This window comes from Leuresthes tenuis, unplaced genomic scaffold (assembly GCF_036924035.1).
Source record: "Leuresthes tenuis unplaced genomic scaffold, fLeuTen1.0.hap1 SCAF_23, whole genome shotgun sequence".
Lineage (NCBI taxonomy): Eukaryota > Metazoa > Chordata > Actinopteri > Atheriniformes > Atherinopsidae > Leuresthes > Leuresthes tenuis.
The window spans coordinates 15,508,441-16,085,156 of record NW_027325377.1 but is presented as its reverse complement, the minus strand read 5'-3'; the positions used below and the strand labels follow the sequence as shown (position 1 = coordinate 16,085,156).

The following is a 576,716-nucleotide window of genomic DNA, read 5'->3' as shown; positions in this document are numbered from 1 at the left end:
GTGAGGAAGAAGTCCTCCTCTACATTGTTAATCTCGCTCATAAATAGAGAATAGTTGTAAACTTCAAATGTCACTTTAGATTAGAAGCAAAATGGTGTGTAAACAGCAGAGAAATGCTCGGCAGTGTCATACTGCAGTCTCATTACCCATCCCATAAACGTGAGTGCCCACAGGCAAAGGTTTGACAAGCTGGAAAACGTGCATCTTTTTTTGTTTGTTTATTTGTTTGCCGTCAGCCTCACTGCTGTACATCTTCCAAATTCTTTGAGGCAAATTTTAATGGGACTGGCTGCCAAGGCTCCTTGTTTGGTTAAGAGAATGCTGGAAAACTATGAAAGGGGCTCCATCCAGTCTTCAAACTCTAGAGAGAGACTTTTACAAGACCAAGGGAGCGATCAAAGCTCTTGCTTCTCAGGATATAATATCTCCATACAGGATATTGGCTTTGCGTCCCTGCTGCTAGACAAAAAAGTCACTATTGTTACCTAAACACTCATCCCGCAGCTTATTATTAAATAGATGTTGCGATTTGAACGCAAGTGCCAGCCCGAAATGAATATTATTTGTTTGCGTTTTTCATGACACTGGCCTCCCTGTTGCATATGAGTTTTACATTTGTCTTTAGGGTTGCAATGTTTAATGTGTGTTTAATTTGTTGTCTGGTGGAGCGACATAATTGCACAGAACTCACATGTTCATTTCTGCTGCAGCTATCAAAATCTTGGAAACATGCCGTGTATTTGTCATGCGATGTGGTATATGTATATGTACTTGTATACTTAATATTTTGGAAATGCGATTGTAGTGACTATAATTAATACAGTCATCAGCATTATTGTGTTATAATTGCCAAAAATAATGGGCAAAATGCAGAATGGGTGTGTGGAAAAACTGAGCACACCCCATGAATTCAATAGAATATTCAATAGAATAACCACCTTTAGCGGTAGTAACTTGAATGATTTGTTTTCTGTATCTCTCACACGGTGCCCTCTTTCCAGCATTGCTTCAGTTCATGGAGGTTTGGGGGATTCATTAATGCACAGCTCTCTTAAGGTCCCACCACAGCATTTCAGTCAGGTTGAGGTCATGGACTTTGGACAATTGCAACTCCTTGATTATTTTCTTTTTCAGACATTCTGCTGTAGATTTGCTGGGTTTGGGGTCAGCGTCATGTTGTATGAACCAGTTTCAGCCAAGCTTCAGCTGTCAGACACATGACCTTACATTTAACTCGAGAATACTTTGGTATTCGGGGGACCTTATGGTTGTGGCACTGTGTATTATGGCCAAACATTTCTACTTTGGTCTTGTCTGTGCAAAAAAAAGTCTTTCCAGAAGTCTTGTGGTTTGTTCAGACTGAACTTTGCAAATCTAAATTGTGCTGCCATGTTCTTTTTAAGAGTTTTTCACCTGCAATAATTCCAAGCAAGCAATACTGGTGAGTTCAGTCTTTTTCGAAATTGTACCCTCATAAACATTAACATTTAATAACCTAACTGGGCCCTGTACAGTCTGAGTTGTAGCCCTTAGGTTTTCTTTTGAAGTTTCTCTGAGCATTGCAGGGTCTGACCTTGGGGTGAACATTCTTGGACGGGTATTTTTGTGAATATTGACAACTATCTTGACTTTGACTCCAAATAGTTTGGAAATATAACCCTGCCCAGATCGACAAGCAGCAACAGTTACTTCTCATAGATCACTGCTTATGTCTTTCCTCCCTGGTGTTTTGTTAACACACTTAAATGCTGCATATCAGCAAACTTCCAAGCTTACCAACTTAATTCCTATAGAATCAATAAGGGCGTATTTAGTTTTTCCACGCACACATTTTGGCTTTTTTTTTTTTTTGTTAAATAAGGACACAGTGCAATATGTTATGTGTTGCTGTTCATCTGGGATTGGTTTAAAGATCTGTTAAGGATCAGGTAATTCATTTCCTGATATGTGCAAGCTTGAACTGAAACAGAAGTATGTTGTACTTTATTTTTCACACAGCTGTCAATACAGAGGAGTGTTCCATCAGAGATTATCCTGTTGGAACACTTATACAGCTATTTAGACCACAGTTTTATGAGGAAAGCAATGGGGGATGAGAGAATGTACCTCTGGAGACTGACTGTATATTAACGTTTAACTGTGATTCACTGTGAAACAGTTTGTCCTAAATTTGGATCCACCAGATTTCTCCGCAGAGCCTCAGAAGTTATCTGCAAAGATTGGAGCACATGCTGGAGCGATGACAACCTCAGCAGGACTCCGTCAATCACCTCTTTTTTTTAATCAGTCCTCACTTGAGTTGGAGGTCTGTAACAGCTTGGAGTTTGGCTAACTAGTACCAGGCATTTCTCGTTAGTTGACTTGAAGATGTAAAATACTTTGACATTGCATCTACTATGCCGTTTGTTCTGTCCTCTGTATGACTTAAGAGTCCATGAAAGTATTTTATATAGGTTTCTTTGTTTGTTTTCTCCTTTTGAGTTTGCCCACTTACTGGTTTAGTTTTTTTTTTTGTGCTTCCATCATACTTCATTTAGCCTCATGTTTAAATAGTGTCATCTCTATTTGATTGTGTCAGAATGTGCCGTATGACCCGAACTTTGTGTTTCAGTTTGAAAATGAACTGAATGCTCTTTGTAGCCATGTGTCTAACACTAAGAAGCTTGATGCGCTTTAATCAATGAATAAACAAGGTGCTTATTCTGAGCCATGGAGTGGCTTTGGGCCAGTTCTTTCCTTGAATGACGAAGGTAAAAACTAGACTTGAACAGATACTTAATGAATGCCCGTAGACAAAACTGTGGATAGCAGCTGACAGACTTCGCATTTTCAATCCGCCTTCTTGTTTTTACATAAAGATTTTGCCTTTATTTTAATTTCTAAAGGGGCATAAATCACAAAGAGAATGTTTGGGAGACAGCCAGGCTCAGTGAAGCTTTCAAAACATTGAGCTACACGGCCATATAAGCAGACCAAAATGTTTAAAGGTAGGGCTACCATTTACCTTGTGTGGCTGAATCTTGTCGTCTTACGATCAGAGGTTTGACTCCAGTCCAAAAATCCAGGGGATCTTAATCATCTCTGATATGTTAATAAGATATGCTTGTGTGTGCTTGAGTTGCAGCAACATTTTTAGAGATTACTGTTCCTGTGGTTATCTCACAGTGGTTGTATCCACAGCTCTGGGCAGTCTGGTGTTTTCTTTCACGTGATAGATGAATTCCCACCTTAAAGACTCTCTAAAGCTCCCCAACAAGTGATGCTAAACTGTAAATCCAGTTGTTCAAAGTTTACCCAGAAATTTCCATTTAACAATTTAAAATATCAGGGGGAAAAAAAGGATGTGGCTTGAACAGTGCTAATGTTACTGCGATAAGGTGGAGGCAGAGCAATGAGTTACAAAAAAAGAACATCTGGATACAGTTTTTTTTTTTCTTAGAAGAAAGGACAATGTAGAAGGGATATATACAGTGTGTAAAATCTAATGATTAACATGTTGCTCCAACTCTGAGAGAGAGAAGAGAATCGCCGTATCTGTGACAGTTTTAAGACGTAAGGACCTAAATGCTCATTCCATCCAACTCCAGATTTCATCAGTCGTTGAGGACTTTGTGAACTTTAGAGGTCACTGACTAGTACTAAGCATACAGCACATACTAAATATGGCGGTGGGTCACTCAGCCACAGACTGATTTTCAATAGCACTAAATGAAAATGGAACTTGGACTAAAATTATTATATGATAATTAGCTAAAAATGATAATTATCTGAATGTAAGAGAAACTATGTGTCAGTATGTAATGATTTTAAGGATTAAAGACGAGTTGCATCTCCAGATGCATCGGATCGTGAACACATGCATCATAATTGAATATTGAGGCCAGCGAAGAATTGCAGCTCTTAAAGCTCTTCATATGTTACTTCAGTCTGGCTTGGTTGTTGTGCTGTTGTTGATGGCTTTGGTCCACAGACGAGCACTAAAACTACCATGATAATAATGTTTGAGCTCGCCTCCAGCAGGCTCCCGGGATGAATGTTTGCTGTGGATATTAGAGTGAAGGCAGGACAGCGTAAGATGGTTCTCTTTTTTTTTTTTTTTTGAATGTGAGCGCACTGAATGAAAGACGGGCTGAGATTGGATGGTGCAATAGCTGTGAAAGCTTTGAAATGGGGCAAAAACACTCAGCAGAGAATTTTATGTGGAGGATGGGGAGATATCCTTCTCAGGTTCTCAGTTAATGAAAGATGAATGATCCCATTGTGCAAAATTTGTTTAGCTTCAACTGTGGGCCTGTGGTTTGCATACTCCAATGTTTTGATATCATGTCTTCTCAATATTTAGACAACCTCTCCTATCTGTTTTGAACCTTTGTATCTCACTCATATTTTGATGCTTTTCTGTTGGTCATTCGCAGTTTCTCCCCTGTGTGCATGATGTGCACAAAGGTAAAAAAATAAAAAATTTAACTCGATGTAGTTGTGAAAAAGTTTTTTCAGTACATTCTTTTCGAGACATTTAAGGGATTTAAATACACTGACATGTTACTTTCAGGCAACATTTAGGAGCAGGACCCTCAGTCACCATCATTCAGAGTAAAAGATCTGTCCTTGACCCTGCCGCTGCAAAAAGATGGACATGTCTTTAGGCCCTCTCCACCAGGTTTATTTGGTGTCATTGACTGCCAGTGAGCCTGACAGGTATCCCCGGGCATTTGAAGTCTATTTTAGGCACATGTATCCCAGTGGGTAGACAGTAAGGTGTTTGTTTATCAAGCACACGACTGTTACACATTCATGAAACACCTTTTCACTAAAAGCACAGAGTTGGCTTTCAAAGCCCTCCTGCTGTCTTCTGGTAAATATCAGCTGCTAATTAGTGGCTGTTTATATCTTTCACGGCATCATCTTTTGGAAGGCAGTCGGCCCGTTCTGGTACTGATTTTCTGCCTTTACTGATCAATGGACAGCTCTGCTGATGTCCTCTCTCTCCTATTCCATCTGTGTGTTTCTATCTAGAGAAGAAGTAAAACAACTAGAAAGGTATTGGAAATTAATGCTTTCATATTTCTGCCATTGGCAGGAAAGTTGTTTTGGCACATGATTCTCAGAAAAGTACATCTTTAAAAAGACACTTTAAAAGTTCTCTTCTTGTACCTGAAATTTTCTTAATTAAAGTGCTGTTCACTCTTAAAAGCAACATGTATATTTTACACCAGCTGACATAATTGGTGCTTGTCAACCCATTTACATCTTGGAAAGTAGAATCTGTCTCAAGTAGCAACCTCTGTGGCTGAAAAATCGGGCTAAAGTGACAAAAACTGCTACTGGAGGCTGTTTCCAAGAATGATTGAGTTTTGAATGTTTGAATATCCACTTCCACAGCAAAATTATATTTTTACAGCTTCATGAGAGCTGCACTTACTGACACAAATTATTCTAATTTTTATGTCTCCAAAAGAGTCCGACCCTGACTACTCTCGTCCAAAGTTTGGTGCTCAACTGCACAATTTATCTTCCGAAGGGGGAAGCGACTTTTTACTTCTCAAAAGATTTAGACACTTTAGGACGTTTTATGGGTTGTGGCTATTTTATCACCTGTATTAAATTAACAATATGCTTAACACGTCCAAATGTCTCCCTTCTATAAAATAAAGTATTTCAATCTACTGAACCACCCTTCAGTCCTTTATTTTCACTCATAGAGGGCATTTTAAGTTTTTATTAGGTTTGTTAATTAGTCGTTAGTAGTGCTTATTCACCATAAAATGTGTGGGTTCAGACACACGTAGTTTTTATTCAAAACCATAACTAATTTTGACTCTGACTCTGGTGTTTCTTTTTTAGGGAACAGCCATCTGGAAACGGAAGACTGGAAGGAAACCTGTCAAACTGAAGATACTGTGAGTGTGAGGCCAATAGGCTCTTAATCAAATCTGTCATACGGCCTGTGTACCATGAGAAATAGGCAGTATAATGTTGTTCATTTGCCACATGCTATACAATCCCAAATTACAGTTTTCCACCAAATGTGTAATTTGTAAAAGAAAAAAAAAAAGGCCTAATTATATTCACAGAAAATAACATTTTACCCATTGTTGTTCTGATGCAAGCAAAAAAAAGAAAAAAAAACAATCAGATCAGTACATCCAACAAGGAGCCAGGATGCTTGATGGCCTCTGGTCTCATTTGACATGCAGACATTGTCCTGTTGCTTACTTTAATGAGATCTGGAGGCGTGCAATCTAATATTCAACACTGAGGCTCCAACATGGCCCCTAAGCCTGTAGCCCAGAAAGCTCAGTGTTAATTCAGTGGGATGAAGTCAGCTGTGATCAGAAGGACTGGAGTGGCCATTCAGTCAGGAGGATGAGAGGCACCAACGCTCCTCTGTTTTGTTTGTGCTTCTTTTGTTTGACAGGAAAGGCTGGATTTTTATACAAGTATTTAAGGAAATGCTATTCTCACAGAGCTGCGTGTGGTTTCAACAGCCACAGGTGTGGCATTAAAGATACAGTCTGCCTATGAATACTCATGCACTCATTTAAATCGTGCATAAGGCACTGTGATACAGAAGCTTTGTCTATGTTAAGTACTCTTCAGTCTGTAATACATAATTCAACCTCTAAAAACTTTGAAATTGTACTGAAAATAGATAACATATCCTACAAACTTGTAGCTTTTTAACTATAAATCATGTACATAGCTTTGCAGAGCTTGGTTCAGACGGTATGTTATATTGCACAGTGCAACTTGTTAAATCAAAATATCAAAATAAAGTCATTAGTCTATATGAACATCATACAATATCAGGCCTGTGTTTACTGTACCAGTGCTGCTTTATCAGTGTAAATAGTTCCAGAAGGGAAATGGTTGTGGAAGAGGTTTGACTGAAGGCTGTTATTCAGTATGTTTTCATGGACAGTTAAGTCGAGCTATGGTTATGGCTTAGCTAGGTATTGCAATTAGTATTAGCCATTTATTTGGACTACTGTCCTTTTTCCAGTATTCAAACAAGGAATATATATATATATATATATATATATATTTAACTAGAAATGACTGTATACTTGGTTTTGTCTTATTCAGGGTCTTGATCAGCTTAATATCAGAGTATTACTGTGCATGTAAACATAATCAGTGTTTACATGTTAAAGTTTCTTCCAGTGTATGCTTTTGTTTGGGGAGCTGCAACAGGTTTTTGTTGTGCTGCTACTTTACCCCAGCATGGTTGTCTGTTCCATGTCTGACTTTGCAAACTAAACCATAAATGAGTTGTCATGACTAGCATTTTTCAGTTATGCTTTAGTTTCAGCAGCGGCTACTGTAATTACTCAGTCTGTTGTTGACAGCTCAAGTTTACATGTTTTGGCATCTTCAAGGAAATAAGACTATACTGCTGTCATAACTACTGAGAACTGCTGTCAAGAATGAAATCATTTTGCGATTTCGGCATTTAATTTAGGACAAAACTAGAATTAATAGAGTAACGATGATAAAAGAAAATGACTAATGCGCTAGTTCACACAGAGAAACAAAATCTCATGTATTTGGATTGTTGAGCACCAGTTAAGTCTTCAGTACTTAAGGTGCATTATAATTATCTTCTATCTTTTACCACGAGTGTAGTAGGATAACATTAGAAACGTGCCAATAGTAGTAATTAGCCCAGAGAGCTGATGTAGAAAAGCACCCACTCTCCTCGCTGATCATGACCCCAGTGTCTGTCACAGCCATCACCAGTGATTGATGGACTTTGCACTTCCCACCTCCGGACGCAGTGTTCACTACTGTTTATGCCTCATAACTGAGGCACTTTCAGAAATGTTTCAGCCGGTTCCCATTAGCAAACGTATTAATCATCCTTCAAGCTTTACGATTAGGTTAAAATCCTAACACTGGTCTGTTTTTTGTTTTTTTTTCTGAAAGAAGCCAAAATTCAAGAGTAAATATTTATTCAGATTCATGCTTTGCCAAATTATGCAGATATGTTTTGAAGGCTTCCAGCATCAGATTGTGATTGTTTTGTGAGGTAATTTATAGAAAATATCATTTCTAGTTTGTTGGCGTTTTTGCAGCATCTTTTCTTGGTGTCAGCCGTCTCAGTAACCGCTTGCCATTTTCAAGATTTGGTGTGAGATTCACTTTATCGTGAAAATGAATAAGTGTCTGCTGTTGTTCACCTACTCTCGATAAAATGCTAAGAACATTGTTTTGGAAAACAGCTGAGGCACTTTGCGAATGCTCAGTTTTCTTGTGTTACAGTAAAGGCAGCAGCTGTGGAATAGTTGTTGAGGATGGATATAAACAGTGTGACGAATACTACGTAATCATCTTGATCAATTACGTTGACATGTCGTTGCAGCCGAAGGTATAGCCATTAAAAAGTCGCATGGAAAGTTAATTGAAATGTTCTTTTAAAGTTTTGGTTTTTGCTAATGTCCGGTTGTGTTTGTTTCCAGCTGAGAGATTTTTCCATTAAAATGAACATGATTCAGGAAATCCTTATCCCCTTTTTTAGATCAAGCAACATGGAGTATTTCATTTGTCATATACAACATAAATTATTTGAGTAAAATCAGGTTTCCTGAAAAGATGCCTCACTATCAATAGCTGTATATGTTCAATGATATTTCCCAGGCTGTTTTTCCCTGTTTTAGCTTGGCTTTGCCAGCACAAAATGAAATCCTCTTTCCCCTCTGTCAGTTTTGTATTCAGCAATGTATCCTTTTCATAGGGGACAGACGGCAGTCCTTGTTCCTCATTTTAATCTTACTTTGCTGCCATTTCATTTCCTGCCTTGCTCATTGAATCAAATCTGAGCCTGTCATTTGATAGTGAGCTGACATCAGGCAGGAACAAATTCATGCGTCTCGCAGAATCTTCAACATATGGTATTGATGTATTGTAACTCACTTTGCGAATAGCAAGTCGATACGTTAGACATTTTATGAAAAATAAGATTAATTTTAAAACTTATTTAGCATAAAAAAAAACTGACATCTAAGAGGGGTAATTTTTCAAGTTCAGTTATTCAAAGATAAACTAAACAATATGCAGACAATGTGAACACTCTAATTGCAGTGAAGTGCGTAAGAAGCAGTTTTGAAAAAGCTTTGGGGAAAAAAAACAAAAAAAAACCTAACAATCATTAACTCAGAGTTGCTCAGGCAGTTTCATTCCTCATTCTTGCTGCTATTAATCCAACCTTGTTTGCTCTAAAATTGCTACTGAAATTAACTTGATTATGAATAACTTAGAAATAAAACTGTGTATCTGATTTAATTCAGTAATAAAAGAACGAAAGAAACAGTCATCAGTTCCACTGATCAGAAAACAAAGGCTGATAGAGAAAATGTAAGACAAAACTTTCATTAACAGCGTTCAACACATCTTCAAGCTAAGCTTGAACTATTTGTGGGCATTCAAGGATTTCCTGCACAACAGGAGCATTACATGTTAATTTAATTTGAATAGTATCTAGCCTGGTAATTATTTTTTTGCTTGTTCATTACAAGTTGAACCTAGTATGATGTTTAATAGAGTTTTCAAGTGATAAAAATGCGTAACGACTTTACTCCAATAAGATACCGTATCTAAACTGAAATGTAATTCATACAAATGTTCTGCTGCTGGTTAAGCCTTTCCCTTTTAAGAGAGTAGCTTCAGGGGAAGTGGGACTTGTATGCTGACAGGTGCTTGGACTACCAAGTTCCAGTTCCACAAACTTTGGATAAAAGCGTCTGTTAAATGCATAAACATAAACTTAAACTTGCAGCTAAACTCACAGTTTTGTGAGAACATCTTTTTTTTTTTTAACCCGATTGGTACTTTGGTTTTCCATCATCTCTGAGGTGCAACACCACGATCGGGTTAAGTGCAGTGTTCACCAATAATCTGATTACACATTTACCTGTGTTGCCACAAATGACTTTCAACAGTGTTTAAGAGATTGCCTTATTGTATTATCATGTAAACCTGGGACAACAATAGCATTTTGCCATGCCCCTGTTTGTTTTGTTTTTTTTTTTTTTACTGGAATGCTATAATTGATTGAACTGATGGATAGACTTGTAAAAAGTTACTAAACTTTGTCCTGGATCACATCATTGTTCTGGTCTAAAGGCATTTTCTGATCGACAGTTCCGAAGGACTTTTTCTTGACCATGTTAGAAAAATGAAAAAGGCAGAATGTTAAGGAAGTATTATAATCGATCTTTGTAAGGGCTTAGGAAAAGACAACTTTGCTGTAATGAGAATCCAATCACACTTGTACAAAGGCTTGATGTGGATCTGGAGGAGTGAAACTGCTGCTGTTGTAATTTGGTAATTTTTTTTAGTAAATTATCATACAAAAATTACATTAAGTACTTTGTCATCATTTTTATTGTGTTGTTTCATTGAGGCTAATTTATGTATATGGAATTAGTATTCATTATATAATTATAAGTTATAATTATAAATTATAATTAAGAGTGGAAAGACCACTCTATTCTGTGCTTGAGGGCATATAGTTTGGTGTCTAAAGTCACTTCCAACCCAAAAACACTCCAGTCCTTTGTTTAGGTCCCCCTAGGTTTGAAAATATCTTGTGTAATGAGCCATGATTTCAAAATTATGTCTATTGTCAAGTTCCACCCGCATCCTCTGTTAAGCTTCAAGCTCTGGACCCCACCCAATCACATCCAACCTGCTAGAACAATGAAGCCACCTTTGCTTGAAAATGTTCTGTTGTCGGCTGCACTGAGAAGCATGCCTCTTACATATACCACGAGCCTCAGAGGATATAAGAGTCTAGTGGAAAAACTATATTAGAGGGCAACACTCCAGCAAGAGTTGGCTAATGATTGTGTATTTGCAGCGAGCACTTTTTATCTTACAGTTTTAAAAACTTGGTCTAGTTTAACGCTGGACTGAGGAAACTGAGCCACAAAGAGGGATCAGTTCCAATTCTCAGTGCCTGAACTTCAGATGAGAAAATGTAAGTACCGGTAGGTTTGTTTTGTTGTATAGCACTAGCTAATGCTGATGGCTTAGGTAATGAAGATGACATACACCAACTTCTAAGGAGATATTGCTGTTACATTTGAAAGATTAACACTGTTACAACATTACTTTGTTGACAGAATGCTTTCTTGTTGAACATTTATTTTCTGTAATACAGACAACCCCACACACATCAGTCATCTCCTCACTCTTGTTGCTATTCTTTATGCAGTGTACTCCTTCTTGTGTTAACATTGCATTATTAGCATCTTAAAAGTGTGTGGGTTTAAACACACAGTATGATATAAACGTGTCAGTGACAGCCAGCATACAAACATAGCCCTTTACGGACATCCTGTTCAAGCCTTGATGGTTGAACCTCTCCGATAGCTCCTTCATGTTCGGCGTGTTCAAACTGATTTAGTTGTTCAGTTTTGGCAGAGACAGTCACATATGTTCAGAGACTTTCTTTCTGATATACAGCTAGCGCAGCAGGTTTCATGGTAAGGTGAGACAATTGCCTTTCTCAACAACAATCCCATGCCCCTCCAAACAGCCTGGTCTCAAAAGCTGTTTTACTAGGGGAGAGATAAAGGCCGTTGTGCTTAAACCAACAGATATTTTGACCAAAGTCTATCTCTTATATTTCATCAGGAAATTATGTCAACTTGTTCAAAAAGGGCATAATATATCAGCTTTAAGATACGAGTTATGAAACTATGGTCTATAGCTCAAAAACCCACAAATGTGGCAGTTGTCACATTCTGATGTGACAAGAACTCTCACAACACAGTGATAAAACAACAAGCTGTGTTCAGTCAGAGGCTTCTTCAGCTTCCCTGTAACACATAACAGGAAGTAATTCTTGCCAGCAGCAGTAACCATACACAATGACAGTCTATGATGATTAGTGAAAGAAAAAAGAAATACTGCAGCACTATCATTTCCCTTTGAGAGTTTTTTCTAATTGAATTTTCATTTCATTCTTCTGACAATTTCCTCCTCCCCATCCTTGTATTTACTTACATGAGTCACAGTATAACAGTATGAAAACAATCAAACTTCCCTTTGATTTTTGCAGCTGCAAGAAATTGAGGGATGGATTTTTCCCTTTCCCTTTCCTTGAGGATAATGAAGGAAGTATTTAATTTCCTTTATTTAGCAGTGAGAGAAATTCACTTGCTCATTGCATGGCTGTTGCTAAGTATTTCACTCAGTTAGGGACCTTTTAAACCAAAAATACAGAGAAGACAAACTCTTGACATCCACTAAAACCCTACTCCGATCATATACAAGCAAGTGGTACATTGTTACTTAAATGTCTTTATCACTTGTGCATAGCATTATGCACAATTTTGGATAGATAATCTGCCATGAAGAGAACATACTGTATATTTTTTTTCACCAACATGCCATTTGTGTCTCTCTGTGGCTTTGGTTTGTTTTTGAGCTACCACATAGTGTTTAGTGACCATCAGATGAGATGGCTTGTCTCTCTCAGAGCAGCTTTGAGTTCCCCTTGGATAAGCTTAAGAGAAGACGACACATTCAGGAAGATGGTCTGGCATGTTGAAAATTGCCACAGGGAAGCCATCTCCCACAATGCTCCAATTCCCCTGGCGCTGTGGTGCCAATCTCTCCTTTGTGAGCGAAAGTGACGACGACACATTGCGGTCACCATGGGCTGGAGCAGATATGACAAATACAAAGGATAGACACTGTTTGTCTCTCTCTCCCATGAGAGAGGAACTCGTGTGGCTCGTTGATACAATATGAACATAGCTTTAGAAGACTCCTGCTCTCTTTGGAGGGATGTCAATTAGGGAAGTTTTATGTCTTCAGTTGAGCTGAGCTGAGCTGCATGCTAATAAAACTGGTTCAGTTTCAATTATGTGTTCTGCAGTGCAGAAATTCTTTCTTTGATAATGGGAAATGCTGTATGGTAGTTTTGTAATTTGGTGATACAAAATGTTTTGATTTTTAGTTTATTTAAGATTAAACTTAATTAATTTGTTCAGATCATAAAGGATTTCCTTTATTCCTGTAAGTAAGATTTAGAGTCCATTTATATTTTTAGACTTAGAAAGCACATATGCTGAATTGTTTATACCAGCTTAACACATCTGTGGCTGTTTTGTCCAACCTGGGTCACCAAAGGCCTCAGTGTCTCTTCCCTACAGTGGTGTAAATATTTTATCCCCCTGTTGTTGTTGCCGCAGTTAGTGGGAACATTCACTATCGCACATGATTTCACAAACAGACAACAATGAGATCAGTTTAATTTTTTTTATATTCCCATATAAAAGGGAATTGAAGAACAGAATAACAGCTTTATTGAGTTTTCTTTCCAAGTTTACACAGGAACAGAAAACATCACCAACTCCTGGTTTGTGTTAAATTGAAAACAAGTTTTCTCTTGCCTGTCCGTTTGTCTTGGAACATGGCATCCTATCTGACATGCAACTTGTGGGGACCAAACTAGTTACAAACCTAGCACATTGTCATTGTTATCACAATCGAATGCAAAGGTGATTTTAAAGTTTTTGACCAAGAAAAGTATACGGCAGTTTTTGAGAGCCCATGAGGCTTTTGGAATTTTCTATTTTTCTGCACAAATATGCTCAGAAAGTGCATTAGATTTTCACACAAACCTTGTTAAAAGATAGTTAAACAAATTAGACAAAAATATTACATATGGTTGGTGATAAGTATAGAATTAGGTGTTTCCATTTTGGCAGATGTGTATTATGACACAAACCAAGGAGATTTCGGAGTATGTCGGAACAGAGCTTTTCGGCAGAGGAATTTGGCTTACAAATTAGCATTACCTCAAGTCAAAGTTCTGATATTAATTCAACAGAGTCATAATTTAAAGTGAGTAGTTCATGTGAGGAAACGCACTAGCATTCCAGAGCTTTGCTGAGAAATAGGCTAATTTGCAGTCATTGCTCCAGTAGGGGCACACCAGATTCTTCAACTTCAAGGTAAGACTGACATATATTTGTTCAGTGTATGTTTTTTATCCAATTTACAGAAAATACACTGATTATATGAACAATCCTCATTATCTTCACCAAAATAGTTTTCTTCTTATGCCCCTTTTGTAAGTCAAATGTATTTGTTTTTATTTATTAACCTTTATTCGACTTGGAAATCCGAAATGAAGAATCTCTTTTTCATGGGAGCTCTGGCCAAGCTAGGCAGCAGCAAATACAAAACACCGGTACAAAATGATGCGGTTAAAGGACAAGTACATAGACTTTACATAGAACATTAAAGCATTAAAAACTAAATTTACTATTAAAAACCGAAGTCTTTAGCAGTTCAGGTCTGAGTCTATGATTCCCTGCACATTTCTGGTGGTTTTTAACATTAGACACTGAAGATGAGCACAGATTTCAGTCATTCTTCCTTGGCTCCAAGGACGGTGACGTCTGTTTTGTCTTTATTCAACTTAAGCAAATTCTGAATCATCCAGTTAATTTGTTAAAGGCACTTATGTGTTTGCAGGGGACTACAATCCCCAGGCGATAGGTTGATGTAGATTTATGTGTAGCCACGGTGGTGAAATGTTTTGTTGGTTTGTATAATCTGAACCAGATTCTGAACAATGTAAATGTTGAATAAAAAAGGCCCTAGAATTTACCCATGAGAACCCGTGTATGTTAGCAAAAAACCATAAGCACAGAATATATTTTGAAGTTTTGTGGAATTTTGCTATTTAGGGATTCTAAATACATTCTTTTGAGACGAGGTCCTTTCTGCTGTTTTCTGATAAAACTACACAACATTAATGCTCTAAAATTACTGGGCAGGTAAGACCTTCGTTGATGCCTCATTACTTTTTTGGAAATCATGAACACCAATTTTGACAAAGTTATCCTATCTTTAAACTGAAACTTCCAAATGTTTGTCTGTGTCCTTGAAAGTTCACTCCCACTCGCAGCTGTTCCCCAGTGCAACAAACTGTTGTAATGTGTTTGTTACACCTGCTAGTGTAAATTGGAAAGGGCGACAGACTCTGAAATGCCTCTTTAGGGATTTGAATCACTTTCAGGTTTAAGTATGACGGCACGTTTCTCATTTTCATAATAAAATAAATCTATTTGTCTTTTGATGCAGTCTTTAGAAAAAGGAAAAACCCCATATTCTTGCACTGAAGTTAATGTTTCTGTACTTAAGTCGTTTTATGTTTAATGAGTCCAAACATGCTTTAGGCTTAAGGAAAGCCTGCAGTCATCTTTGACTTGGACTGCTAATAGAGTCATAGTCTGGCTTGGGAGCAGTTTAGTAGCTTTACACTGCCACATGCCCATTTCTATATCTCATAACAACATACACTGAGGCTAATGTAATTGTGTTGAAATGTGTATTTAGTAAACTTAATCTGGCAGGAAAATATTTAAGCACACCACTGGGCTGAACTCACTCACGCTGATGACTGTTCAGCTGGTGACTTTTCTTATTAGAGCTTGTGGCCCAAAACTCTCAGATGGATTAGCATAACTGGAACACATTGTTTGTACTATGTCATCCCCAGACACGGATCAGCAATTTTGGCTGTAATTTGGTTACACTTCTCTCAGTTGTTTGCTTTCTGAACCAGATGCTTGCCACTGGTATGTTATGTTACCAAGGAGTCAATATTTTGTTAATTAAATACCAAAGATTAGTCAATTTGTCCTCTGCTTCTCCTCCTTTGATGAGAGGAGAAAATATGGGTAAATTCAATGTCATTGTTATTATGTCCCCTTAAAAACAAAATTAAGATTTGCAATATTCCAAATGACTTAATTTGTATCCTCATTTCTACATCAGCTTCTTTAACTATCAGAAACTAATAAAGCACAATTAGCAGAGTTTATTATCTAATTATGCTGTAATACATGGAGGGAAAGGAAAGTTTAATTTCTACATTTCAAATTAAATGAGATTGCCTTAATGTAGACACACCTCCGTGTGAAGCCTCAAAAAGGAAAGGGGATTCCTCCAACTATCCCATGGCAGCCTGAGCCAAAACACCCAGATGCTTGTTTAATACTGTGCTGGCTCAAAGCTGGCTATAAATTGAACATGGGAGTCTAATTCTCAGTGTCTGTTTGTTGTGCTCAGACACCGGTGAACCTTCTGCCTCTGTAACTCCATCAATGCTTCCACAACTCAGAGGACCTTTAATTCCTCCCTTTCAAGTTTGAAGAATGGCAAGACACTGATCTTGGGTAACAGTTTATAGGCGATAAGTCAGATGACTTTTTAAATGTTGTTTTGCTCTGTACTGGGCTCACTGTCTGCTGGTACTATGTTACAAATTTAGTTTCTTTAATGTGTAAATTCATCACAAGCGCTGCATCAAAGTAGGTTTGTTGCTAGGTAACAGAACGCCTCCTAAGATTTCTGTTATTTCTGAAAACTACGTCAGGTTTTTCACACCTCTAATAATAAGTGCTGTGCTCACAAGCTGCTTTGTTAGACAAATGCGGAGAAATGTTTCCAGAATAAAGCTAAAATGTATGATCATTTTATGACTTTTGGTCATCCTGAAACTTAATCTGTTTGCCAGAGGAGTTTAACAAAAAATACAAAAAAGACGTTAAATGCAGATCAGTAGTGATAATCATTAGGCTGTGTTAGTGCATGAAAAAAAGACACATTCACTTCATAACTGCTGAAGTAAAGATTCAAAGTGATATGAACTTTATGCGTCATTTGAGTATTTTATGAAGAGTGTAAACAAACTCCAAAGTGATTTTATCTTGACAGCATAAAAGCTCTACAGCCTGCATGTATCCGATTGGAGTAAATGTCACAACAGGGGTCGACCTGACACTGCAGTAGTTCAACCCTTTCTTTATTCTTTACCCTTAATAACTTAAAAAAAAACAAAAAACATTAAAAACACTCTTAAAAATGAAGAAAATTGTAGCAATTTGTGTTTTTCTTTTTTTTTTCGTCTTTCTTTGGCATTTCCAAGCATTGGCATTCTTTGGGGGCATCTATTCCTACCTAATTGCAGTCAGGCTGCAGGACTAAATGAAAGAGCAGTTTGGCCCTTAGAACCAGGCAAGAGAGAAGACCTGGAGTCAATGGACGTCTTTGCCCTTGGAGTCGAGCTTTTTACAATCCTGGACTAGCTTTGATCATCAAGCTGAAACTGGAGAGGTGCATAAAAGGCAGTGGGCTAGAAGTCTATTATGATGGTAATGCATTAGCCTTCATTTTGTGACTTAATACGCAATCCTGGTCAAAATTATGAGCACCTCTGCAGCATCTGAACAGAATTAAGACTTTCTTTAGATATACAAATGAGCCTATTGTGTCTTATAAGACTGTTTTGATAAATTGTTATTGAACGACAACAAAAAGGATCTCAAGCATAAGGAAATACCCCTGTCACAATCAATGGCGCCAATTTAGGTGAACTGAAATCATTCTCAAATAAAGAAAACTCAAATCTGTTCAAATTTTAGTTTTTACACGTGCCAAATAACAATGAAAATGAGCTGATTGTTTCCATTTTCTGGATTTCTCTTGAAATCCCAATTCCGGTCATTTTTGGTAATATCAAGCAGTTTCGCTTTTGAAAAAATGCCTCATGGACGTAGTTTGAACAAAAAAAACTAAGAGAAATCTCTGAAATTTGGTGCAAATTGTAGAAAAATACACCAAGCAAGACATCTAAAGAGCCTCAACCTGACCTGTAGCAATCTAGAGTGGTGCTTTCAGCCAGTATTATACACTGCACACTGAACTAATTGGGGGTCTATGACATGTGTGAAGACCATGGAAGACATTTCTATTAAAAGAAAGACACATAAAGACAGGAATAAGGTTTGCAAAAACTTTAATAGATAGACCACAGACTTTCGGGTAATTTTCTGTGGACTGCAACTAAATCAGAGCTCTGGCATTGGGCATTGGTTTTTCGGCGTTGCAGCACAGCCTATAAGAAGCAGTGAAACATGTTCAAGCTGACCCATGACATCGGTATAGAGCACACATCCCGCTACACAGAAGAATAGCTGAATAGATGGACTGATTTGCCATTGTGAAACTGCTCCCTGCAAACTAATAAGTTTTAAACGCACAATGGAAGTTTCTCAAATAAATGCTGGTGAAAGGCACCAATAACAGTTTCAATTACATTTTGTGCTTGTATTTTTCTTTTTTGCTTCATGACTGTAAAAAAATTTTTCAACTTGTGTAGCTTTATGCGTCATAGCATTTCAGTTGTTTTCGATAATGCGCACACAACATATTTTTTATCAATTTCAATATTTCCCTCCTCTCGTAAGTAACAACAGTGCAACTCCAGTCAAGGCAAGACTGGACACTAGCCTGGGTGGATTGTTCCAGCCGTCTTATCCTAAATCCTAGCTAACTTTTTCAATGTGTCAGATATTCTGGTCCACTCGCTGTCCATTTAGGAAACTTGGTTAGGCAGACTGTGCTGCGTTCAATGTATTTAACAGCAACAAAAAATTGTTCAGTGGAATCAAGGGACTTTTATTTTGGTCAGACAGGACCACTTGTTTGTGATATTCATGAAGAAGAAAAGAAGAAATGGTGAAGACAGCTGTGACTCAAGAGTTAGAAATGTCCACCACTCGGAAGTTAGGTGGTTAAACACAGCTTCTCCAAGTCAAAGTGTTGTTAGGCAAGCTATCAGTATATACTGGGGGTGTCTGGGAGATAGAAAAAAGTGCTGTATAGCTAGAGACAAACTACTGTAAAAGGTTCTGTGTATGTGGGTGAATGTAACACAACTGGGATGAAAAAAAACTAAGAAAAACTGTCAATTTAGTTCTGACCTTGACTGCTTCAACAAAAGGAGTGCTAGTCTAATTTCTCAGACTGTTCTGCTTTGTGATTTCCGGTTTCAGGCATAGACATTCTATTGTAGTTTGTTTTAAGGTGTTGCAAGCATAAATATGATAACTAAAAATTGATGCTCTGATAATGGTGAGCTATTTTTCTATTATGAAATTACTTGTTCCGATTGCAGTGAAAAATTACTACTCTTCACATGTTTTGAAAAGTATCACAAAAAGCAGGAAATAAGAACAAGCACCGTGTTTTTGAATCTGCAAATGGATTTAACCATTTGTTACTATAATACCTAAAATGAATTTGAGCAGCTAGCATTACACGGCTGCCTCTGGCTGCTCTGCTGCTGTCACCATGGAGACGACCCTCCTTTGGCCTAGTTTAGTTCGCATGTCCCTACCTGGCACATAAACATGAACACAGTTCATACAGTGCTCCACAGAGAGCAGACACACCTGTTCCCTTATTGGGATTTACATTCTGCTGTGATAAACCTTAGGAGGGTAGGATAAACGATCCCATAGACATGACTCATCAGTGTCTACACATTATAGTCAGACTGGAAATGGCAATCACCCTGCAGTCATACGTCTTTATCTCTTGGTGTTTGCTGTGAATTTTATCTGCATCCTTGAAAAGTAGCTGAATAGCTGCTTTCTTGAGGGAAGTTGTTAAAAGCCTGATATAATGTGGATCTCCATATCTGCTTCCGCTCTGTTTTGTGATGCATCTCCCCTCCTTACTCAGACACTCTGATATAAGACGTTTAGTGAGTCTTCAGGCATGTGTGTATGAGTTGCAATCATCTCAGCTAAGCCTGCTCTGAGAGCATTGCCTCCAGTAGATGGGTAAACCATTGTGGGAATGACAGAGAATGAGAGAGGAATCAGTCATCTTTAGTCAAGATGGCGGTCTGCCAAACAAGTGCACAGCTTTCAGTACCTCTCTTGCTCTGGAAATTAGGCAGCAGACCAGACACATGTCAACATCTGTTATGATCACATGTGACCTGAGCTGATCTAGCTCATGAACAGTGTAGCTGCACATGTGCTACTACTTCTGGGACTGTGTATGTTGTTTTCATGTTCAATGGGTCTAGCTCAAAATATGCTATAATAAATGCCTGAGCACAGCACTTTTTCCTCCTGTGTATTTCTTTGAAGCTTCAGTCCCCAGTTGTTAACGGGAGGGCTGAAAAAACAAGTTTGGATTCACTTCAAATGCTTCACAATTCTTTGTTCGAATTGAAATATTAAGATACTACAAACAAACTCCAACCCCAGCGTCATTTTAGTGGTTATATTATCTTTTCATTACAATTATGACACTAAATTGATTCAGTGGTGTATGTAATAGATATGATACCTTTTCACCACACTTTTATTTCATAGTGTTTTACCTTTTAGTATTGTTTCCCTGTGTTCCTGTTTGGTGTTGTACAGCGTTGTTATGAGTGATGATTGTGGTACTACTTGGTTCCTGGAACTCCTCCTCCAGAGCAATATTGGTGGGCTGTTCATATTTGCAGCTAAATCGTGAAAGCCTTTTACAAGTTTTGGCAAGCTCGACGCTGGAGCTGATTTGACATTTTTGTGCACCTAATGTTGCCTCGCTTGTTGTGGTACCTCTGCTGCTGCTTGTAGGTGGGTCCACGATCTTGTTATTGCAGAGTAAGATAGCTGTGATGTACAGCGTCGACTAATGACCTTACCTTTGTTTGTTACTTTAATGTATTCGGTTTAAAATCCCAAATACTTTTAGTTTGATCATTATTATTCGCAAAGCAAGCACAAAGTTATTAGTTTGCTTTATCAAGAAGTCATCATCAGTGCATTAAGTAAGTAAATAAGGTGAAGCTGATATCAGAGCAACGTCTACTGGATAACAAGACGAACAACTTCTAATGGTCCGAAGTGACTTTTTAATATTCTTTTTTTCTGATGACTTGAAAGAGTGTAGCTTTTGAATTTGAAGGGATTGTTGCCATTCCAAGTCACCTTACAACTGAATGGATGTTCGAAATCGGAATCGACGAGGATAGCTCTTGTTTTTGGGATTACTGACTGAAGAAAATGTTAGATCCTCTCAGCAGCCTGTGTGCCACCAATGATCTGAGGGCCGAGTTTACAAAAACTGTGAGGCTTCTTTTGTTCACCACTGATAACTGAGAGCTGCGTCTCATCTCCAGAGTTTGTTCTCCTCACTGTGTGTAAGTCATCCCCAAAGTACCTTGACTCTGGGAGTAAACAAGCCTGCCTATGTTCATCGGGATAATCTTGTTTGCTCTCAGGCCAGTGGCTGCCGGACAGCACAGTGCCGCAGGGACAAAAGCTCATACTTGAGATTGTTGTGATACCAGTTTTCACGTCTTTAAAGATGACATAACATGCTTGTCTTTATTTTCTGTTTTGTATTAATGTTGCAGTCGTGGGTGTTCAGAAACACGGCTGTCATTGCAAATAATGAACACTCAGAAGTCAACAATGTCACAGTCATCTGCTCCAGGCGAAGCAAATCTGCAGTGGCAAAAAGGGAAATGTGATGCTTGCTTACATGACTTGTCTTCTTTTTTTTTATAAGGAATTGACTTGAAATTATGCAGTAGCAAAGACAGTATACTTGAGCAGGAAGTTAAGTCCACATCAAAGTCATCTTTTTTTTTTTAGATTTGTTTTCTTTCCATCTGCATTTGAACAAATTTCCCATATGTGTAGCACAGTAATTGCATAATTATAATCAGCTATTGACAGGTTAAATCCACCATTATGTCTCACAATAATCTGCTGTACTATTTATTGTTGCAGTATTGTTGCATTGTTGCATGTAATTACTATAACTTGAGTTGATCAGAGATTGGATTCAGTCATTAACATATTTACAGATTTGAACAGATGCTTTTTCCAATTAAGAATGGGAGTTTATGTTGATTGGTAGTTTGACTCTGTGCTTTAGGAAGTTCCAGTTGGGTAAGAAGTGGAGCTTTCAGGAAATCAGTAATCAGCAGGTCGTAATCAACTAAAGGCTCAACTGTAACTGGGTACGTTAAAAGATATTAAAGATAAACCAAAGTTTTGATGAATTGTGGCCATGTAAAACTCCTTTAGTGGAGTCTCAGTATACGAATACAAGGAGGGGGTTTGCACAAATGTGTCTAATGTGCCAAATGTGCCATATACACCAACTCACTGGGACAGATCATCCGATCACATGGCTTCTCATACCAATGTTATGCTGATGATACCCAGCTCTATCTGTCATTCCCACCTGATGACGACACGGTCTCAGCACGAATCTCAGACTCTCTCTGACATATCAACATGGATGAAAGCCCATCTCCTCCAACTTAACCTCCCAAAAACTGAACTGCTTGTCTTTCCAGCCAAACCAACCATACAACACAGCATCTGCATCCAAACCGAATCCCTATCTCTTGCTCCATCAAAGGTTGCTAGAAACTTGGGTGTCATGATTGATGACCAACTAACCTTCAAAGATCACGTTACCTCGGTTGCTCGTTCGTGCCGCTTTGCATTACTAAACATAAGAAAGATCAGACCATACCTAACCCAACATGCCACCCAACTCCTGGTGCAGGCCATGGTCATCATCAGCCTTGACTACTGCAATGCTCTCCTAACTGGTCTCCCAGCCTGTGCTGTGAAACCTCTGCAGATGATCCAGAACGCGGCGGCGCGTCTGGTCTTCAATCAGCCTAAAAGAACACACATCACCCCTCTGTTCATTGAACTCCACTGGCTACCCTTAGCCGCCTGCATCGAATTCAAGTCACTGATGTTAGCCTACAAAGTGCTTAATGGAACGACTCCCATCTACTTGAATGCTCTTGCAAAGGCTTATGTCACAACTCGGTCCCTCCGTTCGTCCCAGGATTGTCGTCTAGCAGTGCCTACACCACGCCTAAGACAATCCAAACTCTTTTCATGTGTCGTCCCAGGATGGTGGAATGACCTACCGAGCGCTACCAGAACAGGGGTGTCCCTGTCTATCTTCAAGAAGCTCTTGAAAACCCAGCTCTTCAGAGAGCATCTCCTATCCTAGCACTTACCTTGTACTCACCTACCCCCTCTATCTCTGCACTTTATCTTTCTGCACTTCTTTCTATGCCTATACCCTATCTCTACTGTGTCAACTCTGACATAGTCAGACTAGTGGGTTCCTTCTATGTAGTTTATTGTTAGCTATTATATAGCTTGTTATATCGTCATTTGTAAGTCGCTTTGGATAAAAGCATCTGCTATATACATAAACATAAACGTTGTTTAAGATGATGATGACCCAAAAAGCTGCATCACAAAATCTGTGAGAGGGTCAAGTGCAGTTGCATTTGCTCTTGCAATCAAAGAAAGAATTGCTTTTGGATGTTTCTGAACTTTTTTTTTGTTTTCATGAAGATTTTAAATTACCTTTTAGCTTTGTACTTGAACAAAAATATGTGCACAAATTAATTTTCTTTCTGTAAAAACTGCTTCCTTGCTGTTTTAATTTCTCCACATGTAGGGGCACTACCACTCAGAGTGATCTCTGCGGTTTATAATTACTCTCTCAGTGAGCGGTCATGAAAAGCAAGAGAGGGAACTCTATTTGTGTCACAACACAATACCTCATCCACCAATAACACAGTTGTTGCAGTCTGTTTTATCCCTATGTTGCCACCCAAGACTTGATTGAAGCTGTTTAGTATGATAAGCAATGGGCAGGATAATTTGATGGTGGATGGGGGTTAAAAGGAAACACGAGAGTATGGAGGGAATTTGAACTGAAAAAAACAAATCCACACATAAAGTTACAGCTGTGCATATTCGTTTCAATGTTGGGTGTCAAATCTTTGCACCCTGTAAGATTTAAAGTTCACCGTCACTCAACATTTTCAGCAAACTGATTGCAGCGTGGAATAAAACCATGTTATATACAGCGGAACAATGCTTCGGGGTGACGGCAAAGGGTGAATGAAAAAAAAACTTGTAGCAGCATGCACTGTTTGGAGATCATAAAACGTGTCACCACAGTACATCCCTCAATATGTGGCTAAATCTAGTCGGCTCTTTTAAAAGTCCAGTGACCTGTCAATTATGTCTTACTAAGAGCATAACAACTGCCACAGAATTAGAGCTCAGGACATACTGTGCTTTGACAGTAAATTTGAAGCTTAAAATATCTTGATCTTTTGATCTGTGGAAGCATCGTCTTTAGAGCAGATGGTGAGCCTGGTGGAGACCTGTGCACAAGGCGGTTTGCTTTATGTAGCTCAACGGTACATTGTAGCAGAAAATTATTGTAAGGCAGGCTGGGAAATGGTTGCCAAGCACTTCTGAGGTGTTTATTTTTTGATAGAAAACACTTTAAGGATCAACCATTACCTTCTTCAATTCACAAATACATATTTCAAACACATCTTCAGACACAGAATATTGGATTAACAACATATTATGTAGAATGTTGATCAGAAGAGCCAATCAAATGAGAGGAGAAGCAGAGAACACACACAAAAAAAACACACTGGATGCTTCATACCCATGTTCCATATTTGACTACAACATGTAAACATGAAGGATGACTCGAAGAAAGAGGTGTGTGACGTTAAGATGACATTCATAAAATCATCCTAACAAGTGTTACTTCATCTAAAATTTCTATTTAGTGCCACCTTTGGATTTGTGTAACTTTAAATCATCCCAAGCTCAATATGAAAAATGATTCACGTGTTCACTTTGAGTCTCCACATCATTTATACATCTGCACCTCGCTGACATATCTGGGGCTCTGCTTTCTATCTCTGCCTGTCAGAAGAGACATTTTTTTGATTGGCACATTAAACTCTTCAAGGTCAGCTAGCTCTACAGCTCAGCCTCTCAGTGTAGATTACGGTGGTAATATCTCTCCAGTCGAGTGTCTCCTTTCCCCCCCTTGACTGGTTCTCAGTCTACACAGAGATCTAAAGATTCTGTCCTTGCCTCCTCATCAGGTCATTGCATAAGCTACTGCACATGTTGTTGAGCATGGAGTTCGCGGTACAGTTGCTTTGTATCCTGTGTGCTGAGAGAGATTAATATAGGTTATGTGATATTTGTTATGCCAGGAAAGGTGTATAGGTTGTGGTTGCATGATTGCAGCTTTTAAACCAGCCAGTCTTATTATTTGTATTTGTTTGGAGACTCTTCTCCAATGATCTCTACTTAAAGTGAACAATGCCTCCTGAGTGGGATCATTGTAAGAAATGTGTATGTTTTTACTGTGAATGACAGAAATAAGCTTTCAGGATCACTGGAAAAGGTGAGCGTTGGATAAAAATTCCCACATAGTGAATTGTTACTATGACTCGCAGTATTCTGTGGTTAAAAAGTGCACGAAGCTGATGAGCAGAAGGACTGAAGGAGAAAATGTTGAAAACACAGCAGGAACCAGGCATTGTGTTCTTTGAAGTCTCACAAAAGAACTTGTGCAGATGGCTGCCAAGCACCACAAAGGCAAACACTCAGTTTCTAGCTACTAATATCGTGATGACTTGCACATTGTGTTCTGATCACATTATTTGTTATCTATGCATATTTAGCAGTGCATTTCAAATGGTGATGCATCACTGATTTGTGCACATGATTGTGAGGAGACTTGATGTCACCACAGCCTGCACATTTGATTTAGGATTTACATGTCAGAACAACTGGAAAAGCTGTGAGAATCTGTGCTGCCTCAACAGTCAATAAGTTCCCAATACACCAAAGCAATACCTGACGTTATTATGGAAATGAACAGGGCTGACTCATGTTAACATGCATAAAATGTGAATTTCATGGATACAAGTTTGTTCTGTGACTAGAAACCTGAGTGACAAAAATATAACTCAATCTATGGTGAACTACTGTCGAATCTTGCATAATTTTAATATCTTTATGTATTGTGATGAGTAAAACAGAATTTATGTATCATTTCACCATTTCATTAGGCTCATATGAGGCCTGACAGGTACACTGAAATGTGATGAATGCAGTCTCTGGAAACACTTTTCTTCCGTACGTTTACCGAGTGAAAATGCATTAGGTTTTAATCAGTGCATGAAGGAAGCGGTAAATACATATCATATCAGTCGTCCTGCTTCATTTACACAGTTTCAGTAGATGTTGATAGTTTCATCTCCTCCTGTGTGCAAAGAATATTTTTCAACATTAGTTCTTAAAACATGGATGCTGGTTTAAAGGTTTGATCTTTAACAACTGGTGATATCATTATTACATTTAGTTGGATTAGATGGAGACTGATTATTCTGGATTATGATTAATGCTGATTTTGATTTAGCATCAGTTCCAGTTTTACTGATGCTAGCTTGAATACTTTATCCAAATTAGCAAGCCCCCATAAGTTGCAGCTAAGGTATTTTAGGTGGGAAAAAAACATCTAAATATATAATATTATTTCAGTGTTTAATTTATTATTATTATTTTTTAACAAGCACAAACACCAAGACTTTAGTTTCCTGAAGCCAACATTTTCAGCATAGGAGTTGTCACCTTTAAAGGCCCTAAAACTGACAACTAAAGTGCCGTATTTGAACAATACATTGAATATATACATCCATCCGTTAATCTTCCGCTTATCCGAGGTCGGGTCGAAAAGGTAACAGCTTCAGGAGGGAAATCCAGATGTTCCCAAAATTCTCCCAGGGGTAAGAGTTGAAGATCTCATGAAACGGGGGCCTCCTCCAGACCTTCCTAGTTCACCATCACTACCCGTTAGGGTTTACGAGGCCTGTCCGGCAGTCTCTGCCCCCAATGGATCCAACTCACCACCAGGTGGTGATCAGTTGACCGCTCTGTCCCTCTCTTCACCAGTATAACAATCAGAAAACAAACTATTCTTGAAATAATTTTTGTATGGACCTCCTTAAGTGTTCAATCTGCAGCTTGGCATTACTGTGAGCATCAACACAATCTTGACTGTTTTCCAGTCATTTTTTTTTTTTTTTTTACAAACATACTCTTCTCTCGTTTTTATCCCCTGTAGCTCTGAGTGCAGGTGAAGGAAACATTTAAAGTAATGCTGCAGTCAGATTTTTTGTGTCAAAGGTGAGTCCCTGCTTTCTTATAAAATCAGACCACAGCACCAATCGTCCATTTGTTTTTGTGAAATCTTATAATCCTGCATATTTACAAAATGAGTAGGAGGCTTTAAACTCGGTGTAAACAAGCATGTTTCCACAGACAACTTACTACTTCTTTTTTTATATTACTGTTTAAATTTTGTATGTCGGATTCTATCATTTGCTTTTCCATTTTTTTTCTTTCACATTTCTTAATTTAACAGATGGCTGGCCCCATGGATATAATTTTAGATTAATTTTAGCCTAGATGGTGAACATCAAGTTGTTCGTGTTTTACATTTCATTAGATAAATTTAATGAACCTTAGAATATTTCAGCTCCTGCGGTAAATCATTGTTTTCCTTTGAGCCCTTAACATGCTTTCTGTTTGCTTTGTTACAGCACTTAAATTTTGCAGTGTGCCCTTCTATTGAAAATACAAAATAACTCAAACGACAGCTTCCTTTGTGTTGTACAATATCATATCTAATAGGAGATGTTGTTTCCATGGTAGGTATGACAGAAGGTGATGGTGAAGTTGTGAAAAAATAAAAAATAAAGCGACATATAAATGGAATGAATTAAATGGCCTTTTTTACATTTCATAGTGAGATGATTAAAACTTTCACAGGAACAGTCACTAGCTCCAAGTGCAATGTGTTAACTAAAAGAGGCTGATGCTGTGACTATATGAATAAAATTAAAAACAATCTCTCTTTACCTTTGAGGGCGCTCTGCTGCTTCAAGGACGGACTTATAGATACATTTACTGTTTAGATGTTGTTTTGAAAAACCAGCAAGAGGTAATTTATGCATATTTGTTGCATTATTTATTGCTCCAGTACAGATGGTTTGAAAATGATCTATTGTTTCTGCCTTATCTCAGAGGACAATAGAATCATGTACAGTAGATCCACCCGTCATTGTACGAAAGATTAATCATATCCGAGAAGCTGATGGAAGGTCATTCTCATTCTCACTCTGTATACTTGATACATCAGACTTCCGTCTATGCACATATTTATCTATGTTACTGATAGAACATAAGATATTTGAATAGGACACTGATAGCTAAAGTCATATTGCAAAGAAAGTACAACTTCTCTCAGATCTAAGATTTTACAGGTTGAGACGTAATGAAAAAAATCATCTGATCTTTACCAGGTCTTAAATCAGATGATGAAAGACTGTTGAATGACATTACACTGTCGTTAATTACCAAAAACTAATCCAAAATAATGAGGCAGTGTGTAAAAAAAAAAAAAAAAAAAAACGTGAAGTAAAGCATTAGTGCTTCTATAGGTATTTAGAAAAAGAAATAGCAGCCTGGTGTTGCTAATCAAATCCACTTTAATAATTGATCATCGGCAGGTATGGACACCTGTATAAAAGCAAAAGTTGTGGCAGTGTCCTGGTTTGGAGCATTCAGGTGTGTATTAACACAATTGAGAAGCAATTATTGCCGTCTGTCATTTTGGGAATGGTTATAAGGCTATTTTTAACCTATTTGGTGTCCATCATTGTACAGTGAGAAAGAGTATTCATAAGATTGAATAGGTATGGCTTGTTTGGAAGAGTTGTAGGTGAAACAAACCAGCAGACTCTGAAACAATGTCCTTTGGACAGATTAGACCACAGTGGAGATGTCTTACCATAATGCACAGCACCACAACTGTGAACTAGTTTTCTTGAGCGTGAGGCCATGTGTCCGACAGCTAAAGCTTGGCTGAAATTCGGTCACACTAGTAGACAATGATCCCAAACACAGCAGCAAATCTACAGCAGAATGTCTGAAAGATATGGGAACAGGGTGTTACAATGATCCGAAGTTTAGACCTAAAATCTGATTGAAAGAGATGCAGAAGTGCAAATGCTGGAGGTGGCAAAATTTCCCCACAATGATGTGAGACACTCATAATGTCAAACAGAAAACTGCTTCAAATTTCCTAAAAATGGTCTAAGGAGCTATTTTTCTCCAGTTATATCCTGATACATAAATGTTCAGTTGAAAAAGGTTGTACTTCTTTTTTCACATGACTGTAGGACAGTAAGGATTGACAATTAATGCATTGACCTTTTTTTGTTTTGTCCATGTGCTTGGCATAATTTAAACAAGCAAAGTTTGAGAATGATTATACCAACAAATCATTCACATTGGCTCAGTAGTCCTGTTTTAATTGTGCATGTGTCTGGCAGAAACTAATCATATTAGTTTTATTAGATAGTTTTATTAGATTTACAAAGAGAAATTACGACTGGACTTGAATCGGTGCTCAAAAAGGACTAAGATTGTTATAGCTCAGATTTCCCGCTGTTGACTGTTTGTGCCATGCTTGGTATGTGAGTTATCATACAACCTAGTTATTGAATTTGTGTTTTATAAAGGATTCAAACCGTTGCAGTACTCCCTGTGCTGTCAAACTTCATCCAGTTACTCCAGACTTGTATGTTCAAATCTGTATTCAGCCACCAGTGCTGGCTCTGGAAGGGTTCACTGACTATTTACTGAAGCATTGTGAGTGATTCTGGCCTTGTTAAATCCCATTTTGTTTTGTGAGTGTGGAGCTTGGACTCCTCCAGGCATGTGAAGGTGGAGGACGAAACCGACATGCTGACTGTGGACCCAAAAAGCAGACCAATTTTTCATCCTTATTGCCCATGACATACCCAAAGTGGCAGAGTGCCGTCCACAGAGACATGAAGGAAAGAGGAGAGAAAGCAAAAGTGAAGAATATGCACCTCAGATGGACTAGGAGGAGTGCATCTCCACTTCCTTTCTCTGTAGGTTTGAAGAGGGCTCCAATTTTCTTGGCGAAAACAATGCAATCGAGCAGAATCCATTAGAGCAGATAAGGTTAGTCAGGGTTTCTGCCTCTCTATAACTTACACTGTCTCTAGTTTGAGTGTGATACTTACAGAATAAAGAGTGCATAACACAGGGCTCCACTAATTTGTCTCATTCGGCAAAATCAGCTATCATTCTATGAGTCATTTATTGTGTGCAATTGGTAAATATTTTCACATATTTTAAGATAAGATAAGATGTAAAATTAGGCCAATCAAGGGCAGTAATTTTAACTAGATTTCAGTTTTCAGTATCAATGTATTTGATTTCAATCATTTAGTTTAATGCCCTTATTCACCTTTTCTGAAATTGACTGTCACTGTATGTTACATGAAGGCAGTGTAAGGGCTGTGAAGGGCATTATCAAGGTTACCTCCGGGGGTTGGTGAATGGTGGGTGGGTTCTTTCATGGTGGGGATGGGGGGCACCTCAGAGGGTCTGCTTGACTGAGGAATTTTCCTCAGAGAGACACCCCCCCCCCCCTTTGCTTTTGCTTTCATTCACAAAGTTGAGATTAAGATCTCGTGTTGTAATTATTGCTTTGTGAGGCGGTCTAATTCTGCCAAGTTGATAGCATCACACCCATCAGGTGCTACACGGGGTTTCTGGCACCAGCTGTTTGTGTCCTTTACATGTTCCAGCAGGCTGCAGTGAAAAATAATCACATGGTTATGTGATATGTGTCTGTTGATCAACTCACTTCTGGATTCTGTGGTCGAGTGGGCAAAGTTTTGTCCGCATTTATCGGGCTCTAAAGGCACATGAGTTACAAAAAGGGAACCTTTATTTGGAATGTCTTTAACTCGGGTTCAGCTGCTAGTGAGGGTAAGGGCTGAGTCTCTTAAGTGGTGCTGTGAACTGTGTTGTGTCAACGGTATGAGATAAGGATGGTAGTTAGTGTTTATACAGCAGCAAAAGAATATCGAATTAGCTATTCAGTTTTAGTATTGGTTCATGAGTCGAACCACCAGAGTTACAGCCACCGCACATTTCGGTGAAATTTCTGTGTCAGTTTGTATCGGGAGTCATAAGTAGAAGTTGCCTTCTCATGCTCAAGTCATGTGGGAGGCCTGAGAAGTGAGGTATGCGGTACTTTATTTGAATGCAACAAATGGAAATAAAAGAGCCGTGAAATAAATGTGGTGTTTAAGATATATCTGAAATATGTCTGAAATATACTGTATAAATGTGACATATACCATGTTTTCTAATATGCAATTGGAAAATAAGTGTTGTGGAATAGATAGAAGTAGAATTGTTCATTGAATAATGTGCATTTTATTTTTCTAAGTATTAGAAGTGCTGAAGGATAAATGACCTCAGACCTGTTCACACTTCATAAAATGTATTTTACAGGACTTACCCGGAGCTTTTGTTTGACTCGCTGAATTAGTTCAGTCACTTTGATCTATTGCCTTCACTTGGAAGTGGGGTACGATCGTTTTTTTTTGATAGACTGTCATAAGGTGTGCCAACACAGTGGTGGATGGTTTGATGGGGATAAAATGAGATTCATCATAAAGCTTGAAGCTGCAAAAAGAGTAATAGTGTGCGTGTGTGTGTGTGATGACAATTTAAAGAGAAAATGTTCAGCTTGTGTGGAAAAACAGGTTATTGGCTACATACTACACCTCTCAGCGCCTTTCCTCTAAAAGGAACTGAGAGCTGGTTTGTGTGTGATTATTGCTGTGTACATGTGGCTGAGATGTAGTTTGTAAATTTAAATGTCAGTGTGACACATGAATGGTTGAGCAGCATGTTCATTTTGGAGGTTGGGGTTGTTATCATGCCTCTGCAGCTCATGGATCTATAACAATCATAAGTAAGCAGTTTATGGTTGGAGCACACAAGGAAATAAATTGCTGATTTTAAAATAAAGTAACCCTCAGCTTCTGTGGCACTGAATTCCGAGTACAAAGAGTATTTGAAATGAAGACCTGATTGCATTTCTACATGGGAGCTGCTGTTTGCATGTTTATGTCAGTTTGAGCAGAGGAGAGAGTGCTGCTCAGTGGTGGATCGTGACTTTCATGCCTGTGTGGGAGATGCTGCTACTCCCACGCATCTCCCTCCCTTCCCTGTCGCTCTTGTCTTACTCCAAATCCAAGGTCTTTAACTTCACCTCATTTCTCACTTAACTGACACTCTCCTCCACGCCACAAGTACAGATTAAAGTTGACGTTAAAGATTTCGTTGATGTGGTGGATCGAATTGGGATCTGTTTGGTTGACGCATTGAACCCTTCCTCCAGTTCCTCAAGTTGTTCCAGAGCAGTTTATGCTGTATTGCATGGAGTGTTCTCCTGTAAGAGGAGATCACTGCTGACAAGGAGTGCAGTTGCCATGGACAGGTGTGCTTGGACTGTCACAAAATTTATGTGGGTTTTCAGAGTTGAAGTACCATCCACCTGAATGCCAGTGCCCAAGATCTCCCACCAGAACATTGCAGTGTAAAAAGATGATCAATGTTTTTGCTTCATCTGCCAGTATTTTGAGGATGTTCAGTGATTATAAATACTTGAAAGCTGAACTGTTTCCAGAAATTCACTGTGAAATGGTTAATGTACTGAATTGATTGATTGATTACCATTTTCAGTTTTTGTGACTTGTGGACAGCTGAAAAAAGATGCCTTGTTCTGATGACAATACAAAACATATTTAGCATATTCTGAAATTTCACTCTTGCTGACCTTGGAGCCTTTGTATGGCAGGGCAGTTGCTTAGGTAATTTAATTATCAAACCCTCCATGGGCAAGGGTAATTACTGTTCTCTAAATCCCCTCTAATCCCCCTTCCAAGTCCTCTTTCACAGTCTCGGCCCGGGGCACTCTAACAGGCAGCACTGACTCCTCAGTTCTGTTCCAGACTGGACCCCTCCAAAAGACACAGTTTCTGTCTGCATATGATGCTCCATACAGCACTGTGTGCTTGAGTGCTTATCTGCTACGTATGTCTTCAGTCTAATGTTCTTCACGCATCAATCCCAGTGAATTCCTCTCACGTTGCTCTCTCCTTGTGATGCGTGAGTCAATGCGACTCTGAGGTCAAAAGGGCTCCTTATATCTCCATAAGAATGTGGTAATTATCACTGCCGGCATGACTCCGATGTGGCCTCTGTAAGCAGCAGTGCCTGGAGAAGAGAAAAGATTAAGTCTACTGAGCATGTTCACAGGACTCTCTCTAGTAAACAGCTGGGATTATAAACATATTTTCAGCTGACTTAATGTTAAAAAGGAAAGTTTATCTTGTTCTTTTGTTAAAACCTACAAATGCATATAAATGTTCATATTTTAGATATCTCTGGTACATTTATCCATTGCATGTAGATTGGTTTTTGATTATAGCTAAAGGCATGTTAAACCTGTAGCTGTTGGGGTCATAGTGTCATAAGATAGCAGAAAGCCTGACCATGGCTTGAATTTAAGCGTAGGATTGCTGGTATTGCTCATCATTTCACCCATTTCCTGCAAATTTATAATTTATAATCTAGGAAGTGCCTGAACACATGAACACTGATCAGCCACAACATGAAAACCAATGACAGGAGTAACAATTCAATTCAATTCAGTTTCCTTTGTATAGCGCCAAATTACAACAAATGTTATGATATAGTCCAATTCAAGCCAATTGCAGTTAAATTCATTGTAATCATAATCCAAAACACTGCTCATCATGTTACAATGCAGAGCTCTGTTTGATGGCCTGCTTCCTGGCATTGATGTTGCTTCGAATCACCACACTCGCATCATATGGCAACAGCACTTCCCCTACAGTAGCAGTTTTCCTCAGCGAGACTGAAGTGAGCTCATGAAAAGCTGTTTGGAAAATCCTTTTTCACAACAAATGCACTGTTGTCCTGTGCTTGTGTTCAGTATGAACTGGACTAATGTGGATTTTTATTGATTTGGCCTGAATTGAATTGTATCTTTGAAGTGTCTTGAAGACATTTGTTGTGTTTTGGTGCTATGTAAATGAACAAAAATGAACTGAAAGAGTTTCCTTAGCCTCCAGATTTCCCAGATATAAATATTTTGGGATCTAAGGGAAGGAAGTCTGATCCGCAAAGATCCCACCCCGCAACCCACGGGGCCCAAAGGATCTTGTGCAAGTATTCGATACCAGACACTCCACGCCCACGCTTTCTTAACACTCTGACTGGTCAGCATGAGGAAGACCTATATGTTATTAAGAAGTCATCATAATGCTATGGCTGGCCAGCAGTTTAGAACACTAGCAGAATGCAGAGAAAGCTGCCAAATGGACCAACTTTCATTATAGGCAACATGAATGGCACGCCTGCTCTCCTCCTCTATACAAAGCAATGAGCTCCTGGTGCTTTTGAAGCATCTTTTTGTATCACTTACAGACAAGTCTCACACAGTTAGAAAACTCTTGCTGCAACAGATGAAAACAACCGTAAACAACAATTAACTCGGTGAAGTAAAATAGTTAATATAATGCCTCACAAGAACAACTTTTCACACTATATTGAACCATTTTTAGCATTTTGAAAAATCAAAAGAACAAAAGAACTTTTAAGCCACACGCAGAAATGTGTATTGTTTAGAGAAACCTTAATGTTGGAAGGAAGCAACTAGTCAAGTCAAATTTACTTATACAGCACATTTAAGCACATCCACCTCTTGGCCAAAGTGTTGTACATTAAAAAGCAACTGAGGCATCACAGGAAATTGAGGAAAAGACAAAAAAAATCTAAGGTAAGAATAATACAGCATAAGTCTTCTATTTGAGGTCTCCACCCTCCCAGTTTGTATAAATCCCCTTCATGTAAAGCAGCTACAGGAGGATTTCCCCCCAGTTTAGAAGGCCCTAAGTATGATTATTTATAGGCACGTTTCCTGTCTCCTAATTAATCGAGTCCAGTATTCACCATCCTTTTACATTTGTTTTGTTCACCACCAAATCCTTAGGTGAACATTATTCACGTACAGTTTATCTAATTAGATAGGCATTAGGCTTTTGTCACCAAAGCTGATGAATGGAGTAGGGATGTGCCAGAACTTTAGAGTGGAAATAAGGACTAATAAAGAACACATGCAGACGTAAGGGAACTGCAGAGTCAGGTGACAAGCGATCCTTGTCGCTAACAGTGCTATTGGTCACCGTGCAATTGACTGATTGGTTAAAGATTAAAAAAAGGCAGGAAAGGAAAAAGGTGATGAATAATGCAGGAGTTGTGTAAAGATGGGAAACATGCACAACAGTCACAGATGTGATGCGAAGCAGAAAATGTAGTTTATTTTTCAGCTCCCGCCTTTCCCTTTTTCTCACGCTACCCCCACCTTATCATCCCCTAACATTATGGAAATAAGAGCTAAATATTCAAGTGTCTCTGTTTGTGATATTAGAATTAATAGATGCATATTCAAAAAAGTATGTTTTAACCAGTGCATGATGGTTGGTCTATTCCAACATGCTTTTTTGACATTTGCTGCCTGTTGCTGCAGCAAACAACACCTTACGTAGTTTAGGTAGTGCACGTTCACGTTGCCCTTTCAGAAATCTCCATATTGGTTTGTTTGGATTATGGTAAGATTGATTTTCTAATAACTAGATGCAATGAGTTTTGATAGTACTGAGAGTTCCTGCTGTTAGTGTGTTGGTTCAAGATGTCAAATGCACACCACAATAAATTACCTTGACAAGATTGTGATGGATTGAGGGGAAAAAACACCAAATACATAAAATGCTGTGGTTGCTAGAGGTTGCATTATGTGCTGGTAAAATTCTATGACAAAGGTTAATGGAGTAAGTTTCATTTCTAAATGACTGCCTAAAACATTCTCAGTCATTGAACTTGTCTGCAGTTCAGTGAATTTCAATTTTAGGGAAAAGAAGTAGCCCCAAGGTTTTCCTCCACTCCTCCTTTAACCTCGGATGCCAGCCAAACATCTGTGTGACATCACTGCCTTTGGCAAGTGTTACTGACCCCAGCAGGTGTCCTGCGTGTATGTTTGTGTGTAAGACTGTTAGGGTGGGAGTTTGTGTACTGTACAGAAGCTGGGTGTTAGTGAAAAGGAGCACCTGCATGTATTGAGGAGTTCTCTGAATAGCTCCATATTTGAACAGCCACTTATCGGCAGATAAAGCTGTAAGTGATTTGTGGCAGCTTCCTGCCTGCGGTAGAGAGACAGGGAAGTTGGGATGGTGTGGGGGATTCAGAGAAAGACTGAGAGAAAGAGATTAAATGAGAGCATCAGCTGTAATTAAGGCTGCTTTCCTCCATTTGGAAGAGAATTTTTCTGTCTCAGAGAATATGCACCGGATGCTCTGGGTGGGCTCAAGCAACACAACTTGAATGGATTAAAGAGGCAAAAATTAAGACTTTACCAGTTGGATATCTGCAACTTTATTTTAAGGCTTTATTTAAAAAAAAACACCGCAGTTTTATTTATTTATTTTTTTGATTACCTATCAGGCTTTTAATTGTTTCCCCATTTTCGCTTCCTTTTGAGCATGCCATGAAAAATCTAGAACAAGTTGGTCGCTGAAGGTTTGAATAGATGAGTTACAAAGAGCACTGAGTCTAAAGCTCCACATTCTCTCTCCACCATTGAACAAGACCAGTAATTTGCAGTGTCCAAAGGTGACCATTCAAATGCTTGTGACATTTGGGAAATTGTCCTTTTTGTTCGCCCATCTCTTTTTATTTCACCACTTTTTTTTTTTCCAAATGCCTTTCATCCTTTTCATTCCTCCTTCATGCTGTTGATCTCCCCTCTTTTTCCTTTCTTGTTCAGTCTAAGTTGTCTACAATCATGCTTCTGGTTTGAAAGGTCTTCGCTTTTGTTCGTGTCAGGTTCATATTCACTGTCCATTTCTATGTATGCCTTTCAATTATCCTGCAAAGTTACTTTTCTCAGCAAAAGGACGGAAGTTTGATACTGCACTCATAAGATGTTTACGTCTTGAGCATCTGTTAAGATAATTTACATGCTCCTAATTAGGTACAATATGTTTTTAGGTTTTAATATTAAGATAACTCATATTACTGCTGCAGGACCTCTTCTCATCTATACATTTAGTTGTAAACTGCTCTCATAAATACAGGCAAACAGTTGGGTATTCATTATCTCAGATGCAAGAGAATGCATGAAGACTCTTGTGTTCTCGTAATCACCAACAGAACATGTGTTTTGTTTGTAGCTGAGACTTTCAGGAGTTACTGGAATCAACTCTTAACAAGCAAGTGGTGATGATTATTTTTTTAATTTTTTTTTATTGAAAAATAGAATTATAAGCTGTGGCTGTTGGCAGGAATTACCTCCTATTTTCTGTGTTACAGCTAATGAAGTCTCCTACTAAGGACACTCGTGCGTGTTGTGCGTAACTAAGGCAGCATTTTCTTCTTTCCATATCAAACTTTTCTTTATCTGATTTCTATAATCTGCAGAAGCGGGATGATACCAAATAGCATCAAATAAACTCTAATGGATTCAGAATGCAAGCCTCATTATTATCTTCAATGTTTCCATTTAGTAAAATAAATCTAAAACCTTCTCCAACAAGTTTGACCTCGTCTCAACCTCTAAGGGCTGTAATCTGTACTCAGACTCAGATGAACCATTAGAAATGTCACCATTGTCTATGGTACATTTTCACTATTTAAAGGGCCATCAGTCTGAACTCAAACAGAATATGTATAGACTCTCCTGAACAATTTTCATTCAGTGAAATTGTTTGGAAGGAAGATGAGCTCAAAGGTTTATGTAGGTGAGCCTCTAGCAATGATAGTGAAAGTGCTGGGATATGTTTTTAATCCAAGTTGTTGGACTAGACGACAGATATTTTTTATAAGTTGATGGCCTGTTCCTCTGTGCAAGGACGCACTTCCTTCTTTGCTCGTTAAGGTCGGAACCCCAAGACAACTGAGGCACAAATCTGCAGCGACCACAACACCCTACCCAGTAATTGATCCCCCCACATCCACACAAAAGTAGAAGCAAACATAACATACACAGAACCACTGAAGCAGAGCTTATGTACAGAGGGGCAAGCTGTGCAGAGTCCAGGCAGGGTGCTAGTTGGTAATCATTAACAGACTCCCTGTTTGCTTTGCCTCTATCCCAACTATATCTATTAGCCTTTATCTACGTGTGTTCTCAACAGGGCCATGTGTCTCATTGTGCTTTAACAACCTGTGCATTTAACTTCCTCACTGGGTCTCTGTAGACATAGACACACACTAGCACACTCATTTAGCGTCTGTTCAAGCCCACAGTCACATATCGTGCAGAGCAACAGTTTGCTTCAGACTTCCGGTACACTCACAGCCCACAGATGTGCTGAAGAGTGGAAAAAGGATGCTGTTCACATGCTTTATAATTAATCCCTGGACAAAATGAGCAAAATCTTTGAATATGAATGAAAGGATGTCTCGGTGAAAGGACTGATTGGATGACCAATTGATGGATTTCTAGTCAGACATGAGTATTTCAATGGTTAAAACACATTTAAAAGGCCACAGTTTAATATAACCTGTTAGCAAATTTTACTGTAAATTCGGAGGTCAAAAATTATATCAACTGAGATGATCCCAAGACTAATCCAGAGTCTCAAGCTGCCTGAACTGTGAGCTTAAGGGATATGTATGATTTGTTAGCAGTATGCCCAAAATGATAAAATGGAATATTTCCTCCAACTGTGGGAAGTTTACCCTTTACCTGTAATATAAATAAACATGACTGAGCTTTTGCTTTTCTATTCTTAACTGGATAAGCAGTATACGGCCCTATTCGGTGCCATGTCAAAGCTTATGCAGATATAAAGCAATTAACTTCTGACCATTTAAGTGAGTTGCAGATGACGGACCATTTACTGTGCAAACAGACTCTCAGACTTTCTGAAATGATCACAAAGGTCATTTTAATTGTGTTCTTGGACACAAAAAGAAATATTTCCTTTCATAGGCAATGACTAATATCACTTTTAGAGACCCTTTTTAGAGGAATTACAGTGAAATAATACAGAACTCTTTGCAATTTGATTACACTGAATTTCTACCACACGTCAAGAAGCTCAATTTTCTAAATTTCTGTGTCATCGTACATCTAAGTGTGTGTCCATCTAGCAGAAAATCACTAGCAGGGTGCTCGGGAGGGTTTCCTTTGACAACAATGACTCGACAACACATATGCACTTTAACCGCTGTATTATGATAAATCAGCTCTACTCTTTTGTTTTGTATCATCTGTCACTGTTTTTTTTCTTTTTTGGAGCACCAAATGGAGGACATTTGGCCCAACTCAATCTAAAAGCTGTAGTTGAAGCAGAAGTCAATGTATGACTCAATCCGTTGACTCAATCCAGCAGAACAGGGAATATCATACTCCTGTGTGACTACTATTAGCGCCTTGTTGCAGGTCTATTGTAGGTTAAATAAAGGACAGTTTTTAAGACCAGAGCACAACGTTCAGAAGACAATGGCCCCACAGTGTCTGGGATGCGTGCTTTTCAGTCACTCTTGGGACAGACTGTCAGTCATTTTTATTTTAATTGTCCCATAAACTGTTTAAGCTTTGTCGCCATCACGTCATGAAAATTTGCTCCAAAAACATTTTATTTTTATGCCAGTCTGCTCCCACAAATGGGCTCTTTTTTTTTTTCCTGATAATTTCTGTCTGTCATGTTATAGCTCACTCATCGGACAGACAAGGCAAGAATTAGTTTTATCTGTCACTGTTTTCTGAAAAGAAACTGTGACAACACCAGCACCATTCTGAAAAGTTCAGATTCAACTTGAAGCGTTTGGAGTTGCACTAAAAAGGTGAAGCGCTCTAAAACAAAACATACTGGGTGCAAATTTCCTCTAGGCATTGTGCATGTGGCCATATATATATATGTTGTCTCCTCATTGGGGAAAAAAAGGAAAGATTGTGGTGGTGCTAAAAAGAAAAGAAGATCTTTACTATGTCTGCACAGTTTCTATGAATGCAGGAAATGTTTACATTTCATCAGTTTGATTTAGTAGGGAGCTCTTACAGTTAACATCACCTTTCCATGGCTTAAAACTAAACATGGATGTTGACCACGGTAGTTCCACAGCTCCATCTGATCCGGAACTGTTGACCTCACTTTTTCAACTGGAGTGGAGGCACGGTAGCTTGTTAGATCTTTGCTGCTGGTCCTCCTTTGTCTTTGTATCTGCTGCCCCCTCCCTGGGAGAGCCAAGTGCCACATCTGCTTGGGCTGTATGTCGAGGGGACGCTAGGCAGCTCCTTGAAGCAGAGCATTAACATACACTTACTCTGGGAATGCCCTTGACTTGCTGTCTGCAGAGTGGGACGTGAGCAGCATCTGATACACTAGCCAAACCTGAGGAGAGACAGGAATAGATGGAGGGAGGCAGAGAGAAAGGGGGGAAAAAACTGAATGTGATGGCTTTCAAACGATAATCATATACAGTAGGAATGCCTCATTACCATTATTCATTAATTACACCATCTGATGTTATTAGGCTCCAACAGGGGCTTTGTCTTATTCCATGTGATCATGTCCACAGAAACGCTCCATAATCCTGGAATAAGTTTGTAAATGGTGTGTGAAAAGGAACTCTAATAGTACCACCGACTGATATTTGTTTTTGCAGAGCAGAGGGTGTGAGTAGGTGGGGAAAATGTCACAAAATAGTGAGCTGAGAGATGGAGGAGATGTGTGCATTTTGTCAGACAGAAGGGAAGCAAGCAAGCGAGGGAGAGGTGGGGAAAGAGAGAAGTCGGGGGAGGGGGCTGGAGTAGGTAGGCGGGGAGAGAGGAGGCGAGTGTCACGGACAGTAAGAGGGAACAGCGAGCTGCTCGCTTCCCAGAGCTGCTGACTGGGTGTTCAAGTGTGTGATCGTGAGTGCTTTTTTGAGCTGTCGTGTGAATAAAAGTGGACGTTGTTTTTTTTTGTTTTTTTTATCCCAGCCACTGATTTTAGTTTTTTCTTGTTCCTTCTTCTCAAAGTGAAACATCAAGCCTCCTCAGCAAAAGCAGAACTTGTCGGTGCCCCTTCCTGGGATAGTGAAGAGGACCCAGGAAAGACAGCGTGCTGCCAGGTAAGAGATTAAAAAGGCATGCAGGGTTGTAGTGTGGGGATCTTGACGGCATGGTTGTACGGGGAAATGGCGGGAGAGCTTTTGTTTGTGTTGCTGCTTTGAAAAAAAAAAAAGCACACTATGCCTGCTTGAAATGGAGATTTGTGATGTGTGTGTGCGAGCATGTCAGCAAACATGGCTTATAGGACAATCTACTGTAACTGTGACAGGTGGAGTCAAGTCGCATATAGGAAGAGAAGGACAATAGGCAGCGGAGGTGTAGTTTCTTTTTGATCGGAGCTTGTTCTGGGTGACAGATGTCAAATGATTGATTTCCGATGATCATTGAACAGTGACACAAAAATAAATTTCTTTTGGATAAGGTCAGTTTTAGAGAAACTGATGCTTTTCCTTGTCTTGCTGCCTTGATATGCCACTATTTCTTATTCTCCTCAAATATTGAGGCATTAAACTCGCAGCAGAGATCAGAGTTGACATTTCAGTATCAGTTTTTATTACTTAGTTCCAAAATATTATTTTGGAAGCAATCCAGTTGGTGTATGTCTCTTATTTAAGTGGGATCTGACTGCATGTGGCTCTACGTCTGATAGGATCCGTGGTATTAGTGACAGGCAGGGATAAGCAGCATCCCACTGAGGGTTGGACCGCGCTTCAGATCAACGGATCCTCCTCGGGCTCAGGGTGGCAACGGTGGCAGCAGAACAGTCAGAGGAGACAGTAATTGCCCTACAGAAAAAAGAACATGTGCTGTATTTAGCAGTTGTATCTAGTAATGCCGCCTCCCATGCCAAGGTTTGCTTTCTTTATCATTTAATGAGAAGTTACACTGTAATCGATTCACTGCGCTGCTGTCCCTGCTGTTTGTCATTCTCCCCTTGTCATCCCTTATCTCTTTCCTTCTCTCTTTGGCCTCATTATACCAGATTCAGCTAAAATGAACTATACCCCCCACCACCCCTCCCCTCCCCTCCCCTCAATGATTGCTGAGGTACAGTAGACCATTAGACAAAGACAGACTAGAGGGCCAGAGACTGAACAAAGCTTCTCTGTTCTTTGTAATGTTTGCACTTTTCTTTTCCTTTTTCATTCAGAAACATGAAAGACGTGAAGACTGGTTGATTCTAAGGCTTCTGATTGCCCATGTCTGTCTTGCGCTGGTCTTTTCAGACACAAAAATTTAATTTTCACTTCATTTTCCCACAGCCTTCCAAATCCTTTCTTCTCGTATAAGGTCCAACACTTGGTATTCACACTGCTTTTGTGGTTCATTTGGAAGTGGATTTGTATTGTTCAATAGCGGGCCATTAAAAATTTGCTCACCTTTTTTCCTCATTCAGTAGTCAACGTGCCAAATGAAAGCTTTTTTTAAAATCATTAATTCCCTTTGTTATCCTTTTCAAAATTCACTGCACCCACTGGCATTGTTATTTGACTCAACAACTGTGCATGCGTGTCCATATTGTGCGAGATCTCTCAGAGCATCAATAGTTGATGAACATCTCAGGCTATCACTCGAACAGCTCTTTCAGATTTTTTTTGTTTAACGGCTGTTTGGCCTTGAATGACATACTGTAGGCTTGGACGCAACTCAGCCTGAATGCTACTGTACATAGACTGTATGCTGACCTTCACATAACCTTGCAGCGTTACAGTGGGTGTTTGAGTTATTAACAGGTGGAAATATTTGAGAGTCAATGATCCGTCTCACAGGTCTCATTGGAAAGGCGGAAAAGAGAATAAAAGTGTGAAGAAACAGAAAGAAATATAATCTTTAACATCAAACCAGTTCATTATGGGGCAGAAACAACACATTTATCAATGGACATGCACCACCTGTCTGTGGGTGTTTGTGTTTTGATAGGGTCACTCCTGCCATGGATGTTACAGAATTCCTGCCCAGAGTGGCAGACAACTCCTCTCGGTCCACTGTATCTGCACTCTCCGTGACTCATTGCCTCATCCACTCTGATTGGCTGCCTGTCCTTCTCTGGGGAAAGACAGGACAGAGTGGTGTTGGCCCCTCATGGGCAGGGATAAGCCGTTCCTTCTTGGGCTTCCAGTCTCCCTCCATCCCTTTGTGGATGACGCTGTGACACGTGTGACAGCTCCGAAGCGAACAAGGCGTGGAGCTTCCTGCCTGCTGAGACTCAGGCTTGTTTGCTGCTTTCAGACAGTCCCAGATGAGACGAGGACCAGGCCGCTCCACCCAGCCCGCCTGTCAGTCGACAAAATTCTTATTTTATCTCTGTGGGAAGAGCCTATGCGCTGAGGTTGCGCAGTGCTGATTCAGTACCATGGACAGCGCTTCAGCTCAGCAGAGGAGAGGTGCTAACAAAGAGAAGGGAAATTCAGCACCACCTTCTGTGGAGAGCCACACACTCACCCACAGAGTAGTTCAATTAGAAACTAAGCTAGAAAGATAAAGTAATGATAATATAAAGGTAATGATTATGCAAGACATTTATGTTATTTAAAAAAAAGTATTTATGGGATGATTAGATTATATAGCGCAGTTAATGACACATTTTTATTGGAGTTAAAAAAGGAACCATCTGTGAGCTGCAGACATGACGATGTTTGAATATTTCTTTTTATGAATCACCACTGATCATCAGCTAAGTGTATGGAAAATAGTCCTAAGTCCTTAACCAGGTAGGCTGGCTCAGTAACTATGGCACTTGCCACCATGACAAAGCTTCCAAATGGGATTCCTTGCCACAGTGCAGATGATTCACTGGAGCATTGGATCTTCAGTTGCTTATTGTCAAGAATATCCCTGCGTGTGATTCTGTATTTTTCTATCCTTTCAATTTTCCGTAAACTGTGAAAGATTGAGTGAAAGATGAATACGGGTTGAATTTGAGATTAGAAAAAGTTAGGTGGTCAGTCTTTTTATGGCACACTGAAGTCGGTACAATGAAGACTCTAGTACTGGCACTTTGTGAGGATTTGGTTGGGTTTTTTGACAAAACTGACCAACAGCATTACTTTGCAAAGGTTTGAAAAACAGTGTCCTGGAGCCTCATGTATGAAAGGCATCAAAGCTTTCAGACTGACAGAGGGTTCACTTAAAGTATAAAAAGTTTGTAAGCCCAAGAAATATTCAAACGTGTAAAAACCATGCGTATGTCCGATCCTGCACACCTGTCCTTCATAAATAAAGAGTGAAATATCACAGAGGTGGAATTGTTTTGTGCTCTTTCCTCTGGGACGAAGGCAAAGTGATGCAGCAACAGTGTCATTTTTTGAAGCTGTCAGAGGATTTGGTATGGGGGTCCATCAGAGTGTGTCCTGCGTCATGACAACAGCTGACACTAAGCCCCCACTGGGACCCACTGTGTCCCATGCCCCAACTGTGGAAGGCCGGCAATCTGGTCTGGTCACAGAACTAAATCATTAAAACTATGAAAGACATCTGCAGTGACTTAAATAGGATGAATGATATACACATTCATAATATTAATCCAATTATTTTTTTAATTTTGTGTGTTACATCCAACTGACGCTGTACAGATGCTGCATTTGTTGAGGGTTTTCCTCTGGATTTGTGTACCTCACCTCCTGTGCGTCCTTGAGGCTTCTGCACCTCAGCATCTGTGCAGTCCCTGACATGGAATTATATGTCCACATCTCGTGAACAAAGAAAGCTGTCCAGTTTAGTGGCTATTGTGGATGTGGGAAAGTGGTAAGGGTAAGTGGTATGACTACTGTGGTAACTCTAAATTGGAAATGGTGCTATGTGGGATTTTGCTTTTTTGATGTTAAGCTTAAACCTTGTAAATGGTCAAGAAAAGTTTATATCTGCTACCGTTATTGTTTTTTTTATATCTTGTTCGGTATTGGAGACTTCTGTGACGAGATGGTGCTCTGTAATTTGGCACTGGCAACTGTCAGAATCCAGAGAAGAGTTGCGGGTTGGTCCACACATTTTCACAGCTGCCCTTGTCTCAGTGGCTCTGCCGGCACATTCTCACACTACGTTCATTTTTATCCCTTGTGTATGGCAACTGGTGTGCATAACTAGTTTGTGTGTGTGCTCAGTTATTGAATTTGTTCTCTGAAATTCTTTCACATTGTTGCTCATCTTTTTTTTTTAAATGTGTCTGACCTTGTTTATCCTTGCTTCGCTTTTTTTTGCTTAGCTTTCACACCAAATTGGCAATGAAGCTGTCATGATCAGAAACATTTAGTTCAAGACTGATTGTTGTTGATAATTAACATTTAACAATCTATTTGACTTTTTCCACTTTTCATTCAATGCCATTTTAACAGTATAAACACAATTTACCAATAAAATCAAATTTACAAATAAAAAGGTTAGCTGTGTATGGTTTCTTTTTGCCAATTTGACAAATTTTCTCCTCCACGTTACTTCTTTTACCACTTTTCTTTAGTTAAAACCAGAATTCACCCATAGCAATGTTGTTGTTCAGCTTTGCAACTAAATCTATGATGTTGTCAGTAGGAGGTCATAAAAAGGCAGTCACTTGAACATTAATGCTCCACACTGGTGCCATTAAACCAGCAGAAGAAGGGAGTGCAAAGAGATGTCGTTTTTTTGTTGGATTTGGGATTTATCATAATATTGAGAATGCATATATTTCACTAAAATGGACAGCACAGTTCAGTTGTTGGTTTTTGATGATGTTGCATTAGTTCTCATGTTGCTTTGGTAAAGACCACAAATCCTGAATTTTGCTTTTTTAGCCATAGCTTTCCTTGCTCATTGTGAGTGTAACAGACCCAAGAACACGCTCCTCTACTGCAAAATACTTAATTTCACTCATTTATTGATATATTCTATTGATGGTAATGCTTGATCATACGTACCAAGAATGAACTGTTTTGAGCTGTTTTGATATTTTTAGACACAGTTCTCTGTGAATTTAATTACTCGTAATGAATTAAAAACTATCTTAAGTATGACTATAGCTGCAAGTTCTGTAGATGGTTGCATATCCATCAGTTTTGTTGAGATGATTAGATGTTTTTTACATCTCTGTGTTATTAGAGCACAGTAAGAGGGTGGGAGCTCTGACAAATTATTTCTGTAAGTCCTCTTTGATAAAAGCATCTGTTGTCTCGTCTCTTGTGACAGTGTTATAGAAACTGTTGAACTCATCGCTTTAATGCTACACTGGAGAAGGTAGGAGAAAAGCCATTTTTTCCTCATTCCCTTACCCAGCCCACTTCCATATATGCATACATGAGCTCAGCAAGACATTGTGTGCCCTGCTGCACATTCTCTGAGATCAGAGGATAGCACTGGCACCCAGCAACAACAAAAGCTGCACAAGTCTTGCCCTTAGGCTTCTGTTTTCATCGGCGGAAAGCAAACCACCAGTCACTCCTCTCATTCCCTTTCTGTCAACTGAACCCACATACACATGTCTCCTAATTGAGAGAGCTAATAACTAACCAGGGTCATTTGTATATGTATTCATTAGCATAATTGAATAGGCATGAGTTAAGTGTTTTTCACTGGTGTGTTAATAATGCTGTCTAGAAACACATACACTTGTTTGCACAGCACAGTACCGTCATAAGATCCATGTGTTTGGGTCCTACCTCTTCATCCCACCTTGCCCCTTCGCCTGCCAAAGATCTTTATCATAAAGTAATGTCTGGTCGTGTTTGTTTTCCTCTTGTATTTCCTTGTCTCTGCTGTATGGGTGTTGAATGGGTGCAAGGTTGAGGCAGACAAGAGGGGCTGTTGACCATATGTGTAGTAGGTTAGACATTACTCAGACTGTAGGCTGCTGCCTGTAAATTTCCATGTGTCAAGACGGACAAAGATGGAGAGAGTATACACTTGTGATTTTAACCTCTGACAACAGTCTGCTGTTCCTTTTATGTCCATGTTCTGTCCATAAAGCCTTGTGACAGAAACTTTGATGTTCGTCAACAGTAACCTTGACAGCAGGAGGCTGCACATGAAGTGAGTTTATGTAAGTTGGGTTTAAGGTGAAGGAAGTCAAAAAGTAACGAGTCGCATTGTTGATGGAGCAAGTATCTATTTTCCATCTCAGAATGCTGCTGCTGTCACTCGTCACTGCGCCATCTAAAGCAGTGAGCTGTCTGTTAAAAATGTGATCTGAGTGCAAAAGGAGATTTACTACTTATCACTACACCTGACTCCACAGAAGCTGCGTATTCACCAGAGACCTCTATTTACAGCGAGAGAAGAGGGCGAAACTGACAACATCAAGAAAGTGCAATTTTTACAGCACCCAGTGCACAGATTGCTGAAAGCAAGGAAACTCGAGAGTGGCACACCTCAAATGTATTTAATTGTTGCATAGCAACAACTCTCAGGTTTTCAGCACATATAGCACCTACCAAAGGCTTGTTTGTGTTTGACAGAGTGTAAAATAAGAATAATGAAAATAGAGAAACTAAGATGGGAGAGAATATGTCTCATTTAACTGTTTATCATAATCACTCTCATTTTGCCACTCCAGGATGCCGTGTGGTCAAATGGTTATGGTACATCCTATCACTCTTGATAATTGTCCCAATGTTTACCAACATTAACCTGACTAAAAGTTTCAATGTGCAAAATTTAAGGAGAGTCTGTTATGTTACCATTTGTAAAGGAATGCGTTAAAGTTGTGTGAGTCATGGCCCAATGTGAGTTGAGGATGTGCCGGAGTAAACAGTCCACAATACTACACGTCCACAACCTGCTGCCTGCTGGATCAGATCCTCCGTCTGGGGACATATGCTACAAATGGACCAAGTCCACGGCTGATTTCAATACAGGGGAGGTGGAACAACAATAAATGAACCAAAAGTAGTTTCTCTTACCTTTATAAAACAGAAAAGCTGAAGATTGAACTCACAGAAAAAAGCAACAATTCTAATAGACCACCAAACACACTAAAACTTGCTCTTGAGTGTACTCACTATTTATATACTTTCAGTCTATTATTGAACTGAATAATTCCAAATGCTCCTACACGTGTAACTTGCATCGGATAGTGATGACAAAACTCATCGCAAACTGTGTTAATGGCATAAAATGCTATACACTTGCAATTCGCTAACTGGGTAAAGTTTAAATGTGAACATTGTGTGGATCAAGTGAATTTACATGTGTATTGTATGAACTTATCAGTAGAGGTAAGTTTGAATTATATTAGTTTTGAATAAGCATAATACATCTATATATATTTTTTTCCTTTAAAGAGATATGTGTACGCAGTTTACAGGAGAGACCCAGAAACCCCTTCGACATAATAATTTTTGATTAATCTCCTTTAGTGCTTGTGTAGAGTCAGGTGGTTCGGAAGATAAAGTGGGTCAGATACATTTGTGAGAGTCAATGGGGCAAAATAATCAATCAGAATATGTGCTCTTTTACACTCAGCCATCGAAGTTAATCGACTCAAGACCTGCCTCTGGTCTCCTAAAGTGGTGGGTCAGGGAGCGACAAACACATCTCACAGGAAATGACTCTTCAGTGGACTGTTGCGTTCAGCAGTCCCTGGTGACAGCCCTGGTGATATCGCCATGATATCACAGCAGCCTAGAAGGGATGATGCAAATCCAGACTCAAGAGTGGGAATTTAGATTTTTCACGGGAACGATGAAGGTTTCATTTGGAGGCAATGTGTAATTTGTGCCTTATTACGTCCTATTCGCTGAACCATTAGAATAACAAGAGAACATTCTTTGTAGTTTATACAAGTAAAACCTTAAACATTTGTGAACAATCAGGCATTCCAATAAAATAGTAAATCCACAAAAGCCTAAATACTGAGATTTAATTGCTGCTTATTTCCTTTTATATTCTCAGTAGGGTAGATGTCTGAACTGTACTTAGTGGTATTTAGAATTTACATTGTCAGCTCTTACATTTAAGTTTTTTGGGGTATAAAAGGTACAACTCAGCTGCTGTATAGATCCCAGCTGCCCCATGCTTTCTGAAAGGCTCCTGTTTGCCATGTCTGACCTGCCTTTGGGGTAAGAACTTATCCTCACTCTTCTCTTCTGTTGTTGGCTTGTGTTGATCGAATCTATGATTTCTACCCAGCAAACAAAAGACAGTCCTTGTCTATATGTTCCTAATGGAAGTGGTTTGTTCTGCCTCAAAGGGTCATTGGTGTCTCAGTCTATCTGTGACCTTCCAGTCAGTCCTGGCTTTCTGCAATTATAGGATCTATCATGTTAAAAGGCTGTGTCACAGAAAAGGAAAAAGCCACCAGGTTATCTTCAGATCAGGCATTTTCTCCCAACTCCATCCTTTAATGCATCGAGAGGCCCTAAAGCAGAGCAGGCTGTGGTAAATGAATGATCAGATGGTCGCTTGGAAGTATTTTTTTTCTTATTGTGAGAGCCCCCTATGAGAGAAACAGATACAGTTTCACACACATGAATAAACTATAAATGCTGTGTTCATGTGCACAATTTGGGATTTGTCACAATTGCAAGACAGGCCACTGAAAAAAGTATGTAGATACATTTCAGCACTTTAAAGATTCTTCCTTTTCTGTTAAGAGAAGAGCAGTAAGATAAGTGGGTCATGCAGAAGTTTTCAAGTGAGGTTCATTTCAAATTTAGTTGAATTCATTAGGTGAGGACTTGTACAATAGCTGGGTAAAATGCAATCAGTGCCTTTGCATTTCCTCGGAAGAATCACACACCTCATTCTGAAAACACATGCTCATTTGAATTCATTTCTTTTAGCCACAATTAAGTGAGCAAAGTAAAAAAAAATAAAAATCTGGTGTCTTTGTCCTGATTTTGCGTCACCTGCTCTTGAATTAGTGGAGGGAAGGTGAAGGTCTTTGTGTGTGGAAGACGGTGGTTTGCAAAAACCACTATCATTAACTGCAGCACATTGAGCTTATGAATTATTCATTTGTCATCACCTTCACCTGCTGCCAAAAGTCGTGACTGAATTTTGGGAGGAAACGCATTGCTCCAGAAAGTTTGAAGCCAAATGAACAAAATCTGCTCTTCCACATCGTAGTCAATTATCTGAGACCACCTACGTATGAAGAATGGTGACATATCATGTTTAACAGCTCCTTCGTTCCAGTCTGTTTTCTTGGATTGGAAAGTTAACATCACAGGAACTTGTTTCCCTAAGTTTCGGGAGAACAGGCACAACCCTCCCTGTTTAATTAAAACGACAGTATCACCTTAAAAAAAAAAACATTTCAGTCAAGCTGTTCTCTCTGCACTAAACCCATCACTCGGCCATAACTGTCTATATTAATAAGCTCTCAGGTTTCTGATATGATGAAATCCCAAGAGAAACAATTTACCCAGAGTGCACAATGAAAGCATAGTTCAAGCAGAGAACGGTCGGTGTGGTCATAGTCCATCCTCTGTACTAAAGTATCTCTATGGAGACTGAATGGAGGGGCAACTAGAACCTGTTTTTCTGCTTTAAGAGGGTGAAATATACTGTTATAGTCTGCAGCTGCACAGTGGTAGTTTGCATTTAGTTTCATGATCCTGTAGCAAACTATTTAAAATTAGAAACCTTTTAGTCTTATGATAGGTTAGAGTTTATGTAAGAATTAGTTGTATTAGTTGTATGATATTTGATAGATTTTATAGTCCAGCACTTAGGAGACCAGCTTAACTTTACCGTACACATATCCCTGCACTTTCTTGATTCTGTTAGGCCCTTATTTGAGTAGTATTTGTTACAGTAAACCCATATTGACCATCTGTAAGGAGTCTTTTTTTCTGAAAACATTGATGCTCTGGAGGAATGAGTGTATTTAAGGGTTAGAGTCAGTATTACCAGCCTTATCATTGAGAATTATTTTACTACCATGGGTTGTAAGTCACTTATCCAATTTCTTTTATTAAAATTTATATAACTCCTTTTTTATTACTATATATGTTTATATAAATGGCAATGAATCCATCTACTCATGCAATATTGATTGATAAATGGTTGGTGTTCATTGTCTTATCATCATAGGCAAATTGTTATGTCCAAGGTGCAAAAGAGGTCAGTTCTTTAGATGAAAAATCCCACGAGTGACTCCAGAATGATTTCGTATAATTGATATTTCTCAGATTCATTTTGCAAACAATAAGTGAAAATATGACACAGGTATAAATTAATACAACGTAGACCCTGGCAAGAATAAAATGGAGGTCAGTGTTTACAACACCTTTGTAATTGGTAACAGACTGTGATGTCAGTCACGTTATTCTCTCCATGTTTTCCATAGCTGGACAGGAGCTGGAAATTGTTGCCGGAGCTGAAAGTTTTAAGAGCTTTTAGTTAGCTGAATTACACCCTCCAGGCACTTCTTTTCCTGAGCGCAGCAGTCAAATGTGTGACAGCCTCTAACCTCGGGCTCTCTCCCGCACGCGTCTCTTACCCCACCCGCCTTCTCTCTTTCAGCCCATCAATCCGTCCAGCCCACATCACGCTCTAGTAAGTTTGACTGGCACTAAGGAGAGAATCTCGCTTTACAGCGTGGTGTGCAGTGCTTGCCAGTTCATGTGCATATAAATCCACCCATTTCTATTTTCTTTCATCTTTCTCTGCAGGAAATGTTGCTCCAAATGAAAGCAAACCAGAGATTTATCTCATCTTCCTGAGTGGATTTTATCAGCTCTTGTTCCTTCACAAGGCCCTAAAGCTTGTCACTTTAGCTGGTCAAGGCCCTTCCCTGTCAGGTCATTTGGCTTTTAAACCGCCCGGTCTCCTTTGTGCTTTAACGCTCACCTGGCACCACCTTATTGATTCCTGCACTGATCCCTTTCAAACAGGCCTGTACGTGCATCACAGAGCATCCAGCAAATATCCTATCATGTCTCTGTGCTCATTACTACACCACTCGCAGAGAATCAGAGCCGCATCCTCTTTGTGTCAGCATGATGAGTGGTGACAGCGCTCGGAGTCATGTCTTTTGTTGTGTGTGCTGGCATATTGTGTTTTTTGTTTTGTTTACTGGAGTGAATTGGGAGCTGCTTATGGCCCAAAGGCAGTGCTGTAAAGGCAGATGGGGTCCGAGGTTCAGGGTCAACCCCCAGCTTGCTTTCCCAGACCACATGCCATAGCACTAAGTCAATGACCCACACAGCCACAGTTCCTCTGATCATTAAATACACCATGTTGAGATTTCCTGTCCCTACTTATTGCTGATTGATGACGAGACAGTATGGACGGCTTTGAACATAATTGATATTTTCCAACTAAAATGATAATTAATATGTTGTGGAAATCCAAAATAGATCATTTTTATGCATAGTCTGTTAATTTTAATTTATGAGCCAGGGATGTCTTGAGAGGGTAATGAACAGGATGGCCTTCTACATTTATAAACGGGTGTAAATTAGAGCTTTGACAGGCTCTAATTAAGTCTCAAGCCACAGTGGATTATTATTCCACTGTTTTGTCATGGAAATGCAGAAGGCAAGGACAGAAATTAGTCTATGTGTATGAAAAGACACATGACAGGAAGAAGACAAAGACAGCGACAGAGAGGTGGGAATCAAAAGTTTGCACTCTTTAGAAGAGGTGGTAATAAGATAAGCTTTTTTGTTGGACGGGCTCACAGATGGCCAGTCCTCTCCTGGTGTGGCCAAGACACTCCAGCTTCATTTATCTCCTCCTCACAGGATTTTTTCTATCTTTTTGGATGACTCTCTAGCCACCTGCGCTCCCCTCTTTCCTCGTGTCCTTCACAGGAAGGTGATCCAAGCTTTCGACTGTCTTATTACAGAGAACATTATGGCACAGTGTTTTACTGCTCATGTTGAGTAAATCTGGAATCTATAAGAACATGTCAAACATTTGTGATCGTTTCCACCAACAGAAAAGCTAAATGTGTCAAACAAACCTGAACAGTTCTCTATGAAATGTTCATCATATTGATCTTATCTTAGCAACACTTTACCTAACTCTACCTTTAGCCTCAGTTCACCCTTCAGTTTGTAGACAACATTTTACAGACATTAATAATACATATTGTACAACTTGTCTCTCTGACCATTTGCCTTCTGACACCACAATGTGACCTTTAGAAGCTGTTCATTTACATTTTCTGTTGAACTTCAGAATACAAGCACAATAAATTGTAAAAATTAGACATTCATTGTCAACATCACTGTATGAGCCACTCTGGTTTTACAGAAACAGACTTGAAGATCTTTAGCAATAGAACACAGCCTTCTCTCAACCTGACTTACATTTAAAATATGGACCTGAACCTTTAAGAGTATCGGGTCCCCTGTAGTGGGTGGACCCATGAAGACTTCTCTAAATCGGAATTATTTTCATTCATTTTGTAAAATTACACACTAAAGATAAAATGGCATAACAGCTGCAAGTGAAAATTATAAAAGTTACTGATACAGTTACTGATATGAACGACAAATGTCTGTTACTCCCAGAGCTCCAGCGTATATCATCGGTCGTTTTTGATTCACCTGAAATACCATCCATTAACTCTTGAAATTGATAGAATTCTAAAATATGGAAAGAATACCACAGAAATGGATTGGATAAAAGTATTGAATTGTAATTCTGGACTGCAATTTCTTTGGATGGTTTCTTTTCATGAGTTTGCTCTGTCTTGAGAGGCTATAGCGAAAAGAAAGTGCATCATAGAAAAATTGTCCACGCGTGTCTAATCTTAGTCATGCTGTGCTTGCAGCCGTCTCAGTCTTTTTTTTGTCTAGTTTGATTAAAATGTGCTCAATTTAAAGATTTAAAGAATAAATAAAAATCACAAAGAACAAAAGCATGTGGTGTAGATTTGTGACAAGCTCACAGGTGATGAATCCACATGAATCTGTTTGGAAATCTGTTCTGCAGCATGGCTGTGCCATCGCTCGTTGTTATAGGGTAGCACAAAGAAATGATCAGAAACTGTCTGGCATGATGAAACCTGGACGTCCAATCACCAGATTCCACAAGGTACATTGATGTAATTAAATGACCAGTCAAGCTGTTGAAATTATTTGGTCTCCCACTGGGACTTCTTTCATTGCTGTACAAATCCTAACAGTGTGTGACAAAATAAAGTCTCTAAAGAGCATGGGTTGAATTCCCGTTACACATGCAGGCTATAAAAGCAAAATGTGGACAGCTGCCTCAGAATGTGCTCAGTATTAAAAGATGAATCTTGTCACATCTTTATTTTAAGAGAGCTGAATTTTCTCACTAATTCCCAATGTTCTTGGATGTGTAAGGGACGGCTTAACACCATGCACCATCCTTGGTTTCCATGACGACTGTGATCCCTGTATGATAATCGGATTCCCATAGCTGTGAAAACACTCATTCCTGCCCTATCCAAGCAAATTATAACACGGAGAGCACGGTAAAGAATTTGACTGTGACGACAGACACTCGTGTGGAGAAATGCTTTGTGTCTGAGCCAGCAAGCAGGGTCAGACCTCAGTGCATCTTTTCATAACCACCACCGCAAGGTAGACCACAAAAGAGTGATGAGGAGGTATTATCAGCAGAGGCTTAACAATCTCTTTGTTTGTTTTTGTTTTTCTCCTTTTTTGCACTTTGGTATTGGGGGAAGAACATTAAGAGTAAGAAAAAAATACCCGTCTAATTCTCATATTGTGGAGCAAGATGAAGCACATTTATTTTTTGTGGCTTTGTGCAGACATTTATTTCTGTTAGGCTCTTTCCCTTTTACCTTTCATGTCTTCTTATTTATTGTCTAAGCAGGATTTAAGGTCACTGTGATCCTACAATACTTGAGTTAATGTAGTCCATGTAGAAGGGGGTAAAAAAGAAAAAAGATGCACAGAAATTTAAGTGGTCAATTTGAAATGAAGTCGAGCAGGTTTCAACACCGTGATGCATTGACAGAGGTTGTTACTTTGTCCTTTTTCTTTTCACTTGCTGGTTTAACTCATCTTCACTATCTGAATGATCAAGAGGAAGTTACCTGCTTACAAAATGATAAGAATATGTTTGTCCATCTTTGTCTCTTAGGCTGGGAGATTTTGTTGTAGTTTAACTACCAAATTGATAAAAACTGCAAACCTACTATATTGAAGTTGTGTGGTTCAGACCAAACCTAACTTTAGGGCCCCATTTCTTTAGGTGGAACATGGGCCAGTTGTATAAATCTATGTACAAAAACAGCAATGTGTATTCACTTTGCTTTGATCAAATTTGTAAAGCTGAGCCACGAAACTGTGTCTCCATACTTGAGCCTGGTTTCTGCTCCCATCTTTATTAATTTAGCAGATTCAATAGTCTCTGGTACAGGTGTGTTTGCAAGGCATTACTTAGATTTCAAAACGAAGAAAGCATACTACTCGTGCTTTGCATCACTTTATTGATCCTACTAATGTTTTGGCTTTCTTTGCCTGTATAAAGAGAATTGTGATAAGATCTTTAAACAGTGATCTTAAGTAGACGTTCCACCCATTTATAAGTGCACAGATGTTGGACATCTACTCTTAAAAAGTGGCCAAGACACCTTAAGATGTGCACAAACACAGCAAATTGTAGCTGCACAGGTTTCCACTTAATCACATTTTTTTGAGACTATGCGACTACATTTGTAAACTCGGCACAGAGTTTGTCTTGGAAATGTGTTCCCTGTTTGTTTTTGTTGTCATATCCACTGTAACTGTAGGATGTAAAGAGGCAAAGGTGTGCACATGAGTTGCATGTGAGTGACAGAGGGTGCAAACCTAACATGATGCTCTCTTCATTGCAACAATGCTGGGTGGCAACAACGTTACAAGAGCTTGCCTCCTGTTAGTCTCACTGGCCATCTGTGTCCTGTGACACTGCAGCCCCGAATTTCTGATGAGAATAAGACAAAACCTTGTTTTGAAAAAAGAGCAGGGAGACCGGCTCCTCCAAACATAAAATGCCCACACTGTTATGGTAAAGATATCGCAAAGAAAGCAATGTTGTGTATTTATGCAGTACACCCTATGTAGCCCAATGAACTGTTACCATTTACTTGACTCAGACTTTAAATGTTTGTATAATATTAGTTAATTCTGCTCTGTATGTGCATGTATGTGCCTGGAAAGCAGCCACAACAGGTTCAGAGAGTCTGTCTCAACCTGTATGTATGTATGTATCACAAGCACCAGGCCAATGGCCAATAAATAATAGCTGTTGTTTTGACCAAGATGTCAACACTAGGGGAAAATAAGTAATTTAGAAGCTTTATGAGTGTTATTTAGTAAGGAAGTCAACTCATAAATAAGTAAGAAACTAATCTTTAATCATACATGAAAACCATGTGATGCACTTACAATCCTAGATAACTGTTAAGATGATGTTTGTCTCGGGCTGGATAAGATCTCTTTCAACCCAAGTGCTCCCAACCCAAGTACTTGAATAAAGCTCCATTCAAAGCTTCAGCAATAGCATAACCAGAGATCTACCAAACTGTACCATTTTTAAAGAAAGGATGTAGCAATCAGTCTGCATAAGACTCTGAAGACAGTATAATTTAGTATATCCTGCCATTCACTAACTGGATTCGACATGATTTTTCTTATTTTAATGTTCTACTTCACTCTGTAAGGCCACATAATACAGAACCACATAAATAAAACATCCTCAAACTTTCCACATCCTATGTTCCTGTTCATTCAGAGTATTAAAAAAGCCAATGAATGAAAAGTTAAGGTAATGAAAATGCCAAGGACCTTGGCAGAGTCTAAAACTTCATTTACAGTGCCAGAGCAGCTCTCCTGATGCATAACTGTAAAACACAGCTGCAGCTTTTTTATAGCGTCTAGAATAAAGTGACAAATCATAATGATAATAATGAAATGCAGGTAAATTTTATAAGCATAAAGTTTGTTTTACGGCTTGTTTATATGGTTTGGTTCATGGTTCAGGCTCAGACTGGAGTTGAAAGACATTAAGTCGTCCTAACATATAAAATCCAACACGTACAATCCAGATAAATGCGGCAAGATGATACATCCCACAAAAGAGAATAAGTGACTCTGTAAGAGACATACCCACCTCTAAATGTATCTTTTATTTCCAGTCACTGAGTTTTGTTTTGTCAGATTTTTTATTTTTTTTTGTCATACTTTATATTTGAGAGAGCTAAGGGCTGACTGCATTAATTATTTTCACTGGCGCAGCCTCAGCCTTTCACATTCCTCTCCAGCACAGTGTTTGACAACTATAGATCCTTCCTCCTTTGCACAAGACAAATGGCCTTATTACCACAGAGGACCATTCAAAATAGGATCACATCAGGCATGGCAACACACTTTTGAGAAAATACAGACCTGCTCTGTGAGCTGCGCATTTCTCAGGGAAAACTTCAAAAGCACGTTTTACAGACCAAACGACTTTTAGAGCTTGTTTGGTCTTTCAGCTCGTATCAAGAGGCTCATCCAGAGCCACTGCTGGGCAGGACAACGGGATCAGATTCTTTATAATCGAATACTGTCCAGATGTTAGTGAAACAGTGCCTTCCACTAAAGCTGATTTTGCTGCTGAGGATTTGTTTTACCGTAATGAATTTTTTGTTGTGTATTGACAGAGATACGCCTGGAGGGGAGGTTTCCTCTGTTTTATGGCGTGTAGGTTTAAATATGTTTGTTGGCTTCTCCTCCATGTGTTGTCATAGCACTAAGGGGGCAGACAAGATAGACTAGGCACGTGGTGTTCTCCCTTGTGGGAAATTAGCATCTTCATGCATAATTACAGGACAAGATAGGATGGCCAGGATTAATTTTTCTCAGTTGTGTACACACAGCCCTTAAGCCTTCTACGTTATCTAAAGATCGCTGTATGTAACTCGTTGAATAATTCATGCTGGCAGCTGTTTGTGAAACAGTGTAAAATTCCAAATAGTTTGAAGCCACCTTTATTGTCAAGTTCAAGCAACTGAAAAGAATGTGGCGTCACGCTGACTTCTCCTCTCACAGCTGTTTCAGTCCTCTCTGAAAAGTGGAGCCTATTGATTTGGATCTGGACAGATGCTGAGAACGGTAAGGACTAACAAACCCAGTGTGCATAAATGTCCAGTCATAAACCATCAAACCTGATCTATGATGGCACACATTAATAGCATGACTGATAGGCTAATAAACCAATCATATTTGTGTCAGTCATCCAGAATGGACTTTCTCTTCAAAGCGGTTTCAGTTAATTTGCATAAGATCACTATTTGCACATAGCTCCCGCATTACTGTAAAAATAATTTTTTTAGGTTTTTCAAAGCAAATCCAACTCAGGCAGTTTTTGCTTTAGAGTTACAATCCAAAAAGATTTAGAAAACCGGTCCTGGATTACTTAAATTTATAGCTAAATCTTGGCAGAAGCTTCTTGGAAGCTTCTATATAATTACTCAGGCAGTTCTCATTTTCTTTGCATAATCTTTTAAACACTTCTGATTCAAACGTAGCCCATACTCACAGTAACATATTGCTTTTAAGGTGAAAAGCTGCATTCAACTTGGAAGCACTGAAATGGACTGAAAATATAAATGCAAAAGAAATAGATAACCAAAAAGGTACTAGTAATAGAAATAGTAATACTAATAGTAATAAGTAATAGTCACATTTAGCCCCATTTGAACACTGCTTATAGCTGCCGTTTTTGGACCCTAAAGTGCAAATGACGTGATGCTTAAAAGAATAAAAAAGGAAACCCTCTGGATATAAAGATCCTCAGCAGAGCATTTCATACCACAGGTTTAGCCTAACTGAACTTGTTCCCGTCTGAGTGACTAGTGGGATCATTCATCCTGGCTTTTGCCCCTCAGGTGAGCCACGCTCCTCTCTCGATGTTTATGCAGGTTGTCAACATCTGACAGCGGACGAAATAGGGCTGGCAGTTGGTTTCCCTTTGCCTGATCAGTGTGGACTGTTGGCCCACAGCTGAAGGTCAGAATAAGGCAAACACACACACCAACACACCCTCAGTCACATGAAAAACCAGGCCGATGTTAGGGAGATTTATGGAGGAATCATGAGAAAGCTCAGGGAACTTAATGTCAGAAGACAAAAGCTCTTTCTCTAAGAATTCTCATTTATAGTTTTCACGGGATTTAGATTTTTATGAAAAACTTTATTCACTATTGTAATCCATTATCATTCAAGTCGGATGTATGCCTATTCCACTGTTTTCAGCAGCACCTTAGTTGTATATTTGTGACATAAATGTCATAAGATAACAACAAAAGAAGCCATGTAGCATTGACATGTTTCTAGTGTCTCTTCCCTGAACTCCAAAGCACATCAGAGTTTATGTTGAGCCCAAAGTAATGGCAACACTTTCACATCTTTTCACCCTGACGAGTATTACACTCAAGTGTCCCCAAACAAACCAAAGTTTCCTTTTTGTGTTTTCACAGCTCGTGTGAGAGCTACACAAAATCGTCCTGCGTCTTGGCTAAGCCCTTTAACAGAAACCAAACGGTTGTCATTTTTAACTAACACCACCTAATTCTCTTAAATGTCACAGGATTGAGTTCAGCTGGAGCTGAATGGAGATCTACCTCAGACAAAGTGATGCTGCTTCCCCCTGTGTTTTCTTTTGAAAATCAGTGCCTCTACACTGCTTCTGTAGATTTTCTCCACAAGATGAAATCCTAAGGTTTAAATTTTGCCTCACAAGGTCACATATTTGACGCCATTTTCCTTGGTCACTGTGTGTTCTGGCTTTCTTTGAAGCTAAATTTGATGCAGTATAACTGTGAACAACCATGCTTTAATAGCAACACTGCCTCAAAAAGCTGCCTTTATGTCTGATTTAAAGAAATCAACAAATAGTTGTTGACATCTGAGTCAATTTTTTTTCACTCTTTCAAAAGTGCTTGGACTGCATGTGCCTCATTCCAAGTTTTTTCTCAATAAGTATGGATATTTTATCCTGTCTCCCTTGTGGGATAGATAACAGCTTGTTCAGTCAAGGGTTATCAGCTGCAGATGGCTGAAGACAATAAACATGATCAAACATGGGGGCGGTTATTTTGAGACAAACCGCCTTAAATGAGTCATGAGATGATTAAACCCGACCCTTTTTTTTATATGTATTTCCTTTTTCTTTTCCCTCCTTGAATGATCTGTTAAAGTTTTGCATCACTGTAACCTTTAATATCGGGCACAGGTTATGATTGAATATCCTCATTCAGAACTTGTTTGCCAACTATGAGCAATCTACCTCGTGTAATGAGATGTGTGGGCTGCCCCTCGCTATTAATGGCTTCAATAAATCATCTATTTATCTGGGCAGCGCAAAGCTCATGACTGGTGCCGACTCTGAGCCCTTCCCTCTTACTACAGTGAGCCACTTTCAAGCTATCCTCTCTGATAATCTTGATTAATTCTGTTTACCTCAGAGCAGTCATTATAGAGAATGGCCACCTATAATTTTAGCAGACAAAGAAAACTAGCAAACTTTTTGTAATTGGGAGGTTGACCTCAAACTTAGTTGGCTCTTCTGCTGCTCAAGGTTATGGGCTTTTTTGTCATTTAAAACTAAGAAATACTAGATTTCCCTCTTAGGTTTTCGTACACTTTCTCTCCAGTAGCACAAACAGCCTTCATGTGCACCCACGTTATGATATGGAGATATTCAAGGAAGAGGATAGCTTTTAGCATTTCGAATTACGCAGATTGCACAGATAATAAAGCATGCCAGTTTTATTCTAAATCTCTGGAATGAAGAGAAATCATAGAAAGCAAGTCTACCCGCTCTTCATCCTTGCATCTCCATTTGCCTAATGATCAGGCAGGATAGGGTCCCACTCCAGCTACAATGCTGCCTGATTGTAAGGTCCTCAGCATTACCAGAGATGGCATGTGTAGGGACTTGCTTTTTTCTCATCAGTTACTCATAGATAATTCCTCAAAAACTGCATTTATATCATCATTCTACTGGTAATAGCCTGCTTTCACAAATAGACAATTGGCGGAAACAAATCAATGCACTTGTGTGCTGTTTTGCACAATGGGATAAAGGCCGATTGATGCCTCCGATTCGCCATTTTGGCCGTTTTTCTATTGGGGTTTAGTGAATGTAAAAAAAAATAATAATAATTAAAAAGTAAAGAAAATATTAGATAAACAATGCTCCTACACTGCAGCTGCAGTGCTTATAGTCGTTTCATATAATGAAATGCATTTTAGCTCAGTATTGAAGGTGATCTGTCTCTATATCTGTGGTTAGTCAAAGCGGAGTGTAATATCAGCAGCAGTTCCATACACTCAATTTGTGCTAATAATGCTCTCTCAATTCTCATTTCCAATTGAGAGTTTGAATGTAACACAGATAAAGCTGATTATATGCAACATGGTAGAATGGGATTTTTTTCTTGTTGAGTTTGTTGAAACAAAGGCTTCAAAGTCTCACTATACTTGTACTTAATACCTGGAGATCACAGTATTTCCAGTGACATGAACCTCAGACTACAAAGGGCAGAAACAGAAGAAATCAAATAAGGTAAAACCTTCAGTGCTTGGCTCTGCCACTCCCTTCCACACTGGTCTCAAATGGAACGGCGTAATAGACCAATTTCATCTCTGCCTGGAGCAAACCAGTCCCTTTATTCATGTACTCTGGTCTCTTCCTCTTTGGCCAGATTGCATAGGCGCTGGGAGAGATCTCCCCCCCCTCTCTCTCTCTCTCTCTGGCAGGATAAAATTAAAGAAGAAGATGGTAGAGCTGTAGGGTCTGGATATGCACAGCAGAGAGCCCACATTATGCGATGGAATTGAATGTTTGTATGCCCGGCTCCTTTGTGCCTCATATTGTTCATTCTTTGGACTCCCAGGGTGCTGCACCTTCAAATCCAAGGTCACAGTGGCTTAGTTGAAGAGGCCAGACGCACACTTACAGTATCTGGGTCCCCCTGGTGGAGTGCGGCGAGTGCAATCACAGAGAGATGTGAAGTTATACGTGTTGCTTCTTCTGGCTGCACACAGAGAGGGTTGAGGAGAGCAAAAGTAGACCGTATTTTGGGAGATTATGTAGTGTGTATAAAAATTGTGTTGTTGAGAAATATTTCTCAATATAAGGGTCTAGTGTTGTAGCAGGGTCTTTAGTTTCTGACAGTCTTATCTGTCAGATTCTTCCACGGTAAAGTGTTAGACATGTGCACCCTGAAGACATTTTCTGGGGGACATTTAAGTCAACTCTGAATTAAGCTCTTCTAATTTAATGCACATGGAAATCTTACAAATACTCAAAGATTACTGGACCTAAAATACTGTTTATGAGTGTTTATTTGACCTAAAAAAGAAAACGTATTTCCCCAAATGTCAGAATGTTTTTGTGCTCTGTGCTCATGCAATGTTCATAGAAGGCTGGCTCCTCTCAGCTTAGTGCAGCTACATGAGTGCTGTGAGATAGGGAACAGCTGTGAGGATCTGGACAGCAAGCTTTTGTGTACTTTGACCTCAGCCGGACTCTAGAGTTGGGCTCTGTGTGGCAGCAGTCGGCCGTCCTCTTCTCTGTCCAATCGGATTGGGCTGTAATCGGATGTCACAACTGTTAGCCAGTGCCCAGTAGACGTTGACTGGCATTCTGCTTGTGCCAAACTGGCCCTCTGCAGAGATGTTTCACTGGGAACATGTCCCGCCAGTCCAACCCCACCTCCCAAATCTCCTGCTGTTTACCAAAAATAAGATTTATCGCAGCTGCCTATCTTGCCTCAAATTGTCACCTGTTATTGTTTAAATGACCAAATGTTACTCATGTATTATTAATCAAAAGGCCAATTAACATTTCCAGCAATTTTAATAAGAATATTTTTTTTAAAATCAGGCCAATACATCTGTTGGGAGCTGCTAAACAAGCATTTATACCTTAGATCTAAAGCCTGTCTCGACTTTCTCGTTCTGTTGTTTGTCCTGTTGGCAAGCTGAGCTGTTTTGTAACCAGACTAAGGTAAACAAAGGACATCAGGGCTGTTACTGCTGACAGATGTCAGAAAAGATTCCACACTGAAGCTGGTAAGCGCTGTCATACCACCCTCCATAAAAATAACGTAATTGGTCCCCTAATTGCTCTCGGAGGCAAGTTTCCCTGCGTGAGACAGTTCCTAGGCATGATTCAAGCCTCAGTACAAGTCCAGTGTCAGCCCTCTGTGATCTGACCTGAACATGAGACAGACAAAAGTAAAAGGAATGTTCTTTCTTCCTCCACTGGCCATCTTCTTTAGTGTTTTATTGTACTCCAGCAGCCATGTCACTCTTTGTCTGCTGCTCTGTTTATCTCCCTCACAGGGCACTTTCCTCGCTGGACAAACATCCCAGTCAGTGAACTGTTAAATCACACTCAGATCGACAGGACTTCCATGACTACAGCCATTTTATACATTGTCACTGGAGACACATGTAAATTTTAGCCCATTTTTCTATTGAGTAATATTAATGGAACATGCAGAATTTTGAAGGACCTCTTCCACCTACCTGCTAATTAGAGCAGAAAAAGCATTAGATAATGTAATGCTGTATTATTTGATCATTATGCATCTCACAGTCATGGTAATATCCTTTTTCTGTTTTAATTAAATGATTTTTGGCCTAAATTTAATCTGATTTACTGTTAAGTGGATGAAAAAGATAGAAGTGGCCTCAGGATGAGCAAAATCCTCTAGGGTGGACAATTCTACCTCCTTAAAATGCTATCAGCTCCTTAGAAGACTGTTATTAGTTACCATTCCAAGAAAGATGGTCATAAATGTTCTTTTTCAACCTGGCAAGGTTCTGTAGGCTAAATAGGTTACTAGACTTTCACCATTGTAGCTGAAGTTCAGGTCCAGCATGGGGCTTTCACTTTCAGATGGCATGAAGCTGCCGAGAGGATGTTGTGGTTTGGGTAGAATCAAATCTTCTACATGGTAAAAAACAAAAGAGCAACTATGCAAACTGATCTGCAGTAAAAAATTGTTTTCTTCACATAGAGGTTTAAAAAGGGGGTTGATATTTCAGCAGTGATAACTATAAAGGCAGACAAATGTTCAAGTGTTTGCAGCATCTGTTTTGTCATCTCACTCCTTTAGTCAGTGATCTGTGAAAGCTTTTGCTCTGCATTTGAATGAGCAAACATCGTGTTTGAATCCACATGAAATCTTGACGCTTGTTCTTTGTAAAGAAAATAAATTTTTAAAAAGTGTTGATGCGCAGCTATAAATGAGGAACTGGTGAAGTCAGAAGACTCTGTGATTCACGAGAAGCCATGACAGAGGCTTATACAGGAAGAGATATCAGCAGCCCACTCTGAATTCAGACTTGTAGTGGAAATGGATGTCTGTTTCGTGTCTGGAAGTGGACCGTTCCTCTCTCTGAGTGGTGTGTCAGATGCAGTAATACAGATTTTGAGTTTACTAGTTATTTTAGGACAAAATAATCTCAAGCGTCATCAAACTGAGCTACCAGAGCTTGAAAAGTACAAAGTAAAACCCAATCTAGGTAATAAGATAAAAGTAGCAAAACAGCTCAGTCAAATGCAAGAACGATGGTGAAAACCACCCCATCCTGAAAGTTGTCCCAGCAACTCAAGGTCCAACATTCATTCTGCTTTGTGTAGCACTGTAGGATCACTGAGGACTGGGTTGATCTTTCATCCACTGATCCACGGTCGTCCAATGTTTCATACAGATTCATATATAATACAGAATAACCACGTGTACCATGTGATAATGATAAATCATACCTAAAAGTGTCTCTGTCATAAGTTCTCACTTTGTACAATCAAAACATTTGCCCTGTGTGTCTTTTCAGCACCCCAGACAGCTCCCACTCCTCAGAGTGGAGTGTACATGGATCAATGTGAATTACAGCTAAACTAATAACAGGCATGCTTGCCTTTGAATTGCTTACACCCCCATAGACCATGTTCATTTTTAATCACAGGACCATGCCCTACCCAAAATCCACTAAAACGTTCGACACTGCAGCATGAAGGAAACACTGCTTGCTGGGTGGAGGGGGACAGCAGTTCTCTGTTGTTACCTGAAGGCACTATTACATTGGATGTTTATATTCTGAGCCCTTAAAGGGGAAGTTTTGTTTTTTTTAAACATGGACCTTATTTCTGGCATAAAATACGTTCATCTACTCACTATTTAGATTACTCGAGATCCGCGTATATCCATAATGGGAGTGAACGGACACTGACAATACAGCCTCTAAATAAGGCATTATCTTACGACGAATGAATGAATGAACACGTACTATTGCACTGTTAGTTCAGAGCTGCCATGTCGTTGTTATTGGGGGCTATCGGGGGACTTATAGGGGGCTTTCTACACACGCGTCTACTGGGATGATTGACATTGACGCGCACCACTGGAGCACATAAATATCTTCGGAAGCATGCCGACTTTCACCAAACTGTTATTGGTGAGTAGATGAACATATTTTGTGCCAGAAATAAGGTCCATGTTTAGAAAAAAACTAACTTCCCCTTTAATGTCTATACAGGGTTCATCCTGATTGTGCTTCTGTCTCAAAGTGTCAAAACCAGTAAGCTGGTTGGTGGGCTTAAAGAGTTTAGAGGTTAGTTCCTGCCTGTTGTGTAAAGCACTGCTCAAGCGTAAAAGGATTAAATTAATCACTTAATCGATTAATTGCATTTTTGATAGTTTGTTAGTGATTCCCTTCAATAACCTATTATCTAAAAATGCTAAACAGCCAAGTGGTGTTTCAGTGTTGAGACATAATTTCTTGTTTCAGCATATGTTTTAAACCAATAAACATATTGTCACATATTGATGGTTCACTTGCAATCGACCATTTTCTTATTGCTTTATGAGAAAATTATAAGGGATTCCTGCAGTGTTCTCACAAGAAGGGGAGCATGCGAAATCATGCAAAGCGAAGCCATTTTCACCTGCTGTATGCCCTCAAGCGTCCATCCATCTTGGAGTTCTATCTTTATATATTCTATGCTGCCCTCACAACACGTGACGATGTGAAGCTAGACAGCTAGTGAACAAAATAAATGAGGTCTCCACAAAGGCTTTCTTTTGTTGATTTGGCTGAAGATCTTTATGTTTTGTAACTGAAATATACAGAAAAGGAAAAACAAATTACTATATAATACACACGTTAATACCACACTTGATTAGCCTAGCTTAAACATCATGTGCATCACATTAGCATTTTAACCAACCGAATAATTCAACACATATCCAAGTGATTTCTTAACACATTAATACTGACAAACGTTTCTCAAGGCACAAGCGTGTAGGGCACAATTAACATATACATGAACTTTGTTCACTTGTTTCTGAAGCACTTTTTCACATTACTGTAGCACATACGCTAAAGATTGTACTACGGTGGAGAGCTCACGCGCTCACGTAGCAGCACGCACAATATGACAAAGATCGTTTGTGACACGGATGTCTCACTCCGACTTAGATTTTTAACCCAAAAATTTTAACCGTTTTAGCATGAAATTACTTTTCCTACTTATTAATTATGAACTTATGTATTACCTTATTTCTGTAAATTATTCACAAAATGAACTGATTACTCTCTTCGACCAAAAAGCATCACATATGCTCTCATGGCTTTAGCATGTACAACAATTTCAACCCAATTTTTCCAGCTGTCTTGACACATCTCATTCTGATCTCCAGACTTCATACTCACATGAACACAAATCCCTTTCATGCTATCCACTTTGCCTGTCAAATGTGTGCCACATGCAGGATTTTGTCATAACACCTGTGCTTTAGTAAGATCAGAGTTATGAAGATGAGATATATCAAAGCACTAGGGAGGAATACAATTGCTCTTTACCACTGAACCTTTTCAAAACCTGGGGTTGCGGTGATAAGAACAGGTTTGCAAATGAGAGCCTCTCCCAAACAGGAAAATCAAAACTCATGCTAATGCTGGGTCAGAGATGCCTGATGGCAAATGATAAGCTGAAAGAGTGTTGCCCACAGTCCCCATTTATTTCAGCAACACACTCACAATGTTATCTATTAGGCTGTCACAACTGTCAATAAGGAAAGTCTCATGCCTCAAGACAAAATATCACTGTGGAGTATGTTTTAAAGAAGATGTTGTTAAACAGTCCAGTCTGACTGACTTTTAATGCAGTGAAATGGATGAAAAGTGATAGCATCTTTTACTTTTGGTCCACTTCCACCCACTTACAAATTGTACATGTACAAATTCCCATTCATTTGATATTCATTGGGTACTTTTAATGTCATCATTTACCTTGTGCTGTCTGTGATGTTTAAAAACTGAGCAGAGCTAAATTGTAATTTTGCAACGGTAATGGAGCTAGTTGAACATTGGCAGGCATGCTGTTTTTCAAACAATGTGTGTGGGTGGAAACTTTGTGAGAGGCTGTAGGCAAATGAAAGGATACCCAGTGGGGGAGAGGCTTCTCAATGGTTAGAAAAGGAGAAAGGATGACAGTATGCAAGAAAACCATCATAGATGGATAAAGAGAAATGGTAATATGTCAGTATGAAAGTTGGTCCATGAAGGCTTATAATAATCCTCCTAATCCCTTTATTCGCCCTTAATTTTCTGCCATAATTCATTCACATCTTTTTGAAATGGCAGATGATGACACTTGGATTGTTATTTCTGTTGAAGTATTTGTCACCTCTCATCACGCTTTCACATCCCTCTGACACCTTCATCTAACTAGAAACCTGCCAGCTTTTTGTGTGCATGTGTGAACATTTGTGTGTGTTTACAAAGAAGGGGGCTCAGAGATCCAGTGACTCAAATGTGAAATCAGACCACCAATCTGTTGAAAGTGTCAATTAGATTCAACACGTGGGTGCATGTGGTGAAGATGTCCTCGAAGAGCTGATTTGTTCTATCAGATGAATGCTGATGTTTTGTGACTTAGAATTCCCCCTCCGTCAACATGTATTTAGCCCGTGTAATCGGCACTAACTTTCAAAGTTGAAAGTCACACACTCTCATCTTTGTCAAGTTGCAAATCAGATAAGGAAGGACAAGTATCCGAAAATGTCAGCACAACTTAAAATCTGTTTTGGACACATGCTGGTGTGCAAAAATATTTGCATGCACAAATTGCAGCAGCAATACCTCCTTAGCACCGCTTAAAAGAGACAACTCAGATGAGCCAGCTCCTGTTCATGTCTTAGTCACTGAGTGCTTAACCGTTTCATGTTTAAGCTAATCCACAGCTACATCATCAGCAAACTGCACACACCCCACACTCTAAACAGAATTAAAAGGTCAGCTGCCAAGAGCCTGGAAAGAGCACTTGAAGTACCATCTGCTAGTGAAAAACATTAACAGCTCTGGGAACCTGTGTTTTTGACGCAAGGCAGTAGCAATAAATCAGGAGGTGCAGCAACATTATGGTATCAAAGAAACGCTATCCATAATCAAAGAAACTGCAGCAAAGAACAAGTCATTTTCTTTTTAAGTGTACCTATTTTCTATCTACGTACAAAATTAATATTTTCAAGTGAGAACAGTCCTTTTGGTGATGTCCCACTTTTATGTAACCCTCTCATTTCCGATGATATGTCTTGATAAACTGTGTCAGTTGTGATTTCTATAGCTGAGCCCTGCAGACAGCAGGGTGTAACAGAGGGAGGTGTGAATGGGTGGGCAGGAGGAAGGAATGAAGCTGAAGGGTGGAAGCTAAATAAAGTCAAACCTAAAGGCCATCTGTTATAGGTCATCCCTCCACTGAGCCAAAGTACTTAAGTTTAAAGCAGAAAGAGACATAGGAGTAAAAGAGTAAGTAAGAGAGTTTTTTCATTTTTGGAAATGGCATGCGACTAAATAATCTAATGTCAAAGGGCCACGTATAAAGACTGGAACTAAAATGAGGGGGAAAAAACAGTTGCCAAGTGAATGAAATTAGGTTTCAAAATGATAAGATAATGAGCAGTGTTGTCTGCTTTCAGATGCTTGAGCGTATCCACTAAAGGTACTGATTTACAGATTTAAAATCAAGCACACCTACCAGATTAATACAGCTGAGCTTGTTTTAGTCAAAATGCTGAGATGAAATGAAATGCGCTCTGCAAATGTGAAATATTTCAGTTTCCTTTCAAATGTTGACTAAGTTACAGGTAACTTACAATCACGTGGCCCATAAGTCCTGCTGAAGATTTGACTGAGAACCCAGTCAAAGTGAAATTTATTTGTATAGCACATTTCATGTACAAAACAATTCAAAGTGCTTTACATAAAATAAAAGCATTGCAGGAGGGAGTGGAAAAAGAATTAAAAATATGTAAAAGAATATAAAGAAATAAAATAATTAAAATGAATAAAAACAAGCAACAGTCTAGATAAGTTAAAAGATTTCATGCATAGACACATGAGAAAATAAATATTTTAACCTGGATTTAAAAATGTCTACATTTTGTGACAGTTTAATCTCCACTGGCAGTTTTTTCCACTTGTTTGCGGAATAACAGCTAAATGCTGCTTGTCCGTGTTTAGTCTGGACTCTGGACTGGACCAGCTGACCTTGAATCTAAGAGCTCTGCTGGGTTTATATTCTCTGAACATATCACAAATGTATTTTGGGCCTAAACCGTTCTGGGATTTGTAAACCATCAGCAGGCTTTTAAAATCTTTTCTGTGACTGACTGGAAGCCAGTGTAAAGATTTTAGATCAGATCTCTTATTCCTGGTTAAAACTCTAGCAGCAGCGTTCTGGATGAGCTGCAGATGTCTATTGTTCTTTTTGGTCCAGTTAATAGACCATGACAGTAATCGAGTCTACTGAAGATGAATGCATGGATGAGTTTCTCCTGGTCTGTTTGGGAGAGAAAACCTTTAATTCTGTTGATGTTTCTGAGTTGGTAAAAAGCTGCCTTGGTGACAGCTTTGATGTGGCTGCTGAAAGTCAGATCTGAGTCTATCAACACTCCAAGGTTACGAATTTGGTCAGTGATTGTACGGGACCGAGTCTCAAGGTATTTGTCAATGCTGACCCTCTTCTCTTTGCTACCAAATAGAATGATCTCAGTTTTGTCTTCATTTAATTGTCGAAAATGATCTCTCATCCAGGAGTTTATTTCCTCCAGACACTGACACAGTATATCTGCTGGGCTGCAGTCATCTGGTGACAGAGACACATAAAGTTGTGTATCATCTGCATAACTGTGATAATTCATGTTAAACTTCTGTAATATCTGACCCAAAGGTAGCATATACAAGTTAAACAGAAGAGGTCCAAGAATTGATCCCTGGGGTACTCCACAAGTCATGGCCACTCGCTCCGATTCATAGCTGCCAATTGTAACAAAATAACCCCGGCCTTCTAAATAGGACCTGAATCAGTTAAGGACCACTCCAGAAAGTCCAACCCAGTTTTCCAGCCTGTCCAAAAGGATTCTGTGATCTACAGTATCAAATGCAGCGCTGAGATCCAACAGAACCAGGACTGAAACATAACCAGAATCAGTATTCAACCTAATGTCGTTTAACACTTTGACCAGAGCTGTTTCAGTGCTGTGATGACGTTGGAAGCCTGCTTGAAAGTTATCGAGAATTCCACTTTCATTCAGAAAGTCATTGAGTTAAATAGTTAAGTTAGTTAAGTTAAATACAACTTTCTCAATAATCTTGGATATAAAAGTTGTTCATCACAGACCTTTAGGAGTGGCTTAATGGCAGCTGTCTTTAGTGACGTGGGAAAAATACCTGATGCCAGTGAGCTGTTCACTATAACCAGTGCAACGTGAACAAGTCGGGAGTTGGTGGTGATCCTCAATTCTTTATCACTGTGGTGAAAAACAAATTAAATCCACTCGGCATCCACTAAGCAATTAGTCCTGAAACTTCAGTTCTCAGAGTACGCATGCGGCCTTCTGACTTCTAACTCTTCAAAAAGTTCATCCCCACTGTGTAACTCCAGAACTTGCACTTACAGTCGTGTAACAGCTGCAATACAGGATCCTTTCTTGTGCTTGTCGATGGTATCGATCTTAAATCTGATCATTTGGGTTGGTCGTAGCTCCTCTAACATCTGCCGTGCTGCATTTCAGCCTTGCTTTTCATAAAATGAATCACATTTTTATTACTTTAAAAACGCTGCATCAATTTAAGTAAGCAGCACAAGTTCCGATATCTGGGGGAGTTGAATGTGGAACAGAAAGCTAGTTGTCAGACACACAGCTAGATGGCATAGTTAGTCCGTGGATTAACTACAGTGTTGGGTTGTGGCCGGCTTTTGCTAACTTTAAATAACTGTGTCATGGAACTCTCCTTTTTTGACAAATATCAATGAAAATGTCTTTAACGGTCCACCATCACAATTCAATACAACACAGTTCTCTCTCTTTCTCTCAACAGCAACATGTGTTTCCATGCAAATCTCTGAAGTAGCTTTACCCTGACTTCACATTTCAACACTACTGAACTGTTTTTGAAATAAAGTTGACTCTGGGAGCACCTTCTTTTTTTACAGCAGTGAGAGCAATCGTTGTTAGTATTGACTGACTTAGAGTTAACTGTATTGACTCGATCAATCAGTTGGTGAATTACAGCCATTAATAGAGCATTTACTAATCAAGCTATCTGTCATATCCAGATTTGCCACTCATTTTGACATTCAATGTTTTCAGTCATTTATTTTATTTTTTATCTCTATTTTTTCACCCATATTTCTGGAGTCAATGTATAATTTAACTGGAATTATGTTGTTTAACCAATTGGAGTGTCTATGTGGAACGTTACCTTTCACAAATGCCTCAGGCTAACAGAGCGAAATAATTCTGTGTCATCTAAGAAGGTCAAGAATGGACCTCTTGGTTCAGTCTTTAATGCTTGTAGTCAATAATTAGTTTATCTCAAGTGAAATACCCTTTAACCCTTTGGAATACATACTTCAAGGTTCAATCATGCTCCTTGACTTAAAAACCTTGACTTAAAAACCTTGTCACTAAATCTTTGCCTCTTCCAGCCTGACACGCAGTCAGTGGTTGCCAAGCAGAATTCCCCTACCCTGGATGTAGGCAGTAGCTGAGCAAATAGCTCATCATGTATGACTCACCTACCAGTATTCACACCATGGCCCCTGGCCTTGCCTCCTACATCATACTGATTCCAACTCCCCAGGCGCTGCTGTTTTAGCCCTGGCCCTCAACCACCCCCATGCCCCCCCCCCCCCCCCCCCCCCCCCCCCCAACTTTGAGAACACAAAGCACGCAACCAAGGGTAAAAGTCACCAAAGATAGGTGGGTTTTCAAGCTCTTATCAGTCTAATTTAGAAATAATAATAAAATAAAATGCTTTTTTTTTTTTTCTAAAAAGTCATCCAGACAATGTTTGATCTGTTTGTCTTGTGAAATGGGGCTCTGAGGCAGTTTGGCAATCCAGTTTCAAACAGTTCTTGAATAAAAGTCTCCACTCCTAAAACACATTTCTATCTTTGAATTGCTATACAGTTATCAACTGGGTTGCCATTTTTAAATACCTGAATTCCAATTTATTCAATTTTGAATCAGTTTGGCCAGCTTCCGGATTCAAATGTGAGATCTTTGTTGGTTTAACAACCCACTCCCACTCCTCAGTTTCCTGCTGCACATTTAGTGCTTGATTGACAGGTCCATTTTCCAGAGTCTGCCACTTCTTGTGATGTTTGTCATATAAATAGCCTGAACATATCGTGCGGCAACTTGTCCGACAAGTGTGTAGGCCATCAGCTGTATGAGGAACAAGAGTAGATGATAAGAGGTGTTTGAATCTGGGACTCCCGAGTCCTTCTCAGTAACAGACAACAAGGCAGATTTTTCTAACTTTCTTTAGTGCTTTGGAAGCAGTAATTGAAAATGGAGGAATCTTTGTGCACTGACTTAATAGAGCTGTCCTGCCCTTGCTGCAAAGCGGGGTTAATAACTTTTTCCAGTTCCATTACCCCCTGAGATTGGCTTCAGGTGAGTAAAGAGGCTTCACTGGACAAGGAGAAGTGGCCACGGGGCCTTCTCAGCCTCTTATCTCTGCTCTCTGCAGGCAGCTCACCTGACAATCATTTATGTGACATTTACAAAAAAAACCTCCCCCTTGTGTGCACATGTGTGTGACTACACTGGCTTGAAGTACTGGCCTCTTAACAAATGAGTGCCTGGCAGATGTTGTGGACAGTTGACTTACAGCCTGTAATTAATGTGCCAGTTCACTGTCTTACCCACACTTCCAAACTTTCGAGGGCCTGTTTGGCTCTGTACCCGCAAACATCAGTGAAGTAGTATTCTTGAAGTTTTGTCCTTGAAGTTTGTAGTTGTTTTCAGCTAAATTGGTTTTACAATAATAACTATAAAGTATTGATTGAATACCACTTTTCTCAACAAGGTTACAATCTGCTTTACTAGAAGGGATAGAGGGTGAGTTAGTCAGATGGATCTTCACGAAAACACAAAATTAAGATTGGTGATAAATGTATCTGACATTGCCAAAAACTTTCTCAAGGAGGAATATTTTAGGAAAAGATTTTTAAGACAGCCACAGATCAGATATGGTGCATCTGATTTCAGTGGGCAAAGAGTTCTATATGTTGGTGGCTCTAATAGAAAATGCCTCTCTGTGTAGCAAACTATGATCTGGGTAGTAATAGGGGCAGAGTAGTAGTAGAGCATCAAATTAAGCTTTGTCTTGACTTATTCTGTGTTGATATAAAGTTTTCTGGATACATTTTTAAAGTAAATTGGGTGTCGTGAAGATAACATGTAACAGCAAACATCTTTGGCTTTTTAAAAGTGGTTTGAACAATAATAAGGCAAGGTTTGCCACTTGCATCCCTTTAATATGGAGTTAGCTATCGTTGTGAAACTTGTGGTTTTTTTCTTCTTTAAATAGTAATGTGTGGACATGATTTACCGAATAAATACCCATATTCATGTGCGCTTAGCTTGATATATGAAAAATTGAGAAATGTTCTGAAAACTTTCCCTCTGCACTGTATTCTAACTGTATTCTAGTTGCCCGTTCATCTTTTATTTAAACCAGTGAAAAGCTACTGACCATTCTGACTAGAGGTGGGTTCATGAGCTCGATTTTCCAATTCAAATCGATTTTAATTTGAAAAATCCAATATCATGTCAAAAAATTTTTTTTAGATTGGCCATTTTTGGCATTATCTGCGTTAAGAATCTTGTAGCACAAAAAAATTAATATTGTGAAAACCTCTTTCATCGCCAAGCCAAATTACTCATGAAACTGAATTGTTTAAATGGATATTGAATCGAATCGGAAATTGAACTGAATTGCAACCTTCTGACATGGAATTGAATCGATTCAGCAAATCCTTAGTGATACCCAGCCCCAGTTCTGACATATATGAACATAAACAGTCCATTCTGCTTGACTTAAAACATGGCTGAAACTGAATTTTCTTAAGATAATGTACCTTGTGTTGTTTCAGTTCTTATAAATGTTCCACGTCAATCTGCCGCAGTATTCGTGCACAAATGATAACATACAATAGAGAAAAGATTTCACACCAAAGCAGTTATTCAACTAGTTAATAGCAGTAATGTTTGAAAGTCTTTTTTTAAAGAGGAGACCTTGGTTATTACTTTGTTCTGTTCTGATACATGCTTTCTGAAATGGTGATGATGACTCAGCCCCGGCCTTGTGTTTCTACATATAATACTAATTTCAAGCCAAAGCTTCAGAATCATCCAATCATTAAGCATAGCTGTTGGAGAATAAAAAGTAACCTATAAGGCATGGAATTAATAAGATTAAAATGTATCTGCTGAAAATCTCCCTCGTTCAACATAATGGTGTTAATGTTTGACGTAGTACTTTATTATGCATGCAAACTTGAGCTTTAATTTTCCATGTTTTTTTTTTCTTCCTGTATCACTTATTGTAATTACACTGTTAGCTCTCCCTTTGGATCAAAACAAGTGTCCTTGCGATGATTATTAGTTTATTCAGTTCTGCCAAGCATTGACTAAGTGTCACAGAGGATTACTTTAAACGGTAGGAATTCCCATGCTTTGAAGCGTAATCAACTCTGGTTTAAAGCCTCCTAGCAACTGTTCAGTGGTAAATCATCAAGACTGTCACACTTAAATGTGGAAAGGCGCATAAGACTTCATTACCGTTTAATTGTTCTCCCAGTGATACTGGATTCATATTGACTGTGCTCATTTTGTTCGTGGCTTGTGACTGAGACTTTGTTGGGTTTGCATATTTAGTCAATGTACCAGTTGATCCAGACTATTGATGATTGCACTACAAAATCATTTGTGCATCTACTTGCTGGTTTTGATTTATGTTTGACAAAACATTTCTGTTTTTGTTTCCTCCTAAGAGTAAAGATACAGCACTCCCTTTGTTTATTCACTCTTGAAAAATCAGTTTTTAAAGGTCGTTTTAGCTAATTAATTCTGACATATGTCATATATCAATATAATTTCAGTTTAGATATATTTTGTGTACATGTACATGCCTTGATGGGATTGTAGTTTTCATCTATTGGAAAATATTAATAACTTTACTTACCGGATGATTGTTTTAAGCATCTACTCAATTTCAAAGTTTGAATTAGCTTTAGATTTAAGCACGACAACTTCCCAATTGCAGTTTGTGTAATGCACATATTGTATATATCAAGATAAGTTGCTTGTTTAAAAAAGAGGTCTGTCATATTAACTCACTGGCTGCATTTAATTGGTTTTAATTATGCTGACATATAACAACTGCTGAATGATTTTGTGATAATTAGCAGATAATTCTTGATGTGATGAGTTTAATTGGTGATTTATTGGGTGGTTAACTCGTGAAAAAACAATAAATTGGCAGAAGGAAAATGATATTGGTAAAATGCAGCCTTTCTGTCCTGCTTCCTTAATTGCTCCATACAGTCAGCTGTGATCTGTGAATCATATCAAAATTCGATGGCAAAATGAACCCTATCAGACATTGGTTTGGACAATCCTGGCACTTTTCCACTTCCTCAAACAGCATGAGATGTAACACCCGGCACACTGAAAACACTCGCCAAAACTGCGCCCAGTAGGGAGCAGAGAATTTCACATGATACCGACTTCTGTCCAAATTTAAACAAAAAAAAATGTGCCGTGAACATGTTTTTTAATCAGTGTTTGCTCTTAATCTACACCATTATCTGCTCCTTTTATTCGGCTGAAATAGTCATGTTAACGATCCAGCTTAGGGAGACAGGAAATCATTGGGGTAACATATCAGGAAGGCTGATGGAAGCTGAGATGGAAAGAATGATTGAGGGAGGTAGAGAGCAAGAGAGCTGACCCAGTTAAAGGAGGAGAGGGAGAGGTGAGAGGAGAGAGCTGTGTGCCAGCATCACAACCGTGGTTGGGGACCTGCTGGGCCATCTGGCGGCTCTGTAATTGGGTTGGGGTTTTACACCTGAGCGGCACACCTCCAAAGAGATGGCTGGAGCAGAAAAGCAGCAGAGACCAGCATTGTGCTGCATCCTGCAGTGTGGTGACGGCTAAGAATGGGTTAGATCAACCGATGCTCTGTTATTTACGTTTATCTTGCATCTCTTTCTGTGGGTCATAGAAGCTAAAAGATTTCAAGTGAAAAGCTGCAGATAAACTAAAAGGCTTTCTATTTTTCATGAAAACATTATTTTAGCTGCCGGTGAGTGAGGTGTAGTGGTGACTGGATAGATATTAAGTTTGTGTTGCAGTGGATATACAATATGATTACCCTGTGGTGACAGGCCTTTGAGAGGGATGAAGGTCATCACATTCTGGTGTTCCATGAAGATAAATAAACCTCAGTCCACTCCAGCAGTAAATGAGGCTGGGTTTCAAGTGGACTGCCTGCTGTCTGCCGGTGCAGACAATGAAGATGGTATGGAAGTTGTCATCTTATGCTTGACTGGGCAAGTAGTCATTGAGGCACAAATATGCACTGAATTAATGTTTCTTCTTTTATCAGTGATGTGAGGTCTGATGTGAGAGGCATAACAGAAACCATGGGTGGCCCTCCACGCACACTGCTCATATTCAGATATTTTTTCACTTGATAATTTGCGCTGAGAAGCATTAGTTCAAACAGGCCCGAGGAAAATTACCTGACATCAAAGCTTGAAACATCTTTTAAGTAGATGCATGTCTCATTCTGTATGTTTGAAAGGTTTCTAATTCAGTGTGTAATAGTGTAATTTACATAAAGATTTGCACCCACTGTTTGACAAATTCATTAATGTATTTATTGTCTTTTGAAAACAAAGTTCCCCATTCATTATGCATGCTTATACAAGCATAGTGAAACAAGATGTATTAATTTCTGTCTCTCATATCAGACATGAGCTTACTTAGAAATACTCCACACTCCCTCTTCACATTCACACATGGAAGGCACGATTAATTCTTTTTCTATGGAAGAAGCCTCCCACATGCACTCTGCAGAGCATCATTGTGCTCCCTTAAAGTCCTCGCCTGTGTTGAAGTATCTCTGTCACTGCCAAACAGGCCTCTCAATGGATCAGCCCCCACACTAACCTTGCAACATTTCAAAGGGAGACCAAAGGGAGGCTGTACTAACATGGACGTGCGTAGGTGCTCATACAATCGTCACGGAGGTGAAAGGGTCCAAGGTAACCAATGGCTGCTTGAAACTCATTGCCATTCTTTACCTCAAATTAAATTGCCTTTGATGAATCATATTTTCTTTGATTACAGGCTTACTGTTTTCTTTTGGTTTAGTTTTATATGTATTCTGCAGTTGCTAACAACATGACATCTCTTGATCATGGAGGAGATATTCTTAAAGATGTGTTAACTAAGTGTTAAAATTACAGCTGGAGAGTGCAGTGATATCAAGCTTTCAGTGTTCAGAAGCAGCATTGTGAACAACACCTCGTGCTGGCAACATATTTGCTTGTCTTCATGATCTTTGTCAAACCAAACTCTGTTAAAAGAAGCTGACAAATCTAAAGGGGTATTATAATTTCAACTGATTGCAGTTATTTTCACATCTGTGCTGTTTAAGAGTCCATTAAGATTACCACCATCCTCTTTTGAGTTATGTAGTCACTGTAATAACCACTTGATAATTCTAACAGGCAAAATGAAACCAGTGAACTGGTACCACACTTACAGTTTTAATTTGTATAAAGGCAGGATCGTAAAGCAAAAATGGACAAAATCAGATGTTCACAATGACTGTCAAAACGAAACAACAAGCAGAGACTGACTAAAAGTAATTGCAAAAATGAGGTGGAATAAATAGAATGAAACCTAGTGATAAAACGAGGTCCTGAGGGTAAATGTGCAATAGCTAAATAAAAGAATTGAAGTACTTTGAGGGTTAGTATGTGTTTTAAAGGCATCAGTAAAGAGGGCACATTTAATAGAGAGTGGAAGGGGCTTCCACACCACAAAGGCATGGTCTCCTTTATTAACCTTGATCAGGTAATGGCTACAAGCAGTTGAAATGGCCAGAAAAGCATTCAAGTGTCAACCCATGTAAAGCACTTGAATGCACATGGAGCCCATGTAGTCAAATCAATAAACTTTCCAAAGTTGAGTTGAGCTACTTTACATTGAAGAATGTCCCCAGAAAATGCCTGCAGACTTGAAGGCGAAGTGCACAACACTGAGATGTGCATGTGAACTAACTTTCAGGCATCTGAAAGTTCCACCATATATGTGTCATGCTTCGGCATTTTTTCTAAAAGTACTGAGAGATTATTCTCGGTCTACATCTACACCTTCATGGTCAATTGAAGGTCTTCCAGGTAAACCCTCTAAGAATATAATATTCATATCCATAGATTAGTAACTCAGATTAACACACTATCAGACAGTAACATGAAAAAATGTCCTCTATAAGTATATATCCAGGTCACCTGTCAAGTCAGGTGACGTACAAATAAAATTTTCACTTTTTTTTTTTATTTCAATCCACTGAAGCCTTTTGAATATTTCTTAAGATATAAGCAATTTGCACAAATATTTAAAAGCTCGATACACAATTCAAAATCCTTTAGACTATGTTGAAACTTCCCCAATAAGAATGTTGATCCAAGCATTTGCATTTAACAGCTTAAGTATATGGGAACGTATAGAATGATCAGATGCATATCATAACATGTAATTCCTCTTTACCAGCCAGCGATTTATTCTGATTTTAGAAGCTTTGTAGCCAATTCTATCAGCGACATACACCCATTTCTAAAATGAATAAATGAATTACATTAATTGTAGGAGAACATCAACACTAATTCTAATTTTGTTGTATTTTTGTACCTTTTTCCGTCTTTAATATGGGTTGTCTGTTGGTGGAGTGTGTGTAGCAGTCTGTCTTGCATCACCTGGTGATACCACTGTAATATCTTACACCAATTTGCACAGGAAATGAACCCATCAATTTATGTTGTTAGTTGCCAAAGAGCCATATTCTGGCAGTTTTCATTGTAGTTCCTGGCTGAGCTCAAAGCATCACAGTAATCATCAGGACTGTTTCCTCTGGTTTACTTATCAAGAACATTTCAGGCAGTCTGTTGTCACACTCAAAGCCACCACATCTGCTGGCTCATGGTTGCTCTAATGTCACGTGTCACAAGTAGTGGTTGTGCCACTAGTTGCCAGCCTAGTGCTGTGCTCAGTGGCCGCAGCCTGAGCTCCGTCTCTTCTGTTTAATCCCCTCAGTGTTGATTTAAACCATGAAGAGTTAAAGGTGATCCATGATACAAATATTGTTAAGTAGTTATTAGGCAGCCTAAAATGTATTGCTCAAATTACAATCTCTATGTAAGTATTCCATCATCCATTTTCCAGGAATTCAGTGAATAGATTACCGCGCTGGAGGCAGTGTTAACACGACAGCTTATTGGATAGTGTGTAAACTTAACACCCCTCATTTTATAACTGCAAATGGATTAAAAACTGATGATTTTAGTTTTGTGCAGATAAGCGGATTTGTTTTAGAGTCCACGGTTCTTCGGTGTGCCAGGTCAAATTTTCTCCAATAGAAGATCTACTTGTCCGTCAGTGTGATGTCTGTTTTCCAAAGCCATGTCTTATTATGACTGGAAGGCCTATTCAGGCTTTCTTGATGGTCAAACCAACAACAGATCAGTTCAACTAATCTTCTGGTGTGGCAGGGACTGTAGCTTCAACAAATGTGTTTATGGGATTATATTTAGTATCTTCTTAGTTTCCTTCTGCTGCAGCTGCATGTTGTTTTTGTTGTTTTATTCTTTGGCGTCTGCATTCAAATTCACACCGTAAGCAGTTTCTGCCGCATGTTCTGACATGTTGTATTATGTCAGTGTTTGTTTTCAGATTATTTCAAAAAGTTCCTAAGTATTACTTTAGGTTTTCCACATACGTTTATACTCCAGCTATAACAATTTATTTTTATCAGTTCATTGCTCCTCATTGATCATTCAGTTTAAAGCAGTGCTTCTTTGATGCAGAGATCAAATGATTGCTGCCCATGTTGCTGACTATGGGGGTCGCTTACCTTTAGGCTGAGGAATGATTTCAGACAGCCATTAACTAAATGCTGCGCTTGATGGATTATTCAAGATTTCTGATTAAGAAAATCGCTGTACACCTTTGTAGTGATCAAAGATTATCTTGGAGACCTATGTTCTCTGACGCACTTTTACAAAATACAAATCTTATCTGAAAGTACAACATTCTCAGTTCACTGTATATTCAATATGAATTAAATACATTTAAACCTTGAGATGAATATAAAGCTTAAGGTTAGTTAGACTGGGTTAAATTATGGTGATTTAAAGAAAAAAATTTGGTTTTTTTAAGCTTTTTTCTTTTTTAAAGGTATTTCTGAGGTGTATTGTCTGCAAGTAATTCTAAACATGTCCTTAATATTAAGCCTTTACAGTAGCATCTTCTTTTGAATTAGGAGACTCATCCATCATATATTCAGTGGACTGTGGAGTTCATAAAAAAGCTTTTTTTGTTATAAAACCTTGGTTGTTGGTGCAGCTAGTCTCAACCAGTGATAACCTAGATTTTTGAGAAGCAGGAATGCAGCCAGATTGAATTCTAAGATTTCCTTGGAAACTGAAAAGAATACAGAGAATGAGAAATTATCATCCCACTCACTCCAGCTAGAGTCCGAGGGAAATAAGAATGGGAATGGACTGCCAGACAGTTATCCATATGAAGCTGCACAGCCAGCCTCATAAGTCTCTTTTACAAAGATTATGATGTTAGGAGGATCATAAACTTGCTGTAAATAAGCCCAAATGACTGAAATGGATCCCATTATTTACAAATGAAGTGTCTACCTAATGCTTTAACTAATAAAAGGCAGTAAAATGTAGCATTAAAGCACAGATATTTAACAGATGGCATATGTCAAATGTACTTCAGTCCAAATTGCTTTACTGCTTGTTTAAAAGGACTTTTAATTTAAAAAACAAAACTTGGAATTCAGCTCCCTGAGGCTTTAATTCCTAGTTTTCAGAGATTATATGAGGAAGAATAGCAGCAACCTCTGCTTTCTAGCTCTGTTAGGTTTAGAAATAATTACCACAAGAAGCAATTCTTGGTTAACTTGGAAATGTTTGAATTACTGTACAGAGAAACCTTCAGAAGTCTCTGTTACAGCCAGCATGATACCTTTTATATGTAACAATAAAGTAAATGTAAAATATTTAAGGGTTTAACAAGCATTGACTGTGGCAGAGGAAGAAAATTAGGCCATCAATCTTCACTGTGTACTGGTTTTATTTAGCACGCCATTATCCTCTTAAATTGCTATGGTGACGGAGACAAATTACAACCTGCACAGCAAGAGTACACAATAAATAACTCGTCTGCAGGAGAATTGTGATGGTGCTGCAGCTCAATGCAACTGTCTTGTGTCATGATGTTCCATTTGGAGTTGAATGTATTTCTATATTAGATTTTTAAAGATACTCTGTCACTTTTAAGATACATTTTATAATGTAAGTGGGGTTAGAAATAAAAAAGAGCTAGATTTAAAGAGCGAGAGCTAGATTTTGGAGCTAGATCCCTTAGTGTCTTAGTAATATATTGTCATCTGCTTTTGTCCTGGGGCAGTATTGAGATGATGTGGAAACTTCATTTGGATCGACCTCCCACACTGAGTGAGGTGATGACTAACGTGTTTGAGGTTGAGGCTTCATTACGCCACAGGTCACATGTAGAGATGCATGAGCTCTTTTGCACAAAAAGCCACAATTAACATGAGAGATACATTGTGTCCTTCTGCACCCTCATAAAAGCCCTATATGTAAAGTAAACACACCTGGTGTGTACAGAGAGCGTTGCGTGCTGCATGAGTTGTAGTTCTTCTCCACCCTGCAACATTACAGTATGTGCTGCACTTTCAGATAACTTGTGAAAAGCAGAGAATTTCAATTAAGACAGAAGGGGAACTGAGATTCATGACTTGTTTTGTATGGGAGTAATGAATAATCATTTTATGACTGCTCTGTGATGTTAATTTGGAGTTTAGGTAATGAGTGAGTAGCTTTGTTCTGAATTCAGAGTGCTGGCCAATTCATCCCGGACCCCAGCTGATGTTTACACAGACTAAGCCAGCAGCTGCTCACACGGTCTGCGTCAGCTCAGTCATCTGACAAGACAAGCACGCTGCCTCTGACATGCATCTGTCGCAGGAGCAAGAATGAAAAAACTAACCCAGCCTGTTTCCTCCATCTCTTTTTCCACTTGTCCAGCATCTGCCTGGCTGCCCAGTATCACAACAATGAATGAGAGTCGAAGGGAAGCACTGGCGGCGGCGGCCCCCGCACCCACCACCGCCTCTTCCTCCACCGCTGGCTCCAACACCACCAACATTGCCGGCCCGGGCACAGGCGAGAAGGATGAGGCCTTTTCCAAGCTGAAGAACAAGTTCATGAATGAGCTGAACAAAATCCCATGTGAGTGTGTGTACTTTTCCTCACTCCAACAGTGAGACAAATTAAGTGTTTAGGCGTTTGTCTGTTTTGTTTCTAAATTAACTGATTTCGGCCTAAATCATGTGACAAAGTGTAGTTTTCATTGTCCTTTTTTACTAAACGTACGGTGTATCCTGAGGTTCTGAGATCTCGCCATCTGTTCTTGGATAATTTGACTTTTTTAAAATTATTATTACAATCACAATTTAATTTATAATACATTTTCAAGACTATGCAGTTGATTTAAATGGGTTATTGGGTATCATTTTCATAAACAAAAATGTATTCAAACATTAGTTCATATAGTAATATGGGCTGTCATTCACTGGCATTTGTTGTGCTTCACATTTGATTTCTATATATTCTTTGATTGATGTAGTGATCAATGAATGAGTATAAAGCAGCACAGTGGCATCCAGTCATGGTCAAAAAAAATTTTCTTCGGTCAGGCGAGTACAAATATGAACTGTTTTTAAAAAGCTTTTAGTTAAAGATGACTAATTTCTGTCATACTGTAATTATGTAAATTGAAAATTGAATCAAATAATTGCAGCATGTAAGTATTTTCTTCCACTTTTCCTGCAAGAATCTTGTAGTTCTGTTGGTTTTCTGGCTGAAAACCAAGAGATCTTTCCACTTTTTAGATTATTTTTCACATCTGGGGTCTTTGAAGTCTAATGTGAAACCCTCAGCTAGCTCCAAATATACATTTGCTCATGGCAAGAAGTAAGTTCTAATTTACCATCATCAGTCCCTTGGAGTAGTTTCCAACATGCTTCAGGATTGTGCAGATTTTTTTTCAAACTTCTGATTATTAATTTTTTGGTGAGGACTCATGCTTTCTGGGCAATATTGTTTAAAACTTTCAGATTTCATGGCAGCTGCTAAGAGGAAGCCATTGCTTCTCCAACAAAAATTATGAACACTCCATAATCCTTAATGATGAAGTCTGAGGTCTTACAAGTCAACTGAGAGGTCCGATTGCTTGGCATTTCCCCTTTCTCCACTCTGAAGTTATACCTTGCTATAATAAAACTCCAATATTTTATTTTTGATTCAAAAAGAACATTTTCATACTAAAATTTATGCATTTTGTTGATCAGTTAATTTTCTAGTCAGCAAAATTTTTGCCAGTAGTGCCCAAGCCTTTTAACTTTTAACTGACCTCCAAAAGATATTTAGCTGGTGATTGGATGTAGCAGGTTTCTATTATGAGCAAATTTCATTTTAGCAGATCAGCAATACACAATCAGCAGATCCTGTGACTGCTAGTATTGTTTTTAACTTTTGTATTTTATCTACAAACTGATTGATAAATCTGGTAGATTTATAAGGAAGTTGGAATCTCACAATCCTACAGCCTTTCCAGTAGCACTAAAAAAATATATATATACTGATAAAAAAAGGGGGCTGCGAGTCATCACCACAGCTTGTCATTATGAACAACTGCATGATGTGTATGTGATTACTCTCAGTATGATTTTAAAATGGATTTCATCAAAACAGAAAAATGCAGTGCATTCAGCGTGATCCTGGTTGTAACCATGACTCAAAAAATGATTCAGCAGCAGTTGTATGAACTTTTGATAGTGATGCACAATAAACGAGCATTGTTGGCCATGAACTTTGAAGACTTCTGACAATCAAGGGAATTAATTAACTGTTCATCTTTTGTTCTGCCTCTGACTCAACACAGGAACAACAGTCTAGTTGGTGACTGAATAGCTCAGATAGAATTGTTACTCGAAATCACATTTGAAATATTTGTCAACAGTTCAAACATGAATTGTTGACGTGTTGAATGATAAAAATATGAGCAGCAACATTACTTGTCTGTTGATAGATTTTCTGTTTTTCTATCTTGCCTGTGCTTTCAGTCAAAACAGCTTCTTTCCAGTAACACAACACTCTGTGCTTTTATCAGATTGCAGTGTTCTTGCCTGAAGAATTTTTCACTTTTAAGTACGTGAGAATGTGGTTGTCTTTCTGTCATTTGTTGGATAAAGCATGACTTGCAGGTCCAAGTGTTTTGGCATTCAGCAGAATCCTAGATTTATATATAATCACAGCTTCATGAGGATATATCTCAATGGGAATGGCTTTTATGGAACAGAAACGGCATTTCTTCACCAAGGATACAAACAACACGATTCCAGAGACAGAGTAGTGCATGTAGTCAGCATGAATAATTCCTCCTTTAGAGGAATGCTTATTTATACCAGGTAGCAATTTCACAGAGTAAAAGCCATCATTTGTATTCAAATAACTCTCATGGCAACAGCTACTGAGCTTTAAACAAGAAATTGATTGAAAATGGAAATACATTTCGATCTTTGGCGCAGAGGATGAATGAATTGGATCAAGAGTATTCACTACTGAGATTGGGTGAGAATTATATTGCCTTTGGCTCAGCATTAAACATCTGTCACCAAGACAATTCCCACCAAATCTAGTCCAAGCCCATAAAAATCTTTCATGTCACTTCTGGTGGTAGGTAGAGCAGACAATTTATTTTCTTTTGGTTCCCTTTTAAATTGTCTAATCTTTTGTATACTTTTGGCAAAAAGAAACTAGGGGAAAAAAAACATCTTAAAAAGTCCCGTCAGTTATGCAGGGTCTCATTGCTGGGTCTTATCTATTACTGTTTTCTCTCATCTCATCCCCTCAATCAAAAGCAGCAACTTTGCTCTCTGATGCTGCCAAGAGGATGATGAATGCCTAAAGACTTGTTTACTCCGTAGAATATCGATATTGTCTAGAGAAAATCATGCAGCGAATGTAACAAGAATATGTGAGAGGAGAAGCAGTTCGCTCAGCACCACCTCTCCCCCGGGCCTGCAGAAGATATTCTTTTAGGCTTATAATGCAGTTTAAGCTCTGCAAGCTTTGAAGGTGATTGTATGTAGCAGTCAAACTGGCCTAACTTGCCTCTCAATTTCCGTCAGTCATCACATAGGGATGTAGCCTTAGCCCCTTCTGTAGGCTGAACAATCTTTATTTAGATGTGAATCAATGTATTACTTGCTTTATCTCAAATTGGCTAAATTAGCCCAGATTTAACTATAATTTCTGTATGTATTCAAGCTGGCAGAAGAATTTGAACAAGAGAAGATGCAAAGCCTCACACTGGAAACGCAGAAAACTGGATTTGTGGATTAGCATAGAAAATGAATATAGAAATAGACCAGTTACAGCCATGAAAATCAGTGATAACAATATATCCGCACGGTTGTTGCACTAAATTCTGTTCTGTGACAAAAGGAAGCTCTGATCTGTTCCAGCGTTTCTGTCCCAGATAATTAAACGCACTCTAAGATGCATGCTGAAGTCTGCCTGTAATCACACTAAACAATCCTGTGACTGTTCATCGAACAGAGGAGTTGCTTCTGAGAAAAACTGTTCATTGAAGTAAGTTTTCTAAACAGCCATGGCTTTACAGTTAACCTCTTAGCAAAGAGGCTATTTGGTCCACATCTACTGGCTCCAACAGCTGTTACTTCAAGCCATAGACCAGTAATTGACATTGCCTCTATTTCCCCCCATTATTACTTTTTTATCTCAGCTTTGTGGCCACCTAAAAGCACTCTCAAAGCTTTGAAAAGGCAGCCAAAAGATAAGTATCTGCATTAGGTCTTAAAATCATGGTTTACATAAACATTTGGAAATCTGCAGTTAAAGTCTACATTTGAAAGTAGGTTTGAACTGCTTTTCAAAATTTTTTTTTTTGCTATCAGCTGCTTTTTAATGACAAATTTCAGATAGTCAAGTGAAGAACTGAAGGTGTAATTTGACTTCTTTCTTCCCTCCTTTGCAACATTTAATCGCATTTTCTAAGAGAGCTCTTATGTGCATTTTATCACTGACTTTTTCAACTGTTTTGGACTCTCTTCACTTTTACCAACATCTTCTATGGTTGTTACAGAGATCTGTGTCAAACAGCTGATTGTTGCAGGAAAAAATGCAAAATTAAGACCAACTTCAGGAGTAAAACTCAAACTGGTTTACCTGACTCTAAGCTAAATAAAAATAGTCAAATATAGGCTGGAGTTTAACACAGTGGCTGCTCACAGTCAACAGACAGTTTATTAAAAAGGATTAAGGCAGGGGATCAGCAGAGCTATTTGTCTCGTGCTACCTCCTGCTCCAGCAACAAGCTTCATCTTTACTCTCTGAGGTTGCTTTGATAAAAGTCTGACTGCAGCGACACACCGTCAGGAATTGGTTCTAAATTCAGCCAGATCTGTTCTCAACCTGCGTCGTTTTGAGTTTGAATACATACATTATCACGTGTTTCTGTCCTTTGACATTGTTTGTCTAAACAGTGAAACATGAGCTATTTGCCATTTAAGCAAGATGATCAATATTATTATTATTATTATGGCTTGAGTATAATTTTCAGGTGATTCCCTTGTATTCTTTGTTATTTGTTTGGTTTGGTTTTGATGCAAATTAACAGATTACCATAAATCTCCCGTCAAACTGAGCTGTCTCCTCTCCTCTGTAACTTCACTATTTCCCACAGATGCATCATGCTGAATAGCCCAAATTTTCCTAAAAAAATCAAAATAACTTATTTGACCTAATCTCTTGGACACAGTAGTTATTTTTCAATTAAATCTTGTTTAGTATATTGGGAGGGATTCACCTAAACGATCTTGGAATGCAGTGTTGATCATCACCAGCTCATAGTCATGATTGCACAAAGTTGGATCTCTCCTGCAGTCATATTGTTGGTTTAAGCCACCCACAGTCGGGAAAGGCTGTGCACAGTGTTGCTCTCGTAGGCATAACAAGATATAATGTCAAGGCTAATTGACCAACAGGGTCCTGTCACACTGAATTAGAGTGCGCTGGAAGTGGATATAACCCAGATGAAATGTAACACACTCATATACACACCCAGGCCCTTGTAAATGTATCCAACATGAAACCTTTCACTGTAATATAAAGTGCTCTGTATTCCCAGGGAAACAAGAAGAGGATGAATGCAACAGAAGTCCTTTAAATTATTGAGTTGGCCAGAACAGAGATGTCTAATTGAGCTAGTGGCAAAACCTAATGATGTCTGTGCTTAAATCATCTGCGTGAGGTTGTATTTGATGAAAGAAGAACAAATGGATCCATACACCAAAGAGGCTTTCTTTAGATCCCATCAGCTAATCCAGTAGATTTTCAAGGTGCTTTTCTCTCTTTGGTTTCCCTGAGGTTGTAATATGGACAGCAGTAAATACATCTCTTCTGTACAAGTTCAGTTTGACCTTTTATAATTCAAATGCCTGCACGCAAACACTGATTTCACAGATATAATTTCCTGACCTTGCATTTTTAAGTATTATTCTAGGATGATTTTGATTTATCTCAACTCGATTTATTTAAAAATGTATTTATCTGAATACACCAAACACCACAGAATAAGCCACTCTTTGCCTCTGACTGAGTTCCCTTTCTCAGTAATGAGGCATTTTCCTCTTCCGATGCTGCTCTGTTGCAGCACCAGGGCCACTATTTAGAGGAGGAGGAGGCTCAGAGAACTTTGGTCCTTTCTCGTGGTCTACCCCAGGAAAAGGCTGCAGATAGACTCCTATCCAATCCATATCACCATAGGGAAGGAGGCGCAGGTGCACCCAGCAGAAGGGCTCCAAGGACTCCTGCTTGAGCAGAGAGGTGCTCAGTTCAATTCTCTCTACCTGCATGAGTCAGATCATGCAGGAAACCCCTCTCAAACTGTTCACGGTATACAAGTAATACAAGTAAATCCTCTATTTCTACTTTTTTCTGCTCTTTGCCTCATGTCCATGTGTGCATGTAAAGTCAGCCTGTCGTTCACCAGAACAGATTTTTAGTGTACCCATAAACCCTTAAAATTGATCTTTTGCTATATTTTAGACTTCTTACATAGTTAACTTGTGAAAAACATTTTCTTACTTTTCTTAGGATTTAATATGTATTTATTAAACTCACATTTCACAAGTGTAAAAACACCCTGTGGCGTGTTTTCAACTTGGCGAAATGTGTCTGTGTTCTCAAAAACTTGCATGAAATTAGTCTCAGTCTTGACTCTACAGATTATAGAGGAGACAGTTATTAAATAAGGTGGATGCAGCTGTAGAAAGATGGACTCCATACATCTAAATTGTCTCAAGTTTAGATGCCATGCATTGCTGAAAAGTGATTTCCAGTAAACATGGATTTCACCATGCCCAGCCCTCCATTAGAGAAACTCCATTTTCAACGCAACGTCACACGGCGGAACAAGAGATAAGTGTGAAGAGTCGGAGTGCAATGTGGATGCTGGCAATGCTGCCTCTCCCTCCATTTTTCAGATTTTCCCTCCGTTTCTCTTGAGAGAAAAGACACTCACACAATGTAGTTAATTAGTGAATGCTTTTATTGCTTTCTGGGACTCAGGATTCTTTAATTAAGGAACACAGAAGTGCCTTTCACTGCAAGACGTGAGCTTGATGAATCAGATAAAAGCCGTGTTTGTGCTTTGATTTCCACTTTAACTGTTTAAGTGGCATTCCAACAGGCTCTTTGAGCATTTATGAAATGCCAAGATAACTGCAGAGTGACATAGCATTTCTGAAAGTTTTTACAGTATATTCTTTCTGTTTTCTGTAAATGAAGGCTTACATTTAGGGGAAAAAATCACCATCTACAGGTTCCAAAGACAGGCGATTGCTTCTCACAGTGGGTCGCCCGCTCAAAACCCGTCACCTCTCTAACACAAAGCCTGTCTCCTCACCTTACTTTGGGTTTGAATTTGTTCATACAAGGTCAAATTTGAAGGCTCAGAGATGTTTGCCTCAGACGGACACGGTTCTTATGATCAGGGTTAAAGGTATCCAGTGTCAGTTTTGTCTGTGTCAACAATAAAGTAACAACTTAACCTTACCATGCCATACCTAACTTTATTTAAAGTATTTAATGGATTATTCAAAGATTAATAGATGAGTTTTAAGCTTTTCAAAAGACAGAATGAAAGAAAAGAAAATGTTCCCTAACTGTTAAGCTACTACTTAATATTGTTCAAAACAGATTGGTGGATAAACTCAAATTTAAGCATGAAAACTGAGAACATTTAACCTAATTAGTGGGATATTCCCAGTAGTGTTCAGTTTAAATCTTACAAAACAAACTGAAGCTTATTCAGCCTTAACTGTCAAGTTTCCAAAGAAAATGCTCCTGGTTGTGGGTGGCTCATTGTAAATGAGGCCTATCCAGTGTCACCTCCATTACCACACTGCTCCGAGGCAAGGCCGGAGTTGTAGATCCTAAAGTTATTTTAGAGCATCACTCACTGTTTTTCCTTGGAGGAGAGTGCTTATTGATTTTGTCAACAGGGAATCGATTCGTCTCCCCTCTCCCTCTCTCCCCTTAGACCTCAGCAAAAGGAACCACGGCTGAATACGAGCAAAGCCCCAGTGATAGACTGTAATATACTTTTCTGTTTTGATAGGTCTTTCTGGAGTTTTTCCAGATAAAGTCTTCAAAAGGACCTGAGTTTAACCTGGCTCATGTTTTCAGCTGACTTGGATTTATGAGCACTGTTGGGTTCATTCTTAAAAGTATGAACCATGTCGGGCTTTCTGAGTCTTAAGGGATTTATCTTTCTCTACAGAACAAAATCTGCCTTGAATACAAATACTTTTCCCTAGTCTCTTTATCTCTCTGAAATTTTGTGAAAGCTATTTACCCATGCAGTTAGTCATTCAATGTTAAATGCTTCCTTGGGTGTTTTTTCCAGATTCAGAAAACATTCAACTTTTTGGAAACTTTCATCAACTTTATCTACAAATGTTTTTGTTTTCAGTAATTTTGTTTGATTTGAAATGTTGTCGGTGAAATAGACGGTTTAAAAGATTTGGAAATGATTGCACACTGTTTTAATAACATTGTACACTGTATCACAACTAGATTTTTCATCGGTTTGTTGTTCCTCTGTTATAATGAGAAGTGGGCTGCCAGGTGTTTGATGTCTGAGTGGAATGAAGGAGCAACAACTGACGGCTGAAGGGAGAGAAGTCTGTTGTGAGGGCTCTCATTATTTTAAGCCCATCTGGACATTATGCCGTCCCCTGGTCCTTTAAACATAGCCACCTCTCCCTTCATCTTTGTGTTTGGTGTACGCGGTATTCCTTTATGTCACCAGGAAGGACTAAGCAATGATGGCCGACTACAGCTAAGATAAGTGTCACTGTGTTTGCAGCTGGCTGTCACTGTGTTGTTGTTCTATGTCTGACGGTGTGGAGGTGACAGGTCGGACTGCTGTTTGTCCCAATTTCCTTAGCCAGGTCCATTGAGGAGGCCAACAACATATGGTGGAAGAGGAAAAACACCTTGTATGGCATTTATTTTCCTATGAATATTTGCAAAGTGTTTTTTCCTAGGTCGTAACACCAGTCATGAAAATGTTTATTTTCAACACAAAATTGCTGAAAACTCATGTTCCAGACAACTTAATTATATGAATACGCATGCATAAATGACATTAAATGAATTGCTTTCTTTTATTTAGCTGTTTCTTAATCACATCGGTTGTACTTAATGACAAATTAGTGATGATGTGAGAAGCTGTTCACGAATAGATATTCACCGAAGTGTTATCTAATTGTAAATAAATTAATGCCTTTGGGAAATTATCCCTGGTTTGATCTGTATCCCTGTATCCCTGGTTTAATCTGTACTAATTTTCAATTATTCAGGAACAGAAATACCGTGCAGAATTAAAACATCCTGGAAAGTCTGGAAGGTGGAAGCCTTGCTGAGGGTCAGAGCTCATCAAGAGGCAGAGAAATGCAGATGTGCAGTGTTTGATTACTTGGAACTTTATACAATCAGATATATCTTTAGTTGATAGAGCTTTGCAGTTTTTGATTGGTCTGAAAAGTATCATAATATTGTCTTAGTTTAATTCATTCTCTTTTTGGATCATTTTACACCAGAAGTCCAAAAGTGCTCTCAACAGTTAAAATAGAAAAATGTGCTCAACTTTTAAAATGTTCAGTACATTTTATCCTTTAAACTTCACCCCTTTGTGAAAAAAGGGATGAAGTTTAGAACATATTAACATACTAACTCTAACATACTCTGTTAGAGTTGTAGTTTTTGACTGTCATGCTTTAACATTCCAAAAACAATTGCTGTTTTAAAATTTAACACATTTGTTTGACAAAATTGATAAAATAATCATCTTGCTTATATTGATAGATTTTACACAAAAGTTACACTAAAGTTAGTTCATTCCAGTAGCAATGCACAATTTTAACAGGACGGTGTGCTTGTTAGGATTAGTTATACTGCATTTGTAGGGTTTCATGCTTGAAGGGGAACTTCAGATGCAGTGATATTAACTTTTATCAATTAAACAAAAACTTCTTTCTTGGCCACTTTATGGCAAAATCTCTGTGATTCCGTCTGGTTTTACTGCATCATGTGATTGTCGTGGTCGCACCTGTGTTAATGCCTCTCAAACGCACCCTGCAAAATCACAATACTTTTCACTCCTGGTGAGTTCTATGCTTGCCGGTGATTGCAGTGAAAGTGTCAGCCATCTGACAATCTTTTGTTCAAATGACAAGTGGAAAAAGCCAAAATCTGTTACTTCCACTAAATTGGACAAAGGTGTTCAGTCGGGTTCTGTCCTGCAAGTCGGGTCTGATCGTTAGGAGTCTGACACTTCTTGATGGACCTATGTGTCGACGAGCCGCACAATTTCCTGCTTTTATCTCACCTATCAGTTGGTCTAATCATTGCTTTTTGCTTTGTAACAGTTCACTGTTTGCTTCTTTGTTTTATTCATGTCAAACCCCTAATGCGAGCTTGGTCTCGTTTGTTCTCTCCACAGTACCGTCATGGGCCATTCTCTCAATTGCCTTTGTGGCCATCATCCTGGTGTTAGCATGCTGCTTCTGTGTCTGCAAAAAGTGGATTTTCAAGAAGAAAAACAAAAAGAAGGGCAAAGACAAGGGCAAAAATGCCATCAACATGAAGGACGTCAAAGATGGAGCCAAAACCGAGGTAAAGACTTTAAACTATTGTCTCAAATGCTAATTTATTAACACCAAACGTTTTGCTGAATCCTGTTCGAATGTCAATGTGTAAGAGTTATAGTTTTTTTTTAAAATCCAGAAATAAGTTTTGAGTACTTCCATTAATGTCTCATATTTTTGTTATTTGCGATATTGTGTAATCTTTTTATAATTTTAGGGCTTCTGCACACAATGATAAATTTGAACAATTGCATTGGCAGTAACTCTTTCAATCCAGCAGCATGAAAATTATGATATATTTTTTTTTAATTGTCGAGTTAATTGAGGTCATTTAGATGACTTCAAATTTAAGGGAGAGCGTTTCAGTCTCTTTTTTTTTTCCTTTTTTTCCTCCTGTTTATGGTTCCTGTGACTGTTTTCTTTTTGTCGTTTGAGGACCTGCTCACTTGTTGAAGAGTGTGAGTAGCTGTAAAGAAATGGTACCCACCCAGAGAAATGACGTCACCAAACGATAAACAAATGAGAAGGAATTAAATTAAACTCTACCTTTCCACAGTGCAGAAGGGAAGGCTGTGATACGCCAACACTGAGAGAGGAGATGGCACACTAATTGCACCTTCACAGCATTATTATAGTGCTATCCTCCGTGGAGTCATGTACAAAGTGTGTTTAATTTGCTGAAACACCTCTGCAATCAGAGGGGGATCAGAGTCACAGACAGACACCACTGAACATGTTTTTATACCTCATTTGACTTATTCGAATCAGGCTTTGAAGACTCTCTGATTTTCTTACAGAACAGTGAACAGCTGAAAGCTCGGGAAACTAAATCAAACAGCTGCAGTGCAGTTCATCACTTATCCTGTTAGGGAATGAGAATTTTCATTAGTTTCTAATACTCTGACTGCCTTTTTACAGTGTAGGTTTTTATTTTCATATAGCCATTAATCAAAATAAAAGAGTTATTGGACTTCCTAATATCTAATCTCTGAGATTGGTGAATCTGCCACTTCCGAGGCAAGCAGTCATTTCTCCCGGTGTGCCCAGACTCTAGTGTATACTCCTGTGTGTGGTTGTTTTAATTTGTGTTTCTTCCTTCTATGTCCTCCTTATCTGTGTTGTGTCTGATGACTGTTCGGGATGGTCACTGGCGGTAGGTTCCTAATTGCTGTTGGATCTTCTTAAGCCTGCTGCTCTGATGGTTTTTTTTTTATAGCCTCTTGACAACAACTACTCCCATAGAACCAAATATATGTAACTATGCATACTGTACATGTATATCTACTGTATATATATGTGCGTACGACCTGCATATGCACATATATATGTATGAAAGAAACACTTGGTGTGCATTGATGAGGTTGAACCACACCGATTTTTGTGCCAAGCTGAAGTCTCCTGCCTTTTGAATCTTTGATTTACATTTCAAACGAGTGGTGGCAAGCAAAAGTAGAATGATTGAGAGGCTGTACAAGTAAATGTTCTTTTGAAGTTGTCGATCAAAAGGAACCTTTTGACATACAGTAGCATTTGCATTCACTTCTGTGAGCCCAGGTGAAAATAATCATACGGTTCCTGGAGCCGAGTCACATACAGGTTGGATGATAAAATCAAATAACAAATCGTTAAATCAAGAGATTTTATTTCCTCAATCATTTTACCTGCTCTACCTTTCTCTCCTCGTGTCAAACAAAACCACTCAAATTGGATTTTTCTCACAAAAGGCAGAGGCAAAGTGGCTCAGCAGCAACTTTTATACCCAATCAGTGTTGTTCAGCCTTTTGCTTTCACATGAGCAACTTAACAAACTAATAGAAGCAGGCCCTGATGTACATTACAACCCCTTTTAGCAACACCTACCCACCCACTGCTGGCATGATGCTTCTAGCTACCATCGGCGTAGGGGGTAACATTAAAGCTTCAGGGCTATGATGACAATGGGACTGTATGTCTGAGGTTGTAACCAGACATAGGAATGGGGAATCACACAAGAGCACTGTTGTGTATGACAGAGAATGCTCTGCATGCCAAACGAAAGAGAGATCTTGGAAAGGCAACTTTTGATGCTGAATGAATGACATTGAGAACTAGTCTTTGCCTCTTCAATCGCATGTTGTTCTTATAAGAAACTCCTTCACCACCCCACCTCTCCTCCCCCCACCAGTGCTACCACCTGCTACCCTGACCTCAGTGCCAAGCTAGAGAAAGGGCAACTTTACTTCTCACTCTCTGCCACTTCAGACACTTCCCAGTTGTGTTTTTGCCAAAGACTTGATCTGCCTGAAATAAACATCAAGGGAATTGTCTTACTGTGATATTTTCCAGACACATCTCTCTCTGCCTCGTTCTGTTCTCTTTCTGTGTCTCTCTACCATCCCTCCTTCTTCTTCTAACGCCTGTTCATTGCTCTCATTTCTGGCGTCATCATTTGATCTTTCCTCCCTTTAGACAGAAACACTCAGAATTTGATTGAAAAGCACCACAGGGGACCAGGCCCGGGGCTTTAGTGCATCACAGAGCATGTCCTGGTGTTAACTGCTATAGTGTTTTAGTGCTTGCTTCCCCCGTTTCCCCTTTTACATCATAAAACAAGTGGGAGCTTTTACAGGAGTAGGTCCACAGGCTGGACCTGGGCAGGGAACAGCTGGCTGGGTGCTAGCACCAGCGACAAACAGGCGGCACTGATTCTTGGTGGGTGTCTCCTTCAGGCCTTGAAGGATGAGGAGGATGCGGAGACAGGGCTGACTGAAACGGAGAAAGAGGCCGAGCCCAAGGAGGACGAGAAACTGGGCAAATTACAATACTCCCTGGATTACAATTTCACAGAGAATACGGTAAGGATCGGTGCTCTGAATGACTCTGAGTGTGTGTCGTTGTTTCAAAAGATCCATCTTCGTAAGTATGGTCACACTCAGCCTCTGAGGTCCAGCTTTTCCTTTCTCCAGAGATTAAACTGGACCCAATCCAGGTTTTGCACAACAATCTCTTTTTGTTGCATTACTGCTACTGTAAACACAATTCAGTCATTGAAGCTTGAGAGCAATCTCACAGGGATGTATCATGGTGGTCGAGTTTGTGCATTTGCCACTGAGCCTTGTAAAAGATGCAGTACACTACAGGGATTTAGCTTGTCTCTGTATTTGTTTCTTTTCACTTGACTGAATACAGCCCCTGCAGATATCCATCTGCTTTATCTTTTCCAGCAACTGAGTTTTAAAAAGCAGAATAAGGAGGGTACATCAACTTCCTCCTACCAGATGTTGTGCGACAGATAATAGATGCGACGCATGAACACTCTGTCCCTCACTGGAATAGCTAACTCCCCATTAAAGAAGAACTGAACTGACAGCCTGAGATTAGACAGTACTTGTTGCCTCTATACACCCTGGCAAAGGTACAATACATGTCCCCTTATCTACACTCAGACACTTCAAATAGTGGCAAAATATCCTTCCACTCTCTGTGTCCCATTAATGTCTAATGGTGTTTATCATTTTACTGCTTAACCTGTGAAATAGTCCCATCAATAATGGTGCTAATGGAATTATCCATTGCAGATGCCACGAATGTTCAGTTAACCAGACCCTTATTTCTTTTGGAAGAAAGAGCCTTTCATAAAAGGTATATTTTATGGACAATATTACATCTCGCAGTGGTGACCTGTCATGTGGGGGGGAGGCGGCAACAGGCCTCTATAAGTTTCTTGATTACACAGGTAATGAGTTCACATCGTGGCGCTAAAATATAACGAATAGATGACAGTTTTCATATTCACAAGTCCTACTGAGCTCACCAGCTTAAAAAAAGTTAGAGAAAAGTAGAAACTAAGAAGCCGTTTTTCTCAGACACTTTTAGTCTAAAGGATTTTTTTCCTGTTTAACATGTATTTTAACATACATGTACATGTATATACATACATTTAGGTTTTACCACTTTCATCACATTTAACTCCTGATACTCCTTGATATTTGTCTTGTATGTATGTACATATATATACATATATATATATATAGATCTATCTCTAATCCTTAGGTATGAGGCACAGGAGAAAAAAAAGTGTCCAATCTTTGGATAATTAAAAATCATGTTGAAGAAGTGCTGGACATTTTTTCTTTTTTTTTCCCATTTTTTAATTAAATTTAATTCTGTTATCTGAACAAGTCCATCAGAGCTGAAGTGCAACAAGTGGAAGAATCAGCCCAGCATCACTAGAAGTCAAATTCAGAGTAATGATCATACTTAGAATTAATTGCTCAGCTTCTTGCCCGACCACACGTAAAGGCAAAAGTGTTTGGATACACCTGTCACAAAGAGGAAAAAAAACATTGAATGAAAGCCACAGCTCAATCCTTTAGACTATATCTACTTGAAAGTGTTTGTGGTTTGGCACACATGAATAAAGTCATAGACATGGCTGTCCAACAAATGGAAAAAACACTCGTGATATGTGCCATTTCTCCCCCTTACGTTGCTAATTGCCTGCATGACTGAACTGTGAGCTTTGGATTCTGATAGTCGCAAACATTGGAATCAGCACCTCCAATTCTGACGTGGAAAACGTGTGAAGGGAATGGGGTTTCAGGCAAAATTTCACAATTTGGCAACCACTCTGAAGCATATTGGCAGTAACAATCTACAATTTGTCAGTGTGGGAGGTAGTGTGCTGTTTGTCAAGAATTTGGGATGAGAAAACTAACATGTAGTGTGTTTGAATAATTTTCTTTTTAATTGCAGTTTGCATGCAATCACAAACTATTACTTATTGTTTATTGATTTCCTATTGAAATAAACTAAAGTAAACTAGTCTGAACTATGAATTTATCCTACTTAAGCCACCCATGTTTTCAGTTGCAGTCATCATTCTAATTTTATTTTAGGGTCCTAGATTAGATTTATATCACCTGTAGGTGTTGATAAATCTTAATAGAGCTGATCAGTGTACTTGGGCACAAATAATGCAAATGCAAACTATTCAGTAAGGGTTCTTTCACCTGAAAATTAAGCAATTTCTGTAAGTGTGTATCCTTATTAATCAAAATGTCACCAGTAATCGTCATAGACATGACAACACCCATACTAATTGGTCTTGAATATGATCTAGCTTCCTCTTTAAGATCCTGCTGCAACTGTCAGCTTTTTATGAGAGACTCGTGTCCCATAAAGACTTAAACGCAGTAAGTGTCCCACCCAGTCATGAAAAAGCAGAAACACTCATGCGTCTGTGTTCAAAAACTGAGGCAAAGAGATCAGGGTGAGTGAGTGAGAAAACACATTGAGATTAATGTCAGATCCTCGTGGCAAAGTGATGTTTCTCTCTGTTAACCACTGCAAATGGATGCTGCCCCTGGTGTTGATGACACTGGGTTTATATGCTAATGAGTCAAAAGGTTTAGTAAAAGATCCAAATCGTACTGGGAGTCGCTACATGGGGCAAATACGCAGCAAATGAACCACAAAGAGCCATCTCAGCACAGCAGGAAGAGAATTACAGTGTCATTCCCACCTTCAACATCATTACCATATTCATTGCTCCTCTCGCAGGTCAAGAGCAGGCATATTGCTTTGTGTCCAGTCAAAATATGGGGATTTTAAAACATTATTAGGAAAGGATGAATTTAAAAGCAATGGGATTATTCCCTGTTATTATTCATTGCAGATTTTCCCCATAGACAGTTTATTTCCAAAATAGCTCTCAGAGCCACTGCAGTAAATATCACCCAGGACAGCCAATCCTTATTCTGTGGAAGTGTGTACTTGTGTGCTGTTGCAGTACAACCATGATGCATTAGGACAAAGCCCTCCAATATAAGTTGCCAACGGCTGAATCACCATCCTGTGTGCTCATTCTGGTCAGCGTGCTGCTCACTGGACTGAAGCGCCACGCACAAACAAAGGGGGGTTTAATACCAGCAGCCCTGCGTGAGACTGCCTGAGTCTCTGGCTAAACAGTAAACCCACACAGATGTGTAAACACATAACTGCTGTTTGTATTTTACTCTAAAGGGTGCGATGGTTTGTTGAATGTTGATGAATTTCCTTCCTTGTTTAATCATTGTGAATTCATTATTTTCTCTTCTCTTCTCTTCTCTTCTGTTTTTTTTTTTTTGTTTTGTTTTTTTGTCAAAACAAGCAACTTCAAGGCATCATCTTCTGTTCCAGGACATGCTAAAATTTCTTTTAACATTTAACAACTCCAGTAATCGTGTGGAGGCGATGCTGTGAAGTAAAAACAAGCAAACCCACATACAGGCAGTAAATTCAGCCTCACATTTAGCATTCTGATGGCTGTTGTTTTTTTTCCCACTGAGTTGTTTCACAGCAATCCAAAAGCAAAAATCAAAGAGCATAGGAGAATCCCAGGTGCAAGTAGAGGGGCTCGAGCTGGAGAGCGGAACATTTGTACAAGCAGCAGGAAATCTGAAGGCAAAGATCCACTTCTGAGGGTGAAAAAGCAGAGCATGTTAGGACTTTTTGAGTGTGAGGGCGCAGCAGTCTAAGATCTGAACATCAAAACGAGAATCCTGCTGTGAAATTGGAAAAAATATATCTTTGACCAAAGATAGTTTTATACTTCCATAAACCTGTTGTCAAATAGGCTATTACTGTCATATTTGTAATAAACACAAGTTCCATCTCCTTTTACACTGCATATAGGGCAATGTAGGCAGTGCATCATAACTAATATTCTGTTAATATACTAATGCTAATATTGTGATTTGATCTCAGCTTATAAGATAAAAACATTGTATAATGGATAATGGATTTTCTTTCTATGCATTTTATAATTCCTTGCCTCCTATTTCGAGTGTTATTCAACTAACACGTTTTGGGAAAAACTTAGTTTGTATTGCATGCATGTACGCTCATACAAAAAATGCAGTTAGCAGAAGCAACAACTGGAAATCAACATTTCCTGCTACACCCTGCTCTTATCTTTCCTCAAGCATCATGCCTCTCCCAGTAAAGAAGGTGTGACAAGCTGTGTCTCCCGCAGACTGTGCTGATTAATAAAAATCAGTTGGACAGCGTGCATGGAAAAATTCCTCCGCTTAAAATCCTATTGCCATTTCACTGCGGTAACACGCGCAACACGCTTCCGTTTAGCTTAAAGGTAAACGACAGCTGGAGTAATTGTCCGGTTTTTATGTGCCTTCTGAGATGTGCTGCTATATCGCAGTGAGTGATTCTGATAAGCTGCATATATACAACTAGACACACTATTTGTGCCAAAGTGATCCACTGTGTTTACAGTAATGCTATGAAAACGTTGTGCATAACCTGGTTAAGAATTAATCTAAGACGTCCTGTATTGTCGTGATATATTTATCATGCGTTTACTGCTGCCATGTGGGATGTCTGTCATTGTATGTTAGAGCATGTTTATTCTATGCCATGTTCACAGTGTGTTATCAGTTTTAATAAACCCAACATCATCTCATTATGTTCCTCATCTGCTGGAACTCACCAACACTTTATGCTTCTATTTACCAGAGATTAATGGATGTAACATGAGAAATACCAACTGAAACATGGATGAACATAAATTACTGGCATTGAAATGAGAAAAGGACACCTAGACTTACATAAATGACAAATAATGAATATAATAGTGACAGGTATGTTAAGTACAAACCAGATAAGGCTTTTCTAGCTTATGGAGCTTTTTCGATATCTCTCAGTGTAAGGCCTGCTGTGAGGAAAAATAATCTTTTTAATTGAGTCACACATGAAGTTGTTGAGGCAAAAGCATTTTCTTTTTTAGCTTTAGTATCTGTCATTGTCTGTGTCAGAGCTAAAAAGCTGAAAACCTGATGAAGAGTTGTGAGAGAGGAGCCGCTGGATACGGGAATCCAGAAGAAATGTTAATTTCCACTTTTTCCACATCATTTACCTATTCTGTGGTTTAATGGCACCAGAGTGGAAAGTTTACACTAACTACTGTTGTCTCAAGGCACTTAGTTTCTGTTATTAATGCGGCCCCATCTCAGCATTGTTCTGTTGATACTAACTTCATGGATTTGGCTGCAAAGCAAAACTTGACAGCAGTTCTTTGGTCGTATTTTAGCCATAAATAGATTTAAATGTATAGCCCAGTGAGTGGGATTAGGGTCTTGAAAGATGGTAACTTTTGCTTATTATAGTTATTTACATTCAACTGATTCACTGACGAAAGATTTTACAAATATGACAGCTCTAAACATAGAAATGATTCTTTACGTTGTCACCATTGTTTTAGATTATGTTATGGATGTTCATAAGCCAGGCCTGGCAGGTAAGTGTAAATAATTTGGTTCTTCTGTGCTCCTGACAAGGTTGTCATGGAGAAAAGCCAGTCATAGCAAAGCCGTTTTAAGAACTGCTAAACCTCTTTTGTTACTGTGAACAGTGCTGTAACTGCACACTGACCTAAGAATGAACAGATTTACTGTTTTTTTCAGCAAGGGTTCATTTCTTTTTTCTGAGCACTATAATCTTTAGCTTGACTGCCATTAGCAACTCAAATGGTTGAATTTTAAGAGTAGTGATTGAATATTTCTTACTGAAAGTCACATATGGGGATTTGGCCTTTGAAAAGATTATTTCCACAATGCTGTACCTTCAGCATTCTGTCAAAGTACTAGATATTATGTAAATTGTCAATAATATGGAGAGATCCTGGAGACTTAAGGGCAATAAACCTGAGCTGTATAGATACTCCAACAGTGACTGACTTTATAATGGTGATGGGTAAAATTAATGGAACCTAGGAACTGGGTTCATCCAGAAAAGTGAAAAATGGAGTTTTACCTGCATTTGGTCAGATGACATGCTTTCATGATCTATGTCCCCATAAATTAGTCATTCTCAAATATTCAACCCGGCTCTTAGTTGATGTTTTTTATGTATATCCATATGTGTGACCAATTAAACTTTCCTTCATTTTGGTCATTTGCCTTACATTGGCTACCAACCGGATGCCATTTTGTTCCCACATGTTTGTTGCATCATCATTGGCAACTGCACACATTAAAGTGATGCAGCTCCTGACAGCTGTGGAGCTCCATGGCTAACTGCCCTGGTCAGCCTCCAGATTGCTGCTTGATGGCTGCCTGATAGGAAGTTGATTGACTGACTGGCCGGACCTCCTAGAGGCCTTTGAGTAGAGGCACTGACTGACAGGTCAATCAGCCACCCAGGCCCCCAATTGTGCTTATCAATTATCAACCTTATGTGAGGAAAAATAGTCCTCTCATTTCTAGTGTGACACATCCTGACCTTTACAAACTCTTCAGCAGCTGTCATGTTCTTCCTGTGTAACCTTCCAATACTGGAGCCCTATCCCGGAAAAAAATTACACTGAATTATCTTTAAGACACCATTATGATGGAATGATTGATAGTGAATGATAAAAGAGAATTTTCTTTAGGTCTAATAGCCATGCTTAAAAAATATTTCTCTGTAAGGGTTTTGAAGGTATGTCTGGGGGAGTTATAATTAGGATCATGGACGCTCTGACACATCTTTCCATCCTCTTTCAGCTCATGGTGGGGATCATTCAGGCAGCAGAGCTGCCTGCTATGGACATGGGTGGCACATCTGACCCATATGTAAAGGTCTACCTGCTGCCTGACAAAAAGAAGAAATTTGAGACCAAGGTCCACAGGAAGACCCTCAATCCTGTCTTCAATGAGCAGTTCACCTTCAAGGTATCCCCTCACTTTAAAAGTTCAGTTTCCCGTGAACGCTCAAACACATTTGCACAGTTTTGTAGCTTGAAATCTTTTGCTTCTGCTGACAATCTGATTTGCATGCAGCCCTGAATGTTGGGAAGGTGTGGAGACAGCAACCAGCTGGCACATTAACAAGCTCCTGACAGAATATCTCTCACACACAGTTACACTCGCACACGCACACGCACACACACACACTGAACAACGTGATTGGGATTAACGCAGGCAGATGCACCGCTACACCCCAGCACTGCCTCAGCCATAATAGATGCATGGCTGTTGCTCTGTCGTGGGAAGAGTTTTGTTATTCACAGAAAGGGGAGAGCGCAGGTGTTTGTTGTGTGTTAAGCATAATGTGATGTGATATCCATCTCATTAAAAGATTTATTATGTTTTTTTTCTTCTTAAATACTTGGTTCCAAATCTGTTAGGACAGGAATGATAGGACAGAATCCAAGCAAAGAGATGTTTTTGTGAGATAATGTCAAGGACACACCAGCGTCTTATCTCTCCTTCACTTTTTTCGATTTTAATAAGATATTTCTGCTTTATGAATTGAACACCAATCAGTCCAGTTTCATATCAAACTAAAGTCAGCAAATGCAGATATACTGTAAGCTTCAAAATCTTAATATTTCTACAGGCCCAGCTGGTACACATAGTATTAAACTGCACAAGAAGCTACACGTATTCAGTGGTGAAACTCAGTCTCAATCAGCCTTAGATAAGTCCACAAAAAACATCCCTCCTCTTCTGTGTTGCTTTTCAACATAGAGGAGGTGATGGCTGAACCATTACCGCTGCTGTGATTATTTTGAGACATTGAAGATTTTCCTGCTTTGCTGTCTCAAAATAGTTCTAGTTGTAGCAATCTTACCAGCCATAATGACAGAAAATTGACCTTTCAATAATAATTTGGTGTTTGGGATCTGTCTCTAACGGAGAGCAGACATCAGTCGGGAATGGTTTCACTCATGTTCATACCCTTATACTATGCACTTTGTTGGGGTGTGTATGATCTTACATTGTTTGAACTTTACTTTGGCTTTCCTCAGATTCTCCACAGAGTCTATACAATTATACCTCTGTTGCATTTCTACGATATATTCAGAAAGTCTGCTTTCTGAATATAGAGAAGAAAGTCTGCTTCTCTGTGGTCACACTGAATAAAGATCTTACTGATTTTGCATCATTTGTTTACTGTGAAGATAAATTAGACATCTTCTTAAGGCATAAATAACTGTCTTCATACATGTTTTGTTGTTAAAATGGATAAAAATCAGCTTCATTGTCCATTAATGCCTTCTTCTGATGACGCTCCTTTCTATTGAGGTCCCCTATGTTGAGCTCGGTGGGAAGACACTGATAATGACAGTGTACGATTTCGACCGCTTCTCCAAGCATGATGCCATCGGTGACATCAAGGTGCCCATGAACAAGGTGGACTTCAGCCACATAACAGAGGAGTGGCGGGACCTGCAGAGCGCTGAAAAGGAGGAGGTGAGACTTTACACACATGCCACGAGTTTACACAAAGAACATAAAATGACAGGTTTGAATTAATTTTTTGACAGCTGTTTCAGGCCAAGGCACAGATTTGAACATATAGTTACTGCTGTTTCAATAATAAGAGTATTGTTATTGCATAAGTGACATTATGATCATTACATTGCCATTTGTGTTTAAACCACAAATATGCTGCCACAGCTGATGTAATCCATCTCTCCTGGAAATGTCACTTAATCATATGTCCACGCTTCCTCTTCAATTAATAGAAATGTGACTTTCCAGGCATCAGCTCAGGACATTCAATTTATATGGTAAATGTCACGGCATATAGAACATGTTGACTACCTTATTTTTAGAATTACGGTGGGTTGATTTAAAGGTTAATTGTAACAGCATAGAATGTTCAGTAGTGTTGTGAAGGGCATCACTTTACTCAGTTAAGGTGTGGTTGCACAGTAGAATTTAACGAAAGGTTTGAGACACCGGAGTGGGGTTTTTTTGCATTCCTCATGCTCATCAAAGAGAGGAGAGAAGTTTGGGAAATAAGATTTTTTCTCACCTGAACCTCTCTCCACCTAAATCACACATTCTTGGTTTTCAGTTTTATTACAGATAGAATAAAAACAAACATGTTCACCTCTTGATAACAGCTTCACATTCTAAATATTTTTATTTAACTCAAGTGAGTTAACTGAGCTGAGCTGTTTATCGAAACGACATTACAGCCAGCCTACAAGTTACACACGAGGCAAATGACACCCAGTGTCAGAAGATGGTGAAAATAAAGCTGAGGAGTATTTAAAATCATTCAAATTCATATCACGAGTAAAGCTTTGGTCGCCAAACTTCTGTTTATGAAAGATGATTACTAATGCATATCAGAAAAAAGATAAGTTACATATTTCCTTTATCAGATTTAATTCCCTTTTTGTGTTTTAACTAGAAAACAGACTGTATTGTAATATAGTAAAATGTCTTGCACAACATGCTAAAAAAAAATCTTGAAATCATGTTTTGACACCTACATTTTGAACTGGATTTTAAACTCAACATGAAAAGCCAATTTCCAGAGCAATGTCCAGCCAGACAATATCTTTTTTCCCATTGGTTTTGTATCAAGGGTGTTATGGGTCGTGCAGCCTTGGATATTCCTCGATCCCAACAACTATTCCCTCATCATCCAATTATTCTCCACTGGAGGTGAAGACCTGAAAGAGTTGGTAGGTTTACAAGCAGGGAGACAGAGGAGGAAAAATATTTTTCAAGGTAGACAAGACCGTAAATCAGACAGTGGAATGTAGTATCACAGGATGGCACATGCTTACCAGCTGCTGGTGTGAGAGTTTTACATAAAAAAAATCATAAGAGGAATCTGAATTAGGATGGCAAACATTTGTTTTGAAGACGCGGAAACGTAGTATGGCTCATTATGACTGAGCTGCTCTGTCGAGTATCTGTTAGCATTGAGCTCCCTAAAGACATTAAATATTTAATTTATATACAAATTACATAGTCCTCTTTACCTTGGAGGTCAAAAATGGAGTTCTGAAAATGCCCTTTAAAATGAGGAAGCAGTATTTGGCCTTTCACAGTTCAAAGAAAATATTAAAGCGCATGGTGACTGCACTCAACAGGCATAATTTACTGCCGCGCCTGCTTTCGCCCACCTCGAGGGGAGCGTGTGTTTTTACTGATTAAAATTAGGGCTGTTTTTTTTGTTTGTTTGTTATTTTCCAAGCAGCTACACGTCAGGATAGTCATGAGAAATTAAATAGGCAAGTGTCAATTACAGAATGCACTGCAGACATTTCAAGCACTCTGATTCTACATAAGGAAACTAACCCTGATTGGAACTTGATGAAAGACTCCTGAAATAAGCCAAAGGTCAAAATTCAAGTCTCGTTGATTTATAGCCTCCTCTCAAAACAGCCACACTCGAAGCAGATGTGACCCAAAAGGCAGCTATTAACTGTGTCTGCCTCTTGCGTCGGAAAGGGAAAAGATCAGAATATGAATCACACTCTCGTCAGGGTATCATAATGACACCATGTTATCCTGCTGAGTGAGCAGGTGATTTGTGATTTTTGTGAACAGATGAAGTGATTGCAGCACTTTTCAACAAAAATTTGCGAGTGACAAATAAGTATAAAAGCTGATTTTATAAGCATTCAACCTAAATCCAGGGACTGAATCTGTGGTGCGATCTTAAACATTGCATTTGATATCCTGTAACTATTTTTTGGCAGATGATTAAATGGATTTTTATCGGTTTTCTGTTATGTATTTGTAACCGAATGCATTTTCTTTGAAATCATTTGTCCATTTATACAAGAGACAGCTGGCTCACATGATGACTAAAACCGTTAACAGCTTGTCTTGACCGGTGAACTGTTTTAAGAATGTAACACATTAGAAAACATTTGTGCAAGCAAATTTGTCTATAAAAGGTTTTCTCATCTTTATCCTTATGCTCTGCACAGTTGTTGTGCTGTTCATAAAAACACCTGAGCCTGTTCCGCACTAGAATCCCCAATTACAAACGTTCACTTAAAGCTATGAAAGGTTTATTTGCATCCTGATTCAAACTGGAAACAGTTTATGACTGTTCTGTACATTAACCTGTAATGCAGAGACACTGATGCTTTCAGCTCTGAACGTTAAGCACATTCTGCTTGAGAATAACTGAACCAAAAAGGTATAAATAAGGTCTGCCATGTTGAGAAGGCAATCTTGACCTTTGGCTGTGTGAACAGTTTCTCTGCAATCTCACTGAGCATCTGCTTTGAGCATGCAAGGCAGTACATTTGGATTTAGTTGCAGTTAAAACTCTTCTCACCTTTGCAATGTGTCTGCCTCTCCAACAGCAAGAGAAGCTGGGTGATATTTGCTTCTCTCTGCGATATGTTCCCACTGCTGGCAAGCTGACCGTGGTCATCCTCGAAGCCAAAAACCTGAAGAAAATGGATGTGGGTGGCTTGTCAGGTGAGGAGTTGAAATGGTGTTGATGTGTACCCACTGACTTTTCCTCTGACAGGGCCTTTTGTCTGTAATTATACATGCTCTGCAACACTCACTTTGCCTCTCCCACAACAATGCGTTTTTTTTCCTTTTTCCCTTTAAAAATTTGTTCAAATGCTCTGATGTGTGTATTTGTGAACGACACACATTCAGCTCAGTAATGGTTGTATGAACGACGACAACATGTTGAAAAAAGAATGAGACATATTTGTGGTTTAGTGTGACTCCAACACTACACTCATGATGGTATTCTGCGGTGAAGAAATATCCATATTTACAGTAGAATCTTGTACCATATTCACTCTTTTATTGTCCAGGTGTAACACTAACCATTTCTAAGATTTTAAAATAGGAAAGTTTGCCACTTAATATTATTCTATTACTGTTCAATTGACATTTTGGGTTCGGCAAAGTTAGACCTTGTGAACCTTATATTAGACCTTGTCCCTTTGTTTTCCAAGAAGATAATTCTCAGTATTTCTTATACTTTTAATAATGAATGGATGGAGCAGTCTGCAGTTGCCGCCCATTAATCTCCTTACCCTGTATAGTTTTGGGATATAACAAACACAATTACACATTTGCAAGGTAAATAAAGTGAAAGTTTGAAAACATAAGTTGTAGAAAAAAATACATCACAGTCCAACTGAGAGGAATTTTGGTGTCAGAAACAGACTTAATCAAAGTGATTAAACGCAGAGTTTTAGTGTTGTAGTTCTACATCATCACTGGCTTCATCATCTATCAGTTCCCCTCTTTCTTTATGGTATTTCTAATTATTTTTCTTACTTTTTCAAAGAAATTTTAAAACAGAAGTAGTACTACAGAGTAGTGCCCGATGTAAAAATCCTTACGTTTACATCATTTACACAAGCTCAAATCAAAGGTACAGTTTCACTTTATTACACCCATTTCACACAAATATTATTTCGCCACTAAATACAGCTTTTAAGAGAAAACAGCCATTGTTTCTTTTCTTTTTTTACACTAGTACTGCATTTAAGTGGTCGCACACACAAGATATTGTTGGAAAGCTTAAAATCTTGTGATTCGGTTGATGTAAAACATTTTACAATAAAGTAACAACAGCAGCACCAAACTGAGTCCAAAACAAAATCTATAATATTGGAGAAACTCACCTATAAAGCCAAAAACAATCTTTTTTTTTATTGACAGGGGTTCTCACAATTCAGTTCAGTAAAAAGTCCAGTTGGCATGTAAACAATCTCAACAAAGTGATTTCAGAATACAGTCACCTTTCTTAGCTTTTGATTGATACCTCACTTAAGTCTATAGGAGCTTCCGTGTCGTGTTTACAGATGACAATTACAGATTGTAGCCAGCGAGAGTCAGCAATAAAACAGTACATCGCCTTCTACTGCTGTGTATACACTGAGCCAGCTGTAATGGGGAGAAGAAATGCATCAGACAGCTAATTCAATTCAGAAAACAAAGGTATGATGTTTGGATGTGTAACTTTATATGTAGCAAATAAAGCAAAATGGTAGCAACAAGTCATATGTACATGTTGCTGAAGAAACAAACTTTATTCTGAATTGATGTTTTTTTAAAGAGTTTCTGAGGTTAACATGTAGCCCTCTTGACACTAAAACCAAATCTACAAACAAAAAAATTGCATATTGTAGTAGTTCATCAAAAATGAGACTATTACAACACATGTTAACATGTTTGTCTGACCAAAACTGCACAAACTTGAGCTTCTCAAAGCCAGACCCAGATAATACAGTTGAGATTCGCATCACTCCTGTATGTTTCTGTTTAACCAGATTCAAATGGGCTTAGGGAGCTCCACACATGATCCAGACTTCAATCTTATTACATTTTTTTTTTTCTAAAAGTGTTTAATACATCCCATATTTTACTTTTTATTTTGTCAGACAAAATAAAAATAAATTAAATAAATTAGATGGTACACTAAGATTTATTAGACTTTATGAGCAAAACAGGCTGCAGTTAAAATTAAACATCTTAAGTTGAACCACTCAGGCAAGATAAACTGGTAAAAAAAAAAAGTTGTGATTAATTATCAGGTACAAGATGGAAGAAAATGTGTCGTTTTACATATTCGTATATACGTATCTGGATTCTCATAATATCAGCTGTCACACACGTGCACACACAGATCCCCTCATGCACACACTGGAAACAGATTCACACAATAAGCTGCCCCCTCCCACTCCTCCTTTGACTTTCTTCCATGGTTTCATTTTAGATTCCCGTTGTGCACTTCCCTCCCGCCTCGACTCTTTCTACTGCAATTACCATACACCTGGGTCCACTTGCTTTCTGCTTGACAGGCCAGTCTCTCCATATAAGCCTAAACAACGTGCAGTACAGTAACACGGTGCACATTAAAAGCTCTTAGCTCCCTTTCATCTATGAGACCAGTGCGAGCAGCCATTTGACTGAAAAAAAGCCCTCCCCTGCTGCCATTTTATGATACTGACATTAGTTCTCACCTGTGTCCATTTGCATCGTGAAATTGTCAACATTTTGAGCTGTCAGCCACATCGACCAGCCACTTAAAAAAAAAAATGTGTGAATGTGCTTGCTTTGAGGGCCAGATTTCTCTCACAGAGGAGAACATGGCTGGGAAGCCAGACAGTTTGAAACCACATACTGCAAGTCCCATTAAATCAGAGCATGTTTTATCTCTGTGCACTCATCTGAAGCCTTTCTGGGGGAAGTAGTAGCATACAGTATAAGCACATTACATGTTTTTAATCACAAACAACCACACTTTATATTGAAGTTTTGATATTTGATAGCTGTTAGTAGTGACTGCTTTTCCGCTCTGAAAATGGACTTAAATATGTGGTGGATGGATGAAATAATGGGTAGGTCTCTAATAACAATAATTAGCTTCTATGCACAGCTAGAGCTTAAGGAGGAGGACAAGTAATTGATGGCCTGGGATCAGCCTTCTACCCTATTGTCATCCTGTTTACCATGCCTAATTATAGCTCCCAGAGGAAGATGTGGGAATTATCATTAACCAATGTATAATCAGAAATAATTCTTTTGATTTGCTCCTCATGAATCATCCCCGAAACCTACCCTCATGCTGTGTTTCTTACAAAAACAAACTTTCGAAGCAATAGTTTTAAAAGTACAGTCAACTTTTGTTTCTCAGGATTGCTGCTACCTAACTGTCATGATGCTCCAAGCACCATGTTCTTTAGCTGTCGTCTTAAAATAATCCCGGCCTCATTACAGACACGCCAGCCGCACAATTTGTTGTTACAGTACATAGCCATTATGTTGAGTTGTGGGCAATCAGATTTTAAAGAATTGTGAAACTCCAAGAGGCATTTTCACCAAATTGATAAAAGAGTTGGTTATAAAAGCTCCCAAGTGAATCACCAGCCAAAGTAATCTCTGAGTAAACAACTCTGTCCACCTCCCACAGATGTGTCATATTAATATGTGCAGCTGGAAAGATAAAGCTGATCTCATTGTGTCTGTATAAAAAGATGCAGTATTTTAGTGTTTCAAGCTCCTACGCTGTAACCCTGGCACAGTGCTCTTCTAAGCTCACTTATAGGTGTAGTGAACACAAAGGCCAACTGCCTGGGAGTAACTCAATATGACGGCATACAGATTTAAAGAGGTGGAAAATGTTTTGTCCGTTTGTAGCTTTGAAGACGTGTCAGAGGGCTGTGAGGCTGCACATAGCCGGGTAATGGCCTATCCTCTGTAGGGAGGTTATCAAAGTCCAAGGGCGCTGTGTTCGAGGTAATGAAGCTGCTCTGCCCTGACCCAAGGCTATATCTCTATAAAGCCTCTCACCTGGAGGGTTCATTTGTTTTGCTCCTCTGGCTGGTCCCGCTGAGAAGGTTTCTCCAGGTCAGAAAGGAAGTGGCCATAAGGCATCATTAAGATTACATGAAAATCTGTTTTAAAACTTTTTCTCTATATATAAGAAATATAAGTGATAATAAGCAGATAAGCTGCAAGAATATTTCTTATTTTTTTAGACGATTCAGGCTCTCATTGTGCAAACAAGAATACAAGTTTATCAGATTTTATGGTGGTTTAGGTGGGTCTGGACCTCAGAAGTATCGCACAGTATCCACTTGTGTTTACGTGGAACATGTGTGATTCATCGCCGAGATGAGTGTGTAAAACTGAACAGACAGTCACCCCTGGGTGCACCCACCATGGCAAATCCTTAAATGACAGGAGGAAAGCTAAGATGACAGCCGGGCTATATTTAACTTGACTTTATTGGTGTTCATTTGGTACAACTCGGCCAGCATCCACAGCAGAACTATCAATGATCATGGAACTATTTGTAGAAACAGCTAATTCTGTGTCATATTTTGTATCTGTGCTCAAAAAAAATTGAATGCAGCCTTAGTTTGAGTAGCTTTACTCTCATCAGAGTAATCCAAATGAGTCACAGCTGGCAATTATTCCGAGCTTAAAATTCTAAGTAACCATTTTGAAATTAGACAACTTTAGTGGCTCTACTGCTTATCCAGAACCTGCATCTAGCTTCCCAAGAGAAATGTATGGTCTACTGATAGTGCATCTCCTCATAAAAACCATGGCCAATATCCAGGACTCAGATGAGTAACCCTCAGGATAGCGAAGACAAGCCTCTATGCTGTACACATACGTGAGGAATCGCTCTTGCATCACTAGAGCTGCCATTCACCCAGAAAATGGGAGAGATTACATCCGTCTGGGATCAGATGGTAAAATAGGCCGGATATGAGGTATGGCAAGCCTCCCAAAACTCAATAATGCCAAACTCTCATCTGCTGACTGGAAAGATAAGAGCACCTGGATAGGAGTGATGTGGCATCACAGGTGTTTCCTTTTTTTGGCATGAGGACGGGTTATCTTGTGTAATCCCATTCAGCTGTGTTATTGTGTTTTCCAGGCACAGTTATGTTTATAATAGTTGCTAGCAATCGCTATTGTAACATCGATTTAATATGTACAGCTGTGTGTGATAATAGATAACACAAATAATTGTTGGCTAATCCCCACGCCAAAATAGCAATTGTCAAAGTTGAGATTTCTTTGTATGTTGGAGCAGTGTTCATGACGCTTTCCTAAAGGCTAGTATTCAAGTCTTTTGTAAAGACTTTTCCAGAAAACAAAAACCTAGAGACGAGGGTAAGGAATGGATGCAGCAGGGTTTGTGTTCTTGCATGAAGTGCAAGTGTTGGCATTCAAAATTCAGTGTATTTATCAGAAGACTGTACATTGAATATACAGACACAGTCTAATGTAGTTGAATTTACGCTACCCAAAAGTACAGGTCAAAGACAAACGGTCATAGGAAAAACCATTTCATCCAAAGTGATCGTTAAGTTGGAAAGAAAAGCAGGGAAATATAAAAAGGTGGTGAAGCTCTGTAACTGCCATGAATGTCCAGAGCGTCTGTTCCTCTGGTGTAACTTAGGTTAAACAGCTCTGAGCTCTGTTAGTTTAAAACTATCAGCCATACTGACAGATTATTCAGTTAGTCATGCTCACAATAACTACAGTGCATTTTTTTACTTTGCATCTGGAGGTACACAGACTTGGAATTTTTCTTGCTGCAACTAGAGTCCATTCTCATCCATTCCCTTTTTTTACGGCTGAACATTAACCGCAAGTAGACCAAGCAGAAGAAAAGTCCTAGGTCCAGGCTGACTTAACTGCCTGCCTCCTTGTCTCTCTTTCTGTGCCAATTGTTCCACTTAACGTTAGGTAGACTGCTCTGGCTAACACAAATCTCTGCGCTTGGTGGTGAAGACGTCAACCGGAAGTGGCTTTATTAGCGATAGTTGAAATGGGTACAGCGCCACCTATCGTACCGGGGTAGGACATGCTTTGTGCCAGTAATTTGATTCTTTTGCCGCCATATATCCAAGGATAATTACCCTTGCTCAGATAAGGAGCATAACCCAACTATAGCTATAATCGAGTTAATATCATCATGTAGACCCACAGTGTCTGCCACACTTGATCAAAATCCCTATATTATCTTTGCCAATATTTAAAAGCATAATTCTGTCTTAACTATTTCTAAGTCATGCTTGCTTTAAAAAAACGTTTTTTAAATGCAGACATTACAACATAGTAAAAATTTTAGGGAGCTACCGACTGCTGCATGTTCTGCCCTCCCTGGATGTCTAACTAGCTCATTGCCAGAAGTGGCTCACAACTGTCAAACTTAGCAAGTTACTTTATTCTGAGTGGTCAGAGGTTATTTTCCTGTTGCAAGACAAGCTCCTCCATAGTGTCATCTAACGTTTATTTAGGATCAAATCATTTCCATTCTTCATTGGATTAACAGCTAAAACTAAATGTTCCCTGCAGTACAAGAGCAGTGATGCTGCTTTACTTTTATGTCTTCTGAAAAGATCATTAACTAATGAGGATGCTGACCTTTTGCTTCGTACATTGTGATTGATTTAGTAGGAGTCTTTAAGCAGAATATCATGCATGTGCTATCAAGTGCATATTTAAGATGAACTTGATTATGTTGCTACATCCAACTAATGAAATCTGCCAGGCACATCGGGATTTTTTTTTCAGTCAGTTGCTCTTTGCTTACACTTTTAAATATAAAATGTAACTACGTTATTTGTTATTTTACTGTGTTTGTTTCTATTTCTGTATTATTCGTATAAGACTTCACTAAAGCAGCTTTTCAAGATTACCAGCTCACAAAATTCTTCATACTGCCATTTGTGCAGCCTCTGAGTTCATCTTCTGTCTGAGACGAGTCTTTTCAGCTCCTGTTTCCTCCATAAAAGGCCAATGTTATCTGTTATCTAACTGGCTAACTTCTGGAAGCCTCTGTACAGTCTTACTCGGGGCTTCTGACCTTTTACTGCACATACTCTTTACATCTTTGTATTCAGAAACCTAGTATCTAGAGCACTATAACACCTGAGGTGTAGGCTTACAAGGATGATTTCTAACCAACATTTATCTAAGCCTTTGATAACGTGGTAGTCTTTGATAGGAACATCACTCTGGCACAAATGATGAACTCTATAACAGGTCTTCTTTAATCTTATTCTCAAACAAATAACAAATCTGACACACCGTGTTTTGCTATATGCCGTTCCCCAACTTTTGTTAGTTTTGAATGTGAAGCCGTGACTTGACCATTAAATCTAGTGTCCAAAGGGTCTGTGTTGCTGTTTGAAATATACAAGCTGAGGCTGGATGAGCTCCTCATATAGATACTTCTGGATGAATTCATCTCCAGCACAAAGTGACAACCCATGCACACGGCCCTATTTGCCGTTTTTCTCATCCCAGCACTCCACTTCCTCTCAGCAGGAGAGTAATAATGGACACCCACTCCATTAGGAGCCTGTTACCTTTTCACTCTCTGTCATCTATTTATTCTGTTGCTTTTCTCCCTCTGACTATGTTTATGCTGTTTTCTCTCTATTTTCATGTCAGCTGCCCTGGTCGAGTCCGCCAGTCTGCAGTCGGATCCTTATCCCCATAAATTGGATAAAAGATTAAAGGAGCTGAGCTCATTCAGTATTTTCTCTTGGTAGAAATGTCACAATGTTTCAACAAAAATCTGAGATATTTTTCAGCACAGCTGAAAGATGAAAAATTTCAAAGCTTTATAAAGACGTTGTGCATATAGGATCCAGAGAAAAGTCCAGATTATACAAGCGAGCGGTGTTTCATCGACTAATTATAAGATCTGATTCAGAGCGTTTACTTATTCATGCCGACGCGAAGCTCTGAGCTTCAGAAGTTGGATGACGGATATTGTTGGCTTCAGGCGAGAGACTGCATCATTATTTGTGTTTGAGTGTGTTGTCCTGAGTGATGAATGACACAAAGTGGTTTTACATGATTTTACTCTTTAAAGTTTGGAAAATGTTAATGATCCAGATCACAGAACATTATTAAGCTGTCTTTAACATGAGGAACCAACAGTCCACTGTGCAAATCAATACTTAGATATGCCTTCTCCTATTTCTATCAAAACATTTGTCAACAGATTTGTATATATTTATCGTTTTGAGTGGCTCCCACCTATTTGGAGAAACTGTGAAAATGTTTCTATTTTAATGCATGGACTGTTGGGGAATTTCTTTTAAGTAGTGGCTCGTCTATTTGACATTTTAAGAACTGCAGCATAAACAAAAAAACCTATTATTTTAGATGCTTACATAAAACCAGGAAGTCTGAGCCTGACCACAGAGGTTGACCAAGGCAAACTTAGTTATCCTTGCCAGCAGAACAAAACAGCCACAACAAAATAGCCTTTTATGTATACACACACAACCTTACAGGGTTTTATTAAGGAAGCTTACTGTAGTCAAAGCAAAGGAAAGCAAATAAAAACAGACTCCCTTTGCAGCATGACCCACAGCCGAAGCTCACCGGAGAGTGGATGGCTACAATCAGCCACGACCAGCTCAGTCTTGTTCAAGGTCCTCCCTTGAAATAAGGGAGTTAAGTCGTTGAGGGTGCCGCCTGCAGTTTTACTGCTCATTTGTTGAGCTCTCAGCAATGCAATGCATACCAACTGATAAGAGTGGTAAGAATGAATAAAACAGTAGAACAAAACATTTTCACAAAAGTCTTGTCACCTCAAAAATCCGTAGTTTAACCAACAGATCGTTAATCTTTACAGAGGATACATCTGTACGATTCACCCTAAAATCGATCATCTTTGTTTTGAAAAATATTCCACGTAAACACAAGTGGATACTGTGCGATACTTCTGAGGTCCAGTCCCACATAAACCACCATAAAATCTGATAAACTTGTATTCTTTGTTTGAAAAGGACCTCCTAAACCAGTCAGTGCATTCTATTATCCAGTCATGATCAGGGTTGTCATTATCGAGGAGAGACACAATCACTGAATCATCAATGGACGATCAGTGGACATGGCACCATGAGTGTTGAGATTGGCACTCAGTATATACAACAAATAAGAGGTGAGAGGAAGCACTCTTGGAGAAATCCAGTGAAGGGAAAAAGAACATTGGATAAAACTATGTCAGATAAAAAAATCCATCAACCGGGATAAAAGGACTGGATCAATAAGATTGATGCTCTTTGTCCTTTGTGCTAAAATATTTGGTTTAATGCAATTAAAAGTTGAGAAGAAGTCAATAAAAAAAAATTTTTTCACTCTCAAGATGTGAAGTCGGTTAACCCTTTACATAAAGGCACGCTTACTAAGTAGGTGATCAAGTAATCGCTGCAAGAGGTCAGAATGTGGTAAGTGGTTGCATTCATGCAGCCCTGCCAGAATATCTTTGGAAAATGTCAGGTTAATATGTGAAGACTGATATACCGTTAGTTTATTAAAGGACTGAAAAGTCATGATCCATTACAGTAATAATGATTCCAGTATCAACCAAAGTTTTGCATTTAAAATCAAAGCTGATTGGTCATGGATCAGTCTTTTGTGTGTCTGAAGTTCCATACAGAATGAGTCAATCCTAACTATGCTGACTACAGTAATGTGTAGAATAGTTTCAGCAAAGGAAAACTGGCTGACAGCTGCTGTGATATTTTAGTCATGTTCTGAGCTGTAGATTTCCCTGAAACAGATGACCGGTCAATCGCCAGTCATTTTCAGGTTGTCGGAATAACTAACAGAGATTCTGACATTTCTGTTCCGATGTGTGCTTTGATATCGACCGTATAAATGATAAAAAAATAAATAAATGTGTTGGTCGGACACGAAGAAGTAAAAGAAGAAGAAAAAAAAACAACAACTCAGAATTCACTGTAGAAAACCTGCCAACGAAGCAGGACAAGTTCAGAATCTGTTCCCATGGTAACTTACTCAGAGTTTCTCTGCTTGTGCTTAATTTTTGTTTAAACAAACCTGCCATTAATAAGTTTTAGAACATGTTTAATAGCTTCTTTATCCCTGCCTCAGTACTATGATGCTGTTATTTACTCTCTAATTTATGGTTTTAAAGAGGTCAGAATTCCATCTTTGAAATTTTTCAGATCTTTCACTTAACTGGATACTGATTGAAATAGACATATTTTTCAGATGGAGGTTTAAAATATGAGTGTAGAGAGAAAAAATCCTGTTACTATCTGCATAGATCCAAAACACCGGCCCTTGGATTTATGCTTATCACAGAAAGCTGGTTTGTTGTACGTATAAAGAAATTGTGTTTTTGTAAAAAGTCAAAAGTAACGTATGTATTACTGGTAAAATATATATTAGTTTTGTTAACTAGCAAATATTGTGCACAAACACCAGCGATGTCCATTTCTCTGTAATGAGTATAAATGTTTGTAACAGCCGACATTTCACACTGAATTGAAACAATAAACAGGTGCAGGACCACGATGTGTGTAGTGAGGACGAATATGAAATGATAACGAGCTACACTCGTTATCAATCCTTTCATCTTTTTGAACCCCTTTTTGTGCCACAGAAAATTGCAGTGGACCCCGTTACATTCTTCCCCTGCTCATAGTTTGGACTCATTAGGCTCTCTATGCCTGTGCAAATTAACTGCCTCACCTAGTCCCTTTTAAAGGGTCGATTAAAGCCAAAACAGAAGGTGTTTATGTCACAGTTTGAAACTGATCGCTCCCTGCTTTCAAAATCCAATCCAAAACACTGGCTATCCTCCACAGTTTGGGTTTGATTACAATTTGGAGTATGTAAACAAATTGGGAGGATAAATGAAAGCAAAGGGCGGTTTGCTGTTTTGTTTTGTTTTTTTAGACGCACTCTCTGCATGATTGCCCGAGAGTGGACGAAGCAAACCACTTGGGTGCCACTCGAGATGGCATTTGGACAGATGACAATGAGGCTCTTGAGAGAGAAAGGTTAACTGAGTGATGAAAACGCACAGGAGGCAGATGGCCATGTTTTGTAACTACTGCCCCTCACCTGCGTAGGAGCCATTAATCTGTTTCATATTAGTGTTTCTTTTATCAAAAACAATGTGCCAAACCAATTCCTTTCCCCCTTTTCTCTAGATCCATATGCGAAGATCCACCTGATGCAAAACGGCAAGAGGCTGAAGAAGAAGAAGACGACAATCAAGAAGAACACCCTCAACCCTTACTACAACGAGTCCTTTAGCTTTGAAGTCCCATTTGAACAAATTCAGGTACATTTTGTTTCCATTTACATCCATCAGCCACTTAAATCGTGTCTTCTAAGTGGTAATGTATACATTTTTTGAGACAAATTGTGCAGTAACAACCAGCAAACATTTGGTTACATGACAGTATTGATAAGTGGGAGCTCATTTACCAAATAATCAGTTTAGAGGCTTTTCATCATAACAGTATAATCAAAGGCAATTCAGTTTAAATCAGCTTTGGTTTTGCAATTTGACAAGCCAATTGCTCAGTGGATGTGATTTTCTGCACTCTGTTACTGCCTGTGGCATTTATCTCAGTGCTATTTGTAGCATGTCTTACAATGATTACCATGCACATCATCATTTAACTGAATTTAACCAAGTATATACAGCAACAATTACGGTGTGTGATGGTTTGGCTGGGAATCGAGACAAAGACAGTGTGAAGTAGGAGTGAAGTGGTCTTTTTTTTTGTTTTCTTCCGAAACATAATTCATAACTCAGAAAGGAGTCACAACAAACAAGACGATCTCCTCGGGCAAGAATGTGATTGAGTCATATCGACGAAGCCTGTCACAGCTCACAAATCACAGGTTTGACACCATGAGCCTCAGACTCTATTTAATCAGGGTTGATTCCCAATCTACCCCATCCAGATCAAGCCCTCACCACCTAAACGTGACGAAAAACCATGATGGAACTGATTTAATTATGAACTTGTCATTGATTGTGTTTATCGAGCACTGGTGAGAGAGCATTAAACACATTTTAAAGACCTAATTTAACTTTGACAAATCAGTCAAACACTGAGTTTGCTGTAAACGTTAAACTAATGAGCTGTTTAAACATCCTCCTCATCACCGACGGCTCTTTAGGCCTCTGGCTGTACTGCATCTGATTTGAAATGAAGACACTCAGAGCTGTGCTGACTCAATTACACACTCACTCCCACAGTATTATTGATGTTTCAGGCAATACAATTAATATGGTTTGTTCCTCAACCAGTTAACTTCTACAACAGCTTATACAGGCTGCTTATAAAAGAGACAAAGTGTTAGATTTATGGTAAACTTGACCTCTTGGCTTTTTGAGTAAACAATGATGTAAGAGTTGGAATTACAAATGTGGCTTTAATAAGTCTGTCTTGTAATACTACTGACTGATATTCAGAATCCTGTTTGGCCCAAACAAGTAGTTGTGACGCATTTTTTTATGGCCTTTTACGTACTCTCTATGTCAAAAGTTACAGAGCACTGCCTTTATATTAGATTTGTGAAATGGGTTCAAAGATCTGGGCAGGACTGGCTCATTTATAGAGGAAGTGTGGTATTTTACGCACAGGGCCAATGAACGTTCAAAGATTTCTGTCTCGGTCGATCCAGCCACTATTGGACATAACAAGAGATGCACTTTAATATAGATCATAGCATCCTGATGACATGAAAGCGAACATCTGTCATTTCAAGAAAGGGATGAGTCAAAAAAGTCCTTTTTCCATCATTCTTTTGGTTCCCCTCATGTAGCACTGCGCTGCCGGGACATGGTTGTGGATCCATGGATCAGGCTTGTTTCGGCACAGCCTGCAGATGCTTAGTTAGACTGGGATCTGGACTAGACCGGGAAGTTTTGGAGGCCAGGTCCACATCAATACCAAGACACAAGTTTTCCCATTAGAACAATAACATTTACATAATTCGACGAGTGTTCGTCAACTCACCTGTCAGTGATGTTGTGATCAATGTAAAAATATTCTAATACTTTCACCAGTGGGCCACAGCTAACCCCACAACTAGCTGTGGATAGTGACTTGATATATAGAAGGAAATAAAAGGCTTGATGAAAAATATTCTAAATCCATCAAAGATTAATCCCTTCAAAACTGGGCTGTTCCCATTTAGTAAATCTGGTAAGATTTTAATGCAAATCTGTGCAAACTTTTTGAGTGATAAGAAACAAACATACCAACCAGATAACCTTTTTGGGAGAGAAAATGTCATTTCAGCACATCAAAGAAAGTAGTGATTCAGTTCTCAATTCATCTTTACTTGTGTAGACCTTTTCAGGCTCGAGTGTAACCTAAAGTGCTTTAAAAGAGCATTAAAGATGATTTGCTGTGCAGTATAACAAAACTGTGGTCACTGTCTGGAAATCTGTGCTAAAGCCAGTGCTGCTTAAGAGAAATACAAAACAAATCAACAGTTGTTAATAATATGAGAATGAGTGAGTGAAAGAAAACTAATCAGTAACAGTCCATAGTGTGATTGTTAGTAGTAAATCAGTCTCATACAAAAACAAACAGTTCTGCATATTTCCTATTGTTTTAATAGTTAATTTGAAGGTGGACTGCCCCTTTAAAAACCAACTAACCCCAACTGGCCATCAGGGAGAACTGATTCAGTATTTCATTACATGGTGTATTAGGCATGCTCTTTTAGAGCAGCGGCTCTGAGCTCATGCAGGTGGCGGCAGCTCCATCTCTGTGTGCGAGTGGATCGAAACTTAATCAGGCCGCTTTGTGCACTAATTCATATTCTGTGCCAGAGATTGGCACTCAGGTCACTCCTCTTTGCAGCGTCCCTTTGAATAAACACACACTTAGGCAGAGTGCTGGACCTCTGAGTAATCAGACATTCTCCTATGTTTGGCTCTCCAAGTAACTGAGGTCTGTTACTATTAATCAACACTAATGTTTTAAGGAGCTCCTTATTCTATGCATTACTGCACAACTTTGAAATACAGTTAAAGGCATTTTCATGGAGCATTAAACACAGAGATAAATGTATTACTTTGTGCTACAATAACTTAAAATGTACTTTTGAACCACTCCACATCAAGTAACAATCAATAATAATCTCTCAGCATCTCTCAGTTGCAGGACAGGTTTCTGGTTTGTTTGGATTAAATACCATAACTTCTTGCAGACCATCCTTTTTAAACCTCTAAAAGGAGGTTGAAATGAGTCGTTTAAAGAAAATTTCCTTAAACAAAACTTGTGCTTTTCAGTTTAAAGATGAAATGAAAGAGGCCTTAAGATAAAATCAAGCAGCCACCCATGGGACTGAAAAATGCATTATTCCAAAAGTCTGTGGTGTCATATAACACTTCTAAACTGCCCTGAATGGCTGATTTCTGGCTTTATCAGAAAAGTTATAGTGGTATAAGTGGTAGACAAGTGATATACGGTTGTTCGTCTGCACACGGCGTTTTATATGGAATATTGACTTTATTCTCTAAGACTTTTCCGTGTCCGACTTCCTGTTCGACTGAGGCTTAAAAACTAAAACATTTTCAAATGTTTCATGAGTGAAGCAGAGGTGGGACTCACTTTCATATTCACAGATCTTAGAATAGTGAATTTGGAATATAAAAAGTAAATTTTATTATATTTAAAGTATTTTTTTTAATTGGATCTGTGTGAAATGAGGTATTTGGAAAATCGGGGAGGAATGAACTAAAAAAGCTACTTAGAATAGGGGCCACAGACCTTGAAAATTTCACAGAGGGTTTTTATGAGTTTTATGAATAGTGAATTATACGCAGTGTCACATTTCTATCAGATGGTTATGTACTTAAAGATAGTGAGAATTGCTCACCTGTGGCCCCGCTTTGAGTAGCTCTTAGCTCCCCCTCACAATTTCTCCTGCAGTCTCCAAACTGAGAGCGCTCTGACTGCTGTTTACTGCAGTCAGACACCGACTATTCAAAATTCCTTCACACAACCACGCTTTCTAACAACTGAAATATTCTTTTAATGGAGGAATGCATCAAAACATGTAATAGAAATTAATAGAAATAACGTTTCAGGGATTTAATTCATGTCCAGAGGACTTTTGGAGTTGTGCATTAATTCAGGGTGTGGCTGTTTAGATTTCTAGTTTCCTCTCGCTCCAAAAAAATAAAATGGCAGTGGCCAAAAGACAAATGGGTGATGTCACACAGGCTGCATCTATCTTTTATGTGCAGCTAAAATAGAAAAAAGCTGGTCTGGTTTACCACCTCAGAAGTGTTATGGAGTGTATGATAACTAAACAAAGTGCAACTCTGCCATCTCCCCACTTCTCCACTCCTTCCCCTCCTCCCCTCCACAGAAAGTGCAAATTGTTATAACTGTTCTGGACTATGACAAGATCGGCAAGAACGATGCCATCGGCAAGGTCTTTGTGGGCCTCAACAGCTCGGGGACGGAGCTGCGCCACTGGTCCGACATGCTAGCCAATCCCAGGAGACCCATCGCCCAGTGGCACGTGCTGAAGCCCGAAGAGGAGGTGGACGCTCAGCTCTCCACCAAGAAATAGACAGGGCCCTTTCAGCACCTGCCTTGTAGTACTCTTTAGCCAGTATGTGTAAATACCTCAGTGATATATGGGTCCATCCATGTAACCCCATCCTCTACCCCCTCCTCACAACCCTCCTGATTTCACACACAAACACACGACCCCCTGCGCGATCCCGCTTATTTTCTTTCTGGTCCTTTCTTTCTCTTCATCTCTGGTTTAGCAGTTTTTGATTTCTCTGAGCCCTTAACCACCACGACCAAATGCCCCCTTCTTTTAAGCAATATGATCTGTATAGATAGCGCATGACTGAAAGAGTTTATTGTACCACAGTTGTATATATAAGTATGCAGACAAAATGATTTCTAGTTTGTGTTTGTATGTTGTTACCTGTTTCCTAATCTGTGTATATCTTGATGTTTTTAATAAGATGTTCTATTTTAAATTATGTAAATGCAGATATAGAGGAAAGCCAATATTATATATCCCAGGATTTAAAAATTCTACCTTATTACCTTATTGCATTCCAGTAAAAAAAGAAAAAAGAAAAAAAGAAAAAAAATCCAACCTGCAAGACACTAGTAGGAATATGTTCACATCGTAAAGGACGACGTCTGGCTTTAAGTTCAGCAAAACATCATCACAGAAAAGACTTAACAGATCAATATATTTACACAAAACTCCAAAAGTACAAGGCCATTAACTGCTATGGTTCTGTGGACAAATTTATGCTGCTGGAAATTATACAAGCACATGATTTCTTACAATTTTTTTGTACTTGTTTCTCAATCAGAGGACGTGCAGTATGTGTTTGGCTTCAAACGGTTGTCACGTGGCATTTAATTTATCCATGTTTGGCAGAAATAGTCCTCCTTCACATCTCCTGGCTTGTTTTGTTTTTTATTTGAAAAAATGGATACAGACCTGAATCTTAATCCTTACGGAACTCTGACTAGGGGGAAGAAAAAATAAATAAATAGAAAAAGCACCAAGCTGTAGCCATTGTGTCCTTAAACTCGTTTAACAATATTTTTTGTTTAAACAGCCTTGTCGTCGTTGAAAGTCCATGTTCAGGCCAGGGTCGAATCTTTGAGAAAGTTTTAATTTAAGTTTTTTTAAAGGAGGTAGAGTCAAGGCTCTGGCTTTAAGGGGGACTACTTTTTCGAGCAATTTAGCGTCTTTATTTATTTATTTATTTTTTCTATTATTTTTTAGTAAACTGCATGTTTTTTTTACAATGTTTACTAAAGGCTGGGGCGGGGGCAGATCTGCCGACACCGGGGGAAGCTCTGCTGATACGATCCCCTTGCCTTCAATCAGAGGAGAGGACCAAAGGAGAGTTGAGACTTTGGGTCAATGTAATGTTGACGGAAGTGATTTGAGTGTCTAAACACTGCCATTTTCTGAGAGGTGACTTATGTCGAGGGCCTCTTCTTCATGCACACTCCCACTTGCTAGTTGTGGTAGCTTTGGTTTATTGGGAACAATGTCTTTGGCTGCAGTGGTGCCCTGAATCGCAGTCTTTGCTTTGCGTTGCCTTCTCACAGTGACAATAGAGCTAGCCATGTTTTACTGCCAATTGAAACTTTTATGTGGCTGCTGTTTTGCACTGGATGTCGTTGAACTCGCTCGTGGACTTAATTTAGGAAGCATTTGTGGACGTTTGTCTGCCGGCTTTGTTTCAGGACACCTGCAGGGGGAGCCAGAGAGCCTCATCCTGCGGTGCCTAAAGCAATGACGACAAATCTCATTTCGGTCAACAGTAGTTTCATCCGTTTTGTTTTCTTGTTGGCACATGACTTCACCTGGAGAGCAAGAAATAACCGTAAAAGTTAATGGTCTGCGTAAGCAATTAGTCCATCATGTCCTTTACTACGGGTCCAGTTAAGGGAAGGAATACTCCATGAAAACCATGAAGTCTCTTATCTTGGAGGAACCTCTTGCATATACTCGATGCTAGCTTCAGGAGGACTTTCTAAATGTTTTCAATGTTATTGTGTAGTTGATAGCACTATTATGAAAAAAAGCAACTTGTCATTCCATAGGAGTCTCTGAGGACTACTTTGTGTATCACTGTGACTGCCGTGCGTGCTTAAAGAAGTAGACTTATCAGTAGGTAGCGAGTTTGTTCCGTAGTGATGTCGTAGCGTTTAATGCCATCCCCCCTTCTACACACAGCGAGACAGAAAGAGCGCGGTGTCGCGTGACGTCACGCGCTTATCCGAGCAGGTCGCTTCACAGCATTTTGTTGAGCACTGTGCAATACTTGTATGTTCATCCCATAGTGTTAACTTGGGTGGCGTCGTTGAGAAAATAGAAGATTCTAACCCCAGAGGAGGTTTCTCCTTTCTATTGAGATGGTTGGGACACAGCACACGTAGATTCAGCTTATAGGTTGGAGTTTGTTGACTTGTGTGGGGTTTCCTCCCCTTTTCGCAGGTTCATTTTGCTCCTCTTGCACACAGTTCCAGCATCAGAAGTTTCAGGGAGTCTTAGTTAAATACCAAACGAGATAAATGTCCCCTTAAAAGAAAAAAAAATCCTTGTATATATTCACATCATCATGTCGGAAATGTATATCTAAATATAAAGTGACATAAATATGACTATTCAGCAGCAAATATCTTTCACCCATCATTAATTCATTTGGTTCAGTTTTAGTTGATTAAAAGCCCTTTTATATTTGAGATGAAAACTCTGAATGTACAGTATGGACTGTGTTAGTGTGGATTACTTTAACCGTGAGATTATTAGATGTACTTTCACCTTTCGTTGTTTAAAAGAAAAAAGTCTATATAGGAATTTGTTAATATTTTTCCAACTACTACAAATACATGTCACGACCCTGTGTGGAGTAAAAGTTCCCCTGTCTACATTCCAACATCATTAAGTATACGTCAACACAGCTGCATCCCTCCTCGACCGACGGGTCGTTTCACTGACCATGAACTCCTAAACAGCTTCAGATTGAAATTAAAAATAAACCGATTCAAGTACAAGACCTGAGCAAATCCAGATGAATACCAACACTGAAAGTTTGTACTATAGGAATCGTCCGATCAGAATAACAAAAATGAGTGTAAAAGCATCAGGGAATTCAGTAATGGTCGGCATTGCAGCACCCATCAAATTGCGAGGTGTGTGGAAAAATTACAAAGCAAAAGCCATTACCTGCACCGCGACGCAATGCTCCTTCTATTACCGTTTCCTACCAAAGCACGCACGCATAATCAAAACCCCCAAATTGTCCTCTTGAAAACGACAACAAAAAAGAACTCATCAAGCTTTCTGTGTGACAAGATTCTCTGCAGTGACACCGACGAAAAGCCACACTGACCTTTCAAAAGCAAAGCTGTGTAAAGTATTAGAATCTGATGCTGTAGAAAGATCCTAGTTGCCTTTGTGTATATCAACTGCCTGCTTGAGTAATTTTGTGTGTGGAAGTTTTCTCTGTAATCTTGTAGAACTGTTTGGGGTGTTTTTTCCTGCCATATCGCTCGCAGTGTGACAGCGAGCCGCTGACAGTTATATTTGCTGTGTATACCTTCATTTTTGATGAGGTGTTTTACAGTTTTGTTTCACTTTGTGTAGTGATTCACTCTGTGGAGTTTTCTGACTGTTGTTATATAACTTCATATACACAAATGATCAATAAAAATGTTTTATTTCCTGTTGATACAGAAGCTCCCCATGTCCTGTTTTTATTCCTTTGATCCCAGCCGCTGAGTAGCTTCAATGATTATTATTACTGTCACTGCAGTGTTGTGATTGATGTCAGCGTGTTCGTGCACAAAACTCCTTCACTTTGAAAAGAAAACTGTCCTTCATGTGCATGACAAATTCCAGTTTAAATTCTATTTGCTCTTCCTCATTAAATCACCCACAGCAGCTTGTTTAAAAAGGTTACTACTGCCATCTACAGGACGTTAAGAGAACAAACCGCAGAGTCTCAGTAAGGCGGTGGGGGGTGAAAAGGATTATGTTTCTCCATCTTACCCTGAGCACAAATCGATTTCTATCAGTGAATATTTACTAATGTGTGCTGGAGCCAGAGAACGAGGACAAGACTTTATCCTCTCAAAAAGGATGTGATGCCACATCGATGTGACACTCAGCTGATTATGGATTTAATGTAGACTTATAGATTTGAAGCTGCTGCTGTGAAAGAAAGCGGATTCAGCTAAATGCTAAATCTCATTGGTGAAAGATGGTTTTACTTATCCTTTGCTGTCAATAACGAACAGAACCCCCCCCCCCCCAGCTTCAAGTACATAAACGATGCAAAATCACAAACTCAAACAGAAGTCTAAACGAGGTACAAAATGAGGAAAGTGGTGCAAATGCAAAAAAAGGGCTGCAAAAAACAGACACGTGCATCATCATCAAACGTGCTGCAAATCAAGAAACGATTTTCAAATTAAAAACGATCGTGCTCCAAACCTGCAGGGGGCGCTTTCAGCGTAACAGCTCAATAGAGAGAGACACGGGATGGAGCGAGACAGAACAGCTGACTGAAACACAACAGTGCATGAAAATATAGCGGGAACCGCAATGTGACTTTTACTTAAGGTGACCAGACGTCCCCGATTTCCGGGGACAGTCCCCGTTTTTGGGTGACCTGTTCCCAGTCAAAGCTGTCCCCGAAAATGTCATCGATTTGACACTGAATGGGGGGAAATGCGCGCAGACTCAAAGTAACACCAGTTATTACGGTAGCTATTTAACGCATCGCCAGAGAAGACGTCATATGACGTACAGACGCAGCAGCGTCAACAACAACAATCTCGAGGCGGCAAAAAGGAAGGAAAACGAGACCAGCGGCCGCGATAAATGGTATGTTGTGCATTAACTTATTTATTTTGTGTGAACTGGCATTAGACTTGGCTGTGAGTGTAGCTGTAAAGCTGTAAAGTTAACATTAGCATGAGCTTACCAGATGAGGACATGTTTTTCTCATGTTCTCCTCTGCTCTTATTCTACCCAGGCTCCTGAGGTTGAGGTGGAAGAATGAGAAGATAACTGTAATGTCACAATTTTTTTTATTTCCATCTTTTGTGAAATAAAAGCTGGTTAAGATACATGACAAAGTACTTGTCCCTGTTTTTTATTTCATAATGATTATATTTGATGATTTTTCCCCACTGCAATGAAAATGTCCCCGATTTTCATTTCAGAAATCTGGTCACCTTACTGTAACCTATATTACGTTTTAAATAAACACTTGGACAGCTAAATGTGGATGAGAACTAGTCAGCCTGAAATTTTATCAGGTGTCCCTGAAATTGTAAAATTAGGCTGTTTTAAAATAGCTTTAGATTAACGTTAAGCTACATCTACGTAGACTTGGTTTAGCAGTTAATCTGGTAACTGTTAACCTATGTTACTTAACCAAAGTCCTTCCCAAATTTCACAGGCTGCTGCAGATAAATCAGCAGCGCTGTGTTGTGAACAATGAAGCTATAATCTGCATATAGTTTACAGCACTGTTTACTTTGATTAGTTTGCTAGCTGTCCATACGCGCTAAGTTTCCCTTTCACATTACAGAGAGACTGACCTGTCCTTGTGCATTTTCAGGTGCCTGATGAAGCATCATTTATCCTGATACCACACACTTTGCAAGTGACCGTTCGCTTGTTTGCTGTCTGTGTGAACGCTTTATAACCAAATGTGACAACATATGGCACAGTTCCAGATGAGCTTGACGTTGCCATGGTTACAGTAGTTTGATATCAGTGGCTGCACGCATGCGTGAGGCTACGTTGCGCTCCGCCATCATTAATTCATACATCGGAATTAATGAAATAAAGATGAGAAACAATAATTTCATGAAATGAAGATTGTGTACGAGTCCCAAACCTCGAGTCCAAGTCAAATCTCAAGTCTTTTGAGGGCAAGTCTGAAGTCAAGTCTTGAGTCTTTGTTTGTGCAACTTAAGTGTGACTCGAGTCCCCATCTCTGGACAGCCGTTGTTACGCCTTAACCTGCGTCTACGTTCACTGGCGACCAGAGGAGGCCGCTCAGCTGTCCTGGTCAGCTGTGTGTGTCACATCCCAACGCTGCCATGTTTGATTGTAATGTGGAGTGTGGTCAGAGTGAGCAGCCACATCCAAGAAATATTCAGTCAGATGTGAGTTGTTGCAGATCAGCAGGAACAGCTGAGAAGAGGATGAGAAGCTCTCAGCACCATCCCATCATTAAACTACTTTCAGTAAATTTACAAACTGATCTACATCGAATGTGAAGTTTAGTTTCGGTCCTGTTCTCAGCTGTTCCTGCTGATCTGAGGAGACAAAGTCTTTACCAGGTTCCATTTTTGAAGGCCAAAACTAAAAGAAGACACAAAAGCTTCAAGAAAGACCAAACTTCTGTCAAGAAGAACAGCTCTGGCTGATAGATGATTATAGATGAAACCAACAAGTCAGAGACTTTATTTGGATACAGAGCATCAGACAGAACAGTCCCAACCCAATACCAAGCAGCTTTGTCTTTTGGGACACTGTTCGATATTGCTGCACATCATTATCCTGATATTTCATGAAACTTTGTTTATTTATTTTTTTGGATTAAGCACAAAGTGTAACTTGATGTTTCAGCAGATGTTGTGTGTCTGTTAGCACAAAGTACTTCATTCATTGTGTTTTATGCAGTTCAACCCGACTCTGTCATCTTATTTAATGTAATACAAGTAAAGTTCCTGCACCTTCTATTAGTATGATACTAAAAATGTTACATTTTCTTTCAGTGCAACCAATTAAAAGATTAGCACTTTGTGAAGTGATGCATGTCAGTGTGATGCATTATTTGACACATGCTTGTTATCACAAGAACATTTCATGATAAGTGTCACAGCTGCTGGAGGAAGTAAACAGATGCATGAAACAGATATGTGTTGGATAATGTGCTAGAGGACATGAAGCATGATAACTAAAATAGGAGAGCAACTACTCTCAAGCATGACCATAAACTGTATTTTGGTCGAAGTACAACTCTGCTGCAATATTCAACTACATCAGGTAAGATTTTTTTTGGAAATTACAGAAAAACACATCAAGAACATAAAGAACAAAAAAACTTTGTGGTCTGCAAAACCAATTTTTATATCATTTAAAAAGATAAATAAAAAGCTACTTTAATTTGTTGGTTTTATCAAAGCTTTTTGTTTTTTTTAAAGCCAAGTTGTGTTTTCGGACTTGTTTTTCAGATGTCAATTAGATGGATTGTAAGGATTTCATTAATATTAAAGTCGTCGTTGAAAAAAAGTAAAATATCAGTCACTGTACAGGAAACAGTTTTCGCGGAATCAGTTCGAGTTCATTTGTAAATCAAACCCCCAAAAAGCAGGGGAATGAAAACATTTTACAAACGCACGTTTAGTTTTACCCCAACAATCAAAGAATTGACAGAAATGTACATAAAGTGGGTAAAACCTGTGTACATTCTTATTTAACCCTCATTTGACTCTGTTTGGAATTATTTATTTATTTCCGTAGTTTTTAAATATTGACATATTAATATACGGGAACAGACATTATCTATGTGTAGACCATAGACATAATATAGTTGTAGACGCTATTTTCTTTTTATTGTGAAAATCCGGGCCCGGTTTTCGGAAGTGACGTGATACAAAATATCGTTAAATTGACGTGTTAACCGTTGATATAGCGGAAGTTGTGAGAACGTATCTCTTACATTACAACCTTCTGTTCTTTTTATTTAATTGACATCCTCTTATTAAGTAACTAATAATTGCTTTTAAAACCTATTACAAGGTATTTGTTTTGAATGGGTGTCGTGTCAAATAAATGCATCAATGTTCAAATTACTGTTTTTATTTTCAAAAGCAGTAACCGGATATGAGCATCCGCACAAGCTAACTCGACAGCCTTGCATGACAGCTTGAAACACCGTCGCAGTTTAGTTGCACTGGACTACCCTGGTGCTGCGCACTGTCCCTTCAAACAACCTTGCAGTTGCGTAAAGTGACTGAAAATGTTGTCCTATATCATTGGCGTGAGTATACATTCATTTCTAAGTTGCCTTTCTCGTTTTATCTCAGCTCCTTGATTTCCGTCAGCAGAGGCTAATATGAGGTAACGTGCAGTTTTCCCAAACCAATTCCTTCGGGCCTGCCCTCAAGAATTGGCGTGACTCATTTCTTCTGCTGAGGATTAACGGACAATTAGTTTTAGCCGGACAACGCCCCGCCGACTTCCCAGACAGTTGGTAGCTAATGCTAGCTGATGGTGGTCTGATTCATTCTCCCACTTTTGACCTTCATCTCACAGCTGATCCGCGGCGGCTTTGACGGCATCATCAACCTCATCTTCCGACTTTTCTTCTCCAAGAGGAGACCTGCCATCACCTTAGAGGACCCCAACATTAAATATGCATTGCGGCTTATTGACAAACAGGTAAGCGAGTTTCTGGCTCCAAACGCAGCAGACGCGTTCACGTTCCACCGTACTCTGTATATTACTGTTTTTGTTTTGTTTTTTTGCCTCCTTAGATCATCAGTCACGACACAAGGAAGTTCCGTTTTGCGCTTCCTTCTGCCAAACACATCCTCGGTCTGCCTATTGGTAAATATGTACACTGATACATGGAACCTGACCCTTATGAAACTAATGGCTGCTGGAATTAACTGAAAACATCACAAAATGTCGCATCACATTGTTTCAAAACTGCACTTAACGCATTTTCCTCTTTAGGGCAGCACATCTACTTGTCCGCAAAAGTTGATGGAAAGTTGGTCGTCCGCCCATACACACCGGTGTCCAGCGATGATGATAACGGCTTTGTGGACCTGGTGGTGAAGGTAAAGGGATCAAGGACAGCTTTTCTATTTGTCGTTTCTTTAATTCATTTTTTTTTTTTTTAATTTTATGAGCCTCCCCTGTTGTTCCCTGCTGCAGATTTACTTTAAAGACGTTAATCCTAAATTCCCAGAGGGTGGGAAGATGAGTCAGTACTTGGAGAGCCTCAAGTTAGATGAAACTATTGACTTCAGAGGACCCAGTGGCCTTCTGGTTTACAAGGGCAAAGGTGAGCAGCTTAACAAATGACACTTGGCAGATGTAAGTGGATCCAGCATTAGTCATTTGGTTAAATGGTCACTTACCTCACGGAATGTTGAATGCTTAGTGCTTTCACTTCCCCTCTGTAGGTGTTTTTGCCATTCAGCCGGATAAAAAGTCTCCAGCAGTGACCAAGACGGCCAAACATGTGGGCATGATTGCTGGAGGGACAGGTGAGGGGAAATTGTTAAAAAAAAAGCCACGTCAGTTGCTTAGACCCTGACACAATTTACCACATACAACTTAAAACATTTAATCTCAAAAACGTCTTACTGAAATGTTGATCTGATTGCGGAAACATGACCAGAAGAATTTGGACTTTGTAAGAAGTTAGCTCACAGTTGGTGCTCCAGTTCTTATCAGACATGCTGCTGTGATGATTAATAGGAATGTAGGGATCAAGAATTTGTACCTGCTACAGCTGTATACTGTGGGAATGTTGAATTTCTCTGCATCACACAGTTGTAAACTGCACACCATAAATTAGATAGATATTGCATTGATATTCAAGCATCTAGTGGCAGTGTAACGACACAAAACATCTAAACTCATTTCAAAGGTACATTGAACCTAATAACTCAAAGAAAGAAATACACTATAAAACAACATTAAATACAACTGAAAAAATACTGTTGAAGAAGATTAAGTGAGAAGATTAGTCCAGGTTTAATGATTCAGAATTGGAGGTAAAATCTTTCCATTTGAATTGGTTATTTTAAAAAAACTCAACTGTATTGAGAGATTTTAAAATATTAACAAAATTATAGTGTAATAAAAGTAAAGCTTGTGTTTTGACAGTCTTCATTACACTTGGTGTAACATTACAGAAGTAAAACGAGGAGCTCTAAAACAAAAAAGTAAAAGAAAACATTTGAGAGCGTCAGACGCTTAATTTGTTCCTTAAAGAAATTGAATGCAGCGTTTTGTGCCGTGATGACGTTGACGCTGCATACGCTGAGCTGGCGTCGCTGGAACGCGGTGCGCTGTCGTTTTCTCCCTTTAAACCTTTTTTTGACCGTTTCACACGGTTTTGGGGATATTGGTGAGTTGCATCTGTTTTATTCATACAAGAAAAATGTGTTGCTCCGTGTTTATAATCAATAACTTATTAGCCTATTTACAGCGGCTGAGAATTAGCGTCAGTAGCGCGTGTCTCGTTTGAATTGGTAATTGACAACGTGCTAGTTAACCTTACATTAATCGCAGCTGCAGTTCAGAACGAGGTGGCGGATGAAGCGGAGTACGAGGCATGTAATTGTGAGCAAAGCTAGAACTGATCCGAGTCGTGCTTCCCCGCAATAACATTAAAAAAAAATCTTTTAAAACCATTTAGGGAGAAGAAAATGACAGAATACGATAACAGAATATAACTAAAGTTAAGTAAAGTTAAGTACCATACAAAACTATTAAAGCGGAAGTACCTGTGCTATACCATAATTTCTTGAACTATATTATATTTAATGTGTATATATATATATATATATATATATATATAATCAGATTTAGAGTTTGTAATGATCGGGTTATTTTTTTTCAAATCATAAAATGTCTTTGATAATTTCAGATAATGATAATAATGAGCTCTTTCTCAATCTATTACAACAGTAAGATTTTTCTTCGGTACATTTGCCTTGTTTTATGTTCTGCTGTAAGAGTGGGCAGTCTTCATGTGTCTGGTGTTGTTTTAGTACTTTTGCTATCCATGTACGGAGTGCTTTGTCTCCAGCAGACTGTATATGGACCGAGTGTATGTCTTAATAGTTGAGGTGATTCAGAGATACGTTAGAATGACGTCAGGAGAAAGTTCTGAACATTTTGGTTTAAAAGCCTGTCACTTACATGAATGGGCAAGGAGAAGCATAAATTAATCTTAATGTGGAAGCAGTGCTTCAAAACTTTGGACGAAACATCAGATGCATCATCACAAACATAGATTTTAAAAAAGGTGGTGCACATATTTTCAAATAATCCCACTTTTGGCCAGTGGACACCGCTGTTTGTTCAGCGGCCGAAAATTTAACGCATCGTTATCCTTCCTGCGTGTCATATTTCTCTTGTATGGACCCCATAGTGTCGTCCATAGTCATGCTCTCAGTTATGGACATAACTTGATGCCTTAAAAATGATCATGTAGTTCAGAATCTGAGGCTTTAAAGGAGTGATGCGATATAACATGAAAAAACTCTTAATTTCTTTCCAAGTTAGATCTGTTGTGGTTCAGTCACATGAGGGATTTCTATGCTGCCCTTACTGGTCTGAAGTTAGAAGGGTTCACTTGTTTTCTTCTCATATCTGATCAGACCACACCCACACAGTTTTTACAGAGCATATCAGCTGAGTTTTTTTAGTGTTAAACTCTCTTGTTGTTACATATTTAACCACAAATGCTTAATTTTACGGTAAAATAGTGACGATCATAAGGTTTTAGCAACTTTAAGATCTCTTTTAATCTGAAAACGATGACAAAAGCTCACTGGGAGGTCTCCCTAGATTTGTTTATATATTCTCAAATGGGACTTTGCGCCGTTAACATGACCTGACTCTGTCCTGTTGTTGTTCCAGGGATCACTCCCATGCTGCAGATCATCACAGCAGTGATGAAGGATCCTCAGGACAACACGGTGTGTCACCTGCTGTTTGCCAACCAGGTGAGTTTGATAAACCACCCTCATGTTCCCAACAGAAAAATGATTTTCTGTCCCTCACACAGAAGCAATAATTGGTTCATACAGCAGTTAAAAACCAAATGTTTGACTCTTCTTTTATTCACAGTCTGAGAAGGACATCCTGCTGCGAGAGGAACTGGAGGAGATTCAGGTCAACCACCCGGAGCGCTTCAAGCTGTGGTTCACTGTTGACAGAGCGCCTGAAAGTAAGTCCTACAGCAGTACCCATGTGAGAACCAACTGGTTTATTTTATGGACGTATGAGGCAGGTCTGGAACCATCTCTGAGGTAAATGTTATACATCAGAGCACCAGTGCTAAGAGGATGGAGAGCTGATTTCAGGCTCTCATGGCTGCCATCTACCTGTGTCCCATTAGTAAGTCCTCTTGGCGCTTTTGGTTCATGTTCTGCCAGCTTGATCAGAGTTTCAATATATCAGTCAACCCCAATTATAGTATGCTGCATGGATTTTACAGCTTCTTCACAGCCACCACTCACTGAATATATGGGTCACATTTATATTTTCCCACATTAAATGCTTTGGTAGAAGTGACTGGATCCAGATCAAGATATATTCTTATAGCTTTAACTCAGTTTTCCCCTTAACTGAACAGTCAAACAACATATCTAAAATTAAATAGCTGCCTGGTATTTCTATGAATGTTTTTCAACAAAGGATTTGTTACGAACATTATTACTCAAAGGAGTGCGATGCAGACCACAGATATCACAAATTATGTTTAGGACTTCTTTGGTTTATAAAATACCCAAAACAAGTTTGGTTGGCTTTAAGCTGTGGTTATATAGAACTGAACTTTCTCATTGAAGTGCCATGATATAAACTAAAGTGTTTTTAATGAAAAGGTGTTTGATGGCATCTGCATTAGTGCTGTAATGAGGCAGTTTTCTGTAGTAGAGAGTAGAAATGCTTTATTTAAATTAAATCACTTGACTTTGGATGTTCCATCGTTTCACCAGCAGGTGTCACTAAACACTTTCTTCAATTACCTTCTAACCTCTGGAGATTTTCTCCATTTCAGACTGGGAGTACAGCCAAGGCTTCATCAATGAAGACATGGTGAGGGAACACCTGCCACCTCCCAGCGATGAGACACTCATCATGATGTGTGGGCCTCCACCCATGATCCAGTTTGCCTGCAACCCCAACCTGGATAAAGTCGGCCACTCCGACAGTCACAGGTTCACCTTCTAGACATCCGTCCGTCCACGCAGAGGTTTGGATATTTAAAAGGGCCTCCAGTTATTGTCTTGGCCCTAAAGCAGTGGGTATTGTACAATGTCTCAGCTTTATAGCGTGCAGCAAGGACCAATTCATGAAGAGGTCGATGGAAGATGTTGCAAACAAACCTGCAGTGGCTTAAGGATTTCATGTTGACCGGCTGTTTTCTGAGTGCCTTAACACATGCAAAGCTTTTTTTTTTTTTAATTGCACATTAAGATTTTTTTTTTAGCTTTGCTTCATTCATATAGAATCACTGATTATTCCATCGTGGCTGTTGAAAGCGTCAGTTAAACAGTAAACTCTAAGTCTGGCAACACTAGCTGCTCGTGTTTGATATGCAATATAAAAGTCAACTGATACTGAAGTATTGTTGCTTTGATTGTTTTGTATGACGATAAGCGCCACTCTTCCTTTTATGGTTAAGGAAAAGTTCTTCACAAATGATATTTCTTCATTTTTATTACCAAAAAAATTCAAAACACAGAATAAAACCATAATGAATATGCAGAACAATAGATTTTGTCTTTGGTTTCGACGTGTTAAAGTTGATTAGCTTTAGGGGGTCGAACATGTTCCAGTTCCTGACATCAGCTTCATAATCAATGACAGTCAAATTCCTCAGAGGCATCTTTCTGGAAACAGGATGCCACTTGGAGTGAAAGTTTGTAATTTAGTGTTGAATAACAATGCAACTTCCTTAGATAACGGATTCAAATTGTTGATTAAAAGAAATGCAGGAAAAACATTTTTCAGTTCATGCATAGTATTTTGAACTTCAATAAATATTTCAGGTGGAGGACGACGCTCAGTTGTGGTCTGGAGGGCAAACTGAGTTCTCCTGGAAAAACTCATCGTCCTTCAGCATGCTCTGAAGAAAACAGACAGGGAGACCCATTCAGAGTTTAATCCTTTAAAGAGAAATTGTACAGCGTGTGATCAGCCGGCCTCTCACCGTCAGATTGTTTATTCCCTCGGAGAACGCTCCAATTTGTCTGACCGTTCCTTCAGAGTCTTCCATCTGAAAAGGCAGAGACGGCTCAAACGTTACACTTAATCATGAAATGCGGCGATACTGAAGTTGAAGTGTCTTTGTACCTGCTCCAGTTGGTCAAGAGAGTCCTCATAGATCTGAACGCCTCTCTGGAAGCTACTGTTCTTGGGCATTTCCACATTCATGGGGCAGACGTATTCCTCCCCATCATCCTGACGTTTCCTCCTCAGAGTGCCAAAGCCACCAAATGACAGACGTCTCGGCTGCACAAGGAAAACGGTAACAAGCAGTTTTCAGGACTTTGGAACAGCGTCAAACCAGTTCTTTCTAAGCCAGTGGCTCAGTTCTACCAACCCTGTTTGCATTGCTGTGTGAGTAAATTAAAAGTTTATTATCCAATATGGTTCTAGCTCAGGCATGGGCTGTTTTAATGTTTAGACTCAAAAACCTTTTTCTATTTAAACCAACTCGTATTGTATCATTTGAGCTAAAGACGGTCTCCCAACAGCCGATTGTCATCCTGGTGTCTAAGAGCTGTTACTCTGACAGTTCTGTTCTTTGCACTGGCTGGCTTTTTTTCCCTGGGGACTCCTCCTTGACTGGTGAGTTTTTGTGAAAGCCCTGGATGTTGTTCAGTGTAACTGGAGAATTTTCCAGGTTTATGAACATGTTAACATTGAACTCCTATGTATTGGTCATATTGTGTCTGTATTTACTCAAAGTTGGCTTTTTCCCCGACAGTATTTGATATCTGCTCTGCTCTGCTCAGTGAGTTAGATGATAGTTAAATACTGATGGGGTAGTTCAGTGGGTGATTGCACAGAATTAGAATGCTCTTTTTTTATAAGTTTAAACTGCATAGCATCGAACTACAGAAAAAGCCACTGTTTAAGGTTGGGATTTTTCAGTCCACCAAAACACAGCTGGAAAATCTATTCGCTTCACTGAGCAACAAGGAGGGCTCTGATATGCCCCCCCCCCCACCTGAGCTGTTTGTGAGAATTACAAAGAAAAAGTCAGAGCTGAAGTTCATCTATGCTGCAGAAGAAATAACTCAGGAGTGTTTAACAGGAACATGTGGACTCACTGCAGTGACGGGGCATATTTGTCAGAGAAGCCACAGGGTGGTAATTACCTTGACCTTGGCGGTGGCTGTGAGGACAGTGTAGTCGGGGTTTTCCAGACAGTCCTGTTTGAGCCGCTGTGCCTCAGAGCCGACAAGCAGGTGGAAGTGTGTGGCCAGGTGGCGTCTCAGCAGGGTTTTGTTTGGAGGAATGTTAAGGAGGAGGGCGAGTGCTTCCACATTGAAACGAGGCTCTAACACCTTCACAACACAGGTAAATGTCACAGTGAGAGGTCAGTGTCTGCAGTACGGATACAGGCTGTTCATGTTAACAGATGTCTGCCAGCTCACCATCAGCCCTCCATGAACACCGCTCCCCCTCAGGTTGGGGGCGTATTCTGCCAGATCCACTGAGCGCAGCCACTCCATCACTCTGTGGTTGGTCCACTGGGAGATCTCAGCTGGTGTGATGTTGTTCTGCACAAATACAACCAAACATTTAAAAAAGGGAAGGTGTTAAATCAAAGGAGAAGTGTAGGTCATGCCTTGTTTGATACCTCATCAGAGGGTCGTCGCCTGAGGCAGTTGGGTTCGTAGAAGTTGAGACGGAGGACCTGAATGGCCCTCTTGATGCTGAGGTGATGAAGAACACTGCCAACCTTCAGAGACAGCAGGTCCTCCTGGGAGTAAGCATCAAACAGCAAAGAGTTATCACAAAGTTACATCACCTGTGGAGATCAGTCACATATGAGAGAATTTTTAATGTTGGGAGCTTGGATAAAAGCCTCAGTGCTACATGAGCATGTTTCAAGAGTTCTGGCAACTCACCACTGTCATGTAGTGCAGCATGCGCCCATCGACTCGAGCTTCATCAAAATTATTTTTGTACTGTGGGAGGCCAATGTCATCCAACCACCCTGAAAAGAACAAACATCGGCGTATTTATTTCAAACCGACAGTCCGTGCAGACGGTCATTTACTCCAGAGATGACATCACTCACTGGTCACCCAGTTGTGGTCCAGTTGGCCCTTCAGATCCTCTTCCTCTGACCCGAGAGCCTGCAGGGCGAGCTGCAGTTTCTTCCTGTGGAGAGGCTGCTTCATGCCTAACTCCTGAGGAGGAAACAGGACAACTGTCAGCAATTTTCAAGACTGATCTGCTTAAAGAAAAATGTATTTCATTGAGGTATTTTAGAAACCACTTTTGATTAAAACTGAATAATTTGACACATTACTGTTTTACTTCTTATATTGCATCCATTTTATCTACTGCTGTGACGCCGACCTTTTCAAAGTCGTGTTGTGATGCCTGCAGTAAGGTTTGTCCCGACTTGATCCAGTTCTGGCTCTGAGCAGCATACAACCCGAGGCCCTGCTCATGGAGCCACGCGCAGACGTCCTCTTTACTCCACCGTGAGAACGGAACATCAACAGCACTGAACACAAACATTTTTTTGTAAATTTACTAAACTCAACATTCAAGTCTGACCAGAAATATGACCGCATCACAGAAAGCATCCGAGTCACCATCCTGACAAAATAACGACTGAATTAATGACTTTACGTGTTCAATGGTCAAACCAAGTTCTTAAACCCAACTTTAACTCAAATCATGACGTTCCAGGAAGAGGTTCCACTTCTACTTAATTCTATTTAATTGTGTATTATTTGCTGAAGAGTTTTAAGGACACCTACTGGTGTTTGGGTTCACGTGACCAGCCGAGTCGAGGGCCAGCGGTGGCTCTGACTCCGCCCCTTCTGAACTCCATCTCAGCTGCATCGTCGGGGTTGAAGGAGGTGGAGTGGCTCCTCTTTAGCCTGCACAAGAAAAACAAATTATCTACAAATATTTCCTAAACGATAGTTCAGACGCAGATGACACGATGCATTACCTGCCGAAAAATTTCCTCAACCCTTTGGACTTCTTCTTGGTGTCTGGAGACGATGGCAGAGGAGCTGCAGCGTGGGATTTCTGTGGAGGAACACCAGCCAAGTCGAGGTGCTCTGTGCCTCTACGGTCGGTCTCGGCTGAAACATGATAACATTCACTTTACCACAGTACACGCTGCAAAAAGAACGGGTCGCCCACCACCACAGGGAGCAAATCCCTTTGAAACCTCTGGCTCAGTTTCTACCACAGAAACCACTTTGATCAGATGTTAATATGAAAGTAAGAGCAGGTCCACTACGACACCCATGCAAAACCAGAGGTTTGCAACTACAAAACAATGCAGAGATTTGAACAAATTTATAACAAAAGAGAAACCCAACACATGTCGACTGGTAAAACACCAGAAATGCTTTGTTGCGGATGGCCTGATAAAGGACAGCTGCATGGTTCTGCAGCATCACCGACAGACGAGTCCCACCAGAGCAAGACGCAAGAAACAAAGAGTTATTGTTCAGTAACGGAGCAATTATTCTCAACCTTTTCTATCAAAACCGAAAGAAAAACCATATGAGGGGGCACAAAGAAATAAGTTTGGGAACCACAGATTTGAAACAGTAGAGGGGCGAAAAAGAGCCGTTTAACTGTGACTCTGTTTAACATCCAGCTGAACCACCCAGAACTGCCATACTGCAGTCCAACAGCATCATTCCGCTCTACTGTACCTAATGTAGGTGCGCTGGCACTCCTGGTACGATCTCCTCAATTTAGAGCCATAAAAGAAACATGATGATCAGTCATTTAAAAACAAAATACAAACCAGCAGAGGACAAAATACAGGTTTAAATTATTGAGTTTAGTACTTCACATAAGTGTGTGGAGCTCACCGAGGTTTGGGGCGCTGGCCGTCTGCTTGCCTCCGCGCAGTTTGAAGAAGCCGCGGCCAAACGAGGCGCGGGCCTTCTTACTGCCGAAACTCCCCTCACTTGTGTTTCCTTTAGTGGGAGGAGAGGGACCAGGTGCTGTTTTAGCTTTTGCCTGCGAGAAAAAATATGGGGCCGATGATGAGCCAGGATGCAGGAGAGAAAACTGCATTTGCAACATTTTACCACAAGGGGTCAGAGAATGACTGTTACTGTGAAGATTCAGGCTAATGTACTCCGAACAATGAGGATCCACTCTCCAAACTCACAGCTCAAATGGAGAATTCAGATCTGATCAACAGCTTTGCTCAGTCGTGAGAACATTTAGTCATACTGCTGTACAGTTTAAGTGGTGTCAGATACGCAGCCTCTCCACAACAGATATCATGATCTTACCTGATCAGCGCTGCTGGTTACAGGCGAGCTGCCAGGCTGGGGGTCATCTGAGGAGCTAAAAGACAAGAACAAATGTTCAAATTTCAGTCAAGACATCAAAAAACAAATAGTGGGCGATAAGTACAGTTATATGTTCAACGGTTAATTAGAAATAAAATTACTCTGCAAACAAACCAGAAATTAAATTGTTGGTTTAAAACAAACAAACTTGGGTTCAAACAAATAAAACTCTTCAAAATCCTCCGAATTCGGACTGTTATGATGCTCTCTGCAGGGACGGCTGTAATTCCTCTTCTGTTCTTTCCAATGCTACATCCTTGTTGGCACGGTGAGGAAAACAGCTGGAAGCTGGATTCCAGCAGATTGAATGCAGTTGTGTCAGCAAACATTCTTTTCTGGTTTGTGTCAAGATTCAGAAAAATCAAGATCCTTCTCTAAACACTGAAATTCTTCTTTATCATGTTCTCATGAAGAAAATGCTTAAGGTCAGAAGTTAAGTGACGAGTTGAGTAATTTTGTGCTCTACATTAAGGCTTCTTTTTTAATTTAGAGGTCTCGCCCTCTGCTGACCAACAAACAGAATGCAGGCACAGTTGACACTTTTCTCCTCCTTCCTACAGTCTTAATTCATTCATTAGCGCCGATGGTTCTTCCACAAATGTAAGCCATGGGAAATGTGAAAGGTCCAAATTGTCAGCTAGACAACTTCCTGCCACATGCGGAATTGTCATAGTATTTAACTTCACTCTGAGACTCAAAGAAATTCAAACAAAGTGCTTTTAATAACAATAAGTAGATGGGGTTTTTTTTTACCTTTGGGTCGCTTGTAACTGCCGTTCTCTGTCCAGTTCATTCATCTCAGAGAGCACTGCTATGCACGGAATAGACTGAGACAACAGATGGCAACAGAGAAAAACATGATTAACGGGATATTTTCCTTACAGCAGGACGTTTACTCAGGCCGGCAAACAAGAACCCGAGCAGAAGCTCGGAAATTCCTGGGAGAAACCGTTTGAGAGTGGGAGGCCGAGATTGGGGTTTCATAGAGGAAGTCCACAGTCTGGGGTTCATCCTGTGTCAAAGATGTTTTGACAGAGGTTGTGTTTACCTCGCCAGAGCTCCTTCCTGCCTCCCCCTCCAGCTCAAGAGTGACCTGATCCACCTCCATGGAAACAGAAACGGAGGGATCATCTGGGATATCATCGTAGTCATCTTCCCTCAGCTTCTCTGAGGAGGACAGTTCAGACAGTCGAGAGAACATTTGAGGCTACTAAAAATATACAATAACATGTAAGGTACACAAACGTAATGCCATTTTCTTTTTCATGGTGGTCAAAAGTTACCCAACTATTTCCTTTTTTCCCTTCTCTGTAAATATTTATTTACACTATTCCATAAAATCGTCACCAAACTGGAGATCAGTGATAAGAGCCTCCTCAGAGCCGCTGTGATGTTGGAAATGTTTTGTCCAAACAGTGGAAAGCTTAAAACATATTACATTTCCATTCATTCTGAACAGGGATGAACAGCAAATCCTCCAGCTGGAGAACCTACAAATGTCTCAACTAATTAACTGGCTTGAAAGAGTATAATCCTCTGACCTCTGACCAGCTCCTGGATTTTCTTGCACTTTATAAGCGACTCCTCCAGCTCTTTAATCCTTCTTTCCTGCAGATAAACACAAACTTAAAGTCCGATGAATTCGGAGGGTGAGAGCTGCTGCTGCCACTTTCTGTACCTTCTCATCGTTGTCTGACGTCAGGGAGTCCATTACCCTCTTCATCTTCAACATTTCGGTATCTGGAAGGGAAGGAGAAAGAATGCATTCGACTCGTGGAAGTTTAGCTTTTATTAGTAACCCAAACTAATAAAACCACATGGATTGCAGCTTGTTACAGCAATAAAGCTCTTGATTGAGTTATCAACTCTAATTATATAAAGAAAAAAAAAGGAACCGGGGGGGGGGGGTTCTGTATTTATTGCAAAGAGTGCTTCACTATTAATCGCTCGGTAATGAAATCCAAACCTCATGCCAACTTAATTACATGAGCTGAGGGTCTGGTGACTGAGGTGAGTGATGAACCCTCACAGAACTGTCAAACTCTGCAGTTCTCAGTTCTACCGGCTATTTTCATTATCAAGGTACGCAGGCAGGAAGAGAAGCTAAGCATCATGGGATCCAATTCACGAGGCACTCAGCCGCAATCACAAGGGAGAGGTTCCTGCTGTCACCCGGAGGCAAAAGAGGGAGCCGTCAATCATCCGTGCACGATGGCTGAAAGAACACCACAAACACCCCCCCCACCTCTGACTAAAACCTCAGTCTGCTGGAGTTTTTTTTTTTGAGTATAGCAAACAAAAAACTCAGCTATGGCTCGGAGGAGGAAGGTAATCTCCTAAAAGTGGCAGCTGGAGGAGGCAACACTTCAACAGGAGCAGCACACTTTCTGCCACATTAAAAGCGATGCTGTCCTTAAATGGGCGTCTGGCACTGCTGATATGAAAAACATGGTTAATCAGCTCGCTAACATCAGCTAGTTACCCTCCTAGTGTGCAGAGAAGTACTAAATTAGTACTTTTACTTCAGTACTATCGCAAAAACTGTCCATCATCCTAAGGCTTTCACTGTTGTGCACATCTGATTAAAATCAACATTTTCTGATGCTTGCTCGCATCCTTTTCCCTCCTTTGGTGTAAATGTGCATCGACATTAAAATAACAAAAAGAGCAACTGAATAAATACTATAGTATCATTTAATTATTATTCTTAGTGGTGCCGTTAACAATAATAATACTCGTAATGTTACAAAGTGCTTTACAAGAAGAGATGAGTCGAGTTCGAGTCAGCAGCTCCTGTCAGGCAGCACCCGTCCTCTTTAAGCTTTAGATTTTTACAACTTCACTCGTTTTGAATTAATCTCTTTTTTAGCATTTAGTTAACAGATGCTAACACACCAACATGGAACTGAACTGCAGGCAGTCAAAGATAGCAGCTGAGAAGATCATTTCCCCTCAGGAGTTAAAGGAGGCAAAGTGAGAGCTTAAAGCAGAGGAAATACTGGTTGGAACCTCCACTTCAAAGCAGTGTTAATGTTGCTCCCCTGAAGTTTTCATATCAACTTCAGCGGTTGATTCTTGTTCCAAGTAAAGGCAGAAACTAGAATACATTGATGTTTTTCCCTCTCGTATCCCACTCAAACAGCTCTAATCACGACAAGTCCAAAGTCTTTTCAGTGTCAGTCTAAAAACTGGATCTTTAACTTTTCAGATTTGATGAGTGAGATGAAGGGCCGGACAGAAACATTCAGGTTTCACAGACCAACCTGCATTTCAGTCACTTAAATAAATGGCATTCCTCTGGCAGCAGCGGGGATAAGAAAAGGTCAGCAGTGAGTGGAAGGAGTAAGTCAGGCATGTGTTTGGTATGGATCTTCCAGACAGACAGATAAGGACTAAAGCACAACAATTACTTCAGCTTTAGTTTGTCTGTCTGCGAAATGTGAGATGGTGAGAAAATAATGAATGCTGCTGCTGGAGGGAGATGCTCCGTTTGTTTAATCCTCACAAACCCCATACAATCAGAGTTAAACTGCATGAAATGATAAAAGAAGCATCCAGCGGGTTATTAAAACAGCTCCCACCTCTTTCTCCCCCTTCATTCCCGTTGTGGGTCTCCACCTTCAGTCTGCTCTCATCCTTCAACCTCCTCAGCTCCTCCTCCCGCTCCTCCACCTGCCTCTGCAGAAGCTGCAGCTCCTCCTGTTATGAGCCATGATGGAAGGTGATTTACAAATTAGAACGTGAAATTGGGGAGAAAAAAAAAAAAGGCTTGACAAGAAGCTTTAGAGGACTTTAGCTACTTTTCTTAAAAAATTATGAAAGTCTTCGTGTGAAAAGAGAGCTCCAGCTGAGTATTATAGATCATAATATTCATGGATTTAAATGAGCCAAATTTTACCTCCCTTTCAAAAGAAATGTAGCTTTTTACTTTTAAATCTTAAGTCCACATCAAATATAGTTCTGTTCTAAAACGCTGCTCCTGATCTATCAGACATGCCTGGAATGTAGCCCAGACTTTTCTTCCTTTACCCTTCTTCTTCAGCAGGAAAAAAATGGCTTTATAATTCCTTCCCAATGCCAAACACACCTGAAAATATGAGAACCTCATCTCACCTCGCACCATTTTGACCAATCAGATGCAACTTGGTCTTTTGAGAAGGGGCCTTAAAGAGACAGGAGCTAAAACAACATTTAAAGCGGAACATGCAGCAGCGGCGTACAGCATTTCAATAAAAAAAACTGACTTATTTGAGTAAGTTACAGAAGTCATAATGCAGAGGCCAACATATTCCAGCTGTTGGACTGTTTGTCACACTTGTTAGCAACATCTTTCCAGCCCGTTGCAGACATGTTTCTAATAATATTGTGAGCGCCTCGTATCCATGCAACCCCTCCATGAGCTCAGCTCTTAAATGCGTTTATAACGCTGGATTTTAACTGGCTGCAAAACTAACATTATTCTCAGAAACTTTTGGCTGGTCTGTCTACACAGTGGTGATAGTTCATGCAAGTTGCTGCCCTGTACTGCAGGGAGAGCCCAGAGGAGCCCAGAGGAGCCCACAGTCAACTCTGCTCTGGTTTCCTTCATGTAGAATCTATGAGATTTTCTGTCTCCGTTTGTTTTGGACTGTTTTAAGTTTTCACTTCTGACCGCTTACATCTTTAATTTGCACGTCTTAATGTACTCTCTGAAGCCATTCGTGCTCTGGAAAACTGGAAATGGATTTGCTAGTCCGACCCCCTCGTTATCTTATGGAAATGGAATACCTGCATCCATAGGCGTAGGAACCGGGGGGGACGTGTCCCCTCAATATTGGATACAGGCACATTTGTCCCATCCAAAAAATATTTAACATCTGTCAGGTTTCCGATGTGCGTCCCCCCCCAACCTTCACATTCCACGCCCTTGCTTGTATCCAACTGTTACTTTTTACACCCAACTTTGAATGGCATCACTGTAGTTGCTGTCCATCGTTACCTCTTTGGAGGGATTGGAGACCTTTGCACAGCTGTTAATCACTGCCCGACTGTAAGAACTCACCTAATGAATCTGACAAGGCAATATTTCTAACTCATTTTCTGAGATGTTACATGTTAATTCTAGTGTGTGGTAAAATATTGATTTTATTAGTTTAATAAACATCAGCATGTTGACATTGTCACAGTAAGCCTATTTGCTTGCTGATGTTACCATGGAGATCGAAACCAAAGCACTGAAGTAAAGCCTCACGTCGGCAGAGACAACATGCCGAGTACAGTCAAAACAGTAAGTTGGTTAGGTCAACCTATTCTTTTAAGAAATTAGTATGTCAATCACTAAAGCAATCCTCCAAAAAACAGTTAACATGCAGACCAAGAAACAATCATCTACTCTAAAACTTCTCAAACTGAGATGTGGACATGTTGCTTCATAACTGGATCAAAGGGACTTAATACACACACATGACATCACAAGTCCTGTGAGCAGCACTGATGGAAGCACTTACAGAGCGGTGGCAGTCTGGAAAGCAGTGTGCAGCAGTGGAGAAGGAGCAGGTTTAGGGGATCTTAAAGGCCAGAGAGAAGAAGAGTAAAGGTTGGAGATTAAACCTTCACCTCATCTCCAGGAAAGCGCTCAGAGTTCCACTTTGGACGCTCGACAGGTTAGCGTGTTGTAGAAAGATGTTAAAGTCAGAGGAAACGGGGATGAGATCAGAAGCCACATGAAGAAGGTGAGGGGAATAATAAGCGGAGAAAATGAGGGGAAAAAGAAAATCACAAGCTTTTTAATGTGATGACGCATTTGAAAAGGACAGAGAGGAATTCAGATCCCGTGTTACAGTCAAATGTGATGCTGACGTGTATGCTAACTGGACGTTAACAACACACTTACTTTAGTATTTTTGAGTTTCTTCTCACACTGCAGTCTTTCATTCTCTATGTCTGTCAGCCGGAACCGCAGCTCCGTCACTTCCTGGTACAAACCCTGAGGAGGAAGAATTAACTCCAATTACTCATTAAGCCCTCAGACAAAGCTGCCCCGGAGACACGTGGGGACTGTGTGGGAGCAACAGGGAGAATTCCTGCCTAAAGCATCCACGTTATTTTCAGACCGAGGTCCCTCTGAAGACCATCTGAGAAGCCGATCCCCTCATGAAGACGAATCCCACACTTAATTACTGTGAAATGGCTTTTATCCCCAAAAGCAACTATTTATAAGCTCCAAATTTACAGCGGAGAGTCTTTTTCCCAGGATTAGTGCGCAAGTTCTTGCTAACTGAACACCACACTATATCCCACATAATGGCCATATCAGTGCATATTCATAGTATGGACGGTAGTTTCCAATACAGCCGGAGAACAGCAAGGTTAGCCATTTTTTTTATTTGTTTGGTTTAACCACAGCTGTTGAGATAAAGCTGAGAGATAACTAAGCCCTGAAACGGTCATCAAAAGTTGATTTAATTCAGCTGGTTCTGCCACAGGAAGTCATGCTGTACCAACTGCTGTCTGTCTCACTTCCAAGTCAACAGGACTTTTCTCACTTTTGGAGGCAACTTAAAGGATATTACAGTTGAAATTCAGTACATTTCTATATATTCATTAAATATTACTGTGTAGAATATTTTAAAACATCACTTTTGGTTTTCAGAGGACTGTGATTGAGATTTGAATTTCAAGCTAAAATCTTTCAGCTAAACTATGCACTAATCCTGATGCGTCTGTTTAAGTCGGATGCATTTGGGATTCCCTGCTCAGAATTATGTGAACAGACACAACAAACTCCTGACTTTGTTGGATATCGTAGAGAACAATCTCAGCCCAACTCCCGGTGCCTCAAACCAATCAGTTTGCTGAAGGTTAAACAAATACCTAGGTCACAGTCTATTAACATTTCATGAATATTTTTCCATTTCATTTCAAGCTTTAATGGAAAGAAAAATAAATATTCAGTGAGAAGGAAAAATCTATATACTGTGCTGTTAGTGTCTGGAAATGCCACATCTTCTGTCCAGAGTAATAAAACTGAGCATGAGAACTATAAGTTCCACTCTGCAGAGGGGAGGTAGGGCGGGTGGGGGTACTCTGGCAGGAAACAGCTGCTGGAGCATGGGGGGGTTTTAAAGGCTTTCTGTAACCCTTCGAGAATTTCAACCAGCACCACATGACAGACCAGAGTCCTCAAGCCGAGTGAGACGGACCTTTGTGACTTAAAAACAATGACTGGGTGGCTGCCAAGAATTAAAGTCGCATACGGTGCAGGTGCAACAGAAAACCACACCATTTTCTGGATGGGGGGGGTACCTCATTGCCCTTGTGGTCTCTCTCCAAAGCAGTTAGCTTCAGCTTCAGGCTGGAAACCTCAGTCATCAACTCCAGCTTCTGGGTCTCCAGCGCGGTCCGGCTCAACAGCTCCTAAACAGCAACACTCACACTTAGTGAAGGCACATTTAAAGGAGAGGAGCGCGTTTTCTACTGGGGCGACTGTCTCAAATAACGGCATTCGGAGCGATCTAGATCTGAAACTGCAGAATATCCACCGTTTACCTGTTGAAGAAGCTCCTCAGCGGCATTTAGTTTCTCCCGATGATGCTCCAGACTGTTGTCCAAATCCCGAATCTTTTCTCCTTGCACCTCCACCTGGTCTGTTAAAACGCTCACCTGGACAATAGTGATATAATTCATTGTAATGTGTAAGAACTACTATTTTATTTTATAATGTAGGTATAATGTAGTAAAACAGCCAACCTATCTTGGTCTAAACGTTAACCAAAGCAGCTCTCTAATATATCTTCAGAACTAAACTAAATTACGCAGCTGTTCTGCTTGAACTACACAAAAGCAAATATTCAGAAAGTACTTTTCTTGTCTTGTAGACCACCAAAAGCTTCACACATTTCTTCATGCACAGTGTTACAGGCCAAGCGATGCTTTTTCTACAGTCACACTGATGAACACATTCTGATGCGCGTTCAGCGTGGATCTCAGCATCTACGTATCGGTGGACGACCGCCTGTTCCTCCTGAGCCGCAGCTGCCCTTTAACATGTTTTAGAGGGGATGTTGCAGAACTATTTCTTGGACAGAATGGTGAACATAAATGGTCTAAATAAATATTTAGACCATTTATTTTCAGCATCTGACTTCAGAAAATTAAGTTAATATCGATTGATTATTTCAAGTACATCCCAAACATGGCTGTTTAAGTTGGAAAGGTTACATCCTTAAAGGAGAATGCCATAAAATTTCACACACTCGCACAGAGTGGAAATTTGTGATAAAAACATCAATGCGTCCACCTTCAAAGTACTTTCTAAATGGTGATAATGTGGCTTGACATTTAGACTGAGAAGCAATCATCTGTTGCTTTCCAGTAAAACAAAAAATAATTGAAAAACACACCCTCTGTGTCAGAGTTAATTGCACAAGAGCAGATTTATACAATTCATACTTAATTGCTTATCCAAGAACAATTGCTCGTTTTGTAGCTGTGACGGAGGGTTCTGCACACAAACCTGCAGAATGAGACACTCTTTGTCACTCTCCAGTCGCGAGAGACGTTCTTGGTACACAGAATCTGAGCTGTGGACGTTTGTCTGAAACGAGAAACAATGTGCGATGATTTGTGTTGTCTGAAGAAATATCTGCATTCTGTGTCAGTGAAAGGAGGCTTTGAACAGTTTATTTTGGTTTTCTTTTGTGATGAAATTTCATGATAAAGAAGAAGGGAAAGCCCCTTTGCTTATCAGGTTGGAATACACGGCCAAGCTCAGTCCTTTGAACAATATGTAATTTTGCCACTATACACCATCACAGAGGGTGGTTCAGTTCAGCTCCAATACAGACGCTCGGCTCCAATTCAAGAGGTTTAACAAAAATAGAACGTTACTCGTTTAGGAATTAAGACATTTTTTTAAATACGGTCTCCACTTATTACAGTCTTAAAGTAGTTGCACAAACAGAAATTACACAACTATTCTTAATACTTGGTTGCAAATCTTTTGGAGTCAGTGACTGCCTGAAGTGGGAAACCAAAGGGCACGACCAAATGCCAAGTTCCCCTTTGAGTTGCTGCTCATTTTTTGGTCTCTCTGCCTTTAGTTTTGTCTTCAGTAAAAAAACAAACAATGAGTCCAGGTAACTGACTTTAAAAATGCCTTTCTTTGCCTTAAGCTGCCTGCGGGTTGCTTTCACAGTACGTTCTGGGTCACTGTCCATCAGTACTGTGAAGCAGCATCCAGCCAGACTCACAGCATTTGAATGCAACTGAAAAATGGCAGCAACTCTGAAACAGATACTCTTTAAGGATTAAAGGTGTAGCCTGTTAGAAATCATCCTGTTTATATCCGAATCCTTTTCTGTTGCCTTTACTGTGATTTTTATCTGTAAAGTACAAAAAACATCCATCCAACATCTACTCATCTGTCGTGGGTGGATCAGATTCTTTTCTGCAAACAAAGGAATTTGCATCCAAAGGAAATGGACTGAAGTCTAATAGCTTCAGGAAGCAGTTTGGATGAACTTGAGTCAGATGGTTAGAAAGTGCAGATGAGTTCATCTCTCTAAGACACATTCATCATCATTACTCCTCCACACTGTCTCTGCAGGGTCCGTCTGCTGTGAGAACCGCAGCTCAAGTTACACTTTACTTCAGTTTAACCCATTAAAGCAATGAGGGGAAAAAAGTAGCTCTGGTTGTTTCCACAAATACACTTGTGTCAGGTATTTACTGATCAATCTGAACGAGTAGCCTGTTGGAACTCAGCGACTGGTCACTTCCACAAACTTCTCGTGTGCTCAAACAGCTACAAAAATAAAAAAATCCATACAAATGGTCGAAGAGTCTGAAATCTCTTTTTGGATCCAGACGATATATATTGAGATCGACAAAAGCTTCTTTATTGACAAGTGTAAAGACCTGCAGAAAGGGCAAAGATGCATCATTTAAAGTGTAATAGCAAACTTGGAAATTAAAGTTTACATCTAAGGAGCTTCACATTTACCACAGAAGGCTTAAAAAACACCCAACAGATTTCTTTTACCATTCGTCCCTGCAGCCACTCCACCAGCCCCTCTGCGGTGGAATCGGGGATCTGGCAGCGCAGGTTGTCCCTCTCCTCGTTGTCCATGAGCTCCAACGCTGCTCGCAGGTCCTCCAGTAAGTGCAGCACCCGAAGGCCACCCAAAAAAGGCGATGTGGGAGACTGGCAGTCAAAAAGCCCGTTGGAGTAATCGATGGCCTTGGAGCCTGGGGGAAAGGCAAAAGAAGGGAGTTCGTTTCACAATAATTAATTTCATATAAATTATAAATAAAAGGAAATGTTATGACAGAAAATACCTAATGAGAATGGTATGAAACCCAAAATGAAAATCAAATGTGTTTAGCTCTTATACTGTAAATGGCATGGTATGAATAAAGGATTTATGACCATGGCTACATTTGGCTTTAATCTGTGGGAGGGGAGTCAGCATGATGAGGAGCCAAAACTGTAAATTTTCATCTCTTCACAAATGTGTTTATAGTTTAAGAAGCACAGACTTGGTGGTTATACGGTAGAAAAGGCTGTCATGTATGTAAAGCCTTTGTAAATATGTCTTATTTTACCATTAAAAAGATACATTAACTCATTTTTTTTTTGCAAGTTTACACTTTTCTGAGGTCTTAATACAAATGTAGGTAAAAACACTTTGGTCCAAATGCAGCAGAGAAACATCACACCTGATCCTTTTAAGTCTACGAATTCACAGCAACTCGATGACGCAGGTCATTAAAACACAGCAAGATAGACAGGAAGGCTGAAGTGAAGCAGGGACTGGCAGGAAGCTCCGTTCAAAACTCACAGAATCACTTCTCTGTCACAGAGGGAATTACTACAAGAGGGTGGTGCGTTCAAGACAAATTGCAAATCAGAATTTCCAGCTTCCAACCAGAAAAAAATAATCAAATAACATCAATTCATAGTCTGATTTCCTATTGGGGATATAAAACATAACAGACTGCAAGTAAAGTATTATTGGCACAGTTATTTTTTTACTTTAATGTGAACTTTTGGCTACTGATGAGAACTTCCTGTCAGTAGCAACAAATGCAGCCTGATTTGACTTTGAAGTTGGGAGGAAATAAAATAAATAAAAAATGAGGCTGGTTATCTTTAATCTCAGCTGAGAGTTGTCACATACTTTTCCCCCCTGCAAATCTGAGTGGCTCGCAAATTTAAATCATTTCAGACCAAGGAGGCCCCAAAAAGAGCAGCTAATTACCATTCAGAGATGCAAACATTCCACTTTTACAGACATGTGATCTATGCACATTACACCTCTTCAGATATACAGGTCATTGTTCATAGCAACATGTACTGTGACGGCCTGGAAACTCTTGCACAGCTTTGTGTAAATAAAGTGTTTGTGTAACTGAGTTTTTCTCTGGAGTTTAATGTTGGTTTGGATTTGTACCGCATGGTGCGACTGGTGTTTGAATTTTAATGCCCAGTCTCCTCCGGTTGTGTTCCACAGGCTGGAAGGACCATACTTCCATGGATTGCCTTTGAGCTTCATCCAGCTGCAGCTTTAAAGGAGCAGACAGAAGCTGTGGTATGAAAATACTTCCATCGTTGTAGTTGCTCTCAGCAGTTTTCAAATGAGCAACTGATGCAGATGCTCTCACAGTAACTAGACACCACTAAACCATAAACAGTGAGGCTTAATCCCAATTCCTCCCCTTGGCCCGACCCCTCCATTTTGCATTCGGAAGGTACCATTTTGTTTTAGGGATCAAGGAGTAGTGGTCATCCAGCCATCGAAAGCCTCAAAGCCCTGACTGAAGGGCAACACCGCATCAGGCCAGTTTACAGTAATTTAAAGTCATTTTCAAGGCTGCAGGTCTGCACAGTTTAAACTAAGATTTTGTTATTGTGAAAGTTGTCTGATAAAAAAGGTTAAATTCACCTAAAACACGGTCACTCAGAGAGAACATCAGAAACAACTGAATGTCTTCTGCATGTCTGTGTTGGCTGGTCTTCTCTGTCAGTCAGTCAGTGAATACTTCCTGAAAGGGGCAAAGCTGCATTTGAACTACAACCCTTTTTACACTGTTAAATAAACCATGAACCCCTGCTAACATTTGGCTTTTCAGTCCAATGTGAACGCATTTAATCCCCTTTCAGTCCCAGGTGAATTTACTCGGCGGTATGTTTCAGCACAGGCTCAGCATCAGTAGCAATACAAGACCTGGATGCACACGTCAATTTTAAATAAGGATGCTGCAGTTTGAGATTCAAGACAGAGCACAGCTCACCGTTTCCTTTACAGAAACACATTTAGAGACAGTAACTTCTCATGCGAAGGCTCTGAAAGTGACAGCAACAACTTCCTGACCAAAAGAGAAGAAATTAATCTAAGCAAGACTAACTACTAACACTAAAAGCATAATATGGGATTTTTGAGACCACCACTTATTAATGTAGCTCAGATTGTTTTATTATTCTTACTCCAGTAGCCATTTCACCAAAAATTACAGCACAAGCACTACAATCACTCCAATTACTTACGGATACACTCTCCACCTCAGCCTGTAAATATACTTAACAAGTGTCCATCAAAATCAGTAAGAGCAAATACTGACAAATGTCTTTCTGTAACTATGGAAACAATATTTCAGTTCTATCTTTGAATTTCAAGCAGCAGCATGCTGACTGAACTAGAATCGCATGATGTTTCAGCCTACTCTGTACCATCTGTCATCTGTCTTAAATGTCAGCCATAACGAAGGCGTCCCACATTAATAAAGATGGAGCTGAATAAATTAATATAGTCAGACAATCGTGGCTTCCCTACAGTAGCAAGGGAATGGGGCTTGATGATGGCTGTGGTTTCTGCGGAAACGGGGGGGTGGGCTAGTGGATGACATGTGATCGTTCTCCTTGCTCCCATTGGAAAGGTCAGTGCTATAATTACACACATCAGTGGAAAGTGGGGACTAACACTGAAGCCTGGGCTGCTCATCTGCTGCAGCAAGTATACAGAGAGCAGCCAAAAGCTCCAGAGCACAAGTTTGTATTCCAGACTCACAGAGCTTGAATAATCATTAGTTTCCATCATCGCAGGGACAACGGAAACTTTCTCTAATCTCTAATCCAGTGATGACAGGTAGAGGCAGGGATTTAGAAGCAGTTTCAACTGTATTCAAAACGTTTCTGCACTTTCAGGACAGCATTAAGTGCAGATAAGAGAGAGGAGGAGGTCAAAGTGTAACAGTCCACGGGACGTAGTATTTCTACTTTGCAATTTAATGATTTCCAGATGTGACTCGACCCAGCAGCACGCTTTGCCTTCTTAAATAAGAGCCACAGCCAGCTTTTACAGTCCCGAGTGTTTGGTGGTTACCTGCTATGATCCCATCCATTTGCTCCAAGGCTGCTGCCAACATCTCACTGGCATCAGACATCATTTTCGTGCTCAGTGAATCTGAAAGAGGAAAAGAATTTTGTTTTAAAAGAAAGAAATGAGTGAGTAAACTAAAATTAAATCATAAAGGACTTGGCCAGAGCCAAGAAAGAAAGAAGATCTTACTCAAAGCCAACAACTGTGCAGTTCTTCACAGGCAGCCAGATGGTTTTAACTACAGATTTCTTTTTTGTTTTTTTAAACTCACAAACCTTATTAATGAAATTTAGACTGAACCAAAAAAAAAAAAAAAAAAAAAAGCTTTCCCACAAAATATTGAAATGTAAAAATCTCTCGTAATTCTAATAACTGTTTCAGTACAGTACATCCAGGACTGATATCTACATCTAAAGTCTCAAAGTCAACTGTGATAAAAAGGAAAAAAAAAGAAGGAAGACTGGAACTTGATCAGAGGTATGTTTTGAACCACTCCAAGGAAAAAAAACTGGAGAGAAGAGCCACTTAGAACAAGAAGGCAGACAAACAAGCAAATTGGTCACATCGTGTCTTTGGAACTGTATGAAAAAAAAAAAAAAAAAAGATATCTTGTAAACTCGCTGAGTCAATTCTGTTGAGAATACAAAACACCAGCATTAAAATGTCCATTAAAAAGAAAAAACTCAATGCATCATTACTAATCCTATTACTTTATGGTACAAGGTCTCATTCTTCCTTTCAAATGAGTGCTGTATTAAATTAAACCCACGGTCTGTGCAGGAACAAATCGGCTGCCTCAGAGACAAAAAACAAAGTGATCTCCTGGACTTATTACCCAGCAGGCCTTATTTCCGGCGCCCAGACAGTCACGGGTGCTCATGGGCATTCCCTATCTGAAATAATGGTACTATTCTCCCTGGGGTCTCGGACCTTGTACCGTTGGCATGCTCGGCATCTAAAACTTCCACAACAAAGTTGGACAGCATCCCCATGACCACTGACAACAAACACTTATCACATGTCTGTCCATTACTTGCTCTGGTCACTTATCACTTTAAACAAAATCTGATTTGAATAACTGGAGACAGTGTACAGTATGTGGAGAGCTAACAGCATTAAAACAGAGGCACTGCTTGTTCAGACATCCCATGGTACGGGAGGGAGGAGGGAGGAGGGGAGGTGGGGACCACGGGCTTTGCTTCATTTCCTCCCTCTGTGGGGTCACAGTGTTGCATCCAGTGGGGTAAGAAATGGGCATTAGGAGAGTAATTAAACTAATGACCTCAATATGTGAGCTGATCTCTGCTGTTAAAACAAAGACTTCAGTGCTTCACAGCCATATTTCAACAACAGTTGCCACAAAGGGGTGTTAATCTCCTCCAAAATATCATACAGTGCTCTTTATCTGCACTATTCTAAAGCAAAGAAAATACTGGCCAATGAGAGCGTTTAAAAACAAAAACAACCTGCTCTTCAATTACACTTTAAAGTCCCCATGAGGACTGAGGTCAGAGGAGCACCACAGACGCACATCTTACTGGCATGTTTTCCTCCACAGGTATTTCCGTAATTTGATGGGAAACTATCAGTCACTCTCACCAGGGTGGAAGCTGTATTTAGTCAGCTGCTTATTCAACCCGGTGGGAGACGCCTACAGCTCATCTCATCTACAATAAGTCATGAGTTCTGCTGGAAATGTAAATATTTTCGCGATGTGAATGCTAGAAACTACAGTGGCTGCCACTTTACAGTATGCTCCTGTCAACTTTCCCCTTTCCAGTCTTTTGGCTCCAGTTTGACCAAACAAACAGAAAAGATTAAATATAAATTTTATGTAAAAATAAATCCAGCTGCTCATTTCTATGCCGTCTTCTGATAAAAGCCACATTAAATGGGGAATTGTAAGTTTCACGAGAAATCCCCCTCAGTGCTCTGCAAACAGTACATCTTAATGCACGTCAGTAAAGGTCATTTTGGGAGATTATCTGAGGAAACTGAATTTTAATGAGTACTTATCTATGTAGCAGAACATCGCACTGAAACTTTCCACTGAAATTGCTCTGTTCATTCTTCAGGCTTATAAAACCAGACCCTTTAAAATGCTACCCAGCGTGATTTTCCCCTCGCTTTCATATGAGTGACGATTCAGGTCATCCGTGAAAGAATTTTCTGACCTAAACCTCTAGAGAGATGCCCAGATAGGAGAGCCCAGCTCTTTGGCCACGTGAACAAGGGTCCATATGGAGCAACAATGACTGAAGACACAGTGCAGGCGCCCTTCGGGGAGTGGAGGAGTGAGCAACACACACATTCCTGAGTAGGTTAGTTCTCCTCCAAACTTAACGCTAATGGGTGGTACTGACATCCCAGCTGGCCTTTTTGACCTCCTTCCCTCCACTCTTCTCTAAATCTCCTGAGGACTGTATTGTGTCAAGACATTTAAACTGATCCATGAAAGGAACAACAAACAAGACACTAATATTACACAATAGATGCCAAGTGAAGCAGGAGATGGTGATATTCTGTTATGTCAGCAAAGAACTGATCCTACTAACAAGTATTGTATGTGTAGCCAGAGTCTGAAATATCTTATTCCTCTGTGACAGAGCTCCATTGTTTACCGTTTGTTTTGTCACACATGCTGCATCCTGCTTCTGTAAATACTCCCCACACCACCAGAGGTGTCATCTGTCTTGATGAAAAACGGTTCAAACAAATGTACAAATTTAGATTAAACAAACTTGTTTGGGATCAACTGTCGAGGAAAAGCTGGCCGAGATAAACCCCGACTACATCAGAAACTAAGTGATTTGCACAGTCAAACGTGGAGTAAAAAGCCTGCCGTCATAAATGGGTGACGTGAGGTTTCAAAATGGGCTGAAGAGGCACATTTTCAGGCGGTTTCTCCTGGAAGGCATTCAGAGTCTTTTCCTCTTCTCACTTGAAAACTGGCAGCATGAAATGTGTCAAGAATGAAAACAAACCGGGGTCACTACTGCACACCTGGTCCCAATCCCTGCATGAATGGTGGATTGTGGGAAATAAAAAATAAAATGCGTGGTCAAACACCAGCTCCCCCCCAAGACTGACAAACTTTGGGTTATTCTGTACTACGAATATGCTCATATTACAAAGCAAAAGAATAAACTGCGTTCAAGTAAGGATTTGTGGAAATAAATCATCATAGTGAATACACAACAACAGGTGGCTGAAAAGCCTAAAACCACAGAACGTTCTGCTGCCAACATTAAAACAAGCCAATTGAAAAAGAAATTAAAGCGGTCTAACTAAATCTAAAACGAGTAATGCTCAATTCTACACAAAGATAAAACTGTCTGAGAATCAAACTGGAGCTTTCTACTGCTGCGTGGTGCTTTTAACATCAACCAGATGGACTGAAACAGATACGGAGGGGGAGTCATGCATCTGAAAAGAAAATGGGCCGAGATTACTTGACCATACACAACACTCACACGCCTACGCCGACCGGTGCCTCTTGCTTCAATAACCTACTTCCAGCTGTGGTGCAGATGTGCAGTTCAGTTTCAGACTGGCTTGGTACATTAGGAATGGCGGCATCATTTGTAGTAAATCAATGCGACCACAAGCAGCAGTGAGAGTTTGGAAAAGGTCATATTGCAGCGCAGTGTTAGTACAAGTTAGTCTGAAATAGGATGTAGACTCCCAGTGGTTTGCAGACTTAAAGGTTTTGAAGCTAATCTCTTTTGCCGTTGCCAGCTTTTGTAACTCAACGTCCAAAAGTGATCAGAATTGAAGATCCCGTCCCAACGCTTTCCTTGTCCATCTTACTCAAAATTGAATCACAATTTACCAAATGCATATTGTGCGCCATCAGATAAGATGTGAAACTGGTAAATAAGTGCATAAACCCAAGAAGGAACAGTTCAAGTGGGCGTTGGAGTTAGTTTTCCACATTTAATTTAGCAACTGCCCCCTGCTGGTCTTTAGACAGAGTTCAGGTTTTACAACACCTCCATATTGGCATCATTTTTCAGACAGATGGCTACATTTGTCTTTTTCATACAAAGACATCCTTTATACCAACAAGACGATGCAGATTAAACTGAACTAAGAATATGGTATGCGGTTTAAAGGTTGCAAAAGTATGGCTGAACAAAAGTCAAGTGAGAAGTGGCTTTTAGGATTTCACAAATTGAGGTAAGTGGTCAAATGTGTACAGATGGAAATCCACATGTATCCAAGTCATATATCCAGCTTTTCAAGCCGAATGCTGGCAGGTATTCTTGTTTAATGCTTTTTTTGAGACTATGTTGATGGGACAGACAGGCTTTTCAACATTTTGCTTCAGACTGCAGTGAAAGTCAACACTGCTTGGCTGAATATACAGCTGATGACATTGAGAGTCGTTCGCACTAACATTTCTAAAGTTCCTCATACCGTATAGTCTTATTGCAATAGATATTTGCACTGCATAGTCTTAGGGAGACGATAACACTACGAGTCTAAGGTGACGATATATGAAATGTGAAATTAACTTATGGAAGCCAATGCTGTGTTAAAGCAAAGCGCCTGTCAAACACTCTGCCTTTGTTTACCCTCCCCCCTGAGAGATGGTCCTCTGGACTTTTAGTCTGGACTGCTGTGAGGTCGGCTTGTTTGACAGAAACGACAGCTCAGACTTCAAACTGAGCTATATTTCTCTCTGCAACAGCAGTGGCCACTCTGACACGCCGCACAAACAAGCCTTTGTCTTTCAGGGACTCACATGGTAGCGCCGCAACACTGATCCGAAGTTATTACAGTTTTTCCAAGTGGCCCCAACTACAGAAGCAGAAATCACATTATGGGAGGGGGAAGAAGAAGAAAGAAAAAAATGTAAGGAGCTGGAGGAAATGAGTGAGAGATCTCAGCCAGCCAAGAAAAACTAGATTTCTGTGCTTTTGTTATCAAGAACTTACCACAGAAGAAGCCCTAAACATGATGTGTTAAGTCATAACTCAAAAGAAAAAGTTAAATACTGAAGCTCTAACCATGTGTCTGCCATGAATGAGTTGAAACAATAAACAGGACTGAAACGGAGGCATCCCCGCAATCAGGAAGACCGTCACTCAGTCCTGTCAGGAAGCGTTTCCTGGCACATTGTGGAGAAACGTCTTCCTACCCAGAAACTGCTATTTTCCTGTAATCCCAGTCCTAACATCTCAGGAGCCATTCTATTAATTTTTGTCACTAACTTTCCTCCACTCAGATAAGAAATTAAACAAATCATATGTGGAAAATAAGGCTGTAGCTCTGTTAATTTGAAACAACTGTTTTGGATTTAGTTAATATTTTAATTCAATTTCAGAGGCATGTAAACATCCCAATAAATCACGTGGAATAAACGTGACACTCCCTTCTTTCAACATGCACCGAGGCTTGAGTCGTGTACCAAGAATTCTAAGAATGCAAATGTCAGAAAATAGGTGTCTGAGATAGAGAGGCGCCTGTCATTTATTTTTCTTTGGACATGTGGAAGTCTGGAAACAAGAAAGCAGTGAACCAAGTGTAATGCTAAACTTGATTTAGCAACAATTTCCTGTTGCTTGAAGAAACTATACGACAGCTACCTGGAGGTTTAATCTAAATATATTTTAGAACAATTATTTGCCTGTGAAAATGAGACGGGCGAGTGTGGCCAGGGTAGAGACATGATTATTGCCAGAGATGGAAATAAAATCCTTTGTTATGCTTTCCGCTCCCTGCCTGGAAGCAGAGACACCAGAGGTACGCAGAGAGGAGGGCTGCCAGCAGGTCAGGCAGTGCGTCAGGAGGGAGGCTTTTCCGGAACAAAACGCATGCTGCAGAGGTTCACCCAAACAAAAAGCTGCACAAGTCCGAGACTGATAATGAAAGAAGGCAACAATGGACCAGAAGCAGCTTTAACGTTTCTCCTCTACTCTAAATGGTTCCAAACTGAGTCTGACTGCAGAGACATGACAGTGATCCTTATTTCTAAAAAGGCGTAGAATTAAAAGATGAAACACTTGATATTTTAAACAAATACTTGAACAGCTGCAAAATAAAAGGACCTCAAACTAAAAGTTTGTGCGCCCCGCATGGCAAGTCCTCTGGAAGGAGAACCCTTTGGAAAATATTACAGCATGTGAACTCTTCAGTGAGGTCGTTTTGTTTTGGGGGGAATTTTTACCCAGTTTTCCATTAAAATCCTTTACTCCTCTTGCATGTGCCGTTCTTTTGACGTCGAGGTCGGAAGACCAGGAGAGACAGACGGACCAAAAAACCAAACAGACCTTTGCCCGTTGTGGTAAAATAAAGAGTTCCATTTCAATTTTACCGGTTCATGAGGAGTTTTCATATTAAGTTTGGTTGTATGTTGTTTGAACAAGGATTTCTAGCTCACTTGCAGTGTTATCATGCTGAATTTTATGGCGAAGATGAGAGAAAAGTTTTTTTCATGGCGACTCTTCCATCTTCTGCAGGTGTCCGCTAAATCTTTCTTAAGTTTTATAGTCCAACTGGGGTTTTAAATGTGCCTTTCCAGCAACATGCAGTTTTCTAAAAGCTTCATCCTGGCCTTTCAAACCTCAACTTGACCACCACAGATCTCGTTAACTGCTAAAAGTTAAGATTAGAAAGTTTTGCATGGGGTTTCTAACCTTTAATATTCAAACATTGTACATGAAAATAAATAATGAAATACTGTTGCTTTAGATGTTGGAAGATCAAGTTGTGTCAGCAACTTTATGCCACATGGAGGTGAGTTCGTTTTCAACTTCATGAAATAGTCAGTTACAGAATCTTGTTTCACCAAACTTTTGCGTCCCATTGTACTAATTCTGGCATAATTCAGCACATCACAAAAAAGCACCTTGCTGCCATTAAAAGGTGCACATTCGAAGACAAATTACCTTCACGCATCTTCTTCCTTTTCACATTTCTCTGGAGAATGGCATTTGGTATGAGTAGTGTTCATATTATAACATAAAACACAAAAATAAAACCAATGTTATGTTATCTATCTATGGAAGGTTTTAACAGGGAACGTCAGCATGAAAGTAATATAACAAATCACTGCGTCTCCGAACAAACTGTATTGTCAAATATCCATAAAAGCAAGTAATTAAATTAACACAAAAAATAGTAACGAATAATGAGAAGAGAGTTTTCTGTTAGTGGGTTAGCTAACACAAACACATCACATCAAGCTACGATACGCGCAATTACAAGGCTAACAAAGGGTACTGCGTCCTTAGTTAGAGACAATTAACGTCAGGCTAGCACTCCAGCGAAGCCTGGACAAACAAACCGTTAACAGTAACCCTCCTTAAAAACCAACAAAAAGTTCTCTGAAACTTCGGTTAACTTACTGTTTTCGATGGGAAAAAGCTTACGGCTGGATCCTGCGGTGTCCTGACGGCTTATTCCGAACACTTTGTGGGTTTTTCACCGGAGCTTCATGTTTGGCGTTCACCTTCCCATTGAGTTTCTCTGTGAGCTGAAGTTTTTCGTTTGAGCTGAAAAACCAAACGGAGCCGAGTCAAGATTCACACACACGCGCAGCACAAACAGGAAGTTGTACTTTCACAATGAAAGCATAACATCTGCAAAGTAGGGGAAAAAAAACCTCTTTCCTCCCAACTTCCGGTGTATAATTTCTGCCACAATAAACCAAACTGTATTAACTAAACTCAATTACTTTTGCAAACAACAGTGAAAAAAATAAACGTTTAAAGCTGAAAAACAAACAAACTTAGAATTAGAAATAGAAAAAAATAAGAACATTAAAAACTTTACGTTTGCTGTTGTTGTCCCTTCCACACTCTTAAAATTAAAGAAAAATTTAAAGAAAGCTGTATTTGCAGTTAAATAGCAGACAATATATCAAAGGCTGAAACAAAAAATATTTTATTTATTTGAAAAAAATACATGCTCATTTTATTTATGATAGCAGTACAGGTTTTTATAAAGCTGGGAGAGGGGCAACAAAAATGGAAAACTTGTGTGATGCAAAAAAAGATAACCTGATGACATGTCTCTCAACTAATTTGGTCAAATGGCACCAGATGAGTGACATGATTTGTCTTAGCCGACAAAAAGTAAAGATGGGTGGAAAGATTATTTGATAATGTTTTTCAGCTTTAACTCTAAATCTTTCATGACAAACCACATTCAGCTGCATGGCTTTATAGTAAGAGTTAATCTGCTAAACTGGCCTACCCTCACTCCAGATGTGTAGCCCCCAGCAGCTGAAATCTTATCTCAAGAACTGAAACCTGTATTGTTTTCAAAATTACGATAATCAGTCTTTTCAGTGCCAAAACGCTTACAGAATGTTGTCAAAAGAAGAAGTGATGCAACACAGCCTCCTTCAACATTTTTAAACAAGTTGCTGGCATCAAATTAAAAAAGATCACACTTTTAAAAAGAAAGAAAAAAATGAAAAGGAAATTACTCTCATTCATCCCTTGATATGTTGCTTAGGTACCATTTTCAATTAAATCAAAGTTTTGCTGTTAAACAGGCAGCAACTGCTTCTATCCGACTCAGATTTTAATCAAATCAGATATAATTCGATCAGATATGATTAGATCGGATATGAATCGGTTTCTTTAAATGAGTCGCCTTATGCCAACTAACATCAGTGGCTGTAGAACAAAACGAACATAGCTTTCTGTTTTCATGCCTTTGCATTCTTTGTCACGTGTCAGGATACAGTTACAACTTGAATTCATACCTCAACTGGCGTTCAAATTTTCATCATCAACAGTTTATTCAGCCTGATGTTTTGTTCTAGATTGTGGATAAAATATCTGATAGTACCACAGTGAAATCTGACTTCTGCTCACAGAGCTACAACATTTAAAGGATGCTTTTAATATACCAGCATTGACATAAAAAAAGGGACATCCCATAATCCTTTGCACACATCAAATTGCCACAGACAGAAGATGGATTGATGTTGATGCATTTAAACTACATTCATTTCACCACATTTGTTGTCACCATAAAGTTGCCAGCATTGTGTTCCATCAAAGGACAGCAAAGTATAAACTGCCGGTATAATTGGCTGTTAGGTAACACCTAAAAGCTGTTTAACAACTATGTCCCTTTTTCAGCTGATAGTGGGCACATTGCTGTGAAAACTGCCCAGTTCCCTAGCACTGCTTCCTTATGTCATTTCAAATACCAGGAAAAAGTTTTGGTTTTTATTAGCTTAAGGATGTGACTTGGAAAGACCTATCCTGCCAAGGATAAATCCTTGGTTTTGGTTCGTTAAGATGCAACTTAGCAAAGCAAAGCTGTGCTGCCATGTTCTTTTATAGAGAGAAGAGGCTTTCTACCGCAACCCTTACAAACAAGCTTGATCGGTCTTTTTCTACTTGTACTGTCACAAACTTTAACATTTAGCATGCTAACTGACACCTGTAGAGTCTGAGATGTAGCTTTTGGGGTTTTTTTGCATTGTACAATCTGACCTTGGCTTGAACTTGCTTGGATGTCCGACCCTGTGAAGCATGAAAACTTTAGGATTTCCCACATGTGAATAATCTTTCTCACTGTAGAATGAAGGAGTCCTATTAGTTTGGAAATGTGCAGTTGCTTAAAACTCTAGAAAATGAAAGAACATGTTCTTCCTTTTTCACATTATTCTATTACTTATACTGTATACTGATATTAAGTATCTAAAAAAACCCTTAAGTACTGTCAGGTTCATTTTGATTGAAAATAAAACATCAAACAGTTACATACCTCTCACCATTTACTCTGATTTTAATGGACAACATTTTTAATTGATGTGCTTTTTAAATTTCAAATCAGAGACATTAATTCAAGTTTTTACTGACATAACTTGGCATCCAAATATAGAAGTCAATGTTTAATTCTATGTTTTTTGTAATATTTAATTTGGTGTGTTTCTTGTGCTACTCCAACATCTAATCACTTATTTTACTGTGCCCTGTGTGCAAAACACAGACAAAGAAGACACCAGATATAATACATCGAACACAGAGCAGTATATGCTAAATATAGTGGACCCATACAGCTTAATATCACTGAATAATGCCAGGAATTAGTGGGAACATTTACTGCATTAGTGAGAAGAGGTAAAGAAGCAGTGTGTGGGTGGAGTGCTTATAAGAGCAAATTGAGCACAAATCACGTTAGACTGACCGCAAATTAAAAGCCCCGTTCTTAGCTCTAAAGGTCACTCTCATTTTCAGCCCATTCAAGAATAATCGTCTGTGATTTGTCAAAATATGCACGCTTCAAGTCTCCTGATAGATACCTTCAGACAGCAGCACCAGCAGGGGGAGTTAGAGGTGTTTGATCCTGAGAGCACACCGAGTTCCCTAAACAGAGGAGACTTGACTTATAAAACACTGAATGTGTGCAGACATGATGTAACAGACTGGAGCCCAAAAATATCTGAGGGAAATTTGTCTTCCTGACTGAGGTGTGGAAAAAACGCAGACATGCTGCATTATTTGATTTAATGATAGTAAACAGCACTCTCGGGCTTGCTGAGAAACAAGGTGATAATGGTGTAGCAGCCTGGGGTGCAGTATAATGACTGTATGCTAAGACTGAATATGTACCACCGCTGGAGTTTTTAAAGAATATGAAAAACACATGTGTGGCCTCTCAGCTTTTCCTACATGTTTAACACCCTACACACATTCTGCAAGCGTTAACACTCATCTTGAAAATTCTCTGTGTTACATGGCCTCCCTGGCCGCATTAGTATATAAATGTACTCACAGAGGTGGAACAAAATGACGAAATGCCCATCATACCGTCGAGTTTTAATATGAAAGGCTATAAAAAAAATAGATGTAAAGTTGCCCAGAATTTCAATATTATACAGTGGGCATGGAACTAGATCAGGGGGTTAGTCAGGTGGATGAGAGCCTGTTTTTTTATGAGGAGATTCATTTGGAAATCTGTTGTCATCATTCTTATGGTGATGATGAGATTCTATACAAGTTTACATATTTTTAAGGTTCTTTATTTCCTATTAATTTAACTGAATGTGGCTACTCTACATTCTGTTTTACATTATGACAACATGGAGCCTATTTAGACATTTAAATACCTCGTTTCTGCATTTTGTACTCCTCATTCTTTACTATGGTACTTTATTCACATTCACTTATCAGTGTTTTGGTAACTTGCTGCCCATTTATAGATACTTATGTGGCTTTCTAAATAGTAGAATTATGATAATGTAACCCCCTGATCTACTGTTATTGTTATGGAAGAGATTACTTTGGGGTAAATTAGTTTTATCTTTAAATTAGCTGAACCTTATACCCGTCACAGGAGTGGTACATGTAGTGATGACATCATCTGTGAGGTCACCTTGGAAGTGAGAAGTCATAAAAGAAAAAAGTTGGATTACAAATTTGCAATATTGCTTTTTTTTAAGAACAAACAGATCATTAAACTAAGTTTTTATGTGAACTTATTGTTTTGTGGTGTGGTGTGTCTGTGCTGCAACACCATCATCCACTGCAGATGAGAAATATAATCTTATGACAGTTTAACTAAGGCAAAACATAATCATATTGAAAAGGAAAACATGCATGCGTCATGTTTGGAGCCTTGAAAATGTACTAACTTTAATTTTTTTATCACAAGTTGCAAAACAGAGGCATATTTCAGTTTTAAAAGTAGGCATTTTGGAGGCATTTTGGAGCCCCAAAAACTTCATTGTAACAGACAGGCAGGAAAAGAATCCCGGCTGACTCCAAAAGTCACAGAAAATAAGAGGTATATATCTAAAGTTTATCAAACCCGGATTTTTGTCATCTTGGAAAGTGTTGGACGTGTCTGCCTTGCATATCTTTTTGCCCGTACTTTAAACTAATGAAGGTCTATGGGTTGAAACTTATCTCTAATGAGGTTTACTGCAAGTAAGTGGACAGTCTGTGGGAGTTCTTTTGCTTGAAATCACCTTGGGTTAAAAATTCCAAATAAAGGATGAACTGATGCCTCAGTATTAAACTCTAAACTTAAACGTCTGTTTCACAAGTATTCCTAGACATTTTTAAAAGAGACTTTTAGCCGATCCTCTTGAATCATCCCACTAATTTGGGGTTTTCTAGCTGTTCTGCTTAGCTAGTTGGAAAACAGCTAAACCAATCAGAGCTGAAAATGAGTAATTGCAGGGGACTTTTGCCAGTACCAGAAAAAAATGGAGATGAAGGAGGCAAAGAGCACACACACAAGCTGCACAGGCTGCTGTAAATCAGTTTACATGAATAAGTGCTTTTTAACTGTCTTTATTTTCTCTGAGAATTCCACTGCCTTCAGCTTCAACTACCACTAATGGCATCCCATTAAGGAAAGCTTCTTTTTTTTTTTATAAAAAGAATGAATATATAAAATATGGAGAAACATGGCTTCCTTCTGTTGGCAACAATATATTAATTTTGTTGAAACAACAGAAGTGCCTCTATGAATATGAATTCCTCTGTGTTCACATATGTGCCCAAATGTTACATTACCACAAACAGCTGTCATAACAAGTATTCTTCTGGGGCTCAATCCGTGGAGACACATTCCTGTGCACGTCATCATACAGCAATCTGAGCAGTAAAAGCAATTAGTCATTTATTTTCAACTTCCTTAAGTGTTTAATGATTTTCTTTTCTTCTTCTTTTTTTTTGCAACATCTACTGTTGATGTAATATTGGATTAGCACTCCCAACACATTACTCTGATGATTAGAAGGGAAATTAACCTGTTGGAAGTTTTAACTCTGCAAGAACTCCATCAAGTGTTTCGCCTAATCTAGTCACAGTCTCTGGAGATGCTATCCTGAAGCATTCTGTCACGCAGCACAGTGATTTTTAGTGGCCATGGCAACATTGTTCCTTGAAGGTACCTGCACAAGCCTGGAACAATTTCTTGGCATTGTCAGGGAGCCAGAAGTGTCTTGGAAAAAAAACATGGTTGAATTGATGTCAAGTTGTTCTGGCTCATGCTGGAGGGATGTGCTCCTGGCTGAGGTTAAGTGCCCTTTCTGGTGCACATTAATGGGAGTGGAAGCACTCAGGTTATTGAAATATAAGGCGGTACAAATAATAATAATAAAAAAAATCATAATTCTGAGTTAGCTGCTGTTTTTTAAGGCTGCGCTGAATCCTTTTTGTGGTCACTTGTTTGTAAATAGGAGCTCTCACTCTGGGCTTTTTCTACAGCCGAACCTTTCACTGCAAAATCAGTGTGAAACAGTCAATAGTCATTCAAACCTACAGCTGAGCTAATAATAAGCACTGCTGGTCATTCTTCTATGAATGTAGCGATAAATTTAAGTCAGCTGGACAAACAAGTAAACAATATCCAGATTGAGATGCATTTTTGGGGGGAAGGTGGAGAGTTCAAATCTGTATTTTACCCTTATTGTAAACAAGAACTGAGGAAGTCTCAATGGAGGCTCAGGTCTGAAAAGGATGCATGAGGACATGCACTGCAAATTCACATTTTGCTCACTCTATTACAGCTGTTTTTTTCCCTCTCATTTTCTGCTCATTACAGAAGCACCATTTTCTCCTCTGTGATGCCTTTTAGATAATTTCTGCTGCAGCTTTCTCTTCTCCCAGGAGGAAAATTGCAAAAAGAAACAACAATCAATCACGTAAGGCTAAGTGGTTTAGAATTACAAGCCTAATTACCAGAAAAGTTGGGACGTTTTCTAAAATGCAACAACTTAAATCGTTTGTTGTTAACATGTTTGAGCCTTTAACAGACACAAGTCCAAAGAAATTATTTTCACTGTCTTTAATGGCAAATTTGATTGTATTTAGAAAATAGAAACATGCAGCAACACAAAAAGAAGTTGGGAGCAGCTTAAAGATAAACATAAACACTTTGTTCTGGAAGCAGAATAATTGACTGGCCAAGGTGTCAAGACTGGGTATAAAAGGAGCTTAGTCTTTCCAAACAAGAATGGGTTATTGCCCATACTAGGTGCCATACATACTTTCATAATATCTACAGAGTATAGCAATGTGGAAAGATTCTGGAGTCAGATTCCTCAGGCAGCACTGCATGAGAAACCGTCATGCTGCCATGAGATCAATATGACCACATGGGCTCAAGAGTACCTTGACAAGCTATTTTCACTCAAAATCTGTCAATGCAGAAGGGGAAGCCATATAACAACTGTGTGCCGAGACGTTGCTGAGTGCTCTGGATACAAGCTCATCTCAGATGGAGAGAAAAACAGTGGACATGTGTCCTGTGGTCAGATTGGTCCATGTTTCAGTTGCTTTTAGGGAAAAGCTGGCATCTGGTTCTACGTGCCAAACACGACCAAGACTATTCAGACTTGTGTCAGAGAAAAGTGCAAAAGCTAGTGTCTGTGATGCTTTGTGGGTGCATCAGTCAGGGGGGTTACATGGCATTGGAAAGAATCAAATTAATGGCTGAATTACAATAAGGCTGAGTTATTACGTTCATGTATACACCTTAGTCTGACTAAAAATTGGACAGGATCGGGTTCCTCGCAGATCCCAAGATAACTCGGTTGATAGTCGCATGAAACAGGCTTGTATACTGGGAATTGGACTTTGCTTTTTACGCATGCTCGAGATTTTTTCCCAAAGTTGTGACCCGGAAATCGAAGGAGACGATAGTACTGTTGTTGTCGCTGCCATCGGAAAGAAATGAGGGAAAAACGAAATGTAGAGGGACGTAGCTTCATCTTGCTCTTCGTTCGGCATCTTTCTCGAATGCAATAAGTTTGTTGTTGGTGGTGAAGAGGTCAACCGGAAGTGGCTCTATTACCTTGAGTTGAAATGGATTCAGTGACACCTATCGTACGTGGTATGCTTTGTGCCAATGATTCGATTTATTCACCGCCATATATACTTGGATAATTGCCCTTATTGCAATAATAATATAATTGCCCGAAAAAAAGGAGCATAGTCCAACTATAGCTATACTCTAATTAATCTCATCATGTAGACCCACTGAGAGTTCATGATAAGCAGGCCAGTCAAGCTATGCTACAAGCTACTAGCTCTGAAAAGAGTGATCATACAAGAGGAGATGATTCTAACTCCTTTTCATGCAGCCTGTAGGATTTGCTCTCATCTGTATTGAAAGGATGAGTGATCCCTTCATTAGCCAAGAGTTTAGGGAACATACAGATTTCAGCTCCCTACAGAGAAGGACCAGAAGATCGCATTCCTTTGTTATCTTATTACTTCTTATGCAACCCGCCTGACAGGCTGATAATTAATGAGATGAGAACTGAGGTGGCAGGGTCTTACCTCTGTGAAAGGTTCAAATGTCTCCCAGTGTGGCAAAGTGGTTTTCATCAAAGCGTCATAGTGACTCACTCCTCTCATCCATCTGCTGAGATATTCACGCACAGGTTAATATCGCTCTTCAATCTTTGCGATTCAAACAGCCATGTTTTTTGATTGATGGCAGTTTCCCTACCATTTATTACATCAGAGCCATATGATATAGAGAAAGTGGCGTTTACAAATGATCAAACCATGTGATAAATGTTAAATGGACTGTACTTGTATAGCACTTTTCTAGTCTAATTGATCACTCAAAGCGCTTCTAACACTATACACACACACTCATACAGCATGTCCTAAGTCTACACATAATTACATGCTTTCTAGTCATTCATACACACATTCATACACCAATGGGTACACATTGGCAATGTGGGGTTCAGTGTCTTGCCCAAGGACATATAGCCCGGGAAGCCAGAGTCAAACCACTGACCTTCCGATTGATGGGGGAGTGCTCTTCTTCCCGAGCTACAGCCATGATGTACATACCAGTGACAGCCAACAGCTACCACCATTGACTGCATGTTTATTCCAAGGCTGCTGAAAAGTCTTTCAGACCCCCCCGTGTCACTGTAATACCATCCTATCTGTTTCTTAAGTGCAAATTGTACCATCAAAGTAAGGAACACACCACAAATAGCTTTGTCCATCAGCCACACAGAACCCCTGACATGCTGTAATTATTCCCTGGTCGTCATGACACTAATAATCAAGCAGTGGCTGTCATTGCATTCAGACGTGGAGAAGCCACAGCAAAAAAACAAAACCTACAAATTCCTGACTTTCTATCAAAGGTAAATTGAATACAATGAAGAAATAACAGTTTGTGATCATGTACTGGTGCCTTTGTTGGGATGAGTGCAGCGTCACATATCTTAAGTAATGAATGAACAGCTGTAAAGTAGAAAAAAACAAAAAAAACAGGCTTTTACAAGGCACGTAAATGTGAATCTAACACAAAACGTATAAAATCAAACTTGTCAAAGCCAGACTAACACACTTATCAGAGAATTTAATAGAATTATAACCAATATTTAACTAGGAAGTGTCTAATTGAGGTCAAATATCTATTTTGAACGAGTGTCCTGGCCTAGACTGGAGCAACAGCACAATTAAACACACTATACATACACGCAAAGGCATTACATAAAAAAATCAAAAAGTGAAATGAGAATGCCGTGATATCAAGATTAATGTCTTTTTCCCATTTCAGTAGATTTTGAATTCCATTCACTCTGCGTGCTCAATTTGACTCAAATGGACCTTGACATTCGAGACATGCTCCACAGTTCCCATTCACTACACAGAAGAAGAAACCCATAACAACAAAAAAGAACTACATTTTTATAGTTTGTAAAGAACATTCAAGTGTAAAAGTATATTAACACAGCTACTTTTTTTCTTTAAAGCTGTTCTCCTACTTTTGTCAAACGGCTAAACGGATCACAAATTGTCATGGAAAGTCAGCCCATTAAGACCATAACTTAATGTACTATGACAATTAAGACTAATTTCCCCCTCATGCAAGTGCACTGGGACAAAAGAGCTGTAACCGTAGCTCGCCTTAAGGCTCTTCTTAAAGGGAAACTGCTTTTGTCCAATAAAAATCATCTCCATGGTTAACAATGGATTTGACGGTGAGTTTTTTAAAAGATTATTTGATGCTTGCTACCAGAATTTGAATGATCCATATACCTTGTACTTAACAGTTGGAGAAGTTTTCTTCACAAGAATTTTAACTTAATCGGTCAACAGTAACTTTGTGTTAAAGACACAAGTTTTCCTCTCGTACGTTTGCCATGAACATGATATTTGTGCAGGTATGGTTGCACAGTTGAACAGTTCATTTCTATTTCTGATTATCTATTATCATATTTTTGGGTGATCTGGGATCTGAAGTCTCCCATGCACTCCATTATTACTCCACAATATATTGTTGAAGTAAGGATGAGTTGTTGGCGATCCTCCTGCAAGTTCTAACCTTAAACTAGAGATCCACATAGTTCTTCTGGTGCTGATCTTCCTGATATGTACATTGTTTTCTGAACGGAATCTGATCCAGGAGCATGAATAGTGGACGCGCTCAGTCCCAATAGTTAAAATGTTTCAAGTTGAACATGGTCGGCTGCAGAGGGACAAGTGGGCTCTTCTATATTGTTTAAGGTTACGAAATTGATATCACACAGGTTTTGTGCACGAACAGATGTGGATTAACTTTTAAACACTGAAAAGAAAGCCTGAAATGTAATTTAATGTACATCATTTAGCGATTAGTTCATATTTTGCTCTCAGATGAACTCACAATGTTAGAAAACTTGACCAAAGGTGCCCAAACTTTAAAACTCCTCTGTTGCCAACATTAACTACTGTAGGTGGATGCCATTCCTATAAACTACTTTTGACTCTTTTCAGGAATCCTCAACTTGCCAGTAACAGAAACAACTATGGTATCATACATGAACAGACAATGGATGTACGTGGGAGGAAGCATATGTTCTTGTATTTGTTATATACAGTCTCTGTATGAATCTAGTCAGTCATATTCAGTACTGTGATGGAAACAGAAATTCTTGCATGAGCCGTGGCTGCTGTTAAAATAAACACGTTATCGTTTCACTTTGCATGTTTGATTATGATTGCTTCTTCTTAAGTGGTCAAATCCAGCTAACAGCATGAAACCGGGATTTTATGTTTTTCTGCAGATGTTGTTTACCATCCACTGGTCCTCATCGTAGGAACTAAGCACCACGCTTATTGCTGGAAAAGCTCTCCTGGTGCTCCATTTCCTTCCACGGCTGAGAAAGTTTGACATCAGTCACAAAGCCGTGATTCACCAAGGAGCTATGACTCACTTTTTCTCTTATTTTTTCCACTCTTCTTTGATACGCAGCGGTCAACACTACAGCACCTGTCTGGAGAGGGCATCACAACTCACCAGAGGTCCAATGGGCATTCAAACTGCGGAAACAGCAGATGGACAGAAATACAAAAAAAACTTTAGTGTCTATGATGTCCTCAAGCAATCTTTTAGATTTAAAGATAGTGATTTTCAAAGTGCAGATGTCGGACTGCCAGTTTTGAAATGTATTGTTTGAGAGACAACATTCCAATACAGACATAAACATGGAAAAATATAGATAATGTAAAAACAATCAAACATATATGACATAATTAAAACCTCAAAAAGAAGTTAAAACAAAAGTGCTAACAATAGAAATGACTACAGAAGTATACATACACACGCATATATAAATTGAACACAGGCTTGGGAAAAAAAAAAAAAAAAGCTTTGAGTTTGCTTTTGAATGTGGAAACATCAGAGATTTGCCTCCAACTTTGTGAAACAGATGGTTTGCCACACAGAACCATCTGCAAATTTGTTGTTGGTGACAGTTTGGAACAGGCCAAGCTCTTTCAAAAGAATATCCAGCTTGGATACGAGATGAGCCATCTGTCTATATCACGGTCTATCACAGGTTAGTTTCTTTTTCAACCAATCACAACAACGTGGAGCCAGTCTCGAGAGGGGCATAAACATCTTTTCCACTGATTCCAACCTAAATGTCATCCTTTCTTTCAATGAAGTAATACCACCCTCTTCTGATATGACAGCAGTATCTAACCTCTCGAGGGGCTGGCATTATTAACTGTCTCCACAGCTAAATCCCACGTGAAACTGATGTTCCAGCATGCATGTTTTAAGATCGTGAAAACCAACAGTATTACATAGAGCAGCAGCTCTATATGTCATCTCATCTCATCTGGCAGACTCCAAATGAAGGCCACTCGTATTGCTCCTGACCCCACCCACCTGGGATGACAAATTGTTTGTACCGCTGCTGTCCAGGAAACGGTACAGGTTCATAAACTTCAGAACCACAAGGCTGAGAGACAGCTTCTTCCCAAGAGCTGTGAAAGCCATCCGCCTTTCTAATTTTTTTTATCTAATTAAAGCATCGTCCTGCCTGTCACCCAGGAGGAGGTGGTGGAGGACAGGATGCTGGCAAAACTGCTGGCACTCATGGACAATCCCTCTCACCCCCTCCAGAAAACACTGGACAAACTAAAGAGCAGCTTCAGCAACAGATTCATTCTCTAAGGAACGATCCCAACTGCGAACTGGAAAACTTCAGATCATATGTGCTAATTCAACCATATCCATATAAGATTTAATATTTATTCAATATTCAAATCTTTTGCACATTCTAGTTACATATTCATAGTATACTATCTATCTATCTGTCTATCTATCTATCTATCTATCTATCAAGCAACTGAACGTAATTTCAAAGTATGCGTCAGACGTCATGTTTTTCACAGCTAATTTGTTTCTCTCAGTTTGTCATTATGCCCAAGATTACGTTTTATTTGCTCCACTTCCTAATGGTAAATACAGAGCAATGTCTCAGAAAAGAAACGTACGTTTGTAGAGATATATCTTGAAATCAGATTCATCACAATTTGCTAGATTTTTGATCGATTTTCAACCTGTTTGGTATTTCAAATGCATTTAAAATCCAGGTTCTTATACCAAAATGAATTTATTTTTAATTTTCATCAGAATTCCTGAGTGACATTTCCATCAAAAGTCCTTCTGAGCTACTGTGGGAACATGGCAACATGATGCACAGTGCTCACTTCGAGTTATTTCATTTGATTCTACATCAGTAAACAATGTGGTTATGAATTTTATAGTTCATCTCTCTGAATAGATCACCTTTAAACATGAATGTTCAGCACTATCCCAGAATAGTTTGGCAAACAATCCCACCTCATCCTCCACTAGCTAACTTTTTCAACTTTTAGCAGTAGCGAAGAACATGATGACATGTTAACACTGTCAGTATTACTGCTGTGAACACCCAGAGACAGAACACTGTATTAAAGATTTTTTACATTTAAAAGAACAGGAAGATTGTGTTTTAATTGAACAGTTTCCTGAGACAAAAGCATCTGCTTGGTTTATCCTCTGCCAGGTGAAGCGCAGGGAAACCTAGCAACAGGCAGCAGCAAACTGAGCTTGTCGCTGCTCTCAGATTATTAAGGTAGAGATGAGAAACGACACACTCAGATACATGAACACACACACACACACACACGTGTCTTTTGAAACTCACAGTTGAGTAGACAGAACAGTGAGTGCCATGGGAAGCACATTACACACCACATTGACCTGAACACATTCCACCCTGTTAATCCTGACAGAACAACCCAGGTGACCATAGTTTGGGAATTGCGAATGTCTCTAAATTGATCAGTTTTTCCATGACACTGTGTGGGTTATAGGAACATGGTGGAACGAATCATATCCAATCAAAAAGGCAGGTAAAGGGTTCATCTGTTAAATTGAGTTCTGCACATACTAAATGTGCACCATTCAAAGCATTTTTGATTGTTTACGCTCTGAGGCTTTTATCGCTCTGCCCCTTGTTAAGAAAACAGAACCTGGAAGGAGACAGATAAAGGATGTTGTTTGATTGTTTCCTCTTTGCAGGGCTCTGTGTATGTGTGCTCAAAAATGCTCTACATACACTAATCGTTGTTTGATCTAACCATGAATCATTTTGCTGCATATTCATTTATGATTTTGAAGTCAGGAGATGCAACTCCACCTGAATTTAAAAAAAAAAAACATGCTTAGAATATAAATCCAGTTAAAGTCGACAAACTTAGAATGTCTGATGAACTTTATTCAATGTATATTTCTATGAACGCGTTATAGAGCGCACAAAATTTAGAATTTTAAAAATGAGAAAAAGAAACAAACAGCAACTTTAAAAAAAGGTTTAAATAAATTAGCAATTGGTAAATCGTAAGATCTACATCAAATCTTTTTTAGGATGCAGTTTGCTTCTCTGAGGTTGTTGTTGCCCGTTGTATGACAACGACGTGCATTTATTGTAAAGTGAAGTAAATCTGAATCAATGAAGGCAAGCTTAAAAAATAGTTGATTTCCAATTGTTTCCAATTGGTTGATCGATTCGTCAAGCTAGGTGGTACGTATCAAAACCTCCCATCAACTGATGCTTAGGTCCTTTGTCCCTAATCCAAATACCTAAACAAATCATATAAATGTCATCAGCAGCCCCCGAACACACACTGGCATTGATCAGAGCTCTACACCACCTGGCTGAAAGTGTACATACTAAGGCTGAGGGAAAATAAAAGGAACATCAACACTCCAAAAAGCTCTTCAAACCTGTGGATAACCAAACAGGGTCTTTGTCAAATCAGCAAAGACTATTGGACCAAACAACACCATTAGAGGAGCTAAGAAGAACAGCCACAAAAATATTGCAATTCCATATGTAGCAGGAGTCTCAGAGAATGGATTGTCTCCTCTTTTCTGCACTTATAACCCCAAAACACCCTCAGACAGAGACTGGTTTTACTCAAAGCATAAAACAGCCAAACACAAACTGAGTGGTATTGTGTATGCAGTGCAGTGCAGCGAGAGACCAAACAACAGCTCTAAAAGCGCATGGCACAACATAGGAGAGCCGCCTATTGCGGTCAAAACTCAGCAGTGCATCTACATCTCAAGGAAAACGGAGACTCTTTAGAGCACAGTAACGTTCACATTCTGGACAGAGAGGTATCACCTTCCCAGCACCAACATTGCAGCACTTGTCTCTCCACCCCAAGCAGTTTCCCAACCATTCACACCTTGAATCCTGTGACCAAAACATACCCTTTCAGGCAGGTCCTGACCACTTAAAGTGAATCAATTTAAAAGCCGTTGAACATGAATGCCAGTATCAGAACGTCAATGATGAAAAGATCTGTTGTTACGGCAACGTTGGGCACATTTTGTTTTCTTGTCATGGTTTTGGAGACAAGGGAATTGCAACAATTGAAAAATAGCTGCAAGACAGAGGACAGTAGTGCTTCTGTATTATTTTTATCATTACCTTAAAACCCTTGTTTTCAACAGTTCTAATTGGAGCCATGTCTTGAGCCAAGTTACTAAATCGGTTCTCAGAGATAAAACAACTTGTGCATCACTCTCAGCTGAATCATTTGCTAATCTCTGGCCACAGCTATGTTGAATTAATGGTGTTTTTTTTGTTTTTTTTAAATCACAGTATAAAGAATGAGCGTAACCAAAGAATGTGACTGATTAAAATATTTGATTGTTGTAGAGTTAAGATTGCGAATGCAGCACAATCTAAATGCATGGATACATGCAAGGGAATCACCACTAATTAGAAATGGGATCACGAGTATGTGTCAATTTTTTTCAATTAGTTGTGCAGCCATACCTCCTGGGTTAATTCATTATTACCAAAGTGAAGAGGAAAAAGCCGGAGCCCAGGACTAAAAACAACAAGCAGAAAGAGAAGAGAGGTGAAATCAGACAAAGATTGTCATTTGTTCTATTACATTGTGTTCATTCTATTAATAATTTTATTTTAGTTTAATAACTCTTTAGTTTCTATACACTTCATGTTCTCTGTAAAGCACACTGATTTGTGTTATGTGAATATATTTTATTTGCTTTGCATTCAAAGAAAACACAAGGCAAGTCTTTGTGGATGAAAAGTTATTCAGTGTTAGTTCTCACATGCGACTCCACTTCTAGTTATGTACTTCCATTTCACTAGTTCCAGAGTTGTGCCACCTACATACAATTGTGTAAATAATGGCCTCGGAGCAAATTCAGGAATAAAGATGTTACCAGTGATGGTGCCAGAAAGTAGGATTTAGTAAAGTGTGAACAATAATCACATAAAGGGCATCGTTCAGCTGCTATTAATAATCCTTATCACAGAGCTAATGCTGATGTAATTCAGCAGTTTATCTCCACTTTTTCCCAAAGAAATAATGCGATATAGAGGATGAATATGAGGATTCTGTGTTAATTGAGTTTTTCAAGCATGCCTTTGCGGATCAATTTCCCTTTAAATGCAGAAAGATGTGATCAATTAGCACAGAGCATTTAATTTGAGAATCAGATGTATGGAGGATGTCCTTACAGATGAACCTGAGAGTGGGCGATGAGGAGAACAGACTCTTATTCCTGTTTAATCTTTATCCAATTCAATTAATTAGCTATTGCCTAATATTACAGAAGTGGGTGCAGTGAGACGCCCACTGCACTCCCTGAATGAGCAACAAAAACGGATCAACCCAGCGTCTCCCTTCCCTCACAGAGTGATGAGATCTGGCGTACCTCTGTCATAAATCTAATTATGTTTATATGCAGCCTTCGTTCCACCAGGGGACAACATTACTGTTCCATCTTGAAAAATGTGTCGTCCTTCAAACAAGACATTTTTTTTATTCGTCTGCGTGTGTCTGGATATGTGGGCACATAGTAAAGTAGAATTCATTTTGTAATCATGGAATGTCTGCTGTAACAACTGATGGCAGCTATGATATGAATGCCAAAAAACGTCAAGCAGCTACAGCTGTTTGCCTTATGGATGACAAATAAGAAACAATAAAAAAAACAGGGATAGCTTAAAGCTCCACAAAATAATATTTTTTACAGTAAATCTGTAATACTCATTTTAAGAACTACTTGTAGCCACTTAACTGATGAAGAACATCAAATTGAATGTTGTTTTGTGACTGCTCCTCAACGAAGAAGGCTCAATTCTTAAGGTGAGTGTGTGAAAATATTCTTTAAACATACTGCGTTTTTACTTGTCAGAGCGAGAAAGCAAATTGCATTCACTTAAGCCCAAGGCTACATCTATACAATTCATCCAGTTGTATTCAGTCAGGAACAGCTCCACAAATGTGAGGCCAAAATCAACAACCCTGGGCTCTGAGGATTCTGAAATATAATCATTCTTTTTAACCACATCACCAGGTCAGAGCGAAATCTGAAAAACCACAGCAAACTGGGTATGTTTTTTAAAAATTTACAATCAAAAGCTTCATTTTAGAAGTAAACTTTGTTCTGCCTGCATAATGATGTCGGTTTGTTGACTATTTAATTTCTTCACCATTTCAGAAATTTAAATCAAAATGCAGACGAGCAGCACGGTGATTTGTACGATGGTCTCCTTGTCCACAGTGAGAGTGGCATGGGTTCAGTTCAGATATTCATAAGTGTTGGTGACTGTTGACAAAATCCCCAGATTAAAACAATTGCTTAAGCGTAGGTGTGTGTGTCCCCCCCCCCCCCCCCCCCCCCCCCCCCCCGAGTCCCTGCTGTAGTAATCCTGTTATAAATCTCCTACAGGGTAAGCGCTTTCAGAACAACTGAGGGATAAACCTATGTGTACAGTAAACAGCCCCTCTGCCTTCCATTGTGATATGATTATATAACTTCTACAGGGGATAAGGAGCTAATATTAGCTGTGATAGTATGAAATATGTTTTTCTTTGACAGAATCCTGTGCAACACGAAGTCGCTGAAGTCACTCACAGCCTTGTACTCTCTACATCGCCGGTTTCTACAATTATACAGCCTTCATTATATAAGTACAATCATGACTATACAATTTTACAACATATAAATTGCACAGTGAATAGATCAGTTCAATAATCAAGATAAAATGTATCGAACAAGACCAGCTTTGAAAGATCAGCTGTGTAAACTGTAGGTTATCTATTGGCTGAAATGCTGTACAATTAGTGCCAATAAGAGATTAGAATATTTAATCGTGACAGCACACAGTATAATACTCACAACTGTGTTTTCATTACTGTTGAATTGTCTGACACACGAAACACTCAGTCTATAATTCATGCAACACTCTTCAAAGAGGAGAATGAATCAAGTGGTTCCTCAACTGGTTGCAATCAGCAACTTTGCCTCTAGATTTCAGTACATTCATTACACACTTGGACCTTGGAGTAAAATGTATGACATAGTATTATTTGCCTTTTTGTCAGTGACAATCTAGTTGCTATAGAGTATCTTTAATAATTGTTTTTTTTTACTTCCAAAAACAAACAAGGTATTGCTAATATTAAGCTAGCATTTACACAAACATCTAAGGATACTCCGTACTTTGGCTTGTCAATACCACTATTTGTAGTTCATCTACTGCTGGAGGCCTACTGAGTAGACAATTCCTTAAAAAAATAAAAAATAAATAAAACATGACTCAGTAAAAGTGTGAGGTGGCGTATTTCTCTTCAGAGCTTTTCCCCCCTCCACTGGTAATATATTTGTTTCTTCTGCAGCCCCCTCCCTACAAGGTTGTGCATTGGTTGACATTTTGTGTTAACTCAGAATACAGGTAATTGCAAAAATCACATTTTGTTTTTATAGTTTACTGCTTTAATGGTTTAGACCGTAGATGTTACTGACAGAAAACCACTTTCTATACCATTAAGGGCACCGGTCCAGATTTGTAGCTATTTTACTTTGAATTTAAAGTTATAACCATTAATATGGTGATCACTGCAAACCTGTGAACATTTCATAACAGCAACTCGCTTTTTTAGACACAATTCCCACGAAACAGTGAGCAGAATCCTATATGCTTATACAAACTGACGTGTTTCCTCTACAACTGAAATTTCACCAAAGCTCTGAAAAAAAAAAATTATGGGTGAAAGAAAAAAAAAAATCTTGCAAAACTTTTGGAAAGTTGTCAGGAGTGGGAGAAGTTTGTTGAATTTTATTTTAGTTTAATGCTCAGCAGTAGACACAAAGCCGTGTCTACAGCTGAGCACAGTTTGTATCTCATTGTATTTTAGGCCCATTTCAAAATAAAATTCAATAAATTTCTCCCACTCTATGTTTGTGTCTGTGTTTGTTTTCATTTGCATGGGCCTAACTGACCCGGATGTACGTTGTCCTAAATACAACCTCGCGAGATCTCAAATGATTTCACGAAAAGAAAGATCTTGAGAAAGTTTTACGAGATCTTGAGAAACTTTTGTGGAATCACGCAAAAAATTCTCGGGATCTCGCAAAAGTCTGTCTTTTTTTTCCCCACCCATCATTATTTCCCCCGTGTCGACTAGGGGGCTCCGTAAATTTCAAACATTTACATATGAAGTAGGATTTCATGAGGACAAAAGAGCTCCTTTTGTTTTGGTTTTTTGCGCTTTACTCTTTGTTGTTTTGATAGACTTGACTTCTTTATGTTAATAACCAAACATACTTTTAACACAAAGCAGCATGAATAACTTTTAATTCCAGATATCAGATGTTTCCAATGCTGTTCAAGCCTTTTTGATATGAAGAAAATGTGGCAAAATGAAGCTTTATTCATAATACTAACTGCAAACACTAACTGGGACTTTGATAGACATTCAAACCACGCAAAACACCAGAGTTTGAAGAGGCTAAAATCATCTGTGTCCAAACTGCAGGTGCATCAGTCAAAAAGTGTCAAATCATCCCATATCGATGGGAGCAGTCTGAAAAATAATGCCAAATAGAGAAGAGCTTTCTTCCATTCCTTTTTTTTTTTGTAGGCTAAAGAGCAGCCAGAATTTCTCAGGAAAACTCTGCAGGTGGTGCTGGACTGGAGTCAAGAAAAGACCAACTGTGAGCACTTTGGTAGTCACATTGGAGGTGTGTCTGACATTAACATTACAAGACAAACAAAAGTTATAAAATCCCACTTGACAAACAGGGTCATGCCCTGAAACTGAGTTTGGAAAGGTTGCTCCAGGTCTCTCTGCTGAGCATCCAGCACAAAAGGATGACACTTTGCTCAGAAAGATTAAATATTTGGGAGATGCCAATAATTTTCCTGTTTGGCACACAGGGAGCGATCAATTCCCTGCACCGTTTCATCAAATAACTATAATAGAATGATTCACTGTTAAGAGCAATTTAGTTCAGAGTTGAGAAAACAGAGGAAAGTAGGGCTAAATATGCATACTTGGTTACATTTCACAATTACCCTGAGTCTATATTTAGAGAGTATAATGTTGCTTAAGGTCAAGGTTTGCAACCAGTCAGTTTCTGTTATGCGAAAGTTCTGAAAAAGCCCTGGATTCAAGTGGAACATCGGTCGTAACAGAAAGGTCAGGTCTCGTCTAGACAGCTCACTCCTCCTCCAATGACTGCTGTGTTTAAAGAAATGTTGCATGATTCCTGCTGATATCTTTATGTGGTCTTTGCAATCTAAAAAACTTCTCAGCCAGCCTTTCAAAAGGGGGGTTTCTTTTTATTTCTTTCCATGGTGTGAAGCCCTCCTTTCAGCCTTTCAAACAGGCTCAAGAAGTAAACTGTGAAGCTAACAGCGCTATTAGTTGTGGGTTGTTTGAGTTCTAAATGGCCACCTATTACAATGAAAGGTTTTTCTTTGGTTCTGCGCTTATTTTCAGAGCTCCTTTCATTTGTTAAATCTTTGAGTTTGAGCAGCCAAACTCAGAACCCACCCCTCTTACAAATGTGAGAGGAGCAATACAACATCTTGCGGCAGCAATATAGGTCTGAGTATATTCTCATACCAGCTAGATTTTGCAGCAGATGTTCCTCTATGTGCTGCTCCTACACAAAGTAGTGCTTCAATAGGAACAGTCATTGACTGACCTGTTTAGTTATTCAACTGTCCAAAACAGAAATGAGAAACGAGAAACTTTTGGATAATGTTCACCAACCCAGTCATCATTTGTACTGCATTTTACACTAAGTGACTTTACCTGCAGCAGGTTTGGGTTACAGAATTTACAACTGCAGTATCGTCGGACAAAATCACCGTTCAAGTGACTTAAAGACTGACACTGAATGGCCAAATCGAGCTGTAACTATATCTCAACTTAACTGTGCTTGTTACCAGAATGGGTGATAGACCGATGCGCTTCATCCAGTCAGTGCTGAGGGAATTTTCAAAGAAACTGCCCTGGTCTAAATCATTTTCTAGTAGTGTGTAACTTTCAGTTTGCTGCTAAATATGAGGGGTAAGATAAGGCTTAGTGACAATACATTTTCAAACAGAACTATTTGGTTAAATTTGATTCAATTTAATGAAGTGATTAGCTACTGTCAAATAGATATGCACTGCCCAGCCAATGAAAAAGTGAGCCCACGGATACTACTGCAGTGGTTTATGTGTTTCAGCTGTCAACAAGTTAAATAAGCATTACTGATGTGTTTAGTAGCTGCTCATTCCTTAAATAACCACGTCGCAAAACACATGCTGATTTTCTGTATGTAGCTTATCTGTGTGAAAAACATATCGTGTTCCTGGTGATTAGCAACAGAGTAAACACCATAATAATAGAAAGTAAAGGTTAATGGTCTGAATTCCAATATAACATCAACAAAAAAGGAAAAATCAGTCTTTCTACCTGTTACCAGCCTGTGTTATCGAGGCATCAATTCCTTTCTAAGAGCACACTGTGATGTATTAGTATTGATGGACCACGGTTGAGGTGGTGATTCATGTCATCCCACTAGTATATATTAATAGCAGGTAGCAGCAGCAGCAGCATCTGACACAGAGTGAGGGTCAGCAGCACTTTCACTCAGCAATGCTTTAAAGTATAGGCCTCCGGTTTACCGTGTCAGTTCAGTGGCAGCCTGTCAGTGTCTGTTGAAGTCCCCTTCGGCTTTTCCCTTTATAGCAGCTTAGTACTAAGACGTCAAATACATCAAGGGGGACAGAGGGTTCACAAATTAAACAGGGCATCTGAAACAGCCGGCCTCGGTGATGTTTACAGTCTAACACATGCAAGTCTGCAGATAGGCTACATGAAATGGTTGCGATTGATAACTTTTGTAATCTGACCAATATATATACGTTTTAACAAAAGGCTGTTTTCTGATCTTCTACCAGGTTTCAGGTTTTGATGACCGCTGTGTGTCCACTGGCCCAGTAGTTCGGATGAATGTCATGCTATAACAACACAACAGCATCCGTGATTTAATGCATGTTGCGTAGGGAGGAATTCAGGATGGATGGATGGCCCAGCGAGCATTTTCTTCCAACAACGACCGTGGTCATTAGAGTTGCCATGCAATATAATTGATTTTTTTCTTGGCACAGACAGATGATGTTGGGAAGCCTATAGGGGAGTTGGATAAGAAAACATCAAGGGATGGACAGGCAGTGTATTCAGTTGTCCATTTTAACGGGCTTAGTGGGTGCAAATCAGATAAAACAAATACTTTAAAAAAAAAAAGAGAAAGAAATTAAAGCAAAAACTCAGGGGCAGCTATTTTCTCTGAGATCTCCACAGAGCGATGGGGGGGTTGTGTGCTGCATTCAGAACAGCGTTTAAGTGGAGCTCATTATATAACTGTTTTGCCATCTGAAACTACTCAGGGAACTTGAGTCACAGATCATGTTTAACCTTTTAAAGCCGTCCTTTACAGTTTGGTTGAGCACATTTTTCAGTGACTATATTTAATCTTATCAACAACCTGTGGATGTAAACCTGCTTGAGCCACTTGTACCACTTGGTTTAAGTATTTAATGTTTTTGCATTTTTTCAGTTCAGAAAATAGATTTTTAAATGAGTCAGTGTCGTTGCTCCTGAGCTTGTAAGTCATGTCATTTTAAAATTTAGCAGTTCAGGAGCTACTACAAGGGAAGCAGTGAATGGAGATTGTACACCAACAAGGTTCAGCATAAAACAACATTTGGGCAATAATTGGTCTCATTGGCAGTTCCTCAGATTTGGAACACTTTTCAAAAGGGAACAAAAACAATTACGACTCGAAAGCCTTCAGTTCTCAGGGGAACAATGGCTTAAAGACAAATCTGTGAGATACATCACCGTATACAGAACACAATAACATACTTATCAATAACATACATAAATTTTTTCCTCACTGGCACGCCTCTTTGTTTTCTGTTCTTGCCTGTATCTATTTTGTAAGATGTCCTCTATATATGGTGCTTTCATTATTTTGTTAGTTTCCTGCTTGTTTTCCTTAAAAGCCAATCAGGGACAAAGTCTGCAAATTAGCAAATGGCTATGAGTCTTATATACATTGCAATAGTTGCATTTGAACCCCCCCGCACACACTTTTTATGTACTTTCCCAGTCAAATAAACTTTGCAAACTTTTGGCAGATGATGTGTTGAAACCAGTCAATGACAGCTTGTAGCTGTGAGGAAATGGGTAAATTTGCCGTCTCACACACACATATATGGACAGAAAATAGACTTTCACACAAAATAAGCCGACTTCCCACGGTTCGTGTGGATGCATTTGTGTTTTAGAATGTAAGTGTGGCGATAATAATCAATAAACAAAGTTTTATTTCTGCCATTTATTGCCTTATTTTGTGATGGACCACAATATATCTCCTACTTCCTCATAATGTTCTGATGTCATGTCTGACTATTTTGTTACTTCCATGTTTTTCATGTCATTTTCACTCTAATTATGCATCCCAACTACTTGGAAAGGGTTAGTCAAAAATTCTTGCCAAGAATTCTTAAAAAATCCTGGTTTGAGCTGAAATACATTTGTTCACTATTGTTACATACCAGGATGCCATTTTGTTGGAGGCTTTAAGCGATGTATCAACAAAAGAATTAAGAATATGGGCCAGTAGGCACAGTCGGTACCTGCAGTGATAACACCTATAGAATGATAGCAACAAGATCAGCTGTTAATACTGAACATCCACATATTCCTACTTTACTTTGCTCTGGGATGTGGGGAGATGGAGCTTATCCCAGATGACATAGATTGGGTACATTCTGGACAGGTAGCCAGTGGGAGGACACCAATGTAGTGTATGAAGTAAACCCACACAGGGGCAGGAAGAGCAGACAAACAAACTCAAAAAAGGCCCCAGCTGAGATTGGAACCAGAAATAGACCACAGACTATATAACCGAATGGACGAACTTTCCATGACATCCCATTTTTGTTTGTGATCTGTCATTTTAAAGCCTCGGTGTTGACACGTTGTCCTTTATGGAGCCAGATTTGACCATATTTGGACAAGAGGGTAGAGCTGGAGAGTTGATGGCGGCTGTTTATTGAATTGTTCCATCTTACATAATTTTGAGCAGGACCACCAAGGCACAGATCAGATGGAGTAGATCTAGTTGATGGGGTCATAATGACTCGTGGTAAAACTTTACCGATGTGGTATTTCAAAAGAGAATTTGATTTTTTTTCCTTGGCGCCCACAGATATTGAACCAGCACTTGGCAGCTGTCAGTGTCATTGCACTTAGGAACTTTCACACTGGTCTCATGTGAGCAGATAGCTTTGTCCATCATATAAACAGTTTATGGAGGCAGCAAAGCTAACCCTTACCCCACCGTGTCACCCCCACTGTCGGTGCAATGGTTTTATAAAGTAACTTTAGAAACGAGCCTGTGCTCATACTTGAAGAAGTAGCACTACAGCCCTTTTAGTCCATACCCATTAACAAAATGACAATACTTTAAAAATTAGTGATGCAGAGATTTACCTGACTCTTATAGGCTTAATCACTGTCTGAAATTTGGAAAGGGCTCAAAAGTAACACATGTACAAAAATGTGGCAATACAGGAATGAATATTTTATACATAATTGTTTAATCTGTTATGAATAAAAAGAGCAAGAGCAGCTGCCTCTTAAATCATCACGATGTTGATGCTCGTTTTTCTTATTAACTTTTGACTGTAGGTTGTTTCAATTAACTTAATTTGCTCATGCATGCATCTAGCAAACTCTGGTATATAAATACAGCTTTACATCTCGGCTCAGCGAAGATGTCTCAAACGTGCCGACATGGATATTTATGCTGCACTTCTGTTAATGGGATCCTACTAAAGCTGTGCATGTATTCGTTTTAGCTCGCTTGCAATTACCCTCTAACCTACAATAATGGCTTAGTGGCCTTCCCAGGGAACTAGTTATCTCCAGAACCACTTCATTAGCAGTTCCACATGAATGTGGAATGTGGCGGTCAGGATGTTGCTGGAAACAGCCTTTCTTGTTTGCCTGACACTGATGTGTGGGGGAAAGGCAGACATTACTGTGGGTCAGAGGCAGGACCTGGTTCATTATTTCACTCTCAACACCACGCAGAGAGCAGTGCGCCTCACAGACACCTTGATTAGCTTGACGACTACCCATATGTCCATCACTTCAGATGAAAGGATTGAGTGGTGGAGGCTGTAATAGATTTGGGAAGGACAAAAGGGGAAGGTGAACGGACATGCGGTAATTGTACTGGCAGTGTGTTCCAACCTGTTGGCAGCAGTCGATGATTTGTTTAAGGGTCCAGCTGGCAGGAGACAACAAAGCTGCCCTCCTACCAACCTTTGTCTTGGAATCAAAGTCAAATTTTATCTGTTTTGACTTCCCGACAGTGGTGGAAAACAACTTTACTTTAAAAAAAAAAAAAAAAGAAGTTTCCTCAAGATGTGACATATGCTCTTTTAATTAAATCTGATGTGTTTGAGAGCATACTGGCTGAGGAATCAGTGTTCTCAGTTTGAAGACTGTCAGTACGTAAGAGTAGAAGACCTTTACTTTTTCTCCTCTCCCATTAAACATCACTGGACCCCCAGGATACAAGCTGACCTCAAAGATTAGTTGCTGATCCTTAAGCTGTTTTCACACATTCACTGCAGCACTCCCATGTTCTGTACAATTTCCGGAGGGGTTCAATGGAACAGCGCAGCTGTCTGAAGCAGTCAGACTGGACTTGCTTTTTCACAGCCGCCTCCCTGGTACATAGTGTGGATAATGTCCGACTGTATGTGTTCCGATTACACCTGGTGCTCAATACTCTTTTCTGCTTTCCCGGATATTACTTTCCACACTCCAAGTAGTACTAATGTCAAAAACAAAAACAGCTCTTACTATAAACCGACAGTCTTGTCTGTCATCATCGACATACTATAAAGAAAACAGGGTAATTTCCTTTCTTAACTCCTGTGTGCTACTACAGAGTATTTCCTGGAAAGAAACTGCGTCCAACAAGGACAGTCCCCAGTTGTGAGATGTATATGTGAATGAGCAACTCTGGACAATAATCAGACCTGTTTCACACCGACACTGTGCACAGTTTTCAGGTGTGGAAACCTCTGCAATCTGGGACCTGCAGAACTAAACCAAGCATCAAGCAACAACTGCACGACAGTGTTCTTTATACGTTAATAACTGATATGAACATTGACATAAAAGTTTATAATCTTAATTTAGAATAAAGCTCAAGATCATTATCTATGTAAATCTATGACTAAATCTACCTGTAAAGGTGAATATTTTTGATCTCTAATGAGAGCCATTAAATCCATTAACGGTTTCATCTCTGTGTCCACGATATTTAATCCACCAGCAAAATCTGATTTTGGAAAAATACCTCCATACTGAAGTTTTTTTTTTTTTTAAACTCATATTAGAAAAACTCGAGAGAAATCAACAAAAATGTGTCAGATAACAAACGCATTCTTGACCCGCTGATTTTGACTACTGGTACTGGAGAGACATGTCAGAGCAACATGGTGAAATGGAGAAAGAGGACGGAAACTTAAAAGAATTTAAACTTTCTTGTCCCGGTAACAAAGTGTCTTTACAAAACATACTGATGAATCCCATATTGCGTTTCTTCCTGTAGGTTACTCAAGCTGTTAGAGATTGAAATATGAACTTTTAGCATGTTTGGAATGATAAATCTTTACTTCTGTCAGAGTTTTTTTTTTTAATTGTACTCTCCATACATGCATATTTTATTATTTTATTTATTAATTAAAAAGACTGATGATATTAAAAAGAATATACAGATAAATGTTAGCCAGGCCATCCCACCCCCACAGATCTTGTTGCTCTAAACATAAGGAAGTAAGCCTGTTTGCTCCGTCTCGACTTCATGAAAAACAAATTTGTCTGCACTCGTGCTGAAAAGGGTATAAAAGGTCAGCGATAAAGCCAGGAGCCACATGCAACTCTGTTATGAAGAAAACACGCACAAATAATGGAAATATCAGATCCAAAAATAGAAGAAAGAGGAAAAGACAAAAGGAATTCGCTGTCAGCCTCAGGACTGTTTTGTTTGGCTGACTTAATTTAAGAATCAAAAATAAATTCCTTTAGTCTAAAGGAACAATTTTGCACCTCACTTCTGTGCAGTTAGACATGAAAAAGAAAAGGTGTGAAAATGACTCACTAAATTCAGCTTTTACTGGCTTCCCTTTCAAACGCTCAGATGAACTGACATGACTGTTTATATGGTTTCTTCAGGATTTACAGTTTCAATAAAGAAGAAAAAAAACACACCAGAAAACCTCTATTTCCAAGAGTGTCGTGCACGTGGCTTTGTTACGAACTTTGTTACGGTCAAATGATTTTCAAATAGTGAACGTTTTTGACACAAGAGCGAGAAAACATTTTAGTCACCGCTTGAGGGAACTCAAGCGCATTCAACTGTTTTGCATCATGAGTCAGTCAGATTTTAATTAGAAGGGAAAAAAAATGCATGAACTGACAAACATCCATTTCACCTGCTGGTTTGAACTTGTGAGCAAAAGAGACATATAATGGGTATAAAATGGTGTAATGTGCTTAGTAAATATCGGATAAATGGGTCAAATGAGCACCAATTGTTTTTTAGGCTACCGTGTATTCCTATGTACACTCTGAATAAAATTCCACCATTTGTTTGAATCAGTTTTGACAATGAAGAGCAGAGAATTGCCAATACTCACTCCTTTTAGTTTTCCTTTGGCCTCAAGCGACTGAGAATTATTTTCTAACTGGAGCTCAGAGTACAGCCCTGTGCAGGACTTCTGTTTTAATTATGCTCCTGCTGGATTTCTGACCATTACTACCTGCGCCTGGAATGGGATTCCAATTTCAATGCAGCCCTCTCGTGTGAATCATACAACAAATGTACTGCTATATATAGCTACAAAACGCAGCATCAATAAAGAATGGCACTGATTGCCATTTAAGTCTACTCACACCATGGCTGATTACTAATATGAAGCCATAATTAAAAGCTATCTAAGTTTGATTAGCTTTTCTAAACCAAACTTTTTACTTTCTTACTTTTATGAACAGAAATTAACGCGGGAATAAAAACTACAGGAAAGTCTCAAGGCATGTAACACGCTCCAATATAGAGGTTGGACGTAATCCTGTTTTATATAAGCTATTTGCCACCTGCATCCCACCGGTCCAGTGCCAATCCCTATGAAGCCCTGAAACCCAGAACACCTCCAATTGAAGTCCAAGTTATTGGATTTCATTGCATCATCAGTACATCCATGGTGCATTCGTAGTTCAGTCCAGTTGCCAGGAGAACATATTGTTCTACTTGTCTGAAAAAGAAAAACATTTATGTCTACGTTCCACAAGTATTTTTTTTCATGCATGGCCTCACTGTTTACGTGTTTTATTTCCCATATTTTACGCTTAATGTTTGTACTTTTGGGACACAAGCACAAACAACTCCGAGGTCCCCTGCAAATGTCAGTTATGAAAAAAACAAATGGGGCTTTGTTAGATGATAGGATACGCTCTTTCAAGACTGCCCTTCGCCCCAAAACCTGCCCGTGTGGTGTTTATTCATACAGGCAAATTAGGTCAATGTATGTAAAAAAAACAAAAAGTGCAGGCTAAAAATGGCATCCACGACAGCGCGGTCATGTTGTAAAAAAAAGTCTCAGTTTACCAATGTCTTATGGGATTCAGAGGGTCTGTTTGTATAAGCTCTAAGAAGCTTCCATTACGCTAAAATGGAGCAAATTTGGTACCACCAACAGATCTGGCAGCCCAATCAAACTGAGTAATCTTGGTCAGATGGGTCATCAGTGGGACATAAGCCAGAGAAAAATCTTTCCTGAGATTTTGCCAAATGTGCCTGTTCAGACCAAAGTTCAGACCAAAAGAAGCCAAAACCATCCTCATCAATTAAGCACGGTGATGGCAGCATCATTCTGTGGGATGTTTTTCTGTGACACGCTGGCAGACTAGTATGGGGAGAGAAGATGTATGTAGAAAAATCTAAAACAATCCTGGCTTTTTCCAGAGTTAAGTACTTAGTAGGGCTTGAACTGGAATGTGACTTGAGTGCTCCACTGTTTTAGAATGAGCAAAGTAAAAACTGTTTTTGAATTGCCATTGTGGAGAACGGTGTGTGGATTGATTAAACAGAGAAAATCTCTGTCTCACCTTTTCATCACTATGTTAAGCGCCAACTTCCTGCACTGGCAGATTTCTTCACAAAATTGTTCAAAATACATAGAAATGTATTCCACATCTGTATGTACTGACATGTATAGCAACATGCTCAATTTCCTTCATTCAACATTTGGAAAGAGAGCGACTAGAACACCAGACCGAAACATCAAAGAACGTCATTAAAGCAGATCTCTGAAAAATAGATGGCCTACTTTATGCAAATCAGAGTCTGCTGTCTGTCAGCTGGTTTTGTGGCCCGACAGACAAATAACGACTATGCTAGATGGATTCTTCTATGAGCACAACCATGATGTGACACTGAAAAAGTACAGCTCTAAGAATCTAATCAGAGCTGCCATCAAGAGGGGTTAACATATTATTTTGTACAGGTGAGAACAATCCAAATTATATCTAAATGTGAAAGGTGTGAAAGCTCGCTGTAAACGAAGCCTCTGTGACACGAGAGTGTGAGGACCAACTGGATTTCCTGGTGCTTTCCCAGTGTAGAGCTCCCCCCGGTCCCCAGTGGCTCTGCATTTCCGACCCTGTCACTACCGATCTATTACATTCACAATTACGCCTTGTTTATTTCTGTCATTCCCTTTAGCTCTGAAAAGATGCTTATATAACACAATGTGCAATGCGTGATCATCAGCACTGCTGTCTCCCTGAAAGAAATCAATTTGCTCCATCGGTCCACACCTTATCCTTTCAGATAGCACAGTCCTGTTTCTTTCTTCTCTCTCTGGCATGTGTTCTGTGTTTCTTGTATGAGTGAACAGTCGGGGTCCCTTCATAGTGACTAACAAGTGAGTCTACCGCTCTGCCCACAAACCAAAGCACAAACTGAGTTTGAAGCTTATTCTTTATGAAATATGGTGCTCAAAGAAATAATATATTAAAACAGCTGGGCGTGCTCTGGGTATTAACCTGCTCAAACTGATCAGGAACTGCGAATATTTGAAGATTGTACACAACAGTTAGTAGCTTCAGTCTCTAAATTCTGACAAAATGTTCCCATAAATCTCTTAAAAATATTAAAGATAAAATTACATGTCAGTCTTAGAGAAGGGCACAATCAAAACCCATGCCAGCGTGTATGTGAAACACAAACGACATCCTGTTGCACTTCACTGCACAAGAGAAGCGAGAAATCTATTAACCTTTCAGGCAGCAGGAGAACCACACAGGGCAGCAAATGCATCTCTATTTAAAGGTTAGGGGAGATGTGAAGTAATGAAGCAAAGATACAGAGGAATGGAAGGGGGGGATTTGGTAAGATGCTATATCTAGAAAGATAAATACACAAATCACTGTATATATATGTATGTATGCTCACAAGGCTTGCTGGAAGCATTGAATTTAAACAGCAGTGGAAAAGAGGAGCTGTATCTGCTGACCTTCAAATAGGGAACTTGTGACACTTTCATCTATTAAGGCTGTCAGATCATTAAACATGCAGATGATGATGGGTTAGTGCATTTGACTGCAAAGGAAGATTAAACGGCATTTGGGAGCAGCATTAAAGCTTTGGTGAAACGCTGTGGTCGAAAGAAATTTCCATTTGATATCGATAAATCTAGGAAAACCTCTGTGGAAGAGCTGCTGTCACTATACAGTCTGAATAGGCTGTGTTTTAATACATTTTGTGAATGAAATCAAACTAAGCACACATTTTAACTGATCTGTGTCAAAGTTTTAGCTCAAATTAATTATTTGTACCTTTTTTAAAAAAAAATAATGTCAAAATACTGCTTTTGACATTTTGTGAATCATCTGTAAAATATGTTCGAAAGTCTACTGAAGATCCTCACAGACCAACCCAAACCAGTGCAGGGGAGTGTCCGTGTTTATATGGTCATTCAGGTCCACGCGAAGTCTGGTTCAGTCATTAGTCTGTTAAGAAATGATAGTTAATGGTATCAGGTAACCCGCATGAGTGAGTTCTGCTGCTTAGGAAGTAAAGGGTGAGACTGAAGGTCTGACTTGCATCAGAGGCCAGACTGAAAAGTTACCAGAAAAATGAAAAAGCATTGCTAAAGTTTGTATTTGTGGCAGTAAATGAAATGTTGGTATTATAGTTCAAAATATAAAATCTTAGTTCTATCAGTAAGAAGAGATAATTTGTATAAAAAGATTATTTCATGCAAAACGCAGACCTAAAGGAAGGTAAATCATATGTAAATCACAAGAGAAAAAACTTAGATTACTTCTTGATAGCACAAAAATAAAAAGTAATTAAAGAAAAAAGGAGAAGAAGGAGCAAACCAGTGAAACAAAACGTGAGGCAATCAGAAAACCGAATCTGTGGTTTCGTGCCAACAGCCGCAATTTTCCCTGGTTTTGTTTTTCTGCTATCAGACATGAAAATAACTACACAGAGGAACAGTGTCACCAAGTTGTTATGAAATACTCCCATAGCAACTGTTGAATCATTTCTAACAGGCAACAAAGGAATCTTTTGAAATGTAAACACTATCAGACCTACTGATGTTTAAAGGTAGATTAAGTAAATTTGGTCTTTAAAAATCGTCGCCACAAACAAGTGAGGTGTAGTTTTCCCATTCCTATTCAGGGTTTATATTCTTATGCACAAAATAATTGAATGTTTTATACTTTTTTAAAATCTTTAAAATTGAGTTCATCCCTGGAGAGTTCAAACATGGTCATCATGGTCATGTCAGGGATGGACAAGAGGCCGAGTATTTCTGGAGGGGAAAGGAAGTCTGAGGTGTATTTCTGAAGAGAAACAAAGATATGTTGATGTAGATTGTCAGTCTTCCAGGTCATAGTAAGTCCTAAAAGCTTGAATAAGGGCAACTGGATTTCTTTTTCTTGATACTTGAAGATGTTTCACCTTTCACCCAGCTTCTTTGGTTCTAAACTGGTAGGTGGGAGTATCGGTTTATAAGTAGTTGAAATGCTGTTCACACTTGGCATGTTGTTACATTCACATGTGTGACACTGAAGCACCTTACCACTGTATGGATTGTTTAAGTCATTATTAGCTGTAAGTTGCATATCTGTCTGAAAGAGCATGTTTTGGTCACAAGATCCAACGTGTGAAACCTCCTAGGGGAGAGAATCAATGCTGCTCTGTTCAAAGATGGTTATTCCAGTTTAACACGGATAAGTTCTGTGACTTCTCTCCCAGACAAGAGTACAGTCCTCTGTGGAGACTGCAATCAAACACAGATGAAGGTGGGAAGAGGACTAACCGGAGCCTAGATTTGGGTGCTGGCAGAGCAGAGCTGAAAGAGCCGAAATGGTTGTGCCACACTGAATAATGAAAAGTTGAGGATATGGAGTGGATGATTGTATTTTACTAACTTATTTGGCAAGGAAGTTGACTTAAATGGGTCATGGACACACATGGTGGAGACAGGTTCCATTACTTTGCATTAGAATTTTCTATTATTACAAGTTCTTACAATAAGCTGTAAAAATGGTGACAGTTCTGTGACTGTGTTTGCAGGTCTGGGTCTGGTCTTGCATTTCACACTCCTGAACAGGCCCAGGTACGAGAGTTAGTACCTGTAGTAGTAAGAAACAGGATAGATTCAGTTGTCAGTTACAAATATTCAGGTCTATTTGGGTTTGAATTTTACAAGGAAGACCTCAGTTTACCACGTAATAAAAAAAAAAGACAATACATCCATGGCACACAAGGTGGCTATTTTCAAAGTTTTCTTCATTCTTGGTATTCACAGGCTTTATATTTGTATGCTGACTCTGTGTCTAATGTGCAAATCAGCAGGTCCTCGATTACAGACAGCTTTTCTTTTGGTTCAGTGAAGAGAATCAACAGTGTGCAGCGCAAGTAAGAGTAATTCAAATAATTCTTTAACACGATTATCTCAAGCTAATTGTCTCATTATGTTGAGATAAGAAAGCTTGTTTAACGCGATAACAAGCTAATTTAATTTGAAGGGCTGAGAAATGCCTTTTGAAAGGACGCTAACCTTTTTTCAAAGGTGTTTAAGGAAGACCTTATCAAATGCTTCCGTGGTGTCGCACGGGGTTGAGCACATTAGACAGTCGAAGACGAATGAGTCTAGATCTCACTGATTTAAAAAAATGATAAAGACGCTTCAGGACCTCTTTGCAATTCAACATCTACAGAATGCAATGGCAGTTTTTGACATTTGAATTAATCATTTATGGAGCCCTTCGATCTAATGGCTTTAAGCTGCCAACAATATAAAACCCAATTTTATTCCAGGACCTTTTGGAATGTAATGCATGTATTTATTCCGTTTGACTTAGCTGTTTATGCTGTGTTCTGGGAACATTTGTGCTAACTTCAAAATGTCTGTCACTGGAACCACAGAAGCATATTATATGTTTTCAGCACTGAAATTGTGTAAAAACGTTCCCATTAGACGTGCACCCCTTTCATGTAAATGAACAGTTAATGCAGTCAGCTATTTGGAAACAGGATAGAACTTTAATTAATCAGCATTCAACATTAATTTCAGTCAAACAGCATTCAAGACATTCAAGAATGGTGACAGTTACTCTGTGGGAGATCCTCTTATGTGTAAGTGAAGCTGAATCCACTGCACAGATGTTGTCTTTAAGTTAATTGAACAGTGACTTTGTAAGATCGGGATTCAATTAAAGCAGAGTGAATGCCGGGGAAATGCTTTAAGTGACTGCAAATCAACATGTTTTGCAAAAGATGCAAAAAGATGGAACTTTGGAGCGTATCCCATGGCACAGTCCCATTTGCCTTTAGTTAAACACAACAGATGTAATTTAAGCAATTACATTTTCTGAGAAATGTACGGTGCATGTCCAAGACTCCAGCAGATTCAGAACAGAACAGGATGCCTGAGTAAAACTCGGGATATGGAAATAATGATGAATTCATATATAGGAATGGGGAAGAGGGGTCAAATTATATGGATACATGTCATGTACAACCGTTGTCTGTAACATATTTTTTGCAACTCACCATCATCTTACTTCCAATAGTCAGAATATTGTTGTTACTGCAAAGCTGCATTTCCACCACAGACACCTTTTGTCAGCAACCAGGGTCTTTTAATTAGCCTTTTACCTGGCACCAGTTGTTAGAAGAGATCTGAACGAGAAATTTCAGCCTAAAAAATGACCCTTGTAGGAAGGTAGCATTTTTTAAACCACCCTGAACCATTTTTCATTGGATGAGTATTTGCAGAGTTACATGTACAAATGTTCTGTCTTATCTTAGGTTTGATATCCACAATAACTGTTAACTTTAAGTTGTACTGCAGGAATAATTGTTACTGCTTGCAGACAACATTCCGACACTAAGTTTGGAAGCTCAATAATGAATGAAGAGACAGAGCTCAGATGCTGATACGAAAGGAGCAAAATCACAGAAATAAAAGGATCTTCTGTTTTACAGCTGTTTACAGCTGTTTCACAGCGGTTTGCACCAGAAACCATTTGGAAATGTGTAACATGAGCAGATTTTATGTCAATGGAGCTGACAAGCTCTTCTGTGTGTTTTTACCAGCTAAGTGGGAGATAGCTGTGGTGGTCGAGTGAGCTCCAGAATGAGAAAATGCACCAACTGTAACAAGAAAGCAGTGAAACAGACAATATGCTCTTACTCAGAAATAAAAACACTCAGAACCCCATAAAATGTGTTACATAGACAGATTTCAAGTTTATTCAACTCAAGCAGACTTTCTAGTTTAACTGTCCAGTTAGGTTCAGTGTGGCAGCACCCTGAGGAGCACTGTCAGGGTGGAGTAATGCATTTCCGCAGATTTAATTGATCTTGTCAACCCTGAACCTTTGACCTCACTGCAAATGCAACAGACCCAGAGCTGAAATGACCTTTTAGCTCATGGAAATTCTGGGTGCTGTTGGTCAAAATGCACCTTAAATGTAACCAATGACACCACAGTAAAATGAGTTCCTGGACTTATGATTATCGGTTGCTTTCGAGAAACACAAAACCTGCAGAGAAAATCTGATCAATTGGAAACTCAGGGTGTTTTTGCATGTTCACAACCAAGGTTCATGTTCATGTTTTTGTTGCACTAAGTACAGCTGGTCCAGTCAACTTTTGTTTGTGAGTTTGAATTTCTCAAAATGAATGTCCTAACCATATTGAGTTAGTCTAGATCAAACTGAAAAATACAGAAGTTTGTATCAAAGCTGTATTTGTGTCTTGTTTTTTTGTTTTTTTATTTACCCTTTGTAAATAAATATGAACTTGCTGGTGGATAACTTAAAACTTTAAAACTAATTACAACAGATGGTTACTGTAAAGTAACACCCCGGTGTCTCTGTTGCCAATGAATTCTTTCTTTTTAGTTATTTTACAGTTAAATTCTTTAAACTGGATTGTTGGATAGCCTCCTAAATGGCGTTGGATGTTTAATCATTACTTTTTTACAAAATCTCATCACAGTTTTAATAATAAAACCCTGAAACTGGAAGCTGGTGGAAATGCTAACATTTTTGCAGTTTCCTCCTATAAATTTGCCCTGATTAATAGCAGCCAACTCACAGCTGCTATATGCAACATACGGCAGTAACAATGCAATTATTCTAAAGTTAGACTGGTTCATTGGCAAGGCTGTGACTATTCATCACCCTGAGAAACACTGCACTGCATATAATTTGTCTATAATACTAAGAAAATGAATGGACGCATGTGGTTAAGTAGTTGGCAACAGGTACTGATATCTCCAAGTCTGTTTAAGACATGCCATCAAAATGACATCCAGCTGCTCTCAACAATTAAATTTGACAATTAGATATAATAAAAAGGGTTGCAACAAAGCTGTTACAAAATAGGTGGAAAAGAAACATTTTCCAATAAGGAAAAAGACTCAAAATTTAACAAAACTTTGAGATAAACACATTTTTTTGGTGACTTTGTCATACTGTCAGCGGACTGGATCAGGAAAAGGCAAAAGCATCCAAGAGAGAAGGACAGCCAAGAAGGGCTATCAACCACACATTTATAATAACGCACCTGTGTGTGGAAGCATGAGTAATATGACATTTTAATTAAATTTATCAGGGTCAACATAATGAGATGCTTGAAATGAAAGCTGGCGCCGAAGAAGAAAGATGCCACTTTTTAGATTTATTATGTCGTCCCTGACGGCACGACTCTGAAGTCGTAAGTAAAGAGAAGCTGTTTCAGAATCAGACAGAAAAAGAAACATCGCAGGAAAAGTGAAATTATAGCTATAGTTTAAGCTATACATTGAAGCATTAGATCTTTCTTTGCAGATGTCCAACAGCAGAGGTAAGAAAGCAAAGAAATTGTCATTTAAGATGGTTAATGAGTGGAGTAAATGTCTTTATACTCTGTGGATTCCTGCCTAAAGTCATACTTAAAATGTATAATGAGATACTTAATGGGTACACCCATCTGGGAATGATTTCTCACATTTTATCTAACAAGCCAGAGCTTCAATGGTACATATTTCCTTCAAATGTCTTTTCACATTTCTTCCATGACATCTTGTGTGTAACAGAGTGTAAAACTGCTAGCATTACCGTTGAAATGTAATCAAAAAGGCCATTTCGTAACCGTCATTTTATTAATACCGCTCAGAAATGCTTCAGTGGTTTTAAGCAAGAACCTCTTCGCAGAATTGAGGCAAATTCAAAAGGAGCGTTCAGACAGAGTGACAGCTGTATTCAGACCCAGAGAGACAGAGCAATCTGGGAGAAAAACACTTGAGCTTACTCTGAAGACAAAACCTTTCACTTCCAAAGTCTGTTTCATTTTTTTTCACTTCGGTGGAATAAAACAGAAAGTATGAAATTTCATGGGTGCTTTTATGAGAATTTGTATAATGTAGAAATCAGCTACAGCCATGTCAAGTTAAAGCACAGTGAGTTCATTTTATGGTATTTCATCGAAATGGCAAAGCAAGAATTATGATAAAGAACCAATCAATCTGGCTGTCAATAGCCTATCTTCCTCCATCCAAAACAGTTCGATTTGTTCTGTATGTTTGTTGAAGAAGAGAGCAGTACATGAAAGTCTGTGGGAACTTTTCGAATGCGAAGCCTCTTTTCACCCGCACGTGTTACTACTGGAATAGAAAGTCTTGCAAGTGTTCCTCTCAGCAGGCGTCTCGGAGAGTCATGACTGTCATTAACAGACACCCAGAGGACTGCCAAGAGGCTTCTCTTTATGTTCACAGTTCGACTGTGTTTGTCAGAAACTATTTTTTGCCCTCGTGGCGCTACAGGAGTGAAATAAAGAGGTTGTTTTTTAACAGATGGATTTCTTGCTCAAAGGGCAAAGTTAAATCACTGCAATATCCGCTTGGTAGTACCATGCTTCATACAAGAAAACAGTGATGTAAACTAGAGCTGAGTGAGAGCTGAACAGAATGTGCTAAAACAGGATCACAGAGTATATAAACAAATTCATCACTCAATTGCTTGTCCATCTCTTTGGGGTCATAACACCCCCAGTCCTCTCAAGACTACATATTCAACAGAGCGCTACTTGAGCTGGACAAAGATTGCCACCATCTCCGAGGAGTTTTATCTGATGTAACCACTGTTGTCTTTACATTTGGAGTTCAGATGTTTGCCCAATGTCGTGGCTTGGCCTCAATGCACACTGGGTTGATGACTCATTTGAACAGATAAACAGGAAAATCTACAAAAATCTACCAAGATGAAAAGGGGCACCGAGTTTAATAACTTGCATGCACTCACAGTCTGTAGCTGCAGCTATGTAATCTTAGCAATAAAACATATGAGATTAAGACTCAATTTTGCTTTTGAGGGGAAAAACCTTGATTGGGACATCTTTAACAAATATTACCCTAAGACGTAAACCAGTTTTGTAACACTGAAAACCCAGAGTTGAACCTGAAGTCATCTTCAAACACACAAATCCTGCTGCAGAGTGCAGTCCCCACTTTACTGTTGGTTAAAGTAATGAGAGGCCTGTAGAGATGGACCGGTTCACAAACCCAAGCATGTCGCGACTGCACCTGCAGCGTCGTGCATGAGCATCCAAACGAAATAAAGTGTACGACACATAGCACTGACACTGATTCGAAAGTTAATGAATCTAGATATCAGAATATATTTACTAAAGAATTAATTCCAACTTCTTCAGTATCAAAACTGTTTTTCGACCATTAACTAATCTTTTGTGACTTAACTCCAATTTGCCAAAGCTAAAGAAAATCATCCATCTGCCACTTGATTCCCAGCAGCATTCCTTCTTTTTCTTTCCCTTTGTGCTATTTCTGTATCTGACACATCTGCCTCCAAAAAGCTTGAAAGCAAAATAGAACAGCCTGACAACCCCAATTGTTGCCTTTCATATCCCGGCCCGATCCATTCCCCAAAACGATTACCCCAGGTCTGATAGTCCACTCAGATAAAAAGAAGATAGAGCAAGACTGAAGCTGTGCCTCTGTGAGCTGCGTTTACACAACAGCATTATCCCTTCCTCTTGGTTTAGGCTTTTGTCCCAGGTGATCACTGATGAGCTGCTGCTCCCTATAGGAACGCTATCTTAGCGGCTCACCCGTACAGAAGGTGCAAACAGGGAGATAGAATCTCCACCTGCCGGCAACGGAACTGAGCCACAAGCGAGACAGGGCGCTGCTCTCATCTAGTTTGTCCTTTATAAAGATCGTCTCACAGGCTCTGTTGGTCTGAAGAATAAAATCAAGAGTCAACAGGTGATACGAGTGTGGAGTTTGACAAGCAAATAGACGGGGCTTTTGTGGAGTTGCATCACAAAAACTCCTCCCCTTTCGATGCCAATTTCTTTTGAACGTTACACTGACCTTTCAAAAAGCCAGGTGGTCTCACAAAGCTATAATTTCCCCTCACTTTCTCTGGGCATCCTGTTCTTAGTCTTCTGCTGCCATGATCCACGTGACAGATGATTTAAATTGATAGAAATATTGAGCTGCTCCTCTTGGCTTGCCTCAATTATCGTGCGTTTGTTCAAAGCAATGAAATCTGTGTGTCGTCTCCAAGACTACAAGCTTCCCTGCTCAAGATTGTCAAGAGTTAAAAACTCCTTTTGAACCTTCACGAGAAACCTAAAGCAGCATCTTCCCAAATTCGTCTTAACAGCACAATAGTGCACAACCATGTCTTATTATACAATTATCGTAGCAGTTTTGTCCTTTTTTTTTTTAGTAGAAAGGTTTGGTCACATCTTCGATGGAAAGAAATTCTTTAAACCAAACAGTTAAATGGTTCAGCTATCTGATTGATGAGCCACAGCTGTGGTCAGCATCCCTATATACCAAGAAGGTACAGCGGATAGCCAGTTCTATTTAAGATAATGACTTTCTCCCTTTGCACAGTGCGTTTCCTCCTCTTCCCTCTGGATGGAGGTTTTTCATCCTGAGGTGAAGAACAAAGCGGTACAAAAATAGGTTTGTTCCTCCTCCTATCACCAAGCTGAGTAAGATGTATCAAAGTGGTGCACAATTGTCTAAATTTTTACCCCTACTGCTTCTGGTTTTATATTTTCTTTTATCTCGGTCATACCATCTATCTAATTACTGTATTTCCCTTTCTCTTGTTTAGGTTCTGATTGGAGAAGTCCTAAGTACCTTTTGCATTATCATAGTATTAATATTCATACTGTGTTGTGTCATGTTATGCTGGTTTTGTAATTGGGTGCTGAACTAAATGTTAGAATCTAACTGTAAACAAAATTATGGATGCGTACAAACCTCAATCTGGGCCAGGATGTTTGCTTTTCTTTTAAAATCTCAGACACACGACTGCATATTGCCTGTCTCCAGACCACAGATGAGTCCAGTCCTGAAGTACACTGATGATTCTGTCATTTTGGCACAAAAGAATTAATTCCAGCACTAAGAAACCAAAGAAGAGATAAATGAATAAATACAAAAAGACCCAATCAATGCCACAGGTGACCTGTTCTCGTTCCCAACTTGTCACCTACTGACAGTTTTGAATACAAAGAAGTAAGTTTTGGTTATGAAGTTTTTTGGTTATGAAGTTTTGGTTATGGAGGGGAAAACTGGTCATGTGACACTTGCAGGATGCGTCACCCTGGCAACTTGGGGAATTTTGGGAAGCTTTCCCCTCAACCGTCCAGATTGAACATCCCTTTGAGCAACTCTGCCTGTTGTAAATGTGCCTGTGACCAATAAATTGTGCTTTAATGTGTATTTTGAAACCTAACAGTGATGGTTTCCAAGTCATTACCAAGGTAAGAGAAAGTAGTCAAAACAAAGTAAATAAAAGAAAAGAAAAGGAAGTGAAAAATAGCAGTCTCAAGGTTGGACTCCAACACGCCAGCACTACAGACTGACATTTCCCAGCCGGTGTTTGCTGTTGGCGCTGCCAGTGCATCACTTACTGTTGCAAAGAAAAACTGTCAGTAAAAGCTTTTTATTGTCATATGAAAAGTGACAGTAAAAAGACACACCATCACTTTGAAAACTCATGCAAAGGGCTCTTGCCCCAGCGTCGGTATATGATGAGTTGGGAGTGAGAGTGCGTTGCCACGGGAGCACCTATGATTAGCCATAAAGTGCCATGAGCAGGATTAATGCTGCTGTCAAGCAGTGTCATTTTTGAAGAATGTGTACAATACTACATTCAATTGTCAACTCAAATCAGTTTTGACAAAATATTCAGTTGAACCAAACGCATTAGCCTCCATATCTAACATAATTGCTTCAACCAGAGGGAACTTTGGTCCTTTTGTACATTTAGTATGGTTCATCTGTGCTGGAGTGTAATCTCCAGTCTCTTGAGTTTTTGTGCGAGGTGTACTGTGAGAATATACGGTCATACCTGTAGCATTTATAAACAAAACACGAATGAAAGTAGATTTTGTTGAAAATGTATCAATCCTGAAAAAAACTAACAATTGTCAACACATGAAAATGCATGAAACAGAAAACAAAGCTTCATTCGACCCACCATATGCTAGTTTGCTGCTGTTAAAAAGATCTGCGGGGTTCTTTCTGAGTGAAAAGATGCCTCTCACATGTGTTCACAGCAGATGTGTGTACTTTGCACAACACGTGTTATGTAACCCAGCACCTATTCACTCTTACGTAACAACCACTGTATCTTAGCCTCGCCTTTTCTTAATAACCACCCTGCTGGAGCTGTGCCTCTATACCTTCTTTAATAACCGTGGATCAACATGAGAAAGAAAAGTCCTTCAAAGGAAGCTTCATTCATGGTTCTCTTTGTGAGTGGGCGAGGGTTTAAGAACAGGTCACGCTCTGTTTGTAGGGGATTGTCAGTGTGGATAGACAAAGAATCGCAAGTAGCTCAATATGATGCTCTCCAGATCGGTTTGTTTGGGTGTCCGCTGTTGATTTCTGTCAAATGTACCTGAGGATTTTAATAAAGTCACAGAGGCCTTGTGACTTTACTGGGGATTACGTGTTCCTGTCTTGTCTGCTCCTTTCATGAGATCTGTTGACAACTGTTCTGGGACAAGGTTGCTTTCACACAAATCAGACACCAAAAAGCCACATTTGAATTAAACAGGAAGACTGCAAATACGGAAGAACAAAACACCACAGTTCAATGGAGTAAACTGTGGCACTGAGATGGCATGATAAGAGGAGTGCTCATTATCACACAACTCCTCAAACTGAGACGCCGAACACCCCCGTTCTCCACATCGCATCCACAACCTCACCGGCCGCCACCTAGAGAAATGAATGCTGTGCGATTTGCTTTAAACTGTTTAATTATTGTTCTGTGAAAGGTAGGTCCAGCCCTATTATCTATTGAACACCCAGGTAACCATGACAACAGCTCAATCAAAGACAACACCGATGAGTTGTTCGCGTCTGCGCTGGAGTATTCAAATGAGGATCTTGTTTTCTCAAGATTAATATTTGGAGAGTGCAGAGGGAGCAAGAGTAACAAGAGGAGATATGAAAATCGAATCACTGTGCTGAGAAAAAATTAAATGTCACTAATTATATGGCAACATGTTTCAGTCTCATCTCCAGGTGGGCGTGAAAGTAACCCCCTTCCAAGTTATTGATTAGTTAATCTGAAAGAGAATATATTAGATGCAAAGCACACACTTTGGGTGTAGGAGGAAAATGGTCATGATTTAATGTATTTGTCTAAGTTTGTCTTTACTTTTGATTCATTTGATGGCTGAAACAGTGATGCAGGGGATCGGCCTTACTTCAGTCAATTATTATATCTATTATTTACTGAATTTTTATAAACATTCTCTGAAATACACTATGTTCTATATATGTTCTATATATTCTCAGAATTCAGAAAAGTGTACAAACTCAGGAGTTTTCGTCTTGACAATTTGGCTAAGTGAAACACACTTGAATAGCCACTGCAATCTTCAGCTGGGCCTTGCTGATACCATCTCCACCGCAGTGCCTTTAATCAAAGACATATGACAGCAGGCAGCACATTTATTATTATGATTACATTGTGCTTCGGTGGGACTTGCGTGAATTGACTCTAAGAGGGCAAATTGGTCAACATTAACAACCAGGAGAACACAATTTAACTTGAAGCAAGGCTGCAAATTCCCTGATGCAATCAGCCTGTCTTGATCCAAACACAAAAGTATTAAAAGAATCGTATGGAGGGAATAAAGAAAGACGATGGTATAGAATTTCTGCTGTTATCTATTATTTTAACTATTACTGATCAACACAAGACTCTATATCTTAATTCCTCCGCATTCAATGACTGTGAACATGATTATGATATTCACTTAGTCCTAAGAAGAAGTGTTATATTTAGTATACAACACTCTTTGAAATAATCAGAAAATGTATATAGTGTTCTCACTTGGAGTCTTAGAGGAATCAGCCTTGTATTCAAGACTTCTGCCTGATCTAAAGTCCATCACACACACACACACACACACTCTGGGGCATCGCTTCTCATTAAAATGTTCAAACAACATGATATTACAAGAGGTCCTCCAAATTAAACAAAATACTTGATGTCCATGTCCAATAAAATGACAAGTGGGTTCTCCTCCAAGATTAGACTTGGAGATTAGATTAGATTTGATTACATGTTTGACAGATTAGATTAGATTTGGAGATTCTAAATTGACGATACGTATGAGTGCAAGAGTGCATCCTTGTTTGTCTCATTTGTCTACATGTTGGCCCTGTCATGGACATGATGGACATTTTACAGGACGTGAACAACAATAATTTGGTTCTATAAGAAGCAGAAGTAGGGGTGGATGGAGCATGGGACTGCAGTGTGAGTGTAAGTTATGATGACTGCTTTTTCAGCTTTGGGTTACATTCTAAGTCACCACTGTACTAAAAGCCTTTAGCTTCTTCCTGGTTGACTTTATGCAATAACAGCGATCTAACCAATTGGTGAGAAAAAAAGTTAACAGTTTGGGTTAAAATGCATTCTTTTTTTATCATTATGGACACAATTCTATAATTTCATGTGCATTTGGTCTCACAACCACAAGAAGTTGATAATTATTGATTAGTTCATTAATTTTCTACACCCGCTTCAACCTGGTCAGAGTTGAGGGGATAGCAGTTCTGCAAGATGACGGGTAAGTGTCAGCCCAAGTCAGGAGAGCGTTCCAGTGCTGTGGAAGACATCCTGCCTTGTTCCGTCATCCAGAAAATCTCATGCATCTGTGCAAAGATGCCATCATCTATCTGCTACAGGAAGCCCACTCTCATCTGGACAAAGCAGCCAGCCGAGTGAAGATCATGTTCTCCAGCGCTTTAAATACAATTCAGCTTGCACTGTTATGTAAAGACTCCAGAAAATATGAGTGGATTCCTCCAAAACCACCTAAATTATTGACTACCGAACAAATAGATCACAGTTTGGGAGGCTGAAGGCTTGGGCACCTGAGAAGATGGTTAGTGGTACAGGAGCACCACAGGGGACTGTTCTCTCACCTTTTTTCTTCTCTGTACGCCTCAGACTTCCAGTATAACTCAGAGTCCTGTCATCGTCAGAAATAACTGTTTGTCATCGTCTTGAATGTATCAGTTTTGGACAAGAAGCTTAGTACAGGGAATTGGTTGATTGCTTGTATCGTGTGGGAACAATCACCTCAACTTGAATGAAAACAACACAATGGAAATGACAGGGAATTTTAGGAAGACCAGGCCAAACATTATTTCCAATCCTGGGAGAAAATTTGAAGGTGATGATGGACTACAGATACATGGGTGTTCATCTACACAACAGACTGAACTGAAAACACAACATTGAGGCTTGTCTACAATAAAGGACATAGCAGACTCTACTTCCTTAGGAAGCTTAAGTCCTTCAGTGTCTGCACCAAGATGTTGCATTTCTTTTGCAAGTCTGTGGTGGAGAGTGTAATCTGCTTTGCATCATCTGTTGGGGCAGAAGTATCAAAACAAGACTCAAAAAAACGTGACTAAGTGATGAAGTCGGCTGGCTCTGTGCTGGGGGCTACTCTGGAGCCCCCGGAGCAGATCGTAAAAAGACGAATGCTGCAAAAGCTGCTCAACATAGTAGAAAATGCTGCTCACCCTTCACATAGCAAAGTGACAAAACAACAAATAGAGTTCAGGCGGAGGCTTCCTCAGCTCTGATTACTCTGAGATTACTGTTTGCACATGAACACCACGCAACCATGTTGCCATCATTGCCATTAGCTAGATTTTCAGTGTCCCAGCACAAAACATGTTGTTTATAGCAGTGACTGTGAACTGACTGTTTGATGAGTGTACATTTGGTGTCTTTTTTAAACTTCTACCCAAGTCTGAAGAATTTAATTGTTCCATTTCAATATGAAAACTTTACTTTCAGCTGCTTTAAATTGTTGATAGTTTCTCCTCTCTTCCTGGCTTTTGTCTGCTAACACACTGGAAGAAAATGTGCTGACAATGCCAAGGCCATATCAATATCATCTGCCTTCCCAAAGCTCCAAATCCATACTTAAAGTAACAATTTATACATGAACCAACACTTGCTTGGTTAATTACATACATAAAAATCTATGAAAAAGAGGAAAATGCTTTGAGAGAGATTTGAGAAGTTTCTATGCATCTTTTAACGCTTTCCTCCTTCATTCCCAAATTTTTGACAGCTGAAACTAAACTATAAACAAAAATACAAATTTGGACGATCAGTTTCATCGTCACAGCCTTTCAGGTTCATCTTCATGCTAAGAGAATTATGTAACACCAGAAGGTACAGGATGGAAGTGAGACCAAGAGCCTGTCATTGCTATTTGATGTCTGAACAGGGAAAGGTTGTTTGGATCAGAATCAAGAAAATGACTCATTTTAATATTAATGCTATGCCATCTACCTCTGAAATGTCCCCAACACCTTATCCCCTCTCCCCACCCCATGAGCATTAAGTTTTTTCCTTTTTTAAAAATTTTTTGGTAAGGCAGCCCCTAAAAAAGTGCCATTTTGCTTTGTGAGCACCCAACTACAGAAATAAAAAGTTCCAATTTCCAGACCTAACTTGTCCGGTAATGGGTGTAATTGGAGCCATACATCCAGATGGTCCTGGTGGCCCAGGCTCCACTATTAATGTGAATTAATTGTGACCGTAGATAGCAGCCTCTGGTTGAGATAATGACTTCACCTGAGGGGTCCTGAGTGGCAGCGAGGCAGAGGTAATTGTTCCGAACATCCCAGTGAGGCGCTCTCAGCATGATCAGTCACCGCTTACCCGAGTGTGTGTGTGCACATTAGCGTAAAACAAAGATGGAGAGAAGGGAAGATTGACTCCTTATTACTGCGGTTTATCATGAGGTACTAAAACGTTTAGCTCTGATTTCCAGAGCGTGTGAAAACTGCACCTTTTGGAGATTTTTTCATTAATAACTACTGTTTATTTGTGAAACAGCATCCATGGATCAACTATGAAACTGTAGCACAAGATAATGCCTCTCTTAAAATACCTTTCTCCCTCGTCCAGTAATTGTTAGTGTATATTGTGATCTATAGAGCAGGCAAACGACAACACAGCGCACAAGCACCTGATGCCAGCAGCCTGTTGTTACAAAACTGAATCTCAAGCCATGCAAGCAGCTGTGTTAGACTGTACTTCAGTGGTCTTTGAGCTAAATGCCAACATCAGGATGATAATATGCTCAGATGCTAATGTTCAGTTAATGTTTAACACCTGACTGAGCAAAATTGCACTCTTAAGAAACATAAAATCACTGGCAGAAGAATTTCGTTACCCGCTGTAATAATCTCCAAACGTTTATTTTCACAGCTTTCAATACCAAACAGCTGATGTCAGGTGGAATCTTTCCAATAACCTGTTACAGGCTATTGGCTCTTTTTTAAAAATTATATTGATACAAGGGTCCTGGAGTCTTCGACGGGTACTAAAAGGGAGCAACATATCCCGAGGCCAGACAAACCCTATCACACGCACACAAACGCAGCTTTGGGCATTGAAGTCGAACTTTTTGGAAAATGCCTTCGGGGTGAAGATTTTGTCTTCTGTGGCATTCGTGCGTGAACGGGAACACTAATGTTTTTTGACTCGCAATGTCAGATGCAACGATCTCCCCTTTGTTTACATGTGGACCCAGCCAAGATTTATGCTGGCGCTTACTTTAAGAACGAGGGGTTATACACTGAAAAAGTCAAAGAATAAACTTGCGTCCAGGACATAGATGCAACCACATGTACAATCCTTTTGTTTGCATTCTTGAAGGTAAGCTCACTGTCACGCCTGAGGTATTTCACATCCCCGTGGCCGGAAATGTCGAGGTCCAACACTAATTGTTCCTCTGATGAGTTTCATAGCCGCCACATTCATGCGCCAAGAAATTGTATTTAAGTTTGTGCATGCAGAGCGTTTTTATGCTTGATGATATTGTATTCAGGATCCTGCACCTGCTTGTTGGTCTCAGTCTAGTTAATGTGTCTTTGAGGTATAACATTTCAAAGCGCTTCAGTCAGCAGGTCACACAGATGGACATGGCCATTGCAAAAGAATTTGATTTTTTTTTTTAAATCCGTGAGGTTTTTTGAAGCCCACAAGCACGTGTCTACACGATAGTCAGCACATGACTTTGTTTAACAGCTGTGTTTGATGCCCTTCATCTTCTCACTACAAATCACTCTTTGCAGTGACACCCTCTAAGGAATGGGGACCCTGGCTTAGGAACTGCTAACTTACAACATGATTAAAACATACATTAATGAGAATCTTGCATGGTTTTAACTATTGTCACTATTTACTTGCAATTGTAATATTTGAATTATTCAGTCAAATAAGAATTGTTGAATGAAATGTCCAAAATTATAGAAAAACAAATAATATGTTGAAGAATAGAGACAAATTGTTCACTGGACTCAATTTAATGGTTATCATTTGATGAAGATAAATTAATTTCCCCTGCATTTAATATTATACTTTCAGGTGGTTTGAATTAAACAAAAAATGCTGGTTTTCCTGTACAAAAAGGGTTGATTATTCCCAGTTTATTTACTTTGGCAAAGACAAGAGCTGTCTGAGAGCAGCAGAAATATCATCAAAACGTTTAACCACTTCAAAGCCAACCAAGCATCTCTTGAGATCTTAAAATGTTTTGTTTGGACAGTTTGTAATGTAATTAAAAAGTTTCATTAAAGATGAAAATAGGACAAAATGTGTTGGGAAAACTAAGTTTGAGGTGAAGGTCTACAACCCAAGCACACATCAAGCAACAAACAAATGACTGACGTTAATCCCATTAACAACATTTGGTAAGAGCTGAAATCTTTTAGCCCTAAATTAAAAAGGTTACCAAAGGTTCTCAAAAGTAATTAGTGCAGCCTATTAATTATTTTTTGTATTATTTTACAATTATAACTTACAGTTTACATGCAGGTGTTTTGTTGCTTTTTTTTTTATATAAATCTGTGTTGCACAAGTAAAATGTTTTTTGGTTCGTGGTTAAGAAAAAAAAAGAAGAAACAATAGTTTGACTTAACAGATTTATTGTTTCATTTAAAATGATTCAATTGCATTGTTGGTTATTGGGGTAATATTTGTGTGTGGGAGAACAAAACCAGAGACTTGTGGTGACAAACGAGTATTATGTGTGAGGCGACGGGGGGGGGGATGGTGCATGCTGGGTAACGCTCGTTATCAATATGAAAATAAACAGAGAACGTGAAACATGCTTTTCTGCAACTAAGCTAGAGGTACAGAGGGAGAAGGTGGGGAAAGATGTACGACTGTCATGGGTGTGGGTGCAGACCTGGCAGTTAACCTTTAAATGGCCTAATTAAACCACAGAGCCATTAGGAAATCTGTGATTAAATCAGACCTGCTCAATGAGGGGAATGAAGGATGTCTTTAACAGGTTATGTGAACTAAATGATAGATAAATAAATAAATAATCAGCATAATTCCTTGAAAATAGATCTGTATTTTATGAAGTACATCTTTCAACAGGCATAAGATACATTTCAGCCATCAACACTCAGAACTTTAATGGCCCAGTGCTTTTTTTTTTGAAGGAGCTAAAAGATTATTTCAGCCCTGTGTCTTTTGCATCGTCTCTCAGGTCTAAGGTTACAAGCTATATTAGGCAAATTAAGTTTGCTGAGGCGTGTTACTCCTCCACGACTGTCCTCAGTAGAGTGTCTGGACTGTTAAGCAGCCTACAAAATATTCAAACCAGGAAGATTGGTTCAGATGTATTAATCCAAAGTCTCAGTGTAACACATTTCTACACATTCTGGGTGATCTCAGACTAGATCAGATCAGATCAACAACTTAATGCTCAGCTCACTAATTTCTTGTGACCAGAGAGCCATCTCTTCACATTTTGTACATTAAACATTGAACATTGTTCCAGGTTTCTGGAAACTGCCATCTTTTACCGAAAGATTGCTAATATTAGGAACATCCTGTCTAAGAGTGATAAGTCTATATATACTGGTTACTTCAGTTATATACTCATACAATTCCTCATCATACAGGCCTCCAGCTGATCCAAAATGCAGCACAAAAGGTTCTGAAAAGATTCCTTAACATATTTCTGCATTTTTACCTCATTTCCATTGTCTAAATTCTAATCTGCACCATCCATAATAAAAAAAAGAATTATTTCACCTATAGAATGTCCTCATATATCACGTCCTCAAATATCTCACAGTTCTATATTTTCACAACAGAGCACTTTGCTCTCAGACTGCAGGTTTATTTGTGGCTCCTAGAGTTTCTAAAAGTAGAGAGGGAGGACGAGCTTTCAGTTATCAGACTCCTCACTTACGGAACCAGCAGCCAGTATAAGTTTGGGTGGCAGGCACTGTCTCTACCTTGATAATGCTTAAAAACTTCCTTTTTGATAAGGTATACAGTTAGAGATGGCTTAGGTTACCTTGGAATATCCCAGTTGTATTGCTATAGGCCTGGACTGCAGGAGGACATGTCATTATAGTTGTTAAAATTTCATATTTTCATCGTTATACCTCCACTATTTTGACAGTAAACTAGTAAATAGCCACTCTTTTTCATGTGTTTGTGTTTTTCGCAAGCTTAGTCTCTACTCATTTCCATTAAGGAAACCACTCTCTGGGGTGTGTAAACATAAGACAGTAATCCCCAACATGTTGCTGGCCCCTTTATATCTGCCAATTGCCTCTCACAGGCAACAAGTGCTGTGAGAAAAATGAACACAAAACAGTCTTTTTAAGCGCAGGTCACGAGGACAGCCAGGGTGTCATTAAACTGTTTGGTAACAAATTGATCCAGCCTCACACACCGCTGCTTTGTGGCTGTCACCAACAGTCAAGTTGAGCAAAATAACTGCTGCAAATAGGACCATCATCCAGCTCCAGTAACACCAAAGAAACTTGCACTGCTCTTGAGATAAACACTGAGCAAGCTAAGCCTTTTTTTAAAGATTTTCTTTCCCACAATCAGCGTGCTTGACATTCACAGAGGATGGTGTCTGCTCCTCATGTTGTGTTGATGCATTCAGTTTTCTGATGATGCTCTTGCTGTCTTCAAAATAATCAATTAGAGCTTTAATTTCAGTGTGGTGCTGTCTTTGTTTTCAGCAGCAGCCCAGCATGCTGGAAGCCACCCATGTTCCCGCTCATGAATGTTAATGATGAAATCATTTCTCTCTCGTTGCCTCTAATGTCAGCCAATGTAGCAGACCATGTTTTAAAGGCATGGCTGTCACCGCAAGGCTCCTCTGCTGCCTGCTTATGATGCAGAAGATGATGAACAGCTCTCTTCTTCATGTGATGAGAGTTAGTCTGCCAAGAAACCTCTTGCTGAAATGACAAACAGTGTTTCTTCTATGTTCTTACATAGATGCTCTCCAGCTGTACCTGCCTTTTACTCTCTTCTGTTTGGATCAGACTGAACACTTTGTACCCTCCCTGGGCACAAAATCACTGCTGTGTTGCAAGCCACTTTGGTGACATTTATCATGACATTTGACATTCTCAGACTCCATCCGACACACCAAAGATACGAAATTACTTCAACAACACCAAATGGTGCAGTTAACTCAACTGGTAGTGTCACAATGTGTGAGGAATCCTCACACATCCTTGGGTTCTATCCTCGGGCTCTATTTTAAAATCTGACCACTCTGAATGCTTTTATACTCTGTTATATATTGCTTTTCTTGGCTTTCCTCACTTCCTTCATCTTATTTTGTACTCAGTTCTTTGCAGATAGGCGTTCCCTTTGTGAGGAAAGTGTGTGAACTGTAACTTGGTGGGACTGAAATCAGCTGCAGTTTAATCGGATGAACATTGCAGGTATGATGTTTGAAACAACACGGAAAAGGTTGTTTTTTTTTTAATAAAAAACAGGTTATAATGAAATGCCGACAAAGAAATTTAAGCTTTACATCAGGGGAGTATCAGTCAAAATGGATGTAATGTTATGATGTTATGATCTCTGTGGGATTATTTTGGTTTCTATGAGGTCATTTTTAAACTTTAGTACATGTACAATCATGTGAAAAAGAAAGTGTACCCCCTTTCAATTGAAGAGTTTTATATGTCAGGACATAAAAAAAAGCCTGACGTGCACCTCTGAAAAATTCTAACTACACGTCAAGTAAACACGGGCCATAAGGGCTGTGATTGGTCCGCTCAGAACGTAATTTCTGGCAGTTGCTTTTTCGGTCTTAATGGCTGAAGAAGCTCGTTGACATTCGACATTATCGAAAGGGCATTTGTTCATCCAGGTTGTAAATTCACACCAGTAAATTCACAACCAGTGTTGTAAATTCACCCGTTCCCAGCCTCGGAAGGTCGCACAGACCACCCCCGCAAAAGTCTTCTCTGTCGCCTGCGCTTCAACATTTGTTCTTCGATATTGATGAGCTCCAACTGCAAATACAGCTGCTCCACCTCGGTTGCCATTGTTTACTGTTGTTAACTCTGACCAGAAGAAAAAGCAAGGATTCGGCTATAAACCCTAAAACCACACCAACACACAGCCACACTTCCCTACCGGCAACGTGTTCCCTTGACGCAGAACTTCGAATGCTCAATGATGCAAAAGTTGCAAAAGCAGTGCATCAAAAACTAAATCCACCTGTACTGCTTCCACAGAAAATAAGAGGGTGAGTAGCTGCCAGGTGTTGCTAATCAAATGCACTTGATTAACTGATCATCAATAGGTGGGGGTGCATTTTGACACAGGTGTGTTGACAGAATGCAAAGGAGGAAAGACATCAGTCAGCAGTCCATCATTCAACAGAGAGAGATTATTCACAAGTGGTCAACACTTTGAATTCCCCCCACTGGAGAATGATAAAGTATTTTTCTATTATCTATTTCTATATTAAAGTTCATGACAGCACAGTTAGAAAAAGCCTGGACAAGTATGGCTTGTTCAGAAGGGTTGCAGGAGAAAGCATCTTCTCTTTAAACAAAACGTGACAGATCAGCTCAGGCTTGTAAAGTTTCTGATGAACAAACCACACGAATTCTGGAACAGTGTCTTTTGGACAGACCAGACCAAAGTGGAGAAGTTTGGTTATAATGCACAGCAGCATACCAAAACAAACACGTCATACCAACTGTCAAGCACGGTGGTGGAGGGCTGATGATTTGAGCTTGTTTTGCAACCAAAGGACCTGTTGATCATTAAGTTGATCATTAACTCCTCTGTATACCAACGTCTTCCAGAGTGAAATGTGAGGCCATCAGTCTGATAGCTAAAGCTTGGCTGAAACTGAGTCGTGGAACAGGACAATGATCCTAAACACAGCAGCACATCTACAACTGAAGGATCTGATTGAAACGCTGTGATGGGACCCTAATAAAACTCTGCATAAATGAATGCCGCAAACCTCAATGAATTAAAGCAATGCTGTAAAGAGGAGTGGACTAAAACTCCTCCACAGCAATGTCAGAGATTGATAACATGCAAAAAAAGAATTCCTGGAACATATTGCATCGTTATAAATATAAAGCCTATTATATAAAACCATTTAACTTTTTCACCTGACTGTGCTTTTTCTAATCAGTGATCTGTCCATGGAAAGTGGAACCCTCCAAAGTATTTATAAAGCTAGTACTAATCAGTATGAAGTACTAATAATGGTAGTAATTATACGTAGTATAATTATACGTATTATAAGAGTCATATCCATCTCAATTCATATATGGTTAAGGTGAGATGAGGGTTAAGGAGGAATGGTCACAATTAGTGTCAAAACAGCTGCATTTTCACAGTGTAAAGAAATCTGTGTCGACAGTTGGAATAAGACAAAAAGTAGGCTCCTCTCTTCTCATTTCATGGAGCTTTTACATTCAATAGCATCAAAACAAATTATATTACTTGACATTTACCGAAGCAAGCATTCTTTATTTGGAGTGTGCTGCCAGGAGCCACATTGCACCAAAAATAAAGTTAAAAAAAAAAAAAAAAAAGCTGCTCTTGCCTTTGTGAGTGGAGATTCCGGCAGAAGGCTGCTGCTTAGGCTGTGATTAAAGATGGACAAGCTGTGGCAACTCGTGTAATGGAGCTGCTGGTCCACAACAGGACGAGGTGTAAGACTCATGTTTTGCATCACTATTAGACACATAAAGGGGAAATGACAAATGTTTCCTGAAATAGCCAGAAAAGTCTGAAATGGAAAATCAGTTGCCTGACTTTCACCAAGAAGGCTGAGATTAAAATGAAGTGTAATTTCTATTTTTTTCTTTTTGTTTTTTTTACACTCTGTCACTGATAGGTTAGGTTTAAAGAAGATCATGGTTTGGTTAAAACAGATCTATTCAGAGGTTGCCTAAGCAATGCAAACACTGTCTCTTAATATAAGAATTGAGCTCCATTTTACAGATTACATTTACTGTGCTAAAATCTGACACTGATACATCACCTTGATGTTTCACGTGGCCAAAGGCGACAAATGAAAAAAAAATTATGGATACTTCCCTTAAAGTATGAGGCCTGCACCTACAAAACCTGTAGCTTCATGGTAGGAAGTTCATGTCCTGTTTATTAAACAAACGCTCACGTAATGCTCATTACAGGTGCTTTATTTTTTATGTGGTAACTAGTAATGTAACAGCAGTCTGCTAATGAGGGCCTGTGAGGGCAGAGTTTACATTGTGGAAGTTCAGGCAGTTGTTTCTTGGTGATAATAATAAGTAATGATAAGTGTCTGTCAGCACCAAAGAACTCTACCACAACTCTGAATATATTACTGTTAATAAAGTTAGCCCAGTTCAAAACATCAAACGTGTAGGCTGTTGTTTTCTCTTCGCCGGTTTTCACCTAGAATGACAGAAACAGCATGAACATTTCTAGCTCTGACCATTATAAGCCGTCTAACCTTGCATTTTGTAACACGTTTACCCAACTAGACCAAAACATTTAATGATATAAATCGCCAAGCCCTTTGTGGGTGAGAGTGCAGTCAAAAAGGTAGGAATCACAAGTGCGAGGGGAAGAAGAAAAGGGAATTGTGGGAAACTTTAAGAGTCTCAAACAAGGGATTTCTTGAATGAATAGGCTCAGAGTATCAAAGGTCTGTGGATTAGCCAAGGGAACACAAATGAGACTTCGAGAAGAGCATCATGTAGGATCGGGCATGGAAACGTAAGAATTTCATTACGCAGACAAATTTTAACTTAAACTGCATTTGTGCAGGGAACAGAGGAAGGAAAACACTAATTGTGCAAATTTTTTAACTTTCCCCATGTACATATGTCGGTATTTCCAATTTTTTGTCTTTGGCTTCCATTTGTTTTTGGGATTTTTTGTCCATTCTGTTAACAGTAAATTCTGTGTAATTAATGACCGTTTGGTCATGAAAGTCGTTCATTTTACAAATCATAAACAACTGCATGCAGTAGCATAGCTCTCTCCTACTGTATATATCATGAAAGTCAGTTTAATGTAATAAATTTGGGATGTAAAAGTGACTCTGGGCTTTATGTCTCTAAAGGAGCGAGACTGACGAGGATTTTCTTCAGTCTGATACATCGATCAATAAAGCTTGTCTTGTATTTCTTTCCTCTGTATTCAACTCACTGATGTTTTTAATCCATTTCTGTTTTTCCAATTGAGAGAAACGGTTTTGTTTCAGCTGCTTTTGATACATCGCTGCAGCCTGATTTGTTTTTACTAAAGAATTATTGTGAAACATGAACAGACTGATTACAGATCAGTTGCATTAGGTTATCATGTCATTATCCAAACAACTGCAAACATTGTAGAAACTGTTATCTATGTGTCTATGCAGTATGTAAATGTCACGGTGATGTCAATAAGTAAAGAGACCATAAAGCAGGCATTTCAAATAGTTTGAGTGTTTTGTGGGAAAGATGAACTCCTATAATATATTCTGGACCTTGCACTTCGCAGACCTTTAACATGCACAAAAGGCAAATACACTGAAATAATAACCTCTAATGGAAAAATACTCATTTGAACAGTCATAAGTCATTATGGAATAATATAATACTGTTTGGACAGGAGGTCTTGTTGCTTCTGGTTGTGCTTTTGGGTCTGGCAGAGAAAATAAACATTGTTTCTCAGTGTCACCATTTGTCCTGACCCTGTTTGTTCTAACAGAGTCAAGTGCAAACATAACTGTAAAAAGCTGTCCTGATGGCTGAAATTCTCATCCTTAAGATGCAAATTTTTTTTTCTTTTTTCTTTATTATTTTTTTTATGAGTTTGGCCTCCTAATGAGAACACCCGCAGGGGAAATACAAATAATGGTGGCAGTGATTACTTTTGTGTTTACATAATCACACACTCACACTTCATCATCCAGCGCCCCCTTCTTTCAGCACTCCAATTAGTAACCTATAACTGCCATTTAAGTACTTTTTTTTAAAGTCTAGTCGATTTTCCAGATTTACTACATCGTCCCAGCAGACTCAGCCACAGATACTGTTTCACACAAACAGAAGACATTTATTCAGCGACCAAGGCAATCTCCCAGAAGTGAAAGTGTTGTCAAGGAGACAGATCCTTTTGTTTCTACGTCCCTCTTGTCGGCAGATTTAAGGTAACGAATAAACTGCTGGGAAATAAAACTTTCTGGGAGGAAGAAACAGCACCAATTGTCTTGAATACACACAAATGATTGACAGAAGCTTGGTACAGTGTTTGGCATGATGCCTGGTTTGCAAAATGCAACAAAAGGTTCTCAAAAGTCCAAAAAAATACATACTGCTGCCTGTCTACGTACACGATTTACATTGTCTGCATTTTATCAAATTGCCCAGCTAGACGACTCCAGCTTGGAACAGCGGTTGATCATTTTTGCCCTTCTATAGGTTAATTGATTCTGACGTTCTGCCACACAGCTCTCTGGTTTTGGCTTCGCAGGCTAACAGCACTGAAGACAGAGCTTAAAAATACAAACTCTCGAAGACAAACTGTAACAGAACATTTTTCTGTGATCAGAGAGAATCCACAGTGAGCAGGAGTGAGGGTTTTCCTAAACCATGGGGTTTTTAAAAATAGTCAAAATAAAAAATTTAAATTAAAAACGAGCCACATATAGATTAATAAACTGATGTGTTAAATAAACTGATATTTCATTAGGTTGCTTTATGCAAATTCGACCTTGTAGCTGGCTAAATTAAGCCTACTGAGGCTTTGTGTTGGCTGTGTTTTGGCATCAGCTCACTTTTAGTGAGCCACTGCTGGTTGAGTGAGGATTGTGAGAATTTAAAAGGTCTTGGCTGCATGAATTTGGGCCAGTTTGAGGTGGGAATTGGCACATTTAGACACAATCAAACAGGAAATTAACCATGTGTATCGCAAAAAATGCAGTTTCAGGTTGAGTGACATGAGCCTTGATAAAGTTGCCAATAGGACGTGGTGGTGACTGACTGAAATGGGAGTGAGGTTGTGGGAACAACTTAATATAATTGGCTATGGTGTTTCAACTATTTTCACACATCTTTACATCATAGCCAGTTAACTTGGGCTTAAGCAGGTCTGACCCGGCCTTTTTCTCTAATTTTATTATGTGCGGCTGCAGCTTCTGCTACCAGAGGTGTAGGCGGCAATGAGGACGACATGACTGAGACTAACAGCTGAGATCAAGACAACACACTGAAGCACAACCCCAGAGTGTGAGCCAGGAAAGCCTCCCAAGACCAGGCAAGGTAACCCCATCAGCAAAGAGAGCCAAATGAGTAAAAACCACAGTATGGTTGGGTTGAATTATTGAAATTAAAATCGTCTTTTCCAAAGCTCTTTACAAAACATCCTAAGTTAAAGATAAGACGAAGGAGTAACTCATCAGGGCCTAGGTAAAGAAAACCACACTGCAATGCACTTTAAACCAAAATGACAATGGCACACAGATGCTGTTTTCTGTTTTATTGGGAATTCATCACCTTGTACTCTAATGTGACATTGAGCAACAACCCTACTTTGCAATCTGTCCACACCCATTGTATAGAATTTGTCTTTCGGTTTTGCCACTGCACGAACGACTGCTCTGGTTTTGAAGTTTTCGCCAAAGCAAAACCAGTTTGCAAGTCACGCTTTGAATGTTTTTCTCCTGGATTTTGGCGTATGGTCATGTAAATGGTATTGCCGCCTACTGGCTCAGCAAGGTTATTTCAGCGTTTGTGGGAAATTCTGCATTCCAGACTGGACAGAGATCTCTTCTTTTCTTTTAAAAAATGGAGAGAAAAATTGAAATAGTGGAGCCGAGGCCTGACACTACCATAAGCTGTGATACATGTCTGCAGCACTGAAACTACAGATGTTCAATGAATGTTTTGGATATTCCATTGAATGTAATCTTATGTCGTTACACAAAGGCTATAGCATTCATATGAGGATGATATCAAAGTAGGCCTTATTATAAAGCTTGAAACTAAGAAAGAAAATGGGACAAGATTGAAATTTGTTTTCACAGACTGCTAACTCACTCTCCTGTCCTTTATTCACAAAAGTCCCAGTCAGGATGACTGGATAAATACAGTTGAGCGCTGCTTTGACAGTTGCAGCTGTCTGAGAACTGTGAGATGGAATTATTTCCTTTCTTTCATAAAGGATGGTCCAGCGTTTCCTTTGCTAAAGCAGATCCAAGAAACACAAAAACTCCTTTTCTTCATATTTAGAGAATTCTAACCGCTCTTATTGTGGGTGCTACTTAGATATTTTCAGGTTATTTCCCCCAGTTAGGAAGCTCACTCCCGGTGCTTGTATATTGGTTTGTGCATATATAATTTTACCTTTGCCCTGTTGTTCTTTTTATTTCTCTCTGCATATCATTACAGGCAGTATCATTTAATGAAATGTTTACACAGACTCCATTAAATAAATATTTAAGTCCCATGCACAGTACTTGCAGCCTCTCCAGGCTGCAGATACCGTCTGTTATTCATGTATTCTGCTTAAGGGCTCAAGGGAGGTAATAGGAGTTAGACAGGTGTTCTTAATTTTAAAAATATACACACAGGCATTATCTAGACTAGAATTAATGGACCGGTTCTCCCTGGTCTGCTGCACTGGTTAGAATGCACAGTGAGTACCACTCCCAGAGCATCACTTTTTGGTTTCTGGTAATGTAACAGTGTTATATTAGAGACATCCCATTTTACTGTGTATATCAATGTTTAACCAGGATGTCTTCTTGGCATTAAGTACTTTTATGGATATGTAACAAAGTAACATATCAGAGAGTGAAGGAAGTCCCATAAAATGCTAAAAAGGAAGTGAAAAGTAGCATTGCTAAGATTGGAAACCAACAAATCTATGTCTATCCTCCTCTTTACAGTTTGTGTCACTTGTTGATAAGATGGTACTATTGTTGTCATCTTCTATTGGTGCAGCAGTTGGGTCACTCACTGCCACAGAAGGATAACTGGCATTATGATGACATTCCCTTTGTGTTAGAATTTGATGGGAAATGGTTACCCTTTGCCAATGTTTCTCAATTCCGGTCCTCATGACCCACTGCCCTGCACGTTTTCGATGTTTCCCTCCTCCACCACACCTGATTCAAATGAATGGCTCCTTATCAGGCCACTGCAGAGCTTGATGATGAGCTGATCATTGGAATCAGGTGTGGTGAAGGAAGGAAACATCGAAAACGTGCAGGGCAGTGGGTCATGAGGACCGGAATTGAGAAACACTGCCCTATGCACTGAAAACTGATGCAAAGACCTCTTGAGAAAGTGGTGGTATCTTGAATGAGTGCTACTTTTCTCTGATTTATAATAATGAAATATAAAACAAGAAACTTGATGTCATATTTTACAGACTAAATCCTTACCTTATCAATCGATGAAATAAAATAAAACTGTTAGCTGTAGCCCTGATTCCAAGGATCACAAAAATAGCAAAATGCACTTTTTTAAACAGACGGTTCAGGGGAAATAACTGAGAAGGCTTCCTGAGAACCACATACATTCATGGGCTTCTTTAATGTTAGCATTCATACCACCAATGTGGCATAACAGCAGTTTAGCATTTAGTGGACCATCGTTTTATTTTCTCTGTCGCATGTGTGTTCAATATATTAACAACTGTGTTTAACAACATCAATAGCTGTTAACATTTCATTGATGCTTACACAGATTTTTCATAATTGCAGTTGCTACTACTGTATTCATTGGCACGTGTGGACAAAACATTGATGGCGCTTAGAGCTTTGATTACAGAACTGCTCCCAGCTACACATGGCCTGTTATCACTCTGCTGCGGGCACTGATGCACCTGCTGTAAATGGCAACAGAAAAGCAAGGACCAACTTATTCAGATTTACAAATATGGGGAAAGGATGACAGACACGTGACTCCCAAGCATAACACTCATATTGGAGTCCAACACTGAGGCTGCTAAGACTCTGCCTCTGGGGATGAATAAGACACGTTAAAATTAATCTTATAGTCCTTTCAGTTATTCCAGATGTAAGTTTGCAGCTAGTGTGCACCTTCTGATTCACGTATTCTTTGACATTTGTGCAGCAATACAAGTATGTCAGATACAACATGCATGGAAATACTATGGCAGTCCTGCATCTACTGTATGACAGGGTTTGATTATTGCCCGACTCTGCTTGGACCATGAAAAGGGTTTAGGGTCATAATTTTTCCGACATCACACTTTCAGGACAGCTTCAGCACTCGTGACATTGGCTCAAAAATCCCAAATCGCCCTCAGCTGTATGTTCCCCTCTGCCACTACTGCCTTTATTGTTCATTTCTTTCAACTGGATTTCCTTGTTTGTTCTCTTGGCTGCAGTTTTACCCCCCCACCCCACCCCACTGGAATGAAGTACAAGATAGTAAGAAGAAACATCCTGTGAAGAAAGGCTGGATGAGAACTGTGCTCCTGCAGCACCAAAGAACCTTGAATTTTCTAATTTTATCTTGTGCAGCCTCGTTTGAATGCTTTGAACACCTGAACCATTATGTTCTTTGGTCGACAATAAAGTGAATCTAATTGCATTTCAGTAGACACCTTCACATAAAAGTATTCAGAATTTACTTTGGTGGTGTTTTTCACGGGGGAAGAAAATTCAACTTATTTCTATTCATGAGACATAAGAGAGAATTTGAACGATTATATTCAAGAAAATTAACTGGCTTGTTGGGTATGTACATGAGGTCAAAGAAACAGCCTCATTTTCAAAAGGTAGTGGGTATCAATGTGTTATCCCACTACTTCTATTATAAAAATATTTATGGCAGTTGTTAGGTTAGATTTCTATTTCTTTCTTTTAAAAAAACCCTGCTGACCTGAGAATATTTAGAACAGTTTAAGTAATATCACTGTCACTACTTATCACTATAAGACTGTTAGTTTTTTTTATCTCGAATTTACAGTTATGATTGCTCAAGATTAAAGTTTTCCCGCATTTTTTTTTATCTTTATTTTTTAAATCGCACTCTGGCTTAATGGAAGTTTTTTCCAGGTGCAAGTTTGAAACAACAGTCAAGGACTGATAAGTCAAGAATCAGCAGCCGACCTGATTTAAGCACCGAAAATACATCAGATGCTGCGATTGTAGTGCAAAGAAAAATGATTTGCCAGATGACTGTGCCTTTTTGGGACTACAACAAGCTGTGAGCAATCACAGCAAAGTGTTAAGTGTACATAAAGCAACAGGTGCTTCAAACACAGTGATTGAAATTATAACACTAAATTAGAAAAAGCTGAGACGTATGGAAATAGCAGTGATTTCTAGGAATAGACTTTTATAGACTAGGTATACTTTCCCAGCGGTCATCGAGCGAGAGGCGGGGTACACCCTGGACAGGTCGCCAGCCAATAGTAGAAAGTGTCAGCTTGAATATGATCCGACTTCTAAAATACATGCAAACATGTTCGTCTGACTGAAATTGCACAAAATCAAACTTCTCAAAGCCAGACTAACATACCCAGATAATGCATGTATACACTCAGCTAGACTCAAATGAACCGAGGCGCGCAAACCATGCTCCATCTTTTTTAGAAAACCGTAATGTACAAGTGCATAACAATACAACTGAATTCCCAATTAATTGGACTAAATGCTCTCATTCACATATTTTGCCATTGTCAAATGGCTAAATGTGTCAAAGGTGCGTCTTCCTGTTTTTTCGGCTTTGAACGCTCAAGCATAAGCCGATAATCATTGGAGGAAAAAATGTATCTGAATTACACAAATATTGACTTAAACATACAGTATATGCCGAATTAAATCATTATTGAGGAACAATTACTTGTTAGAGTCACAAAAATGTAACAAAACTATAGGTGAAACATGTGGGCATGTGGGGCCCTTCATTTAATGTCTTTTACAAACAGCTTATTTCTATCTGCTATAACCCGCTATATAATTATAATCAGGGACAGCACTGCAATCAAGGAACTGTCAAAGTGTTGACTGGTGTGAAATCAGACGCCACCTGATCTGCAGGCTGTAAAGACAAAGGTGGCTTATTTTGCAACTTCTAAACCATCCGCCCATTCTTTACCAGTCAACTGTCCGTTTATTCTCAGGGTCACATGAGGACAAAAAACTGTTTGTGGCTGACAGGACTGGAGCGCATAAACCAGCGTGTGTTTAGACAGGCGGGGACAGACAGGTCGCCTGTCGCTTATGGGGAGCACTCCAGCCATTACTAGAAAAAGTAATCTCGTTACCAACTCCCACCAACTGGATTCACTATCCAACATAGGCGTGTTGCTATTGGTCGTACGGAGGGTTGGACTCCAGCACCCCGCCGACTGTTATTCCAACGATTGTAGCGCGTGCAGCCAGTTCCTCTGCTTTGCGCGCTGGATATGGATCAAGGCGCAGCGCACCTCCCTGCTGTCTCCTGCGGACAGGCTGCTCTCTGCGCCGCATAAAAGGTGCCCAAATGAACCGCCGCCCTCCCGGATCATCTGGTGTGCAATGGCTTAACAGGAGAGACATGAGTGTCCGGACGGAGGACAGCATCACTTTGTGCCAAAGGGCTCTCCAAATCGTAACGGAACTTTGTCTCACGGGACACGTAGACCGAGAGAAATGTGCGGATATTTTTCCGCTGGAGAGCAACATACCAGGTAAAGGACACGCAGGTAAATGGAATAAAGTCATTCTTGTACTTGTTTTATTTAAACCGTTTAAAGTTATTTACTTTCCTTTGTTCGTTCTGAATGTCACCGAGTTGAAGAGAAAAGAGAAAGACGATCATAAACTGCAACTATAAAAACTTTACCGCACCACTATTTTATTTGATTTTCTCCTGTGCTGATAAGAGAGCGTCTACCTGTTACGCAGGTTGCAGCAGCTCACACTGATGCAATAGCAACAGGTGAAATAGAAAGAGAAGACCAAGGTGGAGGAAATTATGATACTGCATGTCCCTTTTCGTTTTACACTATAATTTTGGGATAAACTCGTGTCAAAAAGCGGCTTGAATTAATTTTTTTGTGCAAATTTTTTTTTTATATCATCTAGAACAGGAAATGTCAGTTGCAGCTCAGAATTATGTAGTTCTTTCTACCTGATGCTGTGTTTTTGACTTATTTGACTTCATATTGTCCTGCTTTATCAAACAGATCTATATGCAGCTCCCTCTTTCTTACAGCTTTGTTTCTCTTCTTTTTTTCTCCTTTGCATGTTTGTCATGTTTTGACCTTCAACTGTTCTTCTCATCTTTCCTGTGTCATTTCTGTCTTCTCCTATGGGTTAAACCTAGACATCTCTATTAGTCTGCTTGCTGTGGTCGTGGGTTTCTGTGGCCTCGCCCTGTTGGTAGTATCTCTCTTTGTCTTTTGGAAGCTGTGCTGGCCAATTTGGAGGAGCAAGGCTCTGTCAGCCCACGCTGAAAATGGCCTCCACGTGGGTTTCCCTGAGGCTCCTCCGCCCAATTCCCCTCCCGTCAATGAGTATAAAGTGGCGGAGGTGGAAAAGAAGTACCCGCTGGAAGTAAAAGTCAACGGACGGAGCACTGTGAAGCTCCTGGAGGCAGCCATGAAAATCAGTCAGACGTCACCAGACATCCCTGCTGAGGTGCAAACAGCTCTGAAGGAGAAGATCAGCCAACAGCCTCCAAAAATCCAAAGGCAGACCACTGAGCCAACCTCCTCCTCCAGGTACTCTCACATGAAGGAACCAAATACAGTCACAGCCCCTCCCGATAGTTGCATATTAAAACCAACTTTAGCAAAACACACAAACTGATTCTCACACAGTGCAGGAAATGTCCTGACAGTTCATGACTGTGCTGTCACTGTCCTCCATGTAGTTTGCCACACTGATGATCTATATGACTGGCTGATGACCTTGAAATGCTGTTTCACTTAAAATATCTGCGTCTGTCGCACATTAGACACATACTCCTGCTGCAGTTTGAACCCTATAATCGCTCGCATGCCTGAGTCAAGCTGCTATGGTAACGGAGGGAAGCAACCCCAGTTATTAAACAATCAGCTCTCACTTCTCTTTGTTTTCCAGTACTATGTTTAAACTAGAACGGCCATAATTACCATTGCTGTGGGGCGCAGGCTGTCAGGGTGGAAGTGCTAGTTTCTTGTGACACGCGCCATGCAGCTGTGATCAGTTTCTCAGAGGAAGCTGTTATTGACACTTTCTTTGGCTTGTCGTTAGGCTCGCTAATTCAGTTATATTGCCGCCGAGATCTTCATGAATCAAACACCCACCAGTGTGGCTAAAAGGCCAAGTTAAAGATTACAACGCCTACCTTCTCAATCCGTCCTCCTACTTTTGACAGCGATTTCGCTCTCTAAGGAATTCAAAATATAGCTTAGTGAAGTTACACCACCAGAGAGATGGTAGAAATGGTTAGAAACTGGTTAACAGGTAAACAGGTAAACTGGTTAACTGGTTAATAACTGGTAGGGGGGAAAAAATTAGCTCTGCTTGCCAGCAGGCCAATTAAGGCAGCGATTTGATGAAGCACAGTTGGAAGGCATTCAAACAGTATTTTCATTATTGATTAAGCGTTTAATGTATGAAAGGTCAAAATAGTGACCTTTTTGTTTTTCACCAACCAACGGTTACAAAAAAAAAAAAAAGCAGCTCAAATTTCCAGATATGAGAAGCTGGAACCAGCAAAATATTTGACATCTAAAAATGTTCACCTGCTTCAACATGAGCAGCAGTTTTTTTTTTGTTTTGTTTTTTTTATTCATAATCACTTTTATAGATATGGTGAGTGCAGGTAGGTTCAGTATACATGTTAAAAGTAAGTTTATCCACATGTCTAGAACTCTGTAGTGTAGCAATTCATGGTTGAAATTCATAAGATGGCAACATATGTGTAGACTGTTACATGGAGGGGATCATCTATGGGATGTTACCATAATTGCAACTCATAAATATTAAAATGTGTGAGTGCTAAACATGTATACTTTTCTAATTATAACCCATGTATGTTTAACTTCTGACCTTAACAATTTGCCAGTGAGAGCAACGTAGAAGAGTGAAAAAAGAAAATTAAATTGTTCTGAATCACATTGTCTCAAAACGCCATCCTCCATTCACTTATCAATCAGCAAATCAGCATTGTGCAACAGGGTGTTGTCATGTGACAAGATGCTGCAGGTGAACATTTGTTTTGTCTGTTTGGTTAGACATAGCAGTCCTGGAAATACCATATTATGGGTTAAAACCAAACTTGTAACATGACACCTGCTGTGTCTGATGTCTCCTCTCCTTTAACTGGAATAATCTAATCTGGGCTGGGTGTGTAGATTCAGAAACCATGATTTGTGCCAGTCAACCGAGTGTTAATTTTCTTTTGGTCAATTTTCTCCTGAGGTTTGTGCTGGCCTCTATACTGTCCAGCCCTCTTGTCGTTTATAATACTGTGGTGTCCTATTCAATGTTCAGCTGTGCTTCCTGTGCCATATAATTTGCTCCACTGCTGTGATTGTCTTACTGTCGGAAAGGAGGAGGGACAGTTGCTAGGTGACAAGATTGGCAAGCCAAACAGTTTTGTCAGAAGATGCCAACCTCACGGAAATCTGCAACATTTAGGTAATTGCTATATTGGCTAAAATAAGAATGCTTTGGCTGCGTTTTCCTTTCCCAAAACAAAAGACGGGAAAGGTAAAAATCAGTTTGTAAGCTCGATTTGCTGGTTTGATATTGCCTGGTATGACTTGCAGGATGAAACCTGTTATGAGCCAATCAATATGTATGCCACAGTGTCTTTTGGGCTGTGATTTAGACTTTACAAGCATAAGAGGATGACACTTGGCTTGGTGGATCCAATGCACTGATACAGCTGCTCTTGAAAGGTCATCACATGTAAGTGTGCTACAGTCATTCTGGGTCTCAGTTAATTTAGCACTCCAGTGTATCAGGCAAGTATCAGCAGGTTGATTCCACTGTAGTGTTCACGTCATGTACTGAAGACCAACTAAGCCCACCTCTGAGGCATTCTGACCAATAGAAATGTGAGATTCACAACAGTATGCAAAACGCTGAGCACACTTTTTTACCAGATGCCTCTAACCTTTTCAACAGGCACAATTCTTTCCGGCGCCACCTGCCTCGTCAGATGAATGTCACCAGTGTTGACTTCAACATGGACACAGTGCCTCTCCGCCAGTCTTCGATAGTGAGCATTGGAAGAATAAAACCGGAACTCTACAAGCAGAAGTCTGTGGACTCGGAAGACGAGGCCAAAGAGCCCGTTGAGACTTGCGGAAAGCTCAGCTTCTCGCTGCGTTACGACTACGAGGAGCAGGCCTTGGTGGTGAGAATCCTCAAGGCCTTGGACCTGCCAGCCAAAGACTTCACGGGCACCTCTGACCCATATGTGAAAATCTACCTGCTGCCTGAGAGGAAAAAGAAGTTCCAGACGCGTGTGCATCGCAAGAATCTGAACCCCATGTTTGATGAGACTTTCTGTTTCCCCGTGGTGTACGATGAGCTTTGCAACCGCAAGCTGCACTTCAGCGTCTACGACTTTGACCGATTCACGAGCCACGATATGATTGGCGAGGTGGTGGTTGACAACCTCTTTGAACTCTCTGATCTTTCCAGGGAGGCGGTGGTGTGGAAGGATATTCACGCAGCAACTACGGTGAGTTGGCGTTCAAACTGAAGTGCCAAATTCATCCTCATAGTACAGGAAATGTTACACCAGGCTTCCTTGCCACCGGCACCAAAAAACAAGCAGTAGATGAGAATTTATGCTGTTTTTAGAAAGGTCTGATTAGAAAATACTGAACGGATTCCCTTTAAGAGCCTAAATTCATCAACACTGCTCCAGATAAATGGCAGGTGGAACACATTGCATAATTCAAGTGCTTTGGGAAATGCATTTAATCAGCCAAACACCCACACATATTTTCATAAAACTGCTCGATATTCTGCACACAAATATAGCAACAGAGAGTAAAATTATCCAACAGCAAATACATTATATAGAGAACAGCAATGATAGGTAAACAACCAGAACGTGAAGCTATATCTTATCCTCATAAGAGCTCTTTTCAGAGGAATCAGTCATTTAGCCCTAAATGCATTTACTCCTACATGAACACTTATCACAGTTTGCGCTGCTTTCATAATGAGTGCATTCATTGTGATAAACTGAGTAAATGTTTCCAGGGCCACTTTCTACTGCATACTAAATTAGTAGCAACAGAAAACCCAGAAGATTTAGTTTTGCACAGACTAATTGAGCTGAACGTTCCCTTATGGATGATGAAATTTGGTGCAGAGTTCAGTCATTAGCTGAAGAGCAGGTGAACAATAAATGCTTTATGTAATATTGTGACAATGCATATTTTTTTAAAACATTTCTGCATTTTCACTGTTGATGCACCTCGGGGCAGCTTTGGCTACTCGAACTTACCGAGAAGTTTTTGGGAAGAAGGGCCAGAACAGTACAAAAGCAGAACAGTAGAACTGAAAAGAGGTCATCTGGTTCTGACTTTACCTGCAACTATAATTATACAATATGCATTTTTAAAGCTTTTTAGATGTAACATGATGCACTTAGCTGCCATTTTCTACTTTGGAATTACCGGTCGCTTAGACAAAGTTTTCCGAGTTAAAAAATAGAAATGCTGACATTTGGTTACACAGTTAAACATGAACATAATTTAAAATAGACTAATACAACTTGAAAATGAGATGAGAACACTATATTAATATATATTAAAACTAATATTTGCTATCCTTGCTCAAAAAAAGTTCCATGAAACCCACAGCTTTTATGAAACTTGTTGACCATTAGTTATATTTGAGGGAAAAAAATAAGAAATTGTTTGTCACAACAGTGACAAACAATGAAGGAAATGAAGAAAATGAAGGCAAGACCACAAGTATGTACTTCAAAGTCCCCTCTTAGATCATTTCTCTTTGTAACATTTATACATTGTATATTTACAAGAATTCAAGAAAACCACAAACACAAAGTCAGTGCCTACATTTGACCGGAAGTACAACTAGCAAACATGTAATTAAGCCAGAAGAAATAGATGCAACCACTATGCAAAAAACATCCAAGTGGTTTTTAACCCCTTAACGACCGTCCTGCGGTTTGTGTTCGTTATGCTGTGGCAGGAAAACTCCAACTGTAACTACAAACTACGGTCAAATCCTGCAAGAAAAGTCTGCAAACGCACAAACGCACGAAAGGTGTGCATTGTGGCGTTGCAAAGTCATCAAAACAGAGGCATAACTCAACCCATCTCTAAACAAAACACAGCAGTAGGTAACAGGGATATCAGTTTTTTCAGGGAGTAAGACAATTTGAGATGTCAACCCAATGATAGTTTTACAGAATTGTTAATATTTGTAAAGATGTTGCAGTAAAACCATCAAATTGTAGTCTTATTGTAGTGTTAAAGGAAAAACGTATGGGAATACAGTATATCTGAATATTTGAACCAAAGCAGTGGACCACTGTAAGATGCCATTTGTACAGACTCGTGTTAATGTGGCTAAAAAACAAATCATTCATCAGAACTATTGAGTACTCAAGAGTGGAAAATAAAGACAAAGAAGAGCAACTGAGAGTTAAATTCAGGTGCATTGAGGGGTTGAAAGTTACTCTTTGGCAGCTCGATTCACAGAATGTAACCAAAGCATTTAAAATGGGCTAAATCTATTGTGTTGTGTCTCTTTTGTCCGCCAGGAGAGTATCGACTTGGGAGAGATCATGTACTCGTTGTGCTACCTTCCCACAGCGGGGAGAATGACCCTGACAGTCATCAAATGCAGAAACCTCAAAGCCATGGACATCACAGGTTCTTCAGGTAACCCAGTGATAGATAAGGCTGACATCAAAAGCAGACTGGCTCATGAATTAAATTTAGCTAAAACGAGACAGCAGGTGAAATGTGGAAAAAGCAGACAGGATAGGGATGTCTTGGCTGATTTTTCAACTGCCAAACCAAGTATTTCTGGCATTTTTTTTCCTGGGTTTTGCTGACTTATCTCTTATTCAGTATGTTAAAACAGTGAATTTATGTCCCAGATCCATATGTGAAGGTTTACCTGATATGTGACGGACGAAGGTTAAAGAAGCGAAAAACAACCACCAAGAAAAGCACACTTAATCCGGTGTACAATGAAGCCATCATCTTCGACATTCCCCCAGAGAACGTGGAACAAGTTAGTCTGTCCATCATGGTGATGGATTATGACCGGTAAGTTAAACACTAACTTTACTACTCAAATGTTATCTCCGTTTGAATATGACTTGGGTTAGTAAAAATCCTACAAATGGAGAATTCATCTAAATAAATAGGGAAAAAAATATTGTACTTGGTAATTTATTGAGGAAAATGATTAAACATTCCACATCTGTAAGCTTCAAAAGTATGTGAACAGATCAGACGTAAATTTGAACATGAAATTAAAGTCAGCTGTTTCTAGTCAATGTGATGACAGTCAGGTGAGAGTGAGTGCCCTTACTTAAAGGGTACAGATCTATCAGAGTCTGCTTTTCACTACTTTCTTCCAGAAGAACAGTTTATGTTGAGGTCTGGGGGCGGGGTTATAGAGACCAACCAGACCAACTAAAATGTTGTTGTTCAAAATACATGATCAAGAGGGTCAAACCTGTTAAAAGGTAGGTTTAAAGTGACATAATGACGAGGCTGCGAGGAGAAAGCTGCACTCCAGAAAGAACATTCGGGTCCGTTTGCAGCTTGCGAAAAAGAAAGAAAGCTGTTGGAAAATGTCTTTGAGGAAAGATCCCAAGAAATCAAACCAAAATTTAGGAAATCAAAATCTTGACCTTAATCCAATAGAAATGTTGTGTAAGAACTTGAGGTTTGGTAGCAGTTACTGCTGCACTAATAGATCATACCAGATACAATTGTATTGTACCAATACTGGATCATTTTCCTCAATAAATGGTCTTTATCTACTCTTAGGTGGGAAATTCTGTTGATGTTTTAGAATATATGAATGCATACATCTATGTATATATATATATACACACATACACACACACACACACACACACACATCTACACACAGAGAGCAAAAGTCTTGTGGAAAATGTGCAGACAGATTTACGAGTGCAGGAATTACATATTGTTTTGAACCTTTAAATCCAAAAGTCACACAGAAACAGATTACCGCAGCTGGTTCAGTCAGCTTTTTAATTCGGATCTCGTCAAATTCTTTAGTTTGATTTGTGCTTTGGATCTAGCAGGAGCCTTACTCTGGAGATGTAATTGTCATGTCAACGCTTACTCATAACAGGGTTGGACACAATGAGGTGATCGGTGTGTGTCAAGCCGGGCCAGATGCTGTGGGTCTTGGACGAGATCACTGGAACGAAATGTTGGCTTACCCACGGAAGCCCATCACACACTGGCACGCTCTGGGAGAGGTACAGAAAAGCCCTTTTATTCCTTTGTTTTACCTTTGTTAAAACCGCTCATGTTGACAGAGCTTTGACAAATGAAATGACAAAGAGGCATTTCAAATATATCTTCCCATTAATGGTTTAGTTTTCTAATTATACACCAGTTTGAGAGACCCCAGATGCAGCTGGAACATAGCCGTTTTCCTTTTATTTCTGACCGATGAGGAACCTAGAAATGTTCTTTAAATCTGCTCTTAAATCCGAGCAATTCTTTTTTCTCTGAAGGTTTCCAAAAACAAACTGAGCTTGAAGCAACACTTGCACATTTGTTAGCGATCAGACAAATAAGGACCATTCATTCACCATTCAACAGCTGGGTTAAACTCTCTCTGTGGTAGTCTCCATTATTGCCTTACTGTCTACATTCATGTGCGTATTTAACACAAGCTAACTTGTAGCTAAAGCAAAACCCAGGTGACTCTTGAATGCATTCATGTCTAATTTGCTGTGACTTGCTCTGTGACTAAGAACTTTAAAACTGGTGGATTTTTTTTGGATACATTTTTTTTTACATGATATCAATTCTTTTCCTCTTTTGCAACACCTACTCTCCATCTGATGAATAGGAAAATACAGGTGATTACATATTTTCAGTGGTAAAACTACTTTATCAAATGGTTTTTATAAGAAACTGTGATCATAGGCAAAAGAAAACTCTCTGTAGCTCTTTCTGGTCATTTATACAACTGTAGTTCATTAACTACAGCAGATCTTTGGGGTTGCTTTTTGCAGTAAGAACAGAAGCATACCGTCGGACAGCAAACTGTCGTTTGCTCAGATTGAAGAAAGAGCAGGAAAAAAATAACTGAAAGTGCTCTCACTTGTTTGTGAGGTTATGAGGATCTCAGTGACTAACGTGAAAGTTTTCAAATTGAAATTTCTTTACAGTGCTAGAGGACGGCTTTCAAGTCTCAGGCGATGAGCACGAAACTCACTTTTCCCTCCACAATTCCATTTTCTCATGCAGCGAAAAACAAAAATGCACAACTGCAGCATTGAAAGAGGTGACTTACACTGCCGCTGTTGCCAACTTGACAGTTTTGCCACCAGATTTAGCTACTTTTCAGATTCCCTTAGGGACTTCTTCCCCCAAAAAAACGTGACTAGAGACAAAGTACTGCAAAGAAAGTTTCGACATAGCCAGACTTTCTTTGCGCTAGCTGGTCAGGTGAAAACAAAACCTCCATTCTGAGATAACAGGTGCTATTATGACTATGCGCTCTGTGCACACTCACACAAGATGGACATTTTCATTTGACATTTCTTCCACACAAAATGCACCAATCACCTGACACTTCATTCATAGGAGCAGGTTGCATGAACTGAGAAGTGTGATAAATAAATTAAACATTGCAACTGCTGCAGTTAATCGAGGAATGCTGCCAGAGAATTGTGAGTTTTACTATTGAGTTAATATATGTGCTTTATGTACATAAAGCTCTTAAAAATGCTGTCTGAAATAAATATTCTGATGTATCTCCCGACAATAATTGTTTTTCTAGTGTACGTTAGATGAAATATCAGCAGTGGGCTATAGACCAAATTTGTTGGAAAATCGAGGCAAGATATACAACATCTTCAACCTGATCTGATTCTCTGACTGAAGGCATGGTTCCCATGGTAACATGAAGAATAGGTCTTTGATGAGTCAAGAGGTTTGGATATTTGACGTATTCCTCCAGCTGAGGCTCTACATCACAAGTTCTGGTCAAAAGGGATGATTTAAACTTGAACTTTTATTTTCCCCCAGTGGGGGGGTATTATAGTAAAGGTAAAAATCCTCGGTGGCTCAATCAATTCAACGATGAAAACACGTCACTGAGTCAACGTTGTGTTTTTGTTCAATTTGGTGATTAAACCTTTTAAACCTGATACACCGACTATTTCAATTAATTATTCATTTTCTGCAGGGCTAATAAACAAGTCTATGATTGGTAAAGATAATATGCATTTCAAATCAACAGCCTGATGACATTTAAGTGTTTTAGTCTGATTTTGCCGTCTGTGACATCACCGGGACAAAAATTTTCTTTTTTAGACGATCGGAAACATAAATTCCTCTGAAACTGGTTATGAGTACAGCATCAGTTTCTACAGTGATCTAGCCTGGTTAAAGGGGGATCACGCTAAACCACTCATCTCTCTTTGTTGTACACCCTTCAGATAATTAAAGCGATTAAACTGATTAACTGAAACAACAAAAAGAGTGCTCCAGCCCATGAATACAAACTTTTTCATTTGTTGAAACTGATAAACGCTAATTTCATGACAGCTCCGCAGAATGCCTTGAGACTGTTGCTTTAATCATATTATTGTTTCGTTAGTGACCCCCTCCACAGTAGTACATTGCTGTGGCTTCATCCTTGTATTCCTGTCTGACTCCACACTGGGATGTGCCCACCACAAACTTTTGAAGGCAACATATATATAAATATGGATGTAATGTAACTGTCCCTTTATGACGGAATTTGCCTATGATCACAGTGTGTCCTCAGAAGTAGAAAAATACTTGCTAAGTTACCAAAACCAGATGTCATGCCTCTGCAAAGTTGTGTATTTTCATCATATTTTACCTTGCAGTGGCCTGGAAGAGCAGCAAGCTTTGAGAGTCAAGGCTCGTGTCCTTCGCCCAAACCTCCGCAGACACCCTGATGATCGCAGGTAGAGTTGTAACATCGCTGCTGTAAGAAACCAGACATTTCAGTCTCAAGTGCACATTGAATGAAAACTGATTTCTGTCAGGTTTATATTGAAATGTCATGTAGTCATTTGAATGCAAGTTCTTCAAGTGCTCTGCAGAGCTGGCTATGCACAGCACACATTCAGTTCAAGAGTCTCTGAAGGATTTATCTGACAAACATTTACACAGACCACATGAATGAGAGCCCCCCCCCCCACACACCTCAAGGAGTCCTTCGTGATTCACTTGCAACTGTCTCAACCTCTTCAGTATATTCAGCAAGGTTTTTTTTTGAGCCCAAGAGCTCTTCGATATGCTACCGTTTTACGTCAATATGGCACAGAGTTAAAGGGCTACTCTGCACAGCGCAATGAAATAAGTCACAATCAAGAAACAAGTTTTTCTGTTTAACACTGCAGGTAACCGAGAGTCAATAAGGGCTGAGCTAAACCCACCAGTCACAGCTGTCACAGATGTGTAGAACAGGCCAGCCACCCATCAGCTCAAGGTTAGAGAAAAAGTAGCAGATACATGTAGCAAACAAATTGTACAGACAGGTTCACATCGAATAGAAAGACTCCAAGTTTGGGGAATACCAACAGTAACCAATGACGTGTGGCCAAACAACAGCAAACAAATGTAAAACTAGATGTATATCTCTCTCTCTCTAAATCTCATTTTAAACAGTTTAATTCAACAACATTTCATCCACAGTGATAAATTCAGGGAATTATAAAATTCATAAAAGAAACTCCACACACACACAAATCATGTTTTGTTCGTACGTGTTTACATTAAGCCATATGAAATTAAGTTCAGCATATCTAACAGAGAACATCAACTCAGTTTCTCCTCATGTGAGTAATAATGGAACCAATAAATCAACATAGCAAATAGAGAAAGGCTATGTACTGTTATCAGACTTGCACATGCAGTAAATGATGCTTTCCCCCCCCTTCTCTGCCCTTAATATGAAAAATAGATATTTTTACTTGTAGCTTGCCTGTCACCACTTTAAGAAAAAAAAGCACCTATTGAGGGAAGATGTGAGTGTGTTTGAGTATTTGAATTTTTTTTTATTTGTGTTTACCCTGTTTCATGAAAGGTTGGGGCTCTGTTTGAGAATCAAATGGAGACAGGATGCAGTGATTTGCGAATCATTTAAACTCTGGATTTGATTGGGAAAAAAAAGTGTCAAGGGGACATTTGAGAATTACAAATATTTGCTGAGTTTGAAAAAAAAATGTAGACAGAGGCTGGTTTACCACAGTTTGATCATCAGGAAAGAAATTATGGCATACAGCTGTTACAAAAACAAATGGTTAAAAATCCAATAAAGAAAAAAAATGGAGTGAAAAAGTCTTGAGGCGCTGCAAAAAAATAGTTTGAAGGTAGCAAATGTATTCAGAGCAATTTTACTGATGGCTTCGCTCAGTTAAACATTCATTTGAGCCTCAGTGATGAATAAGATATTCAAGTTCAAAGGACATTGGCACCAGTGCAAAACGAAACGGTGGAAGATACTGTATGAATGGAGGCTGATTCTAGCAAAAAGCAGAGTTGGCTGCTGCTGATGACTGGTAGCGTGACCGATTTGCAGCAGATACTGCGTGTAGTTACCATTCAGCTCTCCGCCATTCTGCCAATTCCCTTTGCTTTGAGGAAAAAAAGGGGGACGGTTGATCCTGGAGTTTTAGTTAGCGTGACATCCACACGCACTGCTTTGAAGTCATGGGAAGAGTTTGAAATGAAAGATTTGCTGATTCCGTGCAGGTTGTGGGAAAATTGCATCAGTAGGAGATATCTTTGCAGCGCCAGCCTCTCTTGTTCCAATTGAGGAAAAATTGCCAGCGCTGAAAAGGGTTCCAAGTCTAACCCCGTACGATGCCGTTGTAATATGTACAGAATGTGGTTTGTCCTTCGTCTTGCTAAAATTAAACAAAGCCTTCCCTCAACACAAATCAGCTGAGTGGCAATCAGCGGCTGAAGCCTGGTGTGAAGCCGAAGCAGGAGGAAAATGTATCCGATACCAATAATTGAAAAGGCTCAAATAAAATGAGAAGTATAGCCAAAAATGACGAACACAATAAAACATAAATAAAACTGACCAGAACACAGAACATGGAAATAAGGAAAATACTAATCACGTTAGATGTATTGCTGATTTTAAAGAGCATTTATCTTTCCAGAAAAAGTGTTTTGCAAATCATTGCATTCAGTTTATTTGCCACAGTCCCTCCTTTTTTTTGGAAACGGGTTTGTTCTCATAAATGGCACTCTGTATATATTGAACAATAAAACCTAAGAAGTTGTTGTGAATTTATGGACATACAGGCATCACAATGTATTTCTATTGTTTGGTGACACTTTGAGAAGCTCAGACTCGTAATAGTGTGACATTTTTACATGTTCTGTAATAGTCGTGAGCGATTAGTCGCACTGGAAACCCAGTGGAGCCAACTCTACATAATCAACTTATTTCATGTGTAGGAGTCTAGAGCTTTGAGCTGTAGTTGTTTGCCTATTTGGTTGAATCTGTATCGAGCAAGAACAACTGCTACTGCTGTCATGACGTGTACAGTTTGTGATAACTTTTGTAACTATTTAAAGTAAACATTTGGGAAATGATTTATTGTAACTGTTTCATATGTATTTTAAAAAGAGAAATAAATAAAAAAATTGAAGAGTCACAGCATGTCTGTTTTTGTCCTGAGATTTTAACTGTGAATCCAAAAGGTTTTTTATAAGGTCAGTGTCCGTATAAAGTGGATGATTAGGCCAGTTTGGAATAATTTGGGTCTCATTTCACGATCAAGAGTTGACTTTCCTGCACCCTGATCACTTTGACTTGACTGTTTGTATTCAGACCGCTGAGGAAGAAATGCATTAAATGAAAAGCCAGCAGAACTGAGTCTTAAAAGCACAGCAGGCTAGAAAGTTAAACCATTGCAGAGAACGCAGCTTTGACATGTTGGGGAAAGCTGGGAGTTTCAACTTGAGTGGAAAAATTATGCTTATCTCAGAGCTATGCAATTTCCTTTCTGAGAGGAAGAAAAAAAACTGGCTCCAGGGAACATTAGCCACAACTGCTGACATGAAAAAGGCACACATTCCCTTTGACGCTGACATGTATTGTTGCACAGTTAACATCTGTGGTTGCTGCTGGATTTGGCTGCAAAGAAATCTAAAAAGAAGGAAAAAGACAAATTAGCGTACATAAAGTGAGATGAAAATCAGCAACTCATTCAGTCTGAGTGATAGGGTTGTGTACACCTGACACACCGTCAGTTTAATGATAGCTCAGTCGTACATTCTGAGTTTTTCTTCTGCTGCTCTTTTCTTTGAATGTGATCTCATGCAGCCTCTTACGAACGGTTTGTCAATATGTTATCAAGAAAATGATAAAGCCCTGTGTTCTTGGAGTGGAAAGCAATCACTATTGGCAGTAATTTAAGTGGCATAATCACTCTGGGTAAAGTAACCTTCTCAATGCGCAGCACAACTCTAAACTGTATTGACCTTTGTGGTAAACTTTATGGACAAATGCGGTGTTTCATTTTAAATAGTCACCAAAAAAAGCACAAAGTCGCCCTCATCCACCCTCAAAACACTGTGGCCTCACAGACTATTACAGTAAAAATGCAAAAGTGTCGAACCACGCCTCAAGGAGTCAGACTTATCGCAGCCTTTTAAGGGATCTTGAACGTTCTTAAGGATTTCTGGAGGTCTTTTGAAGTTTTCCTTTGAGGCATTGGCGGCTTTTTCCACTTATTTTCAGTGCAGTACTTGACCATTCTCAGAAGAATGTGTCTTTTGTGTGTGCGTGTGTTAAGCCACTTCACACTGACCAAAGATTCATCCAAGTAGAAAAACAAACAGGCACCCAACTCAAACGATGAACCATTGTTTAGACAAACAACTTTGCAAAGAGACCGTTTTAAGATGCATCTTTGTTCCGAGCAAGTCAACACAAAGAAAAGATTCCCATTTTTAGCTGCGTCTACTAAAAATACCAAAGACGACACAGGTTAACGGACATAAAATAGGATTTTTGCACCAACAAGTTGATTCCCAAAGAGCCATTAGCTGGAAACTTGGCGTGGGGTGCGGTCCTTAAAAAAATAAAAAATAAATCTGAGGAAACTGGACAAAAGAAGAAGTGGCAGGTCTGAAAGCTATCTACAGAAGACGAACAGTAACTGAAAGTGATGCACTCAAGAAATAGGAAAAAAGACCCGACAGGAGCTGAGAGATGTGTCTGGACCCTCAGTTGATCCATCTACCTCATCACAAATGGTCTCTATAGAAGGGTGGCTGTCAAGAAGTCATTCTTCAGGAAGGGAAACGGGGAGAAAAGACTGCCGCAATTGAAATTTCTTGCCACATGACACAGGAGCCGGACTGAAAATCAGTAGCAACAGGTCTTATGGAGCGATGAATCCTCCCCAGAGTCTGGACCTTGATGTTACTGAAGCAGTGTGGGATCATCTTGACAGACAACTGAACAAAAAGACAGCCAATGTAGGTCAATACAGTGCAAATTAAAAAGGTTACAAGTCTGCAGATGTTTGGTATCAAATAGTTTTATGTTAGTGTTATACAGTGAAATGCCGATTACAACATGTTCAGCACATTGTGCCGTTTGCTACAACAGATTTGGCAAATACCTGTCAAATCCACTTCATCTGCTCCCCACTAATCTGCCAGGACTCTTGTGTTCTATTGTTTTAGTCCTACTTGTAAACCTTTTTCAGTTGTGTTTGGCTGTTTGTATGTACTTGCCTCCAGTGTGGAACATGTGGGTCCTCTTGTCTGCACTGTCGTATATTTGTTTTTGCCTCTGAAGTCAGTTGGCATCATGCGGCGTCCTTGAACAACCGCTAACAGCCAGCAAATGATAAATGTTAGATAACCACTCCACCGAGCGACACCAGGTTTGTGCTTTTAAGACCTTTAAAACTAAATTAGCAAGCTTATCAGATGCCTCCCTCTTTCTCCTGCATCCTTTTGATGGTAAATCATAAAAAGAACATTTTGATCTCTTGTACAGCGTGACATGCAGCCCAACTTTCTTTTGATCCACAGTACTGGACAAACAAACAAAAGGGGGGTATTGCATTAGTTTCCATGGCAATGAAAGCTGCCCACTCTTTGTCTCCCAAGCCCATATTTAGTGCAGTTGTAGCTTTAGTTAGCAATGCCTAATAGCTCCATGTGGTGATGCATGTAATTAAAGCTCTGCTGTTTCCTGAATAGTTCTTTGTGCTGGGTATTTAGCACTACTGCTCTATGAAGACTTAGGCTCGCATCAACAGTGCACTGCATGATTAATCATTATTTGTGGGGGAATTATCCATCCCAGTCTCAAATTGTCAACATGAAACGTGCAAAATAAAAGAGCTACTTAAGCAAATGCGTCTTTTGAGTAGTCGTTTCCAGTAAAATGACCTCAGCACTGTTAATATTGACTCCCATTTAATGAAAATTAATTCAATGCATCGCTAAATCCTGTTGCTTAAAAATCAGATAACACAGCTTCTGTTATTTACCTCAGCATGAGAAGCACCGTTAAAGACGTCCCCGTGCACAGACAGGTCTGCTCTATTCTAGTGCAGATTCAATGGTGTATTGAAGACAGAGGGGCAAGGGTCAACTCATTAACTGTGAGAAAGAGGAGGTTGCTTCTATATTAAGAACTGATACAGTTAAAGGGGCAAATAGACAGACAGTTATGCAATGTCACCACCCATTGGAGCCTAATGATGGTTTTTACTGCCTTCAGTACCTCTCTGTGAAGGAAAAACTAAATGCACCTGGTGGGAGCTGGATTACATCATTCTTATAGCAAACTTGGTGCAATTTTCACCCGATTTTCCAGTATGTATGTAGATTACACTATTAGACTTCATTGTGGCTATGAAAAGGCATCAGTACAAAGCACATACTAATTTTCAAGTCAGTCCTTCTGAAAGACTGTACAAAGCTCTTTATGGAGCAAATGTAAATCTGCACAATCACATAATGCCACGTCGCTGGCCAATGATTTCTGTCTAGCTGACAGTTGGGAGCTCATCTCGACATGGTATGGATAAAAAGGAAAAGTGACTCAGAAAACAACAGAGGAAAAGCAAAGAAAAGGATCTAAAATGTTTACATGTTTGATTTCGATGAAGTGTTGTGTCACAGGATGCATTTTGTGACACGATGCAGTCTCCACTTTGTTGTGCTTTCGGGGTTGCAGCGGCTCAGCTGGTCGAGTGGTTGCCTTCCAACCGGAAGGTCGGCAGGTCAGTCCACTGAGTGTCCGTGTGCCAAAGTGTCCTTGGGCAGGAAAAACTGAACCCCACATTGCCCCTAATAAGTTCACCGGTGTGCGACAAGAAAAGAAAAAGCACTGCATACTGTGCATAGAACGAGAAACACATGGTTGGTTTTTATTTTTTTTCAATACTGCAACAATTTGGAGTCATGCATTATCTAGTGTTACTATCCCACGCACCTCTGGTTTGACTGGTTTTTAAAACATGTTCAAGAATGTAAAACGTCTAGAGAACAAAACAGAGTCTGACGCTGCTATAAGTATCACTGCCAACAAGCCATCACCAATACTAGCAGAGGAGAGATGAAAGGTTGTGAAGCACGTTTTTAGAAGCGTTAGATGGAGGCGACACTGTGAGAACTGTATTGATGTTAGTAGCTACAAATAGATGTTTTACCCCATGGGTAAAAGCCAAGGAATCCTCTTTCATCACTCTTCTTCCTTCAACTGATTCATCTTGACAGAAACATCCAGCTCATGAAAACCATGATTCATATTTAAACCAGCAGTGGAACCTTTGAACCTTAAAGTGTTGCTGCATTTTCACAGCTCATAGACACTGTCAAAAACAGATATTAGGAGGGGGATATGCTCAACATTGTTTGGTATAGACTCAAAATAACCAAAAGAATCCGATATCAAAACTGTATGTAAATGAGAGGGAGGAAAAAATGTTTTCTGAACTCGATCTGTAGCTCCCAGCCACAGTTAGGCCTACATGAAAAAAAAAAACTTTAATATTAGTGCTGCTAAACAATATTCTACATATATAACCCCAAAAACCATTAAAAAGTTGAGACAGAATGGAAAACACAAAAGTGGCTGCCAGAAACTAACAGATTTCCTATTTCCATTACTTTGAATGTTGTTCTCTCACACTTACGAACCCTCCTATGGTTTTATGGCACACATTCTTTACCTCAGGGCGCTTAGCTTCAAATGTTCAAAACACTTGTGAATTACAGTGAGCATCTGCAGACATTAAGGTAATGGCTTCATTTGCTAAGCCAAACAAAAACGACACCGCTGTGTGAACATTTTGGTTTTAGAGAAAATGAAAAAGGGAGATTCCATTAACTCGAGGGCAATTTTTTTTCAATTTGTAGCAAGAAAGCGATGTGAAAAGACAATTCCAGTAATCTGAAACCAAGTTGTTAAAATGAGTGTTTTTAACTGAAAAAGCTTTAAACTAATAAACGTGAGGTGAGTTCAGCTTATTCTCACTGCATTGAACTCGCCAACAGCAGACAGCACGACACAAACTGACAAAAGGAGGTTTCAAAAGAAAGCGGGTAGTGAAAAAAAGAATTAGGTCTGCCAGCTGAATCTGAAGAATGTAACACGCAACTTTGCACAGCAGAGAGTTCGATGACAGCACCCGTGATGCATGTGGAACTTTTGTTTTGGCCTTGGCACAGACAACTATGCTCTCATTGCCATCCTCACCTGTGTTGTGTACAGCAACTCAGTACAATTTGATCTGCTGTCTTGCTTCCAAACCAGTTTTGTTTTCTTTTTTCCGCAACAGCTGCTGATCTGTTTTTCTAAGTTTGTTTTCAGTGTATTACATGTTGCCAGTTGTTTTTTTTAGGTTCTATTGTTTCACATGCTACGTAAGGTACCTTTAGTGTTATGTTAATTGTGAGATTCTAAGAAATGTTTGTTACTGGCTAAAATATAGGTTATACACTAAAAACTTTTTTCTTTTTTTTTTTTTTACTTTAAGTGTCTTAATGGTTAGTAATACTAGATAAATGGTAAATGGACTGTATCTACAGTATATAGTGCTTTTCTAGTCTAGTTGACATTCAAAACGCTTTTACACAAAAAAACAATCACACACACTCATATAGCTATTTTTAGTCTTTACAGCGATACCAGCTACATGATGCATTTCCTTTACTCACACTCCAATAGACACATCGAGGGCATCGTGGGGGGGTTCTGTATCTTGCCCAGGGACACTTTGACATGTGGTCCGGGGGAATCCCGGGATCAAATCAACCAACTTCCTGATTGGCAGATGATTGCTCTTCCTCTTGCTCAGATGGCAGTGAGGCCCCAGGTTCCAGTATTTCTATATTTCATGAAGAGCATCATTTTGTATGAAGTTCAGAACAAAGTTAGAAGAGTACACGTTCATTTTTGGACGGTGAACTTCTGAATTTCCAGTGGGGAACGATGAACATGAACAGTTTTTCTGCGTGAACTGAACTTTGAACAAGTTCTTGTTAAGAGTGAATTTGCACAACACAACACAGAAATATGTAATCAAAAGTCTATCTCGATACCATCGTCCTATGAAGGATGCCCAAATCATTCTAAAGAAACCACACCATTTGTTCAAACTTGAGGAACCTTTGTTAATAACCTGCACCAATTATCCATTACATTATGACCACTGGCCCCAAATGGAGTAAGTCTTCATATCACCAAAAGAGTTCTAAACAGTCAGGACATGGATAAAGAACATCTGAGAGTGATGTAGACTGTCTGGTACTAGGCTGCTCGCAATAGATCCTTTGGACCCTGTGGGTTGTGGGGTGGGATCTTTGTAGAGTGGGCATGCTTCCCACTGATCCGATCAAACTGGTAACTCTTTATGTTCTTTGAGTCCTTTCTATGTTGATTTTGCACGGCCCATTTCTGTCCTGCTATAGACTGCTGCTATAGGGAAGTGAGACTGGTTTGTACAAATGTTTAGGAGGTCAAAGTTCCGTCCATATAAATGCCAGGATGCAAGTTCTCCCAACAAAATGTTGCATTGTAACAAAATGAGCAGTGATGCTCACTTTACCTATAAGTGGTTTTAATGTTGTGGCGGATTGGTGACAATGTCAAATCTTTTTTCTTTTAGGGACAAAAAAACTAAAAACTATGAGTGAAATGTACCTCAGACTCTTATTACAGCAGAGGGACCACAAAATGTAGCTTTAACAACTTCTATATAAGTCAAAGAGATGCAATTGTATAGTTGGGAAAAAAATGCTCTTGATGAGATTATGTGGAATTTTATCAAAGCTCTTGCTCAGAGTCTAAGAAATGAGCCATAGTAAGCCCACTGCCAGAGAAGGTCTCTCTTGTGACATCGTCTCTCTTATTCTATTTGACTTCTGACATTCACTTGTATTAAACTCAGTTTTAAAATTAGCCTGAGAAGGATTATAAAAGCATCATGACTTCCCTTGAGATGGGAAACGAGAGGCTTCACTTTGGCTCTAACAGGTGTGAGCAGCAGCACTATCATCAGCGCTGACAGTGGCGGGAACATGCTGTAATAATAGGTTTGGAGGAAAAGCCTCTGTGAGATGAGGCCACTCCAGCTGCTCTGCTCATTTACATGACGAAGAGAGGTGGAGGAGTCAACATGAATCACCCGAGTGAGGGCCCAGCGGAGGACGTGATGTTGAATGTAAAAGTAGCCATTTATCAGATGCTACCCATTCCGTCACAGGTATGGCTCATGCACCAGTACAGTGATTCATAGCCGGAGACAGATCCAATGTCCAAATGAAAAAGGTGGGCCAAGATGTACGGGGGAATGTTTGCCAGCAAGAAAACATGAATACAAATAGAGACGGCGCATATCTCCCTCTGACTGTGCAAACAACCAATTAGTAAAGACAAACAGACAAACTCACTGAAATATCGTCTTCAGACGTGCAGCTTGGCATGCTTAGGCAATGAAAAGAAGTTAACATGCAGCCAAAATGTTCTTTCACACATCAGAATGATCAATTTCATGCAACTCAATGCAAAGAAAACAAGGTAAAAGTTGAGGTCTAAAGTCTGGTTTTCAGGCACAGTTAAGACAAATGTTTAACCGGTAGTGGTTCCGATGCTGATGTTTAGCAGGTCTAATGTTAACTATGTTCATCTTCCTTGTTTGCAAGTAAACATCTGCTGGTTATCAACCCAAAAAGAACAAATCTCTTCATCTTGAGTTTCAGTCTAACACCTGTACTGACAGCATCTAGCGGATGTGTGATGTCTGGGTTGTTGCTGAGACACTTTTCCATGAATGAGGTGCTCCTACACACCAGAAGTGAGTCATAGTTTTTACCAGCATCCTTACAATGTGTTGGTGGGTGCAACCTGGTAGGTAACTGGATGGGTTTATATTTATATATAGTTTGAATCCCCACAATATGTGATGAAACAAGAACAAACACACGCACACTTGAATGACTCAGACACTGTACTGTATAGAAGTCCAATCACTGTTAATTCCCCACACTTTCAATGAGTAAGAGCTCTATTAAAAATAATCTATGAAAAAGATCTCAGAATCAACCTCCGTTTGTGTTTCGTTTGACAACATAAAGCTGCAACAGTGTTAACTGCTCAACAAACTCTGACGTGGTGAAAGTTCAAATAAAAAAAAAAAAATCCAACCTTTCTTGCCTTGATGCCAGAAAAATAAAACTGATCATATACGGCTGGTAATTTTGGGTCAAATTGAGTTTTTATACTGGTACTGTGGTCGTTGAGTGGGATAGTAGCAGATTACCTAATTTAGAAGGATGTACTTCCTAAACTAAGGGTTTAGGCCAATATAAAGGGTGTGAAGTGGTTACCCAGATAGGATGAATCTATAATTTTTGCCTCACATGAGACAGGAAAAATAAAATAAAAATGCTATAACACAACCAGTCATGGCATTATTTGAAAAATAGATAACTGAAATAAACACTCAGGTAAAGTAAATAAGAATGATCAAATTTTTACAATTCCGTGTTCTGCTAAGAAACTTCAGATCCTGTGATTTTCATAAAATAACACATAACATGGCTCTGACTTTGGGTTCGGAGGGCACTGCATTCCACTTACCTGTGGAGAGCACATGAATGTGCCATCCATCCAAGTTCAACTTGGGAGCAGCACTCTCTGACAAGTTGACATGTCCAACTGGAGGAGATCAACCAACCACCAATGCATCGCCTGAGCAGATGCATGCACATCTCTGTATTCATCTGTTTTATTCATTTCTCAAAATCAAACATGTCGTTTTCAATCCATAGGATTCTTTATTTGATTGACAGTCATTTTTCCTCTTTTGAATACAACTTTAGCCTCAGAAGTCCCATTCAAAATACAATTCTTATCACGGAAATTCTGCATCTGTCAACATGAATTAAACATTAATGGTTCCAAATTATCATAAACTGCAGCGTTTGGTTTACATTCATCACATATCAACTTAATCAATATCTTTTTAAAAGCCTACCCTGGTGCCAGTGCAGAAAGGGATCAAAGCAGGCCCTGCACATCACAATACAGCCATAGTTTGCCAGCTTACTATCGAATCTGCAGCCGGCCTTCCCCTGTTCTCTTGACCCAATGTCTGCAAATCAACCTTTTATCGGTAACTTCAGCAACATGTGAAAAAAAGCTACTTCAAACCAACAGCTAAATGTAATATGCCTTTTTTTTAAAGTTAGAAAACAGACCTGTAGCCGTACAAAAATATCTGATGTGGGAGCATGACAGCAGATAAACTTACTTGCTCAACTTACTTCTTCCTTAGCCTGAAGTAGACGTGCAAGCGTTCATTGAACTTCTGTCTTGCCATGAGAATGTAATGAACTCACACTTTCTGAGCTGCTGCTCATCTCCTCCTCCTCTTCCTCAGTCACAGTAATGCCAAGGCTTTCCTCTGACAGCTTGAGAGATAGATCCTGGATCCATGTCTACATCGTGTCTGGAAAAGCTGCTCGTTCCTGGATCATTTTGATGATAATTTGAGACGCCTTGCAAGTGGCACAGAATTTGTTCATGTTGATGTTCATCTGAATGAACAACAAATGCTGCAGTAAAACCCAACCTTTAGAGGAAGTTTCAGTTTTTACTAAAAATAAACAAAGACTAAAATGACACTGCACCACAGTATCTAAACTCAGTTGCTCAGAGTTTTGGCTTTCATTGAATTAACCTCTTTGCATTGCTTTTATATGTTTATTTTATGAATCATGCATATGAGTTGACTTGTGCAAGGAAAGTTAAATATACTGTGACCTATAGATAAGATTTGTGCTCAATAAAATAGTTTTAAGAGACAAGTAAATCAAACAAATCACTTAAACATGATTTGTAACAGCATTTTTAGATTAAGCCACTTGACAGCAGAGTCTCCATTTAGGAGGTCAAGCTTGAGTTGCAAAACAATTAAGACTCCACTGTTGTCGTTTTTTTTTTTGACAGTGGCTCAGACACACTTGTGAAGTCACTCTAAAAGGTTTACAGTGAGGCGCTGATAAGATGCATGGCAACATCAAATCTTCATATGGCCGGAGGGAATCGGGGCTTGAAAACCAGCAGGATGATGAGGAGGTGAGAGATTAATGCCCTGTCGGATTGGCTAAATCTCCTTTATACTCCTAGCTGCTACCAACTCCCACCTCAATTTGGAGGTGGTTGGAGATAAGCCCGAACAGCACCGTCTCCAGGGCAGGTTAATTTATCCACAGGCTAAAGGCACCGAGAGACACGAAGCTCGAGCATTCCTCTAAGCTGGTTACCCTACTGACATTCTGGGAGATTGGGTATATTTATAGCAGGACAGTCTGTTTGCCCCCAACAGCCATGAAGATGAAAAGAAATAAACAGGCTCACAAATGGGGTTTATTGCTTTATGTTGTGCTTAACATGCGAGTTTGCATCTAAAAGAGTGCTGTGATCATTACGCACATGTCTGTGCCAGATTCTGTGGCTAATCATCATATGCATTATGACATATCAAACTAAAACAAGTTAAAGTGGGGGAAATTTGCTGGTTTGCTCATTTATATGAAAATGGGATGAATACCGCTAATGAAAATCTAAATAAACAACCCAGTCCTATAAGAAAATGTGGCATAGCTTTGTTGTTCCACAACACAAAGTGATGCAGTTCTACAATACAAGACTCAAATATTGTGCAATTGCAATAATGTCTTTACAGAAGCAGCTTAAGTTTCAATACATCGACACATTGATGTTCTACATCTCACAACATCCATTTTCCACCACTCTCAGCTGCCAATTTGGCCATAAACGCTTAGAGGAAAAAAAGAGGGGATGGTGGAATGTGCTAATCCATGGACCGCCTTGTGAGTAACTCATCCCTCATGTTTTCCACAGGCCTTGCACTTTTCTACTTTCAGTCAACTCTTTACTCTAACACTTCACTCTCATCTGTAAACAGCTTGGAGAGGAAACTCTTGCTTTGTTCGTCAATGGCAACGGACTGGCTGCAACACAGCTCTCAATTCCATGTGACTTACTGGGTTTTCCTGAATTAATCCGTTATTACAGAAAATGGTCCACCATTTCAATGGTGGTTCGTGAGTAAATTTTCAGATAGTTTCGCAAATTAATTTTAGAACACGCAAGTGGGGAACCTCAGGATTAGGGTTAGGAGTTAAATGTACATGGATAGGGTTGGAATCAGTCTATGTGGTTAATCTCAAATGTTTCTAACTACATGGTTAGGTTTACAAGTTAGAGATAATTGATTTTACTTATCGTGGGATTCATATAATGTCAAATGCAAGCGAGCCAACAGAAAACAAAACTCAGGATATTTAGTCATCACTATTCATGGGTGTAAATTGAGCAAACGTACATATTACATCTTTTCCTGGTCAGACTGTGCAAAAATAAATATTACATAGGCCTACTTGTATTCTGTCTGGGAAGATGAAGCAGCTGGTTGACAGAGTGTCAAACATGTAAAAGATTCTCTGGTTTCAATCCGTTTTTGTTTTTTTCCCTTTCAACACTCCTGAAAACAAAACCACAGACCACGCATGGATATTTCTACATGACCGTGAGTTGTAAACATTTCTTAATCAACACTAAATTGATATCACTGACAGATTTCTGCCTTCATTGGAACAATCACCATAAACACCAATAAACTCTTCAAATCCTGGACACCAGCTGTTTAAATTGCTACCCCTTAAAACACAGACCACTGCAGTCAAAGAGTTTTTCCCTGTGGCATTCGCACTCCAACAAGCATTAAATTACTCCTTAAGTGCAATACTGTCCAAGTGCTCATTTATGCTTGCATGGAGATATCCATCAGCCTCACTCTCACCCCCACACAGAGTGAAAAACAAAAAGGGACTTGTGTTCAGTCCGTCAAAAAACGAAAGAAAAGAAAACAGCATATAGTTCTTGGAGTTGATGCTACACATGGACTGAATGCTGACTGGTTGACAGTTCATTTGAGCCGAGAGGAGACTTTTTTAAAATGAATCCCAATCAAGAAGAACAGGTGAAAAAGCATAAAACACCTGCAAATGTCATTCATTAAAAACTTAATTTCACTCTATCACAAAGCAGGTCTTTGTCCACTTTGGCTTCTTTATTTTCTTTTGGGCAAAGCCAAAGGACCAACAACAGCACCAAAGCACACAAAAGCAGACAACAGCACAATTATTCCACAAATTTCAAAGACTGCCCCCAAGTGGCAGCATATTGCTATAGCATGTTGCTATGCGTTTACGAAGCACCAACTCTGAGAGGTTGAACATGTCCAAAGCTTAAAGGGATTTTTTTTCCCACCCTTTTCGATGTGGGGTTTTGTTTAATACTTCTGAGAACGCAGGGACCTACATTCAGTAGACAGTTAGCTACTCAGAAAGGTTTCCTGACTGGTGAGCTAAAGCTAAAGCTAACACCTATTCAAAGAGGAGCAAATGTTTCCCACTACCTAAACCAGCCCAAACCTGAAATTTTCCTAATGATTTGATCAAAGGTTGTGTCTCTGCTCTAATTTGAGCCACTATGAAATCTGAGAATTTGCTCTTCTCATCGACCCCCTTCTGAGTAGCTTTTATCTTTAGGTCAACCCTCGGCAAACCTTCCGAGTCTCCGTACTACTCTTATCTTTTTATTTTACAACCCAACTGACTTAGTAGGGACTGTCATCGATAAAGAGTGATAAAAACTTTAGATAACCAAACCCCACTATGTAAATTTATGACAGGAAAGGGGGGGGTTAACATGTGATGCATATTAGTTTTTATTAATTTCATTATGACTGAACAGACATTTCCTTTTGCTGCCAAAAGATGTAAAAGGGTTCAGGAAACGTTTGATGATGTATCGCAAAGGACAAACGTGTTTTCATCTCAAGTGGTGTTCTCCTGACAAACATGGTTTAATTTAATGTTGATCAAAGAAAAAGATGGGGCATAATTAATCGGAACGATGAGCCTCTTCATTACACTGGCTCAGGGTGCCATCATTCTGGACGCTGTCGAGTTAACTACACAGACGCACAAAGACATTAAGAAAGCTGTCACTTGAATTGTTTCGTGCCATCTTGGCAAAAAAATCGTCAATGACAAGATCCTCCATGATTGAGTCACCTTGATGAGCTCCTCTGTCGTGCAAATACATTATGACTCTTTCCCTAAAGTCCCCTCAAAACTCATCTGTGCTCCTCAAAATTGTACATTTCAAAGCTTTTGCCTCAAAATAGGTGGAGTACGACGACATTTTTTCCCTTATTCAGTGAATAGGGGTCTATGAATATGCTATTCTGCCCATATTATTGCCCACATACAAATGACAAAGTCTGCCCTGTTTCTTCTGATTCAGCTACGCTATGCAATGACTAATTCTAATATTCAAGTTACTCAGCCATACATGTTTGAACCAGTTAATGATTCTCAAGAGGATGAAGCTAAATTATACAGGGCTGCGTGCAAGTAGAGGTATTAGAATGGTAATGTATATACTTTGTGTATTCAACTATATTAGAAACATGACAGCAATAGATATCGAGCTTCTGGCTCGACAATGGCTGTAATGTGATGCTAATTTTGGCTAAAACTTAGCCAACATGAGGCTACTGAATACTAAGAGACACCAGTTGACAGAAATTGTAAATGAAAGTGTGAGAGAGAAAGTCCAATTAAAATAAGAATGAAAAAAGAACAAAAATCACCAGTTCCCTCTCTGTTGAGTGACAAAACAAAGCTGTTTTGGGGGTCAAATTTACAAAGCAGCTGTGTGAAATATGAAGACAGTAGAACTATGTAGCCTACGAATTTTTGATAGGACATTACAGTGTCTCCAAGTAAACTGAATCCGCTCCAGATGTGTAGTATGACATCTGGGATGTGGGAACCAGACAGGATAAAATGCAAAAGGCAAAGTTATTGGCAGAACTAAGGTAAAAAAAAAGCAAAACAAAGAGACGTGGCGGTCCTCACAGACGATTGTTCAGTAAACCAGTGTCCAGGAACAAAACAAAGGTCAAGCATCCAACAGCTAACAACAATGTTAGCTGAGATCAAAAACTTACCAGAGAACACACAGGATAAAGGGTTGGAAATCCAGTCACTCTAAACAGATAATCCAGAGAAGAGTGACTGAAAGCAGGAGAGGGACAAGGCGAGTGATGACAAACTGTAAACAGCTGTGTACGATGGGAGCAGTGGTGCAATTAAGAGCACCAAGAACAGGTGTGAAGGGGAAAATTGGAGGCAAAGCTTGCTGAAATGCATGAGGAGAAAAGGGGTGTCAAATAACACCGGAGGTGAACACAAACCTGACAGACAATTTCCAAATCAAAACAAAACCCAGTCTGTGAAAATCTTTGCGTCAAACCATTCAACTTTGAGCTGTTTATCTCCACGTTGTTTGGGGTTTAATGAGCATTATGTCTGAAAACAGCTGATATATTGGCTAAAATAGGCTTGCTTAAAAGGTTCATTCTAGGGTTACGGTTTGTTTTCCATTCAATTTTCTAAGGTAATGAAGATCCATACAGGAAGTGCACATGGTATGGACAACTAACACATCATTATTGCTGAACCATACGGTACTGTGGAAAAGTCTTGAGTCATCTTCGTTTTCATTTCTAGTACAGTTTGTGTGTCTGTTTTTGTTTGTGAAGCCGCCAAACACTGACCTATGATTAATTCAAGCACAAAAAGGCCCCCAACTCAAGGGATGAACCAGAGTTGTGTCTATACATAACAGAGCTTAGCAAAGAGCCCAGAGCTTAGCAAAGAGCCCATTTTAAATGGTACCTTTTGGCACTTTGTTATTAGCAGGCTGTCATCAAAATAGTCTTTTTTTGTGTGTGTCTCCCATTTCTTTAGTCACACTGACAATCACTGCCATGTTTTACAGGTCCAAAATTGTATTTTTGTACCAACAAGGGGATTCCCAAAGATTATGTTTGAAGAAATCTTGGCATACCTCAGCATGTGTGCAGCAAACAGGACGAGTGGAGGACAAAAGAAGACGTGTTAGGCCTAAAAAGAACTAATTACTGCAGATGAACAGTATCCGATAGTGATGTCCTCATGAAGAAAATTCCCAGAGCCTGGACCCATTATTGAGGCAATGTGGGATCAGAATGGGAGGAAGAATGATGCAAAAGGCAGCCAAAATCAAAACCAAGTCTGAAACCAAGACAGTTTCAGACTGTGTTGAGGAATGAAGGTCCTCATACCAAACATTGACTTTCAAGCTTGTTCGAATGATCTCTGCTTTTGTCTCGTATACTTCATTTCCATTTAAATTTGCTCGTTTCAATACATTGTTGCGCCTATTTCCTGCTTTTCTGCCAATACATAAAGAAACAAGGGTTGGCTCCAGACTGGCACAGTGTTTAAACGGTTTCTGAGGGTAACAAATAGTGCCGCCTTAATGTCTTTTGAGGAAGGTCTTGTTTATTTCAGCAAGACATTCAGCACACGTTGCAGCAGCATGGCTGTGCCGTGAAAGATTCAAGGTGCCAAACCGACCTGCCTGCATCCATTAGGATGCATTGTGAAAAAAAAATCTGATAATCTTGTTTTAGGACAACATTATCTGTATAAAGTTAAAATGAAAAAAAAATAAAGTTTCCTAGCTGAGAATAGCCATCATCTGTCAGTGATATAGACTTGGATGAGTCTCTGGCGTCTCATTTATCCTCATATTAGACCAGAATAAACACTGTTGTGCACAAACTCTAAATAATGGGATGACACTGGAAAACTTTAAATAAAATAAAAAATTAAAACTATATTGTGAGGATGACGACAATGAAGAAAAAAGAAAAATAATGAAATCCCGACAATGCGAAACAACCAATAAGTGATCTGTGAGATGCTCCTTGTCGTTCTAATTAAAATACAAATCCAATTTGATAGGAACTTGAAAATAAGAGTCTCGTTAGAGTTGAAAGTGTGGCCGAGGAACTGTCAATCATGCAGCGCATACATTATCTGCGAGTCTCTGCTGGGTAGCCTACTAATGAGCCAACAACGGCCCCCCTGAAGACCCTGCAGCTGCCATACAAGTGAACACACACACACACGCTAACATGCACAGCCTTTTTTTGAATGAGCATGTCTGAACTCAACAGGGAATCTTCAGGCTTTCTTATAAAACTGAAGATTCACTGCTTCACCATCCGGCATCAACTTGTTATCAACGAGTTCCCGGGAACATCTTGTTCCCTGGTGAGACACGTGTAGTTCACCGGGGCTCGAATATTTGTCTCAGCGTGGTCAGCACAAGCCCCCACACCTTTTGGCTGATTATGAGAGGACATGTTGAAGCAGAGAGGGGGGTAAAGACAGCCTCTCCCAGTCTCCATAGCAACGTGTGAGCATCGTGCCGCTTCTGGCAGACTTTAATGGCTTGTCACTGCCACGAGAGCAATACAGAGGTTAGGCGTTGATAAAAGCGAGCCGGAACGACAATCTAGAACAGCAGGGGGTAGAAATGTCCCCGCACCTTGATCTGACATGTGCTTTTAGCTGCTGCCGTTGGCTGTTGGAGGGTGATTTTTCTGATGGGGAATATATATATATATATATATATATTTTTTTTTAAAGTCCCTCTGAACACACTTAAAGTATCTTATGTACAGACATTATGGAAAGTTTCCATGGTGTGTGGCTGTGGAGTTAGAATAAGTTTAGCTGTCTTGGGGGAAATAATATAACAAAAAGATATTGGATTAGTTTGAAATAAGATAGAAACGTATTGTTCAGGTTAAACTGGCTGCTTGTGCCTTCGATGCATTGCAACTGTGTTCGCGCACTGTTACAGAATGAGACGAATATCTTAGAAATTAACACCATGAGCACTGCTTTCCGGGAGCTTTTTAAAACTTTGAAAGTTTAAGAGCTGTTTTTTAGTGCCATCTAATGGACAGAATATTTCACCCCTTGAATCCCATCAATCCTTAAATATGTACTGCAGTAAAGTGGGGTTTTAACTGATAGTTTCATCCTGATACAGTGCCGTTTAAAAGCCTTGGGACACCCTTCTTTTGTTTATATTGTGCTTCCAAGCGTCGAAACCTTCTTGGAGTCATCTAAGAGGGGACTGAATAATAGTTTTTCAAGTTTAAGCTGCCTGTCTCTGTTTGTCAAGCCACTTAACAGTGACCTGAATAATATAAAAATAGGAAAAGTATCTTACTCAGGGGATGAACCAGTGATTTGTCCACACAAAACAGACAACAAGGAGCCAATTGTAAATGGTATCCTCTGGGACTTTGTTATTAACAGCCTGTCATAAAGACACATAACTTGCTCCAATTTCTTTAGCTGCATCTCTAGATAATGCAGTAAAGCAGGTTGACGGGCATAGAAATCTATATTTGCACCAACAAGGAGGTTGCCATAGAGGTATTAGCTGAAAACTTGATATAATCCAGCATGGGGGGGCAGTACGTCCTTAAAATTTCAAAGAAACTGGACAAGTGGAGGCTGAGGTATGCCAAAGGACACAAGAACTGGAGTGAAAAAGGTCTTGTGAAATGATGAATAAGCTTGAAATGATGATGTTCTGTTGTCGCCTCACATACTGTATTTTGAATAAATCACTGAATCTGTATCCTTTTCCTGCCATTACATAAAGAAATGTTTATTTGATTTCACATAGTGTTCCCCAGTTGGTAATTGGTGTCATTTTAGTCTTGCCAGCTTGAATCCTGTTAAATTCATTTTTGTCATTAACTGGTAACATGTGAGCTGGAAAATCTGGATTCAGAACAAATGTAAGTGATCCCAAATACAGTGTGACGTAAGTGGTGGGTGTGGTGGGAAATCACCATCTTTTGATGTTACTCACGTTCAAATTAACTTTCAGGATATGTGTTTTATCGTCACGATTTGAAAAAAAACAAATGGGATGTTTTTCTTTGCTATTCTTCCTGTTCTGGTGCAGATAAATTGATGCATGTTTCTTCAAACCACTTCATCATGTGGATGTGTCATTACAGCTGATACAGAAGCACTTTTATCCATCTGAAGAAGAGCTTGTGGACGCCCGTCGGAATGTCAAATAGCTGTTTTACATGAGAAAAAAAATAAAAAGAGTTCATTGAATACCTTGATTTCTATTTCTGATACATACCAAGGCATCAAACCTCCCTCTGTGGGTTGCACCTCTCAGTCAACGTTTCAGTTGTTAAAAGCTCTGCAGCTCCTGAGCCTAAATTAGCTTAGTGAAAATTCAGCTGTGCAGCACCTGTTTCCCTTTTCAGCCATTTACCACAACCCTGCCGACGCCACGAATCCCCATTAAACACAGACCATGAACGTGGCTCTACTAAGACACCTTGAATAAGAGACACGAGTACGCAAGTTTGGATTTATTGGAAACAAACAGAAGCTCATAAAGCTCCAAATATCTTTGGGAAAGAGTTTGTGACAATGTGAAAAGGTCCCTGAATAATGAACCAGTGTAAAATATCCATAGTGGGGAAGAAGCAAAATGATACACAAAACATTTTCTCGTGGAAAAGGTAACAGAGAAACTCAAATCTAAATAAACAATTGCTTGATATGATTGATAGTAACTGATAGGTCCGCTGAGCCCTCAGAAAGGAGGTACCTCTACATCTGCACACAGTCCCTGGAAAAGCTTTCATGAGACAAGTTGGAAATACCAAACAGTCCAAAAGGAGCTTGGCTGTCCAGTTCTGGGACTCCGGTCCTCACTTCCAGGAGCCAGACTTGCCCTTGGCCCCGCGGGAGCTCTTGGATGTCTTGGAGCCCCTCTGGTGGTCACTGACTCGGTTTCGGAGCACGTAGATGTCGTACCTCTGCCTCTTGAGCTTTTCCCCCAGCTCAAACTTCTCAGCGTGCAGCTGGTGGAGCCACTGCCAGAGTTCCTGCGCCTTCTCCGCCAGCTTCTCCTGGTTCAGGTGGTCGATGTTGAGCGGCTTCCTGCGCTCCATTAGGGCCTTTTTCTTCTCCTCGCGAGCCGTCAGCTTCTTGCCCTTCTTCTGGTCCACTTTCTGCAGGTAGCCACCGAATGACTTGTTGGAGAATATCATCTTCTTCTTGGCCTCCTCCTCGGCGCGCAGTTTGGCCGCCTCTTCCTCGCGCCTCGCCCTCTCCTCGGCCAGTCGTGCTTGGCGCTCCCGCTCCTGCTCTGTACGAACACGCTGCTGATCGGCCCTGTCGGAGCGGCGCCGTTCGATGCGGCTGCGGAGGGACATCAGTTCTTCCTCTTCCTTCTGACGGTTCGAAAAATGCAGCTCAATGAGGCCCTGGAGGTCATTAAAATCCTTTTCAAGCCTCTTGCGGTGGAGGTCATCGAAATCGACCTTCTCACCATCAGGTAGCTTTGGAGGAGCCATGTTTGGCACATATGTTGTCTTATGCCGTGGTTTGCTACCTTCTTCGTGCTCATTCTCCTCCTCTTTCTTTTCTTCCTTCCCGCCTTCCTCTTCAATGTCCTCCTCACTCACCTCCTCTTCCTGCTCATACTCCTCAACAATTTCTTCAGTGTCCCACATGGTAAGCTTTCCCAGGGAGGAGAGATCAGACCAGGTCAGCTGGCGTCTCACACACAAGAGATGACTGAAGTCTTGGATGTGCAGGATGGGGGTTTTAAGCGTTCGCCTCCATCATGTGACCATACTGTGACAGTCTCCAGGGTGTGGGTCAGATTTTGAGACAGATGGAATGGTCTATTTTCTCCTTCACCAAGTTTTGTCAGCCACGCACGCCCACTTTATCCTCTTAAGACCCCCCTCCCCACTGTCTACTCTGACCCCGAGGGACTCCTCATTCCTTTGTAAGGACAAAATGAGAGACTATTTCAGCAACACAACAGATGCACAAACATACTTGTGCTATCCAGTCTCACCACGTAACTCCCAGCATATTCTAGAACAAATGGCATCCGTACGTTGAAGGACCTACAAAGACGCCGGTGCTGCTCAAAGCAGAAAAAATGCGCCAAACTCCATCAAAATATAGCTGTCTTTGGCACTTTTTGGAGATGTAACTTATGAAATGGGAGCAAATTGTGTGTTTTTTGTAACAGGCTGCTGAAGCGAGAGCTTAAAATTGGTTCTTGGCAAACTTGTCTGTTATATGTAGACGCAACCTTGAGTTAGATCCCCTTTTTATGCGTAAAAAGTTAATTGGCCATTGTTAAGTGGCTTCACAAACAAAATACCTTGTTCCTCTGAAATTGGTCAGGTACAAAGATGGGACTGAGAGGGAATTCCAAAGAAAAAGAAAGCTTTTAGACAGCCTGGAGAACTATAGCTCAAGACCACATTAAATGCTTAAAGTCTGGCTCCTTGTCTGGAATCATTTTAGGTTTGTCCACCTACATTTTTCAACTTTTTTGGATCATTTTTATAGCTCTAAACCACACTGAAATGAGTAGTCTCTCTCTCTCTCATACCATATATACAGTATGTACGTATATGTATATATATATGTACAGCACCAGTTCATTATTAAACAAATAGCAACACTGAAAGAAACGTAGCTGCCTTAGTTAAAACAATGACGCACAGGATGAGCTTTAACTCTCAGCCTCGTCTTCTCTTTAGAATGTAATTAAAACATTCTTGCCGTTGGAGACTTTCTGCTTTCAGTGCATGGTGGATTAAAACCTAATTGCATTCGCAGCATTTGCAGATGTCAAGACTCAAAAATGCTTGTTCCCAAGTCTCGAGTAATCAGTGGAAAAGTTGAGATGCAAATTTTAGGGGATGATATAACTGACAGCAAGCGACAGGTGCTCTGCTGTGTCTGGGAATCCAAATTAAAATGATGCATGAGCCTCCTTGGGATAAAGCTCCGAATGTCATCCTGCTGTAAATGCACATAGTAGTTGGCACATTAATATGGGGCTCAAGTTTGCAGTGTTATCATAAACCTTCCTGGGCTTTGACTCTGTGAAGATAGAGTAATAGTGGCTGGAGAGGATCACAAAGGAAATCTTGATGCATGTGAGAATGTCCCACGCCTGCCTCATCCCAAAGTGGACTTCCCTCTGCTAAAACATGCCTGTGAACAACATGAGGGCAGCAGGTGGTTCTAGTATAATCAAGGCACTCTTGGTTGCTACTGCAAAGGACAACTGTCTTTCATCACAGACAAGCAGCAAAGAGCTATATATAGCCGAGTCCTTTGCTGTTTAGTGCAGTTCTGCTCTTGTATGGTTAAACTAAGTTCTGCTAAGTTATGGTCAAGAAGGTCAAAACTGTAGTTTTTCAACATAAATAATGAACCAGCCTAGAAACTACAGCAGACTTTTAAGAAATACCTGTCTGGTTTGAGGAGGAGCACAAATGCACCTCAGCAGCAGCTCTAGACTCACAGTGCCCTCATGTGGTCAAAACTGGGCACTGCAGGTAAATATCCAAGACTGCACGGATTCTTAATCATTGCGTTAAGAGTATCAGTTCCCATGTAGAACATATAGTAGACTCAGATAATAAGGTTAGGTATGCTTAAAAACATCCTTAGGTAATCATAAATTAGTGAATAAATGTAGCATCCAGCTAGTTCTCAAATTAAGTCTCACAGAGGTGGGCATCGAGCTTGAATATCCCAATCACTAAAAAAATACTTTGCATGCCCTCATCTTTATGGTTAATCAAGGTGAACAAACTGCATTATTACAGTTGTTTATAGCCTTGTTGCCCACTCAAAGCCTTTTTACACTACAAACCACATTCACACACATTCATACAGTTTTTTATCAGCTCATGTCGGAGACCCCAAACAGAAGTTTTACATTTCTATTCAATGCGGGGTGCAAAATGCAGGGTCGTAAGAAATGTACCTTTTGGCCTATTGTGTAAACGTCAGAGAAAGTTACGCAATCAAAATGATTTTCATCAGTCATTAAGCCGCATCGTGCATTTTGAGACGATATTTACCAAACCCCAGTTTGTAATATGTGAGCCTATACTTATATTTTCATGTTCCTCATAAATTTCAATGAAAACAGCCATCAGTGAATTACACTGTTGCCCATTTAAATTATGTTCATTGTATCCTAACCCAATTAACAGGAGATAATTCTGGACTTTGTGTATGAGCACAAAGTCACGAATTATCATGGTGATAAGAACATTCCTTAGTAAGTATATTAGCCCCAAATTGTGCGTATTGCATAACAGACATGGCAGCAGACCGAGGTACACGCAGTTGCAAGTGGGAAATAGTTTAAATCTATTGTTTTTTTTGTTTTTTATTGTCTATTGACATTTATTTATCCCCACGATTAGAGGAGTCTTTGGAGAACATATCTACAGGAAAGATACAGGAGTACAAAGAGAAAGTGGATTACTGGTCCTATTCCATACAATGTGAGATACATCTATGGAAAAACAAGAAAAACACAAACGTCCAAACTGAGATTTAAAAGAACAATAAATCAGAGGATGTTTAAAATGTCAATTTCAAAGATGGAAATCAACCAAAATGGGGAACAAAACGTTATAAATAGTTTAACAATGGTCACAGAGACTCACGTAAAGCAACAAAATGAACGCACGCGACCTAAAAAAATATGAAATAAACTCTCAATTTGGCCTTGAGTTTCTCATGCTACCTGAAAAGACTTTTGGTGTCCTTCGTCGAGGCGGGTCGGCAGGCTGTGGGCGCCGCATTGGTCGCTCGTTCATACGTCACAGGCGTCGTCATATTGGGCAGGGCAACTAGTTGTATTTCACAGGGAAAACAAACCTTTGTCTGTAACACGGCATCTTGAGGCTCCACAAACGGTTTTGCAATCCAACGCCGAGCATTTGAAATGATTTTGCACAGGTAAGAATGGACAATTGTTTTCAGCTGCATTTTGCTCGTGTCTCATGATAGTACTTTGTTGGACCATCAGGTTTAGGCTGGTGAGAGCTAGCGATAACCATATCTAGCTACGATTGACGTTTCTCCTTAAAAGCGATTTTTTTTTTGCATGCTGCTTTTGTCTGTAAGGAATCTGGATGTATTTAGCTAATTAACTGACGGTTGTCACAATCCGTAGGTTTCTCAAACTCAAGACATCAGCTTGGCATGAGAAACGTTAGCCGAGGAGGGAGGGGTCATCAAGTTGTATTTGCATTCTGATGATGCAGACCTTTAAATGTCTATCTCTCCTTCCCCCTGTGCTCTCAAAGAATAAAGATGTATTAATAAAGCCTCATTTCCAAAAACGTTGCTCTTATTCACACACGCTTCTGTTTGTTTTGTCAGATGACAAAATGGATCAGAAATTGTCACTGAAAGTTGGCCCGTTACGACTACGTCCAAACTCGCTTTCAATGTCGAAGCACATTGGGACTGTCGCTCTGTTTAGATCAAATCCATATAACATAACCGCATAATATCGGATAAAATCGCCTTTCAGGTAAATTAAGGACAACGCCTTTGTACTGTAATTCGGCTATATGTAAATGTACTAACATGTCCCAGCGAAAAAATTACAAGCAACACGAAGTCGCCAGCGTTTTGTCACACAGCCCGTAGACCGTGTCCACAGGTAAATAGCCACCGCAACAATTACATGGCGCATGCGCAAGTAGCCCACATTTGCTACCAACTTCGACGGACCTTAAGATAAGTATGGAATGAGTGTATCGTAAGGCTATAGCGATTTTAAGTTTTTATTATTTATTCATTTTGTTGTTGTTATTATTCAGCAACACAACCAGAACGATATAAACTTTAAGGAAGGGCGAAAAGAGGCTGCCTGTGGACTTTTCTCATCACTCCCTGGAGACTGAACTCTACGTATATTGTGAGTATTCTACTAGTCCCCACCCAAATTAATTTCTCATTTACTCAATATACCTGCTTTATGAGTCATTCCCCAAATTATGATGATATAATCTAGTGCCATTGATTCTATAGTAGTATTTACTGTTTGTAAATTCTGATCTTTGGTTAGTATACTGTTAAAATTTGACATGCCTGCAGCAGTTGTGCTATTAAAGATATATGAAGTTTTTGTGAGTTTGTTAAATATCTGTGTGAGCCTTTCCCATTCTTCATTACTTTGGCAACCTCTGTGAAACTAGTCTTATTTTGAGTTTGGTTGTTACTAATGTCCAGTAATGTTCTTACAACCAATAAACGCCTGAATCCTGTTCTTTTACATTTATTCTGTCATGCCTTCCAGAATGTCTGCAGCCCTCCTCCTTCCTACCCCCACTTCATCCTGGTTGTGCTGGGAGCCTCAGGAGAAGTCGTTATCACTCATCACTCTGCTCCTTCACTGAAACTAGCGTCAAGATCAATATTTTTTGGAGGACATTGGCTGATTTTTCACTCATTTTCAGTCCTTGCACCGCAACATTTTCAGAGGAATGTGTTGTTTTTGTGTTCTACGCCACTTAACACTGACTAATGAATCATTCAAGCATGAAAAAGGCACCTAGCTCAAGGGATGAACCAGTGTTGTATCTACACATAGCAGAGAAATAATATAATAGTTTATCTTGAGGCACTTTGTTACTTGCACCCTGTCACAAAACACAAAATTTGTTCCCGTTTCTTTTGTGGCATCATCTACGAAAATGCCAAAGATAAAGCAGTTTGACAGGTACAAAATAGTATTTTTACACCAAGAAGGTTTTTCCCAAAGAGATATCAGCCGGAAACTTGGCATCTCTCGGCATGGTGTGCAATATGTCCTTAAAAAGTTTGAGAAAACTGGAAAAGTGAAGGACAAAAAAAGAAGTGGCAGGCCTAAAAAACTTTCTGTGGCAGATGAACAGTATCTGAAAGTATTGTCCTTAAGAAATAGGAAAAAATCCAGCAAAGACCTGACACAGGACCTGAAAGATGCATCTGGACCCTCAGTTGATCCATCCACTGTTCGCCGAAGCCTTATCAGAAATGGTCTCCATGGAAGGGGGGTTGGCAAGAAGCCACTGGGAAAAGGAAACAAGGAGAAAAGGCTGAGGTATGCCAAATTACACAAGAATTGGACTGAAAATCAGTGGCAACAGGTCCTATGGAGTGATAAATCCAAATTTGAGATTTTTGGTTCAAAACGTCGTCAAAATGCACAAAGGAGGTCAGGAGAAAAATACAACAGTGAGTCTCTGCAGCTGCCTGTAAAACAGAGTGGAGGCTCTGTCACGGTTTGGGGCTGCATTTCAGCCAGTGGTGTTGGGGATCTCGTCAAAATTGATGGAACTATGAATGCAGAAAAGTACCGTCAGATTTTGATCAATCATGCAATCCCATCTGGACAGCGTCTGATTGGCAGCAGCTTCTTTTTGCAGCAGGAAAATGACCCCAAACACACTGACGATGCAGTAAAAGCATACCTGGAGGAAAAAACACAAGATGGAACCCTATCAATCATGGATTGGCCTCCCCAGAGCCCAGACCTCAACATTATCGAAGCAGTGTGGGATCATCTTGACAAAGAACGGTACAAAAGACAGCCAAAATCCAAAGAAGAGCTTTGGAATGTCCTTCAAGAAGCCTGGAGAACTATTCCTGATGACTACTTAAAAAAATTACAAGAAAGCTTGCCTAAGAGGGTTCAGGCTGTGTTGAAGAATAAAGGTGGTCAAACCAAATACTGACTTTCAAGCTCATTAGAATTGTACAAACTCTGATTTCGCCTTATATACTGTATGTACATGTATGTTTGCACATGTTTCAATAAATCACTGAATCAATTTCCTGTTTTCTTGGCAGTATATATGAAAGGTGGATCAAAACTTTTATGAAATATTGTACATTATATTTAGTCTTGCAAAGAAAATCTTCTCATTCAAATATATTCTATTAATTCGAGGTCATTTCTATATGAAAAGCTGGGCTTATACTCGGTTATGTTGCATAAAAGTATTGAATGCAGGCAGTCAGCAACTTGATTTGGAATTGCCTTTTTTTTTCCTTGATCGTTTTCTTTACATTTGTTTCAATATTTCAAAGTGTATGAGCTGCACAATCAAAGTTAAGAGGATGTATATGAAAGTTGAAACCAAGTAAACAACCAAGTACTAATAATTATCCATAGCATATATTCTATTGACCCAGTGTTGAGGCCCGTTCCTTCCTCGAGCGTCTAAATGTGTTATTTCTTAACTATCGAAGTTATCAGTCACTGGACACCATGAATGTTTTTTAAGTCCTAAACCAACCCATTAAAACAAACCGGCTGTGAAATACTAACCGAGCAGTGATTTTAAACCAATTAAACCGCTGTTTGCGAGCCAATCAACTCCGTCCAACATGGCGGACACGTTTACGCGTCTCACCGCCTTCCCGCCTCCTCCAGCCGGCTGCGGGCGGTCACATGCCGCTCACGTGCTCTCCTCTCTGACTCCGCCCAGCAGCTTCTGTCATGTTATGAAAGCAGCGCAGTGGGTGTGACAACGGAGTCCTTCAGAAGCGAGCTCTCAAACTGGTAAAATAATCCACTTTATTGTTCGTTTTATATAAACAATATTCCGCATGTTGTCTAGCTGTCACCATTACGCTTATGTATGTCTGTACTGTCGCTCTGCTGCTTTAATCTGTTATAGTCCTTGCTATGTAAGATATACATAACATGCTCATGTAACATCACATGTGCAAGTCAGCTGGCAGGACAGTGTGTTCATCCTAATTTGTTCTACCCATTTTACCTGAAACATTTCAGTTCATTCTCATACATGCAACTAAAACCCTGTGGTATTGACTTATGTGCTGTTATGGCATTTGTTGGAAGTAAATATATATCTTTTGCTTTGTTTTTAGAGCCGATTTCAGGTTGTTAAGTGGTTCTGAACTTTTGAGAAAAAGTGATTCCCGAACTGAGAAAAGGTGCTCTCCCACAGGTCACATGATGAAGCTGTGGCAGAAAATATGAAAAACATGTTTGGAATAGTTTTCCGCACTCTGATCTTCTCTGTAGCTCTTGCAGTCCACGAGTTTCTGCTATTTAGAAAATGAAAAAGACCAAAATAAACTCACTTGTTAGCTTCTCAAATGGAGCTATTTGCCGATTTTCAGGCTAATCCATTTAGAGATGATCTTTTCATCGTTTGATTATTGCATTTTGTGTTTTATCTGGCTAACTAGCAAATAAAAAAATGAAATCATTGATAACAGATCACAAGTACCTTACAGTCATGTGGAAAATGCAGAATCAGTGTGTGTGTGTGTGTGAAACTTAAGTCCACTCTTTCTGTTTCCACAAGAATTAAGAGGGTAAGTAGTAGCCAGGCGTTGCTAATCAAATGCACTCAGCAGGTGTGAGCATCTCTATAAAAGCAGAGGTTTTTGGCAGTTTGTGGGTCTGGAGCATCCAGGTGTGTGTTAGTGCCAAAAAGGAAAGACATCAGCATCAATCTGGGAAGGGTTAAAAGGTCATTTCCAAACTATTTGTAGTCCAGAGAGAGAGATTATTCACAAGTGGAAAACATTCGAGACAGCTGCCAATCTTCCCAGGAGTGGAACGTCCCAGCAAGTTAAGGTCAAACCATGCAATGCAAAAGAATCTGACACCTAATGGCTAAACTATTCTCATAGATGTTCTTTTTTCTGCACACAGATCCACTACAATGCTTCGTGTCACCACTGCCTCCCTGTGCACCTCCTGCCAGAGGGTGAGGCTGCTCCTGCCTTCCTCTGTGTCCGCCTCCACCACCACGTTGAGCGCCCCCAACAAAAGACTGGAGAACCAGCGGACCGTCGACTCCCTCTATGAGCTGTCTGTGGACGTAAGGAAAGTGCGCAAGTTCAAGAGCTGGGTTTTGTCGGAGAGCACCGCTTATGTGTCTGAAACTGCCGATCTGTTGAAGGACATGGGTGCAGACACAACAGTGATCGCCAGCATCCTTGAAACTCACCCCGAGGCTGTGCTGTGTAGGCCGGAGGATGTGGCCGCCCAGCGAGACCTCTGGGTGTCCGTGTGCTCCAGCAAGCGTGCCTTGTTGAGCATCGTTTCCAAGTTCCCGGCCTCTTTTTTTACGGTAACTCACCACAGCAACCAACAGGCCAACATCCTTTACCTTCAGAGCCTTCGCCTCAGCAAGAGGATCATCAGCAAGTTGATGGCCAGCGCCCCGCAGAGCTTCAGTCGGCCCGTGGAGCGCAACAAGGAGGTGATCCACACGCTGAGGGAGACCTACCTTGATCTGGGCGGAGACGAGGGTAACCTCCGCATCTGGCTGCAGAAGCTCCTCAGCCAGAATCCGTACATCCTGCTGCGGCCAGCTGAGGCCTGGAGGGACAGTTTGGGCTTCCTGAGGGAGAAGGGCTTCACCACAGAGGAGCTTCTCAGCCTGGTCTGCAGCCTCAGAGCCTCCATTGCTGAGCTGAAGCCAGAAGCCATGCAGCAAGCGCTGGACTACATCGAGGGGGCTCTCACCTGCTCCAAGGACGAGCTCAAGCAAGTAGTGATCTGCTGCCCGGCCATACTGTACTACTCACTGCCCACCCTGGCGGGGCGGTTTCAGGGGCTGATGGACTCTGGGATGAGCATCGAACAGATGAAGGAGACTCCGAACATCTTGGAGCTCACCACGCAGATCGTGATGTATCGTATCCAGAAACTGGCCTCCTACGGATATGACGTGCGCTCTGGCAGCCTCGACGTTATTGTGGGAACCAAGAAGGACTTTGAGATGAGCTACGCGAAACTGAACCTCAGGCAGCAGAGGCCACTCTTCAACCCTGTCGCTCCCCTCAGAACTGCTGAGGAGTGACCCCAGACATCGACTTAGCGGGCACTGGTGGGAGATTTTGGACCCGTTTGAGAGCTCTTTGCCTCCATCACCGAAACACTTAAGTAAGGAATATCTTTTGAAGAAAGGTGTTCCATTCCTCCTGCAGAGTTTCAGAAAGTTGCTACAATGAGGGCCCCAAACTGCGTGAAGGTACTTTATTTTGATCTTTCCTGTCACCCATCTGTAATCACACTGCAATATGCTTTTAAATGATGGGGTCGATGGTGATTTTGAGGGGCTCTTCACAACTTCAGCTTTGTGAAAAACAAAACCAACTACTCTGGTTGTTGCCTTTCTAATAATCTGTATTTAATGTTGCCAGACAGCTAATGAAGCAAACTCCTTTTAAGCCTCACTCAGTTTTAGGAAGTTTCTGTATTTTTGTGACGGCTTTTTGTCAGGAAGCTACGGAACCGCCGAATATTGACAGAAGGCAAGCAGATAAAAGGAAGATGCCTTACAGAAATGAGTGCTATTTGTCATTTGTCCTCTTGGAGATGTACAACTGTAACTAATGGAACTGAATGTGGAAACTGGAAAAGATGCAGGCGCAATAAATGCCAAGTCGGAAGTTCACCTGTTTTGTCTTCATACTCATTTGTGCCGCATCAAAATCACAATCTTTATCACAGTTAGTTTAACCTGAGCATATGAAAAGCTCCAAAGAACAGACAGAAACCATTAGTGTGCTTAACCCAGTTTTAATCAAACAAGTACACGGATAAGGAACAAGACGCATGTGAAGCAGTAGTCTGGTGGTACATTTATTTATTGGGGATAATACAGCAGGGGCATCGTGAGGTGAAGGCTCCGGATTTGTCTCACTGCTACTGACACAGGCAACACCATGATGATGGGGGTATTGTAAGGATTGAAACAAGTCCACAAGTACTGAGACAGCGAAAGGAAACTATCTAAACACTTGTGTTTATATACATATACACAAAAAGAACAAACCTGGGGGGGAAAAGAGAGGCTGAAATAGAGATGCAAGCTCACTCAGCGTGTTTTCTTTTTTAAATGTTTTATTTTGGATGGATGTTTTAGCTTTTTATTGAATATCTGCCAAAAGAAGATCCATTCATCATGATTTGTCATATCAAAAATATATCAATGGGTCTATGGCTACACAAAGAAAGAATACACACATACAATATCCAAATATGTACAAGTTGTATGTGAGCTGCAATCAGCAAATTCATTATGTACACAAGGACGTTTGTCCCAGCAGAATTGGCCAAAAGATGGGCACAGAGTAACAGCCTCTCCAGTCTTGTCAGCACTGGCTGGGCCATGCAGTCCTCGTGGTAACAAACAGTTCGTTAACTTGACAGACATGTGAATGTATTTACTGAAGTGGTGGGAATGATCATCCTTAAGGTGCGTTCATGCGACTCCGTGGTGCTGTAGCAAAAAAACTTTTAAGTCTCATTCGTCTTCTTTTGGCTGTGATATGACTGCCGGTGAGTCTGCTGGAATACCTACACATGGGGGGGGGGGGGCGAGAGAGGGGAAACGGACATATTAAGTCTAACTTGGAAATGAAAAGCACGAGTTTCAGAGACCGATTCCACAGTACTAACGAACCTTCTAGTGCTTGCTCTGCCTTTGGACTTTAGAGCCTCTGCCGTTTCCAGAGTCTTCATTGTGCCGTTTGCCAGTGTAGTGCTCAGATCCTGACAGAAAATAAAACAAAAGAGTTTGAAGACGGTCCGACTGCATTTAAAGGCCAACTACGCAGAAAGGAGCAACGATTTAAATGAATGACACTGACACAAGGTCAGTTTACTGAACAGCAGCTATAAACCGATGTAGCAAAGTGTTTATTCACCTTTTTGAACGGCCAGACCGGGAATCTGCTGCGTGCCTTGAGAGTAACACATCATACTGCTACTGGCTGTGTAACCTGGAACTTCAAAAAAGATAAGAGTCACAAGGCTTAAAAAAAGAAAACTCGTGAAAATCTAGTTTTGATAGGTGAACCAACTGAGCTAAATATTAAACATGTAGTAGCTGCTATTTCCCACCTTGCTGGTGTGTGCCAATGTTGTTTTTTGGATCGCTCTGCAGGTACATCATGATGCCACTCTGCCAGTCTCCCTGGGACTGAGCCGGCATCTGATAAGCTGATAAGAAAAAAACAGACGGCTCTTATTAAAACACATGAAGCTCTGCATGAGTAAAAAAGGATGTTTAAACAGGGAGAACAAAACAGCCAACATCATGTATTCCTTTAACATAAACACCCACATCAGAAAAAGTTGGGAGAGGATCAGAGGATCTCCAGTTTGACGACATATGTGTGAGAAAAATTCCTGAAGTGCCTAAAAACATTGTAACAACCAAAATTGACAAGACAAAATGTCTCCTACAATCTGCAATTAAATTAAATTGCAGCCAAATTAAATTAAAGAACCATTACTTTTTCTTATAACTTGCATTTTTTATGTTGTACCAACTTTTTCTGATGTGCTTTTGTACTTATCTGAGAGAAATAACACAATACAGACGTCGGCTATCACAAAAAAAAGCTGATCCTGCTAAGCTACACCTCACTCTTTTTCCATCTCAAGTGACAGGGATTAACGATGGAGACAAGCAACGAGGAGATGACTGCAAGTGGCTAAAGATGAGGCAATGAGTAATCTCTAATCTTTAAGTGTGAGAGGAGAAGCTCTCTTGCCACTTACCAGATGGAGCTGCAGCCTCATGCGAGGCCTCAGCGGGGAATCCCATCGCATCTGAGGATGTCTCATTGTTTCCAATACCATTAGAGTTGGATGGAACTGTAGCCAAAAGGCCTGCGGATACAGACAACAGACCGTTAGTAGGTCATCAAACGTATTGTCACGTGTTATTCTGCTGCTCCCTCTTATGATCAGCATTAGATCTGAGAGAAGAAATGAGTGGATGTGCATTTAGCAGAGCGTCCTTACCCAGACCCCTGTAACAGGAGAGCTGCTGGTAGATCTGTTTCATTCGCTCGATGTTGATGCGGCTGGCCTCGGCGTGGTGCACCATGGGCTTTGGATAATGTACGCCGATGACACATTTAGCTGCTTTCTGCACAGCCTCAGGAGCGTTCCAGGGTTCGTAAATGTACCTGGCCGGAAATCCCCGCAGAATGGGCAGGTAGCGCCTGAGCGAAGAGATGGAAGATGTTCAGAGAGAGCGTGGATGATGCAATTACCTCCAAGGGAAAATATCCCCCGCGCTAAACGTTTTAAGCAAATGCAGCATATCTACCGTATGTAATCTCCATTGGGGTCGGTTCGTCGGCCAAAACCAACGGGACAGTAGCAATGGAAGAACTGCTGGAAGAAAGAGCTGCAGGAGAGCCACATCCAGCTGCCTGCGTTCACACTCCAGTCTGCATCCAGCAGCAGCTCCTCAAACACCTGAGCATACACCCAAAAAGATCTCATGTTAGCCGAGAAAAGGGACCTCTGTGAGATGTTCTGTAACCATGTGACCACGCTACTTTGTCATCGGGTGGGAAAATGGTTCAAACTAGATACAGAAAATGAGTCATCGAATCAGATCTAAACTTAATTATCATCTGTTTGAAGACATACTGTTGAACACTCGTGAACATGACCTACCTTCATGCCCTCCTCCCAGCTGATCCACAGGTCTCCTCTGGTCAGGAAACAGGCCACGGCGTGTCTGGCCAAGTGGTGGATCCAGCCTTCCTGCCTCAGCTGAGTCATGATGGCGTCAATCCAGGGGAAGCCGGTCCGCCCCTCCGCCCACTTGGCCAGGGCCTCGGCGTTGCGATCCCAGGGGATCTGAACGCAGATGGGGTTACTCTCCATCTTGTCGAAGCAGGGGTTGTTGGTGGCCGCCGTGTAGAAAAACTCGCGCCACAGCAGCTGGCCGTAGAGCGAGAGGGGGGGGGAGCTGTTCTTCTTCACCTATATTGAGTAATTTCCATTAGTGTTATGTGACGAAGATATAGGCTGAAGTAGTTTAACCTTTTGTGGTCTCACACACACCTTGGACTTTCACACTTATGACATTTTAGTTGATGATTAAAGCTGAAAAGCTGAAAACTGAAATACCTCCACAGAGTGATTTACCTCTAGCACTTTTGGCTTTAACCTAGTGACTGATTAAAGCCTTTTTGGCAGCATGAGGACGATCTATTGAATATTAGGTGATGGTCATAATGTTAGATGCCTTGAGATGAAAAGGTGCTAGAATGAAGCCCCAGCAGAAGATCAAAACAGTGTCAAAAAAAGGTGAACGCAAATGAAAATATGACATTTCCATTTGTGTCATTCGATGTTTTTAGATAGCTGAATGGAAACAAACGTAATACCAACGCCAAGTGATGTCAGACAGCACAAATAACCGAGACATTGCGATTGTGTAATAATTCTGATGGTCCCACATTCAGCTGCAGCTTTTAACACTGAACTGAATATGAAGAGTCCCTCTAAAAATAGTGAAAAGGAGATGGGACTTCCTCTACGACTCTTTGCATTTCTATACTGTGAACACTTGCAGCGGAGTCCAAATATAAGGAATCAAAACTTAAGAGGGGGCAGAGCAAGAATGTGAGACTGTTACGGACAATTTGCCTCATTATAGAATGCTCTGGAAGCCATTACAAGGATAAGAGATAAACAGCCAGAGCTGTAAATCACACCTACACAAGCTGCAGTAGAAGATAATATATCTGTAACTACTGTATCGCTTTTTCCTCGCTTAACAGCAACATTTTTACAAGCTTGCCTGCCATCGGCTTTTTACAAACTATCTATAGCCTCCTAACCATCCTTTTACCAGGAAACACTCCTGAGATAAAATAGGCTAAAAGAATCCTTGGATTCAAAGAAACTCGCTGGTCTCCCAACATGAGAGATACAAATAACACTGAAGGACTGTCATTGTTTGACTCTTGCACTCCTCAAAAGTAAAATCATGCTTGGGTGGTCCTACGCAACAAAAAGCATCATCATATCCTTGTGTCCACTCACCTTCCTGTAGAGGTCGGTGAGTTTGAAGTAGAAGAGGCGACAGGAGAGGCAGCCGAAGCGCAGGTATGGGCTGAGGCCTGTCGGGCTGGCGAGCAGCGAGTTGGCATTCATTCTGGGACGCTCAAAGTTGGCCACCCACGCCTGGAGGGAACACAGTCACATGATCAGATTTGGAGTTAGATGCTATGCTGTAACATTTGACAAGAATTCTATCAGAGCGGTTACTTCGTTTAGGAAAAAGCTGAGACTGACAGTCTAAAATTTGACCTTACAGGATCGTAAAATAAACCATTGGTGACAAGACAGAAGGATGGTATCTGATTTGACTGACCTTCCTCTCCAGATGTCTCTCTAACCGTGTGAGAGCTTCAGTTTCTCCTCCTGGCCACACAGCTGAGGACAGGCCTTCAGTGTCAAAACCTGCAGGGACCGCAAGAAAACCACATGGTTTTAATTCTCAGGCTGTAATTCTGCTCATTTGTTGCTAATCTGCCAGTAGTGATGCTGATGTTTTTTCTGGCTGAACTCACCCAGCTCCTCCAGAGAAGGGACCCCAAACTTGTCATCATGGTCTTCAGACAGCGGCGTTGAGCATTTCCCCATGACATCAGCTGTAATAACATCTGCAGGCATCTCCACCGCATCCATACGACTGATGAGAGTCTGGAACCGTTTGTAGGTGAGGGGAGACTGACCCCCATTCAACTCTATGATCCTGCGGAGGGAAAAATGTCAACAGAAAGAGGGTCACGGATCAAAGAGATGCAAGATCAACTAAAATCCATGACTGTGATATCAGGTGATATCAACTCACTTGTCCAGGTCATAGAGTGTGTGGGAGATGCGAACGGTCACCTCCACTCCAGCCTCAGAGGCCAGCTTCCTAATGGCGGCATCTCGCTCTTTGCCAAAGGGCTCAGAGTCGTACTCATAAGACAGACGAGTAATCTTCCATTCCTGACAAAGCATAAAAAACAACAAAAAAAAAGTTAGATTTTGTACAGCTTGTCTCACGCACGCTGGTTCTGTGGTTTCGTGACTAAATCAGATGAAACGTCACCTTGAAGAGTCTGGGAAAGACATCAGTGGGTTGGCCTCGAATCACAAACAGACGAGAGTTGAGCTTACGGAGGCTGGAGTCCAAGTCCTCAAGACTCTGCAGTAAGAACCTGCAGAATGAAACATGAATCAAATGCTGAGTCTGCACAGGTAGCATTCAAAAAGGTGTTGCAACAACATTAACTATCCCGATTTTCAACTCAAACAGCTGGGGTAGGAAAGGATAGTATTTGGACAGTTATTTTGGTCAAAGTTAGAAGATAAATGTGCCGACTTGATGACTATTTCAACTGTCTCAGTCAACTCTAATGAACTTCCCTAATATGTGAATGACATTACCAACAGTATCAGTGATCAAAACATGGCGCCACCAGTCTGTGACCTAATTAATCTACGTCTCTTTTTTCCCCCGGGGCGTTCACAGAGGTGGAAACACAAATGTTTGTTCCTGTTCCATGACAATGGCAGACGTCTGTGTAGATGTGGAGTGTAAACTTTAATGATTACACGCATTTAATTCTTCCTGTCGCATCGATAACACAAAAAACCAACAAAGAAACGGAGGTTTACCTTTCTGCTCAGATACAGACACAGAATTTAAAACATCCCAGAGAAAAACAGGCAAAGAAATACTTCATTATGAGCATATTTCATGGAATAATCTGCTTCTCCTCCTCTGCTATGTGTTCATGCTCTCATAAGTTTACAGAAACCCTTTCTGCAATGGCAGATGTAAGCCCTCTCTAAAGGTTTCCACCATTCAAACCTTGAGTGAGGTCACATAGTACCTTGAACACCTGATCACGGCCAGATGAGTACACAATGAAACCTACGAGAGTTTAAAAGCCAGCATCTTGGATGAGAGGGCCCCAGCTAAAAATGCCACCAACAATGGCCCTCTCCATCAGAGACACACTCGAGCACATCCACAATTCTTGTATAAATACATGGTCATGAGGATACACTGTGAAGTGAAAATGGCAATTTGGGTTTAATAAATGTCCTGAGAGGGTTTAAATGTTTCTGCCAGCAAAGCCAAAGGCTCAGGTGGTAAGTCATCAGAAGTGTCCCACCAAGATAATGTCAATAAGCCAGAGGTGGCAAGTGGACAAACGCCACCTTATTGGTGCTGAAGATGCCCATTACTGGTAAATGTGTCACAGTTATAACAATAGCACAGAACTAAAAGGGCATCCTGCACCTCTACCAGAAAAAACACGGATTTAGCCCCAAAATCATCAATTATTCCCATCATCTCTACAATCTAAGGTAACATTTGGGTGCCTAAAATCAATGCAACTACTGATATTAATACAGGAATTCTCTGTTCATTGCCAGGATTGTTGAGCTAAACATAGCTTTAGTTCTATTCTGTCTGTGTTCTCTCTAACTGAACTGACACAGAAATGACTCCTCAGGCTGAATCATCCAGACACAGGGCGAGTCAACCAGCCCTCATCAACATAATCATCACTGACATCACACACAGCGATGATTCAACTTAAGGCTGGCTGAAAACAAACAACTTACTGACCCAAAAATTATCATTTTAGTTCTTTACAACCGTCTAATCAGTGTGTTGCTTTGTTTTCTGGGGTATACTTTGCTGTGCTTCTGTTTACAACGCCCCCAAAATAAGAACCGAATATAAACATCAGATTACACACACACACACCGCAGGCAACACATGCATGCAAACAGAGCGGCAATAATGTGGTGCTTCCCGTGCTGTTGCCATAGGTACAGAATTGGTAGGTGGAAGCTTCCGGTATCATCCAAGCCTAATCATGTCTTTTAGTTTCCACTGGTGGGTTATCTAAAATACACAGCTCTCATGCCCCAATTTAGGCATTTAATGCCCAATTTGGGCTAAGTCTGACACACCAGTTGACATTGAAAGTGTGTGAAATATGAAGTATAACAATAAAACAGTTTTTCTTCCAGCGTTTGAGAACACAGAAACACTGAGAGAAGCCATTTCCAGAAAAGGCGCTTTCTTCTTTTTAAAAACTTTCCATTACACTTTCTATTTTTAAACCGAGCCTGAATAGTTGACCACAACACCCGTCTCTTTCTCCCTGAGCTGAATTAGTTCACATCTGGAATCGATCAACTAAAAAAAAAAAAAAAAACAGAGCTGCCTCACGTCTCCACCCAGATTTACCCTGCCAGGGTCCTTCGCTGTGCTCCCTGCTGTGCTCCCTGCTATGCTACCTGCTATGCTACCTGCTGTGCTCCCTGGTGTGCTACCTGCTGTGCTCCCTGCTGTGCTCCCTGCTGTGCTACCTGCTGTGCTCCCTGGTGTGCTACCTGCTATGCTACCTGCTATGCTCCCTGATGTGCTACCTGCTATGCTACCTGCTATGCTCCCTGATGTGCTACCTGCTATGCTACCTGCTGTGCTCCCTGATGTGCTCCCTGCTATGCTACCTGCTGTGCTCCCTGCTGTGCTACCTGCTGTGCTCCCTGCTGTGCTACCTGCTGTGCTCCCTGCTGTGCTCCCTGCTGTGCTACCTGCTGTGCTCCCTGCTGTGCTCCCTGCTGTGCTACCTGCTGTGCTCCCTGCTGTGCTACCTGCTGTGCTCCCTGCTGTGCTACCTGCTATGCTACCTGCTATGCTCCCTGATGTGCTACCTGCTATGCTACCTGCTGTGCTCCCTGATGTGCTACCTGCTATGCTACCTGCTGTGCTCCCTGCTATGCTCCCTGCTGTGCTACCTGCTGTGCTCCCTGCTGTGCTACCTGCTATGCTACCTGCTATGCTACCTGCTGTGCTACCTGCTGTGCTCCCTGCTGTGCTACCTGCTATGCTACCTGCTATGCTACCTGCTATGCTACCTGCTGTGCTACCTGCTGTGCTACCTGCTGTGCTCTTCCTCTGAGGTCGATGTGACACAATAGAACTGTTCGAGCTTTGTAAATCTGTGCAGCGCGAAGAAATCCATCCGTGTCTGTTTTTCACCATTCATCTCCCTCAGTCCTCTGACATGTGACCCCCCCCCCCCCCCCCCCCTCTTTTACAAACAGCTCCTTTATGGAGCAATTCCACAGCAATGACATCCACGTGCCATAAAAGTCTTTCATAATCACGGTGACCCAGCAAAACGACGCCGGCGAGCTTGAACAGTTCCAATTACAGAGCACGATACGAAAATGGATATCAGATGGATGATCAGCTGTTGAGATTAGAACTCGAAGTGGTGTGGCTCACCAAAGAAAGCTGGGGTCTGTCGCACCGGCGGGAGAGCAAAAGTAGGTCAAAAAAAGATGGGAGGGTTCACGAGTAACACACTGACCTACTTGCCACGCCAGAGAATGTCGGGGGTAGGGAAATCTATTGTGTATATTTAATTTGGCATTGCTTTGTTTACTTAGTATTAACCCCAGAGATTTCAAGATCTCTGAGTGCTTACTCAGTTGAAGACATTAAATGATAGGATTTGTGCGAGGATGGGTGGTACTTACATAAGCTGCATGTTATAGCAGGTTTTCATTCTGTTCCACCACATCAGCCTTACTTACAGCAAACGTAGAGAATATTGCATCACATCTGGGTATACAAATGGCTTGAAACAAATCAGGAGTAGCATTTACTCAAATTATTTGAAACAATCAAGAGCTGAGCTCTTAGTTTGGAGAAGAAATAGTTAAATCTTCTCACTATGACTTTCTATTCATTAAAATAAATACATGAGCTTTTCTTCGCTCATGCAAACATCTGATTTCATACTTTTACCCGACATGAACCTATTGAAAAAGAAAGATTTGAATCTTTTCAATCCTTGTCTTCTCTGTGCGACGGTTTTATTCCATTAACAAGTCTGATCTGCGCATAACAAATAAGGAATAAAAGGATGAATCAGGGCGTGCTGCGCTGGCTTTGCGTCACCCCTGGCCGTCGTTACATAACAGTGGAAAAATAACATGGATGCTCACAACAGACACGCCTTTTCTGCTGCTGCCTGCCTGACTCTTCCAGAGATGGCAACAGAACCACACTGCAAACCAAAGCGCGCAGAGGGGAACAAAAACATCCAGCGAGACATTTACTGCACTGTAAACCTCAGGGGTGCTTTCGTCTGGCAGCTGCATGTGTAGACTAATAAACCTGCCAAACAAAATGCTCCAGTTTCCACACAGAAGCAGTTAGAACAAATTTATGAGGTTGTACAGGGCAAATGTCTTGGTGACATATCGAGCAGGGTAAATGGGATGCTAAGTGTTTAATTAGGAAAACCTCCCACTAAACACCGAAGGTTCAACGCTGTTAGAGAGGAGCAGGAAAAATCCTCTATTTGATAAACTGCTAAACAGCCCACTAACCTCAACGGCTTTCATTCTTATCTCTATAACATGAGGCAGGACACTTCAAACACACACACATATGGCCTGCTCTGATCACACACACTTTCTGTCAGATAGGGAAGTGTCAGTTGCATTAAATGTCGGTTTTAAATCACATATAGCCTTGAAGAAGTGTGGGGATATGACGTGTTGTTTGAAGCAAACAGGGGAAAAGCCCTTTTCATCTTCCTAATAGGTTAGACCAAGAGCTGGCGACATGAAAGAATGTGAAGAGTTATGAAACAATACTGTATTTGCAGCTCTGGCTCCGCTCCACACATCCCAATCCCAAGATAACTGCTCATCTGAATAAAATTTACACTGTCACAGCCTGCTAACAGACCGCAGTGGGGGGGGATCTGCGTTCCAATGAGCTGAGAAAGCCTGATTTGAGGAATGACTTTGGGACCTGCTGATGTGTGAAACAACATTTTACATCGAACATAATGCAGACTGTGACCCATTTTAACATTTTAACTGAGAGCTTACTCACTTTCTGAGAGGAAGAATAAGTAATGACATGACTTGTATGCACGTCCATTTATTTAGCCTGATTCAATTGAGTTAATTGAGGTTTCCTCTTTTTTTTTATGTTTTGTCTAACGGGGGAAATTACAGTCTACCGTACTGTTACATCTAAGGACATAAAGGACCAGTGTGACCCATTTAGATTAAGAGACGTGGTCTTATGTTAATACCAGTATTGAAGCGTGTTATAACTGCGACAGATTTGATGGTGTGAGTGGATGTAGAAACTTTTAACACGAGCTAACCTTACAGTGTGGAAGTGAGTTCAAGCCTCAACCTGCTTTTAAGTGAAAACCTGTGAAAAAAAAACTACCACATGCTTGTTTTCTTCTCACCTTTGATTGACCGGAGACACATCACAACAGTTATTGTTTTGTTTCATGGACAAGTCTTCGAGTAAAGCTGTGTTTGGCCTTGCACTTACATCAAAACAGTTAAAGTCTGCTGGTACTTAATATGAAACAGCAAGAGCCTAAGGCAGAGAAAATAAAGATGCAAAACAATGGCTCATCATGTCTGTGGGATCTGCGGTTGTGCCTCGTCTTTTATGGTTGCTCGACAATTAATTTAGTCAATTATGTATATTTTTCTGGTCTCTTGAGTCTCATATTGTTCCATCTGCATCTAATCTTGGTCACTATGAGGCTGTCTTTATTGTTTTAAGTCTTATTTGGATTGTTTTGTGATAATTTGAGCCACTGTGCTTCTCATTTTGGTGATTTTTCACCTCTTGGTGGTAATTTTAGGTCTCTTTATATCTTTGGAACTCAGTTTGTGGGTCTGCACTATTGACATGTCTCCACATTATTTTAATATTGCGTCAGCCAGTGCATATACCGGATCCACAGCTAAAATCCAGCAGCAGAGGTGACACATACATCTACCTCAATCATATGGTGATTGTTTTTTTTTGTAATGCCAAACAAGGTAGAACTAAATAGATGAATTGTGTCAGTGACTCTACTGAAAATGTTTCCCCACAGGCTAAACATTAACCAGCAAATGTTTTTTCTCCGCTGCAAATTTATCTTGTCAAGGGTTAGTGACACAATAAACCGTGATTGCTCTGACAGGTCATAGTTTTTTTTAAGTGTCACAGCATTCATTTCTATCCTGAGCTCTGCCAAGTTTTGCCCAAAACTTGCATTGATGATGAGTGAGTTGAACCACAGTGCAAAGTCGACTCCAGCGCATCCCAAAGATGTTCAGTGGGGTTAAGGTCTGGACTCTGTGGTGGCAAATCAACGTGTGAAACCGCTCCCTGAACTCTCTCTTGCGTATTCAGCCCAATGAATGGGGCTGCTGAGCATCTTTCCATGGTGGAAATTTCCTAAAAACCAGTGTGATGTGCATGCTAAAAAGAAAAATCAACTCTCCTTTAAATGTCATCAGCAGCTACAGCTGCAGTTATGAATTGTTCTTCGGCTGTCAAATTTCAGAAAACAGTCTAAAATCAACATTCCATGTCTATGACGGCCCCTTCAAGTGCTCCTTTTATCTGACTAATATCTCAATCCCCAAACACGCCCAGCTTACTATCATATTAGTCAAATAGAAACCTGTGAAAGAGGTGGCGAGTAGCACAAGTTTTACTTTAAAGTTACACAAGCAGCTGCTGCAGCACTGCATGAGGTCACAGTACAAAAAGGCATTCCCTCTCTCTGAATACATAACTGGACCATGGCACCTTCACTGCTCTTTGCATTTCCGAACTTTACCCTTTCTTTAAAAAAATAATAATAATAAGGTACTATCCGCTTATTACAATTAGTTTGTTATGCGTTTGGTGCTGCTGATCTAGTGATCCCACATCAGTGTTGGCCCGTGTGAAATGTGGTTTTCCTCACCTCCACCTGTTGATCCCAACGTTCGAAGATCCCGCGAACCAGGGATCGAGGATGTAGACGCAGCGGACGGTATCCGCTCCCAGCAGAGATTCCTTGAGGGACGGGTTGTCGTGGAGCCGCAAGCCCTTCCTGAACCAGTGGATCGTATTAATGACCATTACTCAACTGGACGAGTCCTTTATTCCTTTTTGAATGATATCGCCAGTCCTTTTGTGCTCACTCGATACAACTCCGACTCAATTACAGTAAATGTATGTGTTTAAGTTATGTCCAGCAACAAAAAAAAAAAGAAAAAAAAGGGGAAATCAAGGCCACAAGTAATCCAAATATATGGAGAGAGTTCCTTCGAATGCAGTCCTTTGATTCCAGAGACGAAATCCAACTTTTAGATTAACCTTGCTCTAACAGAACGTTTTCCATAATGTCGAAGAATCTAGAAACCGTTGGATGCTGAACCATTTGGACAGGAGACGGGGCGCGCTCTCGGATAACGTGACAAGCAACTCGGCGGGCTTTAGGACCCGGTTCGCCGATGAGCCGTAGCCTGGTTTGTTGTATAACTTGTTTTTCTGATTGATGAAAAATGCGTATATAAATGTACATGCACTAAAACTTTTAGCCTGACCTTCACTCTTAACACAACATATGAGTATCAGTAAATGGTAAAATAATTAACCGGTCTGTAAATTGAAGCAGCTCGCGTTGCTAATGAACACAAGACACCGTGGCAAGACCGACTGCTCCTTGTCGCGAACACCGGGAAAGCATATTATATAAATAAGTTATCGTCAAATTCGTCGCTCTAATGTCTTCTGGAGAGATACTTAGCTGTTGCAATCCTCTTTCCTTCTCTTCCGACTCTCTTTTGTCGTCCACCTCACTACCGAGCTGATGTGTGGATGGTTGTATCAGGAAAATTTTCCTCAACGTTCACAAGAACCAGGACCAGCTCCACCTACCGAACCGCACCTACTGCTTGACTCCGCCTATTGGCGTCGTGCACAGCTCTCTGATTGGTCCAAAGCACTACGTGCGTTTCTCGTCGTGGTCACGTTTTTGCAGCGTGTTCTCCCTTCTCTTACGAGGCGAGGCAGCCAGCATGTGCACTCACTTGTGCTGATATTACCGAACTATGACCTCTTATGGTTAGCAGCCCCACATGTTAGTAGGTTAATTCATGAAGCTTTGGCAGCACAACAGCAGACGACTAACTGTCCCCGACTGTCCTCAGATTGAAGAAAAGTTTAAAAACAGTGAAAATAGATTAATAATTTTGAAGAATTGCTGTTACAAGTAACATAAATTGTAGGCATCGACTTGAGGGACAGTTTGACGTAAAAAGTGTGCTTTTCACCCTAAAATAGCCGGAATTTGTGCACAGAAGGTAGTGCGTATTTAATTGTTTACATAAGAACCCGGATTAGCACGTGAAGTCTGGCATGAGCGTCACGCTCACCGGATAGTGTGCGCGTTTAGGTGAATGTCGAGGTGTTTAGTGTTTCAGTAGCAATCAACATTGATATTAAATCGATTAGTTACACTAGCATTTCTACTCTGGCTCGAATTTACTTGAGTATTTGCAATTTCTGCTGTTTTACCTAAAACTCAAATATTCTATATTTAACGCGATATTCATTGTTCTGAAGTACAATTTGCTCATTCATATCTTGAATCGTCTTTTTATATGCTATACTATGCCTTAATTTCTTCTAGCACTTGTATCTCTTGCAGTCCATAGTTCTTGCAGTTGCCTTTTAAAGTGTCGTACTTTTTAAGTTACCCTGCCAAGCACTTGTCAAATGTTAAAAATATTTTCACCATGTCCATGTGTGCGTGATGCATCTAATCTTATCTTATGTATATTCTATGTTATCTAATTTTGAAAATATATAAATGCGTCACAACAGTCTTATATAAAATGGGTTGTAATTATGCAAGATAGAAAACGCTGCTGGCAAGTAGATGTAGTACCACTGTTTTACCAGGAAGCGGCAGTAGAGCATCATGTTTTTGCCTGATGCTAAATGATCCTCATTGTATAACACACTTAATATGGTCATTATAACTAATAATAGTGTTTGTTTCAGTGTATACTGTAAAAAAAAATTATTTAGTTATTAATATACTTTATTAACATTAAAATGCATACGTTTTACATGCATTTTTTAAATTTTGTTTGTTAAATATTTCAATTTCTTTTTAGAAATTTTATTTAATTATCAAAACAACTAATTATGGTTCTTCAATATAAGAGCTCTATTTTGCACTGTGTTACCTGAGAGATGCCAACACCCGGAACCAAATTCCTTGTGTGTGTTAAACGTATTTGGCCAACAGACACGATTCTGATTATGTGCGCAAATAATTTGGTTATTTATTAGTTTTCTTTATTCATTTGTTCATTTATTTATTTTAAATTGTAGAGACGTTTATTACCAGATACATAGCCTGCAGATGTTAAAACGAGTCAAATAAATGGTTTTATAATGTATAGATTTGACAGTGCACAGCAATGATGTGTAAACCTAATCACACGAGGCACCATCAACGTTGGGAAAGCTAAAAATCTACAGCTGAATAAATGACCCAATTTAAAAAAAGCATGCCTGTACGGCATGACTAAGGTTTATAAGACGCACTCATTCTGCTGACAAAATACGAACAATCTATCATCTTGCTTGGAAAATTGTGATATTTTCACTGTTACCAGGCAACCAAGGCTTGACAAGTAAGGACAGACTGGAGCACCGTGGTGCATTCAGACATGTAGTTGACAGCTGCCCACCTCCACCGCTGTCACCTGAGTAAGTCAGCAAAAGACGTGCCACATTGCATGAAAATTCTGTAGCAGGCTGCTGGACAAGACCTCAAATCAATGTCAAGAAGTGCTGATGGAGTCATCTGTCCACATACACTAAACAACTCTCTAAATGAGGTGTGCTTTAGAGGCCGGTTTTAGAGGAAAGTGTTGAAATTTCTTTCCCTGACAGAACTATTCTCACACTGGCCCTTCTCTGTGAGCTTTCAGGGGCCCCCTTGTGTCTCTGCAGAAGCAGGTGACATAAATAAAATGGAATGCTTTAAAATGTGTTAAAGTGTTGTTGTTTATCATAAGTCAGCCAGACGCAATGACTGTCAGATACACCCTTGTTTGTGTTAAATCGGCTTATTTGCCCCTCACTCCCCCTGTCGTATATTTCTCAGCTCTGGCATAGTGCAGAGTCATGTAATGAAAAGATGAAAGGGCCTCTGGCATGGCAGGCAGTGTGGACAGATGGTTGGTCCAGTTCAGACTCACAAGGAGAAGCCCCAGCAGAATGGATGACTCATCATTCCACCAACTGTTCCTCTCAGCACGTTCCTCAGAATTAATCTCACTCACTCTTTGTTTTGACAAACATGTTGCATGACCGCAAATAGACCGTTTCAACTGCATTAGTACGACAAAGTGGTGCCGAACCTTTGAAAAGGGGGGCAGATATGTGCTGTCACTGGATGCTGGGAGTATCTCTAAACTCTTGGAGAAAGCTTGGAGAAGTGCACTAGAACTGTTTAACATTCACAGAGAACTGGCATTAAATATTATGACAGTTCTCAAGAAACATCTGCCGCACTATTACTTCTTACTTGAAAAAATAAAATGAATCACCAGTGGAGGAAGACTGGCCAAAAACAACAGCTTGTGACAAGTGAACCCTCCCTGAATTCCTGGAATTAAAAGCAAGCTCGAGTGAAAGTCAAGACACTCGCTCTGCACATACTTGACAGGGAGCAGCACACCACAGGAAAAAGTTTGAACAAAAGTATTCTTCTTTTTTATTTAAAAAAAAAGGCATTTTTCAGCCTAGTTTAGAAGACTGCAAGTTTAAACTTACTACAAATGTCAAAGTAGGTTAATGGCTCAAAATGAACACAATAAACTTCTGTAAATACTCATGTTGCTAGCTAATTTTATCATATTTTCATAGGGGCAATTGTGACATAACAGAGACCATATTGGACTATGAGACCTTAACTGTTTTATGCATAAATGGCTGCTGTGATGACTAGAAGGGCCTGTTTGTGTGTTGACTCAGGCCTGACATTTTTATTGTTTGATCATGTCATTGTCACTTTCTCTGATTTATTTGCAATAACAAAACATGTCGCCTGTTATCTCAACCCTTTACGTCTTGCTCATTTTGAGCTCAGAGCTTTCCTCCCTGAGCCATCTCTAACACTCAGTTTAGCTGTGCAGTGCTAAAGCTATATGTTGAGCCTTTTTCTTTTTCGGATTTCGACACCTTTAAAACATCACTCCAAACATTTATGAGGGAAAACGTCGATTCTGGTTATTTCCGCCCGCAGGAAAGAATGCAAATCAAAACTTTTCACTGCTTTTTCCTCCCCAGTGAGATAATTAAAGTGTTGAAATAAACCAAAAAACAACAAAAATCCAGAAGAACCATTATCAGATACCATATCAGTAATTTGCCATAGGATCGGATAATGGGGCTTAAGACATTTTGCTTGCAGCACAGTCGATTAAAAAAATCTATTTATTTTAATCACACTGCTTTTTTGTTGGTTAAGTTTGATATTATGGTCCAATCTAAATGTGTGCAAAAATACTAACTGTATTAATAATTAGGACACATGTTTATGAGTCTCGTATAAAACTTATAATTTTATAAATTCAAGTAGTTTGGGCGTTATAAAGGGAAACGTAGACCCCCCACCCTTCAGTCTCCTCCTACTCAAACAGAGCTGCTATTATAATAAGAAATTAAACAATAAGTCAACATTAAGTAAGACTCGTGGTGAGAAAATAAAGCTCTCGGTGGCCCCGATCCATCATTTACCACCTCTGACAGTCGGATCTTAGATCGTTTCATGTGTGAAATATAAAAACAGGTTGTCATGCGCGCATTTTTAGATGTAATTTCCCTGTCTTAGTTTTCTCTATGTCTTCCCTCAGAGGGAATCCTCCTGCCATGACATGCCACTGCAGCTACACGACAACAGACCAGCTGACGTAGACTCCTATTGTACAGTCATGTTTCATCCGCACCAGGTAGTTTCTGCTCAAAAAGCAGCAGGTAGGTAGTCTGTGCCAGTCACGGCGGACGGTGGTGCGCATTGGCTTGTATCGGCCCGCCGGTGTTCAGGCTCCTCCTCTCCATCGGAGCCCTGCCTGCGCTGCGCTCGTTGCAGTGAGCGCGGAGGTTTGTGCGCTCTCAGGATACGCTGATGAAGTTGTGGACAGGAGGTAATCGAGGACACCCAGCCACTTAAAGAGGGAGAAAAGTACACGATCACTTCTGGCGTTTCATTCTTCGAGATACATTTAAATCACCGGGCAGCGGCGGAGATAAGGCATCAAAACGAGTTTGTGGCATTTAACTGGGAGACCAAGCATACCCAACAGTATGCGGTGCAGTTATGGCAGGCAAGGGTAAGACAGTCGTGAGGACGCTGGAGGATTTAACGCTTGATTCTGGTTATGGTGGAGCCGCGGACTCGGTCAGGTCGTCCAGCGTGTCGCTGTGCTGCTCCGACACGCATCAGTCCTTCTCGCATGGGGGTAACGGCTGGCATCTGACGGAATCCATGCACAGCAGACAAAACAGTTTGGATACAGTCAACACAGTCCTGGCGGAGGACACGGAGATACTGGAGTGTTCGGGTCAGTGCGCCAAGCTGCCCGAGCTGGAGGACGTGCCATGGAGCCTCGGTGAGGTGGAGGGCGCACTGAGGAAAGACGAGGAGCTGATGGTGGGTGAACCGTCACCGGAGGTCCTGGCACGGCTCTCGGCTCTCATCAGCCGCGCGTTGGTGAGGGTGGCCCGGGAGGCGCAGCGGCTCAGCTTGCGCTACGCCAAGTGCACCAAGCATGAGATCCAAAGCGCCATAAAGGTGGTGCTCTCATGGACCATTTCCGTCAACTGCATCACGGCGGCTCTGAGCGCCCTGTCCCTCTACAACATGAGCACCGGGGACAAGTTCAGTCGAGGCAAGTCGGTGCGCTGCGGGCTGGTCTTCTCCGTGGGGAAGTTCTTCAGATGGATGGTGGATAGTCGGGTGGCCCTGAGGATCCACGAGCACGCTGCCATATACCTCACCGCCTGCATGGAGAGCCTGTTCAGAGAGGTGTTCAGCCGCGTCCTGCGCAGCGCCCTGGTGGAGAGGGACAACGGGATCCCCAAGTTTACGCTGGAGTCAATGGAGCAAGCCATTAACAACGACTCTGAGATCTGGGGTCTGCTGCAACCCTACCAGCACCTCATATGTGGCAAGAATTCAAGTGGTAAGGAAAAAAAATCAAGAGAAAAGATAATATTCAAATGCAAATCAGTGGTTATTTATTTATTGGGGAATACAGCTGAGGGATTATGTTCAGCGGTCATTGTAAAATCCAACATATGACTCAGTCAAATTTTGTTTCCCTCCTCAAACAAATAAGGCAACTCTAATCTCCAGTGGATGGAAATGTCCAGAAACAAGTGGCTGCATCTTTAAACGTGCCAGAATTGTGACTCAACTGAGAGTGATGAGGCTTATGGGAAAATTGATTTTTCCTTTAAAATCAATGTCCAATTCCTGTCTTCGCTTAAAGTTTCATTAACCTTGAACATATAGACCCATTTCTGACGTGTGGTATTCCCAGATTGGAGAGGTATCTATGTAGGGGTGCAATTACTCTCCAAAACAAAAGGCGCTGACAGTTTCTCACACACAGATTAAACCTTAAGGCCTACCTCTGAAACAGCCTCCTAAAAGAGCCCAGAAGCAACAACAGTCACATAGGTATTTATGGCTGAAAAAGATCAAACAAACTCCATCTCCTGTGACTGTGAGCTGTGTTCTCATACTGTCATTACAGGCATGAATGTTGAAAGTGTTTTGGACAGCTTGAGTCGGTGTATCATGCAGTGATTTAGCAAAAGCAGGATTTGTGTTTATATAGTGTGCAGGCCTTGTTGATAATGCTGCTGTGTCACTCCAGAAGGTGTAAGCTGTCAGTGTGGGCTGGTCCTCTTATCCAAAGCTCTGAATGAGTTGGCTGAAACCATAAAGCAGAAGGGGCTTGAAAGGCTCAAAAGAAAACCATACTGCACCTCTTTTTGTCATTGGTGCTGCGTGATGGTCTTATTCAATTCTGTGACACGTCTCCTCTCAAAAATATTGCGTCCGAGGTAATCTGAGGAAAGACTGACCTGAAATGACTCTCATCGTGATATTGTATGATCAAAAACCCAATATCATGGGTGCAGGATTTCCCAACATCGCAGATGATGAAACTCATGATATACAGTTCTGTGCAAGAATTGAGTCACCAATCTTTCTTTATATGTTGCCAGGAAAACCGAAAATAGATCCAAAATTGTGTTGAAATACCGGCAAACATATTAGAAATACAGTGTGTAGGAAAAAGGGAGTTGTGTCATTTGGCATACCTCAGCCTTTTCTCCCTGCTTGCCTTCCTTAAGAATGACTTCTTGACAGCCACCTTTCCATGGAAACCATTCTGTTGTGGTTACAATGAGCAGTAGATGGATCAACTGAAGGTTCTGTGGCAGGTGTTGTCCTGTGCTGGTGCAAAAACACTATTTCATGTTCGTCAAATTGTGTTATCTTTGGCATTTTTGGTGGACGGAAACAAAGAAATGAGAACAAATTGATCATGTGTCCTTGTAACAGTCGCCAGTAGCAAAGAGCGTCAAGACACAAGTTAAAATTGGTTCTTTGTAGACACAACACGGGTTCATCTCTTAGGTTGGTGCTTTTTTATTAGTTTGAATGATTCCTAAGTCAATGTTAAGTGGCTTTAAAAAAACAACAAAAAAAACTACATTCCTTTACAAATGATCAGGAACAAGAACTTGACGGAAATAAGTGAAAAAGCCACCATTGTACAAAGAAAAACCTTAGAAATCTTCAGAAAGCCTGGAGAACTATTGCTCAAGACCACTTTAAAAGATTACAAGAAAGTCTGCATCATTGGAAGCACAGTACTGTATAATGTCTAATGTACAAAAGTTGATCAATAGAAAAAAAAATGTGTGAATGAACTGTTGTTGAGTAAATCTGGATTTCCCTGCAACAGAATGAAACATTTATGATGCTTGCGCTGGTGGTTGATGATTTCCCCCATTTGTTATAAACCAAGCAATTAATTGAGACAAGATGTGCCACCAGTGAAAACGATTATTAGGTTCAGACTTAAAGAAACCACACAACAATCTGGTAAAGTTTAATTAAAATGAAAAATAAGCGCTTATTCTCACAAGTCAATCTTATTTATTTATGACCAATCCAAAACCCAATGATGCTCACTGTGCAATGATATCAGCCAGTGAAAAACAGCAAATCCTGAATTGAGATTCATTTTCAGGCAACTGATTTTGGATAAACCTGATTGACTCCTCCCTCATAGATCCTCTCATATGTCTTCATTTTACAATGATGTCGAGCCCGGCTTGGTGAAAACTCCACATGCGGCCGGTTTATCTTAAAGATGCAGCTGAGAAGCAGCTGCTTCTCTACAGACAGAACTCTGAGCCAAAACGCATCCCCCTCCACTCCACCTCCGTGGAGTGCATCATTTCCTGATGGTGCAGAGGAGGCAGAAATTGGTACTCGCACAAACCAGCATCCCCCTATAACAGTGAGCAGGGTAAAAACAGGACCCCCCCATAACAATTACTTTGTTTCCAACATTTTTACTCAGGCTATATTACAGTACTGGCTTTATTTAAAAAACAGTGATTTAAAATGGAATTTTCAGACCTGCGGCTGAATTATGAACCTCTTATCACTTATGAATCTAACATTCACTCAAGTGTCTCTAATTTCTTCTCTTTTGTAGTTTTAATGAAATAACAAGACTATAATTATCGGAAGGTGGGAAAGAGCAGGGACAGCCCTTCTGTGGCGAAGCGTGGTCTCAGGTCTAAAATTTCACCTGAGGAACAAATGCACTGCTGCACATAATGACGGACGCCACGTTGCTCTGCACTCCCACTGAAGATATCTTACTCCCTCTGCCCTCCGACTAACGAGCTGCTCAAAACTGAGGTCTTTCTTCCCTGCCTTTTGTTCTGAAGTACAGGCTCTTCTCCAGCCTGTAGATTCCGAGTATTCTCGAAGAATTTACTTTGCAGAAAAGGTGAATCGGAGAAAAAAAAAAATGGCTGCAGATAGTGAAATCCTTGAAGTTAGTCATGAAGGGATTCCTTTTTTCCTCTGCCATGACGGTCACGTAATCCTCCTCCTGTGTCTGTGTTTATATAAGCCGTTGCACCTTACTAACTTTTATAACTCCTGTTTGGCTGCAGCTCAGTCAACCACTGACTCCGGATGATATTTTCCTGCCTCCTGTGGCCTGTATTACACATAGAGTATTGTCTTTGGCAGTGTGAGCCTGTTGTTAAGCTGAAATTATTTTAGAGGTTTGTTTGTCACTGCATTTCGGAATGATTTGTTTGAACAGTTCACTTCAAAACAAAATAATTTTTCCATTATGTGAAAGATTAAGATGAGTCCAACAGTCATAGAGCAATATTATAATGTCATTTAAGTTGTGTTTCTGGCCATGGGCAAAATACAACACTTATATGCTCTCTTTTTTCTCCTGTGGGACTGTTTTTAGCAGCTAAAAGCTCCACTATTCTCAGTTGCTTGTCAGTAGCTTTCTGTCTGCTGTTTGATACGTACCATGGCTGTTTGGATGCTTTTACTGAATATAGGTAGCTGCTGCAATAAAAGAAGACCACTTTAAGAGTGGCAATAGAGAGCCAAAAGTAAAGCTGTAACCAGATAATTAAAAAGTGTGTTGAAACTTGCAGAAAAGCTCATAAAACAGAGGCAACTGCAGTTACAGCTAATTATCTGTGTTCATCACAAAAAGCAACGTCTTTTGTGTGACTTTTGCAAAATATCAATTATAGCCTCTAAGCTCTTAACTGTGTGTTGGGCCCACGTCTTTGGCAACACCCGCATATCTCAACACAATCAGTTCAACGGCTGTTTGGTTTGATTCATGCAACGCAAGTACTTACAGGCAGATGCAGGGGTTAATATAGATGATTTCAAGACATAAACAGGTGTTAGAAAAGTTCAGTTTTCCATTTGAAGGCATCTCGTAATTTTTCACCCGAGTACAATAACTGCGAGTGGGCTGCCCTCTGTGTAGTCTGGCCTTAAAAGGCACATACACCGAGAGCATATGATGGATGCTAACCCACTGGCATTAGTGACTGACATCAACCTTCAAGCATATCACAATGACATGGTAAATTTTCCTAGAAAGCATTTCTGTTATACCTCACCATCCAGATTACTGCGTCTTTATTGCCTTTAATGTTATATATTTAGCATTCAGTGTTTCAAACATTAAATTAATTGTATGTATGTATGTATTTATCTATTCCAAAACAGAAAAATGTAAATGTAAACTACAAATCACAGTGAAATAGGGGCATCGGACACAACAGTATTTCATTATTTCACAATAAACCTTCAGTCATCTATATAAACAATACATTACAGTATTTTATGGTGGAATAACTGTAGGGTTTAGGTAATTTTACAGCATAAGCCAGCAATTTACCATTTCATTAAGCTAATTATTAATGATTTGAAATGTTTAACAGAAAATGGCGCCGGAAATCATCCGTTATTAGTGAGTTTACCACTTTAAATCTTCATTTACACGCAAGAGATGATATTTATCTACAATTTACAATGATGACAGATCAAAAACAGGCAGTTACACTTAAATCTACAACTCATGCTCCATGTGAAATGTTTCATTGTAAAGCTTTATCGGTCATTTTATAGTATCTAATGAGAAGTGACGTCGGAAGCAAACAGCTTGGCCGTCAGCTTCCAAACCTGCCGGGGTGGCGTTTAAATTTGGAGTCCTGAGTGACTTGATTGTATTTGATTATGTCTGTCATTTGCTGTGACCTTCCCCAAGGTAGTGGCCCAACCTCCGCAGGACAGATGACACGACAGAATGGAATTTCATATCCTGCTATAGTCTGCCTACTAAATTAGCAGCAGGTCTGGTCTCCCTCCTTCTTCACCCTCAGTCTTTTGCACCATATTTTATTGTGTTTTCTGCTGGGGGCGGGCTCTGTTTGCATATTTGTTTTCCACTGTGGTTTTTAATAAGCTCAACTCATAACTGCATGATTTTGGCAAAGCTTCTTGTTGTCCATTCTGTTATTATTTTTCTCTCTTCCTGGGGGTGGGAGACTCACAGATGAGTCGACAGATTGTTGTCTTTCTGGTGGAGCTGTGAGCGCTCGGGCAAGCGAGCTGGTTGTGATGGATTTTTATGTTGTGGTAATTTCATTAGGCCAAAGGCTCTACCCACTCCCCTGCATCCACTTCCAGCAACGATCAGTGATTGCAAAGTTATTTCGAAGCCAAGGTGGATTTTATGAGCCGCATCCATTTCTAGTGTGCTTCCATAATCTTCACTTTAATTTCATGTGGCTCTGGGTGATTTCCCTGGAAGGGATTCCAAAGGCACGAAAAATGAACCGAGACCAGTCCAAAATGTTGAGGTTTTATTACTCTTATGTCAGTGGAGCGTGGATCCTCCTCTATTCCTGGAAAGTAGGTGAACACACTGGGTAAGGGTGAGATAATAAGAAAAGTATGTAAGCAATGAATGCCTAATGTGGTGAAAAAGTCCAGTGCAGGGGGAAGAACCACTCTGGAGTGTCAGCTGGAGGAGGTGGTGCTGATTACCATGCGGCTCTGTTTAATTAACACTTGCACTTATCTGGTGGTCATTAAGATTAGGAATTAGCAACGAGAAACACAAGGGAGGTGGAGTGGACTAAGATGATAATTCTTCTCATTCATACTTAATTCCCGTTGCTCAAAAGTCCACATTAGCATGTTTGATCTGATATGTCTGTGTGGCCAAGATAAAACATCTTCTAGATGCTCAGTTCCATGGAATCTTTTTGCTGTGGTGCCCCGATTTTCATACCTCATTCACCTTGTTGTCAACACTTCTTAGTAGGGATGCCTACTTAAATTATCATCAAAACTTCAAGAAACAGTTACCATGTAGTGAAGAGTGCAGAAATTCCAAAAATTAAATATATGACACGTCACATAAAGTACAATAAACTATGAATAAATATGAACTGAAATAGGGATATAAAGCATATGAATGAAATAAACTGCGAAGACTATATTTCTACAAGACTGTGCTCTCAGATTCAGAGCAGCACAAGAATTGGCAACTATGACTGGGGCATTTCACTCATTGTTTCCAAGATAAAGTTTACCTATGGAGCTTTTACTCTGGTTGTCTCTCTGTCCTCACCATCATCTCCATCTGACAGGAAGTGGGTAACAGGAGTGTTAGCGAGCTAGCTTAGTCTGTGAGTTCAATTTTTCAAAAATGTTCATGAGAATTCAATTTAGGAAACAGATTTCTTGAGGCAAAGTAATGATAATGAGGCCATTGAGCTATAACACCAGCCAAGCTCAGCTAACATTGAAGTGGCTCACACAGTTCAATAATGACAAATGCTAGTTAGCTGTTTTCCGGATGGATGGTCTAAATAAAATGGTAAAGCATTTCTCTTCACCAGTATCTGTGTGCTTATTCTTTATTGGCACATACAGAGAGCACCTACATAATTTATAATAAACTCAGAATTACTGATCAACAAATTTACTCAAAACACCAGCTGCATACTCATACAAATCAAGCTATTTTCCCAAACCATGACTCAAATTTCTTAACTATTAATTGGCCTCGCTAGTTTTCTAGCATGTAACAAATGGTATAGGCTTTGCCTGATAATAAAACACTAGTCCTTACAAATCGGTGTATGTAAGCTCTGGCTAATACGACTGTTCAAACTGGATTGTGAGGTTTGAGCAATTATGTGTTCAGGTGTTAAATCGAGGCTGAATCATTGCTTTATCACGACAACAGTGTATTACATGCATAGCCTATTGAGGATAAGTGTTATTTGTCTTAGCATGTCTGCTTCTCATAAGGAAACATAAGAAAGTATCAGGGCGTTGCTTATGAGAAACGTTTCTTCTCTTTGAATTTGTCACACCCATGCCACGTAGAGCGATGTGCTGTGTTTATAATCAGCTCCATCTGTTGACCTTGGACCCTTCCTACGAGTGTGATGTCTGTACAACAGGTGGCCTGTTGGTTTTGGAAGTATCTGTGTTTTATGACACTCACACTTAGCACATGGGGGAAACAATGGTGCAATGTTAAAATGACCTAATTGCAGTGTCCAAGTTTGACAAATACACAGCATTTGAGCCACAGTGAGATGAATTTTGAAATTTTGGAGATGCACATGGCTTCTTTGACATTGACTCAACTTGTGCCAGCAGCTTTTTTTTTTTTTTCTCTTAACCTTGATCAGACTGCACTCCAGAGTCAGGCAGGCGGAGGAAATAATGAACTTTATTTTTACGGCAAACTTAAGGTGCTGCATAAGTAAACAGAAAATACAATCAATATACCATAAGCAAAGCCTGAGCAAACAAGAGTCTGAACAGGGCACAACAAAAACTACAACGAGGATCTTGCAAATGAACAAAAACAAAGCATGAGCCGATGAGCTGAGGAAAACAACGTCATAATGCAGAGCAGGCGTGAACAGAAACCTGGTGTGACTCAAGAGCAAGAAACACAACTAACTGGAATGAACAGAGGGGGCGAGAACTACAAAGTGAAACACAAAGTAAAGTTAACCAGAATACAACACAGACTGAATGCAGACAGGAGGAAGGCAAGAGACAAAAACATAGTGAACCAAACCTAATCCAACTCATAGATATTAGCAAAATACACGAAATAAACCAAAAGGCAAACAACAATTCCCACAGACCGCAACATAGGTCTTTTTTTTACACTCTTACAAGATGCATTTCATGTTCAGTTCACCCAATTTACAGAAAAGGAAGCACATTTTCTCACTCTGTCTCACTGGTGTTTGACGGTTTTGTTTCACTTCTAATTTGACATTGTGGAAAGATTCCTTTTGATTTTCACTTCTGCTTAACTTTGGTGATTTCATATCCGCAAGGATATGGATAAAAACTTATAACGAGACTTTTTCTTCTCTTGCGTAACTTTAATGTATCAATTCATTCAAAACTAGACACAGCTTCCTTTCTCACTTACAGAAACATAGATTTATTAGTTTATTGTGAGTGTTTATCTGACCTTTTTTGGATGTTGTGCATCAGGGATTTTAAGGCTCATTGTTGATATTCTGGTTTGTTATCTATTTAATTGTATGTAAAATAGGAACATTGGGGGTAGCAGATGGATGTAATATTTTCATTCAGTGATGAGTGATGAGATTTTACATTGATTTCACAATGTGAAAATGAATACACAATGATTAGAAATCAAATTGTGTTCATATTAACAGACTCATGCTTTGCATAGACGACTTAAGATTTTTAAAGACTTAACTCCACAAGCCAAAGATCAAGTGCAGATGAACTGAATTTGAATTTTAAATAAAAAGTGGGACATAATCATGCTGCCGTGATGTTGAATCACATAGTCTTCAGTGCTATGTGGTTTCACATTAGATGCTCTGCAACTATGGTGAAAACCACACTGTATCTTGTCAGTTAAACTGTATGTGTGACTCCCCCGCAGGTTTCCATTATCACATGGTGGTATCTTGTCATACTGGGACTTAGATTGTTTTCTGTTCTCTTTGATGTTGCTTTTGAACACTATTTTTTTTTTGCTTTGCAATATCAAGTCTTCTGAGGAAACCGGATAGTGATTGAAGTGATTGACCAGTTTTAAAGTACAAACTTGAGCAAAAATATTTAGTTTTGTGTACCACCGATGTCCTACTTGCACATTCAATGAGGATGTTGGTCCAAAAGAGTCACACCCTCATAGTTTTCGCATTTCTTGGACTTTTATGACTGTTTAAACTGTTGGCTGTCACATACGACGCATCACTTTGAGCTGTGAGCACTCATTTAAGCACTAAGAGGGGGATTTCTTGTCAAAGTCGCCAATATCTTTAACATCACAATAGCACTGTGTCATTTTGTCAGAGGAAAAATGAAAAACGTCTTCCCTCTTGAATTTTAGGTTTGATTAAACAAGTTAGAAACAATTATATGGTGTAGGATGTAATCATATCCCTTCGCCATGTATTCATGGTTGGTTTCGTGACTCATGACTGTCCAACCCCAGTGCTGTTGAATTATGTAGTTTGGCAGATGATTTACATTATTCAAGGACCAGTTGTTTTTAAAAGCAGTAGGCATCACTCACAGCCCCTCCCCTCTGAGCTTAATATCCTCCTTTGGATATGATTGCACACACTTACTACAAACTCATGGAGTTGTTTATGCTTGAATACAAATACCTTTAAATTAGTAACAAATGTGGTATTTTCCTTGAGTGCTCTGCACTAAAAAATATATGTATGACACCACTGTCTCCGCTAATGGTAATTCAAAATGAATCAAAATGATAATACATGTCTTTCTCTGTTCCTGTGGAGATAATGGAAATTTAAATGATCCTCTCTTTTTGTGGCAGTACATTGTGCTTCTCAAAGCAGATGAAATACCTCTGGACATATTCTTTGGAGAGACTATAATATGCATAAAACAGAGACATAGTGGCCTGTTCTAGAACGTGAAGTCTTTGCGGAACAGTGTTGAAGTGTGCTTGTATTTATCACGTGAAATACTAACTTTTTTCCATAGTAATTTTGGTGAATTAGCTCATTTCACTCCTGTTCAGTGTGATTTAATTAATATTAGGCCTAAAATATAAATGTCCGCTACCTTTGAAACTACTGATTTTTTTTCCATAAATCAACATTTGTCTTGCAGTTTCTGGTTTTATTTGGCATCTTAGTTGAATGTGTACAACTGTGTGAAGACGAGGTCCCTTTAGCATGCTAATTTTATTTTATTGGGGCTTATTGTTTTGTTTACACACCATGTGATGACGATCTTATCTGCACTGCTGCCTTTCTCATGATGAATTGGAGGCTGTCTTCTACATTTTGCAGGGACTCTGCATAATCTTAAGAATCCTCTATTTGAGAACATACTCTTGGACTCCTTAAACACCTCTCTGTCACTTTTTTTACATTAGTGGTGATACAGATTACAAATCTTCATCATCACTACTATGACTTATTAATTAAGAACTTTCTGCAAGAACAGGAAATCCTTTATGCGCCTCTCCCTTCAACCTCTTTACAAATCTTTTTATGGTCTTGCTTGCGCAGACTTAAAATGTATTCACTTGATATCCGCATGTTTGTAACCGTTTACTCTTGACGTGCTTGTTCAGGATTTGAAGTTGGTCACATTTTCATCTTTTTTCTCCATGTAAATACTGATCATTTGGCTTCCAACAGCCTCGATAAGCGTAGATTAATACAACTACAACCTAGCTTCCACTCGTCTATCCTTCATGCTCTAGCAGGAGTGATTAAAGGCATAGTAAGACTCACCAGGGGGGGCTTTTTATGCTTGTCTACATGTAAACTTGACCACATCCACATATAAACTGTACCTTTCAACACACAGGTTTCCCTGTCGAAAGGAATGTCACATTGATAGACATACAAACAAACTCCAGGCCAATAACCTTTTTGTTTGCCTTTGTTTGGCTGGAATCTAAGTATGAATAAGCTGCAATAAGTTGGTTGTAAAGGATCAAAAAGAGATTAAAAGCTGAATGCTCCCATTTGGATGATTTCGTACAAAAGTACCTTACAGATATCTATTAGCTGTTGGCCAGTAGTGGTGGATCTCCCACAGGCTTACTAACAATACGTCATATGTCTGGCTGCAGAGAATTGTGTAAGGCTTGTGTAATATTAGTAAGTCATGTACTAAGGAGATCTTCTAAATATAAAGTCGGAGTCTTAAATACAGATGGAAAAGGAGCATGGCAGCTGCTTGATGAAATGTCATACTCTGTTTTATTGAAAAACTTTTTGTTTAATGTCACGACTATTGGTTGACAAATATTTTGATATGTGTTTGCTATTCTGCATTTAGAATTGAAATTGGACTGCCTGTGTGGCAAAACTGGCATTTTACAACAGTACCTGGGGTGATGATGTGTTTAAAACCAGAACAAACCAATTAAGTGATCATTTAAATCATCATTATTGCAGTCCCACTGATAATAAGCCGTCGCTTCGGGGCTCTGTTCTCTTGTCATCTGCCCAATTAGTGGACTGATCTCCCTTTAAATACCACGTTCATGTGGTCAAATCAACAAAACTCATGAAATGCTCTGCCAGAGAGATGATTAGATACAGCTTTTTACAGGAAAGTCAGACAAGGGTGTCCTTGTTGGTAGAGAAATCATGAGCCAATGAAGATAAAATATTTTAAAATGTTTGTATTTTTGTAATAGTCTTATTCTAATAGTCCTGTGATGGAATGGCGACCTGTCCATGATGTACCCCGCATTTGAGCAGCTGGGATAGGCTCCATCCCCTTGTGACCTCCCTTGTTAACTCAGTTCGGTTAACCTATGACCTGCATTTTTAATATTTCTTGTCAATAATCTGCAGTAGAGGGAATATTCAGGTATATCAAATCCAGAAAATGTACAGCCTCGACTAACTTTGCCAAACTTTTTAAGATTGCTGTTGCTTTAGACATTTATTTTGTTTAAACAATGGATTCTGTGGCAATAAAAGTTAAATCTAACAATCAGTTGTCCGAGAGTTCTATTTAACACGAAATATGAGCTGTTTCGGACAAAATGCACAATAATAGAATGGGGTTTACTGGATCGGATGACATAAATAGATTGATTTGTACTGTAAGTCACAAGTAAGTCTTGGGCCTTCACTATAAAATTTGTCTAATGCTTGTTTTTATTTCTGAGAAGCTGAGTTTACAAGATTCATGACCCTGAATCAAGTCATTTGACTCAGTTCCACAGTTTTGTCATTTCAAATGCAAGTCAGCTTCTATTTGCAATTTATATAGATGTCAAGAAAATGATTTACACAAATGCTGGGATTTGAATTTCAGACACATAACAGTTATGTTGACTGGAAAGAAAGGAAGCACACAACGGTGAAGAGTTTGTGTTCTGAAATGGACACAGATACAGTTCCCCGGGCTACAGGATGCCAGTGTGTTACATCCCGACAGGGCAGGCACGTCATTACAGCATTTAATTAATGAGGGGTGAGTGCACGAACACTTTCAGGCTGTTCCCAGGTGGTGATGAGAAATTAGGCTTCTTGCTCTTGGGGAACCATCTGGTGCCACAGTGACACAAAACAGGGCTGTGTTTGGTGTGTGTGGCACTGTGGGTAATGAAGTCCAGGGGAATACCTTCTGTAGTTAAGACTCACCTTTGAACACATTTTCCCTTCCTTCTTCTCCTTTGTTTTCTGTCTCCACCACTTAAACCTCACTTGTCAAGAGCAAACGCCAACTCACACAGCCAGCAGTAACAAGAGGTACACAGCGTTTGTTATTTCTTGAAGCCCACGATTTCATAAGCTGTTTCTCAGAGACTGCTCATTGTGAAACTGCGACAGTGACATACTGTCGGACTATCGTAATCCAGAAATAGGGGGTTTCTCCTGTAAAGATGTAGCAATTTTGCCTTTGTGTAGGAAGGGACACTTCCTCCCACTGACAAGAGGAATTTCATAACAATTGCAAGGAAAGCTACAAAGGGGACTTCTGCTCTCAATCACTGCATGTTTTCCGCACTCACCAGCCTCCCTTGGTGACTTTTCTCCCCAAACTTTTCAATTTTATTGTGGTGAAAACCTGTAATTAGATATTTGATGCCTTCTAAGCCTGATCACTTGATCTCTCCACTAATTTTCTTTTTAATGAGGGAAGCTTTGTTATACTTTGTAGTAAGAAAATCAGGTTTTACAGCAACAGGAGAGCTGAAAAGTGCACATTTTTAAAGATATGCTAGTGAATAAGGCAGTTCAATTGGTTGGAGATACCATAGTCCACAGTTTACATACAAACTGAAGCTGATGAGTGGTTTATGTGGATACTTAAATGAATAGTTTTAAAATCATACCTGGCTGCACTGGCTGCCCTTAAGGAATATTATGTAAATTTCTTATTGGCTAAATTTATGGGTCAGATCATGACATAACAGTAATGTTGCTGGGTAGCACTAATTATCACCTTATATTGCTTGAGTGTTTGAATAGGAACATTGGGGTATTGGTCTTTGTGTTCAAGTTAATAACCCTCTCAAGGAGGATTGTGTGTAAAGAGTGGAAGAAGTACTTGTGTGGGGGAGAGGGAGTGTCATAAAGTCAATACAACAGATTTCCGAGTCAAAGTGAAAACAAGAAGTACCACTTTAACTTCTGGAAGTTTACTATCTCAAGTGAAACTAAATAGTTAGTTGGAAAAAAATCTATCTGTATGTTTACAGCCGGGTTTCCCGTAAATCATACTTCAGTTCCTTGCCAAGCTTGTTCTTTTGTTTATGTAGTGTCTTCTTATATCCTACAAGTGTGCACCTGCGGCTTTCACACGGCTGCATAATAAATTATGATTTATATGCTTTTACTTTACTCTGCTATGTCACCTGTCTGGTTGAACCTGTTTTGCGTAAGCCATGAGCGTTTCGGCCAACGTGACAGACAAGTAGAGGCATAGCAAGGTATAGACAGGTTGCATCTCCTATTTACCACATTCATTCACTGCCTGTACATTTGTGTCTCTGCATCTGTGAGATGATTTTATGACTAGAACATAGAACTGCCACATAAATATTCAAGCTCTTTTTTCTTTTCAAACTTGTTGAAGCTATAAATTCAGTTTGAAAGCAGTCACATGTATTCTACAATGTCATTTTTGTCAGAGGTAACAAAAATTGGATTAAATGCTGAAGATTGAGGATGACTGTGAGCAAAGTTGGAATGTGTCATAAGCAGAAACATTAGCACCGGCAACCTTCAGAAAACCTCTATGCAAAGCTTAGTTTCCCTTATCAGGGCAACATAGAACATGATAACTCATTTTTGAATATGAACATAATTACATCATGCCGTGCCCACACATAGGCCTATAGAGTAATTTTTTTAGAATGTAGCTTTTTAATGTGTTTTGGCTTTTCATCCACCCACAATAGGCCACTGAAAAAGGGGTTTTGGGAAATTATGGCAACTATATTTAGAAACTTAGACTTTGCATAGTTGATTGGTAGACAGGAACAACAGGTTTCAGGTTGAGATTGTCAGATTGTGTTATTTGTGTTTACAAAACAAAGGCAGAAGTGGCCTGTTAGCAAAGTTAGCTAACCTTGCTAACAAGACTTGCTAGCTAATCTAGCATGCTAACCTTGCTAAGTTGGCTCACTGTGGCACCATTTTGGTACTAACTTGGCGCCGCTTAGATCGCAGTACAAAGTTGATTTGCCCCCATATTGAAGAACAAACTATTTGGAATGTCAGTAATTTAAGCACTCCACTACACTCATAGCAGATGAGGGGAAATGACAAAATTGTCAATAGATACATAGTAATTTGAGTTTTTTTAAGCAATTTCTGTCCTCTCTCCCTGAGTATATACAGTTACTTGTCCCCGGAACAAAGCCAGTGCTTTGTAGATGGGATTTTTATGGGCTGAACTATAGTGTGGTAATTAGCATCTTCATTTCACAGCAAGGTCCTTGCCTCTCGCTCTGTGACAGTGAGGACAGGCTCCGATCTCGACCATCAAGAAGATGCTCCCTAACTTTTAGATGCCAGCGACAACGAAGGCAACATTAACCAAGTTGAAATAATTTGTGATTGTTTTTTCCTTCTTCAATACACTCACTGCAATCCCTGCTCCCTTTAACAGTAGCCCTGTTGTTTGATTTGACAGAGCACATAACAAAGAATAATCACTCTATGTGAGATGACATTGAAAGAAGAGTATCTATCATGTGTGTTGATGGAGCCAAAATTTCAGTTGACTTTTCTATTGCTACGGAGGAAATTTAAAGCCCTCTTACACCTCTGTGATGACGGAGAATACACAGGCGATTCTGGTTCTTCCATTACATTAGATCTGAAGTGGGCAGAGCTAAGGTAGACACTCTGTGATGTTATCACAGTGTGCGTAATAATAGGACAAAATAAAGGTGAACACTGGCCTGCCCTAACTTGTGCAGCTAAAATGGCAGGTAGATGAATGGGATGTCAATCAAGAGTAGTTTCTACATACCAATGCAGTCTTAAAAAGAAATTTAATCAGGCAACATGAGCGAAAACAGCTGCATGAATGGACTGTGGGGAAAATGTGTAAAATCTTTGTGTCGGATATACATTTTTATATTTAGTTGCGTTCTTAGCTGGTCTTAAAGAGCACACATGCAGGGTATGAGTGCCTATGAACAATGCTGATTTGCTACCTTCTCCTGTTGCTACTCCCATATTGTTTGTAACTTATGTTATCTGGTCTCTGCAGCAGGTTTTCACAAAGCAGTCCTTAACAGTATCAGCATTTCATAACAGAAAGTCTCTTGATGTTAAACAGCTCAAATCTCTGAGCCCATTATCACTAAATGCAGAGATAGGTGTTCATGCTTACCCTGCACTGCCAAGTTTCTTCATCCAAGAACTCATTCACCTATGCTAATGCACACCTACACAAGACAGTTGCATGATACCATTCTTTCTTCCACACATTCAGAATAGATAATCCTCAGGCTTCATGGCAGCAGATTTTTTTATTTATTTTATCCCCACACTCCTGGAACAGATACTCAGTCTCATCAGTGCCCACAATTCATCATAATGTCCCAGAGGCTGCCTGTACTGTCATCAAAATACAGTGTGTTTTTGGCACATTCTCACCCATGAATGTGTCATCAGAGAGGTGGCAACATCTCTCTCCCCGACCTGCATTTTTCTTGGTTTAAATTTATGAGTCAGACTGAGTCAATATGAGTATGCATAAAATGAACACAGCAACATATAATGTGAGGGACATTTGAGTCTTAAGCAGAAAAGAAACTATGGTATGTAAGGGTCAAAACTGAAGTATTTAACTCTGCCTGTCTATGTTCGACCACCTCAAAAGCCCAAGGGTACTTGGTTTAGAGCTGAGACAGGACTTGAAACACATTTTGTGCTAGGTATTGTGGAATCTTCCTTTCAAGTGACTTTGATCAATGGTAAACTGCTGAGGTAATTTTCTTTGAGTTAGCCAGGTGGTTAACTCGCAAATCATGTGTTAAATGTCTTTCTGCATATTCGCTCAAATCTTTAAAAGCGTGTTCCTGCATTGTCTGACTCTCTCCATTAGCATTTGTGTTCTGTACTGTTCAGTTTTAGCATTCTCCTGTCATATCGCTGGTAATGCGTTTAATTATTTTACTTCTGAGCTGTGGAAATTAAATTAAATTTATTGACTAACCCTCAACCCCTCAACATTTCACTGTAAATCGTTGAAGTTTGAAAAAAAGTTGTTTCCCCCTCATAATTAAGAGACATGGAAGAAAGAAATGAAAGAAAGAAATTGGCAATTTTTCTCTAAAAAACAATAAAATATTTTACATGTACATGGTCAGCTGCCTTTTTGAGAAACATAAGAAAATTAGGAAGTCTTTATTGAAGAAACTTAACTGAGTTATCAACTCAGAAATTTGACTTCTTGTGCTTTTGTTCTAGTTTTAGTTCAGAAATTCCAAGTTCCCCATGGTCAGCAAATGCAGTATTAGATACAAGGCAATTCTTTTTGAAGCGTCTTCCCATTCATTTCTGAGTGGCGTAACACATTCTCACTCCAGAAGGTGGGATAGCTTTGTTGGGCCAGAGCCCAAATCATTGCAGTTGTCAAATAAAGGCTGAAAAATGGTAAAATGTCCATTTGTAGACTCCAAAAATTGCCTTTACAAATTGTGACATGCCTGTGTTTTGCAGTATGTGAAATAAGCACAGGAATTCTTTTTTTTGGAACATCCAAAAAGCACTTTCGAGAATGTGACTGTTGGCATTCATCTTAAAACTAGTAAATAGGGGTTTGGATGGAGCTTAAACTCAAGTCTTCTATGTGATAAGGTTCTTTCACTTTTTAACTTTATAGTTGACAAGGTCTAGCTATTAAAAATACACATTTTGAGCTGGAAATAAAGAAATATATGGTCACCGTTTTCCATCACTTACATAAATTATTATAGAAAGCAACAAGCAAACTAAAACACTGGCATCTCACAATTTTCAAGCCTTTATTCTGACACCTCTGTGTTTTGCCTCTTTGAACAAACATTGTTAGTACATGTTGTGGATTGTGTCATGTTGCATCGTGATAAAGGACCCAAATGCTGGACTCAGCAGGCAGGAGGCCAGCAAGTGCCAAACGCTGCCAAGGCAGGAAAACCCGAGAAAAACTAAACTCAAACCAAATAAGTAACTAATCAGAGGTGAAAAACTACAAGGCAAGAGGCATAAGAGAGCAACAACTAGGATCTGTCACTGAACAGAGGAAACCAGCGAGTGTTCAGTCAGAGGGAGCAAATGACAAGGGTATAATTGGCTTATATGTTTTAAAGTATAAAACACGAATAACTAAGACAATCCAAGGAATGAACTGAGAAAATAAATACAAGTCATAAAACCAAATAGAAAACCCAATATGAAATGAACAAAACTTTACATAAAAAACATGGAAATCAGAATGACAAAGTAACAGCAAACCAGAACAAACGACACAACAAAAACTCCAAAGTTTGGGATTTTATGAATGTACATTTCAATTTTTTTCTACTTTTCGCTCCATTTTGGTGTCCATAAACCTGGCAAGAACATATCTGGCTTAAAAATTCTCCCCCAATTAGTCCCTGATGGTGCTGATGGGAAGGTATACCTCACTGATAATAAGTTTCTGCCGCTGAAAACTGATATGAATGAAGACAGAATGTACTGTTCTGTACTGAGTTATGGAGCTGAAGTTGTTTTTCATGAAAGGGTTCACCGAGAGCTTTTTCATCTTATTTTTAAGTAACTCACTGACTCTAGATTTTTTTTGTTGATTTTGTCCCCCCCCCCCCTGTTGGCTAGAAGTAGAGGGCTGTGAAATTGTCCAGGAGACATCAGTCTCTCCTTTCCCAGACTAAACCCGACTCCCGGTTGGATCTCTTACAGGGGTTTTTCACCTCGGCTGCTCTTGCGTTACTGTCATTCTGAGCGTCTTCTCCAAAACATAAATCCGTGTGCCCTCATGGGGAGCGAGAGTCAGGCTGATAGAGTGGCCTGCCTCAAGTTCTCCTCACAAAGGATTGGACTCATCCATGTTTTCGTGCAACAGCGGTGATGTATTTATGCGTTTAGAAACCTCACGCTGGAAGTTAGAGGAGTGATAGGTAGTTACCCTGTTGAGAGATAGATCCGCTTTTATTTTCCTTAAAGCACACATAAAGGAAGACCCTGGAAATAATGTCAAGTTTTGATAGCTGTTTCAGATATTTATGTGTAGGTGTTCCACTTATTTCAATATTCCTGCAAGTTAATATCTGGTGCTCTTTTTGCCTCTAAAAAATAAATAGAAAAGAAAATGTATGCACATGATGCAACACACAAAGAAAAATGATAAACTATGAAATAAATAGACACGGACTGTACAATACTATATAATTATGGTGAGTAAGTTACTTGAGGAGAGTTTAAGTTTGAGAGGGGGAAGAAGTAGGTTTAATGTACTGTGGTTTCCTCTGTGTCGTTTCACATCACTGGTCAACTTGTGTGGAAACTTCCGTTGGTTCATCATTTTGTTTGTGTATGAGAGTTTTAGCATGACAATAAGTCTGAAGCATCAGATGCAACAAAGGACCAATTCCTGCCTTCTTTTCTCAGACTGTCCCAAGTGCCCGCTGCTCTTTGTTGTCACCATTGTGGCTGTTCATCTATGCATGAGTCCTTTGCTGTACAGATGCTGCTCTGTCAGAGATTTTGTTGCTGACACCATTAATCGCTTATGAACACACACAAACGCTCAATGCGCACTCAACGAGCCGGCCAAGGGGGGAAATAAACAAGAGCCTTTCTTCAGAGAAAACTACAAAGAACGGTGGAGAAATCGGCTTTGATCACCCTTTCTATGAAAACCAAACAGGAAGAAAAGGAGACGTCTGAAATGTTCTTTTCTTTTCATCCGTGGAGACATCTGCGTGACACGACTAATTGAAAAGGCACATTCGTCACATTTAAACATTGTTCACACCTCTGCGTACACGATGACAGACAAAAAGAGTTCTATAAATCTCCGCTGAAGTCTGATCAGATGCGCAAACACCTCTTTTGATCCACTTGTTTGTGTTTGTGTGAATGTTATGTATGAAATTCTCTTTGCTTCTTTCTGGTATTTCACGTTTGTTTGAGATGCTTCATGACTATAACTGAATGTAAATCAAAGTCAATTGTCCTTCATGTTTTATTTGTAGCTTAATTACTGGTTTTGCATCTGCATACCAATAACTTATTACATAGTTTGTTAATTACAGTTGTAATTGTAGATATTATCAGTCAAAATGACAAAATGTAGATAAATGTAGATTTTTTTGGTGCTTTATTTAGTCATCAGTTGAAACTAAACAACAAAAATGCAGGATGACACATCTGATGTTTTTTGTTGTGATCCATTCTGACCCTCGACCACATGATAGTCAGTCATGTGCGTTGGCAGCTGTGGGGAGAATTGTTTACCGAGTTGTCAACCAGGCATATAGCTGCAGTTTTCATAACTGTGCAGGGAAACTTATCCACCAGTTGCAGAGAGGCCTGTGAGAGTTATATCATCTAACATGGAGATGTAACCTTTTCTTGCTCCTGATATCAGTTTTAAAACATAAACCAGCTAGTGCTGAGTATCAGTGAAACAACAAACCTTTCAAAAGGGGAACACCAACAATCACACGGTGCTGCGTTGGCAGCTGGAAGCTTAATAAAACCTGAATCACAGCTGCAGCTGACGGTTGTCTTTGACTGTGGGTGTCAAATTATGACCAGCAGGAAGAAAAATGATGAGAAAGATAAATTCTTTAAAAATAAATGGCTCTAAATTGGCAGGTTTAAGTGCAGGATTAGCTCCACTTTTCTCCTGAAGGTTCTTATAATTGGTCTTATCATCCCAGTTTTATAAACGGATTATATTCTGGGTTGAGGTTGAGTGAGGAGCTGGATTTGAAGGCTTAATCTAGATGTGCCTGTAGTCCTGTTTGGTGGGTGGATGATTGACCATATTTCATCTGTTGAATTCTGAGACTTTTTCAGTGTTTAGTTGTGGTCATTTTGCCCATGTGTTTAATCACTTAGCACCTCCTCTCAGCTTTGTGTCTCTGTGCTCATTTTGCAACTGTTTGTGTTACTTGTGTCTTTTGACGTTGCATCATGGGTAATTTCTTTCTGCAGTCAGCTTACATCTTTTAGGGTTGTTTTGTCTGTTTATAAATGTTTTGTCTCATTACATCTCTCTTTCTGGATATTAGGGTTAGGGAACTTTTTTTTATTGTTAATTTCTTGTCTTTGCTTTATGATTTTGCAGTGTTTGAAGTTCAACTTGTTTCCCTTTGTGGACAATTTTGGGTTATTTTGGGCTAATTAATTAGCATCTCTTCTCATTTTTTTAATCTGGTGTCATTCTTTGACCTCTTTATGGTTTTTGTGTGCCTTTTGAAGTTACTTTACTTTACTTCGGGGTCTTTTTTGGGTCATTCTGTGTCTATTCAGAGTCACTTCACGTCGTTTTTAGGGAGGTTTTGTGTCTCTGTGGCTTAATTTAGTCTTTTCCCGGTAATTCTGCATAATTTTATGGTAATTCTTTTGTCCTGTAATTTTCCATTGTTATGAGGTCATATTGTCCTGTGTGGTGAATTTGTATCTCTTAATGGTAAAATTACATCTTATTAAGATCCAAAGAGTACCTTTTTGGTCTCTTTGGATCTCTTAATGACCTTTTTGGGATAATTTGGCATATTTTTGTGGTTGTTTAGGAGATATAACCCCATTGACACTCAGTAATTGCCAATCAACAAAAGTTAGAACCACTGGTGTTCCTCATAGTCTCATAGCCTTTTTATATTTATATATTTCTTTTCAGTTTATTAATTCAGAATGAGTAAATATTGTGTTATTAGACGGACAAAAGGGTGCAGTTTTGCCATATATTACTACCTGCTCCTTTTCATAAATCAATACTCTGCTGTAAAAGCATACTCTCACTCATGTGAAAATGTGTGTATGTGTTCAGATTTTCAATTGACTAAAAGGTGAAAGTGAGATTTTTTTTTCTGCGTCTAGTCTGAGAACACAGTAAAGCTCCCCTTTGATCCTGTTAAGTGATACCAGATTAATAAATTGGTCCAAATCAAACTAAATTATAGATAAAATAAACTGTCTTTTCTAATAGCGGCAGTTTTCTTTTTACAAATAACGTTCTGATTGTTCCAACAGAGGTTCCAGTGAGAAGGAATGATATGGTATACCTCTGCACATCTCTCATTTTCTTTTTGGATAATTTATTTCCTCCGAGTCCTCTTTTGAGAAATTCAAGTCTTCGACATAATTATGCCCAACAAAAAAAGAACTCTACCTAATGTGGAAATTGACAGTGAGCCTCAAAAATATAATAACCTTTCCATTAAATGAGCTAATTTGTGAAGCTCCTTAGAGGTTGTGCAGCGTTCATGAGTCGGCTTGGGGAAGAGAATAATTGGGATCAGACTCACGTGGAATTACTATTCTGAGGTCTAGTTAGGGATTATGTGAAACAGCAGAAACATGAACATGTCAGTGCATCAGAGTGTTAGTTTAGGGAGCTCACAGAACACCCACTTATAATTGGAATAGCTCTGAGAAATAAGAAAAGACACAGAAGGAGGTACTTGTAGGCTTACGAGGGACTACTAAAGTGCGTCTTTTTTTTCTCTGCTTGTTCCACGTTAGCCTGTTCTGTTTTTGTAGTTTTGTGGATATCATATTGAGATTGTTCGGGTGCTGTCAAAGCAATACAGTGTTAAAGCAAGTGATAAGTGTTGCTGAGGCACAGCTTATGCACTACTTGAAGAGCCCTCTTAATCGTCGCAAAGCTGAATAGCTTTTGCGCTCAAGTCATTTGAGACATTTCTCCAGTCCTTTAGGGCAACACAGAAGTCTTGAAAAGGGGAATCCAAGATGCAGGGGAAAATGTGGCTTGTTTGGTGTGACAGCCTTTTTTTTTCAGAATGGAAAGTCGGGTGGGGATTTGGGCTATAAACTGGATTCAACACACTATTCTGCTGCTTCAAGACAATTTCTCACGTGACAGGATGAACCTTGTGTTATGCCAGCACATCTTTTTCTTAAACTTTTTAAGGCTCATCTTACCAGTCCCAGGCAGTGTGAACAAGCTGTAAACACAGTACTGCAAATTACACAGTGCAGATGGTGAACAGGTAAGCAAACAACTGCCAAGTCCCACATCCACTTGACACGGAGCATGAAAAGATTTTATTTTTCGAGTCGAGAAACTGTTATGTCTTATCATACTGCTGCTTTTGTTTTTGCCTCCATTGAGGAAAACATCTCACCTTTTAGATGCTGAATGCTTTTCTTTTTCTTTTTTACTCTTTGGTATTGGAAAGATACCAAACGGAGGGGGTTTTAGACTGTAGCTTAAAAGCAGCTGAAAACACCAGCAAGAGAAGAAAAACAATGATCTAAAAAAAGATGTACTGAAAACTGCAGAGAGGAACTTGGGAACCTGGTGACAATACCCTGTGAATGACTCCTTTCACGTACAAAAAGTATGATCTACATAAAACCCCATGAAAATCTCATGACAAAAACCAGTCACTAAAAAACAATGCCACACTCTGTTTATCAAAAGCTTCTGACTTCCCATCCTGTGTGGCACTCAGAAACAAGCACGCCAGTTTCTACAGAACACCAAAAGTCAGACTTCCTTAGGAACTGTTTCCTTAAAGGGTGACCGAACTGTTTATAAAACACTGTAAATATATGATATTTTTTTATCTGACTACATCAGCAAAAAAGTATTTGCTCTGTCAAGCTTTGGTGAAGTGATGGTGTCATAACAACAGAACAAAGTCACTGTCTCTCTATGTGTGCTGTCATCTGAGTTTCTGTGTTTTGCACCGTGACATCTGCTATGAGCACACATGCTTGTCAGTACATGTGCAGGTTTTCCACCACCGACTTCATCTTCAGCTAAAATGCCACAAAGAGAGAAATAAGAAATAAGATTAAGTTAACACTGTTCAGACCATCCCAAGACAGAGTAACATGTCCTTAAACCCATGTGACCCTAGATCCCTAAAAAACAACACTTTATACTACCGCCATCACGTTAATGGACCCAATTTTGACACTTCATAAGCAGCGACTTTCACAACCACTAGAGGTCGCATATTCTTGAAACGTAGTTGTAATAGATTGTTAATCCTTGGTGCATGAATGAACAGCACATGAGATTGTATAGCTTGTATACACCAACTTTAAATGACTAAAGAATCTAGTTAGTTGTGTAGGTATTAGAAAACAGTACTTACGTATTAGTAAATTGTGACTTAACCGGGACTATTTTATCTGTGGATTGATACACTTAAAGTACTAGAGAGCATTTGCAGCGGCATGGTTTTTGTTACTGCCTTTAATCTCCACTGTGTGTGTTTCATAGTAATAAGTGAGCAGCAGAGGGGGTCACTGATGTATTTTTTGATAATCTGCAGCCATTCCTTTCATTTTTACAGTTTACTTCAAAAAACGCATTTCATGGAGAAAATATCAACTAAATCTCCTCTATATGGCAATTAGACCACAAAAATAACAAAACATTTTCCTATTGTTCTGCCAACTTACATGGGAAGTTTTAGAAGCAGAGCAGCACTGACTTTGTTGTCATACACCCTCGCAGTCATCCTCATCTCACCCACATGTTGTATAGCTGCGCATGAACAAGCTTGCTGCGGTTGCTATGCTGCTGCTGTTTTTATGCATTCACGGAGACAGTACTTGTCAAAAAAAGAGAAAAGAAACCGTTGCCTTTCAAGACATTTTAGTTATTTTACACTCCAGAGCCAGTTTACATAATACAGCATATGACATCATTTGTCCCCTAGTTTGAGTTGTGTCTGGATATTTGACCCCACCTGAGTGTGGCGGTCTGTGCCAATGTGTCTTCCCAGCTGGACGTGCACAGTAAACCTCCATCATGCAGAGAGACATGTGGAAAGCACCATAATGAGATGCTCAAACCACCTCGGCTTGCATCCTTTGATGCAAAAGAACCAGCAGCTACAGACCCCCTCCATGAACCAAACTCCACTTGTAATCGTTTTAATTAGATACCCGAAGGTTGCATCAGGGAGAGTTTAGAAAGAATCGTCTTTAGTTTCCCATTTCAACAAGTCTGGGGCTGATAAAAGCAGCACTATGTACTTTATTGGCCTAAACATGCAGTTGGAACACATGTTTGGGTGAGAAATAACATGTCATGTTCAGTGGGTGACTACACTACAGAGATGATGCATAAAGCAGGAAAGTCACTGTGTGTGAGGAAGGATGTGTGCAGTTATTCCACAATTTGTTTTAAAAACTTTGCAACTCATAAATATTTCCTGTTTTAACCTTACCTGAGGTCGCCCCGACAGATGATTTTTGATCACCATGAGCCAGAAACTTCACTGACGCCATTTTTTACAATTGACATGCAACTGTTCTCACAACCACCAGAGGTCACATATCCAAGTGTAATTGTGGGTCTGCATTGGTGCATGATCCATTCGAATGGATTTTGGAGGACAGTCCCTGAGAAAGTAACTGCAACCTGTTTTAAGGTGATTGGGCATATGGTGAAGTTGTGATACGGTTTATACCTTCAGTGTAATGCCTAATCATGTCTGTCTTTGTTTTTTAACACAACTTCAATAAGTTGTCATTTTAAGTAGTTAAGTAGAGACACTTCGCTGATGCTTCAGAGATTTTATGGAGTGCAGATGGGATGTAGAAGGTGGTTAAAATCGTGAGAGACTGATAGCAGATTACTCTGTTCAGCTGCTTCTACTGTGTGTGTCGATAGGCATCAAGTGTATGTGATGGAGCACTAAGACACAGCCTTACAGAGATGTGAACTGTACACTTGTTTTCCAATTCAGAATTTTGTCTTTAATTTTCTCTTGAGTTACTCTCTGGCTTTGACATTTCTAACACGGAAAAACACACCTTTGCTATGTTACAGTGCATGATATGGCTGATAGTGGCAAAACTCTGAACCCCCACAATAGCAAACTCTTAGTGGTGGGAAAATGTTAGCAGAAAAAGTTAGCTAATGTTGCTAACTCAGCATCATACCAGCTCAGTTCTCCACACATCACTAGTTCATTTCTGTACAACATTTCTCCTCATCCATGATCTTTCCTGGTCTTCACCTATCATGCTCACAACAGTAAGTCTGTGGTTTGTGCATTTCCATTTTCAATCTCCTCACTGTCGAAAAAACTCCTGTTTGGATCCATATTTCCAACCGTTAAATTCTTTCCGTCTTGGCTGCTCTCCCTCATGCTACATCACTGCTAAGTTGTGTGTTTTTATTCTACCAAACTCTGACACTAAAACAGTTCTAAATGTTGTTATGTAGATATATACATGCAGCCATATTAATTCTAAATCACAGTTCCTACACTTTAAGTCACAGGGTTTGTTAACCTGCAAGTTGGACTTGAAGCTGCTTTGTTCAAGGTGTTAAATCCATCACTTCCCGTCATATTTTGAGTTCTTTTTTAAATGTGCATCACAGCTGGTTTTCATTCCTGACTTTAGTTTCCCCATCTGTGTTTAATCAGCTGATTACACTTCCCTGTAAATAGACTCCTTGTTTTTCTTTTTTTCTGTTGCACTGACAACGTCAGTTTTCTCGCCAGTTCCTAATTAGTTTGTTTGTCGTGTTCCTGATTAGTATGTACTGTCGAGCTTTTACATTTATCGGTGCCTCGCTGACCGCCTGTCTGAGTTTAACCTCTGCCTTTGGAAACAAACTCGTGCCACCTCCTGTGAAAATCATCTCAAATGGTAAGAATAAGTTGGCCACAAGGCATGAACAGAACAAAACAAACAAAAACTAATGTTTTTTCTATTAACATTTGAATAATATTGCTAGTGTACGCAGAGGGATGCAGTCTTTTTTATTTTTCTTGCCAGAGTAAAAAGGGCTAAAGACAGCCATATTTACCCCCATTTAAACATCACGTTACTCAGTGCGTCTCAGTTGTGGCCACATGTTTTAACGAGTCATGCCGCCCTATTGACTGTAAAATAAACCTACTTGCATTTGGGAGACTGTTCCCTAGCTTTTATTGATGTCGACATTCTTTAACAGGAGTTTCTCAAGGTGCGATTTTAGTGTTTTCATACTCGTTAGTTTTGTATGAAGCCATTTTAGCTCTATTTTGCAGTTATTTATTTTTTTTACCAAGAACCATTCAAGATTTGGAAGGACAGGGTTTTGGGCAGCTTTGTTTTCTACTTTCATTCAAATTATGCTTCCACATAATTCTCTTCAACTGTTCAGAGCAGACCAGGGGGAGCTGTGGTCACGTGGTGTTCACTCTTGAAAAGATGAGTGAAATTTGAAGTGAAAAGGTTTTTGCCCTGTTTTTAAGTGTTTGCTATTTGTTTTCACTGCATCATTAAGAGTTTGAGTAAACCCATTTTACAAATAAAAAATCTGACAGAAATGCATGCACCGATGTGTTTAACTCAGTGCTTATTTGGACTGCAGACCAGCTACAGCCATCCATGTGTCCTAGATGACTACTGTTGCCTGCTGTGCCCATATGCACATTTGGAAGATGTGTGATTCAGCCACAGATGGGGTCATGACTTCCTCTGAGTGTAAATGCACCAGTAGACACAGGGGACATGCTTCAGATGACGCAGCCCTCCAGTGGATCCACCCATCCTCGTTCATGGACTCTAGATGCGGAGGATGGGAGGTGAAGTTCAGCCTGTCGGTTATGTGGACGGGACTGTAAAAGTAGGCCAGCTCATGCCTGGGAGCAGCCGTGCCAAATGAACTTCCTTGGTTGCTGTATGAGGAAGTATTTTGGAGGAACCTCCAGGGAGTCTTGGCTGTCACGGCGATGTGAAGCACTGTAAACGCAGCAAAAAAAAGGGAAATTCGCTTGATTTGGTTCACCAAAGGTTACAGTGCAGAAATCTTCACATTTTGTTTAAGGTTGGATTTATTTTTACTCTAAATTTTGAATTACTTTTTATTTACATTAGAACAATGAATGTCAGTTCAGTATTTTTAGGCTTATAACAATATTTCTGGTAGTATGCTCCCTGGGTATAGAGTTTGGCAATCATTGATGTGTGGGCCAATATGAGGACAGGAAATAAGACAGGATGCCCTGGAGTTCAAGAGCTGCTGCTGATGGACTGAAGGCAGCAGGGGGTTGATGGGAAAAAACGTTAACTGAATCTCTGCAAACACAGTCACAGAAATGACTGAGATGGTGGGCTGTCTGAGGGTGAATGAGAGGCCTTGAAGAGCAAGTAACCAAGGTGATTGTGATTAGGGATTTTACCAGCTTTGGGCTGGTCTGTATTGAAATACTGAGAAGCTCTGGGACAAACATTAGTCAGACTAGGGTAGAATCTTTTTTTTTTTTTAATAATTCCTACAATCTAAATGACCAACAAGCTTGTTTGTTCACACTCAGAAATACAACCCTTAACGGCTTTGTGCAGAGAATGAGGAGGAAATTGCAACTCATGAGCTTCTAATTTGGAGTAAATGGCTCGAGTGTTTCCTAATAACAGGCCACAAAGTCCTCATGAGGCAAAAGGCAGGAAAGGAGGTGGATGCTGCCGTTATGTGCAGCACTTCACTGTGTTCGACACATAGAACTAAGCAAATTTTTTTTTTTTACTTCTGAGTTACTTTCAATCAATAAAACACGTCTTAGACTTGGGTAATATCACTTGGTGTGGGTTAAAAAACCATCGACGTTTGGGCTAAAAAAAATAATTCTTTCTGCTATGTCAGCATCACATTTATGGATGAATTTTTATGAATAAACTCGACAAATTCATTAGTCTAAGTTTGAATCCCCCTCGCACTGTTCCCTATGTACTTTATTTTGTGAGTGACATGGCACTTATAAAGACTCAGTGTTTTTTGACAAGAGAAATGGGTGAAACTGTGTGAATCATAGTGACTTTTGTGATAATTAGGTTTTTATTAAAACAGATGGGACCCCACAGAACAGCAGAGAAATGGAAAGATCTCAAGGCATGACAGGATGCAATTATTTGTGTTATATTCTAAAATACGGTTAGCAATGTTATGAATTTAAATACTGAAAATACCAAGATATTTATCATGTATCGTCATATTGTTAAGCATAGAGGAATAAAACCTGATTGTGAAAGTCTCCACAGGAATGTTACCTATTCTTATAACATAAGAAAATAAGTTCCCTGAGTTCAGACCCCTTCCTTTCAGCTGTTAGCTCTTCCAACAGATGATAAATGCCATTAAATGAAATAACTTTTCATTTAATGGCATTAATGGCTCTGGTTTGAACTTCTCACAATCCTTAAATTTTGTTTGGGATGCTTGGTGTTCAGCAGGTAGAAAACAGCTGGTTCATCAGTGTTTCCTTTTCCAACGTTCGGCATATCTGACATAAATAACATCAACGGTAGCTTTAATTAAAAAAGCAATTCAGCAACAGAATGCTCATACAGAGTGCACTTTGTCTCCTGGGAATAGCATGAAATAAAGTAGATTTAACTGCATTCTAAAGACAAAAGAGTCACCAAAAGTCATTTTAACAGACTAATCCTCCTTCGGGGAGCACATTAACCAGCCATTACATTTGTCTGACCTCTGCTCGTAATGAGTAGAACAATACCTGCATTTAAATGACTTCCACCTTTTAATCTGGAACAAAAAGCTGAAAATTTCAACTTTTTCTCCGAATGAAAGACTGAATTTGATTTGATGTTCAATAGAAAATAAGTTCCACAAGAGGCATATTCTATTTATGTCATTTCCACTGCCACAGGAAACATTTTCATGTGGATGTACTTTTTTTTGTCTTGTCAGAATCCAGCAGGAGAAACATTTGAACAGTTTTTCTCATGAGATGGCAATAGCTTTTAACCAGTCAGGGAACCCCATGCAGCCAGACAAAGCTCTTTAGATGGCTCCTTTCTTAAAACCTGGGGGAACTCACAGTGAGTCCATTTATCTGTTCCCACACGCACTGCAGACTTAAAGATGACGCATGCTGATCTGTACTTGGAGAATGGGAAGTGATGAGATGATGAGATCAGGATGAGAAAAGGGGAGAGCAATAACTGCACTGAGTGAGTGGGGGATGAATTTAGGAAGACAGAGGAGAATAGAGAAAAGGAGGAGGCGAAAGAGGGGCGGTGAAGGCCCGAGCGGCTGGGGCCCGTTACCGATGAGCGGGCTGGGATAATCAGAGCAGGGAAATGAGCCAAGTCCCACGCAGTCCTCGCCAACCGCCCCGGAGCAACCGATGACAAGCCTGATGGATGGCGGCACACGGCGAGCACGCTCCTCTGGGAATGCAGGCGGAAAGGGGAGCGCTTTGAGTAGAGGGGCTGCAGGTGGTCAGACAGAGCCAGGTACCAACCGAAGGCTTACAGAGAGGCCTGAGGATAAAAGGGGAAATGTATTTATTAATGATCACTGAGAGCAGATGCTAAAGTTGTACAAGTCTGTCTCGGAGGCAAAGTGGCTCTGCTGACAGAAACTTTGTTTCTGGATTTCATTTTTTGTCAAGCTGTTTGGCTGTTTGGAAAAACCACCAGTCGTGCAGAATTAGGAATGTGGATGTCATCTCTCTGTGCTAAAGCCAGAAGATGGCCAAAAAAATACAGGTCTGATTTGACTTTCTTACCTCTTACAGGATCTATATCATGTAAGAGTCATGAATAACTTGAAATAAAAGTATTGACAAAGACTTGCACTTAATAAACATGATGATTGAATGAACATTGATGTAAAAATAGGCAGTCGAGTGGTTGCAGTCCGAGGTGTAGTGCATAGTATACAGAGTATACCTACCTCTAAATATCCTTCAGTGCATCACATTGACTCTGTGCTAAAAGTAATTTTTTATTTATCTCGGAAGGCAAAGACATGATCTGCCAGGTTCTGCTCACTGGCTCGCACTAGTTAACTTCATGCAAGAGATTAAGGGCACTTATTCCATACCGATGCTCACCCACTGATGCCAAGCAACAGATGATATGTGACAATTTCGGCAGAATACTACAGGCTTATTTTCAGGTCAACGAAATATGACACTCATTAAATGTCACTGTTTATAACACAGGGCGTTTATCCTTTGCTGGACAGGCTGCAAATACAAACTGGACAGAAATGAAAAATACCTCTCAGGTCCCCACACCTACACCTGGAAGATACTGAAGTCTGCTGTGTTCTGGATGGATTCAGGGATGTGTATATGACAAACCGTAAATGCATGGCAAGAGACTTTTACTGAATAAAGTATGTCCAACTCTGCTATGATGAATGGGGATACGCCTTTTTCAGCTTGTTAGTTTCAGGATTTTTCACTTCTATTCCAGATGACCTATTATGTCAAAGACCGAAACAGTCAACAATTTGTCTGACAGAAATGCACAGTGTTCCCTTGTGGTTCTTCTCTGTCGGTACACAGACGAAGACGCTGATAACGACTTCTTCTGTTACCTCCAGGTCACAGCCCAGGGCGGGAACTGTGAAGCATGCACAGAGCACCAAGGCAGTTTGGTTCAAATTTATCCCCTTCACCTGTTTTTCTGCACAATTTGAGTGGTGCTGTGTATGGGCAGGTGCGCGTGTGACAGCTGAGAAAGGAAAGCTGAGATTTTTGACATTCAAATTGATGCAAAGCATTTCACAACAGTGTCAACACAGCAGGTAGATTGGTGCCAATGACTTAAAAATATAAATAAATCACAAAATCCTGACAAAAGAAGTCCAGTAGGCATGCAAACATTGATTATTGGTGCTTTCAGAATGAAGCCAGCATCATTAGATATTGATTGAGACCTCAGATGAGCCTGTGGGAGCTGCCAGAGCGCTTGGACATACCTTTACTGAAGAATTTGTCAAATGTTCTTTTTGGTGCTATAGTTATCAAACTGGGACCAGGACTGGGTAAAACGTTGAGTGATTCTGATTGCGTTTTCTAGCTAATAAGTCATAACAACATAAATCTACAAGCCTCTGTTTGGAAAAAAAAATTATTATTTAATGTTTTTGCACTGTGTTTAAACTTAGCAACTCTGTCTCAGTAACACTTTGAGTGATTCTGGTAGTTTTTTTTGGCAAAAAGTTTAGTTTTGCCTTTCAAAAGAGACCGTTTACTCCAGGTGGTTAAAGAACAGCTCTTAATTTACTTTGGGTATGCCACGGATGGGTGTTTGAGACTCATTTCCCTAGAATACAAAAGCCTTAATTGTAACTATGGGAGCTGCAGTATCTGGCTATGTAGATCAGACTTTCGCAGCCAGACCCTTTTCGTTTCAACATGATTAATGTGTTTACATGTATGTCGAAAGTCCGGTTTTAGCCAGACTAACACAGTAATTCCATTTTTAATCTTTTTCTATCATCATGTAAACATACTGATTGTAAAGACAATTTATAATTGAGGTTTAAAGGGCACTATGTAGGTGCAGACTATTTGCTTTTAAACCAGTTCTGAATATCGCTTCTCTTTTAACAATTTAGGAAATGTACATAAATATGTTTTTATTTAATAAAATTTAATAGAACTGATTATGGCAACTGCTGAAACCTTTAAGTCAGCATTCAAATCTAATGTATCTGTTTAATCTGCTTTAAATCTGAAACCAACCAAAGGAAATTTCTCTTTGCCCCAGTCTGATGGGGCTTGAGAGAGTCTCAAACTAAATGAGGGATAGCTTGACCTTAGTACCATAATTAGAAAATAATCATGATACACTACACAAACTGATAATTATGATCACACTTTAATCCCTTGATACCACGTGCAATTGATCATGACATCCTGTTTAATTGTATGCCTGGAAACAATGTGTGAATAAGAGGCAAGAGTTTAGTTCAGTCACATAAAAGATGTATGATTCCTACTTTTCTCAACTTAAAGCCACATTGATCTTCAAAATATCCTGCTGCTAAAAAACAACAAAACAACTTTTCTCAACTGTTTGGGAAAGTAGACACACAATACTTTAATATTTTATTCATACTTACACATGTCCACACATAGCACCGCTGGGGTCACACTCGGCAAAACATGACGTTAGAGAGGATGGACAAGACCTTATCAGAGAATCAGAGCCTGAGGTTCCAATTGGGAGGACTGTTTCCCAGCCTAAAGCGCACCTTGTGGGATCACTGCTGGGAGATCAGCAGCGTAGAGAAATAAACAAGACAGTAAACACCAACTGCCAGGGGGACAGCCACAAGGGAGAGCTTATTTGTCTCTCTCAATGAGAGTTTTGTCCAGTCAAAATAATTCCAATGGAAAGTGTAAAGAGTTGAGTGACAGATATGGCTGTTTAAAATTATATAGACGTGGCTTGTGTGGCTTGTTAAAGCTGCTGTGAAACAGGTGAATATGTACCAGTCTTATGAGCCTATAGTCCCAACTTGCTGAACAAGCAAAGATTCATCTTTTACTGAAAGAAAATTCTTGCACAAAAGCTTGAAGAAAGAAAATAATTGTGCAGCACTTTTGTTTGCTAAAAGCATATCAAACAAACCATTATTTTGCTCCAAATTCTGAACTAAAAGGAGGATTTTGTAATATTTACTTTTCAACTGGTAGTTGTGCAAAAATAGAATTATAAAGAAGTCAGCTTAGGGCGCTTTTTCTTTTTTTCTGGACCTTAAATCTGCTGTAATGAATATTTTACAAAAAATATTTTATTAAATGTCAGAGTCTTATGTGATCTGGGACACTTGGACATAAACATGCCACATCTACTTAATACTTGACAAGGCTTTATATCGTGGCCAAAACAATAATCAAATAAAGTACAACCACAACACAAGTTGGGACATGAACAGCGGAATACAATGATTAGTAAATCTCATAAACCATAATTTAATTGATATTAGAAAAGAGAAAAAAAATGGTGATAAATGAGACATAAAAGTTGGGACACGGCCATGTTTATAACTGTTTAACATCCCCTCTTCTTTTAACAACAATCTGTCAACATCTGGTAAATGAAACCAGTTGTTGACGTTTGGGAGAGGAATATTGTCCCATTCTTGTTTGTTATAGGATTCTAGCTATAGTTAGTGAAAGATCTGGACTGTAGGCAGTTCAGTCTGGCACCTGGACTCTTCTATTATGAAGCCATGCTATTGTAATAGATGCAGTATGTGGTTTAACTGAAATATACAGTAAAGAAAGACATCATCTGGATGGGAGCATATGTTTCAGCATTGATGTCGCCTTTCCAGATCTTGAAGTTGCCACTTCCAGAGGCACTAAGGCCCCCCCCCCCCCATACCATCAGAGATGTACGCTTTTGAAGTAAGCGCTGATGTGTTGTCCCTCTCCCTTTTAGTCCAGAGAATGCAGCGTCCGTGAATTTCCACTTTGCCTCAGTCCATTTTGAATGAACTTTGGTCCAGAGAGGATGGCAGCGTTTCAGGATCATGTTCACATATGGCTTGGTCTTTGCACCATGGAGCTTTAACCTGCATTTAGTGATGGTGCGGTGAACTCTGTTCACGGACAGTGATTTCTCAAAGTGTTGCTGAGCCTATACTCTTATTCTTATTTTTGTTGCCCCTGTTTCTAATTTTTTTTTTTCACAATTTGATGTGTTTTCTTTTTCTTTGTTCAAATATGATTTGCACATCATTCTTTTTTTTTTTTTTACTGTGCCCCACACTTTTTGGGGGGGGGGGGGTTACGGTTGTTGTTGGTTTAAAAACCTTTTTCTTAATCACGACAAACATTAATTGCAGCACAATGAGCTGCAACTCTGACATTGCCAGGGTCAGTTCTGAAATGCAGCAATGAACAGGCCTGTCAGAGTGCGATTTGCTCTCAAAAGTCAGACAGCTGATTGTGTGTGTGTGTGTGTGTGGGAGGCCAGCAACATTAAATACAGCTCATACTGGGTGCGAAATGTGTTGACTCATTAAAGAGTGTGATGCAGAGTGACGATGGAGAGACTTTGCCAACGGTGAGCGCAGAGCAGTGTGTCACACTGCTGTCAGGATGACAGAGCTGCACCTCACCGGCGTCTTCTGAAATGCACGGCGGACATGCATGGACAGGCACTGCCTGGAGGTGTCAAATACAGCATGTCAGGGATAATGAAAAGTGACTGATGAGCATATCACTGTCAGATTTAAATCCGGCACATTATGGATGCTGATGAAAAAAAGCCATCAAAAGCTTCAGCGGGTCCTGATTGATAAGAAAGAGGTGCATTAGCACATATCACATGTTTGTTCAAGAAAATAGTTTGTGACAAAGGAAAGTTAAAGAGCTGCTTTGTTTCTAGGCAGACGGATGTGATTAAGCTCCGTCTCAGTAAGATAACCCTCTCTCAGGCTTGTCGTTGATACTGAAACTGATGGATAGTTTTGATTGTGAAAATCTCCATGTTCTCAGGTCACATTTCCCTATTGAATCATTATAGGTGCATTCCAAAGTATACTGTTAAAACTCTGTGTGCTTGTCAGAATCAAGATGATGATCAAACCTAAATATGTTTTAGATTTATTACACAGTTTATGAAAATAAGGTATTCAAGACAAAAATAAACTAAATCTACACAAGCCAGTGGATGCAAGACTAAATTATACCCTTTTCTTGATCAAAACGTCTACACGAACTCGGTTTTTAAACCAGAGAGACAAACCAGAGGATGCATGTGTGTGTTTGTGTATTCTTGTGCCACTTTTCAAGTAAGAAGGACATGAATTATAGAGAGAAAAGACTGCTTTTCATTGGGGAATGCTCCATTGGAGATGCTAAAACTCCTGGGTTCAGTAAAAAAAAAAAAAAAAAAAAAAGAAAAGTTACCCAAGAGATAAATTGAAAAACTGTGTGCACGTCTGTTTCAGCAACTTGTTCTCTTTTCCAAACTTGTCACAAGCTGACACTTGATCAGGAGTGCAGGGTCCCTCCTGAAAAAAGAGGGGGGAAGGCTGTTTCGAGCTGGACATTTGTGTTGGCATGTTGCCATAGTAATATTCAAAATGTCAGCAAAGCTTTTCAGCATCATGTTTGAACACCAAATCATGTTCATTCATAAGCCCTACTAAGTTATTATTATTATTATCATCAATATGTTAAAGCAGCAGTAGTAAAGGGAATAAGTCAAGAATAAATGCTGGAATAAAAGAATTTGTGAAAATGAAGTACTGAGGCCGGACTCGAACCTCCTCTTCCTCTCTAACCTCCTCTCACAGTTCGAGTTCCAGTTACACAGACCCTGCGGGACAAATGTGTGAAGGAGATATAAAATTCAACAATAGCCATCACCCCTGGCCGTTTTTCTCCAGGCCTACTGGAGTGAAGAAAATGAGTGAAGCAAAACGATCCTGACGCCTCTAATTTTTTTTGAGTGACCAGAAAACGGGCCCAAGGCCAGTTCTTCTGAGCGTTGCAGCCATTTTCTGTGATACTCCACATCTGATTAAGCATGGATGTGATCTTTAGTGTGGATGGCGTTCACAGCCCTCCGCGGGGTCACGACTAGCCCATCTTGACATTTGTGTTTGCTAAACAAAATCACAGAGCGCCTTTGGAATACCGCGGATGACATGTTTACTTGCGTAGGTCACAGAGACAGGCTAATTATTATTTCTCCCAGTTTATAGAAAACAAATGTAAATTATTAAGCTTTTAGAATACAAATGCAAGCAAATGAGCTTTAAATACCAAGAGTACATGAACATGACTTGAATTATTTTTGAAAATCCCAAAACAGATGTTGTCCCAGTGTCATCCATACAGATTCTCACCTGTACCGAAGCTCCTGAATGCACCTGAGGTGCTGCAGAATGTGATTTGTATGCGGTGTGCAGAAGCTGCTGCCTCCAGCTGCGTCTACCCTCTACTGAAAACAAGAAACCCAGCCTGGAAGAGTGTGTGATACCTCCGAGAGTGTTAAACATGTTGGTGCCCCTCCTGCTAATGTACTCTTTGTTCCCTTTTCTGGGACCGCAAAATTTCACTTTCACTTTCCCCGGGTCTCACCACCGCATGAAGCCTGAGCAATAGCCAACGTTCCCTTGCACTGACATAAATCAGGGCCTAATGAGGCCATCTTTGTGCTGCACATGTCGTCTGTTAGAGTCACTGCAGAGAGCGCTTATATGAGGGCATCCTCAGCATACCTTGGCACAACAGTTTAATACTCTCAGACATAACAAGCATATGAAAGGTCATTCATAAGGATGCTTTCTTTTTCATGGCCTGGAATAGTTCCTCAAGCATACGATTAGATCTCTCAGCTGGGCTCTTTTGGAATCTCCACAGACTGATTTGAACCCTTTGGGTGAGTTAGATTTACAATAATGTTGCTCAGATCTCACAACATCATGTCCACTCAGCTTTTAGCAGGTGCAGCGGTGTCAGTCTAGGGAGAAGATGAAAGCCAGTAAAAAGGTTTCTCAAGGTTTTTAGTCCTCTGTAGGATAAAGTTTACATCTATTTGCTCTTTTTATTAGGCAAGATGTCCTATTGAAGTTAAAAAAATAGAACACGTGTGGAACTAAGTTTATATCATGCCTGAGACCTCACACGAAGGTGCTGTGGGTCTTATAACTTTGGCAGAAACTGTGACTTAAGAGGATAAAGATGTTCACTTGTAAAGATGATTTTTTTTTCACCCAAATCTACAGCTTCCTTCAGATTTATGGAGTGCAAGCTCATTTTTTAAGCTGTGTTTGTCTTGATATTGTCGTTGATATTCTATTTAAAAAATGTTCAGTCCACTTCCTGTCTTATTTTGAAATAGATTTTTGTTCTTGCTCTGTTTAGATTTGCTTCTTATGTTCACTTGTCTCAGACCTTGAGTCTGTACTGCAAAGCAGGGTTAGTTGCTTGGAGATATAACTTTAGGTTTATGTCTGGATTTATGAAGCAGGTTAAGTTTTGGGATAAGAGCCCAACACGGGCAGCAGCGCCACCTCTCGACAAATCGGTTCTCTTAGAGAATGAAGAAATAAAAAAGACAGCGAGACAGTCTGTAACTGTCTGAGACAGACAGGGAAGCGTTTTTTTGGGGGGTTTTTTGGTCAACTTTCCTTCCTGCTTTGGCTGTAACAGCTGTGCTGCTTCTCAGCCTCCGAGAAATGTGACTGCGATTGGTCTTCTGGTGACAAATACACCTGTTTTACATGAATGTGAAAATAGTAGGAAAACCTGTGGTTGATTGACAGAGTTGATAACCAGCGTTGTGGTTAATTGTGGTTAAGCCAGATTGTCTCAACATACCCTCGATATGTTCTACCTACTATGTAGTACAGGCTCCTGTTCTCTCTCAATACACTCATGCCAAATTATCTTCATACTTGGTGGTCAAGCATGCTAGCAATCAGTTCATTGTTTAATGATTCTCTTTGATATCTCCTCTGAACTGCCTTTGTCTTTGACCTGTGAGTTTGCCTCACAGTACCTGCGCTGGACCCCTGCTTTGTTTAATTAGCCTTGTCTTTTTGTATCTTTACTTGGCTGTGTCCTGTGATTGGGTTCTCCAGTGCTTGTAACCATCACACGATTTAACTGGTGAAAAGAAATGTTCCGAAGATTTGGTGGAGATTAAAATCAGTGCTGACAGGGAGTGAATGTTAGGGTCAAATTTAAACGCCTGGAAGGAATTTGCCCATCATTAAAAACAAGCTTGGCACAAGCTTCTCAGATGTAAATATAGACTTAAACTACCAAATCTTCTTTTTCTTTTTTTATTTCTTTCCTTCATCTTCAATCAAGAGCATATGTTTTAGATTTTAGAGATTTCATAACCGAGAGCACAATTTAATAAATCTGGATTCAGATCATTTCATCTAGGCTTTATGGGAAGAAAACAAGTTTCCAAACAATATATGCATGGGTCAGCTGTTAAGACACAAAGTTATGAGATACTTTTTGGGCATATAGCTGAATATGTCTTCTGAGGTGGATTTGAATGTCATCAGCACTCTAGATTCAGCCATGAACTTAAACTTATTGGACAGATTGGACATGATTTGAATTGAATTGGGTATGTGGGCCCTGAGGTGCCAAACACGGTGACATTTTTATATTAAAGAAAAAGGAAATGTAAACTGTACTTTGCAAAAAAAAACACCATTTAGTTTTATATTAAATGTTGTCCTGTTCTCTTAAAAGCTGTCGTGTTTTCTTTGTTTTCATGAAATGTTGTTGAATTTTTGCACCGCAGCGCCTTAATGGCACATTGTTAAATTTGACGCGCCAGCTGGTGGCACTTGAAGTTTGTGAAATTCTTTCCTCATGAGATCACAGGCATTTGCTCCAAACATAATAGCCATTAAGATATTCTAATCTTGACTTGAAGTGGACCAACAAACCAAATTAAGTTAGATCAGTTAACTAGGAACAAACGTGTTCATCATGAGTGCAATTACTGGTTATGACCCTGATCTGAACACTATCATCTACAGTAAATATGTGAAATTAATTATATTTTCCAGTTTGGAAGATGGATTTTTTTCCTCTTATGATGGCTTGAAAAAAAATACTTTCAGAGGAAAACATGATTTTGCAGTCCTGCACATTTTTGCAGACACATGAATCTTAAACAGGATCCATGTGCCAGATTATCTCTTCCGTACCCCCCCCATGCTTTCCGCTCCCCTTTGGTTTCACTGCACAAACTTAAGCTGTTCTGAGCTTATGTACCTTGGGGACCGACAACAGCATGTAGGAACTGCTGCCAAGCTGGTACAGTAAGATAGGCACGCAGTACTGTGCTATTCCCAGTAGATAAACCCACTGAAAGAAAGCAGAGCCTGGCATACAACAGGGGTCAGTGACTTGATTATCTACCCTCTCTGAGGCCCTCCAGTTTTTGCTGAGGGCCCATCTTATCTCCAGGCACTAGATCTCTGACACAAATGAATAATCACACACGTTATCGTCTCATGAGCTCGATCCATCCCAGGAATATGGCATTTCATGGGAACATAGAGAGCAACTTCTTATCTGCATCGGTTGAGTAGGAATGTGTTTATCTGTGTGCATCAGGGTATGAATGTGCGTAGAAAAGTTTACAGAGAAGAAAAGGGGCTCTCAGTGGGCAAAAGAGAATGATGAACTGCTGGTGGACATTTGTTAAGGTGATGGTAATAGAGCGCTGTGCCCTGAGCAGTCCCCCACTGTAATTTCCCTGCTACTCCTTTATTGACTGACTGTCATTGTGCTCTGCAGCCCTGAAGGACCCCATCTGTCATACATCTACTTGTACAGGTCTTGCTGCACTGAAGCACAGCCCAATTGAGTCATCTGCACTTGCTAAACTGGCTTTAGATGCACAGTATGTCAGCTGTGCAGGAGCTTGAATAAGCACTGCGTACACTTTTACTTCCAGTGTATTCTATGCATCTCTGATGGCAGCAGTTAAATGTCACACTGTGTATTAAACAGTTTCATAGTGAAAATGGATACATCTGTATACAATGTCGTTCAAGAAGTCTTTAGCCACCCCATCTTCAAGTAGCTGTCAAAAACAACATAGCTTGACCGACATAAAATTGTATTTTTGCACCAGCAAGGTGATTCTGAAAGAGCTTTTAACTGAAAACATGGTACATTTCAGCATGATGTGCCGTGGGTCCCAAAACAATCTGAAGGAAATGCACTGCAAGTAGAGGACAAAAAAGGACAGGCCTAAAAAAAAATATATATATATATATATATATATATATATGATCTAAAAGAAGCATCTGGACCTTCAGTTTATCCATCTACTGTTTACAGAAGTCGAGAAGCCATTCTTAAGGGAGAAAAACAGGGAGAAAAGGCTGAGCCATGCCAAATAACACAAGAACTGGACTGGAAATCACTGGCAACAGGTCTTATGGAGTGGTGAATCCTCCCCGGAGTCTGGACTCCAACATTATTGTAAGCAGTGTGGGATCATGTTGACAGAAAACGGGAAAAAAAATCATCTGGCATCCAAAGAAGAGCTTGGGAATGTCCTTCAAGAAGCCTGGAAAACTAGTCACGAAGAGTACTTAAAGAAATTTTAAGTAAGAAATTACAAGGATGCTTGTCTAAGAGGATTCAGGCTGTGTTAAAGAATAACAATGCTGCTCAAACCAAATATTGACTTTCAAACTCATTAGAATTGTACACTCTTCTTTTATATTATATGCTGTATTCTCCATTTATTTTTTAATATGTCACAGCACCTATCTCTTATTTCTAGTTTTTTCTGGGGCACTTATAATGAAATGATGGCTGGTGCTAGACTTTTTCACATTATTATATTTCCGCACACGTTTGGTCCATCTTGCTGTATGTGACACCACAGTTAAGCACTGTTTATTCCCTGGACTACTTTCATAAGGCACATAAAAAGAGAAAATAAATGTTTTTGCTTACACAATTGCTCCTCTTCAGGGGAACAAATATAACAAATTAGAGACATCACAAAGCCCCAATCATTCACAACAACAAGGCAGCCGACAATCAGCAGAGCTCCTGATTAGTTTAGTAATGGCTTTTGCCAATATGAGTGCTTCAAAAAGGAAAGATTTCTAAGTTGGATAATATACACAGCTCACACATGCTTTTTGGAGTCAGAATGACCTTCATGTGTTACATGAGTTCCTTCCTCAAGCTGATCTCATGACAGAAATTGTAATTACTTTGGTCCGAGCTAGAAAACGTAGCAGTTTCAAAGTAAAGGTTTAGAAATTGGATAGAGGTTATGTTTTATTTGCTCAGTTCCATGCAGGTATGCAGCTCATGTCCAGGTAATAACCTACAAGACTTTCATGCGGAAAACCCTGAGCTTGTCACAAATCTTGGACGTTTTCCACATTCCTTTCACTTTAGTGTGCAAACGGTTGGAGTTAAAGTCAAAAACACATATTCAGGGTTAGAGCTGAGATGCATGGTTGACTCTCAGCTTGTAATTGGTTGTCAACAACCATGGATTGTGGCACTACTTTGTTTTTGGTGATGTGGATGTTTTCTTGTAAGACTGGGCAGGCTTCCAACATGACTGGACATCTATGTTCAGTTGACAGTTTCAGTTGACTATCCCTTAATACTTTCCATCAATATAAGATTCATAGGTAGAATTTTTTTTCCTGAGGTGATTAAGTTTTGTTATGATTTGAGTGGTCTTTCCTGGTTTCTGAAATTCTGATACTGTTTCCTATATTCATACCAATGTTGAACTCCTCTGATAAAAGCCTGTTGTACTCTCGTGCTCTGTGGCTTCTCACAAGGAGAAAAAACTGACTTGCTTCTTGTAGGTGAGACTGAAGCACGAGAAAGTATCTGGATTGACAAACTGAGCACCCCGAAAGGGCAAAGCACCATGTTGTCCAGAACCAAATCTGTCATAAAAAGACTATTACCTCCACAAAGGTCCTCTTGTGACAAAGTGGCAGAGCAATTATACTGAAAACATAAAGGTCAGTTCTACCACATATCTGCAGCTAACTTGGGGACCTGCAAACAATGGCACTGGAGTTGCCGTTCAATGTTATTATGGTTCATAGATTATTTTTTTTTTCCAAGTGGAGAAGCTTAACAAACTATGCAAAGCATTTTCATATAAAATAAACAGTTTCTTTTCATTTAATGAAATGCTGCATCATTACTGAAGTGACATGTCACTGTTTTGTAGACATTCCCTGTCAAATTATGTCAGCAGCTATCAATGCACAGCTCTTGATGGCTTTTTAATTAAGTCTGGGCGTATTACGCCTCAATATCCTTTTAATTTGACGACTTGTGTGTTGAGGTAAAGCAGCATTTAAGGCTTGTACATTTCAAACTTGTATTGACTCCAACAGAATGGCTCTTCATGACTTGGTACAACAGAAAAGATACCCAACTTGTGAGAATAAAATCCCTGTCCATTTATGCTAATGGGGTTTAATTCACATTCATGATTTCAGACAATCAGTTGACCATCAGTTCCTCTAAATTAAATGAAAATGAAAGAATAGTTGTATAATAATTGCTTAAGAATGGCTAAATTCAATTTATTGAATGTAAATGTATGTTTGATAAGTGAATGTGTCACATACGACCAAGCTCAGAAACATCTTGACTTGCAGACTTTATCATCAATTACTCAAAAATAAAGTCAGAGAAAATGTGCTGTTTAAAGATCAAGCTGTGACCTCAAATCTACAGGATGCGAAGAAACCTCAGCAGATTCATTCGGTTCACACAGTAAGAGACTGTTCGACCGTGACACGTAGACAAACGTAGCTGACAAAGCAAAGTTTCGACACGAGCTGCATATAAACTCCCAGCCCCCGAAGAAGCCCTTTCTCATGTCTTTGTAGGGTGTGTTTTTTAAACACATGAGCAGCTGTCATGCTGTGTTCTGTCACATGCTTTCACAGCATGGACTGTTCACATGCAGTTAGAGTCATTTTAACCTCTCGTGCTGTTTTAGCCAAACGGTTGTAAAAGCCTTCTCAGAGCAGTGGGAGTGCGATTGACGGTTTCGAATCACAGTGAACACTGTAACCTTGGTGGCATAGTGTAGGGGGGTTTATTGTTTAAAGGATGCTTCATCAGGGTATGAATGCAAACTGTGGTGGAAAAGTCTAACTAGTCAGGAACGATTTCCTGTAATTCTAAAATGTACTGTACCTCCAGTGCAGCTATATTAGTAGGTGTTTAGTTTTTTTATTTGGTTGTTTATATATTTGAAATCTCTCCATCCATTGATCGTCTATCTTTTTATCTAATCATCAAGTTATAATCTATTTCATCCTTGAATAACCATTCCAACCATCCTACCATCGATCAATTAATATATTACAAATGTAGATCACCCAATCCATTGGTTCCGTCCACCCATCCAACTGTCCACTCTTAAATAGATCATTCATCTATATCATCCAACCATCCATATGTCCTTTCACAACATCATGAAATCATTAGATTATCCATCTATCCATAGATTATCCATAAATCCATACGTTATTCATCAATCTACAGTCATCTGTCCTTGAATAACATTGAGCATCCATTCATTTATCCATCCACAGATCATCCCTCTGTCCAACCATCCATAGTTCATTTATCTATCCATCCTACAGTTCATAGATCAGATGTAAACAAGGAAGCAACTCAGTGAATGATGACATAATGGGGCACGATTGGAGACTTGATAGCAGTTTCGTGGCCTGATAGAAAAGAAAAACAAACATAAAATATGGGCCTCCGTGGCTAGTACCTCTCAAACAAGATATATAGAATAAGAAACATTAAGTAGCATGTGGATCTTACGTACACTTCAACACAATATAGGCTCTCCATTTAAAATAAAGACAATTAGCAGGCTATAGGTCAGGGATGCTAACTTAGTGGTGCCGCTCCTGCAGTCGGCAACAGTAATGTGCAACTTGATTCTTACACAGGAATAGTAGCGCAGTAGGGTGAGACCACTGCTGGACAGAGGAATCACAGTGCTGGCCTCAGCATTGTGTTGCTGCTCAACAGTCTCTTGTGGACGATAACCCTGCCAACTTATCTGCACATAGGGTGTGTGGTGTGCCACGTCTGTACTTCCCCTTTCACACATCAAGGAATTCATTTAAAGAAATTCCAATGCAAAGAAATGACCAAAAAGTCCACAACAGAGTGAAGACAGAAAATATTGGGAAGCCAGTGGAGATTGACATGCTTTTGAGGGCATTTTTTTGGACAGTTGTACATTTGTAAAGGGAGACCCTCATTTAATGTATTTTATTCTGAGTATGGCTGGTTCTATGCCACATTTAATTGTGTTGTCATGGTGACCACACTGGTTCTAAGACTTGGGGCAATTATGGAAACATTAAATTCATTACCGAGTGTGGGAGTATCGTCATAGTTGGTTGAGGTTGTGAAGATATGAACCTGACATTTGCTGTATTTCATTTAAAATGTGAGTGAATTGAGTGAATCCTCATAAATCTGATGGAATGATAGATTTATCACTGTTCATTGCTGTGGGTTTTTTTTAAAAGTTGCATTTAAAGAAGAATTTTAATCTAATCTAATCTAATGGTTTCACAGAATACAGCAGTGTAGAAGCTTTGTTAATGAAATGAAAACTTTGCAGCTACTCTTTGTCTCTCTGCCACCTTTTTATGCCATTTACTATTTCCTTGAGATTTATGGCCCTGTTAGGACTCCTTAATTTGAGCTGCAGCCAGTCTTCCTGGCCACAGCGCAGTGCCTGTGGAGGAGGTCATTATTGCTCAGCTCTGGGTTTAGAGATGACCCTGGTCACGGATGACATCAGAAGGACTCATTTCCCTCGCCAGAGTCTTTCAAACTTCTGCACCGCAACAAGGTGGTGAAGCTGGCACAGTGTCTTCTTCCGCAGTCACTCTCAACAGAATTACTGCTTTCAAAGGAGATTACGGTGTTCTAGCAAGGGAAAGTTGAAATAACTAAAGACATCATTAGTATTGCACTAAACTGGACTAAAGGGCGGCTATATTGGAGCATTACATGACTAACTGTGTTTTATTCAAACTTGATGTGTAACACTAACTTATATACAACTGAAAGCGACTCTAATTCTGACCTTAAGGGCTTAATTCAGTATTTCTAGGGATAACTAAACTGTTTGATATCAATACGCAGCAAAAGGCAGTTATAGTGACATAGTTTGATCAGTTAAGGTTGAATTATCTTCTACTTTAAATGTTTAAGTGGAATGTAAGCAGATACTCAAAGGGAGTTAAGTTAAAGATAAAGATGAAACATTCCTTTTAATATTTGAAGCCAAATTTGTATTTGTATAATCATAGAGTAAAAGAAAAGACTCAAAGAAAGGTTTTTGCACCCCGATACATTTGTGATTTCATAAGATTTGCATACCAAGGTCTCAGACGTGAATGAGCATTCTATGGCTTATAAACAGCCCTCGTTGGAAAAGGTAAAGTGATGCACAGCTCAAAGCTTCAGATCTCATCACAGCCATGGCCTCCTTTTAGCAGCTACCTATCACACTGAAAGTTAAAGTAGCTGATGGCAGCAAAGCAGGAGAAACCTGAAAGAGACTGATTTCTAATAGCTGTTTCCTCAGTCAGAAATGACTGTTATGTAGAATGGTTGAGACCAAGCAAAAACAAAAAACTTTCAGAAAAAGCAAATCAATAACCTTCTTTCGACCTACAGAAAGATTTTAACTCTGGGGAGATGTGGTTACTGGATACTGTGCAGCAACACCTTCACAAACATCAGAAGAAAACTCTTCCTGCATCCTCAGCACAGAATCAGATGTTTACAACTGAACATCTGAATAAACTGAATACATTTTGGAATTAAGTGTTGTGGATTAATGAGGTTACTAAAGAATTTTTTGGCCAATATGGCCACAACTTGGAGGGATTTATCATGCTTTTGGCTTGTATTTGCAGCCAGTTATACAGGAGCGTAATATTAAAAGATTGCATCTTCACAAAGAAAGTGGTTTCCTTATACAACAGAAAAAAAAAACAAATCCACAGTGGATTACCTCAAGAGGCACTAGCTGAAGGTTTTGCAATCTTGCCTTTGACCTGAACATGATCAAATTATCTATATGTACACCTCAAAGGAACAGAGTGTGCAGGGAAGCTCAGTAAACGTTTAGAATTCGATTCCTTTTTCAGGAAGAAATGGTGAAAGCCTCCCAAACAAGAACTGAAAGGCTCTGCTCAAAGAGATAAGTGCTGATATTTTTCCTCTACAATTGTTATTTTGAAACTGCAGAAGATGTGAAACAAACATACTCACTTAAAATAAAAGGTTAAATACCCGGTTTTTCACAGCAGCAGAACATTTGACCGTGCCACTGTAGCTTAGAATGCTGTATAGAGCGGAAACAGATTTCAGGTTTCCCTTAATAAGTATTGTCATCTGAACAAATGTGATATCATCCAACATTCACTTCTGCATCTAATTTTTTTTAGATTTGGGAATATGTTACTTTTTTCCCCTCAATATTTAGTGAGACAATTTAAAACTTTGAGTTTGAACACTCAGCAATCAGCGGATAAAGATGTAAACAGCTGAAGAAGTCACCAAACCTTGACTTCCTTATCTGAAGATAAGCCAACCAGCTGCTGGCTGATGTGCACGGTCTTATCTGCTCATCATGCAAGCAGCCGAAAAAATGTCTTAACCTTTAAACAGCTCTTGGAAGACTTATTAATAAGTCAAACTCAGTTTCTGAAAATTGTAAAAAAGTCCCAAAATAAGTCTTCATGAAGATAAAAGCAAACGAACACACGCTCACAGCTATGCACTAATCCCTCCCAGCCGTACATAACCCTCTCATCACTCAGCATTACATCATGCAATTACACTTGAAACATAGGAACTTTGTCTTGGCTTATTTCCAGACACAGTGTAACACAAAATTGATTTCCCCTGAACACAACCCTGCACTGGCATAGAAACAAGCCAGCAGATTTTGCGATTAATGTGGCAGAACGGATACAGCCACAGCACTCTTGTTACAAATGCCAATAGATCACACACCCCACCTCACACCTCAAAGGCTCAACCGTAATGACTGTAAATGAGTGGCAGGGTAGATGAATTATGGATATTTATTAGGTTAGTGCAGAGAACACTTGGTATCAAGTCTCCATTATGGGCACTTTATGAACATTAATCGTTTTGTTGATGAATCTGAGGTATGTAGGTGAAGGACTCATTAAGCGAAACAACCGTCTTGGAGGCACATTTGGTCTGGAGTCAAAAATAACTCATTGGTTGAGTTAAATAGATTAAAGCTTAATGGGCAGAGCCAAAAAATTGTTAGCTGTTTGGCAAAATTACTTTAAATCATAATTAAGTTTCGTTTATGATCAAATCAGAGCCATAAAGTTTGACCTTAAACCCACAGTTTCAAGGTTTTCCTGGTCTCCAGTGGAGTCTGCCCTCTACTTTTGTGGGAAAAGGTTATTCCACTTGATGAAACAGATTGTTAGAGTTATTAAGCTTCAAAGACAACTGGCAGCATCAAGACCAGAGATATAAAATGTGAGTCAGTGAACCATCGTCTATGTAATAACGCCTTAATTTCATCTCAGCAGGTGATTAATTGTTAGATGATGTGCGATCGCAGTAATTAATCCAAGTAGGACGTCACAGTGGTGAAAAAAGAAATGCCGCAAAACCAAACAGCAGGTTGTATACGTATAGGAGTATGTATATGTATAGGAGTTTGTCAGTGAAACATGTACAACCGGTGATCTTAGATCGAATTGCTTAAACACTTTGATTGGATAGAGAGAAATGGAACTATTTAGATGTGTGCAGAAAAAGAGCACAATTCAATTGTCTCCCCTCCTCATGCTCTGATCAGTCTGGATCCTGTCAGCCACTGTGATGGAAGATAAACGTAGGAAAAGGACAAAATACAGTTACGTGCAAAAGTCTTGAGTTAACCTCTGTTTCCTCACACATTACCAGAAGAATAGGAATGGCCTGCAGCGATTTAGTAAGACATGTGCAGACATAAATGGAAGAGAGAAAAAAAAGAGCTAATGTTGAAGGGGACACTGCTCCTGTGCTGTTATTTGAAGGTTTTCCTCACTGAATCTCAACAGTGTGTCTATAACAGACTTAAGGCTCTTCCCAGACTCACCAAATGTATTATTCAGCACAACCCTTAAGACTGCTGTCTTTACGATTTTACTGTTCTAAATCCAAAAGGGCTACACAAGTCTTTCTTTATAATTCATACACAAAATGAGTGGCAGCCACCACATCCAGTAAAAAAAATTAAAAAAAAAGAGAAAAAGATTTGACTTTCACAGCTTCAGCACGATTAATTCTGAAATCTGTGATTCACTGACATCTTCTGCCATCATGAGGATTAAACCTAAACCTGCAAAACTAAGAGAATGCTCGGTCTATGGTGAAACAGTGTGCTGAATTCTATTAATTCTCCTAGCATCGCTTTGAAATAAGAACAGTACTGCTTATGTCTGATCTGGTTTGCATTTAATGGGTGGTAAAATCAGAAGGCTTCATGAATCAATCAGGTGGAGAGCAGATGGGGTTGGCTACAGAGCTGGGGGAGAGGCGGGGGTAACGATGCTGGTAGTCATCCCCCTCTTCACAGACTTTATGTGGACTGTATCATTGACCCAGCAGTCACTGGTGCACATGCTGTCCATAATCAATAGCCCATGTGAGTGAGTGTGACAATATTACCTTTAGGCAAGTGATAGGGGTTGCACATGTCAACCGAAACAACACAGAGCTGTTGGTCTTCTTAACTCCACCACAATCGGTGCCGCTGAAGCTGAAACTGGAGGCGTCACCCTGTAGTTCACATGAAGGGGGACAGGGTTACTTTTGGTAATCAGGCTGAGCAGGAAGAATACATTTGTCACGTACACTAAACATTACACACACTGTATGAAACAACACACGTGTTCCAGAGTAAAAGAAAACACAAATAAAGGAAACATTTATGGAGGCTGTCTGAAACCATCATGGTCTGTGGGTTTTTAGTTTTCGATTCTGTTATCTTGCAGTTGGATCAGTCTTGGTTCTTTGTCTTGGTAAATCTCTGGTTCTTGTTGATATTCTCTCTGTATTCCAACCAGCTTTACTTCCAGTTTTATTCCGTAGTGCTCGTCTTCCTTGATTGCTTCAGTTAGTTTGACTCCTCTATGCAAATGCACTTCATGAATTTTTGATTTCTAATTATTGTTTCATCTTGAGCAATAAAAAACAAAATAGAGATTTTGATACATATATATTACGTTGTATTGCTTGAATATCCAAATATCCTTTTACTCTATGGTGAGATCGACAAAGAATTTCTCCTGACTTTCATTTGCTCACTGAACGTCAGCTGCAGCTCAAAGTTAGTTGGACTTTGTGTGCATTGACCTGCTGATCAGCATAAGTCTAACAACGTGATCTCCCAGTGGACACATCCCCATCGTATCGATGCTCTGGCTTTGTTACTCAGCTGAAGACTGGAGGTTGTCTGAAGGTATTTACACAGTTGAGGGATAATCTGCCAAATTCACTCATCAGCAGCTAGTATAAATCATTTTGTCAGCTTGTAGGGTTTGGTAAGGTCAGGCTGTCATTCTTTTGGTCTTTGAAAAAAAATACACAACAGCACACAGAAAGCCGTAGGGGGAAACAGACACAGTGCAGTGGAGGTTGCTCTACAGGCCTCGCCGGTGCTTATCTCACTCAGAGGGGCAGCAGACTCACAGGAGCCCTGGGTTTTAATCAATCGGATGACAAATTTGGCATTGTATTTTGGTTCACTGTTGCGGTTTATCACAAATTACAGTCATGTTGTCGTTATTCTTCATTTTCTGACGCTGATAAACAGAGGCGGCGGAGAGGGGAGGGAGTGACTGCGAGAGAAATGAAGCTCTCCGGACACTTTGTCTGCCACACATTTACTTTTTTAACAGAGAATAATGTGTTACGGTCAGTTTTTTTACATGTGCCAAACTGAACTTCCCGGTCTGCTGTTTGCAACTTCTCCAGTAAAAGTGTGATTTTATTTATTTTTTGTTCATTGATCGGTTTAACTTGCACTCGAAAGTAAAGTTGGACCAAATTGCACTTGACAAAAAGGACCAGTATTCAGAAAAATCCAACAGTATACAACTTTGTATATTTCTCACACATCTGTAACGTTTACACAGGGAGATTTGGAGCTCTGATCTTTAAAGGTACTTACTGTAATATATCCTTAGGTTTATGTAAGAGATACAGAGATGAGCTTTTTTTTTATTGATCTGCTATACTCACTCTTCAGGGCTTCATTGGGATCGATGAGGTTTAACACACTCTTCCATGAAAGGTTATTTATCAGAGATGCTAACGTGTAATTTAGCTGCAGCCTGGAATGTAAGGACCCCTACTCGATATCCACATAAGTGCTTTGGAGTGACAGTTCTCCTAGAGTGGGAGGACATTTTAACAATACAAATGTGTCATTTGGTCTAAAGTTACTCGATAAGTAGATTTGCCCTTAGCACCTAAAACTGCCAATCAATTTAGTATGATTTGGGTAAACTCACTTTTCCCTCAAGTCTGGTGGGTATTCTGCTTTGGGATTTTTCAAGATCCTATAGTATTTTTATGGAGACGTATGCCCTGTCCCAGTGCCAGATGTCTACGAAAATGTACACGTCATGGTTTATGGGTTTTATTTAGTCTCTGTTTTGGTTTAGTGTTGACCTTGTCTTTTGGATTTTTATGTTGTTGTTTTTTTCGCATACTCAGTTTCCTTTGAGTTGTGAGCTTGTTCTTTGGATCATCACGTTCTATGTTCTCGTTAACTTTATTTCTTTCTCTATCTTGCAATCAGTTTCCGTCTGATCCTTTGTTACCTTCGCTTTTTTTTCATTGCTCCTTTTTTCTTGTGCATTCTATTTAGTTTTGCCTTCTTTCCGTCCTTGTTTCACACCTTAGTTAAGTTACGGCCTCACACCTGCATTGTTTTTGGCAACATCTCCCTGTATAAACTTGCTGGCTGTCATTTACTAGATCCTGATCAGTGTAAATCCTCTGTTCTTGATCTGATTATTGCTCTTGGTTTCCTATATGTTTGGATTTCTGATTTTGAATTCCCTGATCAGTACCAAATTGGTGGTGGGTTTTGTTTTGTTTTGTACGTTATTAAAGCTGTAAGTTTTTACCATCACCTGCTTGTCTCCAACTTTTCAGTCCTGCATGTTTCCTTCAACTGTGACACATAAATAGCGTATGTGATCACATTTGGGTTCCCCAGTTAACCTGAGAAATATCAACTTGTACAAGTATTCTTTTAAACAAAGGACCTTTTGATACAGACATTATGTCTGAAGCAGTGATTTAAATGAATTAGTAACATTTTTTTATGTTGATGAAAAGCTGTGAGAAAAACACACCGACAAGCTCACCTCAAGTAATATAAAGTGGTTTGATTTGGGCAGATGAGGGGGAAGAAAGACATTAATGTTATTAAAAACATTTTTTAACAAATGTAATTAATTTGTCATGCCGGCTCTAAAATATACACTTAAAATCCTACAAACACACAATGAAGCCAAATGAGCCATCAGCCAAGAAGTCCGCTGCAATAAAAGAACGATACCAGTGCTTATTTATTTATATCTAACAAGAGTCAAACTTTGTGAGGGACAAAACCAATAGTGACTGTTAAGATATTTAATGCATTCATGTTATTTCTTTTTATTTCTCTTGTCATTTTGAAAGTTTTTACTCCAGTTTTACCCACTCAGCAGTCAATACCTCCAGGCTGAGATGTAATCTCATTAGAGCGCTCGCCACACAAGTCTTACTTTTTGACTCAATTTTAACACTCTTACTGAGTGTTAAAATGATCCTCTCCTGCAAGTGATGTGGAAACACAAGTTGGTCTTTCCACTTCCTCCTTTGTTCAGCTTCTATTATGCAGCAGAGAACAGAATATTTCACACCTCGCTGGCTCTGTTGGGACGGGATGTGCTCTTAGGACAGCTATAACTTCTTGGTTCTGACCCCACATGGTTAAGCTGACCTCTTAAAGTGCATCTCCTGTGAGCAAATCTGTGACCTTCAGCTGATCTATTAATGTGCTTTCTCACTGTTTCCATTTGTACTTAGTATTCAGGTCTCCTCTCAGGCCTGTCTCCTTGGGTTCTTTCTGAATCCGTGGGGAGTCAAGTAAATGTCATTTTTTTTCGGGGAGATAATTGGATGTAGGAACATAGCAGGAGAGATTTTGTGCACGCTTCACTTTTGACAGTCTGACATCCAGGTTAGCGTCTGTTCACACTGGCGATGCTACACCAGGAAATTCTGGGCTTGATGCAGATGATCTGACACATTTTGGGAGTTTTTCTGTACCAGGGGGCTCTCCTTCTACCCTTTTCAGTCAAATAACTCATTAAAATTCATGGCCGATATTACTGCATCTCTGCGCGGCTTTCCTCTGGAGTAGTGGTTCATCTGAGGGTCAAAAGTCTGCATAAAAAAAATAAAAGATGAGCTCAGAGACACTTTCCTTTTTTTCATTCACAAGAAAAGGTGCAAAGTTATTATTCTGTTAGAGTCTGAGCCCCACTGAGGATTTACTGTATGTTCAGACCAAAAACTAAGCAAATGTTTACTGAGTTTTGGGGTTACCTCCATTGATACTTTGTGCTTATAATAAAGCATGCCTTGAAATACTATTATTTGTCACAAAATATAGTTTTAAAGTTATTCTAGGCTAGAATAATGGACCCACCCAGTACTGAGGCCCCACAGGTAGCTGTGCCTCAGTCCTCATTTGCAGAGCTGAGAAACAGCCTCGTTTCTGCAAGTTTGGCAAGTTTCCACTCGTGGTTAAACATTAGAATGTGTTTTTGGCAAGTGTAGCAGATCATTCGGGTCGCACGATTTGCTCTAAAAATCTCAGGAAATAGCCGTGGCTTTCCGAAGCAGTGAGCGCTCAGCGATGACACGCAGTACAGTGGCGGTTGAAAGTGTTGCGCACGAATGAGTGTGTGAGGCTAAAAGGAGTCAGAAAACTTGGACCAAGCTAAAAAAAAAAAAAAAAAAAAAGGATATATAAAATATAATAGACAAAATAGACTACCCAGAACCCAACTATAGCCATTCATTATTAGAAATCTGGGCCTTTGCAGAACCCAGACCAGGCTGCCGGGGATCTATGCTCACCAGAGCAGCACAGTCACAAGCCTGAAGACCTCCTGACCTGGCACAGGTTTCTCAGCTGATTGCTATTGACAAGCAAACCTTACAATTTTGTTTTAACAGCTCACTATCTATCCAAACAAAATGTTAGATTTTACTTTTATTGCTGAGTAAGTAGCAATAAAAATAAGTACCTCTGTACTTGCCTCAGCCCAACTCATATAATTCACTCTTTAGTTCAGTTTATTAGTTTACCTAATGTCAGATCTCAGTGAAAAACACAACTTGTTTTAGCCATTCTTCAGCATGCACTGTGTCACGATGAAGATAACTTAAACTGAAACCCAGTTTAAGTTATCTTTATTTTTTTGCAATGACTCGGTCGTTCATTCAAGGTTTAATTTTGATCAATGAGACAAAACATTCAACTTGCTCTTGCTTTGACTTGTTCCTCAGGTTGTGTTAAAACATTTCTTCTTTCTAAACCTCAGTCGTGTTAGTTAATTAGTGATGTTATTTTCCAGAACTGTTTAAAAGGGTAATACTTTACACTTGCACATTAGGAATAGGCATACCACCTGCATCGTTACTGCAAAGTTGGTCCTTTTAATGTGGCCGTATTTTTATCTTCTCCTTTAATTGCTGAGAATAATGATTTTCCTCCAAAGGTGTCAGTACAAGGGGTGTTAATGAACCTCAACGGTGCGTTGTCTTTTTCTCTGCAGCACATTCTCTCCTCTACTCCCCCACATCATCTGACCATTAGATTGACAGGCAGGCTGTCTTTTATTTCAGTGGGTGGTGGGTTATGTAAGGAGGAGAGTTGATGGAGGGATGATTCCCCTCTGCGGCGCTCCTTTAATACAGCCCTCCACGTAACCTTGGACAAGTGATGCAAGTAATCAGTCTTAGCCAGGGGCCAAAGAAACAAATATTAAACTGTTTTTTTTTTCATCTTTATCTATTTGTTGTTTTTTCTTTTTTTTTGCCGCTTTTAGGTCATTGCAGAGATCTAAAACTTTTTTTTCACATCAAATGTAATTTTCCTGACAGCCTCAGTTGTCCTTGTTTAAAGGAACTTGGGTTTGGTTTATTACATTTCATAAAAAAGTGAAAATCCACCATATAAACCAACACACTGAGTAAAATAACCCAGAATTTGTTCAAATTTCCCCCTGCTGGATTTGTAAGTTTGCTCACTTACATAGAAATTAACAGTCTTCATCGCAGTTTCATTTAATTGAGAGAGGCAGAGTATAAATCAAAAATCCAGAAGGGCTAGCACTGGATGGAGAAACCCTTGTTGGCAAGCAGAGCGGTAAGACCTTTCTTGTAGTTGGTCACCAGGATTGTACACCGCTCAGGAGGGATTTTGATTTTGGCCCCTTTGTCTTTACAGAAGCCCTCTAAATCCTTTAGGTTTCTTGGCTGCCGCTCTGCAACTCAAAGCTTCAGCTCCCTCCACACATTTTCTATAGGATCAAGGTCTGGAGACTGGCTAAACCACTCCATGACCTCAATGTGCTTCTTCTATAGCCACACCTTCGTTCCCCTGGTGGTATGTTTTAGGTCATTGTCAAGCTGGAGGTCTATGCACAACCCATCTTCAGTGTTCTGGCTGAGAAAAGGAGGTTCTCATCATTTTTAAATGTTCTAGTGCCTGGAATGTACATTACTGCAAACATACCATACCAAATACCCTTTCAATGCACAATAAACAAAAAGATGAACAATTGGAATACTTTTAAGGTTTTATTGTTATGGTCCAGTCTAAATTCCTTAGTTAAGGGTGAGGGACTTTTATATTTCTAAAATCCACACTGGCTCTCTGCATCCACTTCAGTAAAGAGTGATCAAATGACAGGTTGACACATTTTTTGGTGTACAATGCTTAGGTAAAGTCTGGAGCACAAAGAATTAGAATAAAGTTAGGGAGTTAGACTTTGAGTAGGGAGAAGGTTTGTCAGCTTGGAAAGGAAGTTAGAGGCAGGGAAGAAGTGGAAAGCATAAGTACTAGAAAAAGAGTGAATAGATGTATCAGATCTCTGTTATTGAACTATCGCCAAAGCTTCATTTGTATTTTTTTTTTTAAAACAGGCGTGTCAACGAGTGTCTTCAGTCAGAGGCTTCTTCAGCTCCTGCAATGCTGACCTGTGCAAAAAATTATTCCTGCCCACAGCAACAACATTACACAATGGCTCTACAATTACTATTTTATTTATGACTGTTTTGCTCTTTTTTTTTCTAATTACTTACATCAGCAACCATTCATTACTTTACTGCAACAATATAATGTTTCCAACAAGTCTGCCGATTCATTCGACAGCATTCATCCTTCTCCCAATGACTTCTTGTAAAATACGATTCCTACAAGCAGCAAGAAGCAATTGTGAGTCATTTGAGCGTTTACACAGCAGAGTAGACATGCTGGGTGGATGGCATGGATACATGCGGCGCTTTGAACCATACTCCCTCCCCTGATGTGAGATTGAATCCAGCGTATCCGTTTTTCATGGAATTACATTCCATACTCACAATACTTTACTGAAACAAATATCCCAGTTGAATTTAGACAGTAACATTACTTATTCAGGGCCGAAATAGATTATTTTCCCCACTGTGGCTGTCACCTTCATAGACATAGTTTTGCTGGTTGCCTTGGTTACATGTAAAGGCATGAACATACGACCCACTAGGATATTTTGGAGAGATGGAGTCTCAGTTTCCGTTTGGAAATATTTTATTCTGTTACACCAGAACTGGATTTAACTGTTGTGATGTCACCCTTTGGCCCAAGAACTATGATTTTGAAGCCTTAAGTTTGACATTTAGTCATAACAAGATTGACTTTTAGAGAGTGTGGAGCTGGAAAGAGACACTATCCTTGATTAAAGATGAGGACTACTGAAATGAGAGACGTGTGGTAATTCAGTGTAATGGTATAGCCATTTCTAAGCTCAGATTGTTATAGTTTCCTTAAGGCACCTTTAAAACAGAGGCATCCATCAGACACTAATGCTTGTGATATTACAGAGCAGATAATTACCTCCAGGCCATTTGTGTGCCTTTTACATGAAATGATCACTGAAACTAATTCAGCCGAATGCTTTAAATTAAAGCTGCGTTAGATATAAGTCACACATGCTATGCAGTGAGCAATATTTTCAGTGTTTCTTATCAGTTCAGAAAGATGCATTTTTACAGCTTTTTGTCGGTCTCGGTTTTCGGCTGGATTTAACAATGTAATCCTTGCTAACATAATTGTTTCTCTCTCTTTTCCTTCCATGCCAATGGACCTGACCTCCCTGCTGTCCACTACAGGTAAGCTCCTTTATTTGTGCTGTCTTGCTTAACTTATTGCATAGTGGGTCAGGCTGAGCGTGAAAAATTATTTGCTGCAGTCCAACAAGTTGTGAAACTGGAGTTTGCACATTTTCCAACTACACTGGAGCCAGTGGATGTTCTGGCTGGGATCCTTTGCTTGGAAGTTGGCAGCACAAAAAACAAATGCATTATTCTGCTGGTATGTTGTGTAACAGATTAAAGGAGGCAGAGAGAAAATCCTTATCTCTAGTTTCTCCTCTTAACATTTCATTTGGTGTGTGTGTGTGTGTGTGTGTGTGTGTGTGTGACACGTCATTACAAAGCTGCGGCTGATTATTCCTTTTATTATGTTGTGTTCTTTTAACGGTTCGGAAAGTGTGATATTTCATTACCAGGCTGTTTTTGCCTCTGGGTAGCCATTGCTTTTAACTGAAAATCTCTCAGGAGATTTGTTATTGCAAATTTGCGCTTCAGTGAAGCAGTGCCATCATTTAGTAGGCTCTCAAACCTATTTGTTATATATATGTGCTTAACTGTATTCAGATGTGATCCATGTTTGTCTTTTATCTTCTGTTTAACATTTTTTATTCTGCTTTCATACAGTATTCTAACAAGTGTTGCCTCTGAAAAGCACGTCAGATAAATAATTGAATACTTTTGCAGAACTGGTTCAATATGACTCTGAACTTCAGTAGCCTTCAGTGCATGACCTGCTCTTATCAAAAGCCAGACCACCTCTGCTCTCTAAATCACAGAGATTTAGACTGCAATCAACAATGCACACTTCAAGAAAATGACAGGTTAGAGTTAGTTGAGAACAGCTGGCCTTACATTTTAGTTCAGACTTAGTCGTTAAGTGCTCCAAGTGCAGGACAGGTCAGCTTTGATGCAAACCTTTCTCTTTCTGCATTAAAGGGCTGTGTTCTCCAGCTGCTCGTGCTCTTTGGTATTCAGGAGTGAATTTCTTTGCTGTAATGCTTGCCCAAAAGACAAAGTTGGACGCTGGAAACAAAATCCTTGCAGGGAAATGTTGCATTGCATATTTAACAGTTAATTTTACAGATCCAATACTGTCCTGGCATTTGTTTTAGGTTTAGAAATACAGAAGCATATGTATATGCAAGCTAAGTCAAGTCATTTAGTTTTAGGTTCTTCAGTCCATGAACCCACAGGCCATTATCTGCCGACTTAAAGGAGACATATTCTGCCCATTTTTTCTCGAAGTTGATGCAGTTTCCAGAGGTCTTAATTAAATGTCTATGACATGGTAATTTATACCTCCATTCAGATCAGTCTGTTTTATGACACATAGTGATCCTCTCACTCTACTGCAGCCCTCTCGTCCTTGTCCTGGAGCTCCATACCACTCAATAACTCTTGAATCACATCACCACCATACGATGGGGGACACAGCACAAAACCTGAGTTCACTGTTCAGACAGGTGATACAGATTTCTTTTTATGGCACAGTCTTGTCACGAGTCATATGTTGAATTGACCCAGGTTGGGAAAAGCATCAAAATAAAGTAACATAACAGCCAGGCAGTACTAAACCTGTCAGTTGCATAGAAATTCACCCGTCATGTCGGCTCTATAAACCCTGTGCTTCATAGTTGCTCTATTCTTCTGTGTTTTCATACACTACTGGTTGGAACAGTTTCTTATATGGGCTACTTTTAACCAAAGTTTTTTTTTATAAAATGTGACAAATCCTTAAATCAATAACAAAAGGGATATCGCAATTTCCAACGGAGGAAGAAGTAATTATCTCACAGTGGTTAATTAAATTTTCACAAAACAAAATGTTGATTTTGTGTCGTTGAACAAAGATTTCTTAAAAGGGAGGAGAACTTGACAGGAAAACAAAGGAGATCTGGGTTCAGCTTCTGTCTGTTTTAATACTTCAAACCTTTTTACTCACTGGTCACGTTCACATTCGCTCGCTGTTTTTTTTCCTTCGGTTGGTTCGGTCCCTTGAAAATCGTGGAAGTCGTTAGTCTTAATCCTAAAATCAGCAAAATATTTAGTTTTATGACCTCTTGTTTTACACTAAAATGTAAGAACAAAGTTGTTCCTTTATGTCGATTTAAATGACATTGACCATGGTGGTCAGCTTTAGCCTAGTTTTAGACCACATGTTCCTTTTTTTAAAGAGCCAGCTCAGCTTGGAAAACAGAATCTGGACTACTTAGCAACCGCACCAACCTCTCTCTGAAATATTAGTTGTTTTTCTTTCTCATATTTCTGCATTTGAACTTTTGTAGGAGTAAAAATAGTCTTAAATTTTACTCCTAATGACTTAAGCAGAGATACGGTATGTTGTTTATGATGCTGTAACATGGGTTCCAAACATTTGTTCTCCAGATCTTTCATTTACACGTCCCCAGTTAGAATTTCTTCTAGCAGACTTGGATGCTGCTGTTTTATTGTTTTTGTGTATTTGCTTTAATGCTCCCTCCAGGAGGTTGTTGTACCTTTCGTCCTGCTGCCCCACTGTGCTCTGGCCACCATTCGAAATGACTGCCCACTGAGCTCCAAACACAGGCAAGAACCGGCTTTAGCAATAAAAATGGGGTCATCGGCTCGTTGTGTGGTGGTTTATTTCAGGAAATGCTGCCAAGCTGAAATCACTTTTCTCTGCTCAGACAGCCTGAGCTTTCGCTGCAACAATAACATCAGTGAAAAGTTAAATAATAAAATAACGTATCTAACAACTCAAGCAGTTTGAAACCAGATGTAGCTGCAATGTTCAGTTTATTCCAAAACAAAAGTTTCCATCAGAACAAACTTCATACTGAAGATACCTCTTTTTCTGTGATATGCGAGATGCAGTTTATTGGGGAGTAAAAAACATGTTTTAACGGTAAAATTTTCGGCTGGCTGCAGCTGACAGGTGTTGGCTCTGTGTTGGGTAAGCTTCAGACGGCTGAAATTACCATAAAGCTAATGTGTCGGAGTGTAATTGCATTTATGCCACTGTTTGCTCTTCACTTAGTTTAAAAGTGAAAAGGAGCAGATTACAACATTTTCTTCAAGGTCAAACGTTTTCCTTTCCTTAGTCTTACATTTTTCTTGCTTATGTTGCATGAATGGATCAATCTCCAGTCACAGAAACAACATGCCAGACAAAAAGAGGACCAGCAGAAGAACAGCGTGAAAATGCTGATCAAGAGCAGTGCAGGTGCTCTATGTTTCTGTTACAAACACGACGGTACTGTGAATCAAATAAGTCCAGGGAGTGTATTTCCCAAAATACCAAAAAGCCAAGTTCACTGTCTGCTTTTCATTATTTTTCAATGAGATAGAGGATGACATCTTATCAGGCTGAGTGACACAGCTGGAGATGGAACTTGCCTGTTGAGGATGATGAGGATAGGACAATAATACACCACTGACTTTATGCAGCTGGGTTAGTTTTTCTACCTTTTACATATATTTAACATATTTGCAATGTTTTTGAATCAACGGAATTTATGGTAAATTTGATTTGAGTTCAAATTCTAAAGACTAAATTCATCCAACAGACATTTAGAATTCACTTTATATATTGTTTTACATGAAAATCCTGCATACTGTATACACAGAATGTTGTTTTTCTATGCCATTGTGCTTGGTATTGCAAGGATGCAGCCTGAAAATATAAGGAAAAAACGGAAATTGTCTTCTTTTTTGTATATTGATGTGTACAGTCACTGTAGAAGGTGATAAACCATTCCTATGCTTGCTGGGAAAACACTACAGCTTGTGGCACCATATATAAACCAACACTTGCGCATTTTTAGACTCGCACAGCTTTAGCTTTCATAAGATGTAATGAGAACTCAAAGAGATCATTTTACATTTATATTTTAGTAGATGAAAGGCTGAGGGAATTATTCATGTGTGAAATGTTCAGTCTTGTCCAACACTTGGAAATCACCTGGATTACATTTCTTACTGTTCTTGTGAGATACAAAGAAAAATAGCTGTAAAAATGTGACGTGGCGTGCTTTTTGCAAAAGGCTATGCTGTTTAACACCTGTATCACCTTCCAGAGGTGCATCTGCTCATGACCCTGGCCAACTGGAGAATATTCGAAATGTTGCAGCATCTTAGCATTATGATAAAGCAAAAGTGATTTATCATTCCATATCTGAGCAATTAAAAAAGTGTTAACAATTCCTTCAATGCGAGGCAGCATTAGAGGATTGAGTTGAGCTCAGCTAACTCCCCCATTGCATTATCATTATTTAGACTTTTTCTGCACCCTTCCAACCTAATCCAAAAAGCAGCAAGGTCTTTACTTCATCAGGGTAGCAGGCAAACCCGTTGTCTTTCTTTCTCAATTCTATGCCTGTTGCTATAGGTTGTTGTAAGCACTGCTTATAACCACATAGTATAAACCTGTTAGTATTCATGCGGTGGCTGCCCTCTGACTTATGCATCTGTCATTTAAAGGGTTATAATTAGCTAATGGAGTATGTGGGACTCAGGTCGGTTAGTCTGAGGCCGAGTTCTAGTCAAAAGATTCAACCAAACCCTTAATTCCATTTAGCTTGAATATGATTTAACTCTATGGATGTTGGCTGCTGTTGCTTTTGCTTTTAGACAGACTCTTGAATAAATTAGATTTGGAGCGCACAAAGGAGCAACTGCCAAGCATGATATAATGAAGAAAATGCAATGCGTGTTGAGAGTAAATCTCCATTATTTAGCTGAACATTTTGTTCTCTTTATCTAATATTTATTTACTTTTAAGTAGAATAAATCCTGGTGGACAGCCAGTGAACAGCTCTAATTACTAACTGCTGCAGATATGGGTTTCTGGTTTTGCTTTTCTCCACCTGCTCACTGAAATTCCCTCTCAACAGATATCTTGCAGAGTTGCCAGGCGGTGCAGCTCCACAAACCACACATGTAAACAAAGTTACATGCAATAACAGGGGGCTTAGATCTGAGGAGCATTGCAGGCAAAACAAGCCGTTACCATGAAGATGCATGACTAGCCCTCGTGTTATGTGCTGAACACGAGGACGCCGCCCCACGGGGGTGAGATCCACCATGCCAGGTTTACGTATGCTTTTTGGCTGTCAAACAAATCAGCAGGATGTTGTTGGATGGCTGTCTTTTGAGGGTCAGCGGGCAAAGTCACGGAGGAAACTTGAAGTGAAAGCTACAATAAGTGTGTGTTCAAAGTGTTTATTTAGCTGTCGAGTCTTTGTGAAGTTCTCTAGAATTTATAGTGGAATTGTTGAGAAACTGCAAGCTTTCACTCCTTGCAGGCTGTTTTGAGTGAACATTCTCCACATTTTAGGTTTCAGATTCAAATCAATTGTTTTTTCCCACCGTGTTCTCATCAGTCTACACATAGTTCACCTCAAGGACGAGTCGAAAATGGCTTGTTGAATAACCGAGTAAAATGTCCCATCTTTCACACTATTTTACTGAAGTACCTGAGCAGCAGTGGCCTCCTCTTGGAAATGGCCCAAGCTTGGCACACCAGAGATGTTTAATGTCAACAATCTACGATGAGCTTTGGAGAGTCATTTTTTTTTCAGATATCTCCAGTTGTGACCGCTGGGTTCAGGTGGACATTGGGTCACTCTAGAGCTTTTACAGATTTTACCTGAAAGAACCCCCATCTCATCATTTACCTCTTTCCCACCAAAGTGGTTCCTGTCCTGGGTCTGAGCCAGAGCCAAACTGAGAACCAGCTCTTTCTGTTCTCTGGCACCAGCCGCATAAATATTGAGCTGCATCCATTTTTGCTTTCCTGATAAGTATCTCCACCCCGGTCACAGATAAAAACAACCCCACTGGCCCATTTAAAGATATGTACATCAACACAATCCTGTTTCAAAGGCCTGCAGACAATTCCCTCAATCTGATGGCTATATTTTCTCTCTCACATACATTATCAACCGTTTCTAGACGTGTTTAGCTACTTAATCATGTCCACTGAATTCAAGGTGGTGTCCAGTCAAGTAGTTGAGGTATTTCCAGAAACTTTCCTGTCTCACTGCTTGCATCGAGAGTGAATTATCTGAAATTTTCTCCTATGAATTAACAAAATATTCAAAATGTTTTTTGCTTTGTTGTTGCAGAGAATCAATTCTAAGTGTGAAGTGTGAAGAAATAGAGACGGGCTGGAAAATCTAGGTCTGCACTGCATAATCTTAAAGCCGAGAATGAAGATTCCTAATTTCTACGTGTGGGCTCCAGCAAACATGCCTTGAGCCTTTATTTTGTTAGAAAAACCAGAACTACTACTAATTTCAGTTGCTCACACAGTTTTAATAATGAAGTCGGTCAACCGTTATTCCTAATAGCGTGTGCCGCTGTGGTTTGAAATGGTTTTCCGGGCAACAGAGCAGAGTAAAATTGGTTACCTTGCTGAGGAGTTAGCCGTGTGGTGCGTGTGCCTGCTGCTCCATGCCTCACTTGCAAATATTGAAAATGAGTCACTGAAGGATAAAACAGAAGGTTGGTGTTGTGCAGGCTTATTCTTGACGCGTAATAAAACAAAAGTATTTCAGTTGCTGACCAGCTGAAGGAGAACAATTGAGCTTTCGGTTCCCAAACATTGAGTACAAAGAAATTCATGCTATTCATGCAGGCCTCATCCAGAAGGGAGAATTCCGTGGTCTAAAAGAGAAACGACAACAACAAGTAGAATCAGATAAAGGGTTTTATTTAATCAAGAAGAAGTTGGTCCCCAAATACCCCTGTGGCCTCGCTCTGGCCCTGCTCTGGGCCGGGCTGTCAGCTTTCCTTACATCAGCCGGGTGAGGCAAATAGAGCAAAGAGGTCACGGCCGGACAATCCACTGTCTTCATGTCTCCTCTGGACGTTGCCTCCTTCTCATAACTGTCAGGGAAACTATGAGGAGGTACTTTGCGTGTGCTTTTTACATAAGTTCATGTGATGAGGAAAGGCGGGTATTTAAATCACTCTCAGCTGTAAGTATCTCTATTTTAGCCCAAGACAAGTCACATCTCTCTAGAATTATCGGACAAAGAGTGCCCTGCTCTGATCTTTCACTTCTATTTAGGTTTAAAGCACCCTGTCATGTCTCCAGACTTTTCCTCAATGAAATGTCATTTTCTTGATTGCAGTGCAGTGCAGTGACGTGTCTCACGACCATAAGTACATCAGTGAGGACACAAAGGTCATGTCCTCAGTGGTATTTCTTTGTCACGTCCTGTTCAATATTTCACTCACAAACAATGCAGCTTGAGCTTTTAGGGGGGGGGAATTCTTTGCTTTCTCAAATTAACCAGAGGGGCAAAGCAGTTCACTTCAGAGCATCCATTTGGGCCAAGCTGGCCTTTTTAAGTTTGATTTGCTAGATAAATCATAGGGCTTTATTTTTATAAGTATGACTACAATGAGATTACAGTTCCTTATTTTCAGTGTCAGCAGAAAGTGGCCCGATAATTTATGGGAAATTTGGGTGGTGGTGAAAGCTCAGTGTCATGTGAATACAAAGAGGAATGCTCTGCTGTCAGAGTGGGGTCTGATAAAATTCATGGGGACCACTTGTGTTATCATCACTCTGATCCCTCAAAGGTCAGCGCTGACTAAATGAGCTGCATTTGGTCAGTGGCTCATATTCATGTGTTAAAGTTCCAATATACGATATTTTAAACTTTCATATAGCCCCAAACGACTGCTTTCCTGGTGAATATATATAAGAGTATGCACCCTCTCTCTGAGTTGTGAGTCAATCTTTTTTTTTTCTTGTGCTCGATGCAAATGTAAGCAGATTTTAAAAACGACTGCATGGTTTTTGGGTCGAAATGACAGTATTTCGATGAATGTTGGATACATCACTCTGCACATGTTCATGTTTAGAAAGTGTGAATGGCTTTGCATCAGGTAAAGATGAATAGACTGGATGCTAGATTTGTGCCCAATAGATAAATTGTAAAAATAAAAATTGTCATTCAGTTAAAAGCCAGGTCTCTTATACTGGCCAAGGGCATTATAAGGACATATGGAGCAGCTGCCAACGGGCGAGAGGCGGAGTACACCCTGGACAATTCCACATCCAACTTCCTTTCATGTGGAAATTAAGCATGTGTTTATGAGCACAGTTCCAGATTTTGTTTTGAGGCCTCAATTGAAAGCATTTGAGAAAAATATGACAATTTACACTAATAATGGTGTGAACTGGAAGCCCTGATGCAAAGATTCAAAACAGTTATTTGAGGAAATACAGTGTGTAGTTCTTCATTTGGGATGCAGCACTATATATCTTTTTCATGTTCCTACTCCTTCTAGATGTCACTCTGACTTCTTCACATCGTGAAACTTTGTGAATCATGCAGGGTTTTGAAACCAAAAGTATGATCTTTTCCTTATTCTAACTAAGTGATTGTCATGGCTCGAATGAACCAGTGTGTAAAAATGACTCTTATGCAGGACACAGCGATGTTTATGGCAGAAGAGGTTTATTGTAAAGCTTTCCAGGGTTGTGATCAGAGAATGGTTCAGGTCTATGGAGGTTGCTGAGAGGAGAGGTTTAGACCAGGTTAATATTGATATCCAAGGTGTTATTGTCCAAAGTTGTTTTGCATCAATGAGAGAGAGTCTTACAGGGTCCAGGAGATTTTATGCAAAGGAGGGGAGGGTCACTGGCTGGTCCTGAGTCAGTGGATGGCGACCATGCAGATTGTTAGTACAAGGAAGTTTGAACAGAAGAGTTATCTCCACAGGGGTATTTTCAGCGAGGGGTTCATGGGGAATGCAAAGCACACTGGAGGGTAGGGGAACAGAAGTTAGTAGAATGCGAGAAACTCGGATAAACACGTAGAACAGCAATTACCACGGAGGATAGTGAGACAATCTGGCGAAGACTGGCTGGTCCTGCTGCTCCTTAAGATGGAGTCCTGATGAGGTGTAATGTCGAACAGGTGTGAAAGCAGGAGCCAACCAGACTCCATCCAAGCCATCGGGCAACCTGCTCAGCCCATCCTGAGACTCAGGAACCAACACAACACCACATCCAAGCATGATCGTGACAATAATTTTATGATTTAAATGTATCCAAACAGGTAGTGGAAGAACGAAAAACTGGGACAGGGCCATGTCCAGCCTCCAAACTTAATAAATTGAGTATCTAAACATTCATGAAACAGAACCTTGCTAAACTTAGTCCACACCAATCCCTCGAAGTACAAATTTGTTTGCCAGTTGCACATGTTTCAAGTACAATGAGAAATGTTGAGATTGTCTTCTGCAAAAGATTCACTCCTGGTTAAGGGCTTGTATGTCCTCTGACACTGACAAACCTTAAAATAGATTGTAATGAGTGTAAAAGTTTTCAGTTATGCTTAGATAGTACCTCTTATGACTTGCAAAAAGATTTAAATTGCAGCACAGGTGTTGATGTAAATGATATTCAAATTTTTTCTTTCCTCAAAACCAAAACTGTGACCTCAAACTGTAGAACCGAGACATGAATTTAGATGAAACTGAATTAGTTCACATTAGATGAAACTTTGCGGTCAAGCTTCTTCTGCGGTCGTGATGCCGGCTGTTTTAAAGACCGAACTGCAGTGCATTTGTATGTTGTACAGGTCTCCGACTGTTAAAAAGACAAACTGGACCTGTTACTTTGGAGTTTTTTTCTTTACCGAATTAAAAAATAAATTTGCATAAAAATGCATACATTTGCAAAGATATGCAAGGTGTCTCTTTTGCACATCTTCCTTATTTTTCATAGTTTGAGGGTTTTAGAACCTGATATTGAATCTGTTTTCAGCAAGTGACATGTAGAATTTCAGAGGAGCCAAATATGAAAACAAGTTTTAAGAGGATTTATTTTGAACTTGTTAGATTCTTAAACTATGTTTACGGGAATATAAGACAGACATTTGCATAGAGAAGCCATTGAATGATTTTAGCTACATGGCAACAGATGAATCAGCAACCCAATGTGCTGGCGAGTGCATATATTATTCTACTTTAATCTTATACACTGACAAACAAATGCATCTTGAAGATTTACATCCACATATATTCCATCATGAGGTGTATATAAATGTTTTTTTTGTGTGCTAACGAGACCTCTCCCTCCTCCTTTGACACAAATCTTCTAGATTATCTCTCGCCTTGTCCATCCTTTATATTACCCTCTGTTGCTAAGGCATCTTTTTTTCCTCCTCTTCAGACAAGTGATCAAACAGATAAGGCAGCTGAGAGATAAAAGATCGATCTGAGTGAAGCGCTGCTGCAGGGGCTGAATTAGAATTTGTCGCAGTCCTCCCCTCACTTTCCCTTCACAGCAGATCACCTGACACAGACACGCACACACAAAGGGAAAAAAAAAAAGATGGAGAAACAAACAAGTGAGAGGAGAAAGCTCATTACCTTCGCTCCCAGTGTGTGTGTGTATAAGCATTAAAGTACATTTGACTGCTCTACAGCCCCGATATAATTCTTTAGAGGGGTGAAGGATCATTTTGTATCTGTGTGCTAGTAAATTAGACAGCTGTGGTTCATCCAGCAGAAGTATTAATCAGGAATCACTGCCCCTGTTGGCTTAACTGAGTCAGAACTGAGTCTCCTGTCGCAGATGGGTTCAATAAGCTGTGACTCAAAATGTCTCACGTTGCAGCGATCAGTGTAGTCATAGCATGACTTGTGGGTTTAGAGAAAGATTTAGCAAAGCTTCAACTCCTCAGATGAAAGGGATGGGGATAGCTGGGAGAAGTGGAGCTCTGCAAAGAAATCTGAATTTGCTGTAAAGATTTGAAGTTGGATAGATGTTTTAAATCTGCTCTTACTTTGTGCTAAAGAGAGGTGGAGAAAATGGCACTCTATGTCCCTTGTGTGCTCCAGATTTATTTTATATTATATTCAAAGTCTTTGCAATTTTACGTTGAGGGACATTGCTCTGAAATTGCTCCAAAATGTATAAATGTTGACCCCACTTACTTTTCCAGACTTTTGTTGGCCAGCTTTTTGTGACATAAAATGCTTCCCTTTCAACACTTGACACGTTTTCTATTTTCGGTTATGAACAAAATATCGGTTTATGAGATAAATTCAGCGACATCTGAGACATGCTGATTCTTGTAAACAGTTGATGTCAGTTTTGGTGCTAAATGTCATTACAAATAACAGGAATTTAAAAGTCCATCGGGTAAGACGCAACGTCAGATGGTAGAATAGCAGATTCCTGCTTACCCTCCTTTGTCAATCAAAGGAAAACTACTCAACCTAAAGACACTGATCTCCAGTGATTATGCTTGTCCCTTATACTATACATATTGGCATTGTGTGCCGTAAATGTTGTCCATCTCGGCACAGGAATCTTGGCCCTACTTTTGTTGTTACAAGTTATCGTCATATCCGTCTTTGAGGGGATGGTCTGAGACACGTTGTAAAACTGGCTTTTTCTGGGATATTTGGAAAACTAACAAACCTACCACAGATGCAGAATCTCAATGACTTTCAGGCTAAATATGCCAGTGTTTTTGCAACTTGATTATAAAGTGACGCTTTGTGAGGAGCATGAGGGTTTGTGGTGGGTTGCATTTTAACCTGACGTGATCTTTGCTTATTTAAATATCACTGTGTGTATTTTTCATGCATCACATCGAAAGCAGCTACATTGTTGTTGTTTTTTTAGATTATTGAAACTCCTACACTCCTACTCATAACTATGACCTGCATGTCCTCGTAATCCGCCAAACTATTTGACAGAACAAATCAATCATTACTTCGGAACATCCCCTTTCACTGGAATCTATGTTTTCATAATAAGCTAAATAAAAACCTAATTACTCAGCATCACCTTGCCTTTCATTTTGCAATTAACCCAGGCTCGACCCTGCAGCAACAACTGCAACTCGCTTGATAATCAGGAGTGAAAAGTAATCTTGGTTGAAACTGTGGTGACGAGTGGGAGAGGAGGAGTGATTATTGATTCTGCACAGGTTGTGATGGTTGAAATCATTCAGCCCAACCAGCCAAAGTGGACACAGCCTGGAGGAAAACATGTATCAGTCTCAGTATACCAACACAACTCTGCCTCAGAAATATTATCTTGAAATCATGGTGTATGACACAAACAATATGTTTGAATATATCCATATTTTACCAAATGACTCCATCTACATGCAGGCTAAGGATTACCATCTCAACATTATGAAAAGTTCTGCATAAAGTTGACGCACACTATAGATAAATTAGTTTTTGTTTGATTAATTTGCTCCCATCAAAGCTGGCATTGCACGCGTCCTTATGCGGGCTGTAATTTGAGCCAAGCTACGCAGTGCTTTAATAAAAACATCTCGACCACGGGAGCGCAATAAAAAGTGCTAGAATTAAAGGAGGATGGCTCTCTCCTTTACAAGCTTTCATTACAGAAACATTAAGAACAAATTTGAGAGTAGATTCTGCAAAAAAACCCGCAGAAACTCACATTCTTCGGCTTATTTTGGTCTTTAAGAGCTGCAAATCAACTGAAATTAGATAGTTTTGTCCTGTTATATTCCTGCGGAGAGCTTTTACCCATTCTCATTGCACTTGGTATATAGTATGTAGACATATTCTCTCCAAATCTTATTACTGAGGCTGTAGATGAGTCATTTAAATGACTCTTTTCTTTCAACAGTTCAGAAATCTGTCCTGCGGTTTAGTCTGCTTGTAGGGGGGAAATAAATGTTTGAAGATCTGGCTTCTTTTTTGCCGTTGCACCCACACACTTCGTTCCTGTTCAAAGATACATATTCTGGAATGATTGCATTTTTATTAAAGCCAGGCTGAACAAGTTTCCACCATGTTTTTCTGACATGTGGAGAGCATCTTCAGAAAGCTCGTATTCACAGTACCGTTGTAAAAATATACCTTGTAGAGAGCATAGTTTCTAATTTAGAAAATGGAAGAAAAAAAAGGAATACTAAACTCTCTTAACCTCAAAAATGGAGTTTTCATAGGTTATCACTGTGAGGTAGTGTACTTTAAACAAGCTATGATCTCTTCCTAACCTCTTACCCTATGATTTTTGTGTCTAAGCCTATCAAGTAATAGTATCATTTCAACAAATTAAAATGGTGAGGAAGAGAAAGATATTCAATGAAGAGAAAGATATTCAATTGTATATTCAATGGTTCCCTCAGAGACCATTGAATTATGTTGTCTGAGGAGTCTAAATCTCACCAAAGACTGATGAAAAATAGAAATTAAACTAAAGTCGTGCCTTGTGTGATACACTGACACTAGAGGGAACCTTATCTGAGACTAAATGGTGGCATCTGGCAAAATAAAACTTTGATTATTGATTATACTGTTCTGACATATCAGTATATTTTTTTTCCTAATGAAGATATCTGAAGTGCTGTCTTGTGAGTAACCCAAACCCGTGACTCATTTGAAATTCTTTGACTAAAATGAACTTTTTGTTTAACCAAGATCAACTTTTACCAGCTCGTTTCTTGGGTCTCAGGCACATTTGGACACTCTAACTTATATGAAGGTTGAAGAGGTTCCACCATTCTTGTCTGACACTTGGTCTGTCCCAGTTCTTTGTGACATGTTACAGCCATCAAATTTAAAATGAGCTAAGATGATCGTGTTTTGAAATTCATGTTTATGTATTTAGCAGACACTTTTATCCAAAGCAACACACAGATAGGCATTTAGAGTAAGGGAGTCTTGCCTAAGGACCCCTACTGGAGGTAATACCTTTAATGGAGGGGATTTGAACCCTGGTATCCCACATGAAAAGTCCAGTCCTAAATTACAGTTCACATAGTCTCCCAATGTTTTGGAATTGGGGTTGTATTATGGTTTCATTTGTCCTGGTTATGCAACAGTGTGAGATGCTCATTTAAAGACAGAATTTACTTTCTAAGAAAAGAATTTTCTGCAGAAAGCAGCAACTCTATCCATGTGATCACCTAATAGGGAGTAGTTGTAGCTCCTGGGCAGTGGCAGAGGGGAAAGCTAGAACTTTATTATCCTGACCTGTCCTGACATCAGTGGCTCCTGTCAGCCAGAGTTATGGTCCAGGCTTATGGGGGAATCCCTGCACATTGGCCAGGCTTCTTTTCTTCCCTCCTGCCTGTTTGCCTCAGATCACCCTGTTTCTTTATGAGCTGACTCTGCCCTCTCTCCCTTACTCAATCTCATGGCAGCTATTAAGAGAGGCTCCAGCCTTGCATGGCAACACGGCTGTCTAATCCTGGTGCTGTTTGAAGGGATGAGGCATACTGCAGGCAGAGAAAAGCAGAGACCCTCACTGTATTTTCAGAATAACCTCAAATCTGTCTTTTCCCTTTGGTCTTTGATGAGAAATGTTCTCTGGATGTTTGTATAATACAAAAATTCATAACAACAGCTATCTGGACATGAAGTCAAAGCCCCTTTATTTAAAATTTCTTCCAAATGCAGTAAAATAGTAGTCTGCATAAAAAGAAACTTTCAATCGGCAATGAAATGACAAAATTTTCAATTGCAGCCCGTATATTTATCTTGAGTTTGGAGCACTCTGTGTGTCTGGTCAGTGAGAGTTCATGCATTTATTTATGGCATTAGAAGGATTAGCAAAGACTTATTTAGCGGATTATTACACAAAATCATGCTGCTTAAAACAAACAAGCAGTTAGCAGAATTCTGGCAAAATCTTCTTGACTTTTAAATGCCTGTATCACTTTGTTGTATCTCTGTGTGGTGTCTAGAGATAGCTGAAAGTGAATAGCACAAGATGATTTATTGCTGAGCCTGTAATTGTATTCCATTTGTTCTAGGTCTGCAACTAACAATGATTTTCAATACACTCCAATTAGGCACAACATCAAAACAACCAGCAGGAGAAGTGAATAACATTAATTATCTTTTTACAAGCGCACTTTTCAACAGGTTGGAAACAATAAGCAACAAGTGAACCATTGGTTTTTGAAGCCCGTGTATTGGAAGCATAAAATATGGCCTGACGACTGGGTCAGAGCACCTCCTAAACAGCAAGTGTGCAGTGATTAGTATCAACCAGAAGTGGCCCAAAGAGGCTATGTTGCTATAATGAATTCAGTAGAAGAAGTAGTTGTCCTAAATCTAAACCTACTCATTAGGAATTACTTTCATGTCTGGGAATATCTGGGATGTTAAATCGTATGTTGAAAAACACCAATTAGTTAGGTGAGCTTATTGTTTGCAGACTCAGACTGGAAACAGCTGGTGAGTCACATCATTTTAACCCTTACCAGGACAGACGCGATTCGCAAACATTTTTCAATTCCCCCCAATGTGCATCAAGTCATTTATTAAGCAGGCAAAAACCACCTCAAGTGAGCATAGTAACTTTTTTTTGCCGTTTCACCTTTTCTTCTATTCTAATTGCAAGTCAAAAACAGTTACGGAATCTCAGCAGCTTTTGCTTGTTAGAAGTAAAGGTTGGCTCATTTGGTCCGATCCCAGAGTCAAGTACTGTTGCACAAGTTGCTGAAAATCCTAGAATTAGCTGTGACAGAGTGAGGTCTGGACACAAATAGGATTGTAACTTGTTGCTTCAAAGCAGGCTGCCTATGTTCACTGCTGACAGTGTCGTTATCGGCACTTAAGCGGCAGAACTATAGAGAAGTATCAGAACTTGAGAGGAGATGGAAGCAAGATCGACAATGGGAAAAGTCATAATGACAGAGGCAGCGCAATGGTCTGAGTATAGTTCTGCTGGACCAATAACGATATGCACAAATGGTCTTAATGTTTTGGCTGATAGGTGTTCGGTGGTATTGAGAACCCAACAAATTTAATAAACAAACAAACCACATGCAAGAAGTAAAACAGTTTCACATGTGATGCAGTTAGTTAAAAATACCTTTCCAGGGTGCGTCGACTGGACTTGTTGCCATGCTTGATCATCATGCTGAAGGAGAAAGGAATGTAAATAACAGTTGCAATGAGTGTATGAATAACAACTGGCCATTGATCTAAATGCAAATAAGCCTTCCTGCTGTGGACTAAAATCTGCCTCAGAAATGTTGTCAGATCGTGTGACAGAAATGAACAACCCAGAAAATCAAGCCCAAAGAAATCAGCGGTGTTCTTAAAAATGGAAGATAAATAGATAAAAAAATTTTAAAGATCATTGGAAACTCTGGATCCTATAGCATGCATGATGAAGCAGCAGTAGAAAATTCTAGAAGGATGTAATATTTAATGCATATACTGAGTGCATGTCTGCATGATGCAACCAAGATCAGTATTCTCAACATAGCTTCATTCACCTATTGCCTGCTCCAAACAGGACTTAATTAATCAGAAAATGCAGTTTACATGGCAGTGTCTTATACAGAATCGGGTCTTAATTGGTTTATTATTCGAATATCACTGTGAATGTAAAAAAAAGCCTCTAAAAGCAGGCCTTCTGCCCTGGCTCATTGAGACACATGATGAAACTGAGCCATTATTAACCAAATCAGTTTCACCTGTGCTTCACCTGCTGTGACCAGTCAAATTGAAGCGCTCTCCTGTCTTTCACTGTGTTGTGATGTTGAACATGTTCCCTCAATGTTTTTCACACGTGCTGTTGAACTGGTCATGATGTTCTGAGAAACACGATTTTATTCCACCAAGAACAAGATTACTTATTCCTTAGAACAAGACCTGATGGGTTAAATTGGTCTTTCCTGAAAAAATTAAGCCAGCAGGATGTCATAGAGAGGCACAGAGTCACAGGCCTGTCTCATTTTCCTCCACACATGCCGCAGTCATTCTTATGGATTTGTTACCCTCAACTTGTCAGTCATACTGTTAATTATTCATGCTTTATTAACCACCTCAGCAGGGTTAATTTTGCCGCTGACATTTCATTTGGTAATATCAGATGGCCTCATTTGTTTTCTGGAATCACAGTTCAGGATATTAAGTTGGATGACATTAACTTTATTGGCGAGAATTATCTGATGAACCTTGTAAATTAAAACAAGTCATATTTCACTCACTTGAGGAGTTCCCGGTGACATATCTTGTTTCCTTTTCCTTTTCTGGTAGCATGTACCATGAAGTCTGGAGGGATTTTGTGACTCCCCGGAGAGCTTTTTTTTTTTTTTTCAGCTTGTGGACTGTTATTATCTGAGGCTCTGATGTACTGATGAGCCTTGAGGAGGAAAACACCATGTAGAAAGAGACACTGGCAGAATTGGAGCAAAGAAGAGGACAAAGAAAGGATGTTTTTCTTAACTGGGAGAAATCTTCCGCATCTCATGTCTGATCTTTAACACTAAATTCCTCTGAAAATCGTAGGGGGTTTGGCCTCTTGCTTCAGTTGCTGTGTATCAAAAAAAGAGGCATTTCTGCATCACAAAAGCATTAAGTTGCATAACTAAACATTCAGTCACACTTCATTATATGAGAAAACTGCCATGATTCATCGTAGAAGAGGAAAAAAGTAAAGCTCTCTGGCTTAAATGTCTTTCCTGATACACTACCATCACTCATCTATTAAAAAAAAGGAATTGTACATAAATTCCAGCCAGAAAACTAACTGTATTTTCAACCATTTTTAAGCTCAGTCAATTTAAGCATCTTTAGTTGCATATAATGTGTAACAACACTCATCTCCCAATGATGGACAGACATTTCAAAAGAAAGGCCAGACATGAGTTGTACATTACACAGAACAGTATGCCACAGAACTGGTAAAAGTTTTTTTTTTTAGACACATGCTTTCTATTTTATCTATTTTATGGCTTCCCTAGCTTAAAAAAGTCAAATATTCAATGTAGTTTTCCTAACAGTAGTTCAGGTGTGCAAAAAAAACCAAAATTAAATCAGATTTGTGTCTGTTGGATGAAAGCTTTGTCTTTGACTCCACTGCCAAACCCAGCTATTTCAATCCTCTGTTAAAAGTGCTAAACGCCCCTTTCATTACAACACATGTCTCAGTTGATCTACTTCTGTCCTGGAACATGACTTAATCTTGTTTGTGTGGATGATAAAATAACTGCACACAAAAATACAGACACTTAATATTTTGAGAAACTGTCACTGAAGGATCTCTTTGGAATTTCAATAGGTAGAACAGTCAAATGTGTGTCCAGTCTGTATACTCTTTATGTATGGAAGCGAATCGTAACCATAATTCAAATTAAAATGCATTTGCAGAATTGTTTTTTCATCTTAAGAATGTGGCTGCATTATTTGACTCATAAATTAAATTAGTAATCAATCATCCTATTTGCATTTTAATTTTCTTCAAAAGTGCTCAATCTTTCACTTAATTAAAATTAAAAAGAAATAGACATTTGAGATTTAATTTTCAAAATATGCCCCTGCAAATAGATGCCAAAATTCAATTTGAAATGTCAAATTTGAAAATTAAAATGCATTTGCGGAAATGCTTTTCATTTTAAGAATGTGGCTGCATTATTGGACTCATAAATAAAATTAGTAATCAATCATACCATTTGTATTTGCATTTGGTGTCTGCTAAATGAGTAAATGTAAATGTAACTGATCTATGCAAGGCCGATTTCTCTGCTCTGACAGTAGTTAAGACTAAACATCGGCAAAGACTGGATGCTGCTGAGAAAGATTTGAGGCTTAAACTGTCTTTGATTGCGTCAAACATGGGAGAGCTTTGTGCCAAGATGCAGGCCCACCCGTCACATTAACATGGGCCTAAGACAATCAGAAAACAGAATTCCTTGTTGCCGGGTGAGGTCTGACATAGCAGTGGATGTAGACCCCCATTCCATGAATGAAGAGTAACCGCCCACCCGGTTTCTTACTGTCTGGGGGATTGAGGGTGCATCAACCCAGTTGGGACATAGAAGGGAGTGCCGCTGATCGTTTAGTTTGGGAGCCTCTGATCTACGTTATAAAAGTTATTTTTAGTGGCAGTCACATCAACAATGATCAGGTTCTAACTTTGGCACAAAGCATCAAATGGCAACAATTAAGTTTAGTTGTGAACACGGTCCCTTTACAAATAATAGTAATAAGGAGTCTGCTACATCAATCCGTTGCTTTGCATCTTCCGACGGATGGTCTACACCGAACAGCTCCGCTATTTCCTTTATTTTCAAACCATAAATAGCTTCCAATGGACTCAAATGGGTCGTCCTCGTCCACAGCATCCAGCCGTTCCAGGACTGAACAGAGGTTTACTATACCAACCTCATTAATGTGTAAATCTGTGACGGCAGAGTATGCAGCCAAGCTCTATGACTCGTTCTACTCGGCCACGGGCATCAGACCCAGATATATTATTAGATTCTACCTGCTCAGCTATTTCTAACAGTGTTTGCACAATTTGAGGGAGCGCCATGATCTGTGATGCGTCCTCTAAGGAGGAGAATTCAATCAATTTCCACGGCACATTTTCAATGTAATGCAATGCAGATGTGCACACCGCCCCCTACCGAACAAGATGGGTAGCTCGGTCAGCAGGGAGCTGAACAAGAGCTGACGTCACTCTGCTGCGCCGCTCAGAATGCTTTTTCGTTTTCGAATCACGGGCAGTACTTTGCGGGCAGACCATGAAAACAAAAAAGCAACAATGTGCAGTCTTATAGAAGAAAATTCAAATTCAAATAATGCAGCCACATTCTTAAAATGAAAAAGCATTTCTGCAAATGCATTTTAATTTGAATTATGGTTACGATTCGCTTCCATATTTACAGTTACAGCAGTTAATGCAGGTTTTTTGCAGTTGGTTTAGTACCAAAATCACTTGGTTAGATTTTGTTTGGACTTTGTAAAACATCATAACTCATCTTAAAATGGAGCCTTTCAAAACTTACAGCATGTTTTTTAAAAAAAATGCCCTATTGATAGCATTCTACCTTCTGCAAAACACATAAAACATGGCATGACGAAAAGCCTGCCATTTTAGAGTTCATGTTATGTCAGCCATGCAGACATAACATGAACTCTAAAGCTCCTCTGAAAAATCTGATATGCTACATATTGCTGTCATAGCTCTGAACACTGACATCAAATGTAAACGATAAGGTGAGAAGTTGGTGTGGACGGACAGGGAGTTTCTTTGTTGGAAGGTTGGTGCCTACATCTGGAAGCAGTCTGTATCCACTTTTTCTTCCCCATGACTTGCCTGATATCAGTCAAAATTGTCAACTAATTTTTCAGTTTTGAGCCTCAGCCTGACATTTTGTGGTGTCTCCCCCCCAATTTCGTGTCAACGCAGGGATTTAAGGGTGGAGTGCAGCAAAGTGAAACCAGCTCTGCACATTCTTCCATTTGTCATTCAGCTGCTACGGGAAGTGAAAAAGCGAGCGCTGCCCGTCAGTGGAGTGGAGTGGATAGATTCAGAGGTCTGGATCCTGGCAACCTTATCACTCCACAAAGTAAAAGACAAAATGTTATAAAGCTCACTGCCATACCGAGTGTTTGTCTAGCACTCGATCGGTGCAACTGCTGAATGATCTGCGTGAGTGAGAGATCACAGATCACTGGACTGGAGTGATGCCTACACAGACTTGTATGCAGAAAAGGAGAAGCATGAGGGAAGCAAACCGATTTGTGATCTGACCAGTAGAGATGAAAAACAGTTTGTGGCTGAATATACATGAATATGTTTCTTAAGATAACTGGATTTTATCAGGATGCTTGTTGCAATAAATATTGATAGACTGGAAAATAGTGTGTTCAACCAGTATATTACCAATAACCAAGGATTTCCACTATAAGTACTTGTCATTACAGATTACACATTTTCCACTTCCCTCATTTGAGTACATCATAAAACACTGAAATGGTGTCCCTGATGCTATCAGAACAATCTAAGCTCTTGTGTATGGACATGAGACCTCCGAAGTAGTCCTTTCATGTCTGGAGTGGGGACTTTGCAGCAGATCTTGTGGGTCATATAGGGCCTCCCTGGATCAGGCCGGATAATCGATCAGATTGGGATCTGTAGAGTTTCTTGTCAGACCAGTGCCTTAAGCTGGTGTTCCTTAACTCCAGTCCTCGGAGACCACTGTTAAAGATAGCTCTGGCGCTTTAGTGTCATTTGGGCTGATTTTTGTAACCTGGCACGAGCTGTTCGAGAGGTCGAGCTGCAAGGAAGATTTCTTGAGATGCTCCAACTCTACAGGCATCCGTACAACCCACCTAAAGCCAAGAAAGTAAAACGATTGTATTTGTAATAAGCATATTCTACTTCCTGCACATCTTCTACTTCTCTCATTAGCAATGCCTACACTTTAAGAAGTGAGTTCAGTGTGGCTGAAGCACCAATACAAATGGTTATGGCACTGTTGACGTCAGGATTCACTCAGAGTGACTAATGCAGCAAACACAATTGCTGCTTTAGGCTCTTGTGTCTTCCTTAGCTGTTCCTGAGGGGTTTATGCAGAGTAACAGTGTGCATTGTGCTACTGGAGTGGCCATCAGGGAGTGTCATTACTATAAGTGTTTGTTTTATCTGCTGCTATGTCTATGTGAGTGGTACATGTCAAGTTAACATCCACGTGGATGACAGGACTCAAGGCTTCCTAGCAGAAAAGTGCAAAAAGAGTTGAGAGAGAGGTCTATTACACAAGATTTTGTTGTTGATCCTCTTCTCAGAATTGAGTATTTTCTGCCAAATAGGCTGGAGTGGAGGTTCAGTCCTACCTGATAAAATCCTCTTAGTGAGTTTTAGAACACTTCTCTGTAATGTACAGACTGCTCTTCTCCGTCCTGACAAAATCACCTATCCCAGCTGAACAAACATTGTAACTCGTGTGGGTATCGGATCAATCTTTTCTGTCTCTGCTGCACGAGTCCTGCTGCATTGTTTCCTCTCGTGTGCACAATCCACTCCGAGTGCCTGGAAGGAGTTGGGGAAGGAAGCGTGTCTCTGATTAAAGTGAGTCCCCTCTGAGTTGTGACCCAGCTTGACCGTGGCAGCGCTCCAGATCTGCTGCTGAGGACGCCTCTCTCTGCAGGCCAACGTGGGGGTTTTCTGTCAGAGGCGTAGCTCTATAAACATTTTCCTCGTCAAAGGCTGGCCTCTAATTCACCTGGCAGCTCACTCAGAATTATATAACTCATCTCAGCGTTTTTACTGTAAATGTGAAAGCTGGGGCCCAGCGTGCTGAGGGCTGGGTTATAGAAATGATCAGCAGTGCTGCTTTAAAACTGCTTTATTATTCACGACCCTTCCTTATATGTATAAGGTTGGCCATATTTGACTTTCCTTAGATTAGTATTATATAATATTGTATAAAAAAAATGTATTTAGCAAATGAATTAATGAGATTACAGTTCATCCTTGTCCTGTAATGTAATAACACGCATCAGTACCTGCCAAATAATTTGTGAAGACTAATTTAGTTTTGACATGGCTGGATTGGGGGTGCTCAGCTTTAAGCTGAAAATTGGAGAAATTCCCCTATGCAATTTGAAAACTTTAATCAAAGTCCAAAGTTAAAACTCTGTAGTATTTTATCCGCCTTTACCTGGGTTATGTTCTCTGCATCTGCTAAACGGCAATTTACAGGATATTATGACAGCATCTGAACTGGTTACTTGGCTTTAAATATAAAGAGAAGTTTTAAAGAGAGGGGGGAAAAAAAGGAGCTGATTGGAAGAGAAATGGTTGTAGGAGGAAGCCAAGAAAAAAAGGGGGGTTATTTTGAAATAGTCAGTATTAGTATTAGTTACCCTAACCCTGAAGACTGATGCAGTGATGATAATGGTCTGGGTCTAAATGGTCCTATTAGCCCAAGCTATTCTCGTTTCCACAAGGCTACGTACTGCTATGTTTTCAAATTGAATTATTAAATTTTGGGCAACAAAACTATCTGGGTTCATTGATACCAATTAAGACGACAAAAGCCTTTGGTTCTTTGTGTGTGCGGTGCAGTAGATCTCCAAAATGAACATGCAACTTGCACCTAAAGCATAGAATATTTCTGTTGATGCATCGCTGGTGGGGCTCTGAGTCCCTTCCAGTGGATCAAAGTCCAACTCGGGGAGGGGGCTTCAGACTAAGCCTGGAGTGGCTTTGCTGTCAAGTTGAGCGTCTTGACTGGACACATGAGCACCACCTCCTCCAGTTGTGTTCATGAAGCGCTCGCCTTGGGCGTTTTTACGTCCATTCAAATTTCATTTCATCAGTTAGCATGCGTCCCCTCGCTGACGCAGCAGTTTTAGAATCATAAATGTTTGTAGTTTCTGGGTTTTGATTTTCCTGACTCTGGAAAAGAGTTTATCTATAGATAATTTAACTGTACAGTCACTACTGCAGGAGTTCTCCTATTAATACAAAGTATATAAAGTATTTTGTAGTGGATTTCCTGTCACTATGTTGATAATAGAGATATGTTCTGTTATTGAAACTCATTAGAAAAGTACAGCTGTTGAAAACATTGTGCAGGATGAGTTTTAAACCAATGATGTTTTGCACCAAAGGGTTTACAGGAACAGTTGACATCATCATGTAGGAACGGTGATGAAGACTTAAACTGTATGTGATGAAAATAAAGTAACTGCAATTTTTAAGCCTTTATTGTGACATGTTGCCCTGTAGACCAACTTAACTGCACCGCATTCCGTCATGTGAGGTGGAGCATTATGTTTGGCCAAAATTTGTGATTTATACCCATAAATATCAGTGCATGGTTGTCTTATTTCAGGACTTTGGTAGTACTTGGTGATCAAGTACATTTTCAAATGTAATTTCTACTTCTGAGCTCTTACAGCTCGAGATGTGTCTCCGCTTGGTTAACAGCTTTTGCCTCAGGTTGTCTTTTCTTTTATTTTGTGCAGTTTTAATGTTCTCTTTTGTGATTTAGAACGTGCATCTGGTGTTCTACAGCTTCAGAATTGAAACTGAGGAGAATTTCAATCAGAATTTCAGAATCAGACATTTTCTTGTGACTTTCAGACTTTCTGGTCTCAGACAGATTGATACTTGATGAGCTTTTATTGTTCTCACATGAGTTGTAAACTTGAGTATTGTCTTCACTCCTTTTGCTTCCATTCTGTTTGCAGGAAAACTATGTAAAGTATCTGATAATGTATTCCAGAACTTAATTGATGTTCCTAATATTTTCTTAAGACTTGTGCAGCTTTCATATTCAGAAACTACGTGTCTGACCTGATCATCATGTCCCCTACATAGCATGTCTTGTTGGTGGTCAGTGTACTTACAGTGGCTGTTAAGAAACCAGACCTGACTGTCAGCATCAGACACCTGTGTGAACAGCTGGAGTGCTGATATCATGCCGCTGTTTGAGTCTGCTCTTATCAGTTTGGACAGAAGGGCGCTCTGGTCAGTAAGAGGTGGGAGATAAAGACTTTCTCAATAAGACATCCAGTCTGTAATCGGCACTTTTTTGGCATGCTGAGCACACTTTGAAGGGACAGTGCTTCAGTTCAGATAACTGCATTAGGAGAATGTTATTGAGCTTTATGGATAGAGATTTTTTTTTTAAAAATAACAAAAAAAACGTGTTCTATTTTTTTGGTCTCAGTTTTGACTCAGTCTGCCCTTTCTTTGGACCCGCCTTTAACTTGGAACTGGATTTGTAGGGATTAAATGACATGACTTTCTTTTCCCTTAAACACCTGTTTGGCAGTTTGTGTTACACTGCAGCGATAACCCCTGAAAACGCTGATAAAACTGATCTGTAATTTGACCATTATCTCAAATCTCTTTTTGGAGGGCCTGACTGTTGAGTTCTTCAGGCTGAAGAACAGAGCAACATCTTGCTTGTTAGCAGTGGACAGTCGACAAAATCCCACGTCCACATGTCCATAATGAATAAAAGGCCAGAAGCTAATAACTCTGCCTGTTTTTGTAGGGCTGTGTTAAGGCTACTTGATGCTAACTTGGAACCCCTTATTTGTTGCCTTTTTTTCTATCTCTATCCATGTTTTAACATCACACCATCTAAACAGAAAGTGAAATAATTTTACAATGTTTGAGCGCTTATTGTACAATTATTAAATTTCACACTGTGGACCACAGTACTTATTTCAATTTCTGGTATGAAACTGCATTTCATGATGGTGATGCAGAGTGAATTTGGCATTGATCACATCTGTCAAGGCACAGCTAATTCTGAAAGATATACACATACATGTATATTTCACACTCAATTCAAACTTTTTTTAATTTGCAGTTGGTTGAATTTTTGGACTAAAGACTTATTTTCGCTCTGTTTGCTTAGAATTTGGCACCAAAATCATTTGGTCATAATTAGGAAACGATCAAGGTTTTAGACACAACCTTTCACAAGTCAGCCACATTTGAAAGCTTCGTTATCTGTGTTAATGGCTCGATGAGATTTTACATCCATTTGTTTACACGATCACTAGAAATTGCTATAAAACATAGCAAGTCAGAACTGTGAAGTTATGCTTGTGAACTTCCTGTACGGCTCCTTTTAGTGTATTTCTGTGTAGCGGTGTCATTTTCTCAGTAGGTGACACCTGCTGTTTCGGGTGAAGACACTTCGTATGGTGCTGGATTAGCACTCATGAGCATGATCGGCCCTTCGTTTCTCAAGAGAAATCCTAAATGTTAGTGATCACGTCATGGTGTAGATCATGCCTTCAGATAAGTATGTTGCACACAGGTCACACACACAGATAAAGATTACTGTTCTATTATATTATTCCATCTGGTAGGCTTATTGAATTGTGGAGTTTATGCTGTGTTGAGCAGAGCATTATCCTTAATGAGACATGTTAGGTACTTTTAAAGATTTCCGTAGTTAGCCGCCTTAGTTTTCCCTTTTTAGTTATTTTTCCTCCACAATGCACCTTTGCACAACTGCATATGCCTCTTTACAGGGTGAACCTGAATAAAAGTCAAGCACCAGATGAAGTTTTAAGTCCAGCCTCCTCCTTTCACCACTCAGCCAAATCCTACAGGTCACTCAATTTATCAAATAGCATTATTAATATATGGCAAACATTATGGAAAATATGTCTTATATCCTCCAGTGCATCTGTTTTTTTTAAAGTATTAAAACCCCATTGTCCCAGGGTTACATCTAACTGAAAACAGATTTTAACCCAAAAAAGCTCAATAAAAAATAGCCCATTCTGGCAGAAAACCCCTCGCTATTTTAAGACTCATGGTGTTATTTTGCTTTTCATGCTGCTGCCCCCCTGACCCAGAAGAACATAATTGTCCTGCGACTATGATATCAGACATTTAGGTTTTGTCATGAGTGCACACTAAGTGAAAGCAAGAGAACCTGACTTCCGTTAAGTCTGAAGCTCTCAGATATTGAATTTAAAAATAGGAACAGCAGTTACAGCAGCTCCTTTCAGAAGTGCATTGTGTTCATTAAAGCACAGGAGGATGTCTTCAGCAAAGAGGCCGTAATGAGTATATTTCACATGCTTCTGCTTCACTGAATAACTCACTTTACTTTTCCATTGTTTCCTTTTTCTTTAACCATATCATGGAGAATCAAAATTCCCGGAAACTGATGAAAGTGTGGGAAGGATCCTGCTTGTCACTCTCGATCTCACGCCAGCTCAGAAGGCCTTTTTTCCACCTGACAGGGAAGAAGTTCAGCTGGATTGATTCCAAACAGCATGAAGGTTTTCTCACTTCACTGTCAGGACATGGCTGTTTAATTAGTCTGGCCAATTTAATCAAGTGCACACTAACCTGGATTGATCTTGACTTTAACCTTAATTAAACTGGCTGGTTGTTTAACTCTTAATCAAAGGGAGGCCTCTCTTCATTCAGATGCAATTTGCCAAACAATCACACGACGTCTGTGCATTTGATCTCGAATACCTAAAGGAGCATTAAGCTGATCGCTTCACTCATGTGTTTTCCTTGCAGAAAATTTGCAAATCACTGAGTCAACATGAACTCATTTAAGGTAAACCTTTTTTCAAAATGTTATTAATGTCTCAGAATGTGGGCTTTAACACCTCAACATGATCTTAGTGGTGTTTCTTAAATCAATTCGGGATAACTTTAATACATTTGGCCACTGTTCACAGTTGCCCTCAGGTACAAAATGACTTAACTGAAAACACAGCTCATCTTAAAAACGTGAAGCTCTTTAAAAGAAGAAAGAGTATCTTGTACTTTTGAACATTTCTCTCGCAGTTATTAAGGGCAGTGATTTGACTGAAAACAATTATCTGGCTGACAGCTGATAGTAGTCTTTGCCTTTCTCTTTCCCTATAATGCCAGGGAAAAAATTAAATATACTTTAGGGGAAAATAACCGAATAGTATTTAAGTATTTTAACCCTTCTTCACACCATCTTTTAAAGATGGTGTATTTTTCAAATGCTATATATATTTGAGTTCCAGCTAAAGACGAGGTGGGAACCTTTTACCTTGATGCCTCAGTTGCTGTATATTAAAAACTTCTGCAGCTGAGCAGACTATTACTTTGGCTTTGGTGGTCCACCATTTTTCCATTTTTGAATGTCTTTTTGATACTTTGCAAAAGACAAACCTTCATTCACTAAAGTCACACAATTTTTAGGTCTATTTTGATTAAGTAGCTTTCAGCAAAGAATAGAGATCTGCTTGCTTGGGACACATTTTCAGAAACTCCCTTTTCCATTTTTATTCCTGATGTTTGCTTTTATTTGTTAATTATCTCCTACTGGGCCCTGTGATGGATTGCCGACCTGTCCAGGATGTACCCTGCCTCTCGCCCAATGACAGCTGGGATAGGCTCCAGCCCCCCTGCGACCCTGAATTAGATTAGGCTGTTGGATGGATGGATAGATTTCACACAGCCTACCTTTTTTCTGTAGTTGTGCAGCACGTTAGATTATGCTTAGAAATTCATTCAATTGACACAGTTATACACATTTAGTTTGCTCAATTACGGTTTGCTTCGTTCTTCCAACTATTGTTCCAGATTTAAGCAAGTTCTTTGAGTACAGTGTTAAAGGAACTTTTGAAATTTTTGAAAGGGACAAAAATTTTTTTTCTAATTGGACAAATAGTGAGGGAGTTCACACAAGTGCTGATGGCTGATGGCTTGATGACTTGCAGGTGTGTTGATTGCAGATGAGGGGCAGATTTGCAGATAGAAGAAGAGATAAAGAGGGTGATTATTATTATCATGCCTCCTCATGTCCTCTCTCTTCCATTGACCTGGTTTCACATGTCACACACTTAAAGACTTTTAGATCTTTGCACCACTTCCTTACATCTCTCACGCTCTTGCTGGGAGGATATAAGATCTGAGGAGACATTGTCCATGGAAAACAACCTGATGGATCCTTTTTGCCTCCCTTAAATGTTTATTATTGACATTTAATACTTGTACTCTCAAATATCTTTGAGGGCTTTAAAATCTATAAAAACTGTTTTTTAAAAAAAGTAAAATTGGGTAGCAAAGGAAAGATTCTCAAGCATGGCATTCTTGTTTGACTTTTGCTGGAGTAGCTTCTTGCATAACAAGATGGCCGACTTAGTGTGTGTGAGGGGAGAAGTAGAGGAGAAGTCTTAAAAAAGACAACCACAGAGAAAAAAACTAAACTTTCCAAGCACACTCCAACCTCACCCAAGGTAACTTCTTGTTATCATCGGACGTGGATGTGACGATTCCTGAACTCTGCGATCACTGGAGTTCAACACTGCCACTTTGGTCAGTGCTCGTCTTTCACCAGATGAACTGCAACAATGTTTAGAAGCATCTCGGCACTCTGCTTCCAAAAAAAATATGTGGCTGACCTTTTTTCGACACGGGGGCACCAGCGAGAATCCTGCCAATATTATAAATAAATAAAACAGTGTGCAGCCTGTTGATCGTGTATCACACCACTACAGCGACTTAACTGTTGGCATAAGACCAGATATCAGCCTGTCAGTGGGATGGAAATAATTTACAGGAGTTTGGGGAATAGATACCACAGAAATACATGACATCGCTGGCTTGAATGTGACTTGTACAATTCTGAAATGTAACTATAAAAAAAACCTACGTCACAGCCAAATTGCAAAGCAACCACCTCAGAAACAAATAGCAGGTGATCGTGACACAAGCTTTACTGACAGTATATGACAGTAAAGACAGTAAAGATTTCCAATATAGATGATGAGCCACTAAAATTTCAGTTTAGTTGTTCTCTAAATAAAACTTAGAATCTGCTTTAATTCACCCCTCACTAGAGTTCTTTCTCTTTTAACTCATTCCAGGTGCTACTTTGGCCTAAAGGAATCATATTTGGAGGTGAGACACAGCAACATGAGCTCTCACAGTGTCACTGACAGTTAGAATTTAAATCCTTTAAAGGACTTGCTCCATCTAGGAGTTGCTGCGAGACGATACAGAATCAGCCTGTGGAGAAAATTTCCATGTGAGAGTTACAATGCTGGAACAAAAGGGTATTTTCAAAGAATGCAAACAAACACACGGCAATCCTCGAGAGTCTTTTATTCATTAAGGCTTAGATTGCCATAAAGCAGAGTGCCAACAAGTTGGATTAGCGCAGCATTTAGAGAATTAAAACATTCTGTGGAAAATTGATCAGGATGAAATGAGATACTTGAAAAGAATGCCCTACAAACCCCGTCGCTTCTCTTTGATCTCCTCCACTGAGATTCACTTTTTGATAATTTCTTCCCTGGAGGGATCGATCCGTATCTGTAAAATTGTATCTTGTCCTGGTTGTTTGATACGTCTAATCTGCGCAAGACACACCTTTGTCTCATGGATAGTTTTACATGAAAACTCTTCTGCAATTGGAAATGCTGCATACAGATTGAACACAGTGAGGGGCTTCCTCTTCTCCTCCAGACTGATAAATGGGCATCCCTGAAAACACAGACACCCCCGCCGCCCCCCTTGGTTTTACTCTAAAATACAATGACCAGAGTTATTTGAGGGATTTTCTCTATTTTAGTCAGCTGTGGTACATTTGTAGCTGCTTTCTCACTCCCGCATGTGTGTTTTTGCAGAGAGAGTGACTGTTATGTAAAGCCTCCACCCATTTGGGGTATGTAGGGGCAGATCAGTAAAAGCACTGGATTTAGGACAGGAGATGCAGGAAATATGTAAAACCTTCAAAGTGAAATATTTATACTCCATGCTCCAGGAAAGCTAATGGTGTCACACCATTTGTTTTCACTTCCTGTGGGAAGTTTCCAGCCTCGTAGGAATGTGTGTACAGCAACATTTAAAAAGATCTGAACAGCATACTTCTACAAGATAAAGTAGATGATTGCAGCATGTGCTTCAGAGGGATCTGAAACAGCAGGTGGTGGTGAAATACTGCAACAGCTTTTTCAAATCAAGCCAGAAAAAAAGGCTGGATTTGGTCACGTTAGAAAAAATGTTATTCATATAATTTTATGTTTTAGGTTGCAGCTAACAATGATCCTCGTTTTTTTCTCTTTATCATTGTAAAATGCTAAAAAAAATAACAACAAAAAAAACATCACAGTTTGCTAAAGCACATGTCCTCAAATGACTTGTGTTATTGCCTCAAACTGATACGGAACAGAGAAAACCTGCAGATAAGCTCATTTTGGCTGCTGGAATTTGATTTCGCCCTAAAACACTAAAAGCTACTGGGTTGAAATGTGACCCACTTTTATTGCTATTCTCTTATTTAGCTGTTAAAACTGTATTCCTGAAGATTAATGTTGTTCCTAAACAAAACTCATTCATTCAAAATGTTGTCAATCCCCAATAACTGAAGGTTTAACATGGGAAAAGTTTTTTTTTTTTTTGTCTTTCTCTGAGGAATCAGTGCACACAACTTCGAGACAACTATACCATCTATAAGCAACTGAAAATATTTTCTTCCACCTTTATATTTTCTTCTGAAATGTCGCACATTTCAGAATTTTACAACAGTTTGAATAACAGCATGAAAATTAAATAACTTTTAGACCTTTTCGTGCCGTTACAGCTTCTGTATGAACCCTCGATTCATGGAGTTTGCAAGTTTCTTGATCAGTTCAGCTTCTACTTCAGAGCCAGCTTCCACGTGTACGTCTATTTGATCCAGCAGAGGCCCATCTCCTCCATCAAGAGTCCCTGTCATTGCATCCGTCCATTATTTCCAGAATTTCTTGGCAAAGTCTTTACTTTTCAACTTGTGTTTCAACCTTCTATACCTCCCATGTGTCTGAACATTTAATATCCTACACTTTTGGATACTGCAGGTAGGTTGTAGTTCTGAAATATGACATCTACTTGTTAACTATTAGCAAAAACACAATTGATTGCATTTTGTCCACACAAGGAAGTAAATAGTTGAATCTCTTTCTTTTTTTAGCTCACCTTAATAGGTATTTTCTTGTTATTACTTAAATACTGCACAGAAATAATTCCTCAAAGAGACCTCAAAGATTTTCGGAAAACGCTCCCAAATATATTGTTAGAAGCCCTTTTGCAACATACTTCGGTTTGGATAAATAACTCAAAAATTACACCAGTAGGTTCTCAAATACTCTCAGGGGTATAATTAACCCAATACTGGGGTGCACCATTTACCCAGTTTGTGTCAGTTTTGACCCAGAGATTTTCAGTGTTTACGGTGTATGTGGATTTCACAGAACCTATTGATCACAGACTTAGCTGCACCTTTATAAATAGCATGTTTCAAATTTATTTTCCATCTCTCTTGAAAATCCCTTTACCTTCTCCAAAAGCCACATCCTTGGCTTCCTCTGTATATATTTACGGGTCGTCTGTGTATACTGTATGTCAACCCAGTGGATGAGGTCAACTCTGCGACGCCACAGCAGCGAACCAGACAGGCAGCCTTCCTGTCTGCTCCTGCGGCTGGAAGTTTGCGACTTGTGCCAGGCGCGTTCAGTTGTGAAAAAGAAGGGCCTGAAAAGTGGCCGCACCCTGAGAGAAGAGCTGCCGTGTAAGGACAACTGGTCCTCCAGCTGACCCAGCTTTCTAATTGGTTTGCATTATATAAGCTGGAGTCCCCCAGTGCACTCATGAAAAACAAAGTGAGTGTGCATACGAGGGTGTGCAGTCCTTAAGTGCACCATGTGGTGAGCAGTGTAATTTTAAGGCTAAAAAAGGAGATTTCTGTCAGACTGCAGAGAAAAAACTGCAAAGTGTATTATTTTCTATTCTAACTGATGAATCTCCAATGCAGCTGTCAACCCAGGTCCTTGAATTTGTTGTCAAGTGTCAAGCCTGATTGCATCTTGCTGTTAATTGGCAGCAGTGATTCCCTCAGAGGGCAGGGGATGTTGTCCCTGCCAACAGCCCATTCCTAATATTTTCAGAGGATTTCACAAATGTACAGTTCCAGTCTGAAACTTATATTCGAATCATGTTAACATGAATGAATTATCTTTTTCTTGGGCTGAATCATTTGATGAATGTGCAACATTCTTAAATAAAGAAATAAGAATTTAAATTCAAGTGGATTTTCTGAGTCAAAATATACATAAACCCAGAAATACACACTTGGTTGACTCGATTATTATTTCAAAATGTGTCTTAAATTGCCATGACTAACTTCTTGCTGGTAACTATGACAGACTGCAGCGTCTCCGAGGCAACATAAATTGGGTTTGCTTGATGTCAATCATCGGATTGGCAAACAAAAAGTACAATGAGAAAATCCAAGGAGCTCAGTCCAGGTCTCATAAATCATAGCTTTATGGAGGAATTTCTGTTGGAGCTATTTTAAAACCGCTACAGATTCAGAGCTCATTGGTTCAAATAATTGTACACAATTACACATTATTGAGTTGTATAACTGTTAGATAGCATGGAGGTAACTGGAAACAGTGAAGCAGCTTTAACATTGTCTAAGCTTTAACATTGTTTAACAAATTTTGTCCCTATTTTAGAAAGTCTTGATGAATGAAAACTTGTGCTAATGCACCAGATCTAGGTAGCTTTTCTAAGTGCTTGACATGTACGTTTTGTTTTCAGCATTTTGTGTTTGTAGTCTCCGTTTTTTTTAATCCTAGATGGATTCCATAATGTGGATATGAAGGTTTGTGTTCAAACTGCATTTTGCAGGGCTCTGTGTTCTTCTTTTAAATCTAAAATAAAGTTTATTATGCTGGTTAAAAATGTAGTCATCTAAAGAACCTAAGACATTTGCACAGCACTGTATAATCAATTCTTAAACAGCAATGCTCTGTATATTTTATGTTGTCTCTTAATTAGTTTCACCAGAACCTTTCAGCCTTCTAGCTACTCTCCGATCAGAGTGCACTTCTTTCCTTTCCTGTTCCATCTAATAAGAAGCTATCACATGGCTAATTTTAGCGTGAGGTGGTGTGATTTGTGGATATAAATTGGTTGTAAAGTCAAGTATGTTGAAATGAGTAACTAGTAATTTCCTGCCTCTATTGAACAGCTGCTCTCCAGATTGTCTGTATTTGCCAAATTGCTTTGATTGTGTATTGCTATTTTCATGGAAATATCCTTTTAAATGCATGTGCAGTCTATCTCAAAGTCGAGTAAGCACAACAAATACAGGTAATTATTGATGGGTACTGCTTTCACAATACAAGTAAATAAGAGACCTATGTATAGCCAGAAAATGAAGGTACATTTTGGAGGATGAGAAATCATGGAAATTGTGGGAAGTGGCTGGATTTTTAGCTGAGCAAATAGTGTACAATAGGCTTTTAGAGCTTTTTCATTGAAATATCTTCCTGCTGCTGCCAACAATGAAACTATGACAGCAGAGAGAATTAATCATACCAGTAAAGGTGGAGGCTGGAGGAACTGAATCACAACCAACTGTACGGCTCCAAAGCTCAGAGGAGCTACAGATTTAGGTGACAGTTAGATGACAAGAAGTATCTTTCATGTTCAAGGTGTCATGTACTCCATGCAAAAAGAACACTTGGTGCTGTATCCAACACAGCTTCCAAACTAGCGTAAATTTAGAATATCAAAGAAAGAGACAATATGACCTGAGGTACTGCTACATGCTGCTAGTATCACAGCACCAGTCTAGAAAGCCATTATGAACTTGTTACTGGGAACGTTCCTACATTCAAAGATAGATATACAGTGGGTTACACACCTGCAGTTTGGACAATGTAGCAAACATGGGCAAAAAAATTGCAAAGCAGAGTTAATTTTTAGTCATATTCACAAGTTTGAGAGAGTTACAGTCAAAAAGTAGAGGGCTTGTCCAGAATTCAGCCTTAAATCATATCTAAAATCTGCTGTTAAATTCTTATTTTAGGGCACATGTCCACAGAATGTTTTTTTTTTTCACATGAAAGTGCTGGTGTGTTGCCATGGAGTGCTTCATCACAGCATTTCCCCAACAAGAGTGCCTAGAGAGGGAATTCTTACCCAAGGCTAATACTGTATTTCATATTATTAATAAAAGTGACCCTGATCCACATCAAAATTTAGTGCATTCTTCCTTTGTCCATGCTCCAGCTTTCACTCGCACTCACTCACTCATAGGGAACAACAACAAACAAAAAAAGCTGGCACTCGAAGAATAGAAAAAAAACACCATTTGGAGACTCAGAAAAAGTCAGAGCATAACAATACACTGCTGGCATTTCCTTGTTGTTATTTACCCTTGAATTGGCAGGCTCTGAAAGTAAAAAAGCCTCGGAAAGTTGGCAAAGCCGCCGCTTTAATGCAGGTGTTGTGGAGGGGATAAGAGGCTCTTTAGGGGTTTACGCTTCTGTGACTAAATACTTCTTTTGACAGCCTCTGAATAAAGCCAAAATGTATCTCCTCATAAATGTCCAATTACTCTCTTGGTTTGATGTTTGACTGTACGAAGCCACCCATGCAACATCTTAGTTTGTTAAATAACTTGAATTTTGTCCTCAGCTGCTACAAAGTCATGCGTTTAATGAAAAGCGCGCAGTCTTTTAAACTAACCGAACAAACAGAAAATGGAAGCAGCCTGAAGGATTGATAAAGGCAGGGCGTCGGAATGCAGGTCTTTGATGTATGAAGTTTTTATCGCTGGAGGCGTTTACAGTACCTGGCTCTTGTCCATCATGTGGAGGAAAACCGTGAGATTTCTTAGACCACTCAGTCATGACTCTGCAAGAAGAGATACTAGATTGAATTTCCGTGGTTACAAAGGAAGCTGTTAACATCACAAACAAGAGACAGGGCTGAGGAGAAACCAGACGTAATTTTTTTTTTCCTCACAAAATAAGGCACAGATTTTAAGGTTGAAAAGAAATGCTCAGTAAATGACAACAAAGGCAAGGTGTCTGCTCTAACACCGCAGTGACGTCCTGTTTGAGACGGAGAGAAAGCAAGGCCTTGGAAACGAAGATTTTCAGGCTCTGCAGTGAAACGAGATTATCCCCAATTGTTTCTCTCAGCTCGCCTAAGCCACCTGATTTACTTTCAAATCAAATCATTCATTCATACAGCCTCATCAGGGCACCTAAAGCATGGAAAGAATCAGAGCATGGTTGGAGATCTCTCCAGTTGCTGCATTAAAGGCAGATAGAGTATTGTACGATGCAGGCTGACTCATGCCCTGTGGACCATACAGTAATAGAAAGCAGAAAGCTCTGCCAGGCTCATCTATTAGGGTTTTCTTCTTGTGGAATGAAATGGGTCTTCAGTGTTCATGCTCGGTAAACTCTTCATCTTGAGGCCTGCTAAAAAGGCAAAAAAAACAATGTAGGGCACGTGCCGTGGCTGCCACAAAGTGCCTTTATTAACAAAGAAACAAATAAACTACTGCCATGCAGAGGGGGAGTGAGAAACCAGCAGTTTCCCGTCTCAAGGCTGAAAAAAGAAACCAATGTTAAACCTGTCCACCTACATTTAAGGTGGAGGGGTATTTTTCAATAAGGTTCTGGAAACAATCAAAGAATTTGAGTCCTACCGAAATGCCGGCAATTGCTACAAATTTGTGTTCAGCACCTTTATGATGTCTAGGTATATGGTTTATACGTTCAAAACAGAACGTATAAACCATATCAAATGTTGACATGATGCTAAAAACCCTCGCCCTAACACAACAGCCTATATTATTGATACAGGGCAAGATGAATCCATATTTTGATCATTTTGATCATATTTATGCCTAATTCTGATCCTACTGCATTTATTTTGTTGAAATTAAGGCTAGTAAGCTGTGGAAGAAGATGTTTGCATATATTTCATCAGTTTATTGACATCTCTTTATGCTATGCTAAGCTAAGCTAATTGCCTCCCAGCATTGACCTCAGAGAAACTGGTCGACTGGTTAAACAGATGTTTACTTTGTGTATCTACAAATAATTTTGTCAATTTGCACATTTCTGAACCCTCTAATACATATTTTCCATTTTTTGTATGTGCCAAGTTAACAAATCCAGATGAAGCCACACTACTCTGCGACTTTCCTGATAAAGTGAGGCTTCTGTAGCCTCATTTAGAGAAGAATAACCCAATGACAGTCACTGTTGCTGCTCTACCTGCTGAGAAATAAATATTAATAGTGCTCATTACTTTCAAATTTAGTGATTGAGTACGGTCATTACTTTCAAATCTTGACAGTCTGGGGCATAATTAATGGGATTCTATTGATGATCATACACACTCATACCCACGATGAACGTGTTCAATACGTATTAGACAAGACAAGACAAATTATTATATCAGCTAAGCCTAGCCTCTCATATATATGCTAATCACAGGTAGCAGGTAGAGCAGCAGGCGTTCTCGTTGTTCTTGTTTATTTGGAAAGAACCATGAAATCTCTGGTCGCGGCGACTGGTTCCACAATATGTTTGCAATCATGTTCAGAACAATTTAAACCCATCTGATGGAGACACATGCGTTTGCCTGTGAAAATGAACCCAGTGAGGGGTTCTGTTTATAGATGAAGAAATAATACAGAACACCCAATAATCGCAGCAGAATACAATGAGTGTGTTGTGAATCTGTGGGCGTCACATCGGATCTAACAAACGCAGCATATATAGTTTTTCTGTTTTTTTGTGGATGGATGGTTGCCTAAGTTGCCTAAGTCAAACAGTAACAGCCAACTCTGCATATTTAATACTTGCGTCGCTTATTTTTTCTCATGCTGTGAAGTAGACCCTAGGTCATAAGGCTGTTTATAATTTTACAATATTACCTACGTTTTTTTTGCAAAAAACAGTTGCTCACTCATCAATTGGATTATTATTATTATTATTATTATTGTTATTATCAATATTATCATTCAGCCTCCTTATGAATCTGAAACCAACACTTACTCTTCTTTTGCTCTCCTTGTGAACTTTATTGTGACTCAGTAGCTGCTAATTGCTAATTTGAATGCTGCTCTGCACTATGCAGGCTGTGCAAGATTACTGAACAGCAATTGTGTACATGGATGTGAAGCTCTGCAGAGCTGAGAGAAGCGGCTGTCCTTTTGAGTAGAAAATGTTGAAATAAAAGCAAAACAAAACTGACACTGCAGCTGACACCCGCTGTCGAATGCCTCCACTGGACCAGAAAACCCAAAAGAGTAAGAATAAATAGAACAGGTGTGCTGAACATGTAAGTAACCTCTATGTCTCCATTTTAAGTCCACTCTTGGGCCCCTGTTGTTGTCATCTATAAGTGCTTTTGGATCAAAGGAACTTTTCAGTTCACTTAACTGTTGCAAGTGGTTCTTTATTGTGTGCCTGCTCTCTGGGAACTTTTGCATGTCTTCAAGGGGTCAAAGGTCACAAAAGAAACGATGACTGGGACAGACAAAAGTGCATGTTGATTGTTGTAACACGAGAATGAAGCATCATGACAACCATTAACAAAACAATGCAAACATCTGCCATATTAACAACAACCCCCAATGTTAGCCTCAAAAAAATGGACTAACACAAAAGGAATTGGCCTTACTATGAAGTTCAAACTTTATTAAGCCTGTATTTGAAGGACAAAATATAACAAAACTCATCACTGCATAATGTGAGCTTCCTGTGTTTGCTGGTACTCAGTTGAATCCATTCTTCTTTCTGCTGTACAAACTAAATGTTGTTTTGCCTGTAGCTGCAACACAAGCCCAGATCACGATCGATCCACCACCTCGCATAGCAACAAGATAATTAGGGTGTTTTACCTATGTGCATATTTCTGCTCATCGTGGTCAAAAAGTTCTATTTTCACTTCATCAGGCCTGAGGACTTCTTATTTTTAATCAGGCTTGTTTAGATCCTGCTTAGAGGAAAATATAACTGCAGATTTTTTGAGGGTAAAATTTTGATGTCTTGAAGTCAGAGCACCTAGAATAGTTTGAATATTTGCACTGCCTGGCTTTCCCTTATAATAACGCAGCAAATAAAGAGCCCAAAGAAAATCATAGACTGGGAGCATGTTGTTTCTTTCCCTTTTTTTTTTGCTGAAAATGAAAAAAATAGGCTAATTTTGCTTAAAACTGTGGGGAAAAAAAAACTTTTAAACTGTTTGATGAAAATCTTAATCTTTTACACAAATCTTTACAGTAACAGAAACATTGATGCAGTAATAGCAATTTGAAAGCCCATTGATAAAGATACTTCTGGAATTGAGACATTTGATTGTAAATTAGCAATTCTTAAGAGGGGAAAATGTATCATTAACAAACAGAATACACTTTTAGTCTTGTTGTATCGTTATGATATAAAAATTTTGAGTCCTTCTACAAAATTCTCGACTTAATATTCCAACCAGGTTTTCTTGTATTGTGATGAGAATATCAACCGTGATCGTCCTCCTCACGCGACTGCCTTCTTGTCAAGCTTCCTGTTCGTGCTTTACCTCCTGTTAGAAGAAAACAACTTCACACACTTCTTCTCTCCCTCGTGGCCACACAGTGAATGTGGGTAGTGAAGTGGTCCTCACGTTGGCCCACGAGTTTCACTGCGCTTCTGCAGAGCCAGGTAACTAGGCAACAGCCCTGCTGGTCGACGGAGGTGGGTTTGCAGAGGATGCTGCAGGGAGACTGTGACTTTTCATCGTGTTACGTCACACTCAGGGTGTAAGATACTCACCAAGTGGAAGATGAGGGGCTTTTGCATGCGACTGACTCAAAAAGCTTGAGGATTTTCTTTTTTTTTTTTCACTTTTTGTCATAGAATAAACGACTCTCATCGCTCTGCAGTTGTAGTGAAAATCTACGGACAGGCTGAACTGTGTTGTTTTCTATCCGGAGCTCCCACCGCACTCCCATAGAGTCGAGCTGCCAGCCATATGGTGTCGGACACAGTTGAAACGAACTGAGCTGAGGGACTTGCTGCTCAGAACTGGGTCACTAAAATGGAATTAAAGCATCTAATGTCACTTTTCCCTGCCTGTTTTCAATTTGTTTAGACTCTCGGGTCAATTATATAAATCCCTCATATTAAGAAGCATTAAACACATTTTTTGATTCGCAGACAGGCTCCTCTGAAAGAACAAATTATTAATTTTCTGAATACGTAACTGATTTTTTTTTTTGGTTTCCGCTGGGAATGTTTATGATGAAAGGATTTCAGTGTAGGCGTAGTTTACTAACCTTTACGTTTGCCTCTTATGTGTCACATCATGATGCAGACATGGCACAATCCGCTTTTTTCATCTGTTTGTTAGTTTCAATAAAACCTAAGGGGATGAGTCAGAACACTTTAATACTGTTGTTGTTGTTTACTGATTAGCTGGAGGGAGGCGGGGATGTCGCAAACACAAGTCCGAGTTATGAATGTTAACAAGTCAGCATGACCCTCAACTCGGATTTGAATGCCTCAAATGTTCCTCGTGGATCATTTCTGCACCATTAATCAAGAATTTCAGTTTCACCAAAAGCAGTGGAAGGTTTCTTTTTTCATATGTGGTTGACCCACAGGGGGTCTGCAACAAGCGTAGGTGGGAAGACAAGTTCAGTTTTTATTTTGACTTCACAGTTGGCTATGTTTGCATGCTCCCTGTGTTGTTTGTGTTTCTGAAGGTGTGTGCTCAGAGATCCTGGAATTGTCTCCATGTTTAATTCATGCAGGGGTTTATGTATAAACCAGGCTGTCTTTGTCAGGTTGACTCTTCCTCTTCCTTTTCCTCTTCCTCTGGCTGCCTGGAGCTGAAAGCATTTCAGGAAATGTGGCCGCGCAGGTCAGTTTGATCTCAGACTTGCCTCCAACCGATCAGTTTGTGGGGATTTACGGTTAGCCTACCTGTCAACCACAGACGTCACTCAGGAGGATCGACCTGATGTCTCCTCTGACTGAAAAGTCAGTTCATGACACATCTCTGCTGCTTCAGAAGTGAAGTTCTGCCTCAGAGTTGCTCTAACAGACAAACTTTGCTCCTACTTGATCTTGAGTGATAGTGAGGCTGTTGAAAGATTTTGTGTCCAGGTTTCACTGCAGAGTGCTGCCAGAAATGGATGTAAGAAAATTAATTGCATCTGAAGTTGAACAGATTGTATTTCAGACTGATTGGATAGATGCTAATTTGTGAAATGTTCATAACCAGAAGTGCTTCTTTTTATAGCTCACATTTACACATTTTCTTCCTCTATAAATTGCCCCTTAATATCCAATATCAACTTGTAATTCATGTATTTTAAATCCCTGTAAAACAATAAGTTGGAGCATTTTCCGTATTTTAATGCACTTTAGCATGATTTAACCTTTTGACACATCCACGCAGTTATTTCTTCATTTATCATTTATCTATAACAATCATTTTATTTGTATGTTTATTTTATTTCTGCGCTGTGAGAGAGACAGCAGCTCTGTTTTTGGTGGCTTTTTTCCCCTATTTCTTAGTGACATCACTTTCAGATGCTGTTCATCTGCTGTAGGTGGTTTTTCAGGTCTGACGATTCCGCTTTTGTCCTTTCATTGTTCAGTTTCTTCAACTTTCCTGTGGAAACACTGCACACCATGCTGAGATAAACAGAGTTTTCAGCCCTCTGGGAATCACCTTTTTGTTGCAAAAATACAATTTTATTCCATTTAAACTGTGTCATCTTTGGCATTTTGTGGGGACTCCATGCTGAGATAACCAAAGTTTCAATGATTCAGAGGTCAGTATTAAGTGGTTTAATAAGCAAAAAGTGGTTCTGAAAATGGTCAAAAGATTAGCAAAAAAGCAGCAAATGTTGACAGGAAACCTCTTCCAGAAAGTGACAGGAAATTTGAAGTTTATTTCAATTCATCTTTATCCTGCACATGTTGAATTAGCTCATCTTTTAGATGACAGAGGCCCAACCCAGCCCGTCAATACTCTGCTTCCTCTTTTGAAATGGTGCCCTGAGTCCATCAGTGATCCAGCATCGATACATCCCTCTGCTCCCCAAGAGCGTTTTCAAAATATCTTAACCTCATGAGACTTATGGTCCCCATATGAGAACATTTCTCTTTTCCAAAAATAACTTCCTGTTCAAAAGAGATTCTTTAGTTTTATACTTGTCAGCTCCTTCTCATCCCAAGTAACCAGGAGAAATAAAAACATGCATGCAAAATTAAAGCTAGTTACTGCTTTCATCTGCATTATTAACTCTGACTAACATTTATGAGCCGCGCACTATTTCCAACATAAATTCTATTAATTTCTTTAACTCTGGGGATGATCTTTACTTTTTATAGACACAGCTTTGGTAATTTCGTTTTCTCTGCATCCACCCCCCCTTTATGTGGTCCAACTTTTTCCCAAAGCAGTTTTACAACTTTTAATTCCCAGAGTGTATGAAAATATGTTCCCGTCCCTGTCTGACTTTGTTAGGCAGTATGCCCATTGATGTTTAGTACATTTTCCAGCTGTTCAGGGAGTGTGTTTAATCATTCCTCATCCCTTAATTCTCATCCTGGACCCATGCCGGATGACCCTCTGATTTTTTTACATACATACTTTTTGTAACCAATTAAAGATTTTATAGGATAGGACTGCTCTATGTACTACACCACGTAATCCCTAAATTGTATCACTGGATTCCAGCTTATTGAAATTTTACAACTAGAGTTCTCAAAGACATAACCTCTAAATATCAGTCTGTTGTCTACAGACTTATTCAGTTCTTTTTCAACCCTTTAGATTGGTGGTACACAAAATTGATCTCATCATGCTTTGTCTATCTTACTGAGACATTCCGTAAACAGGAGTAGTTTTGATTAACTATCAATTTAAAGTGTGAAAATATTCACTTTTAAAATGATGTGAAGCTGAAAATGGCAACAAATCCTAAATCCCTAACCCATTCCATGAATAGGAATGAAATCGACAGTTTTTACTCTCTACATAAACGCAATCAGTTTATTTTATTTTTGCACACATGCAGCACACCATGAAATGCTACATGAAGCATGAAAGATGAGTTTGCTCATATGGAAGTAGAATATGTTGATTCCCAGCAGGATGCATCAGTTAAGTTTGCATATTAAGGTCTAACAGAAACTGGTGATTGTCTCTAAATAGCTGCTTGTAAAGAATAGCATCCGTTTCATCCATCTGTACTTATTTGTGCCCAAATAAATAGAAATTGAAACAAATTCCAGAGACAGATGAAGTCATATTAACTGGGCTGCTTTTTGATTGTTTTTTCTTTGTCGATTTAGAAATGTCATGGCTGACAGTCGACACACCTGCCACTGTGTAGTCTGGATCTGCCGTTTCTTCGTGCAACAGTCTAATTTGGTGGTAATGGTGCTGAGCTGTTTTGGGTTGAAAGCAGACGTGCGCAGATAGAAAAAACCATCAGCAGGTTGGGGATGGTGAGGGTTGTGGTCCTGTTGACATTTGTCATCCACATTCTGTGTCCAACTTGTGGCATAGTTGCATAAGAGCATGTCAGATGTGGGTTGTATCAGTGCTCCCTCTTACCTGAAGCCTCCATTCAAAGGTGACGGCAAGGGTCAAAGGTGACACATTTTCTCTCCAATTCAAAGATGCAGCTGACAGCCTGATGTGTCACCCATAATCCTCTGGGCGGCACAGCAGTGACAGTCAGTGGCAGACAGAGATGGGGCCCTGATGTGACACCCGCTCGAGCTCTGACCCCGGCCCATAGCCTCTCCACGAGTCAGCACCACCCGTCACGGTCTGCTGTCAGCAGAGCTCAAGAGAGGCGAGTTTTGGGCTGGTTCCTTGTGTTGTGTTGTATTTAAGACAGAATTGCTTTATAATGTGGACAGTGGCTAAAAAAAAAAAAAAAAAGAAAAAAAAAAGTGTTGTTTTGATGGGAAAAAAGGTCTAGAAAAAAACCCTAGTGGTATTATTTTTATGGCCTATGTGTCTTCTTCAGTTTAAACCTACTAGACTTTGAAGGATTTGCAAACTAAGACTTACTAAACTGGCTAAAAAACAAGGTACAGAAAGTAAAAAGCTACAGAGTCCTTCAATCGAAACAACTAAAAAGGCTATTAGTTCATACTGTACAGAACCTTCACCCATGGGATGATAGTTTGACAACTATTCACTCTTCAGTCAAAAACACTTCCTTGAAACTTTTTTTCACTTCCTGGTTGGGTTCCCGTAATGACATCACACAGCAAACTCTGACTTTGGAATAGACTCCGAGAGTTTGGATCTACTCAGTTTGTGTGAGGCCATCGGCTACACTCTGTACCAGAGTCGAAGTAACTCTTTATCATTGACTGGATTTTGTTTTTGAGTTAAAACTGAACTATTGGTGTAAGAACAGTTATCCTATAAAGAGTCAAACTTAACTCTAAAGTGATGTCATTTTGATGCATGCATGTAATAATCAACGAGATGGAAGTTACTCACCACCAAGGGCAGAGTTAGAAGATACTCCTTAACATCAACACAGCTAACTCCCAAAAAGTTAATCAGGGAGTAATCCCAATGTGTAACCCTTTTCCACCAGTTTGCATAACTCCAGATTTTTAAGTTTGAAAACAGCCACATTTTGATCTAAAGTTACTTATTTTTATAGCTCCACCATCACCTTAAGGGACACCGTATTTCTGGTTGCTCCTGCACATTTTCCACAGTCCTTTCACTTCTTCACTTGCACAATTACTTACTTTTCTACCTTTTTTCCACTTGCTCACCGTTAAGGTCAGGATTTAAGGACATGGACAGAGTTAGATGTTGAAAAATACATGGCTGGGGTCAGAAAACTAAACATTGTCCTGTGAGACTGGGCTCATCATAGTTATTAGATGTCTTTTGATTAAAAGAAAGAAGATGAATACAGTTAACGGACAAAATGTTAATGTTGTGGAAGCCTGGACCTTCCTATAACCAAACTGTCACATTTTCCAAGAACCTCAAGCAAGAAATTCTTAGTTGTTTTTTGTGAGAGGAACTTGATCGTCTGTCTAACAACACATTTACTGAGAATCTGGCTTCAAAGAGTCTCATTAGCCTTCAGGTAGGAGCAGACAGGCAAGCGATTCGGTGACCATGTAACTCCACCCCTCCTGTCATGTCACGAAGAGCTTCAAGGCTCCGTCAGAGCCCGACACTAAGCTCATCATCCCTCCTTACCCAGCCACCCATCAAGGATTTATCTGCTTTCAAACAGACCGCAAAGTGCATGTCAGCACTGCAAAGTCACGCAAGGGCACCTGCCAGAGGAGAAACACGGAGCTGGTACAGTCTGATTTCAGATTTCAAAGCGCCATATTAATGCCAAATAATGTACCTCGCTGCCTACTATGCTAATCTGACATTTGATACACACTTTTTATGCCTTTACTCAGCTCCCAAACAGTCCTGGATGCCTCCCTCCCTCATCCAGAGAGAGCAAGCTCAGCTACTTTGCCTCCAAGCAGTTGTTGGGGGGGTGACCTGACACACTCCAGCCTTCCTGAAATATACCACCAGTGCTCAACCTCTCAACAGTTAATTGTTCTGTGTCTTGTCAAGATGGACTTGAAGCAGGGGCACAGGAGTTGCTTCCTGATTCCTGCAACTGATGTGGGATTTATAAATAAATGACTCTGCATGAGCGAGTTTACCTTGCTGAAATTCAACTTTACAGCAAGAATATGTGGCTTGATCATAACTGACTGATTAGGCGACTCAAACTCAACCAGAAATCAACAAGTTATTGACAGCCTGGTTAACACATTGCAGGCTCACCCAGCAAAAAGAGCATGTTGCAGCAAATACGCCAATGAATAATTTAGAGATTTTTTCAACCTGGGTCTTAGTCTCATTTGTATTTGGCTATAAAATATTAATAGCCACAGGAATCAGACCAATATTGAGAGAAAACATCTTGGCCTACAGCTGCTATACAACTGAAAAGTAGTAATAGAGGTCATTTAGATGCAGCAACATACATGCTTGTATTTCTGCAAATTTAGATTGTTATATTATCAGTGTTTGACTACATTATGGGAAGGGCATCTGCTAAGATCACCTTTCTGTTTGGCTTTCACTTCCTCCAGCAAAAGTGCACATTTGTTTCTTCCTTTACCATGTTATTTGCACGGGGGGTCTGCGTTTGGAGGTCAGAGCGGTTGGTTGGTGGAGCCGAACACGGGCCTAATTCAAGTCATAGCCTACGACTGCCTGTGTTTTCAAGGTGCCTATTTTGAAATGTAATATTTGAATTCAGCTGCAGTTTTAAACATAAAAATTTGGTCAAAGTTAGAGATTAAAAAGAATTCTATCCTGACACTGGGCTCCTGAAATGGCCAAAAATACGGCCATTTCAACATCTTAACTTGGCCTGTGATGTCTTCAAAAGAAAACAAAAACAATCCGCTAATAAAAACAGCGTGTCAGCTGGGAAACTGGTCGTCCTCCATTTGAAGGTCAACGGTTTAATCCCCAGCTCCTTCACGTGTCAAAGTGCCCTTGGTGAAGACGCTGAACCTCACATTGGCACTGATGTGCTCATCTGTTTGTGATTGTATAGACAAAAGCACTGCATGCTGTATATATAGTGATTTTATATTTAATAAGAACTGTATGAGTGATTACCTAAGGATACATATTGGATAAGATCTTTGTAGAGCTTAGACAAAGGTGAAAATGGAGCTTTGTAATACCAGACAAGCCTTACTGTACAGTAATCAGACTGTAGCTTCACAGAAAAAAGGTAAAAAGGTAGCTATTTTAATATTTAACATTAAATATTTTGGCACAAGTTCCAGCTCAATGGCAGAATGTCTGATATACCAATAAAGTGTTGCTGTGTTCAAGAATATATTTTGGACTAAGCATGCCAAACGTCACTGACTGAAAAAGACCAAAAAAGACCAGAAACTTCCTCCCAACCCAACTTACAAGATTTAGTTAAGTGCTTGCAAGCTCAAAAAGCAAGCCATCCTATGATGGTGAATCATTGTAAGACTGTATGATGGAGGCACACTGTGCCCGTATTTCAAGTCAGTTGTCCAATCCGTGACTCTTAGATTACTTTAACTACCAACTCAATAATAAAGAAAAGGAAATATTCGCAAATCCTGTGACTGAAACTGAAGAGAAGACCAGAAGAAATAGAATAAAAAAAAAGAGGAAGATGAACTTTGACGAACAAAATGATCGCCATGTGGTCAGAAGAAGGTCTGTCAGTTCTTGGAAAGGATCTGTTGATCTGTTGGTTCAGTACTTTAACTTTGCAGTGCATGTTTGCCCCAGGTCTTTATGTTGTACTTACTCATCATAGGTCAAATAAGTCAATGATTTACATCCAGATGAATAGAGCATTATTCCCCTTGCTTCTCTAATTGCCACCTTTTTGTTTTTATTTCCCTTTAAGTCCCATGAAACAGACTTATTCCAGTCACAGCTCGTGGCTGGTTTCCCCTCCTTTGCCCAGCCCTCAGCCTAATTATGTCCAGTCAAACCAGCAGTCTAAAGCAGCAACATGAACCCCACCGGCTGCAGCATCTGTGCGCTCAGGTTGAGAATAATTGAATGTAATTGAACCAGGAGAACGTTGCACTGTCAAAAACCCTAAATATCACTGTGCTCCTCTCTGAGATAAGTGATGCGTAATAACGCGACCACACCTGAGTCCCTGAGGACACATGAGCCACAGCCATGTGAACGGCTGGAGGGTGCTGCTGTGGTTTTGATCATGTGTTACAGGAGACTTTCATGAAGACTACAGTAAAAGGCGTTTCTCTGTTCCCAGAGTGTAAAACCACAAATATTTCCAGATTAATCAGGTTATTTTGGCAAGAAATTGTCTCTTCGCTTCATCACGTAAAATAATTACAAATGATGAGCGCCTCTTAAGTTCTGTCAGATCATTTTGAACAAATGTGACGATGATTTTTTTTAATCCCCATTTTGCTGCGACATAAATGTTTGATATGTCACAGAACCATCTGAGCGTCATGCAGTCTGTCGTTGAGGACTCTGATTATCTTTTTTAATGTTCTGCTGTCACAGCGGATGCTACTTTAGGTTTTGGCACTCAGCAGAGTTGTACAAGATTCTCATGTGGCCATCTGTTCATCACAAGCAGACAAACTGAATTTCTGATTTTATTTACACCGAAACCTTCATTGAAAATATGTAAATCGGATGTCAGTTAACGAGCTATAATTGGCCCGTGTGATTATTCAGTCAACTGAGGGAGCGCATAGAATGTATTTAATAAAGGCTCAATTTTATGGCATGTGGAGGAGCTAATTAGCTTTCAGATAAGTCTTTCTTTATTATTTTCTTTCACTTTTCTTATGAGTATTGTCATGTTTTTTTTTTTTTGTTTTTTTTTTCAAGTAGTTGATGACTTTTTCTCCATCAATACTTTGTTTGTCTGGTTCAATGCTCCTTGACCTTTACTTTTCTTGCCTTGCTGCCATCCTGCTCTTGATCTTGCCATTGCAGCAATTTTGGATTTTGCACTTTAACCTGTCGTGGTTTCGTGCATCTTGGTGTTTTTTGTTTGCGTGCACCCGACACTCCACATTTTTGGCTCACATGTGTGACAGACACGATCAGACCTGCTGGGACTCTTCCTCCGGTGTCCATGCCTCTTCGTGATCCATCACAGCTCCAGTCAGTGTAACTGATACAATAATTGTAATAAATGCGACCGGATCATATTCTCTCGGGCATGATGTATCACGTCGCTCTGATTGACCCAAAACCAAAAAAAAGCTGCCCCACCCTGTTTACCGTCAACAGTTTTCTTTTATCTGGTTTGGACTTGTTTCTTGTTGAACTTGTTTTGCTTTTTGACACCATCTTCTTCTCCATGGAAAGGTGAAGCATGACTTTCCCGCGTTGTATATGTTTCATAAAAGATTTTCTGCCCACTTGTTTTCATGCTCTGCTGAACACTTGCTGTACCTGCTGGGTATTTATTGCCGTTTGCAGCTGCAAACACTGAGTGGAAGGCAGCAACATCTGTTGCGGTTTTAGGTGTGTTTATGTGGATGTGCCCGTGTCATTGAGTTTGTGTGCAGATGGATTGATGCTTTAATAGTTTTCTTATTACATATATTTGTCACTGAAAGACTTTCTTCATGTCACAGAAGGAAAAGGAATGATGGAAGAGTAAAAATCAATGACAGCTGTTGCATCGAGCTGCCCCACCTTTAGAGTTCTGGCTCAAAGTGACAGTAAAAGTCTGAAAAGAGTTCCGTTTACATCATCAGAAATCTGAGAATCCACCAGCAATCATCTGATGACTAAGGCCCAATTGCAGCTCCTTTTCATGGTCCTACTCCTCCACTTTTCATCTTTATGGGTTGGATAGGTGCCCTTTTTTTGGTGGGAGATTTTGACAATCCAAATGGCTCTCGACACCCAGATTTATGGGCCAGATGACCACCAAGTCAAGTCCGTAAAAGCTACTCAAGCTGTAGGACTAAACTGAATGGCCTCAGGCTCTACTGAAAAGAGAAACTTGGGGAAATTCTTAAATATTAATGACACCAGGCCACGGTGAGATTAAAACCCTAAATCTTTGAAATTTGCACTTTAATTTCTGCCTACTCTCTCTACTCTAGTCAAAACTGTAAATTATAGAGTAAATAACAACTCCAGGTGTTGACGTTTATTTAAACTACAACAGCATCGCCTCAACGTTCATGTTGCTCACAATATAAAACGATTTCCTACAGCAGAGTCTTGAATCCGCTTCAGACATGAAGTAAACCCATTCAGAAGAAATCAGACTGAAGTCAAGATGTGCGCATCTGAAAGATGCCATCGACTGTCTTACAGACAGAAAACGGGGCTCCACCTCTGCACACAAATTTTGGGGTGTAAAAGCAGATTATTGGTTTGACTTAAGCAACATTTTGTTTGTGTTCCCTGCTGATAATGTTGCCAAACTAACAAGCAAAAGGAACGGGTGGCGTATGTGTGGAAAGACCATAAATAGAACACTTTGATATGAAGTAGAACATTTCTCTCATCTCCTCTTAACATCAGTGAAGCCAGAAAACTTTCCCCTGACAGAAAGACCTTAAATTTGAATGGAGGAAAATTCAAAAACAAAATAGTCGGTCACTGATGCTTTTGAAGTGAAGAGAAAACGGATGTTGAGTAAATTTTAGTCTGTGTGACAAAACATTTCAGAGGAGACTAATTCCTGCTTCTTTTTTTGTGCTGTTAGTAAAAGAGCTTGTGCCCTTTCACTGACAGTTTTGATTATTCATATATGTTACTCGATGATCCATCAGAAACAAAACAGAGGGGACGGCTGGTAAACAAATATTGGTGCATTCCTTGGCCCCTGTGTGTTCTGGTGTTCACAGTTCGTTGTACGGGCTGCGTGGACATATGGTGAGCATATGGGTAGGCGCAGGGATGTCAGGACATTGTGACTGGGCGATAGTCAGGGACCCACAGGTCGTAATAACTCTCAATGGCGAGCAAGGGAAAGGAGGACAGACCGCTAATAGGAGCTAACGTCTGAGCAGTCGGCCTGGGAATGTCAGAGGAGCCGCAGTGTCGCTGACACACAAAAATCTTCGCTGGCTTTTCTCTCGCACACACACACACACACACAGTTACACAAGCTAAACACTGATTGTACTTTCTTTCTTTCTTTTCTAAGAATAACCCAGCTTTTATCAAAAACATGTCAGCGGCTTGACATGTCTGAAAAAGTAAAAAAGCGAAGAATTGGCATTTTGCTTGATGATTCATGCTTGTTTAAAAGAGGAAAGCCTCCTCACAGGAAAAGGACTTGATTGTCATCGTGTCATCTCATCTTGTAGAATCCGTCAAACTGGGAAAAGCCTCTAATGGTGGTTGTTACTACATCAGCAGTTGTATTTGGAGCGGGAGACAACTTGATGCATTTGTTTGTGCTAGTTTAAGATGTTAAAGCAAGTTTGAAACACAACATTGTAGTGCTGTTATGCTATGAAGTTATAAAGTGATAGTTGTGGTTCCTACACTTACAGAGTAAATGCAGAGCAATAATTACTTTGAGCCACGTTTCTGGCCAACAGATTGTGTTATTTTTCACATTATAAGGCATTGTTCATACAACTAACAGTTGCAGCTGTTATACAGACACATTTCTGTTTTGCTCACCTTTTTGTTCAAGAGAATTCTCAGTTTCACCACAAAGTCTGGCTTTATGGTTTTGCATGTTGTAAACATCAAAGAGGCAAAGGAGTTTCTGTTTCTGTTTGTGGTTTCATTAAACCACATTCTGCTGAATTCTTCTGAATTTCTCATGCTAGTTGTATGTTTGTTTCTTGTAGTTCTGCTTTCATGTCACGTCACAATGTCTCTCTTATGTCTTTTTTTTTCCTGGGAACGATCCAAGTAGGGGTGCCAAAACCAAACAATGATTGAGACTGAGAAACTGAAAAACTGCCCTCAAAGGTAGCACTCAGTCGAATGTGAAACGTTTTTTTTTTGCTCAGGCTTTGGATTGCATTGAATTGAGAAAAGACACTGTTGCTACTTAAATGAGCGTGTTGCTTCATTTACTTGTGACACATGGAGGCTGGTTTTGTCATAAATCCATTCGCTGGAGGGCTTATCAGTGGCATTAATTGAGGTAATAAGTATTTCAACATTGCACTGCAGCAAAAGCTGAGTGAAGGTCAAGTGTTTTTGTCACAAAAGTAATTGTTTTTTTCCCCAGAAGCTGGTTTTCTTTAGGCCATGAAGACAGGATGATTTCATGTCAGAGGGATCAGTGTGAAGCTGAAAGATAAAACATGACTTCCTGGCCTTCTCTCTCTTTCCTTTGCTTACATCCTCCCCTCGTCAGTCTCCACACATCAATCCCTCTTACATTTTCCCGCTGCCTCGCTCTGCAGCCTTTATCTTTGGTGTACCTTGTCTCCATTGTTCTTTCGCACTCTCTTGATCATCTCTGTTGTGCTCATGCTCTTCCATTGTGAGATCAGACCTCTGCAGCACTGCTGGGACATGTAAAGTCATTGGAGGCTGGCCCCTGGGCTCCAGCCAGTCACAGCTGCGTAACCTCAGCCACCTTCCAACCTCCCGCGACTGGTCGCCATGCCCTGCAGCCGAATGACCTGTGAGCATGCTGTGCGGTCACATCAGCCATGTCGCCAACCTTAACATCAAGACCAAGTCATATCGCCCCCAAATATAGATCTGCCAGTCCAAATCTGCTTGGATTTTTTATTTCACTTGGATTGCAGTTATTGTCTCAGCTCAAAACAAAATGTCCTCCTTTTTTAATGCTTTTTAATGATAAAAGCAGAAGAGAACTACAGCAGTCCTGTAGTTTTAGAAAAAAATAGGTCCGCATCTGAATCAAAGATGATGAAGCAGTTTATCAGATGTTCATCTTTACAAACAATATGGAGCTGCTTTCATAATGTTCCAGCTCTTCCATTGTATTAATTTCTTCTGAATAAGAAGGCAAAATGGATTCTGGATCCCATTAACCACCAGCTTTGTTCTTAAATAGGTGTCATGCTTTAAGCAGAATTAAATATGGCACCATTACAATGCCTTCATTTAACATGGAATAATGAAATTTATTGCCTCACATGGCAGAAATTTTGCTTCCGAGTCCATCGAATTTGTCATTTAAAAACTCTTACCTGTTATGAACCCATTGTGTTTCTGGACACACAGCATTCAACGGAATCTTTTCATGAGGAAATTTACCAACACACGTGCTGTCAATGATTTGGTTAATTAAATCTCCTTATCAACTAAATAACAGTGAATGCTGGTGAGAGTTCTGACCCCTCATCCAGGAGGGAGGGAGCTGTCTATCAAACACAGCTTTATATGCAAAAACTGTCAGAGAGAAGTACTAATGAGTTATTTGAAAATGTAAGCATTCATGTGAGCCATTGAGTAAAAAACCCAATTCCAAAGAAGTTAGGATGCCGTGTACTATGTAAATAGAGATAGAATGCAATGATTCCCTGCCTACAAACCAATATTTTATTCTAGAGTATAGAAACTAATGAAGCTCATTGGCATCATCACAGGAACAGGATTAGTTCTAAAAAAAATAGAGCATATTTGAGAGGCAGAGTTTCCGTAACCAGCAAATTGTGGAGCAATTTCAGAGAAATGTTTCTTCGAGTAAAATTTGAATATTCCATCATCTCTGGTACATAACATCAAAATATTTCAAAGAATATGGAGAAAGCTCTGTGCACATGGGATACGACTGAAAATCAGCAATGGATGCCAGTGATCTTCAGGGCCTCATGCAGCACTGCATTAAATCCCTGAATGGGCTCAGGAACACTTCCAGAAATCATTGCTTGTGAACACAGTTCACTGTGCCATCCACAAATGCAGGGGAAAGCTCAATCTTGCAAAGAAGAGGCCACATATTGAACATGATCGAGAAACACTGCCATCTTCTTTGAGTAAATCACGTTGAAGTCTTCTCCATTAAACTGAACTGGAATGGAGCATCATGATAAACTTCTCAGATATTAAATTTTTGCATCGGTGCCATGTATACATCACCTAAATTATCAATCATACAAGACTGCGACTAAAGAACTATGAAGAGAATTGAGAAATGCCTGTTCATATACACCATAAACTTACTTTAAATAAATTGCAACCATTGCAAGTAAAACCATCAGCAAAACTTACATTTATTCACCTCAGTATTTAGCTTCATAACACTTCAATATGCGACCTTATAAATGTGTAATATGGGTGACCTAAACCTAAACAAACAGCGACTGAAAATGAGGTTAAAAACAAAACTCTCACACAAGACTCCGCACAAGATCGGTGCAGTGAATAAGAAAATGGAGTGTTGTAAACTGATTCGACCAGCTGCCTCAGTGAGTCATTTACACAATCTCCATCTGCCGGGACAGAGCTGAAAAGTGTTTTAAGATAGGTCTAAAATGGATTTATTTATCATTTCAAGATGAAATTGTCTTAGGCACAACATGTGCACTTGATAAAATTGCTTATAATCAGCTTGATTTTGCGTTCCTTTTGTGGATCTGATTTTGTGGGTGTGTCAATTCCAGAATTCAAACTCTGCTGTAATGTTGCTCCTATCCTTTTGTGGTGTTGCACAACCAGCCCCACTGGAAGCAGAGGAAGTGAAATACTTTGCCAGCTGGAGCTGAGGATCAAGCCTTCTGCTTGGGGACCGACCTCAGAAGACGCTTGACAGCACTTGTTTTCGCTCGCAGGAGTGGAGTGGAATTTCAGAAGAATTATGTGGCCAAAAATGCTCCGATTTGATACTTTTTCCTTTTTTTTTTTTTCGTAAACTTTCCCTGACTGATGCAGTGTGGGAGCCTCCTGTCGAATACAGAGAACAGATCAGGTGCTGTGCGACAGCAGCATGCTAATGAGAAGCCGTTATCCCTCCCACAGGGCACAGGATCCAAATGTCAACATCACCCTTGCCAAATTAGAGACGTGTTCTATTTGGGTACATGTGGTGGCATGGAGGGGCTGAGGGGATGAATGTATTGCTCCGTCTCTTTACACCTGTTACACTGGGAAATACTAGGTGAAAAAGAGAGCCTGAGGCAGATTCCTGAAAAGAAAACCCAGGGGAAAGAGTATTCCCCCACTCTATTTAAAAAGGTGTAAACCTGTGGTTGCTTGCTACCTTAGAGCTGACCATTAAATCTGTTGATGCGCTATATATAGATGTAATGTGTGTTCTTTTGAGACCAGGATCAGGTGAGATGAACAGATGACTTCATTAAATCAGTGATTACAGCATGCGAAAGCAGCAACTACTGTGATCTTGTTTGGGGATGAAACAGTTTCTGCTTTGATTACAGGATCCCTCAGGATTTGATATCCGTAGAACACTTGATCTGCTCACACAAACACATTAAAAGCTTAATATCAACTCTTCAAGGCAAAGTTTTGTTATCTTTATTTTTAATTGGTTCTTACTTTTAACAGGGAAAATGTGGTATATTTACCACTATAAATATGGATGTTGGTACTCCATGAATTAGGGAAATAAAAAAAATAGAGCATTAAGTGTATTTTATACCTTCATACATGGGTAGGCTCCATTGTTAAAGAAAAGTAGTTTTGTCGGTATTATCAAAGTCATTTTTTTTTTTTTTTCCCATTTCCCTTCCATTTTGCATTATTGGATCCTACAACTATATTTTAGTTCTCTTCCTCGCTGTCTGTCACTGGTGGTGCATGATGGAAGTGGACTGTTGTTGGTCTTCTCACTCTTTGATCACTCACCCTAGGTTTTCAATGTAAGGTCCCCTAAGCTGGAAGGGTGTCAGCCGCCACCGGGGCCTCTCATCCTGCCAAAGCAGATCTTTATAAATTACCCCAGCGGAGTGTGATGGTTGGTGCTCCCAAGGGTCAGACCATCCTTGTGATCTGCTCAAAGATTTGTTGCAATGCCAGGTGTAGGTTCCCCGTCCTGTGACTTCTGGTACAGGCCAATCCCTAATCATTTTAACTTTAATGCGCTGCAGGGATTTCACCCTAGCCGTTCAGAGTCGGAGGCTCTTAAAAAGTTTCGAAATGATTTGACCTGAATGGTGAGATGAGATTTAATGCCCGAGTCCATTATGGACATTAATGAGGTGAATTTTACATAGAAATGTCAACAAAAAAGAGATATGGGAAACAGTTCAGCCGTCTCTTGATTATTGTCTCCTCTCGTATTAGAAAAGCTGCTTCTCAAGCTGCTTTTTTTCATAACTGATCGCATCACGTTTTTCATTCTTCCTTGCCTTTTTTAAATCAACTACTCTTATATTAGAATATTCTCTTCAAGCATGCATGAACACCATGGTGTGCAATTGATTGCTTTACATCAAACATCTAGCTAAACAGTAGGCCTGCTCCACTTTGTGTTTTACTATCATCGAGCAGGAAATTCAATGGAAAGTAAGTGCTGAGATGTTTTTTCATATTGTTGACTTTCTTGTATTTGTGTGTAATACAGCTCCATGAGTGTAAATGTTTGCGTTTATGATGATTATTTTACAGACCACTTATTGCCGACCCTCTTTGATGCCGCAGTTTTCTCTTCTTGTCTCAGCTCGTTAAACACATGCTGATATCGGATTGTATTACTGTGGCTCCCTGTCTCTTTGCCCCTGGTGACTGCGATGAGTGGAGAAGCTCTGATCATTCCTTAGCTTCTCAGCCGGGGAGTGCAGACCACTCATTATCAATATGTAATATCTGAAAAACAAACAACATGGTGACTGACAGACACTGGTGTCGTTTGGAGCACAAAGAGGATTGCGCCCTGATTTATTTAGTGCAATGATATGGCTGTGTGTTCTAAAAAGAGACTGTAAATATAGTCAGGCATCTGGCCTGGCCACTGCAGTCCATCTGGTTTGACGTGATAGGTGACCAAATGATGAAAAATTAGAGTAGGTGAAGCAATAAATTAACCAACAAAGTCCCACGTCTCTGTTTTTCTGCAGATGTTTGAATGATGATACAGAACATATGGATGTACTTATGCAACACCAGGGCTTCTGTTTGCTCCAAGTCAGTATAATCAAAGTGATCTCTGATGCTCTGGTTGCTTGCTTGCTGTGGATTTGACGAGTTGTTTGCACCTTTCACCCTGTAAAAGTGCTCTTTGTCACCAATGATTGGTAACTGCTGTACTCACGTTCGTAAAAGCAAGTCAGGAAGATTGATATACTAGCGTGAAAGTTAAAAAAAAAAAAAAATCCCAACTATAAAATGTATTTTGAGCCACACGTTTGGGTTTTGTGTGTGTTTGTCATTTGTGAGGTGTAAACTTATAAAATACCACACCAGAATGTGGCCACACAGGACACCACTTCATGGTCATTTTTTGTCCCACGTTGGGGTAATGACTGCTAACCCCTAACAGTTATACACATGCATTTGTTGTCATCTTGAAGAGGCCACAAAGACAGCATCAACAGCCCACAAAAATGTCAAGTGACTGTTAGGCAAAATAGTGTGGTGAAGGGCTGGAGACCAAAGTCGTGAACTGCGGTATCACCAGGACAGTTTCAGGCCCAAATATGTTCATTACAAAACAAGCCAGAAGCACAGTTTCAAGGCTCAAAAACAACTCTAGTGTTGCTTCAAAATTCAGCACAAGTGCTGTCTATAAGTGGTTCCACTGCTAAATACAACTGGAAAGATGAGGTTCTTGTGACTTAGTTGTAGCAAATCACTTTACAATATGGTGAACACAACAGGTATAACAGAAACAACCAAAACTAAAATAAGCCTAATGTGTTAAAGACGGAGATTTAACTGTGAAATCACTATGTACTGCGTTGAAAAAGTAACTATTAACACGAAATTAGTGCAGATTTGTGAAAGCTTTAATACTTTTGATAAAGTATCGATCCTAAAATGTACATGTTTGGGATCCAAATATCGATACTTAAGTATTGATACTTAAGTATCGATACGTACAACATGTGCGAAGTGAAAGTTAAACAAAATTTCAGCACCACCACCACTAGCCAATAGAACCTCAGCCTCATGTGTGAAAGTCCATAATTTATTCCTTCAACCCTCCTCCAAATGTAAAAACAATTTGACAAAAGGGTCTGTCCACTATTCCGCAGCAACTACTTTAAATTCTGAGACATAAAACATCCTTTCCCCATAATGCGTTTTTATCTCAGTAAAGTAGGGATTTGAAAGCTGGATTTGGACTTGTAACATAAGATTTTTATTTGCTTATACTGAGGTTAAGGAACTGAGTACTCCCTCCACCTCCAGCCCATTGTCTACACGGCATAAACTCAGACACTTCTCTGGCTGCTGAAATGAAGACCTTAAACGTTATCAGGCCACAAGAGGTGAAAAGAGACTGAGAGCCATTTGGCATCAAATATGCAGTTTTGAGATACTCTAGCATTTGCATTATACATCTACTTTATGCATCAAATTCACCTAATTTCTGAGAAAAATACTGTAAATATTTCTTTGCTTTTCACCCAGAGATTCTTTGATGGCTGAACTTACTTTTGAGATGAAAATGTTAGAAAATCTCTATAGTCTGCAAATAAAATAGGACCAAGTGGTTCAATTTGGTGCCATCTTGATAAGCTACAAAATGTATCACTGCTTATTTGGTAGGCAAACAGCTGGCAAAAAGCAATACAAAAATAAAACTAAATGTCATTGTGAGGGAAGCGTTTCTGCAGAAAAACTGCAGAAAACACAATATAGTCAATCCATGCATCCAGCTCCGGGGGGCTGAAACCTATCCCAGCAGTCATAGGGCGAGAGGCGGGGTAGACCCTGGACAGGTCGCCAGTCCATCACAGGGCCACACACAGAGACAAACGAGACAAACAACCACACACATGCTCACACTCACTCCTAAGGACAATTTTAGAGACACCAATTAGCCTCACTATGAAGTCAATTTAGCAAATACTATACATGCATTCTGCTTAGGTAAGCACTGAATGCAGAACTTTTATTCGCAACCATGACTGTTTCCATTATTTATTTACCTGCACACAATACATCTTTCCAATAAATCAGGAAGATAGTTGGAAAATATGTTGACAAAGAAAACAACGACTTAACTTTTTCTGCAATATGAGTGCCTTGGACTCTTTCCTTTTTCAAAAAACGTGTCCATTTCAATTTCAAACTTTGCATACTCACTTAAAGATGGATGAAAAATTGCCAAAAATAGCTGCAAGTTTTATTTTTATGAACCAATACATTTATTAACTGATAACTGTAGCTCTGGTGGCGACTTGACTGGCTTGAAACATGTTATATGCGGGTAAAGAAATGTGACCAAAAACTGAAATTGATGCTTGAGATACAAAATGAGAAGAGGACTGCAGTGATTAATGTCTGATTATGCAAATATGTTAGGAAGGGAATGTCTGTAAACATGCAGAGAGGGTCAGGGGAAGGAGATGAGCACAGGCTGCAAAATCATTCCAAATGAGGACATCTGCATGTGTTTTCACGCCGGATACACTTGCTTGGTGTGATTTATTGATGAAGATGTGTGGGCCCGTGTTGTTGGCCAACAGTACACATGAGGAGGGGAATTTTCAGTGGAAAAGAGCGTGATGAAATGAAGTTTATCATTCATATGCTAATGGTGGGGGCAGTGATCAGGTCAGTGAGCAGCAGCTGAATACAGTGATTATAAAGAGTCACTAAAATGGTGACTGCACACACGAAACCTCACAAATTTTAGAATATTGAATTATACACACACTTGATATGTTGCAGATATTACAAGAGGCATTGGAACAATTGACTCACTGAAATCTGCAGAAATGCTATGGGAGTTTCAACAGGTGTTAACCTCTTTAATATGTTTCCATTCGTGAAGTGTCTTAGAAGTAGAATTCCTGAGTTTACTAGACAATAACAGATTTTGACTTGCAACTACTGAGAAGTTTATTTCAAACTCTTAGTCAAGAAGACTGTTACTGTTGCAGTCCATCTTATATCTCATGTGTAGTGAATTCAATATTTCCTTGCTTAACCTTTTTGCAGTGTCAGGCAGTAGATGTACTGTATATTCCAAGTCAGTTTACTTTTTGTTTTTTTAGAACTGTAAGACCTCCATGTCACTCTTTTAAAATGCAAGAGCGCAAGTGCTTCCATTTGGACCTGTGAAGAAGATACTTTTTTTCTCCTTTGTTTGCCTGAAAGAACAGACAGAGATTGTTTAAACTCTCCAAAGGCTGATACTATGTTTTAAATGCATTACTACAACTTATCACATCATTCTACCTAGTCTAATCCATCTTTGTGGCTACTTAAACGAAAGACTCGGGATTTCCTCCAATGTGGAAACAAACTTATAAGTCATAGTTCTCTCCTGCTACTTGTGTGGGTGGTACTGAAGAGGACACTGTCAGTAGTTGTATGCGAGGGTATGAAACAACAACTTATGTACATGCTTGATTTGATTAGAGGACTTGTTGGGTTATTATAAACTCACCATTTGGGTACTCAAATTGCACTGCTTGTATCTTTACTTATTGAGGTAAATGCATTTATAGGCTGAAATGTGTACAAATATACTGAAGTATACCAGTACAGGTTTCTAGATAGCATTAGGGTTTGTAGTCATTGTTAGAGCCACAGTAGCAGTAATTTTCGTGATTTATTTCCCACCTGGAACAAAAAAAGTGCTCTGACAGAAACTGCTCTGCTGCTTTCTTGCCTATTTGCTCTGTACGAATTTACCATGATTTGCAGTGAGACACGGCTGTTGTTGAGATTTTTCCTCTTTTCGTGCTCTCTCATTTCTGCCGTGGGTTTCTACCTGCAACAAGGTCATGGATCAATTTGCAAGTAGACAGTAGGGTCAACCATTTAATCATTTTGACCATTTCCCTGCTAATGTGGTCTAAGTCCCTACTACATCCATTCATCAGTGGTGAAAGAATAAATGTCCCAGAGATCGGTGTAAATGCAGCAATTACACCGCTGAATCATGCCCCTGATGAAATGCCTTTTTGTTACATTTCTTGTCTGCTCAGTCATGTGCATGTGGCCGCAAGGCTTGAAAATCTCAGAGAGCTTTCTTGTGTAAATGCTTCCTTACAGTAAAGAAGAAAAAAAAACAAAAGACTCAAAAGACTACCACATCAGCCAATCACTGTGCTGTTAGGCAGCAGTTGCCTATTGCCATGGCAACTACCTGTTAATATTCCAACAGAGTTTTCTCACTGACAAAAGGGAGAGCGACATTCTGTCACTACAGAAAATCAATTGGACATTCCTACGGAAAATAAAGGATCTGATGGTGTTGCAATATTTGCACATGTGGACGGTTCACAGCTGCAAACTGACCCCTCTGACCTTGACTTGTAATTTAGATGAGCGGAGGCTTAGTGCATGTGGTTTACTGCAGATCAAAATGTCATCCTTGGTATACAAGCTCTACTTCTTATTGGGTAATCAATTTTGTTAGTGTTTTTTTTCCCTCTGCTTCTGTCCAAGAGATTTCTGCCGTGGGGAATGTTTGAAGATTGGGCATTAAGGGATTGAGGTTTCTCTGGTCCTTGGTGGTAAACCATTCAGGCTGGATTGGCTGACTGTCATATAAAGGGATGGCTTTGATCATGAATCCCATTATGGACAGGGCTTGATCTGAAATTGTCCAGCCAATCTTTTGTCCCATTTCTGATCTAAAAAAGACCTTTCTCTTCTTTTTTTTTTCTTTATTGGAATTTTCCCTTGCAAGAGGAAGAAAAGCCTGTATAGTAAGCTATTAATGAAACATTGCTATGCACATGCTTGTGTTGATAACCCTCGTGTTAAGCTGAAACAATTAGTTCATCAAATGGCTAATCAAGAGAATATAAATGATTACATAACTTGCCAAACGTTCAGTTGCTCTGGCTTTGTAAGACGATTTCTTCTTCTTGTCTGCCATGTGGGATTGTAAAAAAGAGTGTAATTTGTCTCTAAGACAAATAAGCAATTCTACTTGCCTAAAAAACAAAAAGGAAAAAAAAGTAGTTTAGGAAATCATTCTGTTTTCTGGCATGGTGAAGTAATCAGATAAAAGGGAAATCAGTGGAGTAGTAGAGTAATAGATGTTATAAAAGCGTTGCATTTTTTTTTAAATGTTAGAAAATATCCTTATTGCTTATAATAAGCAAGACAACAAAAGTGCCACAATGCGTGACACATTGTCTCAGTGAAAAAAACAACACGGAAAACAAGGCTTTCTTTTTAGTAATACTCAAATATAACTGTTTTTCTCCACAGGTTTCAGGGAACAATTGCCTGGTGCAGACAAAAATATTTCCAATTCAAAATGTCAAGGTGTGCCATTAAGCCAGCTGTGTTTTTCTCAAAAGCCCTCTGCAAAACACATTATACTCTCCCTTGTAAAAGTGGTGAGCAGTTCTTTCTAAGACTTCAGTGTGCTTACGGTATTTCAAATTGATCTTGTATAGACATGGAAAATGCTTGCGTTTTCGGCTCGGCTGTAAGGGCATGTCATTTGTCCCTTTCAGCTAAAGGCTCAGTCATAGCTCTATTGTATGCAATCTTTTCTAAACCCTCTGAATAATGTTGACAGACAATGTTGAAAATGACCTTTTTTAAAAAAAAATAAAATAAAAAAAAAACTTCATACTGGACTCATCTTTATTCACTGTCTCACAGTGGGACCTCTGAACTGATCTGAAATATCAAAGCTAGATCGAGATCTAGTAGTTTGATTAGTGTCACGCAACAATATCATGGAAAGCACCGTGCGTCATATGTTAATAGCCTCTATTTTACTTGTTTACATTAGCACTATACCTGTTAATTTTTTCATTTTTTATTTGGGAAAGTAAGCCCATTTTCCTTGTACTGCTCAGTATTGTATCACTCAAATATGGTGTAAGGAGCATGTTAGCTTAGCATCAAGACTGGAAAAAGAGGGAAAGGCAAGCAAAAAAAGCATTTTAGCCCCTCCTAAAGTGGTATTAGATAAGTGCCAAATTTAGTTTTGATTATTTCAGTTTTTATTATAATGACCCCCTGGACTTCCAGCAGCTTTTACTTTTTATGCCAATCTTACTAACAATCAGAATGACAATCAGCAGCTAGCACTAATTTGACTGGCTTGCTAGATGCGAACAAGCTAGCCAGGCTAACAGGTCAGAGAAGGCCCTAAGCTTTTTTTCTAGATTTCCTGTCCTACTCAGTCTGGGGCTGTCCAGAAAATACTTTTTGAAGCTTCAAAGGTCTGATCAGAACAGTCCACAAACTTTGCCTTGGCAAACTTCACCAAATTTAGAGTTATTTTTGACAACCGATTAAACTCAAATGTCAGTTTGCCAACAGTCAGACAAGGTTATTTGCTTAGCTCCAATGGGATAATAGGTTTATCGACTTCATACAAGAGACTTCTGACTGACAACTGAGATAAGTTCACAAAATGCTGGCACTTGTAAATTTGCATCAGTGCTGTTAGTGAAAGTCTGAGAACAATAACTACTTAACCATGGGATTTTCCCCCCTCCTGTTTATTCCCTTTTTCAGTGCAAAATGACTTGAGTAAACCTTTCTTGAATGTTTCATTCCCATATGGATAGCTGTTGTTTGTTTGCTTGTATAGCTCAATATTCTCTACATTATTTATGATGACTTACACGAGCAGCAGTATTCCTGTGAAAATGACTCCAGGGGGTTCAGAATGCCGCTTGGAGCTTTAAAGTGGTCATGTCCCTGTGATCTAGTCTCCATTTTCGTCTGCCCAATAGTGGTTGAGATGAAGGGAGACCCAGAATAGAAAATACAGTTCATACCTGTTTATCAAGGCTCGGAACATTTCTCAAGTGTTTCTAAATATTCATCCAGCTTCCCTGAAGGTCACAGAAAGACGTGGCTGAGGCCAACTCGGCAGTCTTTCAGGTCTCATGTTGCTTGTCATTTTCTAATCAAACGTTCTTGTCAGCGTCCCCTCTTCTCATCGTCCTCCTCCCTTTTCCTCGTCTCCGAGGAGCCGGGCTGGCATCTTTCTCACTTCTGATGTTTATTACACAAACATCACCTAAGATCAAATATTCCTGCTTTTTTTTCCCTCTATCTGAAGAAGCCAAATGTTAGTGAGAGATAACATGTAGAGGGAGTGGGAGGTGGGGAAAGAGAGAGCTGCAGAGTTGTTTATATGTCTTGATCTGACTAGATGAATAATTCAAAATAAGCACTCACTGGCTAACCAGGAAAATTTTAAAGAATAGTTTGGGCAGTGGGAAAAAAATGGGTGACGACCAAGATCAGAGTTCTCTGATTAAAGAGAACATTTTCAATTATTCAAACCATTTCCCCCTCCCAAAAAATAGGAGCAAAATCTCCGGCAGAAGAAGTCATGCATGTCACATGGTTTTGGTGATCAGGAGATTCAGATCATCTCTCTTCTGCATTATGTGACAGGAAAGGAAGGGGAGCTGACAGCTTCCTTCAGACCAGAGGCATGCCAAATCCCTGATTTTCTACTTTCCATCCGGTGTTCTGAAGTCCCGTTTCAGAACTTTAAGTTTAGTGCTTTCCCAAGACATTTACCTCATAGCCTAAACTCTAACTGAGTGAATTAAGCTACAAAGGGTAGCTCGGGTGTCTGAGGGCCACATTTTTGTTTTCAAAGACATTAAGATATAAAGATAACTGTCACCTGTGTGTCACATTTTTCTTTATATTTTGTCGTGATTGCAGGTGTTTTCTGTGTTCTGTGCCGGCAGACAAGAAGTAATCCATTCCAGAGCTGTTATTGCTGTCACGCTTTGAGCTTTTTAGATGTCTGGTCTGACTGACATACAACAGTTGAAAAGAAGCATTAAAAAGACTGTACTCTAGTGGAAAAGCGAGGGTATGGAAGCACCTATGTACACTTTGACATGTAGTCATTTAGATAGAGTAGAACTACATTTAAATTTTAATTAAAATTATTCCAACAGAGTTTATTTTTCACCTTTTGGAATATATTTACTTTCTAAGGATTTCTACTTTATAAAAGTGAAGTGAAGTGAACCTTCCTCTGCCTGACTTACGGTTACATATTTTACTTGAGGAATCCTGTTTCTGACACACCCTAATATCAGTTGCTCCTTGAATACCGCTTAGTGGTCAAACAGCAATGGAAAAAGCTGCTAGAGGAATTATTGGAAGACGTAAAAAAAAAAAAAAAAAAAAAAAAAAAGGGCAACCTCCCCGGAAAGGCTGTGGGAAGAAGAGGGAGTGACTGACTGACTGGGGAATACCGGAATTCTAGGGTTGGACACTGTGGGAAGAGAACATGGTGGGTGGAATCTGAATCTGGGTCTTTGCCTAATTTCTATGGAGGAAAAACTACAAAACAAGACTTAGAAGCCTCCTGCACCGTGTCCACTGTATGGGTCTTTTGTCTTCTGTGCTGGCATCAAACACAGACAAATTGACCAAGTTCCCCCATGTTGTAATTACGCTTTGTTGATAAATACCATATCCCACTGCGCTGAGTCATTAGGATTAGCACTCAGTGTGGTGTTGCTTTCTATTCTGTAGCAAAAAGCTCAATATCCAATCTGTCACAAGCCATTCTCTGCAGCAAAACAAAGTCTTGCTGCAATAACACCACCTAAGTGGATTTATTCTTGTCTTCTAACATAATCTGCTGCAACGTGTTTGCAAAGAAAATAAGAAGGCACCTGAAATCAGACCAAGATGTGGTGTAAAGGAAAATGCACAAAGTCACACTCTTAGTTTGTGTCCTTGAAGCATCAGAATTTGCTCTAATTCGCTCAATTATTGTTGCAGCTGTGAAGTACAAAAGAGTGAAATCAAACTACAAGTGGGCTCAGATTTCCTCAGTGGCTGTTTACTTTAAAGGTTTAACTCTGTTAAAAACAGCTTTGTGAAGTAAGGATCTGATAAATTATTTGTCTGAGTTGCATGGTTTTCACTGAAAATTAAGATGCTTGGTGTTTAGTAATTAAGACAAATGCTGTCTCTGACTGCAGCTTGCAAAGTTAATCTAAGTTTCTGACTCTGTTTACCAGTGTTTAGCTGAAAGTGCTGATTTGCATTTCCCCTGCTTCTCTGGACTTGCAGTTTGCATTCTCCTGTTAAGTGATGGTGCTGGTGGTTAATTTGATATCTGGAAAAACAGCATGGGTGTGTGGGGCTGCACCTCAGCTGAAAATGAAAACCATACGATACGCAAATATTCTTCCTCCTACTTTTTCTTTGACATTTGCTCTGTGTTATTTCCAGGTGTGCTGAGCCTGCCTGAGAGTTTGAACCTGCACCGGGACCAGCAGCGCTCCGGAAGGGGTAGTGAGGGTCATGGATACACCCAAGCGGAGCTCCGCACGCTCGAACAGTCACTGCTCGCAACCCGGGTGGGCAGCATCGCAGAGCTGAGTGAGTGTAGCTTTCCCGTCAGTACACAGAACACACAGTAAGAACCGTGTTGTAACCAGGTTGGAACGGAAGCACATTTTCCTCTTCTCACACTCCTTTCAAACAAGCCTTTTCAGAGATTTCTCTCATCATGGTCTGCTAATGGAATTTGGTCCTGTGTCATCATGCAAAATATAAAACTTTGGTCACGTGACATTGAAAATATGTCAAATTAACATTTCCAAGAGAAGCTAAGACTGATAAAGGAATCTCATTTCATCCGCCTCATCCAGCCACTGAATGCACACATGGTTTTCCACAAAATAATTATTCTTGGCCTTGGCAGCTCAGTGCTGCAGAGAATAACTTTCAAACACCAAAGGAGGCTCTGCAAGTTTTTACTTATCCAGAATTAGCTCAAAACTCCCATCTGCTCACTGGATTGTAACACAGCGGAACAGTTTGTATGGGTTTAGGTGTGTGTCAGAGTTTGTTTGTGTTGGACCTTCTTGCCAGCATCTCTGTGCCTGGATGTGCCTGCTTGCTGCTCTGCTGTTGGCTGTTTGGACAAGTTTGAGAGCGGGTGAGCTGGTCAAGTGTGTTGTGGGTGTATATTTATCTATGTGAACACATCTGTTTGTATCTGTGCTGGTGTTGAGAGGGGAGTTCTGTAAAGGACTTTGTGTTGCACATGTATGAAAAAAATAAAATTGACTGACTCACTGGTCTTAACTAGCATACAGGTTGTCTGTGATTAGTGATTACTCTGCTGACTGATGCAGGTTGCCCATATTGTACACATTTGAACAAGTTAATGCAAGTCTCACATGTGTCTTTTAAAAATGTACTTGAAATTCTTGCACAGATTATACACTTCACCTTGCCTCTGTACCCCGAACTGCTCCAAATGAGCTGTTTCAATGTGTGTAGCTTTAAGATAAATGAGCTGCTGTTGGCCTTTCCCTTTTGTAAAAAAAATACTGCGCCTTTCCTGCTATAGATACACCAGTGAAAAACCACTTTGTGTGCCTTGCGGTCGGCCTGATCTGCATCCAAATCTTGGGACATGAATCTTGGGACATGAAATCTTTCACAGTTTGATGATGCTTAGTGATTATTCCAAAGAGAGCAACCAACACTTCGGACACTTTGGAAGCATTCTCGGACTGTGAGACTGCACCTAACATCTGGGTTTGGGTCCCCTAAATAACTGAAACACAACTATACGGTTCTGATTTACCAACTTTAGAGAAGGTGGTTTTCACATAACATTTAGACCCTCTTTATTGGAAAATTAAGACACTGAAGTCTCACTTTTTGCATTACAGGACCTCTAATTTGTTTTGAAATCTAAATATGACAACACGTGGATTTAAGGGAAAAACTAAGAATTATGTTAATTTAGATGAATGCCCCAAAATATTTGCATTTTTGTTTTGAAGCTAATGTCTACTGAACAGATTCATGTATAAAACATCTAATTATGACATTAAGCACGTTATAAATGCAGCAGTAACAGTTATGCACATTAAACTGATCGCTCATGGATTCATTTCTGCATCTATTTGCCAAATAGTGTGAAGGAATGAACACTCCCTGTCCCTGTGGGCTATCATGGTCTGAGGCTGACCCAGCATTATTCCACTGTCCCCTCACTGCTCATCCTTCTCTCCCCGTCTCCGACTCCCTCTGACACTCGGCAGCCAGGAACAGTTCCGTTACAGATGCTTCAACACCTGTTTATGTTTCTCGCCTGGGGATCATTATATCCAAGGTCACCGCCTCAGAAACTTTTGACCTCAACTTGAAAGAAAGAGCTCCACCTTTAGCTTTCACACCTCCACGTCATTTTCACGCTCTCATGTTAGATCATTCTGTCCCCCGCAGATATTTGCACAATGTGATGCAGTGTGTTTGTGCCCATGTACACATGTCCAGGCTGTTGGCTTGGACCCCAAAGCACATTATGGACCAGTAAATCTCTGAGTAAGAATACAAAGACTTGTTTTTGACCTGTTGGCAGCTTGTGAAACATGATCTGATTCATCTGTATCTATACTGGAATTAGAACAGACCTGAGAGAAAAAAAAAATGCAGTGAAATGTATATCATATGATATTAATAATACAAAAGTAATCTTCCTTTGCTCCCACAGGTTTTTACCATAAAAAGTACATTTCCCTGAAATATTTTTAGAAACTCAAAATATAGAGAAAACCATCCCTTTTCTATGCATTCACTCTACTCTGACATTCATTAGTTTACTTGGACAGCACTCGGCTGTCCTCAGCCGTTGCCAGGCAACAGTAACCATTATCATGTACAAACTAATAATGTTCAGTCATCTGTGAATGGCCTATTGAATACAAGACCTATTTAAATCCTGCATAATTCAAGTAAGAATGGCCTAAAATCAGATGCTTAGTATTGGGGAATAATCATTAACGCTGTATGCAACTTTTATTTTCATAATCTTTTTAATTGCAAAGGAGATTCTCTTTCCTGAGAAATGTGGCATCCACACAGAATTAATAGGGCGAAGACAAGCTTACGAGCAGCTAATTATAATTGTGCAAAGACTTGACTCTTGGAAAAGAAAGGGGAGAGGATGCAAATACCATAAAGACGAAAAAAGCAAAGAAAAAGGTGACACCATTTGTGATTCAGTTCTTCACAGCAGAAAATGCAACGCATACACTGATCATGTGCATTATTCACTTACTCTTTTGTTTATTCTTGCTTATTTGAACTTAAAAGTCCAGAACATAACAGACATGCTGTTGACTTGGATCCAATGGCAGGATCAGTTTAATAGACCATGTGTATGTCTTTTGGGCAGCTGAGCGATGCCAGAGGTTGACATGTGGCTCATAATACAATCTCTGCCAACTGCTTGCAGTAATTTAGTGGATTTGAGTGGATTCTCTGGCATCATTTTCTCCTCATGTCACGTTATGGGAACAGATTGATCCTCAGCTCACGAATCACTGAATAACACGAGTGTGAATCTGCTAACCAAGTGTATCGTGATTACATTAAGCGAGTGCGGCTTCAAACATGTTCTTCCATCTGCTTTTGCAAGGAAAGAGCAGATCTGCCGCTTGTTGTCTCAAACACTTTTTCTGCACATACAGAGGTTTAATCTTTAAATCAGGTGCAAAAAACCCTGTAGAAGTTTGTTCATCATGGAAGTGCAGTGCAGAAGTCGTGTTAATGCAACTTCTCTCACTTATGTATATCCCAAATTATATCACTGGTTATTTTCTGTTTTTCTTGCAATTACTTGTCCTTTGAGAAGATAAAACCTAAATGTATAAAAGAAGATTTTAATTTTCTTTTTAAAGAAGCATAGGACATTTGTCTTATTATATTGGTATGAGATATTCATTCACATTCCCATAAAGATGTCTGGTTTATGACCACAAAACACATTATTGAACCCCCAGCTGATCCAGTCCAGTTTTTTTTTTTTTTAAATAATATGTCACTATTGCATCAGACTGGCTTAATTTGTCGCTATTTTCTCAACGTGACGACGTCCATGTTGCTCAATCCGCTACTGCTCAGCTGTGATTCACAGTCCAACTGGTCCGATTCAAAAACAATGACTATGACAAAGTGAAAATGTAAATCTTGCCAATCTTTGCAGAAACAATGCCCAGGATGAAGATATCCAACAAGTCTGATCCATCTTCTGGCCGACTCAGTCGATCAGTGGGTGCTAACTACTAAATGCATGAAACAGCACCACTAAAAAAAAAAAAAAAACTATCCCTTTGAGGTAGTACTTCTGGCCTTGATTGACGTTTTAATTAGTAATGACAAGTGTTTCTAAGCATGCTATAGTCTTTATTAGATCAACTTCAGTTACAGTTTAAATGAAGTTTTGAACATATGCCCAAATTTTACTGAAATGTTTTCTGTATGAATCCAGACGTTAAAACTTAGGACTACTTAATTTACTACAGCCACGAGTCTGTTAACATTTAAAAAAAGTTACGTCTCTATACAAAACCCAAAAGAGAACAATACACGGGTAAACTGAGCGGGAAAAGTTGTTCTACAGGGTAATTATTATTTCAAAGCACCACAGAACACTTGAAAGTCTTGAAAGTCACTGTTATACCTCGTCACTTCAGGGGTGAAAGTTTGAAAGCACAAATTGTTTAAAAAAAAAAAACTCTGAACTTCTGAAGTATGAACCCAACAGTGAAATGATCCAATCTGTAAGCAACGTTTGTGTTTATCTGAGAAAGGGATTTTGAGCTGCATGATTCTAACAAAAAGTGCAAACCAAGCACCAAGCGCTTATTATCACTGTTACATTACTAAAGCATAAGCAAATCTGACGATTTCCTAATATGTCGCTCTTTCATTAAATTAAAGTGCTGCAGGCGTTTTCTTGAAGCATGCGAGAAAGTTAGACTTATTCTGTCGGATGCAATACTGGCTGTTTGCATCAAATAGAGAGCAGACGTATAAATAATTCAAAACAGTCATTGGGCTCATTGTACATATGCAAGTCTATTTTTTGTCATTCAGGCTCTAAAATGCAAAATAAAACAGATGAAAATGTCTAGTAGAATTACAACTATGTATATAAATATGAGCACACAGACACGTTTTGAAATTATTTTGCTAATTTGATCTGCTGCACAATCATAGATTGTGTGGGAATAAAGGAAAAATAATGTAAAGTAAACGGGAACAAGCTTTGATCAGTCTTTGGATGCTTCTCAAAGTCAAGAATGTTTCTTTGGCAGGATGAGCCCAACCAAATCCTGTCCTCCTTAGGCTTGGAAAGACTCCTTTGCATTTGGAAAACATATTGGAACAGTCCTATGAAGTTTCAAGGTAATGATCCCACTGTCAGCTCCACCGTGCACACACAATTGAAAATGATAATATGGCTGTTAACAAGCTAGTCGCTGTTTGCTTCTATCCAACTTATGTTTAGTGTATACTGGCAATTCATACTTTGCTGTACTAAAAACTTTATGTTGAAAACAAACAAAATTTTAAAGCATTTTCGCCCAGACGTCGATCCATTTTGTGTATTAAAGGAATGCCATACACAAACGCTTTCTTTGAATTTCACAGCAGGTCGGACTGAGGTCCCTCAAAGGATCCTTGACATCAAAACAGTCTTTAGACCAGTTTTTATGACATGACATCCTAGAAACGCAGTGTGTACAGATCCTTCCTTAACTTTGAGAAGCACCTCCGGTTTTTAGCTTCATATGCTTTCTCTTATGCTTAGTTATCTCTGACGATGCTTTAAAGAGAAAGTCAAACCCTGACTCTATGAGACTAGAAGAGAGAATTGGTTGGTTTGGTAACTCGCTAGACCACTAATTGTAATAGTGCAATAGATCAAAGCAATGAACTCCCAACTAAATAACCCTTTTTAATAATGTAGATATCTGCAATCAGTGAGATTCAGACTAAGTGGTGAATCAGTAAAGTAACCCCAGGTCAATCTTTAGTCACAGAAAAACAAGAGAAATTGTATGTCACTGCATTTAAAAACAGGTTTATTTGTGTTATGAAGGTTGGTGAGCATACGTGTTCCTTTATACGAAGATCCTGTAAAACTAAAATGAGCTGGAACAGCTATTTATGACACAGAACAAACTGCCATTTACAAGCCATAGTTGATTTTTACAGAGCTTTAAGTGGGACTGCAGTAAACAGCAGTACTTTATAATTCATTTCTGTCATGGGGTACCTCAACCAGCAGTCTCTCACTGCAGTGGGTAAAATATGGGCCAGAACCGCAAAGATGAGATAAAATGGCAATTTTCCACCCAGAGCCCTGTAGATAAATAAATACCTGTGGTTATTACATCTCCCAGACAGATAGAAAATAGGGCGTCTCTTTATTGTGGAAATATGTCCTCTTCTTTATATGGCAGATGAAAAAAGGTGGTTGTCTGACAGCAAATGTAAAGAGCATGTGTTTTAGATAGGAATCTATGGACTAAAATAAGTATGTATGCAGTTACTGTATCGTAGGGTTTTAAAGGGAAGGACCCTGGATGTATTCCAGTCTTTATGAGAGTTTGAGTTTTTCAAATGTTTTCGAACATTTTCATTGATAAGGCAATCGAGGACACACTTTGCTCTTAATATCAGAGGGACCACCACCACACTGACCAGAGGTATAGAATCTATAGTGGCTCATGAGCCTATGATAACGTGTGGAAACTGGGCACTAGTGTTTTTAGGCCTTCGGATAAGACACTAGAAAACTATAACAAGTCATTACAATAACAATGTGAATTTGAATAAATGTCCGATGCAGTCCCAGTACCCTAAGCTGTTTAAGTAGATATTGGATTTAGCTTTAATTTGAAGAAATATAGTATTCAAGGGAAGTTTGTGCAAAGCTATTGTCGGAGAAATATTACCATTAGCGTCTAATAAAGATAACAATTTGAGAATGAAAAAACGTGTTTAACAAAACCAAGTATAGCAGATAAAGTCTGAAATTTATAACAAATCAAACTGCTTAAGATGTTTTTAATTGAATGTGTTGACATGCCTTCACAGACACACATGTAGACCCAGAATGCTGCAGCGGAACACACACATGTACCATCCGCGATTTAATAAAGGAAACTTGGTCTCTTACAACTGTAAACATGTTTTACTCTCAGTAAGTATAGCAAAGTGTTCAACACATCCATTTTTTTTTACTGAAAAAAGTAGTTTCTGCACAGCTTGTCAACAGAAACAACATGGAATTATAAATCCATCGTGTTCAAAAGATGAACCCTGATTATGATGAGGAGAATAAGCCGATTTCTTACATTGTGTAGTCTGTATTTCACACCTGCAGTGTAGTCCTGAAGCTTTTCACGGGGCTGCATGAGAGAGAGCAAATATCTTATTTCTGGCTTTAACCAACCAGTTCCCTTGTCAGAAGTCCCAAAAAATGACATAGTGACTCCATGTGTGAATACAGCAGGTAATCCTCCGGGGAATTATTCATGGCAAGTGTGAATGCGGATGTCATTTGCAGCTTTTTGTTGGCCTGCATGTTGCCTTCCACTTAATGTTATCAAGCTGATGTGCCAGAAGGTCTGTTTGTGCACAGAACCATCTGGGAAGTCCTCAGAAGAAACCATTTGGAAAAGGACAGGTGCTTAATGTGACATTTGTTATAATTTGGAACCATATAAATAAACTGAATTGAATGGAATCAATAGTATCTGTATCAATCACATCAATGGCGAATTGCAAGTCGAGCCACATGGTAACATTTTATGTGAAAGTAGCACATGTTTAAAATGAAGGAGAGGATGAGGTTGTAAGCTATTTCTGTAGGGGTATGAGTGATTTACAGCAATTACATAAGATATAATAAGGTAATGATATTAAGATGCTCCACACACCACCTCCAATATCAAATCAAAAGCCTGGAACAAATTGGTGTTAGAAAGTAGGTGCCTTATGGTTAGAATCTGAGTCAGTACACAAAGCAACAAAAATTTAACCAGCATCAAAACATTTTAATTGTTTTTAATAAAGCCAAATTTAACCAATTAGCTAAATATTTGATCTCTAAACAAGATCTCTAGGATGTAAAGCGACTGATTGTCAGAGCAATTTCACAGCCGACTTGTTTGGTAATTAATGGATAATAGAAGAGGCTGTTGAGGAGGAACATCCATCATCATGTCCATGATTTCATTCTCTTGAGATGTAAAAATACGTCTTTTATTTCTGAGGTCACCATTACCTCTCTGCTCATCTTCGACGCTCATATTTCATGTCTTTGTGTGAGCGAAGAGAGCAGATCGCGATGGCAGATGTGAGCAGTGGACGCTCCGAGAGTTTGAACTCTTCCTCATCTCTCTGACACTGCCAATGAAGATATATATTTTTTTTCCTTCTTTTTGTTTCTCCTCAAGTGCTGCGTTGTGTGTGGTGCGTAGGATCCAACGGCGCCAATCTGACATATTGTGACCAGGTGTAACGAAAAAAAAGGCTGTTCGTTCAGCAGTGCTGCGGCTGCCCCATGGGTCCAGACCAGCCTCTAGGCAAACGAATATCGAAATGCAATACAGTCCAGGACTCTAACAATGGAGAGGGCCCCCTTTCCTGAAGGTTGATGTGCAAAAAGGATGGCAAAAATTTTAAATACATTAGAGATAAATTTGTTAATATTTGCATCAAATAAAGGTTTTAAACTGTATTTTAGGAGGTTTTATCGTTACACTCACATTAACTGTATTAAAATCGTCACTAAACAATCACAGGTGTCAACAGATGTCTGTATAGAAAGCCTGATCAACACAATGGAATCTAGAATAGCTACAGAGGCTGTAAAATTGCAATTCTCCAAAATTTCTCCTTTGCTCTTCCTATCAAACGCTTAGAGTTAAAAAATGTAGAGTATACATATGTAGTCTTACGTGGACATCGTCATAGACAAGACAACAGCCTACAGTAATGTAACCATGGTTAAGGATTGTGATCAGTGGTCAAGGATTGATGGATTGTGACACCAGGAATGAAGATTGTCACGTGTAGATGGTGGAGGCCCAGGTGCAGACATTTGCCGAGACCCGGGAGGCAGAAATGGAACGAAACTATTTATTTTAAATTCAGGTGCAGCAAAGCCAGAATTAACTGAAACATGGACAACAAAATCAAAACGCTAAGGAAACAAGGAACTAGGCGGTACACGAGAGAGTGTAACGGTGAGGCTGTGGCAAAGAGTGAAGAAAACTGGGAGTTTAAATACAGAGGAGGGTGATTGATGAATGAGTGCAGCTGAGGATAAGTGAGCACAGGTGAAGGGAGTGGAGCTGATGACTATGCTGAAGTGAGACTGAGGAAACAAATGAAGAAGTGACAGAACCCAAACAAGAAACAGAATGGAAAACAAACACCAACAAAACACGGATCATGACACAGATCAATACCGTTAAACAATAATTTGTCCTGATTGTTTTTGCAATTTTTTTTCTTCCTTGCATTATATGATATGCATTATAAAAGAATGAGAAAACAATTTGTATTTTGGCCCTTCATCACTATCTTTGAATCAACTCTAACTCTTTCATACAATTGCATTAACCAACCTTTAATATTACCTTTCTCATGAGAAGAGTCCTTTGTGTGAAAAAGGCATGTTTAACCTGGTAAACTATCACCTGCTCCATGACCTTTGGAGCAACCGACATGTTAGACTGTTCTGCTTGCAGTCCAGACTTGTCAAGCACAGCTGTGTTTATCATGAAACGCAAAATCCTGAATTGTTGAGCAGTGGGAATCCAATATCAAGTAGGAATGGGAGAATATTTCACTTTCAAAACCCCTCAGTTCCCAAACATTTACAGAGGTGATGCAACGCAGAGGTAAGCATGCCTCTTTTCAACTTTTAGGACATATCTTACAGCCGAAAACTAAAAATCAGCTTGTGCTTTAAAAAAAAAACAATGATATCTCTAAGTTGCAGCATTCGATATGTTGTTTGAGCATAGAGTTGGAATGATTTGCAAGTGATTTTATTCTGTTTTTAGCTATTTATTAAGTAGCGTGTCAATCTTTTGGGGAAACAGGGTTGCATTAGTCAGATACCCAGCTTGAAAAATAGGTCCTTATGTATTCTACTGTGCACAGCCAAAGAAGAAAAGTGCTTTTTCTTCAGCACAGAGTGCTTTTCACAAAGTGAGGAATCCCTCTGCAAGGCTGCTGGAGTCCTTATTTCCTTTCAGAATACCCAGCTGTAATTTTGGTTGGGATGTATGTGAGTTTTTGCACTTTCAGACATCATATGCTTCAAATTTCCATCCATAAGCAGTCATCAGTCTTGTAAGAAAATTAATATTTAAAGCATACTTTTCCCTGCATTTCGGCAGGATTTCATTAACGTCTCAGTTTTTTAATGCTGTGACTCTGACGTCTTCCCGCTCCATTATCCCGCTCTCACGATGTGAATGTTGGATAATGGGATAGCTTCGCACAGATGAAGGTGTTACATTTCATCTCGAGTCCATCCGTGCTAGCCTCATTTTTCATTACATTAGAGTTAAAATACTTTTTTCCCTTTGCCATGCATCATCATTCCTAATCTCTCACAGTCTGACCCATTTTTCAGCACAGGTGGAAATTGAAAAGGGGAAAAAAAGAGCGACATGAGTCAGTGCATTCTCAAAGTTGATAAAAGCTTATAACAAAATCATCATCCAGTTAGTAAACAACATAAAAGAGCATTAGATAAGGTTGCATTTCTGTTTTTAAATTTAAAACAGATATTGTACCCCTTGTACCACTTCAGCTACATTAGAAATGATAATGTTGCCTTCATGTCTTTCTCTGTGTCTGTAATGCACATCTCAGTGTTTCAGGAGAGCTTGTCATTTCGCTTCACACTCTGCTTCCTTTATTTGTCCTCCCTGAAGTCTGCGGCATCATTCTTGTACTCATGTCTCTTCATCTTCAAGTCTGTGTTTTCGACAAGAAATGTTCAATGGGCTTAAAAGCAGAGGTTGCCACATTCACTTACTGGTGCAGGCCACTTCCATTTTCTCTATCTGTCTCCCAACACCTTTACGAAGACGGCGAGAGCATGAAGACAAACACATCTCACCCTCACAACCGACTGTTGGCACACACGAGCACAACAGATTCATGCTGGAAAACCTTGTAGGCTGCTGCAGCATCCTGCAGTAATTACATGATGCTGGACTCATTATTGTGTTATCGTCCCTGAACGCCGAACTCAGATTCCTGCTCACTGCTGCAAAGTGCTGCTTGTAGAGCAACCTTAGGATTTTAAATGCCTGTGTTTTCTGAGCTGAATCTCTTGAATAACGGGGTCTTCCTTCATTTATTAAAACATTAAAACACATGCTTTTGGTCACTACAAGGTCAGCCATCATAGTTTAGTTTTTCATTATGTCAATGTTGAAGTATTTTTAACACTGGAATTATTTTGACAAATTAACTTCTAAAGTAACAATTAGAGTGTGAATACCTGTTGATACAGCTGATCCCCACTCCAAACTGATCCCATGGTCGCTCTAGGTCAGGAGCCTGCTTGGATGTGGGCGGTATCATCCAAAGCAATCATTTTGAAGGTGCAGGCTTCTCCGAACTGATAAAGTAACAGTCATAGAACGCATCACCATTCCTAAAGGAAAAATGCTGATGAAGCTTTCCGCAATAAAGCATATTTTACTGTGTTTTAATGCCTGACAATGATCTTTTCCTAACATTGACCAAGTATTTTAAATGCATGATGAACTAGTACAGTAGTAAAGCAAAGGAAGTCAAAACTGAAAACAAATCAAGATAAAGATAGAAAAAAAGGAAGTCAAGGTGGGACTTGAACATTTTTTTAGAGTTGCAATTGGTCCCCCACTTGAAACAAGCACATAGGTAACTTGTTCATACCCATAATTTCGCCATCACCTTCATGGACAACCTTTTGCTGATTGCCTTGATGACATGTAAACTAAATAAATGTAAATGTCCTGTATCTTCACTTGCCTAGAGTTGGAAAACAAAACTGCTTGATTCGAGTTAGAGAACAATCATCAGAACAACTTAAATACATTCTTTTTACAATGGGATTGTACCTTCACAGAGGCCATTTTTAGTGTAGTGTACAGAATGTTTAGCCCAGTCACAAGCATAAAATGTTTTGCTTTTCTAAATACTGTAGAAACATATCGTCTTAATGTTTCTGAAACAAACAACTCAATACCTAAGGCAAACCAAGCTCTTTAAGTTAAAATCACAGTCTCATACTGGACTCTACTCTCCAGGATCAAAAAGTATGGTTATTAAGATGTGCATAAACCAGATGGACCTCTTCAAATGGACCTACTTTTGTTCTCCATTATTAATAAACAAAACTGATTCAAGGTTGATGTGCAATACCAAAATCAGAGAAAAAACTCAAATAGTTGAGACCGAATGAGACTGCATCCTAAGGTGACTCACCAGCAGTGACAGCTGAAAAAAAGTGCCAAAGATTTACTGAAAGACTAACCCATTACACCCAAACAATTGTGTATCAAAATTGTACACACTCAAAACAGGAGAGCAGTTTAAAGTGATTGAAGCAATAGAAGTGATTAGATAACACCAAACAAAAGTCCAATTTAAAACAGTAATGATGTTTTGTCCCAAGAAATTTGTTCCACAAGGACAAAAACAGTGGCTGAGTACTCTTGAATATAATGACAATCAACTTACTAGCACTTAAGACGAAGCCGGGATTACTTCCTACATTTAAGTGTCTTGGCGATGTGGACAGTTGATGTGATGCGATGTGAAGTGTTGGATTTGAATTAAAGTCCTCTGAATGTCTTGCATTTAAAACGAGGTGGAAGCATCTCCACAACTGCACCAGCATTTGTTCGTCTCTGTAACACTTCTCTGGAGAGGGAGACCACCCTCCTGCAGATGTTCTTCATCAATAATTGTTGCCCAGCCTCCAGCCTGGCTTATGAGACTGAAGGATACTCAACACAGCCTCTCTCAGACCTTTGACTGCTAGTGACTTCAGAAGCTGAGGGACAGACTGAAGTTATCTGTGTTTAACACCCACTCCATGTGCAGCTGGAGAATGATGGACACTACACCACAGCTTCAACCCTCGCAGCAGCACTGCTGAGAGATAATGCAGACCCACTAATTGAGTGTTCTGGAGGGAGCCAGAGGGCTAGTAGACGTTTCGGGGTAATAAAGCTGTGAATTGAACAATCCGCTTGTAGCTCTCAACTCACCAGTTCCAAAATGAAAAAAATAAAAGGCCGGGCAGCTCTTTGTAGACAAATCCAGGCAGCTGTTTGCAGGAAAGCTTTGATGGAAAGAGCTTACAAAAGGCTCGAATAGCTATAGGTGTTTTGACTTGGCTTTTTTCCATCAAAAGCGCTTTTATTCTCCAGTCTCATCCACTGCCAGTTAATCAATATCTCATCATTCAGTTAGTCTAAAACTGCTCTATTTCACCACATCAATACACTTAGGCATCATTACACGTTGGAGTACAACTTAAGGTAAGTCGAGTTGAAATTGGTATACTTTTTTGAGTAACTTAGCAGCTATTAAGGGCAAGTATTAAAAATTTGAATATGATTTCCTTGTGATTAAATGAGACATTGAGGTCACGGGTTTCGCACTTTTCTCCCCAAGTCTTACTGAAAAGGTATTTTGTTCTTTTGTTGAAGGTATTATTTTTAATTTGATGATGATGAATGGTCATACGATTATTGGAAAAACACAGCTAGCATAACCAATGACAACAGCGGGTGATGGCCTTTAGCAAGATGGTCAACAAAATTTTTTATTAGAATGTGAGGAGTTGAAATGATCAGTATTTACAGCTTATCTCTAAAGTACTGATCTTTTCATTTTAGCTTCCCCGCTTCTGTCCTTATCTCTCACATATCTCAAGATATTGCTTTTGATTTCTTCAAATGTTTTACCCACAGTCTTCACATACTGTGGTTAACTGTTTTCAGCAACACAGTGACGCATATTTCTGGCCTTATACAGCGACAAGCCAGCAATCGGCTGTTGAGCATGTCTGGAGTATCGATCAACGTTTGTCTCTTAGTAAATCAGAGTGAACTCTCTCACTGACACGAGGCCGATTAACATGTTGAATCGACTGGAAAAAAAGATATTAATCAAGTCGGACAATGCCGACTGCTTTCCTGAAAATACGTTTAGCACAGTCAATGAGCGCACAAGTAGTGAGGTGGCAGTGATGAGAGAAGACAAATGGCTAACTTAACATGTCACACTCTTCTCATATTTAATTTCTCCAAAATAAGCAACATTTTTCGCAATAACGTAGACGTGTGGATTGAAGGAACTGAAGACAACAGGTATTTCTAGTCATGACTAAAGAAAGACCAGCTCTGTGTGTCTTTACCAAAAACCACAAAGCACATGCTATGTTTACCACTTTTATCTGTTTGTTTGTTTTTTGATCGACGTGGTCTTCCAGTTTCCCTTATTGTGTTATGTACAACACGTACTACAGCCCCGTGCTGCACTGGGGAGCTATCTTGCGTAAACAGAGATTACACACTTGCAGTTCCAAATCATGTTTGTATTGTGTTTACGTGCTGTTTAGTCTTTTTAATCACTGGCGACACAATGAGACCCAGCAAGAGGCCTCTCTTCAGCGCTGGTTCTTCACATCGGTTCGGTGTATGAGAGTGAAAAATGAATGCATCTTTCTTGTCATCCTATAAGTATGACTTTAAGGGTGATATTTTATGGCTGTTGATGTCCTTCCCTGATGAGGGAGCTGTCGTGCACTAATTTGTACACTGCACGATTTTGTCATTTAGTGCAAACAGGTCAAAATCTTACATTGTTTTGTTTGTTAGTGTGCAACTTAATTTAGTGACATATCCATCATCTTCAAATGTGTTGTATGCTTGTGACCTCAGATGTTAGTGTTACTGTCAAAAATGAGTTGTTCATTTGTAGACTGAATGCTTCTTTGATGGGATTACAGCAAAACTTGAAGTAGCGTCTCAGCAATTGGACACGTAAGTTGACCAAGCTCACTTCTGATGTCAGAATAGGATATTTGAAAAAAAATTAAAAAATAAAAAAATATATATATAAAAAAAAGAAAACAGGTTAACTTTTTCTAACTTTAGCTAACTAGTTTCTACTGCTAGAGCTATTTAGCTGTATTTGTGATTTTAGGTGTTTAAGCTGAAGGACACTTAGTTCATATTAGACAGCAGTTCTCATACCCATAATAACAGTGCGAATGAACAAATACCACCATGCTAATATGCTAAGCTAAGAATTAAACACAACAAAATCAAACATGCTAGAAATTAGCATGTTAACTTTGTGATTGTGAGAATGTACAGGCTGCTAATATTTGCAATTCTGAACATGTCAATTTTCCTAAGTGTGTTGACTACATGTATTATTAGTATTGTAGTATTTATTAGTGGTGTATTAGCGCCTATTCATTTACTTTTCTCTCCTCTGGTATGCTTTTGATTTGATTTCTTGCTGCACTTTAGCAGACAGTCAGATAAGTAATTTGTGACTGGTCTGTAATTGTGAAGTAAATGTTTGAAAAGGGAACCAAAATAAGCCCTAAACTAAAATATGAAGGACATAGAGAGCTATTTAAGCTCTTTTGATGCAGTGGATGATAAAAAAAAAACACACATAAGAAGGTTGTTTATTCTACACTGGTACAGTCCGGGTAGTGCTTCTGCAGATTCTCAGAAGAGCCATTAAAGCCCCTTAAACGGTCATTAGAAAGAATAAAGTGGTATCCATTTTGAAGTCCCCTCCTGTGAGTTGTAGGAAAGATGATGACAATGGGGCGAGGGAGATAGTGCGTGTAAGCTCCTGCTCCATTTCCATAGACTGGATATCTGGATAAACTCAAATGAAACAATGAGTCGACATGAAGCTACGGAATGAAAATCTCTTTCGAATGAAAGAGGCCATTATCGAGGCTACTGTGTTATTTCCTCCAGTTTTTCTGCAGTTGTTAATGACTGTGCTTATTCCAAAGATCCCTGGACATTTTACAATTGAGCTATTACATCTTTTTCTGGCAAACGGGGCTTTTCTGGTGTTGTTTGTTTAGCTTTTGTTAACAGCCATTAGTCCAGAAACGGACAGCTGCAGCCAACTGGGGCTTTTTGTTCATGTCTTAATGGCCAGAAAGAAGTAATCATGACGCTCTCTGCAGCATTACTACCCTCAGATTTGATCCAGAAAAAGCAATTTGCTTTCCTAAGCAGGTGTTTTGCAATATTTCACATCATCACGGGAGCTTTAATCCTTACTTTTAGGTAATATTTCCTTCAGGGAGGATTGGGGAACATTTGACCTTTGTTGGCTCTGATAGCTCTTCTTCACTTATCCACTTGTGGATAACAGAGCATGAGGTAATCGATTGTTATTCAGAACAAATATTCTGTGTCCCATCGTTATGGGTGCTGCAGTAAAACAGATGGTACCATACTGCTGCTGCCTTCAAGTGTTCCCTTTTACGTGCTTGCCTTTAGATATACAGGACTGTAGTCTTTGGTGGCTGTGACATCACTTTCCGCCCAGAGGCTATGAGTTAATGAATCCTTCCATACTTATTATGCTGGGCAGACTGCTGTGTTGCAGAGGTATATAGGAAGGCAATCTACAGGCAGAGACACAACATTTAACTAACTATTATTAGTTCAATTATTGCCCACTAACCTGATGGCAAATCCTCCAGAGTATTTGAATTCACAAGCTTAGAAATGTGACTACTTGACAATGATCCCTTAAAATCTTAGAGTTCTGTTAGAAGTTATATTTTCCACATTTCTGAACATCTGCTTAATGTAACTGAAAAATCCATTCTTCTATCAGGTCTCTGATGCTCTTCCCTGAGTAAAGAATAGAAATACAGGGGTTATCTGTATCTGTGGATTCTAGAAAAGTAAGTTACTCTGGTGACGAGGTTGTTTCTTGACAAAGCTCCTTTGTTACTTTTTTTCCCATTTTTATGATGGCTGGAGTGGTCAGTGTGATTTTCAGTAGAATATCAAGTGCTGCACTGATGCCCGGTGCTTCAACATGAATCAATCACTGTTGCATGGCAGCAATCCACTTTATTTGTTCTCCTTTTTTTCCAGCCCTGCCTTTGCAGTGCCCTTCTGTTTTTTTGTTTATTGTGATTTTTTTTCTTCCCATCAGTGCAATGTGTCATGTTATTCTGAGCTCAATGTGCATGAAGACGCCATAGAAGGATCAGTGGTCCTCTCGGGACTCATTCTCCCTTTCATATTTTAGTTTATTTGGACTTTTCTTTTATTCCTCCTTTGCCTTTAAAGATTCACAGGCTCAACAGGTAAACTCCTGTGGATTCTGCATAAATATTACAATAGAAATAGCCACCCTGCTGACAGCATTAACATCTGTAAAAAGCATTCGTTGTCTGATATGTGTTAAAGGGGTCCCTTTCTTTTCTAGCACAGATTACCTGTGACTTTCCTTCACATGTCCCATATTAAATGTGTCCACTGGTGATAAATTTCATCCTGGGCACTGCTGGTAAAAGTATCTTCTAGTTCTATGTTGATGATGACATGTCCTGTAATTGACTGTGATTTATAATTGCCATGGAATTGCTAATGTGCCCCGAAGGTGGAGCTCTGAGCCGGTCGTATTACCAAGTGATGATTAAATGTCCTCAGTGTGGCCTTAGGGGAGCAATAGGCCATGACAGTATGTCAGAGGACAGTGAAGAAATCTTCCATCTCAGACCCCCTTTAGGGAGCACAACAGTCATCTTGCCACCATGATCTTGGGTCACATTCAAGAAGAAGTTGGCTCTTACCACTTTGTCTGCTTGAATTATATTGTTTGCTGATTGTTTGAGTATTTAAAGACTCATATTACCTCGGGGTCAAGTGTCTGTTCAGTTCGTCTTAATACAGTTCGTCTTAATTGAATTATTTCTGGCTCACAGCTTTACTGCTTTTCTTTCAGTCTCTCAGCTCTTAATGCTCTGTTTCAGCTAAAAAAAAGCTACTGCTTTTTAGGAGTGTAAAAAACTTATTTTATGTCTGTATATGTCTGTAAACATCGGGGAACTGAGGCTATACCAGCTGCTGAGGAATGTTGACCCATTCTTGTCTGATATAGCAAAAAAAGGCTAAGCAGTCCTGGGACTTTGTTGTCATCTTTGGCGTTTCATGATGCATCAAATGTTTTAAGTTGGTGAAAGATGCAGGCAGGCGAGTCCAGCAATGCTGTTGTAATCGATAAAGTATGTGGTTTAGCATTGTCTTGCTGAAAGATGCAAGTCCTGCCTTAAGAAGAACATAATCTGGATGGATAGCATATGTTTCTCTAAAGTACTTTTCAGCCTTTATGATGCCTTTCCAGAGGTGCAAGACATTGACACTAATCCACCCCCCATATTGCCAGAGATGCAGCCTTTTTTTAACTGGTTGCTGATAACAAACTGGACTGTCCCCCTGCTCTTTAGGTCGGAGGACATGGTGTCCAAAAAAAATCTTCTGACCACAGAACAGTTTTCCACTTTGCCTTAGTCCATCTTTAAATGAACTCTGGCCCAGAGGGGACGGCATTATAGAACTTAAGCTGGATAGCTCCGTTAAGCACAGACAAGGATTTTTGGAAGTGTTTCTGAGCCCACGCAGTGATTTTTATGACAGAATCATGTCTGCTTTTAATACAGTGCTGCCTGGAGGCCTTAAGATCACAGGCCTCTGGTACTGATCTGTTTCCCTGGCACACGGAGATGTCTCCAGATTCAATTTTTTCCCCTTCCAATTGCTAAACCTCAGTTTAATTTTTCTTCTAAGAGATTCTTTCTCTCGAAGGTGCTCTTTTCGAAAGTCGATCATGTTACTGACTTGTTGCCAATTAACTTAATTAAATCCATGTTCCCCTCAACTTTTGTTTCTTTTTGAAACGTCCCACTTTTAGCATTCTATATATTTTCTTTGTTCGACTGAGATTAGAAAATTAGTTAATTAAATTAGCTCATTTGCTCTGCATTCTGTTTCCTTTTGCATTTTATACAGCGTCCCACCCTATTTGAAAATAGAGTTGTAGAAATTTGATTCACCCCAGTTTCATGTGGCTCATTTTCAAACTGCACTCTTAAGAACGATGTCCATATGCAGCAAAAACATGATGCAGCACTGCAGTATGCTGTTCCCAACGTGTTTTTCAAACTTTTAAAAATGATAGGATGTCAAACTTTTGCCATCCAGCTCATCTTCCTCATTATCATTTAAAAACCACGAGCATCTGATGGATTTGAGTTTGTTCCCACCCAGCGGGGCCTTTATGCTGTGTAGCCACAGATGAGTCTTCAGAATTTTCACTAAAAAATACTATCAGATCTCTCATAAATAATTCCTGCATACTCCTAATTCTGCACCAAGCAATGAAAAATATGTATATGAAAGCCTGTTTTTTTTTTATTGAATTAACACCCAAATTAAACTCACATGAATCATTTTCACAGCACAGGGGAAGGCTTAGGAAAATGGCTATTCAACGCTTCAAACAGTAACCTCCTCATCAAGGGTGGAATCAGCTTTATATTTGCAGCGCTGTATAAAACTGCCAGTGCAATCTGTGAATATGTGACCCACTGTGTGCACAGAAGTGTGGAATTAGACTTAAGTGTGTGAAATCAACACAGTCTGACTGCCCTTTATGACACTGACGCAGAACCACGTCTATTTATTCATGATCTGGCACAAGACTCTTCCTCTTTTTTCATGCACGTGTAAGAATAGAGTCTCACAATATTTAGTCTGTCCGTGACTTAACTTTCACGGGTGTTTACCTGCTTTAACTGGTGAAAAAGTTGGCAATTGTTGGCTGGAGGGTGTGACGATGGAGTTACTTACTAGCTGTCGGCTATCTAGAGGCGGTATTGCTTTAGAGGAATAACAAAATGGTGCAGAAAATCAAGCTGAGGCATACCATGCTGTGAAAAACAACTCAAATAAGCAATAGCTATATCGGTCTATAATGCAAAAGGCTGCAATTTTACAATTCAGGCTCCTTTATTTAAATTTGTTACAATTTGTTGGGGCTGCATGGTGGTTAGCCTCACAGGAAGAGGTGGGGTGTATGAACGGCTTCCACCATTCAAAACATGCATGTTAGGTTAATTGGTGACTCTAAATTGACCTTGGGAGTGAGTGTAAGCGTGGATGGTTGCTTGTGGCCCTGTAATGGACTGGCGAACTGTCCAGGGTGCACCCCGCCTCTCACCCAATGACAGCTGGGCTACAGCCCCCTCTCGACCCTGAGCTGGATTAAGAGGGTGTAGAAAATGGATGGATGAACAATTTGTCAGCACATCGGCGTCCTTCATTTGCACGTCATTCCATCATGTCATGAGAAAGCTGCTCCACAGAAAAGATGTTACCGTCTCCCAGTCTACATCCACGGATTGTTACAGACTTGTTACACAAAGAGGCAAACAAGGATCGTTAGCCAACGTAAAACAGGAGGTGAATTAAAAAGGCATCATTTACTGCTCAGTGTGGCACAGGATTTCACAAAGAATTCAAACTTTGTGACAGAAATGTGAGTGTTTTTCTCTTGAAGGAAATCAAGGACCATGAAACGCTGCTGATGTGTCAGACAGGAGAGTTTGCACAAATATTAATTTTAACAAGGAAGGTGCTGCCTTTTCAGTACACATCAAGAGGCAATGTTTAAAATATATCTACGCATTTATAGCCATTATTGTTTGCCTTATATAGCCTACGTGTAGCCACATTCAAGTACTTTATAAATCATTTTACTGGACCTGTACTGATACTGAGTCTTTTTGCATTTTGTGCTCATAGAATATATTCCAGTAGAAAAACTCACCACTGTGAAAATGACTAAACCACAGACATCCCCTTTGGCTCCTTTGTATGTGAACATAATTATTCCGTGCTTTATTTTAGCTACTGAAAATGCTGTGAAATGTGTTTAAAAATATATCTCAACCTTGACAGAAAACTACATTGACTTCAAGTCGAGAAAGCAACCATTATAGATGCTGTTCAAAAGTTCTGGTTCCTGAGCTTCTGCATGTAGGAGTGCCCTTTAGGAGAAAAAGCAACACTTTCTGAGCTTTTATAAGGTGGAAGATCGTCAGTCTATATTTTCAATATAGAAATGCTATAAATACTATACTAAGAAACATAATGTCTAAGTTGTCTTTTTTTATGGAGCCAAGAGGAGGAAAAGTTGTATTTTTATGGCTTGATTTGTGGGAATTCTAATCTATGAAAAAATGTTAAACGCAGAAGTAATATTCTGATGCACTTGTTATTGCGGACCTCTAGAAAATATACAATAATGTCGTGTTCCACAGTAAAAGGATTCAATAATCTCTCAGTTGCTCTGCAGAATGAACTGCGCCCCCCTGACTCAAGTAGTAAAACATCAGGTCAAACTGTTCACTTATCCTGAGAAATGGAATGGCACGAAATGCAAGCCCACGTTCTCCAGTTTTCACATGAGGTCATGAAAAGGAGAATTCGTAAGGACAACTGCACTCTAAAGAGAATCCAGCTAGAAGGTAGAAACATTGAAGTGCTTTCCTCTTAATGTAAAACATACAGATCCAAAATGATAGAGGCGTATGGAATATCTGAGTATCTCATGGACAGAGCTTGAACGTTTTTTCAGACTATCACCACTAAAAATCTGTCATCCAGATGAATTAAGTTTACCTCGAAGCTGATCAGTTTGTGGCCAAAACATGAATGTTTAGGTCACTGGTCTGCAGTGGCAATTGTAGGAGGATTTTAGATGTGAAGACAGTCAACATTGGTAGCTTTATCCAGTAGCCTGATAAGTTTTTGAAACTTCACGCCCTTTCTCAAAGAGTTTCAAAGGAGGACTTTCGAGATGTTTCTGTGTAATAAACTATGTCATGAATCAGGCAGAAAATAATGCTTCCTAACACCTATATTTATGTTTCAATGATCTCAAGTTTTCATCTTGCAAAGACCATAAGGTAGAAGTTAGATAATTTCTGCTTTGTTTTATAGTCATCCGCTGGCTTCTCATTTAGTTCCGTTATCACTAAATTGTCCAGTATTTTTGGTCTGAAGGTAACCTACAGTGTTGTTATGTTGTTAGTGCTGGATATTCACATTGACTAATGGGGTAAATGAATGAAAGCCAAACAGGGGGCGCCACCCCTCAGCAGGCTTCTGACAAAGGGAGCCTGAAAGACATATTTCTTCTTCTCTTCTTTTTCTGAAGCGGGGCTTTGCGTATCACCTTTGAATAGTGAGCAGTCAAAACACTCTCAATTTGGAGAATTAGAAGGTTTTCTGAGAGGGAAGCTAAACTACTCAGGAGCGGCCACGAGAAAAACAAGCTTTTCAGCATCTGGAACAAGTCGAATCTAAGAAATTTCAAAGCAAGAGTTTCACTTCTGCATCAGCCATGGCTGTTTATTTGTAGCATTTGCGACCACGCTAAAAAAGCTCGTAAACAGCGTGCGTGCCAAACGTTAGCATGTTTGCATTGTTATTGTGAATATAAAATGCATATAAAGTCATATTTCACAGGCTGTCGAGCTGTAGTTTTATCTTTATAAAAACATTTAAACTAAACAACTGTGTGGTGTCACTTACCATGAGAGGAAGGAAACGCAGTTCCATGTTTGGTGGCTGGTGGCCTGCTGTCCGCTGTTTCACCATATTTTCAAAGAGAACAGAGAAAAAAAGTTCTGGCTTTTTAATGAGTCCTTCCAAGAAGGAAGGACTTGGCGAGGAGAAAGGAAGACAGTAAGCTGTCCCCTACGATTAATTCAAATGAGATGAAGCATGAACCCCATAGGAGTGTTGCTTAGATAATTACAGCAAAGTAGATGAGAGCAAATGTCCTGCTGACGGAACCAAAGTCACAGGAACAATTAATGAAGCTAAAGAAAGCTTGTTTATTGACACCGGTGCTGGTTTTACCTCAGAGGGACAGCTGTGGTATGACTGTTTGCATTGGGCCTCCCTCTAATGTTAGCTGTATAAAAAAAATAGATTCCGGGTTTTATTTATGGACATGCTGGGTTTTGGGTGAGTGCTGTTTTTGCTCAGTAAGCCCTGCAAACCCAAGAAGAGTGCTGTCAGTTCTTGGGGTTAGTGGTTAGTCAGTTGTTCGTGTTGTTTCTCGTGTACAGGATGTTTCCTGATGTGTACACATATTTCAGTTTGTCTCTTTAATGTTTATTAATAGCTTACGTCTCCGTTTAAGGTCCGGAACACTGCATAAACACAGTGAATGGCAGCAGCCCATTCTTACCTGGGATAGTTCAGTTTTCTATGCTCTGTTTATTTTTCCTGCTTGAGGTTTTTGTGAAATGCTGCTGAGCACCCGACATGCAGCACAAAAAAGTTTGGCACACTGAGGAAACCTAATTTTGTTATCTCGTGTGTAATTATTCAGAGGTTATTTTTTAATTTTTCAACATCTTCAGCTCAGGTGGCTTGTCTGCCCAGAAGTTCGGCTTCAAAATATGAATAAATGAACACGTTTCTGAAGCTGAAACAAGGGAATATTCTGCATGTAGTTTGCTAAATGGTATAGTGTCAAAATAGTTTTTTAATGACTTTTATTTTTCATTTAGATTTGTACTTAACTTGCTGTTTTATTTAGGTTTATAACCGGACACAACACACCTGTTAGCAGAACAGCAACACTTACCTGTGTTTCCTAATGAGCAACAAAATCAATAGTAACTTTTACATTTGGTTTGTTTTTAAAGGCACAAACACAATTATTTTTGCAAGGCAATTGAACCCTTGCAGGATTCCCCGAGATCACACACAAAAGAATCCATATTTTGTGGCCAAAACACAAATGCTCAGACTGATCACACCACATGTCTGTTACTCAACCTTATATATGAACTCTATCGACATGAGGAAATGTGTTTCTTTTCTTGTGGATAAAAACTTCCAACGCAGTCTCATGAAAGATTGTAAAATACACACACACACAAAATGCTCAAAAATTAGGATAGCTATATTTTCCCTGAGCTCCCTACCCACTACCAATGGTTTTTCCACTCCCGTCGCAGCCTGACGACATCCATGTTAGTGACATCATGATGTTGACAGTCTCCACTCGTGACGTAGATAAAAACGCACTTTTGGAGTTTGGTGAGTGGTGTATAACTCTCGACCTTCAAGCGTGAGATACTTGGTTCAAATCCTTTTCCTTTTCTACTTGTATCTCACGCGCTAATGGTTACAGTTAGGAGTTAATCATACATGGTTAGGTATACATGGTAGGGTTTAGGGAACTGTACCATGACGATACAGTTTGATACTCACAGTATGATGGACACAGTTACCGTCATGTGACATGATGCTACCCAACACAAAAAAGTGGTTGTCGGCTGAAACCTCACTGCAGCAATGAAAAAGGCTCATTTTAACAATTATCTTATGCGGTTTACTAGAATATATGCAAGGAATTGCCGGAACAGAATGATACCAAATTATAGTCGGGGAGAGGAAAGTTTAGTGGTTGGTCTACAGTTTTCCATGATTCTAGTACCAGTGCTTGCTAAAATACAACTGTGAAGATTTCACTTGAATATGTTCAAAACATAGTAAACAGTTTGACTGTCAAGCTAGCTTGTTAGTCTTGTCGCTAATTTGTTTAGCCAACTTTCTTACTCTAAAATCCAACACAGTTTTTCTATCTACTAAAGAGGGAAAAACATAAGGTAGAGTTTTGCACACCTATTAGCATTACAGGGATTCCCATAGTAATTAATGGACTTTCGGTGGACTTGCATTTGACCATATGTATGGTGGAAAGACATCAGTATCCTAATCCAGGTTTTAGGTTGACAGTTAGCAATGGCAGCTCTTATTCACTGACTGCCTCTGCTCGTTTTGTCCTGCGTGTTTTGTTGATAAAGTTTGTAGATGTCAGTCATAGACAGATATCAGACAGACAAACAGTATTTTTCTTAGCTAGCTGCCATTTTCTGTTTATATAGAGGACCTCCATGATGGTTTTATTGAACAACCCATCTGATGTGCCAGGTTAAACCTGAATGGGTTAAAGTTCCTACTGTGGTCATGGTTAAAAGAAACCACCACTTGTCCAAGTTTGACATTTTGTGTATCCATCCAACCAGCCAAGGTTATCTTTCTGACAGCAGGTCCAGCTGTGATTTCTTTGGATTTCACTCAGCACTTTAAGACGCTGCTTCAGAGGGAACCCGACAGTACCTGCTCTGAAATATCAAATCTGACCATAGGTGCTTTGAGGCACCACACCAGTAGAGCACAGTCATGAAAGCAGAGCATGTTTGCCTAGTTTTCAATTATTTATTGATGTGTTGAATTCTTTCTGGATCATCAATGAGACTCCCTGGAGCCGAAGTGCAAACTGTGCTGTGAGCAGCGTGCTGTGTTTTCGTCTGACAGCCTGTGAACTCTGTCAGGAGGCTTTAGTGTGACAGATGGAGAACCTTAGGCTCAGACATAGTGTGTCACTCTTTCAAAGGAGGGAGGTATTGAGGCAAACTTTCTTCAAACTGAGTATTTTTGGAGCTAACAATCAAACGGGATCGGAAAAAGAATTTGTTTACATCCTCAAACACATTGTGGCCTAAACACATATTTATGCATCTTACTCCTATATCCATCAAGAGATTGTTGCTTTGTTGCAGTGTCCATAATCCTCTTAGGGCTTGTAATGACCAGCGTTCCAGCAAACTGAGTAAATAATAGCTCAATGAGGATTTCTCGGAGAAATCAAACCTGCTGGCCCACACTGTAGTATTTTCTGTCTTGGAGTCACAATGCAGCTCTACTGACCTCATTGATGAACTTCCGTGAAGCAGTCCAAATCCGCTAAATATCTGCTACTGTACTACAGATGTATTGATCATCAGAATGTGAAATTCACAGCTTGTCTCATATTTTGCAAACATTTCCTTTGACTTTCATCTGAGCCCTGCTCCTGCTGTGCATGCAGGGCTTGAATTAGACCAAACTGATAGAAGTGGACAAAAAAGAAGCTTTTATCTCTGTGGGCACAGATGTTCATTTATAATATTTATGAGACTCCTCAGGATCTTTGGGGTGATTTGACTTGATATCTTTGGAGATAAACAGAAGTTAGCCGTGCAAACCACTAATTATAGCGTGCATTTTCAGCTTATAAACACATCTGGTGTTGTGCCTCCTAGCTGCGTATGCCAGAGACAATACAACAAGATGGAGCTGTATCGTTGCATTCTGGAAAAAGATGAACCGTTGACGCTTTGATTTCTTTTCTTGTTCGTGAAATTTTGGTTAGGCTCACTTTCCCCACTACTTCCAGTTGAAGTAATTGAAAGACTTGACTCGTGTTGCCTGATATTTCTTTGGAAACATATTATTGCTCACCAAAATTTATGTTGATGAACAGCCTGTTTCACCATTTGATCTCTCATACTGGTCACTCATAATAGATGTGCCTAGAGTAATGTCTTTTCACATTTATTTGATATTTAGCACACATGTAGTCACCTACACTGATATTGTAGACTCCCTGTGACTCTCTAGAAAATTAAGAGAAAAATGGGATCTAAAAGAGAGATGATGTGCGTAAGATTCATTTAAAGGCAGCAATTTTCCACTCAAGACTGTGTGGGCATATGTGTAGTGTATGACTAACTAAATGGACGGTGATTCAGAGGGTGTGTGAATGAGGGAGTGCGTGTTTACTTCATCACAGAAGTGCTTTGAGTGCTCGTGTATTACAGGAGTGTTGTAGGGGATGGATTTGCACTCTAAGGGTTATATGTAGGTCTTTTTTTTTAATGACAAAAGCTCTCGTCAGTGTTTCGCACAATGTTATTACGTAACTTTTAATTGATTCCATTGTGCCATTCTCATTTTTACACTCCACGTTTCTGCATCACATTATGCTGACACAAAATACATGTACAGTTCTCATGTTTGAAAAAATATCTTGCAGGTGATTTGGTGTCCCGGGCCATGCATCTCCTCCAGCCGCTGCACATCAAGAACCCAAGCAATGGGACTCCGGTCCATCAGAAGACCAACACCACGGTGCACTGGGAGCCAGAGGCCCTGTACACGCTGTGCTACTTCATGCACTGCCCACAGATGGAATGGGAGAACCCCAATGTTGAGCCCTCCAAAGTCACCTTACAAACCGAAAGGTGAGTCCTTAATAGATTGAAAAATATCCACTTCTGGGCCAGAATACGTCTATGGAAGTCTTTGCCAACATTTTATCAAAAGCTTTTTTGAAGAAATAATTTGGAGTCATTATACAAATGACAATATAGTCATTTCTGAAAATAATGGCGTTGTATGGCTGGGAGTCCCATTATGCTTGGCTTGTACTCTGGCCTATTCTTACCCCCATTATTGACTCATTCTAATACCGTACTGTTTGGATGCAGCTAGTTCCTGGGTATCTGTGCTGGCGTGATCTTGCCTCTACTCTTCTACTCCATGACATAAGAGTACTGTCACGTTTTCAGTTATGTTTTGTCTTGTTTTCAGGTCTTGGTTCATTCTTGTCATGTTTTTTCCCCTGTCACGTTAACTTTCACTCAAGTCACCTGTTTCTGTTCCACAGCTGCACGTCATCACTAATCACCTCCCCACAGTACTTAGTTTCCAGGTTCACTCATGTCATTGAAATGTCATTCAAAGTTTTCCACTGTCTTGTCAGGTCAGGTTTTTGACTCATAGTCTTGTCTATTTATTCGTAGCCACAGTCTTGTTTTGTTTTCACAGTTAAGATTTTTGATAACCGGCTCAGCCGGCTCCCTTTGTTCTTGCCTTGTGTCTTTTTTGTCAATAAATAAGTTTTTTTTGAAGTTCCGCATCTAGGTCCTCCCTTCGCACCACAAACCCTGACAAGTACAGCAAGGCATGTCCAGTTTAAACTAGTCTAAACTGATCACTTTTCAGGGTTCACAGCTAGGGTACACATAGTGTGTGTGTGTGTGTGTGTATATTTATTGTTGAGCTGTATGGGGTCAATTATCTTTTTTCTCTATTCTTCTCAGCTGATTGAGCTACTGGTTAAGTCAGCTTCATGTGGAGCAGTGTAATGCACACTGTTTTGTCTCCTTTGCCTCTCCTCACCACCAATTGTAGAGGAATTACATTTTTTTCTGAGGACCTGCTCAGATCTGGTACTAACAGGTGATCCGATCACAAGTGGACAGCGCAAAGAACAGGGGTGAATGCACTCAGGACAGTGAGGATGCATTCAAATCCAGTTGCTCAGGCCACATTAAGAGGTGGTCCAGGACACTTATATCTAAATTTGATTAGGAGTCTGAACACAATGCATTCTAGGACCATGAAAAAAAAAACAGAAAAAAAACATACATTCTGTAAAAACCAGCATCAAAGTCAGGCACAGCTGCTGGCATATCATTATTGAAATGATGCAATAATGATCTGTGGGAATATGCAATATGTTATCAGATGATTAAAAACAATTCAAATCTTGATGGTTTAACTATTCCAACTTTGTCCTAACAATCAACAGCCATGAGCTCCTCCAACCAACTGCCAAGCACTCTGAAAATTCAAATAAATGATACCCGCAAAGCAGGAGAAGGCTATTAGAGGATAGCAATGTGTTTTCAGGGCCCTGCTCACTGAGTTTGTAAAGTGACAGTTCACAGGAACATTTTTGGGTCAAGTGCTCGTAGGATTGCTCTAAAGGCTAATTAAAATAGTGCTTGATTGTAAAAGATTGTCAGAAACATTTAGGAGACTCCAGAGTGGTGGTGCCCATTTCCACTGTGAGTGACACTTTTGCAGATGTGATCCTCATGGAAGAGTCACCAAGAAATAAACCTTTCCTGCATACTTATCTCAAATTTGGAGGTAAATATCTATACAAGGTTGATGTTATAAACAAATATTGTGGACTGATTAAGTACAATTAAACATTTTTTAAGCAAAGATTTGCTTAAAAAAAAGGATACATAATATTATCAAATGACAAACCTTTCCAGTTGTTGAGCACAGGGGTGGATTGATCATGCTCTGGGCATACAGACAAAACAATGGATTAAATTGGAAAGCAACAACTGCTTGAAGCAAACATCACACAGAATCTTTTTTTTAAAAAAGCTGAAAATGAAAAGAGGATTCTTCCGCTATAAAATAATGATCCAAAGAACCTTCATATCCAGAGTGGATTACCTTTTAAAAAAAAAAAAAAAAAAAAAAAGGGCAATCTGTGGGTTTCGCATTCGACATTCCTCTAATATAAACATAACATGAAATACCCAAGGATCTCACAGAACAGGAAGCCTTTTCGAGGAACGATGGTTAAAAATGAGAAAAGTTTGATTGGAACGCTCCCCAAAGTCTGATTTCTGACCCAATCTCAAAATCAAAGATTACGGCAATAGCTGTCCCATATATGTCAATAGTCAAGTCATTCAGAGGAAGCTAATTCAATGCCTTGTTTTTGCAATCTCATTTTTTTTTTATCTCTTCTCATAGCTCGTGACTATATTTGGAACGTAGACTGATTGGTAAATAGACAGCTTTGCCTTTCAGCTCTGCACTCATCACAACAAAGGACAGATTTGTGTCAGCTTGTGTGTCAATAGAAAAGTCACATACACAATACTGTTAAAAAGAAATCAGTGAGCCCATTGCTACAGTGTTTGTATCCACAAGATGCAGTGTAATGCATTGTTATTAGCTTATAATGCTAATAATAATGAGCACTGGTTTTCAGACTTGGAGCTGGAGCACGGTTAACTTGGGTGTTACATCATTCCCAGTTCTTACTTCCAATGCTATGTGCCACTGTAAAAAAAGAAAAAACAAAGTTTAGTCAAGTCAATAATATGTTTATCACTTAAAAAGTTACCTTCAAATTGCTGTAAAGGTTTAATTATGATTGGTTCGTTGAAGAAATGTTTGATAAAGTAGTGAAAGTCAACTAAATAAAGCCTAATTCTCTGAACTTTTGAGTGGAGCAGGCTTTGTTGGCCACTTTGCTTTTGAAATGCAGACTTAGTGTTGTGTTGTAATAGGAAGGGTCTCTTCAGTCATCTTTAGTCACTTGAATAGCTTGCACACTCTGATATTCAGCCTTTTGCCTCGGCTGATCGAGGTTTGAATCGAGCTGAAGGAGGACTTCTGGCACCGCGAGAGTTAGATCACTACATTCAGCCAACACAAACCTCACATGCTTTCCCTGTTGATATGTTGCTACTTATATTCTTCCAGCTATATTGCCACTGTCAGTAAGTGGCACGCCAGTTAGCAAATATATTCCTGCATTGTTGCTAAAGGTTTTCGCCCCATAAGCGATCTCGCAAGAAGCTGTGTGGGCCGGTCAGTGCTGACACTTCCCTTGGCGTCGAGCAGATTGATGGTAGCCAGGGGAACTTCGCTTGAATGGACAGATGGACAGAAATCCCAACATCTTTTCTCCTCTCTACAAAGATAAAGCTCCATCCTGACGACCCTGGGGAGCGCAAGGAGTGTCAGGCGGAGTGACATGTCAGCAGGCTCTCAGGTCCCTGGAAGGAAAACTCTATTTAGCATTCTGCTGAAAGACCCATATAACACTGCAGGATGAGAGGGAGACAGAATATGATTAAATGGTGTAAACTGGTCTTTTTGGGTTGTTTTGTCAAACTTTAGACAAGTCTTTGTGAGGAGAAACACAGTTTAGTGCTGCAATGACTTTTTAAGTCTTACTTTTGACATCTAAATGATGTTGGATAGCTTTAATAGGAATGGAATTTTTTGACATTGCCAAAAAAAAAAAGATGAAGAATCGAGAGGAGATTGAATAAATAAAATGGCTTTTGCTGCAGGCCTGCAGTATGTATCGATGGATAACATTACCCTCAGTGTTTTCATTCCAGACTGGGCCTCCTTCTTTTTAAAACCTTGAACGCTAAATTTGTCTTTTGGGAAGCAGACATCAGTTAACGCTCCAGCTCAGTGAAAAGGGAGGAGGCCTGAAGTGTCAGAGTGCTCAGCCAGCTGCTAAACAGAGGGGAAGACCTCGCCTCTCTAAGGCTCTCGCCAAAGTTCAAACTCCCTCCAGACTGTTGGTGTAAAGACAAGGATAGCTTTGTTTGCGGAAACAGATGCGGACAAAATGTAGACTAGTCAAACACTGTGTGTCAATATCTAAAAGCTGTTGCCTTAATTAAACATTTGCATACAGCAAATTTACAGAGGGAGCAGGCAGCTGCATGAATGGTAAACAAAACAGTCCCAGATGGTTTGTCTCAGTTGGGGATGCTTGTGTGTTTGAAATATTTTCATACATGGCCACATTATCTTTGCCAGAAGATCATAATGGGGAAAAGCTCTAAAGGGACCTTTACTAATGGATTCATAATAAAATTTAACTGACTAGAACATGAACTCAAGCCATTTAATTTGATTTGATATTTTAAGTTTTTATCATGTTCATTTGAGACTACTTCAAGGTTTTAAAAGCCTGGAAGGAAAATAGTCTGTTTTATTATCATAGAAACTGACGTCTGGTGAGTCAGAATTACTCTTAACTCTGTTATAATTAATGATTTGTTGCAGTGTCCTGAATAGTTCATAAAGGTGTAATCATGAGGGGTGAGCAGAAATGGAGGAAGAAATTCATCTTAGTATCTGTGGGGGGAAAAAAGGAGAAAAAAACAGGGTTTTTTTTATTTTATCGCCCTGCTTTATGTAGAAGGACGCAATCGAAATCTGCTGCAAAATGATCTCATGATTATGAGTCCAGTGTAACCAACATCACTATGGAAACAGACAGGCTTAAAGGGCAGCTCTAAGTTCCTCTAGTTCTATCAGTCGTCTATTGTGACCACTGTTCCCGCTGGCCTAGTTAGTGATGTATTGTGACCGGCACATTCACGGCTAACATGTTAGCCAGCTTTGTTTGCACCTGCAGTTTATTCTCTCCATTTCCCCTTGATTGGGCAGTTTCCAGCATTCAATCGCAGATTATTGTACAATTTCCGAACAATCTGTCTAATGGCTAATTAGCTTGCAAGCTAAATTTTAGCTCGCATATTGTTGTGTCATGAGCAGGATGCCTCAAACTACTGTAAAACATTTTGTCAGAATGTTCAAATTTTAATGCTGACAAGGCTAAATAAATAGTGTAGCTGGTTTATTTCCTTTGAATCATCAACCCAGATTGTAAAGAATTTTTTGCCCAATAATGGCCTAGACCTACCTTTGGCCCGCATTTGACTGAAAGCATTGGCTCAGGATGAGTGTGGTTGCCTAAACTCTGTTACATATCGTCAAGGCATGGCCCAAATCTGCATCTTCTTTGATTTTTTTTATTTATTTATTTTTTTGTGCCACACCTGGCCCACGAAACACCAGACGTAACCAATGTCAAAGCCAGTTTATGACATTTTGGCCCACAACTGGCGCATTGATAACATGTCATAACCCAAGTTTGTACTTTGGGTCATGTCTGGCCCACAAAACATGTGCCAGTACCACAACTGAGCCATTGATTCCAAAAGTAGGCAAGATTAGATCCAAATGGGTCTGCTATCAGGGAAGTCCTCTTGTATATAAAGCAATGATCTCAGATTTCTTCAAAGTGTATTATCTTTCTTAAGAAACAGCTGTCAAGATTTAAGCACCAATTTTTCTCTCTGGGTTTTCCTTCTTGGGTTTCTTCTCTGGGTTCAAGAGTACTTCCTCAGCACTGCACTTTGGGGTATTTCTTACATTATGAGGGATTTCCTTACACTTATCATAAATTACTTAATTTTTCCCAGAATTTGTTGCAGTTACAGCTGGCAGTCAGCTGTGGTGGAGCACGCTGCTTATTGCTCGGAGATGTGAAGCTTCTACCCCCTGACAATGGAATAAGCCACAGCAGCAGAATCTCTGAATCGCATTGGTTTTAAGGCTAGTTAGGGTGTGAATTCCTTGCACCTACTGCAGTTAATTCAGGCTAAGTGTGTAAGTTTTCATTATATTTCATGATATTTAATGTAATGACAAGCTTAATGACATTGCCTTGGTCCCAGATAAGATTGTGTCGCACTTAAACAGCCTTCCTCCGATTAAAAGCCATTTATCTTGTAACATTTGAAGTAAAAAATAACCGGTTTGAAAATGTAAGCGAGCTCACAGGAAAACAAGGTTTTATATGAATAACTTGACAGTCTCATTTTGTATTTTCTGTTGGACATAAGACTTTCCTTATCTGATATCAACAAGCTGTTCTTTTAAAAGTGAATTTCATTCAGTGTTCTGCCATCATTATCATTATCAATGCTCAATTACTATATTTGGCTTGACTTATAAAGTACAGCAGCTTGCTTTGAATGTAATGCAGGTGTTAGGTGGACCGATGTGAATTTAGATGCCGTTGCATTGCTGGGGAAAAAAGATGAAAAGAAGATAAAGCGACGCACGAGTTGATGTACTTATGTGAGAGAAAATAAACACACTTTTGGAATGGTTGATGAAATATGAACGTGTCAGCCAGGCTATGTGATTTTGATTAAAGACGGTTATTTCAACATTTAGAGAGGTAGCAGCATCTAGAACTCTTTCTGCTCTCAGCTGTCCAGGCAATAAATTATCAGTATTGATTTCTTGTAGCTTCCTTTTCAGATATCATTTAGGAGAGCTTTAATTACAAAGTTTGTGGTTAGAACTCAGGTGTAAGGCCACAATCTGTATTAAGGGATATATTCAGTTATATTACCAGTATCTTTAAAGCATATGGAAGACATTCCACTTATTCTTGTATACTAATATCGCCTGAAGGACTATTTATAATTGTAATTTTTTGGGCATTTTGGCGTGGCACCTTATGTGTGTTGAATACATAAGATAGAATTAAAGTGGATGCTAGTGTTGGTAAATCTGAGCATAGTTTTAGCATGTTGGATTTTGTTTGCATTGCTTTTCATCAAAAGCTTCCTAGTTTTCAAGATGCACTGCTTAAACGAAATATTTATTTTTTGGTTGCTGCATTAGACAGATTCTTTCTAAAACTTGCTTGAAGTCATCACTTAAAGGTACCTTGTGTGTTCTCAAGCCCAACTTGCTCCCCTTGGCCCGAACACTCAGCCCTACCCTTCTGTTTTGCGGTGGTGAGAGGCCTTTTGAAGACAAGGAATAGTGATCGTCTATCTAGCTGAATGACCTCCAGTGCCCCAGTTGAAGGACGACATGATCACAATTGCTTGATCCCTAAAAGAAAAGGAGCACATTGCCGTGTCAGAATTAATGACTGAGTCCAGGTGGAACAATTTACATTGGACCTAAAACAGTCAATCAAAACAGCAGAAATGCAGTATTTCACTTCGTTTGATCACATTTCTCTTTCCCTCTCTTCTCTGCTCCCTTGCACTCGTCTGCCTCCCTTTACATTTGGTCTTATTTTGATCTTTTTCCTTGTGTGTCTTTTGTAGCTTTGCTTCTCCTCCATAATTGCCTGCCTCGACCTCATTGTTTACCTGTATCTGGCTCGTGCCTGATTACTTCTCTGTGGATTTGCTCCTTTTCCTGTTCCTGGTGAATAAGCTGGATAGAAGTGATCACAAGGGAGGAGCAAATCTCTTTAATGGTCGAGGAAATGTTTGCCAGCAGTAGCAGGTGTCACCCTAAAATGGCATGGTTCTGTGGGAGAGCTTAAGGTTTATTCTGTCATTAATTATTTAGAAATGAATGTGCCACAAAGGCAAAATACATACTTGTAATGACCTGTTGATTAAAAGCAATATAATCAGTAGATTTGGTCACTGGCATGTGCAGACTCATGCACATATCATCTTCCCTTTGCTCCTTACCTTTGTTTCCCCACACAGAACTTCAAGATTTTTGCCTTTTTAATATGTTTTGATCTTTGTAGAAAACACAAGTACCAGAAAAAACCCATTTCAACACTGCTGCATTAGTAGTTTTCCAGGCCAACTTTCCACCTTGTGGATCTAAAAGAACTCTGAGGAATGTATGATGTGGCTAAATGAGAGGTGTTGAAACCTTTCAACAACTGATAGAGGCTCTGAAATCAAGGTTGTTAAGATTCAGAAGCAATTCAGCTGAAAAACTCTCAATTGTCCATTCATACTCATTCAAAACTCTTGTTTCTTAACTGGAATAACTCAAAACTACTAATAGCGTTGTTAAAAACAGCCTGACATTACTTTAGGCTGCAAAATGTGGCAACTGAATGTGATCTTCAGTTAATGCTGAAGGTTTACATATAACTCGACGACATTCGAACGATACACATTTGTACTCAAATCTGTTCTGTTCTGCAGGCCGTTCCTGGTGTTGCCTCCATTGATGGAGTGGATCCGGGTGGCGGTTGCCCACACTGAGCATCGACGAAGCTTCTCCGTGGACAGCGACGATGTGAGGCAGGCTGCCAGGCTGCTGCTACCCGGTGTGGATTGTGAACCACGACAAATAAAGTAAGAGTAATTATGCAAAAAGTCACACTGCAACAAACAAGCTGCTCTGAAGGCAGAAATCCTCTCATCAGCTCCATTAACTCAAGCTAATCGAGTGAAGAAGAGTTGCTGTTAACTTCAGAAAAATGACTTGACAAATGTTACACATTACCATTTCCTTCTAGGTTGTAGCTGATTTGGATCACACTCATGTACCATGGGTGATGACGCTTCCTGCTGCTGACTGAGAGCAGCAGCTAAACAGCTAGCTTTGTTTCTAACAGTTCAGAATATTACAAGTCACATGGCTTCAGTGTTCTTTTCTAATGTTCTATCTTTTCCATTTTATTCCAGTGCAATTACATTATAGAAATTACAACTATAAATTTAAACTGATATGAGATCCAGCAGGTGTGAAAAATGCACATTCAATAATGCAATTCAAGAATACTTTATTCATTTCCAATGGGAAACTATAGCGCTACAATATTAATGATTAGTATAGGTATGCTATTATTATAGATGGATAACAAAATAAAAGATAAATCATCTGACCAAGTTGGAGAAAGTTGAAACGTAGCAGAGAGGAAGGTGTGATAGATGACTGGCAGGTGATCTCTCTCAGTAAACTTGGACAGGAACTAACAGCCAGCAGTTCAATATCTGGAGTGTAGAGACGCTCCTTCCCAGTCACACATCCAAGATTACATCATCTGTTGTTAACGAGCTCTGTAATCCTCCTCCTTCACTCTTACCTCCCTGTCTGCAGGCTCTGTCTGCTCGTATAGTTTTAAGGCTGAGTAGAGAGGTGTAAGAGTTGTTCCTGCAAAAAAAAGTTATATTACCTTCTTGATGTTCTTGCTGCAGAAAAACAAGCTCAGTGGAAAATCTCAAGAAGATGCAAAGTGTAGACAGTGCGTCCAGATCTGCCTGCCTCTAAGGCAGCGCCTTTCTTGAATGGCAGAAACTGGAAGGGATGCCCATATTTCTCTCTTTGTAGTGGATGATATCATTAAATGAGTGGAACGGGAGACTTTTAGTCCATAAAGGGTAAGAGAACAAAACTACAAAAGCAAAGCCTTATAAAGCCAATCAATATGCAAGATCTTTCCTGGAATAAATGGACCCTATGGGCTCCGAACTAAAGACCATAAGGAGCATCCAGACTGTTCAACAGCAGCAAGTCTAAAAGCCAGGCTCTGTGATGATATGGGGTTGTATCAGTGCCCTTGGCAAAGCTCATTTACACTTTTTTGATGGTAGCATTAACCCAGAGCGACGTATGCTGTCTTCATGGACACATCTTTTTCAGGGATTTTGATGCATGTAGATGACTGTGAAAAATCCTGTCCTGCACAACTTTAAGATGTATTTATGGGAAAAGAAGTGCAAAAAGCTTTTCATCGTGACGCAGGCAAGAAAATGTGTACCAAGTATTTCCAAGTACCATCCTTATGTTTTCCATTTAATATGATTAGATTGATTGCCATCAAATGAGCTACATACATGCATGTGATTATTTTCCATCTGGTCCACAAAAAAAATATTTGTCAAATACTTTGATAATTGCATTTCAATCAGCCACAGATGTGCGCTTTGTTCAGGGCTAATTAGCAAATGTTTGAATACAAACACTCAACAAACTGAAGTGGAAAACCTAATTGCTAACAAAGCATTGTTACTGTGAGTGTGTTAGCACATTTACATTAGCATTTAGCTAATTTCAGCCTTAGAGAGATACTTTAATGACTGCAGACTCTAAGTCTGTGTAAGCTGATATTTCAAAGATAGTTTATTAGAAAGGACCACTTAGTACTTGGAGCATATTTGTCCTTATTGAATGGACAGCAGTAACCAATGAATCTTGCCTGTGTTAGTCGCTTTAAGCCTCTCCTGTTTCGTCATTTTTTTCTCTAATTCACAAACTATTGCACAGTCCTTCACCACAGGTCTCTCACAGCATCTCACCCACTAATTTAGTCATTTTTGTTACAGGTTCAGTGGGTTGAGAGTCTTCACATTTCACATATTTGCTCAGAAGTAATAAATGGAACAGGGGAGGTGTGTGTTGCCAATTAGCATCTCTTTACAAATACCAGATATAATTGTCAGGTAGATTTAGGCAAATATCATGAATAGATTTCTCTGTGACCCTGTGGGAACGACAGCTGCTGACAGCATAAATTAAGAGGCATTACTAGAAACAAGAGCGAGAAAAGCAGAAGCCACATCTGGAGAAGCGCTACTGCAGAAAATAGAGATGACAAAAGTGAGTGTTGACAACTCAAACATTAGTGAATCGACTTTGAACCCAGCAACTCAATACTTATAAAGTTGCTCTTCATTTTAGTTGAAGTAGTGAAAAGTAGAGCGACAATCATTTCCCCTCAGCACGCAGAGAAGATGAATATCCACTGATCTCAAAATCCATTTCTGAGATAAGTTCCCACTTAATCACAGTAATGGATCTGCTGTTTCCATCTGCAGAGCCGAGGACTGTTTCTGCGCCACCAGGAAGCTTGATGCAGCCTCCACGGAGGCCAAGTTCCTGCAGGATCTTGGCTTCAGGATGCTCAACTGCGGACGAACGGACCTGGTCAAGCAGGCCGTCAACCTGCTGGGGCCTGATGGCATAAACAGCATGAGCGAACAGGTCAGACAAATTAACAAACCCACTTTTAAAATTCCTACACTTACACAGGCGTAGTGGAGAGTAAAACACTGCAAGTTATGAATTGGAGACATTACCTGGTTGGGTTTACAAATACACAAACTGGGCACAAACTTCTCCCTGTCAGTAAGGCACTGTGCTCAATCCTGCCTTATTACAGTCTTTCTGTGTCAGTTATGGTTCAGGATGTGGGGAACTGACATTATTTTCAGCAGTGTTCGTTTCGATTTGTTTGTGGCTGCGCTGCACGGATGCAGGCATCATGTGAAGTTTTGTTGTGGTGTGCATGATGCATCACTCTGAAAAAACCTCCCACCGGTTCTTCTCAGTGTCGTCTGCTGAACCCACAGTTCACAGAAGGGTCTCGAGCCCTCTTTATGACTTCAGGGGCCAGATGCAAAAGCGAAATAAATCATTGATTTTCACAATATACTCTTAAAAGTAAACGTGGGTGGTATGAATAACTGGATTACGACAGAAATATTGTAAATAACTGCTCTGGTTTTGTGGTACAAGGCTGTCTTGTAGGCTGTTTAAGAAAAAAGGAAACATATCGCGAGTCATCTGTGCATCTATGTCTCACCTCTGCTGTATCCCTGATATGCATTCTGGCATCTGGTTTATGATCCACTCATTTCTTTTTTTTTACCGGTCCAATCGTTTGCTCTGAACTTTCAGAGTGGATCACTTGTAGCTTTTCCATAGTTCGTTGCTCTACTTAATCTGAAAATGAGAATCTTCCAGTAGTAGCGATTTAATATTCTCTGCTAGGGGTTGTATCTGTTGGCTTTGCATCTTCTCATTTTGTATTTTCCCTCTTTTAGTTTCATTTTAGTGTTCACTCCGTCTCTTTGTCCCTGTAGTCAGTGCCTCCTCTTGTTTTTTGCCATTTCAATTCTGTCCATCCCTTTGTTTGTTCTTGTTTGACCTTTTAGCTTCTATGCTCTGAGATTTATATATTTTTTTCCTGTTTGTATGAGTTTGTAGTAGTTCGGCGCCAACTTGGCCTTAAAAAACACCTTTTGTTGGTTTAACCAGCCTCTTGCCTCCAGTGTTTGGGTCCTCTCAGAACTGAACAGTTACACGTACATATTAAGTGTGCTGCTATTTTTAATTATCATTGATTAACATGTAGATCAACTGTAAATCTATTGTCCATGTCATATAGAAATAAAATAGTTAGATTTTATTCGACCCGAAGTTTTCTGATTACTCTTTTTTTTATTTTGTGGGAGCAACACAACAAAAATTGACAATTTGTCATCACAGAGAATAATAAAAGCCCCAAATACTCTACCAAAGAAGATGTTATGATCTGACAGAAAAAATCGGTTTTACTCACATAGTGGCAGTTTTATTCATATCATGTGAAACAACAATTAGACACAATATTTTCACATGAAAAAAATATAAATAAGAAAATCACGAAGGGAAAAACAACACAGACATCAAGAAAAGGAAAACGACTCACATATCAACATCAACCGCAGGCCTGCAAGAAAAAAAGTTTTAACAGAGGGATATGGATTTTGAGTGAGAAAAAAGTGTTTTTTTTTATATAAACAGCTGCAGGTTGGAGCTTAGTTCTTGTTGTTTATCCAGAGAGGGGAGAAGAACAATGGCGATACTGCAACACATTTCCTGGCAGGTTGGGTCGATATCTCAGTCTTCCTGCATCCAAGTGTGAAAGTCTTTTGGGAATTTCCACCTTCCCCCGATTGTGGAAATATTCCTTGTGGCGCTAATTTGAAGCTAATAGGGCAGTTTGATTTTCTTTGTCTAGTATACAGCAGCTGGTTAAGTTCAATTAAGATAACCCTGAGCAGCTTCCCTCTCAGATCCAATCAGAAGCCCTCACATGTAAAGGTTTGTGTCTGTACAAAGCATCTTTTTATAGACTCGTTCTGAATTAATTTTCTCGTCCCTTGAAACTCAGCCTGATAGAGGCCCCAATTTAATATTGCAGTTGCACTGAATAATAGGCCACCCAGGTTTTTATATTCTTAAACTGGCTAAAACCGAGCAGGAGACCAGAAAGCATTATAGGAGCCATAAAACCATTTGAGCTTACGGTGCTGATGATCCAGGTCTATCACCCCGTAGTCATCTGCTGATTAAGTAAATTGGTGTCTTGGAAATATCTGAGAATGAATCACCGAAGAGGGATATCAATCTTTGGCACAATATGCGGCAGTGTGTCACGAGTGAGTCGTAAAAGGCCTCTGTTGAACATAATGGTCCAGATCAGACTTATGATTGAGGTCTGTTTTATAGACCCTTGTTCAAAACACCTCAGTAAGTCTGATAAATGGAAGGAACTTGCTGCCTCGTTTACAGTGAAGTGCTATTGTTTTATTTCCAGTTTTTTTTTTAATATATATATATATAACAATCAGCAGATGGAGGCATGCAGAGATCCAGTATAAGTTGAGCTCTCATTCTGTTTTGTCTGGTTTAGGATACAGATATGTTTCATCTAACTGGAGGAGTTACTGGAAGGTGTCCTATAAACGCTGGCATGTAGACAACAAAGCAGACTTATATCCCACTCCAGCAATAATTGATTGCCTAAAAACTCGTCTGTGTTCCTCGAAATTGAACATTTGGAAGTTGGTTTGATATCCCGGGGTGACTTGCAGGTAGCAGTTTGCACCTGCTCGCTCTTCGCAGCCTTCGGAGCAAACCGCCATTCTGCACTAGTCCCCTAAGATTTCAGTTTCAGTAGAAATGATCTAAATAAGCTTCAGGCAGCAATTTGTCTGACAGAAAACAGCCAATGTTTATTCGACACTTTTCCTTCCCATTTAACTTCTGTGTGGAAGCGTTTCATGCGTCCTCCCCCCCCTTTCCTCCCTCTTTTGCAGGGCATGACCCCTCTCATGTACGCCTGTGTCCGCGGTGATGAGGCCATGGTCCAGATGCTGCTTGACGCTGGTGCTGACATCAACAGCGAGGTCAGTGTTGAGCGTCAAACGCGGCGGTGTCACAATGATCCCACACTTTTGTTCCAGTTTAATGTGTTCACTCACTTTTTTTTTTCTTTGTACCAGTGAAAACTATGAACCCACTCTGTGTTGCTCTTTCCCACCTTCTCTATTGACACTATCTCACCTGCTCTCGGCATGCTCCCTCTTGCCCCGGCAGCTCATTACATGAAGTGCACTGATAAGCAATAAATGACGGTTTGTCTTTACACTGATACAGAATAAAAATCCATTTATAGTCTCTCAGCTTCGGCAGTCACTTCATTACATTTTGCACTGCAGATACCGAGCACTGGTTTGCTTTATAGCACATCACTAATGCATTTCTGCTGTACAAGCTGGTGCACTTTGCGTAACTTGCCACCACAGACTGTGCATGAACTTCACTGCATGTATTTATGTGAAAACAATAAAGTCAAATTGAGGCATTTCTATTTTGATTTTGTGTTTTTGCCTAAGTGCTCATCGTTTCTCCTCTACTTCATTGTTAAATGTTGTGATTGCTCTATTGGTGTAGTGGCTGCTATTAGCGCAGCATTGACTCAAAAACAAAGAAGGATCTGTCAAAACCATTTTGGAGTTTATTGAAAAATACATGTTTGAAGGCTTTTTTTACCAAATTTCAAAGAAACATATGCATGCATGTCTAACATCGGTGTGTGAAAGTGAAGTAGAAAAGGGAAAGTACTGTGTAAGCCTCCTGAATGCAGGCAAAAGCTGAACAAACCAAGTTGTTGTGTTCTTAAAGTGTTACCTCCATAGCTGGTGTACAGTATACTCAAATAAACCTACAACAACTACAACATAAACTCACAATAGCACCAAGGATGATTAAAATTCCTTGATTTAGATCCATCACATCATCAAAACGTAATCGCCTCTGTTTGGCCATGCCCTTTCTTCCTTGAGGGAACAAGCTGAAAAACATTAAATGATTCACCTCCTCTGTGCTGATGTGCTCCTGTTGTAACTCAAAACCTCAAGATCAAATCCATCTGCACTGATCAATACGCCTGAGAGCAGTCAGTGAAGAAAAACAGTCTTTTGTGAATTTGGTGAACTAAGCCTTCAGGTGAGAAAGTTTACGATTATGTTGCTGATTGAACCAGTTTTGTTCAACTTCCTCCGTGCAGTCTTTGTCTGTGATTCCCTCAGTTTCTGCTGGAGCCGCCTGTGATTATAAAGTATTTAATTATTCATCCCTATGAACATAAAAACACCAACAGTCCCACTGCTATTTAGCCTCGGAGCGCAAATGAAATGTGACGTTATATTAAATGTCTGTGTTCTCCGGGGATGGTTCAGAAATCTTTTGTTGAAGTCACCCAGCAATAAAGCAAATTTAAGAATCATAGAACAACATCAGACTGTTTTATTTTCCCCTGTCGCTGCTTTGCTTATGAGTCAGCGCTACCAGTCTTGTCAGTGTCTGTAGTCAGTGTTGCGTTTTCTCTCTTGTTTCATTCACTTTTGAAATGAGACTCTATGGAAAGGTGGAGCCAGACAGTGACAACAGCGTAGAGTCAGAAAGCCCTATCCAGGCAGATAAAGTAACTGGCTTCTCATTTAGAGTGAGGATTGATATGAGAGGAAGGACTCGCGCTGCTCAAGATTTTTCTGTGAAACTCAAGAGGAAAATCTCCCTCTGCCATCTTGCCCTCCTTTGCTTACACCTCTCCTTCTGCATACTGCTTTCCTCCCTCCCGCCCTGAGCTCTGAATGTTAATGGCTGTGTATCTCTCTCCCTGAACTTCACCTATGACTTCCCAGGTGCCAAGCACAGTAAACAAGCACCCCTCAGTTTATCCTGAAACGCGCCAGGGGACGCCACTCACTTTCGCCGTGTTACACGGACACGTCCCTGTCGTGCAGGTAGTGACGTTTATGACCTGTACCATTAACCTCTGGCCCTTGCCCTCACCTTTGTATCAAACTGAGGATAAGAATGATGATGATTGCTATGTGCATCATGATAATGATGCAGATGTCCTATTTATTTCTCCTTCTTGGTCCTATCTGTGCAGTGATTGCTAAGAGGAGAGCACTTGGTTAACTGTTTTTATCTATGTATGCTCTTAAGATGTGAAGATGTGACTCCACCCTGGTTTTCATTCTAACTACAGCAGAAGTAGTGAGAAACTTCCTGAGCCGAGCTAAACGGAGCAGCCAGCCTGATACACAGCCTCGGGGATGCCTAATGTCTCTTCATTTTTAATATATAATGTGTTTTGTTGCAATAGTTAACGGTATGAGCTGACACTGGCTGGAAGCCTGATGTGCATCGTTGCCTTTGAGATTTTTTTTCCATTTTAAATCTGCATCACCCCAATCAGAGTTTTGGTAATAAGAAGAGAAATTCTTCCCCCTCAGCTCAACATCAAGAACACATACCCCCTCCCCCAAGACAGAACCTAATGAGGAAATGAAGCTATGAGTGTGTTTAGTATTCAGAGTTCTCTAAATGAGGTGATTTAGGTTTCCAGCAGTTGAAGCTTCCCCTCTTGCCAAGCCTGAATGTAACATCCCATCTCCCCCTCGTCTGTTTTTCTCCTCCGTACTCTCCCGTTTTGTTTGTTTCCCCGCTCCTTCTCCACCTCCTCCCCCTTCTGCCACAGTTGTTGCTGGATAATAGAGCGAATGTGGAGGGCGCCCTGCAGGATGGGGCGGAGAACTACACAGAAACACCGCTTCAGCTCGCCGCTGCTGCAGGTAAACTCATGCAAACAGCAAGGACTTGGATCGTACATGTGCATTTTTAACACCAGTATTCTTATTACTGATGAGGGCTTGACTCAGAGTAAACCAGAGGCTGATGAATTGATTCATCACCATCAATGATACAATGAATTTTAAATGCTCTTTCTTATTAGTTCAATACTGTATCAAAGAAACTGCCGCATCTTTTACTAAGGTAAAACATTCACAAAACTGACTAGACTAGAAATTGGAGAAAGTATTTACATCCTGTACTACTCTTCTGTAATTCCGGTGGGAAAAGATTAACCTATATCCTTTGATCCAAGGTTGCTTGGTCTTTGGAGATACTGAAAAAAGCCTCAACTTACCCTCACAAACAAAAACACATTTTCTTGACGACATCTCTCAAGCAAAAACCAAATAGCATGCTCTAAAAAGTACTCAAAGATCACTTTGACCTTGTGGCGAGATAACTTATGCTTTTAAAAAGCTCTAGCTCCCATGGGCACGCATTGCCTTTACAATTGGACCATAAAAAGAAATCTTAAACTGTGACGTGAGTAAAAAAAAATTTTTTTCCCCCTCCTTCATACTCATAATGCAAATTTCTATTTATTATTTTGTAATACAGCATACAAATTTTTACTTAAGTGCAATACTTTAGGAAATATACTGTTACATTCCACCACTGGACATGTGGTCTTATCTTGTTTGGTATTTTGCAAAGGAAAGAGGAACACTGATCTGACACCCACTTATTGCTCAATTTGAAGGTAATTCCAGCAGCCAGTTAGCTTAGCTTAGCTTAGCTTAGCGTAAACACTGGAAACAGAGAATATGGCTCTGTGAAAAAAATGCTAACGAGAACATCTCTTAATTTCTATCAAAATGAAGGAAGTCTTGGTGTCATTGTGAGCTTCCCCAGCAACCAACAGAAACTCAGGGAGGTACGGCTAGCTTGAGAAAGCCATGCTATCAGTTTCCATCCATGTCCCATCTTTATGCTAAGCTAACTGTTAGCGCCAGCTGCATATAAAACTTACAGATATCAATCTTTTCCAACAACTATGTCAAACATAACTTTTTTTGCCATGGGATTGACTTTTTACTTTCATAAAATCCTCACAAAGGTGTAATTTAATTAATCCTGACAAGCTAAAACATAGGAGTAAAATTGACAGTGACCTTGAAAAAGGTGTAGGCAGTCGTGTTGCCATGGTTACAAGTGATTAAACCTGACAGCCACAGAAAATTAACACAAGTAACATCTGACTCATTGGATGATAAATAATGCAGATGAAATAAAGACCACAGTCCCACAGCTCATTTTGAAAATGAATAGGAATGAGTGAAACACTTCCTAAGCACAAGAATACATTTTTGCAGCTTTATCAAAAATGAAGCAGCATCTTTACTATTTGAAGAAGATCTTGTTGTCTAGTTTTCTGGTTTTTGTTTCTATCTTTGTTCTGTTTCCTCTTCTTCTTTCCTTGTCCCTCGGTCCGGTTCGGCTCTATTACATATTAAATATTGTAAACAAAAATAAATAAATGGGCAGTTGATGGGCATCAAAGGGAGCTTTACATTTATAAAGCTTCCCTTGGCAAAGCAAATCTGTTTGGCATAAAAGGGATTGAGATTACAATTCTGCTGCCATAATGCTGGACAGGACAAGGGGGAAAAAAAATGAAGATCTTGTGTTTGGTGTACTCTTGGTGTTCAAATATCTATCCACACACTCTTGTTTCATCCTTAGCACTTGACTTTCACCTCTCTTTGTCTTAGAGGCTAAAGTGTGAAGATAGATGTTCATGAAACAGCCATTTGAAAGAATGCAAGGAAGTATTTACCTTGAGGAAACTCAACCAGGAGATAAACTAAAATTGTGGCGATGTTTTCCGATCTGTCAGTGAAAAGAGAAAAAGATAAATCAATTAAAATCAGGAACAGCTCTCCAATGAAAGTGTGTTTTAAGAAAAAGCTTAAAGGAAGACACTGACTCTTCTGGCCTGATTTCTTCTGTTAGTTTGTTCCAGGGTATAGTGGCTTTGTCCTCAAATGGTCTGTTAACTCTGGAGGTACTTAAACCATGTCTCTGGAACAAGTAAAAGTCCTCTGCCAGAGGATCTCAGTCTACCTACTGGCTCATAAGTACTAAAAGGTCAGATAAATGATAAGGTGAAAGGCCAGGGTTTTAAAGGTCAATAGTAAGATCTTAAAATAATGTCTAAAATATACTGGGAGCCTGTGCAATAAGGATGAAACAGGAGTAATGTGCTATTTTGTCTTAGCTCTTGTTAAAAAGTTGACATTCGGTGTGGAATAACAGTTTCTTGGATAGAATAAAGAAGCACTGTGGTCTTCTAAATCTATGTGTACAATTTACAAACACTTTGGATGGAGAAGAGATCCTGCCTTCTGCAACACAGTTTCACAAAAGAGACACTGTGTAAAAAAAAAAAAAAGAACAAAATGTAATAACTTGCATATTTTCCTACTGTGTACCCTTTCTGTCTGTAACACTAAGCTTATGGGAACTGAAGAGACACATTTTCACCTTTATTCCTCAGCTACAAAGATCTGTCTTGTTTCTCTGAATTTATCATGTACTTTTTGTAATTCTAAATAGAGATAAATTAAATATCTGGACAATTTGTCCCCACAGACTCTCAGAATGGTAAATCCTCCCATCCCCGTCTTTACATCTGAGGAAGTCTTTCCTCAGGACAAAGTCTTTTATGGCCTCTGTCGTAACTTTTAAAAAAATGTGTTGCTGATATAAAGTTCAAAATTAGCATATATTTTAGATGGTACACTCTATTTTTCAGTTTTGACATATACGTTGACTTTATTGTGCTCTCTGTTGACTATTTTATATGCTAATGATTTGCAAATCAATTCAGTGGGATGCCGTGGGACTTAGATATCACGTTACCCCCACTTTTTAAGAAAGTTGTGAAGTAAAAATACTGATGAATTTAAAATCTTGTTCTTATTATGTCGTTTATAATCACCACTTTGGAAATTGTTACTGTTTTAAATGCAGATAAGTTCCAGTTTCCTTGTAAAAATTAATGGAAAACAAGTACAGAGCAGCATTAAAGCACCACAAATACAAAATTTGAGTGTTTTCACTTATGATTCATTCTTTATCATCCTTGTTAGGTAACTTTGAGCTGGTGGGCTTGCTTTTGGAAAGAGGGGCTGACCCAATGATTGGGACCATGTGTCGAAATGGCATCTCCTCCACCCCACTGGGAGACATGAACTCATACAGCCTGGCAGCAGCGCACGGCCACAGGTGTTACAAGCACTCTCACACACTCACAAGTGCCAGCCACCAATAGATATATCCATTACAACAGTATTGATCCATTTATACAACTTGCTCTGCTCCATCTGCCTCTCACAAAATCCTGCAGCACATGCAATGTCTCATTTTCCCTGTCGGACAGCAGGCCACGATGCGTGTTGTGGTCTGTTTGGCTGCACTTACGGCTTCAGTGCAGCTGAGTTAGTTAAAGTCCATTAACATTCAGGGCAGTGGGAAATGGAGTGTAATGAGGAGCAGCAACAACACAGAGAAGCATTATCAAGACAATCAGTTGTATCAGAGTATTGATCATGCTCCAGTGTGTGGTGAGCTGGTTCAATCTGCATCATGGCTGGATGCGAGGCACGGGTCTGTTGAGGTTCTCACATATAACAAAGTAGGAGGCAAACTTCGGGTAATAAGACAAACATAAACTATTTGCAGTCACTAATCTGCATTAAAAACAGATCTTTTTTCAAATGGCGAGCCTACCACTTGTCGAAGTTTAGTTTTGAAAATTGGAAGTCTTGCTGGCTTGTCCTTGTCCTCTGAAATTCCTTTAGACTTAAAAGTTAAAAGGTTTAATGATTTTCTCCACTGTAAAGGGACAAATGTACAAATTCCATCCAGTCTTCCTTTGAGGAACACCATCTTAAAGATTTGTATTGATTTTGGCACACATTTGTTCATAAACTGAACATCATCTGCCCATCTTTGCTTCTCAAAGACTCATCACTTTTGTACAAATCAGGATTACAATCACCTGTTGACATCACCTGGATGAAATAGAATAATTATTTATTTATTCTTATCTCTTTACCCTAAATTCTCTTGGTCCCAACTTTTTTTTTCAGTGCTTGAATTCTGGGGTTGTGTTTTTGATGTTTTCCTCTTTAAAGCACTTTTGGTTACACTAGTGTTTGGAGTGATTATATAAATAAAGCTTAACTGAATGTGATGCAGGTCTGAAATGCACAAATTAGCAGATGAAATGAAGCTGATGAAACAAAACATGAAATATATTAGTTATATACTGTCTGCAGTGAAATAAAAGTTAAATAATCCCTTTTTTGTTTTGTTTTGTTCAATTTTCAATACCATCCCAATATATTTTTTTGCCCCTCGCTACGAGAATAGGACTCTTAATTGGTCCAGATTTTTTAAAACAAGGCAATTCCCAGAAGAACGTTTTTTGACCAAATAATATTTTAATAAAAATACATGTTTTTTGAGTTTCAAGCTTATAGTATATATCTAGAATATTGTTGATCATAAAATCCACTGTATGTGTAAAATTAACACAACAACTCTAGTCTATTTGTTTCTAATAAATGGACCTGTGAAGGCCAGGTTGGACTTTGCAGGGGATTAGATTTTGGCTCAAGGCTGGCTTGTTAATTAGCACACTTTATACTCTGCAACGCTCTAACCTGTTGTACAAATATCCACCAGGTTTGACCATTTTCAGCCAAACACTAACAAGACCACAATGGTAACAGACACATGTGAGATGAGAGTATTCCTGACAAATATCTAAAGATGTATTACTTTATAAAACTCAATCCAGGGCTGTGTGGGGGTGTGGTGGTTAGAACCATTGCCTCACAGCAAGAGGGTTCCTGGTTCAAATCCCAGCAAGGACCTTTCTGTATGGAGTTTGCATGTTATCCCTGGCTATTCTCACCACCCATAAACATGCATGTTAGAGACATATCACATATCCACGGCCAGCAATCCTGATTATAGATAGAACTCAATGCAGCTCAAATGTGTGGACACAGTTAACGTCTGGTTATCTTTTTAAAAGAACCCAATTAGAGTCCTAACCATTGCAAAATATATTACTTATACAAAAGTCATTTTGACCAAAAGAAAGGTGGAAAAAAAAAGTGTTGCAATAGTTTGCATGACATGTCCCTGTGCCCAGTGCTAAGTTGATGAATGAAGGTTTTGTCCATTCTTGTGTGGAAAAACTGACTCCAACCCCAATCCATCACCTCTGGGCTTATTTGAACCACCAGTTGTGCCTCCTTGCCCAGCACCAAAATGACACCTTGCTAATGCTCTTAGTTTTCGAACAAAGTTTTGCAATATGCCAAATTTTAACATGCTGTTACCAGAAATTGGTTTCAAAGCACAACTATGAGAAAATGCTTAGTGCTTGTTCAAAAGCTTGATGGTGCTAAAACAACGTGAGCAGCTTCATCGTGAGCCTCAAACGAATAGTATTTGATGTGTCGCTGCCCTTTGACTCTTAAGCAAGCTCCTACTCACTGAATCAGATGGTGGAGAGATGCATTATAAAGCTGTGATTACACTGTATTTGTTAAGTGTTGAAACCCATCCTTCTCAGATGAGGACATCTTTTAACACTGCATCAGTGAGTTTGAGAAATGGTGCGTTGCAATGTTAGTTAACGAATATGGACATTTTGCAGCATTCCTGTCTTTTTGTGGTTTCAGATTTGTTTTTTTCTTGAGTGTTATGTTGTTTTGTTCATCCATCCATTTTATATACCCGATTAATCAAACTCAGGGTCACGGGGCTGGAGAGGCATTGGTCGAGAGGCAGGGTACACCCTGGACAGGTCGCGAAACTAAAAACAAAAAGTGGCATATTTAGCAGGTTTCAAAAGAGAGCTCTAAAGAAGTTTAAAAAAAAAATGAATCTGAAGGATTAAACAGATGACTTTGCAGCACAGAAAACCAGGAGACCACCTGTAACGTAAGATGAACTTTTGTTTGGCCTTGGCACAGACTCTCCGTCCTCCCCTGTGTCATGCACAAGATTCACTGGTCCTCTGCTCACTAATATGTTTTAATCATCGTGTGAAATGTTGAGTCAAGAACAAGAGGCAAAAGAAAAACAGGCTGCCGACTGAATAGTAAGCTTAATATTTGGATGCATTTTGATGGGCAGGGCCTACTTTGACCATCCTGCATTGAAGCAAAGTGCTGATTTGTAACTGCTTTGGCACCAGTCCAGTTTTAACTATGATAAATGTAAACTGATCTGAGCTCCACAGTTTATGATCATTTTATTTTTTATATAACATGGCAGAGGAAGAATTTCCCTGATAAGAACAGTGTTATGAACGTGACTTCTGCGGTCAAAGCTGTTGTTTTTAAACTTGCAATAGAGACTGTCGGGTCTCAAATGCTCATTGCTAAACTCGATTAAATCATTCAAGCTATGTACGAAAAACATCATGGTCTTTTTATTTAAATCTGTATTAGTTTGAGTATCTTACTGGTTAGTAATGAAATGAATGAATGGAAAGTTGTTCATGTATCCGCTCAGATAGCTGCCTGTACTTCATCCCACTCCATAACACTGCATATAAGACAATCATTTAGAGGAGCTCATGAAAAAAAGTCAGAAATGAATTCAGTTCAGACTTTCAAAAAGTGAACTTGAATGTGTTCAGTTTTATTCTGTGTGAGCTTAACTTGGAACAAGCTCTTGTGGAGTGTAAACTTGCACGTTGTTTTAGATTTGTTATTTTTTCTGCTGTGTTTCTTGAAATATTATCTTCTAAATTGTTTGTTTTAAGTTATGTTGTTCTGATTGAGAACTTGTAGTATGATTAACTGATTCTCAGCTTCCCTTCCTGTTATTTTACCCCAGGCCAGACTCTGTGAATCAGTGATTTGCAGTGTGCTCCGTCACTCCCTTATCACTCTGCTTTCTCTTAATCTCTTCCAACTGTTTCCCGCCAGGAATGTATTTCGGAAGCTCCTGTCCCACTCAGAGAAGGAAAAGGGGGATGTGCTGTCCCTGGAGGAGATCCTGGCCGAGGGTTCGGATCCAGGGGAGAAGAGGTTGGCTCCCCAGGCCAACTGTGGAGGGACCCTGCGAACAGGAAAGGCCAGGCTGAGGGCCCTGAGAGAGGCCATGTACCATAGCGCAGAGCATGGCCATGTGGACATCACCATAGACATCCGCAGCTTAGGTCAGATTTACTAATACATGCTTGAGTGGCACACATGCTTCGCTCTGTGGTGCCTCCAGCTGTCCTGCAGATGTGCTCATGCTGTGCCTGTCCTGTCCTGTCCTGTCCAGTCCCAAACGCATCCCCTGCTTTCACAGCTACTCATCTACCCATAAAGCAGTAGGAGAAGTAGGACTTTTATATCTCAGGCGATAATAGCTTGGGTCAAAGGTGTGAACATGATGATGACACTGTCTTCAAGCTGTGTTCATGTTGTAAATGTGGCAGTCATAAGCTCTAACCCCAACACAGCACAGCTCATTCAGCACAAGATTCACTGATTTTTGGACAGCGAGGCAACATCATAACCAAGTGCATTGACAATGTTCCTAAATTTTTTCTCACATCTCACAATCTAATAGTTTTGGAAGTAGGTTTTATTGGTTCTGAAACTGCTGCCATAAAGCTGCCTGATATCCCTTTTGGCGGGGTTTGCACAGTGACTGCAAAATGCTTGAGGCGCTTCCACCATAAGTAAGAAATAATCTGCCCGACAGCAGAATGAAACTCTCTAATTATCACATTAAATCTAATTTGTTTAATCAGAATCAAAACCAAAGTGTTAAGCTATTTTTTTTTATCTACTCATGAGATGTAACATTATACTTTGTCAGATTGTCAGGGGCTGCTTGGCACAACTGTCCCCCCCCCCCCATTTTCCCCTCTTCTTGTCTGTGTTGGTCTAAAAGTTGAGGATCTACAGTGGTGTTTGGCGATTTGTGATCCTTGGATCTCAGTCCAGATCTTGTAGTTATTCATTTACTTATTGAGGGAAATGATGCAATATTACATGTCCACTGGTGGCAAAAGTCTGTGAACATTTCCGTGTGTAGTGGGTGCAGCAAAACTTTTCTGTAACTGTTGGTTCACACGTCACTCCCAGCTTCATGATATTAAAACATTTCCCTCCATTAATAAATGAGTGTAAGAATTGTCTCCCATTGGATTTATGCAGAAATAAAGAGAACATCACATTTTTGCAACTCGTCAAGCACCACAGTAAAACTTGGAAACTGACAAAACAACAACTCAGCACAAGAAAGATTTGTTGATTTGACCGCTGCATCCATACAATGTAGCAAATCAATCTTGTGACAAGATTATTTTTGTCAGACTGTTCAAACCTAAGAATCCAGATTTGTTGTCATCTGATGCATTTTTTTCCTGCAAAATGTCAAGACAAATTGTGAAAATTTCCATCCGGCTTTCATGAATTATTTGTCTCAGAAACGAGCAGCAAATCCTATAGTTTGCGCAGCTCACTCAAGTCAATGTTTAAATTATGAAAATGATTTCAGCAAAAAGCCCCTGATACACAAAACGTACTCTGACGTGCTGTGATTTATGTTTATTTCATATTTCATCTATCACTGCAAAACATACCAATCATTTTTGAAAGACATCCTTAATTACATTCACAAGCTGACTTTTGCTTTCCCACTGACTCCGCTGACTTTCCACTAATCCAGCACTCACGCAACCGCCCTTCAGCTCACACTAACACCACAAAGTGATGGAAACATGGTCGGTTCTGTTGCCCTTGATTCAACCCTTCCCTCTTTGCTCTGCGCAAGTGTGTATTCACGGTCTGTGTGGTGTTGCTCCCAGGCGTTCCCTGGACGCTGCACACCTGGCTCGAGTCCCTGCGCACCTGCTTCATCCAGAACCGCCGGCCTCTGATCCAGGGCCTGCTCAAAGACTTCAGCTGCATCCAAGAAGAGGAGTACACGGAGGAGCTGATCACCCACGGCCTGCCTCTCATGTTCCAGATACTTCGGTCCAGCAAGGTCACTTTCTTTCATGACTTTCTTTCTTTCAGACAAAGTAAGGCTGGTTATTTGGGAATTCAACAGCCCTCTTCTCATCTTCTAGGGTGACATTAACACTCATATTTGCATATTTGTTTAGCAACGACCCAAACCATATTATCATACATTAGCATGATAATTTGTTCCCAAAAGATTTGTGGAAACAAAGGCCACAAAAGTCTGATAAGTGTAAAGTTTCTGTCCTCACTGGTGTCGCTGTTTGTTTGCAGAATGAGGTGATAAGCCAGCAGCTGTCAGTCATTTTCACACAGTGCTATGGGCCCTTCCCCATCCCTAAACTGACAGAGATCAAGAAGAAACAGACCTCGCGCTTGGGTAAGACAGCGGCTGCTATACATTTCCTTTCTAAATGAAGCGGAGAGTCTTGTATTGTTGAGGGAAGAGTTGTTCTTGGGTCAGATATCAATTTTGAGTCGGGCTTTGTTAAGTTTTCCCTTCAAGTTTACAACCTTCAGTGCGTATGACTGCACTAGCTGTCAAATCCTTGTATGTGCTTCAGAATGCTATAATCAGATCTGTTGTCAGAGCTTTTCTCCAATTACAAAACATCCCTTTTATGAGTCTCTTTAATCAAGCCAGTAAGAAAATGTATGAAAATTATTAAGGAGTAGAGAATGGTAAATGCTTCTTCTATGTAAGAGTGCATTCAGGTCTCAAAGGGTGATTGCATTAGATTAGGACTGCAACAGACTTGTTGAAAACACGTCATGCTGTAACAAGATCAAAGTCAAATTAACTATAATCAGGCACTTTGAATGAGTTTATTTATCAAATCATTTAACACACATCTTGGTCTGTGTTGCATTAAATCAGTTACGTTTATCAGTAGAAATTATTCTCACGAATAACTTGGAAGTACTGAAAAAAATCCCAACTTCTGCTTCATACCATCCCTACTGCCCATCCATCATACTTTCACTTGTTTTTTTACACTTTCAGTTGGTATGAAAGTGTGTAACATGTAAGAAGTTTTAGATGCTGTAGTCTCAGGTTTAGTTTAGTTAGTTAAGTTTAATTTCCTCTGTCCTCGGTTGTCTTGGTCTTGTCCAGAGGCCTCCTGTTTCCTATTAATTGCTCACCTGTTGTCACTCTACTCATCAACCCTCCCAGTATTACAGCTCATGTCATTGTCCATTGTTGTTTCTTCCTTGTTCAGTCTTTGGTTTGTTAGGTTGTGTAGCATTTTTTCTTTGTTTCTACGTTACCTGCTTGGCAGCACTCTTAGTTTGGTTTACTTTGGTAAAGAAACTTTGTATTTATTTCACTTTCCATCCGTCTCCCATGAGATTGGTCTGACTTCTCATTTGGAGGATGTTTTATTTCAGCCCTCCGTTTCAGATTATTTCTCCAGAGATTTAACAAAGCATATAAAGTTTTAGTCACAGAATTTTGTGTTTATGAATTTCCTCTTTTATTGTTTTTATTTTGAGATATTGAGGCATTGTTGCATTTTTTTTTTCACATGCTATCAATAATTCATTATCTTACCTTTTTTAAAAACTTAAACTTCCCTTATTCACTAACAGACATTGAGTTTTCTACACTTTATTTCCATGTTTTTCTGTCTGAAATGTCTCTTTGGAGTTACTCCCGTTGTTGGACGTTTTGCATAGCCCACTTTACACGTAAAACCGCGTTTTGCCCAGATTGTGCCAGTACATGTTTGATTTTGAATAGCAAAAAAAAGAGTCTTTAGACTGCCCCAAACAGTGAACATGTGAAGTTAGTTTCAACAAACACACGTGGGATTAATTTAGGTTTTAGATCTTAGAATATGGAACTCTGATGTCACAGAGTTGAGATATTTGTCTCCACAAGCCTTTAATGAGGTGACTTTTCTAAACTGCGGCTGTTACATGGGATAACGGAGAAACATGTAGTGAGTGGGCTGCAGCACCACCTGCTGTTTCTTTCATAACAGGCTGAGAACAACATCACAAATAGTGCCTTTTGATTTTATTTTTATGCATTTAAAAACTAGTTACATTATCTGGGCTGTTGTGGATGCACTTTAAGGAACAGCTTAAAGGACTGAATATCAACTTGAAACTGTTGTTTAGAAGACAAATGTAATAGAAATGGCTGTATTTTGATGATTTGGCACAGTCAGCTGAGCCTTTAACCAACCATCGGTGTAATAAACGACCACATTAGCTCAATCGTCCGCTGTTTTCTATTTCGCAAGTTGACTGTCATTTTCATTCAGGACATGTCATTTTCATTGTCTATTTTTCTCAGACCCCCACTTCCTGAACAACAAGGAGATGTCTGACGTCACCTTCCTGGTGGAGGGGAAACCATTTTATGCACACAAGGTTTTGCTGTTTACAGCTTCAGCCAGGTATTGGAAAATTATGTTTTTTGTATGAAGACGTGTGTTTGTTTTATTTAACCGCAGAGCAGCATGCAGAGCAGCTACGGAAATCATTTACACCCTTATTTGATCTCTTGTGCGTCGTCCAGGTTCAAGTCCCTGCTCCAGAACAGACCAGCAGCAGAAAACACCTGTATTGAGATCAGCCATGTCAAGTACAACATTTTCCACGTAAGAAGTTTAAAGTGTCGTGATTCTCTTTAGCGCAAGGTTCAATTCTTGGCAAAAACGAGCCCTCGTTATCTTTGATTGTGAGATTTTATGTGTTAGCAAACGTGTGAATGTGAGAATGTAGTATTATTGTTCAGGTTCCTGAAGGAATTTAGAATTTTACAAAACATTAGTAGTCTACGGGTGTCCTGTTTATTGTCTACCGCTGACTGATGTATGCTTTGTGATTATTTGCATATAGACTGGGTGACATCTTACCACAAGTGGTCACTTTATATGTGTGGAGATGCATGTTAATGCCAGGTGTACAATGTGGTGGTAATTTTCAAACTGGTCACAAAGGAAAAATGTTTCAAGGAGGGTTTGAAAAAGGAAGAAACCCCAATTCAACCCTTCTCCTTCCACTCTCGACTTACAGCTGGTCATGCAGTATCTGTACTGTGGAGGCACCGAGTCCCTGCACATACGCAACACTGAAGTAATGGAGGTAAGAGATATGCAGCCAAAGCCTGCAGAGCGACTGCGTGAGTATTAGCATTCGTAATCCCATGCTCTGTGCCTCATTCTGTGTGGCTGGACTGTACCCTGCAGCTCCTGTCCGCAGCCAAGTTCTTCCAACTAGAGGCCCTTCAGAGACACTGTGAGATCATCTGCTCCAAGAACATCACCACCGAAACCTGCGTGGACCTTTACAAACACGCCAAGGTGCCGATGCATTCTTCTTTTCAGACCGTTATTTGTAAAAACGTTGTTCAGAGGCCAAACTGTAACAAAATTGTTGATGTACAACCCCAATTTCTAAAAAAAGCTGGGACCTGGTGTTAAATTTCAATTAAAATCTCATAAACCAATGTTTTCAAATGTTGAAAGCGAGACGTTTTACTATTCATGGAGAAACGTTCTTGAATATGATGGCAACAACATGACTCAAAAGTTGGGACAGGGCGATGTTTACCACTGTGTAGCATCCCCTCTTCTTTTATCAACAGTCTGTCAACATGTGGGAACTGAGATCAGCTGCTGGACCTTTGGGAGAGGAATGTTGTCCCCATTCTTGTCTGGTGTAGGATTCCAGCTGCTCAACACCCCTGAGTTTTCTTTATCATAATTTGCTTTTCATGATCACTCCAACACCCAAGAATCTTCTTCTACGAGGCTGTGCTGTCGTAATAGATGCAGTATGTGATTTAGCATTGTCTTGCTGAAAAAAGCAAGGCCTTCCTTGAAAAGGTTGTCTGGATGGGAGCATATGTTGCTCTAAAACTTGCATATACCTTTCAGCACTGATGGTGCCGTTCAAGATGTGCAAGTTGCCTGTTCTACAGGCACTAATGCACCATCAGAGATGCAGACCATTGCATTGAGTGCTGATAAGAAGCTGGAATACAGATTACCTTCAAGACCTGGAAAAGGGCCGGACAACTTCTGCCCAACTTTACCTCTGAGAGACTCTGCCTCGCTAAAGTGTTTTTTTCAGTCAAAATCATGTTACAGACCCATTACCAATCAACATTATTAGTTGCAACATGTTTCTCCAGCTGTTTTTTTAATACCACTTTCTATCTATAACTACAGCATATATTCCTTATTCAGCCTTTTGTTTCCCCGTGTTGCTGCCATCGAATTCAGCTATTTTTTTTCCATGAATCAAACAACAATGAAAACCTGAATAGTGTTATTCAAGAAAATCTCTGACTCTGTCTGTTGATCTTGATTTTTTTTTTCCATGTAGTTCCTTGGTGCCTCGGAGCTTACAGCTTTTATCGAGGGCTACTTCCTGAAGAACATGGTGCTGCTGATTGAACTTGACAGCTTCAAGCAGCTTCTGTACGAACCTCCTCCCGCTGAGAGCCCCGCATCCAGCCCCGGCATCTGCTCCGACATCCTTCATGACCTGGAGAAAACTCTGGCCACCCGCATCCACTCCATCCACCTCTCCACCTCCAAGGGCTCAGTGGTGTGACGCCGTCCCCACCAGAGCATTACGATCCGGCCTCAGCATCTATGTAACATCATGACGAGCATACAGTGTCTTGCTACAAAGCCCCTTCCGCCCGTCCTGGCCCCACTGCTGAAGCAGAGCTGCAGGATGGTTTTATGCCAGAAATTCCCTTTACTTCAGCCTGTCGCAGCTCCCTGAGGGTTAAAGTTGGCATTCTTCACAAAACTTTTTCGCCTTCAACCCTTGTCCCATTGGCTCCCGATGTTCACTTCACATCCCACAGATTAATAAAAATAAATTTAAAAAAAAAACCTTAGACCTGACAATGATGATAAAAACTTTCTGGTGTATTTCAAGGAGAAGGCATGCATAAAATGCTCACTTTTGTCACTCAAATAAGTGAATTTTAACTCAATAAATGCAGCTTTTGTCATCATCTCTGAAATGAGACTTTGGTTTACAGATAACGCTTTCCGGAAGTGAGTGCCATTGCAGCAGAAAGTTTGACACATGCCAAACTATAGGCCTAAATATAATCCTGCTATACAACCAATAAAAGTGATTAGTAGCAATGCCAGCAGGCAGACTTTTTAGGTGGACTCATTTACATTTCATTGTGTCACTTTGGTGTTGGACGCGTTTCACTGTGTTATATCTACTGTGGGCAGAGGCCAAACTGATCACAGCAACTTCCACGGTGGCCGAAGCTGCAGGGCTGATTCATCTATACACAGTCCACTCAGTGAAATCTATGCTGACTTACGCTTGAAACACGGATGTCCAACTGGGAAATTAACTTGTGATAACTTCTTCATTTTTTCTTTTCTTTTTTTTTTTTTTTTTTTTTGCATGACAACTTTCTCGACTGAGCTGCCCCGATATTGCTTTTTATGCAGAGCTTACTTCATGGACCAATTTTGCGAGAGGAAGTAAGGGAAAACGCTGCTTATTAACTTTCTATCCACTGCAAAACAGAGCAGGATCTGGACATGGGGTTCAATTTGCAGGGACTTTATCGTACAAGATATTCAAGCAAAGTGTAAATATGTTCTGAAAGTCATTGTGCTGGTCCTTTTTCTTTTCTTTTGTAAACTGATGTACAATATTCTCCCGCACTTGCTTGGCTGATAACACCGGTCTCACTGAATGTGCTCCCTGCTCTGTGTCTTGTTTATGCAAAAGTGCATGTTTAATCCATTTGTATGACCTCTGTGTTTTGCTTTAGGCGTGCTTTTTGTGTAGATCGTAGGGCTGAGTGGGGTGTCGATTGTTCCAGCTGAAGTCCACACGAAGGGGTTTTTTCCTTTTTAAATGATTTTGCTCTTTCTGATACATTCCTAAGGATCAGGGTAGATCAAAAATATGCATGTTGGCTCTTTCTGCACAGTGTTAGCACTGAGATTTTTAGAGACACAGTAACCCGTTTTACCACTGCTATCTGTATCTGGACACGTCATCTGAATACATTATCTTAGTCATCGGTCTTTACATTTACATTGTGTATTGAAATGTGTGCCTATTATCTAAATTGCACCTGTAATTTGATCCAATTTCAGTATCAAAATCAGACTGACTGTCAATGGTCAACACACATGGCACATCCTAGGTAAAGGGCAGCATTACTGCTGCAACCTGAAGCTTTACATGAGGAGGTGGCAAACTATTTGGCTTTATATTTGAAGATATTTACATGAGGTACTCGAAGGATGCACATTTCAACCTAAACAAAAGATGAATATATAAATTACAAAGTTGGCTTCCAGCTATAAACAAATGCTAGTCAAATCCACAGTGGAATTGTGTTCGCTGAACTCACTGCAACAAACAAGCAAAATGGAGAAGTGTGACTGAGATAATTGCGTGAAGAAGCATGCAGGCAAAGTGAAGTGTAGCAGAGAGAGGTGTGATAGAAATCTTCAGAGGTTACCGTGAATGGATCGGGGTCTTGTGTTTGGAGCTGGGCAACAACCTAGCTGATGGGTGCATGCACAGTATCGGCGAGCTCTCAGTAGAACACATAAATATTTGAGGTGCAGAGACTCTTCTTCTCAGTGACATGTCCAGGATTACGCCATATGTTGTTAGCAAGCACTATTATCCCACCTCCTTTACTGATGACTCTCTGTCTGCAGTCTCTGTCTCTCTGTATAGTCCTAAAGCTGAGGAGAGAGGTGTTAGTTTCAGGGCTCCATTTTATCTGCCTGTGATCTCACACTTTCTCCAGACATTGCTCCCACATTGCCATGGTCACGCATGGTAACAGATATAAAGTGCCAGAGTTAGTGGCTCACAAATAGATAGTCAGTAAAATCATGAAGACAAAACTCTTCAAACAAAAACTTACTTTTTTCCCCCTAAATCAACCAAGAGTAAGTGGGTAGGAAAGGTGAGGAAATACGGTCAAAATGATGTCTCAGGTGGTGAAGTAGGCAGAACACTTCTGTTTGAGTAACCAGCTAGAATAAAGCACCACACAGTGTTTTTTTGCCTTGTGGTTGCCAATGATCTCATACAATTCCTGTAGAGCATTTTGCACACTTTCTATAGAATACAATCATTTTCTATTAAGTAATGGCAGCTGAAGTCTGAGCGACAACCTAACCAGCAGCTCCTTACACCGATCTACGACATAGGCGTTCTGCAGTTAGTTTAATTAATTTCAATTTACTTTTATTCATACGGTGCACAATTACAAATCAAAGTCATTCAAATCCAAAAGTGCTCAGTTCATGCGAAGCCAACTCAAAAAAGTTACCTAGATAAGGAAACCAACAGATTCTACTGACAGGTCTCCTTGACTCAATTCCCCTTTTCTTTTCGGCGTTTCATTTAGTCTTTAATGTGGTACATGTCTCAGGTGTTTGGAATCAGAAGCTTTAGCTATGTTATTTAGAGTAGTTGTTACAGTCCGTGCTTCTTTATTAATGGCTGTCGCTTTACTTTGTGATTTTCGATGCCTGAAAAAAAAAAGAAAAGTCTTTCAGTGCTGAAAGTGTGCAGTTATTTTGTCCCTAATTACATTTATTTTTCCCCACCCGTTTCCCTTGGTGTGCGTCAAATAACATCTGTTCAGTCTAGAAAAAACACCAAATTTTAACCACACACTTATTCAACAGAAGTCCAGGACTGTAGGTGTTTCTCAAAGATAAAGCAGGGCCCTTAATGGCCTTAATGGCTTGTTTCTAGAACACCGGGTCATAAAATCTCATTTTAGGACTATTCAGATGTCAAGGATGCGTTGAAGGACTTCGTCGTTTCAGTGTATCCTTGGTTTTCTCACTGTTTTTCCTTCCTTAAGTAGGATGTGCGTTGGAAAGTACTCATCCCACCAGGGAAGTATCACTGAATTTGAGAAAACACCCTATCGACCTAGTTAGTCAAATGATGCACGCTTGCTGTGAAAGTTTGACAATTTCACACAGTTCAACAGTACTTTAAGAAAAAAAAAAACAGCTGACCTGACAATGAGCCCTCTCTCCTTGGGAGGAAATTGCAGTATATTTCATGAATGTAACAATGCAGTAAGATTTGAATATTTTCAAATTGTGCAACGTCTCCAACCCAGCAACAAACCAAAAAAAAAAAATTCCAATAATTCCATCACAAATGTCTCTTTGTGGTTGTTCTCCATGAATCAGAGTCTATAGCTTCATATTTGAGACTTGTCTTTTGTCTTTGGATATTGTAGCGCACTCCAAAAATTACTCAAATATTAGTTTTGTGCCCACTGACAAAGTTTTAGAGAAAGCTAAAAGAAGATATTAGTGAAGTTCTGTAAATAGCTACAGAAAGTGAATAATAGTTCTTATCCTACAGCTTTATTTTCTTATCTACATGCATAGCTCTATATATTTTATTTTACATTCCACAGTTATTTTGTTTTAGAAAAGTGAAAAAGATTACATAAAAAGATGCTTGAGATTTTTTAAACTGAGCAATATTTCCATTCGATTGTCTTACTTTGAGTAGTAAAATGATTAATGTGTCACAAGAGCTATAGTATAAATGTGAACTGAAAGACATAACTTTAGACAAATGCGTGACTGAAATAAGCCTGAATATATACATTTTCTTTGGATTTCTGTGACACCAGATGGTGTATTTCTGTTGAATTTGCCCTGAATGTTTTAAGTTTTATTTGTATGTTAAAACCACAATCGAATCGACATGCGTTCCTATATTTGAATGGAAATTAAATTAACATAAAAATGTCGATGCAACTCATTCTGTCACCACAGAGGTGAAAAGGTTTATGATGTCAAGCACTTTTTGTGTCAGTGTTACTGTAGCCTCACACACAAAGTCTTTCACCAGTAAGTTTAAGTTGAGAGCTTACTGTGATAAAACAGCAACTAAATACAATAAAATATAAGAATAAACTCAATAACTTGATGCTCATCTGTTTTCATTAGTCTTAATGTTAAGCCAGTAGCAAAAGACTAACTTTAGCTTGTCCCGCTATTGGTGCCATTGATTCAAAACTGGGTTAAAGTGGTAGAGTAAATATCGGTTCGCATGGCTCTTCTTGTCTAATGTTGTTGAAAATCTGCTCCGTACACCAGCTTTGTCCGATGAGACTTTCCCTTTATTCGTCCGAGCATTCTTTTGCCTGCATATTTGTTCCTGGTAATCAACAACATATTCTTCTAGAAACAGTGGAAACCTGCATGGGATAGTTCGAATCCACAGAGGGATGAATTTTAGCTTTTTTTATGTTTGTTTTTTTCTCTTTGATGAAAACATGTATATTGTAAAGAAAAAAAGCTCTCTCTATATATATATCTATATATCTATATATATAGACATATATATATATATATATATATGAAATATAAATTATATATGGTGTGAAAAGCAGGGATGTGGTAGAGTATAACAACAAAGAGGAATGTTACACTTGTGCTACAGTTTCTGTCGTTCCATGACATGCTTTTGTGGACAGCCAATAAAAGACCACAGTTTAAACCATGTGAAGGTTATTTCTTGGCTTTATTTCCACTATTTAGCCATGTGTTGAAGATTCTCATAATTTTGGAAATTTAAAGTCTTTGTTTTGGGATGTTTGTTTGTTTTTTTCCACAGAATACCTCAGTATCCAAAGGACGATGTCTGCTGACTTGTAGGATGTAAGAACACTGTCATAAGAACAAATCTTTGTGTGAGCCCTGCTCATGCGCAGCCATACAATGAACATTTCATGTTGAAAGAGTCCATAAAGACGCCACCAAAAGCCTATAAAAATGCCAAGTGACCCTTAAGCAAAATGGTGTGGTGCATGGCTGGAAACCAAAGTCGTGAACTGTGGTATCTCAGATCCTCCAGAGCAGAATTAGGCCCAGAAAAAAATGTGCAGAACAAAGATTGGCGTTCTTCAGAACAAATCAGAAGCACATCGTTATAAGGTTCATTAACTTCTCTTGTGTTGCTTTGAGGCAGCTTTCAGGTGAGAACTTTCTATATACAACTTCTAGGCAATTCAACTCAATCCAATAAGTCTATTGGCCATAAAGCCTTGATGATCTTTTACAAAATGGTGACACTTCTCAGAGTATGTACATCCTGTAATTCTAACATTTTATACATCATCAAAACTACAGAAAAGTCCTCCCATATGTTGACCTCTCATTGCTGGTATTGCAGCTCCTCTTGTCTATTTACTTTTGTAGATTACAGGACCAATGGCAGAAAATCTCCGATCTTTTACAAAAGACACATAAAGATTATAGAATATGTTGACCCTCTCTTACACGATATTTAGCAGCCCTTGGTGTAAATGCCATGTAAACATCTATACTGCATGATGGAGGTGTTGAGATTACTTTTTTCCAATATTCTGCCAATTCTGCAACTGATATTTGAAAAATGACAGAAAACTGGTTATGTTAACAATGTTTTTACTAAATACTGATAAGTGCTCTTTGGCGATATCATGGTGTTTTTAAGATCCAGCATTACAAACTTTCCAACAACTGAGACGGAACATTTCAACCAATTGTTGTGACCTCTACTGAAAATAGAATAGTCTACTGACAATATAGAGCAGTTCAGATAACAAAAGTAAAACGGAGCAGTCTTTGTGTGTTTGGAACGTGCTTTTTCGTGCTTTTTCAAGAACAAGAAGTCCTCTGAATAAAAGTGTGACCAATTTGGCCACAACCCAGCACAGGGAGGTTCTATTGATCGCCTCACTTCAACCAAGCAATAAACTCAAGGTACTAAAAGCCATGACATCTACCTCCCAAAGTCATTACACTATATGAAGAAGCACAAAGCTATTAAAAGTCTCCAAAGGAGGCTGGCTGGGAGTTATTTTATATATGGCTCCTTTTGGAAATACAGCACCAAAGAGAGAGAGATACTACTATAGAGAAGGAAGTCATGCAAGCATTAATCCAGACTAGAATACAAAGCAGGTGGTACATAGCCTGAGGAGGTCGACAAAAGCCACATTCATTTCTCATCTGCTCTGTGTAATTTGAGTTATTGAACATTAGAACCATGCACAGAAGAATCTGTTTTAAGCTGCAAGCTTTGCTATGAAATTGCCTCAGTTTCTGAAACTATGGTAGTGGGTCTGTGAACGTTGTTTCAGTGTATTTGGGTTTTTAGATCATATTTTGTCTGTTTGTTTTTGTTTACACTTACTGTCAATAACAAATTGTTCCATAAAAATTAGGTCACTTTTACTCAGCATCTCCATTTTATCTTTTTTTGCCTAATTTCCTTAAATGGGCCCTAGATGGCGGTGTTAAGCCTATTATAAACTGTGAGGAAAATACATATATTTTCCCATATCGAGGCGCCCTTTCTCCCCGCCTGCTTTTTTATTAAACGTCCCGCCATTCCGACACTTTTTTCCTCCTATGGTCGGAATGGCGGTATGTTTTTTTTTTTTTAACATACCGCCATTCCGACTGTTCCTTTTAATAGCCTATTTTTTACCCAAAACATTTTACACTAATGAAACTAAACAAACTTTAATAATCTATTATCAAAATCCCCTGAAATGTCAAATATAAAAATACAGATATTAATGTAACTCTGGCGAGACTGAAACTGATTAAGCAGAAATACAGTGTCAGTGAGCTGTCACAGCAGACAGCTGGCGCGGAGCTCTCCACAGAGCCCATGCGTCTTTTGCCCGCTGTCATCATATGCAAAAGTAATAATTGCAATTACAGATATCACGGCTACTGCACAGGACACAGTTGCGAGCACTCTGCCTTGCCTTGCCAATGGGAGAGGAGAGAAATGACAGCATAGAACGTATAAAACACAACAAAATGCAGTAAAAACGTTTATTCATGTAATTCACGTGATTTATGAGTACTTAATGGGAAGCGCGGATGGGCTTTGCGCATTTGGCACAAACACACAGCCGTTGCGCAAGGCTTTATACAGCCTGTTGATATCTTAAGGACCTAACTGGTCACACCTGTGAGTAAATGTCATGTAGAGATTGTTTTTACATGGCATTACAGCTGAACATATAGCTTTCATCCACAAACCAACGTGGGAGAGCCCGAAGACGCATGTGCCAGACGCACATAGGCATGCGTAAAACCAATTTTGACCACTTCATGCTGCGTATTTGCTTTCTTTTAGTTAACTTTCGTTTCTTTTGGATTCTTGTGCGTGTTATGGAGCCGTTTCGGTCCATATTTGTAAGCCTTTTTTTCCTGGATTAAATTTTCGGAAGTTGAAACAAGTGGCATTTGAGTGTGTGATTGAAAACCACTGCGGTCTGCTTCTTCTCCTCCAGTTGCCGAGACTTTGTGTTTTTAATAACGCTTGTCTGTAAACATGTGTTAAACATATAAATTGCATGAACAGAAAGAAGGGACTCGCCTGTTGAGTAACGCACATTTCCTTAAACTGAAAGCCTTGTCGGAATGGTGGGACGTTTGAATGTCGGAATAGCGGGATGTCGGAATGGTGGGATGTCGGAATGGCGGGATGTCGGAATAGCGGGATGTCGGAATAGCGGGATGTCGGAATGGCGGTATTTCGGAATGGGTGTTGCCACCCTTTAAAGTGTTGCTATGGGTTTGCATATGTGTGCCCTAGTTAAAGGAATAAGCTTAAAATGAAAATAGATAGTTTTCTAGTGTTCTGTTTGATTATTTCTGATAACTCTTACCGTTATAACCACCGACTAACGGTTGACAGATGCTGCCTTCGATGACTTCAACAAAACCCGGAGATAGCTAAAAAAAAAAATAGCTGAAAAACGAGTGTTTAAACAAATGCGTTTCGACTAGTTTTCTGACAAGACTTCATGTTAAGCTAAAGTGACACCACGCCAAAGCGTAATGTCCATTATTGCAATGCCAGGAACTTGTTTGGCTCTTGGTCATGACGACCAAAGCCATCAGCCTCGCTCACTCTGTTTGGATGCTCACCTCGTGTATATTACGACACATTTGTCGATCCGTGAACACATCAATGGGCAAGCTTAATGAGACGTGGGTTCAAATGTCTTGTCCAACTGTCCAGATAAACTGACCAAGGTTTTTGTGTTGAAACTTGTTGGGAAATTACGTAAATTGCATTATTGTCCAGAGACAGTGCTAAAATATAGTTTTCCCAATAGTTATTTTTTTCATATTGTACTGTGAATAACTTATGTCAACCCCAAATTGAATGTTGAATTTCTACATTACTTTAACTTTTATTTCACAGCAAGCACTATGAATCACACACTATTTTATATATTAATATACTGCAGTCACCAGCTTAGGATGGTTCCCTTTCCTTTTGCTTGGTAAAATTCTACCAGATTCCTTGATTTGTGATATTCGACACTGTAGAGGGAGGAATGAGCAAAACCCTTCTAATCTATCTTTGAGGAACATCGTTTTTAAATACTTAAATTATTTCCTCACACATTCCTTGGCAAACTTGAGCTCTTCTTTGCTCCTATTAGACTCAACCTTTTAGAGATCCTGCTTTTGTGTCAAATCACCTGTTTCAAATCATACCATTTAACACCATTACTGGCCTTGAATAGCTTTTTACCAACATTTTTTAATGTGTTGCGTGACTGAAATGCAGGAAGGGATGCATCCTAACAAATGAAGTTAATGAGACAAAACATGAAATGTCTCGGGTTGATATTGTCTGCGATGAAAGATAAGTTAAAATAAATGTTATCAAAATGTGTTAGATTTAGATTTTTTTTTCGCCCCACTTTTTGTATTTCCCGTAATTTACCGACCTTTTCTGATTTGGGTTTTTTAGTGCATTTGCATATAAAACTGCCCTTTACCGTAATGAAAACAGTAATGAACACAAGTAAAATCCTACTTGGACAAAGCAGTAATTGTGTTACGGCATCGTAGTCACATCGTAGTACTTCGATCGTATTCACACGATGTGCACTCCTTCATAGCACTATTATTTCGTGAGTTTTCGCAGCATCTGACGACATCACTGCTCTTTTACAACATGCATCCAGGCTCTGGTGAGAGGGAGAAGTCTGAGAAATATGGGTTTCATTAAGGCTTTAGACAGACATAATGTGAGTTTGAATAATTTATTAGGCTATGCTTTCTAACATGTAAACAGCAATATAAATGGAACATCCTTCATGCAACTTGTGTAAACACCATAATCAGAGTTTTGCCTTATATAGAATGAAGTCAGCAGTGAGAATATTGCTGTGTGTGTAAATGTTGCTAGTGTTTAGTTTGTCACCTTAATAACACACCACTGACATGTATACTTTAAGAAGTAGAGCAATCGTTGTTTTTTTAGTTTTCTGTTTATTCCTTTCAAATACTCCTTTCAGATATCCAATAATAGTGCAATAATAACAAATCATAAAGTGAGGAACAGCTTCTCCAAGGAAGAATTCTCCTGCAGATATCCAAAATTCACATCCCAGATATCAAGACTATTTCAATTTGTTTAAAGAAAATCACCTTTTAATTGACAAGTAACACCGTGTCTTATTTTGATTTTTTAAAAAGTATCCATACATTATATTTTTATAATTTATTTAAATCTTTGGTCAAATTCACACATAAATCAGTAAAATAATAATTTGTGAAGGAACATATTCACATTTTATTGTTATTCATTGTAAAAAGATACAGCTGTACAAAAGGTATATGAACTTTAATTATTTGCATTGATGTATATTTAGATTGATTTGAAGCTGAAGAATTTTTTTTTGGTTTTCTGATTGAGAGATTAGTTTAAAAAGTTTTTTAAAAAATGTGTCTAGTGTTGATGTATCTAGAAATTTAAAAAGATATTAATAAAAGAAAAAGTACCCGAGCAAACACAGACTCGTCTTGTGTGAGGATGCTAAATGCTGCTGCTATTTCTCTCCTGATGTTTTTGCCTTTGTATTGTCGCAGATGTTTTGGCGTCATACCTTTTTTGAAGTGCCTCCACATTGAAGGCACCTCTGGTCTTTCTTCTGTGGGGAAGAGGGGTTCCATTCGAAGAAATTCCTGCGCTTCCTGTGATTCTGCAGCGATTATGTTGACCACATCTACTTATTCTGGTCCTCCAAGTTGTTTTTAGACATGTCTTCTGTGGCATGTTTGAGGTCTAATGTTTGAGAGTCCATTTCGATGACAACGATCATTTCTTCTTGAATTTTCTTTGGAAATATTTCCATTTCTTTGTCCTCTACGGGTTCAGAAATCTTCTCCGGCTCCTGGACAACGATCCATGGAGAAATTTCCTCAGTATCTTGAGGTTCCTAGATGACTTCAGCAGTGGGTTCTACCGTCTTTTTGTTCTTGCTCTGATGCTTTTTGGAAGAAACTTTTTCTTTTGGTGGCTCAGAGACATCTCTTTGTTCTTGGATTAATTCCATTTCGACGTAACTCAGCAGTTCTGGGACCATGTCTGGCTGTGGCACCCCAGTCTGTTGAGCCAAGTCGGATGGAATAACTTCCCGTGTGTCTTCAGAATCCATTTTCGTTTCTTTGTCCTCCACTGGTTCAGAAACCTTCTCTGGTTCCTGGACTACAATCGGTGAAGAAATTTCCTCAGCGTCTTGAGGTTTCTGGATGACTTCCGGCAGGTTGTTTTTCGCAGTGGGTTCTACCGTCTTTTTATTTCTGCGCGGATGCTTCTTTGATGTAATGTTCTCCTTTGGAGGGTCAGGGATCCCTAGTGGTTCCATTTCGTTGACTCCCTCCACTTCAGACACCATTTCTGGATTTGATACTTCAACTTGTGAAGTCAACTCTTCTGCAAATACATTCTGGTGGAAGACTTTTCTGAGCTTCTTTGAGTTCTGGGATGACATCTACTTCTGTTTTTTCTTCTGGCTTTACGATGGCTGATGGAAATGAAACCTTCATTAGATCTACCACCTTCTTTTCCAGTTTCTTTGTTGCCTCCTCCTGTGCTGTTAGTTTGGAGGAAAGTTCAATATTGGAGGCAGTCTTTTCTTCAAGTTTCTGTTTTAAGCTCTCCAACTCTTTGAGAATTGACTCATGTTCAGTTTCTGCTACAGGTGTTTGAATGACTCACACCATTCTAAAATGATTTCATTCTCATGCTTGAGCTCCTGCTCACACTTTTGGCAGAGATAACGCTCACACGTCAAAGTGTTTTCCACTTCCTTCAGCTTTTCCTCATTCATGCAGCAGCTGTTCTCTGCTGCGACTTTTTCTCGTGTGAGAAAGAAGTTCTTTTTCTACAGCTTTGTCCTGATAAGATCCACCCGATGGTTTAGATAGTTGATCTGTTAATTCTTGTATAGAGGCCGATGACTTGGCCGACTTCCAGAGTCTTGGAACTTGAAATTCTCCTGCGAGTTCTCTGATCCATAATTTGAGTCGTCCGAGGGAATCCACTCTTGTATATACTGGAAACTTCCACTTGACGTGACGAGCTGCACAAATCCTGCACAAACTGGACATTCTTTGAGTGAGGAGGCACAGCGGCAGCAGTAGCTTGGGATTGGTCCTTTTCCACTTCTTTATTTACCCTTCGAGAAGATTGGGAATCTACAGAGACCTGGGATTGGTCCTCTTCCAACTGGTCATTTTCTGAGCTTGATGTTACATTTTCTGACCTGTTGGTGTCACCCCACTGAAATGGAGTAGATGATATTTTGGTCTGACTCATTTTGCTTGTTGTTTTTAAGTACTGGTCAAAATTACTATAAAGCAAATGGGTTTTTCGCTCCTATGCACTGCGAACGGTAGAAATACATTCAATGTTAATTGTACGGGGTGCAGGGTTTTTGGAGTTTTAATACTTCATAGCATAAACAGGAGGGAATGTTGGAAAAATTATATAGTTATACTATGACAGAAGAGTCCCTCCATCTTTTCCTCTTCTATGATTCAAGCAAAAGTGTTTTGACTCTGGTACTAGTCTTTCCCATAATATTAACTGGTGAGAAGCACCTTTTATGTTCCTTCCCATAACAAGGAATGGGGAGAGAAGCACCTTTTCCCATAACATTGAATGTTCCTTCCCATAATAATGAATGGTGAGAAAAGCGCCTTTTCTCATAACATTGTGTGATCAGCAAGCATAAGCAACATAAATAGCTGGAGCACCATTTGGTCGGGAGACAACTCTGAGCGATCTTCCTGACAGGTTGTGTGGATTTGTCTCTTTCTTGCAAGAAATAAATGTTTTGTGTTAATCGTATCCAGCGACTCTGAGCCTAATTTTAAGAGAATTTTTCTAACATAAAGTAAAGTAAAATTAAGTGTTGTTTTTTAGGCAATGTGAAAACCATTTGCCATGACTTTCAAATGTGCTTTGAAAACTGGATGTGTTTCTTCAGATAGTTTTGGGAAGCTTCATCAGCAACGCCTGCATTCGGAAGATTCTTCAGAGGGAAATAAGTTCAAAGAAACCATCACAATGTCTCACAAAGCAGAACAGCGCTGATGACTTATTGGAATATGCTTTGCTCTGGGTAAATGCATGTGTTACTCAGTCAGCCATGCTGGTAAACAAGGTGACAAAATGTGACACTTAAAAATACACTTAAAGCAACGTGGGTAACCTGATTAAAGTGTGTTCTGCCACCTACAGCTCGTGGTGAAACCACAGAACATCTACTTGATGATTCTGATCGTGTAAATAAGGATGGGAGGGAAAAAAATGGTGGAAAAGCGTGCACGCGGATTTTTTAAATTTCTTGAATGTCACAGATTGCAAAACCATGAGCATAGTTTAAGAATTAGTGGGATCCGTTTTCCACTGTTTTTCCTTTTTTTTTCCTCCCAGTGGCTCCGTAGAAGGCTGAGTTCTCAATCAATTTTAGTTTCTGTTTGCAGCGGTCCGCCAAGTTATTGGTCAACAACAAGTTGTTTTAAAATCTCCAACCAGAGTGAGAATATTTTAATTTTACACTGATGTCTTTTGTTCAGAGTAGTCAAACTTAAAAGAAAAGAAGGTCTGTTGTGACAACCTAAATTCCAAAAAAAGTTGGGACGCTGTGTAAAATGCACCGATTTGCTAATCTTATTTGATTTAAAACAAAAACATGGAGGGTTTGTGATGATAATCTCAATGTCTTGGGGTTTTGTAAAGTTGGTGAGGTCATAATAAATAATGAAAACAAATGTTAGTTGAACCTCTATTAGTAAATATCTACAACTACTATTTTTCGTTTACCACAACTGGGAACATTTAAGGCTTCCCTAAACATCAAATCAATTTTCACTCCCCCAATCACCTTCTTTCCTCTATGATGTACACTGCTGAATCAAGACAAGCAGGATGGCCAGTTTGTCCTTCTGCCCTCCAACAGGAAGTACCGGAGCACCAGAGTGTCAGATTCTCCGGAAGCTTTTTCACTCCAGCCACCAGACTCCTCAACTTAAATAAAACCCTTTACTTGTCCCCTGCTGAGCACATACATACACTCAGAAATCCGTAGACTACTGCTATGTCACTAGGTGCAGTTATCAGCGTGAAATACATTAATAGTTTTTGTGTTATTATAAGCTTGGCGCCACCAAATGTTGTTTTCCTCTGTATTCTTTTTTTTTTCTCATGTGTAAATGACGGTACAGTTAATCCTGAATGAAGATCTTTTCGTTTTAGAATTTGGGGTTTGGTGTTGTTTCCTCAAATTACCTCTAGATGGCGGGGATAAGCAATTCAGCCTCGTGTAAGATTGGTATTCGTATTGCGAATAAGACGGATATTTGTCGGTAAAGTTTGTTAAATTATTTCACGGTGTAGTTTTCATTATTGATATTAACATGTCAGATGTGTTAGGAGGTCCTATAAAAAGACATGGGCATGTAACGGAAAGTGACTACCAAATGAAACCACAAACGTGTTTTATCTACTACGCCTGCGCACTTTGAACAGACAATTGAGCCGCCCTTCCTCCCCGCCAACTTGCACCGCAGGGTCGAGCAGACGTCGACTCATAACAGCCCTGAGTTGATTTCCTTCTCTAATTGATTACTCTCCGACACAGTATGGAGAGTCCGCATAATACCGAACATGGTAAGCTAAAGATACTTTGACCACCTGCCTCTCGTCAACAGTTATCAGGTTTTCTTTCGGCGCGTGTGCGTCCGATTTTGAACATGGCGTACCCCGATCTGAGATGGCGGTGGTTTTGTGCTACGTTGCACCGCCAGAGAGTTGATGTGTGCGTTAGTTAAAGGAAGGGGTTTGAAATTGGTCTACATAGTAATCTAAAGCCAATTTTGTTATTTTGAGATTTCATGAGCACACGAATGCAATTAGTTGAGGTTAGCATGAATAAGTTTGCAGTTATTGACGCTAACTGTAACGGCTAACAAATGTTGCCTTTGAGGGGTATTACTAAAGCTGGAGTTAGCAATAGTGGCTAAAAAACAACTAACGTCCGAAAGCCGAACAAGCATTTAAACAGACATGTATGTCCAGTTTTGTTACGAAACTTGCTATTTAAGAAAAATTAGATTAATATCATCTCAAATTGCTGCAACTATTTTATTGTGTCAATTACTGTATTTGCTCAGCAAGTAACATCCACCGGAGCCGTGTTTATCTCTGTTGGGGTGGTCAGGTTCTGAAGTTTGTTATTACGACACAGTTGTGGATCCATGAACGCATCAATGGGTCTTTTGGTGCTACTTTATAGCCGATGCACCTTAACTAGTCTAACAGGAGTTTCGGTTACTAATGCTTGGTCTTTACTGTTAGTCTAGTTCGTAATGGAGAACAAATGTTGTTTGAAATTATGTTAATAAGCTCCACCAATTGAAATAGTCCAACGGCATTGTTAAAATCCAGTTTCCAGACTAATTATGGATGTGACTAAATGAATTGTCTGATTCCTTAAGTCCTTTTCACCTATGTGCATCTTCTAACAATAGAGCAGGAGTTGTTTTTTCTGTTATCTGTTGCACCTGAGTGAGTATTCTGGTCATTAGTTAGTCTATTAACGGTTAATACAATATCACCAGAAAATGGTGGGAGAATGTTTAAAAAGTCCCCCCAAATGATATACAGAGTTTGCTCAGGACCCCTTGTCAAGAAAAATAAGCTTCTTTATATGTGCACATTTTATATTCAGACTAACGTTGTAAATGTCCTCCAGGTCCACCTCTCTTGTTGCCATCTCTTCGCCTCTTCGTACCCCCCCTGCGGCTGGTGTCTGCAGCCATGTGGCACATCGTGCAGAGGGGCATTGTGCAGGACTATGGGATGGTGGAGGAATTCATCAGCACAGTCACAGAAGTGGTGCCGGACCTGTTGAACGCAGATCAAAAAGCTCAGCTCCTCCTGGGACTCAGAGCGCGGGTATTCAAATGAATTCATGACTGTATGAAGAAGATCCTCTCTGACTTCAGTATCCTGTTGGTGCTGTTCTGTCCGCTTTATTTTCACGGGGTAAACGTTTCTTGCAGGTTGTTCTTGAATTGTGTCGATCTGAACAGATCACAGACAGGGAATCCGTAGAGATGCACCTGGACCGAATCAAAGCCCTCGTATCCACATGGGCAGCCCAGGTTAGTTTTTTCTTTTTTTAAATATGTCACGTGAATCTGCAATGCTGTTCGTTCCCAATCAAATTGGGGTTTTTTCTGCTTAAGCGACAGCTGTGCTTTTTTTTTTTGTTTGTTTCAGCCATGTTTTGCAGATGTGGAGTTTCCAGAGTCAAACTTTGTGGATCAGGTTGAATTGTTGTTAAAGGACCCTGAAGAGAAGGATAAGTTCTTCCAGGTCTTTGATTTAATTTGTTATGTGAAGCTCTTATATCTCTTTATCCATATAGCAATAGAATGAGTAGTATGCTGCTGTTGCGTGGTACTCCCACATTGAAGCTTTAGCTGTGATTATTTTCCTCCAGGATGTTTTCCCCACGGATTTTGGGCCTGAATATGACAACGCTCTGCAAGTGCTGATGCTGGATTTCCTGTCCAGACTGGAGAAGCTTCTCCCAGTACCGGACATTCAGCAGGTATGAGACCTCGGGATATTACATCAAGACAATTCTGAAAAGGAAGCTATCGCAGCAAATTTGTCAATGACGTTTTTGCTCTAAGGGGCAGTGAACACTTACGAACAGCTATCTGGGCAAAGACTGGGGAGAAAAAAAAAGCTACACAGCTAGTTTTAGCTGTCCCAGTGGCTACTGGGAGCATTGCTGTCGTCGTGCTGCTGATTTATGATGCCTACGCTCAGCACATATGAAAGAAAAAGGCCACATGGAATCCGATAATGAGCAACCTCACTCATGTCGCATAGCTATGTGTCAGATGTATATCTGATGTAGAAATGGCATAACTCTTATTGCTTTAACAGTTGTCATCTCACAGAATGGCAACTGGGAAACAACTTTGCTTACTGCTTACTTAAAGACCAAACAAGACAAAACTGAGACACAACATGGATTTGAAGTTGAAGCCGCAGTGAAACAACATATTAGCTTAGCTGTTTTATTGTTTTAATGTCACCAGATGTGTTTGTGATGGCTACACAGCAACTTTTGTTAACACTGTCAGGTGTTTTTTATTAATAAAAAATCAGATGGGGTTTTAGATCCTGCTTGAAACAACGTGTCTAAATCCCACCTGCATCTCGATTCGTAAATAGCGGTTAGTGTTCGGAAACTCTGATTGGTGTTCATAAAGTAGACTGGTGGCATAAAGACATTCATGAGTTGCTTTTGTGAAGGTGGATCGTCTCGCTGCACTGTGGTCATGTACAGAAGTTCAAAATAGACGTGGAGCAGTGATGGCCCCCTGACTGCGGGAAACCAAACCGGGTCTTAGCCAGAACCAACCTTGAACTGGCTCTAGCACCAGCATGGAACCACTTTGGTTGAAAAGATGTTTTTTAGATTACACGATAATAGCAATCAAGTCTCTGAATCCTGAGAAGAAGAAAAAAGAAACATGTTGAACATGAATATGCAAAATGTTTGTCTTGAGAAGCCTTTTTCAGTCTCATGTCTGCTCTCAGACCGCATCCATGCTCAGCGCCGTCCCATCAGCCCTGGAGGAGTGTGCACACTCGGTTCCCGACCCGCAGCACCTGAAAACTGTGCTCCAGTACCACACAACGCTCGGACATTTTGATTTCTCCGGTGAGTCTCCTCCTGCTGTGTCCTGTCGTTTATTTCATCCCAATTCATCAGCTATAAAAACCAGTTGAATAATAGTTGGAAAGCATTGAATATTTGTTGAATCTATGAAGTCGACGTGATCACCTGATATCTTGGGTTTTACTGATTTTTGCTCAGTTCAGCAGTGAAGAAAACGAGTAAAAAAAATCATCAATATTGTTTAAACCGACCAAGAAGGTAAATGTATTCTTTATTTTCCCGCAGATGAAACTCAGACCATTCCATCCTCCTTCGGGAACTGCATCCTCTCTTCGTTGTCCCTTCCGCAGCTGGAGAAGGTCATGATCCATCCAGATCAAATCCAGTTACAGTCCACATCTGAGCAGATGCAAGGCTGCATGACCGTGCAGGTGGAGGGCGAAACTGTGACGCTGCTGGACTACATACAGATAGAGCAGCCGTCCGGTCTGATTGAGCCTGATGAACATGAAGAACGTAACGTGGATGAGGAGCAAACAGACGGAGACGCCGAACGGGAGGGTTTAGGCGACGCCTTAAAGCCCGCGGCTTTTCAGCCACTAAAGCAAAGCAAGAGGCTCCAGCTGAAGAGAAAAGCTTTAAAAGACACGAACGACTCTGCGACAGCAAAGAGGCAACGGAAAAAATACCCCAACAATAAAACGTGTCCCGTGTGCAATAAGACGTTCCTGCGAGCCGCAGCCATGAGGCGGCACCAGGAGATTCACGATGCCAACCGAGACCTCAAGTACAAGTGCGGCAGCTGCGACAAACGCTTCAGGGACCATTACGACATGAACCGGCACACCATGCGGGTTCACGAAAAGGGAGAGTTTGGCAGCGACGTTAAAGACGAGGACCCAGGAGATCCCAGCGTGTGTGAGGTGTTAGAAAACAAAAACTGTTACCTGTGCGGGAAGTTTTTTGCCCGGCAAGTAGACATGGAGCGACACATGAAGTCCCATTCAGAGGACCGCCCTTATCAGTGTTCGTTCTGTGAGAAGAAGTTCAAGAATCCTTACGTCTTAAGGAGGCACGAGAAGGAGATTTGCAAGAGCAGGGAGCACAAAAATCCCAAAAGGAAAGAGCTGCTGCGCTCCAATCCACAGCCACCTGCAGAGGTGTCGGTGGAAGGCAAAATCTGTCCCATCTGCAGCAGGGTCCTCCCCTGCACTGCAGACATCGCAAAGCATTTGCGATCTCACTCCGAAGAGCGTCCCTTCATCTGCATCACGTGTGAGAAAGGCTTCAAGTACAAAGACACGTTAAAGAAGCATCAGATCATCCACGGTCACGAGGGCATCAGGGAGGAGCAGAGCAAGACGCTGGAGGAGATTCTGGCAGAAGCCGATGCTCAGAATTGCGCCGGACTCGACACAAAGGAAGGGCATTTAGAAGCACCTCCTGGGACGTCTGAGGAGAGCCCGTCTGTACCTCAAAACGTCACAAAGAAAGCCCTTAAAGTGTGCCCAGTTTGCTCGAAGGCATTCGATTGTGTCAAAACATTAAACCGACACATCCAGTGTCACACGGACGATCGGCCCTATCACTGCATCCACTGCAACAAGCATTTTAAACACATGCACGGTCTGAAAAGACACCAGATTTACGCCATCTGCCACAAGAAGAGCACCCGTTTCTTCTGGAGAAAAGAGTCCAGAGCGGGGCCGAGTCACGGCGACGCGAGCGGCACCGACCACCAACAGGGGCCGTCGCCGAAGATACCCGTGTGGTGCTCAAACTGCGGCAAACACTTCGAGTACCCGTCCGCCCTGAAGGAGCACCAGGAGAACGTCTGCAAAGTGGAACTGCGGGACGTCATGAAATGCGACGACTGCGGGAAGGAATTCAAGAGCATGACGATGCTCAAAGTGCACCAGAGGATCCACGACCCGCTGTACTGCAAAGAGTGCGGGAAGATACTGGCAAACGAGCCGGCTTTTGAGAGGCACAAACTGATGCACCGGCCCATGCAGTGCACCATGTGCGACAAGAGCTTCACCTTGTTGAGGCGCTTGAGAGAGCATTACGAGAAGCAGCACAACTTTACCGGACCGTTTCCCTGTTCCCAGTGCGACAAAACCTTCGTCCAGCTGTCCTACCTCGCCATCCACCAGAGGATCCACAAAGGAGAGTTCCCCTACATGTGCAACATGTGCCCAGAGAAGTTCAGGTCCTCCAACTGTCTGACGGTTCATCAGCGCAAGCACACCGGGGAGAAGCCCTTCCTGTGCTGGCAGTGTGGGAAGTGCTACCGCTCGGCCTCGGAGCTCACGGTCCACATGGGAACCCACTCAGAGGAGAGACCCTGGAGCTGCACACACTGCGACATGGCCTACCGGACCAAACTGCAGCTCACCAACCACGTGGAGCAAATCCACATCGGGGTTCGGTATCCCTGCAACACCTGCGGCAAGCAGTTCATGAAGGAGACTTCGCTGAAAAGGCACGAGCTCATCCACACGGGCGAGCGGCCCCACCAGTGCACGGTGTGCGGCAAGACGTTCCTGACCGCCAACGAGCTGCGGCTCCACAACCGCTACCACACCGGAGAGCGGCCGTACAAATGCGAAGTGTGCAGCAAAGCCTTCATCCAGTCCGGCTACTTGAAGTCGCACATGCGCATCCACACGGGAGAGAAGCCATTTAAGTGCGACATATGCGATAAAGGCTTCAGGTTGTCGTATCACATGAAGAAGCACAGGCGGACGCACGCCGGCAAGCCAAAGAGCTACGCGTGTGAGGAGTGCGGCTTGGTGTTCCTCCAGAAGAAAGCCTTGTGGGAACACTCGCTAACTCACGACGTGAAAATCGAGTCGACTTTCCCGGATGCTGTCGGGATAGAGTTTCAGTAGGAAGCTTTGTTTCCATTGGCTGGTATGTCAGGGTCAGGGTTTTCTGTATAACGAAGGCAACCTCTTAACCTGGCACATCACCGTGGTAACACACACCCACACAACCTGCTCCGGAGCAGTTTGTGTTCCGATGCACTGTCCTTTCATCCATCTCCGATAAAGCGAAATTAGACTCAAAGAACCCTTAAATGACTGACACCAAAGAGGCTTCGCAGCTACAGTTGGCAGCTAAAAGTTGCTGAACTTTCAAATCGATTTGACTTTGTTTTGCTCCGGCATTGCGGCGATTTCCACATTGTTGTAGGATCATGTCGATGAATTAAGTTAAAAGTTTAAGAGCTGCAGACAGATGTTAATTTACTACTTTGCACAGCAAACTATTTCCTGATTGTGTTTTTTCTCTGGTCTTAATTTCAGCAGCGCTGGTGCTTTCTTCACGTCCGTCTGTCCATACATCCTCAAACTCTGAATTTGATCTTGTTTACAAACTGCTGACTTTATTTTATGTACAAATGAAATGATCTACAAGGCATGTGAATATGTGAAGCTAGTTAATGATTTAGACTTGTGTGGAAATTCTTTTTTTTTTTAAATAAATCACATTTAAAAAATATTTGCTTCCATTTGTCTTTTTTTTTTTCATTTTAAAGGATAAAATGACCCTACATATAGTTTCTTCAATGATCGACAGAGTTGCTTTCAGTTATTTTTTTGTATCATTGTAAATCTGACAGTTTTGGTTTTGTTAGATGAACCAATCCAAACACTTGACCTGGTTTTAGGTTTTCTTATAGGACCACAAATGATTTAATTCCCAGTCCATTGTCACCATTAAGATCGTTACTGGTCATTACTATAGAACTACAGATTTTATGAATGGATATCGCAGTTCGGAGGAGACCACAGGTCCAGTGCTTCAGGAAACTACGCTGCAGCAAAGACGCTCAAACTCCAGTCTGGGTTTTAAATATTTTGAAGAATCGCCCAGACTGTGTAAGACTTACATAAATGTGAACAAGTAAAAGAAGATGTGGTGAGTCACTCAGCAGGTGCACTAGCTCAGGAATGCTGGTTGTTATGGGGAAAAAAAGACACCAGACAGCAATTTCTTAGAGTTCTCCAATTAGATTAGTTAATTAGATACTGACAGAAATTTGTTATGGCTTTCCAGCCTCCCCATTGAAATTAAAATGGGTAACGTAACAGAAAGTGGCCGCATACAAAGCTGTCCAGCTGCTGCACCACAGGAAAGACTAAAGGTGTTTTCTAAAGACACGACTCAACCTGTGAAACTGGTTAATTAGATGAGAAATGACTTGTTTTCACAGATTCACCTACAGTTAAAATTCTTAGCATTGATTATACTATGTGCAATTAGCCTCTTTGGCCAGTAGATGGCAGCATAGTTGTGCTAATGAGGGTCAGGGTTTTGAGCTGGCTGTGCCCCTCCTGCACTCCATTCCTGCTGCCACAGCTTGTGTTGGAGGATTTTCTCCTTTTTTTTCTCTCTCTCTCTCTCTGCAAGCATCCTGTTACATACATTATTCAGTGCCTCCTCTTCATTTGCACCTTTTTATGTCAATTCTTAGCAAACGGAGAAGGAAATGCGCATAAAGGCTTGTGTGTTTGTGCAGCTTTTCCCTTTATGCCACATTAATTTCACAACTTGTTTACACAGGCCCCAGTCATTGCAAGTCAATATTTATCCTCTGATTTTCCTCAGCCGTTTTCACCTGTTTTTCACTGTTGCAGCCTGAGTGACAGTTGAAACCGCAGGGGCTACATCATCCCCAAATTCAAGAGAAACTGCTCCCATCTCTGAGAAAAATCAAAGGCCCACTGCGTCAGAGTCTCTCCAGAGTGTTGGGAGCAGATCACTTTTTAACCCAAAGCATATTGATTTATATGAGGCTGTAATTGCTTCAGTGTGTCCTGGATTATTCCCCCCCGTAATTGAGGCCTGGCAGAGGTCTCTTTCCTAGACATAGCCTCCCCGGTGCCAGGTGGTGAGTGGAGAGGAGCACCGCACCCACTCTCCATTCAGCAGGAGAGAGCCAGGAACCAGCAGCCCTTACCCTCACGACCACTGCTCTACATGGGATAAGTAAACAGCACAGACAGTACTCTTCCCTGTGTGCTTTGAGGTGTCCCTCCCAGGCTCTTGTCCAGCTCCAAATGCAGCATGAGGCAGCACATTTCTAGTAAATCGCTGCAGTATCATTAAAACCAAAATCTGAGCAATGTTTTGTATGGGATAAATTGCCGAAACCATATTAAGGCTGTAATTACTGTACGTGCTATTGTTCTATTTGTTAGTGTTTTTGTCTCTGACTCAGTGGAACATTCCTGGATGTTGTAATAGAAGGGAACGATTGCACGCTACAACAGGTCATGACAAAAATAATGTCAACACTCCGCCATGGAGGTCCCAAGTGTGTCTTATTGCACCTGCAGCTCAGATGGTGTCGCTTCTGATGCTTTAAAGTAACAATCTCGGACGGTTCTCTGGAGTTGCCAGATGCTTTTATCTATTTGAGGTTTTTTTTTTAAATGAATTTCAAAACAGCAATTTGACATAAATCAACTCTATTCACGTTTGTATGCGAAGTATGACTCAACCGGCTTAGCTTCAAAGGAAGCCTGGAGACTGTTTAAAAGACCCATCTAGCACCTGAAAAGAACAAAACTAATGAATGGTCATAAGTCAAAAAGATTGAGACCTGCTTCCTCGCAGCTTCACCAAACAATATTTTACAATGAATATTGTGCTTGACTGCTTCAAGTGAGATAATAATGAACACAGAGCTACGGTTGCAGCTGGAGCAGATGCAGGGGAACAGCTGTATGGAGCCTGCAGGATGCAGCACACAATGCAGAAATGATGTTGTGGAAGTCGCTGTTTTCTTTACAACACCTTCTGAATAGTCAGACTTTAGCATTCTCAAATTTCACCATTCCAGAACATCTGTAGAACATTTCAGGACTCCAGTGTGAAAGAGGCTTGTGAAAGGAGCAATATTGCCTCTTTTAGCTTGTTCATATAGTTTCATAATTTAGCTGCCAATAAATTGTACAGCTTTATAGCTCTGTATGTTTAGTATGTGATCTATGCCTAGTTTTTACTAATTGGATGGACGCTATTCTTCGCGGTTATTCTCTTTTGCCGGCTTCTGTTACCTCCGGGTTAAAGGATGGATCAAAAAAGGGATGGAAACTGTGGAGCATGTGCAGAGATCTTAGCCAGTTTATGTTCAACTGAATGTAAAGACAAGGAGCTGTTGAGGACTGTTCAAAAACAGCTGAGAAAGAAGATGACAGAGAGCAAGGAGGGGTACAGAAAGAAGCTAGAAAGCAAGATCCAGCAGAATAGATCATAGGCCATAAGGTGAAAGACGATCAAAATGATAGTAGACTGGACAGAGCCAACAAGCTGAACATGTTTTTCAATACGTTTAGCTCCGATCCGCTGCCTGCAGCAACACCCGACCTGTACCCACGCCGTGTCTGTAACATCTCCATAATATCACCATGCACCTCAGTCATATATCTTAACATCAACCTCTCCCCCCACTTTAGGATACACTAAGACTTAATCTGCCTCCCCCTTCAGCCTGTCTTTTTCCAGCAGTCAAGTGAAGAGGCAGCTGTCAAGGGTCCTGAAGGCCTGCGTGGAGCAGCTATGTGGAATTCTACAGCACCCTTTCAACCTTAGCCTTGAGTCAGGAGAAATGTCCTGTGCTGTGGACGACATCTTGCCTTGTTCCAATACCTAAAAAATCTCCCCCATCTGCCAACAGTGACTACAGACCAATATGTATAATTGTGTGGTTTCCTCTTATTTTTCTTCCCTGCCTCTTTCTATCTTCTTTAACAACCAACATGCCAATGCCATCACTACAACAAAGTTCTCACTGAACATATCCTTGAACTGCATACAAACTTTAATGGTGAGTGAACAGCAATAGTGGAATAAGAAGCAAGAAACTTCTTTTTTTTTCTACCAACGCAGTCTTGTTAAATACTGTAGATAGACTACTGCCTCCTTCTGCTTTAAATGGTTATGTCATTTTGTATGAGTGGACATGGTACGTCTAAGCTGGTAGTTAAATGAGATCTTTGAAGTTTGTTCAATAGCTATTTCTTTTATTTTTATTCCCTTTCATCCCACTGGTTCTTATTGTGTGTTTGTTACACAGGAGCCCTTATACGGGGGCTTTTAGAGAGCCCATATCATGCTTATTTAATGATTATTTTTTTAATTTATCATGTATATTACAATAGATTCACATCCGTTAATGTTGAAAAATAAAATGTCGTTAAGTGAATTGCTCCAGAAGCTCTTGTCAACTTCTGTCTGAGGCGTTCTATTGAATCACTTGTCTCAAAAGCCGCATTCTTTGTTGTTTCAAAAAGTGTCTTTTAAGAGAAAGAACAACTTATTTTGCAGAGGACTTTTCCCTGCATAGCTTTTACATCGACAGAAAGCAAGAACCTGCTAAAGGAAAACTCAAAAAAAGCCTAATATAGTCTCTTTAATGCGACCAGTCCTCGCCGAAATGGAAGAATAATCACAAATTTCAACTGAAACAATACACACTTTCTATAAATGGCTCATAAACGGCTAACCCTAACCCCACCGCAAATTAACACAGTTGGATGTGAACTCAGCTCGTCTGCTGTTACTATCCGGCAAACTGATTATGCAGCGTTTCTAAGTACAATAAATCAGCATTGTTTGATTTATTATAATTGATTAGAAATAGTAAATTAGACTAAAAGTCCTTCCTTTGTCGACATCTGTGTTGTATGTTCAGCTACACAGAACAGGCCACAATCTCATTAGCTTCAGTCCACACTGATTTTGCTTTCATCACCAGTAAATGGGGTGGTACAGCCTCAAAGTTTAGCTTGTTGAAAATCCTGCCACAAACAGTTAAACTGTCCCAGAGGCATTTTTTGAAAAAGTAGGTTTTGATCATCAACAGGCACCACAGAATTTCCTGGCCTTTTTGCCAAAATCCTGTGACCCCTGCATGTTACTACGGAAACATAGCGTATCAAAACAAGCGCCCCATTTCTTGCATTCGCTCCATGACGCACCTTTATTCCTTCCATATGAACAGCGTATGGCACAGCAGAGGGCTTTGATAACAATATCTGCTCTGACGGCATGGACAGCAGTGCCACACACAAACTCACACACACCACACCCCGTTTAACCACTGAGCTTGGGAAAGTAATGCACACACTGAGAAATCTGAAATTACCCCTACAATCACTCGCAGCAGATGCCCGACTTTCATTGTTGTCGTAGAGTTGTTTTTGTTTTAGTCAATGGAAGGAAATGTAACACAGAGAAACCACCGAGCTGGAGAAACCCTCAGACTAATCAACAGAATAGAGAAGAATTGCTTCCCTAATCAAGTGTGCGTACGTGCATGTGCTTGCATGTGTGTGTGTCCTTAAGTGAACCTGTTTGTGTGTGCCCAGACATATCCCCAGCCTCACACTTTCCCTCCCATCTTGGGTACCAGCCCTGTACTTCCCCCACGCCCCCCCTCCGTTCTGCCTCTTTGCTGCAGAGTTCATGCAGGTTTCGCAAAATCAAAAGCTTCATCTCGTTTTTCATCCCCAGTTCGCTCGCTGTCTTCCCTTCATTTGCATTCTGCACTGCTGTCAGTATCCTGTGAGTACGCCTCTGACTCGGATGTTTGTTTGACAGGAGGGGCCCACGGGGATGCTGTTAACGCTGCAAAAAAAATGACAAGCCTTTTGGTGTGCTGCTTTCTGTTAACATGTGAACACTGTTCCAAATGAGGTGATAAAACTCTGTCTTGAACCAAGAATCTTCTTCTAAGTTTCAACTCTTCAAAAGACATCAGGACGAGGCAGATCTATTATCGATCATGTGAAAATCTCAGAAAATGAAATGAGAATGCATTGTTTGTATGAAAAACAATCCTTCTGGCATGGTTTTTAATGATTTCCTCTAGAATGTCTTTTTCAGGTACACAGCTGAACAAAAATCAAAATCATCAGCAAAGATGGACACTTTTTGCAGTGAACAGTGTCTCCTTTCCACACCAGAAGGGAGTGAAAACAAGCCTTTCCCTGGTCAATGAGTTCAGTGAGGTGGACGTCTCCGTAGGCAAGGCTGTGGGGGGGCTGGGAGAGGGGGGGGGGGGGTGGCGGTGAGGAGGTTCAAAAGTCTTGCAATCAAAGAGAAAAGAGAAGGAGTGAGAGAAAGAGAGAAAGAAACTTGGCACCAAGGCTTTTCAGAGAACTGGGCATTATAGACACAGAGCAAGAGAAGGTCAGCCCCCTTCCACCCCCCCTTCCTCTTCTTCTTCCCACTACTGCATCAGCAGATGTACTGCACAAGTCCATCACCCATACTGCCAGACCACAGCTACAGTGATAACAGGCAAATCTGTGATGGAGCATTTACACGCCTCGGTTTTTATATCAGTAGGACGAAAGATGCAATCATTTTAGCTCAGCTAGTGACAGAGAGGCTTATGGGAACGAGTGGCCGGCCATGTCCCTCATCTGACGCTACCAAGGTCATCTGAAAGCAGCTTTGTCCTTCTGATTGGAGGAGCGTCATTATCATATTCCACGTTGTATCAGCAGGTACAGACAGTGACGCAATCCACCAGGGGAGGCAAACAAAGACGCCGCAGCCCTTAAAAGATCAGTCACTGAAAGCTGCAATAAGGACTTCAAAATTGGTAATAAAAGGTCTTTAGATTGAACTTAAAGCTTGACAAGAGACGGAAATTTTAAATGCAGATGTTATTTAAAGCGGAGGCTGTTTTGAGTTGTGTGATTTGCAATGGCGGTGATGGTCTGAAAGTGTATGATATTTTTGATATGTAGAAATTTGATTTCTGTTATTGATCAAGGACTTAAAATGACTCAAAATAACAAATTGAAAGAGTTCCAAATAAGAGTTGTATACAGCAGCAGCAAAGCCCGTACTTGGGTGTGTCAAATTTCCCACTTTCAACATATTTCATTAGTTTTGCCATTTGGTTACATTCCAGAGATTTTTGATTTATTTATATTTTATCAATAAAAAGGGATCCTTTCACACATTAAACCGGAAATTGATACACTACAGAAGAAGATGGACTTGGCTTAAAAATTTGAATCTGAGTCTGATTCACAGATTCACTCCCCATCCCTCTCTGCTGTGCTTCAGCTCTGCCTGTAAAAAAAAAAGCCTCTCCCAGCATAATAGGCTGTCATAGATGCCCAATCTGTAATCGCGGTAACCGTAGAAGTGGCAGTGACTGACACTGGTTTCCCTCTGAGGCTCGGTCAACAGCTTTCAACACACTTGAATGAGTAACAAAGTAGTCTTGACACATAGAAAGTCAAAATAAAGATGAAATGTTGGCCTTAAACATGAATCTCATGCCTAGCAGTTGCCCCACATTCTTCCATACAAGCTCTATAGTAAGCACTGTAGAGTGTGGAATGTTCCCTGTATGTGTTAATTAGCCTCTACATCAGGTAATGCAGCAATTTTTACTTAATTACAGATACATATTTGCTTCTTATGCCTTCTTTATCAATATTTGTACATACTTTTTGTAATCAGCGTCCCATTCTCCGTTGTGTACCTGTTTTCTGACCAATTGCTCTTAAAGCTGAGTCTGTTTTAACAGTGCACATCACGACAAGAGGTTCGCCTTCAAAAACCTTCATTTCTACGTATTTAACAGAAAAAAATAAATACCTACATTTTCTGTATCCTTCCTCTTAATCAGCTTGCACCCCAAATTTGTGTGTGACCCCACCAAGGGACTTGCCATTTGACCTGCCTCTATGGTCTGAGGAGCATGATTCAGCGCTGCTAGTATCATAAGGGGACGTTTGATGGTGCTGATGTGTTGTGACCCACTTTGCGCCAATAACCCCTAACTGTTGCGTGTCTTTAGTCTCAGTCTCCTTTGGATCCCAACACGCTTGTGATGCACTCACACACGCAGGCCGTGCATGCTGGCATGTGCGCTGATGTCCTGGTTTATGATTGGGTCACAGCTCTGATCTCATGTTTAGTGATTGGATCAGTGTTGATATCCAGTCCCTGGTCAAAACGGCTCCATTTAAGCCCTTCGCCCTCGTGTGAAGCTTCAGTGTCTCACTGCGGCTTTTTTTATCTTTCTGTGACACAGTGGGGGCCCACTATTTTAACGACAGTAGGTGGCCCTTAACAATTTGTTGCATCAAGTGTTTATCGCCACAGTTTAGAGCAGAAAGTTGCAGAAATGATATGGCTCAAATGAGAGCAAGATCTCCCTTTCTACCACAAATTACCGCGTGTTTCTGTTTTTTGTTTTGTTTTATCCATTCTTAGAAGCATCCGATGTTTGGAGTCAACTGTCTTGACTGAATATCTGAAAGAAGTGAGGGCAAAGCAGAGCTATGAGGCAGACTTTTTACAATAAATCACAGCGACAGTGTGCAGTGGCACAAAGTTTAGAAGGACCAGGACTTCACTTGTGCTCTTTGCTCTTTATTGCAATAAAAATGTCACTTTTTTCCATTATTTCTCCATCTCACATGTATTTAGCCTTTCCCATTTTGCTTTTTATTGGGTACTCAAGTCAGAGGCACTGCGGTGACTAAGTGGAAAAGTGTTTTTAATGATTTATTTTAGCGTTAATCAGATCATACTTTGGATATTCTTGCTGTTGAAATGAGCGGCGCCAAATTACGCACAACCAATAGTCATATTTATAACCCCCAGCTTGTCTTTAACTTCTCACACGAGCTTTCAGGGCATAAAACTGTGTTGTGCTGTGTGATCTGCAGCTGATGGGGCAGCACCGCTTTTTTTCTATCTTGATGTGAACTACTAACCAAGTCTGAGAGAGATCAAAATTCAATCCCGTTCAGAGAAAAAAGAGAAATGACGTTATTTGAATATGTGCCCAAAATCCTTAATGAATAACTTAGGACGAGTAGGAGGCAAATGCTGCCCCAGCTGTTTCCTGTTGAAAATGTCTGTGTAATGTAGATAAATGTGAGGGATTTTCTCTCTAAATCCGTCTCCTGTTCGCTAAATCTCACTTCTGCAAAACGAGCCTGCGCAATGGAACAAAGTCGGAATATTGAGATGTGACATTGCCCGCATCTCATCCTCTTTCTCCCCGTTTTTAATGACTTCAAACAAGTTCATTTTCGCCGGGCTTTGTCTTGCGGAGACCCGTGGGGATGTCTAGCGCTCATTCCTCTCAGTGGCATTTATATGATGTCCTCAAGGTAACTTACCTGATTTCCTTTGACACTATAGATTTTCACCTTGGTTCTTCACTTGCACACTATTTGCACTGAGCATCCTCACTGAGTTTAAACCAAAGGAAATGTATACTGCTCAGTTATGTTTTACAGTTTCTAAATGGATTATATATGTTGATTGTTTATCATACATTTATTTTTCTCGTTTTCATTCAGTTGTGGAGCAACATTCCTGTGTGTTTTGGTGATTTTTGTTCATTAACTTTCAGTATTTAATCACAGATTGTCCACATTTTGCTTCAATTGACTTTTTCTTTTTTCCTTTTTTTTCCCTTTTGGAGTCTTTGCATGAATGGTGCACGGACGGATGAATGGGGTTTTCATCCTAAGCGCTTCTTTGCGCCCTGCGCTCTTTTTTCACCAGAAAGCCCTAATGCAGCTCTGTATCTTTCACAGTAATTACTGCTGAGTCTGCATTATTAAGTGCTAAATATCTAACCCGATGCTGCGGGTTTAAGAGAGAGGAGAGCGTAACGTGAAATGCTTTCAGGGCGTCGGGGCTGTGCGCTTGAGATGCGGATGGATAGTGTCCCGTGTTTATTCTCTTTATTGTGTACTTTTGGCCCAGCCAGCTTCCTCCACAGGCTTTGGCGGGAGAGTCCTTTTCCATCTCAGATTTTTGATAGGGAACCTCCTTTGGTGCCCTTTTTTCCATGTTTTATTTCTGAATTTTGATGCACTTCTGTGCGTAATAATGCGCTAACTGCTGGTTTTTTTGGCACAATGGAAACGTGGAACTCGTTGCTAATGATAAATATGATGGATAAATGATGTTGATTGATATGGATCGTTGTTAACTTGCTGCTCAATAGGAAGATAAGGACAAACGTGTTTTCAATTTGGACGGGCACTGGCGCTACGGAACATCAGGGCTGGCCAGCCTCCCATTTGAATGACTCTGACACCAAATGGAAGTTTGGATTTAATGTGTTTTCCTCGACATCTCCAAAACCTAGTAAAATGTGTTTATTCTTCTTCTCTTTTTTTTAAGCCAAAGAAACACTCTGAATGTTCTATTTAAAAAACAAACTAACTTAAAGCTCATTGGTTTCAATTCCATGTTTGACAATACCCCCGAGCAAAAAGGGAGTTTCGTTGGTGTTTAAATGCAACTCTTGTCCAGATGATGCTCTGTGTCCAGCAGTGAACATGTTAAAGCTCTCCGTCTCTCCCTGTGCGCAGGGTGCGATGTGCTGTATCTCCTGTAGCCACACCCTCTCACTACTGCTGTGCGTCCTCACCCTGACTCCGACGGCAACAGGGGCGGGCCCTGAGACCCTGTGCGGGGCGGAGCTGGTCGACACGCTGCAGTTTGTCTGTGGAGAGAGAGGCTTTTATTTCAGTAAGTGCACGTTTTTATTTATTCATAAAGGTTGGCTGTATATGTCCCAGAGCTCTCCACCTCCAGCGGGCTCATAAATAAAACAGCAGCCAGTTTGGCATCTTGTCTTGACTTTCCCTGCATTAATGTTTCTTCTTTCATTCATTCCCCTTCCACTGTCTTTTATCTTTAACTATATCCTTGCACTTTTGTTTTAATGCTCCGCTTTCACTGTTTGGCTGAACATGGAAACTCAGATTAAATATGGAATCATTTTAAGTAACTATTGTTGGTGGCAAATCGAAGTTTTGCCGTCAGGGAAAGGGCTTTAAGTGGAATTTGGCTGACTATCTTTATGAAAAAGGAGGGGTAGAAACTAAATGTTGCAGTGAAGTTTTTTCTTTTTTCCACCAGAGAAGGAAAAACTACTCAAAGAAAACCCTAGACCAAGAATCCAGGATTTAAATCTCCAATTTTTCCATTAAGGGTACAACACGGCCCAGAACAGCACAGAACATATGAAGTTACCAAGGTTAGATGCAATGTTCCACCAGCAGCCAGTGTTGCTCAGGACATGTAGCCTGATCTTTCCGTCAGACACCAGCAGTGTACTGAACATTAGCAGCTGGTAGAAGCTGCCGAGCTGCAGTTTACAAGCTCATGATTCAAATTTCTTTGGATGACATCCATAAATTCTGCCAATTTGTATTAAATGTCCTCAGTGAGATTCACATCTCTACCAAAACCCCTCTTTTCTACAATAATTGATTGTCCTTATGACTCAAGTGCAGTTTTAACCTAACAATCCATTATGAATGGTTTGGTTCTATCCCAAAGTTTTGAAAGATTTTCCACATGTGGTAGACTTTGTCAGCTGCCAGTTTGAAAAGGGAAGAAGAAGATATAAAATTTCTGTGGGAGATCAGCATCTATAACGCATTTGCAGTTGCTCTTTTTTCCAGTAATTGATTACTTTCACCTTAACCTGAACCTGAATGGGTTTGAACACACACCATTTCGAGAACCTGGTGACTGATAGAAGATTGTGAGCCAGAAGAGGGCCGGTCTTAGATTCCTGGCCTCAGCACAGCAGAATAATTACAGCAGTGGTAGCCAATTTATTGTGATGGAAATAAAAAAAAAAATCCCCAAATACTGTAGATAAGTGTATTGTACTGGTATAATGATAACAAAGAGGTCTAAAGTCATGCAAGCAGCTCAGTGTTTCGCAAGTTAGCATGCTAACATTTGCTAAATAACACTAAACGCAAAGCACAACTGAGCCTAAAAGAAATGTCATTGCTTTTGGGAAAATGTATCCTCTAAAGAGCCAAAACTATCAGTACAAAAATTTTGTGACAGTCCATGGAATTGATTTTTTTCATGATGGACAAGAGTGGTGGACCAATGTTAGCTAAAACTAACAAATAATTTGTTTTCGATATTGACAGGCAGCAACGAGTAAAACAGCCTACACTCATTCCCAAACATCAATTACTGCAGTGTTATCGTAAAGATGTGCATGTGGGGTCTTTTCACTGCAGCCAGCAGCATTATTAAACCTCAAAGATAAATGCTGCAAACATAATTCTGGATTGTTACCTGATAAACGAGTGACAAGTTGGATGAGGTGTCTTGAAGAGAAGCAGAGAGATCTCATTGTTTGACATTGTTTGACATTGTTCTTGTTAGATATCGGAACAGCTTCAATGGAGTTTTAAATAGCAGAAAAGCCTCTCCTGTATGCTAATAATTTCATGCGCAATTTGAGGGCATCTAGAAGCATCTAAAACCGAGATCCACCATTCCCAAGCTACTTTACATGTTCTTTATGTGTGCCATGTACAATTCAATGCCCGATGCTGATCCTATCTTGTTCATGTATAACTTAGTGAATGTTGAATTCATATTGGATGAATCAGTAGCAGACGGCTAATTTTTTGTCGCACCACTCCAATAAGTATCTACAGAAAACATAAGGGTGCTGGATTAAGGAACAGTGAATGGGAATGCTACCACAGTTCATGTCCAGTCAAACATTAATGTTTGATCTAGTCCTTTCCTAACCAAGGGTGTCAAATATGTATCAATGCCATGCTATTGGTGCTTATGCAAAGGCACTGCACAAAGTAAGTCAACGGCATAAAGCAGCCCAATGTAATAACATTTTTAAACAGATTAATCAGTTGTCGGCTTTGTGGTATTCACATCATCATGCACCTTGCAACTTCAGCTCAACTGCAACATTACCCTATTTCATGTAGCTTTTCCATGACCCATCCACACTCTCTGCATCAGGTCTGCCAGACAGCTCTTGGAGACCCACCAAACTACTGCAAAGCTGCAAGTCTTGTTCATCCAGATGCTGCTGGCAGCATACACATACTGTGAAGTGGTCATGACAGGCTAATCGATTGCCAGTTTTCTGCCTGTTCAGACTTTTTGGTCTATGGATTCCCTTTCCTGCAGCTCCTCTCTTGTATAAATGACCATTAAAGCTGAGAAACTGTGGAAAAATTGTGGACCACATGATCACACGTAATATTTTAGTAATTTCAGGCACAGAATTTCTGTTAAACTTGTTTTGTCCTTCGCCTGTGTTGGATTCTAAGTAAATAGATGCTTTGATTTGGACTTTGACATCTTTTTTTAATCAGTCCCTGGTTGAGCTAATGTTTTATATCTGTTTGCTTGTTCAGAAAATGGTCCCAAGTGTCTGCTGGCGAAGATCAAACTTGTTAATTTTTCAGGATTTTGACAAGGTATGAGGGTGTCCACAGATTGGTTGAAGGGGGAATGTGTTGGCTGTTGATAATGGAGTTTTAATACAGCTTTAGGAATGTTTCTAACAGGCTGACTTGTAGGAGTGCTCATATCCATCTTATGAGAAAGTGTTGAATATAGGCCAATGTAATTCATGAATCCTCATGCAGGATATAGTTCTTAAACAGGACCAGACCTTTTCGTGGTGGGGTGAATGTATTTGTCTTTCCCGCATTTTACGCTGAGCTGTCACTGAACTACACACCATCCATCTATCAGTGCTCCACTTTCCTGCTGAAAAAGAGGTGTATTTCACAAACACTCCATCCTTTTTCTGAAAAGATGATGAGGTTTGAGCAGCAGGGTGTTGTGCCTTGGAAAATACACTGTTCACTGTCTTCCTCGGTTTCTCCCGCACTCTCATATTCTCACTGTCGTTCATTTTCTTTCCCCTCTCAGCTGCTTAAAATACCTGGACAATCTGTCAAGGTCCTGTCCTCCATAGGACTTGGCTTGGCCAAAGGAAGCCTGCTTCTTTCCCTGAACTCTTCTCCTCCAGTCTGGCCGTGTTGAACTCTGCAGCCCTCTGATCGATAAGTGTTGCAACAAAAGTGAGCTTTCTGTGCTCGCTATGCTTTTGCCAATCCACCTTAAGCCAGTAAGGTAGCACACTTGCACTTCAAGACTGCAAATTTCCTACCCTGACAGAAATGCTAAACACCATTTGGTGGAATTTTTTTTTTTTTGTAAGCGTAATTAAACAAACTGCGGTCTGTCAAACAGAAAAAAAAACAACCCACAGCTGCAGTCAGTTTTTCCAATTATTAGCCTGACCTAGAAATCCTCAGTTGTCTTTGTAATGCTTTAGCAGGCAGGACTGTGGGGTGATGTTCATTCCATGAATCAGATCTGTTATGGGAGTCATTTCGGTTGAAGTGTAAGCACTAAGTAGCTCCGTGTCTTCAGCCACATTTAGGACATGCAGCACTGGTAGCCATTCCAGATTTATAATGAGACATCTTAATGTGTTTCTCTTCTAAATGAAAAACGCACATGCTTTCATGAATTAACACAATATGAACAAATTGGCCAAGAACTTATTGTTGACATTTCATCATGAAGACCAACAAAATATGAAAAGCGGTCATTTTTTTGGGTTGCAGCAGTGGCACGTCATCTGAAGACAGAAAGAACCAGGGAGAAAATTACTTTAAGCAGCAATTGAGACTCGCTCCTCAGAATCTGTCCTTGTCAATTTTACTCAGTGCTACTTGAGCTGGAGAGAAGTAGAATGTGTAAACAGCACGTCACACGCATGCATGCGCACACGCTTTCGCTCAAACACATGCAAAGTGAGGCCTCGTCCCTCAGCAGCAGGGGATTATGTGGATTACAGGATGATCAGGACACCCTTCCCCTCCCTCCGCGGTTGTTCACTGGGCTTGACACACAGCGGAAGGATCTGAAGAAAGACCTCCTGTGTCCTCTCCATCACCACGATAAGGTGTCGTTTTTCCCATCAAGACCTGAACCAAAAATCCCAGACCTCTCTGTGAATTAGTGCTCAGCAGAACAAAGAGGGATCTCATGAAAAGGACAGGCAGGCCTCCTCCAGATTTAGACCCCGAAGCTGAGACTGGAGGGATTTGAGGACACTCAGGGGCTCAACAATACTTTACCTTTGAAACTCTTTGACAGTTTAATCCAGTTACGTAACGCAGGACCTCTATAAAGAAAAACAAGGATACATCTAGTAACATCAGTACAGAGATCCCTGAGATCGTTCATCTGTTCCCTTTTCTGGCTTTTTGTTTTTTACTTTTGTCACCATAGATTGCTTTTTGTATCCAGTTGTAGCTGAGAATTCTTGCGCGCTCATCACTGCTGCCAACATTTTAAGAAAAGTAGATACAGGGACATAAAGGAAGTCAGTCCAACCTCGTTTCTAAAAAATCTTAGGTGAAAACTGGAGGATTATTCAAATAAACTGAGAGCGCACTGCGACTGACAATGTGTGATTTACTGGTTCCTTCACAATCAAGAGATTTTGTTGATAGGAATTTATGGTATGCAGGATATTTTTATCCACAAACATTCTTAAAGATGTTCAGCAGTTTGGGGATGATGTGCATTCGTCTTTCTTGCACCAAACAAGCGATCAGCCGATAAAAGCTTTCTTAATTTTCCTTTGCAAAGAGGTTAGGCAAACTTTTGAGTGACAGTGTTGGAGAAAAACACATTCGCCTTGATGGACATCCATGGAGACCAGCCCGTTATGTTCTGAGCTGAAGAGTCTGGCTTGAGATGTTGGCACTATGTTGGCACTGGAATTGCCATGATTCATTAGGATGCCCATAGAGGTGATGCCCGGATCCTGAAAAAAAAAAGGACTTCAGTAAGATCATTAGGGGAAACAACAGTCTGCAGAAAATTCTTACCTTTGGTAGCACACTGGCTGCTCCATTTGTCCACAGAGCAAAATGTTTCAGTTTAACAATAAAGACTCAAAATTTTACCATTGTGTCCATGTAGCAGAGCAGTTTATGTGATGACAGGTAGGCTCAACATCCATCCGCTTTCAAGCTATGTGGTGACATTCACCTCTAAAGTCTTGCAACATGGCATCCAGCATGTGGCACACTGTTTAGGTTGGATAGAAGGATGAGAAGAGGTGAAGAATGGCGTTCAGCTGTTAACTTTACAAAAGACAAGGGGATCGTGACCCATCCCAATGGGTTAGGAACAACATACATGCATTAAACTTTAGTTTTACAAAAAACTGGCTTAGGGTTAGAGAAGTGTACATAGTTAGGGTTTACACTCTTTAAAATTGATGCATGTATATGATGTATATATATATCTATGTATTACAGTCCATAATATACAGCCAAATTGGTCAGACATGCATCCTTTGAATCTGTGGAGGGGAACTAAAGACCTGTGCCACTGAAATGAAGACTTCCAACCTCAAATACCGAGTGCTTCTTGCAAAATTGGGGGGAACAAAGATCCCATTGGGGACAATCAATAAGCTTGCAAGCAGTCATAAGAATTGTTTGGTTTCTTTGATGTCATATAAATGCTTTGCTACCGATAACTGAGAGTATGAATCATTTTGAAAAGGACATATTTCATAAAAATGTAAAAAGAATGTATACATATCCATTGTATAGTTAAATATCAACTTCTCCAACACAACACCATTGCTCACGAGTAAAATCTAAAAGATGTCTTAACTCCATACCTGCAATAAATCCTTTATTATGTTCACAATGCCATTAACATCTATTAATTCTAGACTGGATAAGGTTCTAGTGTCACAGTACAGGAACACTTCAAATATGCCATAAACACTTTGTGGTACCAGTGATAAAAGAGTAAGTTTCCAGTACTTTGAGCAGCTTTTATAGTCCCTGCCCAGCCGTAAACCGCCTGACACTTTGCAGGAAGAGCAGTGCATCGGATCCAAGAATCCACTGTTTTTTATTGACCATGACCAAGCTGTAAAACTTAGATGCTTGCTGTACCACTCTGGAATGGGAGAATCCAACCATCTCTCTCCAGCACCGCTCCTTAGAGGAATGAACACTATGCATGCTGAGCCTGTTGAACACTCTCCAAATATGTCTAAGCCGCACATTAACATCAGAAGGAACACAGAGTGAAAACTGAAATCCACAAGAAATCCTTTTAAGAACACTTCATTCTACAGGACCATTCCTAAAAGCCACATCATAGTCTCACATGGACTGCTATGGACTTCAACTAAAAGATTACCTTTCGAACTTACAAGCTTATGTGATCGTAGTGCAGATAATCCACGCAATTTAAAATTTTGAGTTGTTTTGTATCAATTCTGCATAAAAGATGGATGCTGCTTCCCATCTGAAAAACGATGCCAACCTGGAGGTGCTTTTACCCTGCATTTCCACAAATGGCCATCGGGAGGGGGCAGCTCCTTCGGTTGATAAAGAAGTCGGTTTCATTGTGATTAGCAAGCTTCTCGTCAGTGTGAGTGTCCAGTTTTCACAGTTCGCAGTCTGACTGTGTTTCTGCAGACCAATGGGTAATGCCAAGTTAATCTAGTTCAACAGTATGTGTTTAGGTTGTCCATTTGTTGTAAATGTGATGTTTCATCAATTTTTTGATTCACAAGGCAAAGATTCACTTTGACTTAAGGATAACTTCATTAGGCTTTGATGATCGAAGGCCATTGTGACCTCAAGAGCTCAACAATTCACAAGTTAAATGATAAAATGATGTCATGATGGTATTAATTACCATCAAAGTAGGTAAAAATTTAGGTCATAATATTGCGCACAAATACTTTTCTGACTATTAAATGCCATAACACAGAATGAGGAAATGGATATGAGCTTCAACTGAACTGGTTGGCAGAGGCATAGCAATCTGATGCGGTAATTCTCTTTTGTTTAACAACAGTTTCTGAAGACAACTCTTTGTTTATGAGGGATTACAGCAATTATCCGTGGCACTGAAGCCTTTAAAACTAAAGCTTTTAGACCTGCTTATTGTATGCGGGTTTTTCCCCCGAGCTGATTGTTCCACGTTACAACCGGGGCAGCTGATTTCTCTCTTCCCTCCAGCTGTTTGTGCAGCAGGGTGGCAAACTATTTTCAGAATAATAGCGGATGTTAATTTGTAAAGCTTTATTGGGAGGGACTGGAAAACAGGCCAGGCAACAAGGCATGGCCCCACTTTTGGCTTTCAGCAGCCATTATATAATTGCCAGCCAGGGCTCAACATCATATTCCTCTTTTTGCAAATGTCTTGACATCAGATGTTAATATAACAGCCAAGGTTGGTGCCACTGATACACACCATCTGTTTGGTAAGCTGATCGAGAACACAATGAAAACCTGGACATAAAACCTTGCAATAAATCAGCATTTTAAAAGAACAAAGACACAGATTTTAACATCTAAATGAAGACACTTTTAGGCTGTCTAAATGTTTCATTCAGGAGTACGAGATCTGGGTAAATCTGGTTCCTCTGCTTCCTAAATAATGCAAGTGCACAGTGTATTTTTGGCACCATGCTACCTGATGTGCAACATGAAAGCCTCAAACAGCCCCCCCCCCCCCCCCCCCCACACCCTTCTCCCTCCTCTCATTCACACCTACATTAACTTCCACTCTGCTTTGTGTTTGCGGGTTGGAGGAGAAAGATGCTTCTGTTTCTGAATGAAAGCGGCTCTGTCCAAAACAACGTTGTCAGGACAAGGCAGACAGAAAGCAGAAGTTAATGCACTTTGTCAGCACTGGCAGCCTTCTGAGCCAAGAGCTATTAACTCTGAGAGGGAAAGGCATTTCCTCCTTGTAAATGCCATATTAAATTATTATTATTTCATTTGGTAACAGGGAAAAGCCCATCAGGGCTATATTGTTCAAGGTGAGCAGGGAATTGTAAATGAAGGGCCTGGGCTTTTCTAAGCCACCAAAGAGGGTGGGGGACAAGGGAGTTAAAAGAGGAAGTGTGTATTGGCGTCACTGCAACTTAATGTGGTCATCGAGTCAAAAAGCACACCTTGAAATGGCCTTATAAATGTAATTTTGACTAGAACATTTCCACAGCACCTTTGCTCGTGCCTCCATCTTCAGCATGTTCTCTCAGTAAGCTTTTAGGGTGTTCCTGCCAAATGAAAATGTGAATGAACAGCGGGGCTCAGCCAATGGGGGTGCGGCCTCAAAGGCTGCCTGGATGTTTCTGCAGGTGGATCGGGCTCAAAGGGATTGTGGCTTGGCCTCACTGGATGGGCCTCTGTGTAAAAGATAACTGAGCCAAAATGGCTGGGCAGGGTGTTCTGAACATTTGGGTGACTATGACCAAATTTTTTTTTACAGCCGAGCAGCTGCCAAAATGGGTCCGCAGTGTGCAACGTGATACACTGTAAATTTCACATGCAAGAAATCAATGTCATTAAGACTGTTCATATATCAGGAAAATCGGACTCATGACTGCTGCTTTACTACGAGCATGACGTTTGGCCGCTCGCCACAATGTGTTTGATTAATTTTGCTGCAAAAATATAAAGCACTGGAGAGGAGAAAGAATTTGATTTATAGGAGCTGAATTGACTATTTGCTTTACCTGCAAAGTTCATGTGCAGTTTATGACGACGGGGGTAAATTCACCACTTAAATTCCATATAAAATTTCAAATAAATCTGTAACCCATCTCATAAACAGACCAAACATAACTTTTCTTATTTATTTTGTTGGGGATAGATAATTACCAAGTGAGGATTTTATCAGCTGTGGGTATACTGCTTTATTAAGCAAACACTAGCTTCGTTATTGGATTAGGGAAAAACATGGCTTGGGGTTCGTTAAAATTTGCCCAACCGTCCAGCGTTTTGAAGGCCAAGTGAAGACATGTCCCCAAAAGCAAAATAATAAGTGTTCAAAATCCTCAGTAAGCCTTTTTGAAAATATGAATTTGCTAAATACTTTGGGTACAAATTAAAAACCTACTTTTTGTAAAGGTGGCTGCAACCTAAATAATTCCCCATCGCTCAAATATTTGGGATTCTTTTCTCACATAGATTTGTTTTCCACCACTGAAGAGTTGATGTTGAATAAACCTCATAAAGTCCCAGTTTAAGAGAAGGCACTTGCCAACAGTCACAATAGAAAGACGTGGCAGTGACCAGCTGCTCATTCACCTAAATTCTCCTGCTGTTGTTCTCAAACAGGTAAACCAACAGGCTACGGCCCCAATGCAAGGCGGTCACGGGGCATTGTTGATGAGTGCTGCTTCCAAAGCTGTGAACTTCGGCGCCTGGAGATGTACTGTGCACCTGCCAAGTCTGGTAAGGCAGCTCGGTCTGTGCGTTCGCAGCGCCACACAGACATGCCGAGAGCGCCTAAGGTTAGTACCCCAGGACACAAAGTGGACAAGGGCACAGAGCGAAGGACAGCACAGCAGCCAGACAAGACAAAAAAGAAGGTGAGTGCAACACCTGACACACTCTGAATTGGAGTTACTTATTAGAAAAGGATGGGATTTGATTCATGTTATGGCAGTTGATCATTTTATGCACACATAGAATCATAAGAAAGCTATGCTATCTGACTGATAATAGTAGTAAACACGAGGGTGGTATCATCTCATTAAGCAAATTAAGTGTTACTTAAAGGGGTCAGTTGGTTCAAGTAATACGCACTTTACTGCATATAAAGAGAAATTAAATCATCCAACTTAAGTGGCTTCATTTTTCTCCCACAGAGACCTTTACCTGGGCATAGTCATTCATCCTTCAAGGTATGCATGCAATTAGATCTCATAATGATTATTAAAATCACAATCTCTCTAAAATCAGGACAAGATTGATGCTAATAGGTTAATAGTGCAGAAATGTCTATATCTTGGATTTTTAAAGAAATGAAAAATAGACCAATGTCTAAATGCAAGTTCTATGTCATTCTCCACTTGTCAATGTGCAGGAGAGGAATGGGCTTTTTAGCCTTTTCTTAAAAAAGAAAACCATTAGCAACAGAGTAGCTAAGTGGTTTTTGTGGTAGACACAGTGGCACTCATGCTCCCCTGGCAGAATCCCCTCTCTGCGTCTGAACATTATGTCTTGAAAGTCAGACATCTCACGATAACAGACTGACACATGAAAGGTCTGGAGATAAAACATGAATATCACCTTTAGTGAACCTGTATCTGCAGTGGTCTCCACATCACAGTTTCCTGAATGAATAGTCCCTCCATCCATCCATTTTCTATACCTGCTTAATCCAATTCAGGGTCACGGGAGTGGGGGGGGATCTGGAGTCTATCCCAGCTGTCAGTGGGCGAGAGGCAGGGCACAGTCCATGTTAGAATTGTTCTCATGTTATTCATAGAGCTAATATTCCAGTTTTCCTCAGTTTGTGTTTGCAAAATTGTTCCAACATATAAACCTACAATTGAAAAGTTGCATTATTTATAGAATTATTATTTGAAGTAAAACAATGCCTGATTTTAGTGCTGCTGCTTTTCCCTTCAAAGAGGTGACCCTAGGCAGCGATACACTATGCTCAGTGCCCCTGCCATGCTTGGATCGTTTTCTTAAAGTCCTGCATTTACGACTCATGTTGCATCTTTTTGGCCTTTTCAACAAGCCACCATTCACCCTAAATTCCTTTGAGTGAGGAGGAAACAATTGAAGGAAACCAAAGCTGAAAAAAGGTTGTTTACTTTGTGTTGGTATTCCTGACACAATTGCCCTTTTTCAATGTTCAGTGGATGGGTATCATGACATTGGTTATATGGTGGTCTTTTGTGCTTGATGCGCACAACTGTCAAAGAAAGCCAAACAGGTCTTCAGTCTCTCTGTTGACTCAACAAGCCTTCTTCTTGGTCTTGGATCTCGATCCTATCCGTAGAATGAACTTTTATCACCAGTGATGAAAGGTCTGGTCCGTTTGGCAGACCTTAGTGGTCGTCTTTCAATCAGAAGATCATTGGTTTGATCCACAACTTCCCTAGTCTACATCTCAAAGTCTATCCCAATGTTTTTCTCAGTTATAGATCAATTTGAAATAAAAGTATCTGCTAAATGGCAATGTTATTGTAAAGTTTTAGGTCCATAGATTTAGGGAAACTACCTGAAATGGGGCACCGTTCCAAATTTCTTTTATCAGGTACACTATTTTTCTTCGCTACTGTATCTCTAAAAATGTGATTCTATTTCATTGCAGGAAGTGCATCAGAAAAACTCAAGTCGAGGTAGCACCGGGGGCAAAAACTACAGAATGTAAGAGAGAAGCGAATGGACACATGCCCATCGACTTGGGAAGAGAGAGAGGAGTGGCCTTACCCGGTACCCCTGTGGAATGGTTCACTGTAAAAGAAAACAAAGAGGATGCTAACAATGGCCTGAGTGATTGAAACCTGAGAGCTAAGTGGTGTTTAAGGGTTTGATGAGGGATCTTGTGATTATTTTATACACTGCACCATTCCATATCGGGAGGAATTCTATGTTAACGCAATGTAACAGACTAGTTTAGCTGCTGAGACACGAACAAGAGCTTATTATACCTCCATGTGTGAGCTGCAGCATCCCCTGGCTCCAGGAAAGATGGGAACATATCTGGGCTTCGGCCAATCAGAGAGCAGCAGGCTGTGGTTGGGAATGAGTGGTCCATCTTGTCCCCTTGAACTATGTGGAGGTACATCCTTTTACTCTGAGGGAGTGAATGCGTTCACTCCTTTTGGTAAAACCGGATACTTTGTCACCAGTCACATGTAGCCGTTATTACCCCTGTTCAACGCTGATATTTTACCTTCAGATTTTGTTTTTACGCACCATGCATTACTGTGGATATTTTAATATGTAATTATGTTTATTTTGAGGACAAAGACCAGGTGGTTCATCAGACTTTAAACATTGTTGTTGTTAATTTCACTTTGAGCCCGAGTCAAATCCCTACTAAGTGGAGTCAGTGGAGGGTTTGAGACCAATCCAAATCCCTACTAAGCTGCAGGAAGTGTTGAGAACTCAAAGGCTGGGTCTACAATCCCCTCAAATCATGTTTCAGCAACAGATGAAGCATAATTTGAGGGGATTTTGAAGAAGGGTGAAGTGCAGTAGGTATTACCAAAACAAAATTGTGGCTTTCTCTGCTTTCAAAAACAGGAACAAATGAATATATAAACTGAAATCTGATTTTTTTTTCTTTAGCTTGTCAGTGCATAGTGCTTGTTTGGTTGTCAGTTCAGTCACTGATCTCAAAGTCCATTTGGCATAAATGAGAGGAGCAGTCAAACAGTGACAATCGGATAAAATGTTTGTCGTCTGCGTTCTTTTCCCATGTCACTACCCTTGCCAGATCCGATTATTGTCAACAGTCGAGTTAACCTGTGATCAACATTTCAGTCTGACTGAAGGCCTGTGCTCAAGGTTCAGCTCAAGTGATGAAAGTTAAGTCTCAGTGATCAAATTACCAAGTTACCAGGATCATGGAACAAAATGTTCCCAAATCTGACAGTACCAATTTGAAGTAGAAGATATAGAGTGTAACCCTATCTTATGACAGAAGATGTAAAAGCTATTTTGATCAACAGCTCATAACCTTTCAGTTTCAAATAAAGTCTCAAAAATTGTACAACTACTACATTGTCCTTACTTGTTTCCCTAAAAAGACGCAACTTGCATTTCGCTACATGATGACGGGGATGTTTAACATCCTGTTACATGATGATGTCGACGTTAGACTTCTTGTCACAACGACTTCTGCAGTCAGAGTCTCTCCATACGACTATCTGCACCTTCAACAGTGGCAAAAGTTTTATAAAGAGGAAGATGGGGAGGTCTGCCAACTCACAAAGGGGAAGATCCTGTTTGAGATCTATCCAACAAAATGTTTTCCACTATCCTTTAATTTTTCTACTTCGCTCTCACTTGCGAATGGTTAGGAGTTAAGAATACATGGTAAAGATTGGAATCAATAAACATGTTTATATGTTACAAAATACATGGTTAGTGTTACACGATTATATTTACTTGGTGGTCATACGTTTTCTCATTAATAGGTCGAGATTCTCGATCTGTCACATGGAGGCTGCCCAACACAAAACAATAGGCTAGTGATTTGTTACCATCTCACACTTTCTAACCCCAGATTGTGACACTGATACATGTGGACAAATGTATGCAATTTTTGGTGAGACTTGGCTTCAGATAGGCTGTAACGGTGCCCCAGTAAATTGAGAAGAGATATTCTGTTAGTTTAGAAAGGCAAGTTGTCACTTGGACTGCACAATCTGAAGTGATGGCAAGAGTACAACAAAAATGACACCACATCCGATGCAAAGTCCACCGGAAAAACGTGAAAATTAAACAGTTTAGTAAATATTGACAACGGACATGACAAGTCCACCTGGACGTGTAAGATACGGGACACATACTAGAACATAAATACGCATACAAAGCACCCCCAGTGTAAATGAGAACTGTACAAACATGAGCAAGGGTCAGGGACAAACAAAAACCAGTTCTGAGAAGTCCTTGCATGTGGACTAACAGTGACTGCTCTTTGCTTGAGCCTCCATGAAATCGTCCAAGACAACTCATCTCTGGCTCTGCCTCCTCGTCCTGTGTATAATCAAACAATAATCCCATTATGTTAACCTATGCATTACTATCATTCATTGTACATGATGGTTTCATATAACAAAACTGTATAGAATCCTATCCACTGTATAATGGTGCTATTTTATAGTTTGTTACTTGCAAGAGATGGTTAAGACAGACAGATGGCAGGGCTTACATTGGAGGTCTTCCCTTTTGCACAGCCTTGTGGCCACCATTTTAATAGTGTTTTATTTGTAAGCTGTTTCAATAAGGTTGTAGTGTAAGCGAGTAAATGTATCTGTGTGAAATCTGTGAATGCATGGAGAATAAAAAAAGAAAAGAAAAGTATATACATGTTGTGGTCCCAAGAAGGCAAAATGCTATTTTTTCTACTGTTTTTAAATTATTTTCTCAATATAGATCCCTTATGCCAAATAACTTGACAAAAGTACTGTGAACTGTAATTCTTCCAATAGTATTGAGATTGTTAAAGGTCATGGTGGCTTTTGTCTGACCGGAGGTTTGTTTGTTTATGTGTGTGTATAAATGCCTCCCTGGAAGCCAAAGTACTGAATAGTAAAATTATTCAAAGTGAGACTTTGCAACTTTTGTTGCACTCTGTCCAAGAGATTCGTGATAAATTTGATATTGTGTCTATCTTTAACTTTTTTTCCCAAAAGCCATGTTTCCAGCATTTTAAAGTATCACATTAGCAAAAATCTTGTCATTTTTACCCAGTAAACCTAGATTGTATATACCCAAACTAGTTAATGAAATGTGCCTATTTCACGTGTTTTTCATTCTCTTATTCATAAACTTATGTAACTCCATTCCATATTCGCCTTACAATAATATGGAAACGTACTTGAGCTTGAATGTAGTGTAAGTAGTCCAGAAAAATGCCACAAAGTACATTAAAATGTACTAATTAGCATATACACCTATTCACTTTTTTAGCAAGAAGTAATTGAACCCGCAAAAATGCACTGTCATTCTTACACCTCATCTTTTGGACTGAGCCAAGCCAGCCATTGTTTTTGTTTCTCTCAGCTAAGCTAATATAAGCTAAGCTAAGATAATCAGCTACTTATACTCATTGTAACTTAATAGTTAGCACACAAATATGAAAGTAGTTTATATCACCTTAATATAAGATGATAATATTAGCCTATATAAGTCACTGGTTGTACTCAACACACTCTTACTGTATTCATGAAACTAGTCTTGGCTCTGTTCTTGTTCACAACATTTTGTGTGTGCCTCCATTTTGAATAAGAGTTAAGACCCTCTTACTTGTTGTCTGTTTAGGTCAAATGGCAAAACCACTTGGTTAGGTTAAGGCATTAAAAACCACTTGGCAAGGCTCAGTTAAGAAAACATCATGATTCAACTTAAAATGTACCTTCTATCAATGTCTACTGCTTATTGTGATTCAAGAATTTTTGTTTTGCAACTCAAACAAACTTTAAGAACAAAAGTACAAAACCTTACTTGTGATTTGTTGCTGATTAGTTAATTAGATGTTACGAAAGTTACAAAGTCTCGCTTTAAGAGTAAGCCAGGATTTTGATTTATTTTTCCCAATTTACTACCAGCTCTCCAAATTAAAATGAGATGGCATTTTTTGGAGATAGTACCGTTTTCTTTTAGCCAAAGTTCAGGAGCAGGACCACACCTGAAACCCTCCCCTTACTGTCACATGTCTATTCAAGCCCACCTGCCCTGCACACCTGTTGTGCTCATTTTCTGTCCACCACCCCTCTACTCATTTTTTTTTTCTTCAAGGTAGGAGTCTGCAAGCCCAGGAGTTGCTGCTGATCCTAAACAAGCCTTTACGACACAACTATTTACCTTACTTCTTTCGTCAAAAACATGCATATAACATATTCAATAAACTATTGTGTGAATCTCATTGATGGTGTGGTCTTTGCTCTTAAACTTTAACAAATAATTGTTAAGGTATTTTTTGTTTGTTTTGTTTGTTTTTCATTCCATAATAAGATTTTGGCATGTTTTGTTTGGGCCTGGCAATTGAAATGGACCGGAAGCTGGTTGAGGAACAACTCTGGTCCTTTTCAGATATACAGTACAAACCAAAGACTTTTTGATGAGAAAGAATCCTCACTCACCATTATTATCTTGTCATAAAGTAAGCTAGTCACAAAATCTTTGATTATTCGATCATGCCAGCCCCGTCTCAACTGCACTGCACACTTCACAAACGGTTTCTGGTACCTGAAATACAGCTCGAAAATGAATATGAACCAGACACTTGGTGTATTTGGTATATTTTAAGAAGCGATACAGAAAGCCACAGAAGCCAACTTCAGCTTATTTTACTATGAATCAATCAAACATTTCAGTTTGTCGGATGTGTGAAATAATCAATAAAGCCCATAACGTGGGAGTGTGTGAGTCATTCACAACCCCCTGAGGTGCTTTAATGAGAAATGATCATTTCCTGAAGCTCACTGTCCAAGAAACTGTTTGATTACAGCGCTGTTATCTATGGTGCTCGATTGCCTTCTGTAGAAAAAATACTGACAAACTGTTCACCATTCCTGCTGAATAAACCACTTGTCAACATCACAGAAATGTCTGGAGAGTTCTTTCATGCAGCATGCACATATACTTAGGGAAACAACATGAAAATATGGATTTTATGAGGGGCCCAGTGGATTTTGACATATAAACAGCATATAATTACAAAGAGGAAGTTTGTCCCTCTCAAACACTTCAAGAAATTTTGGCTATAGATAAAGCCGTAAGTCAAGCTGAGCGTTCGTGCACTGCTCAGTATGAAGCTGAGTGCACTTGTACTGAATGACAAAGTGATGCTTCCTTTGAGGTGACGGGGTCTGCCAAAGCAAATAGACAGGGGTGTGGTTCTCCTTGAGGCCAGAGTTGTATTTTCAGCTCTTTGGCAAACGTTCACAGTGACACTGTCGAGTTCCAGCTCACACACTGTCAGCACTTTTTAAACGGATGTATATATGGAGCACTGATAAAACCCTCACAAACCGTCTCTTTGGCTTGAGCTCAGGCGGCAGAGATCGAAATGTGGAGCAGCAGGGAGGTTGGCGAGGTCCGGGTCATCGCGGTCATCCTGGATGTTATTTCATCCCTCTCTGTTACTAATACAGAATCAATTATCTCACCCTAATGATCCAATTGCAGGATGCAAGCTTGCAAGATTTAGAGTTCAAATAAATCGGAGAGATTGTGTGCAGAGAGGCTTGGGCAGTGGCGAGAAACCAAGCCATAACAATTAGGGTAAGCCAATTATCTGTGTGAATATGGATGTACAGTATGATCCAGATGTAATTTTTCTTAAGAAAACAAACTGAAGGGTGTTTTAGAAATCTGTTTGGTCTTATATATGTGCTAATTTTGGATTACATAGTAAGCCAAGAGAGTGCAACACAGAGAGGTTTGAATAACCTCAAACACCAGGATGGTTCTGGAAAGAACACAATCCCTTCCCATTGATCTACATGCACTCAGGGCTCCAGTGCATCTAAGGACACAGATTTTGGACTGAGCTCTGAAACACAATCTCTCCACTCTCTTCAACTCCTCATCTTAAGCACACAATTGTCTTTTGAATGACCTTGTGGTCTGTTTTACTACACTCACCAATTTTACTACTTATTCTGGTTGTTTTACAGAAAAAAAAGAGCTTGTAAGGCCTCATCAGTCTTAAGAACTTTATTTATTTTCCAGTAGCACACATGTTAACTCTGTTAGTTCAGCATTTGTTGTCTCTAACACCAAAAAAAATCAACAAAAATTCCCATGCCATCCAGTCTTAAAGGAAAACGATGTGTTGATTGCGACAAATTTCAAAGAAGCCATGTGGTACATTTACTGTCGTCCTAAACCAAGGCCAGACATGAAACAGACAGGAGTCCAGCGAGTGCACCGTGCCACCACAAGAATATTAGCAGCAAGATTAAAGCGTGTTTGAAAAAAAAAAAAGTGTCTAAGCCATGGGATTTGGAGATTCTCCCTCTTTCTCAGTTTCAGTCGACAGTGGAAATTCACTGAGGCTTGATTATAGCAGGAGAGTGTTGGCTCAGCTGTGCGCTTTAAGAACCCATGATGTCAGAGCCTTATTTTGCTTGGAGAGACTCTCATCAGCTGCATTGTTCCAGGAAACCATGGTCTGTTCTCTGGACATAAAATTATTATTATTTTTTTTTAAAAATCCTGCCCAATATGCGCCCCCTCTCCCCTCCTTTTCATCTTTGCATTCGCATCTCTGCTGAATGCAGTACGCCGACCTCTGGCTCAGCTCAAGGCACATATATAAAGTATCCTGTGTAGAGCATCACAGTTCCTTGGATCTGAAGTTTCCTCTCTGCTGCGGCAGTGTTAGTCTGTTCCCTGATTTTGTTTTTCACCAGAGGATGAGTGTCTGGGATGAAAAGTGGCTTGCTATTACACAATGAGGAAATAACCTTTTGGACCCTTGAGGATCATAGCAAACAGTGATGCTACTGATGTCACAGAGCCCAGACTTCTAACGTCTCCTTATGCACAATGATGTAGGCGGTGTGATTGAAATACAGCACCAGGATTTGACAGGTGATGCAAGCATCTGACGGAGCTGATGAATAAAACACTCGGCATATTCTCAAGGTTCAAAATCTAAAACATACACGAGGCATATCTGGACACAATTATACAAGACCAATCAGTAGCTGAATAAACTTTGCTGGCATCAGCTGAATATTGAATGAGCTGTGTTGTGTAAACATGAAGATTTCGTAAATATTGTTCATGGATACCCTCCAATTCCCATCTGGTCCTTATAAGATTATTGGCTCTTGTCTATTTTTGCTGAGAATTGGGAATTATGGTAATGATTTCCTAGAAATCAAGAACTGGGGAATAAAATCAGTTACCAGATAAAGACAGCTCAGAGTTCATTGAATCCTCTCACTTATTTCCCAGCTAAAGATTTGAATCAGTTGGACTTGGATTGAGTGGTAGTCCATTTATTGTTCATATCAGTTTATTAATGCAGCCTTTATAAGGACGATTTTGGTTAAAGGGAGGGCAGCATTATCAAAGAGAGAGAAAGAGTCTTAGAGGTTAAAACAACAGCGCAAGGAGCTCACAAGTTCAGTTGTGCTTCTGGCGGAACGGCCTTGCCCCTGTGCACAAGTTCAGTCCTTCAGTAGAAGTCCTCGCCCTCCAACAATAATACTTACAAAATAAAGGTTGACCGCTCCAAGTAAAATCACTTCAGCTGAGTTCCATAGTTATTATTCATGCCCTGGTTCTCCATCCCCTCTGCTACGGCTCCTGTGATGTTAATAAGGTAAGCCCTTTGAGCTGGGAAGAAGCCTACAAGAAGCTATGTCAACATTTTTGCTTGCCTCCGCCTTTTTATCATCAGCTGAAGGTCGGCACCCTTTGTGTGGGTGCCTGTCGATCAAAGAACCTGAAGGCTTGATCACAGGGCTATGGCATATCAATTTCACCTGGAAAAAAAGTTCAAATTGAGCTTCTTTTTTTTTTTTGTATTCTTACTAAGAGTAATTTGAGAGAATCAATACCACTCTCTCGTACTGGAATGGTAAACATTACTCTATCCAAAGCAGCTGGCAATCCAGAAAGAGTGGAAACAGCTAACCTGGCTCTTTCTAACAACCATAGCAGCAACTGTAAAGCTTAACTTGTTTGCTTAATCTGTACAGAAGCTAAAAGATGTTTGAGAAAAATGCCGTACAGTTATTATGTCAAAGCTGGCACCACCTTTGGTGTTGGGATATCACAGCGGCTGTTGCATTTAATTCTGTTGCCGTTTATCCTGAATTTACCGGAGACATAGGACATAGGACTCTGAAAACAGAAAAAGCATTAAAAATATGTAAAAGAATATAGATGGAAAGAAATAAAATAATTCAAATGAATTCAAATGAATAAAAACAAGCAACGGTTTTATACATTTATACACATGTCATACTCATAGTGATAAACACAAGAAGGAAAGAGGTTGAACACATCGTGGGTCTTTTGTGGCGTGATTTTATTTCTGGATTTGCGACCTGATTTCAAGTTTTTATGTGTGTCTTTTGTCTTCTTTTTCACTTTCACTCGCTGTTTGGTTTGGTTTAGGCTCAACCACTTGGTCAAGGTTAGCAAAAGATTGGATGAGCGGAAATACGTCACCACAACCTCAACCCTTCCTATTGATAAAAATGACAATAGCAGGCACCCAGTGCAGTCATCGAGGGGCCCTGACAAGGTGGTGGAATGTGATTCCTTGGATGCATAGATTGTTTTTACAAAGTGGACTTGGCTACTGTGACATCACTCATTCTTCTTTTTAGAAGAAGCGACTCAATTGGGACAAGAAAGTGAAGCTTAAGCGTGATACTTGAAACTTGATAGGGCAATAATATGTATCTTTGATGCCTTTTTATCAATTTATTCGATTTTTAGTAGCAGAACCACTACCAGCAGAAGGATAAATACGAGTGGTTGTTAGATGACTGATGAGAGATGGAAGTAAAAACATTCTGATGTGTACCATAAGTTTGATTCTTTGTGAGATGTTGGAAAAAATCATGTGTTCATCACTTTGGTAGGACTTGGATGAGGTGTAGGCTCAAATAAACTCACAAAAGACAAGTGCTGGACAAGTGTTGGGCATCTCCGCAGGTCCTGAATCGCCATCGAAATCTCAGACTTAAATGGCAGATTGTTAGATGAGACACCGATTCTGTGGGTTGTTGACCTAGTGGTTGTATGGTTGTAGCACTTATCTCACTTGGGTCAGTGATTGGTCGTATGTTCCATGCTTTAAAAATGTATAGGGCATCGGCTGAGTTACTTATCAACATTGTGAGCAGATGGCCATCTTATCTCCTACTACGCATTTCTTGTGTAGTGAGACTTGATCAAAGTTCTCTCCTCACTATATTTTGTATATTTTGTCCCTCTGGGTTGGTGTTGTAAACCAGGGAATGGGAAGTTTTCAAAGTAAGCCAGCATCTGTTGAACCAAGAGACCCAGAGGCGTTACATTTAAGCAGTCCTGTTGCATTGTAGATGAGTAAAAATGATCCAGGTTCAGTTTGTTCTGTTAAAAAAGCTGTGTGAGATGGGGTCTGAGGGGGGAAGCTTTGGCCTCCCTCTGCTAGAAATCCTTGGAGTAAAATTAGGGATAAAAGAAGAGTACAGACAAAAAGGGAAACTTAAGAAGTGAAATTAAATTCAATACTGATTGGAAAAGACAGTGATTAGAAAACAGAGGCAAAGCGTAAATATAAAGAAAGGATCTATAATCCGTGCAAAACAGAGTTGGGTGGAAAAAGAAAAGACAAGAGGGAAAATTGGAGAAGACAGAATGCGCTGACCAGGTTCAGCAACACTCTCTGTCCGAGACACCCCTATCCCAATGTCCCCTAACAGGTTGTGAGTCCAAAACTCAATTCGGCTTCTCAGCTGTGAGAAAGAGAGCAGAGACCCTGAAAATTCATCACCACCATCTTCTGTAAAACTGTTGCTGAGCTACCCTTGCCTGCTTCACCAAACACCATACATGCCTCAAGAAGAGCACAACAAGAGCAGGACAACTCAAGCTTGTGCCATCTGACAGTGCCTGTGCATGTCTTCTTCATCAGTTCCAAAAGGGACTGAAACCAGCAGCACTAACCTGTAAAACAGCTGCCTGGGAAAAAAAAAGAAAAAAAAGAAGAGAAGTAATTTTCCAGAAAGCTCTTGACCGTGCATTTCGTTAAGAATACACCATGAAAGACAGCAAAAAGAGAGAAGCAGAACACTGGCCATGTATGAGCATTTAGCCCAGTATGGAGGTGGCTGTGGCCACTGGATGCACAGGGATGAATAAAAAGGGAGGGGGCCCGGGAGGATGTGAACATTACAGGTGTTCTACTCTGACGGACCGGCAACTGGTTAAAGTGAATTCCCAGGTGCTGCACAGCACAGTCGGTAATGTGCACAAATCTGTGGTTTCAAATTTGTGCCAGATTTATCTCAGTTTCCTGGAACTAAAATCACATGTGAGCTCAGTCCAGATTCACCATAATTGACTGATGTTCCAAAGACTGCAGGACCAGCACAAGTGTGATGTGGGACTAATAAAAGGTGCACCTCTTTCTGTCATCACCCCCAAATCACAACTGCCGCCCAAAACCACAACAGCACCCCCCTAAACAGAGAGGAGGTGGAGGGGGTTTGGCTTGCTTATGAAACTTGACTCGGGACAGACTCGGGATAATAACTCCGTATGAGAATTTACAAAAATTATTTGATTTTTTTTCCAGGTTAGAATAAATAGAATTAAGTGAATAAAAGGTTGCATGTGTGTTTTTCGTCTACTACTATGTATCAAAACGGTCAATATTGGCCATAGTTATATCTGGACCAGATTATGCCGGGGTTATTCGGAGCAGCTGACTGTTTAACAGGTCCTTACCCAATAGCTTCAAAGGACAAACTATTTGTCATTGTTCTCATTGAACAATAAATTGCAGTTTATAAAATGTATGTTAAGATATTTAAGTCTGGACCTAAAATGCCCAACAAAGTTATAAGATGATCCAAACAAGCCAAAGGCAATGGTTAGCATTATGTGTTTCCATGTGAGCTTGTAAGTAAATGGAGCAAAGGATGGACTACAAGCAAGGCATTTTAAGATGTTCAGGAAAATTCGGAATGTTTGTTTTCACAATGTTAAAAAAATGAATAAATTGAATTACTGTCCAAGTCCAATAAAAAAAAATACTTTTTGAATATGCGTTGATATATTCATCTGACTGAAACTAACCTAAAGATCAAATTCTAAATACATAGATAATGTGGTTGAAGGACTCAAATTGGCCGAGGTGCTCTGCCCCAAAGTTCTTATCCTGGGCTTTGACCAAGTACCAGAAGATGCTGGCACATAGAAGGAGAAGAACGGAGAAAACTACAAGTCACAACATGCATCTCATTTGTGAAAAAAAGACTAAATCATACAAAAAGTAAATGTGAAAGGTGGCATATCGTCCCGTGTTGAATTGGAGTTCGACATACAGTGCTTAGGTCAATAAATCAATTCCCTTACATGCTTCTCTACTGGGACAAGGACAGTAGTCCAATTAGATAGCCTGGTTGAGCTATTTGACTTATTTGTGCATTTAAACAAGCTGAGTGTCTTCTAAAGGAGAGAATAACTTACTTTAGTTTAGATTTTAGGCTTTATAACTTAGCAGACCTTTCACATCCGTAAACAAGAGTGTAGCACACTCATGGTATCGTTTTCTGCTATTAGTAACATCAACTAGAGTTTGGAGGTTTTCATAACTGTTACAGCTTTTTGTCAAAGGTCTGTCGGTGGGATTTGTTTAGCCACTGATGGCTCTCAAAATGACTCCCTCTAACTACTCAATGGGCATCTTTTCTTGGCAGCCAGTCTCTATCTTATCCCCTGCTGGGTTAATTTCACCATGTGGATTTTAAAAGAAGACATCTAGTATTACTTCCTGCCCTCTAACCTCTTGTGTGCCTTTCTTTTTTCCCACTCTGATGTGGCTGAAAAAAGATCCCACCATGTTTCCCATCTCTAATCATGTGAATTAATAACATCTTTAAAAAGACTAAATAGAGCTATTCACCCTTTTCTTTCCCATTGATGGGATAGTAGCATATTTGAAGTCACCTTTAACTTCCTGTGACCTTTGATCTTTAAAGAGAGATGCATTGGTTTAATTGGGAAGGGTATTTCATTCAGTCTCTCTCTATATAAAGCAGCTAAAAGCCCTGCCACAACAGTTCTTAGATAAGGCCAGGTTAGTCAAAGTCTCGAGTGCTGAATACTGTATACCATGATCTCCATCTACTCTATCCTGTTCACTTTAGTGCTGTTCTCTGAGCTGGGCAGCCACTTGGTCACAGTTGCTATGCCTTCAACTAAAGAAGAGGATGGAGCAACAGAGCAAGATGGCATTGATTCCATATTGGGTGACATGCCGATGAATGAGCCTGCTGTGGTTCCACAGATGTACAGAAGGAGCCTCACCCTGGACAACAACGTGAGGGATGATGGGACCCCGAAAATCGTCATCTTATTATCGGTAAGGGTTGCCACGTTCAAGATGTGTTGAAGCTTTAGCCAAAAATTCATCAACTAGTTTCTTAGCAACAGCTAATTCCTTTATTTATTGATATACAGTCAATAACAAATGTTATAGTTTTGAAGCTGTTCCCAAATCTGTCAACTGAGTAATTTTTCCTGTTAATCAGACACATAATTTAATATACAAGAGGAAAGTTATGGATCATAGCATATAAAGAGCCAGCAATAAGGAAAAGGATACCATTCACCTACATGAACTTAAGCTCAAGCGGAAAGTTTGCTCTTATGTGTGCTAACTCTTATGTATCTTTGAGAATGATACCAGCAGCCCAACTCAGTAGAAATGAATAGAATTTCATTCTCAGCACCTAAACTATATGTATATATAAAAAAAAAAACAACATAGGGGCCAACATGATTGTTTTTTTTTTTGTCATTTGGGTCTTTACCAATGTTGATTTAAATATAAATATACAGAAATCCAATGTTATTGGCCAACATTATTGAGGTGAATTTAGTTAAAAATTCCTTACAGTTTTTTTGCCCGACTATCGAGCACCATAAGTAGTCACTGTAGGAGATTTATTTTTAGATAAACATCCACAGCTAGCCATAGTTCAAAAACAAAGAGCACATTATCTCCACTCCGTGACTGTACACTTGACCCCTCTCAATTGGCCACCATCCTCTGGTCTACTGTTAAGTCAATATTTTACACACACATCTATAAAATTATTTTACAGCAGCGATGGAAAACTGGGAAATACTGTTAGCCGAAAAGGTCAAATGATCACAAGTCTATAAAAATTTATTGAAATCACAGTGGGAAGAATGATGATATAATGGTGTTCCATCAAACATTTGGCTGCGATGTGTTTATCTGGAGTTTCTCTGGCAAGTGTGTCTCCAGTGCGTCATGAATATGGTGGTTATCTATGTGGTAATGCTGAATGGGGAGTCATAATGGAGACAGCAAAGACATCTGGGTGAACTAGAGCTATGGAAGAAAACAGAACACTGTGATATAGTAAAATTATAGGAACACATTTGTTCCATGTGGAGAATCTGTGGCTTGGATAAGCTCATAAAGAAAGATCCAACACCTGAGCTACGAAAATATCATCCTTAAAAGTGGGTGCTGCAACATGACCATCCACAGTCCACATTTAGCAGAATGTGAATAAACTTGAGCTTAAATTGTCCCAATTAAATGACTGATTATGTTTTAGGACACAAGGCTGAAAGGGCGCAGTGTACATGGGCTGAATTCTGCCTTCACTCGGAATAGGCCTCTGCTCACGGACAGAAGTTTGAGCCATACTCCTGGAGCGTCCAGTTTGAAAATCGATAAAAGAGATACCGACCTTGACAGTAAGTATCTGCAATATTATGACCTATCGCTAAGAAATTGTTTAAGACAATTTTATTTTTAATTGTCCAGGTATATAATTTCATACATTTTAATGTGAAATGTCAATAATGTGCTTTTTTCCCCCCTCTGTCTTGTAGTGCTGCGATGTATGATAGGAAGAGTATACCGACCCTGTTGGGAGGTATAAATATTCCCCTGTGCTGCTGCTGCTGGTTCAAGAATATGCTGTAAAAGTTTCTTCCTTGTGTGTCACATTGCAATGTATTTCCTTGTAGAAAAGAAGTTTGGACAGACATGTAAAACAAAATAAAAGTTTATTAAAAATTAAGCCTGCAATGTAATTTAACAGGTTAAAGGAAAAATTCAAACTTTACAACGAGTAATTAAATACACTTCTCTTACCACATCACTGGTTTATGTCTCAAAGATCATTCAGAATAAAGTGCGGTGACCAAATCGTGAGTTACAGTTGATATGTTCTGGTAGCAGCCATCCACATTTCCCTTGCTGCTAAAGATGTAAAAAAATGCCATTTTAACTTGGGGAAAACAAATAGTTTGGTTTAAATAATTCAAAAAGGTACTCTTCATTTACATAATTTAAAAGAAAAAAAGTGTTGTCATAATGTGAGAATTTCAGAAGTAATCTAATTTGTAAACTCATTCACCTTCTTGCTCAAGAACTACTAAGTGTAGCTGAGTTAAACATTTGCAAGCAGATGCCCACATATTCAAATAAAAAAGATAAATATGTGTATTTGACACTTGCAACATGAACTGCGCCAGTGGGTGAACTCAACCATTCAAATACTTTGTATGCACCGCATTTGACAAACATGTCATGATTGGTGTATACATTTAAAAAAAAAAAAAAAAGCTTAAAGCCTGAAGAAGCTGGTTAGCTTTCCCTGTCCTGCTATAAGCTTCTTCTTATTAGAGGTTTTGCTGACATTTTTGCCGGGCACTTTGACTGACACATGAGTGTGCTGTTTCTTCTCAGGAGGCTCATTCTCTGATCCGCCGTGTTGATCAGAATCCAGCTGCTTCCTCTTGTTACCCTTTCTCTGCATCTGAATGCCAGTTTTCTTTCTATTACCCAGACCCAAACCTCCATTTTGGGCATTTCCACTTCTTTGCTCGAAAGCAGCCTCCCTCTGTAGCTCACTTTGCTCTTTTTTCCGGCATTCAGGGGTAGGCTTGGCTGCAAAGATTGAAACAAAGCAAAACCATGTTTGACAAGTTCGTAGCAAAAAGAAAAAGGGAAAACACTGACGAAATTGCTGACGTTAGCTGCAAGTCCAAGCAGGCTGTGTGTTTATTATGTAAAGCTAAAGTTCAACATTTGTCATGTAAACCTAATGGAGTTGAGCCTGAATTCCCACGGAAAAAAGAAAGGGAAATGGGCAAAACGTCTGTGAGTGTGTGTGTGCCTCATGGTTTTTACTATAGATGTGGGGGTTTGCAGATTTTACAGAATGGGGATTCATTTAATGGCCGAAGGTAAACACCAGTCCCAGAGCAGGACCGGGAAGGGTTCAAGGCAAGAGTTGAAAAGGTGTGCCTGGACCACAGTCCAGATGTGTAGCGTCAGAGGAAACGAATCGGAGCAGAACAAGCACAACATTGACATTTGGAGGGTTTTTTTTTTTTTTTTTGTCATGTGGTATTTTCACAAGCAAAGTTTGAAATTGTACCTGTGTTTGCATCCTGCATATCACAGCAGAACCGGTCATCCACAGCCATGGTGGGTTTTGGCTTGGGGGCTGGGTGCACACAGGTAGGGACCTGGCTGGTGCTTGGGAAGTCCAGCACCCGGTTGAGTGGTGGCTCTTCATCTTTGTATGTGCAGGCAAACTGGGACCGGATGCCCTTGTCTTTGGCCTGAAATGAAACAGCAAAACATCTCAAGGTGATATGGTGACATAGTTGATGAGCAGTCTGACACTCAGGCCAGCTGGCCTTGGTCCTCTTATTCATTAAAATTTCATTAGGTGCTTTTCCATTCCTGTTTATTTTTAATTGCAAGTATTGAATCATCACTCAGCTTACATCTGTATCTACTTAGTTGGAGTAAACACCAGGTACAATCGAAGCTGACTGGAAAGAAATTTGCTTTGCAGGATTTTACAAATAAAGTACCTGTCAGAGGTACTTTTGACTTGTAGCTCATCCTGAAAGGAATGTGAAGGTCTCTGCCAAGTTTCTCAGAATTCCAAACAACAGATGTCAAGGCATTTCACCATCCACAAATATCAAGTCGTGGTGGCACAACACGCAAAGTAAAGGGAAACGGGGATCTCCCAAGTAATTAGAGTGAATCACTGTGGATAGTTTATGGTGATACATCCAGTATATGTCAAGATATTTTAATAAAAACAAAAAGTGATGACATGCTTTTGATCAGTATCTTAGAGCTGGTGGCCAAGATTCCTGCCCTTCATAGAGCCTGGCTTTTAGCTTCGGGTTTTTAAACACCAAGATTACCCAACTCTATGCAACACCAACAACAGATGATATCAAAATAGAGGAGGAAGCAAACTGTCAAGCAGAACTTAATTAATACGGCTCCAAATCATTAGCCAACCAATACACGGTGATGTAGGGTTGTTGCACGTCAGCTCACCAATTCCTCCCAGTCTCTGAACTGATAAAAACTTGTCTTGGGGGATTTAAAAAAAAAAAATTCTAAGCAGTTTTGTGTCCTCTTTCTAAACAATACTAATAATACTAAATTGATATTGCGCCATTAAATTTTACTCCATAAAATTGTACCAAATACGAGTTTCTCAAAGCCAGACTAACACAGATACTGTGGCGAGGGTCAAATCATTTCTGCATAATTGCGCTCAACTAGACTCAAATGGTTTTAGTTCCGTCTTTTCGCATCTTCTCGTAAAAACAGTCAAGTGTAAGAGTATGTTAATACAGTCAGTTACAGCAAGTTGCCTGCCAGAGACTGGTTTAAAGATGCCCTCGTTAAAGCAAAACTGAAATACAAAGATATCCAGCCCATCAGTAACATTTTGGTAAAGGGGTTTCAGAACTTATATTGGAACTGATGCCACAATCCACCTTCAAGTCATTGAATCAGGGGAGACGTTTTGTTCAGTTTTATATCACAATTACGTCTAAAACAGAGGAAATGCAACTCATTAACAGCCTTTCTGAATAGCCAAGTTAGAACAAAGTGAATCATACTGAAGGCTACAATCCCTACCCTGGGGCACACAGATCCACAGCCTTTCATCCAGCGTTTGATCTACGTCTGCTTGGGATTATCGCAATCCAAGGATTTCACCCTTCAGGCCAGTGGGCCACAGTAGGGAGGAGAAAATCTGAGGGGAGGATGGTGGGGTGAGATTGCAGCTAACAAAGCTGGATGGGTCCATGAAGCACAGAGGTGTCAAATTCTTTGTGCTTTTCAGATAAACGTCTTTAAAACAACGGCAACTTCAAGATGGAGACATTAACACGTATGCAGCTCTACATGCATGCTAATAAACACAAAAAAGGGGCGATAAGGAGTAACTAATCCAGCTACACCAAGTGTGTATACCAATTTTGGATTGTTAAATTTGCACTGACATACAGGAGATGGAACAAGTAACAGGTGCACCATTAACCAGAGCAGAAACTGAAACATGATCCTTATAAATAAATTAAAATGCACCCATTCCTCAGCTTCTCCTGTATGCCATAGAGGCACAACAGTGGAGTTTCAGGGAAGGTTCTCTAAGTCTGGATCATCTGTGGCACTGAGAAACAGATTTGGAAAACATACCAAAAACAGAAACTAAATCTGTCCATCTCTGCGTGTGCCAGTTGACGTCAGTGCATGATGAAACCGCTGGAGAAGTCTGGGATTAAGTCATTTAGCAGACAACAGGAAACAATAACCTTTCAAGTTTCCCTTGCTAGTCGAGTTACGCGACTGATATGGCATCTTCAAAGTGAAATTGATGCAGAAAGCTTCCGCTCGCCGAGTTCAGGAAGCGGTGAGCTGCCCAGGGACCATTACTACGCACTCAAACAGGAAGGCAGCCAGATTGTGGGGAGCTAAAATGACATCTGGTAGCGCAATCAAATCAGGGAGCCATTTCATACAATATATTCAGCATCAAGTTCAGAAAACAAAAGACAAAAAAAAACAAACAAACAAAAAAAAAGGGAGTTCACACACCTGATCAGCTTTATATATATATATATATATATATTTATTAAGATCACTTAAAAATACTCAGCAACACAAACTCCCATTTGTTTTGCTAATTAACGCTTCTGCCTGTAAGCAGCATAACACTGTAACAGGAACAAAGCAGAATTTGACTTTTATAGATTAAACGTTGCTACCAGCTCATGGTAATTTCAAAAGGTCACAATATATGCTTTCTGAGGTTTTCCCACTCCTCCGGTTAATCGAACGGGTTCTTGTGGTCGTAAAAAGTCTGCAACTGCCTGATATGGCTCGTTTGTAGTCCGGGATATTCTTCCTTTACTTAATGACATCACCATGAACCCTACGTACATATATGCCTGTCTCGTGGATTGTTGCCCTGTATACGTTTTCTGCTAAAAAGTACAGAAAGTTTCTGTCTCTGTTCCCGAGATTTGTTCCTTTTAACTATTCCTAAAGCCTGTACGGAGTTTGGGGGGGAAAAAGCTGAAAAAGTACACTTGAATCCAGCTCCAATGCTACCTGAATCTTAAAGAGCTGCTCTCACTAGATGACGTTACATTTGATATGACGCAGGAACATCTGGCCTTGACACTCTTGAAAAGGAGATTATTGGTCTCAGGAGCTTTAATGTCCTTGTTAAAAGTAGGTTTCCCTGCTCAGATTGATGACATTCTGAAAACTGAACGATAAACTGGTGAGGTGATCCATCCATTTGGCATACCTGCATAACCCCTTATCAACTTTTTCCAGTCCATAGTAGAAAGCTTCCTAACTGGATGCATACAGGTATGGCTTCGGAATATCACAGCATGTGACCATAAACTTGTTATGAGGTCTGTTGAAACTGCATCAGAAATGATTGCTTCACCACGACCACAACTTCAAGATATCTGCACCTCCCACTGCAGGAGAAAAGTGCAATGTATCAATCACCACGCATCTCCAATCTCCCGTAAGGGAAGTGTTTAGAGTGCATCAGTAGTCAAACCGCTCACCTCAGAGACAGTTTTTACCCGCAGACGGTTAGACTTCAGACAAAACAAGGCTTAAATAAATGTAGATGCTGTGGATTGATTTATGGATACTTTCATCTTTGCTTAATTTTCCTTCCAGGCATGGTTTTAGGTTGCCTTCAAATATATATATTTTATGAATTGCACAGCTTATTGTTGAACTTTAATATTTATTGAACTAATTATTCATAGTTGTCTGGTTTTAAGAGCCGGGGTACTATAATGCACATGAAGACCAAACTTGGACATAAATCGAATCGGATGTGGAGAAGCCGGATCATCTAAAACATGCAAGGCACTTGGGTCTGGAGGACCGGGATTGGGGGAAAACACTGGTTTAGAACCCTGAAAGGAAAAATGAGCCGCTGCGGTGCATCTTTTTTTCCTTTCCATTTTAAAACCCAATCAGAGCACAGTGGGCATTTCAGGGGTGGGGAGCCTTAAGGAGACAGGAGCTAGAACAGAACGTTTCCGCTAGGAGACAAGGGATGATGCAGAAATGGACAGAATGAAGAAAATTGATGTGAACATTAACTTGTCCAGTCACCAACCTCTTCTTTTTGACTGCAAATATACCCTTTTGAACCTGTAAATGAGCAGAACGGTCTCTTTAGCAGAGTCAAATGTGCGGAATACATGATGTGCAGTTTAAAAAGGTAGAGCTATCTTATAATAACGCATTCTACTTCCTCATCAAAACCTAAATTATCCACAAGGCACTCGATCCTGGATCGCAATGTGTTCAGCAAAGGAAGCCTTGAGCTGTAGTCTCCAACACTGCAGATGAAGAACAACCCAAGATGTCAGCTAAGCAAGCTTTTTCTGCAGTCTTATAGAAATATTCTGCAGTAGAGTTCCCCTTTAAAATTATTGCTACAAAGATACACGGTGAGTGAAAAAAAATTTACAGTTGAAACTGGAATGGCCAACTCGCGGTTTAATTCATTAACCAGCCCAGGTTCAGTTTACATCCATCTCCGCCTCTGTTCCTGAGTTATGGCATTGAATAACCACCAGAAGAGTGTTTACGCAGAACATTATGATGTCACAGTGAAGTTTTCACTTCCTCGCGTTATCCTGAAAGTCTGCCATGGTTAGCACGGGAATTCTTGAGTTCAAAATGACTTTGAGAGGTCAAAGGGCTCTTGACATTTGACCTCACAACCACCGCTGGCGTGGAGGCATAAAAATAAAAGCATACAAACGCATACATTTCTGTCAAAATGTCTCCTTCTCAAACTAACTGCAGAGAACATCGGAGTGAAAGAAGAACCGCTCAGTTCTCAGCCAAGAAAGAAAGAGATACCGATATCAAATGTACAGCATACTGCACTGTAAGCAAAAGGGCCCCGACAATAACTTATCATCAGGATTGGTTAATGGTTTGAATCCCTCACAAATAATTCATTTTATGCCCTGGACTTAAACTGCACACCCAAACCAACACTAAGAGCTAAAATGCAGCTGTGTAAACGTGAACGGTGGAAGTCAGTAAGTCAGCTAAGCAAATAAATAATTCATACTCGGGAGAAATTACAGGATGCAAAGTGTATTTTCAGTGTTTGCACATCTGATTCGATTTGAAGTAAGCGATGGTTTCGATTTGGGGCTCTTGGATGGAGAGCCCGCGTTACCTTGGGTTTGATCAGGTTTAGTCGGCTCTGGACTCTGTTCCTCAAGGGCTCTGGAGAACATCCAGTAGACACTTCAGGGGATCTGCATAGAGCACCACAATGAGAGGCAAAGAAGAGAGGTTTATAATATGAGAGAAGCTAGAAGATTACATGGTTAGACTGACCAAGAAATCTGACCACCATTTCTGAAAACACAGTTCTCCCAATTTTCAATTTCCACAGTCAGACACTCGGTGTCATCCACCTCAGACATAGCGCAGCTCCCTCTCAAACATGACCAGTGGCTATTATTTTATAGTATTTTTATTACAGATGTTTGACCAGATAAATTGTTCCAGTGTGATGTGGGTGGATTTTCCTCCATATGGTTTCATTGACAGTTGTAGAGTCCCATGTTGGTCTGATTGTTGCCTCGGGGGTTTTCCTACTCTCCCAGTGTGTAAAAACAGTCTAATCTTATTCAAACTCAAGAAGAGGAGTTTTACCTTAAGACTTTTTTCCATTAGGGACAAAAAAAAATTGTTTGAGATCCATCAGACTTTGTAGGGGGGCTGTAGCTGGAGATGTAGTTGGACATTTTACCATTTTATTATGCTGGCATGATGTTGCCTCTCTCTTCGTACACCGTCTGTCAAATGAAGCTTCTTAAACTGTAGGAAACTTTCTAATTAATAGTTCATAATGTTTCATTAAGTATCAAAAACGGCCTTCTCAAAACTCCTCAAGCTCAAAGCGTCTCAAGAAAAACAGTCAAACATTTCTTCTTCGTATAGATATTCAGTAAAAATATCTATATGTTAACAATATCCAATAACAATAAGCAGTGAAACGTTGCAAAATGAGACAATGCGATCACAATTGTAGCTCTGATGATGAGTTCTGCCTGTCAACTTGTCAGTCACTTTGGCCTGGAGTGAAAACTTTGGAGATGCTTCAAACATTTCTACTTGTGTTCAAAAACCTGCAAAGATTACCACCAGCATCAGCTATACTTTGTGCTACAGCAAATACCAGCAAGATAAAATACCAAAAAAAACTGGTGTGGTGAAAACCAAATGCCCTGCCTTCATTTAAAATCTGATTTGTGCCCTTTAGTTAAACCCACATGACCCAGTGTGGCCAACCTGAACAGCATGAGGACGCAGGTCCCTTCAGCTCCACTGAGGACAGGCTGATCCTCAGACAGCACGTCTGCCTTGTTTGGACATGGAGGAGTCAGGGCTTCTTCATCCAGCAGTGCCATAAGGACCTTTAAAGTGTCTCGACCTCCTAATGCAGTGGCGTGATTGATTGCGTACGCTTTCGGCTGGGGATGAACACAACAAGAGTCAGCGCAGACAGTATAAGAAGATGAAATGGGTGGTGTGTGAATGTAAAGACTTGTGGAGTCAAAAAAAAACCCATCTGGCTGGAGAGCAGAGGTTCTACATTACCCTGGCAGGACTGATCCCTGTCCCGCTTCCATTAGCAGCCTGTTTCTGGATCTGATGCAGCTGGAAAATCCTGTCCTTTAGCTCCTTTGAAGTCTCGTCAGCTGCAGCATACACCTCATCTCCACTGCTGCGTCCCTTCACCAGCACTGCCCTGATGGCGGTCACCAACCTGGCTCCACATGCACTGAGAAGTCAGCACAGGGACAGTCAGTGACAGATGCCGCACGATCTGTGTCCTGCTACAGGTTGAGATAAAGTTGGAGCGTTTTTGAAAAGTGGAAGTTCTTCCATAACACACACACACACACAAGTTAATCTGGATGGAATTAATAGTGTTCAGGAGTTCAGCCAATCTTTGCCAACATGAATAACTCTCTTAAAACCTGAAAAACCAAGAGAAACTGGGGCCACAGTTTGAATGTCCTCAAAAGATATACTGCAGCTTCATTTTCAATTAACTGAACACTGACTTTAAGGGCTTGGTGCAATTGTTTCAGAGTCAACATCCAGTTGAGCTTTATTTCACTGCAATGCTTTGCCAATATTAACAGTTATGAAGCAGAAAATATGTTCCAAAGCCATATTAAGGTCACCATGGGCACCGTCACTGCACTCAGCTATAGACCGTTAGCACAGAAACTCCAGGATTTATGGGGGATTTTCTTCCGTGTTCGTCTACACCGAATGTCCAAAAATCATGGCAACATATCACTTATGTAGGTTGCTAACATTCAAGTGCACTATAGCATGTAAGAAAAGACTACTGTAAGTGTGGAGAGGCGGTGGACCAACCCTGACCCAGTACTGAATTGAGCAAGTGGGGCTCAGTAACAGAATCATTTGGGAAAACAGATGTTCACCGAACAAGGGATCCTGAACTCACCACAGAAGGTGTTTGTATGAAGAAATACAGTACTCCGCTGAGAGTGTAAAGGCACTGCCTGTTGAAAGACACATGCTGGCCGACTTAATCAGTGTCTCATTAGACGGGGGCTCTCTCATCACCTCGCATGAACTGAGAACCCTCAGAAGAGCAGCAAGAGTTGAACACACACCGCACAAACATCACAATGTGTTGTTACGGCTCGACCGAGTGAATCTGAAGTCACTACTGCTACAAAGGGTGCCTTCAACAAGCTTAATCTCAAAGCTCACATGATTGAACGGCTAAATCATTTCTGATAACCACTTCTGTTGTGGAGCCAAATGCCTCGACATCCAAAATAATCTGTAATGGTATGAAGAATGATCTGGAGAGCTTAGGGTTTGATCATCAAAGTAAGTCAACCAAACGAAGACGAGCTTTGATGTAGAGAAGATGAACATGCTTTAGCAATCCAAATGTTATCATGAGGAGCTTGGATGGGAGTCATTATAGGGATTTGGAGGAAATAATAACAAGCTGCAGTGGCACAGGTGGATTTTATGATCACAGGTGTGATTTCAGTGAACAGGTGTCCAACGGGCTGATGCACCAAGCTTTAAGTATTCCCACCAGTTGGAGTTGTGATATATGCATACATTTTCTTTTCAATAGTAAATACTATCTGATTTTTCACGTTTCTCTCCAAATGCATTAAAGTGAAACCTGGTAATCTGAATGAAATGAACTTTTAGGGCAGGGTGACATTTTTAACAAACCTTAAAGACAGATTTACATGAAATAGCCTGAAAAAACAAAACAAAACAAAAAAAACAACACCAGGTTCTTTGAACTCTTACGAATGCATACAGTTTGTGAGAATCCACCTTGCCGAGGTGAAAACAGCCAGTTGGGCCCAGATGGAGCCTCTTACCGGCATCAGTCACTGCCACTTCTACAACTGCCTGTTCTTAGCATGAACATTTATGACATTTATGGTGGCAGAGCTGAAGCACAGCAGAGAGGAAGAGGGCAGGACCCGTCAGTTGTATCATTTAAACTTTTAAGCAGTAGCAGGTACACCTTCCTCTCAAGGTGATAAAGTTAAAAAGTGAGAGAGATAATGTTTTTTGTTTTTAATCTTTTTTAACCTTTCATTTCTATATTCTGAATATAACAATGAAGACAGTAGGCGGTTGGCCTACTGTCAGTTTAGCACAGTGTTTCTCAATTCCGGTCCTCATGACCCACTGCCCTGCATGTTTTCAATGTTTCCCTCCTCCACCACACCTGATTCAAATGAATGGCTGCTTATCAGGCCACTACAGAGCTTGATGACGAGCTGATCATTTGAATCAGGTGTGGTGGAGGAGGGAAACTTCGAAAACATGCAGGGCAGTGGGTCATGAGGACCGGAATTGAGAAACACTGGTTTAGCATAACTACAGGGAGTATTTTGACAACTTTCCTTGCCTTTTTTCAAAAGAAATAATTAGAAATTCTTATTTATTTATATTTAGTTTCATGTCTTATGTCCTGAATATGGAGCTAAAGTTGGGAGGTGATTGTGATGATAGCTTAGCTTAGCATAAACACTGGAAACTGAGAGAAATTGCTATATGTAAAACAGTTTAGTCAAATGAGACATATTGTACCAACACATTTTTTAAGTCTTCACAAAGTTAGGCTGGCTTCTTTCCTCTGTCCTAAGTCTATTCAAAGTTAAGATAGTAACTGCTAGCTGTGTTTTTATACCTAACAGACAGTTTTTCATTTTACTGTATGCCAAGGAAATGAATAAACCTAAACAAAATGCAGAATTATTCATGATTCTAGTTGCTGAAACTCTTGTTGCATCTTAAATTAAAATCTGACCAAAATTCTAAACTGAACCACAACAAAAATGATCAGACTGAATGGTCAACCTGTTGTACTCTGTAAACGAGTCAAACATCTGCAACCATGCAACACCTGAATGGAAATACATTATGTAATAATAGTTTAGTTCCGAATGGAGCACATATCCTCCTCCATGCATTTCCACTTAAGTGTGTCACAGGAACTGATGCATCAACCCAAATCTAACAGTAAGGCTGATATAAGCTGTGTTGTTAACCTTGGGTCAGGAATCTCCCCTAATATTTCTTCCAGGTTGTCTAGAAACTGGACATAGTCAGACAGGCCTTTGACATGCTTCCTCAGTGGATTGGACTCTGCTGGAGCGTAGCCCTTCCCTCCAAGCTGGATGGCCCTAACAAATGATGTCACAGCCTGCAAAAAAGAAAAAGTGCCCCAGATGTTACAGTTGATTGGATTACTCCAGTTTTTAAGTCATAGCTTTGACTTTGTAATGATGTAACGCCAGATATAGATATATATAAATGTATATATATGGGCACTGAAGCTGCATACACAATGAGATTGGCGGTTTCTTACCAAGAATAGAGAATTTTTGCTGTCATGGGCAGCATGCTTAATGTCAGTAAATGCCTGTCGTCCGAGGGTGCGACTGGGGACGTCGAGGGTGAGCGCCAAGGCCATATCATTCTTGGAGTTTACAAGCAAACTTAGATAGGAGCAGAAAACACGCCTCACTGCCATTTTCACCTAGTCACATAAAACAGAAAGAACGGCACTTTAGTCCACGAATGTCAATCGAAGGCAAAATGGAGGACTGCAGTCACTAAAGATTTGGCTTTTGAGTGATAGTTGACAAAGGAAGTAGCAACAGTAGCAACTTTGAAACTGGGAAAGGCAAGCCTGGCTTCATTCAGTTAAAAAAAAAAAAAAAGAAATTTATACATCTTTTTATATACTTTCCTCAGTACAAAAAACAACTCCAGTAATGTTGTAATAAAGTCTTCTCAGCCAGCATTGCATTATTACGGTTCCCTGACTTATGCAAAATATGCTGGGAAGTTTTATCTCTACTATAACTTTAGAAAAAAAACAAAAACTTTTGGACCGAGATGTGCACAGGTGGTGCGCATCGACGCCCAAAATGAACAGGAGCTTCACAGCACGAGTGAAACCACAAAAAACAGCAGCCTGTATTTGCTCCGAAAAGATGACATCACTGTATAATTTGTAATACAGCAGCAAGCCTCGACTAAAAATCTCATAAATTTGCAAATGACAGAAAAGGAAGGAGACTGTGTTACAGAAGCTCTTGTCCAGCTCAACACCACATCGTGTTTTAAACATCTGTGTGGTAACGGAATTCACACTGCACTCTTAAATCTGAGTGATATGATATAGAGGTCCTGTCAATAAGAGCAGGATGAATTCCAGACAGAAATTAAGTCCAGTGAAAGGGGTGGAAAAGAAAAAGCATGGATTATTGCCTGCAGGAGAAAGGCATTTCACATTACTAAAACAACTTTATATAAGGATAGATGGCATAGTGGAGAAGGGGAATTTCTCATGAGAGTTTATTAAGTAAATTGCACCTTTTATTATTCATGCAGAGAAGTGAGGTCGGGCCTACCTGTGAGCTGCAGGGCCTGCTTTTACTACACGGTGTTGATGGGATGGAGGAGTCTGGCAGCTCTGGGACCTCAGTGTTCCCTGATAGGAATTCAAACAGCTGGATCTTGGCAAAAGAATAAAGAAAATATTAAAGAGATCAATTAATTGGCCTTATCTCTAACTCGGTAGCCAATCTGATCGTCCACAATCAACATCTTCAGCTGGATTTCAACTAACTCTTGCTCACCGGGCTCACAGGCTCCTCTGGGTCCGAGTCCACTACTCTCAGCTGTTTGTACATTGAGAGGATATCAACCAGGTCCACGGTGTTGGAGCGTTTCAGGAAAGACTCATATGCCTTCAGGGTGAGATCATAGTTCTCCAAGCATGCAAAACTTGGGGGTGGCAGGTGAAGTTTGTCTAACAATAAGTGTTTCCAGGCCATCAGGACATCACTCAGAGCCACTTTGAACTCTCCGCCGCGCTGTCATAGGAGGAGAGAAGACAGTGAAAGCAGCAGCCATAATTACTAACGGCCTGGAACCAATCAGTTCTAAAGCAAAAAGACCTTCTGCTGCTGCTCATGGCTCGAAAGTAAGCCATGAGCGATCTCAGTTGGAAAGCTGTGGTAATCACCTATGGTCATGATGACAGTCAGCATGATGGTTCCACTAAAATATGTTGTGATGAGCATGAGGTGGATCGGGCTCAAACTGTCTGACTTTTTGGCCACCAGATAACATGCAGCAAGAATTTTGCTGCGGCAGATCAAGAAACATTTTAATGTTTTATTCTTGCTTTTTAGTTTCTTCATTTGGATTTGCTTTTCTTTTAAAGGAAGCCACTTTCAGATAAGTAGAAAGTTAATATACGCATAAGGTGTTGGCCAGTTATGAATTTGCATTGCCATAAACAGCTGGGTATTTCCACTCTTCCCTTAGATTACCCTAACTGAACTTTTTAACTGATTTTATGTTTGTGTACTAATTGTGTTAGAAAACTAAGGGTATATACAAACTGTTACCTGTTTATTTACTTCTGCCATGGCCAGTTGCAATACCATCAGCATGCCATCTGCTCCATGAATGGTGGTCCTTTCAGAATGTAAAACCCTGCCGCACTCCCTCCTGAAGGTTTTCACCATCAGCTTGAGACGGTCTCCTAAAGCCTCCATTATTTCCTATAACAACAAGTAAAGGAAAATACTCGCTCAGTCTGATTTATTTGCGGCAGGACAACGAATACAACCTTGTGAAATTTAAATGACCTAATGCAGTTAGTGTGAACTGAAAGCTAATTCAAAAGTAATGTATAACTCATTTTTTAAAGAATTTCTTTCCAATTTCCTTGAAAATCCTTCTTGCAGGCGGTGGAAAGCAGTTTCTGAGGTAACTCAACGTGATCTGTAAGTATACAGATATAAACCCGCAACAGCAAAATAATGACTGAAAAAAATTGTATTAAACACTTCTAACCTTTTATATATTGAGACAGCCTTCCAGAATACAAGCCCACGACAAAAGTCCAACTGTTTTGAAATTTTAAATTGACGATGACGTTACTGTTTTATAGCCAATCAACTTGCAACAAGTACTAGTGGGCCGTTGCTGGTAAAGAGACTATTTTCTGTCCTATCAAATGTCATTATTCCTAACATATTAACAGCGACTAATGTCAATATATATGTCAAATGATTTATTTACTATTTAGTTTCTCCATGCTGTGAATTGTTTTCGATATTCTCATTTACATTTGTCCAATTCCCCCAGACTTTTTCAGTCAGTGGTACGTTCCGTGTCGTATCCGGAAGAGCATGAAAAACATCTCAAACGCGCGCAGTGTTTGATTCAACGATTTCATTGAAAATAACGTGGTAAAGTATTTTTGTCATTACAGTATTCAGGGTGGGAATAAAGACTTAAGAATTGGTTGGTCGGATGGTATTTTGAGTGTTGAATGCGAAAATAACTGTCACAGTAAAGCTTTGTTTTGCTAATTGGAAGCTAGCAGTACTCTCACGTTTTAGCTTCTTGTCAGGTGAAAACTTATGTTACTATTAGGTGTCCGTCAAACATCTGGAATAAAATGTGTGTTTTTACGTTTGCCGAATTGAAGAGTGACCAGTATAATTTACTGAAATCATCGCAACTCTGTCGTACTAAATGTGAATGTGCTGTAACTAGAAATATGCACAAAATAAGCTTATATTGGAACAGAATTTGGCTCTCAGTTTCACTAAACATTCTGACCAAAACCATAGTGTGTGCCTGGTTTCAAAGTGTCTAATTTAACTCTAAGCTTCTGATTAAGTATTGTATTTGCTTTTTATTTATTTATTTATTTATGTATGTATTTGTTTGTTTATGTGCCGTTGATTTAACATGAGAATTGTCACGGAATTAGTGTATTGGTTCTTATTTTATAAATGTCAACCATTTTTATTACTTCATCTTTTTTGGGGACCTGCTCAAGAATAAGAAAAGGACAATAGATAAATGTCTTAATAGTATTTGAAAGGGTGACCTTGAAGTAGTCAGTTCTTGAAGTAGTCAGAAATAGGCCAATGTAAGGATCTGAGCAACTTCAACATGAGACAATTTGAACATCAGTACTGCAGCATCGATCGGTGGACGATCAGTCTGCGGATATGATAGATTATATTTTTTCATAGTTATATTAGAAACTTTATTGCCATCATACAATACATTGCAAGACAGCAATGTAATGGAAACGTAAAACCAAGTGAAGGTACAAAGTAATTCTCTATCATGATAAAAACATTAAAACATCTTGAAAGTTGCTAGGAATAACATCTTTTCTTGTATGCAGTGTAATGCTATGGGCAGTCTTCTGTTAATCGTGATTTGGTCCTGACACTCATATGGATATTTAATTGATGCACTCATCCAGCAAAACAGTCAGTACTGTTACATGGACAGTTTAGTCGAGCTACGATGAGTTGACCATTTGATTTGACCAGCAGAATTGGGATATTCATACTTCAATATGTCTGACTCCACGATGCTGTGGACTGTGTGAGTAAATGTTTAAGATATTGTGCTGCTTCTAACTTTCGGTGTGGGAGATCATTGTAGCTGAATAAAATGCAGCTGAATGAGCTGAACATCTGTTGTCTTTAAGTTACCTGAATGGTGAGTTTGTCAGGTGAAGCTGCAGTTATAGAATTAGAATTATATTAGAGCAGCGCAATCGTCTGGAAATGTGACACGCCAGCTGGACAGGGTGAAATTCAGCCTCAATCAACACAATAGTATGTTTAGCCATTTGACAAAAGAAACCGAGACATCGTGAATAATAGCAGCTTTATTGGGAAGTTGGCTGGATTAATATGCACTTAAAATTTGCTGCTTTTACAAATAGATGCAAAAAGATGGAACTTTTGAACCTGCGCAGAACCCTAGGTTCATTTGAGCCTGGGTGTGTCAGTACGATTTTTAGAAGCTCGATTTTGCACAATTTTTTGGACTGACATATTTAGTTGCATTTTAAAAGTGCAGTTTTGAGAGGACAAACACATTCATGCTGACTGCTGCAGACCACACGCACTCTTTAATGGCAGCGGTCTATCAGCAGAATAATGCCACACTGCAGGAATTGTTCTGGAAAGGTTTGAGCAACATGACAAAGAGTACAAGGTGTTCACTTGGCCTCTGGATTCCCTGCATCTCTGTCTGATCTGGAATCTTATTTGTGGTGGCCCAACCTCACAACTTTCAGGACGATTTGCTGGTAATTTGTTTTTTTATGCCTGATGTAATGGGGAACCTTTCAAACAGACATAAGGACCACCTACACATTATCTGGCAGGTGGTATTACTTTATCTTTCCTTGTAAACCTACCTCAACTGTCTTTCCACTACTACGCCGACGTATTACAGTGGAAGCCAGCTTCAGCAGTACACACAACATGCAGGAGGACTCTACCCGCAGTCCCAGCTACACGGTGCCATGTGAGGACTACGTCCACGTGGTAGAATTCAGTCCTTTCGGCTCTGGCACCCCTGCCTCTCTCCTGGCCTACGGTGGAAACCAATATGTGGTGGTGGCCACCTGTCTCTTCCAGGTCAGAGATTTAGCTTCACACAGCCCGGTTTAGCCACTACACAGTGTTTTCCTTCTTTTATGACCATAAATTTGCTCCCACAGGAGGAGGATATGAAGGTGGAGGGAGTTGAATTCAGCGTTCTTCGGGCTTTTCATCATGAATTGCGTGTTGATGCTCTGGCGTGGAGCCCCGAGTCTCGGCTGGACAGGATACCAAATATCAGGTATCACCTTTTGACTTGATGTGATTTGATTATTTTACATATTTTGATTAGTAAGACGATACTATGTTATTATATTATTATGTGTTATTTAATCTCTTAACTTTAAAATGAGTGAAAAAGACCAAAGAAATCATAAAATAGGACTGCTAGTTGGAAAAGAAAAATACTTATTTTGTTATGTGGCCCACACACGGTATGTATTCTCTTCACAATGGTGTCAGGCTGTAGGGAAATGATATCCATGTGCAGGAATACAGTTAAAGTTTATTTTTGCTGTAAGATTAACCACAAGAGCACTTTGGCTTCTCAAGTGCTCCTCTGTTATTGCATTAGGGCAAATGTTTTGCTAGCAAGTGTCCAGTTAGGGTTGAAAGTTTGCTGTTAAAGCAACTTTTTATGTAAGAATCCATTTTATTTTTCAAAATCTGCGTCCGATTATTTTTCTTGGCCCCGAGTGCCATCCTTTTCAGCTGCAGTTGGGTTTAATAATGGCCTTGTTAAAATAGAAGTAATTTTTTTATATATTCATTTATCTTTTTCTATTTGTGATTAAGTTTGTCATGACAGGAGAGCAACAATCTTGTGAGAAAAGAAAGTGTGTCCTCTTTGATTATAATGTTTCCTGCATTAGAACAAAAGGAAATATCATGAGGTAGATACAACCTTGGATGAGCAATCAACCACATTGCACCATGTCATTATGTATTATGAAAAAGCAAAGCCAAAATTCTTCTGACTCTACAGGCCTCAGTTAGCATGTTGAATGTTAAAGTTCATGACAGCACAATTAGAAAAAGACTGAACAAGAATGGCTTGTTTGGAAGCCTCTTCTCTTTAAAAAGAACATGTCAGCGCAGCTTAGTTTTGTAAAGTTGCATCAGGACAAATCACAGGACACAGGACTGCAACAATGTCCTTTGGACAGACGAGACCAACGTGGAGATGTTTAGTCATAATGCACAGCAGAGAAGACAAAACGCAGCATATCAGCATAAACACCTCATACCAACTGTCAAGCACAGTGGTGGAAGGCTGATGATTTGGGCTTGTTCTTTGCTGCCACGGGACCTGGGCACCTTCCAGAGTGAAATGTGAGGCCATCTGTCTGACAGCTAAAGCTTGGTTGAAACTGGTTCATGAAACCGAGCAATGATCCCAAACACAGCAGCAAATGAGAATGTCGAAATAAAGAAGAACAAAGGTGCTGCAGTGGAGTCAAAGTCCACACCTCGATCTGATTGAAATGCTGTGGTGGGACCGTAAGAGACCTGTGCTTAAATGCTGCAAACCTCAAAGAACTGAAGCGAAGTTGTGAAGTGGACGAAAATTCCCCCACAACAATATGAGAGACTGATAACATCATACAGAAAACGATTACTTTAAGTTATGGGTGCTAAAGGTGGTTCTACAAGCTGCTGAGTGATGGGTGCGGACGGCGTTACAGATGGTCGTTCCTCCTGTTTGACCATTTGGATATCAGCGATTGTTAAATATTATAACTTTGAACGTAGGTCTGATTCGTCTGATCGCTTTATTTTTAATTGGAATCTCTAATCAGAACAGTTGTAATCCGGCTGAAATGTTTGTTCAAGTAACTACAGCTCTGTGCTCATTTGTCTTTCCCACACCCATTAAAGCCCATCTAATTTAGATGTGTTGACCTCTTTGGTGTGCTGTCTGTTTTTGAAAAAAGATGATGTGTGCGGTGGGACATCTGAAGCTCCGGGCACCTCTTGTTATGCAAGTATTGTTGCAGGATTAGAAGCTTTCAAGCCATGCTTCACTTCCGTATTAGAAACCTGACATCTGTGTCTTTAACATAACAGGATGATTTTTCTGAGAAAGTACAGCAGTCATGCTGTGAGAAAGTAGTCATCACCACCTCTTGCTGTCACATTGCAGCTACCTGGATGTGAGCCAAGTTGTTTCAGGTGGCTTTGGACTCAAGGGTAGTTGCCAAGCCGTAGATTGTTAGAAAGCAAAGAGTTTCCGCCTAATTGGAGCGGTGGATGGGAAGGCTCTGCAGTCCCCCTGGAGGTGTTTAGGCTTTGTGTAATTGAAAAGGAAAGGCAGCGATAATTCTTGGCCTTCTGTGGTTTACTCCACAGGACCCTCGAGCCAGCCCTGTGACGTGCGCACATGTTATTGCGCTGATGATTACCCACTCAGGTTCCATCCCTCCCTTCAGTCAGCACGTAGCTGTGCCTTCCAGGAAAAGTACAACGTTCTCACGGGCTTGAGGAGAGGAGAGGGGGGCTTGAACTGCCACCACAGCAGCTTGTATTGAGAACAACCCTGAAGACTATTGAAACCACAGACTTCCACTGCACACACTCATTTTTCAACCTTGGCTGTCACGTAGTAAATACAGTGGCCAAAACGCCAGACAACAGAGAGTTGACACTAAGCAGAGGAGAGAAAATGATGGGGATGACATGAAAGAAAGCCCTCCAGCTGGACTTTGAACCAGGGATGGTACAGTTCATGATCTGGGGACTGTATCCCAGGATGCCCAAAGATATGATTACAAGGTGTATTACAGGGAAAACAAGAATCAACACTGATCAGTAAATTCTATGCCTTGAAATACATGAAGTAATTTGCCTCTCTGTAGCTGTCTGATGGAGTAACGACCCAAACCATATCACTACAATGTCCCAGACCCAAAGAAGAATGTTATCTCCAAGGGATCTTCAAGCTCAAGAGCATGTTATTTCAGCACTGACTAATAGGACAACTTTGTTCCTATCATTGTTCACGGTATAAAACATGTTACGAGCCAGGTTTCTATTCTCGAAACAAACCTTGAGGAGGACAAAACAACACCTGCGGTGGACATCAACAAAAGGAAAATAGAGAGAGCCCTCTGTTGGGAATTACTTTTGATCTCTGGGTATATATGGAAAAAAATATTCCAAGGTGCAAGATCTTCTAATTATTTTCTACTATTAAAATATGTTGGCACTGGGTACTCAAACTCAACAAGGCTTCTAGAAGCTGGCCAATCAGAGGACAGGAGCTAAAAATGGTTTGTTTCAAATGGAGACAAACTGAGTGACGATTAAGGGCCAGTGTAAGATAGTCATTTTCATTTTTTTAGACCACGTATCAGGCAAAAAGAGTTTATTGGAGTCCCTGAGTAAAAAATATTGTTGGAAACATTCATTGTAGGTTCTCTTTAACCCTTTATAGTGCAAATCACCATACTTGATCACTTGCGCACGCTTTAAAAATGGAACCCTAACGTGCCATGGTGATAGAATAAAGTCACGTGACTTTCTCCAGCCAATCGGCAAAGGTCAGACTACTTCACAACAGGTGACATCACAGGCTCTGGCCAGTCAGGAATGAGCAATCCAAGTTTTCTTTAAGTAAAACGCCAAAGAAAAAAATCTATTTTAATATCCCCCAATAAACATTTCAGTGTCTGCCTTTAAAGGGTTAAATATGTCCCCATTTATGTATGGATATAAAAAACCTAAATTTACTGATGCAGAAAATCTGTCGTGTTTTCCCTTTTCTAACGAAAATGACCTTGACGTTAAACCTAAAAAAAAGAATTTACAAAGAGGCAGTGTGCGTTTCATGTTTTAAAACAAACACTAGTTAGTAGGGTTACAGCGCCTGTCCCAATATTATCTAATCTACTGTAGCAGCAAAGCCCTGAAGCACGTTAAGGGTGTTTGTAGTGACATCATGCCAAATCCATCTGTGCCTGCGACTGAAAATGTGTGAACCGCTGTCTGTTTATTCTGGTGATATGTGTGTGTTTTTCTTGTCATAAGTGAGTTAGTGTAATTGTGTGAATAATTGCAGGAGCTGGTATATACTTGGACTGATTAGAGGGAAAGTCCTCTGCCTGACTCCGCACAGCTTTTTTGAACAAAGACGTACGTGGCGTGAGCAATCTTGTTTTTCTCTGTGTTTATCTTTGCTCGCAATTAGAATCTCCCTGGCAGCGTTTCCACTGATCATATTCCAGCTTTCTGCCACACACACTCTCATCCAGAGGTGTCAGTCTAGGCGGTTGCGGGCATGTATGTAGACAGAGATGGTGTCTGTTATTGGTGTGTTTTAATGTTCTTGTTTATTGCTAACTGTTGTCTTTCTTCTCCTCTTCCTCGCTTTGCAGATTGTGCACTGCGGCAGCCGACAGAAAACTGCGGCTGCTGACTTCTGATCTTCAGGAGAGGAATGAAGTCAAGGTAGTGCAACATCTGGAGCACATTGGCCAGAACTGTGCTTGTCATTTGGCATCAAGCTTTCTCTACTTAGTGCTGACATTTGGTACTTAGCGATACAGGAAATGTAGCCGCACACACAGAAAGTAGAGCTGCAGCCAGTGTAGTAAAGCAGGATTTGCTCAAAAACATTGGTTTAACAACTTTACTGATCGTGTGTTTGCTGTTATTGTTTGCTAATAATATTTTCCGTGCTGTCTCCTAGGTGATGGAGGGCCACACCAGCTACATTAACCATTTGGTGTTTGAGCCCACAGAAGGGAAACAAATTGCTTCCGTCAGTGATGACCACACTTGCAGGTCCAATCCGTTTTACTTCTGTGTGTGTGTATGTTTTCCCAGCTTCTGATTTTCAGTTCTGTTCTCTGTTAATGGTGCAGAAAGTCTTGCCAGTGTTTCCACAGTGAAACATGACGCTAAGCACAACATGCTCCAATGTGACTGTGCATAAGCACAGAGCTGCTTTGTAGCTTTTTTAGCTAATTGGTTAAATATGGAAATCCAATTAGCTGCAGAAAGATTTTCCTCTCTTAAGGGGGCGGCGGGGGGCTGTAACAAGGTTCCCAAATTTTCCTTTTCAATTAAGACTAGTGCAGGGAAAAAGTGTGTCAGTAGTCAGGGTCAACGGTAGGACAGCCTGTGTACATGAGACTGGTCCTTTTAGCTGGATGTTTCAGCCTGGCAGCTACTAGTTTTAGCTGTTATTCTTTATCATTCTTGTTCGCTATCCATTTACTATTTCAGCCATATCTCAATGACATCTGTTTTAAACATTTTGCCAACTTGATGATGTTTAGAGATTTTGCTAACAATCATGTAAAGCTGGAAACATCAGCAAATACTTACTGTTTGTTGGATTATACAGAAAGACTGAAATAAGCAGTTGGATGGAGTTTTGAGTTCCTCTGTGTAGAATGTGGCAACATCTGTTGAAAAGCAAAGAAATGAAGAATCCCAATGCATAAATCTTATGTTTATGCGCTGCAGACATTGTTTACTCAATGTAACAACCAGGATGTTTCTTTTTTTTTTTTTTTTTTTAACCAATTCATCCCAAAATTTGTGACCTTTCTTACTTCCAAAGAATTCCAGTGTTTAAGCCCAAGTGGCTTGGGCCTCTGTAACAAAAGCTGCTCAGTTGTTAAATATTTCCAAGGGAACTGTGTCTGACGTCATGCCAGTCCACTAAAAACAAGGAAGGAAAGAGGGGGGAAAAAAAGAAAGCTCTGGGAAGCGTAACTCTGTGACAGAGACTGCAAAGCATTAACACGTCTTGATTCGAGAAATCACAGAACTACAGTTAATAAAGAGACTGCAGAGTTGAAGCCTTATCTTGGCAACCCAGTTTTAAACCAAAACAGCCGGTTTCAAACCTTTTTCTCTGAAGAATACGATTTTCATACTTTTCTCCTAGTTCAGAACCAATTTGCATCTGGAGAACCCCCAAAAGAAGCCTCCGATCCTGACCGACTGACAGCGAAGCACGGAGGTGGTTCTGTGATAGTTTGGGCGGCTTTATCGTGCGATGCTTTTCGTCTTGAAGCAGCACTGACTTGGAAGGGTTAGCTGCAGTTTACGCTGGACCTCTGCAGGGCTGAACGTCTCCCTGAACGCTCTGAAATGAGTCCTATGGAAAATTCTCCCTTTGTTAGCCTTGAACACACCTGGAACTGGGCTGCTTCTGATAGTATAACTGTGATATTCACTGTGCTGTTTTCTTTGTGCCATACACTGACTTCTCCCTACAGCAGGGCTGTCAAGGTTGAGTTGTGACCGGCTCTAGGTGAGGATCCTCTGTTTGGTGCTAATAGTGGACTGAGAAAAATATATTACAACATGAGGGGATAAAGCTGGTTTATCATAAACAGTAGTTTCAAATGGAGATGTTGGCTGGCTGCTGTTCAGAGGAAGTGAACAACGGACCCTAAACGGGTAAAAAAAGATGACAGAAGCTGTTTATTTTTTAAAAATTTCCCATCAGCTGTGAGGTCCAAGTGGCAGTTGAGGTTGCCACGGGGACGTTAGATGCAACGTTCTATCTAACTTGGATAGAAAATTCACTAAAAAAACTACTGCCTTTTAAGGAAAAACCGCAACTTTTCCAGTCACGGTTTTGCAGTCGCGAACACCGAAAGACATTCCTGCAGACATCGGTGCACATTTAGGGCGAGATGGGCGTATTCTTGCCATTTTCGAGGCTTCTAGCACCACTTTACTGAAAGTCTGTCTGCTTTGAGAGTTGCATGAGAGTTGCTTAAGAAAGGAAGCAAATTTTTCTTTGTTTCGATGAGAGAATAATGCCCCTGGAGTGAAAATTGTGGGTGCTGCAGCGAGGTAAAAGAAAAAAAAATGGTATTAATCAGCCTTTCCCACTCTGTTGAGTGTCAGTTACACTCTAGCCCTAAACATTACAAAATTACATAAATTTTTTTTAAAGATTTTTTTATTTATTTATTTTTTAAATGATACCACACGAGTCTAAAAAAAGTCACGTGAAAAGAGTTTGTTGTTTTAGCATTTTAACCACAACGTGGAACGGTTCAAGACTGATCGGTGGACAATTATCGTGGGGGAAAAAATGGTTTTGGGGTTGTTTTTTCTCTCTCGTTACAATAACATATAGTGGTGTTGAGCTTTGAAGCTGTCCTGCCAATTACATGAAATGAATCTATCGGACCTACTTGTCGGCTGATTTATCCATTGAAAGTCGATTAAAATGTCTTTGGTTGTTGTTAATGTTACTTTCTCCGCTGAATAATGACATTTTTGAACAAATAAAACAAGAGGATTTAAAATCATTCTCAGTTTGCATAGGTAATGCATGTGGAATGGAAGCCTCCGCAGCCAAGAAGCCACAGAAAACAGCTTCACTTTATTGATGATTCAGATTTATTTGACAAGAGGCCATTAGTTTCTCATGACGAAACCCTTTGACAGCAATCGGCGCAATGATCGTCTTTTCCGTCCATGTCTAGGATCAAACGGGGTTGAACAAGTCTCCTCCACTCCCATCTACTGTCCTCTTCCCCTCCCTCCCGCTCACCGGCCAGAGAAAACAGGAGTGCGCTCCATCTGCTGAAAGATTTAAATTCTGTCATGTTGAGAAAATATGGGACGCGGGAGGAAGACAGAGGCGGAACAAGGGATAGATCAAGTTAACAGGAGAAGACCTTCCAGTCAGCCCACACAAACTGAGCCTCGATGTGAGAGGAGGGAAGTGGTCCCGCAGAAAGGGAGGGAGGTTTATGTCAGCATGTATAGGTTCATGACCTCTCCATCACACTGTTGGCTTTGGCAGGAGCGCCTCCTCTATAAGTTTTCTTTGTTTTGTCATCGCTGTCCCCTGCAGCTGAGGGACCTCTTCTGCTGCCAGAGCGCAACCTGACGCCACCATATCTAGGTGGGGAACCAGACTCTACTTCCTCAGGATTCATGTAGTCTAAACAGCTCAGTGGGTCAGTATAGATTGAGCGGGGTGGAGTTGGTGGGGGAATGTGCCACCTAGAGGTCACGAGGGCACACTGCAGGCTCCTGAGAGGATTGGGAGTTGACTGAGTGCGAAGTCGAACTCAGAATAGCTCACACCTGCTGCAGCTTTTTTTTTTTTTTGTCCCTCAGTTCTTTATATTGTGTAAGGGAAGCAAATCAAAGCAGTGTGATATCTCCTCTATTCTCTTCCTGTTATCTTCCTGTACCCCAACAGGATCCTGTCAGATTAGTTCAAAGGCTCCTCTATAAACTAAACATTATATTGTAAGCTGGACCTTAGTCAATAGTATTAGTTATTCAGTGGTGGATATAGGTTTGCCAGGTTAGACGTTGTCTTCCTCAAACAAGTGCAAAGAAATTCCAACTTATTAAACACGCACGTCATTTAATTAATCCCACATACTCCTAAACGCCTCGCTTGTGTTCCTTTTGCATACAGAAATACCGTCAATTAACCATAAACGGTAACAAGTCGTCCCTGTAAACGCCACATGGAAACTGCTTGTGTTCCTCCTCGAAATGATGGCCGAGAGACCGAAAAAAAACCCGTTAAATTTGTTTTGCGTCCCGAGTGACACAGCCTGACACAGCCTGACACAGTGACGGTTAGAAGGCGGCTGATCTGTGTCCTTTCTCACACTGGAAAGTGTCAAAAAAAAAAACTCAGGGCAGATAAAAGCTGCGATATGCACCGAATGACCATTCTTTAGGTTTTTTTTATCGCTGCAACACAGGTTTCAAATCATGCTCTCAATCTAACATGATCTCTTTTGGGAAGCGGCATCTGCTCCGAATCCTCTTTGCCCTCTCACTAAGTAGATCAGAGCGTAAAATCTTCTCATAACGACAGATCAGCCGTGATACGTTTTCAAAAATCTGTCTGTCAGTTTTGACACAAGTTAGGTTGCATGTCACACAATTACCAAATGAGTTCTTACTAATTTGAGGAAATAAACAACATGTGGATGTCGAGGTCACCTGCCGTGATGCCAGCAATGCGTTTCCCCGTTTATTCGGTTAGATTCTCTGCATGAGTATGGCCAGGGCTGCGTGTTGGTACTGTACAAGTTGGTCAATTCTGCAGTTAGGTGTGGGAGTGCTCATTCACACTCATTACACACATATCTGTGTGTCGGGACTGTTAACCAGTGACTGTCTTGCTGAAATAAGCAACATATTTGAAAAAAGATGGCAGCATATGTTGCTCCAAACCTTGTGTGTATTGTTCAGAAGTAGTGGGGCCTCCATAATGTGCACCTCTGTACCATTACAGATGAGGGGGGGGGGGGGCTTTTGAACTGCCAACAAGCCGAATGGTTCTTCTGCTCTTTAGCACAGAGGATGAGACGCTCAGGGTTTCTTATTCTTCCAGTCTTAGAAACGTTCCTGAGCCCATGCAGCGATTTCTACTGCCAGAGAAGCTGAAGCTCACTGCCTTGTTTCCAGTTTACAGAGACTGGATTTCTGGGTTGTCTGAATCTTTTAATGATGCTATTCCCTATGAGAAACACTATTCTCTCCAAGAGAGAAAACTAAACAATTGGTCTTCATTTCTGAAAGGATCCCTCTGTTCGAGGATCTTTTTACCACATCTGTGGAGTCAGCCTTTTGCTGTCCATTTGACTGATGATTTATTTACTTTTTCTTGTTCCTATCTGAAGTTTCCCTTTTAAATTCGGCTGTCTCTATTAACAATTTAGCCATTCTGATAAATAATTCATTCACCTTTTTTTTTTTTTTTTTTTATACCTTTAACTGCTCAAACCCCACATTTATTAGCTTTTCTCTTTCAACTTGGAGCTCAGATGATTTCAGTTTGTCTCAAAAGTGAAAGTGTTTTCCGGAGAATGTGTTTCAGAGCTCAATGAAATCCCGTTCAGGTCCTGTGTGAGTCGATGCCGACGCAGACATCGCGCACCTCAAACCAGGATGACCGAGCGAGCCGCTGGGGGAGGGGTCTGTGTTGCTCGGCTCTTCCAGTTCTCTCCCTCCAGAGAGCTACCTTCGATTATTTACTCGGCTCTCTACAAGGGAGATCAGATCACGCAGTGCTAACGGCGTTTCCCGTTTCCTCCACTTATGGGAAACGCCGAGAAGCCGTAACGCTCTGCCCGGCTGTTTTCTCACTTTGATAACACAACATGGGACTTGAGATGCCCTTTTCACCCCTGTTGTACATGGAAACAGACTGCTGTTGCTTGATGTAGTGTTATGCGTTTACACAGTGTTTTATCAGTCGCGGTCACGCATGTTTTCGTGTCTCATGTCTTTCACCTCATTCGGCAAGGCTTTTGTTTTTTTTGGGGAGCCGGTGCTCTCCATTTGCAGGGCAGAGTGGTTGACCGCAGTTTGGCCGTTGGTGGCGTAGCGTGCAACTGAGCTCTTGCTTGGCTAGTGGTCTGAGAGAACAGGGTTTAGTCCTTGTTTTCCTGATGTGGTCTGGGGGTTTTCTTCTCAGCCTCACTCATGCTCCACAATGGAGGCTCTGGCTGAGTCCTCACATGGGCAACGGAAAGAAGCCCAGAGTTTTGACAGGACTCTATCCTGCTGCAGGGGAGACGAGGCAGGAAAAGTTGAGCGTTTGCTGTGGTCTTCATCTGAGACGGGGCATATCCTCCCTCACACCGCACCACTGAGGACATCAATCTCCTCAACAACACACTTGACATTTAGATGGTCTTTGGAGGTACTTTTTGGGCTTTATTACACTGCATGACCTCATCAGTCAGCACCTTCCCATGCCTCACAAGCGTTTGTTTTATGTTCCCAGAAACACTTGCAGCCTCCCTTATGCCCCCGTCCCCCACCTTTTCTCCTAGTTCAGGGACCGTTGAGACTTTTTTAAGCATAGATCAAGGTCACAGGAACTACAGCTGTCTGCATCCAAGTGATTCGTCACACCCCTGTTGTTTCTGAGCTCCTTTTGCTATCATTTACGTAGATGTTAGAGTCACCACCTTTTTAATCAAGAGTGGCCAGACTGGGCTTCAGGACTGCTTCTGTTTCCTTTGCAGAAAGTAGGATGCCGCTGCTCTTCTCCCAACTGATTTGCTCTTCGGTCACCAGCAGGCCCCAAGCAGCGAAACATCTGCTGCAGTGTGAGTGAAGAGTGAACGCTGCCCCTGCTACCTTAGTTCATTGTGATGTGAGACTGGCATTTTCCCTGTAAGAGGGTTCCAGGCGAAAAGTCTGTCTGTGCTCATAGCTGAAGGCCCTGGATGTGAGAAAAGGGCTCTTTTCCCTGGAAAAACTACAAGACTCTGTCCATCATTTGCACACACAATACAAACAGCAGGAGCTTGATGAATTAGGAGCAACATGAACTTGAACAGGATCCATCGTTGCACCATCGCGTGCTGTGAAAGCCATTTATGTCCTGTATTGAGCTGCAAAAGTAGAGTTTGATTGCTTCTTCAGATGTTTATTCTGAAGGATACTCAGGCGTAGTGTGTGCGGACATGAAAACTTGTGGGATTATATCTGTCTGGGTCAAGGAGTTGTGTTTCATGATTGCTAACAAAGAAGCCTTTGGGAGGTGAATTCTTTCAGGTGTTATGTAAGGAGCTCAGGGTGCTTCAGAATCCAATGCTATTTTTAGCAGCTTGCTCTTAAAAACTTTGTTGATAATTAAAAGGTAGCGGATTTTGGTTTTGGATCTTGGGCCATTAGCGGTTCACATACCAAGCAGAATCCATCCGTAACATTACTAATTAGTAATTATTGAGACAACCGAGCAGGCTTTTTGTGATGAATTCTCATGGAACTTCAAATGAAAACACGTTAGCTCCAATACAAACTGCAGTCAAAGTAGATCAAACAAAGGGGACGTGGATGTATTTGACTGGTGTTAATTTTGCTCCTTGTGTGTCTGATTTACAGGGTGTGGGACCTGGACGGAAACGAAAGCTCTGTTCTCAGACTTCGCTCTCCTGGCGTCAGTGTGTGCTGGCACCCGGAGGAAGTCTTTAAGGTACGAGAGGCTCATCTCCGTGTTTATTCAGACTCCTCCAGAGTTACATTGATGTGGATGTTGAAAAGTTTGAAATAGAGCATCATCGCCTTAGATCAGTCCAGCACTCGGACTCTTGTATTGCGAAGCCACGCTGTTATAATAGAGGCAGTGTGATCCAGAGTGCTGCTAACAAGCCGGATGGTTCCTCTCCTCTTTAGCCCAGAGGACGCAGCGCTCATGATTTCCTGAATGAATTTCAAATTTGGATTCATCAGACCTCAGAATAGCATCCCACTTTGTCTCGGTCCATTCTGAATGAACTCGGCCTCCTCTTTGATATGAATGATGGAGCTTTAACCTCCATTTGTGGATGACACGGTGAACTGATTCCTGGAAGTGTTCCTGAGATTTTTTTTTTTTTTTTTCATGTCCGTTTTTTTTTAACACAGCACTGATTTTCAGCTGTGTCCCTCTCGCACAGAGATGTTTCCAGATTCTCTGCATCTTTTGATGATATTATGTGATGTTGATGATAAAATATTCAAGTCTGAGCAGCTTTATTCTGAGACTGCAACACAGTTTTAGACGCACTTTTTTGCAGATTTTTGAACCTCTTTCTATGTTTACTTTTTTTTTTATACCCAATAATGTTACCAACCAATTAACCTAATTAGTTTCTAACTTTTCCTGCTGTTTCCTTTAGCCCCACTTACTTTTACAGCCTTTCATTGCCCCCTTCCCAACTTTTTTGAGATTACCATCAAATTCAAGACAAGCTCCTATTTTACATAAAATATTCAAATGTCTCACATCATTGACATTTAAATGTTTTTTTGATGTTCTCTTGTGAATAAATGTTCACTTATGAGGTTTGCAAATTTACGTTTTGCACAGAGTCACAACTTGTTTTTTGGAATTGGAGCTTCTAAACGACTTGATGTCAATGATTTTCACGCATAAATAAATATTGTAATATTATGACAATATTACAACCATCATGGAGCTGAGATTTATTGCTGGACTGGTGTATGCGACTCCATTGGCTTTAGCTCACTGCTAAACTGAAGGTGAAGCGTGACTCGTCAGCTGATAGTGTCCAGTATTTCTCCTACGCAAAGCAGCTACGCTACCTTTGTTGAGCTTATGTACCAACGTTTCAGCCTCTTCTGACTCATTCCTCCTTTCGCTTCAGTTAATGGTGGCAGAGAAGAAGGGGACGATCCGCTTTTACGACCTGGTCACCCAGCAGGCCATCCTGTCGCTGGACTGCGGACCGCTCATGTCGGCCGACTGGTGCCTCACCAACACGATCAAAGTGGGCGCAGTGGCGGGCAACGACTGGCTCGTCTGGGACATAACTCGCTCCAGGTGAGGATCCGTGTGGCACTGATGCAGCTTGAGGTGTTCCTATGGGACATGTCCAAGTCATGTTTTCATTGTTTGCAGTTACCCACAAGAGAAAAGACCCGCCCACAAAGACAAAGCTCGGCTATTCAAGTAAGGAACTTCTGTTCTATGCCTGCCAAATCTGCCTGTACACCCTGTTTGTTAGAGTAAAACAATAGTCATCATAAACGTACATCTAGCATCTTAAAGCTGTCTCTTCAGATGATGTTGTTCTCCTCAGGTGGTCTCGGGCCAATGAAAACCTCTTTGCCACCACCGGATGTCCAGGAAAGATCAGTAGTCAGTTGATCATCCACCATCTCGGCCACCCGCAGGTCAGCTCGCACTTCTCAAAGTCCAGATGGTGACCTTCTCTGCGTTCTGTGCCGCTCACGCACATGTCTAATGTTGTTACAGCCTGTGATGATCGGGTCGGCCCCAGTCGGGTCGGGCCTCAGCTGGCACCGGACGCTGCCGCTCTGTGTGGTCGGCGGCGACAGGAAACTGTGCTTTTGGATGACTGAAATGTAGCAGCGCTTTGGATGGACGTCTCGTCCCTGTTCTAGTGAATTTTTCAATAAAACATTTTTCCGAGTTTTTCGTGTGGAATCTGATGGGAATGGCTGCATGCTTGAGATGGTTTCTGATTACCCCTTCAGGTCAGCGACATCATTTTTCATTTCTCTGAAGTAGTGTCAGCTGTCTGTTATGTCCTGCCAGGAGAGCTGTAGCTCAAAGGAATGCGAGGGGCGACCGGTGCCAGCTCTCCACTTCACCAGTCGACTTGATCGTCGTGCTGCAGGTGTTTTCTCTCCTCTGTTTCTCTCACTATCAACGATCTATGTAAGGCGGAAACGGGCCTTGCAGCCTGAGCAGGCAGTGAGATTGCAGGGAGTGGGAGAAGAGACCGACCTTACCTTGGTGAGTCATTATCAACGCTCTACGGACCAAACAGGGACGCAAAAGCGGTATCTTGGCAGCGATTTTCGGTGCCCTCAAGTCAAACCTGGACTCATTGTACTGTCACAGGAATGCCACGTGTCAGAAACCAACCCTCTTGGTTTTCAAAGCAGTCGTACTGTGTGCCAGCTAAGCTGCAAAGAGTGCTCATTTAATTAACTTAACCATGAATCATGTGAGGTGACAGCTGATCGCTTGTTTCCACAGATGTGCAGGATCAATGTGTCATCTAACAGAGCGGCTTATTATACCTCCCTCAGCTGAAACACTAGGTAGTATTGTGTCTGCATGACAGCACGGAGCGAGCCGAGAGCGCCGCTCTTTCAAACCAGTTCATCAGCCTCGTATATTTCTTGGATGGGACGCGCTCACCACTATCCACAAAGCATACCGTGCTACTGCTCGCCTTGTCCGCCCTTTTTGTTTGAACAAGTCCAATGCGGTCGCCGCACTCTGCATTCGCTGTGCTTTAGATGCAGGTGGTGCTGCATTTGAGATGGGAGAGCAGGAGGCTGCCATTTTTTTTCAGCTGTGCAGTCTCCAAAGAGCATAAAAGAAGCCATAGAGGGAATCGATGTTTCCTCTGAAACATGAGTCACGAATCTCAGAGGCTCTTCTAATCCAGTGACTCGAGGGCACCATCTGATGGCTGGCAGGGAGAACAGCATCGGGCTCCCTCCAGCATGTGATCAATCTTGGAGATCACACAATCTCCCCACTTTCCTGGAAGCACGTCCTCAGATGTCACTGCCTGCGTGCCTCCAAGTTACCTTTGATGTAACCTCAATGAGGCTTTTGTGCCTCACAAGCGATTCGTTCCCTCGTGCTGGCGCGCGCACTAATAACAAACTGTGAAATGGATGAAAGCGAAATCAGACCGCCTTCAAATCCTCACCAACTTTCTCTTAATCTCCCCCTCAGATAATTCTTCTGCGGCCCTGCCAACTTTAAGCCCGGGCTCAGCGAAAAGAGAGCAAACAAAAATAATGAGGAGCATGATATGAGGGGAAACAAAGGGAAGAGATTAGAGCTCTTTGAGGCCGGTGTTTGATTTAATCTCACGGCTGGTTTGTTTGCGATGCTTTCCCAGAATGAAACGATTTGCGTGTATCTTGATGAGAGGAAGCGAGCCATTGTTTTTTCGATGGAGTTGACGTCATGCACTTTGTAGCAGCTGTGTGGCAACTTTCTACCCCTCTCAGAGAATACTCTTACACTTGTTGCTTATGTTAATGGACAATGAATACTTTTCAGTTTCAGGCAAAAAGTGACACCTGTTCCTTTTTTTTCCCCTATCGAAGGATGCTCCTCTTTTCATTCAGATGCTGTTCACCTGCTGCAGATGTGTTGCTTTTTAAGGCCTGACCGTATTTCTTCTTTTGTCTTCCACTTGTCCTGTTTCCTCAAAATCTTTAAGGACAAACTGCGCAACATGCTTGGATTTGCCAAGCTTTTGCTTAATGGCTCTTTGTGGTGCAAAAATACCACCATCCAATGCCTGTCAAACTGTTATTTATGTTACCTTTTGGAGAGGAAATTAGAACAAATTCCAGTACTTTGTGACAGAATCCATCTTAAAATTGGTTCTTGTTGACACAAAAGTGGCTCATCCCTCGAGTTAAGTGCCATTTTGTATATTTTGGTGATTTATAGATCAATGTTTTTGCTTAACAAACGAAACTAAAGAAAGCACAAGGACTGAGCTGAAAATAAGTGAAAAAGCAAGCCAGAGTCAGCCAGAAAAACTTTGAAAGACCTTCAGAAACGCCCAGAGAACCATTTCTCAACACCACTTCAAAAGGTTGCAAGGAAGTCTGGCTGTTTGGAAGCAAAATATAAAGAACCGACGGGTGAATCAAAGCGTTTGCTCAGTGCCATAATATTAGATAACATTTCCATCCATCCATTTTCTATACCGTCAGTCGGGTAGCGGGTGGGAGATAACATTTCCATTTTTGATAATATGTTGGGAACCCACAGACATCTTTCCTCCTTTGACCCGTTCCATAAAGCCTGAGACCTGCCCCTGTCACTTTAAGATGGCTGAACTGATTATCTTGTGATCTCGGGATTCTCAGAAGAACTCGGATGCTTGGTGAGATGAGGCTTTCAGAATATTTCACCTCTATGCATTCATTAGCTCCTGGATTGCTTTCGCAGTATGTTTTGGGTCATTTTCCATCCGTACAGTCGAGCGTATCTCTACACTGGAGAATTAAAGCAGCTGCTGCTGTCATATCATCAGTTAATGCGAGTGACCCACTGGAAGCAATGCATGACAGTGCTTTCATGCTTCCTCCATATGTTTTGCAGTGATACGTGTGTTTCAGATCACTTTTTCTTCCTCTCATTCTGGTTGATCTTTATCTGTCTAACGATTACTGTTTGACAGCTGCTATGACTTTTAAAGATGTGATTTTGGCACGGCGTAACCGGCTCTTTCGATAGTTGAGGTTTATGTTATGAACGGTTTGGAGCTTGTGGCAAACACTCTGTTTTGACTCTTGTGAAGTCTTTGAGGTAGACTTGAGTAATCATATGTCTACCTCCTGGAGAGTGTTCTTTACTCGGCAGGATACTGATAACTCTGCTGTCTTCAGGGAACATCCAGGCCTATTTAAGTCACAAAGTATCTGTCTCTCTGATGGATTCCTTTGTTTTTAGTGTAAGGAAGGCCTGATTAACTAGCCCAAAGAGCTCCTTTGACCACATTTTGCGAGTGTCACCCTGAATCTTCTCCCTGCGTGCACATATTTTGGCATTTGAGCAAAAGGCAGTGAGGCATTTCTCTGCATTTATCAGTGAATTTGAAAAGCACAGTCATGTGAATAAGAATGAAATATAACCTGAAATGAAGAGCTATGCATGACATATTACACTGTGTCATTATCGCCAAAATACAGTGTGTGGAAAAACAGCAGCTTGTAGAACCACAGGTAGCAGCAGTAAGTTTTCTGTATGACGTTATCAGTCTCTTACACTATTTGTAAAGGATTTTTGGCACACTCCTTTTCAGCATTTCTCTTAAGGTCCAATCACAGCATTTCAGTCAGCTTGAGGTCTGGACTTTGACTCCATTGCAACATCTTGATTCTTTTCTTCTTCAGTCATTCTGTTGTAAAGTCTCTGCGGTGATTGAAATCATTGTTCTGTTTCACGACCCAGCTTCAGCCAAGCTTTAGCTGTCAGACAGATGGCTGCAAAGTGCCCAGGTCCCATGGCTGCAGAACAGCCCTCCACCGCAGTTTTTGACAGCTGATCTGAGGGGTTTATGGTTTGTTTTGATGCAACTTTGCTGAGCTTTACTAAGCTGTGCTGCCCCCCTAGTCTTTTTCTAATTGTACTGTCATGAACTTTAACATTTAACATGCATACAGAGGCCTGTAGAGTCCGAGATGGAAATCTTTAGTTATTTTTCTCCAGTTTCTCTGAGAATTGCACCATCTGACCATGAGCTGAACTTGCCGGAACGTCCACCACTGGGAAGATTGACGGCTCTCTTGAATGTTCTCCACTTGTGAATAATCTTTCTCACTGTAGGATGATTGACTCCGGAACCTTATAACCCCTTCCGAGATTGATGGGCAGCAACAATTACTCCTCTATGATAATTGCTGATGTCTTTCCTCCTTGGCATTGTGTTAAAACGCACCTAAATGCTCGAGTTCAACAAACTGCCAAAACTTCAGAGGCGCTCACACCTGCTGATGATAATAATCAACATGTGTTGTTGTTCATCTGAGTTTTAAGATCTGTTAAGGATCAGATGATTTATTTTTTTATTTTTATCATGTTTTAAGAATGCACTTTTTCATATGTTGTATAAGCGGAGGAAACAACTACCCTGGCTTTGCACTTCTGCTACCGTGAGATTTCTCTGAGCTCCCTGCATCGCTTCTGATCAGAGCTTTACCCCTGGATGAAATTCCTCTGCACTCGCAATCTTCCAGGTTTCTTTCACCTGGAGAAGTCAACACAACTTGCACGCTTCCTTTGGCCTCAGATCAAAGCACGTGGCCCAGCTGGACGAACTGGATAACCTTGTTTTCTGTCCAGTTCTTTCCCATATTCTTAGTTTTTCTGTGTAATTCACAAAATCTTATTTCAGTTTCAGTTTCTGCTGTAGTTTATATCTTACTTCTGTATTTAGTTTGGACTTTTAAGATGTCGCAGATGCACCCAGAGCTTTACCCAATCACAGCTGCCTGTTGTTCCTGAAGTAACTGACTAATAGCACAAACTTTCAGTTGAGGACGGTAGAGAAGTTATCAGGACATTTATGAAGACTTTGGCCCTGCTTTCATGGGCTGTAGCTGATCCCTAAAGCAGAGGATCGTTCTCAGGCGTGAGGCCAGAGTGAACCTGATGACCTTGCCTTGAGCCCGGAGGAGGCATCTGATCCAGTTTTAAGGATGGCCCTGGCGTCAATAAAGAGAATGCTTTTGCTTGGATTCGGGATGATGCAACGTTTGAGATTTGCGGTGAGAATGCAGGCACAAGAATGCAGCTGCATCGCTGAAGTGGTTGCCCCATTGCCACGGCAACATGCTTTTGTATGGCACCCTGTAGATTTGCATCCTGGCTGCGGTTTCATGGAGGATTTGTGGATATAGACTGAGATACACTTAAAGATAAAGTCCAAGACCTTTGAGTCGAGTGTGTTGTTTGTGTCAATTTTTTCCTTTTGTTTTTCTCCACACACAACTTTTTTTTCTTAAGTCTTTTCTGCAAGCACAGGCTTTCCCAGGGAAGCCAGAGCAAGGCTTGATTTACTGTGCAGTAGAATTATGGGTAGGGAACGCTTCCCAACACAAGGTGGCCGGCTGAGGCTTTGCCAGCCACCGTCTTGATGATGCTGTTGCTTTTCGAATCCCGCAGATGGAGATGATTTGTGTTCTCGAGGGAGAGCTTTGACGTGCACGGCTCCGATGTGCATTGTCGCCTGCGTGGAGATCAAAACGCTGGCCGCCCGTCAAAAACACACAGGGCCAAATCCTCCAGTTGAACGCAGAAAGAGAAATAAAGAGAGAAGAGCATCTGTCAGCAGCGCAGCTCCGCGGACCGTGCTGTGGTCGACTGTGAGGTCTCGGTGACCTGGCCCCACTGATGTGCTGGGCCTCAGTGCTGGCTCTGGCCTTGACCAGCAGTGGGAACACGATACTTAAATCATTCATAATTAGCTCCTTCCCTTTGCTTAACAACACATGGAGATAAATGGCTTCCAAGAATTTTCCAAATGGAAATAGTTGGTTTGGATTTAGAAGCTAGAAAATGGTCTACAAGCTGTGTATTGTAGTGGCTCACTTTTTTTTCTAACAACTTTTCTCTCCTCAGCACCTTTCTTTCTCGTTTCTGCTGCTCTTGACTATGAAATACACATTTTTAGGACACATCTTCATGAAAATAAAACATTTATTCCTTTTTACATCATCTTCACCGTTTACACTCAAATAAAAGGCCCTCGTGGACCTCGCTACATTGCCGTTTTGACTCAGGAAAACTCTAGTGTCTTGTTTGCGAGTTTCTCCGCCTCCATGGCTTTCTGATCTCTTTCTGAAGATCTGGTCTTAAGATGAGCCGAGCTTCTCCAGAGCACTGTGAAGGGTCTTCAGGTCCTCTCTCATCTGGCTCAAAGCGTTCAGGATCTTGCTCGACTGGTCCAGAACCTCCACGCTGCAGGTAAAGGGGTCATAGCGAACCGCAAAGGGACGCTTGATGTTGGAAGAGTATTTCCTGTGGAAAGAAATGCAGGCATATGACTTAAAAACATGCGTCGCGTTTCTGTGCTCGTAAGAGGTTGCCGGTGAGGTTTTTGACTCTTAGAGGTTTTGTTTACTCCTTTCACAATGCCACAAGCTGTGTATAATATGTGAATATGTATTTTAAATAGTGCAAATAGACATTTTTGTTAATTGTGACATCCAATGTAACTGTCAACCTATTAGAAGCAGAGCCTCTTTGTAAAAGCGCCATTGACATGCATGCCAGTCTAAACATCTTAGCATATTTAGTGAGATAGTTTGGCAGTTTTATCACAGGATCTGTAGCTAACTGAAGCTCCTGGAGTTAAAAGTCGTGTATCTACAGTTAGGAAGTCGGCCTGCACGGTAGGCACGGAACATACGATTGATAAAACGATCAAATTAAAGCACAGGCTTGAATCTGTGCTGCAGGAAAATCCTCTAACGTACTCCAAATAAAGGAATGTAGCATGAAAGGGTGGTGAAACATTTAAACAACCTGATGTGAGAAACTGGTCACTTTCTTGTCTTAATTTGGTATACAACTGTCTTTAAGGTCAGTATAAACCTCCACATTTAAGTTTACATGTGAGGTAATGCAGCAGGTATTATCATAAAGTAGTAAGTTGATACCTCATCTTAATCTTTGCATCCTCAAAGCTCTCTGACACGAAGTAAACCGGCTGGTAGGTTTGGTCCTGGTACGGCTGCACGGCCGTCTCCTCCGGGTCGAATGGCTTGTACTCCGGTTCGTTCGACAGAGCGTACTGGGAGGGTGGGTGAAAGACCGTCAGCATAACGAGTAGAACACAGCAGAACACGCGTGTGCCGAAAAAGAGAACGCACTCACAACAAGCTCTCCAGAAGAGGAGAGGAGTCCCGCGCCGTAAGCTTTCACTGCACCGTTCTGCTTGCACAGGCCGAACTCCACAGTGAACCAGTAGAGCTGCAGATGAAAGATGAAGTTAGCACGTTATTTTTGACCTCCAATACATCCTACTTATACCTGCTTCATTCTTTCATCTCTGTGTCTTGATTCATCAACCCCACCTTCCCTCTCATCCATCCATCCATCCCTAATCTATCCCTCTTTCCTCTTTCACATTCATCCATCAATCTATCCAATCGACATCTATCGGTCCATTCTTCCTCCTACTATCTCATCCAATGATTTTTTTCCTTCCTGTCCCTTATACATTTGTCCATCCCTCCATCCTCCCCCCTTTCCGATACATCCATCCATTTTCCTCCCTCATCTATCCATCCTTCATTTTTCTCATCCATTCATTACCCCCTCTACCCAACCTATCCATCCTTCATCCTTCTATCTTATCTACTATCCTGTTTTTCTCATCTGTACATCCATCCATCATCATTCCTTTTTTTATATCAATCCATCCAACCTTCAACCTCCATCTACCCCGCCTCTCTTCCATCCATCCATCCATCTATCCATCCATTCTTCCTCATCCAATCATTTTTCCTCTCTGTCCCTTATCTATCAGTCAATCCATCCTTCCTCCCTCTCTCCAATTATCTATCCATCCATCTTTTTTCTGTTTACTGCATCCATCCATCCAACCATCATCCATCCTCCCTTTTCTTAATAAACCCTTAATCTGACACAAGTGCCATCTTTGCCTCTGGAAAAATCAGAGGAACATTTTCTAAATAATCTGAAGTAACAGAATGAGCTGCAGTTATTCATTTTAACCACTAGATGGCACTGAAAGCTCATAAGTGCAGCAGATCATCTGCATGCGTATGTTAAAGCTCATTTACGTTTAGAAATAAATCCTACCGTTGACAGTTTTTCAATATCTTCATCTGAAGCTCCGAGTGAAGCGAGCCCAATCTCCTGGTAACATTCAGAAATAAACATAATAAGTTTACATGAAGATTTGGCCAAACCAAAGAAGGGAAAGTGCATTCTGCTATAATCACCTGTGAATATTGGGCAAATTCTTTATTTGCCAGCATGGGAATATGGCCGAGAAGTTCGTGACAGCAGTCTCTGTGAGAGCATATGGAAGTCAGTGAAAAAAGAAGCAGCTGATTGCGTAAATAAATGATAAGCTGGGTGACAGAAAGTGATAACTCACGGCTCGGGAGAGTGCATGGGTGCAGAGGAGTGTCGGATGTACTGAGTGCACTGAAACACCCTGAAGGCCAAGCTGGCGAGGAAGTCTCGGGCGGACAGCAGGCCGGCAACTGGACGCAGCTGGAAGCCAGTTTTCTCTGAAGAGGCCAGAAAAAGTATGAAAGACAATGTGCTTTACATGTGACATTGATGTAAAACCAGTGTTACTCATACATAAGCTCTTGTAGCTCTAAAGCTGTCATCCAAAGTTAATTTAAACCATTAAAATTTTAACAAATCGGCATATTGAATTATAGTGACTATTTCATTTCGTCTTGAGACATGTTTGGTACATTGCTGCTGTCTCTTTGCTACCAAAATGCTCAGTCTGTTCTGATTTAGCAGCGATCAAGCTGTTTTTTGAATGTGTGCCAAACTAGCTACAAGGCAGGAATTATGCATTTGAGCTTGTTTATTTTCTATCATTGAGCAGAGGGGAAACAAATCTGTGGGGGAGGAAAAACTCCCTGTGGTGTGACTTTGGAGACTTTTTAACTATCAAGAACATAAAATAGGACATTTGACCTCTTTAAGCTATTTCAGGATATACTTTTTCTTACCAAATGACACGCTTTATCTTTAGAGAGAAGGAGCTCCCTCTTAAGCCAGAATACACTTGTTTTAGTTATCTATTGTGCCCCCTTGTGGACGCCTCCATCAAAGAGGGGAGTACATCAACAGCAAGTGTGCCAGTAAAAGAGCAGGTTGCCTACATCAGTGCAAGGTTGAAAAGCAAATATATGCTTGGCCTTATGGTATAGGTAGCTTCAGGCTCATGGAAACCTCTTGATTTAACTTTAACACCTCTCTAACAGCAGGAATCGTAATGTCAATGGGAAAATGTGGAAAAATGGACTTGGACTTGGACTTGTACTTGTATAGCGCTTTTCTAGTCTAGCTGACCACTCAAAGCGCTTCACTACATGCCGCATTCACCCCACTCACACACACTCATACAGCACGTCTTAAGATATAACTACGTGCTTTTCTAATCATTCACACACATTCATACCCCCAATGATACACTGGGGGAGCAACGTGGGGTTCAGTGTCTTGCCCAAGGACGCTTCGACATGTATCCTGGGGAAGCCAGAGTCGAACCACCGACCTTCCGATTGGTGGGCGACTGCTCTTCCTCCTGAGCTACAGCCAAAATAAAACCCGCTTATTGTCAGTATCTGCATATCTCAACGCAGAAGCTGACTCAAGAGGTATTTTTTTACACTTTCAGCATCTTAAATGCCATTTCTGTGTTTCGGCATGTATAAATATAGATTTCGTAACTCAGAGTTTTGGATAGTTGGTCCGACAAGTAGAAATCTCTTTTTTTTCCCTCTTTTTCTCTGTCAATTTAACCACTTTTTAGACTAAATGACTGCTCGACAAATCAGAATCATCATTTGGATTTAACCTTTGTCAATATGTCCTCCATCTTTAAAGATAGAAGCCTTCCTTAATTCTACTTTTTGCTTCTTTAATAGAAATATTTACATTTTAGGCGTTAAATTGTAAATACAAGCCCTTCAATCTTAGTTGTCTTGCTTTTTTTTTTTTATAGGTAATAGAATAAAACAAACATCTTGTTGTATTTTTGCCACCAAAACCTGAAGTATTTGTCACCTTTCAGGAAGGCGGACACCTCTCTGAGCTGAGGGATGCGCTCCTCTCCGTAGCCGCACTCTTTCTCCAGCTGCTGCAGGCCATCCAGAAACTGCCTGCAGGCCAGACTGGGGTAAATACTCCGCAGCTGCTGGTAAACCTGCCTCCTTTAAACACAATCACACCACACCGTCACGCCTTCTGTTGTACAAATCATTGCCACGCAGCACATCTCAGTCCATAACTGTGCGAGTCGATCTCACCATGTCGATATCTCCTCTGCTGTGTATTCCACTGTGGGCAGCGGGTCCCCTCTGCAACAAGGAGTTAGTTTAGACTACAATTCTTTTTTTTTTAAATAAATAAATGACCAGACTGCCTTTTGAGATGCGACTCACTGTTTGTATCTGAAGGCGAGCTCAGAGATGCCCGCCCGTCTCTTTCTGTATTCTGAATCATTGTATCCCTGTAAAAAAAGACGTCGAATTACCTTAAATAAGCTTGATATTGGATAAGCTTCCTTGTATAGTTTCGCGGTAAAAATGTGTAAACACTCACTGGATGGTCGTGGTCTAGGTCCGGATCAAATTTGGTTATTAACATGTTGCATCTGTCCAGGTCTTTTATCTGTCGGGGAAACCAGGGAACTGTGATGTGGACAGAGAAACAAATGAATTAGTGCTTTTGTAATGAGTCTGGCTGCATGTTATTGTCAGCATTAAGCAGCTCTAGAAGAGCTGAAAGGAGCATTCGAATAAGGCCCGTGATTATATGAAGCAGGACAAATGAAATGAAAGGATAAGAGAAAAAGGTGCTTGCCCTTTTCTTCTGGTATGGAGCGAACGTCGTCGGCCACTCTTTTCAGCGAGTTGATGAACACGTCCAGGTCAGAGCTGTGAACCTCACACTTCATGAAGAACTCAAGGTCAGGCGAGCTGTTCTTCGACTTCCTCCCCGGCCGGCTTTCGATATGGAGAAGCTTGGCTTCAAATGCCTGAAAAAAGGATGCAAAGCAGGACTTAAGAATTGTGCTTTTCCTAATGTTGACCCCTTTTTCAGGTTCAGCTTTTGCATCCAGATTGTGTTTGTGTTCAGTCTTTATCAGTATCTTAAGTTTTTTATCAAACTTTGGATATTTTCACTAGTACAAAACTAAGGGTGTATTTCAGGGACATTGTGCTTAAAACGAAAAAGAAATATTATAGATAATATATATATTTAATCAAACACATGATACAACACTTAGACCTCATTGTTAAATACAAATACTTAATAATTAGTTGAACTTTTTCATTGATTTTCATTTAAAATCTCCATATATGTTACTAAAGAGTATTTTGGAAATTGAATAATCCACCAGTTATTTTTATTACATGGAACTTTGACAACGTGAATCGTAATTAGAGATTTAGATATAGTTTTCATATTGAGGTTTATAAATCATTATCTAAAATTGGTTATATCTGATATCTCTATATATATCTATAACCTGATTTTTTCCAAACACGTATTCACCAAATGTTTGTCCAAATTAGCACCCCAATCATTGCTTTTATAACATAACAGTATGATCATTTAGTTTAACGCCACTTTTCTGCAGGTCTGTGTTACCTTCAGCTCATTTCTTAACTCCTTGAGTCCTACCTCAAATATTTTCCCCGTTTTGAAGAATCCCGCATTTTTCTCGCTGCTGAGCGCGAACATGACGTTCAGAGTGACCCTGCCGTCCTTCTCCTCGAACACGAAGCCGTCTGCAATCCTCGCGGGCCCCGGGGAGCCCGCGGAGCAGCTGCCGCGCTCCCTGCGCGCATCCTCGATGAGACTCTGCTTCCTGCCGCTGAACGTTTGCGCCGCGCCGTCCGTCTTCATCTGCCCGCTCTCTGCTGGAGGCTTCACGGTCACCGGAGCAGAGAGGTTGTGTGCCCTCATCCCCTCCGCGGGCAGGTTTAAATAACCCGTCATCTCAAGGCTCAATGGAGATGAGTTGCGCAAGGGCCGCACGTACGCGCGGCTTTTTTGGGGACCTATTGTGCGTCATGGTGTTACTTCTATTTATGGGACTCTATTAGGAGGGGAAACAGCCCCATTTTACAGTGAAGCTGACCAATTAAACCAAAAACAATATTGTGGGTTACATAAACGTCACGTGGTCAAAATTACAAAAGGAAAAATGACCAAAAGGCACCAAATATTCCCTTTCAGCCACATAAACCTCTCTATGGCAATTCATCTACAGATAGCAGATATAAATCTTATACTGTCATAGATCATGATGTTTATGTGACTGTGAGATCTGTTGAGTCTCCTCTCTGCACTTTGTAGTGCATTAAGTTATTGTCCTCAATTCATTGTTTTCCAAAGAGGCCATTGAGAAGGTAGTAATCCCACCAAATAGAATCCATAATAGTTGAGGGACATTGCGCATTGATCGGCATATTTATGAAAAATTCTGGCCTTGAGAACAAACCCGCAGCAGGCGACAGTGAACTCATCCTGAATCTACGTGACTGACAGTTGAACCGACTGCAATTCAGAGTGAAGTACTCTGCTTTTGGAGTTTTTGAGAGGAAATTTGACTGAGCAGACACTGAAACCTACCTCCACTGCAGTGTTGCAGCTCCAACATTTGGACTCATGTCTTTCAATTAAGTGCACAGCTTCACCCACATGACGTTACATTTCCAGAGCAACAAGCAACTAAACTGCATGAATAATAAGAATAATGATACTTGTAATGAGAGTTTAAGCATTATCCTTACCCCTCATTTAAAGAATGAGGGCTGGATTCACAGAGCAGGGGGATCTTGTGATGCAGATGTAAGGTAAACCTCTCATTTAACAACGTGAGTCTGTTGAAAAGTTGTGAAAATGCCCTTTGAAATAAAGAAACTGTTAAATGAGGTGGATGAAGCAGCTCAGTAGAGGCTTTATGCAAAGAAGTGACCAAAATGCAAAGTAAAAACATATTCATTCACATGTACAGAAAGAGAAGTATAAATCGGTGTGGATTAAATTCCGTCCTTTTGTATGATATTAGATTAAAGTTGTATTTGAAGCAAAGTTGCACTCGAGGACACAAACAACTTTCCATCTGAAAAACGCTGTGTACGAACCCGAAAGGACAGAGGACATGAACAAATGAACGTCTCAGAGGATTCATGTTTATTTGCTTTATTTCATGCATACAAAACATTTCATTTATCTGAGGACAGTCTTTAGTCTTTTTTTTTCCCTTGAAATGCATAGAAATAATCAGATAAATTCGGCTGTGCTGCATCACATTAGAGGCAAAATCTTCACTTTGGATTTTTAATTCATTAAAGTCATCCAAGAGAAAAAAACAACGAAAAACACCCACTGAAAATGAATTCAGTAACATTCATGTGGGTGTAATACTAACTGTAACACATTACTTTCTATTGTCTTTAAGTACCATACAAAGCTTAATTCACTTTATTCACTAAAATACAGTTTCCTACTGGCTGGAATACACTAATATGGTCATCATCTAACTTGTATATTTGTTCTAATACAAGGAAAGCTCATTTTTAAGCAAGCTAAGCAGTCCCGCAAGCAGGCTAATAACCTAGCAACCGTTTGATGAAGGAGAGAAGAGATCCAATACGTCTGGATGTACAGTCAGTCCAGTTTGCCCAGGGCTTCACACAATTTCCCCATTTCATCTGAAGAGGATAAAAAAAAAGGCAAAGTGTAAAACAAAATGAATCCAAGGAGTCTCAAATAGCCTAAAGGTTGTTATTTTTCCCGTCCGGCTGAAAAATGAGGAGCACATCAATAGATTTCATAAGTAGGTGATTAAATATAGCTCTCTTATGTTCTGCAGTTAGCTGGCTAACTGCCCACAGTGCTTATTTTAGACTGAGACCTGACCTATTGATGATCAGGGTTCATTTTTTCTATTTTCTTTTTTTTTTTTTTGCCTTTTGAATACAGGAGTTGCAAGATAAATCTGATGGACCGCAAGATGACAGTAAGGTAGAAGTATACAGTTCATGCAACACAAAGTTTTCTAGATCTACAGCATCGTGCTGTCTTGATTAAACAATATTTATCTAACATATATGACTTGGAATAAAAAAAGCAAGTGTAAGAATAACTTAAAAACTTCCTGAAAATGATCTGTTCTTTTAGACTTTGCTGTAATTCACAATAATACAGTGATAGTTGTGATAATATTCAGCAATTTAAGCTACGTTGTGGGCGTAATTGTTCCTGTATACTATGCCAGTTACCAGACTATTCCACGAGGGGGCAAACCCGATGACTCAGGCCAGAAAAAAATATGCCACCCGCACTCCATTTCCAAAACGGAAATCCTATTTTCACAAGTATATTCTGTACTGTGTATTGGCAAAGACACATTTTGCAGCTTGTGAACACGTTCATTTCTGTGGACAAGCACAAGCAGAACGCCTAACAAACGCAGGATGTGAGGCGGCCATGATTAACCCGCGTATCCATAATCAAATGCATGTAGTGTTACTGTGATATCTAAACCTAAGCATGTATTTTTCTTAAGCCTTGAACAACTGTGACTGACTTAATGCAATTTAATGTAAATTGCATACCTGTTACAATTTTGTAGAGTGTACTAAAACATATCTGACAAAAAATTATTCTGTGAAATCTCTTTTGAGACAAGATCCCCAAATGTTTTTATAGATTTCTTTGCATTTGCTCGTGAAAGCCCTAAAAATGTCCTGATGGGCCTCAGTAAAGCAGAAAAGGAGATGGAACTGTGCACAATGCTAACTGATGCTAAAGTGGAGCGTACTGTTGATGCAGTCCGCCAGGTTCCTGAGCTTCTGGGTGTTGTCCAGCACTTCAATACTCTGGGTGTAGGGGTTGTAGCGCACTGAGAAGGGCCTGGGGATAGTGCCTGCAAATTTCCTGTAGACACAGACAGAGACGGGGTCAGCACACAGTCGGACCTCACTGCACACACACTCTGCAAAAAATAACAATGTAATGTGCACCTGTCTTACCTCACTTTCTCTTTGGCATCTTCAAAGCTCTCTGCGACAAAGTAAACAGGCTGGTATTCTGTGATGGGGTATTTCTGCAGGCTGGTCTTCTCAGGTTCGAAGGGGTTGAGTTTGGGCTTGTCTGTAAGGCAGTACTGAGAGAAAAAAACCCAGCCAAAGATGCGTCATTTTTATTTCAGTTTTATCTAAAATATTGTTTCACATTTCTGAATGAGTGTCTCTATTGCAAGTAAGCAGGAAGTGCAGCATGAGTCAGGGCTTTGACAGAGTGCACATCCTCTGCTGACAGCAGCTGATGTAACCTGTGACCTCGATTAGCGTGCTGCTCATCCTCTCTCTGCCACCCCGCCGGCCCAGCAGGCCGACTCCCCCAGTGACACATTAAACCCGAATCTGAGTGGACCACTAACCCACTCCCCGCTCATCTGCTGTTGTGCAAACGAGGTGAATGTGCCGTAACATGCACCACATAAAGCAAACTGTGTTTTGCTGACGCACTCAGAAAACAATAGTCAAGCCCAATTTGCAGGTTTTGATGCTATTTAACTGCGTAACAAGTTTTCAATAAAACATACTAATTAAGTTGAATTATTATGCAAAACCAGGCAAAATTGCCATAAAAGCAAAGACCATTCAAATGAATAGTAACCTGGTTTAATTTGTATTTTGTATTTAAAATCACATATATTCTCAGTATTCTCATCATCTTATTTGATGTGCTTTAACGGGATAATTTTAAGAAGTTTTAACAACCAATAGCATGCTGTAAATACCCCCTCATTCACTTGACCCTGATCACCAGACCACAGGGTCTACACTGAGACCAGAGGATGATCCTTGGTGGCCCTACAATTAATTTGTTGGGGTCTTTGCTCCACTGAAGGCTATTTCTTAATGTGAATCAACTTCCTCTTACCTGCAGCTCTCCAAACGATGAAAGCAGGCCAGCTCCGTAGGCTTTGATCTCAGAGCCTTGCTTACACAGGCCAAACTCCACAGTGAACCAGTACACCTGAGGGAGGGCACAGGGTTCATAAAATGTGATCCGTACATCAAAAAGCAAGACAGAATCCGCACAAAATGAGAGAGGAGGGAGGTTTGTTTGGCTTCTCAAGAATCTGAGGTCATTTGAATTGAAAATGCTGGTTACAAAACAGCTTTAGACTGTACGAGAGTGATATTTGTGCATGTATGTGATATGATAGAACAAAACAGGGAAGTAGAAAAGAAAAAGTCACATCAGACCTAGAGATTAACCAATTTTCTTCGCCAACCATAAATCACTTTTTAATTTTCTTCAAACTACAGACATCTTTAGGTTGTAATCAACAGATTTAGCTTCAGTACAATCACTTAGCCTTAATGGCAAGTTTTTCTTACAGAGCATCTCAGCTTTATCACCAGGTTGTCTGTGAATGTGAGTGTCGCCCGTGTAGTTAAACCGCATGACAATGTGATCTATGACCGCTGTCATGGACGTTTCATTTCGCCGCGTTTCTCTCACAGCTACAAGCTTTTGTTTCAGATCATCCAAACTCACGCAGTGTCGATGACCTCTTAAGAGCAAATTCATCACAAGAATGGGTCAAAGACGGCCTCGCAATTGTTTCATCTCAGGAGAGAGAGCTGTTACACCTGTTTGCTGTTATTTAGTTCAAACTTTAAAACGCTACTTGCTGCGACCACCTTTTTTACAACACACTCACAGTCGCAAGTTTCTCGATGTACTCATCAGGGGCGCCAAGAGATGCCAGACCAATTTCCTGTGGAGAGTGGAATAGAGCACATATGTTTGAAAAACAACAAAAAAAAATGTATTTGGGTATTTAATCTCTATATAACAGATGCAAAAGTTACAGATTCTGCTTTGAAAAGACAACTACCTGTGAAAACTGGGCAAAATAAGGGTCAGCAAACAGAGGCACATGTCCCAGGAGCTCATGGCAGATGTCTCTGTATTTAAAGAAACAAAACAGAAAAAAACGCTATTTACGATTTTCTTTCTAGTCTACAGATCGATGCCCAAACTCTCAACACTCACGGCTCAGGCGTGTATGTGGGCTTGGAGCTGTGACGAATGTACTGCGTGGAATGGAAGACACGGAAAGCAAGACCAGCCAGGAAGTCCCGGGATGAAAGCAGGCCGGCTACTGGGCGAAGTCGAAAACCTGTGCACGCTGCGGGTGAGTGGCGGGGAGATGAAAGAGAGCAGAGGATGAGTGTTTGGTTGTGTTGAATCAGAGCAGACAGAGGAAGTGGAGCATTTGGACCGGACCTGCCCCCTACATTCACACAGTAAGGTTTTCAAAATGAGCTGAATGACGTATCATGTATTGTGTTATGTAACAACTGTGTGACACATTATAATATCTATTTGTACTCTCACACTTACTCCTTGGGTCAATTTGGAATCACTGATTAACCTAACATACATGTTTTTGGATGATTTGGGAAATGGGGAGTGCATGAGGTTAAATCCACATAGAAAGGCCCTGGCCGGGATTCTAACCAGGAACTCTCTGGCATGTGTGAGTTCTCGCCAGGTATTCCAGCTTCCTTCCATCATCCAAAAGACATTCATGTTAGGTTAACTGCTGATACTAAATTGACCCTTGGAGTGAGTGTGATTGCACATGGCTGTTTGTCCTGTTTGTCTCTATGTAGCCCTGTGAAAGACTGGGGGCCCATCCAGGGTTTACCCTGCCCCTCGCTCCATGGCAACTGGAATAGAATAGGCTCTAGCACCCCTGCGACCCTGAACTGGATTGAGTGGGTACACAAAATGAATGAATGGATGGATGCTTTACTGTATTTGAGAGTTTTAATGAAGCACCAAAAAAAGCAATGCAGCCAAAATGAATGCAGTTCTACTGAGAAAATTAGAGGCTGCCTCACTTTAAATCTTCTTGATCTTCGCGGGATCTAAAGGGCCCCATCAGAACAGAACTTACACTGCAGGAAGTTGGAGATGTCCTCCAGCTGTGGGATGTTGTCCTCCCTGTAACCACAGTATTTCTCCAGCAGGGGGAAGACCCGGTTATGTTCGCGACAGGCATGAGTTGGATACAGAGTCTTCAGCTCCCTGAACACTGTACCCCATGTGACCTTTTCCTCCTCTGTGTACTCCACCTTGGGAATAACTTGGCCACTGAGACAAAGATGAGATCACAATAGTTAGATAATGTACATAAACAGCTGCCACGCACCTAGAAGCCAACGTGGGTGCATTAAAATTGGTTTCTTTGTTTGCTTCATCTGAATCTTTAGACCAACGTTAGATTAAGCCCACCTTCAGAATTCACACCTAAACATCATTTAATGTTTTTAGATTGCTGCGGTGGTTGACAACTTAATGACAAGCGTTAACGTTGCTATTATTTTGGACCTTATTCTGGCGTCGCTAAATGTCAGTGCATGTCAGCATCACAGTAATTAAGACTATGTGGGGGAAAAGGACCCCGTCAGCTGGCACTGAGCCCAACTATGAGGTTTACATTAGGAAATAACAGTTAATGTTTATAGTTATTCGTTAATATTTTGTTAGATTTTTAGTAAACTGTATTGTATTTGATTTAAAAAGGGGCACTTTAAAGGCAAATTAACAAGACCAAGTCAGCATCACAGTAATTAAGACTATGTGGGGGAAAAGGACCCCGTCAGCTGGCACTGAGCCCAACTATGAGGTTTACATTAGGAAATAACAGTTAATGTTTATAGTTATTCGTTAATATTTTGTTAGATTTTTAGTAAACTGTATTGTATTTAATTTAAAAAGGGGCACTTTAAAGGCAAATTAACAAGACCAAGTCAGCATCACAGTAATTAAGACTATGTGGGGGAAAAGGACCCCGTCAGCTGGCACTGAGCCCTACTATGAGGTTTACATTAGTAACAGTTAATGTTTATAGGTATTCGTTAATATTTTGTTAGATCTTTAGTAAACTGTATTGTAATTAATTTAAAATGGGGCACTTTAAAGGCAAATTAACAAGACCAAGTCAGCATCACAGTAATTAAGACTATGTGAAAGAGGGCCCCCTTAGCTGGCACTGCAGTGGGTTTGGTGCTCTTGTAGTGCCTGTACAAAATACTTCACAAAAAACCCCATAAGGCTCATGGTCTTATTGTGAGGTATTTATTCTGAATAAATGTTTTCCAGCTTCAACTTCTCCCTACAATTTCAGTATAAAGTTGTTGTTTTTTTAAAGGTGTAGTTACTGTCTGTAGTTGTAGGCGATGTCAGCAAACTCCTTCCTGCGGGCTCTGTACACTGGATCTGTGAAACCCTGAACACACAAACACACACACACACACACAGAAGCACGCACAAAGGAGAGCCACGTTAGATCTCATGATCGCAGCCTGGCAGCTCACAGCTAAATCAAAGAGTGGAAATCCTCTGCCGAGGCTAAACCCTGTGGCCTTTGACAGCATTATGCACTCCGTCTCTAACAACAGCTTGCAAATACATATTCAAATGAAGCCTTTGTAGAGTGTTTTTCAGCTTATGATGAATACATTTTGCTTTAATGGCGGTGGCAAAAGGGAGCAATTATCTATAATTATAGGGGCTCAATTAAAGCAATGACATCAATTTGTATGTCTACATAGTTTCCATTAGAATAGATGGTGGAGTGCGCCCTGTCATCTCCGCAGCCCTGCTTTTCATGAGACATGTAGGTGTGAGTGGACATGTATTCACACAAACACACATGCAGTGGGCAGGATGTGCTAAACAGAAGGTGACAGATGAGTCAGAACTTACTGGGTGATCAGCATCCAGCTCAGAGCCATAACTGAGGATCTGGTTGGCAAAGCGGTCCAAGTCCTGGATGTCGTTGGGGAACCACGGCACTGGAGAATAATGATATTAATCATTTATGTTTTTTAATAAAAAACATAAATGTTTTAAAAACATATTGTTTTTTATTACCTCCATGCCCTTATACAAGATGTGATGCCAAATTAATCTCTGATACATTGAAACAATTTACAAAATAAATTGCTTCATAAAACTTTCAAGCAGAAAACTCAAATATGATCTTGTTCCAGTGAGGTGACATCTTCTGCCAGTCCAGAACCCAAAGATAGTCCATTTACAGTGAAAGAAAATAGAAAAAAGTGGCAAATATTCACTTAGAAGAAGCAAAATGTAGATGTAGATTGGTAGATTTTTGCACTTGTGTTGCTTGAAACATTTATTTCACATCAAAATGGTGGGCTAACAAACAATGAACTGACGAACAATTTAAACTATGTATTTTTTGTCTCAATACAAGAATATTCTCTCCTACTTAAGTGATACAAATGACCACAGCACAAATGGATATTGATGAGCATTTTGAAGATATGTACGTGTTTTGCCTACAGGACTTTTTTTTTTCAGAACTGTTGCATTTTGACACTCAGCAGAACAGTAAATGAGGGGCATCTGCTTGTTCATATGGATTTATGACACTCAGAAAACACTGGACCCCTGTCATTAATCTAGATTTGCGCAGTGTGGTCCTGCCTGAGGCCCCAGGAGAACAACAGACCCCTGCCAGACTCCTCTATAAACAGGCTGTGTCCAAAGCATGCTGTAAATACCCCCTCATTCACTTGACCCTGATCACCAGACCACAGGGTCTACACTGAGACCAGAGGATGATCCTTGGTGGCCCTGTCTGTCTCAGCCTGGCGTGACCTTGGCATGTTACCACTGTCTGTGTTAGTCTGGGGATGAGACACAGGCATCCTCTGTTTCTTGCAACCCCGTTGGTCCTCACTAGCTAAACTAATGTCTTTTTGGAAACAACTAATAAAAGGGTCTAGATGCTGCAGAAAGGACATCAGTCTCATTGGCGACACTTTCTGTCTGTTACCAAGTCTGGCTGCAGCCCAACACCAAGAACTGTCCCAAGTTGATAAATCAACCTTTTAAGCAGTATTAGTGTCAGTTTAATTAGATTTCTCCAAGCCATGCTAGCTGTGGGTCTACGAATGCCAGTGTTGGTGCTCTGATTTGGTCAAGACTGAAATATCAGAATTTCAGCTGAGCATTTATGGTGTCCAGATAAAGATTCCCTAATTTTTCCTTTAGCCCTACTATGAGGTTCACATTTGGCAAAAACAGCTAATGTTTATAGGTATTCTTTCACAATGTGTTAGATTTTAGTAAACTATGTTGTATTCCATTTAAAAGGGGCACTTTAAAGGCAAAATAACTAGACCAAATCCTAGAAAAAATAAACTTAAATAAAAAAAAATCATTGAGAAAGATCACAGTTAGTTCTGCTAAACTAGCTTACTACTGTATGCTAGCTATTGGTTAGCTAGCTTTTCTTCTTTTCTTCTTTTAAATTAAACATTTTTCTTATTTCAATTAGTAGTGGGGAATAACAAACATACTACAAGGATACCCATCTTAAGATAACAACAAGGGAAAAAAATGACTGTTCTTTTGGGCTCAAATAAGCTGAATTCAACTCACATGCTAACTTAATATAGTTAGCTCTCAGGTTACAGCTTTATGTAACTCCCTCAACAAATCAAGAAAGAAGGTTTTTTGCATTTTCTGTACAATTTAGTTTTGAATGTATATTTTACACTGATATTATGTATCATATATATGTGTATTTATTTATATATATATATATGTGTGTGTGTGTGTGTCTGTATGTATGTACGGTATATACATTTCCATACACACTTTTGCTATAAAAAACAAGTATAAAAAATAATAATGATAATAATCATGAGCCCAGAGTCATTAATTTATGATCAAATCTGAATGTTTAATCTCTAAAATAGGTATTTTTTCATATTTCTTGTTTCTTTAGAGGCTGAGAAATAAAAAGTCTTAGTCGACAGTTTTCTAGAAAACCTTCAGGTTTTTAGAAGGCTATTTTAAATTAAGCTTAGATTACAAAAAAGGATTCACATAATCGTTTCTGAGGCAACTAAAGATCAGCTGAAGGGAAACTCTACACCAATCTTGTTTGTTTTACTGTCGGGCAGCTGATGATGTTCTGGGCACTGGAAATGCAGCAAAATGGCTGCTACTGCTTAAATCTACTTAAAAATTCAGCGGGTCACTTTATTCTAAACGAAATATGGGTAATAAAAATGTAAAAACCTGTCTGAAGAGGTCAAAGTGACAGCATCACATTCTCAACAAACAGAGGAGACGTCCAGGGAATCTTGAAGGTAAGACTATGGCAATTTTATTTGTCAAACAAATATCATACACAAAGGCAAGTCAAAGTTCTTAATGTAATTACTTAAAATTATAAGGGTTATCGCATGTTCAGCCTGAATGCAGAGAAATATTGCAAAAGTAAGAAGAACAACATTAATATTTTTGCCAATTTATAAGCACCCTATTGTATTTGAAACCACTGGTTGATAATTGTATCCATTTGTAAAATGCTTAAGTTATTTTGCTGGACATCCTCATACCACAACTGCACACTCACTAACCTGTGTCCTTCTGTTTGTTGCGTGATAGCTCATACACTTGGCCGCTGATTTGTGTGCGCAGGCCGTCAACAACCTCATCCAGGACCTGAGAGCTGGTGGAGTCCACACTGATGAAGAACTCATACTCTTCTTTGTTCATCCGCGATGGACGGGACTCGATGTGCATCAGGTTGAGTCCCTTGTCCTGCAACAACAATGGAACACAAGGGGTGAGAACATAGGTGATGTATGGTGTTGTTAGCTGTTTATGTGCCCGTCTTTGGGTGGAATTGATTTTTTAGAAGATAAAAAAAAAATCCGTTGTTAAAACAAGGTTGAAAAAAAAATTACTGCATGCTGTAATCAAATAAGCAGGGTTTTGCTGTTGCAAACTGCAACATTGCCTTTTTTCACCACTAGATGGTGGTGTTTAGTTACTAAATTGTTGGCTATATATGAGACTTTGTGTTGTCAAGCATGACCTCCTGTCTACAGCCTTGAACTTTATCTGCAAACTAAATCAAAGCCAGGCGGACTGGACTTGACACAATGAAGGGTTCAGGATATATTGAATTTATTGAGTGCAAAATTTTGAGATGAATCATCCTGACATCGAGATATTTTAAACCCTGCGGCATGATACAAAACCAATGGGCTTCCAAACTTTTCTCGTTGCAATTAACAACTCCTTCTCAATTACCAACATGAAAGGAATCTCTCCCATGTGTATAAAGCAATGTTGATGGTCAAAATGTTTTTTTGTTTATATAACTTTTGGGGAGGAACAGGGTGTATGTTGTTCTCGGTCTACTATAGGCTCAGTAACAAGGAGGGCGTGAGCTGGAGGGCCTCCTGTTTTCTCCCATCTGGATCTTATTCCCCATTTAAGTATGTTTTATGTGGGACCATGTGGTTATGCTTCCCTCTGGCGTGACTATTGGCATGACCAAAGATGAATCCAGGTTGGCATCTTAAAGAAAAACATGACTTTATGGACTTTCTACACATATTGGATAATAACAAACCCATCGTTTTCCCTTTGAATTGCCAGAAACGACATGAGATCTACTCTACATAAAGAAAATTAGATGAGCTGAGATTGATTTTTTTTCTAATATTCTTATCTTTTTGTTTCATCTAGTGACTTTAAAATGGAATTATATTTTTGCAAGCACGTTTGTTAAAAGTTGGTTGACATTATCAGGTTTTTTTTTGGTAAAAAAACAAAGCAAGGCATGTTAACAGATATTGCTGTTTGTGAGCAAAAGCAAAATGCTGTGTCATGTGCACTACTGGTGGCCTGGTCCAGCTTAGAACAGCAAGTCCTAAACCCTACACCCAGCAGGATGTGGGGTCTGTACCCCTCAGAGCTGTCCCTTGACTTGCCTGAGGTGTGAGGTCAAGGTCAGACTCGTCACAAAAAAACCATGCTGCCGCGTCACATGTCCCATGTGGATAAACAGCGAGGTCTTTCAGAACAAAATGTGGAGATTAGACATTAGAGGGAGCACATGATAGATTTCACATGGCTTTAAAGAGCAGCCGTATCAGAACATACTTCCAGGATTTTCCTGGAAATAAGCTCTCTTTAAATATGTGTTTTAAAGACGAGAAGCTTTTTTTTTTTTTTGCTCCTAGTCAGAGAGAATTTGGCACCCGTTACAACACAGCAGGAGAGGGAAGTTTGCATAGATGGTTTGGGGGACATTTGGTCTGTTTTATAGAAAAGTTAGAAAAACAAGGGTAGTAGGAGGAGGGGTGGAGCAGGGGGAGGATTGGTATGGAGGGAGCTCATAGGTTCAAAGAGGATCCTAAAGTTTACTGTTGCAAGTTGAGGGTAGCATTTGGCACGTATTTGGTATTGATCCGAGTCAAAACACCCACATCTCCACCCCCAACAATGTGTGAAACTGCAGGACCGAAGAACATAATTTCTCCACAAAAATGTGCATCTTTAACCTAAAACACAAGTCATCTCAGCTGTTGCAACATGGTGTTCAAAGTGAGCTAAATGTAGTGTGTCTTAGAGTTCAGTGTGTTTTGCCGGCACAGAAAGTTCAACCTGTACTTTAGTAGAACTGTGTATTGTTGCCAATCACTGTTTACTCGGGGCGGTCATATAGTCACGTACGCACAGAGACAGGTTATTTTGACAATGATGAAAAGAAAAAGAAAAAAGACCTCAGACCTTCGTGTGGTTGCAACTACTAAATTCCTGAAGTCTAAATTTAAAAGTAGAAATCCAAAAATGATATCAAGTGAAACAACAGATGATACTGATGAATCAGAAATGACATGTTTTTGTCGCGTTATATTTATATTTCGGGATGCAACAGCTGGGAAATTCTGGGCCAATACGACACCAATATTAAAGACAGTCGTTTTGATAATGGCTGATAGTTGATGCAATTGTTTACCCTGTCAAGCCAAGCTAAACAATGAAAAATGCACTATAGAAAATAATTGTTACGAATACTGATATTTACTAATGTAAATAAATCTTGTCAGTTTCAAGGCAAAGTTAGTGCAAAACAACCAGGACAAACTGGGCTGAATTTCAGTTGCTTCCGATGCTGGGTTGATATATCTGTGCATCCATAGTTGTATTATAACAGCATGGTAATTGGACACGCTTGTAACAGGCTTTTGAATAAGATTTAAATGTAAGCATTTTACGAGAGCAACACTTGGGTTGTAGTAGCATCTAGTGGCACAACTGCAGATTGCAACTAACTAAGCATCGCCCCAACTTACCCTCCCCTTCCAAGCAAGAAGATGTAAGCACAGTGGCTGCTAAAAATTCTAATGATTATGTATTACATTGCATCCTGTAGGCTGCTTCTGATAATCATGACTTCCTGAGATAGTAATTCATTATTTTTGACTGGACCTTAGATGTGAGCCCACACAGCTTGACTAAAGATTGAGTTTTTAGCTTTCCTGCAGTCAGGTAAAATCGCTCAATCTTGTCTATTTGTGTGCAGGTTTTCTGCTGTCAGTTTAAGGGTCTCCACTTGACACATTACTATCAGTAAATGTGTATTTCTGTAACAGAAATACTGAGCTGTGCCTACTTTTACAGCCCCGAGGGCAGCTCCCTCAATGAAAATGAAGATGAAAATGTGCACCCGTGTTCCAAACAATACCAATTGTAGCCACAGCCCATAAATACCGATGACTACAACAGTAGTCATGGGTCATTTGAAGAGTAGAGTAATTTGATGCAAGACTAAATTAACTATTTCCAAAAGCCATGTGGATGTTAGCACTTTTTCAGTGTAAATATGGCTTTACACACCATAATAATGATAATTAACCCCAGCCATGCAGGCTACCTGTATGTTGACAAGCCTTTGAAAATATTGTGTCATTATTAAGGTTGTAATTTAAGCTGGAACACTGCAGTTGCAAGCATTTATAGGACATTATCTCCTTTCCTTTCATAAAGGATGATCCAGTATTTCCATAGGAAAAAGATAAGGATAACAAAAATGACCTGGTACTTTTCCTTAACTAAATCCATAGTGATTCGAATGTCAATCTGTATATAAATCCAGACTTTTAAGTTACCTGTTAAATGTTTAAAGAAGAAAACGAAAAAATCCAACTTGTGAATTGACACGAGCCATCAATTCACAACCACAGAGGTATGAGAATTTTCTGTCGGTGCTCTGTATTTATTATTACAGAAACCCAGAAGGTGGTTGCCAGAGCTACTTGCCATATTTGCAATCGACCGATACACAAACATCTGAGATAAGCACCGTTTGTTTGGTTTACTTTTTCAAAGGGCCAGAAAAGGCCAGGGTAATGAAAGTGATAACAAATGAGCACCAAATTCATAGTCATAAATGTTATTTTACCACCCAAACACTGGTGGAGTTTACTACGTACCAAATTAAAATCATAGCGTGGATTATTACAATGTTATAAATATATTTAGAATCTAAAACAATACTTCCTGCGAATATGTCTTGTTTTGTTTAATGTTAATCAGTAACTTGATGGACCAAAGAAGCAGGAGAGTGCGTCACCGAGTCCTGGTCTCTGCCTGATTGGATAATTAAAGGAATAGTTTTTTTACACAGTTAAATGACTAAACTGATAACACAAGCCAAAAGCTCTCTGTAAATTTAATCCACTGAGAGGTCAAAGATGGTGTGAATTGTTTTCAATTGTTTGCAAGAAAACCTTAATTACTAAACAATTCCTTTAAGCATTCAGTCTTTTTACTCTCTTAAAAGTGTCTTTTGCGGATCTCAGTCATTACAATGCATCACATAAATGTAATTTCACACAGCACAGATTATTGTTGTAATTTAAATTGGATTTTAAGCCGATCTTGTCCACTTGAAGAGAAATTCAGAAACGTGGACTTATTTCTAACAATCCCCCACTCGCTAATCAGAGTCTCATTGTGAAATAAAGCACCACACTACAGCTTGTGATGGGGCCTTTTACCTCAAAAAGTCGCAGGGCCTTCGCTAAAGCCCCAACCTCTTCTTTCAGGGAGAAAATGCAGGAGATTACTCCGGATTTGTTGGTCTCCTCCTCCAGGTACATGGAGCCCCTTCTCTTCTGCTGAGAAAAAGACATGAAATTACAAAAACATGCAGCTCCAGCCAGGAGTTATGCACAGTTTTTTATTGTTTTTTTTTTAACTCACTCTAGCAACAAATCGGTTATAAGCTTACAAAATACAAGCTGTTTTTTAACCTGGAGAATATGTGGGAATCTGAAGTATCTTAACATTTTTAACCGCAGCCATACAGGTGGGCGTGTAATGTTGTTTAAACCCATGACATTCTACAATCAGGACATGGACTTAAAGCTCAAAGCTTTCCCACCTTTTAACCTTTAGAGGCCCCTTATGTCCTCAGTGGATTTGACCCAAAAGATCACAAAAAACACAAGATTTCCTCCACAATCCTGCGGGTTATATATATATATATATATATATATATATATATATATATATATATATATATATATATATATATATATAGTATATATAGTATGCAACTTCTGCAGGTGACTCACTCTGGCGAGAAAGCATTTCAACATGTGGTTAAATTAATTTTTTGAGAAGCCATTGTATTTTTGTTTAAAAAGTGCGCACAAACCAACACCTGAAATTACAACGCAAAGTCCTTTCGGGAGCACTTCATGTTTGACAGTTTTGGGAGCAGAATACAAATCCAGACTACTTGAAAGCGCACATATGTTTCCCACTCGCATCAGCTGTTTTTGTTCTACCCTTTGTCGTCGTGCGGTGCCCAGAATATTCCAGCTATGAGCAGCGTTATTATCATTACTGCCGCCACTAAAAAAAAAATTGGAAAGAAGGAAACACTTATCTAAAAGAGTAAATTAGAAATTATTTTCTCCCGATTATGATTAATAATGGCAACACAGCCCAAATAAGTCGATAGAACAGTCGATAAGCATGTCCATAGGTGAGGTTTACCCCTTTTGCCGGGCCCCCTGTCTCTGCCTCTGGGCTGTGGTTTCCGTTCACTCTCTTATAAGCAGCGTCCATCCTCTCGCGGTGCAGGTAAGCAGTCTGTGCGTGCTGATGCTGAGCCGAGAGCTTCACTCCTGTTTGTGTGAGCAGCTGCTGTCTATAAAAGCACGTGGACCACGTGACGCCACACCCCCTCTGCATCGGTATGTCACGGGGCGATTGTTGTGAAACAGCATTATTATGGCACATCTGGTTCCTGTTGCGCACCGCTGGATTGAATTCCTTGTGGGATTTGTGCGAAAACTTCTTTTTATTTTTTTTTTATGGGCAGCCTGACTGACCTGAGAACAGGTAGAAAAAAAACTACATACATAAAAATAAACAAACGCGCAGTTTGATCATATTAACAGTAAAAGTGAAGTACACCCTTTTCAGTTCCAAGGTTTAAGGTATATA

General features: G+C 40.0%; 15 protein-coding genes across 26 annotated transcripts in view; 9 read left to right on the top strand and 6 right to left on the bottom strand.

Annotated features, from left to right (window-relative positions):
- Positions 1-122,749, top strand: part of syt1a (synaptotagmin Ia) — a 160,392-nt gene extending 37,643 nt beyond the window's left edge. For 2 of the 4 annotated variants that reach the window (XM_072377396.1, XM_072377397.1), the window contains 10 exons: positions 5,845-5,900; positions 40,708-40,799; positions 82,357-82,560; positions 92,426-92,598; positions 95,279-95,404; positions 102,089-102,256; positions 103,613-103,780; positions 106,654-106,771; positions 117,778-117,911; positions 121,976-122,749. In XM_072377396.1, coding sequence (XP_072233497.1) covers positions 82,386-82,560; positions 92,426-92,598; positions 95,279-95,404; positions 102,089-102,256; positions 103,613-103,780; positions 106,654-106,771; positions 117,778-117,911; positions 121,976-122,182 — 1,269 coding nt within the window. In that variant the 5' untranslated portion in view covers positions 5,845-5,900; positions 40,708-40,799; positions 82,357-82,385 and the 3' untranslated portion in view covers positions 122,183-122,749. Of the gene's footprint in view, positions 1-5,844; positions 5,901-40,511; positions 40,600-40,707; positions 40,800-82,356; positions 82,561-92,425; positions 92,599-95,278; positions 95,405-102,088; positions 102,257-103,612; positions 103,781-106,653; positions 106,772-117,777; positions 117,912-121,975 lie in introns of those variants that run through there. The other 2 variants (XM_072377399.1, XM_072377398.1) reach the window with 2 other exon arrangements.
- Positions 122,750-130,030: 7,281 nt separating this feature from the next.
- cyb5r3 (cytochrome b5 reductase 3) lies at positions 130,031-135,648 on the top strand. The gene is made up of 9 exons (XM_072377958.1): positions 130,031-130,172; positions 130,448-130,573; positions 130,669-130,741; positions 130,871-130,977; positions 131,075-131,204; positions 131,326-131,409; positions 133,799-133,884; positions 134,009-134,108; positions 134,943-135,648. Exons 1-9 carry the CDS (start codon positions 130,152-130,154, stop codon positions 135,113-135,115), a joined length of 900 nt encoding a protein of 299 aa, XP_072234059.1. The 5' UTR covers positions 130,031-130,151; the 3' UTR covers positions 135,116-135,648.
- Positions 135,649-161,346, bottom strand: ppfibp1a (PPFIA binding protein 1a). Of its 5 annotated transcripts, XR_011909978.1 has the most exons (27): positions 161,201-161,345; positions 153,828-153,908; positions 150,488-150,693; positions 148,961-149,041; positions 147,994-148,107; positions 147,751-147,861; positions 146,339-146,431; positions 144,048-144,165; positions 142,145-142,206; positions 142,008-142,074; positions 141,515-141,633; positions 141,220-141,293; positions 140,407-140,461; positions 139,975-140,125; positions 139,813-139,845; positions 139,092-139,227; positions 138,895-139,017; positions 138,485-138,635; positions 138,201-138,312; positions 138,028-138,116; positions 137,757-137,879; positions 137,551-137,676; positions 137,272-137,460; positions 136,241-136,399; positions 136,098-136,163; positions 135,839-136,013; positions 135,650-135,773 (listed from the first exon to the last, which is right to left on the bottom strand). XR_011909978.1 is itself a non-coding variant. In XM_072377955.1 (26 exons), exons 2-26 carry the CDS (start codon positions 153,889-153,891, stop codon positions 135,951-135,953), a joined length of 2,685 nt encoding a protein of 894 aa, XP_072234056.1. In that variant the 5' UTR covers positions 153,892-153,908; positions 161,177-161,346; the 3' UTR covers positions 135,649-135,950. The 5 variants fall into 5 exon arrangements, 4 of the variants coding, with proteins under 4 accessions (XP_072234056.1, XP_072234055.1, XP_072234058.1 ...); XM_072377955.1 differs by having other exon boundaries at positions 135,649-136,013; positions 161,177-161,346; XM_072377954.1 differs by having other exon boundaries at positions 135,649-136,013.
- A 61,464-nt stretch (positions 161,347-222,810) lies between these two features.
- syt10 (synaptotagmin X) lies at positions 222,811-236,218 on the top strand. The gene is made up of 7 exons (XM_072377859.1): positions 222,811-223,090; positions 223,714-224,110; positions 226,509-227,070; positions 229,135-229,255; positions 229,477-229,648; positions 230,715-230,844; positions 233,461-236,218. The coding sequence occupies exons 1-7, from the start codon at positions 222,889-222,891 to the stop codon at positions 233,530-233,532; spliced, it is 1,656 nt and encodes a 551-aa protein (XP_072233960.1). The 5' UTR covers positions 222,811-222,888; the 3' UTR covers positions 233,533-236,218.
- Positions 236,219-254,466: 18,248 nt separating this feature from the next.
- tnnt2c (troponin T2c, cardiac) lies at positions 254,467-255,663 on the bottom strand. Its single transcript, XM_072377255.1, has one exon. The coding sequence runs from the start codon at positions 255,631-255,633 to the stop codon at positions 254,827-254,829; it is 807 nt and encodes a 268-aa protein (XP_072233356.1). The 5' UTR covers positions 255,634-255,663; the 3' UTR covers positions 254,467-254,826.
- A 6,795-nt stretch (positions 255,664-262,458) lies between these two features.
- Positions 262,459-265,363, top strand: LOC140282767 (transcription termination factor 2, mitochondrial-like). The gene is made up of 2 exons (XM_072377320.1): positions 262,459-262,517; positions 263,646-265,363. Exon 2 carries the CDS (start codon positions 263,656-263,658, stop codon positions 264,799-264,801), a length of 1,146 nt encoding a protein of 381 aa, XP_072233421.1. The 5' UTR covers positions 262,459-262,517; positions 263,646-263,655; the 3' UTR covers positions 264,802-265,363.
- Positions 265,364-265,845: 482 nt separating this feature from the next.
- Positions 265,846-278,551, bottom strand: LOC140282583 (cryptochrome-1-like). 3 transcript variants are annotated; one of them, XM_072377060.1, is made up of 14 exons: positions 277,583-278,551; positions 270,865-270,973; positions 270,619-270,761; positions 270,335-270,519; positions 270,136-270,224; positions 269,805-269,945; positions 268,425-268,736; positions 268,069-268,220; positions 267,759-267,961; positions 267,513-267,623; positions 266,850-266,948; positions 266,654-266,734; positions 266,406-266,498; positions 265,846-266,303 (listed from the first exon to the last, which is right to left on the bottom strand). In XM_072377060.1, the coding sequence occupies exons 1-13, from the start codon at positions 277,738-277,740 to the stop codon at positions 266,413-266,415; spliced, it is 1,869 nt and encodes a 622-aa protein (XP_072233161.1). In that variant the 5' UTR covers positions 277,741-278,551; the 3' UTR covers positions 265,846-266,303; positions 266,406-266,412. The 3 variants fall into 3 exon arrangements, with proteins under 3 accessions (XP_072233161.1, XP_072233160.1, XP_072233162.1); XM_072377059.1 differs by having other exon boundaries at positions 266,410-266,498; XM_072377061.1 differs by having other exon boundaries at positions 266,410-266,498; positions 266,654-266,728; positions 277,583-278,550.
- Positions 278,552-282,685: 4,134 nt separating this feature from the next.
- On the top strand, positions 282,686-466,614 carry LOC140282713 (ankyrin repeat and BTB/POZ domain-containing protein 3-A). 2 transcript variants are annotated; one of them, XM_072377253.1, is made up of 17 exons: positions 282,687-283,868; positions 404,608-404,757; positions 431,233-431,440; positions 439,541-439,693; positions 442,160-442,325; positions 445,208-445,297; positions 447,098-447,199; positions 447,943-448,036; positions 451,190-451,325; positions 455,057-455,289; positions 456,937-457,115; positions 457,367-457,472; positions 459,396-459,498; positions 459,621-459,702; positions 460,121-460,189; positions 460,294-460,407; positions 461,435-466,614. In XM_072377253.1, exons 1-17 carry the CDS (start codon positions 283,004-283,006, stop codon positions 461,663-461,665), a joined length of 3,081 nt encoding a protein of 1,026 aa, XP_072233354.1. In that variant the 5' UTR covers positions 282,687-283,003; the 3' UTR covers positions 461,666-466,614. The 2 variants fall into 2 exon arrangements, with proteins under 2 accessions (XP_072233355.1, XP_072233354.1); XM_072377254.1 differs by lacking the exon at positions 447,098-447,199 and having other exon boundaries at positions 282,686-283,868.
- A 9,357-nt stretch (positions 466,615-475,971) lies between these two features.
- On the top strand, positions 475,972-482,594 carry LOC140282903 (uncharacterized). The gene is made up of 7 exons (XM_072377486.1): positions 475,972-476,098; positions 477,183-477,385; positions 477,493-477,594; positions 477,713-477,808; positions 477,936-478,046; positions 479,051-479,174; positions 479,418-482,594. The coding sequence occupies exons 1-7, from the start codon at positions 476,071-476,073 to the stop codon at positions 482,024-482,026; spliced, it is 3,273 nt and encodes a 1,090-aa protein (XP_072233587.1). The 5' UTR covers positions 475,972-476,070; the 3' UTR covers positions 482,027-482,594.
- An 8,411-nt stretch (positions 482,595-491,005) lies between these two features.
- Positions 491,006-506,208, top strand: igf1 (insulin-like growth factor 1). Its single transcript, XM_072377256.1, has 5 exons — positions 491,006-491,299; positions 492,518-492,677; positions 502,136-502,389; positions 502,669-502,704; positions 504,129-506,208. The coding sequence occupies exons 1-5, from the start codon at positions 491,252-491,254 to the stop codon at positions 504,186-504,188; spliced, it is 558 nt and encodes a 185-aa protein (XP_072233357.1). The 5' UTR covers positions 491,006-491,251; the 3' UTR covers positions 504,189-506,208.
- A 10,100-nt stretch (positions 506,209-516,308) lies between these two features.
- pmch (pro-melanin-concentrating hormone) lies at positions 516,309-518,418 on the top strand. The gene is made up of 3 exons (XM_072377725.1): positions 516,309-516,593; positions 517,825-517,966; positions 518,105-518,418. The coding sequence occupies exons 1-3, from the start codon at positions 516,345-516,347 to the stop codon at positions 518,152-518,154; spliced, it is 441 nt and encodes a 146-aa protein (XP_072233826.1). The 5' UTR covers positions 516,309-516,344; the 3' UTR covers positions 518,155-518,418.
- A 414-nt stretch (positions 518,419-518,832) lies between these two features.
- Positions 518,833-532,079, bottom strand: parpbp (PARP1 binding protein). Its single transcript, XM_072377724.1, has 11 exons — positions 532,029-532,079; positions 531,578-531,733; positions 530,801-531,037; positions 530,573-530,677; positions 529,522-529,692; positions 529,202-529,356; positions 526,224-526,407; positions 525,915-526,096; positions 524,791-524,872; positions 519,661-519,847; positions 518,833-519,167 (listed from the first exon to the last, which is right to left on the bottom strand). Exons 2-11 carry the CDS (start codon positions 531,725-531,727, stop codon positions 518,845-518,847), a joined length of 1,776 nt encoding a protein of 591 aa, XP_072233825.1. The 5' UTR covers positions 531,728-531,733; positions 532,029-532,079; the 3' UTR covers positions 518,833-518,844.
- Positions 532,080-532,341: 262 nt separating this feature from the next.
- On the top strand, positions 532,342-548,499 carry nup37 (nucleoporin 37). Its single transcript, XM_072377763.1, has 10 exons — positions 532,342-532,426; positions 534,453-534,637; positions 534,721-534,842; positions 538,975-539,047; positions 539,289-539,383; positions 546,452-546,542; positions 547,717-547,892; positions 547,971-548,021; positions 548,152-548,245; positions 548,328-548,499. Exons 2-10 carry the CDS (start codon positions 534,482-534,484, stop codon positions 548,439-548,441), a joined length of 972 nt encoding a protein of 323 aa, XP_072233864.1. The 5' UTR covers positions 532,342-532,426; positions 534,453-534,481; the 3' UTR covers positions 548,442-548,499.
- Positions 548,500-554,264: 5,765 nt separating this feature from the next.
- th2 (tyrosine hydroxylase 2) lies at positions 554,265-560,413 on the bottom strand. Its single transcript, XM_072377248.1, has 12 exons — positions 559,995-560,413; positions 559,170-559,344; positions 558,909-558,997; positions 558,749-558,816; positions 558,614-558,664; positions 558,372-558,517; positions 556,714-556,849; positions 556,556-556,625; positions 556,413-556,469; positions 555,462-555,557; positions 555,245-555,378; positions 554,265-554,603 (listed from the first exon to the last, which is right to left on the bottom strand). Exons 1-12 carry the CDS (start codon positions 560,310-560,312, stop codon positions 554,438-554,440), a joined length of 1,506 nt encoding a protein of 501 aa, XP_072233349.1. The 5' UTR covers positions 560,313-560,413; the 3' UTR covers positions 554,265-554,437.
- A 1,076-nt stretch (positions 560,414-561,489) lies between these two features.
- Positions 561,490-576,476, bottom strand: pah (phenylalanine hydroxylase). 2 transcript variants are annotated; one of them, XM_072377016.1, is made up of 13 exons: positions 576,264-576,476; positions 575,258-575,377; positions 570,818-571,001; positions 568,122-568,210; positions 567,575-567,642; positions 566,308-566,504; positions 565,398-565,533; positions 565,240-565,309; positions 565,063-565,119; positions 564,273-564,368; positions 563,357-563,490; positions 563,146-563,261; positions 561,490-562,033 (listed from the first exon to the last, which is right to left on the bottom strand). In XM_072377016.1, exons 1-13 carry the CDS (start codon positions 576,459-576,461, stop codon positions 561,990-561,992), a joined length of 1,509 nt encoding a protein of 502 aa, XP_072233117.1. In that variant the 5' UTR covers positions 576,462-576,476; the 3' UTR covers positions 561,490-561,989. The 2 variants fall into 2 exon arrangements, with proteins under 2 accessions (XP_072233117.1, XP_072233118.1); XM_072377017.1 differs by having other exon boundaries at positions 575,258-575,374.
- Positions 576,477-576,716: the final 240 nt, after the last annotated feature.

Excerpts from the sequence above, each read along its gene's own strand:
- LOC140282713 (XM_072377253.1), top strand. The coding sequence starts at position 283,004 with ATGGCAGGCAAGGGTAAGACAGTCGTGAGGACGCTGGAGGATTTAACG. Across the intron at positions 455,290-456,936 it reads CATAGACATCCGCAGCTTAG|GCGTTCCCTGGACGCTGCAC; the intron begins GTCAGATTTACT and ends TGTTGCTCCCAG. Across the intron at positions 459,499-459,620 it reads CTGTTTACAGCTTCAGCCAG|GTTCAAGTCCCTGCTCCAGA; the intron begins GTATTGGAAAAT and ends TGCGTCGTCCAG.
- igf1 (XM_072377256.1), top strand. The coding sequence starts at position 491,252 with ATGTCTAGCGCTCATTCCTCTCAGTGGCATTTATATGATGTCCTCAAG. Across the intron at positions 502,390-502,668 it reads CAGACAAGACAAAAAAGAAG|AGACCTTTACCTGGGCATAG; the intron begins GTGAGTGCAACA and ends TTTCTCCCACAG. Across the intron at positions 502,705-504,128 it reads ATAGTCATTCATCCTTCAAG|GAAGTGCATCAGAAAAACTC; the intron begins GTATGCATGCAA and ends ATTTCATTGCAG.
- cyb5r3 (XM_072377958.1), top strand. The coding sequence starts at position 130,152 with ATGTTGTCCTATATCATTGGC. Across the intron at positions 130,978-131,074 it reads TTGTGGACCTGGTGGTGAAG|ATTTACTTTAAAGACGTTAA; the intron begins GTAAAGGGATCA and ends TCCCTGCTGCAG. Across the intron at positions 134,109-134,942 it reads TGTTGACAGAGCGCCTGAAA|ACTGGGAGTACAGCCAAGGC; the intron begins GTAAGTCCTACA and ends TCTCCATTTCAG.
- LOC140282903 (XM_072377486.1), top strand. The coding sequence starts at position 476,071 with ATGGAGAGTCCGCATAATACCGAACATG. Across the intron at positions 477,595-477,712 it reads TATCCACATGGGCAGCCCAG|CCATGTTTTGCAGATGTGGA; the intron begins GTTAGTTTTTTC and ends TGTTTGTTTCAG. Across the intron at positions 479,175-479,417 it reads CGGACATTTTGATTTCTCCG|ATGAAACTCAGACCATTCCA; the intron begins GTGAGTCTCCTC and ends ATTTTCCCGCAG.
- th2 (XM_072377248.1), bottom strand. The coding sequence starts at position 560,312 with ATGACGGGTTATTTAAACCTGCCCGCGGAGGGGATGAGGGCACACAAC. Across the intron at positions 558,817-558,908 it reads ACCTAGACCACGACCATCCA|GGATACAATGATTCAGAATA; the intron begins GTGAGTGTTTAC and ends CTTTTTTTACAG. Across the intron at positions 558,518-558,613 it reads GCAGAGGAGATATCGACATG|GAGGCAGGTTTACCAGCAGC; the intron begins GTGAGATCGACT and ends TTGTGTTTAAAG.
- pah (XM_072377016.1), bottom strand. The coding sequence starts at position 576,461 with ATGCAGAGGGGGTGTGGCGTCACGTGGTCCACGTGCTTTTATAGACAG. Across the intron at positions 566,505-567,574 it reads ATCGCCTACAACTACAGACA|TGGCCAAGTTATTCCCAAGG; the intron begins GTAACTACACCT and ends TCTTTGTCTCAG. Across the intron at positions 565,120-565,239 it reads ATTTTGCCCAGTTTTCACAG|GAAATTGGTCTGGCATCTCT; the intron begins GTAGTTGTCTTT and ends CACTCTCCACAG.
- nup37 (XM_072377763.1), top strand. The coding sequence starts at position 534,482 with ATGCAGGAGGACTCTACCCGCAGTCCCAGCTACACGGTGCCATGTGAG. Across the intron at positions 539,048-539,288 it reads AGGAGAGGAATGAAGTCAAG|GTGATGGAGGGCCACACCAG; the intron begins GTAGTGCAACAT and ends GCTGTCTCCTAG. Across the intron at positions 547,893-547,970 it reads TGGGACATAACTCGCTCCAG|TTACCCACAAGAGAAAAGAC; the intron begins GTGAGGATCCGT and ends CATTGTTTGCAG.
- parpbp (XM_072377724.1), bottom strand. The coding sequence starts at position 531,727 with ATGGAGGCTTTAGGAGACCGTCTCAAGCTGATGGTGAAAACCTTCAGG. Across the intron at positions 531,038-531,577 it reads TGGCAGAAGTAAATAAACAG|CGCGGCGGAGAGTTCAAAGT; the intron begins GTAACAGTTTGT and ends CTCCTATGACAG. Across the intron at positions 519,848-524,790 it reads TAAACCTGATCAAACCCAAG|GCCAAAGACAAGGGCATCCG; the intron begins GTAACGCGGGCT and ends GTTTCATTTCAG.
- LOC140282583 (XM_072377060.1), bottom strand. The coding sequence starts at position 277,740 with ATGGTCATTAATACGATCCACTGGTTCAGGAAGGGCTTGCGGCTCCAC. Across the intron at positions 270,520-270,618 it reads ACACTCTATGACCTGGACAA|GATCATAGAGTTGAATGGGG; the intron begins GTGAGTTGATAT and ends TTCCCTCCGCAG. Across the intron at positions 269,946-270,135 it reads AGAGACATCTGGAGAGGAAG|GCGTGGGTGGCCAACTTTGA; the intron begins GTCAGTCAAATC and ends TGTTCCCTCCAG.
- pmch (XM_072377725.1), top strand. The coding sequence starts at position 516,345 with ATGATCTCCATCTACTCTATCCTGTTCACTTTAGTGCTGTTCTCTGAG. Across the intron at positions 516,594-517,824 it reads AAATCGTCATCTTATTATCG|GACACAAGGCTGAAAGGGCG; the intron begins GTAAGGGTTGCC and ends ATTATGTTTTAG. Across the intron at positions 517,967-518,104 it reads AAGAGATACCGACCTTGACA|TGCTGCGATGTATGATAGGA; the intron begins GTAAGTATCTGC and ends TCTGTCTTGTAG.
- LOC140282767 (XM_072377320.1), top strand. The coding sequence starts at position 263,656 with ATGCTTCGTGTCACCACTGCCTCCCTGTGCACCTCCTGCCAGAGGGTG.
- syt10 (XM_072377859.1), top strand. The coding sequence starts at position 222,889 with ATGAACCGCCGCCCTCCCGGATCATCTGGTGTGCAATGGCTTAACAGG. Across the intron at positions 223,091-223,713 it reads ACCAGGTAAAGGACACGCAG|ACATCTCTATTAGTCTGCTT; the intron begins GTAAATGGAATA and ends GGTTAAACCTAG. Across the intron at positions 229,256-229,476 it reads GGACATCACAGGTTCTTCAG|ATCCATATGTGAAGGTTTAC; the intron begins GTAACCCAGTGA and ends TTTATGTCCCAG.
- ppfibp1a (XM_072377955.1), bottom strand. The coding sequence starts at position 153,891 with ATGATGTCTGATGCCAGTGAGATGTTGGCAGCAGCCTTGGAGCAAATG. Across the intron at positions 149,042-150,487 it reads AGTGGCTGCAGGGACGAATG|ACAAACGTCCACAGCTCAGA; the intron begins GTAAAAGAAATC and ends TTCTCGTTTCAG. Across the intron at positions 141,294-141,514 it reads CAGGAAGGAGCTCTGGCGAG|TCTATTCCGTGCATAGCAGT; the intron begins GTAAACACAACC and ends CTGTTGTCTCAG.
- tnnt2c (XM_072377255.1), bottom strand. The coding sequence starts at position 255,633 with ATGTGGGACACTGAAGAAATTGTTGAGGAGTATGAGCAGGAAGAGGAG.